General features: G+C 52.3%; 32 protein-coding genes, 3 long non-coding RNA genes and 1 other non-coding gene across 137 annotated transcripts; 18 read left to right on the top strand and 18 right to left on the bottom strand.

Moving 5' to 3' along the window:
* Positions 1-3,237: 3,237 nt before the first annotated feature.
* PELP1 (proline, glutamate and leucine rich protein 1) lies at positions 3,238-21,020 on the bottom strand. Its single transcript, XM_026005313.2, has 17 exons — positions 20,649-21,020; positions 15,723-15,787; positions 15,260-15,365; positions 12,147-12,296; positions 11,943-12,014; positions 8,100-8,159; positions 7,697-7,847; positions 7,447-7,576; positions 7,214-7,301; positions 6,722-6,810; positions 6,526-6,642; positions 6,282-6,429; positions 6,005-6,164; positions 5,421-5,476; positions 5,080-5,286; positions 3,506-4,993; positions 3,238-3,383 (listed from the first exon to the last, which is right to left on the bottom strand). The coding sequence occupies exons 1-17, from the start codon at positions 20,895-20,897 to the stop codon at positions 3,291-3,293; spliced, it is 3,429 nt and encodes a 1,142-aa protein (XP_025861098.2). The 5' UTR covers positions 20,898-21,020; the 3' UTR covers positions 3,238-3,290.
* Positions 21,021-24,811: 3,791 nt separating this feature from the next.
* ARRB2 (arrestin beta 2) lies at positions 24,812-33,025 on the top strand. Its single transcript, XM_026005310.2, has 15 exons — positions 24,812-24,957; positions 27,848-27,878; positions 28,496-28,556; positions 28,669-28,713; positions 28,929-29,125; positions 29,397-29,456; positions 29,802-29,869; positions 30,015-30,150; positions 30,320-30,404; positions 30,586-30,658; positions 30,921-31,058; positions 31,879-31,962; positions 32,047-32,126; positions 32,234-32,288; positions 32,552-33,025. Exons 1-15 carry the CDS (start codon positions 24,935-24,937, stop codon positions 32,643-32,645), a joined length of 1,230 nt encoding a protein of 409 aa, XP_025861095.1. The 5' UTR covers positions 24,812-24,934; the 3' UTR covers positions 32,646-33,025.
* A 5,687-nt stretch (positions 33,026-38,712) lies between these two features.
* Positions 38,713-42,151, top strand: MED11 (mediator complex subunit 11). Its single transcript, XM_026005309.2, has 3 exons — positions 38,713-40,653; positions 40,845-40,975; positions 41,626-42,151. Exons 1-3 carry the CDS (start codon positions 40,569-40,571, stop codon positions 41,761-41,763), a joined length of 354 nt encoding a protein of 117 aa, XP_025861094.1. The 5' UTR covers positions 38,713-40,568; the 3' UTR covers positions 41,764-42,151.
* Positions 41,352-46,575, bottom strand: CXCL16 (C-X-C motif chemokine ligand 16). 2 transcript variants are annotated; one of them, XM_072730106.1, is made up of 6 exons: positions 45,906-46,575; positions 45,513-45,651; positions 45,179-45,261; positions 43,205-43,648; positions 42,679-42,748; positions 41,352-42,429 (listed from the first exon to the last, which is right to left on the bottom strand). In XM_072730106.1, exons 1-5 carry the CDS (start codon positions 46,573-46,575, stop codon positions 42,702-42,704), a joined length of 1,383 nt encoding a protein of 460 aa, XP_072586207.1. In that variant the 3' UTR covers positions 41,352-42,429; positions 42,679-42,701. The 2 variants fall into 2 exon arrangements, with proteins under 2 accessions (XP_072586207.1, XP_025861093.2); XM_026005308.2 differs by lacking the exon at positions 41,352-42,429 and having other exon boundaries at positions 42,452-42,748.
* A 463-nt stretch (positions 46,576-47,038) lies between these two features.
* On the top strand, positions 47,039-51,978 carry ZMYND15 (zinc finger MYND-type containing 15). Its single transcript, XM_072730107.1, has 13 exons — positions 47,039-47,704; positions 48,136-48,370; positions 48,461-48,616; positions 48,893-49,053; positions 49,516-49,668; positions 49,987-50,067; positions 50,206-50,322; positions 50,447-50,535; positions 50,622-50,720; positions 50,831-50,984; positions 51,063-51,121; positions 51,310-51,470; positions 51,682-51,978. Exons 1-13 carry the CDS (start codon positions 47,119-47,121, stop codon positions 51,851-51,853), a joined length of 2,223 nt encoding a protein of 740 aa, XP_072586208.1. The 5' UTR covers positions 47,039-47,118; the 3' UTR covers positions 51,854-51,978.
* On the bottom strand, positions 47,855-51,622 carry LOC140594715 (uncharacterized). Of its 2 annotated transcripts, XR_011995882.1 has the most exons (3): positions 51,539-51,622; positions 50,760-50,917; positions 47,855-49,705 (listed from the first exon to the last, which is right to left on the bottom strand). It is a non-coding gene; the product is annotated as an uncharacterized lncRNA (long non-coding RNA). The 2 variants fall into 2 exon arrangements; XR_011995881.1 differs by having other exon boundaries at positions 47,855-50,917; positions 51,539-51,615.
* A 15,044-nt stretch (positions 51,979-67,022) lies between the features above and the next one.
* TM4SF5 (transmembrane 4 L six family member 5) lies at positions 67,023-74,978 on the top strand. Its single transcript, XM_026005184.2, has 5 exons — positions 67,023-67,255; positions 73,673-73,753; positions 74,299-74,435; positions 74,628-74,811; positions 74,889-74,978. The coding sequence occupies exons 1-5, from the start codon at positions 67,079-67,081 to the stop codon at positions 74,901-74,903; spliced, it is 594 nt and encodes a 197-aa protein (XP_025860969.1). The 5' UTR covers positions 67,023-67,078; the 3' UTR covers positions 74,904-74,978.
* Positions 74,979-75,847: 869 nt separating this feature from the next.
* Positions 75,848-79,052, bottom strand: VMO1 (vitelline membrane outer layer 1 homolog). Of its 2 annotated transcripts, XM_072730103.1 has the most exons (4): positions 78,918-79,052; positions 77,090-77,362; positions 76,839-76,954; positions 75,848-76,538 (listed from the first exon to the last, which is right to left on the bottom strand). In XM_072730103.1, the coding sequence occupies exons 2-4, from the start codon at positions 77,315-77,317 to the stop codon at positions 76,241-76,243; spliced, it is 642 nt and encodes a 213-aa protein (XP_072586204.1). In that variant the 5' UTR covers positions 77,318-77,362; positions 78,918-79,052; the 3' UTR covers positions 75,848-76,240. The 2 variants fall into 2 exon arrangements, with proteins under 2 accessions (XP_072586204.1, XP_072586205.1); XM_072730104.1 differs by lacking the exons at positions 76,839-76,954; positions 78,918-79,052 and having other exon boundaries at positions 76,384-76,538; positions 77,090-78,910.
* GLTPD2 (glycolipid transfer protein domain containing 2) lies at positions 78,961-80,289 on the top strand. The gene is made up of 4 exons (XM_026005307.2): positions 78,961-79,100; positions 79,200-79,264; positions 79,496-79,662; positions 79,752-80,289. Exons 1-4 carry the CDS (start codon positions 78,977-78,979, stop codon positions 80,287-80,289), a joined length of 894 nt encoding a protein of 297 aa, XP_025861092.2. The 5' UTR covers positions 78,961-78,976.
* A 2,906-nt stretch (positions 80,290-83,195) lies between these two features.
* PSMB6 (proteasome 20S subunit beta 6) lies at positions 83,196-87,053 on the top strand. Of its 2 annotated transcripts, none has more exons than XM_026005304.2 (6): positions 83,196-84,740; positions 85,146-85,213; positions 85,546-85,677; positions 85,793-85,922; positions 86,566-86,710; positions 86,836-87,053. In XM_026005304.2, exons 1-6 carry the CDS (start codon positions 84,639-84,641, stop codon positions 86,976-86,978), a joined length of 720 nt encoding a protein of 239 aa, XP_025861089.1. In that variant the 5' UTR covers positions 83,196-84,638; the 3' UTR covers positions 86,979-87,053. The 2 variants fall into 2 exon arrangements, with proteins under 2 accessions (XP_025861089.1, XP_025861090.1); XM_026005305.2 differs by having other exon boundaries at positions 84,579-84,740; positions 86,816-87,053.
* Positions 87,054-89,785: 2,732 nt separating this feature from the next.
* Positions 89,786-90,425, bottom strand: C12H17orf114 (chromosome 12 C17orf114 homolog). The gene is made up of 2 exons (XM_072732051.1): positions 90,353-90,425; positions 89,786-89,958 (listed from the first exon to the last, which is right to left on the bottom strand). Exons 1-2 carry the CDS (start codon positions 90,423-90,425, stop codon positions 89,786-89,788), a joined length of 246 nt encoding a protein of 81 aa, XP_072588152.1.
* A 4,871-nt stretch (positions 90,426-95,296) lies between these two features.
* On the top strand, positions 95,297-112,835 carry PLD2 (phospholipase D2). Of its 6 annotated transcripts, none has more exons than XM_072730089.1 (25): positions 95,297-95,452; positions 96,347-96,456; positions 96,543-96,673; positions 96,780-96,922; positions 97,308-97,416; positions 97,506-97,571; positions 97,721-97,779; positions 97,958-98,050; positions 98,143-98,295; positions 98,766-98,915; positions 101,899-101,982; positions 102,104-102,182; positions 102,941-103,051; positions 103,233-103,403; positions 103,728-103,854; positions 104,019-104,137; positions 104,212-104,325; positions 104,454-104,558; positions 104,741-104,829; positions 104,933-105,046; positions 105,222-105,271; positions 105,478-105,612; positions 105,784-105,937; positions 106,301-106,415; positions 106,683-107,452. In XM_072730089.1, exons 2-25 carry the CDS (start codon positions 96,348-96,350, stop codon positions 106,905-106,907), a joined length of 2,805 nt encoding a protein of 934 aa, XP_072586190.1. In that variant the 5' UTR covers positions 95,297-95,452; position 96,347; the 3' UTR covers positions 106,908-107,452. The 6 variants fall into 6 exon arrangements, with proteins under 6 accessions (XP_072586190.1, XP_072586192.1, XP_072586193.1 ...); XM_072730092.1 differs by lacking the exons at positions 95,297-95,452; positions 106,683-107,452 and adding exons at positions 95,764-95,891; positions 112,674-112,835; XM_072730087.1 differs by lacking the exon at positions 95,297-95,452 and adding an exon at positions 95,764-95,891.
* Positions 112,836-113,434: 599 nt separating this feature from the next.
* MINK1 (misshapen like kinase 1) lies at positions 113,435-155,151 on the top strand. Of its 26 annotated transcripts, none has more exons than XM_072730068.1 (34): positions 113,566-113,859; positions 139,848-139,913; positions 141,680-141,736; positions 141,813-141,938; positions 143,607-143,717; positions 144,054-144,144; positions 144,543-144,673; positions 144,795-144,849; positions 144,991-145,069; positions 145,274-145,449; positions 145,831-145,900; positions 146,037-146,247; positions 147,622-147,735; positions 148,177-148,263; positions 148,443-148,652; positions 148,819-148,992; positions 149,374-149,574; positions 149,935-150,020; positions 150,179-150,289; positions 150,422-150,531; positions 150,666-150,754; positions 150,961-150,984; positions 151,108-151,268; positions 151,520-151,622; positions 151,704-151,841; positions 151,993-152,101; positions 152,413-152,580; positions 152,685-152,828; positions 152,993-153,127; positions 153,236-153,336; positions 153,462-153,611; positions 153,697-153,856; positions 153,943-154,082; positions 154,341-155,151. In XM_072730068.1, exons 1-34 carry the CDS (start codon positions 113,803-113,805, stop codon positions 154,422-154,424), a joined length of 4,029 nt encoding a protein of 1,342 aa, XP_072586169.1. In that variant the 5' UTR covers positions 113,566-113,802; the 3' UTR covers positions 154,425-155,151. The 26 variants fall into 26 exon arrangements, with proteins under 26 accessions (XP_025861076.1, XP_072586169.1, XP_072586166.1 ...); XM_072730065.1 differs by having other exon boundaries at positions 149,314-149,574; positions 151,520-151,610; XM_026005281.2 differs by having other exon boundaries at positions 149,314-149,574.
* A 332-nt stretch (positions 155,152-155,483) lies between these two features.
* Positions 155,484-159,590, bottom strand: CHRNE (cholinergic receptor nicotinic epsilon subunit). Of its 10 annotated transcripts, none has more exons than XM_026005302.2 (12): positions 159,355-159,590; positions 159,051-159,196; positions 158,928-158,972; positions 158,713-158,822; positions 158,439-158,594; positions 158,190-158,290; positions 157,808-158,008; positions 157,623-157,737; positions 156,334-156,448; positions 156,061-156,247; positions 155,843-155,949; positions 155,484-155,750 (listed from the first exon to the last, which is right to left on the bottom strand). In XM_026005302.2, the coding sequence occupies exons 1-12, from the start codon at positions 159,398-159,400 to the stop codon at positions 155,601-155,603; spliced, it is 1,479 nt and encodes a 492-aa protein (XP_025861087.2). In that variant the 5' UTR covers positions 159,401-159,590; the 3' UTR covers positions 155,484-155,600. The 10 variants fall into 10 exon arrangements, with proteins under 10 accessions (XP_025861087.2, XP_025861086.2, XP_072586201.1 ...); XM_026005301.2 differs by having other exon boundaries at positions 155,843-155,952; positions 159,355-159,533; XM_072730100.1 differs by having other exon boundaries at positions 155,843-155,952; positions 159,051-159,193; positions 159,355-159,533.
* Positions 159,524-160,333, top strand: LOC112924796 (uncharacterized). Its single transcript, XR_011995880.1, has 2 exons — positions 159,524-159,663; positions 159,832-160,333. It is a non-coding gene; the product is annotated as an uncharacterized lncRNA (long non-coding RNA).
* An 18,494-nt stretch (positions 160,334-178,827) lies between these two features.
* Positions 178,828-182,466, top strand: GP1BA (glycoprotein Ib platelet subunit alpha). The gene has a single exon (XM_026005271.2). The coding sequence runs from the start codon at positions 179,660-179,662 to the stop codon at positions 182,006-182,008; it is 2,349 nt and encodes a 782-aa protein (XP_025861056.2). The 5' UTR covers positions 178,828-179,659; the 3' UTR covers positions 182,009-182,466.
* Positions 182,467-183,951: 1,485 nt separating this feature from the next.
* SLC25A11 (solute carrier family 25 member 11) lies at positions 183,952-186,811 on the bottom strand. The gene is made up of 8 exons (XM_026005274.2): positions 186,470-186,811; positions 185,719-185,871; positions 185,427-185,633; positions 185,178-185,268; positions 184,994-185,084; positions 184,812-184,911; positions 184,679-184,730; positions 183,952-184,558 (listed from the first exon to the last, which is right to left on the bottom strand). Exons 1-8 carry the CDS (start codon positions 186,562-186,564, stop codon positions 184,403-184,405), a joined length of 945 nt encoding a protein of 314 aa, XP_025861059.1. The 5' UTR covers positions 186,565-186,811; the 3' UTR covers positions 183,952-184,402.
* On the top strand, positions 185,868-191,626 carry RNF167 (ring finger protein 167). 5 transcript variants are annotated; one of them, XM_072730062.1, is made up of 10 exons: positions 185,868-186,323; positions 187,205-187,715; positions 187,850-187,930; positions 189,171-189,296; positions 189,405-189,492; positions 189,703-189,793; positions 189,996-190,101; positions 190,251-190,344; positions 190,959-191,039; positions 191,123-191,626. In XM_072730062.1, the coding sequence occupies exons 2-10, from the start codon at positions 187,632-187,634 to the stop codon at positions 191,422-191,424; spliced, it is 1,053 nt and encodes a 350-aa protein (XP_072586163.1). In that variant the 5' UTR covers positions 185,868-186,323; positions 187,205-187,631; the 3' UTR covers positions 191,425-191,626. The 5 variants fall into 5 exon arrangements, with proteins under 5 accessions (XP_072586163.1, XP_072586165.1, XP_025861058.2 ...); XM_072730064.1 differs by having other exon boundaries at positions 186,003-186,198; XM_026005273.2 differs by lacking the exon at positions 185,868-186,323 and adding an exon at positions 186,769-186,906.
* Positions 191,627-192,069: 443 nt separating this feature from the next.
* PFN1 (profilin 1) lies at positions 192,070-195,234 on the bottom strand. The gene is made up of 3 exons (XM_072730060.1): positions 194,480-195,234; positions 192,984-193,176; positions 192,070-192,431 (listed from the first exon to the last, which is right to left on the bottom strand). The coding sequence occupies exons 1-3, from the start codon at positions 194,609-194,611 to the stop codon at positions 192,334-192,336; spliced, it is 423 nt and encodes a 140-aa protein (XP_072586161.1). The 5' UTR covers positions 194,612-195,234; the 3' UTR covers positions 192,070-192,333.
* Positions 195,235-195,359: 125 nt separating this feature from the next.
* ENO3 (enolase 3) lies at positions 195,360-201,544 on the top strand. Of its 5 annotated transcripts, none has more exons than XM_072730056.1 (12): positions 195,360-195,540; positions 197,688-197,774; positions 198,004-198,099; positions 198,252-198,310; positions 198,458-198,527; positions 198,876-199,009; positions 199,839-200,061; positions 200,168-200,365; positions 200,495-200,696; positions 201,005-201,113; positions 201,250-201,308; positions 201,392-201,544. In XM_072730056.1, the coding sequence occupies exons 2-12, from the start codon at positions 197,690-197,692 to the stop codon at positions 201,459-201,461; spliced, it is 1,305 nt and encodes a 434-aa protein (XP_072586157.1). In that variant the 5' UTR covers positions 195,360-195,540; positions 197,688-197,689; the 3' UTR covers positions 201,462-201,544. The 5 variants fall into 5 exon arrangements, with proteins under 5 accessions (XP_072586157.1, XP_072586160.1, XP_025861054.1 ...); XM_072730059.1 differs by lacking the exon at positions 195,360-195,540 and adding an exon at positions 196,418-196,465; XM_026005269.2 differs by lacking the exon at positions 195,360-195,540 and adding an exon at positions 196,594-197,271.
* A 579-nt stretch (positions 201,545-202,123) lies between these two features.
* Positions 202,124-205,958, bottom strand: SPAG7 (sperm associated antigen 7). Of its 5 annotated transcripts, none has more exons than XM_026005264.2 (7): positions 205,708-205,958; positions 203,594-203,661; positions 203,305-203,393; positions 203,106-203,190; positions 202,875-202,964; positions 202,633-202,789; positions 202,124-202,530 (listed from the first exon to the last, which is right to left on the bottom strand). In XM_026005264.2, exons 1-7 carry the CDS (start codon positions 205,790-205,792, stop codon positions 202,421-202,423), a joined length of 684 nt encoding a protein of 227 aa, XP_025861049.1. In that variant the 5' UTR covers positions 205,793-205,958; the 3' UTR covers positions 202,124-202,420. The 5 variants fall into 5 exon arrangements, with proteins under 5 accessions (XP_025861049.1, XP_025861047.2, XP_072586146.1 ...); XM_026005262.2 differs by lacking the exon at positions 205,708-205,958 and adding an exon at positions 204,683-205,153 and having other exon boundaries at positions 203,594-203,656; XM_072730045.1 differs by lacking the exon at positions 205,708-205,958 and adding an exon at positions 204,910-205,135.
* Positions 205,959-205,962: 4 nt separating this feature from the next.
* Positions 205,963-220,497, bottom strand: CAMTA2 (calmodulin binding transcription activator 2). Of its 24 annotated transcripts, XM_072730038.1 has the most exons (24): positions 220,403-220,475; positions 219,026-219,120; positions 218,723-218,826; positions 217,992-218,086; positions 217,525-217,592; positions 217,308-217,443; positions 216,685-216,756; positions 216,322-216,475; positions 215,893-216,027; positions 214,535-215,472; positions 213,812-213,938; positions 212,494-212,628; positions 210,901-211,016; positions 210,219-210,403; positions 209,909-209,987; positions 209,601-209,823; positions 209,202-209,506; positions 208,054-208,250; positions 207,628-207,811; positions 207,400-207,471; positions 207,265-207,285; positions 206,924-207,093; positions 206,699-206,776; positions 205,963-206,566 (listed from the first exon to the last, which is right to left on the bottom strand). In XM_072730038.1, exons 6-24 carry the CDS (start codon positions 217,332-217,334, stop codon positions 206,503-206,505), a joined length of 3,282 nt encoding a protein of 1,093 aa, XP_072586139.1. In that variant the 5' UTR covers positions 217,335-217,443; positions 217,525-217,592; positions 217,992-218,086; positions 218,723-218,826; positions 219,026-219,120; positions 220,403-220,475; the 3' UTR covers positions 205,963-206,502. The 24 variants fall into 24 exon arrangements, with proteins under 24 accessions (XP_072586139.1, XP_072586129.1, XP_072586128.1 ...); XM_072730028.1 differs by lacking the exon at positions 217,992-218,086 and having other exon boundaries at positions 206,699-206,773; positions 220,403-220,497; XM_072730027.1 differs by lacking the exon at positions 217,992-218,086 and having other exon boundaries at positions 220,403-220,496.
* Positions 220,498-220,797: 300 nt separating this feature from the next.
* Positions 220,798-227,302, bottom strand: INCA1 (inhibitor of CDK, cyclin A1 interacting protein 1). Of its 7 annotated transcripts, none has more exons than XM_072730055.1 (7): positions 226,995-227,302; positions 226,109-226,271; positions 222,488-222,601; positions 222,237-222,276; positions 221,786-221,979; positions 221,228-221,402; positions 220,798-221,034 (listed from the first exon to the last, which is right to left on the bottom strand). In XM_072730055.1, the coding sequence occupies exons 2-7, from the start codon at positions 226,237-226,239 to the stop codon at positions 220,888-220,890; spliced, it is 801 nt and encodes a 266-aa protein (XP_072586156.1). In that variant the 5' UTR covers positions 226,240-226,271; positions 226,995-227,302; the 3' UTR covers positions 220,798-220,887. The 7 variants fall into 7 exon arrangements, with proteins under 7 accessions (XP_072586156.1, XP_072586155.1, XP_072586152.1 ...); XM_072730054.1 differs by having other exon boundaries at positions 226,109-226,196; positions 227,091-227,208; XM_072730051.1 differs by having other exon boundaries at positions 227,091-227,188.
* A 78-nt stretch (positions 227,303-227,380) lies between these two features.
* Positions 227,381-249,773, top strand: KIF1C (kinesin family member 1C). 5 transcript variants are annotated; one of them, XM_072730041.1, is made up of 23 exons: positions 227,381-227,809; positions 229,360-229,480; positions 229,729-229,861; positions 230,275-230,351; positions 230,676-230,855; positions 231,475-231,540; positions 231,927-232,105; positions 232,192-232,303; positions 232,417-232,494; positions 232,621-232,686; positions 232,778-232,853; positions 233,274-233,352; positions 233,552-233,697; positions 234,652-234,821; positions 234,977-235,056; positions 235,168-235,243; positions 239,107-239,186; positions 240,032-240,126; positions 245,049-245,132; positions 245,467-245,653; positions 245,762-245,834; positions 246,622-247,233; positions 248,542-249,773. In XM_072730041.1, exons 3-23 carry the CDS (start codon positions 229,756-229,758, stop codon positions 249,232-249,234), a joined length of 3,315 nt encoding a protein of 1,104 aa, XP_072586142.1. In that variant the 5' UTR covers positions 227,381-227,809; positions 229,360-229,480; positions 229,729-229,755; the 3' UTR covers positions 249,235-249,773. The 5 variants fall into 5 exon arrangements, with proteins under 5 accessions (XP_072586142.1, XP_072586140.1, XP_072586143.1 ...); XM_072730042.1 differs by having other exon boundaries at positions 227,671-227,809; positions 229,374-229,480; XM_072730043.1 differs by having other exon boundaries at positions 227,671-227,809; positions 229,374-229,480; positions 229,729-229,865.
* Positions 249,774-271,475: 21,702 nt separating this feature from the next.
* ZFP3 (ZFP3 zinc finger protein) lies at positions 271,476-358,846 on the top strand. Of its 6 annotated transcripts, none has more exons than XR_011995879.1 (6): positions 271,511-271,626; positions 279,798-281,561; positions 284,271-284,363; positions 284,514-284,587; positions 288,978-289,063; positions 290,132-291,024. XR_011995879.1 is itself a non-coding variant. In XM_072730015.1 (2 exons), the coding sequence occupies exon 2, from the start codon at positions 279,806-279,808 to the stop codon at positions 281,315-281,317; it is 1,512 nt and encodes a 503-aa protein (XP_072586116.1). In that variant the 5' UTR covers positions 271,476-271,626; positions 279,798-279,805; the 3' UTR covers positions 281,318-282,455. The 6 variants fall into 6 exon arrangements, 1 of the variants encoding a protein (XP_072586116.1); XR_011995878.1 differs by having other exon boundaries at positions 284,487-284,587; positions 288,978-289,876; positions 290,137-291,024; XR_011995877.1 differs by lacking the exons at positions 284,514-284,587; positions 288,978-289,063; positions 290,132-291,024 and adding exons at positions 348,266-348,400; positions 357,366-358,846.
* SCIMP (SLP adaptor and CSK interacting membrane protein) lies at positions 308,774-326,934 on the bottom strand. Of its 2 annotated transcripts, XM_072730017.1 has the most exons (6): positions 326,437-326,527; positions 320,267-320,322; positions 317,449-317,572; positions 315,470-315,533; positions 313,920-313,993; positions 308,774-312,007 (listed from the first exon to the last, which is right to left on the bottom strand). In XM_072730017.1, the coding sequence occupies exons 2-6, from the start codon at positions 320,297-320,299 to the stop codon at positions 311,853-311,855; spliced, it is 450 nt and encodes a 149-aa protein (XP_072586118.1). In that variant the 5' UTR covers positions 320,300-320,322; positions 326,437-326,527; the 3' UTR covers positions 308,774-311,852. The 2 variants fall into 2 exon arrangements, with proteins under 2 accessions (XP_072586118.1, XP_072586117.1); XM_072730016.1 differs by lacking the exon at positions 320,267-320,322 and having other exon boundaries at positions 326,437-326,934.
* LOC112925035 (small nucleolar RNA U13) lies at positions 336,877-336,980 on the bottom strand. Its single transcript, XR_003236011.1, has one exon. It is a non-coding gene; the product is annotated as a small nucleolar RNA U13 (small nucleolar RNA).
* Positions 358,847-365,490: 6,644 nt separating the features above from the next.
* On the top strand, positions 365,491-465,733 carry RABEP1 (rabaptin, RAB GTPase binding effector protein 1). Of its 3 annotated transcripts, none has more exons than XM_072730012.1 (18): positions 365,491-365,745; positions 402,522-402,650; positions 422,116-422,319; positions 424,318-424,478; positions 428,331-428,450; positions 432,839-432,974; positions 436,447-436,625; positions 439,108-439,239; positions 444,024-444,491; positions 445,898-446,002; positions 447,410-447,526; positions 454,456-454,554; positions 457,896-458,036; positions 460,844-461,033; positions 461,590-461,645; positions 463,315-463,413; positions 464,153-464,269; positions 464,834-465,733. In XM_072730012.1, exons 1-18 carry the CDS (start codon positions 365,712-365,714, stop codon positions 464,933-464,935), a joined length of 2,589 nt encoding a protein of 862 aa, XP_072586113.1. In that variant the 5' UTR covers positions 365,491-365,711; the 3' UTR covers positions 464,936-465,733. The 3 variants fall into 3 exon arrangements, with proteins under 3 accessions (XP_072586113.1, XP_072586114.1, XP_072586112.1); XM_072730011.1 differs by lacking the exon at positions 365,491-365,745 and adding an exon at positions 366,148-366,405; XM_072730013.1 differs by lacking the exon at positions 402,522-402,650 and having other exon boundaries at positions 365,508-365,745.
* A 1,429-nt stretch (positions 465,734-467,162) lies between these two features.
* Positions 467,163-488,711, bottom strand: NUP88 (nucleoporin 88). Its single transcript, XM_026005242.2, has 17 exons — positions 488,028-488,711; positions 484,829-484,998; positions 484,007-484,132; positions 480,322-480,408; positions 478,235-478,411; positions 475,097-475,283; positions 474,754-474,901; positions 472,483-472,581; positions 470,343-470,433; positions 469,124-469,225; positions 468,638-468,796; positions 468,364-468,489; positions 468,218-468,283; positions 468,051-468,131; positions 467,841-467,967; positions 467,604-467,722; positions 467,163-467,351 (listed from the first exon to the last, which is right to left on the bottom strand). The coding sequence occupies exons 1-17, from the start codon at positions 488,316-488,318 to the stop codon at positions 467,288-467,290; spliced, it is 2,220 nt and encodes a 739-aa protein (XP_025861027.1). The 5' UTR covers positions 488,319-488,711; the 3' UTR covers positions 467,163-467,287.
* RPAIN (RPA interacting protein) lies at positions 488,592-494,813 on the top strand. Its single transcript, XM_026005243.2, has 7 exons — positions 488,592-488,855; positions 489,356-489,526; positions 490,685-490,745; positions 491,881-491,992; positions 492,144-492,207; positions 493,043-493,183; positions 494,696-494,813. The coding sequence occupies exons 1-7, from the start codon at positions 488,592-488,594 to the stop codon at positions 494,723-494,725; spliced, it is 843 nt and encodes a 280-aa protein (XP_025861028.1). The 3' UTR covers positions 494,726-494,813.
* Positions 494,814-494,875: 62 nt separating this feature from the next.
* Positions 494,876-500,006, bottom strand: C1QBP (complement C1q binding protein). The gene is made up of 6 exons (XM_072730014.1): positions 499,619-500,006; positions 498,900-499,050; positions 496,822-496,915; positions 495,595-495,690; positions 495,350-495,472; positions 494,876-495,265 (listed from the first exon to the last, which is right to left on the bottom strand). The coding sequence occupies exons 1-6, from the start codon at positions 499,827-499,829 to the stop codon at positions 495,116-495,118; spliced, it is 825 nt and encodes a 274-aa protein (XP_072586115.1). The 5' UTR covers positions 499,830-500,006; the 3' UTR covers positions 494,876-495,115.
* Positions 500,007-503,142: 3,136 nt separating this feature from the next.
* DHX33 (DEAH-box helicase 33) lies at positions 503,143-518,195 on the bottom strand. Its single transcript, XM_026005241.2, has 12 exons — positions 517,865-518,195; positions 515,813-515,973; positions 515,012-515,239; positions 514,680-514,850; positions 511,869-512,054; positions 511,139-511,250; positions 510,144-510,303; positions 509,961-510,049; positions 509,021-509,148; positions 508,519-508,722; positions 506,691-506,777; positions 503,143-505,932 (listed from the first exon to the last, which is right to left on the bottom strand). Exons 1-12 carry the CDS (start codon positions 518,115-518,117, stop codon positions 505,624-505,626), a joined length of 2,088 nt encoding a protein of 695 aa, XP_025861026.2. The 5' UTR covers positions 518,118-518,195; the 3' UTR covers positions 503,143-505,623.
* A 143-nt stretch (positions 518,196-518,338) lies between these two features.
* LOC112924776 (uncharacterized) lies at positions 518,339-521,948 on the top strand. 2 transcript variants are annotated; one of them, XR_011995873.1, is made up of 2 exons: positions 518,339-518,603; positions 518,905-520,646. It is a non-coding gene; the product is annotated as an uncharacterized lncRNA (long non-coding RNA). The 2 variants fall into 2 exon arrangements; XR_003235959.2 differs by having other exon boundaries at positions 518,343-518,535; positions 518,905-521,948.
* Positions 521,949-523,935: 1,987 nt separating this feature from the next.
* DERL2 (derlin 2) lies at positions 523,936-535,076 on the bottom strand. 2 transcript variants are annotated; one of them, XM_026005234.2, is made up of 7 exons: positions 534,935-535,076; positions 534,204-534,269; positions 532,008-532,081; positions 530,763-530,856; positions 529,430-529,625; positions 529,077-529,167; positions 523,936-524,451 (listed from the first exon to the last, which is right to left on the bottom strand). In XM_026005234.2, exons 1-7 carry the CDS (start codon positions 535,025-535,027, stop codon positions 524,346-524,348), a joined length of 720 nt encoding a protein of 239 aa, XP_025861019.1. In that variant the 5' UTR covers positions 535,028-535,076; the 3' UTR covers positions 523,936-524,345. The 2 variants fall into 2 exon arrangements, with proteins under 2 accessions (XP_025861019.1, XP_072586111.1); XM_072730010.1 differs by having other exon boundaries at positions 534,204-534,266; positions 534,935-535,055.
* A 303-nt stretch (positions 535,077-535,379) lies between these two features.
* Positions 535,380-540,698, top strand: MIS12 (MIS12 kinetochore complex component). Of its 4 annotated transcripts, none has more exons than XM_026005236.2 (2): positions 535,380-535,515; positions 538,921-540,698. In XM_026005236.2, the coding sequence occupies exon 2, from the start codon at positions 538,961-538,963 to the stop codon at positions 539,579-539,581; it is 621 nt and encodes a 206-aa protein (XP_025861021.1). In that variant the 5' UTR covers positions 535,380-535,515; positions 538,921-538,960; the 3' UTR covers positions 539,582-540,698. The 4 variants fall into 4 exon arrangements, with proteins under 4 accessions (XP_025861021.1, XP_025861024.1, XP_025861023.1 ...); XM_026005239.2 differs by lacking the exon at positions 535,380-535,515 and adding an exon at positions 535,653-535,689; XM_026005238.2 differs by lacking the exon at positions 535,380-535,515 and adding an exon at positions 535,701-535,791.
* Positions 540,699-546,349: 5,651 nt separating this feature from the next.
* On the bottom strand, positions 546,350-547,220 carry LOC112924985 (uncharacterized). Its single transcript, XM_026005671.2, has one exon. It carries the CDS (start codon positions 547,124-547,126, stop codon positions 546,761-546,763), a length of 366 nt encoding a protein of 121 aa, XP_025861456.2. The 5' UTR covers positions 547,127-547,220; the 3' UTR covers positions 546,350-546,760.
* Positions 547,221-547,739: the final 519 nt, after the last annotated feature.

Here is a 547,739-nt window from a genome sequence, read left to right as displayed (position 1 = left end):
CAGAAAGAATGAAATCTTGCCATTTGCAATGATGTGGATGGAACCAGAAAGTATTATGCTGAGCAAAATATGTCCATCAGAGGACAATTATCATATGATCTCACACATGTGCAGAACTTAAGAAACAAAACAGAGATCACAGAAGAGAGGGAAAAATAAAACAGGACGAAGTCAGAGAGGGAGACAAACCATTAAAGACTCTTAATCATAGTAAGCAAACTGAGGGTCGCTGGAAGGGAGGTGATGGGGGGACGGGGCCACTGGGGATAGGCATGAAGGAGGGCACGTGATGCAACGAGCACTAGGAGTCATATAAGACTGATGAATTATCGCTGACCTCTACCTCTGAAACCAATAATACACTATATATTGTTAGTTAAACTAAACTTAAAATAAAAATTAAACAAACCCCCAAAACTCCTGTAATGTGGTCTGCCCCAACCCTCTGGGCTGCCCCCCTCACTGCCCGGCTCCTGCCCCAGCCTTCCTCCTTCCACCTCTGACCCCACCCTTTCCACCCCACAGCCTCCCCTTCCACACCCCAAGGATGCTCCCCCCACATCAAGACCTCCTTCCTGCTGCACCACTGCCTGGGAAACTCCCCCTGCAGACCCTTCTGTCACCTCCTTCAGGCCCTTACTCAGTGTCACCTCCTCGGGGAGACGCCCTCAACCATCCTACTTATAAAACACATGCGCACATGGATGCGGTCACATGGTAGGCATGTGGGTGTGCTTTACGGAAGTCCTTCCACTTTCATGGTCTGAAAATTCCCATCAAGCATTGGGAACACACCCACACACACCTATTCTCCTTGCCCCCCGCCCCATACTCGCACTCAGCACCAGCTCACATTGTGCCAGATTACTGTCTGTCCCCTGCCCCACAGCACCTAGAACCAAAGCCCCACTGGGGGCACAGGGGATGAGAGGTCTGAGATTTGTTCACTGTTCTACCTCCAGCTCATGAAAACTGCCATCAAGGTACCAGCACCAAACCCTGGTCTCGACATTGTGCCCTAACTGAGCAGAGGCAAACATGGGGGGAAACGGGGGCCGCCCTCGCTCCCTCTGTAGGCCCTCCATCCTGTCCTGTGACCTAGGAGTAACACTTCCAAAATGCACACTAAGGAGAGCACAGGGCCTACCAGGCCACCAGTGTGCAGCGTCTGACCAACAAGCAAATCCTGTGACTTGGCAAAGTGGACTCATCCTAAGTGACAGCGCACCGTCTGTGTGAACACCCAGGTCATACGGGCACCGCCTCCCTGCGGAGGCCTCCACGCTGCACACTGGCAGACACACAGGGGCGGGAAGGCTTTCCAACCAACCCCTTGCCCTGCTTAGTGCTGAACCATGTGGCTGTGTTATCTACGCAAAACACAAGGCAATCATGCAGTTTCTGTCCCAGCCGCTTCCTCAGGATCAGTGCCAACTCTATCCACATACGCTTTCTAGAATTTAGGCTGCACCTTTGTCCCTCTAGTGGTCCTTTATATTGTTGTTAAGATTTTATTTATTTATTCACAAGAGACATAGAGAGGCAGAGACACAGGCAGAAGGAGAAGCAGGCTCCCTGCGGGGAGCCCAATGGGGGACTTGATCCCAGAACCCTGGGGTCAGGCCCTGAGCGGAAGGCAGATGCTCAACCACTAAGCCACTGTGAGGGGGCCTTCCCCCCGCAAAGCGGTCCTGAAGCCGCAAGGGGCCCTCTGCATCTGAAATAACTCTTGAACACAAATCAAAAAATAGTAAGATAAACAGCTACTAAAGACATCTGAAGAATAGGTAGGGAAATTTGAACATCACAGTCTATACATACTACTACTGACATGCTTTTCTTAGGTTTGATGGTGGTGCGGTGATTGTGTAGAAAAACATTCTTAATCTCAGGAGATGACGTTGAAGGATTCAGAGGGGAAAGACCAGGTCTATAGCGGACTCTGACATGATCCCACAAAAGAACAAATGTGGACAGGCACGAACATGCTGATTACGGGCAGAGATGCAGGTGCACGTACAAATGCACATGTCTAAACATGACAGTAGGGGATCCCTGGGTGGCGCAGGGAATCCCTGGGTGGTGCAGCAGTTTAGAGCCTGCCTTTGGCCCAGGGCACGATCCTGGAGACCTGGGATCGAATCCCACGTCGGGCTCCCGGTGCATGGAGCCTGCTTCTCCCTCTGCCTATGTCTCTGCCCCTCTCTCTCTCTCTCTCTCTCTCTGTGTGTGTGTGTGACTATCATAAATAAATAAAAATTTAAAAAACATAAAAATAAAAAAATAAACATGACAGTTACACAGAGATAAACACCAAGAAGGAAAAACGATTGCAACTGTTGAGTCTACCCAAAGGTCACACACTCTTCTTCCAGCCTTTCTGCAGGTTTGGAGTTTCTCAAGATACCAAGTCGGCGGAAAAGTTTTTTTAAACTCAAGTAAGTTGCCAAAAACTTGCTCCAAAGTCACTAAAGAGGCCCTTCAGGATACACACACCTGAGAAACAGTGCTGCCCTTTCTGCAATTCCAAGGCACTTGACTACTGCAGCCAGAGTGCAACACCCCGCGGCGCCGACGCCCTCCCCACACACGCACCCCCGGGCCCCGCACACACAAACTGCACGACAAGGCTGAGGGTAAATGTGTCCACGGGGACCAGACTGGTTGGGCCTCAGCCACATCTCAGTGTGGGGAGGAGAGCCCGGGTGAGCTACTCAAGCTCCTGCAAGGTGTGGACACGGTCACTGGAAGGCACAGCCCTGGAAGAGGGCGCAAATCTCACAGAGGTGAAGAACCAGGCTCCTCCATATCTTTCACGTTTCTCTAAATTCCATCACAACCAGCCTGAGCTCCTGGACCAAGGGGGTCGGTGTGTGTGCATAAGCACACGCAAGTACACCCTCACTCACTGGGACACGCGGCGCTCTGACCTCTCACACATTCCCACACCCTGGTAAATGGCACCAAAAGGCCTTCCTTGCTGTCTTCACCACCCAAGCAGCCTGGCACGTGGAGCACCAGCAAGAGCAGACAGCCCATAGGGGGAAAGCCTGGCCTGAGCCTGCAGAGCGAGGGTGCACAGTCTGCCACCCCTAGGTGAGCGGATCCCCTTGTGGATGACGGAGACCCCAGGATGCCATGCACACACACGGGGAGCGCCATGGGTACCTTGTAAAGCCCGGCAGCTGGCAGGGCTTCTGGCCAGGGACGCACTTGTGCAAAAGGCAGAAGCAGGTGTTATCCCAGGACATAACTTTATTGGAAACCGGGAGGGGGGGCGCCGGAGAGGACTAGGAATCAGGCTCTGTGGCCGGTGGTGGCTTGTCGTCATCAGGGGGACAATCGATGAAGTCAGCCAGCATGGCAGCCGTGTCATCCTGCTCCTTTCAGAGACAAAGACGTAAGGTTGGAAACAGGCACACGCACAGGACAGGCAGGCTGGGGACAGCTTGGCAGCTGCAGCCCATGCCACCTTCCCACCCAAGCTGCGCCCCCTGTCCCCCACCTTCTCCTGCAGCGCTGCCGTCTCTGCCTCCACCTCGGCCTCCACGTCTTCTGACACAGGTGTCTCCTGGGGAACCGGCACTTTGTCCCCCCCACTCTCAGTCCCCTCTTCCAGCAAAGTTGGGGGAGCTGGGGGCTCTTCTTCAATAAGCTCCTGAGGCGGCGGCACAGCTGGGGGGCTCCCCACCTCCCGCGGGCCCTCCCCCTGGGGGGGGAGGACCTCGGGGGCCAGCGTGGGGGCGGCCTCGGCCCTGGGCTCTTCCTCCGCTGCCGGCTCCTCCACCTCCAGGAGCAGCCCCGTCTCCCCTTGGGGCTCAGGCTGCATCTTGGGGGACTGGGCGGGGGGCAGGGCAGGGGGCGGGCTTGGGGGTGGAGGCCCGCCTTCCTCTGCTGCCCCTGCTGCTGAACCAAATGCCACCTCCTCCAGCTCATCCAGCTCTTCTTCCTCCTCCTCATCCTCCTCCTCATCCTCCTCCTCCAGCTCCCCTTCCTCTTCCTCAAACTCCTCCTCAAACTCCTCTTCTTCCTCCTCTTCCTCCTCAAAATACTCTTCTTCCTCCTCTTCTTCCTCAAAATCTTCCTCCTCCTCCTCTTCCTCCTCCTCCTCCTCCTCTTCCTCCTCCTCCTCCTCCTCCTCCTCCTCATCACTGCTGTTGATGTTAATAACCGTCAGGTCTTCCTCCAGGGCAGGGGGTCCTCCTCCACCAGGAGTCGCCTCGGGTAACAACTGGGGCGGCGGCAGGGCCACAGGGCCCGGCACAGGGGGAGGGGGTGGGGGGGGGAGGGGCCCCGGGGCCACAGGAAGCTCCTCAGGCTCCTCCTTGGCTGGCACAGGAGGGGAGGCTGCTGGTGGCCCAGATGGAGCCACGGGGGGTGGCGTGGTGCCTGAGGGCGGTGGGGGTGGCAGGGGCGGCAGCCCCTCGGGCACGATCACCACACTGTCATCAGAGTCGCTTTCCAAGGAGATCTCCACATCAGATGCCTCCTCCTTATCGTAGTGGACGAAGGCTGGCCTGGGCACTCTGCCCCCAAAAGTTTCATCTGGAGGAATAGCGGGGGGAGGAGTGCCACTAGGGGCAAGGACAGGGTCCTCATTTGAGCCTGCCCGGTGGTTCTCAGGGCCGGGGATGAGCCGGGGGGGTACAGACACCAGGCCCGGGACAGAGAGGCCCAAGTGGTTGGCTGTGGCTGGAGGTCCAGGGCGTGTCGGGGCCATGGGGCCTGCTGGGGGCATGGGGCCTGCTGGGGGCATGGGCCCCACCGAGGGCATGGGCCCCACCGAGGGCATGGGGCCCGCCGAGGGCATGGGGCCCGCCGAGGGCATGGGGCCAGGGGGATGGAAGGGAGGGGCCCTGAATGGAGATGGGGCCTCAGGAGGGGGAGCTGGGGCAGGCGTGGGGCAGGCGGGGCCCATGGAGCGCAGGGAAGGAACCCGGGGGTGGGTCAGGGCAGCACAGGTCACCAGTGCTTCTGAGCAGAATGACGACACCTAGGGCAAACACAAGGACAAGTGTGAGTGTCAGACATGAGGGACTGCAGACTCCAGAGGTAGGCGTAGGCCCAGGGAGCAGTTACCTCGAGGCTGTCCTCTCGCTGGCCGAGGGAGAAGGCTTGCAGGGCACAGGCGAGGGGAGGCGGGCAGCGGGGGGAAGGTGCCAGCAGCAGAGCCAGCAGCAGGCGGTAGAGCTCCTGGCGGCAGCGTGAGCTGGTATACGGGGAGCTGCCTAGGACCTCGCCCTGCTGGACCGCCATGACCAGGGGCAGCACCAGGTCATGCAGCCTCTGTAAAGGACATGGCATGCACACCTAGAGACATCGCCTGGATGACCAGACCCTCCTGCAGGACCAGCTCCCAGGACCGAATGCCCCCAGGACCGGCGGCCCCCACATAGAGCAGTGCCCCCATCTCCACTGACCCTGTGAGTCTCCTCCTTGATAAGAGGCCCACACATGAGGATGGTCCGGCTGAGTCCTGGGGAAGGAGAGGAGTGTCTGAACGGCAGGCAGACAGAGCTTGGGAGCTCACACCTCAGGCTGGGCCTCAGCTCCACCTGACACAGGAAAGTCCCCGGACTCCACCATATGGAACAGGGACCTCTGGCGTTCACAGCCACGGCCCAATGTGAGACAAGATGAGAGAACACACTGTACATGTGCCCTATGGATTCAGGGATGGGGGCAGACCGTGAAACCCACAAGAGCCTAAAGGAAAGTGCAGGAAGAGCCAAAAGGAAGGAAGGCACAGGAGCTGACTCTCCTGATCTCGGAGGAGGCCCCACAAGCGGCCACAATGGGAGAACAGACGCTCCACCGGGCAGCCCCCGCTGTCCCCAGCTGCCACACACACAGGAAATGCATACAACACACAGACGACACAGGCCAAGCTGAACAGGACCCTGCAGAGCCAGCGGAAGGGCCTGGAACCCCGCTGAAGGCAGGACCCCCACTCCCCAGCCCCAGGGCTCGGCTCCCCCTCAACCACACCTGGGGCCGCTCCCACCTCTCAGTGCAGCTGTGCACACATCACTGTTGGCGTTACTGTCTCCTTTCCGGTGACTGGGTGGGGCCATGGCCTCCCCGACATCTAGCTTCAACTTCTTGGGAGCGCTGGGCTTCCCTGTCTGCAGGCCCCCGTCCGGGCTCCCCCGCGGGCTGCGCAGCTGGTGGCAGAGGGAAATGTGAGTGACGGGGACAGATACAGAGGTCGGTGGCGGCGGGGCAACAGGCCTGCTCCGGCGAGGGTTGCTGGAGGACAGTCCTGGGCCAGGAGCACTCACCTTCAGAGTGTCAGCCGGCGGGGAGATATCACTGAGCAGGTGGGAGAGCAGCGCCTCACCTGAGGACCCCCCCTGAAGCATTCCGGCCGAGGCCCCACACACCTGCACCCACAGCTCCAACACAGCATATACCTTGGTCCGCACAGTGCTGTGGGGGACGGGACAGGCAGGGAGCAGCCCATCAGGGGGGTGCTGCAGGCTGGGTCCTCCTCAGGGCCCCCAATCCACCCTCCATCACAGTCACCTGTAAGGCCTCTCCTGGCCTGGAGCGAGGGTGTCCCTGCCAAGGTTCCAGGCATTGAGGACCTGGGGAAGCAGGCGGCTGATCAAGGCCCCAAAGCGCAAGAGGCGGCCTCGACACCTGGGGGGAGAAGACAGAACAGTGACCCCCACTCCTGGCACATCCTTGTCCCTTCACTCCACCCTGCCCCCTTACTCACGCAAGGATGAGCGCAGAGAGCAGGTCCAAGGCATCAAGGTGGATGGACGGCAGAAGCAGCAGCCGCAGGGGACCATCTCCAAGCAAGCTCTGCAGGAAGACATAGTGGGAATAAGGGACGGGGAAGAAAGGGAGCCATGGACGGACACGGAGCAGGTGTGTGAGACCAAACACACATACGCTCAGATGGCCCGACAACCAACCAGACCAGACCCCATCTTCCATCACGGACCCTGGGGAGGATGATGGGAAGCACAGCCGAACCCCTCGGCAGCAAACCAGCTAGGCCCCAGGTCCCCCCTCCCCTGGGGAAGCATCTGCCAGGCGTGCTTCAGAAGACCATGAGCAAATCTGTTCCCAGGGGCACATGCGTTGGGACAGCCTCAGGGAGCCCCAGGACAGCCTCGGAGGGGGACCCTGTATCTCCCACACTGCTCTCCTGCCCCCCAAGGGTCTGAGAAGGGGCAGAGAACAGAGCACAAGTGCCACTTACAATGTTCTTGGCGCTGATGCTGAGGGTCCGGCAGATGACATCCAGGATTTCCTGCACGGGGACGGACACGGGAGCCCCAAACTCAGAGCTAGAGAAGAAAAGCAAAGAGACCGTCAGCGCAGGATCCCTGATGTGACCCCACAGCCTCCTGGCTCCTCCCAATGAGGAGGACACCCTAAGCCCATCCTCCCCTGCCGTAGGCCCTCCGCTCCCTTTGGCACTCACTCACACACCTGAGCATGAGCCCCAGGCAGCGGGCCAGTCCAGAGAACCGCTGCCGGAGCCGGAGAAGGACATGGGTGTCCCCATCCTCTGAGGGTGTAAGCAGCACCTCTACCCCAGGACCCTCGTACTGCACAGGGGCTACATGTAAACACAGACACGTGGTACTCCCAGGCCCTTCATCCACCCCCTTCTTCTTCCTTGTGGGAAGGGACCCCCCAGGACCCCCTCCCACCTACTGCCTGCTGGCCCAGCTCCTACCTGTCTCTGCTCCCTCGTACAGGGCACCCAGGAGGCTGTGCAGAGAGGCCAGCAGGCTGTGCAGCTCCTGCTCCCAGCTCTCCGTGTGCTTCAGACCCTGGGAGAAGCCGGCCCCTAGAGACGGCAGCCTGGAGTAACACTCGCAGGCCAACTGTAGAATAATGGTCCCCACTGGTCAGACAGGACTCCAGTACAGCCCCTGGGCTCCCCCCGCCCCATGTGCCCACGCACCAAAGAGAGCTCAAAGGGGAGCAGAAAGGAAAGCGCGGCAGAAGGACAGATGGGAGCTAGAGGCAGGAGTCATGCTGTGTGGATCTTGCGCATGAAAACGGGAGGAAGTGGGAATACAGAACAGAAGCACCAGCTCAGACCCCCAGACTCTCCACCTCCCTTTTCCCTTTACCTGCTGGAGTTGAGGGCTCAGGGCATCCACCCGGGACAGGAAAAAAGAGGCCAGCTTGCCCTGAGTGAGGAAAAAGAGGGGAAGGAGCTGTGGGTCGGCCCCAGGGGCCAGAGAAGAACAGCCCTGTCCACGGATAGCAGCAGAAACCCAGCTCTCCGGGCTTCTGCTGCTGTGGCCCTTCTCTTCCTGTGGATGCAGTAGGCATGGCCCCCAAAGGGCTCCAGGCCCAGGAGCACGCAGGCTGCCCACCAGCCCTCAGCCTCAGCCTGCTTCCCCATTCGGCCCCAAAGATGCTGGGCTCCCTCCTGCCCATTTCTGCAAAATAACAGTCCTCTCCCTGCAGCCAGGAGGACAGAGCACTGGAAAGCAGCAACCATCCCTCACTGCAACCCGGCCAGCTTCGAAGGGCCGAAGGTCTGAGCAGGAAGTGAGGCACCAGACAGGGATGCGAGGGCAGGACCAGGTCACCACAGATCAGAGCACCAGCCTGTCCACGGGCAAACACACACTTGGCGGAGCCACGGGTCATGTGGGGCTAGAATGAGAGGGGCCCGTGAACATGGCAGGGAAAGAAATGGTTCTAGTGCTTCACTAACCTGGAAGGGAAACATGATGTTTCTCTGGACTATAAACGAGGACAGAGGCCACAGCAGTAGTGCCAGCCTCCCTGCCAGCCACCGGGAGAAACCACATGTTTGCAACTCATTAGTTTTAACAGGCATCCCGAAGCATGGGCCTCACACAGCACCGACCTGAAACTCCAGGAGCCACTGCATACACAACCTTGTCGCCTGCTGTGTTACCATGGAGCATGTGCAGCTCCACCACAACCGTTTGAACATACACTGCAAGCAGCATCAGTTTCCCTTGCAATCTCATTTTGTGGACCCAAAAGCACTCTAGAAAGGAGCCCGCTGGACTGACGCATGTCAGAAAGCTGAAGGAGAGGCAAAAGAAGAGCAGACAGGACCCCAGCTCCAGGGGATGTAGGAGTGCATCAAGGGACGTGGGAAGTGAGCCAGAGGGGGTGCTTCTGGGTGGGAGGCAGGGTGGGCGGCAAAGCAGGGCTGAGGGTGGGGACCCGCACCGTCAGGAGCACACAGAGGCCTCTGCAGTCCCAGCCCAGAAAGCACTGACTCGTGGAGGCATCTCACATGCAGGGGTGAACTCGCAGAGGGACCATAGGCCGAGGCATCAGGCCCATGACAGGTGCTTCCAGAGAAGCTCCCGGGCCTCCCTCCCACCTGCCCTGTGGGGGGAAATGCGTGGGGTTTCCCACATCACCCTTGAGGATCGCTGACCCCCCCAGCCAAGTGCCACTCTAGCCAATCCCAGGGTGCAAGGAGGGGACCACTCCCCAGAGGACCAGGAGGGCACTTTCAAGTCCAATGTGCAAGTGTTCGGAACACCTCAACCCAAAAACAGTCGCGGCCCACAGGTGTCCTGATCACCTGCTTCCCTGAGGAAGACATCTCCTAGAGAGCCACCTAAGGCCCAAGTACAGGGTCCCCCTCTGCTCCTGCTCCCCGAAGTCTGCAGCGCAAACTTGAGCACAGCCCGGAGCACAGGTCTGCCCCCAGGGCCCCACAAGGCACCCCAAAGCAAGGGCTCATGCATGCAAATACATGCACACCCACATGGCCACAGAGCACGACCCGCCGTCTTGCTCCGTGGAGTTCCTCGTCCACTCGGCAAGGGTGGAGCCTCTGCAGGACGGACTTCATAACCCTGGAGCTCTGCAGCACATCATTCGAGAGGAGGAAGACCACCACTGTCCCGAAGCTTCAGGGACAAGCCACACAGACACTGCAGGTGACACCTAGCAGTTTCCTCAGTCCCGGCTGCACAATCCACCAGATCCGCGCCACCCCAGAGCCTATACGGATTTGCACCAACATGCTGGCAGCCGACAAAGCCCAAGCAGCGGACGGAGCGAAGCCCTCCAGAGGATGCTCTATTCTCAGCAAGGAAAAGGCATGTGTGCCCTGCACCAACACCTCCAAGTCCTGCTGTCAGCCTTGGAAGGGCCCTCAAAATTCTGGCCCAAACTTCACGAAGCCCCCAGTCTGGGCAGAGGCAGTGACTCAGATGGATTCCCCTCAGCGCCTACTGGGCACCTCAGTGTCCTCAACTCTCCAAATCCTGCCCAGGCCGTGACACCATTTCCCCCTGTGCCTCACAGGCAGGGACTGGGGAGTGTGGGCAGACACAGAGAAGTCCACGGGGACCTGAGCCAACGCAGAGCCCTGCAGGAAGACCTCTTCCTCTGACCACAGATGGCTCAGGGACAGAGATGCAGTCTGTGTAGCCCCAGTAGCTCACTGGTTTGAGAAGAACAGTGGATTCTACTAAACGTACTAAAACTTAAACACTGCACTTAAAACCATACCCTTACTCAACTGGAGTAAAATCTGAGTTGTTTCAATGGCCTCCTTGACAAAACCTTGCCCTGAACCTGAAGGTTCTACTACCTGTCGTTTGCATATTCCAGTGACTACACAGACCAACAAGGACCCGACCCCATGTCCACCAAGGAACAGCGTGCACTCCAGGCTGTTCTAGTATCTGCGGGACCCACCACTCAAGTCCCCGCAGACATGGCTCCCAGGTCCCAGCACGCCCGCCCGTGGGGCTCCATGTCTGGCTCTCGCTCCTCTGGCCAAAGACAAGCAATCAGAACCAGCATCTGTGCGACAACCGTGTGACATCCGCATGGCATCTGCGTGGCGTCCGTGTGGTAGCCCTTCGGCTCATCCAGGCTACATTCTTAAGAGATTCTAGGGAGTCCGGTTTAGTGGGAGGAACACAGGCTTGAGGGGCAAACAGATCCAGGCCACGTCGTGGCTTTAGAACCACTGGGTCCATGAGCTGGGGTGAAGGGAGTGACGCTGCTCTGGGCCTGTGTCCTCCTTAGTTCACTGACATCAAGTCCCCAGAACCCCTGTGACAATAACGTGAGATGCCGGGTCTGAGACCCTCGGCTCAGTGCCCGGGCGCACAGTGGGTCCCTCCTGACCTTCGTTCTCTTTCCCTTTCGTCTACTGTCTTGACTTGATCACAGAACTGTGTGACCTACTTTCCACACACCTGGGATGGCAAGCTCCCCTTTAAATCGTCGCTCTGACAGTCGCCAGCACGCACAAGAGGTTACAGATTCGCCACAGATTCCCACCCTCCACAGCTTCGGTGCTCCCAGCCCAGCCCAACGGTCTGTCAAACAGCAACGATCACCTACAGAACCCCAGGGTTCGCAGGTCCTCGCTGGCACCCAGTTACACCACCAACAATGCGCCGGTTCCCAAGGGCTCTCTGTGACTACACGTCCTAGAACAAGAAGCTCTACCCCCCTCGCTGACCTCCCCTCTAGTCTGACCACCTGCACCCTGCCCATGCTAACTGGAGACAGCTTCTCGGTACAGCCACCTTGTGCGGGTTATGACGGACAGAGTCTAGTCAGGAATACATACTGACAGGGAAGAAGTAAGTCAAGAAGGCTTCCTGGAGGAAACTACGAGAGCTTTAGAAACAGAGTAAAGCAGGACAAGGACAGCAGGTAAACGGGCAGAAAGGGAAGGGGTCCTGGGTTAAAAGCCCAAGCTTTGGCATTGCACATAGGTTCCAACCTTCACCGATCTCAGGTAAGTCCTTTTATTTATTGGTGAGCATGAAGTGAGGGTGCATGTAAGTGCTACAACAAGGTGACACTATCACACCCACGCAAACAGGTGGCTGTGCGCTCAGCAGAGGGCTGCTGGGGGCGGGGGGGCGCCCACGGGGTCAGAGGTAAGACAGCTACCAAGGCCCCCGCCCCCACCAGGAGGAGGAGATCCTGTGAACACTTACCTTGAGAGACCCACAAGCCCGAGGAAAGTAGGTCATGCAGGCCTTCATTCCCTCCAGCGCCGACAGCTCACACTATGGGCCAAGCAGAGGGTGAGGACACAGCACCAAGGTCAAGGCGGAGAGCCCCTACCCCCATCATCCCTCAGCCCTCCCCCTGCCCCAGTCCAACAGAGGGGAAGCACTGGGGGCCCAGGAGAGTCTCACCTCTGGCCTGAGGCCCAGCAGGGAGGTAAGAAGGCCGGGGAGGTGATTCATGGAGATGTCCCGGAAGAGCGTAGGCAGCTGGGCTGCATACCGGAGCAAGTCTCTGAGCACGGCCACGGCCAGCTCCATTGTGGGGGGCGGGTCCTGGGACTGAAACAACACCTGTGAGGCCAATCTCACCTCTGGAGTCACCGAGAGAAGGCAGCACAAGACGCAGAGCCACATGGGGCTTTTGAGAAACACCACAGTTCATGTCACCGCTGCCCACAAATCCACTAAGCAAAGTGCACCAGCCAGGCTGGGTGCCTAAAGAAGCATGTCTGTGGACACAAAGAACATGTGTCTATATCTCAGTATCACAGGTACTTGGGTGTCCTGAAATCTGTTCAGAAAGGAAAGAAACAAAGCCATGCCTTTCAGATATGACTATCTGACTACTCAGAGGATGTCAAGCCCCTGATGCTCCCGTGCCATGGCCCCTGGAGGAATGCAGAACAGCACTTCTCACCCTGAAAAAGCCTCAGCCACAATGCAACTGCCCAGGTCACCAAGCTGACCTCTGCCCACGTCAGACACACCCTGGACTCACGGAGAAAAATACGATTCGGACTTAGAAATACGAGGTCCCTGGAAAATCACCATGTACTACAGAAAACAGTCGGCACATACCTCCTACTGGACCAGAGGCCGTGTGGTGATGAAACGAGCAAGAAAGTGAGAAACTGCCCAGGATCCCCACCGCATCCATGTGCAGTCAGTGGAGGGGCGGGCCCCTCCACTCACACCTCCCCCACCGAGGCCACTGTCACACACATACACACACACACACACACACACACACACACATACACACATACACCGGAAGCCCAGGGACAGGCAAGGGTCCCCGCCCAGTCTGGAACCCCACCTTAGCTCTCTCCCTGCGGATCCCCTGCTTAAGCACTCATTCTCAAGTGAATGATTAAAATCTTCAAAGAAGAGACACCTGAGTGGCTCAGCAGTTAAGCATCTGCCTTTGGCTCAGGTCGTGATCCTGGGGTCCTGGGATCAAGTCCCTCATCTGGCTTCCCGCGGGGAGCCTGCTTCTCCTTCTGCCAGTGTCTCTGCCCTTCTCTCTGTGCCTCTTATGAATAAATAAATCAAGAAAATCTTTAAAAACAAAAACAAAAAAAGAGCCACCTTCCATGAATTCTGTGTTCCAAGAATAAAAACCAAGCTCCTTCACACACCACACATGGTTTGGTCCCCACCTCTGCCCTCCCCCTCCAGTCACATCTCATTAACCCCACCTAGCCACAACAGCTTGCTTATAATTCTCCGAATGGGGCAAACTCCTCTCAGGGCTTTTGCACACTTAGAACACGTCCTTAGCCCAATCTACCCTGAAAAGCCTGAACCACCGGCTCTGCTCATGAAACTGCCCACAACAGCCCAGCATGGCTCCCATTCTCTGGGACATGTTCTGAGAACAGTGTCCTTTACCTTCACAATACTGGCTGCAGGGCATCTCACACTCACTGTGCATTCTTATTCTATTTGTAAAGAGGCTCCATGCCCAGCCTGGGGCTGGAACTCACGACTCAGGTTGCGAGGCACACGCTCTACAGCCTGAGCTGGGCCAGGTGCCTCATCGTACAATCATTCAAGCCAAGTTTCTTCCACTAGTTTGATCAGCAAACTGTATAGTCTGTGGGTGCCTGTTTTTGCATGGCCCACAAGCTAGAAATTAGGTTTATATTTTTAAAAGGTTGGAAAATAAAAAAAAAGAAACAAAATGCAACAGAAACCATACATGGTTTGCAAAGCCTAAAACATTACCTATCTGCATCCCCAAGCTGGACCCACTGAACCCTGGAGATGCTGGACACCTGACGCTAACAAAACACTGCGTTGTCAACTGCACTTCAACAATAAGACAGGATAGAAAACTACCTTCAATTATCTTGACGGGGAAATAAAAGGAGCCATATGGAGATGACACACAAAATAACTCACCATCAGCAGCATAATTTAGGGAATTTCTGAATAGACAGAATTCTGATCACATTGAGGCCCTGGGTACCTACTCAGTGTAACCATCTGAGAAAGTTTTCAGTAGCTCAAAAATTCAGAGGCTGACTAAAACTGGCTGAGAGCTGTTAACGTATGTGAATAAAGGACAAGAAACTGCAAGAGCAACATGGATAATTATAATGCTCCAATTGCAGGGAAACGGAAACAGCAGCTCTATTACAAAGAAACTACTAAAGGAAAACAACTTTATACAACCCGCTGCCACATAAGTATGATTCACTGATCAGCTCTGAATGTCTTCTGAAAATACGAATACCAGCTACCTGGAGTAAACCACTAGGGAATGGTTTATGTGATGCATCTTCTGAATAAAACTGTTTGTTTTTTGGGATCCCTGGGTGGCGCAGCGGTTTGGCGCCTGCCTTTGGCCCAGGGCGCGATCCTGGAGACCCGGGATCGAATCCCACGTCGGGCTCCCGGTGCATGGAGCCTGCTTCTCCCTCTGCCTGTGTCTCTGCCTCTCTCTCTCTCTCTCTCTCTGTGACTATCATAAATAAATAAAAATTAAAAAAAATAAAAAAATAAAAAAAAAAAAAAACTGTTTGTTTTTAATTTGCTACCTGCAAACATTTACTTCGTGTAAAGTTCCCCAACCCATGCGCTTGGCACCATATGAGCAGGGTCCACAGCCCCTTGACCATTGTTCCCCTGATAGCTCAGGACATTCTTGCTGAAGAACTAAGTAGGGAGGTCACCAGAGGATTTAAGAATTAAAAAAAAAAAAAAAAATGAAAACGTTAAAAGAAAAAGAAAGAAATGGCAAAAAAGATAATATAAGCACCTGGAAAAAGGAACTTTTGAGATTGCTTGTTCGAAAAAGCTAGCAAGGAAGTGAAATCAGTCAGTGGTTGCAGTATGAGAAAGGTCAAATAACCCTCAGGATAAAAATATCAAGAAGTTTAAAACAGTGTTTGCATCTGAAGCTCACGTTCCCTGTGGTCAGGACGTGGCCTCTCATGACCCTGTCCTCAGAACTCCATGTCCGGAACATCCAGGACAAGCCAGGGTGTGGAGGCAAGGCAAGAAGCCCTAAGCCCTACCTGCAGGACCTGCTGAATGCTCCGAAGCCAGGAGACACAGTGCTGCTGGAACATCTCCGTGGGGCTCTCCCCCACCAGCAGGGACAGCAGACACAGGCCCTCAAACCTGACAAGAGAGCAGCAAGTGATGGCACAGTGGCAGCCCCGCTCCAGAGAAAGCTGGACACTGCTCTGGTACTCTCCCTGGGTGGGAGCAGAGGCTACCTCCACATCCTCAGTGTGTTCTAACGCCCAAAGTGCCTGGAGGGCTCGGTGTGAGGTGTGAGCAGCAAGGAAAGGGGTGATCCCAAGTGGGACAACTCAAGGGCTCACCCCAACACATCCCATGGAAACAAAACCGTCCAACCCCTGAACCAAGAAGTCTCTCGAGTGCCCGGGGTGCTGACATGGATGGATGGACAGAGGGACAGCCCACTTCTTAAGGAAACTTCCCCCTGAAGAAAAAAGAGGCTTCAAGACTCACCGAGTTTTGATGGAACCGAGCCGCGCATTGCTGAGCCCCACCAACGCTCCGACGGCGGACAGGTTCTGATGGAGAAGACAGGGAAGGAGTCGAGTCAGGACTAGGATCTAAGGAAGGGCCATTCCCTGAAGCCTCTGCTGGAGTAACACCCCCCGTGGGGCCTGAGGCTCTGTTTTCAGCAGCTGACATGTGCCTCAGGCTTTCCTCCAGGCCCATCCTCCTGACCCTTCAGCCCACCTTCCACCCACCAGGTTAGTGCCACCTGGAGGACAGCCCAACTCATCCCAGCGGCCAGACAGCGCCCAACACACAGAGCAGATAGCATACGTGCTCACTGGACAGACGCAGACCTTACCTGTCACCCTCTTCCTTCACCCCCAGACCCTCCTTGTCCTGTTCATGGTTTCCTGAGAGCTCCAGTCGATGCCAATACAGCCCCAGTCAGCCAGAGCCTCCTCCCCTCCCAATCTGGGGGCCCCGGGACAGGTTTCCTCCTCGGCCCTCCCACGAGGGAGCCCTCCATCCCCCGAGAGGCCACATCCTCCCATGGCCCCTGGACCACCCTAAACGTGCTCATCACTCCTTCTCCCCACAAACACATTATGCACGGGGTCAAATGAAGGAACCCAGGGCTGGATAAAATAAAAAAGATCCCTGCTCTCGTGAAGGGAAATGTTTATCCACTGATTCAATGTTTATTCAGCATCTACTTCACATGGGACATTGTTTTAGGTGCCAGGGAGCCTGCATTCTACGTAAAGGAGATAGACAATAAACAAAGGGCCAAACACACAGTACGTTGCACGGTGCTAAGTGCCACGGGGTGGACTAAAGCAAACTCGCGAAGGAAAGGAGGGAGGTTGTATTTCATGGGGAAGGGCCACCAAAGCCCTCCCTCGAAGGGCCATTTGAGCAGTGACAGCAAGACACATTCCTCTCTGCATGCCCTGTCGATGGGAATGTAAGATGGCACAGCCACCACGGAATGGTCTGGCAGCTCCCCCAAAGGTCATCTGGTCACCACACGACCCAGTGCTTCCACTCCTGAATACATGCCCAAGAGAACTGAAAATCTGTATTCTCACAAGGACATACATGGAGCTTCACGGCATTATCCCCAACAGCCAAAACGTAGAAACAATCTGAGTACCCACCAACTGGTGAATGAAAAAAATACAAGGGCACCTGGGGAAGGGTTCAGTGGGTGAAGCGTCTGCCTTCCACTCAGGTCATGATCCCAGGGTCCTGGGATTGAGCCCCCACATCAGGCTCCCTGCTCAGCGGGGAGCCCGCTTCTCCAGCCACCTGCCACTCTGCCTACTTGTGCTCTCTCTATCAAATGGATAGGATCTTTTAAAAAAAAACTCTTTAAGGGCGCTTGTTTGGGTGGCTCAGTGGTTGAGCATCTGTCTTCAGCTCAGGGTGTGACCCCGGGGCCCTGGGGTCGAGTCCCACATTGGGCTCCCCACAGGAAGCCTGCTTCTCCCTCTGCCTATCTCTCTCCCTCTCTGTGTGTCTCTTTCATGATTTAAAAAAAAAAAAAAAAAAAACACTTTAAAAATACTAATAATAAAGATAAGCCAGATTGATCATAGTGAGAGTTGCACTACTCTGCAGATATGCTAAAGAACAGCAAGGAGGCAAACCATCGCTAGAGAAGAAGGAGCGAGAGGCCGAGGGAGGTCCCAGGCACAGAGGGAGGTCCCAAGGCCAGAGCCCTCAGAGTCGTGTGAGCAACGGGTGACTTGTACTCTTTATAAGATAAAGGCCATGGAGGAAAGAGAACTGGGCAGAGAAGTGATATTATCTAACTTAAATTGTTTTAAATTCACCCACAACACTTGAGCCGCTTGCTGGGAGGTGGATGCAGCCAGGAGGAAGCCAGGGGATGGGTGCTGCTGCTTCACCTGCGTGGTGATGCTGGGCACACAGAGCATCAAATTCAGGATGTGTCCTGAAGGTACAGCCCACGGGATGTGGTAATAAACAGAACATGGGGGGGAAATCCAGAGAAGAGGCAAAGACAATTCCAAGATTTAAATCAGAGCCTAGCTGTATAGGTGTGAGGGAAGGAGATTGTACATATATACATATCTACCTGAAACAAATAAATACATCATTTGAATATGGTATAAGAAAGGGCAGCGAGGGGCGCCTGGGTGGCTCAGTCAGTGAAGCCTTCTGCCTTCGGCTCAGGTCATGCTCTCGGGCTCCTGGGATTGAGCCCCACATCAAGCTCTGCACAGCATCATGGAGCCCTGCTTCTCCCTCCCCTGCTCCCACTGCTGGCGCAGTCTCTGTCAAATAAAATCTTTAAAGGGTTAAAAAAAAAAAAAAAAGGAAAGAAAGGAAGGACAGCTAATCATAGGTGGTTTGGAAAGGTTTCCCAAAGGCAGTAACAAATAAGCACAGAACTGAAAAGATTTTTGTGAGAAGCAAGGAAGCAGTACAGGGAAGGATCCCAAACAGAAAACAGTAAGTATAAAGGCCTGAAACCAAGAAAGCCCAGCTACTGAAGGATTTTTAAAAGACGGCAAACGGAATAGAATTTTACTTTAAAAAGCTTACTCCAGCTGCTGTGCCAGAACTGGGAGACAAGTCAGGAGACCTGCTATAGCCCACGCCAGAAACTGTGAATGGATCCAGTCTCACAGTGGAATTAGAGCTTACAGTACCTGCAGGAAAGCAAGCCGGTGATTCAGCCTAAACAGGCAGCCTAATCAACGGATCTATTTGTGTTTCCAATAAGCTCCAAGCCTATTTACTTACTTTCATTCCTCATCTCACTAGCCCAGAAATTCTCCAAGGGAAAAAAGACTATGCCTTAGTGTCTGCCTAGAGGCGAGACACAATAGCTAATGCACAACAGACACTCAACAAGTGTTTGAATGAAATGTTTGGAGAAGCTAAGAAAGCTCTCCAGACGGTACCATGTACAAAGGATCCAATATGAGAAACACTAGCAAGAAAAAAGGGAGGATGGGGCACCTGGGTGGCTCAGTGAGCATCTGCCTTTGGCTCAGGTCATGATCTCAGAGTCGTGGGATTGAGCCCCACATTGAGCTCCCTGCTCAAAAGGAAGTCTATTTCTCCCTCTCCCTCCACCTGCTGTCCCCCCTGCCTGTGCTCTCTCTCACTCTCTAATAAACAAATAAAATATTTTTTTAAAAGGATATGCCCCCAAAATGTGGCACAGGCAATATTAAAGGGGGAGTCTAGTTTCCCACATCACCTTCAGCTTTGCTCAGAATTCTACTAGGCTTAGGCACTTGAAGGAAAAAACTAAGACATTAAGTTCATGAGCTTGCCTTGAGGAAAGAGGGAAAACTTGAAAGGGATGAGAGAAACCACACCAGTACGGGCAGAATAGACAGTACTTCAGAAATACCTAAACCCATGTGCATTAAGAGAGGAGGATTAGGAAAAAAAAATGCATAATCAGCTCCCGCTCCCCAAAATGGGCTGAGATAGCAGAGGTACCATTCCATCACCCTCAATAGTGAGAAGTAATGTCAGTATCAACCATGACACTGTCCCTGATAAATCTGGGGCTAAGATCAGAGAATCGCCCAGCAGGTTGGGACAACCCTCTTCCTGGAAGGAAGCACAGCACTGGGAAGGTCCCGGTAACAAGGACTGGACAAAGATCTCATGTATATGGATACTGAAGGATGGGTAAAATTGGGGGGGGGGGGGGACCGCAGGGGGGAGGGTTAGGAGAGGAAGCAGAGAGGAGCTATTACAAGAGTACCCACCCTTAGACAACATAATGTGGCACTGGCCATGTGTTCTTACAATCAGTGATTTCCCCTGGGAGCGGGGGAGGGGGGGAGGGGAAGGATATGGAAAGGGGCAGGCAGATCTGAAAGCTACATGGACGATAAAATCAACAGGGCATAGGAGAGCAAGAACATGTTTAGGATGACATCTGAGGAGAGCCCAGTGGCTCAGTAGGTTGAGCATCTGCCTTCAGCTCAGGTCATGATCCCAGGGTCCTGGGATCAAGTCCTACATCGGGCTCCCTGCTCAGTGGGGAGTCTGCTTCTTCCTATCCCTCTCCCTCTGCCCCTCCCCATTGCCCGCTCTCTAACTAAATAAACAGCATCTCTAAAAATAAATAAATAAATAAATAAATAAATAAATAAATAAATAAATAAATAAATAAATAAATAAATAAATATGACATCTGGGTTTCTAGTTTGCACAACTGAAGGGATGCTGGATTCTTCTCCCAGCATATAACCCAAACGGCCCCTCCTAAGCCAGTCTACGAAGTCGTGCATGACGGTGCACGGCGCGCCCACCCCAGCAGCCTCGCCACGTCTGAGCCCCACACGCAATGCCCCTCTTGTCAGTTCCTTCCTACCACAGACCCTTCTCACATGAGCTTGTCCCGTTTCCCTCCCTAGCCAACCCTCACCCGCCCAGAGAAAGTGGGGGCGAGGAGGGGCGGGAGTGTCTCAGCTTCATCTCCAGTGCCTCAAGAAGACCTCTGCAATCCTCCAGGTCAGGACTGGCGTCCCTACGGCGCGATTCTCAGTGTTTCAAGACATCGCGCTCACCGCCATCGCAATCGTGAGCGGAGCGCCCCAGGGATGAGCCTCGGTAACAGCTCAGCCAGTAGTTGTCGCCTACGTCCATCCACTCAGTCGAAACAATCCCCACAGTGGACACGCGAGGTGGGGGAGGGGAGGGGGGACCGTCCACCCAGGGAGCGGCGGGGCCTGGACTCGAACCCACTCCTGCGTGACTACCAAGAGCCTGGCGGCGGAGCAACTAGCACCCCCACCCCCGCCCTGGGTTTCCGCCCGCGCGATGAATGGGGTCCAGACCCACACGGGGTCCGGGGGAAGCCCCAGCTCTGCCCGCCCCACGACCCCACCCCCGCCCTCCCCGCACGGCCCAGGGCACACCGGCCGCACTCACCTGGGCCCCGCCCACCGTCCCATGCAGCCGCAGGAGGCACATGAGCCCGGGCAAGTGCGGGGCCGAGCGCACCGGGGGATGCACGGGCGCCACGGCGCTCCCCGCGCGCGGCTGCAGCAACCCGGACACGCTCTCCAGCAGCAGCAGGCGGAGACGCGGGCCCGAGCCCACCGCCGACAGACCCCCGGCCCCGCCGGGAACCCCGGCCGCGGAGCCCGCCGAGGGCCCACTCAGAACGGCTGCCGCCATCTTCACCCGGGCTCCGGCAGCGGCGTGGCGCGATGACGCAAACGCACCGCGACGGGCGCCTGCTGGGGAGGGGGCGTGAGGAGGGGGCCTCGGCCCTGCGCACTGGGAGGCGGGAGGCGGGGCTCCGGGCGCGGGCGGGAGGGAGCATGCGCGGGCGGGCGGTGCACCACGTGGGCCGGACAAAAGGCGCCCGCGGCGGCGGGGTCGGTCTCGCGTCCGCGCTTCGGGCGGTGCGTGCGTGGAGACCGGCTGCTCGGCCCGGACAGCCCGGCCTGTGCTCCCCAGCTCTCCCCCGGCGCGGGGCCGTCTCTCCCGCCGGGGCTGTGCACACACCCGCGGGCACGTGGGACGGGGGCGGGCGCTGCTCCGGCCTGTGCACCGCCGCGACTCCGCGCTCCTCTTGGAAGCTGCAGCCGGCGCGGTGCGTGCATGCTGCACGCCTGCGGCTGCTCCACTGGATCACAGAACATGGACTGACCTCCAGCACCGCGCTCTGCATACCTCGGTGCACAGGGATGATCTGATCATTTGAGCTGGAGGAAAGTCCAGTCTGAGGGTCACCCCTGTCTATGTCTCTCTGCCTACCCCTCTGTCTAGTCCGTCTTCAAGCCCTAAAGGCGTTAACCCCGTAAGGCTATTTTTTTCTCCGTTTCCCATGACCCTGTGGTCCTGGCCAGCATTCTCGCTTCTGGCCTCTCATAATGGCCTCTTCATATGGCTTCCCTCTTGGCCTTGTGTCGTCCCTTCTCTGCAAAACAACCAGAGTGGTCTTTACAAGTGTAAGTCACTTCTTGTCACTCGCTTAAAGCCTTTCAGTGGCCTCCAAATATGTGAATGAAGTCCCACCTTTTTGCCTTGGCTGCTAGGATCCGGGTGATCTGACAATAGGCAGCTCTCCGACCTGGACATGTACTCTCAGGCTCCTTGTCTTTCCCTGTCCTTGAGCCAAAATAGCCTTCTTTCTATCCAACAGCAAGCCCATTCCTACCGCAGAACCTTTGCATACGCTGCTGCTTCTGCCTGGAGACATTATTCTTTTATTCTCTGTGATTGATACCCTCTTGCCATCCTTTAAGAGGGCTCCTTATGGGCAGCCCAAGTGGCTCAGCGGTTTAGCGCCACCTTCGGCCCATGTCGGGCTCCCTGCATGGAGCCTGCTTTTCCCTCTGCCTGTGTCTCTGCCTCTCTGTGTGTGTGTGTGTCTTTCATAAATAAATTTAAAAATCTTTAAAAAAAAAAAGTGGGGATAATCATAAAACCTTAATGCATAGAATAAATTGATATTTGTAAAGTTCCCGGAGCAATGTTTGGCACATGGTAAATACTCTAAAGTGCAAATCCTGGCATTTGATGTCTTAGGAAGCTTTTCCTAACCTCCAGGATTATAAAAATATTTTCCTGTTTTTTTTTTCTAATGCTTTTATCATTGTATTCCATGCGTTTAGATCCTTAACCCATCTGGAATTTATTTTAAGGCATGAGATATGGAAACATAACTTTTTTCTCCCAAATGAATAGCCAGCTGTCTCATCCCAATTTAGTGAATATGCCATTCTACCTTCATTGACTTGAAATGCTATCCTGTGAGTCTATATCTGGACTCCCTATTTCACTGCTCTATCTAGTATTATCGCACCAATAACATAATTTTAATTAGTGTAACATAAATTATCAGTTAAGACAAATGCTTGCTTTATTCTTATTTATCAGAATTTTTCTGGCTTTCCTTGTAAGTTGATTCTTCTGATTGGTTAGAATCAAATTCCTCTCCCCAAAAAAAGTCCCATTGTTATTTATTTTTAAGGACTAGTCAGGTGCAGTAGTGAGGATGGGGGAAAGAGTAGAAAGGAGTTCGATCTGTAACTGTGAGCTATCACTTGAGATAACCTACTACCTTGGACCAGCCTCCCATTGCTACTTTGATATGGTGCTAAAATTATAGACAATTTGCAGAGAAATAACATCTTAATTTGTTTTAAAGATTTTATTTATTTATTTATTTATTTATTTATTTATTTATTTGACAGAGAGAGAGAATGTGCACACAGGGGAAGCAACAGGCAGAGGGAGAGGGAGAAGCAGGCTCCCAGTGGACTAGGGAGCCCAATGTAGGACTTGATCCCGGGACTCTGAGATCATGACCTGAGCCGAAGGCAGATGCTTAACCAACTGAGCCCTCAGGCGCCTGAAACGACATCTTTATAATGATGGTTTTTCACACCTAGTATTTGGTGTACCTCTTTCATTCTTTCTAGCCTTCTTCAACATCTTCCTAAAATTGTCTTTATATTAGCTTCTTTTAACACATAGCATTCATGCCACACAGATCACTACCTTTCAGTTCCAAAATCACATTAGATATGTAGCAAGGTGTATCTCATTACCTTCTGGTCATGACCCTTTGACATCGTGATTCATGAGTCTAAAAGAAATGCATGATCAAAAGCTTGAAAGGGATGAAGGGTGAGCTTAAGAGGTGGTGACAGAACTGCCTCTGTTTGAACGTTAAAGATTATCCCAGAGACTGTCATTTTTTGGCAAATGGAACAGTGGGGGGATAAATGTGAAGTTAGTTCATTTGGGTGGGAAAGACGGGGAGGATGGGAAAAGACGTGCAAGAAGGAGAAATACTTTAGCTCCTTAAGTCCAGAAATGTCAGGCACCCATCATCCTCTCCCCATCCCATCCACTCTGCCCTAGAAATGGCTCCTTCCCCTGGCCTCTCTTCTCCTCTTTAGTTTTAGCCTCGACAGCCTTGCCCCACTCTCTCCTCCGTCCACATTGCCCAGGATTATCCTCCTGAAGGAGAAATCTCACCGTGCCATTCTTTAACTGGATCCACACATCCTGCTCTGCAGAAGACCTTGTCCCTTCACCTGCTATGCGGAATCCTTCACACCCTGTTCCAGTCTCCCTCTCCACCTCACCTCTCCTGCGGTGGAACCCCACAAACTCTTCGGAAGAGGATGCGACTTGCCTTTCTCTGGCTTTGCAATACCTTTTCTCAACCTCTGGCCACCCTTAGAAATATTGTCCTCAAATGTCTCCTCTTCTGGACTGCGCCCTTGCCCCAGTTAAGCGCTGGTAGTTGCTTTGCCTTCTGGGTTATACCTCCACTTTAGTATTCTTGGGATCATAAGACCTGTTTTATGTGTCTCCCAAAGTGTCCTAGAAAGTAGGGGCCCTGAGAATTCGTGTCTGTGTCGCTATTGCCCAGAACAGTGACTAACACGAAATAGGCATGGATGCATGGATAGATGGACGGATGCATGCATAGACGGGAGCATAGGTGCATGGACGGATGCATGCATGGACGGATGCAGGCTGTGATGAGAGCAGATGGAAGAGATGGGTAGTCAGAGAACCCAGGCAAGCAACCCTGCAGATGTGGGACAGACAGCAGAGGGAGCTGACACACCACAGTAAGGAAGCGGACGGAGGAGCCGACGGAGGCTGAGAGCCCTGAGGTGAGCGGCGCGCGCGCGCCGGAGCGAGCATCACGCAGCTGGGGCTCCTCCCCCACGTGTGCATCTCCGCATCCTTCTCCCCACACCGCGCCGGGGCTCCTTCCTCCGCTTCCACTGCCCGCGTAGCCCCCACCGCCTCCGAGAAAGCAAACAAAGGGGAGGGGACCCCCGAGGCGCCCTGGCCGCAGGGAGCCAATCACCGGGCCCTCGCCTCCCGGCGGGCGGGCACCTCGGTTCCGGGAAGCCCAATCGGTTCCCGCCGGGGGCGCGGAGGGGCGGAGAGATGGGCGGGCAGAGCGGGCACCGGGGACCGCGCGCGCCGGAGGGACCCCTTGGGAGCGCGGGGCGGGGCCGCGGCGGGGCGGGCACGGGGGCGGAGCCAGTCGGCGCGGCGCGCGCGGTCGGGGCTGACGCATCGGGCCCCGGTTCCCCCGGATCGGAGGGGGCTCAAGGGGCGGAGGAGGGAGCGAGCGCGGAGGGCGCGCGTGCGCAGTGGCGCGGGGAGGAGCAGGCACCCGGCGGCAGGCGGGGAGGCTGCGAGCAGCCGCGAACCGGGCGGGCGCGCGCACCATGGGGGAGAAACCCGGCACCAGGTAAGGGAGGTGGGGCCCCGCGGCGGGACGTGGGCGGCGGCGCGGGGCGGGGGCCGGGGCGGTCCTGGGACGAGGACACCGGGGGAGAGGACCGGGGGGCCGGGTCCCCGGGGGGACAACCATCTGGGGCCGCGCGCGTCGGTCCTCGAGGATAATGAGGGGGACGCATGTGGGGCCCTTGCAGACGGCGAGGGCTGGAGGGGAGCAGGAAAGCGGCGTCTGGGTTCCCGCAGGGATGTGGGGGCCGGACGACCGGGTTCTCCGGTGTAGGCTGCGATGCAGGGGCGGAGGAAGGAGGAGCAGGTGGCCGCCCCGAGGGGTCGGGTATGGGAAGGCTGGATGCTGGGAGGGGATCCCCCCTAGACTCGTGCCGAGCTGCCGGAGAGCCTCCTGGCCAATACCCCACAGGCGGTCGGGCTGTCCCAAGGGCCAGGTGGCTCTGCTTCCAAACTTCTGCCTTCCCCCAGGTTGCTAGGAGCAACAGCTTCATCTTGGGGGAGCAGAGTGCATGACGATCCCCCACCTCCATTCGGGGCCTTACCCCTCTTCCCCGAGGTGAGGGGAGACAGTATCTGCCCTGGGCACGCCATCCACTCCCCGGATGTTTTCTGTGCAATCGAGGCTCCTTCCTTCCACTGATACCCTGAGTTCTCTTTTTTGGTCTCTAGCAAAATCCACTTCCTGTTGTGGGCCAACACCCCCAGGGGGATAGTGGGTGAATGCCTGAGTCCCTGGGGAGCAGGAGCAAAGGAGGAAAAGATTGGGGCACTATGCCTCTATCCAGAAGGGATCAGGAACTGGGCCCTGGTCCCCAGACGCCTCTTTTTCTGCAAAACATTATCCTATCACCCCCCACCGCTCCCCACCCATAGAATAGGAGAACCCAGGTTTCTGAGCCTCAAGTCGAGTCATATCAGAAAGAGATGATCAGAGGCAGGACTGCTGGCCTGGATTAGGGCTTATAACACCCCCAAGAAAGGGGAAGTTGCTGAGTTGAGGGAGGCCCCCAATTTCCGTTATGTGGTTCAGGGAGGAGGATGGATGGACCAGAGGGGTACTGCTGACTTGGCATAATTCCTGCCACCCCCATCTAATTCTGGGCCACAGGAAATGGAGAGAACGTCTGCTGCTTCCAGCCCCCTCACTAGGCACCTCTGGGCACCCCCACACTCTGCCTCCTTGGCCAGCTGAGGCTCCTAAGGGCAGGTCACCCTGCAGCTGCTCCGGGGCAGTTACCCCAAAACTATAGTCCAGTGGCTTTCTTCCTAATAGGAGAAACCCTGGGAAAAAAGGAAAACTAGAAGCAACAGGGAAAGAGAGCTGGATGAAGCCATAGCTGTCCGCCCCCAGCTTGGGACAAGAGGTGGTGCTCATTGTAGCTGCCATCATTACCAACGTTTACTCTGCTTCATTAGGTCGGGATACCTGGGGACCCCCATACCCTTTGCCTCATGACCTTTGGACAGCCTGGCCTTCTGGGAAGAAGCAGCAAGTGAGGTTGTTAGAGCAGAACTGGTGGGGAGCGGGAGGGGGGGGGGTGCTGGAGGAAGGATGGCCTAGTTGGCAGGACCTCACTGTCTACTATCCGAGGACTCTGCCCAGTGATGGCCACTGAGGTATAGCGGATTGGGATGGGGAAGGTCCGACCTGCAGGTGGCCAGAACATAGGGGTCGCCAGACACTTGCCTACCCTCTCAGCAGTGGGTAGAGCCCAAGCTGAGATTGTTTCAGCTCCAGGGCTGGGTGTTGGGGCAGGGAGTGGGGGCAGGGAGCTCTGGCAATTAAACAAGTTTAATGCCGATTGCAGAGACAGGAGAATATGAAGTTTTAGCGATAAAGAGCATGGGCTCAGAGCCACATTGCCTCTGGTCATCTGAGTCCCACCATTTACACCCTCTGGGGTCTTAGGCTCAATCCTTCAGTCCTCCATGCCTTGGTTCCCTCACCTGGAAACTAGGAACATTGGGACCTCTGTCATTGGGTCGCTAAGAATATTAAATGAGATAATACACACAAAGCTCTTGAAACAGTGCTGAGCACGGGGCAGTCACCCAACAAATGCCAGCCAATGTCATCATCTCTATCGTCTGGTTGCATGTCAGTGTCAGTGGCAGCCCGCCCCCAGGCAGCGTGCTGGGGGTGCTTAACTGAATAAAGCTTCCAATGAAACATCGTCTACCTAGTGAGGCAGATGTTCAGATGATCCACAGCCTGTGCATGCTGTCACACCACCAGGAAAACATGAGGCAGTGTAACAGGAACACCCCTTCCTCCCCCAAAAAAGGAGTAACCAGGGTCCGGGCTGGATTTGCTTTCTAAAGGAGGTGATATCTGAGCTCAGCCTTCAAAGACAAGGAGGCTCTGAGGCCGCTGGGATCAGGGATGGGGACAGTTGGAGGTTAATGGAGTCACATGTAAGTGGTGCCTACAAGTAGAAACCATTTTAGGGGCAAAAGCAGTGCCATTGCCCTTCTGGGTACTCCAGCCATCTTTGGAGCTGGAGACCAGAGAAGAAGGAAGCAGGGCCAGGTCTGAGACAGACACTCCTACAACCTGCCCATTCAGGCCCCCTGGGCGGGGTGGGGAGGGGGGTTGCACTCTGAGAAGAGAAGAGCCTGGGTGGTTCCTGCCATTGCTGTAGGAGGAAGGGAGCTAGTAAGGGTGGAACGGGGCCAGGGGGCAGGGGTGCCCTTGCTGTGTTGGGAATATTGAGGACCTGTGGTGTCCTTCCTCTGGGAAGAAGTGGGAGGGGTAGGGCTGGCAAGGCCCCACAGGCTACAGACAGAACCCTGGGTGAGCCCTGCCATTCAGGGCAGCACGGGGGTCCCCGGTGTGGGGGTCCCTGCCGAGTCTGAGGGACGCAGTGGGGTTTCCCTTTCTGTTTTGTTAGGGTCTTCAAGAAGTCAAGCCCTAACTGCAAGGTGAGTCTCCCAGGCTGCTTTTCCTCTCTGGGCCCCTGCAAGGCCCAGCCTGCCCCTAGCCAATCCCCAACCCCTGGCTCCCCACTTCCTGTGACAGCTAAGAGCTGACTTCCTTCCCTCCTGAAGCCCCTTGCCACAAAGGCCGCTCAACCTGAGCCAGCCACGGGGCTGGGTGGGGAAGGTCTGTGTACCTCAGCAAGATGCAGGGGGAGGAGCCAGGAGCCCTAGGCTGTACCCCTCTGAGGAGCCAGCTTTCCCAGGGCTGGGAAGGGTCAGCAGCTCCCCAGGCTATGGCCTGCGTCTCCCAGAGCCCCTGGAGGGGAGCCAGCAAGGCCATACCCTACTCTCTAGCTGACCTGCCTGTGGCCTGTCCCACCACTACCCCGCCCCACCACTCATACACACTTCACACTTGCCTGACTTATGGGCAGAGGTGTGAAGAGCTTCAAGGTTGGGGACCCTGGGAAACTCCACTATTCTGCCCTTCTGAGCCCACTGGGAGGAGACCCCAAGGATACTTCAGCCTGGAAGGACTAGGGGCAGGGCGGGCACCCTGAAGGGCTCTGATGCCCCCCAACCTCCCACCCTATCTTCCCTGTGCCCCTCTGTACCCTTAGCTCACTGTGTACTTGGGCAAGCGGGACTTTGTGGATCACCTGGACAAAGTAGATCCTGTGGGTAAGTGTGCCCAGAAAGCAGCAGCAGGTGCCCTGGGAGGGGGAGAGGCTCCTGGGCCCAGGGATGGTGGGGAGGCCCTGGCAGGAAACGAACTCGTGTGTCCCCCTCCCAGATGGCGTGGTGCTCGTGGACCCAGACTACTTGAAGGATCGCAAAGGTACTGGCCAGGTGGAGGGGGCCTGGGGAGGTGGGGTGGGCTGGCACTGACACGACCCAGGGAACATGGAGGGCCAATCCCAGACATGGAGAGCCGACCCCAGGGACACGGAGGGCAGGGACAGAAGGGGAAGTGGGTTTAGGCTTTGATGCTGCTAGGGGCCGGGGGGCTGGGGCTAGGGGTCCTGACCGCCCCCCCCTTGCCCTCCCTCTTAGTGTTTGTGACCCTCACCTGCGCCTTCCGCTATGGCCGCGAGGACCTGGATGTGCTGGGCCTGTCCTTCCGCAAAGACCTGTACATTGCCACCTACCAGGCCTTCCCCCCCGGGCCCAACCCACCCCAGCCCCCCACTCGCCTGCAGGACCGGCTGCTGAGGAAGCTGGGCCAGCATGCCCACCCATTTTTCTTCACAGTGAGGATGCCCCTCACCCTGTGCAGGGCAAGGGGTCTAGGGCTGAGCTTGGGGGGTGGGCACCTGTCACAGTGAGGACCCCCCCCTGCTCTGTCACTTCAGGGTCACCCAGCACCCTTGTCTCTGCATCCTCCCTGGGGTCCCCCCTTCCTTCTTCCTCTCTCACCCCCCCCCCCGCCTCCTTTTCCAGACTCTTAGTTGGGATTGGGAGAAATTTTGGTGGGGGGGGGCTCTTGGGAAGAACTGAAGCCTCCCCTTGCCTCCGCCACAGATACCCCAGAACCTGCCCTGCTCTGTTACCCTGCAGCCAGGCCCAGAGGACACGGGGAAGGTAGGGCAGGGATGGCTCTGAGGGCTCGGGACAGCACAGGGCCCAGCGGGAGCTGGGGGTGCCCCAGGAGGGGGCTGTGGGGAAGCAGCCTGGGTAGGACAGGGGATCCTGGACCCCGGGGCCGGGGGTGACCTTGCACAGACAGGAACAGTGCCCTGCCCAGTAGACTGGGTGTCGGGGGCAGGGGCAGAGGACGGAGCCCCCAGCCCTGTGTGCCTCACACCAGACTGCAATGGGGCAAGAGTCCCCCACCCCCACCCCGGAGGCCAAGGCGAGGGAAGAGGGAAGGAAGGGTGTGGTGGTGTCAGGAGCCTTGTGTAAGATGTGACCTTTTCTCCCTCCCAGGCCTGTGGAGTAGACTTTGAGATCCGAGCCTTCTGTGCCAAATCTCTAGAAGAGAAAAGCCACAAAAGGTGAGGGGATGTGAGCTCCCCTGTGGTCTGACCCTTCCCTCCCCGCTCCCCGGAGCCCCAGGCACCCCTGCCCCTCCATCAGACCAGCAGTGGGGGTCTGGGTATCTAAGGACTGGCCCCTCCCTCCCCTCCTCCCCACCCCCAGGAACTCTGTGCGGCTGGTGATCCGAAAGGTGCAATTTGCCCCGGAGAAACCCGGCCCCCAGCCATCAGCAGAAACCACACGCCACTTCCTCATGTCTGACCGGTCCCTGCATCTAGAGGCTTCCCTGGACAAAGAGGTGGGGTGCAGGAGGGTGGCACAGGTGCTGCAGCGCGCACAGCCCCCTGGCCGAGGCCTGAAGCTGGCTGCCAGGACCCTGGGTGTCTGTGTGTGGGGCAGGCGGGAGGAATGCTGATCATGAGGCTGGTGCCAGCAGACAGCACTAATTGGACCCCTCCCCTCAAAAGCTGTACTACCACGGGGAGCCCCTCAACGTCAATGTCCATGTCACCAACAACTCCACCAAGACCATCAAGAAAATCAAAGTCTCCGGTAAGCGGGGTGACAGAAGGGGAATTGAGGGGGGTTTTGGGGGTGCCCATGCGGCTCCTGGTCATGTTGGCCCCAGAGACACACCCCAGAATAAGATGCAGCCCGGGGTGGGGGGGGTGTCCCAGTGGGGCAGCAGCCTGAGCTTCCTGCACGGCTGCTTCACCACCCCCTCACCCTACAGTGAGACAGTACGCTGACATCTGCCTCTTCAGCACTGCCCAGTATAAGTGTCCTGTGGCTCAGATCGAACAAGAGTGAGTAGCAGGATGGCCAGGGCCCCACCTTAGGGCAGGACCATAGGCAGGGGTGGGGGGTGATGGGGTGATGGGGTGAGGATGGAATGAACCCACTCTACCTACAAGGAAGGGCATTCTCTCCATCAGCAGGTGGCTCTGAGCACATCCTACTCCTCATACCTGCAGCCCAAACACAAAAGGGTGGGTGGTAGTGGAGAAGCCGCTGGGGGTGGGCATCTGGCCCCTCCCAGAGCCCCGTTCTCTTGCCCCCACCCCCCAGTGACCAGGTGTCACCCAGTTCCACGTTCTGCAAGGTGTACACCATCACCCCACTGCTCAGTGACAACCGGGAGAAGCGCGGTCTTGCCCTGGACGGGAAGCTCAAGCATGAAGACACCAACTTGGCCTCCAGCACCATGTGAGACCAGGCTGGGTGGGGGCGGGGGTGTGGGTGGGGTTTGGGGCGTTCCCCCCTCCCCTGCAGCCTAGGGCACACATGCCCCTTCAGGGCCGGCTGCGTGTCAGGCTGTGTCCTGGGTGCCGGGGCTTGATCGGGGAACAGAGCAGGTGGAGCTTCTAGGCAGGGAAGACAGATAAGGGACGAGTGCTGAGAAGCAGCAGGTTAGAGATGGGAGATAGTAGGGGGCAGGGAGCGGGAAGGGTGCAGCCACTGTAAATAAAGTGGCTGGGGGAGGCATGAATTCTGAGTGGGGACCCAGAGTAAGTAGGTCACGTGGACACAAGGAAAGCTCGTTGTGGGCAGAGGGATCTGCAAGCACAGAGACTTAGAGGTGGCCCAGGCCCAGCCAAGTGGAGGAGGCATGGTGCCAGTGTGCCTGTGGGCAGGAGTGTCAGGCCTGGGCCCCCCCCCCCCCGGCGCCATCATGCACAGTGCACACAGCAGAGTGCATACAGCAGGCCCGAGGCCCACGCGGAGGCCCAACCTCCAGGAAGCAGCAGGGGGTGTGGCTGGGGGAGTTGAAAGCAAGACGGTGCAGGGCCCTGGGGTCACAAGGATGTCTGCTTTTATGAGACATGAGAAGCCACAAGCTGGTCCTGCGGAGAGGGGTGCACTGGGGTGCTCGGCCGGGAGAACAGCATAGTCTGCACTGCTGGCTGGAGCACTGGGGTTGGGGGTCGGGGGTCAAGGGTCAGCCACCCAGAACCTGGCAGGAGCCCTCAAGGGTGGGTGAGGGCACAGGCAGTGGGCTGCGGTCTAGCTCCTCCCCTGATTGCAGTGTGAAGGAGGGGGCCAACAAGGAGGTGCTGGGTATCCTGGTGTCCTACAGGGTCAAGGTGAAGCTGGTGGTGTCTCGCGGCGGGTGAGTGTGGTGGGGGAACTGTGGGGGGTGTGGTGGCCTGCCCGGGGCGTGGGAGTGTTGGCCCTTCATGCTGTCCCCCCCCAGGGATGTCTCTGTGGAGCTGCCATTTGTCCTTATGCACCCCAAGCCCCACGACCACATCACCCTCCCCAGGCCCCAGACAGGTAAGCACGGCGCCCCCCCACCCCCAGCCAGAGGAGCATCCCCCCAGCTGGGGGAGCACAGCTGGTCCTTCCAGCACCCACCCACCCCTTCTCTCTCCTCACCTCAGCTGCTCCTGACACAGATGCCCCTGTGGACACCAACCTCATTGAATTTGATACCAAGTAAGAGACTCCCCCCCAACACACACTTTGTGACCTTTGAGCTCTGGACATGGACTCCCCTCAGCCCTCACCCCCCTCTCCCCCCCCCCCCCCGGGGCACCAGATCCAGACCATTAGCATCCCTCAGGAGGCTGCCTGTCCTGTCCCTTCTTGCCCCCGCACTTAGCCAGGCTGCTGACCCACCCTGGCTCCGGGAGGGGCGCAGGGCGCCCAGAGGGGTTCTGGAGCCCTCACTTATTCCCTCCTGTCCACCCAATGTCAAGCTACGCCACGGACGATGATATCGTGTTCGAGGACTTTGCCCGGCTTCGGCTGAAGGGGATGAAGGATGAGGACTACGAGGACCAGTTCTGCTAGGAGGAGGGCTCAGGTGCTGCTGGGAGAGGGGGGTCCCCGCCTCTGCCCTCCCTCCACGCGGCAGCCTCCCCACCCCCCAGCCGCCCCCAGACATGCACTGGACCCACCTCCGTGGAACGTGGGCATTACTTTTTCAACTCCAGCTGTGCCTCCCCAACTAACCAACCCCCCCCCAGTGGGTGGCAGGCTGTGTTCACACCTATGTTTGTGGAGGGGGCTGCAAAAGAGACAGGAGGGAAGGTGGGGAGAAGGAAGCCCCATGTGCACCGTCACAGCAACAGCTTCCCTTCCCTTCCAGAGGACACCCTTCTGGGGGGGCAAGGCCACTTCTTTGTTTCTGAGCATAAAGAAGAAAATAAACCTTGGAATAGGCACGCGCATCCATGTCTCCTGTGCGATGCTTGAGGAGCGGACAGTTGCTCATCTGCGGCTATTCCCTTGGGGCTGAGTGCCCAGCAGGGGGAAGGACACTGGGCCACCGGGCCCATAGGCTGGCCGTTGGTATCCCAACGCACAGGCTGTCTGTGTGGTCTAGGGGAACCCGGAAATGGAGTTCGCCCTGTCCACGCTCCAGGGTGTGGCCTGCTAAAGCCACCACGTCCCCGTGTGCGTTTGCAGGGGAAACAGGAAGGCACAGCACTGTCCCTGGGAGCTGGGCAGGGCAGACACATGCGACCCGGTGGTGGCCTGCCATGGCCGTGTACCTGTGTCCACAGTGCCTTATGGATGCTGCGGTCACCCGATCCCAGGGCTTACTGGATGGAACCCGTGTGACATCCTGTGGGGCCTGGTGTCATCGTTTCTGCCATGGAAGCCAAGGCTTGGGGCACCTGGGGGCGCTCAGTCTGTGAAACAGCTGCCGTTGGCTCAGGTCATGAGCCAGGGTCCTGGGATCACATCGGGCTCCCCACTGGATGGGCAGCCTGCTTCTCCCTCTTCAGCACTTGTGCTCTCCTGCTCTCCTTCTCTCTTAAATAAATGAAATAGTAAAAAAAAAAAAAAAAAACAGCAGCAGCCCAGGCTCTGGGCAGCCCCGGGGAGTCACACCACTGAGAGCAAGTCCCAGAAGCAACACCCTACCACCCTCCCCTGACATTCCTCAGGCACTCCCAAAACCCCAGGCTGGGCCAAGGGGGTGAGCGACACCCCACTGCCCTGCTCACCCCCCCAACCCACCCCCCTCCCACCTTCCAGCCTTTCTCTCCTGATTCTCGTAAGGCTCATTCAGCCACTCTGCCAACAGCCTCGCTGCCGAGTCCCTGTGATGTGCCAGGCGCAGCAGAGGGATATGTGGTGGTGACCAAAGCCACCATTCACCACCTTTCTCTAGTGACTTAATTACAGGATCCATGCTCCAGAGGGGACATGCAGGAGCAATGAGAATGCACGACCTACTGGAGAGCTCTGACCAAGCCTGGGGTTTGGGAAGGATCTCCCCAGAGGGAGGGAGCACCCTTTGCACAGAGAACCGGGAGACGGGCACAGGTTGGAACATTCTGGGCACTGCCAGCATTGCAGTAATTCCCATGAGCCTGCTCCTTGACCTCTGCACTCCCAGCCCCTGGAGCTCAGCACTGCTTTGGGTGAACCCTCAGGGAGACACCATAAAGATGCACAGCCCAAGCTCTACCTCCTTCCGATCCCCCGGGGTCAGGAAAATCCACCAGTCTGCACCTCAAATTAGCACACAACTTGAGAAACAATGTCTTTTTTTTTTTAGCTTTTTATGCTTTTAACGTTTTTATGAAGGTCAAACATGCACAGGGCATGAAGAAAGAAATCCAAACTGCTACAATAAACAGTGAAAAGAAGGCTCCCTCCTGCCTCCCATTGGTCATTCCCAGAGGCAACCACTATCAGCAGTCCCTGGAGTAGTCTCCCAAAGATATTGTTTGTTTTAAAGATTTTATTGGGATCCCTGGGTGGCGCAGCGGTTTGGCGCCTGCCTTTGGCCCAGGGCGCGATCCTGGAGATCCGGGATCGAATCCCACGTCGGGCTCCCGGTGCATGGAGCTTGCTTCTCCCTCTGCCTGTGTCTCTGCCTCTCTCTCTCACTGTGTTCCTATCATAAATAAATAAAAATTTAAAAAAAAAATAAAGATTTTATTTATTTATTCATGAGAGACGCAGAGAGAGAGATGCAGAGACACAGACAGAGGGAGAAGCAGGCTCCCTGTGGGGAGCCCGATGAGGGACTCAATCCCAGGACCCTGGGGTCATGCCCTGAGCCAAAGGCAGATGCTCACCCGCTGAGCCACCCAGGGGTCCCTGGATGTCATTTATGTTTACCAGTCTCCTGCCCACACACACGAAGTGAAGGAGGTCCGCTCTTCCATGAATGCAGGCACCAGTACAATAAGGATCCCCCAAGATAGGTCTTTTTTGCACACGTGAGCTGGGTCTATAGGACAAGCTCTTACAAGCAGACTTGCTGGGTCAGACAGTGAGACAGAATCTTTAGGATCCTGCCAATCAAGTAGGTGAAAAATGGTATCATCTGAGTTTTAATTTGCATTTGATTATAAGTGAAAATAAAACTTGATTTATCAAAAAAAAAAAAAAGAAAAGAAAAAAGGAGGGACACCTGGGTGGCTCAGTGGTTGAGCACTTTGGCTAAGATCGTGCCTTTGGCTCAGATCATGATCCTGGGGTCCTGGGATTGAGTCCCACATCGGGCTCCCCACAGGGAGCCTGCTTCTCCCTCTGTCTGAGTCTCTGCCTCTCTCTCTGTGTCTCTCATGAATAAATAATTTTTTTTGTTTTTCTTTTTTGTTTTTTTTTTAATAAATAAATCTTTAAAAAAAACCTGATTTATCGGGGTACCTTTTTTTTAAATGTACTCTCAGGGCTCTTTATACACTAAAGAAATGAGCTCTTTGTCATATATTTTGCAAATATTTTTCCTGGTTTGTCATTGTCTTTTGAATTTGTTTCTAGGTTCATATTTTTGGGTGCTTTTTTTTTTTTGGTTTAATATGGAGGTAAAATTCACATAACATAAAATTAACCATTTTAAACTGTACAGTTTAGTAGTTTAATGGCATTTAATACATCCACAATGTTGCTAAGCCATCACCTCTAGTTGCAAAGCATTTTGCTCTGGATATTTTTTTAAAGACTATTTATTTATTTGAAAGAGAGAGCAAGCACACAAGCAGGGGGAGGGTAGAGGGAGAGGGAGAAGCAGATCCCCACTAAACAGGGAGCCTGACATAGGACTTGATCCCAGGACCCGGGGATCATCACCTGAGCTGAAGGCAGATGCTTAACCGACCCAGGTGCCCCGTTTCTGATATTTTTAATAATTCACTTTTTAAACTTTAAGGTACACAATCACAGTCACTTTTTTCAAAGTTTTTATTTATTTGAGAGAGGATGCACAAGTGGGGGGAAGAGCAGAGGGAGGAGCAGGCTCCCCACTGAGCAGGGAGTCCAATGCAGGACTTGATTCCAAGACCCCTGGATCATGACCTGAGCCAAAGGGAGACGCTTAATCGACCCAGGGGCCTCTGCTCCTGATATTTTTCATAATTCACTTTTTAAGTTTTAAGGTAGACAATCAAAATCACTCTTTTAACGGCTTCTTGGGGTATTTCTTTTCTCCAAGCTCTTGGCCCTTCTGTTCCCTCGCAATCTGGCGCTTCTTTTTCCTTCCAGACTGAACTTGGAGCCCGCCCTACCCAATGCAACCCCATCCGCTAGCTCAACTGCTCCTCCTGACAAACACCTGCTGTCAACCCCCAGCCCAGGCTCCGTCCCACCGCCCCCAGCCCACGCCACTCCTGCACAGGGCTAGCGAGTGCCGCCAGACTAAAATCACAGAATGCAACTGCACATAGCACACATTAGTTCACTCAAGAAATACTTCTTGATACATCTGAGGTGCCAACCCCGTGCTGGGCGCTTGGGGACGCGTTTGGGGCCACTGCCAACATACAGTCAGCTGGGCCCTTGATTCCCCAATGAGCCTCTGTCCCTCCCTAGGCTCCTGGTCACCTCCCTCACTACATATTCCCAACTTTCCTCACACTCACGGTGACTTCTGAGCCTCACAGAGATCAGGCTGCCAGGGATGGTGATGTACAAACACCTGCATGGATCTGGGTTCTCTACAACCAAGGCCAAGCCGCCTTCTCCTGTTCAGAGCTCCCTCCTCCACCTCGGCTCAGACCTCTCCCCTCCTACCTCCTCTGAGACCTCAATTCATCAAACCATGCCCCCGACTTTGACCTCTACCTCCTTCTCTCTACTGGTTCTTCCTCCACAGCATGTGAAACCCACACAAGTCTCTTCTGTCCAAGGAAGGAAGGAAACCAAACAGAAGACACTCCTCCACTCTCTGGCCTCTTCCTCATGAAGTAAATCTCTATCCATTTCTTCTCCACCGTTTCACCATTTCAGAGTTGTCTACGCACAGAGTTGAAGGAGCCAGGTACAGTCACAAGGCCTATAGCCTATCCCTCTCCAGCTCACTTCTCCGTAGAGGCAACCATTTTCACCTCCTTCGGATGCTTCTTCTGGTATTTACCTCCATGCCCCTGAACAATGATGTTCCAGATTTTTGTTCTAAGCATCCCCAGCGCCCCACCATTCAAGCTGAAGACTGAGTCCCTTCTGCCCCTCTCCGCCACAGTGGAACACGCACCATCCTGCCCCAGCATCCCATGCTCCCAAGAAAGTTGTATCAATGGGGGTGAGGTCAATATTCAATATTTGCACTTTGCTGCCTACACATGACATATCCAGTTGTCACGCGGTATGTGGATGACCTCTTGCACAAGGCCATCTTCCCTGAATAGCTGTCATTTTAGGAATCTGCTTATTCCCTGAGTTGCTCATTAATTCTGCCCTGTACTCTTCTCTGAAAGTCTATATATCCTCTCTATACCCTCAAAACGAAACAGATGTTCATCACTTACGTCTCTGTGAAGCAATCTCTCCAGAAGCCTTCTAGAACCACCCCATTCTGAACTGGGTGCTCCTCCTGCCTGCCACACTGGCGCGGCCTTCACCCGGTGTTCTCTCATTCGCCCCTTGCAGTGTTGAAGGCCTGACTCAGATTCTGGATCCTACATCTTCCTCTTCTAGGTCTACTCCTAGTAACCTCCTGAGAAAGGGAACTTGAGAGAGAAATCTGAGGCCTCTGTACGTATCAAAATGTCTTTATTCCACCTCCATCTTAGCTGTTGTGAGAGTCCACGTCTCCCCTAAAATCTCTTCTTCCGCAGCACAAGACCAGGAGCTGGCTACCTAGGTAAAGACTGGGTTTCCTGGAACCCCAAAGTTGTGTGAGACCATATGACTGTTTCCTTCCATGGAATGAGAATAGAAATTATCTGGGGGACACCTGGGTGGCTCAGTGGTTGAGCACCTGCCTTTGGCTCAGGGTGTGATCCTGCAGTCTCAGGATCAAGTCCCACATCAGGCTTCCTGCTTGGAGCCTGCTTCTCCCTCTGCCTACATCTCTGCCTCTCTCTTCTGTGTCTCTCATGAATAAATAAATAAAATCTTAAAAAAAAAAAAAAAGAAATTATCTGGGCCACTTCCTGGTCACCTGAGCCAGGTGAGCCTCCTCCACATTTCCTCTTCGTCCTTGCCGCCGCCTGCCTCTGACCCAGGGATGGTAGCAACCCAGTTTTGACAAGACGGACAGCACTGCCCCAGAGCAGCGGTCTTCAGATTTCACTGTGCAGACAGATCACCTGAGGATCTTCAAACACAGATACTGATTAAGAAGATGTGCTTGGGGCCTGCGACTCTGTAGTTCTAGTGAGCTTCTAGGTAATGTCAATGCTGCTGGCCTGCAGACTACACTCTTGAGTACAAGACCCTACAGGCTGGCAAAGCTGCACTTTTAGCCTTGATCTTCGTATGACCTGTGGAACATGCTGAACTACCCACGCTGGGCTGTTTTTTGGGGAAAAAAAATTAAGTTCTATGTTATTGAATCGTTGCATTTTTAGCCTTCATCCTAGCAGCACTGGGATATAGAATTCCAGATTAGAACAACTTAGTAAATAAACTTTCATTTAATCCCTATTTTCTCGTTTTAGTTCTAAGCTTTTTTTTTTTTTTTTTTTTTAATTAATTTAAGTAATCTCTACACCCAACATGGGGCTTGAACTCACTACCCGGAGATCAAGAGTCACATGCCCTTCTGACTGGGCCAGCCAGGTACCCCTAATCTCTGTTTTCAATACAACTGTGCCCAGTGAGGCAGGGGCAGGTGGGGAGGGCCTTCCATGCCAAAGGCCCTGTTTTCCACCTTCAACAACAACAACAAAAAAAACCCTCCAGTATTTGATGGGTTGGAGCTGAGTGGTTGTACAGAGATATCTGTACAAGAAAATCTGGGGAAGGGGTATCTATTTCAAATAATCCTCATTTTAGTATCACCTACATCCCAGTTGTACACGATGCCACTAATTTAAGAGTAAATCATGTTGCTTTGAAGCTTTCTCCACTGCCGGCTTAATGACCGCTTCACTGCTAAATCAGTCACCACTTTCCCTCTGCCTTCCAGCTTCTACTTAATTTTGCTATTAATTCCTATCCCTGGAACACCTGGGTTGCTCAGTGGTTGACCATCTGCCTTTGGCTCAGGTTGTGATCCCAGGACTGGAGATGGAGTCCCACATCAGGCTCCTTGCAGGGGGCCTGCTTCTCCTCCCTCTGCCTGTGTGTCTCTGCCTCTCTTTCTGTGTCTCTCATAGATAAATAAATAAAATATTTTTTTAAAAATTCCTCTCTCTCTCTGACCCCTTAATAAAAATTCCCTTGCTGTTATTTTATTAGGATTTTAAAAAGGAGTGAAGTTCCATGCGAGGTCCCTCACACTGAACTCAAAGTCTCCATTCATCTGCTATCCCTGAGCCAACTAGCTTCATTCCCAATCTTCCAGAGGCTGTCCCCCTCCCCCGCCAAAGGTACACCTGGCCATAACACACTTCTTGTTATGAAGATCCTTCAAGGGTTCCCAAGGGCTTCGGGAGCAAAGTCCAAATGACTTAGCTGGGAAGCCCCTTGCTCATCTGGCTCCAACTCCATCAAGCCGCTGCCACATTGCACTGGCGGCTCCCGTCAAACTGGCTCCCTGGCTGCACCGGCGCTGCACCAGGCACCCCCTTCCTCAGCACCATGCACCCGCTGGGGCCGACCCCCTCTTCCACTGCAGCCTCTCGTCCACCTGATGATCCCTAAGCTCGTCTCCAGCAACGCTTACCCCCTCCACCCCGCTCCAATCCTCTCTCTGGGCTCCCGGAGGGCCACCTCGCTGTCACGTGACAGTCCATCCCATTCATCCCGCAGCCGCAGACCCCACCTGTACCAGGCAACAAGAAAGGGAAAGGGGGAAGGCTGAAAGGAGCCAGCTCCTGTGAACAAGCTGCAAAGCCTGGGTGTCAGCGGGGCTCCCGCCCGCGGAGGGAATCGCTGGGGCAATGAACAAGGCGACACTCACCGGGTCAGGCCTCCCCAGGCCCCGACGGACGGCGGAGCGGGCCGGGCAAGCAGAGCATCCCAGAGCTCCCACCATCATCCCCCAGCACCAGCAGCCGCGCGGGCGCTTCTCGTAGAAGAAACCAAATACAGACGCGCCCCCACCCGCCACCCCCGCTCCGGGAATGTCGCGAAGCCCGCCGGCCGAGGGACCTCGGGCGGGGAAGCCAGGCTTCACGACCGCCTCTTACCACAGTTGGTCGCTAGGTGGCGGTGGCGGTGGCGGCGCAAACCCGGGAGTGCGCACGACACCCTGGGAGTTTGTAGTCCCCCCGCCCCTCGCCAGGCGAGGCCGCGCCGAGCATCCTGGGAATTGTAGTCGCAGCCCGAGCACGCCCTGCGCAGGGGCACACCGACAGCCGTTTCCGGGCTCCCGCGTCGCGTCTCGCCGAGGAGAAAAGCCCGTGGAGGGCTCACCGAGCGACGATGGCTACCTACAGCCTGGCGAACGAGAGGCTCCGCGCCCTGGAGGACATCGAACGGGAAATCGGCGCCATTCTGCAGAACGCAGGTTCGGGACGCGACGGCTGGCGGCGGGGAGCGAGGCGGGGCAGGGCTGCACCTGTGCCTGCCGCCGCCCCTCAGCAGGGATGAGAGGGCCCCCCCCCCAGAGGGACTCCCCCAGGTGGCCGCGGTGGGGGGGGGGGGGGCAGGCAGCACGGCCCGCTCGGGCTAGCGCCGGCCCTGTCTCCTCCCCCGCAGGGACCGTGATCCTGGAGCTGTCCAAGGAGAAGACCAACGAGCGGCTCCTGGACCGGCAGGCGGCGGCCTTCACGGCGTCTGTGCAGCACGTGGAGGCGGAGCTGTCGGCTCAGATCCGCTACCTCACCCAGGTGTGTACGAGGTGGGGTGCTGGCCCCCTCCCGCTCTCCGCCCCAGCCCTGGCCGCCGACATCGCAGGCACCCCAGACCCCACCCTCTATCCCATCCCCCCCATCCCACCCCCCTCCCAGCCAGCCAGCCAGCCAGCCAGCCAGCCGAGACTCGGGACTGGGTGACCCTTCCAAACCCAGCTTCTCCTTCCTGAAGGAAATACTTAAAGGTGGCCCTGCCCAATTCACTGGTAAGCGCTACGTGAGCTGCTGGACAGGGAAGCCCTGGGAAAGAACCTGTGAACCATAGCAAAGCCACAAGAGTCTGCACTCAAGACACTTGACCTGACCTTGGGGCCCTGAAGTGGCAACGCCCTAAGAAAAAGGACAAGGTTCAGAGGGTTCTGGAGTCTTTTTTTATAACAGCAACCACCCTGCATTAAGTTTTTACAATGTGTCAGAGATTGCAACAAGTCTAGGAAGTAGTTACTATTGCCCACACTTGATAGATGAGGTTAACAAGTGAAGTGATTTACTCTAGGTCAGCCAGCCACCTCCCCAGCCTTAAAGGCTTCACACCCAGGGAAGAAATGAGACGGGAAAGCCGCTACTTGGCTGGGGAGATGGGGAAGGGAAGGGGTGCCTCACTGACGCATCTGAATATCCTGTAGGTGGCCACAGGGCAGCCCCACGAGGGCTCCAGCTACTCTTCCAGAAAGGACTGTCAGATGGCCCTGAAGCGAGTGGACTATGCTCGCCTCAAGCTCAGTGATGTGGCCCGAACCTGTGAGCAGATGCTGGAAAACTAGGCCAACCTAGCAAGAACTTGGAGACCACCACCGGCACTCTGGACAAAACCTGGAGACCTGTACAGTGGGCAGTAGGGGCTGCCACACATGTGCCCTCCTGGACTGAGTATGCAAGGGCTGAGTGGCAGAAAGTGGAAACAGAGAATCTTGTGAGACCAGGCCTGCCCACAGTGATGCCCTGGCTCCTCCAGCAGGGTGCTCTGCCCACCACAAAACTGCTGACAAGTTCAGGCAGAGGGGAGATTCAGACACCACACTTACTTCCTCAAACCCTTCATGTCCCTACCCCAGGCTTCTTCAGACTGGACCAATGGAGGCACGTTCTTCTTCATTGAAAGAGACAAAACAAGAACTAGGGGCTTTAATAATAAAAACAACAGCAATGAAAGCAAGGAGCTCAGACTCTCACTGGAACATATGTGGGTGATATGGACAGGGATTGAGGAAATAAAACCCAAGTGCATGGCACCTGCTGAGGAGGAAGGGTGGGAAGCCCCCACCCCACCCCCCGCACTGTGGGGGTGGAAGGAGGAAGCAGGAGAGGCCTGAGGCTGGGGAGGAACAGCTGGTGTGTGATGAGAGACTGGGACTAGGGGGCAGTGGGATCCTCAGCAGAGAAGCTGAAGCCAGGAACCATGGTAAGGGGCAAGGGCATGAGGGCAATGTCTGCAGAAAAAAGAGCCAATAATTATAAAAATAATCTTTAGTAATAAAACGCACATAAAGAATTTCTCTAAGGTATTACATTAAAAGATAGACTTTACAGGATAGCATAGAAAATAAAAAACCAGGAAAGCTCCACAAGAGGGCAGTGGCTGGTTATTTGTATATTAAACATCAGATAGCTACAGAGTGCCTATTAAGTGCCAGAGATTATTCTAAATTATACAGGACTGAATAAATCACAATGTGTACCCTCACAGGCTTCCGCTCTTAGCTCACACATTGGAGTCTGATGCCACGGGTGTGTAATGAAGCTGCAGATCTGAAAAAGATATGGAAATTAATATACCAGCTCTGAGATTAAGGAAAGCTGAGGGAATAGCTTGAACTGAGGAATTAGACCCCAAAACATTAACCATAGGACTTAGGACATTAGGTGCTCAATACAGATTTGTGAAATGAATGGCCCCCACCGTCCTCCTCTAGTTCATCTCCCACTAGCCTACCCCAGCTGCTATCCTGATGTTGCTCCAAGCCCTGCCCAGCTTTGAAGGTCAAGGACAGGTCCCTGGGCCTGACATGGCTTCCCTCCCTCCTTCCCTATTCTGTAAATGTCTCTAACTGACTCTTATCTCATTGCCTATGGCCCACGGTGCAGACCGCCTTCATATTTGTCTGCCTGGGGTAGGTTTCCAGACACTTGGGAGCTATTGGGGGCAGGATCCCTGCCAAGGAGGCTATGGTCCCTGGGGGAGAGGGGCCTAGAGGCCCAGCTCACCTGGAGGGTGCTGCAGTGACTGCTCCCTCCTCTTGCAAAGAACATATAGGAGGACTCCGGTGAGAATGAAAATGATGCCCAGGAGGGACAGCACAGGCACCATGGCTGATGTCCCAGCCGTAGGCTCCACTCTTTTAATCTGCTGCTTCTGGCTCTCCCCAGCCTCAGACCCAGTCCCAAGACTGTAGCCCACAGTAGATGTAGCGATTTCACTGGTATGGGTGAGCTTTTTGTCCAAAGATAGTGTCCCTGCTGGAAGCGCGGGCTGCCTGGTGGACTGCAAGGCAGTTGGCAGGTATGTAGACCGCCAGGCGGGTGGCAGGTATGTCTGAGCAGGGGAGCCCATGTCTAAAGGCGCCCTTTCTGTGGGCTCAGGAACCTGGGTGCTGAGGGGAGGTAACTGCTCCTGGGGGGCCAAACTTCTGGAATCAGCAGAGCCACATTCTGGAGAGACAAGAAGTAAGGAATCAGGGCTAAGAGCTGAGGATACAGGGGATCCCTGGGTGGCTCAGTGGTTTAGCACCTGCCTTGGGCCCAGCCCAGGGCGTGATGCTGAAGTCCAGGGATCAAGTCCCACATCAGGCTCCCTTCATGGAGCTTGCTTCTCCCTCTGCCTGTGTCTCTGCCTCTCTCTGTTTCTCATGAATAAATAAATAAAATCTTCAAAAAAAAAAAAAAAAAAAGAGCTGAGGATACAAAGTGAAAAAGTAGTTGAAGGGTAGTGAATCTAGGTACAGCTTAAGGCCCTGAAAAGGAAGGCAGACACAGGGGTAGGGGGTGGAAAAGGAAGTAAGCCGAATTTGACAGGGAAGTGTTGGGATAGGCTTGTGTCCAGAGCTGGCTCTGCTTCCGAGCAGTCTCATGCACAACCTTGTCCCTTGTCTCTTGACCCCACTCCCTGAGACACTTTGCTTTCAGCTATAAAGCAGGATTTTAGTACCGAGGGCCACGGTAGCTAGAAGGATGGAGTGCAATCCTGTAGGCAGGCCCACGGAACCGTATGCACACGAGGGATGCTCCGACAAGACAACTTCAGCTGCAACGCGTTAGAACATTTTGTGTTTTAACGGTTGTGTATTTATTTTAGGAGAAAAATACAGCCGGTGCCTCAAATCTGTGGCTTCACAGATGTTATTGCTTAGGACAAGCTGCTAGTTAAGTTTTTCTAAAACCGGCTTGTGTACACATAAGAACTTAACTCGTTTCACTGTACGTGAATTTTACCTCAAAAGAGAAAAATCAACAATAAAGTGCTGATTTCTACTTAACAATACACAGCCTGAGATGTGTGAGGATTAAGTATGGTCGAGCCTGCAACTAATTTGGAAATACATCAGAAAATAAGGTGGGGGCGCCCTGATCTGAGGGTTCTGGGATCCAGCCCCACATCGGGCTCCCTGCTCAGCAGTGAGTCTACTACTTCTCCCCCTCCCTCTGCTCTTCCCCCTTCTCATGCACTCTTCTCTCTCTCTCAAATAAATAAAATCTTTTTTTAAAAAAAGAAGGTGGATTGATGATGGATAGAAACATAGATGGGCATGAACTAAAACAAATATAGTCAGCGTGCTATAAACTTGATATTGTAAAACACACGCATTTGCTGTGTTCTCTGCCTACTACACACATTACATAAAATATAAACACTAAAAAGCCAAAAAGCGTGGAATCTAGGTGGTGGGCCTACAGATGTTCACTGCACTGGTCTTTCAACTTTTGTGTATGTCTTTAGATCACCATAGTCAAACACCAGAAAACAAAAGCGGTGCCTTGGTTTCACGAAAAATATTAAGGAAATAAGAGCACAGGTAACAGGATGAATTGGCCAAAATCATGACAGTGATGGTGAATGACACGGGGCCAACAGGGACCTAAGGGGCTTTGGCTGGCACCAGCTACAAGAGGAATGCCAGGTGTCATTGGGAGGGGGCCCCTGCTCTGGAGACAGACCTCAGGCAGGAGAGGGAAAGCCAGTACCTTTGAGATCCAAGCAGCTCATCAACTGTTGAACCCACGGATCCTTGCTGCCACCACACACGCTCCGCATTCGTAGCTGAAACCTAAGAAGGAAGACTTGGGATTTTAACTCTTTCCTCATTCCAAAGACCTGAAGTCACTGCCAAAAGCAAGCAGGGCCCTTTCTGCCCAGACTGGGGAATTCCCAGGTGGTTGGGACAGGGAAACAAGGACATGGAGAATTAGGGGGAAGGTAACCCCGAGAGGGGGCCAGGTGCCCCCAGGAGCTCCGGGTGAACCAGTGAGGTCCTGGAGGCCCCAGCAGCACCGCCCTCCCGGTGCTCCGTGAGCTCACCTGACATAGGAATTACAGCGCTGATAGACTCGCAGATGTTTTCGGAGATGGGCCATGAGCTCCGCCGTCGGAGGGGAGCCGGAAGAAATCGCTTTGTCGCAGTAACAACTGCCAGTGACGCTGCCCTCGTTGCCATCGCCTGGCAAGGGTACCGGCGGTCAGCGCCAGATCCCAGCTCGAGGGGCTCCCCAGCGTCACCGCGCCTCCTCCTCGGATCCCGGATCTGACCCCCCAGACCCACAGGGCGCTCCCACACACACGCCCGGACCCGGGCTCCCCCAGCCTGTCCCTTACCCCGGGGGGACCCCGGCTCCGCCCCCTGCTCCACACTACCCCGCGGCCCTTGGCGCCCCGGTCCCCCATTCCACTCCCCGACTGGGGCCCTGGACGAACCTGGCCGAGGCAGCAGCGCCAGCGCGGCAAGCAGCACGAGGGGCCCGGCCCCCATGTCGGGGGCCAGGCCGGACCGCAGCGCGGCGTCCAGCTCCTCCCTCCCGGGCCCGCCGGGACGCCGGGCAGCCGCGGCCGTCGGGGTGCGAGGGTGGGCGGTGCGGCGCGAGCTGGCGGCGCCCTCCTCCCGAGCTCCCACCGTCCGAACCGACAGCGCGGTCGGTACTGCGGGCCTCGCGGCAGCCGCCCCCCACCGCCACCGCCGCGGGGAAAGTCCCGGAGGCGGGGCCTCGCGCCCCCGCGCCCCCGTGCCCCCGTCCCCCGCGCCCCCGCGCCGCGCGCCCCCGAGCCGTCCCCGCGCCCCCGCGCCGAGGGAGCGGCCGGGAAGGAGCGCGCAAAGGCAACACGAGCTCGGCCCCGCTCGGGGATGCCCGCCCAGCCGCCCCAGGTCAGGCGGCCCGCCCGCCGCCACCGCTCCTCCCGCCCTCCGCCGCCGCCACCTCCCAGGGCGCTTTCGCTTCCCCGCCGGGCGCCGGCACTGGGTCACATGCCCGGTGAGGACCGCGCGGGAAAGTCCGTGAGCCCCCGACGGGGGCGGGGGGGGGGGGGCGGGGGCGGGGGCGGGGGGGGCGCGGGCTCCCGCGGCCCTGACGTCACGCCTACCCACCCCCATCCCCCCGGAGCCCCGAGGTATTTACCTTCGAAAAGTGGTGGCGGCTGCAGGTACCGGAGAGGCGGAGCGGCCGGGAGGGACTGGGTCCACGGGGACTCCCCGCCGAACCGGTCCAAGGCGAGGGGATGCCCCCTCTCCGGTTCCCTCCTCGCACATCCCGCAGACGGATCCAAAGTAATCCCCGCTGGCCAAACCCTTCCCCGTGGGATTAGCCCTCCAAATCTATCCACAATTCAGACCTTACTCTTGAGGGTTTGAGCCTCGGATTCTGAGCCCCAAATACCATCTCACTCCTGACTACTCATCTGAAACCCTGCTCGCCCACTTCCATGCCTGGCCCCAGTTCTCACCCTGAACTCCCACCCTGAGCCCTGAAAAGTAGTCTCAGCTCCTCACACTCATCCAGAGGCCCCACGTTAGTGAACCTCAAACCCACACCCTCCCCATTTGGTGACCCAGCCCCGAACCCCCCCATTACCCTCTGCCTTACCATACACCCCTTCCTCTGCTTAGTCTGGGCCCAGACCCCGTGCCCCTGAAGACATGGAGTTTGTGTCTGGATACAGAGATGAGTTCCTTGATTTCGCTGCCCTCCTGTTTGGCTGGTTCCGAAAGTTCGCTGCAGAGCGCGGGGCTGTGGGGGCCAGCCTTGAGAGCCGCTGGCGCCAGCTGGAGGCTCAGATCAGAAGACTGCCCCAGGACCCTGCCCTTTGGGTGCTCCATGTATTGCCCAACCGTAGTGTGGGCATCAGCCTGGGGCAAGGGGCAGAGCCGGGCCCTGCACCAGGCCTGGGGGCTGCCTGCTTCCTGGGAGACGAGCCCCCACTGCACCTGCGAGACCTAAGCCCCTATGTCAGCTTTGTCAGCCTGGAGGAAGGGGAGGAAGCAGAGGAGGAGGAGGAAGAGGAAGAGAATAGAGAGGAGGAAGGTACAGGTGTGGAGAAGGTAGATCCGGAGGAGGATGGGGAGCCAGGCCCCACCAGCAGGGAGTCCCCCCAGGAAGCAAACCCTCCAGGGGAGACCGAGGAGGCTGAGCAGGAGGCAGGAGGCAGAGGCGGTGAGGAAGGCTGCCGAGAGGACAAGGCTGAGGAAGAAGCGGGCCCTGACAGGAGGAAGGGGCGGAGAAGCGGTAAGATCCTGGGGCTGCCCTGTCTGACCCCTGCCTAGACATTCTCCCCTTTGGAAGACCTCCTCTACCATGCAGCCCGGCCAGGAGTCCCCAGTGGGTGGCCTGCTGGCCAAGCTGTTCCAAAAAGGTGTTTTCATTGACTCACAGTGGTTTTTGTTTTTCAAACTTTGAGCCAACATTTATACAATGAAAGAAAAAAAAGATTCCAGAAGTCAAAGGAAAACTTTCAAGTTCCAGCAGCAGGCCAACACTTCTGTGTGGCCGCAGGTGGCAGCACAGTGTAGCAAGTGTCCTCTTTCCATGAGGCATCCCCTCTCTACCCGGTCCCCTCTGTTCATTTAGTTGACCTGCTTAACTCCTGTAGGCATGATTATCATACCTTTGACTCTGCCAATCTTTGCCACTCCCCACCTCTGACTTTCCTTCCCCAGAGGCTGCCCCCCTGCACCTTTCCTGCCTCTTATTGGTGACGGATGAACATGGCACCATCTTGGGCATTGACCTGCTAATGGATGGAACCCAGGGGAGTGCAGGCAAGGGCTCAGGGACAGAGAACCTGGCCCCTCGTGCCTATGCCCTCCTCTGCCACAGCATGGCCTGCCCCATGGGCTCCGGAGACCCTCGAAAGCCCCGACAGCTTACTGTGGGAGACGCCCAACTGCATCGGTACAGAAAATCTGGTATCTGAGGTTGGGGACACCTAGGGGTCTGAATTCCAGAGCCCACCAGACCGACACTGCCTCCACCCCCATTCAGAGAGTTGGAGAGTCTGGTCCCAAGGCTGGGAGTGAAGTTAGCCAAGACACCTATGCGGACGTGGGGTCCCCGGCCGGGCTTCACATTTGCCTCCCTCCGGGCTCAAACCTGCCATGTTTGTCACAGGCACAGCTTTGAAGTGAAGCTGACACCTTGGTGAGCTGCCTGAGAGGTGGTGGGGGGAGAAGGAAGGAGACCCCAACAGTCAGGGCAAGCTGAGAAAACTGGCCAGCGAAGGTGGGTGGGGTGGGGTGGGGCTACCAGACAGGTGTTAGAGACCTAGGAGTCAGAGGAGGAAGAAAGCAAGCTGTTAGGAGCAGAGTATAGAGAAAAACAGACTGAACGATACATGGGCAGTGGCGGGGCAGACAAATAACAGACAGAAGACCTACAGAGATTAATCCTGGGTGCCCACCATCCCTGTGACCCCAGCCCCCAGTGTAGTGCCGTCTTGTACTGTGGAGAGGCCTGTCTCCGGGCCGACTGGCGGCGATGCCCAGATGATGTGAGCCATCAATTTTGGTGTCCAAGGCTTGCAGCCTTCATGGAGCGGGCTGGAGAACTGGCAACCCTGCCTTTTACCTACACTGCAGGTACCACAGGAGATGGGAATGGGGGAGAAAGTGAAACCAGGTGTTGGGGGCTGCAGGCCAGGTTCTGGGCCTGCAGGAGACATGTCTGGGGCTGGATCCCAGGTGTAATGCCTGAATGCTGGGGATTTAGGGCTGGGGGCCCAAGTCCTGGGGCTGCACACCGGATCTGGAGCTGAGAAGTGCATGTCTGCGCCCCTGAAAGAGCCCAGGGGGTGCGGGAGCAGGGATGCAGGCACTTGCTGCCCAGCTGCACCAGGAACTAGTGACCAGAAACAAATCGTGAATTGTTACAAAGATTCTGTGGGCTCAGTGCCCGATACACTGTAGACACTCAGAAATATTCATTCTCTCCAGGCCTAGAATCAGGTTCAGACCCAGGGGCCATGAGAGAAACTGAGATGATCTGTATCTGGGGTCCTAGCCCCCAGACCCTCCTCAAACCCTCCCTTCCTCCTTCCCCAGAGGTGACCAGTGAAAGCTTCAACAAGGAGGCCTTTCTGGCCTCACGGGGCCTCACTCGTGGCTACTGGACCCAGCTCAGCATGCTGATTCCAGGCCCTGGCACCCCCAGGCACCCCCAGGCCAGCACGCCAGCCCTCAGCCTTCTTCTCAGTGGTTTGTGGGGCCTCTCTTCAGGCATGGGCCCCTCAGCCTAGAGAGAAGGATGAGGGAGAAAACAGTTGTCTGGGTCCTAGGTCACACCTCCACCCTATACACCCAACTCTACCACCACCACCACCAGAGCCATTTCAGGCCTTGCCCCAGTTCTCAAAGAAGTCACCCCTGCCCACCCCGTCCAAAAGCCCCATCCACAGGGAACCTCCCATTCCTCTTGCTGTAGCTCCAGGGAATACAGCTCCTTTGGGAGGAAGAGGGGGTTGGGCCGGGTAGGGGCCTCCCTGATACCATGATCCTCTTCTTTCATCCTTTCAGGAGATCCCTATCAGCTTCTCCAGGGGGATGGGCCTGCCCTCATGCCTCCTGTGCCCCCAGATCCACCCAGGGGCCTCTTTGGTAAGCTGGAGGGGCCCTTCAGGAGCTAGCAGACAGGGCTGGAGGGCCAGCAGTCTGAATGGCTGTGAAGAAGGGATGCTATTAGGACAGGGCTGAGATCCAGACCCGCTCAGTCCCCTAGTAACCCACTCTCCCCAGGCTCGTGGCAGGATTACTACACGTGGAGAGGCCTCAGCTTGGACTCCCCCATGGCTGTGCTTCTCACCTACCCATTGACCGTGTACTACGTCATCACCCACCTGGTGCCCCAGTCCTGTAAGGAGAGCAGAGCAGGGGGAGATGTGCTGGGGACATAGTGGCGGGAGATGGGCGGGGGGCCACAGAGGGATAAGAGGAAGGAGGGGAAGCCCTCTTCTTAAGTGGCCAGCTTCTCACCCAGTCCCTGAGCTCAACATCCAGAACAAGCAGTCACTAAAAATCCACGTGGTGGAGGCCGGGAAGGAGTTTGATCTAGTCATGGTGTTTTGGGTAAGTCCCTCCAGGACAGAAGTGGCACTTGGGTGTGGAGATGGACATGTGGAGGGGGGACCTGAGCTGTCCTCTCTGTCCTTCAGGAGCTCCTGGTCTTGCTCCCGCACATGGCCCTGGAGCTGCAGTTTGTGGGTGACGGCCTGCCCCTTGACAGTGACCAGCAGCATTTTACCCTGCAAAGGGTGAGGGCTGGGGGCTGCCCTCCTACCTCCTGCTCTCACCTGTCTTGCCTTCGGCATGGCCCAGTCCCCTAACTTCCAGCCATCTCTCCGCTCTGCTCCTGGCTTCCCAGGATGGCCCAGAGGTTTCTGTCCGTCCTGGTTCCGGAGTGTCTGCGCGGCTCAGCTCCGGGACTAAGGAGAAGGCGGGCCGCAGGGACCTGCAGATCAAGGTGTCTGCAAGACCCTACCACCTGCTCCAGGGGCCCAAGCCTGACCTGGTCATCGGTAAGAGTTGGGGGTAGGAGTGTGGGGACTGGGACAAGGCCACCGGCGACCTTCTGTCCACTCCCCCTCTGTCTGCAGGATTTAACTCCGGCTTCGGTCTCAAGGACACTTGGCTGAGCTCGCTTCCCCGGCTGCAGGTGGGGGATGGCCCAAAAGGGACCCGTTCCCCCCTCCTGCCCCGAACCACCTGCTTTGCCCCCTTCATCCTATCCTCTGCTCCAGACCCGGGGCGTGCCCCGGGGCCCCCCAGACCCGGTGTGTCTGTCTGCGCCCCTGGCGCCTGGGGAGGGGCTGGGCGGAGAGTCAGAGGCCCCGCCCGCTGCAGTCCCTCCGAGTGCCGGCCTTCTTCACCGAGAGCAGCGAGTACGGCTGTGTGATGGACGACCAGACCATGGCGGTGGCCACGGGCGGGGGCACCAGCCCCCCGCGGCCCAACCCCTTCCGCTCCCCTTTTCGCCTCCGAGCGGCCGACAACCGCATGCCCTGGTAAGGCCCGGGGCCCGCGCGGGGTCCTCCGCCCTCCGGGTAGCCCCCTCACTCCGGCGACCCCTTACCCCCCTCCGTGGGCCTCGAACGCGCGGACACACAGCCGACGGGATCCAGCTCCCGGGACCCGGGCGGGCCGGCCGGCCCCCGCCGAGCCCCGCCCCCAGACCCCGCCCCAGGCCCCGGCCCTGACGACGCCCCGCCTCCTCAGGTACTGCAACGCCTTCATCTTCCACCTGGTGTACAAGCCCTCGCAGGGCAGCGGAGCCCGCCCAGCGCCCGGCCCCGCGCCCCCGGCCCCGACCCCCGCCGCGCCCCCCGCCCCCGCCCGCCGGCGCCGCGGGGAAAAGAAACCCGGGCGGGGGTCCCGCCGGCGCAGGTGAGGGCCCAGGGTGGCCGCCCAGCCCTCCCCAGCACGCCCTCGGAGGGAGAACTGAAACGCGCAGCGCCAGGGGGAGGCGGGTTGGCGGAACTCGCAGAGGTAAATAAAAGTACTTGTTTGAAACCACTGAGTCACGAGCCCTCTGGTTATACGCCCGTACCCGGGTCATTAAATGTGGAGCGGAGAGGAGGATTTGGGGCTGACTCATTTTCCTCCAGCTCCTGTCAGCCCCTCCCCGGCTGTCCCCTGTCTTCCGTGCAGCTATGACCCTCTCTGATGACCCTAAACTCCTGGTGCATGTGTGTAAGTCATCGTAGGCCTCAGTAGGGCAGCCCGGGTGGCTCAGGTCATGAAACCAGGGGTCCTGGGATGGAGCCCCGCCTCTGGCTCCTGGCTCAGCCTGCTTGTGAGCGCTCTCTCTCTCTCTCTCTCTCTCTCTGTCAAATAAGTAAATAAAAACTTTAAAAATAAGAACTGGAGGCCCCAGTAACCCTCATAGACCCACGCCAAGGCAAAGCAAGACCCAGAGGCAGAGAGAGGCTTCTCCTTCCGGGGCAGAGGATGCACACAAGCTCCTAGGGATGCACAAACCATGATTTAGGGGGCCACGGAAGGCCCCAAGCCACCCAACCGTGGGCCATCCTTGTCTCCACCTTCCACCTCTCCTTTCTCATACTTCTGCTGAGTCATGCTGCTCAAGTCCCTTGGATCCGCCAGTTCATGTCCACTCTCACTGCCCACTCTCCATTTCAGGCAGAGAATTCCTTCTACCACATTGCCGTCCTGCCTAAATCCCTCGGGTTACTTTGTTCCACTCTTAAAATCCCGAGTATGGGCTGGGCATAAGTGACTCAGTTAGCTAAGTCTAGAAACGGAAAAGCAGTGGAGAAACTTGGCAGACACCACCTTACCCAAAGGATCAAGGTTAATGAGATTAAGTCACGTTGACATCATGCACTCTCTGATGCGTGGTGATGAGAAAGCCGTCACCCTTGTATTCTTCCCCCAAATCCATAACCTTGGTGTGATCGTGAGGACACATCCGATAAGTCCCTACTGTGGGACAGTCTACGGTGCTTCTTCCGAAGTGTCAAAGTCACAGAAGGCAAAAAAAGACCAAGAAATTGTGACAGACTAGAAGGGCTCTGGAGACAGGACACCTATGAGGTGGTCTCCTGGATTGGATCCTGGGGCAGGAAAAGGACATTCGTGGAAAAACTTGGAGGAATCCAAATAAAATCTACAGAGTTTAGCTGACGGTATTGTGTTGATGTTAATGTCTTCGTTTTGATAAAGATGCAGCGTTAGAAGAAGTTGGGGGAAGGGTATATGGGCATACTGTGTAACTTGACTACGAATCTAAAACTATTTCGGGGCACCTGGGTGGCTCCCTGGTTGAGTATCTGCCTTTGGCTCAGGGTGTGATCCCAGGGTCCTGGCATCAAGTCCCACATCAAGGGGAGTCTGTTTCTCCCTCTCGCTCTGCCCATCTTCTTGTTCATGCTCTTTCTCTTTCTCTCTCTCTCTTTCTCAAATAGAAGAATCTCCTTAGTGAAAAGGATGATGGGAGAGTGTCTTGGGTTATTATTAATCATAAGCCCTTCCAACCTTATCTGAGTTGATGCCAGTGAGGTCACCCTAGGTGGATCCCTATTTAACTTGATGATAGGGGCTGTTGGCTAGTAATGGTATGAGTAGAGTGCTGGAACCCTCACCCCACCCAGCAGCCCCTGGAGAGGGGCCAGGGGAGCTGGTGACCAAGTTAATCACCAGGATTTAATCAATCACTCCTACATAACAGAACCTCCACAAAAACCCCTAACCAATGGGGTTCAGAGCATGCTGTGCTGGGGAGCCTACTGAGGTAGTGCTTGGGGGGTACGGCCAGATGGTATGAGGACTCCCCCTAACTACCCCTCATGCCTTTGCCACGTGCATCTCTTCCATCTGCCTGTCCCTGAGTTGCACCGCTTGTAATCAATCAGTAATAGGAAACTGTTTTCCCGAGTCCCATGAGCTGTTCTGGCAAATTATTGAACCTGAGGAGGGGATTGTGGGAAGCCTCAATTTATAGTCAGTTGGTCAGAAGTACGGGAGGCCCCGGGGCTCATGACTGCCTTCTGAAGTGGGGGTGGCCCTGGGGGGATTAAGCTCCCTCCAGGGACTCGGTGCCAGAGTTGTAGAGAGTAGGACACAGAGTGAAAAGCTCCACTGGCAAAGCAATTTCCCAGCCCATCCCCCCATCCTCCCACCACTCCACCCAAGTATCTGGCCAGTTGGAGCACCTGTTGGTGTGGGGAAATACACACACACACACACACACACACATACACACACCTTTGGTGTCAGAAGTGCTCAGAGTAATAACAGATAAAGTATGGGTCAGAAGTGTCTATGCTGACCTTGGCTCACACAAAGATGTGGTTTGGGAAGAGACAGGAGGAAGGGTAGAGAATGAGGGACCTTTCCTTTCTGGGCGGCCCATGGTCACTCCTGGTGTGAACAGCAGAGGTACCTCGCACTTAACCCACTTACCAAAGCTAAAGTCACCCATGGAATTCAGAACCGGACCCAACTCCCAGGGAGCTGGTCCCCTGGCTGTGCAAGGAAATGCAAACTAATAAGAAAAAAGGGGAAAACATCCCATCCCTTGGTTATGGTCCCTAATAGCTAAAATGAAATTTAAAATTTATTTTTTTTAGAGATTTTATTTATTTATTCATGAGAGATACAGAGAGAGAGAGGCAGAGGGAGAAGCAGGCTCCATGCAGGGAGCCCGACGTGGGAGTCGATCCCAGGTCTCCAGGATCACACCCCGGGCTGCAGGCGGCGCTAAACCGCTGCGCCACCGGGGCTGCCCGAAACGTAAAATTTAAAAGGAATTCTGGGGACGCCTAGAGGCTTAGCGGTTGAGCGTATGCCTTGGGCTCAGGGTGTGATCTTGGGGTTCCAGAATCGAGTCCCACATCGGTCTCCCCACAGGGAGCCTGCTTCTCCCTCTGCCTGTGTCTCTGCCTCTCTGTCTGTGTCTCTCATGAATAAATAAATAAATTCTTAAAGAAAAAAAAAAGACGGTAAGAGCGACTAATTTAAGGGCAACATCCTTGGCGTTAAACGCTGCAGGGTCTGAGAGCGTGTCTGAGTTGAGGAAGGACCCACAGCTCCCTCTTAAACAACAACAATCCAGCCACACAGGATGTTATTCTTAGGGAATAACCCTGAAGCCATCCAGAGGCCACCAAGAGTCACCTCATTAGCACACACTCAGTGGAAAAAGCCTGATGTGAATAACCTAAGACCTTCTTCTCTCCCATATCACGCGGGAAATTCCAAAATGTTGAGAAGCACTGCCCAGAACGGGGACAAAGAGCAAATACATATTATTGTGTCACAAGATCACACCCACAGCTTTTTTCCGGAGGGTTCAAGAGCACATAGCAGGGGATCCCTGGGTGGCGCAGCGGTTTGGCGCCTGCCTTTGGCCCAGGGTGCGATCCTGGAGACCTGGGATCGAATCCCACGTCGGGCTCCCGGTGCATGGAGCCTGCTTCTCCCTCTGCCTGTGTCTCTCTGCTTCTCTCTCTCTCTGTGTGACTATCGTAAATAAAATTAAGAAAAGAAAGAAAGAGTACATAGCGGAATGTTGGGCGTCTCCCTCCTGTGCGTCTATGACTATTAAGGGCTCGTAAAAAAGGTAACCACCATGCTAATATCGTGTCCAACAAAATTAGGAAGTAAATAAATAAAATACCCAGTTCACAGTCCAATTTCTTTGATAATCTCAATGACGGCTTTTACAGCTGATTTATTTCAAGGAATAAACAAGGTCCTCACTTGGCTTTGGCCACTGTGTCCCTTCAGGGTTTTTTTGTTTTTTATTCTGTGATAGAATTTCCTCCCTTTTCTTTCTTTTTTTGTTGTCATGCCCCTGATTGGATGACAAATGGCATCTTCCTCTTGTAGCATCTTCCTCATTCTGGATCTGGCCAAGGCTTCCTGAGGATGTTTTTTCCCCGAATGTCCTCGTTTATCTTCCTTGGTTCCTGTAAGCCGGTGGTTACCTGTCGCTGGGCAGGCCCTTCTGCGGTGGCCTGTGCCGGCCTCGCCTCCGCCACGGGGGCTGGTCTCATGCTACTTTCCACCTCCTTTCTACCCTCCAGCCAGATGCCTCCAAACAGACGCTGTTCTCTCTCATCATGAAACTTCCCCATTTTCTTGCTCAACCACCAATGACGCCTCTTCAGCCTACACATCACTTCCTTAGGAAAGGAGAAGCTCCCTGACTCCCTGATAAGGAGGGACTGGCCCCCACCCCCACCGGAGGAGCCTCCTAAGACCCCAAGGCCATAAAAGGGAAGCCCAGGTCCCCGGCGAATTAAGGGGAAATAGCACTTTTTACCACTCCCTTAGCCAGAAAATAACCTTTCCCTGAATTCCTGGCATCTGCCTCATTCAAAGTAGGAAAGGATATGGTTATCTGTGAGCCGCAGGCACACTTGAGGATTCGCGTGCTCACTTGGTCTAGTGGGGTTGCTCGTTTGGCTGCTATGAGGATGCAGCACTTGTGTAAGAAGAATGTTTAATTTACAAACTGCTATCTCTAATAATTCACTTACGAACTATTGCTTGGATGCCAGTGAGGCTCTGGGTAGTACTTTCAAGATGTGATGGGGGGAAAACAGACTTACAGTCTGCCCCGAGGAGGGGTCAATACACTGTGGCCTCCAGCCAAAACCAGCCCACCACCTGTTTTCTGTTTTCCCCAGCACAGCAAGCCAAGACCAAAAGGAGAAGATGTTGTGATGCAAGAATGACATGAAATTCAAATGGTGGTGTCCATAAATTTACACTGAAATTGGCCCACAGCTGTTTATTTATGTATTGTCTGTAGCTACTTTCATGATACAAACAGCAGGGTTCTGAATAGTGTGCTCATAACACAAACCATACGGCCCTGCAAAGCCTGAAATATATCCGCTAACAGGCTCTTGGTAGAAAGTAAGTACTCTGACCTCTGGTTAGGGCAAGAGTTTATTTCTCTCTCTCTCTCTCTTTTTTTTTTAAGATTTTATCTTATTTATTTGAGAGAGAGAGATCACGAGTGGGGGGGGGGGGCAGAGAGAGAAGCAGACCCCCTGTTGAGCAGGGAGCCTGAATCAGGACTCCATCCCAGGACCCCAGGGTCACGCCCTGAGCCGAAGGCAGATGCTCAACTACTGAGCCACCCAGATGGCCCTAAACATTCTTTTTTCAGTGAAATAGAATAGATTAAAAATATTAGGGATATCACATGTCATAACAGTCAGTACTATTTTGTGAGACAATTGGTTCACTTATATCTACCATATATGTTTGTAAACGTGTGTGTGTGCGCGCGCGCGCTGCATCTATAGTATCCCTTACCGTAGACCACGGTCAAAACATCTGAAAGTCACAGGCTTGGAGGGAGGCCAGGAAGACATGGAGAAGTCACTGGAAGGTTCTAGTCCAATTAGTTCCACAGTTTATGTGATGCTGAAAAGTTGCAGATTCTAGGACGCCTGGGTGGCTCAGTGGTTGGGTGTCTGCCTTTGGCTCAGAGTGTGATCCCGGGGTCCTGGGATCGAGTCCCACATCAGGCTCCCCTCAGGAAGCCTGCTTCTCCTTCTGCCTGTGTCTCTGCCTCTGTGTGTGTGTCTCTCTCAGGAATAAATAAATAAAATCTTAAAAAAAAAAAAAGCTGGCCTTGGATGAAGCCAGCTCGCCCCTTGGCTCTTCCCCTCCACAAGCTTCACCAGTGCTGGTGGCGAGACCACTCGACAGTGGCAAGTATGAAAACTAGAGTGTGCCAGGCCTAACTAAGTACCAGTCCCAGCTGTGGGGTCTCAAGCAAGTTACTTGGTCTCTCTGAGCCATTCACACTCATTCCGCCAACCCTTGCAGAGTGCCTGCCTTACAATGGGGGTGCCCTGCCGTGCCCCCCATGAGGGTTGTACAAGACAAACTATGACACGTCTGTGGCCCCAACCCTGACCAACCCTAAGTGCTCAATAGGGTGGTATTTGTGCTTCATGTTTTGCCGTGACCTATGCTCACTGTCTGTTTATAATCATCTGAGTTTACAATTGGGATTTCCTCATTAAACAAAAAATTATTTAGGACTCGGTAAGGGGGCACCTGGCTGGCTCAGTCAGAAGAGTGAGCGACTCTTGATCTCGGAGTCGTGGTTTGAGCACTGTGTTGTATGTAGAGATTACTAAAATAATAATAATAATAATAATAATAATAATAATAATAATAATAATAACAATAATAGTAAACAACTTTTTAAAAGTATTTAGGACCGTTTGGGGGTTCTTATTTTTAAGAGTTTATTTATTTATATAAGATAGAGTGAATGATAGAGAGGAGAGAGCAGATGAGCAGGGGCAGAGGGAGAGGGAGAAGCAGGCTTCCCACTAAGCAGGGAGCCCAATGTGGGAGCTCAATCCCAGGACCCCAGGATCATGACCTGAGCCGAAGGCAGATGCTTCACCCACTGAGCCCCCAGGCCCGTTTTGGGGTTCTTAAAGGCCTGGGTTTTGTTACTTAAACATTTGGGAGTTTCAGGTTTCTTGCACTGTGGATAGGAGAATGTGGCCAGTACGATTTCAGGTTTGAGGAACTTGGTATTTCTTTCAGAGCCTAATATTTGATCCATATTTGTTACTGATTCATTGCCATTGAAGAGGGTGTGGTCTCCATTTATGAGATACAAAGGTCAATAAATATCAGCTGCATACAAGCTCCGGGATGAAGCCTCGAGTTTCGCTGCTATCTTCTCAGGATCAGGCAGCAGGCCTGGGGCACATCATACACATTCAATAAATATTTGTCGAATAAGTGGCTAATTAATAAATCAACCCTGTTATCACTTAGATCCTCAATACCTTTGTACCTTTGCGTATCTTTTTCCTACTTTCTCCACTAAAGGCTGCTGAGTTACACCCACAGTTCTCCATCCTATTATATTTCTGACAGCTTCCCAGGTCATCTCTAACTATTTTGGCTGTATATGTCTTTATATGTTTCCTATAATATGACCTGTGCCTGAAGCCTTAGGGCTATGACATAATAATTGTGAATATGCCCCATCCCGACTTAAAAAGACCCTTTGATAAAACACTATCTGTACAATATGGTTTAATTTTGTTACACAGGGACGCTTGGGGAGCTCAGTGGTTGAGTGTCTGCCTTCGGCTCAGGGTCAGGGCATGACCCCGGGGTCCTGGGATCGAGTCCCACATCAGGCTTCCCAGGGAGCCTCCTTCTCCTTCTGCCTGTGTCTCTCTGCCTTTCTGTGTCTCTCATGAATAAATAAACAAAATCTTAAAAAAAAAAAAGCCATTCTGTTATGCATTTGTTATTTTGAAGTAACAACACAGTAATAAAAATCCAAAAGGTAGAAAAAGAGCCTTTTCATGGAAGGCAAAGAGTGAGTCCCCTTCCCCTCTCGTGTCCCATCACCCTGCCCCTCCCCCAGGCCAACGCCACTAACACAATTTGGCCAATTAGTTCCATATGAAAATATTAATTTTCTTTTTTATGGAGGAGTTTAAAATACTTACAGGGAGGAGATCCCTGGGTGGTTCAGTGGTTTAGCGCCTGCCTTCAGCCCACCCAGTGTGTGGTCCTGAGGTCCTGGGATAAAGTCCCACATCGAGCTCCCTGCATGGATCCTGCTTTTCCCTCTGCCTGTGTCTCTGTCTCTCTCTCTCTCTGTCTCTCATGAGTGAGTAAATAAAATCTTTAAAAAAAGAATACTTACAGGGATTGTTTTGACCTATGTGTTTCACATAATGAGTGACCTTGTTTTATGCTTTCTGTTTTTCCCCTGTGCTTTATCTTTTCCGTGAATTGAGTTTGCTTTGCTTCCATCTCTTCCGGTGCTCTGGAAGGCGCACACCCCATTTCGTGTTTCTCTAATGTTTTCCTTTAAAATTTTAAAAGCGTTTTTTAAAGATTTTATTTATTTATTTGAGAGAGAGAGAGAGAGAGAGCATGAGCAAGGAGAGGGGCAGAGGGAGAGGGAGAAGCAGGTTCCCTGCTGAACAGGGAGCCCACAATGGGGCTCGATCCTAGGACCCTGAGATCATGACCTGAGCCAAAGACAGACACTCAACCCACTGAGCCCCCCAGGTGTCCCCTTAAGAGCATTTTTAACTTATATCTCTTGGTGCAAAGTTAAGAATAAAATAATGCTCCATGAGTCTCCCCAATTACAAAATCAAGAAATTAAACATATTGTCTTCCTGCCCTCCCCAGATAATGTTGATAAAATTCAGATGCATGTGGCCATTATTATTTCGAATGCAGCCTCACAGTTGGCAGGAAGGTTTTCACACCTGTGAGGGCCCAACTGCGACTCCTGAAAAGTCGCATGTGAAAGTACCAGCCCCCAGGACCTCAAAACGTGGCCGTATCCAGAGGTGGGGTTTTTACCCAAGATAGAGGTCACTCATCCACAGTGACTGATGTACTTGTAAAAAGAGGGAATTTGGACACAGACACGTACAGAGGAAAGATCACTCGAAGACACGGGAGAAGGACCCCAGAAGAAGAAGACTCAGAGGAAACCAGCCCTGCTGACCCCTCTCAACGCCGGCCTTCGGGCCTCCAGAGCAGTGAGAGTAAATTTCTGCTGTTGAAGCCCTCAAATCCGGGGTATTTTGTTAGGGTGGCCCCTGTGGATGAGTATGTGGCCCCGAACAACCAGCCAGAGGGGACCCCCAGGAGGGTCCTGAGTGTCCTGCCTTCCCAGCTGGGCTGCCACCTGCTGGCAGCTCTTCCCGCTGCTCGGTGGCCCCCAATTGGGATGGGATCCAACCCCCCTCAGACGGCACTGAGCCAGGAGTGACCCCGAAATGAAGATACAAACATCTACACAGCCCCATTTATACGCATTTTTTTTTTTCAATAAATACAGTACAGAGCGTATTTTTCTTACGGTTTTCTTAATCATGTGTTCTCTTACTTTCTTGTAAGAATACAGTGTAGAATACAGAAAATATGTACTCATGCACTGTGTCATTTCTTACCTGGACTGTGACAGCCTCCCGACACCTGGTCTCGCTGCATGTATCTTCCCCTCGACAATCTGTGCTCAGGACACCACTGAAATGGTCTCTTTAAAAATAAATAGAATTGAGACCCTGGGTGGCTCAGCGTAGTTTAGTGCCTGCCTTTGGCCCAGGGTGCGATCCTGGAGTCCCAGGATCGAGTCCCACATCAGGCTCCCCATAGGGAGCCTGCTTCTCCCTCTGCCTGTGTCTCTGCCTCTGTGTGTGTGTGTGTGTTTCTCTATGAATAAATAAATAAAATCTTTAAAAAAAATAGAAAAAGAAAGAAAGAAAACATAGGTCCAAGCACGTGGAGGTTCATGGGTGGCCAAAATTCGGTGGCACCCAGGATGCCCCGTAGCAAGTGCGTGGATAAATAAGCCATGGTCCATCCAGACAATTGTTTAGGACTAAAAAGAAATGAGCTTTCAACCCACAAAAAAGATGCACGTGAGACTGATCTGCGTGATGCTATGCGAAAGAAGCCAAACTGAAAAGGCCACGCGCTCCGTGACTCCAGCCCTAGGATGGATTGGAAAAGGTAAGACCCTGGGGCTGTAAAAAGGGCCATGTGTGCTGGGGGGTCAGGGGAGGGGAGAGGGATGGATGGACTGAGAAGAATGGGTATTTGGGGCAGCGAAATTATCTTGTGTGACGCTCTCACGGCGGATCCATGTCACGATTCACATATGTCAAAACTCTAGAGTAAACCCCACAACCTGGGGTGATAATGACAGGTTTTGTGGGTTCGCTGATTGTAACACGTGTATCACTCTGCTGTGGATAGTATAAACAGTGGGGGAGGCCCTGGCAGTGTATGGCAACACTCTATACTTTCCACTCAATTTAGTGACCCTAAAACTGGTCCAGAAAAGAAGTCTGGTTTTCATTTTTTATTTTTTAAATATTTTATTTATTTGTTCATGAGAAACACAGAGAGAGGCAAAGACACAGGCAATGGGAGAAGCAGGCTCCCCATGGGGAGCCCGATGCGGAACTCGATCCCAGGACCCCGGGGTCACACCCTGAGCTGAAGACAGATGCTCAACCATTGAGCCACCCAGGTGCCCCTCAGATGTGTCTTCTACAAATATTTTCTCCCAATCCATGGCTTTATCTTCTCATTCTCCTGGCGGTGTCTCCTGCAGACCACAAGATTCTCACATTAATGAAGTCCAGCCTATCAATTACTTCTCTATGAATCATGCTTGAAAATTAGTTCCACCTTTGGACGTTTTGATTACCTGAACTAATAAATTCCCTTCTGACTTCAGTAGAGTTGGGTTTTCTGTTACTTCATATTTATTTCCTCAAAATAGAACTCTGGACAGAGTAGACAATAAACAATGGACGTTTTTACTACTGTCAGAGTAATTTTTAGAATTTCTCTTTAAAAGGCTTTTTTGGGCGCCTGAGTGTTCAGACCATTAAGCGCCTGCCTTTGGCTCAGGTCATGATCTCAGGGTCCCAGGATCCAGCCCCACATTGGGCTCCCTGTTCAGCGGAGGAGTCTGTGTCTCCCTCTCCCTCTGCTTGTCAGCCCTGCTCATGCTCTCTCTCTCTCTCTCTCTCTCTCTCTCAAATAAATGAATAGACTCTTAAAAAAAAAAAAAAAAGGCTTTTGATTTTGAAACTGACGTTCAATTTCATGACTAAATTTACAAAAATTAGAGTTATGTCTAGACTTCCCCATTTGGGGCTTTTTCCTTCACTACATCTCTTGGTGACATAAAATATTTTTAGAAAGATTTTTAAAAGGAGAAGAAGAGAGACACCGTGGTATTTCAAACCCAAGCATTCTCAGAAATGTGATTCTTTTGCCCTTTACACATGCGAAAAAACACCTCAGATACTCATACAATAATCGGGATATAGGGCAGCCCTGGTGGCGCAGCGGTTTAGACCCGGGATTGGGTCCCGCATCGGGTTCCCTGCATGGGGCCTGCTTCTCTCTCTGCCTCTCTCTATGTCTCTATGAATAAATAAATAAAATCTTAAAAAATAATAATAATCAGGATATGGTGCTTGTTTTTGGTTTTTTGGTTTTGGGGTGGGGTTTTTTGGGGAGGGTTGGGTTTTTTGTTTTTTTGTTTGTTTGTTTGTTTGGCTGTCAGAACCATAGACGCTGCTCTGAATGCCACAGAGAAATCTCGGAGCTGGACCGACTTTTGTTCCTCTCTATGTGACCTTTACTTCTGCATAGACGTATCTTGGAATGATACGGCTCTTCAGGAGGAATCTAAGTTCAGTTTGCTTTTGACATTTTACCTGGGATATGGTGTGCCTTTCAACCAGCAGAGGCAGGAGCGCCCACCGCAGACTATGGACCGTGGCATCTCGGCCACCTGACTTGTTATGTGGCATCACAGTTCCACCCTCTTCCCCATGGCTGCTCCTTTCTCCCAACCTTTAGACCTTTCCTGCCTATGAGGGATTTCTGGGGCTCATCCCCCTACACTCTTCTCTCACCCTCGGCTCTCCGGCAGCCCCATTCTCCCCGATTCCCCTCTGTGCATTTTGAGGTTCTGTGCAATTCTTCCTTTTTCTCCCCCAAATACATGATGGCCCTTTCTTCCTTTCTTACAATCCTCTGCTCCTACTTCCAGGAGATTCTAGTGAAAATCTTCCTGAAGATCCCACCCAAATCCTACTGTCCCTATTTCTCCAGCATGCATTTCCTTCTCTCCATCTTCAGGATGATGAGCTCTTTCTCTCGGTTTGCAGAAAACTTTCCAAATCCCTATGATTTTTTTTTTGTTTTTTTTTAATTAATTATTTTTAAAAAAATATTTTATTTATTTATTCATGAGAGATGCACAGAGAGAGAGAGAGAGAGAGAGGCAGAGACAAAGGCAGAGGGAGAAGCAGGCTCCATGCAAGGAGCCTGACGTAGGACTTTATCCCGGGTCCCCAGGATCAGGACCTGGGCTGAAGGCAGTGCTAACTGCTGAGCCACCCAGGCTGCCCTGTTTTTTTCTAAAGTGTATTATTTTTTAAATAATTGTGCTTTTAAGTTTATAATTAAAAATTTTTAATGTTTATTTTTTTAGTTGATTATTTTTTAGTTTATTATTTTGTAAAGATTTTATTTATTTATTTGAGAGAGAGAAAGAGCCCAAGTAGGCCGAGGGGCAGAAGGAGAGGATCTCAAGCAGATTCCCTACTGAGTATGGAACACAATGCGGGGCTCGATCTCATGACCTGTGAGATCACAACCTGAGCTGAAACACAAGAGTCAGACACTCAACTGACTGAGCCACCTGGGCACCCCTAAAGTTTATTATTATTATTTTTTAGTAACCTCTGAGCCAGCATGGAGCTTAAACTCACAACCCTGAGACCAAGAGTTGTGTGCTCCCCAGGCTGCCTCAGCCAGGTACCCCCTCATTATTTCAGGCACATCCAATTGTATAAATGCAACATAAGGAACACCTGTGGCCACCCCACACATACTTCTTTGTCTCTTTACTCGCCTAAAACGCAACAGCACCACTCAGACTCTGCATCCCGCTCTGCCCACCGGGATGGGGTTGAGTCTCCTCTCGGGGCCATCAGTGGGACCTGACGTCACTCTGACAGTGACCATCACTTCTTCTGTGAGCTATAAAGCCCAGCATGGGAAACTGTCTGCACCGAACCCCCTCGGAGGGCCTTGCAGGGATGGAAGGCAGCCCAAGGCTTCTCAGAAGGAGACAGGTGACAAGTGAAAGCACACTCCTGCAAAGCTCACAGGATTTAGGATCCACCTTCTAAAACACGAGAGAAGGAATCCCTGGGTGGCGCAGCGGTTTGGTGCCTGCCTTTGGCCCAGGGTGCTGATCCTAGAGACCCGGGATCGAATCCCACCCACATCAGGTTCCCAGTGCATGGAGCCTGCTTCTCCCTCTGCCTGTGTCTCTGCCCCTCTCTCTGTGTGACTATTGTAGATAAAATAAAAAAAAAAAAAAAAAAAAATTTTTAAATAAAAATAAAATAAAACACGAGAGAAGGGGCCGCCCGGGTGGCTTAGCAGTTTAACACTGCCTTTAGCCCAGGGCCAGATTCTGAAGACCTAGGATCTAGTCCCACGTTGGGCTCCCTGCATTGGAGCCTGCTTCTCCCTCTACCTGTGTCTGTGTCTGTCTGTCTGTCTCTCTCTCTCTCTCTCTCTCTCTCTCTGTGGCTCTCATGAATAAATAAATAAATAATCTTAAAAAAAATAAAACGAGAGTGTAAAAAAATAAATAAATAAAATAAAAATTAAAAAAATAAATTAACGAAAAGAGACAGAAAAATCAATGAAAAGACGCATCAGAAACAACATGGGAGGGATCCCTGGGTGGCGCAGCGGTTTGGCGCCTGCCTTTGGCCCAGGGCGCGATCCTGGAGACCTGGGATCAAATCCCACGTCGGGCTCCCGGTGCATGGAGCCTGCTTCTTCCTCTGCCTGTGTCTCTGCCTCTCTCTCTCTCTCTCTCTCTCTCTCTCTCTCTCTCTGTGACTATCATAAATAAATTAAAAAATTAAAAAAAAAGAAAAAAAAAAAAGAAACAACATGGGAGTGTTTTTAAAGTGTTCGGCAAAACTGAATACCAGTTGTCACAATAATCACAATTATCGTCCACAGGTCCTGCACCACAGAGTTCAGGGAGGTTCAGAGAAATGTCCTGTTTCAGGCATCCTCTGGTTCCAGTGGCAAGCCCTTGTAGGCGGTGCTGAATCCAGCTGTGTTGTCAATGGGGGGAGGCCTCCCCGATTCTTCATTCTTGAGTGAAAGGACTTCTCCACTGTCAGCATTTCCACCATGGTTTCAGGGGGCTGCTGGCGTCCCTGGCTGCACACCACACCCTGGCCTCTGCACCCTACAAGGGCCTTCACCTTCATCCTGGCACCTAGGCCCGCCTCTGACTCAGAGGGGGGCCCCACAGTCTCCAACCCTGGGCCCTGTGCACAGTGAGGACTTCGTGAATCCCTCTCTGTATCGGAAAGGACTCTCCACGCCGCCATCAACAGAAGCGCCCCTCCAACTGGTTTGCTGGAAGACAGAACCTTGGAGGATTGATCAGGCTTCAGGCGTGGCTGGATCTGTCAGCTCCGATGGAGCCAGCCACACCGTCTAGACCCCTCCCGGTCTTTGCTCTTCCTCTTGGGGGCTTGGCTCTCCTGCAGGCACTCCCTCATGGCAAGGCTCTGCCACCAGGAACTTCAGCCACCCCCAACGGAACCAGAGCTTCTTTGACCGCAGGCTGACCATGACCCAAGCCAGGAATTGATTCTCACAGGACTGACCCAGGTCCTGTGGCCGTCACCGAATCACACACTGAAGCCGCAGGGGCAGCATGTTCTCATCAGTCAGGCCTCCTTGCTGAGAGACAGGCAGTGGCCTCAGCAGAGGAGGGCTTTTTGTTTTTATTTATTGATTATTGTTTAAGATTGTATTTATTTATTTGAGAGAAAGAGAGAGAGCATTAAGTAGGGGAGAAGCCGGCTCCCCACTGATCAGGGAGCTTGACACACAACTTGATCCCAGGACCCTGGGATCACGACCTGAGCCGAAGGCAGATGCTTCACCCACTGAACCTCACCCTGGGCGCCCCAGGAGGAGGGATCTTTAAACCAGTAATGACAGAAGAAATGAGAGCACAATGAGGGTTTGCCACCATCCTTTTAGTTTCCTTCCAGAAGAGCCCCTCGGCCTGGGACCCCTGGGAAGGACAGGGCACCCCAGCTCACTAACTGCTCCTCACACGGGCCCAGGTTGTCCCCACCACCTGCCACCAGGGAAGGGGAGTCACTACAGCTCTGGTGCCCGCGAGGCAACGGGGACTTACAGGCGTCAGGCTCGGCTGAGGCACAAAGCAGGCGAGCGGCCCTTGGGGGATGGCCGCAGGGGCAGGTGCAGGTGCAGCAGGAAGGGAGAAAGAGCACCCCAACCTCAGGCCACTTCCTGCGTGTCAAGCTCCTCGCCTCCACCCCCCACCCCCCCAGCTCGAGGGCAGCGGCCCCTCCACCTCCTCTTTGCGGTGTTCCTGCCTGTCTCTCCCTTATCTCTCCCTGCCTGATGCTGCCACTCCTCTCCAACCTTTGTACCTTGCTCCAGGCTTGTTTTTCTTCTGGACCCAGATCCGGGCTCACTTTCACTCAGGACTCGTAGGGGTGGCTGCCTCACCATGTGCACTGGGAAGTGCTCCCGCTTCGTGGGGCTCTCCCTCATCCCCCTGTCCCTGGTCTGCATGGTGGCCAATGCCCTCCTGCTGGTGCCTCAGGGCAAGACCAACTGGACTAACGTCAGCAACCTCAGTTTGCAAGTGTGGCTCATGGCTGGCTTCGTTGGAGGGGGCCTGATGGTGAGCGGGTGGGCTCCCCACTGCGGGGTCCTGAGCTCGAGTGGGGTGGGGTGGGGGGTGGGGATGGCAGTCTGGAGGGACCTGGGTCCTCCCACCGCCCTCAGACACCGACACCGAGGGCCTGTGAGTCCTGGGGGAGGCCTGAGCTGAACATCCAAACATCCAAGGGTAAAGGGGAGGAAGGAAGGAAGGAAGGAAGGAAGGAAGGAAGGAAGGAAGGAAGGAAGGAAGGGGCCCCCACTCCCTGTCCCTCCCTGCCCTGTGGGGGCAGGGGGGGGTGCGGTGGGCAGCAGATGCTATAGCGCATCCCTCCCTCTCCCTCGAAGGCCAGAGGGAACAGCTGGCCCTGTGGGTGGTGATCAGGGCTGGATGATAACGGGCATGGAGGCTGGGTGTGAGCACCTGGAGCCAGGAACAGGATCACAGCTCTGTTCATCCTGCCTGTTCCGCCTCCCCCTCGTCCCTCCACTCTCTGTTCACACTTCTGGATGCCCCCCTCCATCCTGGGGCTGCCTCGACTCAGAGCTCAGGTGTGCATGGTGGGGAGGGTGCCCCTGCCCCCGACTTCCTGGAGACTCAGATCTGTCAGGAGTGGGGTTGGTGGGGGGGACACACACCTCAGAGACCTCTTCATCCCCACCCTGACATTTGGGGGAACTTCAGGGTAGGTTAACACGGCCATGGGATGTCCCCAGCTTGGCTCCTCACTCCTCAGAGGGCTCACGGGTGAAACTCCCCAGGCAGGGCTCCCCTGGGCCTCTTTGGACACAGTGACTGTCCTCCCTGCACCCTCACTCAGCGCCACACTGTGCCCCTTCTCCAGCCCTGGCCACCCATACCTCCTCACGGTCTAACCGGCCTGCCTCAGGGGATACCCCCCAACGCTGCCCTGCCGGCATCCCTACCCAGGACATTCCTGGCCCCTCTCTTCCCACCTCCACGCCCCAGCTGCTCTTAAGGAGACTTTCTCGCCTGTGTTCGCAGAGTCCCTTAGGCACCGCGGGGACTAGGGCCATGGTCCTGCTCTCCCTGGAGCTGGCACTCCCTCTAGGACACATACAGCATCCAGAGAGTGTGAATGCAAGCCCCGTGGCTGCCCAGTCCTGTACTTGACAGGCACTCGGTTAATAACCTGTGAGCAGAACACAAAGGAGTAAGATGATTTCAGGCAAGACAGGCCCTCCCCTCCCCCAGGAGACCAAGCAGGTGCGATGGCAAAGAGCTCCTTCCTAGGGCAAGGGGGGTGGGCGTGGGGTGAGGGGGGGCAGTGTTCATAGCATTTTCTTTCTTTCTTTTTCTTAAACATCACTTTCTATCCCTTTGAATTTCATTTCTAGGCAAGAGAATGTTTTTTTTTTTTCTTTTTCAGATTTTATTTTTTATTCCTGAGAGACACACAGAGTGAGAGGCAGAGACACAGGCAGAGGGAGAAGCAGATCCCTTCGGATAGCCAGACATGGGACTCAATCCCAGGACCCTGGGATCACGCCCTGAGTGGAAGGGAGATGCTCAACCACTGAGTCACCCAGGCACCCCAAGAGTATACATTTTTGAAAATTTTAAAACTTTTTCCCAAAGAGAGGAGGGGAGGGGCCAGGGGAGGGGCAGGGGGAGATGGAGAGGGAGAATCCTAAGCACACCACCCCCACTCCCACCCCAACGTGGGGCTCAGTCCCATAACCCTGAGATCACGACCTGAGCCCAAATCAAGAGGCACACGCTTAACCGACTGAGCCACCCAGGCACCCCAAGAATATACTTTTAATTTTTTTTTTAAGTGAACTCTATGCCACACATGGAGCTCAAAGTCATAACCCCAGGACCAAAAGTGGAGTGCTGTACCCATGGAGCTGGCCAGGCGCCCCTGTTTACAGCATCTTCAAGGAAGGCCTCAGTGAGGTGACATCTGAACTGGACCCCACAAGACAAAACGAAGGAAGCTACACCACAGCCGAGGGTGGGCGGGTCGCTGGCAAGTACACAGCCTAAGCTGGCACATCTGAGGATCATGTGGGCAGCCGGGGCAGTGGGGGTTTAATGAGATGAGCCCTGAGGCAGGCACAGGCCAGAGCATGTAGACCCTTGTGAAGAATGGGGATTTTATTATAACTGCAACAGGAAAGGTGCCCCCCGGGGCGGGGGACTCAGTCAGGGAAGCATCTGCCTTCTGCTCAGGTCATGATCCCAGTGTCCTGGGATTGAGTTCTGCATCGAGCTCCCTGCTCCACGGGGAGTATGCTTCTCCCCCTGTTGGTGCTCCCTCTCTCTGTGTCTCAAATAAATTAAAAAAAAAATTAAAAAAAAAAAGCACAACAAGAAACTATAGAAGGACCTTTTCCCTTGTTTTGAGCTTTTGAACTTTTTTAAAAAAGATTTTATTTCTTTATTCATGAGAGACACACACACAGAGAGAGAGAGAGAGAGAGAGGCAGAGACACAGGCAGAGGGAGAACCAGGCACCATGCAAGGAGCCCAATGTAGGACTCGAACCCAAGTCTCCAGGATCACGCCCTGGGCTGAAGACGGTGCTAAACCGCTGAGCCAATCAGGCTGCCAGCTTTTGAACTTTGTTTGTTTGTTTGTTTGTTTAAGATTTATTTATTTATTTATGATAGACAGAGAGAGAGAGAGAGGCAGAGACACAGGCAGAAGGAGAAGCAGGGGGATCCCTGGGTGGCGCAGCGGTTTGGCACCTGCCTTTGGCCCAGGGCGCGATCCTGGAGACCCGGGATCGAATCCCACATCGGGCTCCCGGTGCATGGAGCTTGCTTCTCCCTCTGCCTATGTCTCTGCCTCTCTCTGTGTGTGACTATCATAAATAGATAAAAATTAAAAAAAAAAAAAAAAAAAAAGAAGGAGAAGCAGGCTCCACGCCGGTAGCCCGACGTGGGACCCAATCCCGGGGTTCCAGGATCGCGCCCTGGGCCAAAGGCAGACGCTAAATCACTGAGCTACCCAGGGATCCCCTGAACTTTTTTTAAAGTCATACGGACGAGCACCCAGATCCTTAGCAGACAGCCTAGCAGATTTTTACAAAGCGGACCCCCCATGCACCCAGCACTCAGACCAAGACAGAGCTCATTACCAGAATCCCAGACGTGCCTCCCATGCCAGGCACGACCCCCACCACAGTCCCCACCACCCTGATTTCTAACCCCATGGGCTAGTCTTGCCCGTTCAGCGCTTTATATGAATGGAATCCTGCAGGGTAGCAATTTTGTGTCTGGCTTCTCCAGTTCAACATATGTGTGTGAGGTTCATCCATGTCATTATGCAGAGGTGTAGTCTGTTATTTCTTGCGCATTCCAGGGTGTGCATACACTGCAATTAATTTAAACATCCTACCATCGATGGGTGTTTGCATAGGCCCCAACTTGGGTTTATTGCAAATAATGGTGCTATGGACATTCCCACAGATGTTTTTAGGTGAACTTCTGTTTGCATGACTGTTGGATGGATACTTAGGAGTGAAATGGCTGATTCCTTTCTTTTTTTTTTTAAGATTTTATTTATTTATTCATGAAAGACACAGAGGAGAGAGAGGCAGACACACAGGCAGAGAGAGAAGCAGGCTCCATGCAGGGAGCCCGATGCGGGACTCAATCCCAGGACCCCAGGATCACACCCTGGGCCAAAGGCAGGCAGGCGCTAAAACCCTGAGCCACCCAGGGATTCCCGAAATGGCTGATTCTTAAGGTGCGTGCAAGGCATTCAGTGCTCGTGGATATTGCCAAAGGGTTTTTCTGAAGTTCTTTCTTTTTCTTTAAAGATTTTATTTATTGGGCAGCTCCGGTGACGCAGCGGTTTAGCACCGCCTGCAGCCCAGGGTGTGATCCTGGAGACCCAAGATGGGAGTCCCACATCGGGCTCCCTGAATGGAGCCTGCTCCTCCCTCTGCCTGCGTCTCTGCCTCTCTCTCTCTCTCTCTCTCTCTGTGTGTGTGTGTGTCTCGCATGAATAAATAAATAAAATCTTTTTTTTCTTTTTTTTAAAAGATTTATTTATTTATTCATTCAGAGAGAGAGGCAGAGACACAGGCAGAGGGAGAAGCGGCTCCATGCGGGAAGCTCGATGTAGAACTCAATCCCAGGACTCCAGGATCACGCCCTGGGCCAAAGGCAGACGAAGGCAGACGCTCAACCACTGAGCCACCCAGGGATCCCCGAGTTTTCTGAAGTTCTTATACCGGTTTCCTTCGCACATCAGCAAAACAGGAACATTTTAGTTGCTCCAGACACTTCTGGGTTTGGGTCCCACCAGCTGGTGTGCAGAGTAAGGGTAGAGGTGAGCAGGTGATGGGAGACAACTGTGGTTGGCCAGGAGAGCTGAGTGGCTGAGCGTGGGCCAGGGGCCAAGGAAGCAGACTCGAGCTACAAACTCAGTGTCTCCTTCTGCGCTTACAGTGACCCTTCTCTTGGCACAGAGTGAGTCAGAGGAGCTTGGAGAACAATAGGAATCGAACACTTGGGATGCCTGGGTGGCTCAGCGGTTGAGTGGCTGCCTTGGATCCTCGCAGGGAGCCTGCTTCTCCCTCTGCCTGTGTCTCTCATGAATAAATAAATAAAAATCTTTTTTTAAAAAAGGAACTAAACACTTTGGCTAAGAAAATAGAAATCTCAAAGAGGTAGGTCAATGGAAATTGGTAAACCCCAAAAGCAATTCTAGGTGTCTTTGGATCTGTGGGCTTCCCAGTTAAGCATCCCACCCAGAGGTCCACCGCTGGTTCTGCTGGGAGACATGGAAGAGCAGACAGGGAGTATCTGGAAGAACTCTACTCACTTTGGCAGGTGTTTCTATGATGTCACGAGGAATGAGATGACAGAATTAAACCCTCGGCCCCACCCGTAGAGAGGAACGAAATGATGCCTGGTACACCGTGTGCCACACAAGGCACAGAGAGGCAAAGATCAAGACAGCTGTGGAATTCCAGAGATGGGCAATAGGCAAAGAGCCTGGTGTGGTGCAACAAGATAAGGCCAGAGCCAAAGTAAGCAGCCTCGAACGCCTTCCCCAAGCTCAATCTCTCTCTTTCTCTTTTTAAGATTTTATTTATTTATTCCTGAGAGACTCAGGGAGACAGGCAGAGGGAGATAGCAGGCCACCTGCGGGGAGCCCGATGGGGGACTCAATCCCAGGACGACCTGAGCCGAAGGCAACCATTGAGCCACCCAGGCGTCCTTCTTTTTCTCTTTTAAATATTTTATTTATTTATTATTTTAGAAAGAGAGACCGCGTGTGCAAGAGTGGGGGGAGGGACACAGGAGAAGTAGAGGGAGAATCTCAAGCAGACTCAGCGCTGAGGAAGGAACTGGACATGGGGCTTGATCCCATGACCCTGGCTGGGATCATGACTTGAGCTGAAACCAAGAATCGAGTCTCAACCAACTCAGCCCCCCAGGTGCCCCCTCCTAGAATTCAGACTTGATGGGCTACTCCCTGAGGAGATCCTGAAGGATTTGGGCAGAGAAGAGACCAGTTGAAAGCTAAGTTCACTCTGGTGGTAGCAACGTAGGATGGAGTGTGCAGCAGCACGGGAGCAAGAGATTCAGACATTTCGCAGAAAGGTGGAGAGAATGTCATCCTTCTGGGAGGTGGTGGGGGATTGATCGTCCAGACAGGTTCAAGAATCATTAAAGGAAAACTTGAGGGGCACCTGGGGGGCTCAGTGGTTGAGCATATGCTTTAGGCTCAAGGCGTGATCCCAGGGTCCTGGCATCGAGCCCCATTGTGGGCTCCCCACATGGAGCCAGCCTGTGTCTCTGCTTCTCTGTGTCTCTCATGAATAAATAAATAATTTAAAAAAAAAAAAAGGACCAAGATTATAGGTTGGGGGTCCCTGCACTGCCCATCAGGGCATTCACCAACATTCTCCCCATCCGCTCCACATAATCCCAGCTCACCAGACACTCCAACACCACTATTCCTTTCTGCCACGGAAATTTATTGTTATTGAGCATGTACTGAGCCAGTCTTGACCTGAGGTTGATCTGGCATTTCATTAAATCCTGAGAACAGCCCTGTGAGGTGGGTCTTGAAGACCCCAGAGAGATGAGGCCATCCCTAGAGAGTGAAGTGAGCACAGGGTTGGCATTAATTGACCCCAGGCCCTCTGACTACGGTTCAGCTGGGCACCTACCAGGCGCCAAGATCTATGGAGGATATCGTGACATTGGGCCCTACCCTCTTGGAGGCTGCAGATAAGTAGGCACGTAAATGATGATATAAGTAAAGGCGGGAGGGAAGCGTGCTCCAGGAGTCAGGGAGATAAGGCCTTCCTACAGTCCAAAGGGCTGATGGCATCCCAGGCAGCTCCAGGGGGAGACTAGCGGCCCCCGACGCCCCTGCAGTAAGGTGTGGAGGATGTGGGGAGCGGCGGGGGTGGGGGGCGCTGGCTGTCATACTGATCCTCCTCTACAGGTGCTATGTCCCGGCATCTCGGCGGTTCGCGCAGGGGGCAAGGGCTGCTGCGGTGTGGGCTGCTGCGGAAATCGCTGCAGGGTAAGATTCATACGAGGGCGGGATTGGGAAGACCCTCCGCATGGATCTTCGCAGAGCCACACCTGTGGCCATGGTCCCCCGCCAGCTGCGGGAGCTCCTCCTCCTCAGAGTCCCAGCTACGCCCCTGCACTTGGCCTCAGTGGGCGTACAGAGGGGCGCTACAACCTCCGACCTCCGCAGCCTCTGGCTCCAGGAGCAGCTAAAGCCCAGCCCCCGGGTTTGCAGGGAGGGTGTTTTGTTTTGTTTTGTTTTGTTTTAAGATTTTATTCATTTATTTGAGAGAGAGAGAGAGAGAGAGAGAGCACGGGAGCACGAAAGGGGGCAGATGGAGAGGGAGAAGCGGGCTCCTCGCTGAGCAGGAAGCACCACTGGGAGCTCGACCCCAGGACCCCACGACCATGACCCCAGTCGAAAGCAGATGCTTAACGGACTGAGCTCCCCAGATGCTCAGGGAGATGTATTTTGCATGCGCCGGGAGGCCCACGAGGTAAGGTGCATGCGCGGGAAGGGCGGCCTGCTCACTTCTCCTTCCATGGCACATCCAGATGCTGCGCTCCATCTTCTCCTCGGCCTTCGGGGTGCTGGGTGCCATCTACTGCCTGGCAGTGTCGGGAGCCGGGCTCCGAATCGGACCCAATTGCTTAATGAACGGCCACTGGGAATATCACTTCAAAGACACCGAGTAAGGCTTCGCTTGCCCCTCTCCTCCCCACCTTTCCCACCTGGATGCCCAACCTGCGGTGGGGGGGATGCACCTGCGCCAGGGCCTCCACCACGTGGGCCACATAAGCAAACCTCCCTGAACACCTGCACGGGGCTGCAGGGAGGGCACACCCTCTCACGTGACCCTGCCCCCCTTACCCCCACCCCGCAGAGGCTCTTACCTTCTCAACCGTACTTTGTGGGACTTGTGCGTGGAGCCACCGGGCGTGGTCTCTTGGAATGTGACTCTCTTCTCGCTGCTGGTGGCCGCCTCGTGTCTGGAGGTCGTGCTGTGCGGGATACAGCTGGTGAACGCCACCCTCGGTGTCTTCTGCGGCGATTGCAGGAAGAAAGAGGTGGGGCACGGTGGGGGTGGAGCTGGAGCAAAACCCCCTTGCTCCCTGGCTGCGTCCTCACTTTCTCTTTTCCGCAGGGCACCCCTCAATGAAGTTCCACTGACGTTGTGCTCCCTCCTGGATGCCCGACTGGCCCACCTGAACCTGGAATAAACTTTTGAACTCTCTGTTCGGGTCTCAGATGATGCCCTCTGTGCATGGAGGGCCCCAAGGCCTCTAGCCACATAGGGCCTCCGGGTGCTCCTGTTTGGGACACCCCCCCCCCCCACCGCAAGTGTCCTTAACAAGTAGTTATTGGCCTGTTAGAATGCGCTCACATACAGTGCTAAACAAGACAGGCAAGTTCCATACGCCCAAAGAATTTAACAATGTAAGATGGGTACACATTTTTTTGACAGCCAATAGATTACTTCACTTTTTTAAAAAACACGCTGGTGATGGGATAGGTATTGGCTGATGGAGGGACTTTAAAATAAAATAAAGTACAAGAAAGTGAAATCATAGCCGAAGTCTGGTGAATGGACAAGCCATCCAGGTAGCTGGGGGGTTACAGGTGGAGACCAGCAAGGACAAAGGTCCCAGGCAGAAATCCGTACGTGAAAAAGCCACTTTCATTTAAAAAAAAAATACTTTTTATTTATTAATTTGAAACAGATAGAGAGAAAGAGCAGGAGTAGGGAGAGAGGGAAAAGCAGGCTCCTCACTAAGCCAGGAGCCTGTTGTGGGGCTTGATCCCAGGACCCAGAGATGTAACCTGAGCTGAAGGCAGATGTGTAACCATGGGAGCCCCCCAGCTGCCCCAGAAGAGCCATTCTTTAACTTTTGTAGGAAAGAAAAGTAAACGGTGAAAAAGACAAATTAGCCTAAACTCTAGAAAATGAAAGCTTAGGGTGTTCTAATGTTGCTGGCTCCTAATTTGGTAGACATTTCTCAACCTGAGTCACTGGTGGTTCAGAAAGGAAAGACCCTGAGCTCTTAACGAGGACAATATGTCTGCAGACACCACCGTCAGACGCAAAATTGTGTTCAAGGGCACTTTTTTTTTTTTAAGATTTTTATTTATTAATGAGAGACCGAGAGAGGCAGAGACACAGGCAGAGGGAGAAGTAGGCTCCATGCAGGGAGCCCTAGGCAGGACTCAATCCTGTGTCTCCAGGATCACGCCCTGGGCAGAAGGCAGGCGCCAAACTGCTGAGCCACCTAGGCTGCCCTCAAGGGCACTTTTCTGGGTGAAGAGTCGGTGACTTTCAGGGGCCTGCCTGGCCTCCTGAGCCCAAACCCGAATTTAGGCCTGACCCAATGTCGGGCTAAGAGGAAGACAAGGAGACGCAGCAGCTTCCTACCCCTAAAACAAGCGAGACCACAGCAGAGACAGAGAAGCTATAATAGCGAGCGAGCGCGGTGGGACTGGCGGGGGCGGGCGACCTCCTTAACTGCGGCAGCAAAAGAAGCGCACGTCGTTGAGGGCGGTGTCATCCTGGAGGCCCATCGGCGGCTCCACCTTGGTCTGCAGACCGCACACGCCTTTGGGGCAGGGCTTACTCCATTTCCCAAAGTCTCCCCAGGCCAGGCCGGGCCTCTCCAGCTCCGTGCTGTCGGAGCAGCGGAAGCGTACGTTGTTGGCCGCCGTGTTGTCCCCGAGGGTCTGGCGCGCCTCCACGCTCAGCGAGAAAGCCACCAGAAAGCCACCGCCAGGGCACCACAGGGGCTCACTCCATGAGCCCCACCTACAGGGCAAGGGGAGAAGCACAGCGTCTGAAGTCCCCTACCCCGCCCCTCCATCAGCACCTCCATCCCGACTCGCCCTGGGGGCTTCTCAGCGGGAGGCTGCACCACGGGGGTAGGGGGGTGGGTTTCCTCACCTGACCTCCAGCAAGGTGCAGGGGAGAGGACTCCCACCCACTCCTCGGAGGTCTCAACTGCCCCGCAGCCCTGACCTTTTAGCCTGTTAGCTAGGAGAGTGCGTGTGTAACAGAGAGGAAGGGGCTTATCCACATCCTCTGGGGTCCTTGGCCCTGGCCCCACACCTTCCAGACTGGGACTCCACCACCTGCGTGTTGCGCTCCGCGTTCCCCCGTGAGCAGTGCAGTCGGATCCCGTTCAAAGCCGTGTCATCTCTGGAAATGCCTTGGGGGGGCTCTTCCTGGCAGGGCCGGGGGGGGGGGGGGGGACGGAGGGGTAAGGACCCGTGAAAAGACTGCCATCCTCTGTTCCTGTGCACGCGTGCACAGGGTCCTGCGTCTCCTCCCCACTCCAAGACCTATGCCTGAGCCCCTACCTTGAGCGAGAACCCGCTGGCGAAGAATCCATCAGGACACATCTCCGGCCAGGCCCAGTCACCCCAAGGTCCCCCATTGGTCACCTCGATGACCGACGTGTAGTCGCTCAGGTGGTCAGCTTGTGCAGGTCCGCAGCAGGTGCCCCACAGCAGCACCAGCAACAGCAGCTTGGCTGCGGCCCCCCTCTCCATCCTGTGGTCTCGGTGAGCTGAGCTCCTTGTGTGCATTTATAGCACCACTGCGTCCGAAGACTCTGATTACGGAAGGGCCTCCTGGATTAAGTGACACCCGAAACTAATCCATTCCAGGAACCCTGCAGACTCCGCTTTCTATTCCACAGATGATGGGACTGGGGTTTAGAAATGGCAAGCGACTTGCCTATGGTTGAGGTCAACAAGCCTGGAACTGCTCCCACACTAGGAAGCGGGAGCTAAAGTCCAGGGAGAGAAGTGATGGACAGGATTGGTCAGAAGCAACCTCAAGGACTCCAGAATTTGAAAGAGCCTTAGAGGGAGAGATGGGACAAGAATCCAGGAACTGGGGGAGGTAGAAAGCATCTTCTTAGTAATTGGGGCCCTGACTCCCAGAGAATCTGGGGTACCCCTTCCCCGGAAAAGAAAATATACACAGAAACAATTCTAGGAAGTTTACAGGGAGGGGATGGAGAACGCCTAAGAGCAAAAGATGCTGTTTCTTCCATCACTTCCATGTCCTTTCCCTGAATGTTTTCCTAGCTATGACCACCAGGTGGAATCCTAATTTGGGAAGGGAAAAAAAAGACCTGAATTTGTCAAGGGGCGAACCCGATTTGCCTACTCTTCACACTCTCCTGTCTTCATGGGAGCCCACATCAACGTGGGGGAAACAGATGATACATTTTCCAATGGACCTTGAGCTGTGAGGGCTCTTTTGTCTTCTTGAGAACTAGTACAGGGCATGGATGTAAAAATAGTTCATAAGGTTTGGTTTGAAGAATAATGTGGGTGGCATGCTTGCCCAGAATATGCAACTCTTGATCTGGGGGTCATGAGTTCAAGCCCCACATCAGGCAAAGAGATTCTTTAAAACACACACACACACGAGATGAATAACTGAAGAACCAGAAGCAATCTGGAGTTAAAAAAAAAAAAAATGAAGCCACAAAAAATATAAACATTCAAAGCCTAAAGTAGGGATGCCTGGGTGACTCGGGGGTTGGGCACATCTGCTTTCGGCTCAGGGCATGATCCTGGAGTACCCGGATGGAGTCCTGCTTCTCCCTCTGCCTATGTCTCTGCCTCTCTAGTGAATAAAAACAAATAAATAAAGCCTAAAGTCTAAAGCATCCAGATGGAGATAGGTCCCTTGAACACAGAAGGGTGAATTTAGAAGTGGGCGCTTCCTGGAATCCCAGGTGCCCTATGTTTGAACCTAACACGTTAAGATTTATGGAGCAATTGTGGTAAACTTTTGCATTTACAGTGTTGGCACATACGTTATCATTTAATCCTCAGATGAGATCGACAAAGTACCTATTATTGTCCTCAGTTTACAGTGGCCAGAATTCAAGCCCAGAATTAATGTCAGGCCCCCACCATTGCTCAGTGGGGAAACTGGTTCTCGGGGCCTCTCTTCCTTCTTCCTACAACCTGGCCCTACACGGAAGGCAAACGCAGAGATGTGTGGTAGGTGCTGAATCCCCCCCCCAATCCTCTCCATTCCGTGAATCCCCCCAAATCCTCTCCATCCGGTCCTTCATCGCTGGGATGCTGCCCTCTGGGGCAAAGGGCGCCGGGGAAGGGGACTTGGTAGGTTAATTATTAATTAACCCTTAGCACCTCAGCGTACCTCGGGCTTCTCCCGAGGAGACGGAGGGACAAGGGCTGGCTGGGGGCCGGTGAGGGGCGATGGCGTCAGCAGCAGGCACTGGGGTCGCGCTGCTGCCGCTTGTCTCCCGGTGCTGGTTCCGCCACGCGATTCCCCTCGCGGTCCTCCTGCTGCTGCTGCTCTACGTCTGTGCCTGGAGCCTGCGTGAGTGTCCCCTGCTCTCGGCTGCCCTGGGAGGAACCGGGAAGCTCCGCGCGGGCGCCCCGAGCCCCCTCCTCACTGCTCGGCCTCGCCCCTCCCCAGAGGTCCTCCCGGGCTGCAGATCCGGGGCACAGTCGTGTATCCCCCAGGGCCCACCGCCGGCCCAGGTATGCTGGGGACGGGGGTGGGACCCGGATCGCGGGGAGCCCGGCCAGGTCTAGGATCCGGGGAGGGGGGCGGTCCTGCTCCCGGTGTCCCCTTTCCCGTCAGCAGCAGGAGAGACGCCAGGCCGACTTTAGGAGTCACGTCTACAGGGCGCGCCCGGGCTGCTCCGCGCAGGAGGCCCCGCAGGCCAGGGGTTCTGCTCCCGCCCCCTCCCACCCGTGTCTGCCCCCAAGGTCCCGCGGCAATCGGGCCCCCTGGAGGCCCCCGAGTGGGAAGAGCCTCAGTGCGCGGGCCCCGAGGGAGCGCTGGGCCGCGTGGTAGGGCCGTTCCGAGCCAGCCTGCACCCCGAAGGCGATGTGGCGTTGCCGCAGTACCTCGCGGGATGGAGGGCGCTAGTCAGGTGAGTGGCCTTGGGTCCTCCACCCCGGGGCCCCCCTCCGAGGCCTCCCCCGCCCGCTCTCCACGCTCTGCCTGCCCCCGAACACACAGGTTCCTAACTCCCCTCGGCTCCATCTTCGCCTTCGCCACGAGCGAGGCCTCTGCCAAAGTGATGGCCCTCGAGGCGCGGGTGCACGGCCCGGAGGCGGCGCACTACTCGTCGCTGGCGGCCATGGCGGCGTGGGAGCGGCGGGCTGGCCTGCTGGAGCGGCACGGGGTCGCCCCTCGAGGCCCCGCCGGCTCCTCGGGCTCGCGCACACTGCTCCTGCTGCACCGAGCGCTGCGCTGGTCCCAACTCTGCCTCCACCGGGTGGCCACCGGGACGCGGGGCGGGCCGGACGCCGGCGCGCAGTGCAGCGACGCGTACCGCACGGCGCTGGCCCCGCACCACCCCTGGCTGACCCGTCAGGCCGTCCGCCTCGCCTTCCTCGCCTTCCCGGGCCGCGGCCACTGGCTAGAGCTGGCGTGCCCGGGCGCCGGGGAGGGGGAGGCGCGGGCCGCGCTGGCCCGGGCGGCGGGCACCCTGGGGGACGTCTACAACCGTACGCAAGGCTTGCTGGCCAAACTCGACCTGCTGCAGCTGGCCTGAGGCCCCCGGAGCCCCAAGTGCCGCGCGTCCAGCCCGCCACTGCCCCGGAGGCGGGCCAGGGGCGGGGCCGCCGAAGCCACGCCTCCCTGTGACGCCACCGCCTGGAGGGCCCGCCCCTCCCACTCTGCGCAGGCGCGGGGCCCGGGGCGGTGCCGCGCGGAATAAAGAGCATTCCTAGCGAGCGGTGGTGGATTTAGGGCGTCTTGTGTGATGACAGCAGGCGCTTAAGGGAAATAGAAAACAATGAATGTGGGAAGATGTGTCATCCCTGTTCCCGGCAGCCGAGCGACTCACGCCATCCCCCCCCCCCGCCCGGGGCCGCTCCCAGCCACTCCCAAGGCTGCCGTTGCCCACTGCGTGCCAAGTCTCCGGCCCAGACCTGCGCCCTGAGCCCCCGGCCGCGTCCAGCCGGCTCCTTCCTGGACGCCTCCATAGACGCCGCAGGTGCGGCACGTCCAAGCCCTGCACTTCTGCGTGTGTCCCCCGTCCCTGCCCATCACTAGCACCCTCCCCTGTCTGCTACCCAAGCCTAACACCTGTGCGTCAGGCCTCACACCGGAGCAGGCAGAGCAGATGCTCAGCTCATAACGTGTGTTCACGAAAACACGTCCTTGGGCACGCCCACGAGAGTGAGCATGAAAGCAGATGGCCGTGTCACACGATGAGAGCTCTCAAATTGGGAGTCCAGCCCACTTTCCCCTGCACCCCAGAATCCTATACATGCACCTCCTGATTAGATACCTTCGCCTGGATTTCTGCTAGACATAACAAGCCTAACATGTCCAAGACTGAGCTGCGCATACCCTTTCCTCCCCGCCCCCACCCCCAAATACTTCCTTCGCGGAGTCTTTGCCAATTCAGTGAATGACCATTCATTCCATTCTTCGAGGTCCTTAAGCCAAAAACTTTGTAGTCATTCTGACTTGTTTCTCTTGCATCACACCCTCATCTAATCTGTCGGAATCTCACCATTTTCCACGATCTCCGCTGCCATCACCCTTGCCAAGCCAACTTTATTGCCTGGATTATTACAGTAGTCTCCTAATGGACTCTCTGCCCCACACTTGATTCCCCTATTGCGTATTTTCAAAATAACAGCCAAAGTAATCTCTTAAAATATAGATCCTATCACATCACTTCCCAGCTCAAAACCTTCCAGTGGCTTCCTATTGCACTCAGATGAAAAAAAAAATTTTTTTTAATTTAAGCAGGAAATTTTCTGGCTCATATTTTCAACTGAGAATGATGAAAAGCTTCATAAAAGTCCTGCATGATCTGACTCTGTACGAGCTGAGTTGAACTCTTCCGAATTTCATTCAATATCTCAGGCACTATCCTGCCTCAAGATCTTTGTACTTGCTCTTCCCTCTGTCTAGAATGCTTTTCCCCCAAATAGAGAAATTACTTCTCTCCTTATATCCTTCTGGATTTTACTCAAGTGACTCCTCAGGGACACCTTCCCTTGTTATTCTTTCTAAAATTTCCACACACACACACACACACACACACAAACACACACTTCCTGTTTCCCTTCTCTACTTTTTTTTTTATTAATATGAGTCACTATGTAATAACATGCTGTATATTGTACTTCTTTGTTTTGTTTTGTCTCCATTAAGAAATGTAAGCTGCATGGAGCTGAGAACTTATGTCCATTTTGTTCCTCCATTGCTTCAAACAGTGCCTGCCACCTAGTAGACGTTCATTAGCTTTTTGTTAAATGAATCTATGAACATTCAAAATGGTTCTGATGGCTGGAGCCAAGAGTCAAAAAGAAAAAAGGAGATTGCACAATGATGCAAATGTACTTAATGCTGCTGAATCAGACTTCAGAAATGGTTAAAATGCAAAATGGTATATGTTATTTATATTTTACTACAATAAAAAATTTAAAAGTAAAGAGGAAATGTGATTCTGGACAGTTGGTCAGGAGCCATTTCAACGAGGATGTTATGTGGTATTTAGAAGACTATTGTAGATTCATAGGAAGACCGCTTAACACAAGAACAGCAAAATACACATTCATCTCAAGTGCACATGATATCCTCCAAGAGTGACCATAGGTCAGGCCTCAAGAAAGTCTCAATTTTAAAAGATTAGGGAGGCCTCAGTGGTTCACTCGGTTAAGCATCCGACTCGATTTCAGTTCAGGGTCCTGAGATCAAGCTGTGTGTTTGCCTCTGCACTCAGTGGGGAGTTTATTTGAGATCCTCTCTCTCTCTCTCTTTTCACAATTTTTAATAAAGATTTTATTTTTTTGACACAGAGAGAGAGCACATCCAGAGGGAAGGGGCATAGGCAGAGGAAGAAGCAGGCTCCACACTGAGCAGGGAGCCCGATGCAGGGCTCAATCCTAGGACCCTGAGATTATGACCTGAGCGGAAGGCAGACACCTCACCCAGGCACCCTCAAAAAAATAAATCTTTTTTAAAAATGAATTTTAAAAGATTGAAGTCACAATAACTGAAATGAAACGAAAGTAGAAATCAGTAACAGGAAGGGATTTGAGAAATTCACATATAATGTGGAAAAGAAACAACATACTCCTGATCTTTTCAAAGAACCAACTTCTGTTTTATTTTATTTAAAAAAGTTTTTTTACTTACTTATTCATGAGGGACACAGAGACAGAAAGAGAGGCAGAGACACGGGCAGAGGGAGAAGCAGGCTTCATGCATGGAGCATGACGCGGGACTCGACCGCAGGTCTCCAGGATCATACCCTAGGCTGAAGGCTGCACTAAACCACTGAGCCACTGGGGCCGCCCCCAACTTCTGTTTTAATTGGTTCCATTGTCTGTCCACCTTCTATTTCATCTATTTCCACTCTGATCTTTATTATTTCTTTCCTCCTGCTTTTCTTTAAAGTTTTAGTTTGTTCTTTTTATAGTATCTTAAGGATTTTATTTTTTTATTTTTTTTTTAATTTTTTATTTATTTATGATAGTCACAGAGAGAGAGAGAGAGGCAGAGACACAGGCGGAGGGAGAAGCAAGCTCCATGCACCGGGAGCCTGATGTGGGATTCGATCCCGGGTCTCCAGGATCGCGCCCTGGGCCAAAGGCAGGCGCCAAACCGCTGCGCCACCCAGGGATCCCTATCTTAAGGATTTTAAAATAGGCCTTCAGAGCGACAAGTTTCCATCCGAGTACTGCTTATGCTGCATCTCTAAGTCTTGATATGTTTTATTTTCATGATCACTCATCTTAAAATATTTGCCTTGTGATTTCTCCTTTGACCCACTGGTTGTCCAGGGGTATGAGGAAGTGAAAAGACAATCTATAGATGGGAGAAAATATTTGCAGATCCTGTCTGATAAAGGCTTAGTATCTACAATATAAAAAAAGAACACTTATGATTGAACAATAAAAAGATAACCCAATTTTGGGGCGCCTGGCTGGCTCAGTCGCTGGAGCATGCGATGCTTGATCTCCAGGTCGAGAGTCAGAGCCCCGCCTTGAGTGTAGAGATTACTTTAAAATAAAATAATATAGGGCACCTGGGTGGCTCAGTGGTTGAGTGTCTTTGACTTAGGTCATGATCTTGGGGTCCTGGGATGAATCCCGCATCGGGCTCCCTGCAGGGAGCCTGCTTCTCCGCCTGCCTATGTCTCTGCCTGTCTCTGTGTGTCTCTCATGAATAAATAAAATCTAAAATAAATAAAATAAAATAGGCTAAGGATTTGAATAGATATTTCTCCAAAGAAGACATACGAATAGTCAATTAGCATATGAAAATATGCTCAACCTCACTAATCATTAAGGAAACGGGTGGGGAAGCTATCCAAGATGGCATTTCACGCCCACAAGGATGGCTAAAATTAATTCACAGTGACCATGAGTGAGATGTGGAGAAATGGGAATGCTCATGCACGCACACCGGGTTGGCGGGCCATCCCACGAGGCAGTTGCTATGCAAAACTATCATTTCCTCAAAATACAAAGTACAGATGCAAAGTATAGAGTCCCTACACGACCCAGCAGTTGTACTCCTCGCATACAGAGCTAGGTATACACCTAAGAGAAAGCAGAGGTGCGCAGTCATTGGCATTCAGAGACGCTCAGGGCGTCCCCAGACTCTGAACTACAACTCCCATCAGGTTACGTCAGCCCCGCGATGCTCTATTGGAAGCGTAGGCCGCGCACACGGTCCCGGGAACTTTTCGGTTTGTAGGCTGTCCACAATGCCATCAAGCGCTCACTGTCGCAAAAGAACCTCACCTGTACGATACTTTTTCCTCCCGCCGTCAAGCGTGACTTAGCTGCGTCCACAGACTGCTTCCCCGCGGGACTGAAGAGAGTGACAGGGCGCTTTACGACAGTTGCTTTGTGGCACTGCCGGGAGAGGAAGATGGCGGCCACCTTGCTAACCGCTCGAGGAGCGGGGTCCGCGCCAGCCTGGGGTGCCGAGGCCATCACCCCGGACTGGGAGAGCCGGGAAGTCTCCACAGGGGTGAGGAGGCACTCGGGGTCCAGGAGATGCGCGCAAGGCGTGAGGCGAGGGAAGGCGGAGGTCTGAGAGGGTTGGAGAGCTGGAGGACGGGGGCGGGGGAGAAGGTCTGATGTGCGGGAGCAGCGACGACGTATCCTGAGGATGCTGGAGACGAGTGTGGTACCTTAGGGGCGGGAGGTGGGAGGGAGGCGGGAGCGCGGAATCCTGGGCCTTGCGGGACGAGGGTTTAAGGCCGGGAGGGGCCCCTGGGGATTTGAGGATGGGCGTTGTGGTATTCTTGGGGTGTTGGGGGTCCCCCAGGAGATTGGATAGCGTGCGCCGGGGGCTGCATTGAGGGGTCATTGGAGGGGTGTGTGCTGGAAAATGGGAAGGGGCCCACCGTCACCCCTTTCTCCTTTCTCCCAGACCACCATCATGGCCGTGCAATTTGAAGGGGGCGTGGTTCTGGGAGCCGACTCCAGAACAACCACTGGGTGAGCTCTGGACGCAAATCGGCAGGTCACCCCGTCTTTCCCTTCCTTCTTCGCCTAGCAGTCCATCCTTACCCTGCACAGCCCCCTGTGGGAAGGGAGGGTTCTCCCCTCCTTGGACTTGCGGATGTATTCCAGCTCCTACTACTTTTCAGGCCCCCACTCACCCTCTGGTGAAACTTTTGTAAAAGTTTGCCGTCTGCCATCCATCTAGCTTCAATTTGGCTGGAAGCTAATGGCAAATGCTGGAATTTCGACTCCAGAGCCCCTGGAGTAGGTAGAAGCTGGATGGGAGACAAGGGGGATCGCTCCCTCACTGTCCTGCCATCCTGCAGGTCCTACATTGCCAATCGAGTGACAGACAAGTTGACCCCTATTCATGACCGGATTTTCTGCTGCCGCTCAGGCTCAGCAGCTGACACCCAGGCCGTAGCCGATGCGGTCACTTATCAGCTTGGTTTCCACAGGTACTTGTGGGCAGGGGAGGAGCCAGTATGTGCCGAGAGTGGGGACCTGAGGGGCTGAATGGTCTGACTCCCAGGTCCTGATGCTGCCTTTGGTGTCACTCTCCTCACCCCCTAGCATTGAGCTAAATGAGCCTCCACTGGTACACACAGCAGCCAGCCTCTTTAAGGAGATGTGTTACCGATACCGGGAGGACCTGATGGCAGGAATCATCATTGCGGGCTGGGACCCCCAAGAGGGAGGGCAGGTAAGAAACCCTACCCCCACCAGAGCACTGGACCCATGCCTTTGATTCTTTCCCCACTCAAGTCATTTCCGTTTTATTTTTTCTTTCTTTCTTTTTTTTTAATAAGACTTTATTTATTAAAAAAAAAAAAAAACTTTATTTATTTATTCATGAAAGACACAGAGAGGGAGAAGCAGAGACACAGGCAGAGGGAGAAGCAGGCTCCATGCGTCCCCCAATGCGGGACGCGATCCACAGTCCCCAGGATCATGCCCTGAAGGCAGCGCTAAACCACTGAGCCACCCGGGCTGCCCCATTTAGGTTTTCTTCCCAGTCTCTACCTCATTTACTCTTAACTGCCCCCCAGGGATCCCTGGGTGGTGCAGCGGTTTGGCGCCTGCCTTTGGCCCAGGGTGCAATCCTGGAGACCCGGGATCGAATCCCACGTCGGACTCCCGGTGCATGGAGCCTGCTTCTTCCTTTGCCTATGTCTCTGCCTCTCTCTTTCTCTGTGTGTGTGTGTGACTATCATAAATAAATAAAAAACAAATAAATAAATTTTTTTAAAAAACTGCCCCCCCCAGACCAATTCCACATGGACCGCTGTATGTACATGTGTTGCAGAGGGTATAACTGGTGACTCTGTCCTCCTTCCATCCGGCAGGTGTACTCGGTGCCCATGGGGGGTATGATGGTAAGGCAGTCCTTTGCCATTGGGGGCTCTGGGAGCTCCTACATATATGGCTATGTCGATGCTACCTACCGGGAAGGCATGACCAAGGAGGAGTGTCTGCAGTTCACTGCTAATGGTGAGAACTTGGGGTTTTGGGCCTGTGAACTCCAACCCTCATGTCCAAACCAGGCCAATATTCCTCATTCCTTATAGCGATGCCAGCATCTGAGTCTGACCGTAGATTTCTTCTTTTGTTCACAGCGCTCGCTTTGGCCATGGAACGGGATGGCTCCAGCGGAGGAGTAATCCGCCTGGCAGCCATTGCAGAATCAGGGGTAGAACGGCAGGTACTTTTGGGAGACCAGATTCCCAAATTCACCATCGCCACTTTGCCACCTCCCTGATTCCTGGAATCCTAAGCTACAGTAAGAGATACCCCATAGTGATGTAAAATTCAATAAACAGTTTGTCTAAAAGAATCTGCTTTGAGGATCTTTTCTTCACCTCAAGCCTGCATTTGTTTGGCCCACACTGGTGTATATGAGCTCTACTCTGAGCTGGGAGGCAGTTGGAGACAAGCCTTTGCAAGAGTGATTTTCCAGCCTCCTTTTCCAGACCACCTTTCTCCCCACTCACTTTTCTTCACCATAGCCAGGTCCTTAGGATACCAAGGTGTGGTTGAAATAGGAGCTCCCATCCCCTTCCCTGCTCCATCCCAGGGGTGATCTCAGAATCCTGACCGAGACCGAGGTCACTTCCCCTAGGCCTGCCTCCTGGTTGTCATCATGGGTGGCTCCTGACCCCAAGGCCAGAGGACACTGGATGTCCAGCACAGGTTCACAGTCCCCTCTACCCACACTTACTCTCTGTCACCTCATCTTGTCAGGAGCAGCAGTGTGACTACGTTGGCTTTGAGGGGAAAGGTGGACTCTGTTTGCAAATAGAGTCCAAGGTGAATGTCAGGTGGGGAGGGGGCCCTGAAAGCTGTCATTCCCTTGGCAATGTGATGGTGAACCAGTCTTCAGCCGCTACGTCGGGGGCTGCGAGTAAACTCTGGCCCCCCAAGGCCGTCTGCATTCAAGCCGGGGACCTAGAGGAGCTCAGCAGTGTTCATTCACAGTGCTCTCGGTGTTCTCGGTCTCCCCTGTTTTTCCTCCACTCCATGGATAAGGGAACTGTACAACCACATTTGAAAACTATGTTCTAGAATGTGATCCAGCTCTGGAGGATTTTCAAGGTTACAAGAGAAGCTTCCTGAGGAGGTGAGGGGTTCTGGATTAAGCGAAAAAAAATAGAGGGTGTCTGATCCCAAACATGTACCTCAACCTTAACTGTAGAGAGGGGTACCGGGGTGGCTCAGTCAGTTAAGTATCTGACTCTGGATTGAGGCTCGGGTCATGATCTCAGGGTCATGGGATCAAGCCCCACATCAGGCTCTGCTCTGAGCGGGGTGGGGGTGGGGTGTCGACTTCTCTCTCCCTCTTGCCACCAATTCCCCCCCACACATGCCCATGCTCTCTCCCTTGTTCTCTTTCCCTCTCTCTCTCAAAAATAAATAGATCTCTTAAATAAATAAGTAAATAACCCATAGAGAGAAGAGAAAACCTTTGATTTTTCTGTAAAACCTGTTCGCCCAGCTGTCCCTCAAGGTAGGTATCTTTGATTCCTCCCCCCCGCACCCCCAGCTCTGCGTTGAGCCCAACAGTTGGTCCCTCAAACTCTACCCACTTCTCGCCTTCTGCACATCACTCTTCTGTAAGTGATGCTACATAATTTCAGGTGTGCAACATAGTGATCCTAAACTGCGTTACCGTGCTCACTCCACACCCCTGTCTTGACCCAAGCCACCATCAGGGCTTGCCTGCAGGATGGCAACAGCCCTTTCCATGACCTTGCCTCTCCCGCATCTGCCCTTCAGCAACCTTTTCACATAGACCTACCGGAGGTATCTTTAGATGTAAGTCAGAGCCTGTCGCCCCCTACTTGACCTTCCTCGGTGTCTTCCCATCCCATTTGGGATCTAGGATCATATTTTAGGTCCTTATCATGGCCCTGCTGACCCAGCAGTTTCCCCCAGTGTTGACGCTCTGGTCACTGGCTTTTTTTTCTCTTCCCTAGGACCTCAGGGGTTTTGTACTTACATTTCCTGTTTTTCCTGTCCAGGACTCTTCCGTGATTTTATTTTATTTTCTTAAAGATTTTATTTACTTATCTATAAATGAAAGACACACAGAGAGAGGCAGAGACAAAGGCAGAGGGAGAAGCAGGCTCCCTGTGGGAAGCCCGATGTGGGACTTGATCCCAGGACCACTGAGCCACCCAGGTGTCCCGATTTTTTTTTTTAATAAACTTTTTTTTTTTTTATGTTCATCTCTCCACTCACAACTTGAACTCACAACTCAAGATCAAGAGTCACATGCTCCACCGATGGAGCCCGCCGGGCACCCCATAAAATAAACTTTAAGAGCAGTTTTAGGTTGACAGCAAAACCGAGCAGAGGTTGCCCGCCCGCCGAAGCCTGCCTTCACGCTCAGCTAGCTACCCCCCCACCCCGCCCACCACCCGTCACTGTCACTGTCAGTATCACTATTGCTGTTGCCATCCTGAACCAGCGCATTGCAGCCATTACAGCAAATCTGCACGACGCAGGGCTTCCCAATTTTCACGGGCTCCTTACCATTCAGGTCTCAGCTCAAATGACCCCCTTATCAGAAAGTTCCTTCTCGACTACCTGGGGTTCAGAAGCATCCCCTTCATCCTGCCCTCCCAGCACCGTGTAATTTGCTTCCTAGCATTTACTGTTCTCTCTCCCCGCTCGTGTGTTTATTTACTGTCTGAGAAGAGGAGGCTCCCTGCCTGGTCCACTGAGGCAGCTTCATTGCCTGCGGGGCTCCAGCCTTTCCGCACTGCTCACCACTCTTAACCCTGGGCTCGATTTCAGCACACCCACTTCAGCCAGCTCCACCTGGGCCCCGTGTTACATGAGCTGCGTCATGTTTACTCCCCACTGTGTCCCCTCCCATGGGTGCTGCACCCCCAGCTCAGCATTGCGACCCAGCCCCAGCCACTCCCCGCACCCTAGTACGCTCATGTGCACACAACACTTGGTAACTCTGGGTACATTTAATGACAATGTCATGGGGAACCTGGGGCCACACGGATCATGGAGAAGCCTGGGGAGGCAGGGTTGCAAGGCGCCTGCTTGTCCCCATCAGATGGTAGAGTCGTTGGCAGATGCTAGGTCATGCAGCTGGTGGCGGAAGGAGAGTCGGGCTTTCCTGGTGAAGTAGGCGCCAGACCCTAAGGATGGAGTCCCTCCCTCGGCCACAGTGGGGGCAGGAGCCGGGCTGGGATTTGGGTCTGGAGGGACAGCGGGATCCAGGCCTGAAAGGGAGATTGGAAGGGGAAGAAGGGTGTCGTGGGTCAGTGTCCTTCCTTCCGCAGTGAGGAGGGAAGAGGCCAGGAGGTCCTGGGGCAAGGAGTGGGGATGTTGAGACAGCAGGGCTGCTTTCACTGGCCTCTGACCTATGTACTCACGCAGAAGGGCCCCCGATGCGCTGCTGTCACTGTCTTGAAGGTGTTAATATATATATATTTTTTAACCAGGGGCTTCACCTCCTCATTTTGCACTGGGCCCTGCAGGGTATTTAGGCAGTCCCATGGGAAAGTCCACCTCCCCCCAGGGAAACAAATGATCCTTTTCCCTTCACTGGTTTAAACATTTACCTTTCTCCCCAGACAGAGAGAGCCCCCCGTTCTCCCCAGCCCCCCCCCATACCTGCTCCTCTTTGAGTCCCGTGCTGTCTCCGGCACCCACACCATGGGAAGCACCATGCCCACTTGAGACCCATCTCAACAGTGGAGGAGACCCGGGATGCTGGCAATAGCCAGGAGGGCCCCAGGGGGAGGGGTGTGGTTTCCAAGCCCCCCCCCCGCCCCCCGCACTGTGGGCCAAACTACCACTTAGCCTCAGACCGCCTGGTGATTATAGGCGCCAGGGGGTGGAAGGAGGAGGAGAGGGAGGACAGAAGAAGTGGACAGACACCCCGTTCAAACACCTATCCTTTTGTGCCCCCTTCATTTGTGGGCACTCTCTGATCTCCAGGGAGAAGCAGGAGGATGCTGGAAGGGGGGTGGAAGCGACAGATGGACGGACAGACACACAGATGCAGAGGAAATCCACTGTAGCCATGCCTGATGACTCAGTGCCCACCTGGACGCTGCCTGGGAGTCATCTGTGTTCTCGAATGAGAATTCAGAATGCCCAAGTTGTAAATAAAATAAAATAAAATAAAATATTTAAAGATTGTATTTATTTATTCATGAGAGAAGCAGAGACTTCTCTCAGAGGGAGAAGCAGGGTCCCTGGGGGGAGCCCGATATAGGACTTGGTCCCAGGACCCCAGGATCACCCCTGAGCGGAAGGGAGATGCTCAACTGCTGAGCACCCCAGGTGTCCATTTCTTATTTCTAAAACAATTTGAAGTGAAAATTTCCACGCAGTTGAATACACACTCATCTGTGTACAGTTCTCTGAGTCCCAGGGCATAACTGCCCCAATCAAGATACTGGTCTTGTCACCAATGTCCCTCATGTGTCTCACTGTCAACCTCCACCCCACCTCCTGCCAGAAACACCTACTGATCCCAGTTCGATCAGTGTAGATTGGTTTTGCCCATTACAGAACTTTATATAAATGAGTCATATCGTATTATGTTTTTTTGTCTGGCTTCCTTCAGCATAACGGCCTGGAAGTTCACCCCAATTGGAAGTATTTGCAGTTTACTTGTGTTTCTTGTAATATTAGTTTTATTGATATAATGGCATGCCGTAAAATTCATCCATTTAAGGTATAGGAGTCAGTGGTTTTTACTGGATTCACGTCTGTGCAAACATCACAACTAATTGTGTGACATTTTCATCACCTTCGAGAGAAACCCTATGCCTACTGCGAGTCACTCCCCTGTTCTTTCTCCCCAGCGGGTGGCAAACACTAAAATACCTTCTGTCTCTACAGATTTCGTAGAAATTAGAAATGAAATCATACAGTATGTGGTCCTTTGTGTCTGACTCCTTTCACTTAGCATTATGTTTTCTTTTTTTTTTTAAGATTTTATTTATTTATTAATGAGAGACACAGAGAGGCAGAGACACAAGCAGAGAGAGAAGCAGGCCCCCTGCTTCTTCTTCATTGGGGAGCCCAGTGTGGGACTCCATCCCAGGACCCCGGGGTCACACCCTGAGCCCAAGGCAGATGCTCAACTGAGTATACCCCCTGTGCTGAACAGAGTTCAATCTCAGGGCTCTGAGATCATGATCCGAACTGAAATCAAGAGTCAGACTTTGAACCAATTGAGCCACACAGATATCTATGTTCATTTTGTTTTTTAGATTCTGCATATAAGTGAAATCATATGATATTTGGCTTTCTGTCTTATTTCAAGCATCATAACCTCTAGATCCATCCACGTTGTTACAAGTGGCAAGATCTCATTCTTTTTCATGGTTAATATTCCGGGGTGTGTGTGTGTGTGTGTGTGTGTGTGTGTATTCCACATCTTCTTTATACATTCATCGATCCAAGGACATTTAGGTTGTAAAAAATGCTGCTATAAACATGAGGGTGCATATCTCTTTTCAAATTAGTGTTCTTCTTTTTAAAAAAATATTTTATTTATTTGACAGAAAGCATAAGCAGGGGGAAAGGCACAGGCAGAGGGAGCAGCAGATTCTCTGCTGAGCAGAAAGCTCTATTCAGGAGTCCATGTGTGGCTGGATCCCAGGACTCTGGGATCATGACCTGAGCCAAGGCAGGTGCTTCACCAATGGAGACCTCCAGGCGCCCCTAGTGTTTTCACTTCTTTTTTTAAAAATCTTTTTTATGATAGTCACACACAGAGAGAGAGAGAGGCAGAGACACAGGCAGAGGGAGAAGCAGGCTCCATGCACCAGGAGCCCGACATGGGACTCAATCCCGGGTCTCCAGGATCGCGCCCTGGGCCAAAGGCAGGCGCCAAACCGCTGCACCACCCAGGGATCCCTGTTTTCATTTCTATGGATAAATACCCAGTAGTGAAATTACTGGATCATGTCGTATGGTAGCTCTACTTTTAATTTTTTGAGGACCCTCTCGTATTATTCCCCAGTAGCCGCAGCAATTTACATTCCCATCAACAGTGCATGCAGTTTCCTTTTACTCCACATCCTCACCAACACCTATTATTTCTTATCTTTTTTATTTTAGCCATTCTGACAGGTGTGAGGTGGTATCTCATTGTGGTTTTGATCTGCATTTCCTGATGATGAGTGATGGCAAACATCTATCTTTCCATGTGTCTCTTGACTATTTGTATGTCTTCTTTGGGAAAATGTCTATTCAGGTCCTCTGCCCATGTTTAAATCAGATTATGTTTCTTGGTTGTTGAGTTGTAAAAATTGTTGGCCTGGCATGGAGGCCGACTGGGGGTTGAACTGAAGACCCCGAGATCAAGACCTGAGCTGAAATCAAGATTCAGATGCTTAACGAACTGAGCCACCAGGCGCCTGTATAAGTTCTTTATATATTTTGGATACTAACCCTTTATTGGATATGTCATTCACAAGTATCTTCTCTCCTGTTCAGTAGGTTGTCTTTTAGTTGTGTTGCTTATTTCCTGTGCTTCTCATTTTGACAAAATCCAAAAAAGTGTATCTTTGCTTTTGTTTCTTTTTTTTTTTTAATTTTTATTTATGATAGTCACAGAGAGAGAGAGAGGCAGAGACACAGGCAGAGGGAGAAGCAGGCTCCATGCACCGGGAGCCCGATGTGGGACTCGATCCCGGGTCTCCAGGATCACGCCCTGGGCCAAAGGCAGGCGCCAAACCGCTGCGCCACCCAGGGATCCCTTTACTTTTGTTTCTTTTGCCTCAGGAGACATATCTAGAAAGAAGTTGCTACAGCTGATGTCAGAGAAATTACTGCCTGTGTTCTCTTAAGGGCTTTATGGTTTCAGGCCTCACATTTAGGCCCTTCATCCAGTTGAGTATATTTTTTGTGTATAGTGTGAGAAAGTGGTCCTGGTTTCCTAGCACCATTTATTGAAGGACTATCTTTTTCCCATCAGATATTCTTGCATCCTTTGTCACAGATTAATTGACCACATAGGTGTGGGTTTATTTCTGGGCTTTCTATTCTGTTCCATTGACCTCCATGTCTATTTTTGTGCTAGTGCCATACTGTTTGGATTATATAGCACTCAATGCTTAACATCTGAGAAACTGTCTTCCAAGGTGGCTGTACCATTTTATACTTTATTTGCTTTCATAAATGAGTCATAGTATATTACCACAAATTAATCATAATTAAAAACTTCTTCTCTTTAAAAAGCACCATTATTTTATTTTTTAAGATTTTATCTATTTAGGGATCCCTGGGTGGCGCAGTGGTTTAGCGCCTGCCTTTGGCCCAGGGCGCGATCCTGGAGACCCGGGATCGAGTCCCACGTCGGGCTCCCGGTGCATGGAGCCTGCTTCTCCCTCTGCCTGTGTCTCTGTCTCTCTCTCTCTCTCTCTCACTGTGTGCCTATCATAAATAAATAAAAATTAAAAAGAAAAGATTTTATCTATTTATTCGTGAGAGACAGAGAGAGGCAGAGACACAGGCAGAGGGAGAAACAGGCTCCATGCAGGGAGCCTGATGTGGTACTCGATCCCGCGGCTCCAGGATCACACCCTGGGCTGAAGGCAGGCGCTAAACCCTGGAGCCACCCACGGATCCTCAGTACCATTATTTTAAACACAGAAGCCACATCCTGTGAAGAAGTGTTTACAACACCCATATCTGATAAAGGATATGAATAGAAAATATAGGGGTGCCTGGCTGGCTCAGTTGGTAGAGCCTTTGACTCTTGGTCTCAGGATCCTGAGTTCAAGGCCCATGTTGGGTGTGGAGCCCACCTAAAAAAATAAGAAAATAAAGAAAAAAATACAAAATGCATAAAGAACTCATAATTCAATGATAAGACAACGTGGTTTTTAAAAAAATTAGCCAAAAGACTGGAACAGACACTGGGCAAAAGAGGATACACAAATGGCCAATATGCACAGGAAACATGGTTAGCATCAACTGAGCATCCAAGGAATGCAGATAAAACCACAGTGATTTTCTACTTTACACTCAAACCCCAAATACACGTACTACATCACCCGGCAGCTCCACTCCTAGAAACGAAAACGCAGAGTTACCCATTCACCCCCAAAGTTAGGAGTCTTCATGTTCTGTCTCCCTTTCTGATATTTCCTATCCATTTCTTCTCCCTTCCCTTCTATTCCCTTTCACTATTATTTATATTCCCCAAATGAATGAGACCATACAATGTTTGTCCTTCTCCGATTGACTTGTTTCACTCAGCATAATACCCTCCAGTTCCATCCACGTCGAAGCAAATGGTGGGTATTTGTCGTTTCTAATAGCTGAGGAATATACACTGAGGGGGGGGGGCACTTGACGGGATGAGCACTGGGTGTTATTCTGTATGTTGGCAAATTGAACACCAATAAAAAATAAATTTATTATTTAAAAAAAAAGAAAAGAAAACGCATAGTTACCCAAGAATGTTACACAGATATTTTTTTAAAGATTTTATTTACTTATTCATTCATGAGAGAGAGGCAGAGACACAGGCAGAGAGAGAAGCAGGCTCCATGCAGGGAGCCCAATGTGGGACTCGATCCCGGGACTCCAGGATCACACCCTGGGCTGAAGGCGGCGCCAAACTGCTGAGCCACCCGGGTTGTCCTTGCACAGGAATGTTAATGGGAGTTTTATCGCAACATCCGAGAAACAACCCGGATGTCCATCAAACCGGGAGACAAGGAGACCTGCATTCTTAAAAAGACGGTAGATCTTGTCTTTCAGGACCTGAGAGCCTCGGGTCTGCCCCCGGAGCGTCGGGCCCGGGAGCCCGCGGGGCGGCGGTCTGGGCCCCGAGGCCCGCGCGGGGCCCGGCACCGGCCGAGAGCGCAGGAGACGCACGCAGGCGGGCGCGCACCCCCGGGCTCGGGGCTGCCAGCCCTCCCGCCCCGCGGCACCCCTGCTCTGTCACCCCCCGTGAACCCCCCTTGTCCGCCCCAGGGGCTGGGCGGGGCGGGAGCGGGCGGCGGGGCGGCGGGGCGGCGGGGCGGCGGGGCCGACCGGGCGGGCGCGGAGGTGAGGCGGGCGATCCGCCCCCGGGGGCCGGCCCTGAGCGCCCGCCCCGCCCCGCCGCCGGGTGTGGGCCCCGCTGGCCGCGCCGCTCCCTCGGCTGGCGGACCCGCGCGGGCACCCGCTCGGGCTACCGGTGAGGGCCGGGGAGGGGCCCGCGGTGGCGGGGGAGGCGGGCGCCGGGGGGGCGCGGGGCTGCGGACTCAGCCGCACGCCGAGATTTCGGGGTTTCCCTCCCGGGCGGGGCGCACGGAACTTCCTCCTTGCCCCCGGACCCCTCTTGCTGCCCGCCCGGCCCGGCCCGATCTGGCCCCCGGCGGCCCCGGGCCCCCGGCGACCCCTTGGCCTTGGCTTCTGCTCTGCTCGGGTTCGGGGGTGGGGGGCGCCCCGCGGGCCTGGTGGGAGTTCCAGGGAGCTCCGGGTCCGGGCCGGGAGGCGGGGCTGAGCGGTTCTGGATGCGGGAACCGGGTGCCGGGTGGAGATCAGAGGCGGGTTGGCGGGGCGCTGCACCCCGACTAGGAAGCGGGGCTGGGGGGGCGGAGGCGGGGCTGCAAGGCTGATCGGCCCCCTGAGGCCTCCCCACGCTCCTAGGATGGCAGCCACCCCCGACAGCCTCTTCCCCTCCGGGGGCGACCTGGACTCCAGCCAGTTGCAAATGGAGCCGGATGAAGTGGACACGCTGAGAGAGGGCGAGGACCCCGGTACGCGGTGGGTGGGGGGCACGGCACGGGACGGGAGGGCCGAGACAGACCTCCCGGGGTCTACACTCCTGCACTTTGTCTCCTAGCTGACCGGATGCACCCTTTTCTGGCCATCTATGACCTGCAGCCTCTGAAAATGCACCCGCTGGTGTTCGCCCCTGGGGTCCCCGTCACGGCCCAGGTGGTCGGCACTGAAAGATACACCAGCGGATCCAAGGTGGCCGGGCTGGGAATGGGGGGACTGGGAATGGGGGGGGCTTGGCCAGAGGAGGGGGGCCGCCACCCAGGCCCGGGCCCACCACTCAGGTTGTCCCTCCCCCCAGGTGGGAACCTGCACTCTGTATTCTGTCCGCCTGACTCATGGCGCCTTTACCTGGACCACCAAAAAGAAGTTCCGTCATTTCCAGGAGTTGCATCGGGACCTTCTGAGACACAAAGTCTTGATGACGCTGCTCCCTCTGGCGCGGTAAGGGGACCGGCCTGCTTCCTGGCAAAGGCAGGTACCCCCCCCCCCCAGCCCCTGCTTTCTGCCTGTCGCACCCCCAGGCCTCAACTGCCCCGCCCCAGCTACTTAATTCCCGCATCAGGCCACCGGCCCCTTCCCCTGCCCCTCAGTTACCAGGAAACCTTCCCAGCCCAGCTCTCCCTGCCCATGATGCTGTGCCAATATCTCAGCCGGGCTGGGTGCCCAAAATGCCCTTGGCAGACTCCCTCCTTTTCTTGTCTCTGTTCTCAGGAAGGGGGCCTTCTGGCAGCCTCTGGGCCTCCCCCTGGATCTCTAGGGCTTCAGAAATACGGGCTCCCAGCTCTCCCGCTCCTCCTTGACACCTCCCCCACCATGTCATCCACAGCTTTGGCGTGGCCCATCCTCCTGCCCGGGAGGCAGCAGCGGACCGAGAGATACCCTCTCTGCCACGAGTAGGTCCTGAGGGCTCCACCAGACATGCATCCAGCAAACAGGTGCAATCAGATGCCAGGTCCTCTGGGAAGGCATTTGGTGTGCAAATGGTTCTGGTTGCATCTGTCTGTGTCTCTCACTCCTGCTTCAGAAATACCTGGAGAATTATCTCAACCGCCTCCTGACCATGTCTTTCTACCGCAACTACCATGCCATGGTAAGGCCCCGGGGGGCGGGTACTTGTGCTTTTTAAGGGGGAGCGGTAAAAGCAGACCTCCGCAGGGAAGTGACAGAGGACCCCGGGCTGTGGGGTCTGCAGAGCTGAGCCCCAGAGTCTCTCCTCTGAACCCCTGTCTTCCTCTGCAGACAGAATTCCTAGAAGTCAGTCGGCTGTCCTTTATCCCAGACCTTGGCTCCAAGGGACTGTGAGTGTCCGACACCCCTCACCCCACCCCCTGAACCCTGTGGATCCCTGCCTGCCTGAGGATGGGGAAAGAATTGCAGGGTAGGGGGTAGAGAGGGGGTGGTAGCAGGGCTCTGGATTCCTTTTCCGGGCACATCTCCTGATTTTTGGGCAGCATCTCCTCCTGATTTTCCCCACAGGGAGGGAGTGATCCGGAAGCGCTCAGGTGGCCACCGAGTTCCTGGCCTCACGTGCTGTGGCCGAGACCAAGTTTGTTATCGCTGGTCCAAGAGGTGGGTCCCAGAGTGGAGCCCCTGGGCAGTGGGAGGGGTGAGGAAGGAGAGCCCTGGGGCCGGGAGGAACGGATGGAGCCCTTCCGCTCCAGGTGGCTGGTGGTGAAGGACTCCTTTCTGCTGTATATGTGCCTCGAGACGGGCAGCATCTCCTTTGTTCAGCTCTTCGACCCCGGCTTTGAGGTCCAGGTGGGGAAAAGGAGCACAGAGGCGCGCTACGGGGTCAGAATTGACACCTCCCACAGGTAAGGCCTCCCAGTGTGCGCGGACACCTGATGAGCAAACAGCCCTGGTGGAGGGGGGCACTGAGTGGAAGGGAAGGAAGGAAGGGTTTCCACCCATGGAGCTGGCCCTGATTTGTAACCAAGGAACTGGTCTGGCCACATGCCTGGGACTGCTCTTGTGAGCCAGGGGCCCAGAGAGAGGGGGGTTGAGTATAAACGCTGGCCTTCCCAGAGAGACTCTTGATGCAAAAGAAGAGGGACTCCATTTATTCATTCATTCAACAAACCCAAGTGCCAGGTGCAAATCTCAGTCCATGCCAGCGACCGAGCTGTGTATAAGGCAGAGACGTGCCTTGTCCAGGTAGAGTTGTGAACGAAGGATTCCAGGAGGAATGGGAAAGAGGGGACAGCCCAAAATGGCAGGTGTCTCCCTGGGAGGGCCAGGGGCATTAAGGGTGAGGGCTGGGGTCCATCTCGATCTTTCTGCTCAGGTCTCTGATTCTCAAGTGCGGCAGCTACCGGCAGGCCCGGTGGTGGGGCCAGGAGATCACGGAGTTGGCCCAGGGCCCAGGCAGAGACTTCATACAGCTACACCGGCATGACAGCTATGCCCCACCCCGGCCTGCGACCTTGGCCCGGTGGTGAGACACTGACATCCCTCGGAGCTTCCCTGTGGGCTTCTGGACGTACTTGCTGTTTTCTGAGTCCTTGGTCCTCTTTCATCTCCTCTAACCTCCATTTGACCTCTGACCACACTGCAATCTCATTTCCCTCCAGTCTCTCTGACCCCCATACTCGGTAATCTCTTGTGATCCTGACTTCTCTGACCTCCTGTGACCCTTTAAAAAAAAATTATTTATCTGAGAAAGAGAGACAACAAGAGAGAGCATGAGTGGGGAGACAAGGGAGAAGCATATTACCTGCAGAGTAGGGAACCTGATGTGGGACTTGATCCCGGGACCCTGGGATCACAACCTGAGCCAAAGGCAGATGCTCAACCACTGAGCCACCCAGGCATCCCTCCTGTGACCTTATTTATTTTATTTTTTAAAAAGATTTTACTTATTTATTCATGAGAGACACACACACAGAGATGCAGAGACACAGGCAGAAGGAGAAGCAGGCTCCATGTAGGGAGCCCGATGCGGCACTCAATCCCAGGACCCCGGGATCACAACCTGAGCCAAAGGCAGACACTCCACTGCTGAGCCCCCCAGGCATCCCTCCTGTGACCTTTTTTACCACCTTTGTGCCACAGTCTCTCTCTGTGCCTTATGATCCCTCCAAAACTCATTCATTCATTCAATAAACATTTTCTAAGCACCTACTATGTGCCAGGCCCGGTGGCAGGAATAAGACTCCCCACTAGGTGATTCAACATGAAACACTGGAAAGTTGCCATTCTGGAGGTAGACGTGGGACACTGAGCATAGAGGGGAACCCCTATTCCCACAGGGGGAGAGCGGAGCTGGGGCAGGGGTTGCTGAGCAGAGGTGCCTGAGCTTCCTCACAAGCAGAAGAGAGTCAGGGAAGCATTTTCTCCTGGACGTGGTGTTGACATTTAGTTAGATTTATTTATTTGAGAGTGAATAAAAGAGAGCAAGAGCACGAGTGGGGGGAAAGGGAGAGGAAGAAGCAGACTCCCCACTGAGCAGGGTGCCCGATGATGCGAGACTCAATCCCAGGACCCCAGGATCATGGCCTGAGCCGAAGGCAGACGTGTAACGGCACTGAGCCCCCAGACACCCCCCCTGACATTTATTTTTTTAATTTTTTCTGACATTTATTTTTTAGCACAAGAACTAACAGCAGATACTTAACTTATGATGCCCTTACCGTGTGCTGGGAAGTGTTCTGGGTGTTTTACGTGTATTATTAAATCCTCACGTGAACCCCGTGAGTAAGGCACGTACAATTGTTACCTCCATTCTACAGATGGGAACATGGAGGCAAGGAGAAGTTCAGGAGCTTGCCCTTAAGGAACTTCACCTCGTGAACTGTGGAACTGGGGTTCAAATCCAGGCAGTCCCAGCCACGACCCTGATTGTCACCATCACACTAGACTACTAGTTCTTAAAAAACCAAACAGGGGGCACCCGGCTGGCTCAGTTGGTGGAGCGTGTGACTCCTGCTCTCATAGTTGAGAGTTCGAGCCCCAAGTTGGGTGTAGAGATTGCTTCAAAAGAGAAAATCCTTAAAAAATACAAAAATGAAAAAAAAATACAAAAATGAAATAAAAAGTCAAACAACACGGAAACATATTAATTAAAACATTTAAGTTCCTGTTGATTGAACAACTGATATGGCCCAGCCACTACTCCCTACACGTCCCCAACAACCCATTTCTCTCCCCAGAAGTAACCCTCACAGTAGTCTCGTATTTATCTTCTCAGCTCTTTGCCTGCATGGGCTTATCCGTGCATGTTACTTTTTGTTTTACTGTAAATAAGATCACTCACTTGCTTATGTGGAGCTTTTTTTTCTTTTTTTTTTCCATTTGTGTGTTAGAGGTTAGGCATTTAGGTTATTTCTCATTTTATTTTGAAGATTTTTTTAATTATTATTTTTTTATTCGAGAGAGAGTGAGCACGAGTGGGGCAAGAACAGAGGCAGAGGGAGAAGCAGACTCTCCGTTGGGCAGAGGTCTTCCACACAGGACTCGATCCCAGGACCTGAGCTGAAGGCAGATGCGTCACTGACTCAGCCACCCAGGCAGCCTGGTCATTTATCATTTTATTTTTATTTTTTTTAAGATTTTATTTATTTGTGAGAGACACACACACACAGAGGCAGAAAAACAAGTAGAGGGAGAAGCAGGCTCCCTTTGGGGAGCCCAATGTGGTACCTGATCCCAAGATCCCAGGATCATGCCCTGAGTAGAAGGCAGATGCTCAACCCTTGAGCCCCCAGGTGTCCCTTATTTCTCATTTTAAACAATGCTGCAGTGAACACAATCTTTGTCTAAGCATTTATTAGGATGCATTCCCAGAAATAGAACGACTGTATGCAATGGTATTAAAGGGTATGTGTGTTTGATATTCTGAGAGACCGCCAAAGGGTCCTCTAAAAAGGCTATAACCAAGGTATATTCCCATAGTCTATGAGAACACTCACTATTCCACATGCTAATATTGAACTCTGCAGTAATCTTGTGAATTAAAGACATGTTTTTTCTTCTTATTATCAATTTCCTTCCTTACTAACGAGATTGAACATCTTTTCCTATGGCTGACCATTTTAATTTCCTCTGTGAACCGACAATTCGTATTCTTTGCTCACTTTTCAGTTTGCTCGGATGTCTTTTCCTTATTGACTGGTTGGAACTCTTTATGTATGATGTATGAACCCTTCCAATATTTATTTATTTTTTTGTTTTTTTTTTTACCCTTCCAATATTTAGTCATATTCTTTAGCTTATTGTGTCTTTTGTAATTTTTAACTTCATTTAGCTTATTCTGGCAAATCTGTCGTACCTTGATACATCCAATACCACCTGGCTTCTCCGATCACTCTTGGTCTTTGACCCTGCTGTCACCTCTGATCCATGGCTGTCCTCTGGTCTTCACTATCCAGAGCATTCTGGCTTCTGACTCCCCTGACCTCCTTGGCTTGGCCTCCCCCCAGGTTTGTGAATGGGGCAGGTTACTTTGCTGCTGTGGCAGATGCCATCTTGCAAGCTCAAGAGGAGATTTTCATCACAGATTGGTGGTGAGTAAGGGAAAAGCTCCAACAGGAAGGGGCAGGATAGGGCCTGCAAAGGGAGGGGACCGGGTGGAGTGGCTGCTTGCTGGGGCTTAGCCAGCCCCTTGCCCTCTGCTCTGGATCCCAGGTTGAGTCCTGAGATTTACCTGAAACGTCCTGCCCATTCTGATGACTGGAGACTGGACATCATGCTCAAGAAGAAGGCGGTGAGGAGAGGAGTCAGGCTGGAGAGGAGGCGTGCGGGGGGTGCCCTTGGGTGGAGGTGGGTTAGAAGGGACTGCAGCGTGGGAGAAGGTCGGGAGTCTGAGGCTTCGCGGGAGGAAACATGTCTCTCCTGGCTCAGTGACTGGCATGTATCACCTCTTTTTCCTCCCTGAGGAGCACGTACGCCTCCCTCTTCACGTTCTTCCTCTACCTGGTGTAGACTTCTCTCCCAGGACGTATTACACTCTGTTGCATTAGCTAGGGGTGTTCATATCTGCCTTCCTCACTGCACTAATATCACTAGATTCAGTCCAAGGCACGATCTCTGCCATTTGGGGGACATCTGTGGATGTTAATGGCCGGACAGAAGGAGGATAGCGAGTGGGGGCCGGGGGATGGATGGATGGATGATGAGGGGGAGATGGATGGAAGGATGAGAGGTTGTCCGGGGAGGGGGTGGTCAACAGGACCGGGGTGGGTAGATGGATGATGGGTGGTACACAAAGGGGTTAGTAAATGGTTGGGAAGATGGGTGGCGAGATCATGAGAGGCAGGTGAGGAGCTGTATGGATGGGTGAGCAGGTCAGGGGGTCAGCGGGTCGCTCAGCCCCCATTGCTAAGTTTGCTGTGAGCGTCAAAGCAGGGTATGAGCAGGGAGGGACATACGGGAACCCCGAGCACAGGGCAGGGCTTGGAGGATGGAAAGGGGGCATTGTGAGAGAGGCATTAGGATCTGATCCCCCCTTCCACTTGCCACCAGGAGGAGGGTGTCCGTGTGTCCGTCCTGCTGTTTAAGGAAGTGGAACTGGCCTTGGGCATTAACAGTGGCTATAGCAAGAGGGCTCTGATGTTGCTCCACCCTAACATAAAGGTGACCTTCGGGGCTCAGAGAACCCCCCCAAAGTACAGCCCTCCTTGCCAGGCTCCTTTGTCCCCTCAGCCTTTCCTTTCCTTGAACATCCCATCCTTCCATCATCCTGTTCTCCTTCCTGACACCTCCTGTCTCCTCTCATCTTGGCCCACCCTCATGAACTCCCGCACATATGCTCCAGGTAATGCGCCACCCAGACCAGGTGACACTGTGGGCCCATCATGAAAAGCTCCTGGTCGTGGACCAAGTAGTGGCCTTCTTGGGGGGGCTGGACCTTGCCTACGGCCGCTGGGATGACCTACACTACCGACTCACTGACCTCGGGGACCCCTCTGAACCTGCTGCCACACAGGTAACCCTCTAGGCCTTCCTATGCACCCCACCCCTACCAAACACAACCTTGATGCACACCTCGTCCCCCTCCAGTCATTCCAAGTGCTGCCAATGTTGGGTTGCTCTTCCTGGGACTCCAGGAAGGTGATTCGAAGTAGACCCAGTCCCACCTGACCCCCATGACCCCTCCAAGCTCCTCTAGGGTAGTGAATGCAGCTGAAGGGGGGCCCGGTCCTACTCTCTGTCTCTCTGTCTCTTGGTGCTCCTCCCTTCTCTCTGGCCCGGGCTCTGTGTGGCCCCCATGATCTCTCCTTGCCTCTGGCCTGGGTATGTCCCCCTACAGCCTCCCACCCTGGGCTTGGACTGTCCTGGCACCCCAGACCTCTCGCAAAACCGATTCTTCTGGCTGGGCAAAGACTACAGCAATCTTATCGTTAAAGACTGGGTGCAACTGGATCGGCCTTTTGAGGGTGAGGGTCCCCTCCTCCAAAGCTCCCAAGAGCTGGGACTAGGGGCAGACGTTGGGGCTGGGACTGAACAGGATGAGCTGGGTCAAGGCTCCTCATCCTCCCTGCCCTGATGGTCTCCAAGAGACCATCTCCGACCTTGCCCCTGATTCTTCCGGGACCCCCAGATTTCATTGACAGGGAGACTACCCCCCGGATGCCATGGCGGGACGTTGGGGTGGCTGTCCATGGTCTCCCTGCCCGGGACCTGGCCCGGCACTTCATCCAGCGCTGGAACTTCACCAAGGTGCTCTCTCCCTCCTGGGGGGCTGGTTCTGGGAAAGACTCACGCCCCCACTGACTGCCATCCCTCCACCCAAGACTACCAAGGCCAAGTACAAGATACCCATGTATCCCTACCTGCTGCCCAAATCCACCAGCACTGCAGACCAGCTCCCCTTCACGCTCCCAGGGGGGCAGTGCGCCACCGTGCAGGTGAGGCTCCCTGTTTCAACCAGTCCTCACCCCTCCCTCCCCTTCAGCCCAGTGCCCCCACCCATTCTCCGGGACCTGAGTGCCCCCCCTGGGGTCGGGAGCCACATCATATTCTCTGTCCCCCCCAGGTCTTGCGGTCAGTGGACCGCTGGTCAGCGGGGACTTTGGAGAGTTCTATCCTCAATGCCTACCTACACACCATCAGGGAGAGCCAGCACTTTCTGTACATCGAGGTGTGATGGGGGTGGGGGTGGGGGGCAGAGAAGGAAGGGGGTGTCCGAGGAGAGGGACGAGGCTAGCTGTGGAGTCAGTCCTGGAAGGCGAGGGGAGTTGGGGGGGAGTAGCTGGTGTGGTGGGAGCCTGGGGCTGGGGCAGTGGCCCCGCAGCGGACGCCTGTCTTTGCTCCCTGCCCCAGAATCAGTTCTTCATCAGCTGCTCCGATGGGCGGACAGTTCTGAACAAAGTGGGCGATGAGATTGTGGACAGAATCCTGAAGGCCCACAAGTAAGGTGGACTCAGCGGGAGGATGGGCTGTGGCCGTGGCAGAGGCCCCCTCCGTGGGCGTGGCTTGGTCTGGTCCCGCCTCTGACCCCGCCCCCTCCCACAGACTGGGGCAGTGCTTTCGTGTCTACGTGCTTCTGCCGCTGCTGCCCGGATTTGAAGGTGACATCACTACAGGTGGTGGGAACTCCATCCAGGCCATTCTGCACTTCACTTACAGGTGACTCTGCCTCTCCGTGGCCGTGCGCCCTGTCCCAACTCTGCCCCGATCCCTTTCTGCTGGACTGTTGAGGTCCACCCTTCTCCTGACATAACCCATCCACCACCGCCCCCTCGCCGCCCCCCCCCCCGCCCCCCCGCAGCCTCCACCTCTCTCACCCTCTCTTTTCCCTCAGGACCCTATGCCGTGGGGAATATTCGATCCTCCATCGCCTCAAAGCAGCCAGTGAGTGCTGGGGGGCGGCGGGGCGGGGGGGTTCAAGCCCTGGACCCCTGGGCGGGGAGGGGCCTCCTGTTCTTGCAAGGTTCTGGGGCTGCTGCTCTGAGACCACAGGTAGCATTTGACTTATAGGGAGAAACGGGGAGGTAGCTGGGATGGGGTTCCACCTGCGCATGAGGGCACGTCTCAGCATCCCCCCATCTTTCTCACAGTGGGGACAGCGTGGCGGGACTACATGTCCATCTGTGGGCTTCGCACACACGGAGAGCTGGGCGGGCACCCAGTCTCGGAGCTTATCTACATCCACAGCAAGATGCTCATTGCGGATGACCGGACCGTCATCATTGGTCAGTCCTGCATCTGGACCCCTGACAGGGACTAGAGGAGGGTGGGGAGAGGTGGAGCAGGGCCCTCCGGGGTAAAGGGGCGATGGAGACTGGCTAGTCCTCTGGTAGAGGTGATGGGGCAGGGGCTGCCCTGGGCTCAGGCAGACACAGTGTGTCCTGTGCCCATCCCAGGCTCTGCCAACATCAATGATCGGAGCTTGCTGGGGAAGCGGGACAGTGAACTGGCCGTGCTGATCGAGGACACGGAGATGGAGCCTTCTCTCATGGACGGTGCAGAATATCAGGCGGGCAGGTTTGCCTTGAGCTTGCGGAAGCATTGCTTCAGGTAGAACGGCATGTGGTGCTGTGGGCATGTGGTGCTGTGGGCGGTGCAAGCCGGGAGGGGGTGGTCTGCCTTCTGAGTAGGTATGAGGATGGCTTACAGGTAGTATGGAGGCCGCCCCCCCCCCCCCGCTGGTTTAGGTTACCAGCAAAGTAGGTCTAAAAAAAAAGAGAGAGAGAAGATAATTTTTTTTAAGCGTCAAAGTAATGGCCAGAGACTAAAAAGTTCTACTGGACTCGTTTACACTTATTTTATTGTTTAACAGTGTGTTTATTTTGAATCACCTGGGCGGGCACCACAGAACTTTTCTAGCATCCAGGCTCTCCAAGGGTCTTCCTCTGACCTTGTGGGGACCCTTTCCCGTAGTGTGATTCTGGGGGCAGATGCCCGGCCAGACCTGGATCTACGAGACCCTGTGTGTGATGACTTCTTCCAGCTGTGGCAAGACACAGCTGAGAGCAATGCCAACATCTATGAGCAGGTGGGCACTGGCGGGGCGGGGCGGGGGGGGGGCTGGCTGAGCGGAAATCCAGGAATTATGGTGTTCAGAGTGGAATGGAGAGAGCCCTGCCCCCAGCCAGTCTCAGGAAGGGGATGAGGGCTTGTGAGCGGGGGGCATGTCACAGGATTCAGTGGCTCACGTCAGGGTATGTGGTGTGGGGACTGGGGGCGTCCGGCCCAGGCGGGCTTGGACCCTTGGCAGGGTCTCTCCAGGCCTCATTGGCTTCTGTGCCCCACTGACCCCCAGATCTTCCGCTGCCTGCCATCCAATGCCACCCGCTCCCTGAGGGCACTCCGCGAGTATGTGGCCGTGGAGTCCCTGGCCACGGTCAGCCCACCTCTGGCCACGTCAGAGCTCACCCAGGTCCAGGGCCACCTGGTGCACTTTCCCCTCAAGTTCCTGGAAGATGAGTCTTTGCTGCCCCCACTGGGGAGCAAGGAAGGTGTGATGCCCCTGGAAGTGTGGACATAGCTGAGGCTCCAGCCGGAGACAGCTCACCAGCGGCTGCGCTCCCCCGAGGTGGCTCCCTGCCTCCAACCCTCAGGAATGAGGGCCGCGTGACCCCGGGGCGGGCAGGCAGGCCTGAAGGGGACCAGAGAAGTCACAGCGGACCCTCCCTTGAGAAGCAGCCGGAAGAGGACACTCCCTAGCCTGGGCCGGAGAGGCAGGAGAGAGTCCTAGGGAAGTCCATCCTGCTGCTGCCCCATTGAAACCGCGGTCCTGGAGGAGAAGCCAACCTCCTGCCCAGGCTGCATGCCTGGGGAGCCTGTCACTTTAGGGGCAGCAGGCTGGGGCCCGGGCCTCCCCATCTGTCCCTTCCTACCCTTCCCTCGAACCCCTCCCTGCCACACCCACAGCTCCAGGGGTGGAGGGAAGCATGGAGCCTCTCCTGGCTTCAGCCCCATTGGTGGGGAGGGTGGGGTGGGGCACACACTAACTCCCTGCCCCTCCACCTGACAGATCACTAGCTTTGTATCCATTCGATAAACATTTCAGAAATAAAGGCATAGAACAGGTCCCCCGCCTCTCCCTCAGCCAAACTGGGAAGTGAGGGTTTACCTTCCACCTCCCACGCACCTGGAGCCCTGCAGCTGAGCACCTTCTCTCCTGTCCAGCTCTTGTCTCTTCCTCTGCTGCTTTGTCTCCCCTGTACTTGTGTCCGTAGTTTCAGGAGCTTGGCCCCCCCAGCTGCTGGGACCTGGGAGCTGATGCTCACCTGCACAAGGGGAAGATGAGGATGCGCAGAGAGGGGCTGGAGGGGCTGGGTCTTGGTCCTCCAGTGGCAGCTGGGAAGAGGCTCAGGGAGGACCCTTTGGGAATGGCTTGAGGGCAGGAAGGACTGGGCCCCGTATCTTGGGCTTGTCATGTGTGACCTAGCTGACCTTGTCAAGTCATATCATCTCCCAGACTCAGGGGTCCTACCAGGAAAATGGGAATAGTATTTCACATAAATGGCTTGCTGTGAACATGTAGTCCCTGATTTAAGTATTTATTGAGCATCTACTATTTGCCCAACAAGGGCAAGTGCCCTGTAGCCACTTGCAGCTAGGGGTTAGCGAATGGAACAGTGCCGACAGAGGTGCCTCCCATGACCGCACAAAGTTCTGCTGGCCAGGGCCACTCCAGGCGAGGCGGAAGAGACACTGCAGGTCGGGTTCAAGACCACCGCCGGGAAGCCAGCCCGGCAGCAAAGTGAGTCATGTGAAAGTTCTTGGCTTCCCAGGGCCTGTTGTGTTCACACTCTTCATCAATTTTATTTTCATGTGCTAAGAAGCGGTTTTCCATTAGGTAAACATTGCTGCACCCATGATGTTGTCTGGCTCGGTATTAAAATAAACCCACGGGAGGGGCACCTGGGCGGCTCAGGGGTTGAGCATCTGCCTGAGGCTCAGGGTGTGACCCCAAGGTCCTGGGATTGAGTCCTGCATCAGGACTTCTCCTGATGCCTGTGTCTCTGCCTCTCTCTCTGTCTCTCATGAATAAATAAATAAAATCTTTTAAAAAATAATAAAACAGACATACAGGAGCTCCTGGGTGGCTCAGTGGGTTAAGGACTGACTTGGTTTCAGCTCAGGTTATGATCTTCATTCAGGTCAGGAGATTGAGCTCTCACTGGGTTCCATGTCCAGCATGGGGTCAGCTTGAGGTTCTCTCTCTCTCTCTCTCTCTCTTTCTCTCTCTGCTCCTCCTCTGCCCCTATTCACACACTCTCCCTCTAAAATAAACAAAACATTTAAAAAATTTAAAAATCTAGGGATCCCTGGGTGGCGCAGTGGTTTGGCGCTTGCCTTTGGCCCAGGGCGCGATCCTGGAGACCTGGGATCGAATCCCACATCAGGCTCCCGGTGCATGGAGCCTGCTTCTCCCTCTGCCTATGTCTCTGTCTCTCTGTGACTATCATAAATAAATAAAAATTAAAAAAAAAAATTTAAAAAAAAATTTAAAAATCTAAAAAATAAGAAGACACATACATGCCATGACATACTAACATCATTTTCAAAATTGTTACATGATACTGCACTCTATTTAGTGTGCAATAACATTATGTTTAAAAAAATGTATATACCTTCATTTAAAAATATTCTTGGAGCACCTGGCTGGTTCAGTCAGAGGAGCCTGTGACTCTTGATCTCAAGGTTGTGAGTTCGAGCCCCACACTGGGTGCAGAGATCACTTAAATAAATAAACTTTAAAAAATAAATATTGCTTAAAAATGCTAAACATCATTTGAGCTTTCGGTGAGTCATAATCACTGACCACAGATCCCCACAGCACATATAATAATAATGAAAAATTCTGAAATATTGGGAGAATTACCAAAATGTGGCAGAGAGACATGAAGTGGGCAGGTACTGTTGGAAAAACAGCACCCACAGACTCGCCTGACACTGGGTTGCCACAAACCTTCCATTTGTAAAAAATACAATACAGCTAGGTGTACCTGTAAACGATATGGATTGGAAGAGAGCATTGCACACACTGGATTCAGGAGGGTGACTTCCTGGAGCAGGTGGAGTGAAGGGCATAACAGAGGGGTATATAGAGAGGGCTCTTCACGGAAATTAGTGGCATTTCTTTCTCTCTCTCTCTTTTTTTTTTTAGATTTTATTTATTTATTTGAGAAAGAGCAAGGGGAGGGACAAGCAGGGGGAGGGGCAAAGGGAGAGGGAGAAGCAGAGTCCCCACTAAGCAGGGAGCCCCACAGCACATGGGGCTTGAATCCCGGACCCTGAGATCTGACCTGAGCTAAAGGCAGGTGCCTAACCAACTGAGCCACCCAGGTGTCCCAGGGGCATTTATTTCTTAAGCTGAGCAGTGGGTAGATATCTTTCTATGTATCTGAAATATTTTGCAATCAGAAAAAAGCTTAGCATAGGTCCTGCCTTTGCCCATCATTCCCTCAGCCTTGTTTCCCAGCGTGAGAATTGACCCCAGGAGCAGGAAGAAAGGGAGAGGAACAGATGGAGGAGCTGAGGAGGACTTTCTGGAAGCTGGGTGTGCAGGCGGGTGGCAGTGTGGAGAGGGGGGATGCAGTTGGTCCTGCTGCCATCCCACGAGTCCAGCCCTCCTTCCCTCTGAAGAAGCCACTTGCACACAAGAAATCCTCCCCTCCCACATACAGTGGTCCCCTGGTACTAATTGGCATCCTGCTAATTAGCCTCATTGTCAGCAGTAAGTGCCTCTTTCCCTAAGGGACCGGTTCCTCATTAACTGTGGGGGGGGGGCGGAGGTGGAGGTTGGGGAGGAGGTGGAGGTGGCAGCCGTCTGGAGCTGGCTAGGTGGGCCTCTGCTTCATGCTGTCTCTTGATCTATCTGCAACCCCCACCCCAATTAATCCTAGACTTTCTTTTCTTCTTTCTTTCTCTCTCTCTTTCTTTCTCTCTTTCTTTCTTTCTTTCTTTCTTTCTTTCTTTCTTTCTTTCTTTCTTTCTTTCTTTCTTCTTTCAAGGTTTTATTTATTTATTCATGAGAGACACAAGGAGAGGCAGAGACACAGGTAGAGGGAGAAGCAGGCTCCCTGTGGGGAGCCCGATGCGGGACTCGATTCCAGGACCCTGGAGATCATAAATTTGTCTTATTTTGAATATTTTAACTTTCCTTGGGGCACCTGGGTGGCTGAGTCGGTTGAGCATCCGACTCTGGATACCGGCTCAGGTTATCATCTCAGGGTCATGACATTGAGCCCCCTGTTAGGCTCTGTGCTCAGCGGATAGTCTGCTTGAGATTCTCTCCCTCTCCCTCTGCTCCTCCTCTGACTTCTAAACAAGAAATTTTAAAAACATATTTCAAATAATAAAAATGTTTTTAAACAATGTATTTTAAAATATATTTTAAACAATAAATTAAAAATATATATTTCAACTTTACTTGATGCCCAATCTGGGACTTTCTCTACCACATCAATTCTTTTTTTTTTAAGATTTTTATTTATTTATTCATGAGAGACCGGAGAGAGAGGCAGAGACACAGGCAGAGGGAGAAGCAGGCTCCATGCCGGGAGCCTGATGTGGGACTGATGTGGGACTCCATCCTGGGTCTCCAGGATCACAACCTGGGCTGAAGGTGGCGCTAAACCGCTGAGCCACCCTGGGCTGCCCTACCACATCAATTCTAAGTTTTTATTACGGACAATTTCATATATACAAACATAAATGACAATATGAACTGCATGTATCCAAGTGTCCATAGTCCAACTTTGATAATTACGAACATGAGGTCAGGCTGGTTTCTCTGCTCTTCCTACTTTCTGGATTGCACTGCCTCTTGGCCAGCCTACCCCTGTAATCCTCACCTGCTCACTCACTGTTTCTGTATCTCTTTATTAAACATTGACTGTGAGTCAGTAATAAGCAAATTTGTCAAGGATCTACTGTACCAATCTACATATCTAGTTTTATTATATCCTAATCTTTCTATTATCTCTATCTTATCAATGATAGAATTGAACCTGATTAATGACTTGCCCAAAGGACTAAGTTCATTTTTTTTTTTTTTTTTTTTTTGATAGTCACAGAGAGAGAGAGAGGCAGAGACACAGGCAGAGGGAGAAGCAGGCTCCATGCACCGGGAGCCTGATGTGGGATTCGATCCCGGGTCTCCAGGATCGCGCCCTGGGCCAAAGGCAGGCGCCAAACCGCTGCGCCACCCAGGGATCCCAGGACTAAGTTCAAATTCTGTGTTTTTTCATACAATCCCATGGTCTTTTTAAAAAAATATTTTATTTACTCATGAGAGACAGAGGGAGAAGCAGGCTCCCTGTGGGGAGCCCGATGCAGGACCTGATCCCAGGACCCTGGGGTGACACTCTGAGCCGAAGGCAGACGCTCAACCGCTGAGCCCCCCGGGTGCCCCTATCCCATGGTGTTGATCTTGTGTTAGCATATATCACAGGGCCTGCCCAGATGACAGAGGCCTTTGTTCACTTAGCGTGTTACTGAACCTCTAATGGGTGCCAAGACCTGCACTGAACAAGGCTGTCTTGATTCCTGCCTTTATGGGAATGCGGCAGACATTTACAATTCAAAGTGAGTGTTCTCATCAGTTTAGACCAGGTGGTTAAAACAATATTCAGCTTTAGTGAGTCAAGGAAGGCTTCGTGGAGGAGTTGATTCAGACATGTAGGACAAAGCAAGGGGCAGTCAGAGTGGGCATGGTCAGAATATTCCAGGGAGAGGACATAGCAGATGCACAGGCTGGGGGAGGGTTTCTGGGGTTCTGGCCACAGTGAGGAGACAATTTCAGGATGCCTGGAACATGTGAGATTGAACCGCACAGTGTTGAAAAACAAGGCAGGAGAAGCAGGTGGAATCTTGAAGGGTCTTCAACGCCATACTTTATTCAAAACTGAGGTCACAGTGGAAGCTCTCAAACAGGGGTGACACGGGGTCTGATTTTTAAAAACCACTGTGGGCATGGAGAACTGGCTTAAGGGAGTCCCGGCAGGCAGACCAGGCAGGTGGCTGATAAAGAGCAATGGAGGTCAAGCGGCGATTGTGCCCCGGACAAGGACAATGTCATAATGAACAGGAGGGGTGGGGGCAAAAGTGGACGTGCATCCAAATGCGCCAAAGAGAAGAACTCAGAAAGGGGGGTGTCCACCCCTTTCAAGGACTTTCCGTGCAAACTCTCCTAGGTGGTGTGTGCATGGAAACTGGTGGTGGGGTCTCCTGATCAGAGACACCGTCGCCGCTGGAAGTGACCTCAGGGAGCAAACAGCCTTCTTCTTCAACTTCGCAGGCAAAGAAAAGCCCAGAGAAGCAAAGCAACGGGCTTAAGGTCGCACAGCACAGCAACGGCACAACATGACTCCTGGTTCTTCTCCATAGCATCATCCAGCCTCCAGTGGGGTAATGGCTGGGGCTGCTGTGCCAACCCCAGACCTAAGTGACCCAAGCACGATCCGAAGAGGTTGGACGGAGGGTCCTCAGCATCTCCCTGACCCACCTTCCACTACACGCGGCTCCAGGGATTGGTCAGCGAATAATTGTTGAAGTAGCTTCCTCGTGCAGGACAAGGTGTCCGGGAGGATTTCCCCGTCCTGCGGTCGCGGGTCCCCTCCTCAACACCCCCGACTCCGGCCAAGGTGGGGGGTGCAGGGCACCCCCTGAGCCCCCAGCCTCCCTCCCACGTGGGTTCTCGAGCCACATTCTCACCCCAGGCCCCTCCCTCGGCGGCTCCACTGTTGCCATGGCAATGAGGTGGGTGGACAGCCCATCCTATCTAGAGGCCACCCAGCCCTCGCGTGGGGTGTTACCATAACAACCTCCTAGTAATAGGGGGGCTGGGCCCCGCCCCCTTCCCCCGCAAATAGATGTGGGTGGCTTGATTGGCAGCTGGGCACACGAAAGAGGAGGAGGGAAAGGGAAGGAAAAGCGTCAAAGCTGAGCGGAGAAGGAAATGGGGGAGAAAGAGGGCAAAACGCAGGCGGAGGGGAGGAAGCGCGAGTGCGCAGGCGCGCCGGCCGGTGGGCGCGCTCCGCAGCCGCCCGGCCACCGCCCACTTCTGTGGGTCCTAGCGCGCGCTGTTCGCGCTCGCGCTCTCTCCTGCGCCTGCGCGCAGGTGTCGGCGCCTAGGGGGAGGGGCGCCCGGCGCGCTCGCGTCACGTTCCTCGCCCTCCCTCCCGGCGCGCGGTCACTCGGCGCCTGCGCAGGAGAGGCGGGAGACTCGGGGTGCGGGCTCCGGGCGCCTGCTCCTGTCAGTCGGTGGGTCGGTCCTCCCGCCGGCCCTCCCCCTCCGCGCTCCTCCGGGGGAGGCGCGGCGGAGTCCGCCCCCGGGATCCCCCGATGGGGGAGAAGCGGCGACGGCGGCAGCGGAATAACCGAGCCGGAGCGTGAGCGGCCCCGGGGCCCGGCTGCCCGCGGAGGCCATGGGCGACCCAGCCCCCGCCCGCAGCCTGGACGACATCGACCTGTCCGCCCTGCGGGTGAGCGCGCCGCCCCCAGCCTCGCCCCGGCTCCTGCCCCGCCGCCGCCGCGGGGCAGCGGCGCGGCTGCCCGCTTCACGTGCCCGCTGTCCCCCGGGTGCCCCCTGCCCCCCGCTGCGGGCCCCCCGCCCCCGCCCCCGCCCTCACCCTAGCCCTCGGCTCCCCTTCTCGGGGCACGCGCTGCAGCTTCCCGGAGCCAGGTCGGTCCCCGCCCTTCGGTACCCCGCCCCCACACCCCTGCCCCCTCTGCCGGCGCCGCTGACCCCCTTCCCCCGCCCCACCCCCGCGCTTCCCGCAGCCCTAGCCCTGTCACCTGCACGGTCCTGCCGGCCGGCCCCCTCCCTGGCCTCTTTCCAGCCGTGCCCTTACTTGTGTCTCCTTCCTCCTTCTCCACCTCCTTCTTTTCCTCCTCCCCTCGCTCGGCGCCTCGAATTTTGACTTTGTCACTGCCTTGACAGCAGCCCCCCCCCCACACACACACACCGCCGCCTCACCCACCCCCTGGATGGCCTAGCTCTCCCTCCCGGCGGAATTTCGGCCTTCCCGTCTGCACCCCGCAGACGCCCTCGTCCCCCTGGTCCTCGTGTGCTCGGCGCTCCCTATGCCTCCTCTCCTGTTTCAAGTACAGCAGTCCAGAACCAGGCATATCCGGTCTCGGGGTCCCTGCCTATTGCATTACCAACCCTGCAGCTACGGCCCCGCGCCGGAGCCCAGACCAGTGCTGGGGGGGAGGCGGGGGGGGGAGGCGCTGCTTCTCTCCAGAAGCCCTGGCTCGTGGCAGTGGCAGGCAGGGCCGGCGGGAGGATGTTTATGTGTGTGGAAGTGCTGCATGGGGTCGGTGGGCAGGCAGCGGGAAGATGATGGGGGCGTCGCAGGGCAGGGCCTCCCTAGGAAAGGGATTACAGGAGTCAACCACAGCAGGAATTTCTTAGAAATACCTGTTTATTGTCCCTTTGGGGGCATGTGCACGCCCTCATTTGGGAGCTCTCAGGAGCATTTGTGTCCCTCTTCAGCCAGAAGCGCGCACTTAAGAAGCAACTTGGTGGTTTCAAGGTGAACACTCCAGGCTGTCCACGCAGGGGCTGCGTTTATCCTGTGTCCTTCGGCCTTCCTCTACCAGGCCACGGTGTAGGGGGCAGCAGGATTTCCCCAGTCGAGTCAGGATTGGCTTCTCCAGAGGCCCCTCGTTCAAACCCGTCTGGCTGTTGTTAGCCAGGGAACGTGGCCAGTGGTGGGAAAAGGCGGTCAGCCACGCAGGTGCCCCGGATATGCCTGGAGGGGAGAGGGGAATTGAGGAGAGCAGAGTCATGTTGTTAATTGGGTTTCTCTAGGTGACACAGTTTTTCTTGCCATTCAGGTCACAATTTGTTTGGTGCCGTGTTGGGCCAGGAGACCTGCCTTGCTGGAGACAAGGTGATAAGTTGCTGAGGAGGGAGACTAAGCATTGGCTTTCATTCCGTGTGTGCTCGCGTGTGTTGCAGGGCAGGGCCTGTTGGGGTATCATACGATGGAATTCCCAGCTGCCCTTAATGTGTTCTGGGATGAACCCCATCTTCCCTTCCCATCTTGGTTGTTAACTCTGGCTACAGGGTTACATACAATAAACGGGAGGTCTAAACCATGACCTGTGGTTGAAACTCTGTAGAACTCTGCTAGGGCTTCTCTGTTCCTATAAACCTCCACTTTTGCCCGGACCCCCGCTACCTGGGGTTTGCAGCCATCCTGCAAATGCCCTCTGACCTTGGCTGTGGCATTTCCTTTCTGGACTTCTCAGCCAGAAGCACTGTTAGCCTCCTGCCTCCTTTTCCTCTCATTCCCCTCAGGAGAGGCCTTGGACCTGACCCCAGGGTTTCTATCCCCCCTGCTCCTCATCCTGCCACCACCGCTTCTACTGCCACCCCACTCCTGGAGGGCCAAAGGGAGAGAGGGCTCCTTCCTCCTTGCTGCTGACCTTTCCTTAGTGCCTGTCCCCTTGCTCTACCTCCGGAGCTGCTGTGGTCCTGTGAGCAGCGGCCTGGCTCATCTCTTCTGTCCCTGTCTTTCAGTGGGAAACGGCAGCCTGCAGAATTAGCAGCAAAGCCCGTTTCCCTTTCGTCCGTGTTTTGTGCTGGGGGTGGAGAGCGGGGAACATGTTCACTTAGTAGCCGGCCTGGGAGAGCCTACATTGTCTTTCTCCTCTTGTTTCAAGATAAGGTTTGGTTTTCAGCCAGTGATGAGAGGAACAGTCTGACGGGGGCCAGATTGAATGGCACTGAACCCCAGCCCTGCGTGGCAAGGCCGGTGGACCTGCCGCTTCGCGGCCAGGGGCACACTTGACCCCTGAGGCTCTGTTTCCCCCTGCAGAGTGGCATGGGGACAGGGCTGTCTTCCTGAGTTCAAGTCCTGGCTCTGTCACCGTGCAGCCTTGCCAGATGCTACCGAGAGCCTTTCCTCCCAGCTCGGTGTGGGGAGAGCAGTGGTGCCCAACTCAGAGCTGCCGTGGACTCCCCAAGTCTTGCCTGTTGAGTCCTCAGCCCCGGGCCTGGCATGTAGGGGCTTATTGCTGCTCCTGTCATCGGATGGCAATCAGAGAAGCCTTCCAGCACAGCTGTATCTGAAAAAGTGCTGCTTCCCCTGCGTTATTTTTATGTCACTTTTATATAGCATTCCCTTAGTCTGCTTTATTTTACTTCATGGTATTTATCACCATCCGACAGAGGTTTTTGTTTTTAGCCACCTCGACTAAAATGTAAGGTCTGGGGAAGCTAGAGCTCTGACTGTTCTGCACACCAGTGCCTGCATCAGTGTTTTGCACATCATGGGGCCTCAGTGTTTGTTGAATAAATGCATATCAGAACAAGGGAGAGCTCTCAGCACAATGCTTGCTCAGAGAAGGCACTCAGTAAATGTCATGTTTGTTGGGCTTGCTTTTGCCCCTCTTTTACGGACACACAATTAAGAATATCTTTTCTGAGTTGTTTTTGGAATCAGACCTCGTCTGGTGGTAAACAGAGTTCTGGAAACCTTCATCTGAGTGTGATGCACTTGAAGTAAACTTAGGGTCATCCAAGAGAAAATAGGGCCTCTTGTTTCAGACCTTCTCTGCGTCCAAGCTTGGTGATATTCCAGAAGAGTCTTCTGGCTTGTGGCTCTTGGCTTCCCACAAAGGAATAAGGATCAGCAAAATGGATGGTATGAGGTGGGAGCAGACCCCAGGCTGACCTCTTTCCTTTTGCGTCGCTCCTTTTTGGTTGACCCACTTCATAGATCAAACCGCTTCTCCCTACTGTCTGAGCAGTTGGAAGTTTCAGACTGCAGTGTCCTTGAAACTGTGGAGCTAGAGGCTCAGCGTCACCATGTTCAAGTCGTACCGTGGTGCCCAAGCAGGAGGGACTTGTTGCTAGGCGGTGGTACTGACAGGTGCTCCTTGTCAAATGAATTTGTGTTGTTGTGTCTGCTTTAGAGAAACCTCTTCCCCTTTCTTCTCTCTGCACGAGGCTACGGGGCCAGCATCCCCCGTAAAGCTGGCGGTTCTGGGCTGCCGAACACCAGGTTCTGGTGCGCTAGCTGTCCAGATACTGGTGGCAGATGCTTCAGGCAGGGCGGTGGGAAGCCGGGTCTCCTGCTACAGAAGGAGCGGTGCCTGGAAGTGACTTTCCCCTAGACAGCTGCAGAGGGAAGCTGGGGCTGTTTGGGGCACTGGGGGCAGTGAGGTACAGGCCTGCTCCAGCACAACGATGGAAGGAAGGTGCTGGAGAACTTCCCCAGAGCCAGGTGTTCGTGTTCAGCCATTCCCTGCCAAACGAGGGGAGTGATGATGCCGTCCTGGCCACCGCCGGGCAGGACAGATTGCCATGGCCCTTGGTGATACGTGGAAGGGAAGGTCTGTGGGAAGATGAGGTTTTGACAGTTAAGATGACAGGAAGAAGGGTCAGCAAGGGAGCCAGCTGGCCCACCTGTCACACTTGCCCGCAGAGCTGTTACCACTGTGCCCAGCAGATTTCCCCATTTCAGGCCTGGCCTCCATTCCTCTCGGTTTTGGCTCTGGTGCCTCCTGGTGCCTCCGACAGGGCAGCTGACACGGCTTGGACACATAGTGTCCCCTCCTACCGGTGTGGGGACAGAATGGCAGGAAGTGCGTGGCTGCTCTTTACAAGCTCGAACTCGGGCCTCGGTCTAGACATGAGGACTGTGGAGGTAGCCTCTCAACCTAGAGATAGTCCTGGGGCCAGGCAGCGTCTCCAGAAGCCGTCCACGAGTCAGCCCCATAGACCTTGCTGGCTCTAGACAAGTCCTACTGGACGAGGTTTTCAGAGACATCCCTTCCTGCATCAGCGCCAGGCACAGGCAGGCGGCTGTGTGCATACCAGGTCCTGGGGGCTGTGGGCAGGCTGTGGGTGTCACATTGGGCTCAGTCCTGCACTAGGCTGGAACCAGGACCTGGGGGCATTCACCTAAGACATGCTTCCACTGCTCCGGCTCCCCCTTCCCTAACTGTTGCTGCTCTCCTCAATCCCCTGGGCTCCTCAGGGTTGGGAAGATTTCGTTCAGTCCGATTCCCATGAATAATACTGGTTTTCTATTGCCCTGTCTTCAGTCATCTCGAAATCTGATGCCCAGTCCTTTCTCTTCCCCGAGCATCCTCTGTCTTTCCTGGGTTGGAAATAGAACAAAAAGTAATCAGGTTAATAAGTCAACTTTCAGAATGTTTCCTGAGTGCCCACAGAAAAGAGGGAGATACAGCCCTTACTTGCTAGCAGAGGCGGGCTAGGGCCACACCCACGTTCCTTCTCCCTGCTCCTGTTCTTCCTGCTGGTCTTCTCACCAGCCAGGCCTTGACTGGAGTCTGGGGTTCTTCCATCCACAGGAAGCTCCTCTAAAGGCTAGTTGAGAAGGTGCTTGAGGCTTTTTGTTCTTTCTCGGGGGAGGGGATGGTACAAGGAGGGGAGAAGGGGATGGAACTACAATGACCCAGGAGCCCTGGAGATTCCATTCGAGTGGCCAGATGGCCTGAGGAAGTACTTGTTAATTGTGGCTAGGCTTCCTGTTTGTTTGAGGAAAGTTCTGGAATTAGGCACCGAGGGGCACATTGATGAACAAGATAGACTTGGTGTTCCTGTAGCCCGGACTGCAGAGGGACGCTGGCAAAATAATCCTATAGGTACACATGTAACCGCAGGCCAGGTACAGACCACGGCAGACTTCAGCGTGCCATGAGAGTGTGTAAAAAGGATCCTTCTTACTTTTTATAAGACAAAAATATTTGCTTGATCGATAGAAACAGTTTACAGGCCGGAAAAGGCCCAAGCTGTCATTGGCACAGAAAGAGCAGGAGAGGTGAACCAGCAGGGAGACTCTGGTGATGGCTGCAACTGGGAGACCCTAGAATGGAGCCATTCTTAGGTGGAGCATTAGGTCAACAACCAAGGCCTGGGGATTAGGTGGAAGCTCCAGGCTTAACGGTCCAGAATGATGTCCTCTGAACCTTCCTGTGGGAGGAAAAAAAAAGTTTGTGTTGGAGGGTAGGGCATGTATGTGGGAAGGGCGTGTGACTCCAAGGACCCTCGTTTTTGCTTGTTGTGGGGAGGGTCTTGGTACTGGATCTGCATGAACTACGTGTCGCCCTGCAGAGGGTGGGTGACTGTGCTTCTCGTCGAGAGCAGGTATATGAGGGAGAAGTTCATCACTTGATGTGTTATTTTAGATTTGTAAGAAAGGCATGTGTATGGAAGGTGTATGACACGACGTTTGGATGTCCGTGTACACAGCACAGTGATCGCTATGGTCCAGCAAATGCACATTCCCATCTGCTCACGTAGGCACCTGTGTGTGGGTGGTGGTGGGGGTGCTGTGTGCCTGAGTGGTGCCTGGGGTTGGAAGGTAGATAAGTCTCCCAGAAATAAGCACAAGTGGGCCCAGCCCTGGGCCTTGTGCCTGTTCGCACGGTCTGTGCAAAGTGGGATTCTAACCAACGTTTAGGTAGATGCCGTGTATAGATAAATGAAAGTCTCAATTTATGTTGTGTGCCAGTAAGGGATGAGTGGGGTTTGCAGGGGGACTGCTCCTGACTTTGCATGTTTGAAATGAAGCAGGGCTGGGGAAGCCACAGTCTTGGGCTTCTTGGAGGAGCCAGACTCCAGGAAAAGCTTTGGTTCGGGAGGGTGGCAGCATAGAAGCTGGTAGAAGGCTATAGAGCCGTTGGTGGCACAGCCTGTGGGAGGAACCAATAGTGGCCCCAGAGGGATAAATGAGGAGGGACAAGGAGGGGACTCTCTGAGGAAGTAGGGGGTGGCTGGGGTGGGGGGGCAGGGAGGAAGCCAGAGGCCTTGGACAGTGGAGGTGGTTAAACCTCAGACTCAGCTGGAAAGGGCGTTCCCCACAGCAGGAGAGTCTGCAGGCCTACCCCAGAGCCGCCAGCACCCTGGAACACCCAACACCTGGAGCACCCAGAGCCCCAGCATTCAGATCACGTAGCACCCAGAGCCCCAGCACCCAAAGTCCCAGCACCCAGAGCACCCAGAGCCCCAGCACCCTGGAGTACCCAGAGCCCCATTATCCAGAGCTTCCAGCAACCTGGAGCACCCAGCACTCTGGAGCACCCAGAGCCCCAGCACCTAGAGCACCCACAGCCCCCTCATCCAAAGCCCCAGCACCCAGAGCACCCAGCACCCTGGAGCACCCAGAGCACCCAGTATCCCGGAGTCTGGACTGCAGGGGAGCAGCTGTACCTCCTGGCTTGTGGGCTGAGAAGGCCTCCTCAACGCAGGCCTGAGCCGAGCTGGTGTTCTTGGGGAGAGAGGGGATCTTCGCACCCTTTTCCTCCAGGAACCATTTGAGAAGATTGGAAGGGCTTGCCTTGCTGACTGCTCCTGGTAGCCAGGTTTGGAGAAGTTTCCCTGACCAGCGGCCCTTGCAGGGACAGATGGAGGACCAGCAGGGCTGAGGCAGGAAGGGCTCCTTCTCCAAGCCACCTCCACTCTTGTGATCTGTCCCTGAAGCCTCTCCTGACCAAACCTGCCCTTGCCGGTCACCTCCTCCTCCTCACAGACCCCATAATTCAGTCCTTGAACACCTATAACTCTGTATGGTATGTCGCTTTATGGCCTCATTTTCCCCACCGTGTTCTCCTGTCCAGGGACCGTGATCCTCACATCCTGCTGACCCCTCACGGTGCCCATGAGAAAGCTGAGCTCAGAGTTGGGGTTCAGTAATCGCTCACTTTTGGAGACTGCTCCACTATTCCTGTGACTTGTCCTTTCCCTCTGTTTGATCCACAAGCAACAAAACACTCCTCACATGTCCTGGGCCCCCGAGCGGCGCAGCCCAGCACACGTTCCTACCCGGTGGTCCTCAGCCCGGCGACACGGCACTCCAGGGGCACTCCAGGGGCATCTGGAGATGCTGGGGAGGGAGCCCTAGGTGTCCTGTGTCTGGGAAGCACTGATGGCTTTCAGTATGTGGGGACCAGGGTTGTTACTCGCTCCAAGTGTTGGCAGCTGGTCGAAGAATTGTTTTTCCACCCGGGATGCCAGCGGTGCCTGTTGCGAACTCAGTGTCAACTTGGGGAGGCCGGGGGAAGGCTGGGGCAGGATTGCCCATGAAGTCCCCTGTTACTGCTCTCTGGGTGCGCAGAGGAATGTGGTCCGGAAGTGGCTCTGCGCAGCTCCTGTCTTTCCCGACAGCTTTCTTTTTTTTTTTAATTTTTATTTATTTATGATAGTCACAGAGAGAGAGAGAGAGAGGCAGAGACACAGGCAGAGGGAGAAGCAGGCTTCATGCACCGGGAGCCCGACGTGGGATTCGATCCTGGGTCTCCAGGATCGCGCCCTGGGCCAAAGGCAGGCGCTAAACCGCTGCGCCACCCAGGGATCCCTCCCGACAGCTTTCATGCGTTGCCGGCACACCTCGGAAGGTGCAATGGGCTGACTCCAAGCCAGGCTGGAGGGAAGGAAATTTTCATGTTCCCTCTTTACCACCCACCCACTCTTTCTTTCAAGGCACATTTTTGAGAAGGTGGCTGAAGCGTGTAGTACTTGGTCCTTAGCTTGGAGTGGCTCGGGTAAGAGTCTTTGGGAAAACAGGCAGGAGTGGAGGGCGCACCCAGGATCTGGGAGATGAGGTGAGTGCGCTCTGCTGCTCCTAGGCTTTTCACTGTCAGGGTGTCCCCTGGGAGACAGGTGTGGCGAGCGGGCAGCATGACTCAGATTGCATGGAGAGGCAGGCATCCTGCCTAAGGTGCGCTCTAGGGGTGGTGAGGGGCGGGGCTCAGGGCCACAGTGGGGACATGTGTGTGGGGCCCAGAGATAGTGCTGCTGTCCACTTGCCATGCCCCTGAACCTGGCTGAGGAGCACAGAGCTGGGCGGGCTCCTGGTCTCCGATTGCCAGGGCTTAGAGTCTGTCTGAACAAGGCCCCTCTTCCCTCTGGAAAGCACCTTGGAACAGGGTGGGACATGGTGGGACAGGGGTAACAGCACCCAGCTGGGGGACAGGCAGCATGTGGCTCTGCTGTTTATCAGTTCCTCTGCTGTGAGACTCCCGGTGACCCCTTTGTCTCCCTTCGGTCCAGAGCAGAGATTGCTCTGACCCAGGTTATTTTTGATTTCATGTGGCTTCACCGCACAAGGGGTCCTGAGGTCACAACCATGTGAGAGGTTCTGTCCTCATGTCCTCCCGCCAGCCCTCCTGCCAGCCCTGCAGAGTAAGCGGTCTCATGTTCAGGGTGGAGACACCAAGGCCCCCAACACTTGGGGAGCCCTAGGCCCTCATGGAGGGTTGGACAGCCAGCAAGTGGCAGCACCTGAGTCAGACTCAGGTGTGACTCAGTGCAGAGCCTGAGCGTGTTGGCGCCTGTATGGCCGGCCTACTCCCAGGGGCAAGGCGTGCGCGGGCGCCTGTGAGGAGACGGCACCGCGGGCCCTCCATCCTACACCATGGGCTGTGAGCAGTGCCGTCCGCCCCTTGGTTTCGTTGCACATGTGTGCCCGTGATGGGCAGGCCTTGTAGGCTTGCGTGGGGATGGAGCACTGTCCATGTTCCCGCAGTCACGTTGTCTAGGGCCTTCAGGACTGAGGCCTGTCTTATGGACTGACACAGCCTATGTGACGGAGGCTGCTGCCCTCGAGGAGCCCGCTGTCCCAAACTGCCGGGGTAGGGGACAGACTTTGTTCACAAACGTGGGACATGTTTGGGCAGCGGGTGTGAGACATTAACCTGAGTCTCTGGGAACTGCAGGTGGGTTGCGGTGGTGGGCACATGCCAGGAACACAGAAGCTCAGGGAGCCAGCCCTGGGACTGAAAGATGTTGGGGTGATGGGCTGCCGACTGGGCACTGTGACAGGAGGGAAAGCTGCGTACAAGTATCTAGGAGGCTGGGGCCCCTGGGTGGCTCGGGTGGTCGGCCATCGACTCTTGGTTTCATTCAGTTCAGGTTGTGATCTCGGGGTCATGAGATGGAGCCCCAGGTCGGACTCCACAGTGAGCTTGGAGTCTGCTTGGGGTTCCCTCTCTGCCTCTGCCCTTCCTCCACACCCTGTTTGTGTGCACATGCTCTCTCTCTCTTTCTATCAAATAATGTTAAAAAGAATCTGGAAGATTTAGTTTAGAAGCAAGAGCTGAATGATTCAGAAAAGAGGCCTATTCTTCGGCAGGAAGAAAGGAAGACAGTCTTCTTCCTCCCTTGGAAACAGCGTTTTTTACTGCAGTTATAGATACCTAAAATCTGAGGGTCTTAGCCACATTAAGGGTGCGATGTGGAGGCACTGAAAACCCTCATGCCGGTGTATGACCCAGCCCACAGCCTGTTTGTCATTCCAGCTGCAGCTCCGTGGATGAGGCTGCACGCCCGCCCTCCATCCCAGCCCTAGCCCACTCCCCCGTGGAGTTGAGGGGAGGGCCTGACACAGCAGGTGCTTAACACCTGTGGCGTGGGCTGAGGTGACATGGATGCAGAGGTTCCTGGGAGTTCCCAGATGTTGGTGTGTCTTCAGCTGGCCCCCAAGCCCCCCCTGCCCCAGAGCCTGCAGCCGAAGGGGGGTTAAATGAAGGGGCTGTGGCTGCGGGAACCACAAGCAGACCCTGCAGCAGAAGAAGTTGGGGCTTCTCTTCCATGGTCAGGCCCTCCGGCCCCCTCCTGTCTCTGGTTCTCTTGCGCCTGCTTGCAACACCATGCTTGTCTCCGCTCTGACGTCTCATCCTGGGGGTCCAGGGGTCCGCTGGAGGGGGTTGGAAAGGTCACTTGAGGGGCGAGGGTAACCAAGTGCAGCAGCCTGTCTGCACTTGCATGTGAGGGGCACCCACGTCGATGGGAGTTTGTCCAGAAAGGGAAGGAAACCACCTGTGATGAGTGCCGTGGACTGGTCGAGAGCTCTGTCCCTCCTGGTCCCACCTTTCCCCAGGGGTGCGGGGCACATCTCTGGCTGGAAGCTGTGCTCCACTAGTGCATGCTTGTGTTTTGATGGGAACCCTTCTGGGTGCTGGAAACTCAGACCTGGATAACATCCTGTGCAGGAGGGAGATGTTTAGGGTTGGGTCGTGCAGGGCGCTGCGGCTCTCCTGGGGGTGACATACTTGGGGGAGGGGTGGCTCCCTGCTGAAGGTGTTTTGGGGCAATTGCATAGCCCTGCAGGCCCCTCTCATGCCCCTCTTGGACCTCCAGGCCTGTGTGGTTTGGAGCTGGTCAGGCTGTATCCCTCCCTGGGCCCAAGCCCTGGGCAGGTCCCCAGCATGACCCACAGTCGTGTTGGGTTTCTTAGACTAGAGGTGACTGGTGCAGTGGCCTGTCCTGCCTCTTGGCTCTCCTCTGTCCACCCCATTTGCAGTTTCTTCATTGACCTTCAGGGGGAAAGAGGGGAGGGCAGGAGACTGGTGCTGCAGGGGCCCTGCCTTACAGGTCAGAGTCTAGGCCTCAGGGCCACAGCTCGTGGCGTGGGCACTGGGACTTAGAGTACGCTCTTGAGGCTTTATCCCTGGGTCACCAGTCTGTGTGCTGGCTCCCAAACCCGAGGACTTTTCCTCTGCCTCGTATGCACAGCCTGGGGGGGGCTGCACATATTCGCCGGGGCTTCCAGGCTCTTCTCCCCTCAGCCCTGCTCAGGGCCATCTCTCCTTTTTCCTCACATTGAGCCAGGTGTGAATCAGGAACTGTGGTTCTCCTTGGCTGGTGCTCACTCAGCCCTAGGAGCCCCGCCGTCCTCGGGGGGGCCCTTGCGCTGTCCCTGGGGGCCTCACCCACTGCCTGGGTGTGGTCAGCGCCGCTGCTCGCTAAGGAAAGGGGGACGCGGCTGTGGTGCCTGTGTGGAGTGAGCTCGTGAGGGCTGGGTACTTCTCCAAAGTGCCTATGGAGGTCCACTGTGGAGCCTGTCCAACCCGACTGCCAGGACTCGCGTGCCCAGCACCCTGCTGTGCAGCATGGCCGCAGGAGGACCTACAGGCTTCTGGGTATTTGGGCAGCCTAGGGTCGAGGGTATGTTCTGAGCAGGTCACGTGTGTCTCCCAAGGGGGCAATGACATTCCTGCTGCCATCCCAGCCCCTGCCCTGGCCTCACGACCTTCTCAGATGGGGCCGAGCTGACGTCTCCGGAGAGCTGCCCTGCAAGGCCGTAGGCAGCATGACACTCAGAGCGAAAGCGGCCTCAGGAACCAGGAGCCCTGGTTCTGGTTTCAGGTCCGTCTTTCGTTTCCAGGGTGAGTGTCATCTCTTTGGGATATGGTTTCCTTGCTCACAGAATGAGGGGATGAGAGCAGGGGGTCTAATCAGGTGGTCGGAGTCACCTGGGAAATGTTTTTATCCTTCAAGTGCCCAGGCCCTGCCCCTGGGGCGGCCCCTGCACCCCACAGAGCCCGGGTGTGTTCACCCAGGTAACCTGATGCATGTGGGCTCCCAGGCCTGCTGGACCAGGTGATCCCCGGGGTCCTTCAGATCCAGGCTCCCCCTCCCTATTTCCCTCTTTCTTCCTGGAAGTCTGGGAGTGCTGCCTAGGTGGTGTGCTCTTTGTTCTCGGCACTGTAAACACGCAAGGCACGCTCACCCCACGCTGTTGTGTGTGTGAAGCTGGGCAAGAGGGAGCTGAGAGAGAGGCCAGGGTGGGATAGCCCAGGATGACAGCCCAGCTCGTCTGGGGGATACCAGCACCTACTGCAGAGACCCCTGTGGGTGAGGTTGGGGTGTGGGCTTGGGTTGCACATCTGGGAAGGACGCAGCAGATGCTAGAGGAGGGTTCAGCAGGTCTCCAGGCCTGTCCGAAGCAGACCTCAGGGCCCACACAGTCTAGGGACTAGTCCTCGAGCCTGCTGGCACCCAGGGCAGAGTGGCCACACCAGTGAGGACTGACCTGGGGCACAGGAAGGGTCTGGACTAGAGCACGGGCCCCGGAGACAGAGTTGAATTCACACCCTGCTTCATCACTGATGGGGTGACTGTTGTCAAGGCCGTCTTTACTCCTTTGCCTCATTTTTGTCATCTGTCACATGAGGGTGGCCAGACCCCCTCATGGGGCAGCTATGATGGTGAAACAGAAGTGTGGCTGACGTGTGGGTGACTGCTCGCTGGAGGTCGGAGCCACCTGATCACTCTTATGAAAGAAAGGCTCAGCAAGGATATCTCCTGGGGTCTGTGGACATGCCTGTTGTCCTCAGCTGTGGGTGGCTGAGTCACCGGGCCCCCCAGGTGGGAGCGCGGCTGGCTGCCTTTTCCCTGCCCTAGAGCCCTCCACCAAGCCCGAGAGTCCTCCCGCTCCCCTGGAAGACAGAGCAGCTTCAGGATCCACGATTTGAACTTGAAACTTCTGTCTGTCCTTCCCCTGAGCCAAAGGCCTGCGCCCTGCCCTCTGCACAGAAGCTCCTGGCCAGGAGCCACCCAGAAGAAGCACTGGGCGTGTGGGGGAGAGCCTAGGTGTCACCCAGGTGCCCTGAGGGGGATGCTTGGCTCTGTTAGGGTCTGAGACCCAGGCCCCCGGTACAGAAGGGAGCAAAGTGCTTATTGAAAGGCTCGATTGTAGATTGCAGGCTGGGGGCTGGGGCTGCTAGGTTCCCTGGGCCTGGAGACAGAGGGCCTCCCTGCTCCAGGCCACCGGGGCTTCGGCTCAGTGCCTGCAGGGGTACTGTGCAGGCATGCCCCACCAAGGAGGGCAGCACTCTGGTCCATTCATCATGGGGCTTTGGTCTCTGGTTGTCTGGGTTGTCTAGGCCCAGGAATGCCTGGCCTGGTGGGAAGTTGGCCAGGGAAGGTGCTGAGCAGGTGGGAGAGGTAGGGAGATGTGGGCTCCATCCTGCTGGTCAGGAAGTCCTGCTGCCTTCTCCATGTCCCCGGGCTGTGATCCACTGTGAGCTGGCCCTTGGTGGGGCCCAGGAGAGGCTGGTCTCCACCCTTGGGAGGATAGCCCTGGTCCTCCTGGGCTGATTCAGGCCACCCTCCTCCCCTCCCTGCCTACCTCACCCTGTACCTGCTGTGCTGCCTGACTCAGCATCCTGTCCTCTGCCCTTCCCTCCCTTCCTGCTCTTCCCACCCTTCCTGCCCTTCCTCCTGAGTCCTGGTGGTTCTATCCCCAGGGCCCTCACCACACCTGGTTGGCCTCCTGTCTACAACCATTTTTATTTACTTACTTATTTATTTATTATGTTTTAAAGTCATTTCTGCGCACCTGGGGCCCGAACTCACGACCCTGAGATTCAAGAGTGGCCCTGCTGCTCAGCCAGCCAGCACCTTCCCCCGCTGCCCAGATAGGCCGCAGGTTTCCTTGTCCCTTCCCTCAGAGGCATGCAGACACCTGATTCCCTCAGGAGGAGGTTGGCAGTGAGGGATAATGATTTGTTTGTGCTACGGTGAGAAGCCTTGTTACCCCGGCCAGGTTGCTGAGGTCCTTCTCTGTCAGCCCCCCTCCACCACTTGGCTCACACTGGGAATGGGGAATGGGCGGAATGGGGAATGGGGTGTGGTCCCCTCCCACCCCTGCCAGCCCTCTGCCATCGCCTGCTCCCCCTCCTCCTCTCCTCCTCCTCTCCCCCATTCTCCTTTCCTTCTTCTTCCCCTCCCCCTTCTCCTCCCCTTTCTTCTTCCTCCCCCTTCTTCCCCATCTCCCCTCCCCCTCCTCTTCTTCCTTCCCCTCCCCCCTCCATAGAGATGACCCTCCTCCTGTTGGCCCACCTGGTCACCCCTCCCTCCAGGGTCATGGATCTGCCTCCCCTCCCACCCCACCCCCGCCCCTTAACTGTCCTACGCTCAGTTCTGCTTTTTATCAGGGTTCTCTTCTGCGCTGCTGCTCTTCACCCTATATCCTGGGGCCACCGACAGTGTTACTAAGTCACCTTTTGACCCAGTTTCCCCCGGTTCTCTGGGCGCAGTCTCTTCAGAACGATTCTGTGCAAATGTGTAGCCCTTGGTGGATTTCAGAATGTCCTCACATCCAAAAATTCTTGTGTGTTAGAACTGGGTAGACTAGGAGAGGCTCTTGGAGGTGAGTTCCTGGACGCCCTGTTACGTGGTGGCATCAGAACCCCGGCCAGGCCTCCGGTTTACACACTGCCTGCTGTGCTTACTCCCCTGCCTGCTGTGCTGCTCTCTGGGGCTGCGGCCTCCCACCCCCCACCCTCCTGCACCTCTGACCCTCCCTGGAGCCAGGAGCTGTCTTCTGGGTGGGGAGGACCTTGGCCCCTCTCACCCAACCCAGCCTCTGCCTGCCTCTTTCTCCTCCAGGATGCTTCCCCTTGAACTCTCCTTGCCTAGTGGCCATACACAGTCTTTGGATCCTTACTGATGTTCTTATTCAGGGGTGCCTGGCTGGGTCAGTCGCTAGAGCGAGCGTGCAGCTCTTAATGTCAAGATGATGCGTTCAAGCCCCATGTTGGGCACAGAGCCTACTTAAAAAAAAAGAATCATGTTCTTGTTTGGGTTTTGTCAACTATATAGGAGTTTGTTGTTTTAAGAAAGTCTACTTTCTAGTGACACATCTTTATTATGCATATAAATTATAGGGTGCTGATCCCCATGACAAAAAGAGATTTGCTTTTAGCAGCTGCCCTAGTGCATTGCTTTTAAGTGAATATTCATGGATTAGTTTTGGAAGAATGGAGATAAACCCAAAACTAGTGTTAGAAACCATTGATTGCTCTAAAGAGGAAGGAAGGCCTTTCTAGGGAACACCAGCTTTCTTTTATTTCTATATTCATTTAACAGGCAGGTTTTGAATGTGGCCCTGACTCCTAAGAAGGGCCTAGCACAGGAGACAGACAGAAACGTAATCACAAGAATATAGTTGGTGGCACCACAGGGCCCCGTGGAAGCAGGTGGTCAGTGGGAAGCATCCTGGAGGATGGACAGGGCACGCAGCTTCAGGGCAGGGCGAAGTGCTGTGCTTAAGGGAGTGAGCAGTTAGCAAGGGTGCAGTGGTATAGAAGAACCCAGAGAAGTCCTGAGGTGTGCAGGGCGCCTGCCCCTCTGCCTTGCCCCCACACCAGCAGGAAACAGATGACCCCAAGGTGGAGTTGAAGTGGGGTTGGCGAGGCTCCAGATGAGCCATGCCTGGGAGATTGGCCTTAGGCGGTCAGATCTGAGCCTGAGGAAGAGCCTCTTTGGCCCGCCCACGGCGTGTGTCTGCGTGTGTCATCTAGGGGGGCGGACAGAGCCCTAGGGACCAGGGTAGTGCAACTTGGCCGCAAGATGCCCCCTTGGATTTGCCACCAGCTGCACTGCAGCAAATATGAAAGTCCTTGGACCCCTTGGTTTTCTCGTCTGTGAAATGGGGTGATAGTCATGCCTGGCCCCCTGCAAGTCTGAGGTGTACCTGACATGGTGACTGTGGGGTGCCAGAGTTTGGGGTGGTGGCTGCGCTGCCCCCGGGTATGAGGTGACAGAAGGGGTTCTGCTGGTCACGGACAAAAGCGCTTCTGTGGCAGGGCCAAGGTCAAGGTGCCCCTGCAGCCGGGGCCCAGAGGGAAGGCTGGGGAGGCGGCTCTGGGCAGGGGGTGCCCTTCAGGCCTCACCCCTCCCTCTCCCCAGAATCCTCTGGAGGCAGGTGGAACCTCAGAAGCAAGCTGTTCATCGTTTAGGGTTTGGGGTCTATTTTTAAATTTCTGACTGTGATGATATTTATTTTTTCTTTTCCCTTTCCCCTCTTCTCCAGTGCCACGGCAGAAAGGGACCATCTGTCCCCTGCCTTGTCTGTGGCCATTTTAGAACCAGCATCACTGCTGGCGTTCTGGCCCCTCCCGCCCTCCCTGACTTCCCCTGCACTGTCTCCAGCTCCTGGGGGCCTCCCCTCTACTCCCTCGAGGCCACCGAGGCTACCCTGTGTCCATGGGAGCTGGGCATGCAGGCGGCAGGGAGCTGCTTCCGCCTCCTTGCTTCCCTCGCTGCCTCCCCAGTAGTGGTGTCTGTGCTTGTGCATGCGTCGTGTCTGGACCTGTGTCTGCCTCTGTATGCATGCAGGTCCAGGTCACGTGAGTGTGCTTCTGCAGCAGAGACCCAGGAGGAGGGACTCGAAGTTCCCGCCCCCAGCACAGAAACCATCCGGGTTGTCCGGTTCAGAGAACTGAGGGCTCAGCCTCCCTGGGGAACAGAGACTGGGGATAGAAGGTTGGTCTTGGAGGGTGGTGAATATGAGGAGGGAGTTTGTGCAGGTTTTGTTTACTACTGGGTGGGGCAGCCGAGGGGGTGGTGAGGGCCTCACCTCTTTTCCTTCCTTCTCCCTCAGGTTTTGCTGGCTCCTCTCCTGGATGGGCTTCCTTCTCCACTGGGAGCCTGTCCCCTGTCTCTCTGTTATGGGCTTTGGCTTTGAGCCTGCTTCCTGGGATAGGAGCTAGGGATGCCTCCCCCCAGACTGGCTTCCCTGGGAGGGCATCTAGTCTCTGCTGGGCTGGGAGGAGGAGGTGATGTGAGAAGACTCCTGCCACCCACCAGCCCACATGCACTCCCATCTTCCTCACGCACACACGCACTCTTTCCCACAGATACCCCACCCCCAACCCACCCCCGTGCTTCTCTTGGGCTTGCACATGCACATGGCGTTGGCCTGCTTCTGCTCCCAGCTCAGTGGAGGATGGGGTGGCATGCCTCTGTGGGAGGACTGCCCTCTCCATGGCTCTGCTGGCACCAAGGTGCCCTGTGTCTCTGTGGGCAGCCCCGCCCCACAGCCCTTTCCACTGCTCTGGTCTCCCTGTAGTCCTGGGGTTGGCACTGGGGCTGAGGGCAGATCTGAAGCTGCACGTGCCTCTGTTTTAGCACTGAGGTGCCAGGGCTGTGGGGGTGGCTCTGTGACCATTGCCCAGCTCCTGGGAGTGAGGGCTCCTCCCCAGCCTGGGTCCTGGTGCCACAGGGCCTTTGCCCCTCTTCCTCTCTGGGTGGGCCTGTGGAGTCACAGGAAGAGCTCGGGCTAACAGGCCTCTTGTCTTTCTCTGGGAGGCCGCAGCACCTGGCCCAGTCTCAGCCCCAGGTGAACAGAGGCTCCCCGGGCCCTGGTAGCCCGCTCTTCCTGGCCCGAGAGGTGTGCAGCTCTCATTGGGTCCCTCTGTGGACCACAGGTCCTCCCTCTGCCCCTAGAGCCCCTTCCCTGTCTGTGTCTCCCACAGGTTCCCTGGTGAACCTGTCTCCTGGCAGTGGGGACGTGGCCCCCTCACCCCCAAGGCCCCGCCTCCTGTCCAGGGCTGGAGGGCACATCTGAGCCCAGGTTATGGCCGAGGGACCTGCCAGCACGCATCCCAGTGAATAATCAGGGCTGGGCCTGCCGCGCAGGACAGACCAGCCCTCCCCCATCTCTTTCCCAGGGACTTGCGGCCCTTCACCAGGCCTTATGGTTCTCTTTCTTTCTGCCTCTCTTTCTTTCTGCCACTGGAAAGCCTCCTAGAGTTGCTTGGGAATTCTGAGTGGATGGACCCTTCCTGCTTTGGCTCAGTTGGAGGAGCATGTGACTCTTGATCTGAGGTTGTGAGTTGAAGCCTCATGTTGGGCACAGAGCTTACTTTTAAAAAGTAAAATCTTAAAAAAGACCCACGGGTCAGCAGAAGAGGAGGGGGTGCGTTGTCCCATCCTGCCTTCTTGTCCCGCCGCGGCCTGATGCCTCACGTTGCAGCATGGGTGACTCGTCCACATGTTCGTTCTTTCCTCTCCCTGTTGGTGTCTGACTTAGAAGCTCCTAGAAGGCAGAGCCAGGTTTAGAGAGGCATTGTTTGACAGGCACTTAAAACAGCTGTGGCTAATATTGTTAGCAACTGTGTGTCCTTAAAGCCCTTCATGGACCCCCTACAGCTCGCGGGTTTTGTCTGCAGGCAGAGTGGATGCCGAGGAAGTGGCGTCCACCTGTGGGCACGGCGATCTGAAGGCCACTGGAGGACAGGCCCGGACACCAGCATCAACCCTGCCAGGTCTGGGCCTCTTACAAGAATTGTCACTCCCACCCTAGAGTGCTGGCAGCCCTTTGCCTGTTCGGTCACCTGCCCCTCTTCCCCTAGACCACTCTGGGACTGTGGAGCCCTCCTGTCCGTTTCTAGGTCCCTGACCCTGTCACTTACCCCCACCCTGGCCCTCTGTTCCTTGAACCCAGTCTTCCGTGACTGCCCCTGCCCCCGACCACACCGCAGTCTCTAGGCCGGATGGTGAACCCCCCGTGTGTTTCTTTTGGGAGGTGGTCCCAGCCTTCATATGTACAGAACCTAACGTTTGTCCCACCGCTGCATGAAACGGCTCTAGGTTCTGGGGGACAGGAAGGAAAGTGCCAGCTGGCGCTGGGCCCCCAGGCCCCGACTGGTGGCCTGGCTGGTTATCAGAGTTCCATTCGGTCCCAATTTAGGAGCTTGGGTGAGCCTGGGGTGCCCCTGGAGAGCCCACAGCGCAGGGGACAAGGAGCCAAGGCCAGTGTGCACCCAGGTCTGTCCTGGCCAGCTGAGTGGGTACAAAGGGATGAGTGGGTACCTTGAGAAGGATCCAGGCACCGGGCTCCACTGTAGCTTACTGATGTTTGTTGGGCCCCCGGCCTGTGCCCAGTGCTGGGTGGGGGTGGGGTGGGAGAGTGGGAGTGGGAGGGTCCTAGAGCCAAAGGCAGTGCTTCCAGGGCATGTGGGGCCTTGCTGGGGTCACTGACTCCGGTGACCTCTTTAAAGGGGGATGTAAGGGGCACCTGGGTGGCTCTGTCATTTGAGCATTGGACTCTTGATTTCGGCTCAGGTCATGATGTCAAGGTCCTGGATGGAGCCTTGGGTCCTGCTCCACACTCAGTGGGTACTCTGCTGGAGAATCTCTCTCTCTCCCTCTGCCCCCTACACCCCTGCTGTAGGTGCTGTCTCTTTCAAGGAAAAAAAAATAGAGAGAAAAGCCAGGTTTTAAGAGGAAGAGAGTGTGATGGGACCGCCCCCTCAGTTCTGTGCCCTTGGGTGCCCCCGGGCCAGGCTGCTACCTCTTCTGCCTCCAGCGCTTTATCCCCGGGCCTCTGGCATGAAGCTCCCCTTGCTGCATCTGGCCTGCCGGTCACGCGTTAGGTCACCAGCATCCAAGTCGCTCCCATGCACTCACATGGGCCTGGTGCTGGAAGGAAACAGGTCAAGGGGCCGTGGTCCCTGGGGAGTGGTGTCCCGAGTGTGCAGGTGGCAGCAGTGCCTGGGTGCAGCCCCCATGAGGTGGCGGGGGCAGGGCACAGCACCCCATACCCTGGCTGTGCCACAGTGACCTCCCTGAGGCAGCGACCTCCCCAAGGCATCGGGTGCCTATCTCCCATCCTGTGCATCAGTCACAGATTCCAGCGCTTGTATGACGCCCTCCGCTGCTTCCCTATGCACTGAAAGCTCTGTGAGGTTGGAATGTATGGGGAATGGGGGCGTAAGAAGTGCTTAGGTACAGAGGCTCTCGGGAGTGACACAGCAGTACGGACTGTCCCTTTCCCTGCACCACAAAAGTACAGTTGACCCTTAACCACCATGGTGTTGGGGGCACGCATGCTCCACCCGGTCAGAAGCCTGCAGGCAACTCCTCCCTGAGAGCCTAGCTGCAGCAGCCACTGACTGCACACCCCCGGAGCACAAGCAGAGGGACGGCCGCGTTCCTACACTGATTCACTGCGGTGTCCTGAGCTTCACGGCCCCTGGCATAACGTGGGGTGGGAGCACACGGCCCTTAGGTGGCAGCTGCCTAGGGTGTGGCCTGCAGCATTTGCAGGCATGGGGTGAGCGCTGGGGAGGTTTTCTTACTTTGTTGAAAGGGAACCCGGAGAAATTAAGTGACTCGTTCCCAAACACACAGCCTGTTAGCCACAGAGCCAGGAGGTGGAACCCAAGTTCCCTAACTCTTAATCACTCAAGTGTTATATTTTATAATTTTCTGTGTTTGGCTCAGGACTCTTTCAAATGTGTTAATAGACCGAAAGCACTCTGAGGGTTCCCTTCCATGTTCCTAGGGTCGCTTGCCTAGCACGGAGACTGTCACTAATCAGAGTAATTTATTAAGTGCTGTGGGAAGTTCTCTTAGGCTTATTTTTCTTTTTTACAGTTTTCTGGTTTTTAAATTTTTAAAATTTATTTATTTATTTGAAAGGTTTTGTTTATTCATGAGACACACACAGAGAGGCAGAGACACAGGCAGAGGGAGAAGCAGGCTCCCTGCAGGGATCCCAGTGCGATACTCGATTCCAAGACCCAGGATCACGACCTGAGCCCAAGGCGCACAGTCACCCGCAGAGCCACCCAGGCATCCCCATGTGGCCTTTTGATCAGCTTCTTTCACTTCCCATGTTTTCCAGGTTCATCCGTGTTGTAGTGAGTGTCAGTGCTCCCTATTCTTTCATTGCCAAATAATACTGTCATATGGATACATCACATTTATCCGTCCATCAGTTGGTGGACGTTGGGGTTACTGCTACTCCAGCTGTCGTGAGTAAAGCTGCTGTGAACGCTGCACGTACGGATTTCTTTTGTGCACATGTGCTTTCAGTCCTCCCGGTCGCGTACTTGTGGGGTCATGTGATAACTCTTTGTTTACATTTTGAGGAACTGCCTAGCTGTTTCCCAGAGTGGCCGCACCATTTTACATTCCCACCAGCAGCGTATGAGGGTTCCATGTCCCTGCCAGTACCTGTTGTTGTCTGTCCTTGTGATCGTAGCCGTCTCAGCAGCTGTGAAGTGCTATCTTGTGTGGTTTGGGTTCGAATGTCTCTTGTGACTGAAGTCAGTCTTTTCGTGTGCTTCTTGGGCACTATATATCCTTGGAGAAATGTCTATTCAGATCCTTTGCCCATTTTTTAATTGGCTTATTTGTCCTTTTATTGTTATTCTTAGGGAGTCCTTTTTATATTCTGGATACAAGTCCCTTTCCAGATATAACTCCCTTATCTGATATATAACATAAAATATTTTTTCTCATTATGTGGCCTTTTCACTTTCCTGCTGGTGTCCCCCGAAGCACAAAAGTTTTAAATTTTTAGGAAATCCAACTTAGGTGTTTTTTTTCTTTTTTGGCGTATGCTTTTGGTGTTATTTGTAAGAAACCATTGCCTGGGGCAGCCCTGGTGGCCCAGTGGTTTAGCGCTGCCTTCAGCCTGGGGCGTGACCCTGGAGAACCGGGATCAAGTCCCACATCGGGTCCCTGCATGGAGCCTGCTTCTCCCTCTGCCTGTGTCTCTGCCTCTCTCTCTCTGTCACTCTCTGTGTCTGTCATAAATAAATGGGAAAAATCTTAAAAAAAGAAAAAAAGAAAAGAAAAGAAAAGAAACCATTGCCTGATCCAAGGTAGTAAAGATTTACTCCTGTGTTTTAAGATTTCCATGGCTTTAGGGGGCAGGAGAAAAAATATTTCTATGATTTTAGAGCTTACATTTTTAGGTCTGTGATTCATTTTAAGTTAAAATTTTTATGGTATCAGGTAGGAATCCAGCTTCATTCTTTTGCATGTGGATGCTCAAGTTGTCCCAGCACCATTTGTTGAAAAGACTATTGCAGGGCATGTTGATGGCTCAGTCAGTGAAGTGTCTGCCTTGGGCTCAGGTCATGATCTCAGGGTCCTGCGATTGAGCCCCACATGGGACTCCCTGCTTGGCAGGTAGTGTGTTTCTCTCTCAACCTGCTCATGTTCTCTCTTCTCTCTCTCTCTCTCTTTCAAATAAATAAAGTCTTAAAAAAAATAAAGAAAAGGAAAGACTATTGAGTGCCTTGATAGTCTTGTTGAAAATCACTTGACCACAAATTTAAGAGTTAAATTTTAGATTCTCAATTCTAGTCCATTGATCTGTGTGTCTGTCATTACGCTGTATCTGTCTTGATGACTCTAGCTTTGTTGTAAGTTTGACGTCAGAAAGTGTGAATCCAAAAAAAAAAAAAAAAGAAAGTGTGAATCCTCCAACTTTGTTCTTCTTTTTCAAGACTGTCTCTGTGGGATCCCTTGCATTTCCATATGACATTAGGATAAACTTGTTAACTTCTGTAAAAATGCTGGGATTTTGATAGAAGTGCAAATCTGTAGCTTTTAACAGTATTAAGCCTTCTGATCCATGAACATGGGAAATCTTTCTGTTTACTTGGGTCTTTAACTTATTCCAACAGTGTTCATGTTCAACCCCTCCTTTCCTCTTTCCCTCCTCTTGTTAGTTATCTGTACCCTTGTCCCTGGCCCTCCCCACCTCCCAGCATCTGGCTGGACAAGAACCGAGCTGCTGACAACAGAGTTTGAGCACCCAGAGGAAGAGATGGAGACCACTTCTGCAGCATGATCAAGGAGCTGGGCCCGCATGCAGGGTGGGTCAGGGGGGCCAGGACTGCCTCCATAGGCGCCTGCACACCCCTGGTAACAGAATGGCTGAGCTCACGGACATGTGAAGCCAGATCCGTGCACAAATCCCACCTGAATCAGGCCCTGTGAATGCTCAGGCCTGTAGGGGCGAAACCCAACCGGGACCGTAGCAGCAGCAGCACGGCTGGAAACCCCGCGGGGGACGTATGCACATGTGTACACTTGAGGCCAAGAAATCCATCCGGCAAGCTTCCCCGGTCCTTGTCGTCTCTTCTTCCCTTCCACAGGCATGAGAGAGCTTCCCGTTTTGAAAACCCTTTGTCCGACCCTGCTGCCATGTCATCTGTTTCCCGTTGCACCTGGCCAGGATTCGGCACAGGGTACTGTGCCCGTAGGCTCCCTTCCTCCTCGCCTGTAGCCCCCACCCCCACCCCAGTCGCTGGCCTTCTGCCCCCTGGCCCCCAGCTGCGGTTCCCACATCGGTTCCCAGTGCTGCCCCAAGCTGGGGGCCGGCAGGGCTTTCCTCGGGCCTGTATGCCCATCTGTCCTGCCATCCAGTGTTGAGCACTGGGCTCTTCTGTTTATCTGTCCCTATAGCTCAGCCTGGTTGTCCACTCTCTGTCTTTGTCTCTAGATTCTCGTTTCTAACCTCCTGATGTCTCCCAACCTTGCAAAGTCAGCGACCAGACCACAGTGTTGTCCCCGGCCTGGCCCCACCCAGCTTGTCGCGCCCCCCCGCCCCCAACACACACACACAAGCTCTCACTTTCCTGTGGCCAGCTGACCTCGGACGCAGCCTCCAGAGCGCCCCTCCATTCTGCACTGTCTTCTCCAGGAGCTGGCCTTACATGCCCTGCCCGGCTTTAGTTCTGTCCCTGAAGCCGTGCAACGGACCCCTCACCCAGTGCAGCCCCCGCTCTGTGCATCAGAAAGGCCCCAGGCAGTTAGCTGTTCACTCAGGACACAGCTGATGCCCAAGACCCCCTAGGCTCTGCTAGGCAGCCTCCTGGTGCTTGCCTGCTCTGGCACAAAATCCTTGACGGCTGCCTGTCCTCATTGAGGTACTTGGCCTGTAAGTCTCAAGGTCTGTCCCGGACCTTCCGTGTTTCTCGTGTGTCACTGAGCTCCCTTTGCGCCTGACTGGGGAGTTGTCACCCAGCTGGTGCTCAATAAATGTTTAACAGTTAATGAAGGAAGAGAAAGTTGCCTGACAGATCTCCCCTCATTAGGGCCTAGGCTGGCCCTGGGTGGGTGTAGACACTCACTCAGAAAGTATTTATTGGGTGGTTAATGATGAGGCAACTTTGAATACAAGACACTGAGGTGTTAGGTCTCTTCTGAGAGCCACAGGGCCCTGCCGACTTGCACACAGGAGGAAGGGCAGGAGGGTGAACCTGGGCCACAGACGGAGGAGGGGCGAGGACCTAGGAGGGGTGAGGATGAGGAGGGATGAGGACAACGAGGAGGAGTGAGAAGGAAGAGCAGTGAGGACTGAGGAGGGGCTGCCCAGCATTTAGAGGAAGACAGCAGGAACGGGGATGTTTGGAGGGGAGGAGGGGTAGCAATAGGTGGGGAGCAGGTCCTGCATTGGCCCAGGGTGGGGAGCCCTCTGGAGCTGCTCTGTGCCAGGGGCTGGGCCCCACGATGCCGTCACAGGTTTGCCCGAGGGTTTGTGGCTTTGTCCCCCCATCGCCCTTCCCTGGAGGCACTGGTTTGTGGGTCAGGAAACAGGCTTGGCGCCACCACAGAGCTGCCCCGGAAATGGAGTCTGACCTGAGGCCTGCTTTGCCCTGCATTCCTCGAGGCTCTCCCCTCGCCTCTGAGGAGGAGGCCTGATCGGATTGGGTGTGAGGTCACAGAACTAGGCCCGCCCATGTGCGAGGTTAGGCCTCTCCAGTCCATCCTGCTTCCCCATTTGGGCAGAAACGTCCTGAGATCCCAGCCATGAGTCCCCATTCTGTCTCCGACCCCCTGGGAAAGCTCAGTAGATATAAGGAGGGACTTCCCAACAGGCGGAGTTCAGAGGCCCCCCCCGAGCAGATGAGCCCTTCTGCGGGGGGCAGATGAGAGCCTGCGCAGGCCCCTGGTTGTGCCGTCCCCCTGCAGTGACAGTTTCTCCCTTTCCCATGGGGCCTGCTGTGTTCTCAGCCCCGGGTCAGGTGGTTATGTCATCATGTTTTGGTTTGGGGGCAGCCTCAGCCGGAACTGAGTGAGCGAGCCCAGCACCAGGAGGCTCGGCCCCGTCCCTCCGGGAGCTGACACCCACCCAAGTGCCCAGTTGGGGTGCGCAGTAACACGTGCCCAGGGGGCCGTGCAGGGAGCGGGGCGTGGTCCGGCCTTCATTTCCCTTGCTGAGAAGTGGGCATAGATACCGTCTTCAGAGGCCTCGCCACTGTCTCCCCGCCATCCAACTCGTTCACGGCAGCTTCCCTTCGCTGGTGGTGGCCAAGGAGTGGAGAAGGGTTCTTCTGTTTTCCAGAAATCCTATCCTGGTTTTCAGAACCGGGGAGAAAGGAGTTTCAGTTTAGGTGCTTCTCAGATGATTGGCCCAGAATTGTTTTTGGTGACGTCCTCACTATGGGTCCCACATGTCCAGCCTGCAGGTGGCTGAAGGAAGGCCTGCCCAGAGAGTGTGGGTGGCCTCCCCGCAGCTGCACCTGCTGCCCTGCCCTCGGTCCAGCAGGCAGTGAGCCTCTATGGAGGCTTTGTCTGCTCCTTCGAGTCTCTTCCTGGCACCTCCTGGCTCCAGAGAGCAGGCACGTACAAGGGCTTCACCCCCACCCCCAGAGGCCCTCTCTCTGTCCCCTGCTCTCCTGCCCTGGGTCTCAGGAGGATTGGGGAAGAAGCAGGAAAGGGCCAGGTGGAGGGTGCTTCTGGATTTCTGGCCTGCTAGCTTCCCTCACCCCTGCTTTTAAAAAACCATCACAGTGATGATTACCTTTTATTACACACTCTCTATGCCAGGCACCGCTTGGAGCTCATTATGGCTATCGCGTCATTTACAGTTGACCCCAGCTCCAGAGACATGCACTGGACACCCCCATTTTGCAGATGAGGGTGCAGCCGCTCAGGGTTCGGCATATGGGATCAGGGGCACGTGTGGAAGGCCAGCTAGGCTCTGGCGCTGTCATCTCTTCCCCTTCTGACTTCTCCAGAAGCACGGCTGGCCGTCTGGTTCCCTGCAGCCCCCTTGTGATACACCTGTGCTCACTCATCTGACTGAATCCCTCTCTCCGCTCCCTGGTCACATTGTCCTGTTCTCCAGCCCTGACACCTTGTTCTTTCTCCCTCCTGCCCCTTCCCTCCCCACAGGACCCTGCTGGAATCTTCGAGCTGGTGGAAGTGGTCGGCAATGGAACTTATGGACAGGTGTACAAGGTGAGGCGCTAATGGTGCAGGAGCGTGGCGCTCCTCCATGGGGCCCCTTAGGACATGGGTGGCGGGAGTGGGTCATCGGCCCTAGGTCTGGGGACTTTGAGGGGTGCTGGGAGAGGGGGAGGGAGGGTAAAAGCAATGCAGGAAGGAGGCCCAAGAAGTGGGGTGTTCTTGCTGGCCTGTGTGCTGAGTCTCAATGAGTCCTGAGTGCAGCAGGTGTAGGCCTGGGGCCTGGTGGGTGTGGGGAGGAGCGCAGGGGGCGGTGGTGTGTGTGTGTGTGTGTGTGTGTGCATGTTTACGTGCATGTGTCGGGGCTCACCTGAGAGTTCAGAGCAGAGCTCAGGCCCCGGTTCAGCTTTGGCTCCTTCCAAGACCACAGTGAGACCCAGCCTCAGGTTGGTGGAGTCCCAGGACCTCTTGCAGAGGAGAAGTGGTTTTCTAGAACTCCCACTGCTGGCCTCCAGCAGGCCTTGCTCTGGGGGCTACCCCTCTCCTCCCCACAGGAGCACTTCCCCAATGCTTGTCGCTGTACCCTGGCCAGCCCAGCCCAACCACAGGTCACACGTGGAGAGGGAGGCAGCTGGGCAGAGAGGGGGCAGAGAGATGTTCCAAGTGCATGCTGCCCCAGAGCTGGAGGGCCCCAGGGCACACCTGCCCTCTTGGTCTCCCAACTTGATGCTAAGGTTTTCCATAAGTCTCTGCAATCTCAGGGGCTGCTTCCTGGGTCACTGGGACCCCCATGTAAGCTCTGGGGGACAGGCATCCCCTCCCCCATTCACCCATCACCAGCCTGGTTGTTGCCATGGAAATAGTAGCTCTGTTCTCCTGCTTCTCTGGGCTTGGGGTCTCAAGTGACTGCTGAGGATAATGATCCGGGATCTCTGCTCCCCTTCTGCTCTCCCCCAGGAAGCCTGGACTTCCTTGACCAGGGCTGGGATGGTTCCTGGAGGAATGTCAGAAGGATAGGGGGTGGACATGGGATGGCAGGGACGTACCCTAGAAGTTATTTCCCGTTAGCACCAGGGATGGGGCATTGCCAGGCCAGTCAGCCTTCTGTGTTTCCCAGAGGTCCCTAAAATCCCAACTCTATCTTTATTCTGTCCTGCCAATGATAATAGAAAGCCTTGGAGGGGGACAGTTCTGGGAAAGGCTTCCTGACTGGGGCAGGCCAGGGCCGGAATGCAGGAGGCAGTTTGTCTGGCATAGAAGGTGCCAGAGAGGCAAAGCCCCCTCCTCCAGCTGCTCCCAGCTCCCTCCAGTGGGGAAGGATCTCCTTCACTTCCTTCTCAGCTTCCAAACTGTGGGAACTCCAGAACAGAAGTGACTCTGCCGTGTGTCCCTAAGCTGTTTTAGGGGAGGAGACCCATCATCTTTTTTTTTTTTTTTTTTTTTTAGTATTTTATTTATTTATTCGTGAGAGACAGAGATACAGGCAGAGAGAGAAGCAGGCTCCCTGCGGGGAACCCAATGCAGGACTCTATCCCAGGACCCTGGGGTCACACCCTGAGCTGAAGGCAGATGCTCAACTACTGAGCCACCCAGGCATCCCAGAAACCCTTCTTTATTCAGTTTAGCACTTGGACTCCAGGCTCTATAGTTTTTCTTGGAAGCCTGTGCCCGTCCCTGTGCCTGACCCATAAGTGAAGTGTCCAGTCGCCACAGGGACACTTTCTAAGACAGAGAAGAGCCAGAAGGTGTGTCCTGCCTCAGAATCAAGCCGTCCCTGGTTGTAGACTCAGACCCTCCACACCTGGCTCTCTGTCCTGCAGGGTCGGCACGTCAAGACTGGGCAGCTGGCTGCCATCAAGGTCATGGATGTCACGGAGGTAGGGAGCAATGAGGGCAGGGCAGGGCCCTGAGGAGGGCTGGGGGCTCTTGGGCTCACCCCTCCCATGCCCCCAGGATGAGGAGGAAGAGATCAAACAGGAGATCAACATGTTGAAGAAATATTCTCACCACCGTAACATCGCCACCTACTATGGGGCCTTCATAAAGAAGAGCCCCCCCGGGAATGACGACCAGCTCTGGGTGAGTGGTCCCCACTTCCCTGTGTCCAGGCTCCCTCACAAGTCCCCTGCCTCTGGATGCACAGCGCCTCCTGACTCACGTGGAGTGCCCACATGCTGTGGCCTCTGTTTGGGTGGCCGAGGTGGCCTGGGCTTTGCCCACGCCTCTGTCCTGACCAGGAGCTTACACCGTGCGTGACACACAGTGAGTGACAGCATAACCCTCGCACGTGCTGGGAAAGGTAGTGAGCCCGTTGGTCCTGCCTTCACGCACGACCGCGGGGGAGCCACATCCCCCAAATACCTGTGCATGGTGGTGGCAGGGCTTGGAGGCTCCTGGTGTAGTGCACACCCTTCCAGATAATCCGTCTAACCCAAACTCGCTGTGGCTCCTTTGGGCCTCCCCCAGATTCTCTCCTGGCCCAGAACATTCCTGAGAGACCCTGCCTTCCCAGGCCTGGGCTCGTTCCCAGCCTCGCCCCTTCTGCTACACGGCCCAGCTCCCAGCCCCCAGGAAGAGAGCTTAGGGTGCGTGGTGGCCGTGGTGGTGGGCTTGGGGCTCATTCTAGGTCTTCCCTCCTACCAGTTGCCAGACAGGTACTTACTGAGTGCCTTCTATGTACCCTGCTTCCAAGGCATTCACACACACCATACCCAAAGCAAGGGGGGCAACACTCCACTGGGGTCTACCTGCCACCTGTGTGCGAGTGGGCGTTCACAGGGACCAGAGGCTAGCTGCTCGACTGGGCACCTGTCCTTCCCTCCACCCCCTCTCCTGGGCTTGTTGGAGGGAGAGCCCTGGGCATAGGTGCACAACAGACAGTCTCCCCATATCACTTGTTGAATGTACACACATCCTCTCCAGCCTTTTTCTGCATCAGATGTGGCTTTTGTGCAGTGAAACACCTGGACGGGCCTCCCAAACCCCGGGGCGCTGACGTGACCACGGCCTCTGCAGGTCCCACTGGGATCTCCACAGGTTCCCTCCTGTAGCCCCCTGGCCAGGCGCGCTGCTTTGCCTACAGCAGGCCTGGAGAGTTGCCGGTTCTTAGCCTCTTTCTTGCCTCTGGGCTAGGCCTTGGCCAACTTCTTTGCTGTGAAGGGCCTAGTGGTAGGTGTCGGGGGTCTGTAGACCCTATAGTCTCTGCCACAGCTCCTCACCCTGGCTGCTGAGCCATGAGAGCAGCCATAGGCCCTGCATACATGAATGGGGATAGGAATGTCACTGTGTCCCCAGAAGCCTTTGTTTAGGACTCTGAGACTTGAAATTTTTATGATCCATATTTTGATTTTTTTCAACCATTTAAAAATGTAAAAAACACATTTATTAGTTCCCTGGCCAAAGTTTGCCAACCCACACTCCAGGGCGGCAGTTCTTGTTTCAGGGTGAAGGGTGCCCAGGGGGACCTGACAAAATCATGCCCCCCCCCGAGGGAAATGCGTGCATGCCCATCATTCTGGCTAGAGTTTCCAGGGTTCCCAGGGCGCCTTCTTGGGATCTGTCGGCCCTGCCTGCCCTGTTGCCGCTGCATGGCCTCCTCTCCCTGGCTCAGGGAGCTCCTTGGCTTCCACAAGGAGCGTCCCCTGGTCTGCACACCATTTGTGCCCTCCTACGGGGGGTGGGCAGTGGCTGGCAGGGGCAGAATGCCCTGCCTGATGGATGCTCCCCTTTCTTTCCCTGGTGCCATAGCTGGTGATGGAGTTCTGTGGGGCTGGCTCCGTGACAGACCTAGTGAAGAACACAAAGGGGAATGCCCTGAAGGAGGACTGTATCGCCTACATTTGCAGGGAGATTCTCCGGGTGAGCGCCCGCCTCCCCCTGCTCCAGGCCAGGCCTGCCCGCGGGAGGGAGGCCGCTGAGGGAGGCCGCAGCCGTGTCTTCGCAGGCATCAGCGGCGCTGGGCGGGTAGGGTAGACATGGAGTCCCAGCTCTGGAGAACCATCATGGCGCCTCCGCTGCCTCACAGCTGCCCTGCCAGCACAAGGAGACCTCCAGGGACTGCTGCTCTCAGGACAGTCCCCTTGGATGCAGCCTGTGCCTGGGCTCCTGGATGGGGAGGGGCCGCCTCTTCGGCCCAGCCTGGTCGGCCCCTCTTCGCGGCTCACGTCCACACACTCCCGTGCCCTCCTGCCCCAGGGTCTGGCCCATCTCCATGCCCACAAGGTGATCCATCGAGACATCAAAGGGCAGAACGTGCTGTTGACAGAGAACGCCGAGGTCAAGCTAGGTATGCACGTGGGGCCTCTGACCTCCAGGACTGAGTGTGAGGCCCCTCATTCCCCCTGCTGGCTCATGTCACCTGCCTGGAGGCTGGGAGTCTTGCTCCTGCCCTGAGAGGCCTTGCCCCTTGCTGGAAATCACTCCAGAAGTTTCCTTTGCTCCCTGCATGACCCAGATACCTCTGGGGAGGTGGGACGTTTCAGCCCCTCCTGCCTGTCCCTTGGCCCTTGCCCACTGGTTTTCCTCCAAGACATAGGGAGATTAGGTGAGGCTCTTCGGGATGCTGATGAGGTGGAAGGGGTGCCAGGGAAAGTCTGGGTGCTGCCCTTGGGGCACATGCAGGTGGGGGCCAGGACAGAACAGATGCGGCCCTCTGTTAGGACCCCTCCTTCTGTGTCTTCCCAGTGGACTTTGGGGTGAGTGCTCAGCTGGACCGCACCGTGGGCAGGCGGAACACTTTCATTGGGACCCCCTACTGGATGGCCCCAGAGGTCATCGCCTGTGATGAGAACCCGGATGCCACCTACGACTACAGGGTACGGAGTGAGGGATGGGGTGGGGTGGGGTGGGGGGGCATCCCTGAAGAAGCCCAGGGGGTGGGGTGAGGAGGGCTGTCAGGAACATGCCCCTGTCCCTCCTTCCCCCCCCCCTCTGCAGAGTGACATTTGGTCTCTAGGAATCACAGCCATCGAGATGGCAGAGGGGGCCCCCCGTAAGTGAGGAGTCTGGGCGTGGAGGGAGCCCCAGAGGGGATGTGGGGGGCGGGGGTGGGTCTGGGGAGGTCACAGTGGGCAGGGCTCCTTCAGACTCTGTGGCTGCGAGAGGGACTCATGGTGTCCCTCCCGTGTGCCAGCTCTGTGTGACATGCACCCCATGCGAGCCCTCTTCCTCATCCCACGGAACCCACCCCCCAGACTCAAGTCCAAGAAATGGTAGGTCTCTGGGGGTTTCATGTCTAGAAAGGAAGGTCTTTGGACCAGGCCTCCCCTGTGTCCAACGGTCTGTGCCACCGAGGGGTGGGGGCTGGCCGGTGGTGGAACGTGGAGATGGCTCTCAGATGGGTGATTCCCGTCTCGCGCCTGTGACCCCACCCCCCCCCCCCGGACCCTCCCAGCGTGAGCCCCCTTCACTTCCAGGTCTAAGAAGTTCACTGACTTCATTGACACGTGTCTTATCAAGACCTACTTGAGCCGCCCACCCACAGAGCAGCTGCTCAAGTTCCCCTTCATCCGGGACCAGCCCACAGAGCGGCAGGTCCGCATCCAGCTCAAGGACCACATCGACCGCTCCCGCAAGAAGCGAGGCGAGAAAGGTTGGTGCGGAGCAGAAGCAGGAGCCAGAGCAAGGTGGCAGGGCTCTGAGGTGGTACCTCTGCCCGGCTCCTTTCCCCACCCCCCACCTGCCTTGGCTCCCGGGCTGCTTCCCCTCCACGCCCCCACCATCCCAAGCAGCCTGTCCAGTGAAGGTCCCCCCCTTCCCTCCTGACAAGCTCCATGGTGAGCCGGGGGCCCGGCATAGTGCATGTGCGTGGTCTGCCACGCCTTGTCCGCTGTGGGGTCTGGCCCCTGGCTGTCTCAGCCCATGTTCCAAGGGTGGAGGGGCCAGGCTAGGTGGGTTATCCACGTGGAAGCCTCCCTAGCCCGGGTGGGCTCTGGGGCACTGGGGAAGGAACAGCAGTGACCTCCCCCTACAGAGGAGACGGAGTACGAGTACAGCGGCAGTGAGGAGGAGGATGACAGCCATGGAGAGGAGGGCGAGCCCAGGTGGGCCCTGGGGCTGGGTGGTGGGCACAGGGCTATGCAGAACCACCCCCGAGTGCCCGGTGGTGGTGGTGGGGCAGACCTGCAGGGGTGGACCAGGCCTTGACCCGCCCTGCGTTGTGCTGCCCACTGGGCACAGCTCTATCATGAACGTGCCGGGGGAATCCACACTGCGCCGGGAGTTCCTGCGGCTGCAGCAGGAGAACAAGAGCAACTCTGAGGCTTTGAAGCAGCAACAGCAGCTGCAGCAGCAGCAGCAACGAGACCCTGAGGCACACATCAAGCATCTCCTTCACCAGCGCCAGCGCCGCATTGAGGAGCAGAAGGAAGAGCGGCGGCGCGTGGAGGAGGTGGGGTCGCCCTGGGGGGGCCTGGGCCACTCGCCCTCCCACCACCCTGTCCTGGCCCTGTCATTGGTTCCCTTGGCCGCCCAAACAGAGGAAGCATGCGCAGGCTCCCCAGCCTCTCAGACCTCTGGCCAACCCTGTGTGGGTGGGGTCAGCCCTCCACACAGGGGCCACCTTCCCCACATAGAGGATGGTCCCTGCCCTGCACGGAGCCCCCCCACTCCTGTCTGTCCTGTAGGCAGTTACCTCAGGGGTCAGGGAGCTAGGACTCCGCACACACTCCAGAGCCCCATGCTTTTGCCCCCAGAAGCAGTCTGGTCCCATCAGGAAGCTCCTTCTAAAGATCCTGCTTTTATTTCCAGTGGTTTGGGCTTAGATTAGTTGGAAAATAGTCTGGTCCCTGGCCCAATTAGAGGTGGGTGGGAGAAGTACCTTTCAAATAACAGAGAATCTTTTAAATACCAGGGTTGTTAACTAAATCACCACTGTAGAAAGCATGCATCTGTATCCATAGGTACTGAGATGCATTTGTTCCTCAGGAGGGACATGGTGAGGGAGGAGAGGGTATGAAAATGGCCTTAAATGTTGGGGCTTTTGTTGAAACAATGACATGATTTCAAAGTTCAAGGAGAGCCAGACTTCAAATCGCTCAGGGATGCCTGAGTGGCTCAGCAGTTGAGCATCTGCCTTCAGCTCAGGGTGTGATGATGGAGTCCCCCGTCGGACTCCTTGCAAGGAGCCTGCTTCTCCCTCTGCCTGTGTCTCTGCCTCTCTCTCAGTGTCTCTCATGAGTGAATAAAATCTTAAAAAGGAAAAGAAAATTGGCTCAGGCACTGGAGATCCCAGTGTGCTGCCCCTCCAGGCAGCCCCGTACTCCCTGCAGAGCCGAGGCTGCCCTGCCCAAGAGCCAGGGACAGAGGCCATGTGCCACCGTGTCCCGGGGAGCAGGCCTGCCCGGCCCTCCTCGCGGGGACAGGCAGGGCTCCGTGAGCCAGCCCCCTGTCCCTTTCGCCCTTCACCCCTCTCTTCCTCTCTCGGTTGGGCACACTCTGGCCAGGCCCGGCCTGGATGGCTTCTGTGCGAGCGCCTGCTGCCCTCTTGTGGCCGGATGGCGTCCCTGCGGCCCGCTGCGCGCCCCGTGGCGGCCTGGGTCGCTTGCTTGGTGGAGGAGCTGAGGGATGGGAGGCGTCGAGGTGGCCCCCCAGGGGCAGCAGGGGCCCCAGGCGGGGGTCCCGTGCACAGCTGCCACGGGTCAGGGAAAGCCCCTGTAGTGGGAGGGGCCGCCCACGCCGTCCAGTAGGGCTCCCCTCACCGCGGGCACCAGAGGCCGGCTGTGGTGGCGTTGGCGCTGAGAGGGAGTGGTCTTCTCCCCCACAGCAACAGCGGCGGGAGCGGGAGCAGCGGAAGCTGCAGGAGAAGGAGCAGCAGCGCCTGGAGGACCGGCAGGCCCTGCGGCGGGAGGAGGAGAGGCGGCAGGCCGAGCGGGAGCAGGTACAGCGCCCCCAGCGCTCACCGGGCTCACCCCTTCCCAGCCCGCCTCCCCTCTGCTCCTGCCGCCTGCCTCTCCTGCACCCCACGCCCTTCCCCGTCTTCCCTTCCCCGAGATTCCTCCTATCTTTCCAGCTTCACTCTCTCTCTGTTTTTTCCCACCCTCACCCCCACCCTGGCTCCTACCCTCCTGTCTCTGTGCCTTCATTCCCCATCTCTCTGCCTGGCCTTGACTCCTCTGCCCGCCCCTTCCCTCTCGGGCCCTGCACCTTGGCCCCCTCCTCATCACTTGCCCTCTGGGGGCTCATCCCACCCCACCTGTCCTCTCTGATTCTCCCCGCTCTCCTCTTCATCCTCGCCCAACTGCTCCTGTCCTGCCCACGCCGCCGCATCCCCCCGCCCTGCCCGCCTCTCCCCCTGCCCTCTGCCCCCCCTGCCCCCCAGGAGTATATTCGTCACAGGCTAGAGGAGGAGCAGCGGCAGCTCGAGATCCTCCAGCAACAGCTGCTCCAGGAACAGGCCCTGCTGCTGGTAACGGGGTCCCCGACCTCCTCTGGGAAGAAGCGGATTCAGAGCCTCTGTGCTGGAGTGGGAAGGGGGTCCGGCCAGGCGTCTGGGGCAGAGCCCTATGCCACGGGCAGCTGGACAGAGGGCCCTCCTGCTCCGGCTCTGGGCTCCGCTGAGCCTGCTCTCCCTACCCTTGGGCCCAGGAGTACAAGCGGAAGCAGCTGGAGGAGCAGCGGCAGTCCGAGCGGCTCCAGAGGCAGCTGCAGCAGGAGCACGCCTACCTCAAGTCCCTGCAGCAGCAGCAGCAGCAGCAGCAGAAGCAGCAGCAGCCGGGCTTGCCAACCGATAGGAAGCCGCTATACCACTACGGCCGGGGCAGCAGTCCCGCTGACAAGCCTGCCTGGGCACGAGAGGTAGGCTGGCTCCTCCCTGGCTCCTCCCTTCCTCTCGGAACCAGGACCAGGAAGGGGGAACCTGGCATGGGCCATGGGCCTGAGGGCAGAGCGTGCAGGATGGGGGAGGCGTGCTCTGAGCATGGGGAAGCACAGCTGGCCTGTTGGGCACCCTGTCATACCACAGGTTGAGGAGAGGACGAGGATGAACAAGCAGCAGAACTCCCCCTTGGCCAAGACCAAGCCAAGCAGCACAGGGCCTGAGCCCCCCCTTCCCCAGGCCGCCCCTGGGCCTCCGGGCCCCCTTTCCCAAACTCCGCCTATGCAGAGGCCGGTGGAGCCCCAGGAGGGACCGCACAAGGTGAGCCTCTCCCCGTTCCCGTGTTAACACACTGACGCGGGAGCTTCTCTCTGCATGGCTGCAGCATGGCTGTGTATACGCGTGCACATGCATCCCTCAGCCAGGAATCGTGGATCTCGGGGTACAGGGGCAGATAGCACCTGCCGGCCGCTGCATGCGTCTGGTGAGGTCTCACCTGTACTCAGGCTGCCAGAGCCCCTTCCTGACGGACAGTTGGAAGCCAGAGGCCTCCCTTGCCCCTTCCTCCCAGCCAGGCCCCCACTCCCGGGTGGGGATGTGCCACAAAGCAGGCAGCCCACCCTCCCTGGTCTTTCCCTGCAGAGCCTGGTGGCACACCGGGTCCCACTGAAGCCATATGCAGCGCCTGTACCCCGATCCCAGTCCCTGCAGGACCAGCCCACCCGAAACCTGGCTGCCTTCCCAGCCTCCCATGAGCCTGACCCCGCCGTCCCCACGCCCACCACCACACCCAGCGCCCGAGGAGCCGTCATCCGCCAGAATTCAGATCCCACCTCCGAAGGGCCTGGCCCCGGCCCAAACCCCCCAGCCTGGGTCCGGCCGGATACTGAGGCCCCCCCTAAGGTAAGGGCCCTGTGCAGAACCAGGAGAGAGGTGAGAAGTGGGAAGGAAAAGGTGGAGATGGGGGGGGAGGCCCTGTTCTGCCTCCACTCTGGTGGGAGAGCGGGAGGGTGGGCTGCCTGCCCTGGAACCTTGTCCCTGCTGTTGGGGGCAAGGGAGGGAGCAGATGCGGCCAGGTGTTGGAAGCCCCAGACTTGTTGGGTTGGCATCCCAGCTTCATGACTCTGGAAAACTCGTGAGCTTCCCTAACTTCAGTCTGCTTGTCTGAGAGAGCCAGGAAAATACTTGCCAGGGTGGAGGCCAGGATGCGCACATGTGAGGAGCGCCCAGGGGGGGTGACGCTGACCCCTCCTCCCCCCACAGGTGCCTCAGAGGACCTCCTCCATTGCTGCCGCGCTCAACACCAGTGGGGCCGGAGGGGCCCGGCCCACTCAGGCTGTCCGCGCCAGGTAGCGCCCGGGTGGAGCTGCATGGTGGCCCTGGGGTGGGGGGTGGGGGTGCACAGGGGAAGTCGCCAGGTATACCCGCTTAGGGGTGGGCCAGCCCCACGCCCATCACCTCAGTGCCCCCTGCCCCGCCCCCCGGCACCCCTGTGCTCCCTCCACAGACCTCGCAGCAACTCCGCCTGGCAAATCTATCTGCAAAGGCGGGCAGAGCGGGGCACCCCCAAGTCTCCAGGGCCCCCCGCTCAGCCCCCTGGCCCGCCCAACGCCTGTAGGTAATGGAGTTGCCCCCCACTCACGCCCACCCTCACTCCTGCCACCTGCTGCCTCTGGTGGTGTCCCCCTCTGCAGTGCGGCTCAGGCCCCAACAGGAGCCCCTGTTCTGACCTGCCTCTGCTCTCCTGCAGCAACCCCGACCTCAGGAGGAGCGACCCCAGCTGGGAGCGGCCGGAAGGTGCCCTCCCCGCTCACGGGCACCTGCCCCAGGCTGGCTCGCTGGAGCGGAACCGTGTAGGAGGTATGCCACAGCCTGCTCAGCTGGTCTCCAGCCCTATCCCAGTCGATGGACCCTTCCCTGGGGGCAGCTGGCTGGGGCTCACAGTGGTGATTGGGACTCAGTGACCCCCCCTTCTCCCACCCTCCCCGATCCAGCCTCCTCCAAACTGGATAGCTCCCCAGTGCTCTCCCCTGGGAACAAAGCCAAGCCTGATGACCACCGCTCACGGCCAGGCCGGCCCGCAGTAAGTCATCGGTGGCAGCTTTGGCCCTGCCTGCCCCTGGGTGGGGGCTTGGGGCCTCAGAGCCCCCAGGACCCCAGGGAGGTGCTGGGAGGGCCCCCTCCATCCTTATGCGAAGGGGTTGCGGGCTGCACTTTTGGGCTACTGACCTTTCTTCACCTCTTTCCTGCTTCTCTTGGCTGCCCTTCCACCCCTGCGGCCCCTCCCAGAGCTATAAGCGTGCCATCGGTGAGGTCAGTGAGAAGGCCTGCCTGGGAGCCCCCTGTCGCTTGCCCTTTCTCCTTTGGCACCCATCATACTTGCTCCTCCTTCCCTTCCCCCCTTCTCACACCTCCCTCCCCACCCCCTCCCCACAGGATTTCGTGCTGTTGAAGGAGCGAGCCCTGGACGATGCCCCAAGGCCACCCAAGAAGGCCATGGACTACTCATCCTCCAGTGAGGAGGTGGAGAGCAGTGAAGATGAGGACGAAAGCAACGGCGAGCCCTCAGAGGGGAGCAGAGACCCCCCTGGGGCCCGGTATGGGGGCGCCTGGGGATGGGCAGGGCTCCCCCTCTCCTAGGCTGGGGTCCCTGGCTATTGCTGTTGGTCGGTTTCCCTTCCCCTTCTTTAGAGAAGGGGGTCTGGGCTGGTGGCCCCATCTGTCTCCCACAGCCTGTCAGCTAGAGGGGCCTGTGCCGAGTGGAGGGGAGAGCACTGGTCCTCCCTGCGTCTGCCAAGGGCTGACAAGCAGGGCTTGAGACTGACGGCCACCCCCTCTCCCGTGGCAGCGACGGGGACACGGACAGCGTCAGCACCATGGTGGTCCACGACGTGGAAGAGATAGCTGGGACCCAGACCCCCTATGGGGGTGGCACCATGGTAGTCCAGCGCGTGAGTGCCCCCACCTTCTTCCAAGCACCTGCTGTGCCCCCTCCTTGCCCGGCACTGGCTCCCCTCCCTCTGTTCCCTTAGACTCCTGAAGAGGAGCGCAGCCTGCTGCACGCAGACAGCAATGGCTACACAAACCTGCCAGACGTCGTCCAGCCCAGCCACTCGCCCACCGAGAGCGGCAAAGGTCAAAGCCCCCCCTCGAAGGATGGAGGTAGTGATGTAAGTGGACAGTGCAGACCCTGATGCGTGGGGCAGCGGGCAGGGGCGCTGGGGGGCGCACAGCAGGGTCGAGGCAGCCAGGGTTTGAGGAGGAGTGGGCGGCCCGCAGCTGGGTCTCGGGGTTTGCCTGACTGCTGCCCCACCCCCACAGTACCAGTCTCGTGGGCTGGTAAAGGCCCCTGGCAAGAGCTCATTCACGATGTTTGTGGACCTAGGGATCTACCAGCCTGGAGGCAGTGGGGATACCATCCCCATCACAGGTGAGGACAGGAGGACAGGGTGCCATTGGGGCCTGGGGAAGGGCACAGGGGGTCTCTGGGACACAGCCTTACCAAGGGTCTTGGCCTCTTCTTGGGCCTGAGACTGGCCCTGAGGCCCTTGAGTGACAGGAGGATTTTGCCAGGCCTTGCGCCCCATTTCCATGCCCCCTGCACCTTCTCCTTTCTCCACCTTTCCCCCTGAGGATTAAGAGGAGGCCTGCCCACCCACCCCCACACCCCCTGCCCAGTGCAGGGGTGAGGGGAGGGGGGCTGCAGCCCTCCTCCCCCTCTCCCTCTCCTCTTTCTGGCAGCCTTGGTGGGGGGAGAGGGCGGCCGGCTGGATCAGCTCCAGTACGACGTGCGTAAAGGCTCCGTGGTCAACGTGAACCCCACCAACACCCGTGCCCACAGCGAGACCCCCGAGATTCGCAAGTACAAGAAGCGGTTCAATTCAGAGATCCTCTGTGCAGCTCTTTGGGGTGAGCCAAGGCCAGGGAGGGAGAGCAGGGTCTGCTGGCACCCCTGGGACCCCAGTCGGGCGAGGGCTGGCCACCAGTGACCCGCCCAGGGGCTCCCGCTGCAGGTGTCAACCTGCTGGTGGGCACAGAGAATGGCCTGATGCTATTGGACCGGAGCGGGCAGGGCAAGGTGTACGGGCTCATCGGGCGGCGGCGCTTCCAGCAAATGGATGTCCTAGAAGGGCTCAACTTGCTCATCACCATCTCAGGTGCGCGGGCGCAGGCTGGGGACCCCAGATGCTCCGTCTGCTGCCTGTAGCCTGGGAGGAGGGCCAAGAGGGCGGCCTCGCATCCCCAACCCCTGTGGGGTGTACCCCGCCCTGCCCCACTCTGCCCCGCTGACCTCTAGTGAGGGGCCACATGTCCTTCTCAGGGAAAAGGAATAAACTGCGGGTGTACTACCTGTCCTGGCTCCGGAACAAGATTCTGCACAATGACCCGGACGTGGAGAAGAAGCAGGGCTGGACCACTGTGGGCGACATGGAGGGCTGCGGGCACTACCGCGTGGGTGAGGAGGGCACCATGGGGTGCCAGGGGCATGTTTCCAAGAAGAGGGATCGGGGCCTGGGCTTCCTGGATGACATGACACCCCTCTCCTTGCTTGCCTGCCCCCCAGTGAAGTACGAGCGCATTAAGTTCCTGGTCATTGCGCTGAAGAGCTCCGTGGAGGTGTACGCCTGGGCCCCCAAACCCTACCACAAGTTCATGGCCTTCAAGGTAGCCTCAGGGGCCCCCCTCTGCCCCTGTACCCCCCACTGCCCTAGACATGCCCCCTGAGCCCCTTCTCCCCTCTGCACCCCCCCCACCCTGGCCATCCCCCCTGAGTCCCCTCCCCTCCTCAGTCCTTTGCAGATCTCCCTCACCGCCCTCTGCTGGTTGACCTGACTGTGGAGGAGGGTCAGCGGCTCAAGGTCATCTATGGCTCCAGTGCCGGCTTCCATGCTGTGGACGTGGACTCGGGGAACAGCTATGACATCTACATCCCTGTGCACGTAAGCTCGGCAGGGCTTTGGGTAGAGCACAGCCACAAGCCCCGGCTCGGGGTGCACTGCCTGCAGTCCATCCTCTCATCCCCAGATCCAGAGCCAGATCACACCCCATGCCATCATCTTCCTCCCCAACACTGACGGCATGGAGATGCTGCTGTGCTACGAGGACGAAGGTGTCTATGTCAACACATATGGGCGGATCATTAAGGACGTGGTGCTGCAGTGGGGAGAGATGCCCACCTCTGTGGGTGAGTGAGGGGCCCACCTGGAGTGCCCCCTGCCCCCAGCTACCTGCCTGGCCCCCACTCACAGCCCCTCCTCCCCTTCCCCCCAGCCTACATCTGCTCCAACCAGATCATGGGCTGGGGTGAGAAAGCCATTGAGATCCGCTCGGTGGAGACAGGCCACCTGGACGGTGTCTTCATGCACAAACGAGCCCAGAGGCTCAAGTTCCTGTGCGAGCGGAATGACAAGGTGGGGTCCCCTTCCCCTATGCCCCTCAGCCCCCTGGCAGAGGGAATGGCCGTGGGGTCTTCCTGGGAAGGGGTCCTAGGGTCCCTGCCTGCCTTTTGTCACCTGCAGTTTCTGACTCCTTCATGTAGCGTCTGCCAGCTGCCCTCTCCCCTTACTTCTGCCTCCAGGGTGGGGGGTGCCCTAAGAGACTAAATCCTGGAGCTTCTCTCTCTCCAGTTAACTGAGACTCCCTCCCCAATCCCTTTTCCTCCCGCCCAGGTGTTTTTCGCCTCCGTCCGCTCTGGGGGCAGCAGCCAAGTTTACTTCATGACGCTGAACCGAAACTGCATCATGAACTGGTGACAGGGCCAGCTCGCCCCACAGCCAGACTCCCCAGGCCCTCCTTTCCCCTCCCTGGGCTTTTGCTTTCGACTGGTTTGATTCACTGGAGCCTGCTGGGAACGTGACCTCTGACCCCTGATGCTTTTGTGATCACGTGACCATCCTATTTCCCTCCCCCCAATACTTCTCCCCCCAAAACTGTGCCTGTCCCGGTTCTGGGGAGAGGCACAGCTTCCCCTTACAGGAACCAAGTGGACTGAGCCCCATTCCCTTTTCTCCACTTGAGGAGAGTGTCGGGGCATGCACCCAGTACCCCACTGCTGCTGACCGGGCAGGGCCCTGGGCCCCTTCATTTGCACGTCAGGGGAGCCGGCTCCCCCCTTGAATGTACCAGACCCTGGGGGGGGTCACTGGGCCCTAGGTGTCAGGGGGGGGGTGTCGCCTGCCACTCCAGGGGCAGGGACCATTTCCTCATTTTCTGAAAGCACTTTAATGATTCCCCTCTCCCCAAACCCCAGGGAATGGAGGGGGGACCCCGCCAGCCAAAACATTTCCCCCTTTCCAGCCCCAGTTCTTTCTAGCCTCGGACCTTCCCTGGTGGAGGGAGGGAACAGGGAGCTCTGTCCCCCCACCCCCACCCCCTTGCTTGCCTCTGTATATAGTGTGAGCAGCAAGTAGCCCCGCCCCCTCCCAATGTAGTGGCCTTGGATCTTCCGTTTGTTAATAAAGACAATTCAACCAGCTCCCACCAGCTTGCCCTGTTTTTTTCCGTTTTCTCTCCCAGTCTTGGATACCAGCCTGGGTAAGCCAGCAGAACTGGGAGGGAGGGGGTGGTGCTGGGTCCAGAAACCCGGAAGAAAGACTAGAGGGGGAGGGGTGCCTTCAGCCTTACCCTGTGGGCTGGAGGGGACCTTTAAGTTTGGCGATCCGCTGATGACGATAACAGCTCCCGGGGCTAGAGGGGTCAGCAGGGCTTGAGGAGGGATACCGAGTGGTTTCCAGGGGACCGGCACCCGAGAACCCTCGGCTCCGGACCCCGCGGTGGCCAGACCTACATGCCGCACGCACACACAACTCCTCTTGTGAGGTTGGCAAAGCTCCGATTTATTAGGGGCGGTCGGGCGGTCGATAAAAGTGAGGTCGGTAAAGGCTCACCGTACAGCAGCCCCCGCCCCGGGAACCGGGTGGGGAAGCCGGCTACATGCACGGTGGGTAGGGCAGCTCAGGCACTTGGTTGAAGTAGCCCCCAAGGAAAATGACGCTGGACCCCACGCCGAACAGCACCAGGGCGGCCCAGAAGCAGAGGTGATCCAGGGCCTTCCCCATGCGCACCCAGTCGGACACCTCCTGGGGAGGGGCGGACACAAAGCTGTGTGTCCGGCGGAGCCAGAGACTGGTAGCCTCGAGGCGCCCCCCGCCCCCCCCCCGGGCTGCCCCACCTCGCCGGAGGCCTCCTGGCTCCGCGTGCTCTCGGCCACGAAGTTCACAGCCTCCACGCAGCAGCGGATCTCGGGGGCGGCGGCGCCCAGGCTCTGGCAGAGGGCAGCTGCTGGGGCGCCGGGGACGGGGGGAGGGAGGGAGAGAGGGAGCGGAGTGTCACTGCGGGACGCCCCTGCCGCCAGCGCCCCCGCCGGCCCGCCCGCGCCCCTCGGCTCACCAGTCCAGGCCCCGTGCCGGTGCCTCTGCCCCTCGAACACGAGCTCGCTCCGCGGCTTTTTCAGGATCAGCTCCTCCGCACGGAGCAGCAGGCCCACCGAGGACGCGCGCCTGGGCGGCGGGGCGGCCCGGGGAGCCTCGGGGGGTGCGCTGGAGCCCAGGAGGCTGGGCAGCTGCTCCAGCAGGACCTGGGGGCGGGGCGAAGCGAGCTCGAGGCCCCGCCCCATCCGGATCATCGCCCCGCCCCCGGAGCCGTCCCCCTCGCCGCTCTCACGTGGCGCAGCCGCCGGGACATGGCGTGTGTGGTGGGCGTCCGCAGAGACACGTTGAGCACGATGACACAGTTCATGACGATGATCGTGGCAACCACCATGACGAAGATGAGGTACCTGCAGAGCCCGCGGCGTGTGACCTCACAAACGACCGGCCTCGCTGGTGAGTCTGCTCCTCCCCTGCGGGGCCAGACGCCCCGCGGCTCGGTGCTCCCTCTTCCGCCGGCAACCATGAAGGGGACCCCCAGCTCCCTGGAAACCCTGCTGTGGGTGTACCACTTCCACAGCTCTACGGAGGTGAGGCTGCGCCCGCGGCCCCGCGCTCCCCGCGCACTGTCCCCGGCCCCGACGGCCCCGCTGTCCCCGCTCCCCCTGCTCCGTGTCCAGGTGGCCCTGCAGCCCCCGCTGCTGTCCTCCCTGGAGCTCGCCGTGGCCTCAGCCCACGAGTATCTGGAGCAGAGGTTCCAAGAGCTTGAGTCCCACCGGGAGCCGCAGGGGCCGCCCGCCCCGACGCCCACCCTGAGGCTGGTGCTCAGAGAGGCCGCGGCCAGCGTCGTGAGTTTCGGCGCCACCTTGTGTGAGGTGGGGCTGGGGGGCTGCGGAAGGAGGGGGCACGGGGGCACGGGCCCCCACATCCCCCAACCCCTGCACCCCCCACGGCAGATCTCAGCCCTGTGGCTGCAGCAGGAGGCGCGGCGACTGGACGGCGGCGCCGGCAGTCCGGGCCCAGCCCCGGGCGCGGGGGACCCGGGCGCAGCGCTGAGCCGGCTAGCCCAGGCCGCCGGGCACGGGGTGCGGCAGGCGGGGGCCGCGGTGGGCGCCAGCGCCCGGCTGGTGCTGCAGGGGGCGTGGCTGTGCCTGTGTGGGCGGGGCCTGCGGGGGTCTTCCTCCCTCCTGCAGCTCTGGCGGCGCCCGCCGGGCCTCGGGACCGAGGGAGGACCGGTGAGTTCGGGACGGGGGCACCGGGGAGTTCGAGGCCGGGGGAGGGGAGTGCGGGGCTGGGGTGGTGGCGGGGCTCGCGGGAAGGGGTTGAGCCGGCCCATCCCCAACAGAGATACTCAGGAGGCCTCGAGGTGGCGTCCAGCAGCAGCGCGGAGGACGGGGGACCCGAGCACCCACCGCCGCCCCAGTCCCGCCCCACGCTCAAATAAAGCCCAGGAGGGCGCGGACCCCGAGCTGCTCCCGGTGTCGCCTGCCCGGCTCCTCTCGCGTGCTCCTGACTCCGCCTCCATGTTTGCCTGGCCCCGCCCCCGCGTCCCCCCCTGGTTGCCCCGGGACCCTCTGCGGTCACCTGCCCAGCATCGGCACGCTCAGCGACGTCTCGGGGATTTTCTGAGCGATCAGGAACAGGAAGACGGTCTGGGCGAGCAGGACGTTGATGGAAACGGTGCACTTCTGGCCGCCGGCTGGAGGGAGCGCCCGGTGAGAGCCGCCCCGCCAGCAGCGAGCCGGGCTCAGGGTCCCGCGGCCCCTTACCCTGCGCGGGCAGGAAGTACGCGAGCAGCACCAGGCCCGAGATGAGCACGCAGGGCACGATGATGTTGATGACGTAGAAGAGCGGCTTCCGGCGGATGATGAGCGTGTAGATGACGTCGACGACCCCCGGGTCCCCAGCGGAGGCTCCGTTGGGGCGACGGATCAGCCCGGGGCAGAAGTCGATGGCCCACTCGCCGTTCTCTGCGGGGCGGGAAGGGGTGGGAGGGACGGGGGGCCCGGGACGGTCGGGAGTGCCTTCGAGCAGGGCCGGCGGCGGCGTCCACCCTGGTCTCCACAGTCTGCGGTCGCCCCAGCTGGCCAGTACCCCACCCCCACCCCGGGCCCGTGCAGGGGCGGGTTTTCGGAGCAGAGGGGGCCTCACCCGTGTAGGCCTCGGTGTCGATGTCGATTTTGCTGATGGTCTCGCCGTCGTCGTCCACGGCGAAGACGAAGTCCACCTCCTCGGCATTGTACGTCTGCGAGCTGCGGAGCCAGGGCCCGGCGCGCCCCGGGAGCTCGGAGGCGGGACCCCCACATCCCATTCCCGGGCGGCCCCGCCCTGCCCCCTGCCCTCCTGCCCCCCGACCCCCAGCCCCCTCCCTGCCCCCCGCCCCTGAGCAGCTTGTCCCACCGGAAGACCAGCGAGCAGTTCTGCCAGTCGAAGGGGAAGTAGGTGACCTCCACGGCGCAGGTGCTGCGGTAGATGGCGGGGGGCAGCCAGCTCACGTAGCCGCCCTCGTAGATCAGCACGTTGGCGTCGTAGGCCACGCCGAACTGGCCGTCAATGCTGTGGGCGCCGCGAGGCGAGCGAGAGAGCCGGCGTCCGCCCGGGCCCAACCCCGGAACCCGGCCCCGCGCGCGCCAGGGCAAGCCCCGCCCGCCAGGTGCAGGGCCGCCGGCCTCACTTGTTCTCCAGCACAATCTCCGGGAGCCATACGAGCTCTGAAGGGACCCGCAAGGTCTCCACGCCCCCGAAGTCATCCTTGCTGTAGTTGAGTCGGTAATCCTGCCAGTCCTAGGGGTGGGGATGGCCGGCAGTGCCCTGCGTCTCCACCTGGCGCCCGCAGGAGTTGGGGAGACCTGGGCAGGACCCCCACTCGGCTCCCCGGCTCTCACTCACGATTCCAATCCAGACGCTGGTGGTCAGGGTCTCCTCCTTCTCGTTCTGCAGACGAGCCGGGGTTAGGGTGGTGGAGGTCGGAACCAGCCCCCAGGATGGTGGGTGCGGGTGGGGGCATCTTACCAGGGAGATAAGGTTGGTCAGGGTGACCTTGAGGGTGATGGTGACCGTGTCTTCAGGCTCCTTCACGGGCCGGCTTCCTGGGTCGTAGTTGTCAAAGAGATGGTGGTACAGATGCAGCTCCTCGTTCTTGGCCTCAGCTCCACCTGCTGATGGGGTGAGGCGGTGGGCTCGCTGCCCAGGAGGGGCTGGGGGCGACTCCCGCTGCTCCGTGTGTCTGCCCCTAGCCAGACCCTGCGACCAGCTGGCTCTGCCCCATCCCCTGCGTGTCAGTGTCGCGCCCGCAGGAGGCCGAGCATGCGCGTACCCAGGAGCTGCAGGAGGAGCAGGGCACCAAGCAGAGCCCCTGCCATCCTGCTGTCTGGTCCTCGGGGTTATTCTGAGCTCTGGCAGCTTTAGGGGGACAGGCTAGGGTGTGCAGGGGGCGGGGGGGGGGGCGGTGTTAGTTCCGGGCCGGGTTAGGGGACTGTCATCTAATCCTCTTCCCCCTGCAGTGGCAGCCAGAGACGTCCTGGCTGCTCCCGGAGGCAGCTGCCGCGTCCCAGCATCCTCTGCCTGCTGCTGGCCGGCGACCCGGCCTGGCCTGACCCTCCGGGGACTGGAGCCAACCCTGCAGGTGCGGGTCCTTTATGAGCACCTGGACCTACCAGCCTGTCGGGCGGGTGGGGTACCCCTGCTGCCAACCTGCGCTGTTTTCCTTTGCGTGAGTTGCCCACTGAGCTGCCCCGCGCAAGTGACGTCCCTTGTCTTCTGTCACTCACGTGGAACTCATCACCACTCCCAGCCCAGCTAAGGTCACGGCCTGCGGCTGCTGCCCACAGACTTCGGCAGTCTCCTCCACGAAGGCCTGCGGCTGAGAGAGGCGGCTGCAGGGCACAACTGGCACCTAGCAAAGGAGGCCGTGCGGCGTGGGGGCCGCCCCCTTCCACAGGCGGAGCCCAGGTGAGCTCACCTCCCGCACCTGCCGCCCACTCCCGGTTCTCCTGGCCTCTCTGCTGCCACCTTGTGGCCAAACATGGTAATGCTGCCTCCGAGCTGAGCGCCCTCGAACTGGTGGTTCAAGTTTTTACACTAAAGCCTCCTTGAGGGGATCCCTGGGTGGCGCGGCGGTCTAGTGCCTGCCTTTGGCCCAGGGCGCTGATCCTGGAGACCCGGGATCGAATCCCACATCGGGCTCGCGGTGCATGGAGCCTGCTTCTCCCTCTCCCTCTGCCTGTGTCTCTGCCTCTCTCTCTCCCTGTGTGCCTATCATAAATAAATAAAAAAATAAAAATAAAAAAAATAAAGTCTCCTTGAGGGGATCCCTGGGGGCGCAGCGGGCTGAACCCCTGCCTTGGGCTCAAAGAGTGACCCCAGGGTCCTGGGATGCAGCATCGGGCTCCCCGCGGGGAGCCTGCTTCTCCCTCTGCCTGTGTCTCTGTCTCTCTCTGTCTCTCATGAAAAAATAAAATCTTTAAAAATAAAGTCTCCTTGGGCCACCCGCCTTGACCATCTGAGGTGCCTGCTCTTGAAGATTTGTGTTCCTAGGTTCCACCCCTAAAGAACCCTGGGTTAGGAGGATGCCAAAGATGGGGTGCCAGGAATCTGGGTTTTCTTGGAAGAAGCTCCCCGTGTGTGCTCATTGGGTTGGGGCTCAGTCCACCCTGGGGAAAGCGATTAGCGTTGTCCCAAAGAGACGAGAGAGGACTCAGGTCCACACTCACACAGAGAGACTGAGGAAAGCCGGAGATTCTACAGTCTGCTTTACTGATCCTGTGCCCCTGTGTTCCTTGTACACTTCACAAAACACTTTGGGGTCCGTCATTTTGGGGGGGTCCTTACTCTGCCCAGAAGGTCCCTCCTCCTCGCCCCCATGTCACACTCAAGGACACCAAAGACCAGAGGGTCCATGCAGCTGGTCCATTTCCCACATGTCCTGGCGGTGGCCAACAGGCTGTTGTTCCAGGCTCTCAGCTGCAGCCCCGCAGAGGGAATCTATTGGGATCTGTTTGGGCCAAGCTCACCTGCTTCATGCAGCTGCCTACACCCCATGGCCCCTGCTCAGGGCCTGGGCCAGGGATTCTGACAAATGCAGAGCTTTATTTGGAACCAGGTCCCCTGCACTGGCCCAGCGGCCACCACCCTAGCCGCAAAGAGGAGGGAGTGGCCTACAAACAGCAACAGCATCAGGTCCGAGGGGAGGAAGGGAGGGCACCGAGGGGAGGAAGGGAGGGCACCATGTCACTGGCTTCCCTATGTGACCAGAATCAGCTCCACAACCCAGGTGTCCTGTGGGCACCCACATGGACGGGGACAGAGTGACTGTGTCAGAGGCCCAGAGGGACCCAGGGACCCACCGCTCCCTCCTTCCACCCCACTGCTCTGCTCTTCGATTCTCTGGCCCCAACCAGCCTCCCTGTTCTCTCCTATGTACCCCCTCACCCCACCCCTATCTGATGCCCCGAGGCGGAGGGTGAGTGTGGGCGCAGAAGGGGCAGGGGACTGGCCCACACCTGCCCATGGGTGGTGGGTGCTACCACACGTCCAGAGCCTTCCACCCCCTACCCACCCAGCCCACTTCCCATCCCTCGGCTACAGCTGAGAAATGGTATCTTTCCCTGCAGGACTGAGCCTTGATGACAGTGGTTGGGGTAGGGGCCCCTGGAACTGGCTCTACCCCAGGGCCCAGGGCCCAGCTGGGATTTCCACCGGTTCTGCACACAGGTGGGTCTGGGGGACAGACCCTCACCGCCACACGGTGCAGGAATGTTACACACAGGCACGCCCCAAACCCCAAACCATAGAGGTAGAAGCAGTGGCCAAGCCGCCTGGGGACACCCACCCACATGGAGAGCCGAGTGCGGGTGGAGGGAGCCGGTGCCAATACTCCTTCGATGCCCAAGCCCTCGCGGCGCAGCTGCGGTCGCTGGCTCCGAATGGCCGGCATTCTCTGGGAGAGCACTTTGCTTGGGAGACCACAGCCGCTTGCGGGGTGACGGGGGTGGGGTGGGGGGGGGGTTGTGCTCAGGCCCTTGAGGCCCACACACAGGCCTCTAGCAGGAGGGGCCCCTCCCCCTCCTGCCCCAGCCCTGTGGCAGTCTCTCTGCTGGTTCCCAGAACAGGACAGGTGCCTGATGCTGGTGACAGAGCAGGTGTCGGGACACAGCTTCCTGCCCCATGTGTGGGGCCAGGCACCAGACTCAGGCCTAGGCTTTGTGTTTCTACAATAACACCCTACAAACCCAACAGTTTTGTCCTAGCGGACACCTTGACATCCGGGCTGGACCCCCAAATCTCAGCCTACCAGGCAACCTGCAATTCCAGCAGTGGCAGCCCTCCGGAGCCAGGTCTGGCTTCTTAGCCATGAGTCCCCTCCCAGTGGGCGACACCCCAAGCCCTCTGTGGAGTGTGGGGAGGGCACCTTCTACCCGCCGCAGAAAGCTCCCCTTCCTTCTGCCCACGGGGAGCGTGGCCCCCACGGGCTCCTGGTGGGTGGCTCTGAGAGCCCATGTTCTCTAGTCTCTGGTCTTGCTGGTGTCACATGTTCAAGGCATGAAGCCCAGGCCCCTGCAAGAGAGGCGCCCGGTAAGGACAGAGCCGAGTAAGCGCAGATGAAGGGTCGTCTTCTCAGTGCCCGTCCCTTCTCTTCTCCAGCCCGGGACCCCAGAGGACCACCAGGTACTTAGAGACGCCCGGCCTCGGGCCAGGGTTGATGGGCACAGGGGAGGACGCCCTCCCTGAGAATGTCCCATAGGAACCCAGCTGCCACAGGACACGGCCGGGGGCAGCCTGTTGGCCACGCAGAGAAGCCCGGATGCCACCCAGGCCACATAAGGACACGCGGAGACCACAGCAGGCCTGGGCTATCCCCACCCCTGCCGGCTGTGCTCACTGCCTCCTGCAGGCTGGTGCCCAGCACGTCCTTCAACTGAGGCACCTCTGCATCTTTCCAATAAATCCCCCTTTGACTTAAAAATACTTAAAAAACAGTAGCATGAAAAAAAAAGTAAACTGATAAAAAGAAAACAAAAATGCCCCGAACACAATACCCAGAAAAATCCTTCTGACCATAAAAAATCAATGCATGCTGTCCTTCCGTTGTAGAGATGACAAATGCACAACACCCACTCTACCTGTTGCCCCACCACCAACCGAGAACCCCCCCCCAGGTAGCCCCGCTGCCTGACACCCACTGTCCCCTGATTACCACTGGCCAGACTATTCCAGGCAGCAGTGGCCTGGCTGCCAGAACTTAGCAGGCAGCTTGGGGGACAGCACGACTTTGATAAGAATGAGCTTAGGTAACGCATTAAATCCTAATTCCATAATTGCCTGGGTATGAGCCCTCTGCCCACAGACTATGGCGTTTTCCTGCCCTGCAGGACCGGGGAGGGGCGGCAACTGTTAGGTGGGTGGCCTTGTCATGAAGAGGCAAGGAAACTGTGGAATCCAGAAACGGAAAGAGGCATAAAGAGTGGAGAGGGAAGGTCTGAAATAGAAGAGCAAATTCACGTCATCAAGTTCAGGTGAAGCTGACCTAAAACCATAGGGGACCCACTGCCCCACCTAACACATGCCTATTGTTTTCTTTTTTTAAAGATTTTTATTTATTTATTCATGAGAGACACACAGAGAGAGGCAGAGACACAGGAAGAAGGAGAAGCAGGCTCCCTGCAGGGAACCCGATGTGGGACTCGATCCCAGGACCCCAGGATCATGCCCTAAGCCAAAGGCAGATAGATGCTCAACCTCTGGGCCACCCAGGCATCCCACACGTGCCTATTGTTAAAATCATGAAGTGTATCTTACATATGAGTAGGTATAGGAACATCCGTACAGCTAAAAAAGCAATAATAAAATAAACAAACACTCAGGTGACCACCACCCAGGCCAAGAAACAGCCTCTTCCTGTCCCTGGAAGTCCCTTGGCGTGCCCCCACTCTGCCCTACATGAATCCCCCTGCCACCCTTATCCTGAAAATGCAGTTATTCTGTTTCCCTTCCAGTCAGAAAGAATAATAACCTCTGTTCAAAAAAACAAACAAACAAAAAAAAAAAAACCACAAAAGTAACACATGCTATTCCTAGAAACAGTGAAAAGTCCAGAGAGATACAATGAAACTCAAGCCTTTCTTGTTAAATCACTAGATGGTACTCTTGAAACTAATGTAACATTGGGGTCCAACCCCCCCAAAAATATATAAATAAAATAACATCATTTCTCTTTCTTCCCAATCCCTCCCCCCAGAGATCAATATCTTCTGTTCAAGGTACATCTTTCTAGACCAGAGTCCAGCACATGTGTTTATGTGCATAAGTATTAATGCATACAGAAGCATCCGCATTTACTTTCTGCAACATCTGGTCTGGTCTGTCATGGGGCCTGGCCACACCCAGGCTCGTTCTCCAGAGCTGCTCCCAGTGCACAGATCCAGTCCTGACGGGTAGATATTTAACATGCCAACCAAATAAAATCTTTTTTTAAAAAAGGGGGAAGGCACCTGGGTGGCTCAGTGGTTGAGATCTGCCTTCAGCTCAGGGCGTGACCCCGGGGTCCCAGGATCGAGTCCCACATCCGGCTCCCCAGAGGGAGCCTGCTTCTTCCCCTGCCTGTGTCTCTGCCTCTCTCTGTGTCTCTCATGAATAAATAAAATCTTAAAAAACATACACACAAAAACCAAAACAAAACCATTGATGCCTTTTGCCAAACCTTTCTCCAAAAAAAAGCATGTACCGCGTACACCAATCACACCAGCAGAGTCCGAGAGCGCGTGTCTTGCTCACGCCCTCCCAAGGACAGAAGAGCATCAAGCTTGAAAATTTTTGCCAAACTAACAGGCGACAGCTGCTGTCCCATCACTGTGATGTGCTAACAAGGAAGCTCGGGCTGTCTTCATCCCCATAGGAGAGAAGCCTTCATACAGCAAAAATAACCTAGCAAAAAAAAAAAAATAAATAACCTAGCACGTTGGAACGCCTGGGTGGCTTAGTGGTTGAGCATCTGCCTTTGGCTCAGGTGGTGATCCTGGAGACCCGGGACTGAGTCCCACATCAGACTCCAGTGGGAGCCTGCTTCTCCCTCTGCCGGTGTCTCTTCCTCTCTCTCTCTCTCTGTGTGTGTCTCATGAATAAATAAATAAAATCTTAAAAAAAAAAAAAGAAGAAGATAACCTAGCACATTAATGTAGAAAATATGACTTAAGCAGATGGATCCCGGTAGGGCATCCAGAAAACTCATCATTGAAATAACCAACCACCAGCCCCTCAGCTCCCAACTGCCGCTCAGTGAGCCGGATACTCTGAATGTGAAATGAAAGCAAGGAAGTCCTGGAGTAAAGCCAGCACCAGGGCCTTCCTTATCTCGGGGGGAGAAGGCCTTGCCTCCCTCCCCTGCAGCTCCAGGCCAGGACCATAAAAAGACAAAAAATGCAAGACATTTCTGTAGGATCCAAAACATAAATCCAGGGACGCCTGCATGGCTCAGTTGGTTAAGCTTCCCACTCTTGGTTTTGGCTCAGGTCGTGATCTCAGGGTCCTGGGATGGAGCCCTGCATTGGGCTCCCGGCTCAGCAGGGAGCCTGCTTCTGCCTCACCCTCTGTGTGCTTCCTCCCACCCAAATACATAAAATCTTTAAAAAAACAACAACAACATAAACCCAAAGGCAAGCAAGTGACAAATGGGGTAAAAGTGCCTGCAGCCAGCGGCTTATCTCCTCTGACCAAGGAGCTGGCTGAAAGCCACCCAAGGCTGAGGAGGGGGTGGGTGCCTCCCCACGTGTCACAGCACCGCCGGGGAGCGGGAGGAGACCAGGGGGTAGACTGGCGGTCCTGGTGTTGGAGGCGAACGCGGACCAGAGCAGGAGGGCCGCCAGTTCCCCAGGAAAGATATGAAAAGACTCATAACAAAAATGCTCAATGGGGAGGAGTCGAAATGAGAGGGACCGAGATAGGAGAGGGAGAGGTGAGAGGGAAGGGAAGGGGGGATCTGGGGCCATAGACACAGCCAGGGGTGCCCCTGGGCCTGGGAGGATGCAGGCACCCTCCGCAGGAGGCGACATCTTCACTCACCTGCCTGCAAAAGGAAACTAAAGTCCTTGGGACTTCCCCATGCAGGACAGACAGATGGAAGTCCATTCTGGCCACCTGCTTAAAGGAGCTCTGGAACCTCCTTCTCCTCCGAGAACAGAGGAGACGCAGGGAGGCAGGTCCCAGCATCACCCCAGCACACAGCGCATCCCAGGGACACTGGGGGCTGGGTCCGGAGAGAGAAGGCCTCTGTGCTCCCGCACAGATTCCACCGATGATTCTGGAAACCCAGGAGAAGAGGATTCAGAGCCAGAGAGACACCAGGGCTGGGAACTCCAGTTCCTCAACAGCCCTGAGAGGGAGCCATCCTCAAAGGAGACAGGTTAGAGCCAGCTCGCCTCGCCTGGTGAGCCTCATCCTATTAACACACAGTATATGTACCCTTCATAGTGCAAGTAAGTGGAACTCAACTTTTTTTTTTTTTAAAGATTTTATTTATTTATTCATGAGAGACACAGAGAGAGGCAGAGACGCAGGCAGAGGGAGAAGCAGGCTCCCTGCAGGGAGCCTGATGTGGGACTCGATCCCAGGAACCCTGGGGTCATGCCCTGAGCCAAAGGCTGATGTTTCACCAATGGAGCCCCCAGGCTCCCCGAAAAGGTTCTCAATCTCCATCATCTTGGTGATTCCACCAGGGATATGTTTGTCAGAACTCATGGGACTGCACACCTAAGTTGGGAGTAATTCTCTGCGTATAAATTATTACTCAATTTCTTTTTTTTTTTTTTTTTTTAGATTTTTTGTATTTATTCATAGAGACAGAGAGAGAGAGAGGCAAAGAAGCAGGCATCATACAGAGAGCCTGATGTGGGACTCGATCCAGGGTCTCCAGGATCACACCCTGGGCTGCAGGCGGCGCTAAACCACTGCAACACCGGGGCTGCCCTATTACTCAATTTCTAAAACTTTAAAAAATAATAATAATAAAAATAAGCCCTCTGTTTCAATGTGCCACCGATGAGCACACCCAGAGCCCAGACCCTGGAGTTCTAACGCTCAAGAGGCCCTTTCGAATAATCCCAAGGAGTGTTTGCTTTCAGATGCGCTGGGTCATGTTTCCATGGTCAGGTCCGTTTTCCTAAAGTATGACATTCATAAAATACAAAACACAATTCCCACTTTCCTTCCACGTTAGCATCCTTGACCTCTCTTCCTCATAATCACAGAGACACACTTTTTAACACGGGTCATGCTCTGTGAAACTGCCGTGACCCTCCTGCCCCTCCACATTTTCCTTCCCAAAGTCCCCTTAGTCCCATGATGAGTTCATGAAAAACACCTTTCCTTGGATATTCTTCGTCAGAAGAGAACTATTCGTCATGAATGCCTCCCCCGCCGACACCCCATCCCGCGTTGATGATGGCAACATGCAGGTGTGCAGTTTACTGTCCCTGATTTCTAGTCTTTTGAGCCAAAGCAATGCAAAGGCAGATACAGTCACGCCTGTCAGAGCTGACAACGCTGTCACGCCCTGGAAAGCCGTCCTCATAGTAATTACATTATATGACAGGTCACATTTTGATTAAATGTCACCAATTTTTACAGAAGATGTTTGTTTTTCTGATCATGGGTGCCTGGGTGGCTCAGTGGTTGAGCGTCTGCCTTCGGCTTAAGGTGTGACCATGGGACCCTGGGATCGAGTCCCACCTCGAGCTCCCCGTAGGGAGCCTGCTTCTCTCTCCCTCTGCCTGTGTCTCTGTGTGTCTCTCATGAATAAATAAATAAAATCTTTAAAAAAATTATTTTTCTGATCATTTGATCCTTTCTTTTTATAAGTTTTTTTTTTTTTTTTTTTTTTTAAGAGAGAGAGATAGGAGAAGGAGAGAGAATCTTAAGCAGGCTTCATGCTCAGTGCCAAGTCCAACGCAGGGCTTGATCCCATGACCCCCAGATCATGACCTGAACTGAAATCAAGAGTCAGACACTTAACTGACTGAGCCACCCACACACCCCTAAGGGTTTTATTTATTTATTTATTTATTTATTTATTTATTTATTTATATTTATTTATTTTTATGATAGCCACACACAGAGAGAGAGAGAGAGAGAGAGAGAGAGAGAGAGAGGCAGAGACACAGGCAGAGGGAGAAGCAGGCTCCATGCACCGGGAGCCCGACGTGGGATTCATTCCTGGGTCTCCAGGATCGCACCCTGGGCCAAAGGCAGGCGCTAAACCACTGCGCCACCCAGGGATCCCGGGTTTTATTTTTAAATAATCTCCATACCCAACACGGGCTTGAACTCATAACCACAAGATCAAGAGTGACTTGCTCCACTGCCTGAGCCAGCCAGGTGCCCCCTCATTTGATCCTTTCTATGTAATCGTACGTAAAACTGATTTTTAAAGGGAAGAGATGATCAAAGTTAAATTGATTTTCTCGGGATGCCTGGGTGGCCCAGCGGTTGAGCATCTGCCTTCGGCTCAGGGTATGATCCCTAGGTCCCAGGATTGAGTCCCATATCAGGCTCCCTGCATCGAGCCTGCTTCTCCCTCTACCTGTGTCTCTGCCTCTCTCTGTGTGTCTCTCATGAATGAATAAATAAATAAAATCTTAAAAAATAAAATAAATTGATTTTCTCTGTGGGTTCTAAGAGCAGAGTATTTGTGACTTTTTCAGCCCACAACCTATCAACATGGGGAGAGGATTTGTTGGGCAAGAATCTGAAACAGGAAATCCTCTTCATTTTAGCCCAAGGCTGAGTTTTTTTATTCGTTTGATTTGTTCATCACTAAAAATAAGTGCCACTTCATATGTAAAAGCAGCAAGCGGTATCAGTAAAAGCAGAAAGAAGCAGCTACAAAGATCAGCTAGTGACAGCCAGGTAACAAACACCCCGGGACGCCCTAGTGACTTTATAGGTGAGATCTACCAAACTTTCAAGGAATGGATCATCTGATTTTACACAAGTTCTTCCCCAAAATAGATAAAGAAGGCAAAGTACTCCCGGGCGGCTCAGTTGGTTAAGCGTCTGCCTTCAGCTCAGGTCATGGTCCCGGGGTCCTGGGGTGGAGCCTCTCGAATTGGGCTCCCTGCTCAGCAGGGAGTCTGCTTCTCCCTCTCCCTCTGCCGCTCCCCCTGCTCATGCACTCTGTCTCTCAAATAAATAAAAAAGAAAAAGAAGGCAAGCCATCTCATTTTAGGAAGTTCTGACTTCAGCTAAAGACACCACAAGAAAATTAAAACACCAGCCTCATTCACTTAGGAACATAAATGTGAAAATCCTACATAAAACATGGGCCAACCACATCCAAAGGTTTATTGAAAAGGACACCATCCAACCTGATTAAGTCAAGTGCGTCCCACAAATGCCAGGATGATATGCTCTTCTTTCCTCTGGACAGAGCTCCATCTTGCTGAGAGCAGCAGCCTGTGCCCAGTCCCAAGGGATGGGCCACGATTAGTCACTGAAGCCTATCTTCTCCAGACACTCAGAAGGCAACCCTCTCTTGCAGTCAGAAGCACCATGATCCACCTCTGACCAATGTCACTAGAAGTCAGCCAGGGGACAGGGCTGCTAGGAGAGGTTGTCCTTGGCTGGTAAAAGGAGAGTCACGTACGGTAAAGCAGTTTTGTGCTTCTGCTCTCGCCCCTTCCCTTCCACCACCAGATTTATGCATTTGAGGGTGGCAGCCATGTTGTGACCATGAGGTGACCGGGACAGAGGACAAAGATGGTATGCTAGAAGGATGAGCTCCTTGCTACTGAATGATGCTATCAAGCTGCTAGGCCAACCTGAGAGGGGCCCATCTCCAGACTGCTGGCTGGGGAGTTAACTGGCTGGTTGAATCCGTGGAGCAGCGTGTCTGCCACTCTTGACCTTGGGGTTGTGAGTTTGAGCCCCCCATTGAGTATAGCGATTACTTAAATAAATAAATGAACTTAAAAAAAAAAAAAAGGTAATGCCCTTAGATTTTAAGAAAGCAGGGGATCCCTGGGTGGCTCAGCAGTTTGGTGCCTGCCTTTGGCCCAGAGTGCGATCCTGGAGTCCCGGGATCGAGTCCCACGTCAGACTCCCGGCATGGAGCCTGCTTCTCCCTCCTCCTGTGTCTCTGCCTCTCTCTATATATATATATTAATTAATTAATTAATTAATTAATTTAAAAAAAGATTTTAAGAAGGCATTGCTGGTTTTCTATTACATGCTGCTGAGACCATTTTTTTTTTAACCAATTCAAATGGTTTATCACCAGAAAAATCTACCAATATTATTAACTGCACTAGTGGACTCATGGAGACAGATCCCATGCTTATACAATTAGAAATAGGAAAATGCGAGGCATCTGGGTGGCTCAGTGGTTGAGTGTCTGCCTTCGGCTCAGGTCATGATCCCGGGGTCCTGGGACAGAATCTCGCATCGGGCATCTCCTCCCTCTGCCTATGTCTCTGTCTCTCTGTCTCTCATGAATAAATAAAGTCTTTCAAAAAAAAGATAAAATGTTTATGACAGTCTAATGGTCCATGAATAGCCACATCAGGTGTGAAAAAGAAAAGGGGAGGGAGTCACCCTGCCAGATATTAAAACATACCACAGAAGTTATAGCAAGCAAGTAACAACAAACAAATACACAAAAACCAACTGCCGCCCCCGGGGGGCTCAGTGGTTTAGTGCCGCCTTCAGCCCAGGGCCTGATCCTGGGGACCCGGGATCGAGTCCCAGGTTGGGCTCCCTGCATGGAGCCTGCTTCTCCCTCTGCCTGTGTCTCTGCCTGTCTCTCTCTCTCTCTCTGTGTGTCTCTCATGAATAAATAAATAAAATCTTAAAAAAAATAAAAGAAAAACCTTAAAAAAAAAACTGCCACTGCATAGCTGCTGATAAATAGAAGAGAACCGGCTAAGAGCAGAGGAGCTGCCCGTGTGCACACGGAAGCGTGGTGTGGGCTAACAGTGCAGTGGCATCAGGAAGGACAGGTTAGACCAGCAGACAGGGTAGGTGGTTGCCTCACTGTGTGGGGGAGAAAACAAAAAGGAAAGAAGGAAAGTTATATCCCTGTTTCACATGGTATGCAAAAGTAAACTCCAGATGGATTAAAGATTTTTATTTATCTATTCATGAGAGACACAGAAAGAGGCAGAGACACAGGCAGAGGCAGAAGCAGGCTCCCTGCGGGGACCCCAGTGTGGGGCTCAATCCCAGGACCCCGGGATCATGACCTGGGCTGAAGGCAGACACTTGAGTGCCTTCACCGCTGAGCCACTCAGGTGTCCCTGGTGGGATTTTCTTAAACAAGATACCATGACCACAAACCATAACACGGGAGAATTTCTGCGTGGCTCGAGTGGCCCGCAGGCCGGGCTGTCCCGGTGAACGACATGCCCAGGCCACGGGGTGTGGGCAGCCTCCCGGCGAGGCTGGAAGCAGGAGCCGTGAGCGTGGGGTGGCCGCAGACCGGAACCACAGGACAGCTGCCGTTTGGTGTGCTGGCTCCTCTCCCCCCACCGAGCAGGTGTCCCCTGAGGCCCGCAGCCGAGCGGCGTCCCAAGGTCTGCTCACTGCGGGTGGAGACGCGGCCACGCGCAGCACCACAGCACCCCGGTGGTGGGGCTGGGGGGACTTAGGGTGCAGGGACCTGCCCAGTCTAGAGCTTGAAGACCGGCGTCCCTCCTGGGGGTCCCGGAGGAGCTGCAGCCACCGAATCCACTGCGGCGGGGCTGACGGAGGCCCACGAGTAGAGCCTAAGTGACCCCAGGAGACGGCTCCGGGAGCGGCCTTGCTGTGCAAACACTGGACACAGACATTCCATTCCATCTGATGGCACTCGGCACCGGCCCCATGAAACCCTGTCTCCGATCCTAATGTTATGTTTTAGTCTGGTTCCTCTGCTTACAAGAAAAAGGAACAAATTTAAATCACCTAAAAAAAAAGTGTGTGTTTTTTTTTTTAACCTTCCTGGCAATAATCAATTCAGGCAATTGGGTGCTGCAGTTTACAGGCCAAAGTTTAATTAGGAACAGGGTATTGACTTAGCATCAAATACCTCCCCACGAAAACCCTCCTGAGTGACCAAAGGAAAAACAGGAACTCGATAGTGGAAAAGCTCGGTGGATTCCACCTTAACTGCGTATCAAAGTCAACATCATCAGAAACAGGTCAAATGGACACGAGGTATTTCCTGATACGATTGCCCCAAGAAAGCCACATCACTTCGGTGACAGTTGTGCCAGAGAAACACACCCAATATCCAATCACGGGAAACATCAGGCAGACGGAGGGAAATTCTACATAATTGAGGGACATTCCATGTAATCACTGGACTGTGGTTTTTCAAAAATGTCAAAGTCCGAAAAATAAAGACAGTTTAAGAAACTATAGGAAAACAGGGGCTCCCTGGGTGGCTCAGCGGTTTCGCGCCTGCCTTTGGCCCAGGGCGCAATCTTGGAGTCCCGGGATCGAGTCCCGCGTCGGGCTCCCGGCATGGAACTTGCTTCTCCCTCTCCTCTGCCCGTGTCTCTGCCTCTCTCTCTCTCTCTATTATGTCTATCATAAATAAATAAAAATACATTTTTTTTAAAAAAGAAACTATAGGAAAGCAAAGAGCTGTGGTCCCAGGCAGAGGGGGGTAGCCATAAGGGACGTTTTTTTAGACAATTGGCTGAATGGGAATACAAACTCCAGACTAGATGGCAGTAGGGCACCAGTGTTGAGTTTCCCAAAATCAATGATCCCACTGCAGTGAGGTAAGAAAAATGTCTTTGTTGTTAGGAGACACACATGGAAATGCTAGCGGCAAAGGGACATGGTGTCTCCAGTTTCTTTTTTTTTTTTTTTTGGTGTCTCCAGTTTCGTGTCAGTTCAGGAAAACACACTTGAGAAAGGGTGATAAAGCAAATGAGACAAAATGTTAACAAATGGTGCATCTGGGCCAAGTTAATACATAAAATCCACCCTCCTGTGGTACGTTTATCGTCCACTGTGCGACACTGAGAAGTTTGCAATAGAGAGATAGCAAAATCTACCAGGGAGATTTCCGCTTCTGGGAAGATGGAGTGGATGTGCTTTTTCCCTTGTTCAGCCCATAAGTCCAATGAAACCCTAGAATATTCCATATAAACACGAACCTGGAAATAGGCACAGAAAATAAAGTAAAATAAAATAATAATAATAATAATAATAATAATAATAATAATAATAATAATAGTGCCTGGGTGGTTCAGTCAGTTGGGTATCTGTCTTCAGCTCAGGTCATTATCCTGGGGTCCTGGGATCAAGCCCAAATCAGGCTCCCTGCTCAGCGGGGCATCTGCTTCTCCTTCTCCCTCTGGCCCTCCCCCTGCTCATGCTCTCAATCTCTCTCTCTCTGTCTGAAATAAATAAAATCTTAATAATAATAATAAAGCTCCAACAAAAGCCTGCCCTCTCTAGCCAAAGGACCAGGGGAGGGTAGCCTACCATGGCAGAACCTGGAAAATCACCCCTCTGTTCCAGACAAATCCCACAGACACACTGTGGCCGCACCCATACTTGCAAAGGCCAAAGGGTGAGCCTGGATTTCCACCCTCCCCGGGCTTGCAATGAGGCACCCCAACATCCCTGCCAGGGTGAGGTCCCCCTGGGAAGGCTGAGTAGGGGAGCAAGAACTTTCACCCTAGCCAGCTGGTAACCACGGGGGAGCCTGGACTTCCAACCCAGGCAGTCACGAAGCACCGCTTCCCCTCCCCACTGCAGGGCGTCAGGGAGGCCAGGAGGTCAGGACTGTCGCTCATTTCAGCACTTGGGAGGCTGCAGGGACCCCCCCACACAGTAAGAAGCCCCCTGCAGATGTCAACAGATGCTGAAGGGGGTGCTCAAACTTGTACCTCCACCTGGCAACACCTTTCTTTCCTCAACAGAGTGGTGTCAAAAAACGCCAGCTAAAACAGACTCTCATAGGGATGCCTGGGGGGCTCAATGGTGGAACATCTGCCTTCTGCTCAGGGTGTGATCCCGGGGTCCTGGGATCGAGACCTGCATTGGGATCCCTGCAGGGAGCCTGCTTTTCCCTCTGCCTGTGTCTCTGCCTCTCTCTCTCTACATCTCTCATGAATAAATAAATAAAATCTTTAAAAAAAACCCACCAGACTCCTGTAAAATAATAGTGGCCATGTTTCCACACACACACACAAAAGAATCATTCATCATACCAAGAACTGCAAAGAGCTCGGAATGAATGACAAGGGTAACCAACAGCTCGTCTAAAGGACAGAGGTTCAGTGAGGACGCCTGGGTAATTATTTTAAGGCAGCCATGATAATAATGCTTTAACAAGAAATTACGGGTATGCATGAAACCCATGCAGACTCAATGTCAGCAAGGGCGCAGAGGATCTAAGGAAGCACTGAAGGGAGAGTGTAAAGCTGAAAGACAGGACGGCTGAAATGAAAGCTCAGGGAGTGAGCCGCGCAACACAATGGAGACAACAGAGAAAAGAACCAGTGAGCTGGAAGATACAAGTACAGAAATCACCCATTCCAAACAACAGACAGAAAACAGGCTTAAGTGGGGGCAGGGGTTGATGGCGCCAGGGTGGCTCAGTGAGTTAAGCATCCGACTCTTGATTTCAGCTGAGGTCAGGATCTCAGGGTCCTGGGATTGAGCCCTGCATTGGGCTCCGCACAGTGGGGAGTCTGCTGGAGAGTCTCTCTCTACCCTTCCCCACGCTCATGCATGCTCACGCTCTTTCAAATGAATAAATCTTTTTAAAAAAATAACCCAAAGATAAACTCCCCCATATAAACACACAACAACCCAGAAATATGACCCAGATATTGCAGTCCTAGGCATTTCCCTGGGAAAATGGAGACTGGCGTTCACAGAAAAGTCTGTACGCTAACGTTTATGGCAGATTTATTTATAACAGCCAACAACTGGAATCAGCCTGGATGGCCTTCACTTGGTGAATGGTTAAACCGTGCTACATCCACACGGTGGAACACCGCCCAGCAATAAAAATAAATGAGCTACCTGTGCACCCTACAAACTACGAAACTGCACAGAAGTGTGCAAAGCGAAAAAAGCCAACTCAGAAAGGTTGATCATGCATACTGTGTGATCATGCATAGGTGACCTTCTCGGCATGACAAGACAGCAGAAATGAACAGAGCGGTGGTTGTCGGGGGTAGGAAAAGAGCGTGGGTCTAAAGGAGCCACATAAGGGATCCTTACGGGGAGCACTGAGTCAGTATCCAGGTTGTGATATTGCGTGGTAGGTTTGCAAGATGTTACTAATGGGGGGAACTGGATAAAGGGTACCAGGGTCTCTGTCTTATTTCTTACAACTGCATGTGGGTCTGTAATGATCTCAAAAAAAGCTTAATGTTTAAAAATCCACCCGAAAATTAAAAAATACCTTTGCAAACAACTCCACTTAAAAAGAGAGAGAAATAAGGGTGCCTCTGCCTATGTTTCTGCCTCTCTCTGTGTGTCTCTCATGAATAAATAAATAAAATCTTTTTTAAAAATTGAGTGGATTTTGAGTAGACCACCAAATAATGTCTCCTGTACGAACTCTTTGAAAAGGAACCACAGCTAACGCACTGAATTGGGCTCTTTGGATGAGATCAATTTTGCCTAATTTAATGCAACAGAGACTTGCTGGAAAGATATTGGACTCACTGGGTACAAATGAACATGGACAACCCAGGACTGCTCGGGAATCAGGTGGCTCTGGTGGCCTCTGTAGGAGGAACCACTCTATGGCTTTTCCTGAGCACTTTCTCAAATGAATGCTGTCCAGGTCTATTTTCTCCTTTCTTGTCAACACATTCACCATTTGAAATCCTAGGACAAGAATAGTTGCCCATGATTAGGTTACACCCCTGGGCTAAACTCAGGCCATGACAGGAAGGATCCGATGGAAGGAACTTCCAGAGACATTTGGGTCTCCGAAGTGAGAGGGCAGTGTGCCTACTTCTTGACTCCTATCAAATCTGTACTTGTCTGAGGAGACGTAATCTCCCAAAAGGGAACCGGGGTCCTCTTATACGAGAGGAATGGATGCTGGATTTTTTTTAGTTCACGTATTATCCTTAGATATTACATGATAATACATGTGAAATAGCACAAAGCAGTACTCAGATGAAAAGTGTGAATTAAAAGTGGATTTACTTGAAAAGCAAGAAAGATTGAAGTGAACTAAGATTTCAAGTCAAGAAGGTAGGAAGAGGGGCACCTGGGTGGCTCAGTAGATAAAGCGTCTGCCTTTGGGCTCAGGGCATGACCCCGGGGTCCTGGGATGGAGTCCCGCATTGGGCTCCCTGCTCAGCAGGGAGTCTGCTTCTCCCTCTGCCTCTCCCCCTCCTCCCCCTCCTCCCCCTCCTGCTCATCATCTCTCTCTCTCTCAAATGAATAAGTCTTAAAAAAATTTTTTTTTAAAGATAGGAAGAGAATATGAAAATAAACTCAAAGCACGAAGTTATTAAAAGTGGAAGCAGACATTCATCATCAAAGAGAAAAAAAACCAGCAATTGACTAGTAAAACTAATAAATCTGGTTCTTTGACGAATCCAATAAAATAGACAATCTTTGGCAAGTCCAATGAAAACAGGAGAGACTAGGGAGAAAAAGAGAGAGAGAAAAGACAAAGAGTGAGATACAAACAAACATTAGTGTTATACTTCCACATATGGAGATTTTAATAAATGATAGAAGTGTTAAAGTGTTCAAACCTGCAATAATAAATTTGAATAGCCACACGAGATAGATATTTTATGAGGAGCTGTCAATTACCAAAATTGACACAAGGAACCTCTCAACAGACCTGAAATTATAGTAGAAACAGGAAAGATATTCCAGAAGCTAACCTCCAAATGGCATCTAGTCAGATGGTTTTATAGGTGATTTCCACCAACCCTGCATGGAATGGAAAATTCCTGTGATCTCAAACTTTTCTAGAGAATATATAATTTTCCAACTTGACTTATGAGGCCTGTATAACTCTGATAACAAAATAAAACACACAGAAAAAGACCATGTCCCTCAGAAGAAATCTACGGGCCACTTCTACTTTCTTAGAGATAAAAAGTTCTACATACAATGTGAGCAAACCAATCTAGAATCATATTAAAAGAATTCATAACAGTCAAGTAGGGTTAACCCCAAGCATTCAAAGATGTGAAATTAGAACAAAAGTTCAGCACATGAACATAGGGAGAGAGTAAAACATAGGATCATTTCAGTGGGTTCCAAAGCACGTGGATCTCTTTTCCATGTCTGCAAAGGCCTTCGGTTTAGGAATGTTTGAAGAAGCCTCCTATTACAGAAGCTGAAACCGCCGGACCTGTTTTCCCACACTCCCTGGCAGCTAGGTCACAGGCTGATGATCAAACCGACACACCCAGAATTGGAATTGGGAGCTGGTAGCCTAAGGGAGCAGAGGCGGTGCAGGATTGTGTCTGTGTGCGGGGTGGTTGTGGTTGACACTGGGTCTCCAGCTCAGCAGCTGGGGCTGTGCAAGACCAGTGGGACCTGGTGTCAGAGCAGGAGCAGAGCTTGGCTCACCACACTAGTTCTGCAGTCTGGGTCTGCTCTGGGTAGCTCCAGGTCTGGTTCTCCAGCCCTTACTGGGAAGTGTGTGGAGCAGCCAATGTACATCCAGCAAATCCCTTTTCATCCTCAATTAGCCGGAACATTTTCTGTTGCTCACGACTAAAAACTGTGATACAAATACAGCAATCGTCAACAGCTCCAGGGGCCCCACTCCACATCACTCTCTGCAACTTCTCCCCACACTTCTTGCAGCTTGATTCCTCATTCCCCCCACCCCCCACCCCCCATGGTTCCAAGTACTTTTTGCAGTGGGCATATCACATATTACATAAATATAAATGGCAAATCTATGGATTAACTGCCTCTGGCCGAAGTGTTAATGGTGGTGAGGCGAGCAGACAGGGGCAGACTGGTGTGGCTGTGTGACGCCCCTGCTGGGACATTAGTCATTTGAAGGGGCAGTGGACCAACAGTCATGGTGACAGGCTGTTTGAAATAGGCACCCAACTTGTCAGTCTTGGGAAGTTTGGTTTCAAAGTAATCTCTACACCCAACGTGGGGCTTGAATTCATGCCCCAAGATCAAGAGTCATGCATTCCACACTCCACCAATTGAGCCAGCCAGGCGCCCCAAGTCTTGGGAAGTCTTAAAAGCCTTTCTGACAAGGAGAAATTTGTGGGCTGGGACTTTCCAGATAAGTAAGGACTGCGTATAAGGGGATAAGGGGGTGAGACAGACCAGGCAGAAGAAAGAGTATGATCTAAAATGAAAGGTGGTGTGGTAAGAGACAGGGCTGGACAGGTAGGCAAGGAACAGACCATGCAGGACCCTGCAGGCCACGTAAGGGATCTCAGAGCTGTCAGGAGCCACTGATGAGTTCTAAGCAGTGGAAGGATACGAACAGATCTGTGGTTCTAGAAGACCACTCCCACATGAAATGGTGAGATGGGAGGTTGCATAGTTAGGAGACTGGCCGGGAGGCTGTGGTGGGGAGGCCCTAGAGAACTGATGTCCTGGACTGGGAATGGTGGCAGCAGGGATGGAAAGAAGTGGATTCCAGAGAGAATAGGAGGTAAAATCAGCAGGACTTGGCAACAGGTTGGATAGGGGATGAAAGATGTTAAGGATGTTAAGGATGGCAGTCATGGATAGGGATTGTTTGCACTGACTGAGTGGCTGGATGGGTGGATGACACAGGAGGGTTAGCTATTTGGAGAGATGACGAGCTTAGCTTTAGACATATTGTCTTTTTTTAAACATTTTTTTTAATTTTTTTTTTTTAATTTATGATAGTCATACAGAGAGAGAGAAACAGGCAGAGACACAGGCAGAGGGAGAAGCAGGCTCCATGCACCGGGAGCCCGATGTGGGACTCGATCCCGGGTCTCCAGGATCGTGCCCTGGGCCAAAGGCAGGCGCCAAACCGCTGCGCCACCCAGGGATCCCTAGACATATTGTCTTAATGCCTGTGGAACACGCAAGGAATCCAAAGGGCAGGGGACCCAGATGTTCAGGTGTCTGGAGAGGGGTCTGGCCTAGAGGCAGATTTGAGTCTCTGGGGTGCGTGGATGGTGGTTGAAAGATGGAAACAAATGAGGATCACGTTGGGTTTTGTGTAGCACAAAAGAAAGGAGAGGGCCAGAGACCAAACTCTGGGGGCAGACTTGCTTTTCATGAAGGGCAGAGGAAGAGGAATCAACACTGAGAAATAACCAGCCAGAGAAGTAAGAAGAAAATAAGGGGCACAGGGCCCAAGGTGGGAGAGGCCACAGGTAAGCGTGCTGCACAAAACAAGCGAAGTTATAATGGAGACGAATCCAGTGGATGCTGGGGGCGGGCGGGGGGGCGGAGAACCAGTGATCTTGGCCGGAATGCAGCCAGTGGGTTGGAGGGAACCAGGGCAGAGAGGGCAAAGGGCAGAGAGGGGTGAGGGTTAAAACTGGCAACTGTGAAGGGGAAGCAAATGGCAGCCAGAGAAGCTGAGAAGCTGGGGCCGGTGGTGGTCGGAGGAGTCCACTCCCGATCTGCCCTGTGCAGCCGGACAGCAGGACAAGAGCCACAGGGAGGGCTGGGGGCAGCAGTGGATGGAGGCGATAAGGGCCTGTGTCCGGCAGGGACGCTGCTCCCGGGTCACAGGAGTCCCTATCAGGCTGGCATTTCCTCCCCATCCCCGTTCCCTTCCTGCCCCCAACCAGGCCCTCCCTGGAGCTGGAGGAGAGGACAGTCACACCCTGCGGGAAGCTCTGCACCCTCAGAGGTCTTTCTGTTTGCTGGTAAGCAGAAGTGGGGCGGGGGGGGGGGTGCCAGCACACAGGCAGTGGTGCTGGCCACCAAGGCTGGAAGGCGGGGGGTCAGTGTGGGCAAGGGCTAGCAACCAGGACCCACAAGGTGCCCACTCAAGCTCCCCCTCCCAGGTCCTCATGCATCTGCTCCTGTGGTTGCTTCTGCTGGCCCGCCTCTGCCGCCCTCAGTTCATCTGCGAGGTCTCCAAGGTGACCAGCCAGGTAGAGGTGAACTGTGACAACAAGGGGCTAAAGGCACTGCCCCCGGGCCTGCCAGGGGACACGGCCATCCTTCATCTGGCCGAGAACCCCCTGGGTGCCTTCTCCACCGCCCCGCTGGGACCTCTGACCCGGCTGGCCCAGCTGCACCTGCGTCAAAGCCAGCTGACCCAGCTGCAGGTAGATGGGATGCTGCCGCGGCTGGAGACCCTGGACGTGTCCCACAACAGGCTGAAAAGCCTGCCGTCGCTGGGACGGGCCCTGCCGGCACTCACTACCCTGGACGCGTCCTTCAATGAGCTGGTGGCACTGTCCCCTGGCACACTTGATGGCCTGAGCCACCTCCATGAGCTCTACCTGCGCGGCAACAAGCTGAAGACGCTACCCCCGAGGCTCCTAGCGCCCACGGCCCAGCTGAGGAAGCTCAATCTGGCCGACAACAGGTTGATTGAGCTGCCCCCGGGGTTCCTGGAGGGGCTCGGGGAACTGGACACCCTCTACCTCCAAGGGAACTGGCTGCGCACCGTACCTAAAGGCTTCTTTGGGGACCTCCTCCTGCCGTTCACTTTCCTCCATGGCAACCCCTGGTCTTGTGACTGCGAGATCCTCTACTTGGCTCGCTGGCTGCGGGACAACAGCAATAACGTCTACTTGTGGAAGGAGGGTGTGGAAGCCAAAGCCACGACGCCTAACGTGGACAGCGTGCGATGTGTCAACTGGAAAAATGTGCCCGTGCACACCTACCAGGGGAAGGACTGCCCCAGCCCCGTGGACGGGGGTGACATGGACTACGACAACTATGACGACGAGGACGAGGAACTCCTGGGGGTTGAGGCGCCTGCTACACGGGCTGTGGTCAGCTTCTCTACCCACACCAAAGCCCACACAACCCACTGGGGCCTGCTCTACCCAACATTTGCTTATCCAGACCACCAAATGGCCTACTTGTCTTCCACCCTGGAGTTCACTGAGAAACAGACCATGTTCCCGAGTACCCTGGGGCCCATTATGCCCATCACCACCCTGGAGCCCACCACACCCCCCACCACCCTGGAGCCCACCACACCCCCCACCACCCTGGAGCCCACCACACCCCCCACCACCCTGGAGCCCACCACAACCCCAATCACCCCAGAGCCCACCATGCCCCCCACCACCCTGGAGCCCACCACAACCCCAACCACTCTGGAGCCCACCACACCCTCCACAACCCCCACCACCCCGCAGCCCGCCACAACCCCCACCACCCCGCAGCCCGCCACAACCCCCACCACCCCGCAGCCCGCCACAACCCTCACCACCCCGGAGCCCACCACAACCACAACCATCCGGGAGCTCCCAACGCCCCCAACCACCCCGGAGCCCACCATGCCTCCCACCACCTTGGAGCCCACCACAACCCTAACTCTCTCCGAATCAACCACCTTCTTAGGCATCCCAGAATTAACCTCACTTTGTACTACTTCAGAATACCCAATAGTCCCCTCCCTTGTCCACCTCCCAGAGGCCCATGAGGTGGCTCGAGGAACTTCAGATAGCTCCAGAAACCATCCTTTGCTCAACCCTGACCTCTGCTGCCTCCTCCCCCTGGGCTTCTATATTTTGGGTCTCCTCTGGCTTCTGTTTGCCTCTGTGGTCCTCATCCTGCTGCTGACCTGGGCCCAGCATGTGAAGCCCCAAGCCCTGGCCATGGCCACGCACACCACCCATCTGGAGCTGCAGTGGGGAAAGCAGGTGACTGTGCCCTGGGCCTGGCTGCTCTTTCTTCAAGGGTCATTCCCCACTTTCCGCTCCAGCCTCTTCCTGTGGGTCCGAGCTAACAGCCACGTGGGGCCTCTGATGGCAGGACGACGGCCCTCTGCCCTGAGCCTGGGTCGTGGGCAGGACCTGCTAGGTACGGTGGGCGTTAGATACTCCAGCCACAGCCTCTGAGGCAATGGTGGGCAGTTTGGGGACCTTGAGAGGCTGTGATGGGCCCTCCTATGAGGATCTTGCTGGGGGTGGGTGGGCAGGGAGCACAGGATTGGGGGGAGGCCTTAAGCACCTTTTCTGGGTCAGAAGCCTCCTCTCCGCATTGCATGCACAACCTCAGTGAAGCAGCACGGGCAGGGGAGCCGGATGGGCCACCCAACAGAGCTCCTTATGCTGCAGGAGGGGTTCACAGACCACTCGGACATCACCATCACCTTGGGGGGGGGGGGAGCTTGAGGGAAAAGCAAATGGAACAGAGCGTGATTCTCACATGCAGGTACCTAAGGGAACTGGGGAAAAGATGCACCAAGACGAGAGCCCTCGTCATCCCTGGGGAGCCCAAGCTTAGGGGTTTTCTTCCTCTTCCTGTTTAGCATTTTCCACCGTTGTATGTTACTTGTATAATAATTAAAAAAAAAAAAAAAGTAACTTAAAAAAGCAAGCTTAGTTTCCTTTGGAGATGAAAAGTGGCCAGGGCCCCTGTGGTCAGGAGTGGGAGCCACAGAAGCTAGCGGCCTGGGGCACCTCCTCTCCTCCAGTGGCGCCCATGCACTAGTCCCCTCACAGGCACTAATTCCAGCTCAGAACCCACTGCGACTCCCTGGAGCGGTGACTGCTGAGGTTATCCCTGCCTGTAGCCCTGGTGGGAGCCAAGGTGGGCACCTGCTGACACCTGCAGCCTCCCGCCCTGCCCAGGCAGCGATACAGCCAGGTGTGGCCCTGGTGGGGACAGCCACCTGGCGGGGGTTACCAAGCAGCCTCAGTAGAGCGTCCCGCTCACATGCTGGAACACAGCTAATCGGAAGCCATGTCTCTCCTGCTCCCCTAGGTTCCCCCATTCCTCACAACTCCGAGCGGGGCTGTCTCCTGCCTGAACCAACACTCAGGGCCCAGAGAATGGGGATGGAAGCTGAACCCACCTGGCTTGAGGCTCCCTTCTCCAGGTGGCATGAACCTGGCAATTCGAGGGCACCTCTCCTGCTCTGAACCGTCCTGGACACGGGACAAGTCCTGAGCTTGGCAACCAAGGGCTTCCGTGACTTCTATGCCCCCAACTGACCTCTAGCAACAGGTGGTCCACTGTTACAGGTGGAGCTGCAGCTGTTACAAGGTTCCAGATCACCTGCCACCCGCTTCACACACACCTGGTGTGTTTCCCCCTGGGTCTCCTGCTCCACTCCCCATGCCACCTGCCCCTGGGCCATCTTCCCCTCTGGACTTGAACCTCTTAGGGACACGGCCTGGGCTCCCAGTGTCTCGGAGAGGCCACCCTGGCCCAGACAAGCAGGCACTGAGAGTGGGTAAGAGAGGCAGAGGCGGGAGGGCCCAGCAGGGGCGCCTGGCTGCCCAGCTCATCTTCTCCTGAGGAGGCTCTGCCAAGGGGACAGTTTCCACCTGCTGCCTGCCTGTCCCCTGGCCTGGCTCAGAAAACTCCGGGCCTCACGTTGTCTGGCCCTCCTTCCAACTGACCTTCTTGTGCCCTTTTACGCCCCAGATTATTTAGGCTCCTTGAGGCAGGGCCCGGGAATCTCACATCTTCTACTAAAGAAATGGATAGGGCACTCACTTTCCATGAGGTGGGGCTCAAATCCAGTCTCTGGCCACCACCCCCAAGCCCCCACAGGTCAGAGGTCAGCCTTCCTCTCCTCTTCAGGCTTTCCTGGGCACCTTGTGAGATGACCCACGCCTCTAACGTTCTTGGGCAAGTAGCCGGGAAGCTCCACGCGGGGCCGAGTGTGGGTTTTCCTTACCTATGTGCAGGTGCTGTGCCACTACCACTTACATAGCCTTCGCACACACCCAGCAAATACCTTTTAAGACTGTGGTACCTGTTCTCTGGACACCTCAGCCACTCCGTGCAGCCTCCTCCCCTCCCACCCCCACAACTATCCAGATCTGGGGGGTGGTGTCATCAATCCAATTTATTGATCATGTCCTCAGTGAGGTGGAGGAAGGGTCACGTCCTTCCACTGCAGACCTTGACCATCCTGACGGCTTCTACTGTCTTCTGTCCCTTGGCCCTGCCTTGGTTTACCGAGAAGCAGGGGGGAGGGGGGGGTCTCTGCCATCCTACATGCCCTGAAACTAACACCCGAGAGGAGGCCTGGAAACCTGCAGTTTCCCAACTTCCCCCCACCCAAGGCACAGCCAGGGGCAGAGAGGTCATGAGGATCAGGACCAGGAGAGCAAGGCGGAGCAGGGATAGGACAGACCCAAGTCCTTTACGGCAGAGGACAGAACCACACTGTGGAGGGAAAATAAATAGAGGGGCCCAGGGTGGCAGAGTCCAGGCCCCCGGGTGAGTAGCGGGTAAGCAGAAGCCCCAGCACACCGGCTCCAGGCCCCTTGCCCGTCTCAGCCGCTGAGGAAGAGACGCTTGTAGGCCTTGTTCATCTGCTCCAGGAAGATGAAGGTGAGGACGGTGTGAGGGCCCAGGCGGGCATAGTACGGTGTAAAGCCCTTCCACAGGCTGAAGAAGCCCTCATAGCGGACAACCTTCACCAGCACGTCCTAAACAGGCAGGCAGGCAGGGCGCTGGAGCTAGGATCTGGCTTCTAGGGCCGCATCTCTATACCCATGGCCCTCCCCACCCTCCTGCCCCAGCCCCCAGCCCCGCCTCTGCCTCCTCACCAGCCCATTCTTGTATTCTGGCTTCCCGTCAATCATTCTCATATTCTGGATCCTAGAGAAGAGGACACAGAGGTATGAGAAACATAAAGCAGGTCCTCCCATTCTGCTCCAGGACCAAGCCTACACAACTCACCGGGTCTTGACGATGTCCACGGGCATGGAGGCAGCAGTGGTGACCAAGCCACTGATCATGCTGGCACAGAAGTGGCACAGGATGTTGTCAGAGAAGTAGCCTGGGGGAGGCAGGGGTGACAGTCAGTGAGGAGCTGGCCCGGGGGCAAGGCCGGGGGCTGAGGGCCCAGCTCTGGGTCTCACCTGAGTCCAGTAAGAACTGCTTGGATTGGGAGTAGGAGGCGAGCTGGGCTGCATTGACCACAACAGCACGAGCCATGGTAGGGATGCAGCCCTGTGGGGAGCGGGGATGGGGGTGAGGTTGTGGTGTCAGAAAGGGCTGAAACCTACCCCCTCCTGATACCCAGTCTCCATCCCCTTCACTCACCCTCCATAACGTGGGGACTCCCTCCTCCCGGGCGATTCGGATCAGGGCATTAAACACATTTTTGTAGCCACGGCGCTGGTCAGGTGGAAGCCTAGTGGGAGAGGCCAAGCTCAGGATACACCACTCTGCCCCACAGGAGCAAAGAAAGGGAGGCCAGGACACATTAGTGCTCTGCTCCAGACCAAGAAATCCGTTCTGAGTCTAGATTCCAGGGAACAGAGCTAGGGCAGGCTCAGACCTGGAACTCACCGGCCATCGGCGGTCATGCGGATGAGTGCCACCTCAGCTGGCGTTCCCACAAAGGCACCAGTTGCACCTGCCGTCATGCCAATCAGGGCCTTCAGCAGAAAGCCAGGGGGTGTACCATCAGCCCCCGTCAGGCGCTCAAACAGCACCGTATAGATGCCAAGGCGGGTGGTGGTGTAGGTGGCCTGGCGCAGCAGGCCAGCTGACAGCCTGGGGAGCGAAGAGGTCAGTGCATCAGGCCCAGGTCTGGAGTTGCGAACCCATACCCTACACCCCCATCTTGTGGCCCCAGTACCCAGTGTAAATGCCCCTCAGCCCTTCTGCCCTCAGGATGCTGGTGAGGGCATGGAAGCTAGTTTTGTACTCTCGTGTCTTGGCTCCCTCTCCGCTCAGCTGCATCCGGTTCTTCACCAGATCCAGCGGTTGCACAAACACCGTAGCTCCCATCCTGGAAGAAGACAGAAGCAGGGTCAAAAGCCAGGTGTCCCTTGACTACTGTCCTATGCCCACTGGAACCTAGCAACGAGATGTCACAAGGTACAGGGCCTGCCACGTGATTAACTAAGTGTTCAGGAGGCTAGTGGCTATGTGTGTAGGTCTCTGCGTGGACCAACAGCCACAGGTCTGAAAAGTCCAGCAGTCCAGCGAGGGCCATACAGTGAAAGTGTTCCACGGAGTTCCAAGGGGGTCAAGTGGTGACCTGAAACTGCCTGCAGTCCAACCCAGAGAGAGGAGAGGGGGTACTCATGACCTGCGGCTTTGCGCAGTCCGACAGGTACCATGCAATGACCTGGAACCGCACACGATCCGGGAAAGCCAAGCAGCGGGTGCGAAACTCCAGAGAAGGCCGGGAGGCCAAGCAAGGAGGCTGCACGCAGCCCAGCGGGGGCCGTGCATTGGGTGAGAAGTCCTGGCAGCCATCAAGAACCTCAGCAACGCGCTGGGGACCGCGCTGACCCCGTGCCGCACACCCGAATCCCAAGCGGGCCCGACTCCTTGCAACCGGGCCTTCCTCCTCCCTTCCCGGCCCCAGGGCTCGAGCTTACCCTGCCAGGCCCCCGAATAGGAACTTGACGGACTTAGGGGAGGTGCGGGGCTTCCCGTCCACCCCGCCGGCCCCAGGACTCGCCGTCGCCGCCATCGCCGCTCAGTGGCCCTCGGCGCCGGGTCCTGTGCGCGCGCGGTCCCACTCGCGCCCAAGGTGACACCGCGCGCGCAACAGGGCCGAGGGCGCGCGCACGCCCCTCCGGCTCTCAGGTCCAGCTCCAGCTGGAAGCCGGCGCAGGCGCAGGCGCGCGGCGCAAAGGCGGCCGGGAGAAAGGCGGAGCCGGAGGCGGGGCCTCCAGGAGGGGAGCGGGAAGGGGTGTGGCCGGCTCAGGAAGCCATAGCTTAGACGCAGTTTTCACGGGATTGGACTCGCGGGAAAATAAGAGGGTGTTAGGAGATCTCGCGAGACAGAGTGAACCTGGGAAACCAGAGCGAGGTGTGGAGGTTGGCCTGGGTATGGGGTGGGGAAAGAGGGTGTCTCTCGCGATAGCACGCAGCGAGCTTTCGGAGGGTGGGAGGGAAAGTGTGGTGAGGACTCTCGCGAGACCGGAAGGTACCGCGGCCGCGGCGGCGGGCCCGGGATGGTGGAGAGGTTTGTAAATCGGACCGCTCCGAGATCCCGGGCGTCAGAGGGGGAACGACTAGGTCGTCTGCTGGGGCTTGGGCGCTCGCTGCATCTGCAGAGGCACTCCCTCCACCCACCCTCCCTCCACTCCCAACCTTTCCTTTGACAGGCCTTTCAGGACCGGAAGTCCTTCCTCTTGAGCGCCCAATGCCGGAGGCGGCCTGACTTTCTTTCCCGGAAGCCCTTTTCCAGCCGCGAGGAAGACAGTTCACCTGCCCGGAAGTCCCGCCTCCCGGGGGGTCCCCACCCTGCCAGAAGTTCTCCTGTCACCTGTGCCGGCTTCCGGGCCCCCTTCCCGGGTTTGTTCCTGCGCCCGCGGAGGATCTGTTTGGTGTCTCCCTCCCTGCTCCACGGGCCGGGCTGGGGACCCCGCTCCCGGACCCAGGGTTCGACCCCCGCGCCCCCATGTAGCTGGGAAGCGGGACCTGGGGGTGGTCGGACCCCTGGGATTCTGAAGGGGGACGGAGAGGGCGCGGAACCCCGCTTGTGCCGCTGCTGCCGGGACGCGGCGTCCTCGGGATCCCCCCGTCGCTGCCATGCGCCCCGCAGCCTTCCCGCTTCCTGTGGTCGTGGCCGCCGTGCTGTGGGGAGCGTCCCCCGCGCGGGCGCTCATCAGAGCGGTGAGTCTGGGGACCCGTGCGCGGGGAGGGGGCGCCGGGGGCGGGGCTGCAGGGGGGCGTCCCCCGCGCGGGGAGGGGGCGCTGGAGGGCGGGGCTGCAGACTCCTGGCGGAACACGGGCTCTCCTGTCCGCAGACCTCCGACCACAATGCCAGCATGGACTTTGCAGACCTGCCAGCTCTCTTTGGGGCTGCCTTGAGCCAGGAGGGACTTCAGGTGATTGCTTTCCCTTTGAGCCTTTTCCCTACATCCTCTCTTGTGGGCGGGGAAGGGGATTAGGGCAGCCCTTTGCCCTCGCAGGGGCAGTGTAGGAAGCACAGGTGCAGGAGCACAGGTAGGATGGAATTCGGAATCTGGAGGGAGAAAACAGTCTGCCCCCGGAACCGTGAGCCTGGTGGAGGGGCGCTGGAAATAGACTACGATGACAGGTGGGCATGGGGTCAGCAGGGTCTCTGGAGCCAGCTCTAGGGTTATATGGTTCTATGACCTCTCTGCAGCCTGGTATGTGTTACTGTAAATAGGGTTGAGGGAGGTTTTCTCGAGGTTATTGTAAGAACCAAGTGATTTTAGTGGTTTTGTAATACTTTAGCATTAAGGCTGTTGTGTTAAAGCAAAAACTCAGTTGGGCCATAGGTGCCAGTGTAGTTGTTAGCAAGAAGGGTGGTTGGATGATTGAGCAATTGAACGTGGTAGGAAAGAAAGAAACAAAGGAACACTGCCAGTGTGGGGATTTTCAAGGTCTTATTGGCTTTAGTCAACAGTTCATGAATCGGGCAGCATCCTAACAGATAGAAAGGAGCTTCGAAGAGCTGTACGGAAATGACAGACTTTTGTAGGCACGAGGTAGCAAGACAAGTAAGTTTATGCTAGTGGTAGAACTGACCGTAGCGAGATGGTCTTTCTGAGAGGGATGGCAAGGATCTGTCGGGCAGCTGACCTCGCGAGATCTGAGCGGATGATTCCAGGTGGGCTGGTTTACAATTCTGTTCTTGGGGAGGCCGAGTCTGTACTTGAGTTAGGTTTTTAAGTCTCAGTTTGGTGCTGTGGGGCTTAGCGCAAGTGACTCCGTTTTGGGGCTCTTGCTGTATTCCTAACAGCGGGGAGTGTGTCCTGTAGGAGTGTGTGCTGGGGAAGGGCCCAGGGAACAGAGCCTGCCAGGGTGCGACCCGGCTGAGCGGAGGATTGGCTTACAACATGGGAAACTGAAGGCTGAAGAATCTGAATTAGCTTGGAGTGTGGGACAGGGAGAGGGGTGATGGGGGGTTTGGCCAAGGGCTATCGTTTGAGGCACTTGCATCTTCAGGAGGTGGACTTCTGAGTGGGGCGGGATGCTCCAGGGTGAAGGAGTGAGGGGCCTTATGTGCAGTGGGGGGGGAGCCAGTATGTTAGGTGGGCCCCTGTGGGGAGTGGAACCTGCTGACATGGAATCCAACTGCTGTTTGTTTCTCTTCCCCAGGGCTTCCTTGTGGAGGCTCACCCAGCCAATGCCTGCAGCCCCATTGCCCCTCCACCCCCAGCCCCGGTCAACGGGTCAGTGTTTATTGCACTGCTTCGAAGATTCGACTGCAACTTTGACCTCAAGGTTGCTGACTGTGGAGGGGGAGCTGGGAAGCTGAGGGTGACCTGAGGCACCGGGATGCAGGGAGGCCAGGGCCACAATGGCCCCTCATCCCCTGCCTCATCTCCCTAGGTCCTGAATGCTCAGAAGGCCGGGTATGGCGCAGCTGTGGTCCACAATGTGAACTCCAACGAGCTTCTGAACATGGTGTGGAATAGTGGTAAGGTGTGGGGGGGGGGCGGGCATCCGGACAGCTGGGATTCCCGTAGAGCTCAGGCTGGGATGGGGCCGGGGATGTAGGTGTGGCTGAGAGCTTGGGGAAAACAAGTCAGTCCTTTGGGTGAGATGGAACCAAAGAGCTAGTGCCAGGCTTAGCGAAGGAGTTGAGTAAGGGGGTCAGGTCCACAGCGTCATGCCCTGATCCCTGCAGAGGAAATCCAGCAGCAGATCTGGATCCCGTCTGTGTTTATCGGGGAGAGGAGCTCTGAGTACCTGCGTGCCCTCTTTGTCTACGAGAAGGGGTAGGACGGGACCCTCCTTCCCACTCTTCCTTCTTCAGTCCTTCCCAGCCAGCCTGGAGCCCTGGCCACCCAGCCCCAGGCCTTCATCCTCTGCCTCTAGACTTTCCTCCCACTCCACCCCCTGCCCCTGGGCCTCATCCAGCACCGGTCACCCTGTCCCTTTGCCTTTCCTGCTCCTCTGATCCTGGCCTTCTTTCCCCAGGGCTCGGGTGCTTCTGGTTCCAGACAATAGCTTCCCTCTGGGGTATTACCTCATCCCCTTCACAGGGATTGTGGGACTGCTCGTTCTGGCCATGGGAGCGGTGATGGTGAGTAGCTCAGAGAGTGATGGGAAGAGCTGAGGCCTTTTAAAGCCAGACTGAATCCATGCATGGGAGGTGGAGGGGGGCAGGGCTCCATACTGGGTTTGCCCAGTTTTGTTCCCTAAATCAGATCTGTCCACACTTCCTTTACCCAGGTAGTTCGTTGTATCCAGCACCGGAAGCGGCTCCAGCGGAATCGACTGTCCAAAGAGCAACTGAAACAGATTCCTACACATGACTATCAGAAGGGTGAGAGGCGTGGGGAGAGGCAGGGCCCTTCCCACAGCTCGCCTGGTTCTGAGGGAGTTTTGAGCTCAGGGGACCAGGGGTGAGGATGGCAGAAGGTGTCGGCCTGGGGTGCCAGCTTCCCTCCTCTTCACTCACACACTTGGGGAGGACAGGACAGGAACAGAACAGGGTGAGGAAAGCACGGATGAGTAACAGAATAGTGAGGGGGTGGGGAGCTGGAGAACTGACCTTGCCCCTAAGGGAGGGGGTGAAGAGAGCAGACACATGGAAGGTGGGGAGGAGGTGGTGTGAGAAGGAAGCAGCAGGTGAGGAGGGGAGGGGTGTCCAGGCCCTGGAGCCTCAGTGCCCATATAAGGCCACAGTAGAAACCCTGCCCCCCACTTCCGCTCCTCCCACTCCCTTTCTCCCCACAAGAAACCCACTTCCCTTCTTACCTTTGCTGGTCCCTTCTAACCCCAGATTCTTCATGTCCTATTCTGGCCTCACCCTGCCCATTCTTAGCTCTTCTGTGGGCTCTGTAGGGGCAGGGGGGGCGGGTACCTGGTAGGGTTCAGCTCTCCCAGAGTGATTTGGGGTCCGGGACGGCTCGTGAAGGGCTTTTTTTCCTGCCCCAGGAGACCAGTATGATGTGTGTGCCATCTGCCTGGATGAGTATGAGGATGGGGACAAGCTGCGAGTACTGCCCTGTTCTCACGGTGAGGCCCTCACTTCCTGCTACCACCGCCGCCACCCCCACCCCTCCACAGGTGCCAGGTGCTTCACCCTGTGCCCCTTGCAGCCTACCACAGCCGCTGTGTGGACCCCTGGCTCACCCAGACCCGGAAGACCTGTCCCATCTGCAAGCAGCCTGTCCACCGGGGCCCGGGGGATGAGGAAGAGGAAGAGACACAGGGGCCAGAGGGTGATGAGGAAGGGGAGCTGAGGGACCAGCCTGCTTCAGAACGGACCCCACTTCTGGGCTCTAGCCCCCCACTTCCAAGTTCCTTTGGCTCCCTAGCTCCTACCCCTCTTGTTTTCCCAGGGTCTTCAACAGATCCCCCTTCCTCCCCTCCATCTTCTTCAGCTGCCATTCTGGTCTAATGTCCCCCCTCATCCCCTCCCCACACCTCCTGTGACCTATTTGCACAGCCCCTGAGCCTCTCTCTCGTCTTGTGTTGAGGGACAGGGGACCTTCTGCCCCAGGTTGCTCCTTTATCCAGCCCCATCCTTTTGAGGGGGTTGGGGGTGTAAAGGGCCTGAGGTCTTCACTTACTCAGTAAATAAAACTGTTTTTGTGAACTAAGGAAGGGTGAGATCATTTTCAGGCAGGTGAACTCCTTATCCTTTTGGGGAATGTGCACCCCCCCCTCCCGCTTTTTGCCACAAAGGGGCAGGGGAGTGCTGGGAGAGAACCTGTAGCCATGGGGACAGCCCTAGCAGGCATATACTGTGACTCAGAGAGGGGGAGCCCCACCCACACAGGGATGACTCAACTGGTCCTGCCTTGCCCGCAGGCCTGGACCCATTCTCTGGTCCAGCTCTTTTCCATTATCTACCAAGACCTAGGGCTGTGCCACCTGACCAGGTGGGCCTCTGGCAGGTGCTGCTTTACCCCCTGGGCAGGACTCAAGAAGCCCAAATGCCTAGACTTTGGAGTGCCCTTGACTCCCTAACCCGCAGCCAAGATAGAGGTGGCAGGTCATGGGAACTGTCCACCCCGACACCCAGGCCAAACTACACAGCACCTTGTTAGTAGAATCTTTTTTATTCAGAAAAAAAAAAAAAAAAAAAAAACCCAAAAAACAAAAAAGTTTTCCAACCACACACAGGAGGGGTTTGGGTAGGGGGAGGTGTCTGTCCATCCAGCCCCAGCCCCCAGCCCATGTGGTTTTGGCAGCAATAAGGGGTGTGGGGTAATGGCCCAAAAAATAAAAATGGTGTACGTGTGTGTATGGGGAGGAGAGGGGTGCAAAAGCAGTGGGGAGTGGTAGGGGGTGGGGACAGACGAGGTCAGTACTGGGAACGCCGCAGGTGGGAAGCCATTTCATAACATTTCTTGTTGATCATACCACCGTGGACACCTTCTTTGCCCATCAGCAGGACTAGCGCTGGAGGAAAGAGAAGGGAGGCTAGGACCCAGGTGCCACAACCCACCCCCTGCCAGCTGTTGAGCAGCTGTCCAGCCCTGGGGGCTGTAACCCAACCTCCTCTCTCCCAACCCCCCCAACACACAGGCAGGCTGTCAGTCACTTTGAAACAATGGGGCTTTTCAGGAGAGGGAATCAAGCTTAGGGCTCCAGAGGGTGAAACGGGTGAAACTAATTTAGGGACCAGGGATTCAGGCTCCGAGTAATAAGCACAGTGGGACTTATTACCGCAAGGCCTAACAGAGTTCAGAAGACACCCGGTCTTCTGACCATCAGTCTACCCTTTCCCAGAAATCAGGGTTTCTGCCCCCCAGAAGGCTCAGGCCAGGAAGGAACAGAAGAGGTAATGCAGTTCAAGTTCTATTAGGAGACGAGGAACTGAGGAGTGGAGGAAGCACCCAGCGGCCCTGTGATCTCCTTGTACTGGGGAGCCACAAAGGAAACCCCAGAGGCTAACAGGTTCATGAGGGGACATCAGAGGCCGGGAGGCGGTCAGGGGTCACAGAAACTCACTCTTGGCAGTCATGGTGACAGTGATGTTGAAAGTGGGCGCTCCACCGCTGCTCTTGGTACGAAGGTCCATAGTAAACTCCCCATCCTGCAGCAGCGAGTCCCGGATCACAGAACACTTCTGGCCTCCCAGTGTCAGCCCGTTCACGAAAAAACTCGACCGGTCTTTGCCAACCAGGACACCGACCTCAGCTGGCTGCAAGGGGAAGGCAGCAGCCGTCAGGGTCAGGATCCCCGGGTTTCCCCCTGCCCTGCACCGCGCCCCACATGGGGTGTATGCCGTCTGCTTTGTGCACACTTGTGGAAACCGACAAACTCCTAAGAGACTGCTGAGACACGGGGAGACCATATCCCAGGCTGGTGTCATCCCACGGGGAACACACACCCAGGAAACGGGGCGGGGGGGGGGGGGCGAAGCCGGAGCGGACAGTGGCATGGCAGAGCCGGGGAGCCCATGGACGCGCACCACGCTCCTCCAGGAAAAGCAGAAGCGTGGAGGGGAAGGGAGGGGGCGGGCGGAGCAGGAGGCAACTTTGCCCTTATTTGGTCAAAGGTTCTGCAGGAGCCGCGAGGGGCCCGGACGCCTGGGTCTCCGGGCGCCGAGTCCAGGGCAGGGGCGCGGTCCCCAGACCAGCGAGCCGACCCCGGGGGCCCTCCGGGAAAGTTGGCCAAGTTGGCACGGGGGTGCGGGACTGCGGCCGGCCAGACCCGGGTCCACGGACCCCAGGGAACCTCTTCCCTCCCCCGAACACCCCAAACCCCCACATCCGGTCCCCTCCCGCCCGGAAATCCCCTTCCCCCCCTCCCGCACTTCCGCTCCCCCTCCCCACTTCCGGGCAGCGCGGACAGGGGAGGTGGTGATGGGGACCGCGGCAGGCATCCCTCCTTCCACAAGTCGCGCGGCCCTGCAACTTCTCCCGAAGTTCCCCCGCGCCGGGCCCCGCCGGATGGCGGGAAGGGAGGGCAAGGGGACTTCCGGGCCGGGGCTCAGGGAGCGCGGCGCGCGCGGCGCGCCGACTTGGGGGGGGGCGTGGGGCGGCCTCACCCTCCGTAACGGGGCCGGGCGGGGCGGGGGCCGGGGCGGCCGGACGGCCTCCCGCGGGGAGGGGCGGGGAGAGGAGACCGAAGAGGAACAATGGTGGCGGGGCCGGGGTCCCCACTCCCGCCTGGTGCCCGGCCCCGGCGCAACCCGCCGCGCCTGCCCGCCCCGCCCTGGACCAGGCGGAAGTGGGCCTCTGCACCGGGCGGCGCGCCCCTCCCCGCCCTGTGCCCCGGATGTAACGCCCCGGCGCGGAGAGCGGGGCGGCGGGAGGGATGGGCACCGCCGCCGCCCGGAGCGAGGGCCGGGGACCTCGCGGGGCCTGTTCAAGTGCGCTCGCCGTCCGCCGCCGCCGCCTCCGGGCGAGGACCCGGTCGCGGCCCTCGGCCGCCCTGCCCCGACCGCCCCCGCCCCGCCCCGAGCCGGCCGGTGCCCCGGGGGCGCGCGGGCCCCGTACTACCGTGATGTTGACGAAGGTCTTCCCGGGGACGGCGGCCCACACGGAGGGCGAGTCCTTATAGCCCACGATGGCCGCGTCCTGACAGGTCCCGTCCGCCATGAGGTTGTCGATGTAGGCGTTCCAGCCGGCCATGGCTGCTGCGGGGCTGCTGCGGGGCTGCTGCGGGGGCCACGGACTGGGCTCGGGGCCTCGGGCTGGCGGGCGGGGGGCGGCGGAGAGCTCGGGGCACGCGCTGCCGTCCGGACCGCGGCTCTGCTCACTGTGCAGCAGCCCTCGCACCGCCACTTCCTGCTCCTCCCCCCCCCCTAGATTTTTATTTGCAAAGGGCGGCAGGGGCGGGGCCTGCTCCCTTTCCTCCCTCCCCCCTCGCCTGCCCAGATACCGAACTTTGCAAAAGACGATTTTAAAAATCCCTCCCCCTATTGCAAAATTTGCAGAGTTGGGTGGAAAGCTCTGTAAAAGGATGGAGGGTGGGGTGATGGTGGTTGGGGGGAGTGCGGGTGGCAGGGGGAAGTTCGGGTCAGGGCCCGCTCCGCTTCGCCTTGAATACAAACGGGACTGTGGTGCCGGGGAAGGGAGCGAGCCGGAGGGAGGAAAGGATGCGAAAGCCGGGGAACGGGCGAGCCGCGCGCGGGGCCGGCGGGGGGCGCGGGGCGCGGGGCGCTCAGGGTTAAATGGAACGGCTCCCCCTCCCCCACCCCTGCCGGAGGGCTGGAGCGGCGGCGGCGGCGCGTGCGTCCGCGCCTGCGCCGGGCCCGGCAGGAGGGCGGGAGGGCGCGGGGCGGTTGGGGCCGGCGGCCCGCGGCGCGGGAGCGGGGTGCGCGCGGCGGCACCCCACCCCCCAGAGGCGGGCGGGCCGGGGACGTGTCTCCCGCGGGGCGGAAGGGGCGGGCACGCGGCTCGCTCTCGATTTTATTCAGTCACGACGTGCGGGAGCCCCGGGTCGCGGGGACAGACGGGCCCGGCCGCCCTCAGAGTCCAAGGCGTCCACCGGGAAGGGGGGGCACGAGTGTCTCCAGTATCTGCCCGACAGACACATGCAGGAGCAGCCCCCACCCCAGGCAGGCCCAAGCCCCACGTCCCCGCCCCCCGCTGCCAGCACTTCGGGTCACCGGCCGTGCCCCTTGGCCCGGCTCGGCCGAGGTCACTGGGCGCGGGAGGCAGGGGCGGGACTACTTCTCGGGGCGGAAGAACCCGGGGAGGTGGTCAGATTTGCAACTTTTCCAAGAGGGGGAAAGTCCCCTCCCGCTCGGGCCCCTCGGGCTCTTTCTTCTTCTTTTCGGGGAAACTTGTGCTCGGAAGCCTTGCGCGCGGCTCTAGCCGGGCGCCCCGCGGGCAAGGGAGGGATGGGCAGGGCCCCGCGGCCGCCCAGGTGGGGCTGCCGAGGGTCTGGGCCGCTTCCGGTCGTGGGGAGGGCCGCCCCCGGCCCCCCACGCCCCCCGAGCCCGTTCCTCGACAGCCGCGCCGCTGAGTCACCCGGCCGCTCGGGCGGGGCGCGCTCGGGCACGTGGCGGCGCTCCCCGCCCGCTGGCTGCTGACCTCTGCCCGCCGCACCCCCGACCCCGGGGTGGAAAAGTCCGGGAGGGCGCGGCCGGAGCCGGCGGGCGTGGGGGGGCAGGGCCGGAGCCCCGAGGTGCCCACGCGTCCCGGGCCGGGGCGCACCCCGCACCGCCCAGACCCGCCGCTCAGACCGCAGGGGCCACCCCCTCCGGTCCCGTCCCGCCCCGCCATTCATTCTGACTCCTGGTCGAGGAGCACCGTCCACGGGTGGGGCCGGGGTCGCCAAATCCCCCGGTCGGCTGGGAGAGGGGCTCCTGACCGCCGCTCCATGAGCGGGGCGGCAAGTGCTGTCCCAGCGCCCCGGGCAGGGCGCCAAGGCCGAGCGCCCGTCTAAATCGGGCTCCCTGCCCCCTCCCCCACCCCCTGCTGGCCCGGGGCGCTGGGGAGAGCGGGCGGCCCGAGAGGCCGTCATGAGGACCCTGAGAGGTGAGACCCTCTCGCCTCCCTGCATGGGGAATTCGAGGTGGACCTCAGCGCTTGCCCAGACACACACACCGCCCCCTCCCCCGCCCTCCTCCTCCTGGGGGCGCCTGCCCAGGGAGCCAAGCCTGTATGGACATCAATCCTGCAGCCCCTCTTCCAGGCCCCCTCCCCAGCCCTGCCCGGCTCGGGTTACCGCTGGCCTTTGCTAAAGGGCACAAGTTCCACTTTAACCTTTGCAAAGGGGGCGTATAACCCTGGCCAGGGGAGAGACCCCCAATCTGAAGGCCCTCCCAGGCCCCTCCCCAGAGCTGGAATTGAATGTGGGGGCTTTTATTGGGGAGCAGAGAGGAAGGAGGGGTCGTCATTGACCTTTGGGAAGGGGGCAGGTGTCAGGGCCAAAGGCTCCCGCATTAGGCTGCAGTGGGCACTTGGCTGCCAGCCCAGTGTGGAGGGGGAGGATGGAGAGGGAGAGGCGGGGCTGGCCAGGGCGTCGGGTGGCTAGGAGATAAATGCCCGGCCTGAGGGGGTGAGCTGACACTGTCCCAGCTGCCACCTAGGCTCAGAGCTCACCTCGACCCCCCCCCCCCAGCCGAGACATCCCAGGTTTGCTGAGTCCTCCAGTCCCAGAGGATGGGGTGGTGAAGGGTGAGGGTGGGTGCTGGTTTGGACAAAGTTGGGAGAGGTGTCAGCTTTTTCTACCTTCCAGGACTGGGGTGCTTGAGAGAGACTTGGAAGGGTGGGAGCGAGCAGGATGGGGGTACCCAGGACAGGGAAGGAGACTGTAAGACCATGAAGAGCCATAGGCAGAGGTGGGTGGAGGAGGGGAGGGAGTTGGGGCCAGGTGGGGGATTTGGGGTCCCCGTGGATTTGGAGGAAGATGACAACCAGAAGAGAGGAGGGTCTGGGGCTGGCAAGCCACGGAGAGCCGAGTGCTCCACTGGAAGGGAGGAGGCCTAAGTGCACTCTGTGGGTGTTGGGGGTCCAGGGAGACCTGTGGGGACCAGTTAGGGGAGAGGCTGCGGACCCTGACGATGGAGGTGGAACTGGAGCTGCTATGAGTGGGGGAGGGGGCTGTGCCTGCCTCTTTGGGCTGTGACCTTTTTGTGGGATATTTTTAGCTCCAGCACCTGCCTTCTTGGGGTGGGGAAGACTCTTAAAGGGCAAGGGATTTCGGGTTCCTTGAGGGATCAACTATCCATACTCAGTCACACCTCTCCTCCTGCAGCCATGGCCATGCAGAAAATCTTCGCCAGGGAGATCCTGGACTCCAGGGGCAACCCCACGGTAGAGGTGGACCTGCACACGGCCAAGGGTACCATGGCTCCCAGCATTGCTCTGCCCTGTGAAACCCCAGCCCACAGGCCCCATGCCCTCTCCTTTCTCTGGGGTCTCCTTCCCCAGAGTCCTCCCCAGGCCTTGCTCCTCAGGCCTGGCTCCTGGGCCGGGACAAGGAGACCCCCTGCCCCTGGGCACAGAGAGCCCACCTCGGCCCTGTGGGGGTACTGGGGGCCCTGGGTGACGTTCCTGTTCTGCCCGCCCAGGCCGATTTCGAGCAGCTGTGCCCAGCGGAGCCTCCACTGGTATCTACGAAGCCCTAGAACTGAGAGATGGAGACAAGTCCCGCTACCTAGGGAAAGGTGAGGGAGGACCACTGCGGGAGGAGCCTTTGCACATGGGTGGCGTCGGGATTTATGTTCCCAGCCAGACCTCTCAAGGAGCAGGGGCCCCGGGAAGATGCCTGATGGAATCCGATTTCTGACCGCCAACCCCCCCACCCCCCACCCTCTAGGTGTTCTCAAGGCTGTGGAACACATCAACAAGACCCTAGGCCCTGCTCTGCTGGAAAAGGCAAGAGGGAGCCTGCCTCCCTGCCCTGCAGCCCTGCTGCCCAGCCATCCCGTCCCCCCCAGGCACCTGTGCCTCCTCTGGCACATGCCCTGAGTCCTGAGCAACGTGACCTCTGCTCTTCCCTCTCCCTCCAACCTCTCTTTCCAGAAACTCAGCGTGGTGGATCAAGAGAAAGTTGACAAATTCATGATTGAGCTGGATGGGACAGAGAATAAGTGTGAGTTGGGGGCTGGGGCCGGGGGGAAGGGATGGGCTGTGGCAGGGGTGGGAGTGACCCCGGGATTATTTCCCTGGCCCGCGCTTTGGGGCACACGGTGGCTGGCTGGGTTTTTTATTCATTGCACAGGCATTTCCTGGTGCCTGCTGTCCAGGCCTGGCTGTGGCCACTGATGCAAAGCTGGCACCTTCCCCGGGCAGGGGGCTCCCAGAGCCCCTCTGGCTGCTGGGGAGAGACCCATCAGTGTCCCCCTCATGCTCAGGGCAGTGGTGTTCCGGGTCCTCTGTGGGGTGACCCCAGGCCCTGGGGGAGAAGCCCTCACCCTTTCTCTGTGCTTGTGTCCCCTAGCCAAGTTCGGGGCAAATGCCATTTTGGGTGTGTCCCTGGCTGTGTGCAAGGCTGGAGCGGCGGAGAAAGGGGTCCCACTCTACCGGCACATCGCGGACCTTGCCGGGAACCCTGACTTAGTCCTGCCCGTCCCTGTGAGTGCCCCTCCTGGGAGCCAGTGGAGCAACCCCAGGAAGGTCTACACTTCAGACCCAGCTCTAAAAACAGGGTTTCTTGAGATGGAACCTCTCCTGCAGCTCTGGCCCCTCCCTCCTTCCCACAATCCGAGCTCCCCTTGACATAAGCCCGTCCCATCACATTCCAGGGCCAGACTCCGGCATCACCGAGTTGCTGGTCCTGCCTGGGCCCCAGCTCCTGAGTCAAGTTGGGCACTGCTTTGTGCCAGGGGCTGGGCACGTCTTTAGTGTCCTCTTCGGTCCTTGTCCAACCTGGGCCTTGTTTATGGAGACCCTTTGAATCTTCGGTCAGCTGTCACGTTAGCGCATGTCTCCTGACTGGGTGGGTGGGATGAGAGCAGGGGCTCTGGAGAGTGGCTGGCCCTGCGTGTTTGCTCCTGTCCAACCTCAGAGGACTACATAACTGCCCTGTGTCTCCATTTCCTTGTCTGTAAAACGGGTATGGTCACTGTCTCCAGGGAACAGGGTTGCAGGGAGCAGGGAGGAAGCTCACAGACCGCATGGAAGGCCCTCAGAGTGGGGCTAGGGCAGTGTCACCAGCTGTCACAGACCAGGCCATGCTAAGGCCCAGACTGTCCGTTCCTCAGATTCTCCGCAGGAGAGCCTGCGAATAAGCAGGCGATGTCCCAGTCTTACAGAAATGGGGAAAAGAGACTGGGAACTAAGAGGACTCACCCTAGACCGTCCGGTGGGCAATCTGGGAAGCCAGAGTTCCACCCAAACCCTCCCTGCTGGCCCAGGCCTGGGGTCTGGGGGTCTGAGCCCACTCCCTCTCTCCCCCTGCCAGGCCTTCAATGTCATCAATGGGGGCTCCCACGCCGGGAACAAGCTGGCCATGCAGGAGTTCATGATCTTGCCCGTGGGAGCCAGCTCCTTCAGGGAAGCCATGCGTATCGGCGCCGAGGTCTACCACCACCTCAAGGGTGTCATCAAGGCCAAGTATGGGAAGGATGCCACCAACGTGGGGGACGAGGGCGGCTTCGCACCCAACATCCTGGAGAACAATGAGGGTCAGTGCGAGCACGCGGCGCAGCATGGGGGCCCGGGTCCCTGTGGAGACAGGGCTGCAGGGACCGTGTGCCCTAGAGCCTCAGGTGCCCTCTTGTCCCCTCCCAGCCCTGGAGCTGCTGAAGACGGCCATCCAGGCCGCTGGCTACCCAGACAAGGTGGTGATTGGCATGGATGTGGCAGCATCTGAGTTCTATCGCAACGGGAAGTACGACCTGGACTTCAAGTCACCTGATGACCCTGCTCGGCACATCACTGGGGAGAAGCTGGGCGAGCTGTATAAGAGCTTCATCAAGAACTACCCTGGTGAGCCCCCCGGGTGTCCCAGTCTTTTGCCCCAGACCCTGGTGGCCGTTCCACATGTGACGCCTCCACAGCCACTGCCTCGGCCCCCACCTTAGCCCTCTAACCTGACTCCTCTGCCGCCCACTCCAGTGGTCTCCATCGAGGATCCATTTGACCAGGATGACTGGGCCACCTGGACCTCATTCCTCTCGGGAGTTAACATCCAGATTGTGGGGGACGACCTAACAGTCACCAACCCCAAGAGGATTGCCCAGGCCGTGGAGAAGAAGGCCTGCAACTGCCTGCTGCTGAAGGTCAACCAGATCGGCTCCGTGACTGAGTCCATCCAGGCGTGAGTGCCCCCCTCCTCAGCTCAGCCTCACCACCCTCCCCAACCCCCAGGCCTTGCCCCCTTGACTCTGCTGTGCCCCACCTCTACCCTCCCCCACAGTTGCTCTCTCCTTGATTGTGTTCTCCTTCTGGTGGGCATCTCAGGAGCCCACGACCAAAATCAAGGCTCTCCCCTTCTGCCCCACCTCCTGGAAGACTTAGGCATCCCCCCTCCCATGTGACCTCTTGCCCCAAACCCAAGGGAGAAGCCCCCCCACCCCCACCCCCCGTGCTCCCTCTGAGGCCTTATCGAGTGTCCTCTGTTTCCAGCTGCAAACTGGCTCAGTCTAATGGCTGGGGGGTGATGGTGAGCCACCGCTCCGGGGAGACGGAGGACACGTTTATCGCCGACCTCGTCGTGGGGCTCTGCACAGGGCAGGTACTCTGGGCTCCAAGGGCCTGACCAAGTCTGCTTGGGGCCCCAAGGGGAACACCACCACATGCAGGCTCCCTCAGGGCCAGGCCGCCCCCACCACCAGCCCCAGGCAACCCTGACAACTCCCTATCCTCCCCAGATCAAGACTGGTGCTCCCTGCCGCTCAGAGCGGCTGGCCAAGTACAACCAGCTCATGAGGTATGGGGCGTGCGGTGGGCCTGGAGGTGGAGAGCCTGGGACTAGTGGGTTGGAAGGCACAGCTGACTCTGTCCACCTTCTAGGATTGAGGAGGCTCTCGGGGACAAGGCTGTCTTTGCCGGACGCAAGTTCCGTAACCCGAAGGCCAAGTGAGAAGCTGGATGCCCCAAGACCCCATGGGACCCATCTGGGCCCTCAAGCCCTTCCCTGGGAAATAAAACAGTGGTGGCAACTAAGGCAGCGGTGTGCTGGTGTGCTCCTTGGTGTGATGGAGGGGGTGCCGGCCGCCAGGCCAGACAGGAGGTGGAGAGGTGGGGGCAGGAGGGGAACACACAGTAACCTGCTGGGACACGGAGGAAGGGGTGGCCGCATCAGCTCCATGCATCTGTGAGTGCTGCAGGTCTAAGGCTGTGTGCTCCTGCTCAGGAAGCTGAGGACGGGGGGAGGACGGGGGACCAGAGCCACCCACACCGCTGCAGAGCTTTTGGGATCTGGAACCCCTGTAGATGCCTGATGTGTGGACCCATGTAATCTTTGAAACCACGTCGTCAGTTACTGTTCCTCTCCACCTTACATGTGAGGAAACTAAGGCACAGAAAGTTCCCCGTGCCTCAGATGACAGTGGAGAAGTGCTGGAGCCCGGAGCCAAAGCTGGGCGTCCAGCGATGGTGCTCAGCGAATGCCTCCTCCCATAACCCGGGGGACAGCGTGGCAGCTGGCCATCCCTGGGCCATGCCAAGAACCACCTTACGCCGTCCGGCCTAACACATTCTTCCTCCCCGGGGCCCACCCGTCTCTGCTCACAAACCCCGACATCAGGTCCAACAGTGTTTATTGAATGTGAAGTCATCCCAGCCCCCTTTCATGGGGAAGACAGTCCAAGGAAAAAGAATAATACACGTTAAATACCCACCTGCACACTCGCACACTCACACACTTCCACTCACACATGCCGCACTCGTCCAAGCTCCAGCAGTGACACGTCGCACACCGGACCCCCCAAGCCAGAGCCACGGCTGTCTGGGGTGGTGTGGAGCTGGGGCTCCAGGATGGGTTCTAGTAGCAGCAGCCGGTCCCCCCACCCCCCGCCCTGCCCCTGGGGGCCGTGGTGCCTAGGATGTGGGTGGCAACTCTTCCCCACTCTGCCGAAGGCGCTTCTTGGCCCGGATCTCGTTCATGGCCTCTTCGATGGAGCGCGTATCCCTCTTGTTGGCCACGGGCACTGGGGGTGGCAAGCAGGGGGAGAGGAGCATGGGGTGGCTAGGAGCCGAGATCACAGCCTCCCCCTACCCCCTACCCCGCCCACGCCTCACCCGTGCCTCACCACAGCCGTAGGTCTTGTTGGCCTGCAACATGTGGGCAGCGTCCTTGGCTGCCCCCTTGCCGATGAGGTGGCTGTACTTGTCTTTGTAGTCACTAGCAGGGCTCACCACCACCGGGCCCTGCTGTGCTGCCTCCTCCTCCTGCCGCTGGGCCAGCTCCTGGGGGTGCAGAGTGGGGGCACAGGGCTTGGGGGCCTGCCCCCACCTCTCTGAGGGGGGCTGTGGGGCTGCCTGCAGAGCTCACCTTCAGCTTCCGTTTTTCCTCAGCCTTCTGGGGGTCCCACTCCTCACCCCGGCGGTAGGAGTCCAGCTCCTCGTCTGATGGTGCAAACTCCTGCATATAAAGGCACTTTGGGGTGGAAGCTCCACATGCATGCCCCCCCATCCAGGCCTCTCCCCCACCCAGGGATGGGAGGCGCAGGCTGCAAAGGAGAGAGAGGGGAGGGTGGGGGTGGGGCGGGCTTGAGCCTTTCACCTTTTTGAAGATCATTACATAGCGACACTCGTCATCTTCCCCGAAGGAGAAGGACGTTAGGCCAGCCACTTCCACAACATCGTGTCTGGGAAGGGACGTGGAGGAGAGAGGCTGTAGGGCCACCGGGGGCCCAGCAGCCCCTGGTCCAGGTCCCCTGCCACCGGCCCTCTCACGCCTCCCAGAGCCCAGAGACACTCACAGGATGCTCCTCTCTATCTTGTTCATCGGCTGAAACTTTTTCTTGATCTGCCCACTGTCTTGGATGAAATCTGACACCTCTTTCTCCATCTTGGGAGACAGAAGAGGAACACATGAGGTGACTGCACCAGCTCCCAAGCCTGGGGCACCGGGCCTTGCCCCCCACACCTTCTCTGGCATCCAGGCTTCTCCCTGGAGACACTTGGGACAAGCCGAGTCCTCAACCTTCCACTTCTAAATCACTGGGAGTCCGTGGTGAGGCTGCCCTCTGCCACATCCCGTGGGCTCACCCGTTTACGAAACTCCACTTTCTGCTGTTTCTCTTGCTCCTGTAGTTTCTTCAGGCGCGCAGCCTGCTCTGGGGGGAGAGAAAGCGGCATGAGGCTGGGGTCACAGGGGTCGAGGTCCCGCATCCCCTGGGGGTGGTCTCCACAGGAGAGCAGGGTGAGCGGCTGGGCCCCATGCAGTGCCAGGCCCTGCGGCATAAACTGACGCAAAGTTTTGCCCATCAAGACCTCAGTCTTTACTGGAAGCAATGAGGAGAATCACGCTGGGCCCTCCTTCCCCCCCCCCTCCGGGGGTGGGGTCTGAGACCTGAGACAGCTGGCGAGCTGGGAATAGTCAGCCCTGGCCTCCAAGAGCTTACCGTCAGGCTGTCTACACAGAAAAGGGGAAACTATTTAACTTCCTATATTTGGTAACACCCCCACTTCTCACTTCTGCAGACAGGACAAAGCTGAAGTGCTGAGTCTGGCACCTGCCCCGTTGGGAGTGCAGGTGTCCAAGGTGAGCTGAGACAGTGCTCCTCCAGCTCTGGTCTTCATGCCCCGTCCCCTCTCCCCTGCCACCTCAAATTGCTCCTATCCACAGGTGAGAGTCCCTCCAACTGCCCTGGACCACTTCCTGTGCCCCTAACCACTCAGCGTCTTTGCACCTGTGGTTCCTTCTGCCTGGAGTGCTTTTCCTCCTCTTGCACACCAAGCCTCATCATGAGTCAGAGTTGCTCAATGGTTCACGTACTCATTCTAGCGTGTGCTGAGAACCACAGAGTGTAATTTCTCCACCGTGGCGAGACTGTGGGCTTCTTGCAGCAAGGCCCCTGTTCACCTCCCACCCAGTTACTCTAAGCTTCCAGGGCCTGACAGCTGGCCAGCCTCCCCTCTCTAACCTCAGGGGCTTTTCCACCAGAGACCTGACTGGCCTGACCGTCCTGACCACTGGCTGCTCTCTAACTGGTCTGGGTCTTCCCTCTGCATCTGAGGAGGTGCCTTAAGATGAAGGTTAAGAACGCAGGCCAATAAAAGGAAAAATCGCAGGCAGGTTTAAAGCCCTCCCCCTTGGTAAGACCGTGACCTCGGGCAGGTGCCTGAACTCTGCACCTCGGCTTCCCGGGCCAGCCTCTGCCGCGGGGAGTAGGAAACTGTGGTCTCCAACGGTCCGGTCCATGTGCCCCGTCCCGGGCGGTGGCGAACACACATCCGCGCCCTAGGGGGCCGGCGGCTGCCCCCTCGCTGACTGGTCCTTCGTCGGCTGCCAGCCCCGCGCGGGGCCGGCCAGGACCCTTGACAACTCCTCCCGCGGCACGTCATTAAGAGGGCCCGCAAACCTGGGGTGACCAGCGCAGGCAAGCCGCAGACTGAGGGCTCTGCGCCCCCCGCCCCGGCGCGCCCCAGTTCGCGCAGGGACCTGAGCCCGCCGGGGCCGCTCGGGAAGCCGGGCGGGGGGCCGGCGACCAATCGGACGGCCAGGGCGCCCTCAGTCCCTCCCATCGGCCGCCGGGGACAGGGTTGCCCAAGAGGAAGGACGGTGGGGACACGGAAGAGACCGGGTTAAAGCAAGTAGGAGGGGCGCGAGCACCCAAATGGCCCCGCCACCAATCGGAGGCACCGAGGGTGGGGCGGGCCCGGGGAAGGTCGGACCAGACTTCGTGGGCAGATCCCTAGGCGGAGGGAGCCAATAGGGGCGAAGGGATCAGCGGGCGGGCCTGCCCCGCACCCAATCGGAATGAGGACGAGGGCGGGGACTCGCGAGGCGGATACGCCCCTCTCCGACCCGCAGGCCGGCCCCAGGCGGAGGGGAGGCGAGGAGAGCCGAGCGGACGGAGGCAGCCAGCCAATCAGAGCACGACGGCGGCGGACGGGCGGGCCCCCCGGCGAACTGGAAGCAAGGACTGCGGAAGGCCAGTAGGAAAGAGGCGGGAGGCTGGCGCTGGGCTCCAGGCAGCCAATCAGAAGCCGCTCAGGACAGCAGGCGGGCCGGCAGCCCTTTTAGGGACTCTGGGGGTCTCTGTAGGGGCCTGTGAGGGGGTCTTTCAAGGTTGAGGCGGCGGCACCGTCCGAAGGAGGGAAGCGTGCGGTCCTGAGAACCGGGCGAAGAAAGGCGGTTGTGAATTTAGGGTCCTCACCTCGGGCCTTGCGCCGAGACTCCTGGTCCCCGAGGCTGGGTGGCTTCTCCATGGAGCTCAGGATGGAGCCCAGTAGGTCCGCCATCTTGGGAGTGACTGAGAAGGGGCGGTGCGTCTTAAAGGGAAGGGCGAAATGCCTTTAAGGCCGGAAACACGTCGGAGGCGCCGAGCTCCGCGACAGCCCCGCCCCACCTCACCCCACCCAGCACCCCGCCCTGGCGCCCCGCCCCGCGCAGACAGAGGCCGGAGGCTGGCTGGTGCAGCGATGTTTAATGGCAACTCGTAGAAACCAAGCCCATGCACAAGTAGAAAGTGCTCGTGGAGCCGGCCGGGGGCCCCCGCCGCGCCTTGGCCCTCCCCGCGGCGCCGTAAATAGATTCTTCACTATACTCTGTATGTTACAGTATGTACAGGCCCCCCCCATCGCGGGGACCACCCCGCCCACGCCGCACCCCCTCCCCGGCCCGGGTCCGCCCGCGGGCGTCGGGGAGGCGGGCCGCGGGCGGGAGGGAGGACACACGCCAACATGCGGAGTCAGGTGGGGGCCGAGGCGGATACATTCAGAGACGCGTCCAACAAATAAATAAGGCAAGTCAGGAGGGGGCTAAGGCGGGCGCAGGCACGGCTCCGCAGGTCACGGCTGAAGATGCAAGGAGGGCGGGTCTGGGGGGGCCGAAGAGCGGGGGCGTGGGGGGGGAACAGCTGCCGACAGGGCCTCCCCTCCCCCGGAGAGCCCTCTCCCGGTTAAGACTGCCAGAAGCGGCCCCCAGGGCGGTGAGGAAGGTGGGGCGTAGGTCAGGTGGCCAGGCCGGGCTGGGGGAGCCCTTCCAGCTCCTGGTTCTGCTTCAGTTCCCTCATCCTGTGGAGAGACCGGGAGGGAGTCAGTGCTCTGCCCATGTGCCGCGGTGTGTGTGTGTGGGGGGGCGCAGGTGCCCGCAGTGGGGGAGGGTGGGGGGGGGCGGGGCGGGGACCCAGCCGGAGAAGGGAGCACCTGTGTCGGCAGCGCCGCAGGAAGCGCATGATCTTCCGGGCTGCCTGGTCCTGCTTCTTGGTGAGAAAGGAGCCTCTGCTGGAAGAGGAAAAGATGAGAGGCCCTGGCACAGCAACCCCTGCCCTCAGCCCCTGGGGCCCTGCAGGGACAGGCTGGGGCAGGAGCTGGGCTGAGGCTGGTCTGCGGACAGGGGGGGACGGGCACGGAGGACTGCTGGCCGCCTACTTGCTGCGGGCCGGCAGAGTGCCCGCTGGTCGTCGGCGATAGGAGCGGTAGTGCTGCTGGATGAGCACCGCGGCGCGGCGGCTCTGCTGGAACCGCTTCTGCTCGTAGTAGCTCCGGAACTTGCTCTGGATCAGGATGGCCGCCTGGGTCATCTTCTTGTAGAGTGCAAACTGGAGACAGGGGCGGGGAGGGACAGGGGCTGAAGTGGAGGAACAGAGACCCAGACCCCTGCAGGTCACCCCTGAGTCAGCTGGTGCCAGTCTGTAATCCACATGCTCTTGGCTCATGGAAAGGCTGAATCCTCACAGACAACCTTGCACCCAGACCTCATGCCCTAATACCTTCAGTGCAATCCAGGTCAGCTTGTGGAGAGAGAAGGGGAGTTAGGGCGTCAGCAGCATTCTGGATGCTGGGCACAGTGGATGTGAGTGTGTGCACACACTGGTGGGTGTGCCTCCCAGGGAGAAAGTGCTCACCTGCTTGTACTTCCGGTAGCAGCGCTGGATCACAGCCGCTGCCACCTCCTGCTGTTCCTTCAGCCTCCGGCCCTGAGGCAAGAGAAGGAAGTCAACATCCAGAGGCCCACACCACTGGGACACTGCCAACCGCCACCATCTGACCTGTCCCTCGGTTTGCCAGGAGCCCACCATCTCCCCTGGCCTGAGCTGCTGTGATTCATGCTCTGGGCCCCCCAGCCATCGGACCTTGTACTTTCGGAAGGCTGTCTGGATGACTCGAGCTGCCTCGTACAGTTCCCGCTGCTCATGATCCGACAGCGTCAGCAGGGCAAAGTCACTCTCCATCTTGCCGCTGGCAGAGGCGGACAGAAACTCTGCCCAGGAGGGTGCTGGAGGGACAGCCAGGCGCCCACGCTCCAAGGGTAGTTCGCTGTAGGGGACAGGGAGGAGAGGTCACGGGGCATCTGAAGTCCCCCCTCTTTCACCTGGGGACCTCTGTGAAGGCAGACCTCCAGCAACAGAGTGTGATGAGGGACTTCAGGGGTCCCCAGCCAATTCCAGTCCTTTCCTCAAAGGCCCCAAGGCCTGAGCTGCAGTGGAGTTTGTGGGAAAGGCCTCTTCCCACTCCCATCTTGCTTTGATAGGTCTGATGCTTCGTCCTGAGCTGCTCACCTGGGAGGGGCTGAGCTGGGGAAATGGTCCACATTCTCCAGGTAGCTGGCCAGCCAGGACATGGTCTCGCTGAGCCCCAGGGCCCCTGTCCGCTCCCTCATTGGTGCTCCAGTCTCAGGCAGCCCCACAAAGTCCTCTCGTTTAATCCGCTCTGGTGTGGCTTCGATGATCTGCTTGGCCAGTGAGATCATGTCCACCTGGGTGAAGAAGAAGCTGGGTGAGCCCTGAGCTGGTGTCCCTGCCAGAGCTGTAGCCAGAGTCCCCCCTCCTGTCCCATCACTCCCCTCGCCACCAGACGATGAGGCCTCGGGGATGGCTGTCCCTGCTCCCCAGACGTCCTCGGCCACCATCTCAGAGTCTTGCACTTATAGGCCCTGGGCTCCTACTTGGACGTACAGCTCTCTGTGTTGAGAGGTGGAAAGCAGAACAGGACAGACCTGCTCCAAGTGGGCATGGAGGAACTGAGCACTTGCCCTCCTAGGCTGACTGCCCGCTGCCCCCCTGGGGTCTGCCCCATGCCAGCCGCCAGCATGTTCTCCCAATAGGCTCAGCCGTGCTCACAGCCCTGGCCCCTCGAGCTCCTCAGGAACCAGTCTGGCACCTGCTGCTTACACAGCACCCCTAGACGGTCACGTGCAGCACCCTGTTTTCCAAGCTATACGTAAACTACCCAGTCACCCCGAGGCACCTCTCTAAGGCATGCTCACCCCAGGTTTTAGCAGGGCAGCGTGCTGCTATGCTCGAAGACTGCCTCCCGGCCTGAGTCTTCGCTATTGCCCTGTGCAGGCCTCCGCCCTGCCCTCCTCACTGCCAGCCTCTCTGCAATTTGCTCCACCTGCTTCCCTGCATCACGCTGGCTCCCCAGGAGCCCTGTGTCTGCAGGGATCCATGGTAACCCCTAGACCCGGCTCTGCCTGAGGCTGTGCCCCAGGATGCTTAACCTTGGATGCCTCCTGATTTTGGAGTCACAAGCTCTGACAGGAGGTAAGCAAAAGGTTACCTTTACCCAGCGGAAGGTAAATGGTCCCTTCTTCGCAAAGCGAAGCCAGAGTCTGGTTCTGGTTTGTGGGATGATAGGTGTCTCTGCCCACCCGCACCCCCACTCTGGCCCTCAGCTCCATGCACAAGAGCAGTGTAGGGTGCCCTACCGGGATCACATCCACAGCTGGGGGGCTGTCTGCTTCCTCTGAGGCAGCCCCACGCTCTGGGGCTGGGGGGAGAGGAGGCCGTGAGGGTACCGGCTCTTGGGGGTTGGTGGCTTCACAGTCCATGAGAAATAGGGGGCCCTCAGGGGCACCGGAGGAGAGCTGGCCTGGCATGGTCTCTTCCATAGCCATCTCGGAGGGCAGCACAGGGGCGGGGGGAGGACTGCCATCTGGGGCGCTGGAGTAGGCTGACGTGACGGAGAAAGTACCATCCGACAGCTCCGAGGGTGAGGAGACGCTGCTCAGTCCTGCGAGGGGGGGTGGGTGAGGGTAGCGGAGCCCTGGCCACCCCTCCTTTCCCCACCAGAGCCTCCCCTTGCAAAGATGGGGGACAGCCCTCACCTGTGTCTGGGCTGGAGGAGGGTGGGGACAGGGCAAGTGGAAGCTCGGCTGCAGCCTCCTGTCTCTGCAGTTCCTCGAGGCAGCGGGCCAGGCGCACGTGACCCCGGGACTGCGCCACCGACAGGGGCAGCCGGCCCAGAGAGTCAGGAATGCTCAGCGCCTGTCTGTTCCAGCGGAAGAGGAGCACAGCGGCCTCCAAGTGCCCCAGGGCACAAGCCCACATCTGAGACAGTGGGGAGGGGGGAGGTGAGGCCTGGGGCCCCACCTTGCACTGTCCACTTCTTCCCTGCACTGTCCCACACACTCACCAGCGGGGTGCAAGAGAAGTGGTCCACGTTGAGCGGGTCAGCCTCTTGCTCTAAGTCCAAGCTCACTGTCCCCATGCTCCTGGAGGGTTTGGGATGGGGACATCAGAGCCCAGTCAGGGTAAAAACAGGCCAAGCGGGAGCCTCAGAAATAAAGGGACTGGGGAGCAAGCCATCTGGAAGCACTAGGGTCAGGAAATCAGTGTCACAAGTCCTCTCCCAACCCCTCCTCCCACAGTGACCAGGGCTCCAGGTCCTCTCCTTCCTCCTCATCCTCTGGCACTTCTGCCCCCCTCCCCGCTGCCCTGCTCACCGCCACTGGCTCAGGGTGTCGATGAGGCGGGCATAGCCCTGGGCAGCAGCCAGGTGTAGAAGGCTCATGCCCCGGAAGGGGCTTCCATGCGCCAGACGTTCAGGACCCCTCCAGGTCGAGCGTGGGATCATGTTTTCCACCAAGACCACCACTCGGGCCTCAAACCCCGGCCCCTGGCCTTCATCCTGGGAACAGACACTCTTACACAGGGACCTGAGCATCTGGGCCCTGGCTTGGGACAGCCCTGACCACCCCAGGCTCCCAACACCCAGACCTGGTTTGGGCTCCTGGGTGTCCCCTGCTCACATGGCTCACTTCCTCTAGCTGCCCAGGCAGCTAGGTCTCACCCAGTCTTTCCCATCAGTGCCATGTCCACAGGTGGCTTTTCCCTCCCTGAGCTCAGAGTCCTGTCCCTGTCCACTGCCTCAGAGACTCGTGCCCACAAGTATCGGGCCCCCGCTCTCCTGATCCCCACCCCCACTCGCCTTCACCCCCATCCCCTTCAAATCAGAAATACTCTGAAGCCTGTCATGCCAATAGGGTGCCCAGAATAACTGCTCCTGCCTTGGGGTGGAGTGGGAGCGGGGGACGCCAGGGAGGAGGAGGCTGGCAATAGGAGGGACGGGACAGTCACACAGCAGAGCCTGCTTCTCCGGGGAGACCCTCCTCTTGGTGGAGGTACCTGAATTGGAGGTGTATTGGGACTGCGGCAGGGAGCCTGCCCAGCTGCTGCCATGTCAGCCATGCGCTTCTCCATCTGCTCCAGCCGCTCCAGGATGGACATCCGGAACTGGTTGTCTAAGGGGGAAGAGGTACAGGAGGCTGAGTGGCGGGTGGGGTCTGGGAGACTCCCGGGCACCACAGCTGGACCTGTCCCACCATCTGGGAGGTGACGACACAACAGAGTTACATTCTCCTCTCTTCCCCCAAACAGTCCCTTTATCACCACCCTGAATACAGCCTGCCCAGGACACAGTCCTTAAACTAGGTCTTTAACACTCCCCACCCACCTGGGACCAGCATCTAGAACCAAAACCACATCCTTCAAGACCTGGACGTGGTAGGAATTCCAGCCTGTGGCCCCAAGCTGCCCCAGATCCCACGTATGCCCCCAGCCTTCTAGGTGAACCCTTCACCAGCTCCTGGCCCAGATGCTACCTCCTACCTCTGTCCCCCATGCGGGGCTGTGGGACTCTGGCGCCCCTCTCTGTTACCACTGCCCCAGGAGCTCAGGAGCTGGGATCTAGAAAGCCCAACCCCTTACCCCCCTCCCCTGCAGCTGTCCCCAGGGAGGATGGCTGGGCTGGCAGGTGACAGAGATGGACAGCCATGTGCATTCCTCCTCTTCCCCCACCCCTGGCACAGGAATGCTCACACGTGCGCATGCATGCATGCACACACACACACACGTACATGCACACGTACACCCCAAGCCATAACCATCCCCTCCTGAGATCCCACGAGGACAAGGAGGGGAAGCAGGAGAGGATCAGAGCCATGGGAGAACAGGCAGAGAAACAGGGTGGAGGCTGTGCATGTCCTGCCTGAGACACCAGGATGGAAGGTGCTGAAGGCCTAGGGCAATGGTGGGGAGGACAGTGCTGGGGGAGCAGAAAGAGCAGGAAGGATGCACAAGGTGAAGGAGTGGGCAGAGGGACAGGAGATGGGGGAAGAGGGGAGAGTGACCCAGGAGGCACAGTCCCAGGGCAAAATCCGTGGGGCAGGCTGACAGGGAGCCAGACAGGCTGTGGGAGGGCCCCTGAGGGTGAGGCGGAAGGCAGCCCCTGAGAGGAGACAGTCCCCATGGAGGGAGGCAGGAGGAGAGCTGCGGCAGGGAGAACCCATAGAGGAACACACATGTGTGCCTGCGTCTCTGCTGTACAGGGACGGATGTTCAGGTGTATTAAAGGTGAACATCACCAACAAGTGATCCAAGTACTTTTCTACTTTCTGCTTCTTTGTTGTTGACAAATTTCTGACCACAAGCACCCATCATCGAAAGTAGAGAAGATGCATCATACTTGCATCAGTACACACATGTGCCAGACCCTCCCTTGCTTCCACCCGCTGGCCTCGCCTCCTAGATCCCTCCTTCCCCAGAGAGGACGGGCCAAGAGCTGGGATGCCCCACTTCAAGCCTTCCAGGGAAGACAATGTGATGGACACTCGCTGCCCCCTCTACAGATGACCTGTGGAGGAGGAGCTGGGTGGTGGGCGCCTGAGTCCTGAGGGGCCTAGGGGCATATCCCTGCTGGGCGCCACGCAGGGTACTCACCGTCCAGTGACAACCAGTCAAGCTGAGTACTAGGCAATGACAGGAACCGGCGGGCTCGATACTCAAAGAGCACAGAGGCAGAAAGGGGGCCCTCCCGCCCCGCCACCTGCAAAGACACCAGCCCAACCTCATGGGCTGGGGAGGGCAGGGTCAGTGACATGGGCTCTGTCCCACGTGAGAACCACACACAACCACTCTGCAGCTGGCTGCCTGATGCCCTTCCTGGAGTCTGGGGGCCCCCAATTCCATTCAGTCAACTGCCTAATACCCACAATGGACTGGGCCTGAGACACCTGGGATTGCAGACCCCGTGGTTAAATCAGCTCCAGAGCTTGGAAGCTCCCAGTCCACGGATACCCGTGCTTATGAAGAAGCCCGACTCCCAAGGTCAGGGTGCAGAGGTCATGAGCCTCGTACTAAGGTCGAGGAAGGAGAAATCACCACTCACTACAGTGAGACCTGTGTCCCACCCAGGCTCTGTGTCTATGGCCTTGAGAAGGAGACCACCGGGCCCTGATCCCAAGACTACAAGCTGAACTAATCCCAACACCCAGCCTCCTGGGTGTCCCTGTGCCCCCCCCCCCCCAAACACACACAACACCGGGCCAGCTGCTGAGCTGGGGAAGAGCACCATCACAGACAAGTCTGTCAGCCTGTCACTCTGGTGGTCCCGGAGGTCCCAGGGCCACACTGGCTGTGGGGTGCAGCATGAGGAGCACAGCCAGTGGCAGAAGAGCAGAGGCGAGCCTTGGCAATGACCTCTAAGCCAGGGACAGGAATGTTCTGGATCTGTACCACCCAGCAGGGTAGCACAAAGCCACACGTGCCTACTCAACACTTGACGTGTGGTTACTGTGACGGAGGAGCCAACTTTCCCATTTTAATTCTAGTTAATTTAAGGAGGCCCATGAGGCTACCGTACTGGACAGCACCGGTTTAGAAAGCGATGTCCTTTAGGTCCAAAGCTGGTTGAGGGAGACCCATGTCTCCTTCTTATGTACCTAAGAGCTCCCTGAATTGGATCCAGAGACCGACTCCAACCAAGCCAGAGGCCCTGGAGGCACAGTGGGGACCTACTGGGTCAAGGTCTGACCTTAAGGTGTGGGGGGGCAGTGGAGGGGAAGCCATGGACCTGAGAAAGAAGCAGACTCATCTAAGGTGACCAGTCAGCTAAGGACTAGATTCCTGACCCCAGAGCCCAGACTCATCTGCCCGTTGGGGGAACACCAGGTTCAGCCTCAGGACCTAACACACTGGTTCCCAGGTACGTCCTGAAGCCACCTGCCCACATGCAGGCCTCTCCCCCACTGCCCCATACCAGGACAGTAGCAGCGTAGGACACCAGGCTGGACAAGAGAGGCTGGCACAGCGATGTGATCAAAAACACAGGAGTAATGCTCCGCAGCCTCTGTCCAGGGACCTGTGATGAGCACCTTGACCCCACCCTGCAGAGACAAAGCCCAGAATCACGTGACTAGAACTCTGTTGGCTGTTCATTCACTCACTCATTCATCATTAATTCACATTGACTCACTCATTCATCATTAATTCAGACCCTGAGGGAGCACCTGCAGTCCAGCAGTCCCTGTGCTAGATCCTGGGGTACAAGGGTTGGGCAGGACCAGTGGGGTAAGGTCAGCTAGCCTGTCCCTTCTCCCAACACTCCTGCCAGGAATGGGGAACTCGCTGTTCCCCCAAGGCTACCCACTCACTTGCAGACAGCTGTCATGGGGGCGGAAGCCCTTGCCTTGGGCTCCCACGGTCCTCCCAGAGAAGTTCCTCCTTTCCCCCTCTGGGGCACTAGAGAGCAGAACTTCACCGTGGAGGACAGACCTTCAGCTTCCCAAAGTCTGCAATCACACCCTGAGAGTCCTTGAGGGCACCTGGGGGTGCACTCAGGGGAAGGGAGGGAGTGAAGCAGGGATGCAGCTACTCTCTGATGCTCTGCGTACAGAGAGGGGTGGGAAGCCATGCAGACGGAGATCAAGTGGGTGGCAGCGCTGGGTGAGTGGGATGGAGGAGGGACAGGCCTGAGACTCACCTCTGGGTAGGACCACTCCGGGGAGAAGTCTGTGATGGTGCTAAGAGCTGGAGAGAGCTGGGTGGTTGGGACAGGGGCTCCTGGAGCCTCGTCGCTGATGAGCTCTCCCATGAGGTCAGGGAATGATGCAAGACCGAAGGGCTCCAGTTCGCTGGCCCCTGCAGCTCCTCCAAACAAGGCCTCCCCTCTTCCTCCCCGGCCTGGTGGCTCCAAGGGGGCAGGTGAAGGTGGGGGTGAGGGATGAGGTGAAGGTGCAGGTGGGGCAGCCCCCTGGGCCTTGAGCTCCTCCCCACTGCCATCATCTTGAATGAAGAAGCGATTTCCTCTTCTCCCACTTGCTCCTGGCAGAGGAGGGGGCCCCCGAGCAGCCGCCTGGGGCTCCAGGGCAGCAGCGGGCTCCAGGGCAGGGCAGGGGGTGTGGGCGGCCTCTGCCTCCGGGAAGTCTGGGCTTACCCCCTGGCCCCCTCCATAGGTCTGACCCCTCTGAGGGCTGTTGAGAAAACGATCTGGGTCAAAGGCAGGGCTGGGAGGAGCCGGTGGGGAAGAGGTCTCAGAGCCCACAACCACAGCCAAGCTCATGGAAGGCCTAGGGTCAGCCTGGGGAGCCAAGTGCCTGGTGGGCGTCAGGCCCCCCGCACGCTGCTCCAGTCCCGTCAGGAGGAGGATTGCGGTGCCTCCTCTGGATGAACCCCCTCGAGAGGTGGGGGGGCTAGGTCTAATCTCTAGGGGTTCTGCAAAGCCAGAGGAAGAAGAGGACGAGGAAGAGGAAGGGGAAGCATGTGCCTTTGGGAGCTCTGGGGGAAGAGGGGCTATCAGTGGAGGGGGCTCAGGGGGGTTTGGGTGGGGCACAGAGGTCAGGGTTAAAGCTCGGGGCTCCACTTTGGGAGAGATGATGCGGTGTTTTGTGCTGCTGCATTTGTGGGTGAGGCTCCCGGAACCTGCCATGGAAAAAGGGAGGGAGATCACAGTGCTGCACTACTGGCTGTGGCCACTGGGAGGCAGGAGTGGTCCCCTTCCCCCCAAAACTAAACAGGCCTGGAGGGGCTCTGGGGGGCACCCTGGAGAGAAGAGGGAGAGGCATACAGAAAGGACAAAAGAACACAACCGAGGGGGTAGGAGTAAAGCAAAGGCTGGGTGTAAACAGTCATGCTGGACTGGCCCGGGGCTGCTGAGGGCAGCAGACAGATGAAGAGCCTGGGCTGGGTCAGGGAGTCCCCAGACGAGCCCCCAAGCAGGAAGAACTCTGTTCATCTGGTCATCTTTCTGGGATATGCAAAAGATGTGCAAATCAGCAGGCAAATCCTAGCAAGACCGAGGTGCCCTGGTCCAAGAGGGCTCCAGGGCCAGGTGGCACTCACCGAGACCCCCACTGCAGAGGCAGGCATGGGTTCGGGGTGCGGGCTTGGTCGGGTGGGTGTCTAGGATCTGCTGCACCAGCTGCTCCACGGAGAACTCCTCTGTCCCATTCCCACAGCTCCACTTGATGCCATGAACTGGAAGAGTGGTGATGGTGTGGTGGGGGGTGCTGTGGGACCTCCAGAGGACAGTCCCCAAGGCACCATGATGGCCCCCCAAGCCCCAGGATGCAGCTCACAAATGTCCTTCAGCTCCTTCTCCATTACTTCAAGACCTCAGAACACCCCAGGCATCCTTGCACCCTCTTAGGGAAGTGCCCTCCAGGCCCGGAAGGACCTAGTCACCCCACACTGATGGATGCAGACCCTGGGCCCTCCGGGATGCCCTGTCTCACTCCTCCTGTGGGCGCCATCCTAACCCCACCGCCTTACACATGGGCCTCAGCTGCCCCAGCAGCTCCTCCCGGGACCACTTCAGCCACTCGCGACGGTCGCTGCTGACAGGACAAAAGATGGGGCTGCAGCCTTTTCCACAGTCCTCCAGGGCAGGGACATTCAGGTAGTGTACAAGCACGATGTCAGGGTTCTGAGAGCACAAGGGCACACACAGGGCTGTGGGGTCCCCAGGGGCTCAGCCTCCTTGTGCCTTTCTCCCCAGGCAGCACCCCCACCTCTGAACTCTGGCTCCCCCATCCCCCATGCCCCTTGCTCCCATGCAGACCTTACTGGTCCTTCCAGCCATCTTCCCAGACCCCATGTCCCTCTGAGAGCCAGGGAGCCTCTGGCTGCCCTTACCTGGAGCAGCCAGTAGCAGCGCCGATGGAATGTGGGGACGATGGAAGAGTGAACGTAGCAGCCATAGAGACACTGCCAGGAGACAGGCTGGGGTGGGGGGAGGGCTAGTCTGCTCCCCAACTCTTCCTCTGTTCAGTCCCTTTGCAGGAATCCCAGTCTTTCCACCAGGTCCTCTCCAGCCCTTGCCCATCCCCACCCACCCCCACAAACACCTTCCCGGTCCTGGTTCCCCATGGATGAGGGTGGAGAGAAGGGAAGAGTGGGGCTGGGGCCTCAAAGTGTAGGAGGGACTGTCTCGAAATCAGAGACGAGGGCAAGAGCATGTCTCAGAGGAGGAACAGTGATTCGGGGGAGAAAGACCTCAGAAATTCAGGATGTGGACCCTTGGTGGAATGTGAGACAAGTGAGGGGAAGGGGCGGTGGGGGTGAGGGATGCCCTCCAGGGGAGCCTATGTCCTGGAGAGCAGGATTACAGAAGCACATGGGAAGTGGAGGGACATGGGAAGTGGTGCATGGGCTAAGGCCCCCACGGGCTGACTCACAGGAGCCAGAAGGCAAGGGTGGGAGCCCCGCAGGAGACAGAGGAGGGTGAGCCAGGGCACACAGCTGGACGCTTGCCTCACCTCCATGCCCTGGACCTTCAGCTTCATATGGTCCTCTCTCGTGGTCTTCCCATCCTTCCGCTTCTTCCACAGGTAACCGTCCTTCCGGTATTTCACCTTCTTGCGGTTGTAGAGGATGATGGAGCCGTTCTGAGGCCTGATGGGGGGAGGGCTGGCCCTGAGTTCTGTGGGCAGGATCCAAGAGCCCCGCCATTCCCATCTTCACACACCCGCTCACCTTGTCTTCGGGGCACAGGATAGCCACTCGTCATGCTTCTCAAAGGTGATCAAGTAGGATGCAATCTCCTGTGAAAGAAGAGACACTCAGGTGGGGGTCCCCTCATAGAGTCTGGGCCTAGCCTCCCACATGGGTCCCTCATTCTCCCTCTCTGCTGCGTTCTGGTGCTAGTGGAGGCTCCCATCAAGGACCACTGCCCTCCTAAGAGTCCCAGGTCCCATCTCAGAGATGAGTCTAATCTCTCCTTCCCTCCCTGTCAGCTTGAGTCTTTATCCTGGGGCCAAATCCAAACTCTTCCTCCTCTGTCCTTCGTGCCACATATGATTTTACTTTCTAAATCCCATCTTGGTGCCAATTCCTGGCTCCAAAAACCTCAATGGCTTGACGCTGCCAGGAATTCCGGATTCCTCAGCCTGACTCCACGGTTCTCCCAGACCAGGGATAAAACTGCCACTCCCATGATTTACCTATATTCCACCTACTGTTCCTGCCAGACCAGGCCACAGATTCTTCTCTGAAGTGCCCTGAACAGTGAGCTCCTGATTGTTAGTATCCCATGGGCCTGAAATACCACACACATATTTCTCTGTGTGTGGACACCCTAGTCACCCCAGAGACCACATCTGTTCCCAGATCTCCACGAAGCCCCACTCACTGCCCTGGCCTCCCCCCACTGCATTTCTGGCAAGAACACACACAGCCTCATGCTGACCACTCTCGTCTAATGAAATCATGGAGCTGATGATGATTGAGCACCGGGTACACATGAAACATTGTATGTAGGGGGCTTGTAAGGTGGATAACACGAGAATGATGCCTCCAGCAGGAGCCAGCATCAGTGGTGGTTAAGGCAGAGGCTCTGGAATTAAATAAACTCCGTAAGATAGACCAGTTTCCTCCCCCACAGTGCAAGGAGAACAAGTGTTTGCTCTACAGGGTCCTTAAAGGATGGAATGAGACAACTCAGGGCAGGTGCTTAGCACAGTGCCCAGTTTGTAAGAAATATTTTGCTGCCACTTGCTGTTGCTTTTATCCAGGTGGATAAGCCCAGCAGTGAGCTCCCACAGGATGCAGGTCCTTATACCTCCTCTGCAACCCCAAAGACCTCAGAGCAATATTCTGCACTCAGGAAGACCCCCATTCACAGTCCCCCAGCCCATCCTGCCAGGCCCCGCTCCCCCAGGGCTCCATGGAAGACCTCATTTGTATTCCACCGTAGCCGCTCTGGAGGCAGCAGTGGACAGCGAGGAAGACACTCCAGCAGCTTCTTGGGGAGAAAGATCTTCAGGTGGTGGCTGTTCTCTAGAGGGAATCAGAAGGGAGGGCTTAGTGAGCCAAGCCGCCTTGGACACCTCCGACAGCCCGGGGCAAAGGGACTGAATCCCTAGCGCTAGGGAGAACTGGAACCATGACCAGGAGAACAGAGGTCACCCTGAATGAGAAGTGGAGGGTCAACACAGCCGGGAGAAAGAAGGGCTGGGAACCTGGGCTGAGAACTCACCAGCAACCTCGGTGGTATCCTTGGTATTCATGGTGAGGGCTCCAGGGGGCAAGGTCACCCCCGGCCTGAGGGGCCGGGGGGAGGGGGAGTCTGTGCTGGGAAGGGAGAGAACAGAGTCATGGCAGAAACCCCCTCTCCACCCCCCCACCCCCACTCCCGATTGACACAGGATGAGGATGAGCTGGGAGAAGGATACTGGGTGGTGAGATCCAGGAAAGACAGGAGGAGAAGGGGCCACACTGACATGTGAGGGTAGTGCTGGGAAGGCAGGAGAGGGAAAATCCAGACCTGGTGCCAGGAACCCGCTTGGGGGGCAGGAACGGGACACACCGACAGAGTCATCAGAAGACACAAGTGGGGTGGGGGAGGGGGAGGGCCCACAACAGGGGCTCTCTCATAGACGCTGGGACTGCGGTGGGGTCAGGGCCCTGGGGGCTGGGACGCCGGGCACCTGGTCCTAGGAGCTCGGTTGGGCAGATGAGAGCCTGGGTGCTGGGGTGAGGGCAGGAGACCCAAGTCCACTGAAGAGCTAGGCCATACAGGACACACCCTGAGTTCCTTCTCGGTTTGCGATTTGCAAGGGCAGATGTGACGACTGATCCTAACCTCCTCCCTCTCAGCCAGGTTGGGCAGACCCCGTCAGATCGGGCCAGGTACCCAGGCCCCCATTTCCACCCTCAAGACAACCTATCCTCCACTAGGAGGCCGACGGCCCGGCCCGGCCCTCCCCTCCCCCACCAGCGCTCTCCCCCATCGCCTCTGCTTCCCCTGGACGCCAAGCACCCCCGTACCCCATCCGCCGCTCTGGCTCCGGCCCGAGCCCCCACCCTCCCGAGGAAACAGATGGGAGCTGGAGGATGCTCTCAGCGCGGGCTCCGGGCGACGAGCTCCGCCAGGTGTCCGGGGTGCAGAGGGGAGGAGGCCCGTGCGCGCAAGCGGTGTGCCGGGCAGCCGGGTCGGCGTGAGGACTCCGCCCCAAGGCGCAGGTGCGCAGTCCCGGCCAGGCAGCCTGCCAGGGTGCGGAGCGGCCCGGGGCGGGGGTCCCCGGAGAAGCCCCGACGTGCAAGGGTCGGCCTCCCGCCTGCACGCAGGGCGCCCCGGGGACGCCGCGGGGCAGAGCCCAAGGGCGCGCGTCGGCAAGGCCGAACGGGGGACCGGGACTAGGGGTCCCCCGTGGGTGCCGGCGCCGCAGGTCGGCCGCGGGGCCCTGCGCGGAGCGGCGCCCCCTGGCGCGGGGGAGGAGGACGGGAGCCGGCGTGGGGGCGAGCCGGGGGGGTGGTGGGGCAGGGGTCCCGGAGCCACGCCCGGCGGCCTGGCCCCGGAGCTGCGCCCCCTGGCCCGTGGGCGGAGAAGCGGATGAGAGGCCCCGGGTCTTACCTCCCGGGGTCCCGCGGGTGACGGCGGCAGCGGCCATTCTACCCCACACCGATCCCCCCCCCCGGCGCCCGCTGACAGCGGCGTCCAACGTCACTGCGCACGGGGCGGGGCCTCCCGTTAAGGGGATGGGGGCGCGGCCGGGCAGCCCCGGGCGGCGGCCGCCGGGCTGGGGGCGCGGGGCGCGGAGTAGGCCGGGGCAGGCTTTTGGGGTCGTGGGGGCGGGGGCTCGGCCGCCGCCCAGAGTCCCGGCCCGGAGAGCGGGGCGCGGCGGCCCGACCGCCGGGGTCCCTGGGCTCCGCGGGACCCGGCCCGACTTCACTTCAGGTCCCCGAGGAGGGGACGGCGCCCTCCTTCCCCTCGAGCCTCTCCAACACCCGTAGAAAGACACACTGGGCTCGGCTTGCTTGCTTTTTAATACCGGAACTCAGGGGGGAGCACCGAGCCAGGGAGCGGGCCTGGGGGCCGCGGAGGCATCTGGGGCATCCTCACTCCTCAGACTGCACCGCCGTCCCCCAGGGGTTGCACAGAGGCTGCCTGCTGGCTGTGACAGCGGTGCAGGAGGCCAGAGAGCCCAGCCGCCCCGGGAGGCAAGACCCGCCCTGGCCCCGGGGGCTCCAGGGTGACCAGACCAACTGTAAGGATGAGAAGAACAGGAGAGGCCGTCGCCCGGGTTTCCTAGCCCCCCGCCCGGGGCCCAGGCCCCCGCCGCCGGCCTGTTTTGTCCCTCACCAGTCAAGCTCCCCAACCTGGCTCCAAGCTTCCCCCTGTCTCTCCAGGCAAGTCCAGCCCCCCCACCCCACACCCCACCAGGTCCCTCCACCAGACCTGGGGCCTGCCAGTGGTGAGAGGGTGGCCCTCTTCCTGTGGATAGGCAGCCCTCTCCTCTTCCACATCCTGATATATGGAGGTGCCGGGGACTCTGTAGCTGCCCTCAGCGAGTGCCAGGGGCTCACAGGCAGCCCCAGAACCGCCCCACTGGGCCTTCTTCTCTCTGTGGGGACTTGAGGGTTAAAACCCAGTGCCTGGAGGCCAAGCTTCCCGACTCTCCCTGGGACCCAGGGGTGTTATCACTGGATGTCCAGCCCTCCACCCCTCCACGCTCCCCCTTCCTGCTCCCCCCAGACTGAAGGACCCTTCTGTCTGCCGTACTCCAGTTCCCTGGATAGCTCTCAAGTCTTCCCTGATGCACTTCAGCTCCCTGCAGCTCCTGTGGCTCATCCTCCACTCTTGGTTCCCTCCCAGTCTCTTCAGGGTGGAGGGCCTGCCCTGGTCACTCCGAGTACAGCCTCCAACTCCTTCAAAGCCCTCCACCCCTTCTTCAGTTCAAACCTCCTGCCCTCAAACCCTGCGTGGCTCCCAGAGTACAGGTGTCTCTCTCCTTACTCATTGATGAGCCTCTGTCGCCTTCTCAGATCCTCCAGGTGATACGCAACAGCCCTCACCCGGGCTGGGATGCACCCTGGTCCCTGCTGCATTCCCGCCACCTGGGGCCTCCTTCTCTTTCTTCTGCAAAGCACCTCCGGGGGTGGGAGCCCCTCAGGAGGGTTCAGGCCAGGCTGGGAGCAAGCAGGGACTCTCTGTGCCCCAGAATGGGGTGAAAGGGGTCAGAGGGCAGAATGGGGTCTCTCAGGAGGGCTTGGGCTGAAACAGGGACATGGGGATCTTGGGAAGCTCAGATGGTGAAAGCAGAGTGACTGATACAAAGAAAGGAGGCGTGGTGAGTGCACGGGTTGGAGGACACCAGAGGGAGGAGGTAATAAGGTCAGCTAAAGATAGCGTGCCAGTGGGTACCAGTTTACCCAAGACGTGCCCCAGGGCACAAAGTTGGTCATACCAGCAGGGGTGGGGCATACTGTTCCTCTGTCCAGGTGGGGCTGTAAAGCACAAAAGGGGAACTTTGTATACAGGACACCCCCATCTGTACTTTGTCTCTGACCGCTTCCCATCCCCCCATCTGTCTGGCAGTAGGAGCTATGGTGTCCATTGGTCAGTGGGCCAGCTGGGCCAGACGAGGGCTTGTTGCTGTAAGGCTCAGTGTAAAACCATCCAGCATTTCTTCCCCCTCCTTTTCTGTGCTCTACCCACCTGGGCCTCTGGCTAAGGTTCTCCCAGAAGATGTCTCTGTAACGCTGGGGCATCAGCCCGACGTGCTGGGGAGGCAGGCCGGGGGATGCGTATCGGCTGATGACTCTGGAACACCTGAGAGGAGGACACAGTCGGCTTGGAGCTGGCTCATCCCCCACAGTATCTCCTCCCTCCAGGGACAAGCTGGTCCCCTCTGTGTGGGCCCACATGATCTCTCAACCATTTCAGCAGAGGAGGTGGTGAGATCTCTGATCTGGGAGACTGGCAGTCATTTGAGCCTCAAATCTCACCGAATCTCCCACTTCTATGCCCCGCACCCAGAGAACATCACATTCAGTTATTGAAGAGGAAGGCCCCAGCCACTCAGCTGATGTGACGGGCACGGGCACATTCCGTCCTGTCAGTGCAAGGACCCAGCAGAACAGGACCTCTGTCGACTCCTACTTTGTCTCCCCTAACTCAGAGAAACTACTGTCCTTTAGGTAACAAGGGATGTGCAGTTTGAGAACAGCGCTCAGCACTTCCAAAGGCCCTACCCTGGATGCCACCTGCTCTCCTGCTCCCCAGGGCAGTGTCCTAAGGCTGGACCTGGGCCCTCTCTTCTCATCTCCATTTATCCTTCTGTGATCTCATCCAGGCCCTTGACTTATATACTACCATGTGTTGAGCAACACCCTCAGTTCCTCCCCTGGACTCCAGGGCATGTTCAACTACCCACTCCACATCTCCCTCGCCTTCCCCACCTCAGGGAAGACGCCCCAAATGCCCAGTTGCTAGAGCAAAAAAAATCTGGTATTGCTCAACTTTCTTTCCCTCAACTCCCACATCCAGTCCAGCAGCAACTCATGTCATTGTACATCTAAGATATACCCAGATTTTACTTTAAATAAAAAAACTTAAGAAAGTTTCACCTAGGGGATCCCTGGGTGGCTCAGTGGTTTGGCACCTGCTTTTAGCCCAGAGCATGGTCCTGGAGTCCCAGGATAGAGTCCTGCATCGGGCTTCCCACATGGAGCCTGCTTCTCCCTCTGCCTGTGTCTCTGCCTCTCTCTCAATCTGTGTGTGTTTCTCATGAATAAATAAATAAAATCTTTTAAAAAAAATTTCACTTAAATTTTAGAAAAGGGGTGTGTGTGGTGCCTATCTGGCTCAATAGACGGAGCATGCGACTCTTGATCTCGGGGTTGTGAGTGCAAGCCCCACACCTGGCATGGAGCCTACATTAAAATTTTTTTTTTAATTTAAAAAGAAGTTTCACTTAGGGGCTTCTGGGTGGCTAAGTGGGTTAAGCATCTCCCTTCAGCTCAGGTCATGATCTTGGGGTCCTAGGATCAGCCTTGTGTTGGGCTCCCTGCTCCATGCTTTTCCCTCTCCCTCTGCCTGCCACTCCCCCTGCTCATGCACTCTCTGTCAAATAAATAAAGTTAAAAAAAAAGTTTCACTTAAATTTTTAAAGCTTCAAAAAATATACTTGATTTGACCACTCCTCACCTTTCCACTTCCACCGCTACTATTCCTGCCCAGACTGTTGCAATAGACCCCTCCTGCTCTCCCTGCTTCCATTCTACCCCTTCCCCCCATCATCTCTTCTGCCCAAAGTAGTGTGACTAACCCTTTAAACAGGGTCATGTGGGGGACACCTGAGTGGCTCAGTGGTTGACCATCCATCTGCCTTCAGCCCTGGGATCTAGTCCCACATCAGGGTCCCCGCAGGGAGCCTGCTTCTCCCTCTGCCTGTGTCTCTGCCTCTCTCTGTGTCTCTCATGAACAAATAAATAAAATCTTTAAAAAAACACAGGGTCCTGTGAAATGAGACACAGTTTGAGATTTACTTCAAAACAATCTCCGTAGGAGGAGGCTGGGTGGTGGTACAGATGAAAGGATCACCTGTAGAACGATCATTTTTGAAGCTGGTTGAAAAGGGTACGCTGGCTGCATGATGATTATTTTCTCCACTTTGGTATTTGTTTGAAATTTTTCACCATAAAGAAATTGGAGAGAAAAAAAAAAGTCTGCTCATGTCATTTCCCTGCCTAAAACCTTCCACTGATGTTCTACAGTCCTTAGCATAAAATCCAAATTCTTTTTGTCCCCCCTTTTTTAAAGATTCCACCTATTCATTCATGAGAGACACACACAGAGAGAGGCACAGACCCAGGCAGAGGGAGAAGCAGGCTCCCTGCGGGGAGTCCCATGTGGGACTTGATCCCGGGTCTCCAGAACCACACCCTGGACCAAAGGTGGCTCTAAACCACTGAGCCACTAGGGCTGCCCTAAAATCCAAATTCTTATCAATGGTTTATGAGGTCCTATATGAGCTGGCCTCTCCATGACTGACTTGACTCTTTACTTTCCCCTTGATCACTAAGTTTCCGTCACGTGGGCCTGCTTCCTGGTCCTAGAAGATACTAAGCCTCTTTTCTTTCTTTTCTTTTCTTTTCTTTCTTTCCTTCTCTTTCTTTTCTTCTCTTCCTTTCTTTTAAAAGATTTATCTATTTGAGAAAGCAAAGCATGGTGGGGGGGGGGGACCTGAGGGAGAGGGAGCAGCAGGCTCCCCACTGAGAAGGAAGCCTGATGATGATGATGATGATGATGATGATGATGATGATGATGATGTGGAGCTCAAACCCAGGACCCTGGGATCATGACCTGAGCCAAAGGCAAATATCTAACTGACTGAGGCACCCAGGTGCCCCTATTTCTTTCTTTCTTGGGGTTCTCCCTCCTCCTATTCCTTCTTCTCCCCTCACCCCTCCTACCCCACTATTATCAGACTGGCTGCTTCTCATCTTTCAGATCTCAATTCAAACTCATCTTCCCAGAATAGTCTTCCACAACCACCGTATCTAAACTTGTGCCTCCATACTTTTTAAAGATTTATTTGATAGAGTGACAGAGAGAGAGAGAGAGAGAGAACATGAGCAGGTGGAGAGGCAGGCAGAAGGAGAGGGAGAAGCAGACTCCCTGTTGAGCAGGGAGCCCCATGTGGGACTCAATCCTAGGACCCGGAGATCATGACCTGAGCTGAAGGCAGCAGCTTCACTGCTGACTGAGCCACTTAGGCATCCCTCCAGGACATTCTGTCTCCCATTTTATTACACTCCTTTTTAATTTTTTTTCATGCTATTTCTTTTTTTTTTTTTTTTATGGTAGTCATACAGAGAGAGAGAGAGGCAGAGACATAGGCAGAGGGAGAAGCAGGCTCCATGCACCAGGAGCCTGACGTGGGATTCGATCCCGGGTCTACAGGATCACGCCCTGGGCCAAAGGCAGGCGCCAAACCGCTGCGCCACCCAGGGATCCCTTTTCATGCTATTTCTTACTCACTGAAATTATATTTACATTTGGACGTTCTGTGTCCACCCTCCCAAAAGTAAGTCCTATCTTTCTAATTATTGAATCCCTGGTGCTTAGTCTAGCATGTAGAACATTGTAGTTCTAGACAAAAAAAAAACTATTCGTGGAACAGATTAATGAATCATTGATCCCCTGTGGACCAGGCATTGTACCTCTTCTTCCTCATTTGCTACTCCTGTTGGGCAGGGGGCCATGGCAGGGGCGGGGAGAAGCCAGGTGCACGTCTTCCCTCCATCCCATCCCCACTGGAAGGGGAGGACTCACTTGGCAAAGGGGATGAGTGTGTCTCCATCCTCCTGTATCTGTACAGCTGAGCCCGGCTGGGGGGCTGGACCAAGTCTCCTCATTGGTGCTGGGGGGGGGGGTGGATAATGGAAGATGAAACATTCACTCATATCACAGCTGTAGATATGCCACCGGCTCAAATCTAGGGATTGGAAAGAGGGTTTGTGGTTCGGGGGAAAGGGAAGTGAGCTCAGCAGATATCTCAGTGTTGGGCACATCTATGAGCTGGACAGGCACACAGGCTAAAGATGTCCCCCGGCGCAGGGCGGTGGGCATTCAAACGTAAATCAGGACTTTAATTTTCTGGAGCCAAAAGTACAGAGTAAGGGAGACCTACAGATGACAGCTCCGAGGACGGGAGGGCAGGACAGGTGGACTAGATGGGGCAGAGGTACTGGGGTCGTGGGAACAGGATCGGTGGCTGGGGGCACCCAGACATCCCAAGGGGTTAAGTAAAGCAGGTGTGAGGGTTCCCGGAAGCCGCGTGGGGGCAGAGTGGTCCACTCAGAGGAGGGAGGGCGCGGCCGGGGCGGCGGGCGGACAGGTAAAGGTGAGCAGGCAGGTGGGCGGCAACGAACCAGACTCGGGGGCGGGAGGTGGCGGGCGGGGCGGGCAGGGCAGGAGAGGACGTCCCAGGGGCGTCAGGAGAGCCTGCGGGCGGTGAGGAGCTCTAGGGCGCCCTCGCTCTCGGGCGGGCGCAGCTGAGAGGGGCGGCACTCGGCCGCAGGCGGGGGGCAGGTGTAGGCCGCGCCGGGGCTCGGGAGCCGCAGCGGGACGGCGGCACCGGCCGAGGCGGAGGCGGAGGCGGAGGCGGAGGCCCGGCCTGAGGCGGGGCGGAGTGGGGGAGGCGGGCCCGAGACGGTACCGGCTGAGGCGGCGGCCGGCCTGCGGTGCCTGCGCCACCTGCGGGCCGGGGCCGGGGCCTGGACAGCGCCGCCGCCCGCGCCCGGGCTCTCGGCACCTGAGGCGGCGGCGCGGCGAGTTCTAGAACGCCAGCCGGGCGGGGCGCTGAGGAGAGCGCCGCTGAGGAGAGCGCCGCTGAGGAGAGCCCAGGGGCAGGGCCGGCGCGCCGCGCGGTCGGGGCGGGGCCACCTCCTGGGCGGGGCGCGACGTGCGGCTCCGCCCCTGGGCGCGCCTCCTACGACGGCGACGTGCGCGGGTCCGGGGCCTGGGTCCCCTCCAGGGCCCGCCCCCCCGCCCCCCCGCCCCCCGTTCACCCCCCCTTCTGCGGCCGCCCCGGGCCCGCTCCTCGGGCGCCATCGCCCTCCCGCTAGCGGGCGTCCCGCGCGCCTCTCTGCGCCGGTCCGCGCCCGGTGGGCCCCACAGCCCGGGGGCATCGCCCCTTTCACCGCAGCCGGGGCGCTCCCAGCCCCGAGTCAGGACTGCGCGCGCGCCCGTCCGTCCGCCCGCGTGCGCGCGCCCGCCGGTCCCCCGCCCCTCGCTCCCGCCCCAGCTCGCGCTGCCCGGGCGGGCGCCGGCCGCTGGCGCCGCCGCTGCTGCTGCCGCCCCCGGGGCGCGAGTCCGCCGCCCTCCGCCCCGGGACCCGGCGAGGGGCGGGGGCAGCCCCGAGCCCGCTCCGGATCTGCGGCCGCCGTCTCACGGCCTCCCCCGACCCCTTTCCCCGGGAAGGTCGCCCCGGTCCCCTCCGCCGAGTCGCTCGGGGAGCCCCGCTGCGACGAGGTGAGCGCTGCGGGGGGGGGGGCAAGGAGGGGGAAGGGACGCCCGCCGAGGAATGTGCGGGGCTGGGGGCGGGGAGCCGGGGTCCCGGGCGGCCGCTGGAGCCGGGGTCATGTGCTGTTTGTCCCGCGGAGGCGCACGGAGGTGCCAGGCCCGGGGCGGCCGTCGGGCGGCGGGCCGAGGGGGAGCACCGGGTCCGCATGGCCGCCCGCACAGGACGGGACCCGGGCCCTGCGGGGCGAGCTGCGGCAGGTGCCCCCCGGGGCCGGCCCCTGTGCCGCCCTCTCCCCTGCCCAGTCCCCGTCGTCGTCCCTGCCCCGGCCGGGGTCTGGGGGGTCAGGGCTGTGCTTCCTGGCACGGCCTCTGTGATGTGAGCTCCTCCCTTCCTGTCCTGGGATACACCAGCCCCGTCCCCCCTCCCCGTGCCCTGCCGGGGAAGGCTGCAGAGGTGAGGCCCCGGCAAGACCTGCAGGAAGGGGGTTTGGGCCTGGGGGGCCCGCAGCCAGCGCCCCGCATCCCCGTCTGCCCTCGCCAACCTCCACCCTTCTCCTGCCCGTGGGCGTGGGCTGCTCAGCCTCTTCTTCCAGGGTGTGAGCACTGGGGCACCCACATTCCTGGGCTCTAGCCTGGCACCTTCCCCAGGCCGCTGGACGCCATAGCGCTGGCCCCAGGCTGGGGCTGGAACCTGCCGGCTTCCTTTTCGGGGAGCCCCCAGTGCTTCCTGGTCCCACAGTAGGGACACAGGTATTTCTCAGGGATCCCCCAGCAGAGGAGCCCTGGGGGTTGGTATGATGGATACAGGATGACCCCACCCTTCTCTGCCCATTGTCCTGGATTCTGAGAAGGAAGTGCTGGGGCTGGGGCCTGGGCGAGGACTTTGGGGAACACTGGCCGGCCCGCATCCCTGGATCCCCATCCGGGGTTGTATCCCCAGCCCTTGGACTTTGCTCACTGGCAGTAACTCTCTGTGTGGAGGTTGTGGGCTCTGGGTGGGAGTTAGTTCCTACTTCTTGGCTGGCCCTGTGGGGGAATTCTAGGGCAGGTTTTATGAGGGGGTTTCTCTCTTATCTCTCCCAGGCCCCACTTAGTGCTGTGGCCCCAAAGCTGCCCTCCCTGCCTGATGTTTCTGTGTTTGCCATCTTCTGCAGCTCCCTCTCTTCTCCTTCCATTATTTGCTGGGTTGCGTGACCTCGATCTCGCGTCCTGTCTTGTGTGTTTCCCTTTCTCGGTGTCTGTGATTTTCTGCCACTCATCTGCCCCCTCTTGCTGCCACCTTCAGTGTCTCTGCCTTTGAGTTCCCCTCTCTGAGCTGCCCTCTGTCCACCTTCTCTCTCTCTCTCTTGTGTATCTGGACGTCCAGTACATTTGGAGTGACGGGGAATAAAAATATCACGGTCCCTGTCCTTGGGTTCACATTGCATTTGGCCACTCGGGAGGGACCGCTGTCCTTACCTTTCCTAATGTGACCCTCTGCCCCTGCCCTCCGGCCGTGGAACCCCCGACCTACCTCTGGAGCCACAGGTGCCTCCTAACCACTCTTCCCCTACAACCAGGGTTTCCCCCACAGCCCCAGCTGGTGTGGCCAGGCCCCAAGGGTAGGATGGGGCTCCCCCTCCGAGGGCCAGTGGCAGCCAGAGCTGATACAGCCCCCCCGGTGTGGGGCCAGGACACCAGGTAACTCTGCGATGATGGTGCAGGTCCCTGAGAGCTGGGATACAGCCCGGGGAAAGAGGCAGGAACACAGTTGGGAGGCCCTGCGGACAATGACTTTTGGGAGGAAGGCCAGAGGACCAGGAGCAGGGTCCTTGAGGGGCTGGCTAGCCGGGGAAGGGAGTGGCGATGCTAGTTCCTGGGGGAAGATGGGAGGCGGCATCTGGGTCGCCCCAGGGTCTCTGACAACCTCTTCTCTCTCTGTCCTCCAGCTGAGGAGGGTGAGAGGATCGGGAACCATGGCTGGCGCCTCAGTGAAAGTGGCAGTGAGGGTTCGGCCCTTCAACGCCCGTGAGACCAGCCAGGATGCCAAGTGTGTGGTCAGCATGCAGGGCAGCACCACCTGTGAGTGAGTCCCAGGGGCCTGGCCGGGCACAGGCGGGGCAGCCAGGCCCACCACACTAGCCTGGCTGGCCTGGCTGGCTGGGCCGAACCGGGAGGAGGGCTGGGCTGGGTGTGAGCAGGTGCTAGTCCAAAGGGTGGGGGCGGGGTGGGGGCAGGCTGGCCTTTCGGTGCTCCCAGTCCCTGGGTGGGGGAATGTTGGCCTGGAGCCCTCCATTGCCCAATCAGGGAGGCAGCCTGCTGGGGGGGGCGGGTCCTGGGAAGCCAAAATTAGCCATGGTGGCCGGAGGGGGGTGGGGAACATTAAAGGGATGAGATGTTTAAGACAGAGGTGGGGAGTGGGCTGCCTGGATTCCTGCAGCGTGGGCGAGTGCCTGACCTTGGCCATCCTGTCTTTCCTTCTCCTGTCCTGTCAGCCATCATCAATCCCAAACAGAGCAAGGATGCCCCCAAAAGCTTCACCTTTGACTACTCATACTGGTCACACACTTCGGTGAGGTTGCTGGGGTGAGGGGAGAGCTGAGCCGTGAGGGACAGGGGTTCAGGTCCTGGGGAGGGGGCACTCCTGGAAATAGGACCTCCAGGGGATGGGTTGGGACTGGGATGGGAGGGTCAGGACCAGGATGGGGAGGGGGAGTCCCAGGGGATAATTGGGTCTGGCAGGAGACTGCATAGGACTGTGAACTGGGTTGGCTGGGGTCCCATAATCTCTAGGTGATCAGCAGCAATGGGGTCAAAGGCCCTCGGGACCTAGACACTGAGGACGGAGTGAGTGATGTAGGGCTCCTGCCGTGTCTCTCCACCCCTGCTGCCCTAGGCCGAGGACCCTCAGTTTGCCTCTCAGCAGCAGGTGTACCGGGACATCGGGGAGGAGATGTTGCTCCATGCCTTCGAGGGCTACAACGTGTGCATCTTCGCCTATGGGCAGACCGGGGCTGGGAAGTCTTACACCATGATGGGGCGGCAGGAGCCAGGGCAGCAGGGCATCGTGCCCCAGGTACATGCCTGGGACTTGGCAAGGTGGCCGGGCAGCGCATCCTCAGCTGCCTCTGGGGAGAAAAGGCCTGAGGATTGTGGACCGGAGACCTGGGTTTCTCAGGCTGCAGTGGTGGGGGAATGGGGTGGGCCACTACAAGGACCCCCAGGGTCCCGCGGGGAGGGGTCTTTGCGCCTCCCACGAAGCAAAGCATCGTGAGAAGAGCCAAAGCCTTGTCAGAGAACCCTGGGTTTGAACCCTGGTTCTTTTTCTGGCTGCTGTCTTATCTGGTTTCATGCTGGCGTGTGAGTGTGGTTCTCCTGCAGATGTGTGTATTGTAGTGAGGGTGTCACCTGTAGGGAAAGCTGGGTGTGGGTAACCAGAAGTTGACTGTAATTCTCCCTGATCATGCGGCATGATGGTCTGGCCCACGGGCTCTGATGTTGGGATGCTTCCTGGCTCACCGGATATTGGTTGGTGACCCCAGGCCAGTGTGAGCCTCTCTGAGGTGGTCGTCCCTTCTGTAAAATGGGAACATCTGCTCCCTCAGGGCTGTGGTCGGGGCTGGGGGGAGACAGAGCCACTGGGGCCAGGGCCTGGCAGGTGTGTCATGAACAGCTGTTTCTCTGTCCACTTGCAGCTCTGCGAAGATCTCTTCTCTCGTGTTAATAAGAATGAAAGTGCTCAGCTCTCTTATTCTGTGGAGGTGAGCGTGGGTCTTGGTGGGGCTTGGGGAGGGCACAGTGGCCCCCAGGTGGGGTGGGGGCAGCAGTGACAGGGCCATGGCCGGGCCGTCTCAGGAGTCAGGCAGCCTTGGGTGTGCTCACCCATGGTCAACAGAGGCTTTGGACAAATGAGCTCGTCTTTCTACTTCTGGGTCTGTCTGTTCACCCCTGAGATGAGACTGAACGGCCCCCCTCTCAGGGATTTTGGCTCAGCGAGCCTGCATGTGGGAAGTGCTCAGCACCGTGCCTGAGGCGTCATGAGTGTCCACTAGGCGCTGCCCCCTGTGTCACGTCCTTGGAGTTGAGGGTCAGTTGCTTTTGGTATGTCTGGTACATTTGTTGCTTCTTCCTTGTTTCTCCCACTCAGGTGAGCTACATGGAGATCTACTGTGAGCGAGTTCGAGACCTCCTGAACCCCAAGAGCCGGGGCTCTCTGCGAGTCCGGGAGCACCCCATCCTGGGCCCCTACGTGCAGGACCTGTCTAAGTTGGCTGTGACCTCCTATGCAGACATTGCTGACCTGATGGACTGTGGAAATAAGGCTCGGTGAGGCTGGTGGCTGGAGTGCAGGGACAGGGAGCCGGGGCCGGGCAGGGGAGAGGCCGGATCCAGTGACCATTCCCTTCCCCCAGGACCGTGGCTGCTACCAACATGAATGAGACCAGCAGCCGTTCACATGCCGTCTTTACCATCGTCTTCACGCAGCGCTGCCATGACCAGCTCACTGGGCTGGACTCTGAGAAGGTGGGTTCTTCATTCCTCATGACCTGCCCCGTTCCCCTGCCGAGCATCCTCCTGTTGTCCCCCTCCCTGCTCCCCCTCACGTCCTGTAACCTCCTGCCCTCTCCTGACCCCAGGTCAGTAAGATCAGCTTGGTAGACCTGGCTGGCAGTGAGCGGGCTGACTCCTCGGGGGCCCGGGGTATGCGCCTGAAGGTGAGGGGGCTCAGGGGGGGGTGTGCTGAGGGCACTGCTGGGCACTGTGTGTGGGGAGGCAAATTGGAGGTGGGGAGGGGCCCCCGGGAGGGGCCCCCGTTCCCTATGCTCCTCATCTCTTTCCAGGAAGGTGCCAATATCAATAAATCCTTGACAACTCTTGGAAAGGTGATCTCGGCCCTGGCAGATCTGGTAAGACCTGGGGCTGGGAAGAGAAGAGAAGCAGTTCGGGGACAGGGGGCAGAGGGGCGGTGTACTGACCCCTTCCCCGTTCCGTCCCCAGCAATCAAAGAAGCGGAAGTCGGATTTTATCCCTTACAGGGACTCTGTACTCACCTGGCTGCTCAAGGAGAATTTGGGTGAGGAGCTCCGCTCTCTCTTTAGGGATCCTTCTGCCCTCCCACCAATCCCTTTGATAGGTCTGACGAGCCCCGTTGCCGCCCCTAGAACCTCAATCTTCCCTGTCATCCCCTGACTCTGGGAGGGCATTCTTGGAAGATGTCCTGATGCTGAGGCCAGCCCTTTCTGACCCCATGCTCCCACTGGCTGCGTCCTCCTCCTTCTCCTTGTCTCTGTCCCCAAGACGTTTCAGGTGTCCCTGACCTCACTACTCCCCACCTCTGACCACCAGAGTCTGTGGGTAGTTCCACAACTCGTAGTTTCACCCCATCTCAGGTGGTGATCCTGTTGGAGACCTGAGGGCATCCCCCAACCCCGAGACCCAGTCTGACTTTTCTCAAGGCCTAGCATGCCTGAAGCCTTCCCCTCTCATCTTGCAGGTGGGAACTCACGCACAGCCATGATTGCAGCTCTGAGCCCCGCAGACATCAACTATGAGGAGACTCTGAGCACCCTCAGGTGGGGCTCCCGCAGGAGCGGGCAGCGGAGGGGGGCACCCAGGAGCTCACAGGCTGGTAGCTCGCCACCCTGGCCGTGAGACAGGCTGAGCCTTAGCTGGACCTGGTGTGTGACAGTCTGGGGGATGGAGTGAGATGGGCCACAGACGCGGGGGTGCCTGGGCCACACCCACCCCGACCCCCTCCCCTTTTCCCCCCAGGTACGCTGACCGCACCAAACAGATCCGATGTAATGCTGTCATCAATGAGGACCCCAATGCCCGGCTGATCCGAGAGCTGCAGGAGGAGGTGGCCCGGTTGCGAGAACTGCTGCTGGCACAGGGGCTGTCAGCCTCGGCTCTGGGAGGTAGGGCTCTGAGGGAGGTCTGCCCCTTCCCGCCTCGGCCCTCAGCTGCCCTCGCCCAGTCCTGAGGCTGAAAAGGGCCCATCGCCCATGGAGCTCTTCATACGCCCAGTGGCGCGGGCATGCAGGGGGGCTGTCGCTCGCCTCCAGCCGCCAGAGAGCTAGGGGGACCGATTATCCAGGGGAGCGAGGACTTGAGGGCCTTGAAGGCTGCTGAAGTGAGGGAGTGGGGAGAGAGGGCAAGCCCTGCGCTTATAGCTCCAGCAGCCACTCACATAGGATGAGCATGGGGCACCTGCCTCCACAGACGCTTTCGTGGACCGTCAGGCTCAGCTGGCCATAGGCTCAACGCCAGTCAGCAGAGGGGTGGGTGGTTTCAACCCCGTAACACTCAGCCTCACGAATGCCAGGTGATGTCCTGGTTAGAGGCTGTGTAACCCACGGGTTCTGCCTCTGGCCCCGGGGTTCTTCCCACTGCGGACAGTCGGGGCCAAGGGGTGCAGTGGGGAGACTAAGAGAGTCCGTTCTCCGGAGGAGACACAATGTTTCTCTAACGGAGACACAATGTTTCCCTCTGGCATCCGGAGGGTGGACTTGCAAATGGGAGAGTAGTAGAACCTTTCTTATCCCAGGAGGCAGGTTTAGAAACAGGCATAGGTGTCATGTGGGGCAGAATGGGGCACGCCACAGCTGAGCACTTTCTGACGGTGCAAGTCACCTCGTGGTGGAAGGAATCGGCTCTTGTGCTCACTAATGAACTCTCCGTGTCTGGAGGGGAACCAGCGAGACTGGGTGCCCACTTGTTAAGGCCACAGTAGGCCTTAACAAGTTCCCTACTAGGGGAGGGTAGACCAGATGTCTCCGGAGTCCTTATAGGCTGGTCCCCCTGCCGCCCTTCCTCCGCCTCTTGTGAGTTCCACCTTCCCTTAGCCTCCTTGACCCCATTCTCCCCGGCAGGCCTGAAGGTGGACGAGGGGAGTCCTGGAGGTGCCCTGCCAGCCACGTCATCCCCCCCAGCCCCAGTGTCCCCTTCACATCCTCCCGCACACAATGGGGAGCTGGAGCCATCGTTCTCCCCCAGTGCCGAGCCCCAGATTGGGCCTGAGGAGGCCATGGAGAGGCTGCAGGTGGGCAGCCGGAGCGGGCAAGGGGAGGGAGGTGGGGGGCTGCCGGGCGTTGGGTTCTACAAGGCCAGAGTTGAGGACGAAGGAAAGGTGGCAGGAGCAGCATAGCCCCTGGGGTCCAGGCCGCCCCAAGCCCCCCACCTGTCCTGTGTGCCTAGGAGACGGAGAAGATCATAGCCGAGCTGAACGAGACATGGGAGGAGAAGCTGCGCAAGACGGAAGCGCTGAGGATGGAGAGGTGTGAGGGGAGGGCTGACGGTGGGGCCCTGGTGGGGGACTGGAGGGCATTAGGGCCCTATAGGGGAAGAGCCCATGGGGCCCCTGAGACCCCTCGTCTCTCCACCTCCAGAGAAGCGCTGCTGGCTGAGATGGGGGTGGCTGTCCGGGAGGACGGGGGAACTGTGGGCGTCTTCTCTCCGAAGAAGGTGAGTGAGGGTCTGCTGAGGCCTGGGAGAGCCTGAAAGGGTCAAGGCGGAGGGTTAGGGGGGCATGGGACAAGCCCCACTCTGACCTGTGCGTTTGTTCCGCACCAGTCACCTGCGTGTTGTCTGGCCTCCATTCGACAGTCAGCCTATGGCAGGGGCTCTAGGGGCTGCAGATGGGTGCCAGGTCCCTGCTCCCCAGGGTGGGTGTTCACGGGCTGTTTGTAGTCCACGTGTTAATGAACATGAACCCGCACGTGCATGCATGTGTGTGAGTGTGAGTTCACGTGGCACTCGTCTCTGGAGTCACAAGAAATGGGTTTGGGTGGTCACCCTGGGAGTGGGGGAGGAGGGCGGGGTTGGGGACAGGTTGGAGCGGCCACGTGCTCCCTTTGTGCCGTCTGTGTTGTAGAATTTTGTGCCCTGTACGTGTGACACCTGCTCAGGGGAGCCCTTGGTCCCCACCGGTGGTGCAGGGCCAGGCTGCTCAGAGGATGTGGGCTGTAGGCCACCATGACATTCATGGCACTGCGTGTGGCTGGAGGGCGTCCTGGGGTCCATGGGAGCAGAGCGGGGTGTCCAGTCTTGCTGGGAGCCAGCCTTGCCTGTCTGGTCCACAGCATGAAGGCTGCAGGATTGGGCCCCATCAGGTGCGCTGTGCTCAGAGCCGGCAGGGCTGCCTGGAAGAGGTGCCAGGTTACTGGAAGGAGGTTCTTCCTCATCTTCTAGGTCAGGGCCATCTGGGAAATGGAGCATGTAGGTGTCATCGGATGGGGATCCCAGGGGAGGAGAGGTTTGCCCTGCCTGGGTTGGGGCACGGCCAGGGAGGGAGAGGGCATGGTGAGGGGCCCGGGGGCATGGTCTGGCGCTGGGCATTCAGGGCTTTGGGGTCTCTCTGTCGTCCTGCATCTGGGATGGTGGGGGGGAATGGTGGGCAGGGATGGCTTTCTGCAAGGTCTGTGGCCACACAGGGGTGCTGGGTACCCATGAGGAGGTGGATGTTTCCTTCCCGGGGGCGTTTTGTGCTGCCCCGGGGAAGGATGCTGCCTCCTAAGGCCAGGGACCAGTAGACAGGGTTTGGTTTGGGTTGGTTTTGAATTGTTCCCATAAGAGGAACATGCCCATGGCATGAGAGGTCAGTTTGGAGGAAGGATCTTCCTCTCCCAGGGGCCTGCACGTGTCCCTGATGTGTTCATCAAAGGCTGGTCTGAGCGCACACAGGTGTGTCTGGTGTGTGCCATACACACTTGTCCACGTGTGTGCAGGGCTGTCTCTGGACCAGCGGTGGTTCTCTACCTGCTTCTCCAGGTGACACTATCAGGGTTCCGTCTGTTCTGTGGCTTCAGAATGTTCGAGTAGGTATGGGATTGCGTTTAACCAGCCTCCTGCTGACGGGCGCTCAGGTGGTTTCGCGTTCGTGTTCTGGTCCATGGCTTTAGGGGTTTATCATCTGGGGAACAAATGCCCAGAGGTGGAGATTTAGGGTCAAATGGGAGACGTGAACTTTTGATGTATTTTGCTAAAGCGTCCCCCAAAGATTTTAACAGCACTACTTATGCTCCCGGAGCACAGGTGCAGAGCCCCCATTCCTTTACCCTCTTCAGCCTGTTGGCTCTTGTTGGTCTTGCTGGTCTTACTGGTGAAGGAGGTGTGTGCTTGGGGTGGCGAGGCTGTATGCCTTCTCATGGGAAACGGCGTGCGGGTTGCGGGGGGAGAAGAGAGTGCTGGGCCTCAAGGGTGGTGGGGATGGCTCCAGCCTGGGAGCACCCTGGCGGGGACTGGGTCCAAGGAAGAAGCCAACTGGTCTCCGAGAGAGAACCTGAGGGAAAGCCCCCGCCCCGGCCCAGGACTCCCACCACTGGGACCATGGCCTTCTGAAATCATTGGTTTCCAGCCTGGCTCAGTGCCTCCCTCCCGGGGTCTCCCACCCCCAGTGCTGCCCCCAGCATCGCCCTGCTCATCTGCGTGATGGGGAGGCTTCCAGGTTCAGTTTCATCCGCACAAAGGGCTTCAAGGCTGAATGAAGACCGGGAAGCACTGCCCTAAATCATGTTCCCTCTCCTGAGGGACAGATCACGTTCTGCTTCCAGAACCCCATCTGGGTTTGCCGTTCCCAGAGCAGGCCTGATGCTGCAGCCAGGAAGCTGAGAGCACCCCTCGGGACTAGGGGAGGGTGGCGGCCATGATTGTTGGGTGCCTGGCTTGGGGCAGACACGGGGGCACACGTTGTATCCGTTGTACCCACCACGGACATTGCTGTGGGCTCACTGTTCAGGGCGCTCCTGGAGTGCCGTGGGCCCGGACCCTGGCTGTTTCCCTGCCACCCTGTGCCCTCCCGTCCTGACTCTTCCTCTACTGTCCGCGTCCTCGTCCTCAAGGATGGGCCACCATGCTGTCCTCCTGCCGCTGAGCTCCGGTCTCCACTCTTTCACGTGAGCGCGTCCCTGCTGTGGTGGCTCAGCTCCCTGGGGACGAAGGGACAGCGAACAGAGGGCGTGAAGAGGCCAGAAACCACCGTGGGACATCCGTCCCCCGCTTGTCGTGGGTTCCACAGCCAGGTTGCCTCTGGTTTCCCCACTGCGGGGACAGCAGCATATGACCGGGGCTCGTCCGTGGGCCCTGGGGCCTTGTACATGGAAAGGCCGCGGTAAATCCTCATAGAAGGTGGGCAGGGCATCTCGTGTTCGCTTGAAGGCTCGGGGAAGCTTCGTGGAGGAAGTGGCATTTGAGACAGACCTTGAGGGACAGGAAGTGAACAATTTTGGGGGTGGGGAGAGGCTGTTCCAGGCCGGGGCACCTAGGAGCAGCTCATGAGGGTGGTCAGGGGTGCAAGAGGCCACCTTCTGGAGCGGACGCTCTGCAGTCCACAGGGCAGGAGCACAGAAGGGGGAGGGGGCTGTTGGATGGGGCTCGGACACACAGGTGGGGGCCCTGACCTGGTGGCCCTGACTGGGGGCCTTTACCTGGTGGCTCTGACCAGGAGGCCCTGACCCGGAGGCCCTACCCTGGAGGCCCGAGGGTACCAACATGGGCAGGCTCAAGTTTGGGGGGCCACAGGGTGCCAGGCGGAGAGGTCTGAGTGGAGGGCCCGCCTGGGCAGTGGGGTGGGTGGGCAGGAGGCAGGCCTAGGGTGGGGAGGGCCGAAGGGGGCAGTGGGCGGAAGGAAGGGAGGTTTTCTGGGCTTGGGCTCAGGGCCATGAGGAGTTGTTGAGGGACGAGGCCAGCTCTCCGGGCTGCCCAAGTTTCCCTGCCTGCAGAGGGTGGGCGTGTGGGCAGAGGGAGTGCAGTCAGGAAAGGTGCTTCTGGGGAGGGCCCTGAGCTGGGTTTTGGGTGCAGAGCAGCGCCCTGATGGGATGGGTTCAGCCAGGGAGGCCCTGGGTTAAGCAGGCCTGGGGCTGCAGTGGCCGGGAAAGAGTGGGGAGCCTGCTGTGAGCAATGAGTCCGTTGGTTTCAGTTGCTTTTGCATCAAGCTGGCACTGTTTCTTAATTATTAATGTCACCTGTGTTCCTGAGAAAGTCCCTCTGGAAAGAGGTGGAACGTGCGGGTCCCCGCACCTAGCGCCTGCTTGCACTCTCCACAGGCAGCAAGAGGCATGCTGAAGGGAAAGATGAGGTGGGACGGAGGGGTCCGGGAAAGCAGAGACGATGGCAGGGGATCCTGGGGTCACTGTCAGGGACTCGGGTGGGTGGGTGACTTGGGGCTGTGGGGGGGAAGGGGGGTGGGTCTGGAGACCCCTGTGTGTGCGGAGAGTGGGCCAGGCTGTCCCGGGGTGCTGTATAAGCGGGGGTGGGAGAGCTCCCCGAGGTGGGGGCACAGCTCCCCCCCACCTCCCGCAATGCCCCTGATCTCTGCCCTCCACCATCAGACTCCCCACCTGGTGAACCTGAACGAAGACCCCCTGATGTCCGAATGCCTGCTCTATCACATCAAGGACGGCATCACCAGGTAGTGTTTGGGGGTGGCTGGGGGTGGGGGGCAACCTCTCCCCTTGGGTGTGGCTGCAGACAAGGCCACAGCGATCCCTCCCTTTTCTGATGACCTTCTTGGACACACTCCAGAGCTCAGGACAGCTGCCCACCCAGCCCGGCTCGCCCTCCGGGCTTCCTGACAAACCATGAGCCCAGCTACTCAGCGGCCATGCCCTCTGCCCAGCAATGGAATAGATGACATGCCGCCGGGAGCCAGCCTGGCTTGTAAGGATAGTGCCCTGATTTATGTGCGCAAAATAACGTGTGGGAAACTAAAACTGCCACATTCTTAGTCACCATGGCGTTGCCTGGGTGTCCCTTGGAGGCATGAAGCCCAGCTTCATGTTGAGCAGTGCCCACATGGCAGGTGGCTTTGCCGGCTAATGCCAATGAACCCCTGGTGCGCAGGGCCCCTGAGGTCACCTCCCGGAGCCAAAGGGGTGAGGGGCCCCTTCTGCCACCATAAGCATGTACAGCTGTCCTTGGTGGTGACCCTGGGTAAGGAGTGAGTCCTCAGGGTGGTCATCCCTGGGGACAGGGGAGGCCCGTGCTGTAGAGTGCCCATCCCACCCCAGGCTCCCCACATTTCCGTTGTTTAACTGTGAGTGGGGGCACCGGGCTTCAGAATCCGGCAGGTCTGGGCTCAGATCCCAGCTCCACCACTGCCAGGCTGTGTGACCTGGGGCAGATTCCTTGACCTACCTAATCCGTGAAATGAGAATAACTGTGCTGGGCCTACGGAGTTGGGTGATCCTGTGTTCATTAGTGGCTTGATAAAAGGCCTGGTGCACGCTCAGAAAATGTCAACCGTTGCTTCTCCAGGGTTGGCCAGGTCGATGTGGACATCAAGCTGACCGGGCAGTTCATTCGGGAGCAACACTGTCTGTTCCGGAGTATCCCTCAGCCGGATGGAGAAGGTAAGGCTTGAGGGGTGAGAACAGAGTGGCCACGGCATGCAGTTCCTCCCACACTGGATAAAATTTTGGGTCCCCACACTGGGAGCGCAGTGCAGGAGGGGACAGGCCTCTGCCTTCTGAGGGCCTTTGAGCTTGGGTCAGGCTCTGGCTGTCTGCACCTGCCGTGGAGATGCAGTCTGCTGTGGTGGAGGAGTGCGGGTCCCTGAGGCCGACGCAGCCCTGTGGCACACATGGGGGAAGATTCAGTGAGGAGGACATCCTGCACTCTAACTTGTTTTTTTTTTTTTAGTGTGAGAGAGCACCCCAGTTATTTTTTATGAAAAGCTGTATTTGTTTCAGTGGGATATTTGAATTTATCTCTGCGAAACCTGCTTCTGTCCATCCAGCTATGACTGCAGTCGCTTCTGGCCTGTGTATCCCTCTGGTTCCAAAACTCTCATAGATTTTCAGCCCTGATTGGGCCGTAGAGGCAGAAGCTTTTAGGAATCACAGGACTTAAGTGTGAAGGGAGTAGTCTGTCAACAAAACGATACTGGGGTGGTTCAAGGTGGTTTTTGTTTTCTGGGGTGTTTTAGCATAATTATTTTTTGAGCATGTATGCACCCACACAGGTGGGGGGCAGAGGGGCTGAGGGAGGGGGTCTCAAGCAGACTGTGCACTGGAGAGTGGAGCCCTGACATGGGCCCCCTGAGGTCATGACCTGAGCCAAAATCAAGAGTCGGATGCTTAACTAACTGAGCCCCCGAGGCATCCATCCCCAGGGTATTGTTTTAAGGTCATCATTGTATCTTGGTTCAGTCATTCTTTAAATTTAATTATTTATTCTTTATGTAGTTTACAATGAAATTTTATCTGTCAATAAAAAGAACGAGGCACTGATACACACTCTGGGATGGAGGAGCCCTGAAAACATGCCGAAAGAGGCCCATCCCAAAGGACTACATAGCTTATGACTCCATTTATACGGAATGTCTAGAATAGGCAAATCTGTGAGGATAGAAGGTAGATTAGTTGGTCCCAGCTCTTGGGAGGAGGTGGGGATTTGGGAGGTAAGACTCAAGAGAGCACTGCCCGTTCTTTTTTTTTTTTTTTAAAGATTTTATTTATTTATTCATGAGAGACACACAGAGAGAGAGAGGCAGAGACACAGTCAGAGGGAGAAGCAGGCTCCATGCAGGGAGCCCAATGTGGGACTTGATCCTGGGACTCCAGGATCACGCTCTGTGCCAAAGGCAGGTGCTAAACCGCTGAGCCTCCCAGGGATCCCCAGCACTGCCCGTTCTTTCAGATAATAAACATGTTCTGGGACACCTTTGGGTCTCAGAAGCATCTGCCTTTGGCTCAGATCATAGTCTGGGGGAGCCTACTTCTCCTTCTCTTCCCTGCTCGTGCTCTCACTCACTCAAAAAAAAAAAGAAAGCCTAAAGGAAGAGAAGGTGGGTGCCACGTGGGTATGGGGGGGACAGCAGGTGCAAAGGCTGGAAGGTTGAGGCACTAGGCATACGAACAAGGAACCAGCCTGGCTGGGCTGAGAGCTGTGAGGCAGGGAGGACCTGGGAGGGCATCCGAACACGGGTTCTGGCCTCTTCAGGAGGGTAGGACAGTGGGAGCAGAGACCGTGGCAGGCCCTGGTTTGTTTTCCAAGAAACCCTGTGACTGCTTTGTGGCAAACAGACTGACCAGGGAGATAGGCCTGAAGCATCCTTTTTTTTTTTTCTTTTTTAAGATGTTATTTATTTATTCCTGAGAGACACACAGAGAGAGGCAGAGACACAGGCAGAGGGAGAAGCAGGCTCCCTGTGGGGAGCCCGATGTGGGACTCCATCCTGGGACCCCAGGGTCATGACCTGAGCCAAAGGCAGACACTCAACCACAGAACCACTCAGACGTCCCTGAAGCATTCTTATCTAAACGTTCCCATCTCTTCTCTAATCAACTTGAGATCTTTTTGAATATTTTTTTCTATTATTTTGACAAGTCCACAGGCTTTTTAGGGCTAGAGAGGTATAGTTTTGGTCACGAAGACGGTATATTCAGTATTTGTTTTGTGCTTTGCGTTCATCACGCCTAGATGGAGAATCCCACGAGTCAGTTTTTGTTTTTCTCAGATTCACTTGTTTGGAAAGTCTCTGACCCAGAGTCAACACGTGTGTAACACAAGCTTTGCGGTGTTTCAACACAGGTGTTTCTTGAGATTGACACGGGAGCGGATCCCTTCTAGGGCCTTCATCCCTGAGCATCCTCAGCAAGTGCCTAGTTCTGGGGCTTGTGGTGGGGGCTCCCTGGAGGAGGTGTAGGTGGGTGACCCTTTGCCCAGGAAGAGGCTGTTGGAGTGAGGCCAAGTGGAGCAGGCCTCCAGGGGCCCTGCCAGGTCTGGAGTCCCAAATGCTAAGCGACAGCAGGCAGCATAGTGGGCGGGTGCAGGGGCCTGGGCCAGCCCCCTGAGAGGCTGTCAGAGCATGCCGAGCCAGCCACCCAAGCTTCACCTCTGTCATTCTTCTAAAAAATGGAATGATTTGGGTTTACTCAGGCCCAAGTTGCATGGAGCCATGGAAACATGGAGGGCAGGGAGGCTGGAGGTGGTACACGGGAGCGCTGTCTCAGCTAAGACCATGCATGTGCTTCAGGGGTCTGCAGGGGACACAGGGACATGGGGCACCCGTGGTCAGCACGTTTTAAAGATAGGAAAGGCTCTGTCGTGTGGCTTACAGCTCAGGTTGGAGGCCCGCCCATCCGGCTTCAGTGTGGTTCAGAGTGAGGGGGTGAAGGCGCTGGTTCTGGGGTAGCTCAGGATGAGGGGGTGAAGGCCCTGCTTCTAGGGTGGTTCAGGGTCAGGGGGTAAATGTGCTGGTTCTGGGGTGGCTCAGTCGGAGTGAATGTGCTGGTTCTGGGATGGCTCAGGGTCAGGAGGTAAATGCGCTGGTTCTGGGGTGGTTCAAGGTCAGGGGGTGAATGCACTGGTTTTGGGGTGGCTTAGGGTCAGGAGGTGAATGCCCTGGTTCTGGGGTGGTTCAAGGTCAGGGGGTGAACACGCTGGTTCTGGGGTAGCTCAGGGTCAGGAGGTGAACATGCTGGTTCTGGGGTGGCTCAGTGTCAGGGGGTGAAGGTGCTGGTTCTGGAGTAGTTCAGGGTCAGGAGATGGAGGCGCTGGTTCTGGGGTCGTTCAGGTCCCCAGAGGCAGCAGATGCTTCTGGCATCGCAGGCTGCGAGCTATGAGGTCAGCTCATAGCCAAGTTCCTGTTCCGAGGTCACCCAAGCCACGTGCTAGGTGACAACCAGAAGCATCCAGGGTCGCAGGGGAGCCCAGCCTCGGGAGAGATGACAGGCAGGCACACCACAGCTACTCAGCAGTGAGAGCAGCCAGACTGTGCGCCCTAGAGGGAGGGGCCGTGAAGGCTCAGGGCCTGCAGCAGGTTCTTACCGCAGACTGGGGACTCAGAGAGCAGATTGCAGAGAGGGCCGTGGTGGATCCTCATTTCTGCCCTGCTGGCTCGGGCTGCCACTGGTGAGGGACCCGAGGCTCCCGGCGCTTAAGGCGTTGGCCCAAGACCACGCAGCTGGGCACTGACGAGGGGGACCCAGTGGCCCCATGGCCAGCTGGGGGGCGGGCTCTGAGCGCTGCCCCCCCCCCCCACAGGTGGCTTTGGATGCCTGGACATGGGAAAGGCCACGCCAGCCCAGCCCAGCGGGAGCACAGTCCTCTGCTCGCCAGGCCCCCTTCCCTCCCTAATGCCTGTCCCTCTACTGCCCGATCATCTGACTGACTTGCTGCCCGTCTAAGCAGCTGGCAGTGAGCTCTGGGAGCTGGGCTTTAGGGTTTATCTCCAGGGTATTTCCAGGACCTAAAGCAGCACCTGGCACACAGTACTTGCAAAGTACTTGCGGAGCCAGTGAAGGCATTTGGGGGCCTGGTGGGAAAGATGGTGGCAAGCTGGGTACTCCCCACAAGCCGCCCACACCCTCTGCTGTGCCGTCTTTTTCCCCTTGCCCGGCACCCGCAGTGATGAAGTGAGGGGTTTGAGTCCACCTTGGAGCTTGCACTCAGGGGTTACCACTACCTGGCACCTTCCTTCTCCTCCCGCACTGGGGTTCTGTGCTTGCCTTGGTCTCACACAGCACCTGGGCCCATTGGCCTTACGCCACCGCTCATCCTGCTTGCTTTATTCCTTGTGGTCTAAATAGCTTCACACAGCACCTCATTTGAGCCTTTCAAGCATTCTGTAAGGAGGGGCTTACTCATCCCAGTTTGTAGAACACATGGAGGCCAGCCAGCTTGCCCAGTGCCCCTCAGCTAAGGCGCTGACCACGGTGCCTCCATGACAGTGGGGTGCCGCTCCCTGAGGGTAGGAAGCTGCTGATGCCCTGGTCCCAGCGAGCAGCAGAGGACCGAGGAGCACCCTGATAGATGTTTTGAGTCGGGTTGGCTTTGTCTTGTTCAGTGAACATGGCGCTCTGCTGGCTGTGGCTCAAGCAGGGCAGTCAGGTGGCAGTCTGCAGGGTGCATCAGACAGCAGTGGGCTGGGAGCCTGTGGCAGGAGCCAGGCTGGGCCAGGAAAAGCATTCTCTGGAAAGGAAGGAGTGCACGTCTGGAAGGCAGAAGCGACGGCCTGCTGACTGCTGGACACGAAAGACCCAGTCCTCTTAGAGTTACTGCTTTCCTGAGCCCATGCTGGGGAGGAGCGGGGTGGGCACCAGGGAGCTCCTGCAAAGGCTTCTGGAATTGTAGCTGGGGCTCTAATCCTCCTTCTGCTCTTCCTTTCCTGTGCTGCCTGCCACCAGAGGGGCCGTGGCACCCCTGACAGGTACTGGGGGTGGGCCTGGGGGTGCATGCATGTGTTGCAGGGGTACTGCAAGATGGGTGTCTGTGACCATAATCCCCCTCAAGGGTCTAATGGTCCCCTTTTTCCTCTTCCTCTGCACAGTGGTGGTCACCCTGGAGCCCTGTGAAGGCGCTGAGACCTATGTCAATGGGAGACTGGTGACCGAGCCCTTGGTGCTGAAGTCAGGTAGAGGAAGGGCCCCGGGCAGGCCTAGCCAGGGGAGTCCCCAGGGCAGGACCCAGAAATAAGCAGGAGACAGTATGGGGATGTGCAGGAGGGAGGGACTCAGCTCTCAAGTGTCTCCCGCGGCCCTGGGGAAGCAGGAGGAGGGGGCCACACTTCCCGATTCCCTGTGACTAGCAGGAAAAGAATCAGCAGGGGACCCTGCCCTCAGACTTTGGGTAGTGAGAGAGATGGTGCTAGGATCCTGAGCTTGTAGGCAGGGCCCTATACCCTTGGGCATGGGGTGGGCTTGCTGCTCTGGGGGAGTGAACCCACCTTTCTCTGCTTGGTTTTCCAGGGAACAGGATTGTGATGGGCAAGAACCACGTGTTCCGCTTCAATCACCCCGAGCAGGCACGGCTAGAGCGGGAGCGAGGGGTGCCCCCACCCCCTGGCCCACCCTCCGAGCCCGTCGACTGGAACTTTGCCCAGAAGGAACTGTTGGAGCAGCAAGGCATTGACATCAAGCTGGAGATGGAGAAGAGGTAGGGGCGTGGGTGCTCTCTCGACTGTCCCCCAGCCGCTGTTGTTGACCTCCCCACTGCAGTGGCTCCAGAGCCCCAAGCAGCTCTTCCCTCCTGTCCCACTCCCAGGCTGCAGGACCTGGAGAATCAGTACCGGAAGGAAAAGGAGGAGGCTGACCTTCTGCTGGAGCAGCAGCGACTGGTGAGGGTGGGGGAGGGCATGGGGGGGGTGCAGGCACGGGGGTGGGGGGTGGGGACTGGGGGGGGAGCCCAGGGGCATAGGTGCAGAGGGACTGGGGGGTACAGGAGGGACTGAGGGAGCCCAGGGGGCATGGGTGCAGAGGGACTGGGGGGCCCATGGGGCTCAGGCACAGAGGGACTGGACTAGGGGGAAGGGCATGGGGGTTACACACATGGGGACTGGTGGGGGGGGGTGTGCAGAGGGGCGTGATGCGGACCAGAGGGGCGCGGGGCCTGTAGAGGTGGGAGATGGGCTGGCAGTGCTCAGCCTGACTGCTTTGATTCCGTGCTGTCTGAGCCAGTGTGCGGAGCGGGTATGGGCTTGAGGGGTGGCTGTGGCATTTAGGAGGAGATGCGTCAGGAATGTGACGGGGAGCGAACTGGGTGCAGGAGTCCCTCCCACTTGAGTAGGGCTTCCTGGATCCAACCTCCCTGATTTTTACCAAATCCGAGTACCGCCTGTGCTATTATTTGCCTACAATCGTTTCTTAAGCGGATTCGCTCGTGAATGTGTAATCCAGTCCTGAGCACTGATCTGGGTGCGGGCCGCATAGACCCCATAGTGTGGTAGCTCCTGCTGGTGGATCATGCTCTGCCAGCCGCTCTGTGGCCTCCTGGCACCTAGGAATCCTCCGCGTGGTTGTGACGGACCCGTTGGTTCCCCTTGTGTGGATGGCAGCAGCTCTGGGGTAGTGAGGCCCGGGTGCTCTGAGATGTCCTTACCACTCCCCCACTCTCTCTGGCCCCAGTATGCAGACTCTGACAGTGGGGATGACTCGGACAAGCGCTCCTGCGAGGAGAGCTGGCGCCTCATCTCCTCCTTGAGGGAGCAGCTGCCCCCGACCACCGTGCAGACCATCGTCAAGCGCTGCGGCCTGCCCAGCAGTGGCAAGCGCCGTGCCCCACGGCGCGTGTACCAGATCCCCCAGCGGCGGCGGCTGCAGGGCAAGGACCCCCGCTGGGCCACCATGGCTGACTTGAAGATGCAGGCAGTCAAGGAGATATGCTACGAGGTGGCCCTGGCCGACTTCCGCCATGGCCGTGCCGAGATCGAGGCCCTGGCTGCACTCAAGATGCGAGAGCTGTGTCGCACCTACGGCAAGCCTGAGGGCCCTGGGGACGCCTGGAGGGCCGTGGCCCGGGATGTCTGGGACACGGTGGGCGAGGAGGAAGGCGGCAGCAGTGGAGGCGGCGGCGAGGAGGGTGCCCGCGGGGCGGAGGTGGAGGACCTGCGGGCGCACATTGACAAGCTGACAGGGATTCTGCAGGAGGTGAAACTGCAGAACAGCAGCAAGGACCGCGAGCTGCAGGCCCTCAGGGACCGCATGCTGCGCATGGAGAGGGTCATCCCGCTGACCCAGGTGGGGAGGGCCGCAGCCCGCTCCCTCATCCCCCTCCCTCCTTTGGCCCCTCCCCAAAAGACCTCCCCCGCTTCCTGCTTCCTTTCTGGGTGTGAGCTAGTCCTGGCAGGTGGTCCCCAGGGCGCTGTCCCCAGCATCTCTGAGCTGCACCCTACACCTGCTCAGTCTCTCCATCTCAGGACTAATCTGCATTTGTAAGGAGTACCCAGGTGTTTCAAGGTCTGCAGAGCCTGAGAAGCCCCATGGGAAACACACAGTTCTTAAATGGCTACTCGACATGGTTTCATGTGCACCCCAGGACCCCCCCTCCTGTGGGGACTGCTGCCTGCAAGAGCTGGCATATGGAGCACCCCTACTGTGTCCCATCATCTCACCCTGTGACAGCAGCACTTGAGGGGCCTGTGATCGCCCAACTCTGGCTTGCAGGGATTCACTGAACAAGGAGACATCCAAGCACCTCCTGTGTGCCAGGCAGTGCGCTGGCCACTGCGGTTCCCTGCAGCAGACACTTCCTGCTGTGTCATGTTGTGTCCCGTCTGTCCCCCATCCGCCCATTCCGCCCCCTTCCCTGGTGGATGAGCCACATCCACGACCGGGCCTAGGTTCCCGACAGCCTACCTTATCCTGCCCTGGCTTCCTTGTTGGTCCTGGATCTTGGGGGCACCTGCTGCCTCCAGGCTTCTCCCCCTTCTTCCTCCAGGTGTTTCCTGTAGTGGACACTCCCTTTGCCTTCAGGGCAGCCACCTTCACCCTGGCTCCCATCCCCTGCTCTGCTCTGCCTCTCACCCGGATGTACATGTTTCCATAATGCACATCATGTCATACAGTACAGATCTTCTGTGGGGTGTAAATAACGTGTTAAAGAATATAAGTATGCACTCAAATTTAACTTTTCATAGAGAGACAGTACTGTACCGGACTATGTATTTTTCTCATTCACCTGTCGGCTGTGAATCTGCCTTTAAATGATGGCAGGTGTTTGTCTTGCCTTTGCACTTCCTGTTCCATGCCCGGGGCTCGGTACTTATCATGACGGTTTACCGGTTTACCGAGAGCCTGCTACCTGCTACCTGCGGGGCTCTGTTATCACTTCCTCCTTAACGCTTGATTCTTCCGCCCGCCCAGTGCCAGAGGTACTGTTTTGCCCCGAGCAGCCTGGACACAGTGACGACCCCAGGCCAGGCCGCAGACCACAGGGCCAGGAGGGAGCAGCCAGGATCCAGCTCAGACGCCCCAGCGCCCCCCTGCCCTGCCGCTCAGCGCTTGGCTCTGCTCACGGCCCTGCTCTGTCGCCCTCTCCCCCCGCAGGATCACGAGGATGACAACGAAGAAGCTGTGGAGGCCGCCTGGGCTGCATCGTCCGGGTCGGATGTGGCAGCAGAGGAGGAAGCCCCCGGCGAGCGCGCGCCCCCGGCCCCAGCGCGGCCCCAGTCGCCGCCCCTGTCCAGCTGGGAGCGGGTGTCGCGGCTCATGGAGGAGGACCCAGCCTTCCGCCGGGGCCGCCTGCGCTGGCTCAAGCAGGAGCAGTTGCGGCTGCAGGGGCTGCAGGGCGCGGGGGGCCGGGGCGGGGGGCTGCGCAGGCCCCCCGCCCGCTTTGTGCCCCCTCACGACTGCAAGCTGCGCTTCCCGTTCAAGAGCAACCCCCAGCACCGGGAGTCGTGGCCGGGGGCGGCGGCTGGGGAGGCCCCCACGGCGCCCCCGCCCCCTGAGGAGGTCGTGCACCCTTCAGCTGCCCCAGCGCGCCGGCCCCCGAGTCCGCGGAGGTCCCACCGGCCCCGCAGGAACTCCCTGGACGGAGGCGGCCGGTCCCGGGGGGGCGGGGCCACGCAGCCCGAACCCCAGCACTTCCAGCCCAAAAAGCACAACTATTACCCGCAGCAGCCCCAGCCGTACCCGGCGCAGCGGCCCCCGGGGCCCCGCTACCCCCCGTACACCACTCCCCCACGCATGAGGCGCCAGCGCTCGGCCCCCGACCTCAAGGAGAGCGATGCGGCTGTGTGAGCCCGAGCCGGCCGGGAGTCGGGGGCGCTGAGTTGGGGGCAGAGCAGCTGCCGGGCACCGCTGCCCCAGGAGCCCGGGTCGGGAAGGCCACAGGTGGGCGAGAAGGTCCGAGTAGGTGCTGGACGGCGTGGGAGAAGCTGGGCCGGAGGCTGCAGGAAGGAAGCAAGCACGGAGTTGCCAGGAGCAAACCAAAGTGAAGGAAGAGGATGGGAGCTGCCTTGGGGGCGCCCTTCGTGGGGGTGGGGGGTCCCACAAATGCTGCTAGGGGTGGGGTGGGGGGCTGCGTAGCCAGTGTTTGACTTTCTTTTAAAGTGGGGCACAGGGGGGAGGACTTAGGGCGAGGAGAGTGCTCTTCCAGGCCCCTGTCTGTCTGTCTGTCTGTGGTGGGCTTCTGTTTCTCAGAGGTGAGGCTGGCGGCATCGCAAGTCATTACCTTCCCCTCCCAGGCCTCCTGCTGTATCTGGGGGACCTACCTGGATTCTGGTTTGTCTGGGGTCTCACGAGGGTGTGAGGCCCTTCAATAAAGGATAGCAAACAGAGGGAGCTTGTTGCTGGTGGTGGTTTGGTTTGGGTTTTAACAGAGGTGTAGATCATACAAGTAAAATGCACGGATCCTAAGCGTGCGGCTCCGTTATTATTATTTTTTTTAGATTTTGGGAAACTTTCATATTTTAAAAGATTTATTTCATGGGGAGAGAGAGCGAGTAAGCATAAGCAGGGGGCAGAGGGCAATGGAGAAGCAGACTCCCTGCTGAGCAGGGAGCCTACTGTGGGGCTCTCTCTCAGGACCCCGGGATCATGACCTGAGGGAAGGCAGGTGCTTAATCGATTGAGCCACCCAGGTGCCCCTCAGTGAATTTTTATATAGGTGTGCACCCTCACAATCACCCAGATGGAGATCTAAGACCGCTTCCATCTTGTCTTGGTTTCTTGAACGTTCCACATCGTGACTCTCACCTCTGCCCCCAACCCTGCCCATGGTCCCAGACGAAGGAGAGAGGGAGGAATGAGATGACGTGGAGGGAGGGAGACCCACCCCCATCTGGCTCTTCCTAACAGGACATGGAGGATTTGGGGGCCAAGTGGGCTTCAGCTCCACCCAATCACCTCACCTTCTGGAAGGTCTCCCCCGTGGCCAGAATCTCCCTGGCTTCTATTCTGTTGGTGTTTAGCTGCAATCCAGTTGGTCAAGCTTATGGCATCTATCTGATCATTTCCATCCCATCCAGTACCCTGCCTATTGGGGGTGTGTGCTCAGCATTCTGAGTAGCATTTTGTATTAAGACTGTGCAAGAAAGATGCTGCCTCTTCCCTTTGATGCTCTGACCTGCAGGGAAGGGCCCACAGTGACACTCTGTGTCGTAAAGATTTTGGAGGTTGAGTTGTATCCTTGCCCTGCCTGCACCTCACCCAATCTGCAAACCTCCTGTTTTCCTCCTGTCCTTGGGAAAACACTTACACCCATTTGAAAACGTGAGCTGTTTGCCCACAGCTCCTTAGGGTTGAGTCACTAGCAGCCGAAACCATAGACATTGTCCAACCTGCAGCCAAACCACTGCTCTGAGTGAGGGTACGATATGTTTGCTCTTGGTTTCACACCCTCATGCTGGCCACCTTTATTTTGGCAGCTCTGACTGCCAGGTCTTCAGGGACCTGTGGGCAGCAACCCAGGATCTGGATTATAATGGATAGTTTGGCGACGCTGTTTACTTGAGCAGTTTAGAATCCGGCCAAGGAGACAAAGTGTGAGCAAGAAAATGATAGAATACAGCATTCCCTGTAGGTGGGAGCACGCTGAGTGGTATGGACAAGTAATTTGGGGCTTGGGATGGGAAAGCTCTTCCCCCCCCCCCCCAGATTTATTTATTTTAGAGGGAGAGAGCATGAGAGCAGGGTGGGGGGGAGAGGGCAGAGGGAGAGGGAGAGAGACCTTCAAGCCGACTCCCCGCTGAGCACAGAGCTGGTTGTGGGGCTCCATCTCATGACCCTGAGATCATGACCTGAGCCAAAGTCAGACGCTCAACCCACTGAGCCACCCAGGCTCCCTGAGCTCATTTTAAAATATAGTTGGGGGCAGCCCCGGTGGCGCAGCAGTTTAGCGCCCCCTGCAGCCCGGGGTGTGATCCTGGAGACCTGGAATCGAGTCCCACATCCGGCTCCTGCATGGAGCCTGCTTCTCTCTCTGCCTGTGTCTCTGCCTCTCTCTCTCTCTCTCTCTCTCTCTCTCTCTCTCTCTCTCTCTGTGTGTGTGTTTCTCATGAGTAAATAAATAAATAAATCTTTAAAAAATAAAATAAAATAAAATATAGTTGGGTTACTCCTCTCCCCACCCTGCCCTGAAGACTGCCTTATATAAATGTGTAGTATCTACCGATTTTATTGATCCACTTTGTCCTTCCAAACCAACCTTTCAAAATGTGATGAACTTTAGATTTTATTCAGAGAGGCGCCCCCCAACCTTTCCCACTGCCGGTGCCCACACTCCATATGCATGTCGTCCTTAAGATGACCCTGTAGAGTCGGTCTGCTTTGTGTCCCATTTTTCAGATGGGAGGACTGAGCTCTAAATAGATGAATGGATTGCCCGATCCTAGATCCTACAGTTCCTAAGAGACAAAGTTAGGGCTTGGACCCTGGTGATTTGACTGGAGTCCAGATCCCCCTCCTCCTGCCTCCAGGATGTCACATGTCACCTTTCCTTCTAGAAGCCACCATAAACTCTCACCTCAGGTTTCCTGAGTCAGCCTTCTGCTTCTGGCCTCCCCCGAAGCTGCCGCCTAAAGACACGGGAGCTGGTATTTGTGGCCCCCCTCAAATCGTGGGAGAAGCCACCCAGTCTGCCAGCTTTCTTTCCCACTCAGTTTGGACATTTCTCCAATTTCACCCCTGGTTTCCTTGGAAATTCCATTTGCTCGTCTTCATATCTCTCTTGGAGGGGCCTCTTTCCTTTGTTGCTTATTCATTGGGACTTTCTGGGATTTTTATTTCCGCCTGGAATTTTGAGATCTTAAATATGGGGATCCCCAAACTTTCTTTATAAAAAACCATCTTTTTCATAGCTTTCTGTAATTCCTAGCTTCTAATTTGGCTTTGTTTGAAGTTGCTCTATTCCCTTTTAAAGATTTAATGTCCCCAGCTACTTGATGACATTTTGGTGCAGGTAGACCTTGGGTGGCTTCTACTTGCCGTCCTCAGAGACCCACCGTTCCTGCTGTATCACCAGCTCTGCTTGCACCACCATGTGGAGACTTGAGACCCTGGGTGTCTCTGTGGTCCTGCTTTCCTTAACAGTAGACTTTTAGGGGATGTCACCAAAGACAGGCTGGCTCTAAGTATCCCACCTAACCTAACCTGGCTCATAGGCCCTATGGCCCCGCTACTCTGAGCCGCTTCATTAACATATCTGGCCACTGCTTAAAGATGGTTTAGTGTTTCCCTCTGTCCAGGCCCAAGGCCAGCAGTTTCGCCTTATTGTAACAAGTTCCCATTTCGATCTCTCTTGGAAGGGAAGAGGGGGAGAGGAGACTGGCATCGTTTGGATAGTGTGTCTCCTCTAAAGGTCTGGTCACCAGATGGGTGTTGTAGAGACTGCTTCTCTCATCCCAAAACATTGCCACGGTTGCAGGAGCTGCCATTAACCTGTAGTGTCCCTGATGCCTCCTCAGTGAGCAGGTCCACCTTGGCGCCCCCACCGCCCCCGAGGATCCCTGGAGCATGTGTGCAGATACCTGAGAACGTCTTGCCCTGAGCTCCTGGAGCCCCAAGCTTGCGCCCCCAGCACACAGACCAGCATGAAAAGTTCTTTAGAAATGAGCATGGATGGGACGCCTGGGTGGCTCAGTGGTTGGGCATCTGCCTTCCGCCCAGGGCGTGATCCTGAGGGTACAGGATTGAGTCCCGCATTGGGCTCCCTGCTTCTCTATCTCTCTGTGTCTCATGAATAAATAAATAAATCTTAAAAAAAAAAAAAAGAAATGAGCATGGAAAGCATAAGCATTCCACTTCTTGCAGAGGGTTCTCAACTGCAGAGAAGCAGCTCCCCTCTCTCCAAGCTTAGGGCCGGGTCCCCAGCAGGCAGGGCACACTGACCAGGATTACGACCGTGTCTCTCATCATCATCTGTGCTGGGCCTCAGTTTCTTCTCTGTGCTCGGGACCAACAGCCCAATGACACCCTTGGGAAGATTTAAGGAGATAATAATACACTTAAAGGGCCTGGCACACGTGGGCAGCGCGCAGTTGGCGTTCTGAACTGGAAAGGAAGCCTTGGCAGGGAGGGGGAAGCCGCACACGAGGTCAGCTCCGGGGTGAGTGACGCTGAAGCTCTTTTTCCCATCTGTGCCCTCCGCAGAGGGGGTCCCTGCGCCCCCAGCAAGACGTCCCCAGCCCTGAAGTTCCGCCGCTGGCCGCCAGGGGGAGACAGGGCGCAGGCTCCCTCGCGGGCCTCCCGCGGGCGCGTTCACAGAGCCTCCAGAGCGCGGCCGTGCGGGGCCCCGCGAGCCTCTCCGGGGCGGGGTGCGCATGCGCAGAAGCCTGCGCATCCCGCGGGGCTGACCCGGGAAGGTGGAGGATGGAGGCTACCGGGGGTCAGACGCGGGGGCACCTGTGGCGACCACCAGGTTTCCGCTTGGATTTCCAGAAGGGATGACCTGGCCCCCTTCAGAGTTAGCATTTCTTCCCCGTCGAGGATGCTCTTGCATTCCAAAGAGAGGGACAGAAGGGACGTTGGCGGGGCACCTGCAGTCCTGGGGGCAGAGTCTGGACCATGTAGCAGGTGCAGAAGAGGCATCCTCCAAGCAGCCCAGGGGGGTGGCTGTGAGCTGTGCTCCGGGTGGGGGGGCAGGTTCCGGGCCCGGGGAGCGTCCGTGTTCTAACTTAGGGCCCCCATTCCTCACCCCCAGGCCAGAGGCTCCTGTTCCCGCTGCCGTTTGTGGATGGGACGCCATGACTTAGGATCAACGTAGCCTAGACGTTAAGGGAAGGGGAAGAAAAATAATGAAGCGCAGGTCGCGCTCTTGGAATTAGTTTGATGGGAGGTGAGTTCGGTGTCCGGAGACGGGCGAGATCCCCAGAAGGGGGTCAGGGAGCAGGTTCGCTACTGCTCCAAGTGTGATCCGCAGGGGGTTGATATAAAGGCCTTTTGTGGGGCGGGGTGGGGAGCCCAGTGAGCGTGGATCCCGCAAGCGGAAGGTGGAAGCACTTTGCTTAATGAGGAATGTCGGGGTGGGGACACTCACTGCTGTGTCCCCAGATCCCACTTACACCTGCCAGGGGCGAGAGGATGGGCAGAGTTGGGGAGACAGGTCACTGTAGGTCTCCGCTGGAAAGGTCTCCCTTGGACGTGCGTGCCCCAGGAAGAGGGGCGGTGGCCCTGGGAGGGGCTCGGGGCAGGGGCACGACTTCCCCTTCCCACCTGCAGAGTCCCTTGCTTCTCAGTAGGTGGGGCTCAGCCCCAAGGCTCCTACCTGCCTACCTGCTCCTACCTGTCAGCCCACCCTAACCCTACAGCACCCAGTGCCCCTTCCAGGGGGAATGGGCATCCTAGGGGAATAGCCTGCGATAGCGAGGGAGTTTGGGGTCCCTAAGGCTGTTCTCGTCACTCAGTCAACAAAGAAGGACGGCTCCTCACTCTCCGTACTGTCCCCGCCGGGACTGTCCCCACCGGGAATGTGGGAAGAGCAGTATGGATCCCGGTGTCCAGTGATTTATCACTTTCCCTCATCTGTACACTTGGTCAGGAAGTACCCAGAGCCCTTGACAACGGCTGGGGGGGCCTATTGTGAAGACCTCACAATGCCATCGGAATTCTAATGTTGGCTTGGGTGGGAGGGTGGACATGAAATCCTCGGAGCCTGTGAGTTCCTGTCTGGCCTGGGCGTGGGGTGGGCACCCTGAACACCTAGCAGAAACCCTCACTGGTTCTAGAGACTTCTCCCACACAGATGAGTCATCCTGTCTTCCAGCACCGGCAGCAGCCCTCTAACCCCATGCTGCCCTCTGTCTCAGGGACCCTGGCCTGGGATGGCAGGCATCAGGTGAACCCTGGTCGGCCTGAATCCTTACCCAGTTCAGCTTATTCCTCTGCTCCAACCTGGCCCCTCCCAGTGTGGGATCCCACCCTGCAGGTGCTTGTTTAGGGCCTCGGTGTTACCCTCCCCGTGACTGTCTCCTATCCAGGCTGCTCACCCCAGAGCAGAACAAGACCAGCCAGACAGGATATCTTCCTTTTAAGGTGAGTGTCAACAGCACTCCCTCTCCCACAGAGAGATAACCTCTGCGGAGTAAACATTCTAGAAAATAAGCCCCATGGATGAGGCTTGGTACTCTTCCATTAGAAACTTACGATACGGGGATCCCTGGGTGGCGCTGCGGTTTGGCGCCTGCCTTTGGCCAAGGGCGCGATCCTGGAGACCTGGAATCGAATCCCACATCGGGCTCCCGGTGCATGGAGCCTACTTCTCCCTCTGCCTGTGTCTCTGCCTCTCTCTCTCTCTCTCTCTCTCTCTCTCTCTCTATCATAAATAAATAAAAATTAAAAAAAAAAAAAAAAAAGAAGAAGAAAAAGAAACTCACAATACGGCAGCCCGGGTGGCTCAGCGGTTTAGCGCCACCTTCAGCCCAGGGTGTGATCCTGGAGACCCAGGATCAAGTCCCACGTCAGGCTCCCTGCATTGAGCCTGCTTGTGTCTCTGCCTCTCTCTCTTTGTCTCTCATGGATAAATAAAATCTTTAAAAACCTCACAATATTTAGGGGCGCCTTGGGGTGCTCAGATGGTGGAGTGTCCAACTCCTGGTTTCAGCTCAGGTCATGATCTCGCAGTCATGGGGTCAAGCCCCAAGTCAGGCTCTGCACTCAGTGGAGAGTCTGCTTGGGATTTGCACCCCTCTTTCTTTCTTTCTCTCTCTCTAAAAAATTAAAGGCACCTCAAACCCTACTTTCCGAGTGAAGTCTTCCTCATCATCCCAACCAGATGCGAGGGGAGGCTTTCTCTTCTCTCCTCTGAATCCCCCCCCCCCACACACACACATAGGGAAGATTTATATACCTCGTTAGGGATACCTAATCATCTTCTGCTTTATTATTTACTTACATGCTTCTCTCCTTTCTCCTCCTGAATTAACCCCATCCAATTTCCCCTTCCTTGTTACCTAATTTATGGTAGAGGCTCATGTGTTTGTTGAGTGAAAGAACTGAGTTCCCTTTATCAATAAAATGTTCTGGCCAGTGGTGTGGATGCTGAGCCACTCACTAGCTGTGTGACTTTGGGCGAGTTATGTGACCTTTCTGTACCTTGGTTTCTCAAACAGTAAATGGGAATAATAATAGTACGTGGCCTCCCCAGGCTGTTGAGTCAGTGGGCATTTAGCCCCGTGCCCGGCTCACTGGAAGTGCTGGCGACCAGTCCATGGCTCCTTTGACGTGTGTCACATGGAACGCCATCAGGTAGTAAGACTGATTCTTTTCCTGACTTAGCAGCTTCCTCCCCAGCCCCCAAATATACTGTGACTGAACCACTGAACCACCGTAAGTCATGAAATCCTCCCAGAGAGCTTCTATTGTCCCGAATATTTGTGTGAATTGCTTGGTTTGGGTCTATGGTTTTACGGGTGAGTTTGGAAAACTGAGATTCTGTATTGTGCTCTCTAGTTAATCTTAGAGATTTACATATTAGCGTTTGTTTTTCCAAGAAGGGATGCCTTTAGATCGGTTCCCGAGAGGTCACAGGGGCTTGTATATTGATGTCGTAGAGCGTTGATGATGACGCTGGATCAGGTCAGCATCTTAATATTTCTTTTTTAAAAGATTTATTTATCTGAGACAGAGCAGGGTGAGGGGCAGAGGAAGAGGGAGAGAATCTCAAGCAGACTCTGTGCTGAGTGTGGAGCCTGATGTGGGGCTCAATCCCACGACCCTGAGATCATGACCTGAGCTCAAATCAAGAGTCGGACGATGAGCTAATTGAGTGACCCAGGCACCCCATGGTCATCATGTTAGGATCACAGTTCACAGTCTACATGAACAAAGGTTTCTCTACTAGATGCTCAGACAAACATAAATTTCTACAACATTCGTAGACTGGAGGTTACACATGAACAAAAGGTGGGGTCCCCGGCTGGCTCCATGGGAAGAGCCTTCAACTCTTGATCTTGGGGTGGTGAGTTCAAAGCCCCATGTTGGGTGTAGAGCTTACTTAAAAATAAAAATAAGGGGCACCTGGGTGCCTCAGTGGCTGAGCATCTGCCTTTGGCTCAGGTCGTGACCCCAGGGTCCTGAGATTGAGTCCTGCATCAGGCTCCCCATAGGGAGTCTGCTTCTCCCTCTGCCTGTGTCTCTGCCTCTCTCTCTGTGTGTCTCTCATGAATAAATAAATAAAATCTTTTAAAAAATTTTAAAATCTTTAAAAGATCACAGGTCTTAAAAAAAGATCACAGGTCTTAGAATTATGAAAATAATTCATCCGACATTAATGAAAATATCTTAAGTGCTTCTTGAAAGTGGAAACAAATAGACATCCAGTTTTCCCAGCACAGGACACGAAGTACAGATTTCACTTACATTTTATGGCTGCCAGCATGTGTTTCTTCGCCTTATTAATAACCATCCTTTGGAAAAGTGCAGGCTCATGAGGAGCCCCCCCCCCCCCCCGGGGGGCTTTGCCTCTTTGAGCATCACCTCCTGCACCAAAGGCATTTGGTCTACAGGTGTTTCCTGAAAGGGGTTGAGATGCTGAGGGAGGAGCAGGGGATTTTTTTTTTTTTCCTCTTTTAAAAATTTTTTTCTTTTTTTTTTTTTTTGTACATTTTTTTTATTGGGGTTCGATTTTCCAACATATACTATAACACCCAGTGCTCATCCCCTCAAGGGCCCCCCTCAGTCCCCGTCACCCGGTCTCCCCATCCCCCCGCCCACCTCCCCCTTCCACTACCCCTAGTTCGTTTCCAGCAGAGGATTAAGGTCAGCGGCGGAGGAAGACTGGGCTATCGCGGAGAGAGACACGCTGACCGGATTCTGATTCCCGCCGGTCACCCTCCCTCGGCTTCTTTACGCAGCCGCTGCCTCTGGTGCCTCCCGAGGGAGGTGCGCTGGGGCAGGGAGCCCCCCTAAACCCTGTCTTCTTTCAAGGAAGGGACAGACGGCAGACTCCCGTCTTGGGAGTTTTCCCAGCGAGGGCCCCGGTGTGCGCTCCCGTCCGTGCAGACCCGAGCAGGGGCGGGTAGGAGGAGGCTGCCTGGGGAGGACGGTCCTCCCTCCCGGCCTCCCCACCTCCCCGCGCCCTTGGTCCTCTCCTTTTAAGGGCATCGCTCTTGTGTAGGTTCTGACAGAGTGAGGTTTTCCGCGGAGGCCTGGAGGGCGCAAGGAGGAGTTTGGAGCGGGGGGAGGTGGGGGGGGGTGGCTCTTCTCGCCTTCCGTGCAGCCTGGTGAGGACGAGGAGGCGGAGGGAAAGGGAAGTAATTCCTCGTCGCTGCCTCCCGGATCCCGGTTCGTAGTTCCCTTAAGTGAACCTGGCCACGTCCCGCCGTCCCCTGCAGGAGCGTCACCTAGACCCGGGGAGCGGGGGTTCAGGAAAGAGCGCCCCGCGCCCGCGCGTGAACACAGCGGCAGGAAGGGCACAGCGTGGACTTTCTTGAAGCCTCGAGCTTCTCTGACATTTGACTCAAAGGTCCCGGCACTGGGTTTCCGAGGGCCTGAAGGAAGCTGTCCCCGCGTCGGGACCGGTCGGGGTGACGTGGACTGTTTCGAGCAGGCGCAGTGCTCCGCGGCGGGTGGGGGTGGCGGGCGAGCGCTGCCACGGGCTCCTTTCCTTTCCAGAAAACGACAGTGTTCTAAAATCCGGTGATGGCGGCAAAACCACCCAACTGTATACATTTTAAGGTGCGAACTTCGTGGGATGTGGATGATACGTCAATAAGATTATTAAATACAGTTATGAAATAAAAATTCCTCCCCCAAGAAAAGCAGATTTCAAGTCTGCTCTCGCCGGGCAGGAAAATCTCCCCACTGGGGTTGGGTTGGCAGCGAAATAAGACCCGCCGGTGAGCGGTGCCCGGGGGGGCTCAGCCGGTGAGCGCCTGCCTTCAGCCCAGGGCCTGACCCAGGGGTCCTGGGATCGAGTCCCGCATCGGGCTCCCCGCGGGGAGCCTGCTTCTCCCTCTGCCTGTGCCTCTGCCTCTCTCTCTCTCTCTCATGAATAAATACACAAAATCTTAAAAAAAAAAAAAAAAAAAGCCGCGAGTTGATGGTCGCTGGATGGGGCTGATGAATACCCAGGGGTCCCTGATGAATACCCAGGGGTCCCTTGTATTAGCCTCTTGACTTTGCTGTATGCTTGAAAATTCGAATAATAAGTCAAATGAATTTTTGAAAACACCCAAACCGCCTAAAAACGCTGTGAGAAATGAAAAGACAGAACATGAGTGGGGGTCGGAGCTGAAGGTGACAGCAGGACCCGGAGCAGGGTTATCCCACGCGCTGGGAAAATGGAAAGGGGTTGGAACCCGGCTGCCCACACAGAGGAGTCCGACTGGCCACCGCAGGCCATGGATATACACACCGACTTTTCTTTTCTCCGTTCAGACATTATTTTATTATTTAGATGGGTGGAAGAATGGAGAGGTGAGAATGCTCTCTGTCCAATCGATGAAGAGATTAAATGAAGGGAAATAGACTAAAACAATTGTTCTGAAAAAAAAAATGCAGTGAAAGTGGGTCTCTGCACTATGGTGGACCCCAGGATAAATCCCCCAGAGACGGTCACCATCACCATCCCCAATTCTTATAAATGCAGAATATATGTGTGTGCACATACATGTGGTCATATACACATATTCACCTGTTTTCTTTACGTGTACACATGTGTACCCATATACACACCCATATACACACACATACCTGTATATATGCACATATGCCCATATATACACACACTTGTATACACACACATGCCCATATGCACACACACACATACACATACACACACTCATACACCCATATACGTACACACACATACCTTTTTATACATGCACACATATACCCATATACACACATACACACACATACCTGTATATATACACATTTACCCATATGTACACACACCCATATACACACACATGCCCATATGCACACACCTGTATACATACATATACACACAAATATACCTGTACACACATTTGCCCATATACATACACACATATCCATATGTATACACACATACCTATATATATACACATAACCCTTATACATACACACATGTATCCATGTACATACAAACACATACCTATTTATACACACACTCATTTACATACAAAATACTTTTTCTTTACAGACACATGCATATACACATATATATGTATATATAAAACACTCTTGCACTTACTTTTTCCCCCAGTTATTTTACTTAAAAGGAAATTTATTATTATTATTATTATTATTATTATTATTATTTTAGAGAGAGAGCATGTGAGCAGTGGGGTGGTGGGGAGGCACAGAGGGAGAGAGAGATTTTTTTTTTCTCTTCCTAATAGGCTTTATTTTTTAACTCACTATGCCATTCTATGTTTATTTTTTCTCAGTTTCTTTTTTTACTTTAAATTCAATTAATTAACATATAATATATTATTGGCTTCAGCGGTAGAAGTCAGTGATTATCAGTTGCATAAAACACCCAGTGCTCATGACACCACATGCTCTCCTTCATGCCCATCCCCCAGTGACCCCATCCCTTACCCCTACCCCTCCAGCGACTCTCAGTTTGTTTCCTATGATTAAGAGCCTCTTATGGTTTGTCTCCCTCTCTGATTTCATCTTATTTTATTTTCCCCTCCCTTCCTCTGTGATCCTGTTTTGTCTCTTAAATTCCACATATAAGTGAGATCATATGGTGATTATTTCTCTGATTGACTTATTTTGCTCAGGATAATATCCTCTACTTCCATCCTTGTCATTGCAAATGGTAAGATTTCTTTTCTTTTTGATGGCTGAGTAGGATTTCAGAGAGAGAGAATCTTAAGCAGGCTCCACACCCAGCATGGACCCTGATATGAGGCCGATACCACAACCCTGAGATCATGACCCAAGCCGAAATCAAGAGTCGGATGCTTAACCAACTGTGCCACTTAGGTGCCCTGAATTTCTTTTTTTTTTAAGATATTATTTTCAAATGATCTCTACACTCACTGTGGGCTCAAACCCATGATGCTGAGATCAAGAGTTGAACGCCCACAACTGAGCCAGCCAGGTGCCCCTGAAAGGGAATGTAATGGTCAGTTTTTATTTTTATTTTTATTTAATTATTTATTCTTGAGAAACACACAGAGAGAGGCAGAGACACAGGCAGAGGGAGAAGCAGGCTCTCTGTGGGGAGCCCGATGTGGGACTCAATCCCAGGACTCCGGGATCACACCCTGAGCCCAAGGCAGATGCCCAAACACTGAGCCATCCAGGTGCCCCTGATTTTATTTTTAATCTCCTTTCATATTCGTATACAAAGAGCTTCCTCATTCTTAGTCATGAAGGTAACTATCTCATTTTTCAGATGTATCATAATTTACCTAACCACTTCCTATGGATACATTTAGACTGCCCCAAATCATTTGCTATTATGAACAATGTTGCACTAAAAAACCTTGTGTGCTTATAATTTTACACACAGTAAAGTGTATCTGTAGGATACATTCTTAGAAGTGAAATTATACAGTCAAAAAGTAAATGTGTTTTTCACTTGGAACTATTTGTCCTCCTCAGGATTTGTAACAATTTGTCTTCCTCCAACAATGAGCAATTGATCATTTCCCCTCCACCAGCCCCAACACATTTTTATAAAAAAATTTTTTTAAAGATTTTATTTATTGGGATGCCTGGGTGATTCAGTGGTTGAGCGTCTGCCTTTGGCTCAGGGTGTGACCCCGGGGACCCAGGATCGAGTCCTGCATTGGGCTCCCCACAGGGAGCCTGCTTTACCCTCTGCCTGTGTCTCTGCCTCTCTCTCTCTGCATCTCTCATGAATAAATAAATAAAAATCTTTAAAAATATATTGATGAACTCATAGTGGGAAAAATATATTGATGAACTCATAGTGGGGAACTCATAGTGGGAAAACTCATAGTGGGGAATAAATAAATAAAAATCTTTAAAAATATATTGATGAACTCATAGTGGGGAAAATACTTATGAATACAATTGGGGCGCCTGGCTGGCCCAGTTAGGGGAGCGTGAGACTCTTGATTTTGGGGTTGTGAGCTTAAGCCCCACGTTGGGTGTAGAGATTATGTAAAAATAATAAAATCTTGAGGCACTTGCTCAAAGAGATGCCTCTGGGGTGTAATGACTCGGGGGAAGTCCTTCCTCAGAGCCCACATCTCAATCCACATCACCGAGTCTACTCATGAGAGAAACCCTGTCATTTAGGTGGTGTGTGGACACCTTTAATCAAAGCCTGAGTCTTATTCAATATCAAAGAACCTGTTCTGCAGAGAAGCCCTGCAGAAGTCACAGGCACTGAGAGGCCTCATTTACACTTCACACCTTATTTGGCCCCAGAGGATCATTCTTTCAGGAGAGGACCTGCTTGAAAACAGTGCAGGTCAGGGATGCTCTCTGGCCTCGGTCGGATTTTATAGCACCAAAGAAGCTTCCATGGGGAAGAATTCCGTAAATGTCCTGGACGTGACCGTATCTCCAGCTGGACTTGCAGCTGAGCATCTTTGTTGCAGAGATGTTAGAAACTCGAGCGATTGGAATGTAGCGTCATGTTTATTTTGTGATGCAAACCTGCTCACTGATCCTTGTGGGCACATCCTCAATCTGTACATTGCTTACGTGCATTATGGTTGGCAGACCAGAGGCGAGGCCAAGGGCCTTGCCATGCATTGTTGGCTGGTGTGGAGGAAGCCATCTGTGCCTTTCCCATGTTGTGGGCTCCTGGTACTTTAACCCACAAAGTATCCCTTTTCCTGGAGGGAGAGACTAGTCCTACATACAGAGGTGTTCTGTATTCCAGGAGGAGCTTTCTGTGAGTATGAAAGTGAACTGTTTCCCAGGAAGGTGCCCATCGGTGGTGACTCCATAATGACTCACTGCATGATTACTACCTTACACCTCACCTCTGCTTATCACTCTCTCTGCCTCAGAAAATGATGGCCTTGGACGGGGGGAGCTGGCAGGTCCTGCCCCTGGTCCTCCTCCGTTGGACTTGCCTTCCTCCTCTTCCTGAAAAACAATGGTGGCTCCACTGAAATCCTGAATTGTCTGCCTCAGGCCTTTCACATGAGAGAAAAATTAACTTGAATTACCTGTAAGCCACCCCACCGTTATTTTGGGTCTTTGTAACTCATGGCCAAATCCATGTAAAAAGAACTCCAGTTCTGTTTTTAAAGAATTGAGTTTAAGGACGCCTGGGTGGCTCAGTGGTTGAGCGTCTGCCTTGGGCTCAGGGTGTGATCCCTGGGTCCTGGAATCGAATCCCACATCGGGGTCCCTGCAGGGAGCCTGCTTCTCCCTCTGCCTGTGTCTCTGCCTCTCTCTCTCTCTGGATCTCTCATGAATAAATAACATCTCTTTAAAGTGCTGCAAGACTCAACCTTTCCCTTCCTTCTCACCTACCTTCTCGGCCACAGTGGGACGCTGGTCCACAAGCTCGTGGCGCCCCCTGACGCCCATCGAGGACACTGCGTCTTCATCCTTGTGGGCGGAGATTCCCCCCCCCCCCCATCCCCGCCCAGCCTCTCAAGATCTCCATCTACTTCATCCCACTTCAGACCACCTTTCCCACCTTTCCCACGCACTCCTGCCCTGCTTTACCACCTCCTGCTTCGTACCTTGAGGACATTGGTCCTCTCCCTGCTGGTAACCGCCACCGCCTACATTCTGGCCCGGGCACGTGCGAAGTGCTGTTCCTGCACGATCTCTATTGAGTCTCACAAGAGTCCTGTGTTCTGACAGGATCCCGTTTAACAAGAGAGGACAGCGGAGCTCAAAGCTCAGGTGGACTTGCCAGGTATGCAGAGCTAGTACGTGGCAGGAGCCCAGCGGGAGCCGGGGCCATCCTCAACCCCGGAAAGCTCCTCACCCTCTCCCCTAATTTTTTTTTTTAAATTTTTATTTATTTATGATAGTCACAGAGAGAGAGAGAGAGGCAGAGACACAGGCAGAGGGAGAAGCAGGCTCCATGCACCGGGAGCCCGACGTGGGATTCGATCCCGGGTCTCCAGGATCGCGCCCTGGGCCAAAGGCAGGCGCCAAACCGCTGCGCCACCCAGGGATCCCACCCCTCCCCTAATTTTGATTTAATCCATCTGGGTGGGGGAGATGTGGTGTTAGAGACCCAATCATGTCTCACCCAAATTCATGTGCTGGGGTCCTAACCTCCAGTGGGACTGCACTGGGATATGGGGTCTTTAAGCAGGGTAATTAGTTAGTGGGGTTGGAAGAGTGGGGCCCTAATCCCATAGGACTAGTGTCCTTAGAAGGAGAGACACCAAGGATGAATCTGCATAGAGAAAGGGCCGCGGGAGGCAGCCACCTGCAAGGCGAGGGGAGACCCTGAGGCAGCAAGTCCTCCAGCCCATACTTCATCCAGCCCCAGGGAGGACTCCCAGCCTCCAGAACCATGACAAGGCACCTTTCTTTTCTTTTTTTCTTCCTTCCTTCCTTTCTTTCTTCCTTCCTTCCTTCCTTCCTTCCTTCCTTCCTTCCTTCCTTCCTTCCTCCTCCTCCTTTTCTTTCTTTCTTTCTTTCTTTCTTTCTTTCTTTCTTTCTTTCTTTCTTTCTTTCTTTCTTTCTTTCTTTCTTTCTTTCTTTCTTTCTTTCGATTTTATTTATTTATTCCTGAGAGACGCAGAGACAGAGAGGCAGAGACACAGGCAGAGGGAGAAGTAGGCTCCCTGAAGGGAGCCCAATGCGGGACTCCATCCTGAGACCTTGGGGTCACACCCTGAGCCAAAGGCAGATGCCTAACCGCTGAGCCACCCAGGCATCCTGACAAGACACCTTTCTAATGTCGAAGCAGCTGGGCTGTGCGGAGGAAGCCCTAGCCGACTCCTGGACATAGACGTCTAATTGTTCTTAGCTCTGTGGGTAAGTCTCAGGGGTGTCTAGGGTGACAATCAGGGCACATTGTATGCTACTACTTCTGGTGGGGGAGCTGGGGACAAAACCCACAGTGGAAAGGCAGCCTTGGATGCTGGGGCGGAAGCCTCAGGATTCTTCGTACCCTTCCAGCCGTTCCCTCGGTGACTCCACCTGCCCCTCATTCTCTTTTATTTCCTTCTACGTATACAATGTCAGCACTCCAAATAAAATATTTCTCATTTGTTTTCCCTTCATTTTTTTCATTGATTTATAAATTACAGTACAGGGATGCCTGAGTGGCTCAGTGGTTTTGTGCCTCCCTTCGGCCCAGGGCGTGACCCCGGGGTCCTGGGATTGAGTCCCGCGTTGGGCTCCCTGCAGGGAGCCTGCTTCTCCTTTTATCTGTGTCTTTGCCCCTCTCTGTGTCTCTCATGAATAAATAAATAAAATCTTTTAAAAAAGTAAATTCCAGTACAACTAACATACATTGCTGTGTTAGTTTTGGGTGCACAGTACAGTGATTCAACAATTTGTGCATTCCTCAGGGCTAATCAAGATACAGGGATTCTTCATCTTCCACCCACCTTCTTTCTGGAAAGCACCAAGGTGTTCTCTGTATTTAAGAATCTGAGTTTTTTTTGTGTGTATCTCTTTTTTTCTTTGTTCATTTATTTTGTTTCTTAAATTCCACACAAGTGAAATGACATGGTATTTGTCTTTCTCCAAATGGCTGATTTCTCTTAGCATAATACTCTTGAGCTCTATGCATGTTGTTGCAAATGGCAAGATTTCATTATTTTTCATGGCTGAGTAATATTCCTCTGTGTGTGTGTGTGTGTGTGTGTGTGTGTGTGTGTGTATCACATGACATCGACACTTCTGCTGCTCTCATACGTTGGCTGTTGTAGATAATGCTGCTATAACAATAGGGGAGGTGCACATATCTTTTCAAATTAATATTTTTGCCTTCTTTGGATAAATACCCAGTAGCGGAATTACCACATCATACGGTAATTCTTTTTTTTTTTTTTTAAAGATTTATTTATTTATTTATGATAGACAGAGAGAGAGAGAGGCAGAGACACAGGAGGAGGGAGAAGCAGGCTCCATGCCGGGAGCCTGACGCGGGACTCGATCCCGGAACTCCAGGACCGCACCCTGGGCCAAAGACAGGCGCCAAACTGCTGAGCTACCCAGGGATCCCCCTCATACGGTAATTCTATTTAAAATTTTTTTGGGGGAAGCTCCTACTGTTTTCCAGAGTGGCCACACCAGTTTGTGTTCCCACCAACAGGGCAGGATGGTTCCCCTTTCTCCACTGCCTTGCCCACACCTGGTATTTGTGTTTTCGATTTTTTGCTGTTCTGACAGGTGTGAGGGGACATCTTATTGTGGTTTTGATTTGCATTTTCCTGATAATGAGTGATGTTGAGCATCTTTTTGTGTGTCTGTTGGCCATCTGGAAGTCTTTGGAGAAATGTCTCTTAACATCTTCTGCCCATTTTTAAAAAAAGATTTTATTTATTTATTTATTTATTTATTTATTTATTTATTTATTTATGAGAGAGAGGCAGAGGGAGAAGCAGGCTCCATGCAGGGAGCCCGATGCGGGGCTCGATCCCGGGTCTCCAGGATCACACCCTGGGCAGGTGCTAAACTGTTGAGCCATCCAGGGATCTCCCCTATGATTATTCTTGATGTAGCATTTGTTTTATATTGCTCACCGCAACGGTATCCTGTCTCACTGGTATTATTGGTTGAATACATTTTGGTGGGTTATTAGAACTTGTCCAGTATTCATAACAATGTTCCAAGGATCAATAAATGTCCTTTAGGTTTCAGTAACTAATTTAAAAATGGAATTATTGGAGCACCTCCTCCATGGAGGTTTGAGGATGTCTGTGTATCTGTATCTTGGCACCTGTTTTCTGGAATATTCATAATCAATTCTCTCAAGTGTGAGTTTCAGCATCCTCTCTGGCCGTGTTACGCGGATACTGAATTTGAATTGACAGGCTTTCTCCTTTGGGTTGAGGTGACTTTTAGATTTTGCAGTGTCCTGCTGCACCTGAATCAGCTGGCGATTGCAGTCTGAGAGAAGGAAATTGTGCATTATTCATACGGTGAGCTGGTAAACAGATGCTGGCGTCTTGTGTGAGTATCATGTGGACTTGGCAGCTGTTTTGATTTGCTTCTGCACCTCCTGCGGTGATGGTGTGCATTCTGCTGTTATTTTTAAATGTACGGTTATGTCACAGACGAGAGGAGCCAAAGAGACATGATTACCAAACGTAATGTGGTGTCTGGATGGGATCCTGGGGTAAGAAGAGGACATTGGTGAGGGCTAAGGAGATTTGGATGAGTTATGGACTTTAGTTAATAACAATGTGTGATTAGTTCACGAATTGTAACAAACGTCTCAGACTCATGTCTCAGACTCACGTCAGATGCTGATGGGGGAAATTGGGTGTGGGGACATGGAACTCTGTACTGCCTTTGAAACTTTTCTATAAATTCAAAACCATTCTAAAATTAAAAGCTTACTTAGGAGCATGTGGCTGGCTCAGTTGGAGGAGCATGTGGTTCTCGATCTCGGGGTCACGAATTCAAGCCCCACGTTGGGTGTAGAGATGAGTTACAATAAATAAAATAAAATAAATAAAAGCTTACTTAAAGCAAAGGATTACCAAGATGGTAAAATGTATTGCTACAGTTTTAAATTTTTTAATTTATTTTTATTTTTTATTTTATTTATTCATGAGAGACACACAGAGAGAGGCAGAGACACAGGCAGAGGGAGAAGCAGGCTCCACACAGGGAGCCTGACGTGGGACTCGATCCCGGGTCTCCAGGGTCATGCCCTGGGCTGAAGGCCGTGCTATACCGCTGAGCCACCCGGGCTGCCCAGTTTTAAATATTTTTATACGGTTTTTGTAATCTTTCTATAATAACGCCCTTATATTCATTAGGTAATGGTACCAATGTTAGCCTTGAAAAATACATGTAGAAATCTTAATTTCTTTTATTTAAAGATTTTATTTATTTATTCATGAGAGACAGAGAGGCAGAGACACAGGCAGAGGGAGAAGCAGGCTCCCTGTGGTCCTGTGGTGAGTCCGATGTGGGACTTGATCCCAGGACCCCGGAGTTACGCCCTGAGATGAAGGCAGATGCTCACCCACTGAGCCCCCTGGGCATCCCTGTGTAGGGTTTTACTTTGGTAGATGGGAGATACTTTACGCATGTCAGGTAAGCAAGGATTTTGTGAATGTTGGATTTGAAATATCCTCTCTGGAGCTGGCTCATGGTCAACAGAGTGGCAGAACTTGCTCCACCCCATTAAGGGGTGGAGGCAGATTGTGTGTCCTGTGGGCCTTTGGGGAGACAGTCAGGTTGCAGTGAGAAGAGCCTGAGGAGGAGTCTGGGGACGTGGGCGCTAATCCTCACCTCCCTGCGTCTGACCCGATTACATTTGGACAAGTTGGTGAGTTCTTTGGGCTCCCTCATCTGTGGAAGTCTTGTCTACACTCACTGTGTAGGAAGCTTGCAGATGCTCTTACCATGGCCCATGTAAGTGAGGGGGCTTTGCAAGTATGTTAGCTATTTGTACGGCTCGGACGTGTTGCTTTTGCTCTCTTGAACCTTGCCTCAAAGCCTGTGTTTTCCCCCACCTGGATAAGCCTTAGCCATTGTCATTCCCTACGTGGCATGAATGCTGTGCGAGGTCAGGGATCATCATGGGAGCAACTCATGCTGCAGGGGAGGGGAGGGCCCCGAGCCCAGAATGGGTCTAGAGACAGAATCTGTGAGTGTTGGCAGCTAAATGAAGCCTCGGAAACAAAGGGACCATGTGTGTGCGAGGCGCCCTGGGTGCCAGCTCCTCTGCCCCGCCCCTGGTACCCAGCATGGAGGCCCAATTTCCCTGACGCTGCTGCACTTTACTCCACGTGAAGGGGGTCCTGGTTTCCCTGGAGAGAGATGTGGACCCCATAGGACCCTGGAGCACCTCTTAGGCATGGAGAACTTGCCTGAGCAGGAGTTACTATCCCAGCATGCTGAAAAAGTGGCGTTGCTAAGTCAGGCTCAGAATCGGCTGCTCTGGGCTCCTGGGGGGTGACGGTCGGGTCTAGGGCAGGAGGCTGCCCTTTTGATGCCCTCGGTTGCTTCTTCAAGGCTGCATGTGGGAGGGGAACAGCGAGGATGTAATTGAGTCCTGACTCTGCTTTAGCTGTGGCTTTGGTGTGTGTAGGTGAGGCCTGAATGTTTTGCGGCTGGTTTCTCCTGAACAGGGGCTGGGCCTGAGCTGAAGGTGACTGAGCCACCCAGGTGCCTCCCTAATCCCAGAATTTCTCATGCAGAAGATGTGTCAATGGGGCCTGAGAATGTGCATTTATAACTAGTTCCCAGGAGATGCTGATCCTGCCAATTCAGACCAGATTTTGAGTCATTGACCTAGGTTGCTGTTTTTCAATTTTGTTGGCTGCCTGTTTGAATCACCTGGAAAGCTTAAAAAAAAAAAACACACAAAGTGAGTGTACACATGCCTGTGCACACACACAACGCCCAAACTGGAACACCTGGGTGGCTCAGTCAGTGAAGCATCTGCCTTCGGCTCAGGTCACGATCTCAGGGTCCTGGGATTGAATCCCACATTGGGTTCCCTGCTCAGCAGGGTGTCTGCTTCTTCCTCTGCCTCTGCCCTCTGCTCATGCTCTCTCTCAAATAAATAAAATCTTAAAAAAAATGCCCAGTCCCTGTCTCAAATCAGTTTCAACAGAATCTGTGCGTGTGGCACCAGGCGTCAATAGTTTTAAAGAATTCCCACCCCACCCCAATGATTCCAATGTGCAGCCAAGGTTGAGAATCCCTTATCTGGGTTCTTGATGCAGATGCTTGTTAATGCAGGTGGCCTAGATAGAAGTCAGTGAAAGTAAATATCTCCCACCTTTGGTTCTGAGGCCGGGTACCCTCATAGTCTGGGCATCTTCCCTTGGGATGGATGTTGCCAGCGATGCCTGTGATGGGGGACCGTGGGGGTGGATACAGGCTGGAGCAAACCAAAGAATGCTGCAGGAGCCGTCGTGGAACCGGCAGACCAGCTGACTAGGAAACAGACCACGACTTCTAGGAAGCAGGGAAAGGCCTCCGGGAAGGATAAATGATACATGGACCTTAGGGCTCTTCTTGAAGAGTATTTTTCCCACTAGTTGTTAGTAGCCTAGGCAAGGGAAGTGGACATTTCAGCCGATCCAGGGTTCACACACATCTTGGGTAGTTGCAGATGGGAGGGCAAAGGAGTTAAGGATATTGGTGTGGGTGGCAGAGGTGCTTGACTGGAAGGTTGGGCCTAATTCCAATGACCAACTCGAGAGAAAGTTCTCCTTTCTGACGGTGTGTGTACTGGATATAAACACAGTACCTTTGTCTTAGAGTGCCGCGCCCCAGCTGGGGCAGACAGGTGGCCCTGACCGGATAACGGGGCTCACTCTCCTGCCCCACAAATACACTGACGCTGAGAACCGGCCGACCGGAGCCAATCACAGCCCTTGCCCGAGAACCGGGATTTGGGAGCAGTGCTGCCGGCCGGGGCTGCGCTGGAAGGGACGGGGCCCCTCTGGGACGTGACCTGAGAATGGAGACCTGAAACCAAGAAGCCCGAGGTGCAAAGGACGGCACAGGGGCCACCAGGCAGAGGGCCCGAGCACGGGGCGAGCCAGCTGCGCTGGTCACACATCAGAAGGCCGGCGGAGGAGGCGGTGTCCCCGCTGCCCCGCACTGTCCCCTGCGGCGTCCCCTCCAGCCAGCCCCACGGACCTCCGAGCGGTCTCCCTCTCCTCGCCCCGCTCCTGGGCTCCTGGGGTTCGGCGCTCCGGGAAGGGGGCGACGGGCTGAGGGCCGAGCTCAGAGCGCCCAGCGTCCGCCCTGGCGCAGGTGGACGAGGGGCAGCGACAGCGGCGGGTAGAGCGGCCGGCCCAGCGGCGGAAGTGCGTCCCTGGGGCCGTTCTAGGCCGCCTGGAGGACCCGGCTAGTCGGTGATCCGGGGGTTACGCGGGCGCCACCGGGCGCGGGGGGACGGACGTCCCGGGAGCCGACGCCGCGGGAGGTCGGCGGGGCGGGCACCAGGGGCGGCGGCGGGGCGGGCCCCGGGGCGCAGGCGGGGCGGGCGGGGGGGCGCAGGCGGGCCGCCCACCTGTTCCTCCGCGGAGGCCGCCGCGCGCTGATTGGCCGAGCGCACCGGAAGTGGAAGCAGGGCCGCCGCCGCCCGTGGGACAGAGAGCTCGGCGGCGGGGAGCGCGGCGCTGGGAACGCGGGGAGCGAGTGGCGGCGGTGAGACCTCCCCCGGGGCGGCGCGGCGGGGCGGGGCGGGGCTCCGGGGCTGCTGCGGCCCGCGGGCCGGGCGGTCGCGCCGAGCCCCGCTGTGACCTTGGACTGGCTGCCCCCCCACCCCCTCCTCCATTTCCCCACCTGCTCAGGGAGGCGGGCCCCGCAGGGTCCCCCGGGACCCCCAGCCCCGAGTGGGCGGCGGGGACGCCAGGGCGGGCAGTGGCGCCCCAGCTCGGCACCCCGGGCTCCTGGGAGGAGGGGTCGGGGGGGTGTCACGGACGTAGCCGGCTCTGAGCGCGGAGGGAATGGAGCCGTCGTGGCGGCGGGACCGCCGTGGGGACGGGGGGCACTGGAAACGACAGGTCCTCGGGATCGGGAGGAGGGAGCTCCGGTCTGCAGACGGTGAGGGGCATCTGCGGTGTCCGGGCACCGTGCTGGGCTCCTCGGACCCGAACACGGATGCATGTGCAGTGATTCCTCACTGGCCCCCCAGGCTTGTTATGTAGATGGATTCACGTAGGCGGTGTGTAAGAGTGCCCCGACTGTGGCAGCCGCCCCCCCCCCCCCCCCCCAGCAGCAAGGTGAAGGGAGCTCCATCCTTGCTCCAGGGGCTGAAGAAGGCTGTGTGGGAACAGGCTGCCCAGACAGGGACCATACACTGCAGCGGCTGCTCCTAGGTGAGAGACCTCAGGGGCACACACAGGAGAGGACTGTGTGCCTGAAGTGCTAGCCGTGGGCGGGAGTATCCCAGCAAGTGGGTATAAACTGTTCCCAAAGGGGAGGGTGCTGCAGTAACCTCCCTGGGGACCGCGGGGAGCCCGGGAAAGGGCCTGACCAGGGGGGCATCCTGAGCCACCTGCACGAGTTTGTATTCTGTAGGCCTTGGGAACCTGTGATTGGGAAGCCACATGGCACAAGTCAGGGCAGTACAGTTGAAAGGAGCATGAGAGGGATGCCTGGGTGGCTCATTGGTTGAGCGTCTACCTTTGGCTCAGGGCATGACCCTGGGGTCCTGGGATGGAATCCTGCATCGGGCTCCCCACAGGGAGCCTGCTTCTCCCTCTATGTCTCTGCCTCTCTGTCTGTGTCTCTCATGAATAAATAAAAAAAAATAAAATAAAAAATAAAAGAGGAGCATGAGAGTGCCTGCTTCCTGCACGTGTGAGTGCAGATGATGGGTAGGAGGGGATCCTGGTACCAGATACTGAATATTTGGTGGGACCTGGCCTTTCAGACATTACTGGGAAGTCTGTCAGCTTTAAGATGCTTTTGTCTGCAAGTAACATGATGCAACTCAGCCTGGCTTTGTGCATGTGTGCAAGCTCTCATCATTGGAAGTCAGGTGGTGAAGTGCTGTCAGGACAAACGTGGTGGCTCCACTGTGCCTCGGTTTTTAGCTCTCTCTGCCTCATCCAGGCTGGGGGAGGAACGGCAGCAGCAGCAGTTCCAGGCAACGACATCTCCAAGTCTTTTCTTGTGCTGCTTTCAGGATGGTTGGCTTTATTCCCAGAGGCTCCCAGCAAACCTGCTTAGAATATCATTGACCCACATGAAGGCATATCCATTCCCGAGGCAGTCCCTGCTGTTGTGAACAGTTGCTTGCGAGGGATTTGGTCGCTCTGGGTCCTGGAACACTTAGAGGAGGTCTCATCTGCAGAGCGTGCAAGGCCACTGCCCACTTCTTTGGTCAGATGCACCACAAAATAATTGGAGAAGCTTTGTATCCTGTATCTACTTGTCAGTCAACTTCCAAAGTGTTTCATCATAAATCTGAGTAGTTGCAAAGGATGTTTTGCATGTATTATAAGCTTTAGCATTTCGACATTAAACCTCATGCGGCGTTCTGGGATCCCTGCCCAAGCTTTCGTGTGCTCGCCACATTCTCTGCCCTCTCTGTAACCCGTCTAGTCTCGTTAGTGCCCCACACTTCCCTCCCTGCCCAAACTCCATCTGCGTCCGTCCTGCTCACCCATCTCAAGTGTGTCTCCACTGATGTCCTCAGGTCACTCCCTCATTCTTCCACCACCTGTGTCCCCAGATTCCCAGCTGCTCTGGGGCTGGAGAGAGTCGGGAAAGCATGCTGATGGGCTCCTCCTCCTCACAGTGACCCTCTGGGGCATGCTTGTCTCACAGGAAGGTTGTGAGGGCTTCACAAGGTAGTGCCCAGCACGCAGTAAGCGCTCCTCCCGTACCCCACGTCAGAATGCCAGTGTGCTCTCTCTTTCTTCTCTTCTTCCTTGTCCATGTGCCCCATGGAAGCCAGAAGGTTCCTTCTGTTCCCTTTCTCTTTACCCCGGTGCTTCTTGGCCTCTGAGGCCTTGCTTCCCTCATCCTCTGCCCTGAGCGGTGGGGCATGGCGTGTGGAGTAGTGCAAAAACAACAACTATAACGTCTGTGGGCATGGGGCCTGCGGTTGCCTTTCCCTCCACCATCTGGCCTGCCTAACTGTGGCCTCGTGGCCCCATGGCCTGCAGCTTTCCCTTCCAGGCTCCTTCACCTGGTTCTCGTCCTTCTTTACGGGAGGGAGAGCTGCCTCCCATGCAGGCCCTCCGTTGTTTTACTACCGTGTATCATTCTGGGCTGGAAAAACCTCTGGCGTGTGGCCCCAGCTAGACTCTGTTGAGGAAGGAAGTGATTCTTGGGCCTTTTGTCCCTCCAGTCCCAGCCTTCACATTCAACAGTATTGTTAGATCTAACCATACTGTCAGCTAATGGATTAATAGTTCTTTGCTACAGATCACATCAGGGTTTTTGGCAGATAAGCTCAAAGGATTGGGTGAGGTTGCTGTCTCAAGAGACTGCTGTAAACTCTGATTTAGACACTTAAGGGCAAGCTCAGGTCCAGTCACGGCAACTACAGTCTGAGAAGCGTAAGGGAAGTGTAGTTTTTAACTCCGAGAAGATGATCTGGTCTGTTGTATTATATGTACTCTGAGTTCAGGGGAGGGTGTGCCCTCCAGAGGGAGGGCAGGAGCCTGTATCTACAATCCTGCTGCCTCACACGTATGTGGTCCCGGCAGGCCAGCCCTTGGGTCGAGCTGAGCGCCCTGGACTGAATGTGGGGCGGTGGTGCCAGTGGCTTCCGAACCTGCCGGGGCATTATGACCACCCGGGGCACTTGTTCAGGACACAGCGCCCTGGGCCCCACACCCAGGGATTCTGGGAGGCCTGAGGTGGGACCTGGGATTTAGCAGTTTCAGTACATTTCCCAGTGGATTCTTGGGCATCCAGCCTCGTTCTGGGCTAAGAATTCTTAAAATTTAACAATCATTTCATTAAAAAACAAAAAACAAAACAAAACAAAAAACCGTCTTTCTGCTCTGATTGCAAGCCTATGACACATCGTGTTCTCAGGGTTTATGTGGCTTCCCATGTAGATTTTCATCTGGGCAGTGTGGTCCTTTCAGTTTTAGTTCTTGTTAATGAATTGGTGGGCATCTGGTGTATGCATCAGCACTTTGTGGGTGGGGTGCTCTCGGGGGTGCATTGAAAAAAACATCTGGGTTTGCAAAGCTGAAGACCCTGTTGTGAACTGTGGTGACCCCAGAGTGGTCTGCATGTTACCTCCAGATTGAGGACCAGGAGGGGTCACCCTCCCACTCAGGTGGGCACTTCTGTCTTCTCACTCTCTCCAGAAACAGCCAATTCCAGGTTTAGGGGAGTGAAGTAAGAAACAAAGACAGGAAACGATGGATGGAAATTTGAATTCAGGCTGTGAGTAGGGGAGTATTTCCCCGGGAGCATGAGGTCTGATGAGTAGCTGCACCTCTGGGAAAATCTACCCAGTGGATGTTGGCTTTGATTCACTTGTGAGGAGGTGCCAGGAAGGAATAAAGCAGTATCATTCAACAGGTGACATTATTATTGTGTCACTGGCAGGATGCCTGGTGGAAGAGCGGTTGGAGGGTGTCACATTCAGTTGGGGGAGACTTTCTGCATTTGAATTTTGAACTAGGTCTCGAAGTTGGGGGTGGACATATGCTGACTTCTGCGTTGTGTGTCCTCTCGTGCCGTGGGCAGGTGATTTTCTACGTGGTGGGGACAGATGTGGGTTCTGTGAATTATGACTTTGTGAGGCACTGGATAATGGAAGGCAGTGACTGGGAGAGATGGGGAGGAGGGGGTCGGCGGGGGGTGGGGAGTAGACACAGAATGAATAGTACCAGCTGTGGATCTGGATCTAGATCGGGGCTGAGTATCAGGGAGACGTTTTTTGTAGGATGGCACTTCCTGGCTCCTGTGGCACCAGGAGTGAAGAACAGAGGTAAAGCCCCTGCAGTGGATCCTTGTGTGTAGCTACATACTCGCCTGTCATTTGCAAAAGAATCAACAAAAAGGAGAAATCCAGCTTCTGGGTACCTGCCCTGAGTCTGTGGGAAAGCCAGGGCACCTGCTGTGTGGGGTGGGGAGTTGAAGATTACAGGTCATTTTCGGGGGAGCACCAGAGCTTCCAGGATGTCGGGGTTCCTCTAGGAGATCAGGTTCCTTCCAGGTGTCGAGAGGGCGACTGGTGAGGCTGGTGGTGCTGCTGACTACCATCCTCTGGGTGGCCGGAGGTTGGCAGAGGTCACCCCAAATCACTGCTCTCCCCTTCCCTCCAAACCTGGTTCTCCACTCACCCCATGCCCCCTTGTAGGATCATGTTCAGGCTTTGACCTTTCATCCAGATTCTGAGAGAAGTAGCGAATTTGTTCATCAGTCTGCCGCCACCTGGCTGTGCTTCCTGGGCCATGGAGCCTGTTCTCACGGGTCACCCGGGGCCACCTGATTGTCCCGGTAGATATTTTCCAGGTGGCCCTTCGTAATTCTGTCTGCCGTGGCCCTGGTAACGGCTGGGACGGGGTGCCTGGTTCTTTCCTCCTTCCCTGACTATCCCTTCTCTCATTGGTGGGCTTCTCTTCCTCCATCCCCCTCCTTTGTACTAGGATCCAGACAGGAAACTGCTCACTCAAAATGGGATGATTGAGGAAGGTCTGTTTGCAGAGGAGTCAATTGTAGATGACCTGGGTGTGGGCGAGGTGTTGAGGAACCCGGGGCCGATGACACTGGAGGGGTCGCCAGCTCGGGCCTGAAGAGACCGGAGAGGTGGGAGAGGCTGCTGGGCCCCAGGCCCTGAGACAATCAAGGGGTAGGACAGACTCCCCGAGCAGAGTAATGACCTTTGGTGGAGGTATGCCACCAGCCTAGGGTGGCCTCACCCTACTTCTGGTCTCCCGCTGCTGGGGCTCACCACCACTGGAGTGCAGCTGGAAGCCCGAGGGCCGGGTGCTGTCTGCCGCGGTTAGCGTTCTGGGGCCCAGAGTGGGGTGGAGAAAGGTGGGAAGACCTGGAGGGAACGGAGGAAGATAAGAGGAGGTCTCATCCACGTTAACTTTGGCTTCCTATGTGTCTGTCCTTGGCCTCCGGCACTTGTCATGCAGAGCCCTGACCAGTGTAAGTTTCAGACCATTAGGGCTGGTTCCCTGATACTCTGTGTAGGTATCTTGAAACTTCTCTCATGTGACACAGAGTTCATGGGTCCTCTTCTCTCAGCTAGCTGCACCAGCATCCCTAGCCCCTGGCACTGCTGGCCCCTGATAGCCTGTCTTCTTATCTCCAGGGAGATTGGGGTAGCGTCATGACCCCTCCTCTGTCTTCCTTACCTTGTATCCCATGCGGTCACCTCCAGCCCCGTCTCACAGAATCTGACCTCCGAACTCTTTCTCCAGCTGTCTTCTATGCATCCCCTCTGCTGTTGGCGCCCTGGTTAGAGCTCATGCCCCTTGCCCCGTGCCTGCCTCCGCTGCCTTGCTGACCTCCTGGGTCCTGGCCTGCTGCTTACTGGGTAGTTCCACGAAGTGGCCATTATTGCGCCTGTGCCTGACCGTGGGCTGTGTCACTCCCTGGCTTCAAAACCATTCCACGACTCTGCATTGTCTTGGGGATAAATAGGCCCATGGCTGCCCATTCCCGCTTGAGAATCACCTTCCACAGTAATCCCTTTACTGGCAGAGGAATTGTACTCCTCAGATTGGCTGTGGACTCCCTGGACAGAGGCCAGGCTCATTGTCCTAGTGCTGGGACCTCACTTCTGTGACAGGGATCACTGCACCCTGGGCCAGGGTACTAATTAGGAATCGGTTTGGCTTCATAAAAACAAGACAAAAAACCGCAACGGCTTAAGCAAGGCAAAAGCATATTTCTCACACATTAAAAAAAAAGGCCAGGGCAGCCTGGGTGGCTCAGCAGTTTAGCGCCACCTTCAGCCCAGGGCCTGATCCTGGAGACCCAAGATCAAGTCCCACGTCAGGCTCCCTGCATGGAGCCTGCTCGCATGGACCTTCTCCTCCCTCTGCCTGTGTCTCTGCCTGTCTCTCTCTCTCTCTCATAAATAAATAAAAATCTTAAAAAAAAAAAAAAGTCCAGAGGTGCCTGGGTGGTTCAGTTGATGAAGTATCTGACTTTGGCTCAGGCCGGTAACCTGGGGTCCTGGGATTCAGTCCCGCATTGAGCTCCCTCCAGGGAGCCTGCTTCTCCCTCTGCTTGTGTCTCTGCTTTTCTCTCTCTGTGTCTCTCATGAATAAATAAATATAAATTCTTAAAAAAAAGGGGTGTGTGTCCAGAGGCAGGCATTCCAGGATCAGGATGGCAGCTCTGTGGAGTCATCAGGGTCCTTCCAGCTCTGGCCCCATCATAGGGTCTGGAGTGTCCTGTGTGCTCACAGTCCAAGGTGGCACCCTGCCCATCACCTGTCGCCCAGGGCACAGTGTGGAAAAGAGTGAAGCAAGGCATCTCCTCGCCCCTGAGGAGACTTCCCAGAAGTCCCACGCTCTTTGATCTGCACTTTACCATCTCATGTGGCCAAAGCCAGCCACAGAGAAGGCTGAGGAATGTTTTTCTCTAGCTAGGCTCCTTGTTACACTAAATAAATTCATTATTCTGTTGCTAATGAGGTGTCGAAGAAAGGACATCGGTGACAACTAAAAGACTTTTTGCCACAGCCTTTCAGAATTTTAGAAAAAGTGTAGGCTTTGGGATCCAAAAAGGATGAAGAAAATTCTGTAGAGATCGTTTATAAAACCAGTCTGTAAAAAATAAGTCCTGTTGCCACATAATAAGAATAACAGGTTAGAAAACGTAAGAAAAGTCACCAAGAGGAAAGGCATACAGAGACATGACAGGCGTGAAAACACCAGGATACGTTTGGACGTTTCACAAGGTGATGCTGGGACTGACTTGGAGAAAGGTGAGCGCAGACCGGAAGTACTGAGACAGAGCAAGAGCTAGCCCCACACAGGACGTTTCAAGGGGTTGGTCCTGGGGAAGGAGGAGGCAGGTCAGCGGCACTGAAGGGAGCCTGGAAAGTGACCAGTCTTGGGGCTTCTCACGGGGCGGGGGCAGCCCTTCCATCTGTGGGGGGTAGAGCGGACCCGGGGCACCCTGAGGCCGGCACTGTGTCACCCACACAGAGGGGAGCCCAGAGGCCTGACATGTGGTTCTGCTTGGGCTCCACTGTGGGGACCTTTGGATGGTCGGACCTGTGGATACAGCGCCCTGGCCCATAGCCTGGTGAGCGCCCCGGGGCTGTGCGCAGTAGGGGTTCCTCGCTCCACCCCGGGTACTGCTCTGCTTGTCGTGTTGCCTCTTCTCTGGGCCTGTCCTGGCCGTGCACACCCTGTTCATGCTTTCTACCACCCCAGGCCCTCTGCCAGCTCATCACCCGTATTCTGCAACTTTCACCAGTGTCTCTCCCCATCCGTATCCCATCTCCCTCCTTAAGTCTCTTCCTCTGGGGAGGCCTGGGGGGCTCAGTGGTTGAGCATCTGCTTTCAGCTCAGGTCGTGATCCTGGGGTCCTGGGATCGAGTCCCACATCAGGCTCCCCAAAAGGAGCCTGCTTCTCCCTCTGCCTGTGTCTATGCCACTCTGTGTATCTCCCATGAATAAATAAATAAAATCTTTTTAAAAAAGTCTCTTCCTCCGATGATCCTGTCACCCTTCTTGGACGGGGTTTGCCTTTTGTCTGGCGTGCCCGCCATCACCCCAGGTCCCTTCTTTGGCAGCATCCTGTCATCTCACCAGACCCTGGGACCGCTTGGGCAGGCAACTGATGGGCACCTGCCCTCCAGAGTACCCTAGCTCTATTCTGGTCACGTGCCATGTAGCCACTTCACACGCTGCCCTCTGTCATTTCAGATTGTGACATGGGGACCGAGAGCACGGAGGTAATCCCCAAGGAAGAAGTTTCTGAGGAACCCGAGCCACGTGCGACAGGATTGGAGACACTTCCCTGGGTGGTTTGCCAGGGACAGGAGTTCGAAGTGGCCTGTGCAGAAGACACGGTGGACAGGCACTCGAGAAGGTCCACTGACAGGAGCACGGGGCAGTTGTCCCCTCGGGGTAGGGGCCTTGCACCAGGGCCCATTGTCTTTCAGAGGCCCCCCCCAGGCGAGAAGTACGGGGAGTGTGGGGAGCGGGAGCGCACCTGTAGCCTTGGGGCACCCCTGCTCACGCCTCAGGCCAACCTCCCAGCTGAGGCTGTCCCTGCCTTTGCCACCTCCCACCATAACCCCATGGAGAATGTGGAGTCTCCCCGTACGCAGAGAGCTCCTGTGGGGGAGAAGCCTCACAGGTGCAAAGAGTGCGGCAAGGCCTTCAACCAGAACTCGCATCTGATTCAGCACCTGAGGGTTCACAGCGGAGAGAAGCCCTTCGAGTGCAAAGAGTGTGGAAAGACGTTTGGGACCAACTCCAGCCTGCGACGGCACCTGAGGATTCACGCGGGGGAGAAGCCCTTTGCCTGTAGCGAGTGTGGCAAGGCCTTCATCCAGAGCTCGCACCTCATCCACCATCACAGGATCCACACGGGGGAGAGGCCATACAAGTGCGAGGAGTGCGGCAAGGCCTTCAGCCAGAACTCAGCGCTTATCCTGCACCAGAGGATCCACACGGGCGAGAAGCCCTATGAGTGCAACGAGTGCGGAAAGACCTTCCGGGTGAGCTCGCAGCTCATCCAGCACCAGCGCATCCACACGGAGGAGAGGTACCACGAGTGCACTGAGTGTGGCAAAGCCTTCAAGCACAGCTCGGGCCTCATCAGGCACCAGAAGATCCACACTGGGGAGAAGCCCTATCTGTGTAACGAGTGCGGGAAGGGCTTCGGGCAGAGCTCCGAGCTCATCCGGCACCAGAGGATTCACACTGGGGACAAACCCTACGAGTGCAATGAGTGTGGCAAGACTTTCGGCCAGAATTCCGAGATCATTAGGCACATTCGCATTCACACTGGCGAGAAACCCTACGTGTGTAAGGAGTGTGGGAAGGCCTTCCGGGGCAACTCGGAGCTCCTGAGGCACGAGCGGATCCATACCGGGGAGAAACCCTACGAGTGCTTCGAGTGTGGAAAGGCGTTTAGGCGGACCTCACACCTCACCGTCCACCAGAGGATCCACACTGGAGAGAAGCCCCACCAGTGCAGCGAATGTGCGAGAACCTTCTGGGACAGCTCGGAGCTGCTGCTCCACCAGAAGATCCATGTTGGGGAGAAGCCTTATGAATGTACTGACTGTGAGAAGACATTCGGCCAGCACTCCCAGCTGCTCCTCCACCAGCGAATCCACACGGGCGAGAAGCCGTACGAGTGTCAGCAGTGCCGGAAGACATTCAGCCGCAGCTCCCACCTGCTCCGGCACCAGAGTGTCCACTGCGCAGAGTGATGGCAGCCGGCGAGGGGCTCCGTGCGGACTTGCTGTGCCCGTAGCTTGCACATCCCATGTGTGGACAGACCCCCTTCTCCCCGGTGTAATGCAGTGGCTGGAAAGGATGGACGCTTTTAGGAGCTGTTGGTGAAGTTTCGATACCGGGTTAAATCGTAAAAGCTGTTTCAGGCCTTAATATTCCCTCTGTACCCCTTGGCGCTCCCTGCCTGCTGCCCCCCTGGGTGGATCCCGTCGCTCTGGGGTCAGTAGCCACCTTGTAGCCCAGATCGTCACTTTCCAGGAAACGTGCAGGCACATGATCCCAACGCCACCCAAGGGTGGCACAGCAGATGCGTGAATGTGTGCCCCTGCAGTGTTAGGTTGAGGTGGAGACGACGCCCCCTGTTCCCTAACTGTGTGGCCCTGGGATCCATCGATGGGCTCCTCCTAGCTTCACAGTCCTGCAGACGTGCTCCCGGTTTCCTTAGATGATGGTGGTGTTGCTGAAGAGTGGGAAGTCCCGGGGATACCCCGTCCTGCCAGACCGCCTCGTTCTGCAGAGGGTGCAGGATGGAGGAGACAGACAGGCCCTGGCCAGGACTCTGCGGGGCCTCAGAGCCCCGAGGGGCTGGTGGGTGAGGGGAGCGGGGGAGCCGTGATGCTGCTCTCTCCGGGGCCTCCGTGCTGGGCCGGCTTGCCCATGGGCTCAGGCTGCGCCACCCAGAGCCTCCACCTGGCTTGCCCACAGCCCAGGGGTCCTCGTCGTCTCTACCATGTGTTCCGTGTTCTCCCACAAGCTGCTGCTTCTCCGAGGAAACATCCTGGGGTCTCCATGTGCCCACGTGTCTGAGGTGCCAAGTGGTGGCTGGCACCTGGGGGCCCCTGCCTGCTCTTACCATGAAGGGAGGGGTTTTGGACTCCATGAGCTGCGGGGTTGAGGCAACCCCGTGGGCCTGGACTGCCAGGCGCACCTGGAGCACTCTGCTCTCAGCCCCTTTCTGACCAGTCACCAGTGCCTCGCGTTCCCTGAGTGTGTGCTAGGTGCCGGCATGCGGCCATGCAGTCTCCGTGTCGGGTTTCACAGCCTTGCCGAGGAGCATAAGCTGCTTAAGGGGGGTACTGTTTATGTACCATAAAGTCCACCTGTTTGACGTGCCCAGCTGATTGATTTTTGACTGACAGAGGTGTGCCAATAGGGTGGTGGTGGTGACCGCGTGGGCGAGGTGGGGCAGTGGGGTGACGATGTGGGTGGGGCGGGGAGGTAGGGGTGACCGGATGGGTGGGGTGCCTGTTGGTGCACATACAGCTGGTAGGGCCTGCAGCCTGCCCCAGCCCCGTGCTGGGTCCCAACAGGCAGATTCGCTGCTGCCCCACCTGTACCCTGCACACAGCTTTTATTTTTACTACGTGGATTTGACTATAATAGATTCATATAACGGCCTCTGAAATGTAACCTCTCATGGCCAAACCTGTTCAGCAGGTTTATTCTGAAGCCCGCTGTGCTCCCCCCGGGTTCAGAGCCTGGGCCTGAGCGGAGTGCCGTCACGTGGACACCTGGCGGTAGGCCTCATCCTTCCATCTGTGCTCTGGTCTGGCACTCAGGCCCCTGGTGGGGTGATTCTCAACCCCCTGTTCCCCCACGCCCGTACGGTGATGACACGTGCAGGGCGTGCTTTTGCTTGTTGCTGACCTTGAAGCTCACCTGCCCGACTGTGCCTCTGCAACACAAAACCTGGGTGTCACCCGTCCCTCTGACTTGCAGTCCCGTGTTCACATGCGTGATATCCACATGCACCCTTGGTGCTCTGGTGGACGACAGACAGTCTCTCTACTGGACACACAGTTCACACCCCCTGTGACCACGTCCCCTGCCCCTCCCCCGCCTTGCACCCACTCTTCTCAAGGGGACTTGGAGCTTTTCCTTCCCCCTCCATCTCTGGCTGTCAGAATCTGCCTGTCACCGTGAGCACTAGTCACATGTTTGTGTAAGCAGAATTCCATCGAGGAAAAGAATTATGGATTCCCGTAGGTCTAGAGCTACAAAAACCAGACCTCACACTCTCAAGGGCCTCCCTCAAGACTCTGAGAAAGCCCTCGGGAACTTTGGTAGCTCTGTCTGTGCACGTTTTCCTCATCCCAGTTTTCCTGGTGCATTAACACGTCCGGTTTTGTTTTGTTTTTTCCAACCCCCTTATTGCTGAGATTTTAGGGCTAGTGTTTACTGTCATTACTCCTCAGATTCATCATGTGCTTCCCCAAGGCAGGTTCCTAAGCTTGTTAGGTGAGGGATCCCCGAGACTCAGGAAGGCTCTGCCTAGAAAAATATGCACGTGACCTTGGGGAACTCATAGGCCACCTGAACCCTGTCCTCAGAACCACCTCCCCACCCCCCCCACCCCCCCCCCCCGGGTCCTCTCCCTCACTTCTCAAAGCAAACTTTGACCTTGGAAAGACACTAACCTGGTAAGCAGCAATAACCACTCCCTTGTGGCGTGCCTCGACATTTGGGGTGAATCTCTGTCGGAGCCATCTGCCTGGGCATGCACCCAAGAGCCTCCGGGAAGGAGGAGCCCCAGGAGAGCCCGGGGATGCACAGAGTCCTGCCACTTGCTGAGCGCTGTGACGTGTTAGCACCTGTGCACGGACCCTGGGGGCCCCAAGAGGCCCCAGGACAGAGGGAGCAGGTCTGAGCCCCAGAAGGCTGGTGGGAACTGAGCATCTGATGGTGGGCCGTGCCCCCAAAGGCTCCCAGAGCTCCGAGAGAGGAGGAGGGCTGGGGGCGGTAACCCATGGGCAGGTGAAGCCTCTCCATGAGCCCCAGACCTGGCTTAGGCCCTCCCCACTCTCTCCCACATCCTCGTCTCCAGCCCCAGGATTGCTCAGAGGACTCTGCAGCCACTCCAGCCTCCCCTGTGTCAGCAGCGGCGCGGCTGGAACACTCATGTGTCCTTGTTTGTAAATCGCTTTGCAGGCAGCGTGGACCCAACTCCTATGGCGTCTGGCACCCACCATGTCTCCAGATAGCCACCTGCTTGCGGCCACTGCCTTGCCTCCGGACCACAAGGTAGGAGCCCCACCACACAAGGCCCTAGCCCGTGGTGTGGGGGTCCTGGACCTGTGGGGAAGGAGGGGTCGGGGGGCTGGCCACAGCCAGCCAGAGGCTCAGGAGTCTGCCTTCCACATCCAGGATAGGCTGCTTTCCACCACTCCACAGGCACTCCCAGCTGCCATCCTGGCCGGTTCGGACAGCTGCTGAATACTTCGCTGTCGAATTCTAACTTAGTTATGGTGAGAATGGATGGACTCCGGTGGGGAAGGCGACGCCCTCCGAGGCTGTGGGGTAGGAGGGCTGGCCTGGTGACTTGACTGTTTGAGGCCTTTTGCACAGAAGGGGGTTGGTTATGCCTCAGAGTGGGGAGAGTCTGGGACAGCTCCTGGGCAGATCCCCCGCAAATCACCAAGTAGGGAGCAGAGCACTGCTACACCCTTGACCTGCTGGCTTTAAACTGTGGGGCAAGGGTGCAGAGGAAGGGGCTTTGGGCCGAGTGGAACTATAATCCACATCCCAGTCCACTGACTCCCATGTTGGGGAGCCTCGGGCGGGGGGGGGCAGTGCATGTGACCTTGGAGGTCTTCAGCGGGGCCCAGAGACTCTGCATCATAGAGATGTTCATGCCGGGCAGCAACCCTCCCAATGTGATGATTCCACCTTGGGGTGGGACTCCCACGTTGAGGCTCCACAGACACCTGGCGCCAGAGGGGCCTCACCCCCTCCAGCATCACAGCATCCACCATGCGCAAGGCACTCTCATTGTGACCTAAAGCCTTCTTCTGCCCTCCTCATCGGGGTCAAGAGACCGCAGACACCCTTTGTGGCACCTGCTTGTGTCTCGCTCCCCGGGGATGGGGCTGACCTTGTGGAAGGGCGTCTACCCCAGGGTCAGCCACTCAGAGCTTAGCAGACAAATGGTTTCCATGAGCAAGAGGCCACGAGTGATGAACTGGACACTCAGTGAACCGAAAGCTGCCTTTGGCTTTTCTCTGCCGATCCTTGATCACCTCCAAAGGGTGACGGTGGTGTGAAAGTTGTGTGTTACCTGTGGCATCCCCTTGTGTGACACGGGGATGGGGAAAAGGTTGAAGCTGTGAACCAAAGGTCTCTGTGCAGTGGCAGCCGTGTACTCAGGTGCGGGCTGCCGTGGGGCACCTGAGGCACCTGCCACTTCCAGCACCAGGAGAGAGATGAGAACAGATCCAGTAATAGCTCCCCCGTGCCATCCTCAGAGTCTTTTGTTACCACCTTTGCTTCTTTATCTCTTTTCTTCCTTCTTTTACACATTATTCTGCTCTTGGACACGTCTGTCCTCCATGCGAGCTGGTCTCAGACACATCTGCTGGGACTCCATGTTCTTGTTGCGAGACTTCGTCTCATCACGGGCTGGTGTTCTCCTCGGATGGATTTGTCCATCTGCTCAGGAGAATCCTCTAAATAAGCTCTAAAATGGCTGCTGCTGCTGCTGCTGTTTTTTTTTTTTTTTAATTTATGATAGTCACACACAGAGAGAGAGAGAGGCAGAGCAGGCTCCATGCACCGGTAGCCTGACGTGGGATTTGATCCCGGGTCTCCAGGATCACGCCCTGGGCCAAAGGCAGGCGCCAAACCACTGCGCCACCCAGGGATCCCTTTTTTTTTTAATTTAAAGATTTTATTTATTTATTTGAGGGGGATATGCAGAGGGAGAGGGAGAAGCAGACTCCTCGCTGAGCAGAGAACCTGATGTGGGACTCGATCCCAGGACCCCAAGATTATCTCGGTCACTCCTTGAGTTTCTGTGTCCTCCTCGGTAAAGTGCTTTGTATGTAGTAGGCGCCCAATAGGTGCAGCTTCTTTTTCTTCTTCACCCATTTTACATTTCTTCCGATTCACCCCGACTTAGGGATGCTTTCTCGCAAGCTCCAGAGCCGTCGTCATAGAATACAGATTGCGTCTTAGCCTCTGCGCTGATCGTTATGGGCTGTGTTTTATCTTAAACCTTCTGCCTACGTTATTACTATTATTATTCCGTCTATTACTATTATTATTATTCCGTCTATGTTAGTGCTGCTAAGGAGCCAGTGTAAGCGGATGTGGGGTCTAATTACTGTTCCTAGGCTGTTTCTTTGTCAAGTCTAACTAGCGGGTTTACAGTGAGGTTGCGGAATGCGATGTGTCCCGGGATCTATCACAGAAAGTTCTTCCTTCAGATTCTATTCTGCACAATCTCCCGAAAATCCAATACTTTCCTCTACTTTTAAATTTTAGTTGTTTCTTTCTTTTTTTAAAAAAATATTTTATTTATTTATTCATGAGAGACACAGAGCGAGGCAGAGACACAGGCAGAGGGAGAAGCAGGGTCCCTGCAGGGAGCGCAATGTGAGACTCGATCCCTAAACCTGGGATTATGATCTGGGCCAAAGGCAGATGATCAACCGCTCAACCGCGGAGCCACTCAGGCGTCCTTAGTCCTCGTTTCTAAAATGAAATTCCATGTCGCAGCCAATTATGCTGCCCATGTACATATTACTGGATTCAACCAATCTGGTTTTGATCAGCACGTTGGTGTATTTTTCTTCATGTGTTTTCTACCTGTTGTTTTCACCGGATTCAGAAAACCATCAGTACCGATTGCTTCAAGTATTTTTCCGTTTTCCTCTTTTTTCCCCCAAGACTGTAATCACACATATATTTGGTTGATTGAAGTGGTCTCACAGCTCACTGATGCTCCTGTCATCCTTTTTTTTTTCCTAAGTATTTTTATCTGTTTCACTTTGGTAGGTTCTATCCTCATTTTTCATCTCAGACATTGTAATTTTAATTCTAGAATTCAGTTTACATCTTTTTTTTTTTTTTTTTAAGATTTTACTTATTTATTTGAGAAAGAAATTGAGAGAGCACACAAGCAGGGGGAGGGGCAGAGGGAGAAGCAGACCCCCCACTGAGCAGGGAGCCCGACGATGTGGGACTTGACCCCAGGACCCTGATGTCATGATCTGAGACAAGGGCAGATGCTTCACCGATTGAGCCCCCCTGGCACCCCTCATAAAGTCCTTACACAGACTGTCCCCCTCACCTTTCCTGGCCTTCCCACATGCTGCACATTCTGCGTGGAGACTTTCCTTCTTCTGTCCTCCCTGCCCCTTCTTCCTTGCTGACCCCCCATATCCTGAGGCCCAAGCCTGGGCTACACCTCCAGTTCCCTGTGCCCCCACAGCAGCGTCCTGCCAGGATACGCACCCCAGCACGTAACCTCGTGTCCCTTGCTCCTCCACCTCCACCTCCACCTCCATGTGGAATTTGATGGAGGGAAACATGAACATACTGATGCATCCAGATGCACGAGGTGAAGGAGCTGGGCAGGTGGGGATTTGCAGCTTCTTTACGAATTGATGACTTAAAACCAACAGTGTTCATTCACTTCCCATGCCTAACATCTCTTTATCTCTTTACTCTGCTTCCCTGATGCCTCGTTTTCTTAGCTTGCAGTCCCTGGGAAACAGCCCTTGAGATGGAGCGTGTGTGGGAGTCCATTTGGGGGTGCCCTGGGGAACACTGCCCGGGAGAGCAAAGATACCATGGGCCTGGCTGGGAGCAGCTATAGCAGGAGCCTGCATCCGTCCTGGGGACATGGGGGGCACCAAAGCAAGGGGGCCAGGCCTGTGAACACACCACCCCTTTCCCCTGGCCTCTCCGTGGGGATTCGGTCAGGGGGCTCCGGGCAGCCATGGGGAACTGTGAGGTGCACCCAGCAACCCCGGTGCTAAGGACTTCTTTCTCTCTCTGCTTCCACATGGACAGGATACCAAGAACCTGGCACATAGAGGTGTTTACAAAACATTTTTTCCTGCTCTGCTTAACCTGTTCCGTGGGTGGGTTTTTAAATTCTGGGATATTCAGTCACATTGAAGATGCTGCTGCCTTTTGTCACTGTTCTAATCAGTGACATAGGCGGATATCAAGTCCTTACCTGCTCCCGCCATGGATGAGGCATGTTACTGGGAGGTCACCCCCACCCCCATGTGCAGGTACGATTTAGCCCCTTTGCACAGAGTAGAAAGCTGAGACTCAGGTTGAATGACTTCTCAAGGTTGCTCTGTATCCCCCACAAAACTCATCTGCCTTCATCCTAACTCCTGGTCCCTCAGAACGTGACTGTATTTGGAGAGCGGGTCTTTAAAGAGGCACTTAGGTTAAAATGAGGTTATCGGGGGCACCTGGCTGGCTCAAGGGTCGTGAGAGCCTGTTGGGCGTGGAGAAAGGCCTCGGGGTGCCTGGAGGTCTCAGTGGGTGAAGTGTCTGCCCTCAGCTCAGGTCATGGTCTCAGGTCCTGGGGTTGAGTCCCGCTTTGGCTCCCTGCTCAGCGGGGAGTCTGCTTCTCCCTCTGCCCCTCCCCCGGCTCATGCTTGCTCAAATAAATACATAGTTTTTAAAAGAAAAAAAACGAAGCAGCACAGCAACCGCTGTCCCTCCAGCACTGTCCACAGACGAAATCTAAGCCTTGTGCTTGCTGGTAAAGGAGAAATGGTGCGGATCCAGTAACAGAAGCAGGACAGAGAAGGACAGAGGAGGAGGAGGAGTGGAAATGCACTAATGACCTCCCAGTGCCCCAGGGTGGGAGCAAACCTGGACCTGTGCCCCCAGGTGACGAAGTTTCTAAGCTGAGGCCTCAGAGGCCCCAAGAGACAACCAGACTTTCCACGAGGCTCCGGCATGAGCATGGACAGGAGGTAAGTAGAGCCACGGGCGTCCACGCACACACCCCGTGACCAAGCCCAGGCTGCAGGAAGGCAGACTGGGAAACTGGGAAGTGCTGGTCCCTTCACGGAGGACCAAGAGGTTTGCACTTCCTCCTGAAGGCCGAGGGGAGCTCGTGAAGGGGTTAACACAGAATGGTGTAAGCACAGTGAGGTGCTTAGAAGACCGTCTGGATCATTTTCTGCAGGATGGGTGGTGGGTCACGGCAGCGAGTAGGGTTTTGGGGCAGGTGACCCCAGCAGTGATGTGCCCTGGAGTGGGTGACAGCCCCAGTGGGCTTCGGGTAGTGGGCACAGATGGATCGAGTCCGAACGTTAAAGAGGCAAAATGGGTGGAACCGGTGCTGTCCTCAAAAGAGGGGGCGAGGGGACAGGCGTCAGGGTGACATCCATGCTTCTTGCTTGGGCAACCGTCTGATTTGCGCAGTTGGAGGTGAGGACAGGGTGAAGGGGACATCACCTGACACATGTGTGAGGCACCTGTGGGGCCTCCGGGAGCAGCGTCCGGGGAGCCGATGATGGGTCAGCAGGTCAGGAGCCCAGGAGGAGCGTCTGGAATGCAAGGCACAGATGCCAGAATCACGAGCATGCCACTGGTACCTAAGGCAGAAGAGTGTTGCCATGGGTTATGGTTCGGAGCCCTGGGCATGCGCTGTGGGAGTAGAACCGGATCAGAATCCCGGTGTCCTCGTCTCCCTTGGCCATCCTTCCCTGAGGCATCCCACAGAAGGGGCTACCATGGGGATGAAGCCCCCTGCCGGATGGAAAGCTGCACACCATCACAGGGTAAGCTTCCCAAGAAACACCACGGGGCCAGGGGCCTCTGTCTGTTTGGCTTTGGAACCATACCCTGGATGTAGCAGGTGCTCAATAAGAAATGATACAATAAGCCAATAGGTTACCTGTTGACCCTCTTTCCCTAAATCACCCCTGAAGTTCTCTTCTCCCTTGACTTCCACAATGTGTGATGGTCTGGCCACCTCTGTACTTTCTTTACCCATTTCTCCTTGTAATCTTCTTTTTTTGGGAATGTTATGGAAGCTCAGCCCCTTGTCCATCTTTCTGGGACATCTCAGTAACTCCGTCACCTCTGGCTCCCGTGATCACCTTCATCTGGGCAGAATCCTGAATCTGGAACTCCAGCTCCTCACCCACACTTGTCTGTAATCACAGTACATGTCTAGTCCCGTGTCCTGCTGGATCATGAAGCAGATGGATGAAGATGAACTCATCATCTCACAGCTATTCTCCTTTCTTACCGTCCATTTCTGACCAGTTTTCATGGAACACATACTGAATTGCGATCCTACGGTGTTCAGGCACCGTTCTAGACTGTGGGAATACCCTGGTGCATGAGACAAAGTCCCTGCCCTCGTGGGGGCTTGTGTTCTAGAGGTTTCTAGGCCAGACCCACAGGAGCATATGCCACCTAAAATGTGGTACACACACCATATACATCAGTCTCACCCAGGAGCTTAGTAGAAATGCCAGTTCTCAAGCAGCATCCCAGGCCCACTGAGTCAAGGCTGTGCGTTAGGGGCCCAGCATTCGGTGCCTACCCAGCCCTGCAGGTGACTCAGGGGAGCAGCAATGCCCTCATCATCTCAGACCCCCCTCTATTCATACCTGGGAAACCTGAAGATTCCTCCTGTGGCCCTCTCCATCCCCATCTTCATCTGGAACCTTTGAACCTCATGTATGCATTGCTGGAAAATCTAATCAATCTGTTTTCTGGCTCCATGCTGTTGGATGGAGGACTTTTCTCAAATCCTGCCTTCACCGACAACAATGATAAAAAACTCACCGTGGCGGTTTAAGTCATCTGTTCAAGGAAATAACAGCTTCTCTGGACCTGAGAGCTGTGTCATGTACCCTAGGGCTGCTGTAACAAGGTACATGGATTGGGCGGCTTCCAAGAGAAATTCACTCTCGCAGTTTTGGAGGTGGCTTCCCTCTGTGGGCCCTGGTGGCAGCGGGCAGTCCTCATATCCCTTGCTTTGTAAACGCGTGACCACAAGCTCGGCCTCCCTGTCCACATGGCTTCTCCCTGCTTTTGTCTCTTTACATGGCCCCATTCTTACAGGGACACCAGTCATACTGAATCGGCGACCCATTCTACTCCAGGATTTCCTCCCCTTAACTAATTATATCTACAATGATCCTACTTCCAAGAGGGTCACATTCTGAGCTACTGGGGTTAGGACTTCAATATACGGAAGGAACACAGTTTGGGAGCGGGGCACAATTCAATGTGTACCAGTAGCCCCAGTGTACAGTTCACCTAAGAGCAAACCTGTGCTCCAGCGTCTCCCCTAACTTCCCTGTGTGCCAGGCCTCACCCCATGCTGTCCCTTTGCCCCTGACTCTTCTGCTCCCGATGTCCCTCCAGCTACCATCTATTTTTAAAAATATTTAATTTATTTATTCACGAGAAACACACAGAGGCAGAAACACAGGCAGAGGGAGAAGCAGGCTCCCTGTGAGGAGCCCGATGCAGGAGTCCATCCCAGGACCCGGGGATCACGACCTGAGCCAAAGGCAGATGTTCAACCCCTGAGCCACCCAGGCACCTGCTGTCCACCACATACACTGAGAACCAAGGACTCACATGCCTGCCAGAGGCCAGGCACTTCATCAGAACAAGTGACGGAAGCTAGATGGTACACGACAAAGGGATACTTTGCTTCCATGCCAGGCAGACAGTGGAGATTGGTGGGAACTGGGGATCTGGGAATTCGATGCAGAGTCTGAAAGCAGAGCTCCTCTAATTCCTGCTACGTGCACCTGTAGACATGTGGGCTCTGTGTGGATACGTCTGAGCCTCCAAGACACACTAACATCTACACCTTGTGTGAGTAGATGTGAAAGCCATTTCCACATTTTAAAATGCTGGCCACGGATTCAAATAAAAACGAACTGTGTGAGCAATGGGGGGAAACACGTCTGCAGCCCTACCCAGCCCAGGGGCCATCATTTCTTCAGTCTGTGACACTCCCCATGGTTCCAGGCCTACCTGTTGGCACCTTCTAACCATTTCAATCCTGTTAAAGTCACATTGATGTTTATGTGCTGGGTGATGCCAAAGACAGAACCATGTCTAGAGGGACCCGGAGATGCACCCACTGAGGAGACGCGTGAAACAAGTTAGTGTGAGTGAGCACTAGCCCCGCAAGCTAGACAAGAGAAGCTCTGAGGCAACTCTGGAAGGCTTCTCAGAGGAAAGGGCTTTGGAAGCTACTCCTAAAAGGATGTGCAGACCTTTACTAGGACGCTACTGGCCTAAGCCTTCCCCCCTCCTCTGAACTCCAAGGGCAGGAATATCTCAATCAAGTGTGAGAACATGTGTGTCCCCCGCCACATCGGGGCCCTCGGTAACCCCCGAACCCAGGAACCAAGTGTTTTGCAAAGGCTCCAGGCACAGAGCAGGGCAGAGAGAGGTGTGGTCTGCATCGGTGTGGGGGGTAGGGGCTGGAGGTAGGCAGCTCCCGGGCCCCTAGGAGGGAACTGGAACCTACAGGGGTCGGGGGGAGCGGCAGCTGAGGGTCGTGGCGGTGCGCGCGGGGAGCCGTGGGTGGGGGCCTCCCCGCCTTCCTCGAGACCCCAGCCTCTCCCAATTGGCCGGCCCCTGAGAGTCTGCCCTGCACCCTGCTTCCCGGCGTGGGGCGGGCGCCGAACCCCTGGCTCTACGCACCCAGCGGGTCTCCCCTCCGGCCTCGCCTCCGCCGCGGCCCCGCCCCGCGCCACCGTGTCCGCTCTGCGCAGACTCGGCCGGACCCGCTGCGGGAGGGGAGGGCCTCCACTGCGCAGACTATGGGATCCCGCAGCGCCGCGTCGCGCACGCTCGCGGGTCCCCTCTGCGCAGACCCGGCCAGCTCCAGCTGTGGGTCCCCTCTGCGCAGGCTCGGGCCAGGTCCGCTTTTGGAGGGGGTCTCCTCTGCACAGATTGGGGCCAGGCCCTCGGCCCCGCTGGGACTCGCGCGATTCCGCTCCGGGGGGCTTCGGGCGGCACGGGGTGGTGCACCTGCTGGTCCTGCGGGATCTGTGAGCTGCCGGCGGCTGGGCTTCGCCCCGTGGGTCCGGGTGGGCAACCCCAGCAAGCAGTTTTACATTTTTGTTCCAATTCTTTTTAGTCGTGTCCCCCACCCCGCCCATCCCGCAAGCCTGCGTGGTCTTATTCGTGGATGCCTTCTGTTTGTATTGTCCTGTCAGAGGCTTGGGACACAGGTGCACAAGGACAGGCACCAGTAACGTTTAAAAGGGCAGGTTCTGAAGGGAGAAGGCCAGACGCTCAGAAAGCTGACCGGCTCAGTCTCCTACTGCTTAGGGGCTGTGTGACGCTGGCCAGCTGGTTAACCTGAGTCCCATTTGATGGATGGGTCGTTCCCCTTTCCTCACTAATATATTTTTAAAAGATTTTATTTATTCATGAACGAGAGAGGCAGAGGGAGAAGTAGGCTCCTTTTGGGGAGCCCAATGAGGGACTCGATCCCAAGACCCGGGGTCACGCCCTGAGCGGAAGGCCGAGGCTCAACTGCTGAGCCCCCCAGGCGCCCTCCTCGCTAGTTATAAATGCCGTCTTTGACGTTGACTCAGCGTACACGTGTATTTGGTTATGTATTTGGGGTTTGCTCCAGTCATCTCCATCTTTCTTCTTTGATAATAAACTGTTACTGGGAGCTTTTAAGTGTGTGTTAGAATCTGTCTGGTAGGACCAGTCCTCGCTCCGTTTACTCTCTCCTCCCCCCTTTTTTTCCAGAAAAATTGTAACCATGAAAATATTCTTATATTTCTTACATTATTTTTAAGTTAACAAAATAAAGGGGGGTTTGATTTTTTTTTAAGATTTATTTATTTATTTATTCATTCATTCATTCATGAGAGATACAGAGAGAGAGAGGCAGAGACATAGGCAGAGGGAGAAGCAGGCTCCATGCTCCGGGAGCCTGATGTGGGACTTGATCCCGGGTCTCCAGCATCACGCCCTGAGCCAAAGGCAGATGCTCAACCCCTGAGCCACCCAGGTGTCCCGGGGGGTTTGATTTTGAAGGGTTTTGTTCAGTGTTAAGAACCAAGATCTGGGGCACCTGGATAGCTGAGTGGTTGAGCGTCTGCCTTCGGCTCAGGGCATGATCCCGGGGTGGTAGAACCGAGTCCTACATTGGGCTCCCCACAGGGAGCCTGCTTCTCCCTCTGCCTGTGTCTCTGCCTCTGTGTGTGTGTGTATCTTTCATGAATAAATAAATAAAAATTTTTAAAAATGAAAATAAAAGCAGCCCCCACCCCCATCACCTCCTGGCAGGCAGCCGCTTCTCTGCTGTCTTGCACCTGCTCCCTTGAGGTGTATTCAGTAAACTTCTTTCTCCTTTGTTCTGCTTCCCAGGAATTCATTCCCTGCCCAAAGTACTGGCTTCCACCCGATTGTTGCCCCACATTTGGGGGCCCCCATTCCATGGAGAGGCACCCCATTTAGGTACCACATTTGGTGGCCTAGACAGGGAGACTGCAGCCCCCTGACATTTGGGGGAACCCCACATGCAGAGCCTTTGCCAGTCCTGGGCTCTCTGTGGGTCCTCTGGGAGTCTCTCGGGACTTGCCCTTGTGCACCGGCTCTGGTCCTGCCTGGGGGACTGATGGCCTCCAGCCTCGGTGACTCCTGGGTAAAGATCCAAAGCCCTGGCGGGAACCAGCCAGACTGCCCTGGTCCAGGAGGGTGAGGGATGTCCCCTTTTCACTTCAGAGGGAACTTGCTCTTCTCGGCCCTTCAGGAGGCTAACCCTAGTGCCCCCCAAAGGACAGAAAGGCCAAGGGCCCCCCCCGTAGTCTGAGGGTGAACAGGTCAGATTGCACCCCAGAGCACGAAGGGCCCCTGCCCTGTGCTTTCTGACTCCGACAGAAGGTCTGCTCCCAGAGTACCCCGCAACTGGCTCCAGCCACCACCTTGGTCTGCAGGCGAACACAATCCCCCGAGACTGAGGGGTGAGTCCCCCTCCTCTTTCCCACCCAGCGGGGCCTCATGGGGGTCTAGCTGTCACTGCTGCCAGGGGATGCCCCCACGGGAAGCGCCAGGCCATTTGCCACTGCCCTCTTCTTGTGGGACCCCCTAGTGCTGTGGGACACCCTATGAGTCAGTCGCCTTGAATCACATGATCCCTCTGGGGGATGGGACGCCGACACCCCAACAGTCTGTCTCCTTGTATAGGTCTGATCCTTTATCGGGTCCGGCTGTCTTCTCACGCTGTCCTCCGGCTGGACTTTCGCTGAAACACCTCCCCATTGGTCAGCAGCCCCATAGTGTCTCATTGCAGTCCTGGTCATCAATCAGGACCCTGACTCAGGAGCCCCTTGCAGAATATGTGTGGCTGCCAACCAGGCTAAATATGCACCCCCTTCCTTACATACTGGACACTGGCTGGCTTGCTGTTCCTCGTCCTAATAGATGCAGGGGCTCTCCCCTCATTCGTTTCCCTAATTCATGACTGTGATCATTGGGGCCACTGTGGTTAGTCTACCTTGGGCCTGGAGCTTTAAGGAACATTCCCGAGTAGCTGCTGAAACTCCTTTTGTTTGGGGGAAGTCCCCTGTCTATGCCGGCCCAACCTGCGCTGTTTTATTCCCTCTTGTTGGCGGGAAAACACGGCGTCTGCTCCTCTGTTGGAGCTGATGAGGTTTAAAACCAGGCATCCTTGGGGCACCTGGGTGGCTCAGCGGTTGAGCTTCTGCCTCTCCCCCACTCTGTCTGCACCACCATGGACGCCACCTGCATCCCTGGCTCCTAGAGCATCCTTGGGGCTTCCAGCACCATTGGCAGCTGCTCCTCCCATCACAGTCAAGGGAGAAGAAAATCCCCTGGGACTTGTACCACCCACATCAGATTGCCCCACCAGGGCCCCAGGTGAAAACTCACAATGGGGAACAAATTGATTGCATTTTAAGCGGACCCAGGTGAAACATAATTTGGGTTTAATTAAGACCCATCTTTAGAGTTATCAGCATTAAGTATGAGACATTTTATTCTACCAAGGTTTACTGACGGTCAGTTAAGCTCATGATCTCTGTTACAATTTGTCAGCAAAAAAGGGGACTTAAAATGATGGTGAATCTTGTCTTTCTCAGTATTCTCATGGGTCATCGTTAAGATAGCCTTCAGAGGGGATCCCTGGGTGGCTCAGCGGTTTAGCGCCTGCCTTTGGCCCGGGGCATGATCCTGGAGACCCGCGTTGGGCTCCCGGCATGGAGCCTGCTTCTCCCTCTGCCTGTGTCTCTGCCTCTCTTTCTCTCTCTCTCTCTGTCTCTGTGTCTATCATGAATAAATAAACAAAATCTTAAAAAAAAAAAAAAAAAAGATAGCCTTTAGAGCCTTTGGCAACCTGAAACTTGAAAGCTTGCTTGAGTGAAAAATTGGGACTGAATTTGTTGGACACTTAGGTCTTTTTCAAATAGGATGGAGTACTAAAGCATCGATTAGTGCTTGCAGGTTTGTGCTTTTGGCTTCCTGTTGCAGAGAAACAGGATATGTCAGTATTGGAAAACATGCTTTGGGCTTAATTGATTTATAAATGTACCATCTAAAGAGTGCTGCCATAATGACTCACAGTTGGTTACTACTTAGTTTCCACGGGAGACTAAGGTTTCTAAAAGTTAAAATTCTCCTGAATGTAATTAACTTTGACGAAAATAAGGGAAGCAACTCTGCATGTGTAAGAAAAGTATGAGGAATGGGAATATGTTTTTGTTGAAGGTAAAAGAAGGTAATTTTGTCCTAAAGGAGATAGGTTGTTTGCAGAATAATGGCTTGGGACAAAATCAGACTACAGAAGAAAGTTTGTAGAAGGTTCGTGAAGGGAAGTCTTTGGAAAGGAATTTTACATGTGGTGGAGATGGACTAAGGTTGAAAATGAGCGGATTTTAAATTGATGTACAATTGGTGTACAATTGAAATTCTGATTTCTCTCTGTTCAAAAGACAGTTTTCTTGGATGATTGGTCTGCTCTTGATAAGGAAATGTAAACAAAGTTGTTTTCTCTCCTCTTTGCCCAGGAAACCCAAAGTTTCTGTTTTGTCCTTCATGAGCTATAATCCTACATAGGCATGTGCTTTAAAACTTTCTAAGGTTTGGTGGCTTGGTTTGTTGGGCATCTGCCTTCAGGTCAGCTCATGTTCCTGAAGTTCTGGGATCGAGCCCGCGTTGGGTTCCCTGCTCAGCACGGAGTCTGCTTGGGATTCTCTCTCCCTCTGCCCCTCCGCATGCTCTCTTGTGCTCGCTGTCTCAAATAAATAAACTAATATTTTTAAAAACCCATTAAAATTAAGATAGATAAGAATTTCCAGAACTAACTAAAAGATTGGATTCAAACTGAATAAAAATTAGTAACATGGGACTAAATAGAGGAAGATGATTATGTTTTTGTGACTCTTGCTTGAAATTTTGGTGGCTCTCTAATAGTATTTGCTCTTTCAGATTAAGAAAACTTTCTCTTAAGATAGCTATGACTTACAAAAATGTGATAAAATATTAATTTCATGAACAAATTGAAGCATTTTACTTTTCTCTTTACCTGAACACTCTGAAATTCACAAAGTCTCCGGAGTGGGGGTGGGGGGTGTTCTTTCCTAGCAGTTGTTGTAGTTTGCCTAAGTTTGCTAAGAATCTGGTCTTCTTATAAACAGGACAACCTTGGAAATATTGGTTATTTTTACAAGGCTTTCACTGAAATATCCTGTTTGAGAGAGACATGCACAGACTAAGATATGACCAGACAGCTTTTAGGAAGTAAGGTTGACTTTATGAAACATGAAGCCAATAAAGCCCCTTGAAAATGTTGGTCTGATACCTGGTTACAGAGTTCCCAGCAGCCTCACCAGGTGAGTAAAGGATGTCACTTCCTGGCAGGTGGAGGAGCCTCAGGTTATTTTGAGGACCTTGGGAAGAGGAATTCACCCAGATCTGTAGGTACTGTACTGCTGGCATCATGTCTGATGGCAAGTACTTGGCTTGATTTCTGGCCTAGAGAGGCTACTAAGAGTTTGATCAAGATTCCTCATAAAAAGTTCTGGCAAAGGAGATTCTAGAAGATCTATACAAAAAAATAAAATAAAATAAAAATAAAAGATCTATACAGGTAATCACTGTTCTTGCTGAGCCTGTACAAATAATTAGGCCAAGTTTATTAAAATTGTACTTGTTTTTTGGACAAATTAGTCTTGATTTGGTTATCTCTGAAAATAATGGTAGATTTTAGTCCCAAAGACTTTACTTATTCGAGAGAGAGCACGAGCAGAGGGAGAAGTAGACAGGGAACCTGATATCAGGTTCCATCCTGGGTCCCTGGGATCATGACCTGAGCTGAAGGCAGATGCCCAACCAACTGAACCACCCAGGCGCCTCCAATAATGGTTTAATTTTAGAGAGAAAAATTATGTTTCAGTAACACACCTTTGCAGATGTTAAATTCTAGTTCTCATGGTCTTCGAATGCTTGTTGTTTGCCAAAGCTCAACAACTTGAGGTCAACTTCAGAGAAGTTGCCGCAGGAGCTTGTGTATAGACTATCTTCATGCTTGTTATTCTGTGGGGATAACAGGACCCCATGGGGATATGATTATTTGAACAGCTGGAAAATGGGATGGATTCTCCAACAATCTGTATAATTCAGCTAGCACCTTGACCAATTCTGTATGGCTGGGATGACAAAATCGCTCTTACAAGCCAGAGCGCACCGTGCTCTATGGAGTTAACTACGGACTTGTGGAAATAAGGGTAACCCCACTGTCTTCGTGATTGGATTGACTGATGCACCAGGGGATGCCCATAGCTCCCTAGAAAAGTCTTCTCCAAAAAAATTAAATAAAAAAAAAAGAAAGAAAAAAGAAAAGTCTTCTCCCACTTGCCAGCGAGTCCTTGTAATTAGGATATTGTTATGGCTAAACATCAAACAAAGAGGGCTTTTTTTTTTTTAAGGTTTATTTATTTATTTGAGAGAGAAAGTGAGAGAGCATGGAGGGGAGCCGGGGGACAGACAGAGTTGGGAAGGAGGCTCTCTGCTGAGCAGGGAGCCTGACATAGGGCTCGATACCAGGACCCCAGGATCATGACCTGAGCTGAAGGCAGACACTTAACCCGCTGAGCCACCAGGTGCCCCAAAGAAGCTTCCTGATGGTTTCATCCCTTTGCTGTGTTTGTCCTAGAAGCCACCTCTTTTGACATAAAATTGCAACTAGAAGTTTTAGCCAAGTACACGACAGCCACCTTTAATAAAACCCATCTCGAGGTCACCCACAAATTCAAAAGGTGGCCCTCCAAAACCGAATGGCCCTTAATATCCTGACTGCAGCTCACAGAGGAACCTATGCTTTCTAAAAACAAGAGTGTTGTGTATGGACTCCAGATTTCCATTAAAATGGGACAGGGCTTCTAACTAACATGAATATTCACATTGACAGTTTAAGCCAATCCCTCCCTTCCCTGTAATGATTGGTTCACCTCTCGGAGTAGAAGATTTTGTCATCTGTCAATGTCCTCTCCCTAGGGTGAATCGTCTCCACCATTAACAACCACCAAAACCAGTATGATCCAGAACCTGACCTGTGTTTCTCAGGTAACCTACATCCAGAGCTTACATTTGGGGATTGCATAGATCTCAAGACTCTTTGCAGGACAAAAAGCCACTTGAAGCTGTCTGGGCCAGGCCATACTAAGTTCTCTTGACCCCTCCAACAGCAGTGTAAAACTTCACGGCTTGTCCCTTTGGAGCCATCTTTCCAGAATCAAGAACCCCCTGACTGCAGATGAGGAGCCCTCCACCAAGCCACAGTTGCTAGCCTGTCGAAGATGTACACCTGTTCTTCAAATGACACTTGGGTGATGCACATCCAGGGGCCTAGGGGACCATGCATCCGGCCCGTCCCTGTCCCTACTCTCTCACATTCCATTATTCTCTTTTATCTTAGAAAAACTCCCTGAATATTTTCCTCCCGAAACTCACGATTTCTCCTAGACTTCGTTTTTGAACTTTTCCTTCAGGGTGACCTCTCTGAATGTACTTGGTCAGAAATCATACCTTACCAGGAGTTGTCCCCACACCCTGGCACCCCCGCCCCTCATAATGTCCTGCTGTCACGTTACGATCATCACCCCTTTGGGGGACAAGCTTTGTCTTTCTCATAGTAAGCTTTGGGCTTCCTCCTTCCAGACCATGCAACACAAGGATGGGTTTCCTGCAAAGAAACCTGTTCATGGCTCTCTTGGCTTCTTCCCTTCTTAGGACCCCTGAGTCAGGGGTCCCTTCTCTTTAATCTCTTTGTTTAACTTGTCTCTTCTATGGGTACCTGGGTGGCTCAGTAGGTAAAACATCTGCATTAGGCTTAGGTCATGAGCTCAGGGTCCTGGGATCGAGTCCCACGTTGGGCTCCCTACTCAGCGGAGAGCCTGCTTCTCCCTCTCCCTGCTACTCCCCCTGCTTGTGCACAAATTCTCTCTCTCAAATAAATAAAATCATAAAAAGCAACTTATCTCTTCTAGAATCCAGCAATTCCATATACGAATGATGGTTCAACAGGGATTGCAGCCCGTACCAGGAGGGTCCCCTCCCCAAACCCATAGACCTGACCACCAAGGAATTTCACCCAAATGGTCTAGCTGCGTGTTAATGTAATACCATGCTCTGATCTATGACTGCACAGGACCACCCCCCCTATGGACTGAGAAGCTCAGGAGGGACATCTCTACACCCCACATTCAGCAGGAAGAAGCCACTGCAGATAATTTGTTATCATCCACCAGTAGGGGGGAATGTAGAGGCTTTGCCTGTTTAGGCAAACAGGCTTGAACCATGGAACCCAGAAAGGGTCCCGCAGTGACCCCCTGGCTGAACACAGTCTTGTCTGTCAAGGGACCCACCTCAACATGGCCCTAAGCCCTAACTGGCCAATGGGCTCCTTACAACCATGCACAGTTACCAAAAAAGGAAATTCCATTTGTCCCCAGACCTCCTCACCTTCTCCCTTTCAAACTGGCCCCCGCCCGCCGCCTCCTGGCAGGCAGCCTCTCCTCTGCTGTTCTGCACCTGCTCCCTCGAGGTGTATTCAGTAAACTCCTATCTCCTTTCTTCTGCCTCCGGTGAATTCTTGTGAATTCTTCTTTGGTTGTCTCTGTGTTGGTTTCATACAGTCTTTCTCGGCGGAGGTAGATTTGAGTGCTCAGGCTTGTGGGAGAATGTGTGTGGCAATTACACAGAAAAGGATGCTGATTGGCTCCGTGTGGGTCACAGGTCCAGCCCCCAGCAATCCCTGTATCCCACGGAGGAGGTGCTCTGATGGGGGGGCTTGGATTCCCGCGGGGATGAGGAAGGGAGCCACATTGCTAGGAGGCCTCTCAGGTGATGACACGACAAGGCAGGTGTTGGGTTCCCGAAAACTGAGACAGCTGTTGGGACAGGGAAAGTGGCCGATGTCCACCCTGGGCCAGCATGGGTGACGGGGTGGAGCACGTGCACGCTCTTTGGCTTTATCCCAAGGGCATCAGACACCTGTCAGGGGTTAACCTGGGTGGAGTACCTGGGTGTGAGGAGGGGGGCCTGTATCCCACTGCGGCCACCTGAGACCCTGAGACCCTGAGACCGAGCCAGCATTGCCCAGCCCAGCTCCCTGTGAATTCCTGACTGTAGACATGAAGGGGCTAGCGAAGTGATTGCTGTTTTCAGCCAGTAAATTTGGGAGTAACTGATTATGTGGTAACAGATGCTTCCAAACGGAAGCATCATTTGCTCCATCATATTCTCATCTGTCCATCAACGGCTTCACTTACTATTAAAGCCATTTTCCCATCACTTTTACCTACTTGGTGATGGATTTCTTCTTCTGTCAGAAGAGTTGGCACTTTAATTTGTTATAAATTGTCGTTGACAGTATTTTTACTTCATCATACATCCCCTGAGAGACAAGCTGCCAGCGTGACAGGTGGAGGTAGACCTGAGTGATTGTTAAGTGGGAAGGAGTTTTCACAAGGGGACTAAATGGAAGCTAGTTGATGGTTAACGATTTTCACATTTTGATGAAATTTTTCTACCCAGACTCATAATTGTGGAGATTTAGATAATGAATATCTAGGGGATGCCCAGGTGGCTCAGAGGTTGAGCGTCTGCCTTCGGCTCAGGGTGTGACCCCAGGGTCCTGGGATCGAGTCCCACATTGGGCTCCCTGCAGGGAGCCTGCTTCTCCCTTTGCCTGTGTCTCTGCCTCTCTCTGTGTCTCTCAGGAATAAATAAATATAACCTTTAAAAAAAGATTATGAATATCTAAAAAAAACAAGGACATCCCCACCCCAGCAGTCATCTTTAGGGCAGGAGTGTTTCCTTACTGATGAAGGCTCAGGACACTCGAATATTTTCATTGTTACTGCAGTGATTTTAGGTGGCCTTTGAAATCTTCATGATTCACTGTGGCTTCTAATGTTCTAGGATCATAGAGGTGGGAGGCACCCCATCCTCTCTCCTTCCCTTCCACAAGACTTACTGGGCTCCTGTATGTGTATCAGCAGCAAACATTTATTGAGCAATTCCAATGCACACCTGTCTTTTTCTGCATGCAGTTTTTTTTTTAAAGATCTTATTCATTTATTTGAGAGAGAGAGTGCACACAGAGGCAGAGGGAGAAGCAGATTCTCTGCTGAGCTGGGAGCCTCATGCAGGACTCGATTCCAGGACCCCGGGATCAGGATCTGAGCTGAAGGCAGATGCCTCAGTGACTAAGCCACGCAGGTGCCCCATACTGCATGCAGTTTTAAAAATCTCTCGCTATGTAAATCAGAGACCAGGCAAGGTCAGGGAAAGAGGAGAGAAAGAAAGAGATTTTTTTAAAAAGATGTTATTTATTCATGAGAGACACAGAGGGAGGCAGAGACACAGGCAGAGGGAGAAGCAGGCAGCTTCCTGCGGGGAGCCCAATGCAGGACTCAATCCCAGGACCCCAGGGTCGTGATCTGAGTCGAAGGCAGACACTCAACCACTGAGCCACCCAGGAGTCCCTAAAATGATCTTTAAATGAAGAATATGATCTATTACTTTGTTTTATTTTTTTTAAGATTTTCTTTCTTTCTTTCTTTCTTTCTTTCTTTCTTTCTTTCTTTCTTTCTTTCTTTCTTTACTCATGAGAGACACAGAAAGAAAGAGAGGCAGAGACACATGTAGAGGGAGAAGCAGGGTCCATGCAGGGAGCCTGACTTGGGACTCAATCCTGGGTCTCCAGGATCAGGCCCTGGTCTGAAGGTGGCACTAAACCGCTGAGCCGCCTGGGCTGCTCCTATTACTTTGTTTTAATCATTGGTTTTACCACTTGCTCTGAGAAATGTTAACAAATTTACCAAAACTGTCTCATGTACATCAGATCACAGAAAACCCTCTCATGTTCATCAGATCACAGTGGTAACAATGGTTATGTTGTTTCTAGAAAGGTCTTTTAGTAAGTGAATCAGTTCTCTGAATAACCCCGAAATCAAACACGGGCAAAACATTCAGTTATTTTTTTCTTCACAGCAGAGGCCATTTCGCCCAGAATTGTGTGGACCACTAGGTGGCACTGGTTTGTTGCCAGCAGTGACTTAATAGCTCAAAATGTCTTAAATCTTTTCTTTTCAGACGATAGAAAATAAACTTACCAGATATCGAGAATGACATGACTCTTGGCCCTTCCCACCTGTGACCTAAAAGTCTACCTTGTGAGAAAAAAAAAAAAAGGCTATAAAACCAAGTTACATTTTAAAGTGAGTTTCAGGACACTATTTATACTTCGGCCCTTTCTCCCTCACTGCCTCTCTCACTTCCACAAATATTTATTGAATGCCCACCATGTGAAGTCAGTGAAAATACAGTGATGAGCAAAGCAGCGGTAGTGCAGCGCCTGTGGATCCCGTGGTTCCCTATGGATGGGCAGATCCTGGCGTAGTAACATGATGTCAATGTTGGGTTCACTGCAGAAGCAGATATGAAGATGTTTCCTAATTTTAAAAAAGATTTTATTTATTTATCAAGCCAAAGACACAGAGAGAGAGGCAGAGACTAAGGCAGAGGGAGAAGCGGGCTCCCTATGGGGAGCCCGATTAGGGACTCGATCCCAGGAACTCGGGGTCACGCCTTGAGCTGAAGGCAGATGCTCAACCACTGAGCCCCCCAGGTATCACTGTGGAATTATTTTAAACTAGGTTAGTGAGACACCAGAGATTTGATCTATGAGATGTCGATTGAGTATCTTTTCTAAGCAATAGCGGGAAAGGCAAGGTACTATTTATTTTTAATGTCCTCAGAGGAAGTTTGTCTTGGGTCACTGAGTTTTGCATTGTAGAGAGCTGACATGAAATGTATTGGAAAATTTATTTTTGTTTGGTGTCTCATGGGAGGTAGAAGTGTACAAGTTATGCAAATAAGCTTTTTTTTCTTTTTTTAACCATTAGGGAAATTTCATTTCTGGTAAATGCCACCTCCTGCAAGTTTTTTTAAAAAAGGTTTTGTTTACTTATTTGCAAGAGAGAGAATGAGTGGTGAGGAGGGGCCGAGGGAGAGATAGAGAGAAGCAAATTTCATGCCAAGCAGGGAGCCCTGACTCGGGGCTCGATCCCAGGACCTGGAGGCCACTACCCCAGCTGAAGGCATGCACTTAACCGACTGAGCCACTAAGGTGCCCCTCTGCAACTTTTATTAAAACCAAAGCCATGTTCCACTGATACCCAATTGTAAAAAAAAAAAAAAAAAAAAAGGCCAAGGCAACGAATTTTAAAAAAAGATTCACGGGCTATTAGTGTAAGGATCACTTAATAAGTAACCAAGGGTATTTTAAGCAATTTAGTATTATTTCCCAATTGTGGAATATTTAAATTCTTCAACTGTGGCTGATCTAACACTAACTGCACTGAGTTTTGGCAGTAAGGTGTGGGTAAAGACACTGAGTCTTACAGTTGGAGGATCGAGATGGCACAGTATCCATCGTGTGCTCCTTACCACGGTTTTGCACAGAGTAACTGGCACACCTTGCTCTACCAACATGAAATGTGGCCGCTGCCACTTGCTGCCTGTGTATCAGTGGTGGAGGGCTTCTGGCCGCCTAGCCTTGACCTAGGGGCGGCTTGGTTCCCCATGTGGCATTGGCAGAGGTACACGTGCCCTTGGGGAGGGCGGAAGGTACAGGTGAGGAATGGGAGCACCTGACAGCTCAGGACGCATGTCTGGGCCCTAACGATGCCACTGATGCCACATGCATCTTGAGAACACACAAAAATTGGTTTTCTTCTGTTAGGAGCACATGCAGCCACTGGTGGGGTCACTGCGGGAAATGTCTTGAGGAGGATCTAACATATTTATGGGGTCATAGCAGGTAATGGTTTCTTTCTTTTTTTTTTTTAATTTAAGATTTTACTGATTTATTCATGGGAAACACAGAGAGAGAAAGAGAGAGAGAGAGAAGCAGAGACACAGGCAGAGGGAGAAGCATGCTCCCTGCGGGGAGCCCGATACAGGACTTGATCCCAGGACCCTGGGGTCACGCCCTGAGCTGAAGGCGGATGTTCAACCACTGAGCCCCCCAGGTGCCCCCAGGTTTCTAGGGTGCTGATGCAAGTGTGAATAGGTTGTTGCAATGCAGAATTCTCTGATTCTGTGTAGAGGGTCCTTTTCCAGGGAGCGCTGAATCAGAACTGCTGGATTTAGCCTTTCAGATTCCTGATTTCCTTGATTCAATGTGAGCAGTGAAGTCAGAGGTCATCTACTTCAGCTCTTTAATTGGTAGAAGAAATGAGCCCTAGGAAGGATCTCTTATTCGCGCATTCCCAGGAAAACTACCTTTGCAGATGCTGCTTAAGTACGGTGAACATATAAGTCATCATCCAAACCAGGACACCGTGGAGAGTGGAGAGGGCACCATTCATCCCACGGGACGTCCCACAAAAGCCAAAACCGTCCTGGGCGAACTGGAATCGAGATTCGTCTGAAGATGTAACCCTCACCCTGGAGGGGCCTGGCCTGTGCTGGGAATGAAAGCTGTGTAAACTGCGGAGAGCGGGGTAGTTATGCACTGTGAGAAGTGTGAGAGGGCTGGTGAGGAAGAGTGTGCCTACCTCGGTGGAGGGGTGTGGTCATCTCCCTGAGAACGCGCAGCTGCAGCTGGGTGCTAAGGGTTGAGTCACCGTGTCAGGTAGGGAAGCAGAAGAAGGATGGTCCCAGCAGAAAGAAGGAATATGCAAAGCCTTGGCATCATTTTGATGCTGGGAAGGGGTCGGGGGGTGGGGGTGCTGCAAGTAAGAGGACTGGAGGCTGAAATGAGGCCAGCGGGAAGCAGGTTATCAGGGTCTTGCATGGCATGTTAAGGAGTCTGGAGGTTGTCTAGGCACAAGGGAGCCACTGAAAGATTTTTAAAAAAATTTTTTAAAGATATATGCATTTATTTGAGAGAGAGAGAAAGCAAGCATGAGCAGGAGGGGCAGAGGGAGAGGGAGAACCTCAAGTAGACTCCATGCTGACCCTGGAGCCCTATGCAGGGCTCATCTCATGACCCTGAGGTCACCACCCCCCTGGAATCAAGAGCCAGAAGCCCAGTAGGCTGAGCTACCCAGGCACCCCACTGAAGAGTTTTAAGCGGGGCCTTGACCTAATCAAACTGGTGTTCTAGAAAGTCCACTCTGACAGCAAGTGAACACCTGCCCTGGTCCTCCCAGCATCAACCAGTCACTGGGCCGAGGAAGCGAGAGCCTCTGGTTCGCCAGGCTGGGTCATAGGCTCGAGCCCCTAGGTGGGGGTGTGTGTATGCGGGGGTGGGGCGAGACCCCACACGTGTGGTACCACCTGAGAGAAGAGGAAGAAGAGGAGCCCACAGGGAAATCCTGGGCTTCTGCTGGGAGGAGCAGACTGCATCCTGGGGAGGTGAACAAGAGTCCTCCACCCTGGCGGCATGGCCGGGCTCCCCACCCCCCAGGACCACACTCTGACTCTGGTCCCTGTAGCTCTGGAGAGGTCCACATGGCAAGGTCAGGAAAGGTTGTCCTTGGTTGAGAGGTTTGGATTATGGTGGGCCTGAGACATTTGCTGACCATGTAGGCGGACTTATTTTGCCAGGAGAGAGAGTCGGGCCACAGCCTCAGTCTCTGACCCACACGCACCTACTCCCCCATGTCCGATTCCCAGGAAGTGGGTGAGCAGGTGGGATGCAGGTGGGGTGGACCCAGACCTGTCTGCACTTGGAGTGGTGGCAGGAAGGTCCATGTTCATTTCAGGCCTCCCCTGCGGCCTCTCCACGCACCCTGCCTTTGGATGCATTTCGGGTGAATCACAAACACCCGTATTTCTTCCCCTAAATACTGCTGTGTGCATATCCTGAAGCATAACTCAGCATTTGCTGGCAGTTTTTCTTTGGAGGTAAAATTATCTTAGGTTGAAGGGTGCCTGGGGGGCTCAGTCAGTTGAGTGTCAGACTCTTCATATCGGCCCCGGTCATGATCTTGGGGACCTGGGATTGAGCCCCATGGTGGACTCTGTGCTCACAGAGAGTCTGCTTGAGATTCTCTCTCTCTCTCTCTTTTCCTCTGTCCCTCCCTCAACTCTCTCTCTCTCATGCTAAATAAATTTTTTAAAAAATGTACTTAGGTTGGGGGCACCTGGGTGGCTCAGTGGTTGAGCGTCTGCCTTAGGTTCAGGTCATGACCCCGGGGTCTGGGGATCAAGTCCCACATCAGGCTCCCTGCAGGGAGCCTGCTTCTCCCTCTGCCTGTGTCTCTGCCTTTCTCTGTGTGTCTCTCATGAATAATTAAATAAAAATCTTTAAAAAAAGGTGAACCCCCGGAACCCTGAACCCCCAATGCCTCTAACATGGTAACGGGAACAAGAGCAAATAATGAATAGTGTCATTTGCCAAAAGTGTACTGACCCAAGGTCACCCATCCAGCAACACCTGCCCCCTTTTCCCTTCATGGCAAATCCCAGCTCCAGCAAGAACGGGCTGAAAATCACCCATGGTTCACTCCCCAGCATCTCTCACAGCTGGGTGTGTGCACCAACCAGTCCAGGCCAATGATGCATCAGGGAAAGCCACTGGGGCTTCTAGGAAAGCTTTCCTCTCTGCTTAAAAGAGCTATCTGGGAGGAACTGCCCCGATCTTTTGTAACTTCAAATGTTATCGTGTGGGGAGATGTGATGGATGCCCAGAGCTGTGGCAGCTGCCTCGGCACCATGAATTGTACAGCTAAGAGAATCAAAGAAAAGTCAGCCCCTGCTTCTGAGTCTTGGAGCCTGCTGAATTCTGGACTGTTTACCTGTAGGCTTGTTGTCTTGTGAGGCCATAATAGTCCTCGTTGTTGGGCCATCTTCCTTGCAGTCCACACCGTACTGACTGATACACATGCTTTGTGAGATCTGTGATTGGTGCTTCCTGAGCATTCCCTGAAAACTATCTTTCTTGTATCATAAAAATCAGACTTAACTGTTTTTTTGTGTTTTTTAAAATTTATTTATTCATGAGAGACACGGAGAGAGAGAGGCAGAGACACAGGCAGAGAGAGAAGCAGGCTCCATTTGGGGGAGCCCAATGTGGGACTCGATCCCGGGACTCCAGGATTACGCCCTGGGCTGAAGGCAGGCGCTAAACCACTGAGCCACCCAGGGATCCCCGACTTAACTGTTTTAAAGAAAACTATAGCCCACTTATTTGTGTGTTTTTTTTTTTAATATTTTATTTATTTACTCATAGAGACAGAGAGAGAGAGGCAGAGACACAGGCAGAGGGAGAAGCAGGCTCCATGCAGAGAGCCCGACGCGGGACTCGATCCAGGGTCTCCAGGATCACGCCCTGGGCTGCAGGCAGCGCTAAACCGCTGCGCCACCGGGGCTACCCCCACTTATTTGTGATATGAGTGAACCACCTGTTCCAAAAGAGTTAAGATGACAGAACAGGGGTGTTTCAAAATGGCGGTCTTCCATATTTGTGGGGATTTTGCCATCATCATGGTCACCTCTAGATTTCATATGCTCAGAATGGGAACCGTCTTATTTCTACCTTTATTTATTGGTGAGTTTGGGCCGGGGGTCCCTAGGGGGCTAGAATCCACAAAAAGGCCCCGTCAAATCTTGATAATGCTATCAACCAAACTGGCAACAACTTTCTTTTTTTTAACCAAACTGGTTAAAAAAAAAAAAAGGCTTTATTACAGGTACCCAGTATAACATCTCCCCTAAATCATACAGGCTCAGAGAGAAACTGCTTGTTTGCTTTGATCAAACTGATTGGTAGGTTTCTTCTGGCCAATGTTCAACATCTGATAAATGTTTACTAAGGGCCCCACCACGTGCCAGAGTCCGTGCTAGTGATGGGGCGTCTAGCAGTGAGCCAGCCAAGTTCCACCCCAGAGGAGCCCCAGATTAGAAAGAAGGGTGGGGAAGTGATCAGGCCATTGTAATACAGAGGGAGATGTGCTCCCAAAAGGCCAAGTTCATACATTCATTCAACTGATCATTCATTTGCCGTGTTTATTGAGTATCCATGAAGTGCCTGGGAAGTGTGCTATGGATGGATGGATGGAGAGAACACCGTCCCCACGTTGCTGTCAATGTAGTAGGGGAGAAGGATGGGTAAGTAGATCATCCTAGGGTGCTAATGTTATGGGAAGAGCACCTCAGAGGAAAGGCTCTAAGCAGAGATGGGATGAGAGGGTGGGGAAGAACGTTCTAGATAGGTGGGAGGTTGCTGCGCATAACAATAGGGGCAAGAGGGACTACAGACCAGGTCATCTCAAATGACTGGAGCCAAAAATTTGGAAGTTGCAAGGGGGTGGGGAGGAGAAGGTTGCAGGAGACACCTGGGGACCCGATCTTGACAAATCTCATAACCTATATGAAGGAGTTCGGAGTTCTTCTGAGGGCAATGGGTGAAGAAGAGCTTTAGGCAAGGGAATGGGGTGGTCAGATGCCCCCTTGGGAAAACCACTGGCTGCTGTGTAGAAAGGGGACCGGAGGCTGTGATGTCAGTGGCAGGAGACTGTCTGGGGGGCTGCTGGAGAGGCACAGTCACAGGAGGTGGGGACCCCCGAGCAGAGGACCCTACACCCTGGACCAGATTCTGACTCCAGGGATTGAGAAGGTAGCACAGCAGAAGGAGTCTGGGATTGGGGGTGGGCCGTGGTTCCTTTCAGGATATGTTGAACTTGAGGGGGAGGGTTCCTGGGGCAGCAGGTCTGGGACCCAGGATGAGGCATGGCTGGAGTCATGAGCAGAGGGACCCTGAGCCCACAGAGGTGGCCCCATTGCTCTTTCTTCCAGCAGGGTTGGGGCACAGACTGGGAAGAGCCCGCGGAAGAGCAGCCATCTGGGTATGGCCTGGCGGGGGGGTGCGGCAGGGGTACAGGAGATGGTGCCATCCCAGACACCAGGGAGGAGGGAGGAGGTAGGAGGTAGCCTGTCCCTGGTATTTGCTTTTAACTCCCGTCATAGACGTGGATGGTTTGCCAAACATCTGTAAGAGGGAGAGCACGCGGGCCAAACTCTTCTGTCCTTTGGCGTATTAATCTTTCCCCTGTAACTTGGGGAGGGAGTCCTCTCTGGCTCATGAGTTCAGGGGGCACAGGGCCATGCCCCACAGCAAGGCGGTGGTGACCCCGGGTGGCGGGACATCCACACGTCCTGGGATATAGGCGAGAGGAAGCGCATGTGTCCACTGTCCGTCCCCCCTGGTAGGGCAGCAGGCAGCGGCGAGGCCATCCCAGCAGCTGGTGGCGGCAGGCACACATGTCTGTCTCTGAGGAGGGGCTCAGCCCCAGGGGCCCTCCTCGCCTTCCCGAAGCCCTCAGTGCTCTCCCCGCAAGCCTGCTCGGTGCCGGGTTCCCCGGGGAAGGCTTGGCCATCAGCGCCTCGGGTCCACTGAGGACGCGTCAAGCCCGGGGACCCTGCCAGTCAGCGCTAGGGGACTGTTGGGGTTCCAGAGGATGCAGGCACTGCTGCAGCAGGACAGGGCGGTGACCTTGCTGCTGTCTGCACAGAAGGTCACCCAAGGGACTCACATATGAATCTGCCCATTCACTGTCCCTTTCTTTCCTCTTCCCCATGGTTTTTCCCTGGGGAAACCTGCCTTTCCTGTACCCCCTCACCCCGCACATAGTGCAAAATGACACAGCTGCATGTAACGTGTGTGCTTTGGCCCCCCAAGATCATATCTGTCCCCGTTGATTGTTACGATACAAGTGGGAAGCACAAGAAAAGATGGGTGAGAACCTGAATCTCTGAGGTCCATCTGGCCAAGGTCATGGGGAGGCACTGGGGTTTGGGGTGCATGTTGGGGGGTTGGTTCACATGAAGCAAGAGCCATACTCACCCTTGCAGAAGCTGCAAGGAGGTGGGCAAGACCCGGGGGGGGGGGCAAGGTGGGGGTGGGAGCCTGAAGGCTCTGGAGTCAGACACCAAAATGTAGCATCACTTAGAACCAAACAAGAGAGAGGAAGGGGGAGGAGTGTTTCTCACGGGTTCAGGGGCTCGGAGAGCCACAGGCCCCAGAGGTCCTCCTGAGGGAACCAGTGGACAGGAGTTCAAGGCCTGAGCCCTCCAGGTCCGCAGGGCAGATCCTCAGCGCGGGTTCTGCTGGATGCCGATGCTCTGAGCTTCAGGAGGTGTTGATTTTAAAGGAGCTCCACCACGTGAGCACCGGCTTTCAGGATCCCATGACCTATGGCAGTTCACTCATTCTCGATTGGTTTAAAAAGCTGGGTGAACCCCCTTGGGCTTGTCAAGAAAGAAGGAATGGTTGTCTCAGAAGCGCTGCTTTTCCATATTGGCGGGGATTTCAACATCATCGTAGTCGTCCAGAGGCTCAATGTAGCTCGGGATGGAAACTGTCTTCTTGTTTCTCACTTTGTTGACCAGTGAGTATGTGCTCGACGGCTGACTTGGGGGTTCCTGTGGGACTAGAATATGCAAATAAATCCTTAGAGGCAAAGCTACTGTGTGTTTACATGGTTTTGACTAAGTGACTCAGTGTGATTTCCATGGGTCTGGGTGACCTTCCCGCTCCCTGGTGGACCCGACCCCATCTGTGGGAGTTGTAGATGAGCAGACATGACCCAGCCTCGGGATCCCGCAAGTGAGTGAAAGGCAGATGTGGGTCAGACACCCTGGCTCCCGGGTCCCTCTGCCTGCACACCACACACACGGCATGGGAACCATGAAACAGAAGTGTAGACAACACACTGACCTGAGCTAGTACCCAGATGAGTAGAGTTGTGTGGGAGCCTCATTTTCATGGGGAAGTGATGCAAACCACATTTCCTCTCTGGCACATCCCTCACAGTGACTTACAGTGTTTTCCAGAATTTCCCCTAATTACTTAGGCACAGATCTCTGTTCAGAAGGAAAGGGGATGGTGGTGTTTGCAGAACGTGGAATTAGGGAACAGTTATGTAGCACAAGCACCCGAGTGGCCACGGGGAAGAAAAGCAAGACAGTCAGCAATCCTCAGATGGGACCAGAGCAGCTCTACTACAATCTCGTCTTCCTCACGCAGGCCTGAGAGAGGACCACCCTTCATTTCCCACAGGGCACTGCAGTCACACCCCCGGTTCCTACCCAGGCCTGAGCTGTCACATGCTGTGTGGCCCCGGGTGAGTCACTGAACATCTCTGTTTCTCCATGTCCTCATCTGCCAAAGGGGAATAACCACAAACCTGCCTCATAATGCTGTTGAGCACATGGCATAAGATGGTGTCCGTAAGGTGCCTCGCACAGGGCTGCTCAATGAATGTGGGCTCATATTAGGATTTATCTGTGCAAGCAATACGCTCTTATGAGTTCCTAAGCTCCAGGCACTGCTCTCAGCGGTGGTTAAGGCATGGTGAGCAAGATAAGAAAGGCTCCTGTTTTCCCAGGGCTTTGTGTTCCACGGGTCGTAAACAACTGAGTAATAATGAAATGAGACAATTTTGGATAATGGCCTTCGCTTTACAGAGGGTGGGCGGCAGTGGCCTCTTTGAGGTGCTGACATTTTAAAAAAATATATTTTATCTATTTATTTGAGAAAGAGAGAGAGAACAGGGGGAGGAGAAGAGGCAGAGGGAGCAGGAGACGTGGGACTCGATCCCAGGACCCTGAGATCGTGACCCAAGCCGAAACCAAGAGTTGGATACCTAACTGACTCGGCCCCTCTAGGCGCCACGAGATGCCGACATTTGAGCTGACTTGTGAAGGATGAAGTGAGGCCCCTATGTAAGCAGCTTAGAGAAGAACATTCCAGTCAAGGGGACCAGGCGGAGTTTTTCCGGCGGGCAGTGCCGGAGGCCCAGTGACACCCCCATGTTCCTTTTGACTCATGCTCCAAGCAGGGGTTTGAATTTACACAGCGACAGCTGGGAGCGTTGCTGCTTACCCCGTCCCCTTTCCGACCTGTCTGTCCCTTCCAAAAGGCTGCTACCGTCTGCAGATTCCAGGGTTCTGGACTGAGTTTTGCATCCCTACAACATTCATATGTTGAAGTCCTCAGCCCCCAGTGAGGCTGTGTCGGAGACGGGACCTCTATGGAGGTAATGAAGGCTAAATGACGTCACAAGGGTGGGGCCCTGATCTCATAGGCTTCGTCTCCTTATAAAAAGAAACACCAGCTCACTCACTGTCTCTCTCACTCCCCCCTCTCTCCCTACCCACCCCAGCATCCCCAGCCACACTGGCTGGCACCTCAGTCTTGGACTTCTAGCCTCCAGGACCATGAGAAAATTCCTATTGCTTAAATCACCTGGTTTATGGGACTTTGTCCTGGGCAGCCTGAGCTGAGATATTCAGATACATTTGTTACCCCGAAGGAAACTGCAATCAGAGACAGATACTTACATGTGTGTTCTGGAAAAAGCAGACCTCTGGGTGGCAGAGGGGGCAACTGAACCAGCGGTTCATTGTGAACATTCCTGGAGAGAGAGAGAGAGAGATCAGGGTGTGGTTCTGACCATGCTGGTGGTCAGCATGAGAAGAAGAAGGACAGCACTGAACATTCAGACCCTGGTCCCTGAAAGCAGGAGGCATCGCCTTTTCTAGGTTTTGTATACCATTTGTAAAGAAGCTGATGCCTCTGTCCCCGGGGACCAGCTGGACTTAGCATGGAGCGTGCCTTCCCAGGCAGTTTCAGGCAGGGGAAGTAATAAGCACCAGGTGCGCTTTGATTTGCAGAAACACAAGAGTTCCTGAAGCCACCTGTGCACACAGTGTGTGACCGCAGCCCACCTGCGTGACCACAGTCCACACCCGCGGGCCCACTCTGCTGAAAGGCTTGCGTGTGCTCACCAGAAGACGTGTGCCCGAATATCCATCCCAGCACCATGCACAACAGCCCCACACTGCACACCGCCAAGGTGTGCAGTGGCCACAGAGTGGATAAATTCGTCATGGTGCACTCCCACCGTGGAAGACTATAGGAGCGAGGGTGGGCCGCCCATAACCACACGCAATGACACTCACAAAACACAGCTCACCAAATAAGCCAAGCGGCACTGGATAGTATACACTCCATCTCCAGCCCTTTTGGAGGCTATGATGAATTATCCACTCTACAGCTGGAACCAAGGCTCCGTGAGCCTATCTGGCTGGCCGTGCTTTGCACATGGTGCCACACACCCACGTTGGGAGAAAGCCTGCTCCGTGAGATCACACTGGGAGAGGACTCCTGGAAGCTTGCCCCTGATTTCTCCTGGGCTCTACCCTACACACTTTCCACTTTGATGAGTTTACTCTGCGCCCTTCTACTACAATAACCCATAAGTGTGACTACAGTAGCTTTTCTGGGTCCTGTGAGTCCTTCTCGAGAGAGTCATCAACCCTAAAGGTGAACCTGGGTTTATGCCCAACGCATAGCAATCATAAAAGCCCCAAATATATCACAAAATACAGAAGTAGAACAAGGGGCCTATTTTCCTTAAGCACCCAGCCTTAAACAGACTACACTTGTGATCCATCTAAAGAAAAGGAGGGTGGGGATACCAGGTTGGCTCAGTCAGTAGAGCAAGCCTGCAACTCTTGACCTAGGAGGGGTGTGAGTTCCAGCCCCACTTTGGGGGTAGAGATGACTTAAAAATAAAATCTTGAAAAGGACAGGAGGGTAGGCCTAACCCTAAGTGGTGGGCCCAGTGCACAGAGCTTGACCTGTGACCTCTATGAAATGAGACGAGCCCAGGACGACTTGGAGAGCAGAGCCCCAGACAGTGCCCCGAGGCCCCAAAAGCCCGAATCCTTTTTCCCTTGGTGCAGGGGGACTTGGCACATGTGACTGCTCACTGGCTGCTCAGGCGCAGTAGGCGTCAAGGGCATCCCGCGGAGAAGTGCAGGTGCAGGGGTGGGTGTGAGTGCGGGGCTCTCTAGATGGAAAAGACCAACCGGTTCCCCTGACTTACTCATACATCTTCTCATCATCTCTTCGCTTTTCTTCCAAGGGCTTGGCAATTTCCCACTTCTTGCCTAAGAGCAATCCAATAAGCATATTTCATTTGGGAGGAATTAGCAGAAGATGTGACTTTAGAGTTCAGAGGCCCTCAGACACTGAGTGTGTTCAGGGTGTTTTGGGGTGGAGTTGGGAAGAACCACTGTGGGGACACGGAGCAGGTAAGGAATGGAGACTGACTTTAAGTCTCCCGGCCTTTGGGTAATTCACGAGGGTGGCCCTGCTTGCTTCCTCAGTGCCCAGAAATAGTGGTGGAATGAGCAACCCAGAGTGTGGTTGGGGGGGAAATGAAAGAAAGAATGAGAAAAGCTGTTCATAAACTGTGGTGTGGGGATCCCTGGGTGGCACAGTGGTTTAGCGCCTGCCTTTGGCCCAGGGCGCGATCCTGGAGACCCGGGATCGAATCCACGTCGGGCTCCTGGTGCATGGAGCCTGCTTCTCCCTCTGCCTGTGTCTCTGCCTCTCTCTCTCTCTGTGTGACTATCATAAATAAATAAAAATTAAAAAAAAAAAAACTGTGGTGTGCTGGACCTACACGTTACTGCTAATTATAACCTACATGTGAAGAGCAGTGGGTTGAGATAAAAGAGAATGGGGTAAGGTTTTTGTTTTAGGGTCATGATTTCATCCGTATCTAAAAAGGAAACAGTTTAAGAAGGCAGGTGGACAGAGGACCATGGGACCCAGAATATGCTTTGTCTTTAAAAAACCAATTGCCACCAAGGGGTGAAGGGACTAATGTTCAGCCCGGTGGATGCAAGTTCTGGTCCCCACTCTGCCCCCAACTCCTGTGGCCTCATCGAGGCTTGGCTTCTCTGAACCTTAACTGGCTTATCTACAAAAAGAGGTTGAGGAGGATGACAGGGTCTCACTCCTTGTGTGGCTCTAATCTTTCAGGGCAGACCCAGGGCACTGAGGGGTGCCTGTCCAGGCTGACCCCCCAGGGGAGCTGGCCACCCTTCTCACTGTCTTTACCCTCTGCAGGTCAACAGAGGGGTAGGATCTCAAGAAAACACACCATCAAATCAAGTCAAGGATTTCATGTTTCGGGACGTGAACAGCAAAGTGGAAACCTGCGCGTAGGTCATCTAAAGTTCATGTAGGGCCTTCAGGAAGCTGCTCGTTTATATTCTGAGGATGCCAACAACCTCTGGCCAAGGCAGCTTGCACTCTGGAAAATTCAGAGTATGACTTTAGAGAAGGCAACCGGGGTGGCCAACGTGTTGGTCACGGACTAAGCTCATTTTTCATGCATTAAGACAGTCTTTTTGTAAAAAACCTGCTTTGGGGGCCCCTGGGTGGCTCAGGGATTGAGCGTCTGCCTTCGGCTCAAGGTGTGATCCCTGGGTCCTGGGATTGAGTCCCACATCAGGCTCCCCGAGAAGGAGCCTGCTTCTCCCTCTGCCTGTGTCTCTGCCTCTCTCTCTGTGTCTCTTATGAATAAATAAATAAAATATTAAAAAAAAAACAAACCCACTTTGTTGAGGGATGATGGACTTGCAAAAAAGCTGTATATATTCCCATGTATTTAACATGTACAACTTGATGGGCTTGGAATTGAGACAACCTTTGACATTCCTTGGGTCTGAGCTATCTCCTAAGTCCCGGAAGTAAGACCAGCAGCCACACCAGAGAGAGAAAGCGCTGGAGCATCCTGTGCCTTGAAACAGATTCTGCCCTCACCCAAACCCTGCGGGGGCCTGCGGAGTTCCTGGACGGGAGTTACCCTCCCTCCCTTTGCTGTGCAGATGGAGACACCGAGGCTCAGAGATGTAAGCTAGTGGGAGGGCTAGGACTCAAACCCAGAGCACATGATGCTTAATCCAAAATTCAGCCGATACAGGCCCAGAACAAATCATCTTATCCCTGATGCACAAGGATATGCACCCCAGATCTGCTCCCTCCACCTGCCCCAGGGGATACCACCATTACCCTGTCTAAGCAGCTGCCTGCAGGCACAGTACAGGATAAGGCCCAGGCCTGTGGAGACGACAATGATGGCCACAGCTAAGATGATCCAGAAATTGTCCCTCCACCAATCCATCGCAGTAAGACCCTGAGGAGAATGGAGACAGAGGGATGATGCAGGAGCAAGAGCATCTGGCAGGGAGCGGTGGGGGGCTGTTGTCTACCACGTGGAGGGGCTACCTCTGCTTAGGGGCTGGGCAGGCGCTGGCTGGGGCAAACCCTCCCCCTGTGCAGCCGGGAGACCTTAGGCAAGGTCCTGAAGCCCCTCTGAGCATCGGTGTGTCCTCCTTTACAACATGGCAGCGGTGCCGGCCAGCGATGCTCTACATGTTAAACCCACACAATGTTAGAAGTCAATCATATCTCAGTAAAGCTGGGCTGAAAAAGAGGGAAAAAAGATAAGAAAAGGAAACAAGAGAGCAGAAGGTTTGAGGATTGTTGGAAGGTCCCCGCGGTGGAAGATGACCAATGCTCTCATAGGATAGTGATGACTAATGTTCAGTCTGAAGCTGTTGCCCCTGTCATATTGTGCTGTAATCTTTTGTCACCATCAAATCTGCAGTAAAATTGCACAATAAAAGTTTGTAGGAACGGAGCCCGGGGAGTAATGACATGTGGGTGGTGGTTTTCCAACCAGGGGTAATGTATGTGTGAGTAAAACAGCAGCCGTGAGGCCCCCGCCAGTGGGGAGCAGCCTGCAGGTGGGATTCCTAGGAATAGGAATGCGGGGAGCTCTTGGGGGAGGGACGGGGCACCCCTCATCCAGGGCGTGAGCACTCTATTTGGATATTAAAATTAAAAAAAATCATCCTTGGATCACCTGGGTGGGTCAGTGGTTGAACATCTGCCTTCGGCTCAAGGCATGACCCTGGGGTCCTGGGATCCAGTCCGACATCGGGCTCCCCCCAGGGAGGTTGCTTCTCCCTCTGCTTGGGTCTTTGCCTCTCTCTGTGTGTCTCTCATGAATAAATAAATACAATCTTGAAAAGAAAAATGATCCTTGAGGCCTGGAATATCCCTGGTATTAGCTAAATGGAAACTCATGCAGATTCATACAGAGCCACTTCCAATTCATGCTTCTGAGTAATATTAGCAATATAAACGGGGACCCAGGGGATCCCTGGGTAGTTTGGTGGTTTAGCGCCTACCTTCGGCCCAGGGCGTGATCCTGGAGTCCCGGGATCGAGTCCCATGTCACGCTCCCTGCATGGAGCCTGCTTTTCCCTCTGCCTGTCTCTGCCTCTCTCTCTTTCTCTCTCTCTCTCTTTCTCTCCCCCCTGTGTCTTTCATGAATAAATAAATAAAATCTTTAAAAAAAATAAACGGAGACCCAGTCAGGGGAACGGGGGTAAAGTAAGCTAAGGCTCTGATTCCTACAAAGACTTCTGACTTGGCTCACTAAGTACCTGTTTATATTACTAGCATCGTGTCTTCATTTATGATGTTTGATGTTGTTTCTACTGTAATTTGGGTTTTCAGTTCCAAACTTTGTTTGTTTGTTTTAGTGAAGGTTTGGCTTGACCAAATAGAACATCTTTTGGCCATACCAATTGTGTGTAACTAGTGGTCTTGTACGTGCATCGTTCTGCAGCTCTTTTGCTCAACTTTTCAATAAGCATTATGCTTTTGCCATTTATCCATGGTCGTGTGGGTGTGCTGGGGATTTAGTCTTAACGGGGTGAACTGTCAGCTAACCAGGTAGCCTGACCATGGGGCAGGCACTGAGCAGAGGTTTTATCGTAAATCACCTTTTCAAACGCACGTAAATCACCTTTTCAGGAGGTGCTAACGAAAACAATAGAGGAAGAAGAACAGAGGGGAAAAAGGAGAAGCATGGAGACTGGGAACTTGGCTTTCAGGAGGGCCCCATGAAATTTGGTTTTGCCGGGTCCAGGGAGGTCACAGGGCACTGGACTTAAGGAAATGCCACATAAGGAAGCCTGGGTGACTCAGTTGGTTAAGGATCTGCCTTCAGCTCGGGTCATGATCCCGAGGTCCTGGGATCGAGCCCTGAGTGGGGCTCCAAGATCAGCGGGGGCATCTGTTCCTCCCTCTCCCTCTGCCCCTCTTTTATTATTATTTTTAATTTTTTTTCTTTTATTATTTTTTAAAATTTTTTATTTTTCTTTATTTTTTCTTTTTTTTTTATTTTTTTTATTATTTTTTTTAAATTTTTTTTTTTAATTTTTTATTTATTTATGATAGTCACAGAGAGAGAGAGAGAGGCAGAGACACAGGCGGAGGGAGAAGCAGGCTCCATGCACCGGGAGCCCGATGTGGGATTCGATCCCGGGTCTCCAGGATCGCGCCCTGGGCCAAAGGCAGGCGCCAAACCGCTGCGCCACCCAGGGATCCCTCTTTATTTTTTCTTTATTTTTTTCTTAAAAAAATAAAATGAGCATTGCCAAATTTTACCAACTGAACTCAGTCGGCTTAGTAATCAAAAGAAACTATTTTTAAAATATTTTATTTATTTATTATTCATCTCCCTGTTCTGTTTGGCTTCGAGAGACCACTCGTGTTCCTGGGCCGTGGCCCCTTCCTTATGCCCGGAACCAGCTGGGTGGCATGTCCCTGGCAGTCCCTCCATAGCCACGTCTGCCTCCTCTTCCTCTTTGGACTCTGTCTCCTGCCCGGACCACCCAGGATGATCTTGTCTCCCCGGCTGCTGAGCAGCCACCTCAATTCCACCTGCGCCATCACTTCCCCCTTGGCTGTGGCCTGACACCATCACAGGCTGGGGCCGTGTAGGGTTACCCCACAGACCACCTCGGGTTCTCACCTCAGGACGAGACGCCCGCACAAGCGCTTCCATGGGCTCATGCTTGTGTTTTGCCACTAGAAAGTCAGGAAGAAAAGGGAGGAAAAGTGAGGAGGGGCTCTGCTATCTTTGACAGACGTCCATGGCCTGGGGCCCAAGGTCACTGACCTCATCAGGAAGCAGTAGGGACCTGTCATGAGGCTTGGGGTCAGACATGGGTCTCTATTTCTGGGAGGTGTCTCTGCCCCATGGGAGGGAATATCTTTGTTGTAAAGAGTCTGAGGACACAGGGAGGTTCTTGAGGCAGGACTGGGGCTCATAGGTGAGGCTGGGCCCTGGGGGCCAGGGCGGGGGGCACCCTTGGCCCTGTATAGACCAGAAGAGGAATCATCATCGTGGGCCCAGGTCAGCAGTCCCAGAGCACAGCAAAGGGAGAGGGGCCAAGCACACAGGTGTGCAGACCCAGGGTCCCTGCTGCTGGGAGGAGATCAGGAGCTGCAGGCCGGACCTCAGGTGCCATCACCTGGGGGAGCATCTAGTGGACACCACACCTGGAGGAAGGAAGGGGCACCATGGGAGTGCCCCTCAGATTTTAGTTGTCAAGGAGCTTGGATATCAGGCTCTGGGCAAAAACTGAAAGAATATTGAGGTTCCCAACCCTCACTCGGCCCGAACCTTGCAATCACTCAGGGAGCCTGAAAGACCGTCTGCTCTACATCCAACTCTAACTGATCTGGGGTGGGGCCTGGCCACCGTGGTTTTGTTTGTCTTTTTTTTTTTTTTTTTTTTAAGATTTTATTTATTTATTTACAAGAAGCATAAAGAGAGAGGCAGAGACACAGGCAGAGGGAGAAGCAGGCTCCTCGCAGGGAACCCAATGCAAGACTCTATCCCAGGACCCCGGGATCACGCCCTGAGCCAAAGGCAGATGTTCAACCGCTGAGCCACCCAGGTGCTCCCTGTTTGTTTGTTATCATAAAATTCTCCCCGAGTGACGTGCGCTTTGTCTCTGAATTCCTATTACAACCTCCCCGATGGAGGTGCTGTTGTCACCCCCAGTAGAAATGGGGCGCCAGGAGGTGAAGCAATTTGCTAGAGGCAGCGCAGCTGGGAGTTGACTGACCCAAGATTCCAGGTCAGTGCCATTGGACCAGAGTTCATGCTTCTCTTAGGCTGCGGGGTGGACACCAAGCTGGTGCATGCTTTTCTTTTCACAACAGAACTGAAAGCAGAACCCTCACCCGAGGGCTTCCAATTCCAGCAGGGCCTCAGCCGTGGGCCACGTCTCATTCCCCACAGCAAGAACCGCAGTATGAAAATGCGTCTCAGAAAAGCAACACGCTCTGCGTGCTGACGTAGCCCAGGCCAGAAGTGCTCTGCACGCTCTGTCTCACAACGGCGGCTTCTGGTTATAAGCCCATTTACAGAGAAGACAGCAGAGGCTTAGGTCTGAGTCAGTGGCCCAGGGTCGCAGAGCTAGCAAGTGGAAAACTCAGAAGCCAGCCCCCCACCCCAGGTCTCCCTGATACCAGTGGAGCTTTCATGTGTGACTGCCGAATGGGGGGCTTTGGGAGATGCATGAAAATGCAGATGCCAGGGTCCCAGGCCCCTTCCCAGTTCTTATCTGTGGGTCCAGGGTGGGACTCGGCAATTAGTCCTTTTATTTTTATTTTTTTTTAAAGATTTTATTTATTCATAGAGAGAGAGGGGGTTTGGGAGCAGAGACACAGGCAGAGGGAGAAGCAGGCTCCATACAGGAAGCCCGACATGGGACTCGATCCCGGGTCTCCAGGATCACACCCCAGGCTGCAGGCGGCGCCAAACCACTGCGCCACTGGGGCTGCCCAGCAATTAGTCCTTTTAATGAGCACAGCTCCAGGGAGGAACGTGTCTGGCCAGGGAGCAGAGCCCACAGTTGGGGCGGGTGAGCCCAGGGGAGGCTTGTCTGCACACCCTGCCCTGCCTCCTCCAACTCCACAGTCAGGGGCAGTTGTAGCACTGGCATGGTGGAGTGCAGGCCCCTCCAAAAGACTCCTCGAATCAAACACCTCTCCTGTTTGCTTGTCACAATGCCTGAAATTGTGTCATCAAGTTTCTGCAAAAGTCCCATGCTCCCCACCCACCCCCACCCCCTGCTTCCTGTCCGTTCAAACTCATTTGCCGGAGAGTGCCAGACTCTGAGGAAGAAAACCTGATCAGTACTAGGGTGCGAATGACTTCTTGGCTCCTCAGGGGATGGGACTGCTTCCTTGGATTCCCTAGGGTGTTGGCCAGCACAGGGAGCATCCTAGGATCGTATCCAGAGTCCCCAGAGGATATAAATGAATGTGACATAGGAGCAAAGACTGTCTTATGTAGCTCGTCCTCCTGCTAGAGGCCCAGCCCTGGTCAGGGGGTTCTCAGTGCTCATCCGGCCCTCAGGACAGACTTGGGATCTCACGCACCCCATGACCTCTGTGGCTGATGAGATCCTGATGGGGGCTCCACCGTCAGAGTGATGGAGACCCAAGAGGTGAGAGCGGGTTGGACGTGAAGGCAGAGGAAAGATGGTTCACTGAGAATACGAGGGGCTTCAAGGTGCTTCTAAACCATGAAGGTGTCGGGACAGGAGACAGGAAAGCAATACAGAGAAGAGAGACCTCTTCCCAGCCCGAAGGGAAGGAGGATGGAGAGGGGCATGCTGGGGCCCAGGGGGTGGGAAGCAGGGAGATCCAACACCCCTGTTCTCTCTGAAGTAGGAGCCAGGTTGGCGGGTGCTAGGTGGGCGGAGTGGGAGGCAGACCCCAAGTTGTCACTGGAGGGATGCGTTCCTCCTCCAGCCGGGTCCACACACTCTGACCCTGCCCTGCCCCTGCCCCTGTCCTCGGGGCTTGCTGTCCGTCCTGTGGTTCACTGGTTCACTGTCACCCATGCGGGCCAGTCAGCTCCACTGGGCAGGGCTGCTCTCTACCCCTGTCTGCAGGGCTCAGACCTCACCTGGATCCAGTAAGCAATCCAGAGGGATTTAGGACTATGCAAGTGAATGACCCACAGGCCTCTCCCCTGACCTGTGGCTGGACTTCCCCTCTGAGGATACGGGCAGGCAGGCAGTTTAGATCTACAGTCTGCACCCTGATTCCAGAGCGACCCAGCCCGGCCTGCCACCTGGCTGTCCACCTACCATCTCAGCGGCGGCTATAGGCACTGAACAGCCGGCAGGGAAGCAGAGGCCCTGTGGAACCTGGGGGTGGAGCTCTGGCCTCCCAAAGGTCTCTCCTCCTCCACTCCAGCAACATGCTCACCCTCCCAGCGAGCATGTTGCAAGTCTGAGTGGCCTCAGGGCCAGTGGGTGGCTGAGTACAGTTCACCGACCCAGCCCCAGCCCCGGCTCTCACTTCCCCAAAAGGCATTTCTGGGGAGTCAGTGACAGAAGTCATACTGTCCCCTTACCGGGAATTCCAGAGACTGTGGGTTTATTTAGCACTTGCTTTAAACACACACACACACACACACACACACACACACACACACACACACACCAGGGATCTCTGGGTGGCTCAGAGTTTTAGCATCTGCCTTCGGCCCAGGGCATGACCCCAAGGTCCTGGGATCGAGTCCTGCATCAGGCTCCCTGCAGGGAGCCTGCTTCTCCCTCTGCCTGTGTCTCTGCCTCTTTCTCTGTGTCTCTCATGAATAAATAAAAAAGAAATCTTAAAAAAATAAATAAATAAAGCATGCCAAAAACCCCTACATAACCAAATTGTATAGTGTAGGCAGATGGCTACACAAACACTCATAAACACTGGCATACGTGAAACAGTTCATGAACCTTCTTTCTGACATGTCTTCCCAGCAGCATTTTCCTGCCTCATCTAGCTGAGTGTGTTTAAAAAAGTAGGGAGCATGAGGCCCTCTGTTTCTTTCCAGAGCCACTAATGATCAAGTCCTGGGTATTGAAACAGCTGGCTTTTTTTCCCTTGAGAGAAATTAATGATTTGAGGCAGCCGCGAGGCCCAAAATTTTCAGAGAGAATGCGGGTGTGTTGGGGTGTCCTAGCGGGAGTTGCAAGAGGCCTCCAACAAAGCCTCCATGGGAGGAAGGAAGATGGGGTCCCGCTCCTCACTTGCCCTCTGCATTAGGGCTTCATGGCCTGGGACACAAATCCCCTTGAATGAGGCCTGCCCTGCCCGGGGCAGCACCTGCTATGTCTCTAAGTCTTCGTGCAGAGAGAAGAACGGGAAAAAAAACTCATTAATGTTTATATGGCCTATATGTGGGAAGGATAACTTTGGATATATTGGGTTAAGTTAAATGAATTATTAAAATTAACTTCAGCTTTTTATCTCTTTTAATTTTTCCAATTGAAATTATTCTCTCTTGTGCCTCTGCTCACACTCAGATTCTTGGGACCAACTGGCTGGCTCAGTTGGTGCAGCATGCGACTCTTGATTTTGAGTAGGGGGTTGTGAGTTTGAGCCCCACCCCGTGTCCGGTTGTGGAGATTGCTTAAATAAACAGACTTAAATTTTTTTTTTTCCCCCGCCAGGGGGACGGGGAAGCAAAGAGTAATCACACGGTCATTGCCTCTGATTCCGTAATATCGTTTCTAGAGATAACAGCCTGAGAAGGAATCCAAAGGAAGTAAAAGTTGGATGCAGAACCGTGTTGACTTGGGCGCACACAGAGGCAGGGAGCCATCCCACCTGCCGCGTGGGACTGGGTGATGGGGGGAGTTGCGCAAGAGCCACTCAGTGGATTGCATGCAGCAATCGGGTGGCAGGAAGATGAGAAGAAACCCAGTGACATTCCAGGAACCCCAGACCCCGAGGGAGCAGAGCAGGGCCCGTGCCCATGCGGTGCCATGTCTCCCCTTGACACCTGGGTGCGCTGCTGGGGCCTATGGGGAGAAAGCCCAGGAAGCAGACCTTCCACCGTGCGGAAGTACGATCGATCCCCCTCTCTCGCTCTGCCACCAGCCTCCCTATGAAGCATGAACCCAACACGGTTTCAAGACTCCAGGTATCACATCTTAAAAGAGCCTCTGCTTGCCCCTCCTGAGCAGGTGGCCTTTGTGGTGTTTCCACGGCGTTGGCTATGTCCTCCTCAGAATCTTTTGGAATTATGGATGACTCAAGCTTCCTACTGAGTTATCCCAGGATTTCTGCAATCCATAAATCCTTCCTTGGGTCCCGTCAAATTGTCTCCCACTGTTGCTGGCCTTTTTTGTTTGGCTCTGGTGCCGGGAACCCTGTCCCTGGGTGGCTCTCTGGCCACGGTGCTTGTATTATCCGAGGGTGGGGGGCACTGAGGATGCCTGGTGACAGCCGCTGAGGCCTGTAAGTCCCCTCTAGAACTTGTTTAATCAAAACAAGACAGTGCTACCTTCTCAAAATAGCTACGCTCTCTGCCGAAAAACCAGGAGGCAAAAACCCAAACTACGTTGTTTGTTGCGAGGTTGTGGAATGTGGGCTCATCCCTTCCCCTTGTTTGTCTGAAGTTTTCATGTTCATTGATCCTAAGAAATACTGAGAAGCCGCCAGGTCTTGTCCTTACCAGGCACGGGGAGTCCCACCTCCAGAGCTCTCCGGGAGGTTCACACGCTGGCACGCTTGGTCTGGCGGAGGGGCCAGGAAAGGCAGTGGCCCTTGGGACCAGTGATGAGTGACAAAGTGGAACTGGAAACATCAGGCTGGAGCCAGGCCCCCTCTGTGGTGATTTCCCCCCGGGGTGGCAGCAGATGGCTGATGGGGATCTGAGGCCAGCCCGGCATAGCTAGACCTTGGGGCCGTGGGAGCATGGGATGTCTTACCAGTCCCCATGCAGCAGATGCACATGCATGACGGCGCCACAGCGTGTGGCCCCTAGGGTGTTTTGCACGGGCCCCACAACGCAGCCCAAAGTTTGCACTGTCACTGCCTCGCCCCCTTACCCCCAGCGCACACCCATCGGGGTCCTCTCACTATCAGAGTCCAGAGAGGGTGAACCACCCCTCTACAGATAACACAGCTCGCTGCCCGTCATTGTGTCATTTCAACCCGAGACACAGATTTCTTCATCCCCCCAACACACGCTGGGGAATGGAGGCCCAGAGGGGTGCAGTGATTCTGAGGTCACCCAGCTGGTGGGTGGCAGAGTGGACTCGCCAAGGCCACCCAGAGATTGGGCTACAACCCCCGGGTGACCCCTCGGGTGGCTCGGGCCTGGATGCTTACCTGGGTAGCAAGGGTGTCCATCCGTGAGCAGCTGAGGGTATGGCAGGGGCCCGAGTGTGGTGGCTCCGGCGCAGCTGGCAGGACGCCTTCCTCACCCACAAGCCTCCCGCCCACCCCGGAGCAGTGAGCCCAGCCAGACCACACTTCCCCTTCCTGCTCAGCCCTCCGGTGGGGGGAGGCCCAGGCGCCTGCACAGCAGCCCGTCCTTGTTCCAGGGGAGCTGCCTCCCCAGGCTCTCAGAACCCAGACCCTCCTTCCACGAGGCCCGGCAGACAGCCATCCAGGGGTGGGGGGCAGGCTCACCAGCGTGGACGGGGTGCTGTGGGGTCCCTGAGATGAGCCTGTGTGGGCATCCTTGGCTGCAGCAGCCCCCATAGGGTTCCCAAAGAGTGAGGACGCTGGCTCCCACCCAGAGACCCGGGCACGACACGGGCTCAGGTGGGACAGGGCATCCCTGTGGGAGCCGCTGGAGGAAACCTGGGCACCTAGGGGCTACTGGGCCAGCCATCCACCGCCCCCCCCCACCCCGGAGGACTAGGTCTCCACCAAATGGGGTAGAGAGTCGCCAGCAGTGCCCTGGGGCTGCAGACCATGGTGGCGGGGGTGGGGCATCCGTGAACCATTTTGTCGTTTTGTCTTGTCGAATTGACCGTTCTGACTTCAGGGAACAGCCTGGCTGTAAAAATAGCCACATGGGTGTGTACCACCTCTGCCCCAGGGACAGAGGTTATTTTGAGTCTCTGGGGTAATGATGCTGCCCTGGGCTTTCTGGTAAATGCTTACCCACCGGCTTGCAGGAAACAGGATTCCTGATCTGACCAGCTTTGCAAATTTCCATGATGCAGACAGCGCCACTGTGGCCCATCTCGAGCCAGTGGCAGGCTGGGCCTGCACTGGGCTGGGGGTGGGGTGGGGCATGTTTCCATCAGGGGTTACAGCCGGCCGCTAACTCCCAGCCCCCAGCACCTGTGGGCACTGCACCCATCATGGCAGTGCCTTTTGTGCCCTGCCTGGCCGCATCTCCCCTGGCCTGGGGGGTGATCACCTCCATGGTACAGGGGAGCACACCTGAGTGGGGAGTTACAGCTGGAGTCAGCTCCTGGGCCAGGGAAGAACTCCAAGCCCCTGTGTGCCTGTAAACAGGCAGAACCTGTGCTCTTTCTTCAGATCGAGCCAGCGTTGAGCTGCTCCAAACACTCCCTAAAAGGGGATTTAAAGTGATGGTTGGAGAAGTAAACACATGCTCCCGTGGGAATAGCTCAGCCTGTGCTACCCAGGCCTGACTTCTGGGTCTGCATCCCATGTGGTTTCAGCAGCGCTTGGGGCTGGCCCCAGCTAGGTGACAGCATTCTCAGCATACCTGCTGCCTGCCAAGGGGAACCCAGCACAACAGGCTGTGGCCCCCGGGGAGGGGGCGTTGGAGAGGGTCCAGGGGGTCAGGATCCCACATGCAGTTACCCACAGAGATCCGGGTGCATCCCTCCCCTGCCTGAGCCTCAGTTTCCTTGCTTTTGGGAAGTAAGTGAGCTCCCTGGTGATGCTAAGGTGTCCCTAGGACTAGGCCGTGGAGGCTGTGCTGTAACAGTCAGCTGGCCTGGGGGGACAGGGCACCCAGGTGTGTGCCTACCAAGAAAGGAAGCCAAGCCATCCACGGAGAGAAATGACGCACTTAGTCCCGGCAAGGGGTGGGAGCCCCGGGGGAGGTTGAGACCCGGCATCTGCCCTCAGGGAAGCCTCTCCCGCGTGGGAGGTCGGCGAGGGCATGACCAGACGCAGGCCGGGTTCAACGCCCGTCACTGGGTGCCCGGCCCGCACTCACAAGTCCGAGCTCGGAGCCCGGCAAGTCGCAGTCCGGCCGGTGGCCGCGGAGCCCAGTTTTTGCAGGACAGAAGGACACCGGTCATTCCTGTTGAAAGCAAGGAGTGCTGGCCCCGTGGGAGCACAGGCGTGGTGGGGCTGACAGCTCCCGCGGAGGCATCTGGCCTGGGCCTTGGCGGGTGTGTAGGCAGGAGGTCACGCAGTGGCGGGAGCAGGGCAGACCCGCTGGAGTGTTTGGAGGCAGCAGGAGGCCGGAGAGGAACGCTGGGCCCCAGCCCGGGGCGGCGGACCTGCGGGTTTTCCTGCTGCCCACACTCTTCCTCGGGCCTGGGGCGGGGAGGGCGGCGGCGGCGGAGAGGCGGGGCTGGGGGAGCGGAGGCCGCGGCGCTCGGCGAGGAAGGGGGGCGCCCTCTGCCGGCCGCGTGCGGTGCCTGCCTCCCAGGGTTCCACCTGCCCAGGCCCGGCCCCCTGGGGGGGGGGGCGCGGGGGTGCTGGACACCTGAGACCTTGGCCTCGGACGCTGCAGAACCCGAGACGTCAGACTGGAGGGGCACCGGGGGGGACTGCAGTCTAGTCCCCCTGCCCCGGGTTCCGTGTCCTCGTAGCATCCAGGTGGCACACGGCGTCCCGGGCCCGCGCAGAACGAGGGGCTGCTCTCGTGCTGCTTCAGCAATTGAAGGAAGGGCTGCGTGGGGCGCCCGGGGCAGAAACGCTCCCAGGGGCCGGGATTCGCTCCTTCTAGTCTCCAAATTGCTGACGAGGTGGGGGGCGGGGGGCGGGGGAGGGAGGCTCCCTAACCCAGCGCTGCCCCCTCTGAGCGAGCGTGACCTCTGAAGGGTGCAGGTCCCAGCTCCGCTCAGGGGGCAGCGGGGAACCGGACGTGGGGGAAGGCGCTCGCTCAATGCGGCACAGTCTGGACTGAGATCCCTTCCCACCCAGCAGGCTGCGGGGCCCAGAAACAGGGAGGAAGCTCTCCTGTTGTATCCTTGCTTCTTGCCTCACACTGAGCCCCTTCCCATGCGGTGCGTTGCTCTGTCACCTGTGGTTCGAAGTATCAAATCACGGTAAGTCGGAAGAAAGAAAAAAAACACAACAAAACCAAACGCAACAGTTCCCATTTTGGTGTTTTTTCAGGGGCCTAGAATTATTGTCTGTCCCGTGAAGTGATTGGATGACCTGCCAGGGCTTTGCCCCATGGGCGGGAGTGCCCAGGTGGACTTCTCAGAGGCGGGGGTGGGGGTGCTCTTGCCCAGCCTGAAAGGCAAGCTGGAGGTGACAGGCAGCTGTGTGTCTGGACGGGGAGGGGGGACCCCAGGAAAGGGCAGCGGTGGTGCTCACGGCACCATGTGTTAGTGCTCTCTTGTGTGGTAGGTCATTTACAGGGAGCCCCCCTAGGTGCTGGTGGCCGAGTAGGACCCAGTCCCTGTCTTCAAGTGACTCATGGTCGGCTGGGGAGAAGGACAAGTAAGTGAGTTACAACAGTGGGATAATGATCACAGCAGAGCCCAGAAATAGATGGTCACGCCCTGGGGATCTAGGATGTGCTCCTGGTGGTGCTCCAGGTCAGCGTGGAGGACATGGGCTCCTCACCTTGCAGCCCTGCCTGGCCGCTTCCAGGAAACACCCGCTGGAGCCCGGCCTCCTGGGAAAACGCATCCGGGACCAGCAAAGGTCTAGCTTCAAGACGCGAAATGAGAGAAATCCCAGAAGCAAATGCAGATACTTTTTCTTCTTAAAATTACCCTGGACGGGGGAAAGACTTGTAAGGTGTGCTGCAAAGCCAGAGGTCACCAGAAAAGGCATCAGTAACATTTCATTTTAAATTTTCTGAAGGATGAGAGGCCAGATGCATCTTTGGAAGATGGATGTCTAGATGGGGAGCAGTTATTGGAAGAAAAGTGGGGAGACCGTCAGTGTTTCTGATTTGAAAACATCTCCTATGAGCTAAGAAGAAATGGAGGGTGCCCGGCTGGCTCAGTTGGCTAAGCATCTGACTCAGGTCACGATCTCAGGGGTCCTGGGATCGAGTCCTATGTTGGGCTCCTCCCTGAGCAGGGGGTCTGCTTGAGATTCTCTCTCTCCTTTTGCCCTCGGCCCCATGCAGGAGCACATGCCATCTCTCTGTCAAAAGAGAAAGAAAGAAAAGAAGGAAAGGAAAGGAAAGAAAGGAAGAAGGAATTTCCTGATAGAAAATGGGCAAAAGGGGATCCCTGGGTGGCTTTGTGGTTTGGCACCTGCCTTCGGCCCAGTGCATGGTACTGGAATCCTGAGATCGAGTCCTGCGTCAGGCTCCCTGCGTGGAGCCTGCTTCTCCCTCTGCCTGTGTCTCTGCTTCTCTCTCTGTGTCTCTCATGAATAACTGTGTGATATCTTTTTTAAAAAAATAAGAAAATGGGCAAAGGGTACAGACACGCAATCCATGGAAGAAATACAAACAGTGGGCGAACATATGAAAAATGATTGCATCTCACCAATGGTGGAAGGGATGTGTATGCTGATGGTTCCTTCTGATGAGAACCTAATGATGAGGCTTTCCTGCAGGGCAGTTTGGCCACAAGCATCTGTACTAGTCTCCTTGGGCTGTTACGACAAAGCACCACGAACTGGGCAGCTCGAAAGACATGCATTGCCTCACAGTTCTGGAGTCTAGCTGTACAAAATCCACGTGTGGGTGGGACCACGCCCCCTCTGTGACTCTGGGTAGACTCCTTCCCAGCCTGTTCTGAGCTTCTGGAGAGGACGGGCGTCTGGGCATCCTTGGTTGGCAATGCATCACGTGTGCCTTTGTCAGCAGGTGGCCATCTTCATGTTGTCCTCGCGTCTCTCCATGTGTTCAAGTCTGTGTCCAAGTTCCTCCTTTATGGGAGGACTCTGGTCCTCCTGGATCGGGATCCATCCTAAGGATCCCCTAACTTGATCATCCGAAAAGACCATATTTCCAAAGAAAGTCACATTCACAGGTACCAGGGCTTAGAAACTTCAGCCTATCTTTGTGTGTGGGGGTGGGGGTGGGGCGTATAATTTAACCGGTACTAGTGTCCAGATGTAAAATGAGCATATTTTGGCTCAGTAATCCCACATTTAGAAATTTACTGTAAGGATGATGCCTGGGTAGCTCAGCTGGTTAGGTGTCCCGCTCTTGATTTTGGTTCAGGTCATGATCTCGGGGTCCTGGGATCGAGCCCCAAGCCAGGCTCTACGCTCAGTCCAGAGTCTGCTTGAGATTCTCTCTTTCCCTCTGCCCTTCCTTCCCCTGGCTCTCTGGCTCTCTGAAAATTAAAAAAAAAAAAAAAAAAAAAAAAAAAGGAAAAAAGACAAGAAATTTACCCTAAGGAGATACCTCGACCAACAAATACAAAGGTATTGTTTATGATAGTGAAAAGTTAGAGAAAGTCAGCGTGACCCCGTAAATATGTTATTCTACATGGCACTACAATGCTGTGTAGAATAACACTACAAACACTACAAACAGATGTGCAATTCTGCACTTATGGCTGTAGAAAAATGATCGCGACCTATTACTGAGTGAGTAAAGCAGATTATAAAGCTGCACATATAATAATGTTACAAACTCACATACTTAAATCTGTCAAAAAAGATGTACGTGGCTATGTTCACAGTGGTTGCCACTGAGTTGATGGGCTTTCTAGAGGCTTAAATTGTTTTCTCTTAATTGTCTGAGGATGTCAGGCATGTTTGTAAATCACAAAAACAAGAACTTGTTTTTATTTATTTATTTTAAACAATGTTTGTTTATTTGACAGAGAGAGAGAGAGAGCACAAGCAGGGGGAGCTGCAGAGGGAGAAGGACAAATAGGGATGATGGGCAGGGAGCCCAATGTGGGACTTGATCCCAGGACCTGGCTGAGTCACCCAAGTGCCCCGAGGACATGTCTCCAAAGAGCTCTGACGGGTGTGGGAGACCAGAGCACGCATGGGAACTGGGGGTCCTCACTGAGCCTGCTGGAGTTGCTCTGTTATCCCCAACCACAGCCAGGCAGGCCCCTTGCCCTCCTGCCCCCTGCCCCGGGGTCACTGAGGTGGGATCACCCCAATCCAGAGGCAAGGTTGGTGTGCGGGTATTTGGGGGTGGGTGGGCAGGCGGCAGCCATCTCTTGCGGATGAGGGGGTCCCCACCCACTGTCCCCATTTCTGGAGGTGAAGATCCCCACGAGAGGGCATGGGGAGTCCCAACAGGCCTGTCTTCACCCCCACATTTCACAGGAAGGTCTCCAAACCCCAGAGCCCATGAGAATGTCACCTTATATGGGCAAAGGGACTTTGCAGGTGTATGTTAAGGACTTTGAGACATGAGACTGTACTGGCTGACCCAAGTGGGGCCATGGTGACCGCCAGGGTCCCCAACCTCCCAAGAAGGAGGCGGGAAGGTCAGAGTCAGCAGCTGTGACCTGGGAAGTGAGCGGTCAGGACGATGCAGGAAGCGGCTGATTCCCCCCTAGAGCCTCCAGGAGGAACTGGTCCTGCTGACCTGTTCTGGACTTCTGACAGCCAGAGCTACCACAGCAACAGGACTGAGCACCCCCTCCACACCTCCACACACCACTAAAAACTCATTGGTTCTACCACAAAAAACACCAAATTACCCAATTTGTAAATGGAGAGAAGATTGAATAGGCATTTCTCCCAAGAAGATACACACATGGCCTGCTGGCCAGCTCATGAAGTTTTCTGTCCTCAGTCATCGAAGCAACCCTTTCATGACAACAGCAGGTGCCACGTGGACAGACTGGTGTCCCCTCACCCTGGTGCTCCCTGTCATTGCCTCCCTGCTGCTCCCTGGAACCTTCTGGATAGTAGGCCACGTCCTTGTGTGCTGTTGGGTAGAAAGCTGGGGGTGGGGGGAAATGGAGGGAGGAGGAAGGTTTATTTTTAAACATCACCTGCATAAGAAGCTCCATTTCTGAGAAGCTGTGAAATCTTGCCCGTTTCAGCTTCCTCCACAGAAGTCCACCCAAAAAAGCATTGAAATGAGCACTTTGCTCTCATTTTTTTTTTTTATCATGGTAAAATGCACGTGATGTAAAATCTATCTTCTTACTCCTGCAAGCACGTGGCTTAGGAGTGTCGACACATTCCCACCGTCCTGCCGCTGTCGCCACTGACTGTCCCCAGAACTCTGTCCCCACGAAACACAAACTCTCCCCTTCCCCCCACAGCAACATTTTTCTTGGAAAAGGTTCAAGCGTTTTCAAAACCGTGAAAACCCAACCATTTTACCCCGTGACCAGTGCAAGGATGGCCAAGCTGCCCTTGAGCTGTTCTAGGGCAGAACAGTCAGTTTCAGGGCAAGCCCCTTCCCCCAACATGCAGAAAAACCCCAGCTTCGCCTTCATGGTCTTATTGACCAGCCACATGTGCTGCAGCTTGTGGGGACCAGGAACCAGAGAGGATGTCTCTCCTGGAGCCCACGGGGCACATAAAGGAGAGGCACGGGTCCCCAGCTGTGACCCTTGGGGTCTCGGTGCCGGAGGGCTGGGCTTTCTGGGTGCAGGGACCTACCCAGTTGAGTGTTTAATTTTCAACAAAAGCTAAAAATCATGAATCTCATGCAGACACAAAAATGAGCACCTGTTATAGATTTTTTTTAGATTTATTTATTTATTTGTTTGAGAGAGAGAGAGAGAGAGAGAGAGAGAGAGCAGAGGGAGAGGGAGAGGGAGACAGAATCTCAAGCAGACTCCCCTCTGAGCACAGAGCCCATGTGGGGCTCAATCCCATAACCCTGAGATCATGACCTGAGCCGAAACCAAGAGCTGGATGCTTACCCCACTGAGCTCTCCAGCAGCCCTGCCTGTTGAGGATTTTATTCTACTTGCTAATCAGTGAGGGAACCAAGTAGATGGTTTAACAGGTTGAAAAGAAAGTCCCATCACAGAGATGAAAAGTACAGCATAGGGAATACAGTCAATAATACTGTCATTTTAAAAAAAAGAAAGAAAGAAAGAAAAAGGAAGCAGATCCAAGGAACAGACACACTTATCGATGAGGAATATGGCAGTGAATGCACAAATGTACAGCAGACTGGTTTTTCCCCAGAGCTAGGGAGGCAAGGAAGAGAGTCAATTCACCCTGCACAGCATAGGACATCATTTCCATCTCTACAGACAAGATTTCTTTTTGTGTTGCCACCAGGTGTCTGTGCTTCACAGGGAACTGGGACCAGAAAACCCAGAGGGCGGGGGGGGGGGTGTCCTCCAGGATTTCCACAGTGCATGATTTTCCCCTGAAACAAAGTTTTCTTGACGTGAGAGAAGGCAGGGCCAAGGCGAAGGGGTCAGAGAGAAGAACAGGTGAATGGAGCCTCTGGGAGAGGCTGGGCATCAGGAGTAGTTCCAGACCAAGAGGAAGGGCCCCCACATTTCCGGGAGGTGCTGGAGCCTTCGGGATTCAGTTGTTACCATGACCTGAGTCCCTGCTGAATTCTGCAGAGAAACTTGGATGTGGAAGACCCCAGGGCTGGCTTCAGGGAGAGCCTGGGAAGGTGAGGCCAGGATTCAAGGCTGGACCCTGCAGCCTCCGAGGGCACAGGGCTGGAGTGGACAGCAAGGCCTCTCAGTCAGGTGTTGCCTCGGGTCCCCACAGCAGGGAGGCCCTGAATGCCAAGCCAGTGGACCAGACCTGGAGCCAGAAAGGACCCTGTGAGAAAATTCCTGCCTGGGGGACATTCTGGCCCCCCGTGATCTCTGCCCTGAAACCCCCAAAGCTGAGAGCGGGGAGGAGGCACTTCAGTGCCCACAGAGCTGAAGATCGTCTCAAAACCATAGAGCCGGGCAGGTGGAGGCCAAACCCTGCCTCTCCCTCTCTCTCTGGCCAGCTGGTGCCTGGATTCTCAGGGAAATGACAAATTCTCAGTCTCCCCGGTAGGTGGCGCCCTCACCCCTGCGAGGGACTGTGGCAGGTGCCTGCCCCCCACTGACCTGGGGTTCCCCACAGGAACCTTCGGAACCTTGGACACTTCAGCCAGGGGGGAGGGGGTCCGGGGGGGTTGGGCGGGGTCAGGAGACAGCAGGTGCAGCTGGAGCTGAAAGCCCTGACCAGGAAAGGGGTCCTGGCCAGAAGTCCCTTCTCCATTCCCTCTCACCATGTACGGTGCTTATTCTTCCCGCTGTTTCACTCCACTTGGCACAATAATAGAAATTCCAACCACTAAAAACTCATTGGTTCTACCGCAAAAAACACCAAATTACCCAATTTGTAAATGGAGAGAAGATTGAATAGGCATTTCTCCCAAGAAGATACACACATGGCCAATAAGCCCATAAAGGATTCTCGACATCATTGATCATTTAGGGAAATGAGAATCAAAGCCGCCTGGGTGGCTTAGTCAGTCGGTTGAGCATCCAAGTCTTGATTTTGGGATGGGGTGGGGGTTCCTGAGTTCGAGTCCTGTGTTGGGCCCCGTGCCCAGCATGGAGCCTACTTAAAAAAACAACAAAACAGGGGCAGCCCAGGTGGCTCAGTGGTTTAGCGCTGCCTTCGGCCCAGGGTGTGATCCTGGAGACCCAGGATCGAGTCCCTCGTTGGGTGCCCTGCATGGAGCCTGCTTCTCCCTCTCCCTGTGTCTCTGTCTCTAATGACACAGAGTAATTTATTAATTAATTAATAAATAAATTATTACAGAGTAATAATTTATTACTTTACAAATAAATTTATTTATTTACAAATAAATTACAGAGTAATTAATTAATTAATTAAATCTTTAAAAAAGAAAACAACAAAAAACCACAGTGAGATACCTTCACACCATTTAGGATGGTTACTATTAAAAAACAAAACGAAACAAAACCCCCAGAAAATGATGTGTCAAAAAAGATGTGAGGAAATTGGAATCCTTGTGTCCTGACAGTGGGCACATACAGTGATGCAGCTGCTCTGGAAAACGGTGTGGCAGTTCCTCCAAATATTAAAAATAGAACCACCACATTATCTAGCAATTATAATTCTAGGCATATACCCCAAAGAATTAAGACTAAGGTCTCAGGGACACCTGGGTGGCTTCGTGGTTGAGCATCTCCCTTCGGCTTAGGTTGTGACCCCGGGTCTTGGGATCAAGTCCCACATCGGGGTCCCTGCAGGGAATCTGCTTGTCCCTCTGTCTGTGTCTCTGCCTCTCTCTCTGTCTCTCATGAATAAATAAATAAAATCTTTTAAAAAAAAGAATAGGGTCTCAAGAAACATTCATGCACCTGTGTTCATAGCAGCATTCTTTACCCCAGCCCTGACATGGAAACAACCCAAGTGTCCACCGACGGAGGAGCAGGTAAACAAAATGTGGTCTATATCCGTGGAGTGGAATATTATTCCACCTGAGAAAGGAAGGACATTCCAACACCTGCTACAACGCGGATGAATGTTGAGGACGTTATGCCGAGTGAACTAAGCCAGTCACTAGAGGACAATATCATGTGACTTCACTTTTATGAAGAACCTCGAGCAATCAAATTAGTTGAGACAGGAAGGAGAATGGTGGCTGCCAGGAGCAAGGCAGAAGAAAGAAGATTCACCAATAAAACCAGAATCATGCTTCACACATCAAAATTCATATCAAAGAGGCTTTAATATTTATTTATTTATTTTATTTTTTTATTTTTTATTTTTTCACATCAAATGGGTAATGTGCCGCGGTCGTAACAAGGTTTGAGGGCGGCATATGTCACACAGTGGCGTGAACACATAATCATCACATTTATGAACTACAAAAGGATCAGAGGCTTTTTTTTTAAGGATCAGAGGCTTTAACATTTAAATGTAAAAATTAAATCAAGTATTCTTGAAATGAGCAAGACTTTCTAAAGGTGATTGATTTTAATGAAAACAAAAATAATGGAAACAAGATTAACTTTTTTTTTCCTCCCAAAATATATTTATTAGAGACACTTAGGATGTGCTCTGCTCCTGATGTTTGGCAGGGGGATATTGCAGTAAATAAAACAGATAAATCTCTACCATTATACAGCTTGTTTTTTAGTGAGGAGACAACACAGATATTATATAATGTGTTGGGTGGTACTAAGGATTATTGAAGGAAAATGGAGCCAGGAAAGGGAGATTGGAGCAAGAATAAGAGTGAGTTTCATGGGATCCCTGGGTGGCGCAGCGGTTTGGCGCCTGCCTTTGGCCCGGGGCGCGATCCTGGAGACCCGGGATCGAGTCCCACGTCGGGCTCCCGGTGCATGGAGCCTGCTTCTCCCTCTGCCTGTGTCTCTGCCTCTCTCTCGCTCTCTCTGTGACTATCATAAATAAATTAAAAAAAAAAAAAAAAGAGTGAGTTTCATTTCAGGGATAGGGAACAGAAAACACAAACAAAAAATTGTGAGAAATATCTGTGCTATGTGACAAGAGTTATTTTCCTTAATATGTAAAAAAAAAAATAATTTTACATCAACATGGGAAAGAGGCACAAACCAATGACAGAAACAGGCCCAGAAATGGCAGCAGTGGTGGAATTAGGGGCAAATGCATGTTAAATAGATATGGAGAACCCACATCCATGACCCAAGCCATGCCTCTAGAGATGACAAATAACACTGAATGGAATCCTTTGATTAGATAACACAGAAATTATCTAAAATCAGTGACCTTGACATGGTAAGAGGAGCTGTCCACAGCAGAACACAGAGAAGTAAAGGCTGAAAATATATGAATGCCGAGTGTGAGATAACTCTGAGAAGCCTATGATGTGTGTGCTGGAGTCCCAAATGGAAGAGGCACCAAAAAAAAAAAAAAAAATTCCAAGAAGTAATGGATGCAAGTTTACAAATTTCATAAAAACTACAAACTCACAGGCCCCCAAAGCTCAATGAACCCCAAACACAAGAAACATGAAGAAAACCACCAAGTCCCATCATAATCACAGTATCAAGGGATGCCTGGGGGGTCAGTGGTTGAGCATCTGCCTTCGGCTCAGGGTGTGATCCTGGGGTCCTGGGATCCAGTCCCACATCAGGTTCCCTGCAGGGAGCCTACTTCTCCCTCTGCCTGTGTCTCTGCCTCTCTCTCTGTGTCTCTTATGAATAAATAGGTAGAATCTTTGAAAAAATATTTTAAAAAATGTACAGGATAGATGATGTGAGTGATGGAGGCTCTGAGATCTGGGGTCACACTCCTGTGGTGCGTCACCTGGAAATGTCCCGTACCACTTCTGAACGCTCACTTAGGAGAGCAATTTACGACTTGAAGCTCACCTTACATCCCCTGAAAAGTGGAGATAAAAATTGCAGCTAGTATTTACTGTGTGTCTACTCAGTATTCCAGAAACTTAATGTGATTACCTCATTTAGTCACCCCCACAACGCTTCCAGTAAGAATCATTAGCGAGTCACTGTTACACATGAGAGGGCTGAGGCACTGCGTGGCATATCTGTATCTAGGGGAGGTTAGGCTAATAACTGACAGTGATGGGATTTGAATGCAGGTACTTGAAAGCCGGGGGCCCGTGACCCAGTACATGGATCGCATGTGGATGGTTGGTTTTCAGCAAAGGAGCGAAGGTGATTCAGTGCAGAAGGAAAGGACGGTCTTCTCAACGAATAGCGTGGAAACTGTAGGATGTCAAGAACCACACAAACAAAACAAAACCAAAGTACTCGAGATGGATCACAGAACTAAAACGTAGGACATGAAACTGATGAACTTAGCACAAAATCTTTGTGACCTTTTGGTTCAGCAAAGATTTCTTGGCTCCTGTGCTATCTGTAGAAAACCAAATCCATACGTTGGACTTGCTCAGAATGAGAACGTCTCTTCCGAGGACACGGTTAGGAGAATTGAAAAGATAGACAACAGATTGGAAGAGAATATTGGAAAGTCAAATATTGGATAAAGCTTTGTGTATGAAGTATTTGAAAGACTCTAAGGGGCGCCCAGGGGGCTCAGTGGGTGACGCTTCTGCCTTCCACTTGGGCCATGATCCCGGGGTCCTGGGGTTGAGTCCCTGCATTGGGCTCCCTGCTCAGCGGGGCGTCTGCATCTTCCTCTCCATCTGCCTCTTCCCCCCACCCCTGCTCAAGCTCTCCTTTGCTAATAAATAAACAAACAAATAAATAAATAAACAAATAACTTCACAATAAGAAAACAAGATGGAAAAAATATTTGAAGGGATGTATCATCAACCCAGAAACACGCCCATGGGCATCCCCTCGCCACCCTGAGTGACCACAGGGATACAAAGCGACCCTCAGTGAGGGATCTGCACGGTGGCCAAGTGGCTGAGCGGAGGGCACCTGGCTGTGCACACGCTGGTGGGGACGCAGCGAAGCAGCCCCCTCGTGCTCTCCCGGCAAGCACAGAAACCAGAGCCAGCCCTCGGGAAAACAGCTCGGGACTTTCTGGAAAAGTTAAGCCGGCACTTGCGTGGGAGCACCCGTGGGTGCCCGCGGTGCCGTCGATGGAGTCACGGTGTCCGCAACTCAAGTGCCTGTGCCCGGGGCAGCTTTGCTGGAGACTGCAAACCAGCAGCAGCCTGGGGTCTGACCTCCTCTCCCTGGGTTCCATGGAAGCCACACATTCTCATCCTTGCCCTGTGACTCACTTAGACGAGCCCCCACTTCCCCACCCACTTCCTCGCTGCCCTGGTCCTGCCTCAGCTTACTCCCGAAATGCCACAGCTACCTCTGTGCCCTGACTCACAGATGACCCCGTCAGGTGGTGGCAGAAATCTAAATATAACCTGGCTGGCTGGCAGGCTGGCTGGCTTCCTAGTTGCGCTCAGGCCAAAGACCAAGAGCTGTGCTGTGCCCGGGCCGCAGGATGACACCCCAGGACAGACGGAGGGAGAGAAGGTGTGTGTACTAGGAGGCCCAGTGGTCCAGAGGAAGAGGAGGCCAAACCCCAAGCCAGGGGCAAGGCTGAGAGCTGTGCAGAGGACTAGCGTCCCTAAGGGCTGGGTTCCTGTCAGGTGCATCCTAACCCCGATAAACTGAGGCCTGAGGACCTGGCCCAGGCCAAGTCTTCCACTCTTCCGTCCCTTTATTCACTCAGGCAGCAAACATTTCCAGAAGCCTCTTCATCGAGGCTCTGTTTTTTTTTTTTTTATAATAAATTTATTTTTTATTGGTGTTCAATTTGCCAACTTACAGAATAACACCCAGTGCTCATCCCATCAAGTGCCCCCCTCAGTGCCCGTCACCCATTCACCCCCACCCCCCGCCCTCCTCCCCTTCCACCACCCCTAGTTCGTTTCCCAGAGTTAGGAGTCTTTATGTTCTGTCTCCCTTTCTGATATTTCCCACACACTTCTTCTCCCTTCCCTTCTATTCCCTTTCACTATTATTTATATTCCCCAAATGAATGAGACCATATAATGTTTGTCCTTCTCCGATTGACTTACTTCACTCAGCATAATACCCTCCAGTTCCATCCACGTTGAAGCAAATGGTGGGTATTTGTCATTTCTAATGGCTGAGGAATATTCCATTGGATACATAAACCACATCTTCTTTATCCATTCATCTTTCGATGGACACCGAGGCTCCTTCCACAGTTTGGCTATTGTGGACATTGCTGCTAGAAACATCGGGGTGCAGGTGTCCCGGCGTTTCACTGCATTTGTATCTTTGGGGTAAATCCCCAACAGTGCTATTGCTGGGTCATAGGGCAGGTCTATTTTTAACTCTTTGAGGAACCTCCACACAGTTTTCCAGAGTGGCAAGGAAGGACACCTGGTACACCAGCCCTACTGGCTATGATCTGACCTCTGCACCCGCACGCTAGCCCCAATCCGTGGAACATACATCAGCCACGCGGGGCATGGTTCAACCATTGTAGGTTTAAAGATTTTATTTATTTATTTTTATTTTGAAAGAGAGAGAGCGAGCAAGCAGGGGGGGAGGGGCAGAGGGAGAGAGAGAGAGAATCTCAAGCAGACTCCACATTGATTGCAGGGCCTGACAGGTAATGGGCTTGATCCCATTACCCTGAGATCATGACCTGAGCTGAAATCAAGAGCAGATTGCTTAGCCTACTGAGCCCCCTAGGTGCCCCTCAACCATTTTAGATTTAATACAAAATCACACCCATGTGGATCATCTTGCAGATCCCTGGAAATAGAGGCCAGACCCATGGGAGCAGCTATGTCTTATTTCAGACGTGGAGAAAACTCTGCTGTAGCTACAGGAAGCACCCATATGAGGTCCTCGATTCTCCTGCCTAAAACCTTCAATGGCATCTCCCTGCACTGAGGAAATACTCAAAGCCCTTGCTGTGGCCCTAAAGGGAAGCAACTGTATAATTTGCTGTCTGAACCCAAATACCGTTGAAAAGAAAAGAGGCAGGATCCATTTTAAAGGGCTCACACAGGGCAGCCCCGGTGGCGCAGTGGTTTAGCGCCGCCTGCAGCCCGGGGTTTGATCCTGGAGACCCGGGATCGAGTCCCACATCTGGCTTCCTGCATGGGGCCTGCTTCTCCCTCTGCCTGTGTCTCTGCCTCTCTCTTCACTCTCTCTGAATCAATCAATCAATCAATCAATCAATCTTTAAAAAAAATAAATAAAAATAAAGGGCTCGCAGAGTCGTGTAAACTGGACAAGTTCCAGGAAAGCCAAGGAGGAAGTCCACTGGAAAACATGCCCCCCAAGCTCCCCTACGCCATGCCCTACAGCTTCCCCACACCTTCATTGAAGCTCCAACGCACTGGCCCTCCTTCTGGCCTGTACCATGCTGTGCCTTTCTTCTTTTCAGGGTTTTCTGGTCCCCCCAACACTGTTCTTCGCCTTTCACCTGGCTGATTCCTTCTCATTAGCACAGAGACACATTCTGAGTTCCCACATCACCTCCTCTGAGAAGTTTTACCCCACCACCTCAACTAGGAGCATCCTCAACTGCATCCATGTCCTCACCATGCCACATGTTCCCGCCCTACCGTGGTTTGTTAAATAGAACTAATCACAGTGTGAAATTGCCTTTTTATTTATTTATTTGCTTACATATTACATTTCTCCACTACATAGTAAGCAGGAACATTGTCTCTTTATGCAGGTATTCCCAGTATCTAAAATAGTGTATGTAGGTAGTAATCACTCTTTAAATATTGGATGGATGATGGATGGATTAATGGATGGAGGGATAGAGGGATGGGTGGGTGATGAATGGATGGATGGATGGATGGATAGAAGGAGAAAAGAATGGATGGATGGAGAGAAGGATGGATGGATGATGGATGATGGATGAATGATGGATGGATGGATGGATGGATGGATGGATGGATGAAGGATGAGTGGATGAAGGACAGGTGGATGAAGGATGGGTGGATGATGGATGGATGGACTGATCCATGACAAGAAACATTCCTGGCGCTTGGTGACTTAGCAAAGTAACCCAACAAGCGAGGGCAGATCTAAGGTTCACACTTAGTTTCCTTCTGATCCTCTGCCCTGTACCTATAAAGTAGGTTACTTGGAGCCCAGCAAGCACAGTCACATTACCCTGGACAGAAATGCCCTTTGGAAGAAAACCAGTCCAGAGAAAAACCTGGCACTTACTCCCCTTGGCTCTCCAGTTTCTCCATTTGGAATGCTCTTCTCTGCCCTCACCCTGCTAACTATAATTTTTGTATAAGTGAGAAAAAGTTATTTTACAAAGCTTCAATTTTTAAATTGAAGTTTTTTAAAACTCAGTTAAAACATTTTTTCTTAACTAAAACTTATGTTGTTGAATTTAATCTAAGGTCCATCTTCATTGACCAAATGATTGACATTATACAAACAGAAAAATATCATTACTACCCTCAAAGATTACTACAAAAATGGAACTCATGAAGTTCAATAGCTGTGGAATACCCTAGACAGGCTTTAGATTAGCTACCATCAAAACTCCAGCACCGACTTGGCTCTCAAGAATTACTTGTGGGGCTTCAGACCCAGACTCAATCTTCAAATTCTTGGGAGGCTGGCATTCTTCATTTGCCTCACTTCTTCTTTGAAGATTTTATTTATTTATTTATTTATTTATTTATTTATTTATTTATAACCCTGAGATCATGACCTGAGCCGAAATCGAGAGTCAGATGCTCAACCTACTGAGCTCCCAGGTGCCCCTTGCTCCTGCTACTTAATGATGATCAGAAGGTTCTAGCCAATGTAAAGAGACAATAAGGAAGGAAAGAAAGAAGGGGGGAAGAGATGGCAAAGAAGGGACAATTGCTAGTAACGTTGACCCAAAATTATAAAATTCAGCTTATATTCAGTAATCAGCTTCCTTTAAAATCAAAAGAAAGGGACGCCTGGGTGGCTCACTGGTTGAGCATCTGCCTTTGGCTCAGGGTGTGATCCTGGGGTCTGGGATCGAGTCCCGCATTGGGCTCTCCACAGGGAGCCTGCTTCTTCCTCTGCCTTTGTCTCTCATGAATACATAAATAAAATCTTTTTTAAAAATTGAATCAAAAGAAACTATTGGTCACAAGAGTATTTGATGAGAAGGCTATAAAGGAAACACATTCTTACCAGAATTGTGTGAGGACGTGAGAGTTGTTCCGGCTATTGTCATCTTAGAGAAGGAAGAAGGAGTTAGGGGTTTTGGAGACCAGCCAGGTGTTCAGCGGAGATCTAATTTATGATTAGACAATACATGCCTGCTTCCTTGTCATCACGACGGCAATTTCTCTCAGTGTGTTTACTGGCATTCTTGGAGAAGGAACCGAAGAGGTTCTGTGAGATAGCCATCTGTTAGAGTACAAGAGGTTTTTTTGTTCCTGGCTAATCTCACAGGAATGTAAGCTTTCACCACAAGGCTTCAGATACCCATAAAACGTGTAAAACATCATTACCACGGCAGGCGTGTTTGTTCATTTAGGCCGCAAAACACACTAGTTATAGGAAATTGAACTTGCTCGCTCAATCTGTCGGTGAACCTCGCGGTTTTATTATCACAGACATATCATTGTATAAATGTAGCCATCTGCGCTGCGTAGACGCTGGTTGGCTCACAGAGTTTCTGGGAGAGCTGGAGAACCAGCTTGGAGGTTATGGGGTGAGAACCACAAGCAAAGGTCTGGCATAGAACCCACCTTGGAGAAGAGGTCTCTGCTACCATCTGGGGGGCAGGAGGGTAAAGGCTGCAGGGACATGGTTCACTGCTCACGGGAGGCGACCACTGGCCTGGTTGCCACCGCTGACACCATTCTGCAGCCCCCAACTCTGTGTCTTCTTGGGCTCCGACCCCAAACTTGAATCAGTGCATTTGATTGGCTGCCCTGGGTCACGCGCTCCTTCCCGTCTGCATGGGACACTGCGAAGCAAGTATCTGGCGGTGGGAGCTTGTCTGGTGGGAGGAGGGTCGTGCTCTTCAGGGAGACTGTTATAATGGGGAAGGGGATCCACACATAGGAAATAGAGGAAAGAGGTTTGGATCCTGGGCTTTCAATAAAGATGAAAGAAATCTGACACCCCTGGCAGACCCCAGCTATCCTCTCACTCTGCACCTGAGCCCAAACGGTAGCTTGTTGTGGGAGGAAATGATCTCGCACTTTGATGGAACCCACTCATTGTCCACAACTGAGCTGGCAACATGGCCGGACTATCCAGCGCCTTCCTCCAAACTTAGGTTGCTACCTGCTGAGCTTCGACTTCACCTCTCTCTCCTCCTTAGACCTCCAGCAGCTCCTCCTCAGCCCATGGTGCCTTGGGTGGTGATCCCTGGAGAAGACAGGTGCATCCAGAGGAGTCTAGCCCCTCATTCCACCCAGGCCACCCTTCCACTTGCTCTGAGGATGCCGCCGCCCCTCAGCCCCTCAGGGGTGACGGGTGACGTCCACACCCTGCCCCCCCCCCCCCCCCCAGGCTACTCAGTCCTTCCCTCAACCACGGAGACCCATCCTCCCATCACTCCCCTCCAGAATCACAAGCAGGGCAAGAACATGCTCCTAGCCATTCCCCTTCTGGCTCTTGCCTCACGTTTCTGTTCCCATCCCCACACAAAGCTCCTCTTTAGGACCATCTATTTGTGTGCTCCCCTTGCTCAATGCTGTCCTTCCCACAAACCACATCAGTCGGGCTCCCGTCCTCCCCCATTTCGTCAAGGTCACCGTAGACCTCTGTCTTGCCAAAGCCAATGTTTGTTGCATTTTCTGTTGGCATCTTACTGAGCTGCCCGGCAGCCCTTTGTATTGTTGAAACAACTTCTTCTGGAGGTTCCGGGATTCACACTCCCTGACTTTTCTCAACCTACTTCGCTTCCCTGGGGTCTTCTCTCCTCTACGACCTCCTCTCCCTCGGTGATTTCCAGCCTCCTTGTCTAATGCTTTTTTCTCTATGATTTTTATCATATATTATATATTTTGATTGTATTTCCTTGACTTATTTTGAAAAGTTTCAAGCTTACCAAGAAGTTGGGTGAATACTAACTATGAACACCCCTATGGGCTTCCACGAAGCTCATCAGCATTTTACCAACATTTGGACTTTCTCTCTCCCTCTCTCTGTCTCTCTCTTCCTCACCTGTCCTCCTGCCCCACACACTTTACTTTCTGCCCAGCCATTTGGAAGCAAGTTTCAATGAACATGATCCTGCTCCCTTAAGTAGTTTAGCATGTATGTCCCAAGATCAGAATAAAGGTTTTCCTGAGTGACAACAATACTATTATTACATCTAAAAAAGTGAATAATCACTTAGTATCACTAATATATATAGTGCATATTCAAATTTCCCCAAATCTTCACCATCTGACTTTTATAGAAGTTTTTCTTTTAGTTTTTTCAAAGGTTTTATTTATTTATTTGAGAGAGAGAGAGAGAGTGGGGAGGGGCAGAGGGAGAGGGAGAATCTCAGACTGACTCCCTACTGAGTGAAGAGGCTACAGGGCACGATCCCAAGACCCTGAGATCATGATCTGAGCCAAAGTCAAGAGCCAGACCCTTAATTGACCGAGGCACCCCGGCACCCCAAGTTTTTTTTTTTTAAATCCAAGATCCAATCAAGATTTATCAACTACAGTTGGCCCTTGGTATCTCTAGTCTCCCTTGCTGTAAAACAGAAAACTCCTCCCCTGCTTTTGTTTCCCCGCCCCGCTCACGCAACATTGACTTTTTGGAAGAGCCCACTCTGGCTTGTAGAATGCATTTCTCAGTTTGTGTAATTTGGCCCCCTAGGGGAAAATTTGGTAATGTTACTGCTGATGGAGCGCAGTGTTAATTCTTTGGGATTGAGACGGGAAAATAACATGGGCTGCATGGCTCATAAGATCAGATATTTGTTTCTCACGGTCCTGGAGGCTGGGACTTCCGGGCTGCGGCTGGCAGGTGCTCAGTGTCTGTGAAGGGCTTGCTCCATGGTGCATAGACACCTGTCGTTTTGCTATAGTTACTCAGATGAAGAGAGCTGTGTAGGGCCCCTTTTATAAAGGACAAAATTCCCATTCATGAGGACTGTACCCATGACCTAATAACCTCCAAATGCCCCCACCTCCTGATGCCATCAGTTTGGGGATTAGGATAGCCACATAAGGATTTTGGGGGGACACAGTATACAGTCTGTAGCCACATACCTTGGGCATGTGATGCGGAGAGGCCAGATGGGCTTCTGAACATCCTGCAGTCCACAGAAGCATCCCCACAACAAAGGATTACCCAGCCCAAAACATCAGCAGTGCCAAGGTGGAGAAACCCCCGTTTACATGTACCTAATTGTTTACTTATGATTTAGATCCAGGTTCACCTTTTTTCAGTGTTTTATTTTTTTTTTTAAGATTTTATTTACAAGTAATCTCTAGGGATCCCTGGGTGGCACAGCGGTTTGGCGCCTGCCTTTGGCCCAGGGCGCGATCCTGGAGACCCGGGATCGAATCCCACGTCAGGCTCCCGGTGCATGGAGCCTGCTTCTCCCTCTGCCTGTGTCTCTGCCTCTCTCTCTCTCTCTGTATGGCTATCAAAAATAAATAATAATAAAATAAAAAAAAACAAGTAATCTCTATAGCCAACGTGGGGCTTGAACCCACAACCCTGAGACCAAGACTTCCATGTTCCACCAACTGAGCCAGCCAGGTGCCCCCATCATTGCTTATTTTGGTGCCCACGGTGCCATTGGTTGGCCAGCGCGAGTCACTGCAAGCTGCCTCCTGCTTCCTTGTGACATTTCCGTTAATCTTTTAGCTTTCTTTCTTTCAAAAAAATTTTTTGTTGGTTTTTAGGATCTGGCACATGGTAGACTCCCCTTAAATGTGACCTATCACTTTTATCATCATTATTAATATTATTACTAACATAAATTAGTTGAAATGAGCCAAATGCAGAGAAAAAACCCTCTCTTTCCATCTATCCCCATTCCAGACACAAAATTAACCCATAATTATTAATTGGCAAATACTTTCTCACTTTTATCACAAATTTCATATATGTGTGTATGGGGTGTGTGTGTGTGTGTGTGTATATATATATATATATATATAGTATAATGTGTGGTGTTATTATTATTTTTTTCTTAGTAGGTTCCATACCTAGTTTGGAACCCCAATATGGGGCTTGAACTCACAACCTGGTGATCATGACCTGGGCCAAAATTAAGAGTTAGCCGTTTAACCAACTGAGCCACCCAGGCACTCCTGTGTATGACTTTTTTTTTTTTTTTTGCTTTGCCACCGAAGAAAACTGATTATAAGTAAATAAAATCTTAAAGACAAAAAAAAAAAAAAAAAAAAAGAGAGAGAGAGAGAGAGAGAGAATATCAGGCAGCCCGGTGGCTCAGCGGTTTAGTGCGGCCTTCTGCCCGGAGTGTGATCCTGGAGACCTAGGATCGAGTCCCACATCAAGTTTCCTGCATGGAGCCTGCTTCTCCCTCTGCCTGTGTCTCTGCCTCTCTCTCTCTCTCTCTCTCTCTCTCTCTCTGTGTCTGTCATGAATAAATAAATAAAATCTTTTAGAAAAAGAAAAGAGAATATCATATCAGAAGGCATAGTCTTTTCTCCAGAAATGTCACTCCTTAGTAAAGTCTTTGCATGTTTTTCTTTATTGAGATTAAAGTGGCTTTTCTTAATATGTGTTTTTTTTTCCCTGCTACCATCCAGGAAGGTGAAGTTGTTGAAGTGGATGAAGAAACGGCAGTTAGCCTGAAGAATTCACGATTTGCCCAAGATTTTCTGATCAGATCAATTGGATAGAAGCTGCCAACATGTAGTGGCTGCTCTGCTTTAGAATCCAAGGTTTGTTTGGCTTTCAATCCCAACCTTGCCACAGACTGCTAAAACAAGAAACAAATCGTTATTCTTTTAATTGGCTGCTATGAATGATTTCTAGCATATTTGTATCTACAAAATGATTTGAATTAACTTCGTAACTTTATTTTTCCAATCTGGACTGTAAGTTAGACACTCTACACTTGGTGCATGAATGGATTTCAGGCATCCATGAACCCCTTAAAATGATATGTGTGTATGTGTATTTTCTCAAGAAGGTGTCTATTACTTTCATCAGATTTTTATTTATTTATTTTTAAATTTATGTATTTATTCATGAGAGACACACAGAGAAAGGTAGAGACACAGGCAGAGGGAGAAGCAGGCTCCCTGAGGGGAGCCCGATGTGGGACTCGATCCCAGGACCCTGGGGTCACTCCCTGAGCTGAAGGCAGATGCTCAACCACTGACCCATCCAGGCGTCTCTCTTATTTTTTATTTTAATTCCACTGTAGTTAACATGCAGTGTGGTATTAGTTTCAGGTGTACAATATAGTGATTCAACACTTTCCTACGTCACCTGGTGCTCATCAGGACAAGTGCAATCCCATCACCTGTCTCCCCCATCCTCTCACCAGCCTTCTCTCTGGTGACCATCAGTTTTTTCTCTATGGTGAAGAGCCTCTTTCTTGGTTTGTCTCTGTTTTCTTTATTCATTTGTTTTGTTTCTTAAATTCCACATATGAGTGAGATCATATGGTATTTGTCTTTCTCTGGCTTACTTCATTCAGCATCATACTCTCTAGGCCCATCCATGTCATTGCAAGTCTTTGTCTTCTCCTCTTTGCTTTTTGGCACAAAATGTGTTTCAGGCTCACCTTCTATTTTCCCTGCCTCTCTGCCCAGGATCAATCATGTCTCCAAATATTCCTTTTTTTTTTTTCTAATGGGGCATTGAATTTCAGATAAACTGAGTGCCAGTTGTGTTTGCTGTGTATCATCGCTTCTAAGCCCTTCTGATGAACAGAGCAAAAATCATGAACTCTTAAAAAATATATGCATTTTTAGAGATCATATGCTACTATTAATATGACCAATCCAACTTCATCCAATACTGCTACATCTTTGTCCTCCTGTATTTGTACCTTCCTTTCTTTGCAGTGAGAATCCTAGTTCCCAACAAAATCAACATATTTGTGTACTTACTCTACCCTATAATCTACCCAAGATAGTTTAAGAATTGCTCTCTGTGTTGCGATTTTTATTAGATTGGTTTATCCTGATTTCTTTTGTGGGAAAATGAATACAGGTAGAAGCACTTCCATAGAGTAAAGGTCTCTGAAAATCTGTTCCTCTGTAAAAGCATCAAAAGCACTGGCAAATAAATGGTCAAAATCAACTGTTTTAGAACTCTAGAAATTCACCAAAGTCTTGCTAAAAGGATTTATTGTAGAAAAATGACTGAAACTAGGTAAGAACGAAGGATTTCTGGCATTTTTAGCTTACTCTCTTCTCACCCCTCCTCTCTTTATCTTTATAGTAGACTTGAAACTATAGTAGCTATGAAAGCCACCAGGCTATAAGCCATTAGAGGGGCTAGAATAGGGTTGAACTTGCCCCCAAATCCTCAACACAGAAAACTGTCACCATGTGATATGTCTGGTAGCTCCTTAAAAATCTCCAGTCTTAGGGCTTGTTTTTATTTGAACTGACTCAGAGCTTATTCTAAGCAAACAGGCTATCCCCGGGGCATTCGTTGAAAGAAAAAAAACCAGTTGTGATGGTTCAACATCATAGCTGCAAGAAGTAGCAATACCAGTTGGAGCTAACCAGAAGCCGACCAAAGAACTTGAAAGGCAAAGCTGGGGAACGAGATGTCCACAGAGGGCTCTGATATTCTCTGACTCATTCTTGGAACTCCAGAGGACACCTGCGTGTACAGGGCTGTGAACATGTCTAAGAAACACCCGAGAGGCCCCAATCTCTCACTTCTTTTTTTTTTTTTTTAAGATTTTATTTATTTATTTATTCATGAGAGACACACAGAGAGGCAGAGACCAGGCAGAAGGAGAAGCAGGCTCCCTGCGGGGAGCCCGATGTGGGACTCCATCCCAGGACCCTGGGATCACACCCTGAGCCAAAGGCAGACGCTCAACTGCTGAGCCACCCAGGTACCCCACCAATCTCTCACTTCTGACTGACCTTGAGACTTTGTACAAGCATGAAACTAAGGGCAAAGCAGAGTCATAAACTACCTGTTGTAGCATTGAAGTTATGACCAAACACACACACATAACCTCATGTCAAAGGCTGGGAATCTTATTGCTTCAAGAAAATTTTTTTAAAGAGTTATTTATTTATTTATGATATACAGAGAGAGAGAGAGAGAGAGAGAGAGAGAGGCAGAGACACAGGAGGAGGGAGAAGCAGGCTCCATACCGGGAGCCCGACGTGGGACTCGATCCCGAGACTCCAGGATCGCGCCCTGCGCCAAAGGCAGGCACTAAACCTCTGAGCCACCCAGGGATCCCTGCTTCAAGAAATTTAAGGAAATCTCTGTCCAATTATTAGCCGAACACCAGTAAGGCCAACTTCACAGAATAATGGGAATTCCAGAAGGAACGGAGAGAGAAGAACATTTAAAGAAATAATGCCAGATAATTCCCAAATTTGATGAAATACATTAATTTGTACATTCAGGATGCTCAACTAATTCCAAGTATGGTAAACTCAAATGATGTATATCTAGCTGCATCAGTTAAACTTATGAAAACAAAAGCCAAAGAATCTCAAAAGCAGCAGGAGAAAAATCACATACCAGAAATCCTCAAAAATGTTAACAGCTGACTTCTCATCAGAAACTGGAGACCAGAAAGCAGTGGGATGACATATTCAAAGTGCCGAAGCAAAAAGATCATTAAAGGGGATCCCTGGGTGGCTCAGCGGTTTAGTGCCTGCCTTTGGCCCGGGGTGGGATCCTGGAGTCTCAGGATCGAGTCCTGCTCCTGCGTTGGGCTCCCGATGAATAAATAAATACATAAATCTTTTTTAAAAATTGTTAAAATTCCATATCCAGCAAAATAATCCCACAAAAATGAAGGAGAAATTAAGACACTCTCAGATAAACAAAAACTAAAACATTTGTTGCTGGCATATCTTCCCTGTAGACAATACTAAAAGGAATCCTTCAGGCTGAAATGCAAAGACATTAGACAGCAACTCAAATCCACACAGAAATAAAGAATACCAATAAAGGTAACTACGTAAGTATAAGACAGCAAATATTTATTTTTTGTTTGTAATTTTTAAATCCTAGCTGAATAAATAATTATAAAGCTGTGTTTATAGAAGTATTAATTTCCTCTTCCATTTTATGAGCAATTAATTAAATGTAAATATATGAAACAGTCCAACCAAAAGACCAAGATTGGCAATGGATAAAAGAAAAAATCGTGAACTGCATGCTGTTTTAAGAGCCATTTAAATTCAAAGAGTGGAAAAGATAGTCCATACAAATAGTATTCAAATGAGAAGTAGGAAGACTGTGTTAATACTGTATAAAATACACCTTAAAACAAAAATTGCCACTAGCAACAAAGAAGGGCATTTTATAATATTAAAAAGGTTAATTACATTTTTAATTTTTTTTCTATTCATGATAGACGTAGAGAGAGACAGAGAGAGAGAGAGAGAGAGGCAGAGACACAGGAGGAGGGAGAAGCAGTCTCCATGTGGGGAGCCCGACGTGGGACTCGATCCAGGGACTCCAGGCTCATGCCCTGGGCCAAAGGCAGGTGCTAAACCGCCGAGCCACCCAGGGATCCCCTAATGACATTAAAAAATGTTTTATTTATTTATTCATAAGAGACAGAGAGAGAGAGAGAGAGAGGCAGAGACACAGGCAGAGGGAGAGGGAGAGAAGCAGGCTGCATGCAGGGAGCCTGACGTGGGACTTGATCCTGGGTCTCCAGGATCACGCCCCGGCTGAAGGCGGCACCAAACTGCTGGGCCACCGGGGCTGCCCAAGGTTAATTGCATTTTAATTACAAATATATATGTACCTAATAAAAGAGACCCAATGAAACAAAAATGGACAGAATTGAAGGAAGATATAGACAATTGAACAATAATAGTTGGCTTCAATACCCTATTTTCAGTAATCTATAGAGCATCTACAAAGATCAACAAGGAAATATATGACTTGAACATCATACACCAATTAGATGTAATAGCACCCAACAAAAGCACATTCTTTTCAAGTTTACATAGAACATTTTCTAGGCCATAACATTGTGTTAGGCTATAAAATAATCCTCAGTAAATTTGAAAGAATTGAAATTGCATATAGTATGTTCTCTGACACAATGGAATGAAACTAGACATCATTAGCATAAGGATATTTGGGAAATTCACAAAAATCAGAAATTCAGAAATCAATACATTTCTAAATAACCAATGGGTCAAAAAAAGAAATCACAAGGGATGTTAGAAATTACTTTGAAATGAGTTAAGATGAAAATACAACATATCAAAATTTATGGACTACAGATACGGGAGTGATTAGAGGGATATATAGCTCTAGATGCCTGTATTAAAAAAAGAGAGAGAGATTTCAAGCCAATAACCAAAAATTATACCTTAGGAAATGAGAAAAATAGGAGTGAATGAAACCCAAAGCACTTTGAAGGAAGACAATAATGAAGATTAGAGTGAAAATAAATGAAACAGGGAATAGAAAAACAATAGAGAAAATCAATAGAACCAAAGCTGGTTCTTTGAAAAGATCAGCAAAATTGACAAATCCTTAATGAGATTAAAAAATATAAACAAGGGAGCACCTGAGTGGCTCAGTGGTTGAGCATCTGCCTTTGGCTCAGGTTGGGATCCCAGGGTCCTGGGATCAAGTCCTGCACTGGGCTCCCCGCAGGGAGCCTGCTTCTCCCTCTGCCTGTGTCTCTGCCTCTCTCTCTATGTCTCTCATGAACAAATACATTAAAAAAATATAAACAGGGGACATTACTACCAACCTATGGAAATATTAGGATAATAAAATGATATTATGAACAATTTTTGCCAATAAATTAGATAATTTAGATGAAATGAACAAATTTCTAGAAAGATACAAACTGCTGAAACTGACTCATGAAGAAATAGAAAATATGAATAGATCTATAACAAACAATGGGGTTGAATTATTAATAAGAAAAAACTACCTGGAAAGAAAAACTTAGGGCCAGATAGCTCCACTAATAAATTCTATTAAATGATTCAAGAAGAATTAACACTGATACTTCACAAGCTCTTTGAAAAAATAGATAGGTGAGGGTACTGCCCAACTCATTCTATAAGGCTGCTACCAAACCAAAAAGAAGATATCACAACAAAGAAAACTACAGACCAAATTTTCCTATGGATATAGATGCAAAAATCCTCAATAAAGTACTAGCAAACCAAATTCAGCGAAACATAAAAAGTGGCATTTATTCGAGGAATGCAAGACTGGTTAAACACCTGAAAATCAATTAGTATTATACACCATATCAATTAGATTTAAAAAAAACACAGGATCATCTCAATAGACACATAGAGAGATCATTTGATGAAATCCAACACCCTCTCATGAAAAAAAAAAAAAAAAAACAACCTGCCTGTTAAAGTAGGAATACAAAGAACTTCCTCAACCTGATAAAAGAGATCTATGAAAAACTACATTTTAATGATATATGGATGAGACTCTGAGTTTAGTGGTGTGTGGTGCATAGACTGCTGTATTTAGTAATGTATGCATGAGATGCTGTGTTTAGTGGTGCATGATCCATGTTTTACTGTATGAAACACTGTTTCGTCACACATAGTGTGTGTGCTATTGTGTTTAGCGATACATGCACCAGGCAAGTGGCATATAGTGTCTATGCTATTGTGTTCAGTGATATATGTGTGTGAGATATTGTGTTTAGTGCTCACACTGCATGTTCTTTCTTAAGTGATACATGTCTAAGACATTATGCTTAGTGGTATATGGTAGGTGTGCTACTTTGTAAAATATTGAAAGCTTTCCCTCAAAGATCAAAAGTAATACAAAGATGTCCAGTCTCATCACTTCCATTCACCATCAGACTGGAACTTCTATCCAGGGCAATTAGGCAAGAAAATGAAACAAAATACATCCAGATTGGAAAGAAAGTGCAACTATATTCTCGGATGACATGATCTTGTATATAGAAAATCCTAAGAAAAATGGGATGCTTGGGTGGCTCAGTGGTTGGGTGTCTGCCTTCCGCCTAGGGTGTGATCCCAGAGTCCCGGGATCGAGTCCCACATCGGGCTCCCTGCATGGAGTCTGCTTCTCCCTCTGCCTGTGTCTCTGCTTCTCTCTCTCTCTCTGTGTCTCTCATGAATAAATAAATAAAATCTAAAAAAAAAAGAAAAAGAAAAAGAAAAAGAAAATCCACCAGAAAACCATTGGAACTAATAAATGAGTTCAGCAAGGATGCAGGATACAAGACTAATAGACAAAACCCAGTTGTATTTCTATACACTAGCAATGAAAAATCTACAAATGAAATTAAGGAGTCAATTCCATGGGATGCCTGTGTGGCTCCATGGTTGAGTGTCTGCTTTTGGCTCAGGGAGTGACCAGGATCGAGTCCCACATCCGTCTTCCTGCATAGAGCCTGCTTCTCCCTCTGCCTATGTCTTTGCCTCTCTCTGGGTGTCTCTCATGAGTAAATAAATAAAATCTAAAAAAAAAAAGAGAGTCAATTCCACGTACAATAGCTCAAAAACAATGAAATGCCGAGGGATAAATTTAACAAAAGAAGAGCAAAATGTATGCTCTGAAAACTGTAAAACATCGTTGAAACAAATTTAAGACAAATAAATGGAAAAACATACCATATTCATGGATTGAAAGATATTATATGGTTAAGGTGGCAATTCTCCTCAGAAGGGTCTAAGATTCAATATGATGTCTTTTAATATCCCAGATGGTTTCTTTGAAGAAATTGACAAGCTGATCCTAAAACTCATATAGGAATTCAAGGAATCCAGAGTGGTCAAAACAATCTTAACCAAGAAGAATAAAGCTGGAAGCCTCACACTTTTTTAAAAAAAAGATTTTATTTATTCATGAGAGACACACACACACAGAGGAGAGAGAGAGAGAGAGAGAGAGAGAGAGAGAGAGAGAGAGGCAGAGACACAGGCAGAGGGAGAAGCAGGCTCCATGCAGGGAGTCCGACATGGGACTTGATCCCGGGTCTCCAGGATCACACCCTGGGCTGAAGGCGGCACTAAATCGCCACCCAGGCTGCCCCTCACACTTCTTGATTCCAATATATCACATGTATCGTAAGGGACCTGAATCCAGAATATAAAAAGGATTCTTACGACTCAACAATATAGAGAAAAATAACCTAATTTAAAAATGGACAAAAAGCATCTGAACAGACATTTCTCCAAAGAAGATATGCAAATGGCAGTAAGCACGTGGAAAGATGTCTGACATCATTAGACATTGGGGAAATGCAATTGCAAGCTTCAATACACTACCACTTCACACATACTAGGATGACTAAGATTTAAAAAAAGAGGGAAAATAAATAACAAATGTTGGCAAAGGTGTGGGGAATTTGGAACCCTCATACACCCTAGAATTGTAAAATGGTATACCTCTTTGGAAAACAGTTTGGCAGTTCCTCAAAGTGCTAACCCCAGAATTACTCTCTGACCCAGTAATTATCCTCATGGTTCTAGACCCAAGTGAAATGAAAACATGTGCCCATACAACTTGTCAGTGAATATTCACAACAGTCTTACATGGAAATAACCCAAATATTCCTAAACTGATGAATGGATAAATGAAATGTGGCATATCTGTACAAGAAAATCTTATTTGGCCACAAAAGGAGACAAAATATCAACACCTGCTACAACACAAATGACTCTTGGAAAATTTATGCTTAGTGAAGGAAGCCAGACACAAAAGATAACATATTTATGGTTCCATTTGTATGAAACGTCTGGAAGGGGAAAATCTACCTATGTGGAAAATAAAGAAGTGGTTGCCAGGTGCTGGAGGAAGAGGAGAATCGATTGTGATTGTAATGAGAATGGGGTTTTTTTCTGGCGATGATGAAATGTTTTAAAATTGATTGTGGTGACAGTTGCCTATCTTCTTTAATATGTTACACATCACTGATGTGTATACTTTAAAACTGACTTTTGGGGTGCCTGCGTGGCTCAGTTTGGTTAAGTGTCCAGCTCCTGATTTCGGCTCAGGTGTTGATCCCAGGGTTTTGGGATCAAGCTCCACATTGGGCTCTGCTCTGAGAATGGAGCCTGCTTCAGATTCTTCTCTCTGCCCCTCCCCACTCCCTGCTTGTGTGTGCTCTCTCTCATAAAATAAAATAAAATAAAATAAAATAAAATAAAATAAAATAAAATAAAATAAAATAAAATAATAAAATGGTGAGTTTCATATTATATGGATTATATTTCAATAAACTGTAATAAAAATTAGGAAATACAGAATATATAGGCTTCTTCCACCATTTTTAAAATAAAATGTAGCACACTGGGGATGCCTGGGTGGCACAGTGGTTGAGCCTTTGGCTCAGGGTGTGATCCCGGGGTCTGGGATCGAGTCCCACATGGGGCTGTCTGCAAGGAGCCTGCTTCTCCCTCTGCCTCTGTCTCTCTCTTTGTCTCTCATGAATAAATAAATCTTTTTAAAAAATGTAGCACACAGTATACTCTTTTGACCTCTGTTTTTTTTCCACTTAACAATGTACCTTGGCATTCATTTCATAACAGTACACAGTACTCCTCTTCATTGTCTTTTATGGCTACATAGTACTTGATTATGTAGCTGTACTACCTTTAACTCAACAATTTTCTCATGTAGGTGGCATCTGGGTTGTTTTTAATATTTTGCTATTAAAGATGGTGCCACAACTAATAAACCTGTTGTTTCTTTCTTTCTTTTTTACAGGTGTACCACAGGGTAACTTCCTATAAAACAGATTACTATATCTGGGGCGCCTGGCTGGCTCAGTCAGTGGAGCGTGCGACTCTTGATCTCAGGGTTGTGAGTTTGAGACCCACATAGGATATAGAGATGACTTACAAATAAAATCTTAAAAAAAAAAAACAACCCCCCCTCCCCAGATTATTGGATCAAGAGGTAAATCCATATTAATACATAATTTTGTTAAATATTACCAGATGTTCCTTCCATAGCATCTGTTCCATTTTTGTACCTTTGACAGCAATGTAAGAAAGTACCTATTCTCACAGCTTCATTAACAGGGTAGGTTTTCAAGCTTTTGAGTTTTTGTCAATCAGTGGTTGATACACAATATCTCAGTGTATTTTCATTTGGGGTTTTAATTTGCATGAAATTGAGTATCTTTATATATGTTTGAAAAACTTTTGATGATTTTTTAAAAATGAACTAAAGTGATTTCTTTCAGATTTTTCTATCAGGTTTTTGGCTTTGTTCTTCTAGATTTTTACAGCGCTCTCTGATACATTCTGGCTGTTGACTATAAATATCATCTAAACTGGTGACTCCTAAATCACATGCCCATGCTGAGCTCCAAACTCATATGTCCAACCACTTACTTGATATTTCACTTAAAAAAAACCCAATAGTCAGTCTTGTCTATCATGAGAAAAACGGAATTCTTTATTTTCCCCCTTGAGTACTTCTTCATCTCAATGAATTATATCCAAACACCTGACTGTTTTTCTGTATCTCCTCTGACAAAGCTCTAGACCAATTCACCACCATTTATCTCCCTAAAGATGGCAGCACCTCCCAATTGGCCTCCCGTCTTCTGCCTTTACCTCTTCCCTTCTCCCTAACCCATTTTCAAAATAGTAACCAGGATGATCTCTTTAAAAGTTTCTCTTTAAAAGTAAATCAGATCCTTCCCACAGCAGGGGGAATCAAAGAGAACATATAATTGAGCTCCTTGGTGTGGCTTCCGTGTCTCACGGGAGTTGACGCTTGTCAACCTCTCCAGTTCTTTCCCTACCCAGCTGGTCCTTGTGGCTTTCTTTGGTCTCTTGAACATGCCAGGCTTATTACACTCTTGGGATTTTTACACATTTCTCCTTTCTTTGCATGACTATCCTTCCCCTCCACATCTTCCCACTTGGGTCTCTGCCAAAATCGCCCCATCCTCTACTGCTCTAGTTGATTTTATTCAAGGCCTCTCCCCAAACCAGTTGCTGTTCTGGACATCTCTGTTATATGAACGAATTCACCCCTCTTTGTTTAAAAAACCATTTGAGGGTTTTTTAAAAATTATTTTGCAACAAAAATAATTCTAGGTAATGTATATAGGAATTTATCATCCATAAAAGAGTATATTTATAAAAATTATCAACCATAAAAATGGAGGAATCATGATTTGGGAACAATTACCTATCTATCTGAAAAAAAAATAAATTCAAATCCCTCCCTCATACCATACAAAAAGTGACTTCTACTAGATTAACAAGCAAACCATGAGAAATCAAAAATGTAAAAATGTTGGGAGAATTTTGGAAAAACTGTTAAGAATACATTAGTGAATTTGGGGGTGACAAAGGCCTTTCTTGGAGAAGATAAAAAAAAAATGCAGAAGCTGTAAAAAGACAGATGATTAAAACTTAAAACACCTGTGAATAAATAGTAATTTATTATTCAAATTAAAAGACAAATAATAAACTGGGAGAAAAGACACTGTATCTAACACACAAAAGATTAATATCCAGAATATTAAAAAAAATATCCAGAATATGTTCAGAATTCCTCCAAATCAGTAAAAAAAGGTGAACAGCCAATGACAAATGGGCAAAGGATATATAAAATTCACAGTAGATGAATACAAACAGCCATCTTTCTTAGGAAAGATCCCTAACCTCACTGACATTCAGGGAAATGGCTTATTATAACGACATTATTATATAATCTTTTGCCCATAAGACTGGCAGATAATGAAGATTTACGGAAGCCAGCATTGGCAAGGATATGCAGAAATGACTACGTTCACACACTCTCGGTAGGAAAGTACAATGGCATGATACTTTTTGAGGGTAATTTGTCAGTATCTGTTATGACAAAAAGGGTTCATCATGACTTTTGATCTGGTCATTCCAGGTAGGTAGGTAGGAAAGTCTCCTTATGTAAGTGAGGAAAATCACTCACATAAATGCCTAAATAGGCACACATGTGCCTTGCAGCAATGTTTGTACATAATGAAAAAATTCTGATTAACCAAACTGGAAAATTATGTGAGAGTTAAAAAGAATAAGGAGAGAGGCAAGTTCAGAATCATATGTACAATGTGATCTCATCTATGGGAATAACATGAAACAGAGGCATGTTTCTGCATGTCCATAAATGTGCAGAAAAATGTCCAAAAGGATTCAAAGAAAGCTCATAATAGTAGTTTGTCTCAGGGAGGAGTGTGGGATTGTGCCCATGATGCAGGGAGTAGAGATTGAGGGGGTGCTTTTGCTTTATCTGTATTTTAAAAAATGTATAATTAGAATTTTACTGGAGTAATTTGGAAAAAAAAGACAAGAAATGAAAGGTAAAGTAACTTTTGGAGGTATTGCTAACAATTCTAGAAATGAATGTAGTTGATAATGGCATAGCGGTGTGGGGTATTTGCTGATACCTGACAGACATAGTTAGCCGTCGCCAAAAAGGCATACAGCAAAAAGGCATACGCTTTGTAGTCACAGACTCCAGATTTGAATACTGGCTCTCCCAGTCACTGTGTGATTTGGGCAAATCACTTAAATTCTCTGAGCTCTGGGATAGCAAATGGAATCTACAGCAGAGGGCTTTTAGGAGGATTGAAGAGATAACATATCTCTAGGTAAAAAAAAAAAAAATCTTTAGTACATAGTAGGTGCTCAGCTAAGGGGTGGGTATTATTAGTAGCAATGATTAAAATGATAGTTTGTAACCCAGTGAGAAGTTAGAAGCAAATGAATGGCGACCAAACCGAATCAAATCCCACGGGTTTAATTTGCAGGTTGTACATCTTCTCACCACCAGAGATTCTTTATGATTTGCTCCATATATTCCTAGTGTTATTCATTTGTTTATTCATTCATTCATTGACTCATTTAATAAGTATTTACTAAGCGCTTCTTACACTGGGGACTAGACATAAAATGTTAACACGTTTGTGTCCCCAGGCACCCCGGGGGCTCAGTGGTTCAGTGTCCAACTCTTGATCTCAGCTCAGATCTTGATCTCAAGCCCTGCATTGGGCTCCATGCTGGGTGTGGAGGCTACTTAATGCAACAACAACAACAAACAAACCTGTCCCTATTTTCTGGGAGTTGACATCTTCTCCCAATGGGAGAAAGAGACATATGGCTAGTTGCCAACGTGACATGGGAGTTACCCACATGGACATTGGACCTAGACAACCTGGTTCTCTTTTCCAGATTTATCGCTTACTAGCTCAGTTGACCTTGGATTGGTTATTTAAACTCTTTGGTTCAGTCATCTATAAAATGAGTTGTCAACATTTCCCATCTCCACTCCCCACCATAAGGTTCTTAAGTAGATTAGATGCAGGGTGCCTGGGTGTCTCAGTGGTTGAGCGTCTGCTTTTGGCTCAGGGCATGACCCTGGGGTCCTGGGATCGGGTCCCGCGTCAGGCTCCCCACAGGGAGCCCACTTCTCCTTCTCCCTGTGTCTCTGCCTCTTTCTCTGTGTCTGTCATGAATAAATAAATAAAATCTTAAAAAAAAATATTAAATGTGTAACTACAAGGGTAAAGTGCTTTGCCCAGTGCTTGGCACATGGTATGCCCTAGTGGATGCTGGCCACTTTTATCTCCAGGCGGTTATGCTTCTGTCTGGTTGATGTCATAAAAGGGGAATTCGGAGAGAAAGGAGCACCCATCAGATATAAAGACACATGTCTATCTGGCAAACCACATATATTAAGTAATAATGGATCCCTCTATGTTATTAATCAACATCTAACATAAAACTGGCATAAGAACTTCTAATCAGCATGAGATAAGTAAGCAATATGGTATAATTTCTGTCCAGAGCAAAGAAACTTGACATTTTAGCCTTGGGAACCTTACTTAGGGTAAATGGGATGGTTCTGTTTAGCTTTGAAAATATTGGAAATTTCTGCCCTGGATTTCTAGGAATATCTTCACAGACTGACTTCTTCTAAGGTCCGGGGATCCCTCATCACCAAGATGGAAACTAATAATCCAGGGAAAAGGAAGGAAATGAAAGGAGAGAAGGAGAAATGGAAGCAGACATTTATAGACAAACTACCATGTGTTAGGTGCGTTATCTCCTAAGCTGTCCCGATGAGTATTGAGGCTGGCCTATTATCCCCATATTAGCTAAATAAACAGGGGTTCAGAGAGGTCAAAGAGTGCTCATCGGCGCCAGGACTCCAGGTCTTCTGGTTCCAAGCCTGGAGTTCTTCTCTGGACAGCAACCTGCATCTCACAGGAGATGTGAGGGAAGTCATCCCTGTGTTGTGGCGCTGTCTGTATACTTCTCCCTTGGGAGAGGGATGGGGCAAGAATGGATTGGAACAAGGATTACAGATCACCACCTTCCAACTCCAGGTCCCAGAAGGGGATGGTAGCTGCTTGAGGGATAATCAGAGAGAGAGAGATTTAGAGAGAGAGAGAGAGAGACCAGGCTGGGGGATTATGGCTGAGGACATAAAGGTATCTGTCCCTGGTTGGCTCTTCCTGGGAACTCTTAGGAAGGCAACGCCCAGGTGGGGACCTTCCAAGTCTCCAGATGCCTGGATACAGACATTGCTCCTGGGGGAGAGTCCCCTTGATTCCCGTCCCTCCTTCATAACCTTGACCAAGGCTAGAGAAGTATGGTGCCTTGACCTTACTCCCTGGTCCCTTCCTGTCCTTGAGAATCTGGGTCGCAGAGAGAGAGAGAGAGAGAGAGGGTGAGAACACTACTGAGTGCTGTTAGCTGAATCCCAGGTTGGGAACCCAGTCTGATAGCCATCTGCATAGGATAGAATTTTGAAATGGAATGCATCCGGGAAGATGTGGTTGATCTCCTCTGTGCCTGTTGTCTACCTTTTGAGTTGAGAGGCGTAGAATGATGTAACATGCGGGACAGCACCTAGTAAAGTTCAAAAGGCGGCAGGTGTGTTATTGTCCTTGTTACTCTAGCATCTTGAGGCCAAAGAGGATTGCAGAGATGGTCTCATCTAATACCCCAGATGCGGCGGGAGGCCTTGGCCAGCACCTCTGACCAACTGCCAACCAGCTCCACCTGCGCCCTTGGAACGACAAGGCGCTCACTCCTCCAAAAGTAGCCCCAGTTAGCTCTCACTGAGAAAAAGTTCCTTGGCTTGAGTTGAGGTCTGTCTCGCCGTACTCCCTGGGCAGATGGCACATTTGTACCCACTGTCCTCCTGGATTTAAGGACAAAGTCAGGTCTCAGGTCATCTTGGCCTGCTGTGCACCGCACCCCCCCCCCCCGGCCAGAGTACCTTTCCTCAATATCTTTGTGTACTTTGCACAGAATACTTTGCAGATTCTTCATTCCCCAGAGCTCCACCCACTCCAGCTGGTCACTATCCCCCTGCAAATAATGGTGCTCAGAGCAAACACAGCCAACACTGCCAATGTGACCCGAGCAGAGCAAAGTGCGACACAGGCATCACCTCCTATAATCTATACCCTGTGACTATTAATGCTGCACAAAAACAAGTGCTTTCCGGAAGTGGCATCACATTTGTTCATGTCAAGCTTGCATTTTAAGCAAATATCCTGCACTCTTTCTTACCTAAACTATATCCGCGTCCCATTTTTATAATCAGTTTAAATGGCCCCTCAAAATGCTCTTCTTAATTTTATGACCCTCCCTCCCTTGTTCAGGGATTACTGTTATGACCTCTCTGATACTCATTCTCTTCCCGTCTTTAGATTCCTGTCCATCAGTTTAGTTTTGCCTGTTTGGGAACTTTCTATAAATGGAATCATGCCATATGTATTACTTTACAATTAGCCTCTTTTCCCCGAAACTATGTTTGTGAGATCCATCTACGTTGAATATGCAGGAGTAGTTTTTCATATTATTACTATAGAGTATTCCATTGTATGAATGAATACATTACAGTTGATTTATTCTACTGTTGGTGAACATTCGGGTTATTTGTTTATTGTATAAACTGTGCCATCTCAGATATTCTTGTATGTGTCTCTGGGAGACCTGTACAATATAATTAATAAGTGGTTATTTTATGCATTTAAATCTTGTCTCTCAGTTTTTTAAAAAAGATTTTATTTATTCCTGAGAGACACAGAGAGAGAGGTGGAGACACAGGCAGAGGGAGAAGCAGGCTCCTTGCAGGGAGCCCAATGTGGGACTTGATCCCAGGACCCCGGGGTCATGCCCTGAACCAAAGGTCAGCCACTGAGCCTCCCAGGCGCCCCTTGTCTCTCAATTTCTTTCAGAATGAAGGAATCCTGGCTTTTACATCTCATAAAGGCTTTGAGTGCACACTAGTTTTCTCTAGAATATATGCTTTGAGGTAGAATTGCTGAGTCTTAGGATTTACATAAAACTAGGAAAATGTATACAACGCTTGCATGCTCCTTATTTGATTTAGAAATTGCTTTTTTAAAACACGTGTCTAGCATGGGGGGCGGATGTGCAAGCCAGCAGTCTGACCATTTCTGAGCGACCTTGATCTTGAGGACCTACTTCAAGCCCCAAATTATCAATAGCAATAAACATGCCTCTTACTCATTGGAAGAGTCCCTTCTATAGAGGGCATCAGTATCTGCTATCTTTATGGCTCCTGCCTCATGTTAGTCATCACAAGATAGAAGATGCACTGGCTGCCCTATCCTGGACAAGAGACACTTGTGGGAGGGGGCAAGTAGGAAAAATGACCCTGCTTGCTTTCTCAAAGGTACACCAGACATCTGAGGATATTAACTGCCTAAAACAGTCAAGCCCTAATGTTAGCAGGATTTAGGGCAAAAGTACAAATAGATGCCACACATCTACCTAAATTATTGAAGATTATAAATCATTTCATCTAACAGTTAACCTTCATATGTTCCATTCTACCTTGACCAACGCACATCTTTGATGATGCAGAAGACCAGGCTCAGATTCAGAATTCCTGAACTCCTGAGATGTATGCACTTGACTGAATGGTAAGGGGAGGTAAGGGGAGCCCTGGCCAGGCTGGACTGTTGGCCGGTGGCTGGTTTCTGTGCACACGGCAACTCAAAGGTCCAAGTGATGTGCCACCTCCCACAAACACAGTTGCGTCTTAGCCACTTTTAAGGGATGGCCCGATGGTGCCCTGCAGAGGATGATCTGGGGAAGAGGCAGGGCCTCCAGCCATGGTGTGTGCACGTGCATGAATCTGTGTGTGTGAGATTCTGGGGTCACAGTTTCCCAGAGCTTGGTCTTGAAGGAGGGGCACAGGTTCCAGGTGGGCATGTTCCCTGCACTCTGTGGCCAGATGGGGCTAGACAGGAGCCGCTATAGAAGGTAGGGGCCCAGGGCAGGCTCTCTCGCCCAGGAAGAGGGGCAGCACTGTGCACCTGTCATCCCTCCACACCTCCCACGAGGAGTGCCGCGGGGACCGTGTTGGGCTGTATCCCCAGCATCTATCGCAGCCCCTGGCACCTGGAAGTCACACAGGGCATACAGGTGCTCCGTGTCCAGACCGCCAGAAGCGGCTCCGCTTGAACTTTCTGAGCCTCCATGCGGAGGAACCTGTGTGAAGTTCCAGGCGGTGAAGTGACTGGCGCAAGGTCACACGGCCAGAGGGGGTGGCGGCTGCACCTGCGCCCCCTTCACCCCCGGCCTCCTCGCCCGCCCCGCCCTCGGGTTTTACCGGGTTCTTCCTTTCGTGGGTACTGGGGCAGAGGACTCGGAGCGGCCCCCCGGGGCCCCGGCAGCCCCGCCCCCGCCGCCCCCGCCGCCCCCGCGCGCCCCCGCCGCCCCCGCGCGCCCCCGCAGCCGGCCCTCCACTGCCCCCTCCGTGCCCCCCTCCAGCGCCGCTCGCTCGGCCGCGCGAGGCCCCGCCCCCCTCGGGCGCCGTCACGTGCCGCCCGTCGCCCCGCGCCTGCGCACTGCTTATTTCCCGCTGTCAGGATGAGGAGGCGGAGGTCGGCGCTCGGGTCCGTCTCTGCCCGCGGCTGTGGCGGCGCCGGCGGCTCCAGCCATAGCGGTTCTTCCCTGGGCGGCGGCCGCGGCGGCTCGGTCGACGCCTCCTCCGCCAGCTGAGCCCGCGGGAGCCCGGGACGCCGGCCGCCCGCCCCGCTCCGCTCCGCGAGGCCGCCGCCCGGCCATGGCGCAGCCGGGCCCGGCTCCTCAGCCCGACGGTGAGGCGCCCACCAAGGCCGGCGCGGCGGGCGCGGCCTGCCCCGGGCGGCGGGGAGGGGCGGGGGGCGCGGGCGGCGGGCGGCGGGGGCGAGGGCGGGGGGCCTCCGTGGGGCGCGGCTGGGCGGTCGGGGAGGCGGCGGGGAGGGAGGGAGGGCCGGGCACGTGGGCCGTGCGGCGGGGAGGCTGCGGATCTCGGGGGCCCTGCCCGGGCCCTGCCCGCCGCCAGCGCGGGGCACCCCGCGGGCAGCAGGGCCGGGGCGCGCTCGCGTGCGGCCCGGGCGGGGGCGGGGGCGGCGCGGGTGGGGGGCCTGGAGGCCGCGGACCCCCCCCCCCCCCCCCCGCGGACGGGCGGTGGGCAGCCCCTCCGGCACGCTCGCAGAGACAGGCTCCTGCAAGCCTTTGTACTTTGTGGGTGAACACGGTCCCCTGCGTGTGGTCAGGCGCGGTCTGTCGCCGTGGCGGGGGGGGCGGGGGCCCCGGGGGAATAAGGACAATGCTGTGTGATGTGGAAGTCGAGGACGTGCCTTGTGTCGCACTTGCCTGGGTGGAAGGAAAGGCAGCCGCATCCCAGGTCCTCCAAGGGGAGTGTCGGAGTCCTTGGTGACCTTCTGGGATGCGGGCTGAGCTGCACACTCCAGAGATGGACCACCTGGTTCCAGGTTTTACCGGCTGGACTTGGCGTTGGCGGGGGGGGGGAGGGGGGGCGCAGTGTGCTAGTGCGCCGGCTGCCTGCAGGGTGTCTGGGTGACAGAGTTCTTGCAGGTGCCCCCGGCCACTCTAGGCCTGAGTCGGGCACACAGTAGGTGCTTCCTGTGCTTGGGCCTTAAAATAGCCTTTCATGAAAAACGTCGCCTGTGTCCTGGCCTTCTGGGAGCCTGAAACAATGTTATCAGATTCTAGGGCTAGCGGCTCTCCTGGAAGCAGGCTCCAGAGCCAGCGGGAGACCAGTTTTCGGTTTCGCGGGTTGGCCGCGGACAGATGGGGGAGTAGCCGTGCCTGGCCGCGTGCGTCCGGGTGGGCTCCGGGAGTCCGGCTGCGTGCCGTCCGCACCTTTCGCACTGGGCGTCGGGGAACAACACTGCCTTGGCACAAACCCCTCTTTGTTGCTGCTGACAGAGGCAGAGCTCCGAGAGCCCCAGGGGCTGCCGGCCCCGAGCCTGAGTGGGAGGTGTGCTCAGCCGGCCGCGTGGACACACGGCTGGGGGGGGGGGGGGGGGCGGCTCAGGTGACCCGGCAGTCTGGACCGAGAGCTCTCTCCCCCTGTGAGATGCGAAATAGTCCTCCTTGGAGATAGCCAGAAATGACTAAGCACTTGAAAGAGGATGGGAAAAATGAACTTTAGGAAATCTTGTGTTCTTTTGCTATTCTTAGTACAGGTTTGTTCCCTGTTTTCCAAATCCTGTGACTCTGGGATGGTGGGATTCAGTTTGCCTAGCTTGCAGTATTTATTTTCAATTATCGTAGTAAATGAGCAGCCGCAGCTACCGCGTGCACGAGGAGAGTGCGGTACATCCGACTGCTTTGTGTCGGCGCCTTCTTAGAAGTTTGCTGCGGGGAATTTAATTCTGCGCCCTGGCCGAACTTAATATAGGCCGCTTCTTAACACCTTAGCCTCAGGCAGCTCCCATGTCCTTATCCGCAGAGCCTTAAACATACGTGCAGAACTCTTTTGAGTCGTACTGACAGTTTTTCACTTTAATCCTGCATCCTGCTTTTCTCATTTTAGAAGCAGCTTGTCATTTGTGTTGATAATTGTTTTCCTTTCTTGACATATCTTTGTTTTCTGTGGAGATATGGTAGATTAAGAATGGATTTGTGTGTAAATTGATAGAATGAAATGTAATTTTCTTTTTGTTCTTTTTAATTTCTGCTTTTGTGAATTTATTTTAGTGTTGGACTTCTTTTGTTTTGTTTTGCTAGTGCATCTTATTCATTTAGAATCAGGGTAATTTTAATAGCCATAGAAATTTCATCTAATTATTCCATTTCACCTTGAGAATTCAAAGAGTATATAGAACGATTTTATTATTTTATTTTATTTTATTTTTTTTATGATAGTCACACACAGAGAGAGAGGCAGAGACACAGGCAGGGGGAGAAGCAGGCTCCATGCACCGGGAGCCTGATGTGGGATTCCATCCCGGGTCTCCAGGATCGTGCCCTGGGCCAAAGGCAGGTGCTAAACCGCTGCACCACCCAGGGATCCCTATAGAACGATTTTAAAATTTTAAAATCCTAGTGAAACTTTATCGTAGAAACATTTGCTGTGATTTTATTTGTTATTTAAAAACACTGCCTTGTAAAATTCCTCCATTAAAAATGCATGTAGTAAGAAATGTATCTTCCCTCTTCTCTTGGAGGTCACCACTAGTACCTTTTCTGTCCTTCTTGACTTTTTTCTTGTACTTACATAGACATGCTATGGTTTCTGCAGATAGGTCTATGACTTGTCTATTCCATTTAGTACACGTTGGCTGTAATTACTGCGCCTGTGAGTGGTCCTGTGGCCATGTCATGTGCTGTCAGCGCTGCACGCCTTGGCTCAGGGGATCCTCGGGTGGGTGCTACCGTTTTACTGATGAGGAAACTGAAGTGCAAACAAGGTAGACGTGTCTGTCGAGTTCCGTCTAGAGGAGGTGGCGGGGGGAGCCCAGGTTCACATCCAGCCCACCTCCTGTCAGGGCACTCTGGTCTGTTTACCAGATTACAGATGACTTTCCAGGTCAGTGTTAGAGATCTACTTCATTGCCTCACATGCATGTACTGCGCATGATTTATTTGCCTGTTTCCCCCTTGGTGGACAGCTGTTTTCATTATTGGACAAGTTTTTCATTATTGTCTAAGCAGTGCTGCCCTAGATATCCTTGCATCTATTTTTCAGTTAGTTTTGCTGTTACTTTTTTAAGACTACTGACTCTAAAAGGACATGAGCTCTGAGTGGTTTAAATTTTAATAGCGATTGTTAGCTTACTCTCAGAAAAGGTATCGATTTACATACTTGCCAACAGTATGTGAGAGGGTGGGTTTCCTTTGCACTCTTACCAGCCTGAATAGTGTCAGCTGTTTTAAATTTGTATCTTCTGATAGATTGAAATGATAAAATGATGTTCTTCAGCTAGCAAATATTTGTGTACCTAGTCTTTGCCAAGCCCTATGCTAGGTTCTAGGAAATCCATGATGAACTACTTGTCTGGCATAGCTGCAGGTATTTGGGATACATCAGTGGGCAACACAGATGATGAATAGTCCTTCTCTTGTGTGGGAGAAACAGATACTAAGCAACAAATATAAGCAAATAGTATAGATTGTCAGGTGACAGATGCTGTGGGAAAAAAAATATAGCAGGGTAAAAGGAAGGGGGATGGGCTGGTTGTAAACAGGGTGGTCAGAGCCTTCTTGAGAAGATGACATGAAGGAGGTAGAGGTTTCAGCTATGAGGCTCTCTGAAGGAGGAGTATTCCAGACAGGGGTTGGGTCAGTTTTTGCAAATGCTTTAAAGAAAGGTGTGTCTGGCATGTTTGGGGAAGGGCATGGCGGTCAGTAGGGCCAGAATGAAGTTGTGTGTGGGGGGGAGGGGCGTGGTGGGAGAGGTGGGATAGGGGAGGGAGAGAAGAGCAGTAGGATAAGAGGTGAGAGGTCATGGCTTGGGGCAGCCCTGGTGGCTCAGCAGTTTAGCGCTCCCTTCAGCCCAGGGCGTGATCATGGAGACCCAGGATCGAGTCCCATGTCGAGCCCCACGTCGAGCTCCCTACATGGAGCCTGCTTCTCCCTCTGCCTGTGTCTCTGCCTCTCTCTCTCTCTCTCTGTGTCTCTCAAGAATAAATAAATAAAATCTTAAAAAAAAAAAAACAAAAACAGGTCATGGTGTAGGGGCAAATGTTGTACAGCCGATTGGCTTTCACAGTGAGAACCACTGAAAAAGTTTTGAGAAGAGTGATGTGATATGACTTATGTTTTACTGGATTAGAAAAAGTGTTTTTTTTTTTTTTTAAATATTTTATTTATTTATTAGAGGGAGAGGCCGAAGCAGATTCCCTGCTGAGTAGGGAGCCTGACTCTGACCCAGGACCTTGAGATAACCTGAGCCCAAGGCAGCCGCCTAACTGACTGAGCCACCCAGGCATCCCCATGACCTATGTTTTAAAAAATCACTCCGGCTGTTAGATTGACAATAGCATAAATTAATCTAGGAAGAAGATGGTGAGGCTTGGACTAGGTGTATTGATGGAGGTTATATTTTGAAGGTATGGCCAATAGGATTTGGATTAGATATGGAAGGAGAGGGAGGAGTGAAGAAGGATCACTTAGAAGTTTTTGGCTTGAGCAGCTGAGAGGTATGCAGTGCTATGAGTGCCTATAATTGAAGAATTTGACCCATTTGGGGAGTCCAGGAAAGGTTTCTGAGGCAGTGGTGCTGGAGCTGAGATCTGAAGGAGTCCCTGTTTTGGAAGAAGCAGGGTGGTGAGAGAACTGGAGAAAGGCCAGTGTGGGCTGGCCTGAGTGGGCTTTCGGCCTCTGAGCTGAAGGTGAAGCCACTGAAGGGGTTTAAGTAAGTAGGTGACACCATGGCTTTTAAGTTTGTACTTCCCAGATGATTATATATACTTTGGTTTTCTTTTGTTGTGCAGAGAGCTTTAATTTTTATTAAGATCTGGCCATTTTTAAAATTTATGGTTACCGCTCTTGCTTAGGAAGACCTCCCCAGCTCCCATGTTTATTTAAGAAAAACCTAACACCTTCATTTTCAACACTTTCATGGTTTTGTTTTTTATATTTAGTACATTAAACCATGTAGAATTTATTTTCTAATCTTAACAAAGAATGTTCAGTATAAAGCATTATTAACTGAACAGGAGATTACCTCAGAAAAAATGAAAATGCTAAAGAATACAGGAATAGCAGGTATAGGGGGCAACCACTGCCTCTAGGGCTGAGGCAGAGTGCCGAGGGAAGAACTAAATCTTTAAGAGGCCACTCCCAGTACTAAGATCCAGACTCTGTGGGCCCTGGGAAGGCCACTTTCTGGCTTGCTGGGAGAAGCCACCTGCATCTGGAATTTTTTTTTGACATGACATAGGGATCTGATTTTATTTTTCTTCCAAATGGATAGCCAATTGTTTTAACACTGTTATTCAGTAATTCATATATTTGGTTCCTTTATAATAACTTGATAAATCTCCCTACTCCTAAACTTTGCAGAGACAGTTGATCCAAAACAAAAAAGCCCTGAGTTTGCCCTGCAGTCTTACTACTGGAGTCTTACTACTCCAGAGTTGCCCAGGATCGTGTGATATTCTTGAATTTGTATGCCTCACCTGGGTCCCTGGGCATAGAACTGCCTTTAAATCTGAAGGGCTCTGGTTTCTGAAATCTCGTGACTATGCGGTGAAATTGGATGTGCTTTTCTTGTATAATCACTAAATTGAAAAAAAAAAATCACTAAATTGAGTTTAGTATTCAGAGGAGTATTTAGTAAACATTTTTGTGTGATACAGTTGTGGCAGGGGAGGGGGTGGGAGGGACTGGGAGGCGGGCAGGATGCAGAATGAGAGAGATGAGGTTCTCCTTTCAGTAATCGCCATCCAGTGAAGGAATGGGCCCAGTGAAGGAATGGGCCCCTGGCACACTGACCGGGAACTGTGGAGGTGATCCAGTGTCGCTTCCCTCTGGCGGATCCCAAAGGAAGCTGCTGCTGCCAGTCAGAGAACAGGAAGAGCCACGAAGGAGGGTATCTTTGTTCATTTTTCTCATTAGATAGCCTGAATCTCTTCTGAGATTCAGTTTAGACTGATTTCTGTTTGGATGCCTCTGGAGAGCGAGGGAACTCACTACCTCCTGTTTTTGGCCAGTTACAGTGTTTTGTGTGTGCTTTAATTAAGCGGAAGCTTGCCTCGACGTACGTCTACCGGCTGGTTTTAGTTCTCTGCCCTGGACCCACCCAGAGGAAATCCAAGGCATCTTCTCTGTGTGAGCCCGAAAAAAATTTTGTGGTTCTGATTTGCATTTCCCTGATGATGAGTGATGTTGAGCATCGTTTCAAGTGTCTGTTGGCCATCTGGATGTCATCTTTGGAGAAATGACTGTTCAGCTCTTCTGCCCATTTTTAAATTGAATTGTTCTTTTGGTGTTGAGTTGTAGAAGTTCTTTATGTTTTTTTAGATAGTAATCTCTTATTGGATCTGTCATTTGCAAGGCTTCTCCCTTTCACTGAGTTGCCTTTTTGTTTTGTTGATGTTTCCTTTGTTTTGCAAAAGCTTTTTATTTTGACGTAGTCCCGGTAGTTTTTGCTTTTGCTTCCCTTGCCTTAGGAGACATCTAGAAAAATGTTGCTGTGGCTGCTGTCAGAGACTTAACTGCGTGTATTCTCTTAGGATTTTCATTGTTTCAAGCCTCTCTTGAGATCTTGAATCCATTTTGAGTTTATGTTTGTATGGTGTGAGAAAGTGGTCCAGTTTCATTCTTCATGTAGCTATCCAGTTTTTCCAACATCATTTATTATCATTTATAGACTGTCTTTTTCCCATTCGATAGTTTTGCCTCCTTTATCATAGATTAATTGTGGGTTTATTTTTGGGCTCTCCATTCTGTTCTGTTGTGTCTGCTTTTGAGGCAGTACCATGTTGTTTTGATGACTACAACTTTCCAGTATAGCGTGAAATTTGGAATTGTGATATCTCCAGCTTTGTTCTTTCTCAAGATTGCTTTGGCTATTCGGGGTCTTTTATGATTCCATACAAATTTTAGTAGTATTCTAGTTCTGTGAAAAATCTCTTGGCATTTTGATAAGGATAGCATTCAGTTTGTAGATTGTATTGGGTAGGATAGACATTTTAACTATTAACTCTTCTAATCCATGAGCATGGAATATCTTTCCATTTGTGTCATCTTCAATTTCTTTCATAAGTGTTTTATAGTTTTATAGTTTATAGTGGTCTTTCATCTCTTTCATTAAATTTATTCCTAGGTATTTTATTCTTTTTGGTGCACTTGTAATACTTAACATTCATTTGATGATCACTGAGCCAGATGTCAGTTGTTAATGATGTCTCTTGGTACCCGATGATCTCTAGGTGTGTTTTACCTATAAAGAGTAGTAGTATAGAGAGACATGTTACTGAAAGGAGTCCTAAAGAGTAGTTATCACCCTTGATTTTACAGATCTGAAATTAAGGACTAAAGAACTGGAAGTGACTTATACTAGACTAGAATTTAGGAGGAGAGTGGGGCTGTCATTTCTCTTCTGGTTACTGCTTCTGTTTATGTGGAATGAACTTTGTCTAGATGCCTCATTATGATGTTGCCTGAACAGAATCATAGAATTGATGTAACTCGATTATAGTCTAAATGCACAAAACTTGTTGAATATCATTCTTTATTCTTTAATACTTTAATTTTTAAATCTTTACTGCTTATGCCTAATGCATGGTGGGCATGGTGTTGTGGATATTACAACAAAATACAAATACTCCTTTTGTTATGGAATTTAAAGCTTAGTGGTGAATACAGATAGACTTTATGAGGAAAGGGCATTTTGTCTGGCTGGCAGTAATGTCCCCAGCACCCTGTTTGTCATAGGGTACATATGAGCTATAGGTATTTGTTGAAACAAAGTCAGAGGACCATGTGCTGTTAGAATAATGTGGTAACTTTTTATTGTTTACAGTATTTTGACAACACATAGTAGGGAACATCTTAAATCATTCAGAAAGTTTAGTTAATATAGTTCTTTCCCTCCATTGGACCCTCACTGTGCCCCAAGTTATGGGAGAAAGTGGCATTTGAATAGAGCCTTGAGAATTGTGTAGAATTTCTGACAGATGCAAATGTCATCTTAGAGAAAGATGTTAGAGGAGAGGGAGAGTCCTTGCAGGGTACAGTTGGAGCGTGTGAGGGTGAGGTGAGTGAATCTGGTGTTGTGGGAGCCTGAGTCTTGTTTAGAGACAGACTTGAGAAAGGAGATTGAGCCTGAATGGTGGGAAGCTTTGCTTCCACCTGAGGAGTTTGGGTTTTTCTAGGTGATGTGGGTAGGCCTCTGTGTTTTGATAGAGTCATAGCGTGACCCAACCTGTGCTGTAGGAAGCTTGCTCTGAAAATTATACAGAGGGTAGATTGGCAGGGAATTGGTTAAGGAGATTGGTTAGGCAGTTACTGTGGTCCAAGAGAGATGAGGGGGTTATATCTTATATCGTTGAGAGGGGAGAAAAGGAAATAATCAATAGATGATAGAAATACTGTGGTGGGCAAACAGCGCTTGCTGAACACTTGGTCTGGGGTGCAGGCAGGAGAGAAATGAAGGAGGATTCTGAGAATGTAGCTGATTACCAATCTGGGTGACCAGCGGGAGGGTGGGTTTAAAAGGAGAAAGTACAGATTTTTTTTTTTAAGATTTTATTCATGAGAGACACAGAGAGAGGCAGAGACACAGGCAGAGGGAGAAGCAGCTCCCTGTGGGGAGCCCAATGTAGGACTCGATCCCAGGACCCCAAGATCATGCCCTGAGCTGAAGGCAGAAGCTCAGTCACTGAGCTCCCCAGGCACCCCCGGATTTGGTTTTTAGTATGTTGGCGTGGAGAGCTAGTGGGACAGCCGGGTGGAAGTACCCAGTAGGTAGCAGGATGGTAGCCTGGAGCTTCAGGAAGAGAGCAGGGTGTGCTTGAATTTTTGGTAGTCAGATGCTTGGAAGTCTCTCAGAGTAAGCACTGCTCATGTGCTTGTGCTTGTTGCAGGATAGGTCCTGTGTTGGGGACAGGCTGTGTGCAGGGGCACAGATGAAACTGGCGGGTCGGATGGGGATGATGAAGCCAATAAGGAATTGTATAAAAGGAGAGTTAGGGGAAGATTAGTATCATTAAGAGTCAGTATTGGATGGCAGTGGTCACCAGTAGTAAACGCTATAGAGAAGTCAGGTGAGAACCTGAGTGGTCATCAAAATCAGCACTGACTGACCCTCAGGACCTCTGAGGGAAGAGTTTCAGCAAAGAAGTAGTAGAGGTAGCATGGATAGACTAACAGATAAGATTGTGGTGATAACACATACAGTCAGGGCAGTCGCTTGAAAAGGGTCATAGAAGTGTGATATAATGTGTATGTTTTAAAAATAGAAATTAAGGGGGTGCTTGGGGCCCTTCGTTGGTTAGGCATCTGTCTTTGGGTCAAGTCATGATCTCAGGGTCCTGGGATCAAGTCCTGGTCTGCGAGGAGTCTGCTTCTCCCTCTTCCTCTACCCCTCCCCCTGGTCATGTGTGTGCTCTCTCTTTCTCAGATAAATAAAGAAACCTTTTTAAAAAATGGAGATTAATTGTAAGTGCTGTTGGAACTGCAAGTAGACAGGGGGAGCCTGAGGATATCAGGAGAAAATAAGTAGGACTAAGTCTCTGAGGAATTGAGAGCAGATTAGATGGATTGGGAACTGGAGTGTCATGAGGTGAGATGGCCCTCATCCTACAAAACAGAAGGGAAAAGAACAGTAGAGAAGACTCTGAGCTAGAGGAGAAATGGACTAAATGTACATGTAGCCTCCATTCTTTTCCTCATTTATTCAGCACACATGATCTGGCTGTCACTTGTGAACAAGATAAAAAGGGACCTGTCCTCGAGGAGGGTGTAGTTTTGAGACCTTGTTGCAGCCAAGTAGATTATCTCATTTGGAGTCACTTGGGTTCCTCGTGTTAACCACAGAACACAAAATAGTTTGGTGATTTTCCCAGTTGCCCTAAAGGCAGTATAGCCAGTACCATTCTAGATGCACAGGAGAGAAGTTGATTCATTATACGCTGTGGAGACCTTGGGCACTGGTGCTTTATTCTGTAATGAAAGTTAGGTTGAGTAATAAGTACAGGATATGATTGGGTCCTTATTGTGGAAAATTTGATGGGGTGCGGGAAGCAAACCCTGATGTGGGGTAACATTCCTTTGGTTAAGGCTATTATTAAAAATCAGATACGGCTTTTACCAAATCAGATACGACAGATACGATTATTTACCACTTAATCCCCAATTTACATCTACTTTTTCTAAGTTCCTGCTACATTTATTGTCTATAAATAACTGATTGCTGTGGCCTTTCATCCCATCTAGATCTTATGTCCCTGACTTTCTTACCTACTCCAGAACAGGGTTTAAAATTACTTTCTTTCATTTTATTGTGAACCTTGTGAGCTTCTATAGACCGTTATGGGAGGGACATTAACAATATACAGCCATCTGTACTGCAAAAATTTGTTACGCATTTATTCCTAACAGGTGGAAATTTAATCTTTCTAGAACACTTCCATTTTCTCTGGTAACTATATTAGGAAAATTTTAATTTTATTGGGTCCAAATAAGTTCCCTACAGCCTATGGACCTTGGTTTTGGCCTTTCAGGCAAGTCAGAATTAGGCTATTTTCTCTTCCACACAGAAGGCCTTGAGATATTTAGAGAGCTGCTTCCATCTTGGTGGTTCCTCATATAACGTCTCTTACCCTCACTCTTCTTATGGCTTCCTCTGCTAGGGTACCACATGTTGTAATGCCATGTAGTTTGTCAGTGCTTTTCTTAAAATGCACACCTAAAGTTGGCAAAGATACTCTAGACATAGAGTCTATGTGACTTTGGGTTAGTACATCAGAAACGTTCTTTTTGATTGTGACCTTCAACTCTCTTTTATTTTATTTTTTATTTTTTTTAAGATTATTTATTTATTTATTCATAGAGAGAGAGAGAGAGAGAGAGAGAGAGAGGCAGAGACACAGGCAGAGGGAGAAGCAGGCTCCATGCAGGGAGCCTGACGTGGGACTCGATCCCAGGTCTCCAGGATCACGCCCTAGGCTGCAGGCGGTGCTAAACCCTGCGCCACCGGGGCTGCCCTCAACTCTCTTTTAAATGCATGCTAACATTCCCTCAGTTTATGTTTTTATTCACTGTATCATATTAGTTCATATAAAATCACAACTGTGATTTATTGAGAAGCTACATGACTTGCCCTGTGCAGTGTTTTATTTGAATATTTACTGTATACTAGGCACTGGGGATACAGTTACAGTTAAAGAAACAGACTTTTAAAGAGAACTTTTAGAGAAGTTTTATCTTTTGATTTTTTTAAATACTTTTTTTTTTTTTTAAAGATTTCATTTTCAAGTAATCTTTACACCAACATGGAGCTTGAACCTACAACAGAGTCGCATGCTCTGTTGACTGAGCCAGCCAGGTGCCCCTTTAGGGAAGTTACAGATTCACAGGAAAATTGAACAGAAAGTACAGTTTCCTTATGCCCCCTCCCCCACCATCACATTCCACATCAGTGTGGTAGGTACATTTGTTACAGTTGGTGAACCAGCACACTGTACCTCATGATCACCCTCATCATCACACCATTACCCAAGTCCATCACTTGCATTAGGGTTCACTCTTGGTGTTGTAAAATCCGTGAGTTTGGACGAAGGTACAATGACATGTATTCATTGACTATTATAGTATCAGACAGAAGTTTCACTGCCTTAAGAGTGCTCTGTATCCCACCCGTTCATCACTCTTCCTTCCCTAAAGTTTTGGCAACCATTGGTTCTTTCACTGTTTCCATAGTTTTGCCTTTTCCAGAATGTCATATAATTGGAATCCCACAGATTGGCTTTTTTCACTTAGCAATATGCATTTAAGTTTCCTCCATGTCTTTTTGTGGGTTTTCAGCACTGATTATATTTCATTGCATGGATGTCCAGTTTTCCCTTTGCCTACTGAAGGACGTCATGATTGCTTCCAAGGTTTGGTGATCATGAGTAAAGCTGCTATCATGCAGATTTCTGTGTTGGTGGGTAAGACCAAGGAGTGTGATTGTTGGATCATATGGTAAGAGTATGTTAAAGTGGCTACACTGTTTTGCATTCCTACCAGCAGGGAATGAGAATTCCTACTGCTCCATTTCGTCACCAGCATGTGATGTTTGTTGTCTGTATCTGGGGTTTTCTCCATTCCGGTAGGTGTGCAGTGTTACCTTGTCGTCTTAATTTGCAGTTCCCTAATGACAGATGATGTGGAACAGCTTTTCATATGCTTGTTTGCTATCTGTATATCTTCCGTTGTGGGACATCTGTTCAGAATTTGGCCCATCTTTTAATCAGGTGGTTCATTTTCTTCACTGTTGCGTTTTAAGGGTTCTTTGTATATTTTGGGCAACTGTCATTTATCAGACAGATCTTTTGCACATATTTTCTCTGAGCCTGTGGCTTGTCTTCTCATTCTCCTGACAGTGTCTCTTGCAGAGCGTTTTTTTTTTTTTAAGGGTTTTATTTATTTGAGACAGAGCACGAGCGGTGGGGAGGGGCTGAGGGAGAGGGAGAAGCAGACTCCATGCTGAGCAGGGATCCGATGTGAGGCTTGATCCCAGGACCCTGGGATCATGACCTGAGCCGAAAGCAGACCTGAGCTGACTAAACCACCTAGGCACTCCAGGAGGTTTTTTTTTTTTAAAGATTTTATTTATTTATTAGAGAGAGAGAGAGAGAGAGAGAGAGAGAGAGGCAGAGACAGAGACACAGGCAGAAGGAGAAGCAGGCTCCATGCAGGGAGCCTGATGTGGGACTCGATCCCAGGTCTCCAGGATCACGTCCTGGGCCGAAGGCAGCGCTAAACCGCTAAGCTACCGGGGCTGCCCACTCCAGAAGTTTTTAATGAAGTCCAGTTTATCAATTATTTCTTTCATGGGTTGTGCCTTTGGTGTTGTATCTAAAAAAGTCATTGCCATACCCAAGGTTATCTAGATTTTCTCCTGTGTTTTGCTCTAGGAGTTTTATGGTTTTGCATTTTACATTTAGGTCTGTGAGTCATTCTGAGTTAATTTTTGTGAAGGGTGTAAGGTGTGCAACTAGATTCTTCTTTTTTCATGTGCAATCCAGCTGTTCCAGCGCCACCGTTTGTTGAAAAGATCATCCTTTCCTTCCTGTCACACTTCAGTTGACTCTGTGACTCTGTTTCTGGGTGCACTGCTCTGTCCCATTCATGTGTTTGTTTACTCTTTCATGCTACGTGATATTACATTTCTTAATTAAGAATTTTTGCATCTAAAATAATAAATGCTTATGGTAAAAGACTTTGTAAATCTCTAAAAAGAGAGAAAAAGTCCATAAGCTCATCACTCAGGCCTGGTATATGTTTTTTCTGGTTTTTATTTATTTTTTATTTAATCAAAAAAATTTTTTTAAAAGATTTTATTTATTCGAGAGAGAGAGAGAGAGAGAGAGAGAGAGGCAAAGACACAGGCAGAGGGAGAAGCAGGCTCCATGCAGGGAGCCCGATGTGGGACTCGATCCCGGGTCTCCAGGATCAGGCCCCGGGCCGAAGGCAGGTGCCAAACCGCTGAGCCACCCAGGGATCCCCTCCTTGTACCTGTCTTTGCACACTCTTGTGAATGTTTTTTTGTGGTATGAATTCCTTGAACTGGAATTACGGAGTCAAAGGTGCAGGTTTAAAAAATTAATGGCAAATGCCAAATTCTATTTCAGAAAGGTTTAATAGTTTACAGGCTTACCATCAGAATATGAGAGAATTTATGGTCCTTAACAGATGCATTTTTTTGCATATGGGGAAATTAACTTCTTTACCCTGTGTGGCAGGTGTAGCAGAAATTGCCCCCAGTTTGTTTTTTGACTTTGAAATGTTTTAGCATATGGAAATATTTTAAATTTTATGTGACTTAATAGTTTTTTTTCCTTTATGGCTTCTGGATTTACTTCTACCTCCTCGTGTTATCTTCTAGTATGTACTTTTAAATATTTGATAACATTGGAATTTATTTTTAATTATTTATTTATTTAAATATTTTATTTATTTATTCATGACAGAGAGAGAGAGACAGAGACAGAGACAGAGGCAGAGGGAGAAGCAGGCGTCATTCAAAGAGCCTGGTGTCGGACTCGATCCCGAGACTCTGTGATCACGCCCTGAGCCGAAGGCAGACATCCAACCACTGAGCTACCCAGGCATCCCACATTGGGATTTATTTTGATGCAAGGACCGAGATGGGAGTCCAGCTCTTAAAATTTATTTTCAAATGGCTAGCCAGAAGTTCTTATACCACATAGTCATTAATAGATTTCTCTCCATTGATTTTGAAATACCACTATTTATTATATGCTAACTATGCAGGGATACTTGAGTCCATTTCCAGATTGTGTTTTGTTCTATTAATTTACCTATTCTGGTGTAATACCATGTAATACAATTGCTGTACTGATACTTTTTTTTTTTTTTAAAGATTTTATTTATTTATTCATGAGAGACAGAGGCATAGAGAGAAGCAGGCTCCATGCAGGAAGCCCGAGGTGGGACTTGATCCCAGGACTCAGGGATCACGCCGTGAGCCAAAGGCAGGGCTCAACTGCTGAGCCAGCCAGGCGTTCCTGTACTGATACTTTCTAATGTTTTCATATTTTGAGAGCCCGGAACCACTCATTATTCATTTTCTCAAGTTTTCCCCCAATCATTATTTGGTATTTATTAATTCAGATAAAATTTAGAATGATCACATTAAGTCTGCTCACCATCCTCCCCTCTCCACCCGCCTCCCAAGGGCCTTTAGAGAGAACCTCATTGACTGATTTCATAAGCTTAGGAGAACATGTATCTTTTAACAAAAAATCCTTATAATTACAGTGCCTTATGACACTTTAAATGCATTAACCATATTATTTATTTCTTCAGATTCTTATTTTTTTTTTTTAAGATTTTATTTATTTATTCATGAGAGACACAGAGAGAGAGGCAGAGACACAGGCAGAGGGAGAAGCAGGCTCCATGCAGGGAGCCCGATGTGGGACTTGATCCTGGGACTCTAGGATCATGCCCTGAACCGAAGGCAGACACTTTAACCGCTGAGCCACCCAGGTGTCCCTCTTCAGATTCTTAAAGGGTAGTATTATCTGTATTTCACAATTGAGGAAATAAAACTTGAGTAACTTGCCCAGGATTCAAGTTCCCATGGCTATTTTCATTCTACCCACTCTCTGTCAGGTCAGTTTTAGTTAAGTAAACTCTTAGGACGTTAAAAAAAAAAAAAGGGCAAAATTATAACAAAATCCCGAGTTTCTTTTTTGATCATAAAGCACAAGAAAGGTGGGCTTACCCATAATTATACCCTTCAGAGTATTTCATTCTAGTCTATTTCTGGTCATGTTTTATGTCTACAAATAAAAAATGTTTAAACAGTTGAGGCGCCCAGGTGGCTTGGTCAGTGGGCATTTGACTCTTGATTTTGGCCCAGGTCATGATATCAGGGTCCTGGGATTGAGCCCCAGAAGGGATTCTCTCCTCCTCCCTTTGCCAGTCCCTACTTGCGTACTCTCTTCACTCTCTCTTTCAAGTAAATAAATAAAATCTTTTAAAAGAAGTTTCTTCATATAAAGAAATGTTTAAACTGTTGATTGTATCACATGTGTAGTTTTTTATTCTATTTTTATTTTATAATGTGGAATTGCCTTGTGTTCTAAGTTATTTTTCAAAAACATACTGGTTTTAAAAGTAATTTACAATATGAATGTATCATAACAATTATTTTTCTGTTGCTCTTATTTGATTATATGTAAGGTCTTGCTATTAATAAGGAATTCTACAGGAGGCATCTTTGGATGGTAACCTTTGGTTATTTCCTGGAGAATTCTGGATCAAGAAGCATGAGATTTTGACATATACATACCAACTACTTTCCAGAAATCTCGTTCTAGTTCACGTTTCTACCATAAGTGTCATCTCACCCTGGCTAGCATTAAGTATAGACTTAAAATTTTCTTACCAATTGCATAGGCAAACCTTAGTCTTATTTTAACTTTTTGGTAATTTATGATATAGAGCAGTCTTAAGATTACGTTTGAACAAACTTGATAATGCTTTGATAATTTCAAAGACCTACTCTATGTCAGTTAGATATCCACTTATACTTTGTGTTTTCTGCCTAAATAGTTGGCCAGTTTTTTTTTCCAGTGTCATTTGAATTCCTAAATTCTTTCTTATATGAGCTGTTTGTCAAGTTAGTCATTAATTTTCTTGTATTTAAGTCATTAATTTTCTTTTTGCAAATAATTATTTTATAATTTTAGACAAAATTTATGCTGCTTATTGCAAACAATTCAGAAAATGCAGAAAAGCATTAAGAATAAAATAATGATTGCTTAAGATAATTTCCATTAACATATTGGTGTATAATCTTTCCAGAATTTTCATAGGCATAGTAAAACATATGAAAAAACTCTTAAAAAAATTTTTTTAAAGATTTTATTTATTCATGAGAGAGAGAGAGAGAGAGAGAGAGAGAGACACACACACACAGGCAGAGGGAGAGACAGGCTCCATGCAGGGAGCCCGATGCAGGACTTGATCCCGGGACCCCAGGATCATGCCCTGGGCTGAAGGCAGGTGCTAAACTGCTGAGCCACCCAGGCGTCCCAACTCTTTACAATTTAATAAAAAATTGTACTTTTATAGGCTGCTCTTCCCATTTACATGAAGAAATGTTCATGATGTACTATTAAATAGTGTTTTTTTTTTTTTTTTAAAGATTTTATTTATTTATTCATGAGAGAGAGAGAGAGAGGCAGAGACACAGGCAGAGGGAGAAGCAGGCTCCATGCAGGGAGCCCGACGTGGGACTCGATCCTGGGTCTCCAGGATCAGGCCCTGGCTAAAGGCGGCACTAAACTGCTGAGCCACCCGGGCTGCCCCTAAATAGTGTTATTTTTAATGATTGCATAGTATTGTATGGATTTCATAATATGTTTAATTATCTCAGTGAATATTTAAGTTTAAAATTTTTTCCTATTACAGATAGCACTAGTAAACATCCTGACACATAGATCTCTAGAGATTTATGCAGATACTTCCCTCAGTAAAGCTCTTGTTTCAAAAGTTTTGTATATTTCAAGTTTGGTACAACTGATACATTTACATTTTGATGTATTCTTATGCATTCTGAATACTTCTGTCTTAGAGCAGTTGGAAATCCAGTCCCTAGTGGCTTAAGCAAGTACAGGATTCATTGTTTTTGCATAACCAGGTCGGAAGTAAAGCAGTCCAGGGCTGGTTCCACTGCCCAGGGATGGCCAAGGGCCCAATTTCTTTTCTTCTCCACTTTCCTCCTACCTGAGCCGGTTTGCTCACATCGTAATTATTTTCTTTCTTGCCGATGCAGTTCTGATTACCTTTTGGGAATATTTATTCCTTTAAGTCTTTCAGTATTTTCTTTGTTCCATTTGTTGTATTCTCTACCTTAAGCACGTGGATCATCCTTATATTGGGCATTCTCTGTTTCCCATAGTTATTTATTCTTCAGTTGCTTTACTTTTTTTCTTTTTGTTGTATTCACTGAGACTGTAGGTCTTTTTGGTTTCTTTAACAAAATTGATTAATGTATTTCCTACTGTTGGACAGATTTTTGTATACTTGGGATAAACTCAATTGGTTGTGATGTACTGTTTTTCTAGTATGTAGCTAGATTTGGTTTAATTTTTTTGCAATTCTATTCATAGGTGCAGTTGGCCTGTATTTCCATTTTGGAACTACCTTGGGTTTTGCTATCTTGATTATACTAGTCTGGTAAATTAAATTGGGAAACATTCTTTTACTATACTGGGGGAAGTTTAAATAATGTAGGAAATGTTTATTTCCTGTAGATCTGATAGAATTTATGTTCTCTTTGAAGTTTCATCTTGAAACTTGTAAAAGCTCTTTCATAATTTTTTGTCATTTTTCTATTGTTAGATACTGACTTATTTTTGATGTTTTGGAATTTTAATTGATGGTATGTATAGTCAGCATCCTTATAATTAAGTCTACCTGTATGTATGATTCCTTCTTTAGGATAAAGTCTTGGCAGTGACATTGCCTGGTTAAAGAATATACAAACTTTTAAGACTTGCTGTTGACTGCCACATAGTCCACCTGTCTTGAAATATACCCTAGATTTGTTTTAATCAGGTATGGTAAGGTGACAGATACATAGACAACTGCCTTTGAAAGAAGAGTTTATTACTTACAGTTTTCAGTGTGGGTGGACATGCCATGCCACACAGGGTCACATGGGAGACTAGCAGGGTTGGTTAGGGGGCAGAAGGAGCCCGGGGAAGGCATGGCCTAGAGCCTCTATAGTGGTTCCCCTGGTAAGGAATAGGTGGGGCAGAGGACCCAAGATTGAATAAGATTAGGTTTGCATAGTTTGAATAATGTAGTGGGCTCTGGTTTTCTGATCCTGGCCATGGGGTGATTTTAGGGCAGGGGAAGTACTGGCTTGGTATGTTAAGAGTTAGATAAATGAGGTGGTTGTAGTGTGGACTTGGGTTTAGTTGGTTTGCATGTGATAGGCATGTTCATAGGTGAGTTGTTTATTATCTCTAGGGACTGGGTAACCCTGGGAGCGGCAGACATTTCCTGGCCAGCAGGGCCCCATTATGTCAAAGCATTATAATGTATGGAAAATAAACATTAATTAGCATCCTTTAAGGTTGTAGTTCTTTGTGTTTCCACCAGCAGTACAGGAGCATGCCAACACTAGGTGGTGGTTTCTTTCATCAAAAAAAAAAAAAAATAAAAATAAAAAAAAAAAAAATAAATAAATAAATAAATAAATCCACAGGGACACCTGGGGAGTAGCTCAGTTGGTTAAGTGTTCGCTCTTGGTCTCAGCTCAGGTTTTGATCTTAGGATTGTGAGTTCAAACCCCAGGTTGGGCTCTATGCTGGGTGTGGAGCCTATTTAAAAAAAAATCCACAAAAATGTTGTCTAGTTTTGGTGAACAGTATTGTTCAGATTTGCATCTCTTTGATTTCTGTTGAGTTTTGGAGTTCTTTTGCAAATGATATATCTTTATCCTTTAACCATTAAATAATATTTATTTTTTTATTGATCGTTAAGAACTTTTCTTACAAAGACATTATTCTAACAAGTCTAGATATTTTTTGTGTGTGTGCATGAAACTTTGTTGCCATAAATTTGAATTAGTTTCACAAAGTGAGCAAAGAAGAATGAATGATGGGATTGGGGTGGGTGGTGCTGGTACCTGATTGGACTGTGATGTTGATGGAAAGAAACATCACATACCTGTAGACCATGTTTACTCTTTCAAGATCATAAAAGTTGTACAGAAGACACTTGTGGATGCAGCCGCCTTTTTTTTTTTTTAAGAAGAGTTTTAATGGATGAAGCCTTATTCGTATCACCAGAGTATTTCTTGTTTAGTGATATGAAAGTGAAAACCTTTTTGTTTGACTGTTACTGAGTGATCTGGTTGAATTTGGAACAAGAAATCTAATTACTTCTTTTTGCACTGTCTTTCTGCTTAAAAAAAAAAAAAAGTTTTTTAAACTCTGAAAAACACCCGTGAATATTTTTATATGCAGTGTTTGCATAGTTTTGATAGGATTGTTGTGTCTTTCCTGGATTTCTCCAGTATTTAAATCAAACTTCATTTTCTTTCTTTTTTTTTTTTTTTTTAAGATTTTATTTGACAGAGAGAGAGAAAGCATGTGTGCACACACAAGCAGGGGGAATAGCAGAGGGAGAGGGAGAAGGAGATTCCCTGCTGAGCAAGGAGCCTGATGCTCCATCCCAGGACCCTGAGATCATGATCTGAGCTGAAAGCAGATGCTTCACTGACTGAGCTGAGCCATCCAGGCGCCCCTTACTTCATTTTCTTGTGAGATTGAGAGTGTTGAGAAGCACCTGTGCAAATGCTAAGTGAGCATGGGAGGAAACTGGCAGAACTTTAGGGACTCATTGTAGATTTGGGCTGGATGAACCTCAGAACTTTAGATGGGAGGGACTCTTCACTTGTCTTGACCATCATTCTGGGTCTGAAGGTCTCAGCCCTATGAGTTTATAGCAGTTCTCTCACCTTTGTCACTGTTGACCTCTTGGGCTGGAAAGTGCTTTGTTGTGGAGGGCCGTCCTGATATTGTAGGATGTGGAGCAGCATCTCTGGCCTCTACCTAGTAGATATCAGTACCCCTCCCCTCAGGTTGTGACAACCAGAAACGTTTCCCACATTGCCACGTGTTCTTTGGGGAGTCAGAGTCATCTCCAGTTGAGAACCACAGGTTTATAAAAAAAAAAAATGCTCTAGAATGCCTCTTTACCATTCTGCCATAAAATTATACACATGATTAAAAAAATCTAGCAGTGTAAGGCCCTTAGTGTAAAGGAAAATAATTTATAATTAAGTAATGAATTTTAACACGTAAATAAACAGTGTGACTAAGTGAGAGAACACCCCAAGAGGTTACAATTACACCTGTTTGTAATTCCCACTTATGTGATGCATGAGTCTCCTATGTTAATCTCCCCTGTTAATTACCTATAGTGACAGGGAGATCTGTCTAGGCCTTGGAGGGTATTTGGACTTCCCCCACCCCTGCTAATTTTAACATCATTGCTTTCTCCTTGAAATGTTTACCTGTAGGTTTTTCATGTTCCCTTTTCGGGACATATCATTAATTTTCTTTATCTACTTGTAGGCAAGGATAGCTATTTATCAAAAATTTGATCCCTCTTATGTATGACCTTGATGTTTCTGAAAAGCTCATAAATAATGCATTCAACTTTCCTTATAAATAAACTATAAGCCCTTGTGTTTTTATTATATATTTATGGAGAACTTTTTTCTAATAAATAACTCTGACGTCAATTTTGTAGCTATATGTAGCCTTTTTACAACAGAAGTATAGGAAGATAGGAAATGACATCTACATTTTAGATTTTCTGTCTAATAAGGACAATGTGTACATAGGGAATTTGAATGTACAGTATAATAAAACATGATTCTAAGACAGGTTTGACTTTTCCCCTATCAATGATAAATCTTAAGAATACTGTAAACCAGGATGCCAGGGTGTCTCAGTTGGTTAAGTGGCTGCCTTTGGTTCAGGTCATGACCCCAGGGTCCTGGGATCGAGTCCCACATTGGGCTCCCTGCTTGGTGAGGAGTCTGCTTCTCCCTTTCCCTACCCCTTCTCCCTCCCTGCCCCTCCCTCTGCTTATGTTTCCTCACTTTCTGTCAAATTAAAAAATATATATATATTCTAAACCAATGACCATTTTATACTAAAGGAATTGGTAATCAGAAACAAATTTTTTATTAAATAGTTCTCCATTGTGAATTACATGTGTGAATATATATAATGTCCCATTATCTGGAATGGTGGAGGGATGATTTTTTAAGAGAGAGAGAGAGGAGTGCAAGGGGAGGGAGGGGCAGAGGGAGAGGGAGAGAGAGAGAATCTCAAGCTGATTCCCCACTCAGCAGAGAGCCTGAAGCAGGGCTCAGTCTTACAACCCTGAGATCATGACTTGAGCTGAAATCAAGAGTTGGATGCTCAACCAACTGAGGCACCCATGCTCCCTGGAATGATGTTTTATGGGCATATTATTTGTCAGCTAACTTAGAGGTGGTAAGCCTTCAAACACAGAAGAGGCAAGACTTAAAAAAATAATAATAAATTAACCGTAGAGTCCTTTATGTGGAACATTTTAAACACTTAAAAACTAAAAAGATTAATAGGTAGACCTACTGCCCTCCATGTGTCATGGCTGTCAATGTGTAGCCAGTCTTGTTTCATCTATAATCCCCTCTCTATTCTCCTTTCCTGGATTTTTAAATAGCAAATCTCAGACATCTCTGATTTCATTTGGAAACATTTCAGTATCTATGTAAACATAGCCACAATACTATTATCTCACTTTAAGAACATTTAACAGTCATTCTTTTTTTTCTTTTTTTTTAAGATTTTATTTATTCATGAGAGACGCAGAGAGAGAGAGAGAGAGAGAGAGGCAGAGACCCAGGCAGAGGGAGAAGCAGGCCCCATGCAGGGAGCCTGATATGGGACTCGATCCCAGGTCTCCAGGATCACACCCTGGACTGAAGGCGGCACTAAACCACTGGGCCACCGGGGCTGTCCCAACAGTCATTCTTTATCACAAAATACCCAGTCAGGGTGGACAGTTCCTCAGTTGTCTCAATTTAAGAAATTGAGTTTGTTCAAATCAGGATCCAAAATAAGAGCCATTAAATTTGGTTGATCTGTCTTATCTCTTTTTTCCCCCTTATAGTTTCTTTGTTGAAAAAGTCCCTCCTGTGGCACACTCACCCCTGTAACTTCCTCATTGCATCCATATTTTGGCGTTCTTCATGTTCTTCTGTCTTCTGTGTTTCCTCTAAATTGGAAGTTTGGTCTAAAGTTATACTCAGATTGAGGTTTTGTTTTTTTTTGTTTTTTGGTTCTGTGGTTTTTGGTGTGTGTGTGGTCGTTTTGTTTTGATATTTGAAGACCATCTCAGCGCATCTAGGTGGGTTAAGCGTCTGCCTTTGGCTCAGGTTATGAGCTCCCCAGGCACTCCTATCATTAAATCTTTCATCAGTGATTTATTATTATGAACATCAGTTTTTTTTTTTTTTTTGAACATCAATTTTAAGGCTGAGCTGTAACCTGGTGACTTTTTCAGTGCTGCTGAATTTTAAAGTAGGATTTGTTTATTTTCTACTAAATGGTACGAAATTTCAGTTCTAGTTACTGTTCTCTGTCCTTTTCCCTGTCAGTGTATCTGTTTCTCACCTACACAGCTGTACTCTCTGCATTCCTGCCTGAATGCTGCTTTTCCCATATCCTGTGTTCTCTGTCTGACTCCAAGTAAATGAAGGGTTATTGGGAGATAAAATCAGATCTTGCAGGGTCTTGTATTGAGTTGGATGGGGAGAGGAGCCTACTTCTGAGCGAAGCATTGAAATGCATGAGTTTTCGTTCCTATGGAACCTGAAGACTTGCGGTGGAGGGCATGGTGGTGATGGTGTGTAGAGGGGTGTTTGCTCTTTGCTGGGTGGTCAGCGTGGCCAGGCCTCTACAGCTCTACTAAAGGAGTTCATGTTTTTGAATTTGAAAACCAAAGTTAATCAATAGCATTTAAAAAAATAAAGTCTATTTCAGGATAGTTTTGGACTTACAGAAGAGTTGGACAGTACAGAGCAGTTCATGCTGCATGTCCAATTTTCTTTGTTACTAACGTGTTTTAGTATGGTCCATTTATCAGAAGTAATGAACTTAATAGTGATACATTCTTCCTAACTGAAGTCCATAGTTTATTCAGAGTGCCTTAGCATTTTCTCAGTGTCCTTTTAGAGTGCCTCCGTCCTGTCTGTTGACCACGTCAATTAGTCACTGTGTCTCCTTGGGTTCCAGGCTCCTCTAGACTGACTTGTTTTTCTGTCTTTTTGATGAGCTTGCCAGTGTGGAGTACTGTCAGGTATTTTGTAGAATGACCCTCCATTGGAACCTTCATTTTTCTCATGATTACACGACCATTGTGGGTTTTGGGGAGGCCACCACACAGGTAAAGTGCCATGTCCTTCGCGCTGTATCACAGGGGCACACTCTCACTGGGATCTGTTGGTGTTAGTGCTGCTCATGCTAGCCTTGACTACCCTGCTGAGGGTCATGTTTATTAGTTTCAAGAAACTGAAGTTTCTCTCCCTGCCTCCCCTCTTCCACCTTCTCTGTCTTCCTCTTCATCTCTTTGTGGTGCCTTTCCAGATTGTACTCTTTGGAAGGAAGTCCTTATGTGCCCTCTACATAGTGTGGTTGATTATATACAGATTTTTCCGGAGTGTTTCCGGTTTTCTAACCAATGTTAATTCCTTGTGGATTAAAAAAAATCAGTACCTAGCACCCTATGAGCCGTCTCTAGAAGCATGATGGTGGGAGTGAGTGTAGTGTGTTTCACTCAGTGTTCTTTGTTGCAAACCAAACAGTTTGTATTAAGGATACAAGAAACTGGGATCCCTGGGTGGCGCAGCGGTTTGGTGCCTGCCTTTGGCCCAGGGTGTGATCCTGGAGACCCGGGATCGAGTCCCATGTCAGGCTCCCGGTGCATGGAGCCTGCTTCTCTCTCTGTCTGTGTCTCTGCCTCTCTCTCTCTCTCTCTCTGTGACTATCATAAAAAATAAATTAAAAAAAAAAAAAAAAAAAGGATACAAGAAACTAAGGGCCCCTGGGTGGCTCAGTTGTTTAGGCATCTGCCTTCAGCTCAGACCATGATCTCGGGGTCGTGGGATGGAGTCCCGTGTGGGGCTCCCTGCCCGGTGGGGAGTCTCCTTCTCTCTGCCCTTCTCCCCACTTGTAGGCTCTCTCTCTCTCTCTCTCTCTGTCAAATAAATAAATAAATAAATAAAATATTTTAAAAAGAAAAAGGATACAAGGAGCTTTTTGAGAAGATAAGAGGGTAGTTTGCAAGGTCATTGGGAGGGCAGGGAGAAATAAATTCTAGGCCGTTGTTTCTCAGACATCAGCATGAATCTGAAGGGCTTGTTAAAACACATTTCTGGGCCCCACACCCAGAATTTCTGATTCAAGAGGGCCTGGGGTGGGATCTGAGAATTTGCACTTCTGACAATTTCCCAGGTGAGAGTGACTCTGGTCTTAGAACCACACTTTGAGAATCATTGCTCTTGACTAAGTTTGAAGGAACAGCCAGAAGCTGCCACAAAAGTGGCCTGATAAAAGTTGTTTTCTCTGTTGCTGCTGAGCATCTGGAGCCCCACTTTCATACAGGTGCTATTGCTGTTCACACTGATGCTGTTTCTGCTCCAGGAACTGAACCTGTCACCCTGGGAAGCTGCTGAGAGCCTCTCAGGAGCGAGAATGAAACCTCTCTTTCCACTGCTCAGTTCTGAGTGTTCATGTGTCTGGTTGGAGGAGCTTAGGTGGCATGCCAGCATTGTTTCAAGGGAGATTGGGCATTTGTGTTTGATTTCTGCTTGGGGGAGCTGCAACTCATAAAACGGAATGGTCTTTAAATGTCGAAAGACCATGGAAAAGATGATGGGCAGCCATGGATATGGCAGCTGTCTACTACAGTGGTGTCTGTGAGGAGATCAAGAGCTTATACCACAACATAGGTTTGCGCATGGCGTCCATCATCAAACAGTGCCTGCTGGCTTGAGCAGTGCGCTCCGTGGCTTAGCCAGTCTTATATTCTGGCACAGACTTTAAACCTCACTAGAGCAGCAGCAGTCTGTGTGCCACTCAGTAGCACCGAGCTCCTGTAAGAGCACGGAAGAAGGGAATCTAGGGTTTTAGGATAACTGACCTGAGGGTCCAAGTCAGCTGCAGAGGATGGGGATATTAGAAGCAGGCTGGCAGGTTGGGAGAACTGAAGAGGGTAGGAGAATTGGTGGTCAGGACGCACGCTTGGAATATGCAGGGTGTCAGCAAACCCTCTGGAGCAATGCCGGCCCACTGAGACGTAACATGAGCCAAAGACTCTGACAGCTGTTTCTAGTAGCCACGTTCAGAGAGTAGAAAACCGAACAAAACCTCCAAACGGAAGAGCAGGTGACATTAACTTCTTAAAACAACAGTTTTATTGAGATTCTCTTCACATGCCATCAAGTTCACCCATTTAAAGTATGCAGTTTGCCAGTTTTTAAAATTTCCATATAGCCACGTACCCATCACCACTAACTCTAGAACAATTTCCCACCCCAGAAAGAATCCCCACACCACCCGCAGCGTCCTGCCCTCCTGTAGCCCCTGGCACCTGCTTTCCTAGCCTTAGTCTCTCTGGATCTCCTTGTTTTCAGGCATTGCTTATAAACAGAATCCTACTTTGTGTCGGTGTCTGTGGTGTCTGGTATCTCTCAGTACACTGTTTTCAGGGGTCCTCTCTCTTACAGTGTGTATCAGTACTTTGTTCTTTTTATTTTAGGCTTATTTACTTTTTTTTCTTTTTTCATTTTTTCCTTTTTTTTTTTTTTAAATTTTATTTATTTACTCATGACAAACAGACATGGGGGCGGGGGGCAGAGACACAGGCAGAAGGAGAAGCAGGCTCCACGCAGGGAGCCCGACACGGGACTTGACCCCGGGACTCCAGGACCACGCCCTGGGCCAAAGGCAGGCACCAAAACACTGAGCCATCCAGGGATCCCCCACTCCTTTTTTTAAAGATTTTATTTTATTCACAAGAGACAGAGAGAGGCAGAGACATAGGCAGAGGGAGGAGAAGCAGGCTCCATTCAGGGAGCTCGATGTAGGACTTGATCCTGGGACTCCAGGATCACGCCCTGAGCCAAAGGCAGGTGCTTAACCGCTGAGCCACCCAGGTGTCCACTTATTTACTTTTCTAAGTTATCTCTGCACCCATCATGGGGCTCGAACTCACAATCCTGAAGTCAAGAGTTGCATGCTCTTCTGAGTGAACCAGCCAGCGCCCTGTCCTTTGTGCCTTTTTATGGATAAATAATATTCTATTGCACGAATACCACAGTTTGTTGGTCTAGACATTCGTTGATGAACATTGGGTTTCCTTTTTTGGCTATTATGATTAATGCTATGAACATTCATGTACAACTTTCCATGGACATTAATTTTAATAATGTATTTTATTTACTGCAGCATATTTGAGATGTTATTTTTACATGTGATCCCTATAAGAATTGAGGCATATTTTTCAAAGATTTCAAAATTCCGTATTTATTTCATAATCTAACATACCTAACCCACTCATTTCAGTAGCCTTGTGGGGCTAGTGGACTTTGAAGTGGAAAGTACAACCCAAGAAGGAGCCCAAGGGGACTCCTGTGCTGTGTGGAGGAAGTGACTTTTCTGCAAATCAGAGATGTTTGTTCATTCCCTCCTACATACAAATGCTTAGGGCCTTGCTCCCTCTGTCTTGGATTATTCCCAGGGGAATGCTCTTTTCTCCTTTGCTTCTCCAAGTCCTTGCTGTCTTTCCCAGTCGTGGCTAATGTCCTGCATGGGTGGATTTTAGCCATAGCAGCTTACTTCTTCATACATGTTTCTATCTAGTAAGTGCTTAGGTGGACTCCTTCTGTGTGCCAGTTGCAGTTCTAGGTGTTGGAAAGGTAGCAGTGAGCACGATATAAAAAGTATGTTTCACTGTTTCTGGTAAGGAACAATATTTAAATATCCAGAGAAATAACTTCAGATAGTGAGTGATAAGTGCTATGAGGATAATAAAATTGGCCTGACGAGATCACATGTGTTGCCAAGCCTAATTTATTCTTGTGATTTTTAACTCCTGCCTCAGTAAAGTTGATTTTAAAATAGTTTGCATACACTGAAATTTAGTCACTTTGTGTAGATCCATGAGTTTTCACAAACATAGGCAGTTCTGTAACCATCACCATAGTCATGTTCTAGAACATTTTACCTGCCAAAATTATGTTGATGCCCTTTGCAGTTTAGCTGCTACCTCTGCTTCTGGGGAAGCACTGGTCTGCTGTCACTATGGTTTTGTCTGTTCTAGAATTTCATGTAAGTGGGATCATACTTTTTGTGTTTGGTGTCTTTCACTTGGCATGACGCGCTTGAGATTCATGCCTGTTCAGTGTGTGAGTAGGCATTCCTGTAGTTGCTGAATAGCCTTTCATTGTGTGGAAACATCATTATTTGTCCATTTATAGTGGGTGTTTGGATTATTTCCAAGTTTTTGGCTTTTGTGAGTAAAGCTGCCAAGAGCATTTGTATCCAAATCTTTGTGTGGAAATGTGTTTTTATTTGTAGGATTGCTGGATCATATGGGAAGTGTGCATTTATGAGACACAGCCAAGCTTTTCCAAAGTGATGTGTATGGTTCTGGACTCCCACCAGCAGCCTTACCAACACTTGGTAAATTCAAACCCAAAATAAGGATTGAATTTAACTTCACTGACAGTGAATTTTTAGAGTCCCAATCCAAGTTGTGAAGTGACGTGATAAAGCTCTACTTATGAATGCCACTAGAGTTTATAGGCAGAAAGCTGAATTCTTTTTGCCATTTTGTTAAGTAAGCCTGATACTAAGTTTTGAGTGACTTTTGTCTTGTAAGTAGTAGCTAAAATATTTAAATATGCAGAGTTAGGAAATATATCTGCTAATCAGTCTAGTGGTAGTTGTGCTTTTTCACCTGGCTTGGCATTCTGTGATGTGTGCAACAGTTGGGAAACAGTACAGCTTGAGTAGCTACCAGTCCATCTTTATCCATGCATACTTAAATCCACTGTTGAACATCAGGATTTGACGGTTACACTAATTGGACTAAATGTAATTGGAGATTAAGGTGATTTAAAGATTACCTGGTAAAACTTACATAATGGTGTCTGAACTGTATCATATATCTTGACTAGTATTCAGAAATGTTTAGAGTTTATTTCACCCATATGATTGGCTTATTTCTGAAGTTATCCTTGTTTGACAACTTTTTGAGACTTTTTTCATGGTATAGATTGTATAATGTCAAATGGGAACGCATGGTGGAACATAACTTTATGGGCTTAGAGTAATGTAGGAATAGAGCCTGGAATATGGTTTATACTTCATTGTTTCCCTTCTGAATATTCACTGAAATCCCCATTGTTTTGTGTTCATAGTTACTTCTGTACTTTTTTACTTTTTGTGAAAGCTTTGTTTACATATTTGTCTCAATTGAAATTTTTGCTTAAATATAATTTCTGTAACATTTAAAAAAGAATACATTATTTAACAAGTGGTTTATGAGAATTTTAGGAAATAAAGTGATTTTGTGGTTATCACTAGGAAGAATCTCTAGAACAAGTTGAGCCAAGTGAACATCTCTATTTTTTTAAAAAAAGATTTATTTATTTATTAGAGAGAGGGTGTGGGGGAGGGACAGAAGAGGGAAAGAGAGAGTCTCCAGCCAACTCTGCTGAGCGGGGAGCCCAGTGCTGGGCTGAATCTCACAATCCTGAGATCATGTCCTGAGCTGAATTTAAGTCAGATACTTAACTGACTGAACCACCCAGGTACCTCCTCTATTTTGTTTTTAGCAGAATTTGAACTTACAACTATTAAATTCTGAAGTTAACAGTAACTGTCATTTGAGTGCTTGTTATATATGAGTTGCTTTTGTACAATGGCATTTCTAATCCTCAGAGCATGTGATACTCTTCGAAGTGGTTGGTGTCATCTTTATTTTAATGACATCTTGGAATGGTTGAACTTTTGCCCCACTTCATAAAATGAAAGCTCGGCTTTGGGTTGAAGCACAGTTCTCTGACTCCAAAATTGTAGATAGTTTATCTTTGACTTTTAATGAAGTATTTGACTACACTGTTACCAAGTCATGGATAAGATGAAAAAATGTGATTACTAATGATAGTTGGAATCCAAAATTGTAGATAGTTTATCTTTGACTTTTAATGAAGTTTTTGACTATACTATTACCAAGTCATGGATAAGATGAAAAAATGTGATTACTAATGATAGTTGGAATGAATATGTAGCTAATAGAGCAATCTGATAAATCGGCATCAACCTCTACCCAGATCTCAAGTGAGAAGCGCAACTGCTCTCTCTCTCTCGTTCTAACTTAAAAACTTGGTTGGAGGGAGAGTTGGCTTAATTGAAGTTCAACCAAAAAGGGTTTAAGGACAGTGTTAGATTATGTTAATCTTGTGGGTTAAGAATGAAAGTTTGGGTTGTGGCCAAATAACAGTAGGGCCAGTTTGTAGTATGTTCTTAAGGGAATTGCCTCCAGATACAGTGTTTCTGCTAAACTCTGTGTTGGTAATGTGTTAGGGTCAGAGTGTCCTAGTTTATGTGGAGTTCTGACTGACTGTAGTATACAGGGAGAGCAACTGAGATAGTGAAGAATTTAGACATTATTAAAGGGTCCAGAGGTGTTTCACCTGGGGGAAAAGGAGAGGACAGGTGTGAGATAGCAGATATTAGACACGTTCCTAATTGTAGGGCAGAACTAAGATCTCTAAGGAAGCTAATTTGGGTGTGTATTCCTAAAAAAGAGGTGTTTCTCACAGATAACCAGTTATCCAAAGTAGGAGGGAGAATAATCTAGTATCTGTCAACAGTGGAACTGGCTGCTGGCAGCAATGGAATGTGTTACTAGCTTTAGGTTCATGTGGAAGCCATGTGACCACTTGTCACATGTGTTGTAGGAGTGGAGTCCTGTATGAGTTAGGAATAGGAGAGGAGTCTCGGACTATCTTGACCCGTTTATAGTAAGAAACACATTTCCTGTTATAATCCAGTATAAATGTGTGAGCATCTGAAATAAAGATTTCATGAAATAACATATACCCAAATTAAGTATGTTGCTGATATTTTTATTATATTTCACTAGTTTTATTTATTTATTTTAAAGATTTATTTATGATAGACATAGAGAGAGAGAGAGAGAGAGAGAGGGGCAGACACACAGGAGGAGGGAGAAGCAGGCTACATGCTGGGAGCCCGATGTGGGACTCGATCCCAGGATTCCAGGATCGCACCCTGGGCCAAAGGCAGGTGCCAAACCGCTGAGCCCCCCAGGGATCCCTATTTCACTAGTTTTAAAAAGCTGGTTGGTAATCACTAAATTTAACAGCTCATTAGTGGATTGAGGCTCAGTCCAAAATACACTGGACTAGAATAATCTAAAATCTTTGCAAAATTATGATCCTGTGATTGTTCTCAGTAACCTAGAATTAAACATTAGACCCCACAAGATTCTATCCACACTGCAGGTGCCTGGTGGCTGTTAATTAATTTTGATCATCAGTATCTTTAGGGTGGATGAAAATGAGAACATATTCTTATGTCTTGATTCCTCTTACCTCTACTCCTCACCCCCAAATCAGGTTTTCTGTAGTTTCTTTTCTTTAATTCATTTCTATTTTTTTGAAGAATCTCTTCCTTAATACTGTTTCATTATCTTGTTTTCCCTCTCACATAGTATCTTCCTCGGATTCTTAATAATGTCTGCAAGTGGTTTACACAAATACCCATTAACCTTTATGTAGAAAACAGTTGGCTTTCTTATTTGAAACTCTTGATCTTAAAAGTGTTCTTTTATTTGAAGTATTTTGATACCTAATTGCTTTAAGAGTTGGAAAAAAAGAAAAAAAAGGTAAGACAAAGTCAGGTTTTTCACTTTGATTCACATAAGGAAGGGCTAAGAAGCTGTTCTGTGTAGACTTATTAACCAGATGTTATTCTGTTTCAGAACTGGTTTATCCAGGCAAGGTTTAAGGATGCCATTTTTTAAAGTTGCTGAAGTCAGAGGTTTGGGAGATCATATAAAGTGAAATGAGATTATGTGAAGTGAAATGACCGCTTTCTGTTGTACTAAAGAATTGTGATTCTTCAGTCATATGGACAGAGTGATTCCCAGTTGCCACATCTGTTTTCTCTAATGCTGTGAAACCATTGGTAACCGGTACCCAGGTACCTGCTTGTGAATTGCTTGTCTGGGATGGGTTATCCTGGCTAGCCCCACCTGCTCTGCTATTCTTCTCCCCTCTCTCTGTGAGGCTTGCTCTAAGTACTTGTTGATTTACTTAAGTATTAGCTTAAATGAAGCACAGCTTAGTGGAGACATTGGGTGTGATAATACTCACTTTTAGTAATTCCTAAAAGTTGTGCATAATAAGTTTTTAAAGCACCAAGAGAAGGCAATTTGCTAGCTGGTAGGCCACTTTTTTTTTTTTTTTTTTTTTTTAAGATTTTATTTATTTATTCATGAGAGACAGAGAGGCAGAGATGTAGGCAGACAGAAGAGAAGCAGGCTCCATGCAAGGAGCCCAATGCGGGACTCGATCCTGTAACTTCAGGATCATGCCCTGAGCCAAAGGCAGATGCTCAAGCACTGAGCTTCTCAGGCATCCCTGGAAGGCCACTTCTGAAACAGAAGTTGAGGGTTTTTTTTTTATTATTTTTTTATTTTTTATTTTTTAAAGATTTTATTTATTTATTCATAGAGACAGAGAGAGGCAGAGACACAGGCAGAGGGAGAAGCAGGCTCCATGCAGGGAGCCCAATGTGGGACTCGATCCAGGGTCTCCAGGATCATGCCCTGGGCTGCAGGCGGCGCTAAACCGCTGCGCCACCGGGGCTGCCCTAAGAGGTTGTTTTTTTTTTTTTAAGGAAATTTATGTATTTTAGCAAATTGTTTGTCCTGGGAAAATTAATTGTAGCTTATTAAAAAACCGATTGTTTAATGTGTTTAAAACATTTTGAGACCACTGAAGAAAAATTATGTGCACTTTTCATGAACAGAGAGATTGAGACATACAGTATAAGATACAGTTATAATGATTAAAACTAAAAAGAAGATGAAGCACTTCATTACTTTTAAAATGTAAATCCGAGTAATCAATGTAATTTATTATTGTAATTACCCTTTGGTTCAGAGAGACAACCACTCTAAATGTAATTTGGCATATTCTTTCCAGTCTTTTTTTATGTGTTTTTGCATAGCTCAGATTGTGTTGTGTAATTTTGTATCTTGTTCTTTTTTATTTGATATAATTTTTTTGGCTTGATATTATTCCATTGGATGGATATTCCTATCATATTTAATGGGTTCATTTTACCCAATGATACAGGAATTAAGACTTTTGTGTTACAGAAAGTGTTCAGATTCTTTTGTTCTACTGAAGTTATGTCTTTTTTTTTTTTTTTTAGGTATTTTCTTGGATCTTGAACAACTTTAAACAAAAAGATTCTGATTATAGTAGTATTTGACTTAGACTCTTTTTCCTCTGTTGCGTATGTTCCTCTGTTGCATCAAGCTTAATACAGTGTTAGAGGAATGTAATAGTGGGTCACGGCTTGGGACTTTTTTATTTTTTTTTATTTTTATTTTTTTATTTATGATAGTCACAGAGAGAGAGAGAGGCAGAGACACAGGTAGAGGGGGAAGCAGGCTCCATGCACTGGGAGCCCGATGTGGGATTCGATCCTGGGTCTCCAGGATCGCGCCCTGGGCCAAAGGCAGGCGCCAAACCGCTGTGCCACCCAGGGGTCCCAAGGGACTTAAAAATGTTATTACACGTTCTCATTCATATCAGGATTAGGGAAGGAGATAGATCTAAGAATTACTGAGTCTTTGCTTCATTTATTTACTGTATTACTCTTTTTTCTTTTTCCTTTTTTTTTTCTTTTTCCTTTCTATGTAGTTGCTTATTTCATATATTTTGAGTAATTAATGTAATAATTTTTCCCTTTGGGTATCAAGCATTAAAAGTAGCCATTGCATAAGATTTTCCCCTCTTTCTTTTTGTTTTGTTTTTTAAAATTTTTTTAGAGAGAGAGTATGAATGTGTGGACAGGAGTATGCAGAGGCAGAGAGGGAATCTCAAGCAGGCTCTGGCTGAGCATGTGGCCCAATGCAGGACTCAGTCTCACAACCCCTGAGATCACGACCTGAGCTGAAATCAAGAGTTAGATGCTCAACTGACTGAGCCACCTGGATGCCCCAAGATTTTATTTTTAGTAACCTCTAAATCCAATGTGGGACTTGAACTCACAGCCCTGAGATCAAGTCTCACACAGTTTCGATCAAGCTAGTTAGGTGCCCACGTTTTCTTAATATCCAGATGAAAGTAACAATGTGCAGAATGTGTGCAGTGGTTAAGGAAGGCTGAGATACTGATAGCTCTCAACTGCTGAGTTGACAGAAGGCTTAATATTGTTGAAGGCCGGCATTAGCACTGAATTTTTTTTTGTTCATGGTGCTGTGAAGATAGGGAAGAGTCTGAGCTGGAAGTCTAAGCATGGGAACTGAGTCAGGATCATGAGGCTAGAGTGACTTCTGGTCTTCTGTGGCTACATACAAAGGCACCTGATCACTCTGCCTATTCCTTTATTTGTTAAATAAACACAACTAATTTAATAATGAGAGCTAACATTTATCAGTTTTTTTTTTTTTTCTAAATGACAGGCTAAGAACTCCCAACATGAGCTAATTATTGTGAACTTGGTGGTGACCACGTTAAAAAAATAGTAAAATATTTAGTGTGATGAGAGCTGTTTTTGGTTTAATTTGTGGTTGGATGCTAGTGTGTTAGGATATGCCCATTTGTAAACTTCCTGCTGTCTTATGCAAGGTGAATTGATTTTTCCAGAAATAGCAGTAGAGGCATTCTTTTTTTTTTTAAAGTCATTTAGCCTTTTTCTTTGTTGTAGAATTGCACTATGTTAGAAGTACTTGCGATGGATTTAAATTTTTTTAATTAAAAAAACAAATGAGAATAAGGGAGTTGGTATATCCTCAAAGGGATCATGATTTTTGGAATTGAAAGCTGTCGCAAAGCTAGAGACTCTGACAGCAAGACATGTATGTGGGTGTGGACTGTATCTGGACAGGCTGGCTCTGGCCAGGATGGCTGTTGGGAGTGGTGAGAGCACACTTAATTTTGGCTGCAGTTTTGTTTTGTTTTTAAGATTGATTTATTTAAGAGAGTGCATGAGGGCAGGGGGAAAGGCAAAGGGAGAAGGAGACTAGCAGACTCCCCACTGAGCAGAGAGCTAGATGTGGGCTCAATCCCAGGACGCTGAGATCATGACCTGAGCCGAAATCAAAAGTCAGACACTTAACTGACTGAGCCAGCCAGGCATCCCTTGGCTGCATTTTAGTTTTTATTGATTCATTAGCTTCGGTTCCTAAATATAACGTTGAAAGGTATGGCCATTTTTGTGCATGTTTTGATGGATGGTAGGAGTGGAGTTGGGATTATATTTGTTAGGGAAAAAGGAAGGACAGAGAGATCTTGCTTTTTCTTTTTTCTTGGTTCCCCAGAGTCCTTTCTGACTTCATGCAGTAATCGGTAGATACCAGCAATGTTAAAATGTTAAGTGAAAAGCTTGTTTATTTAACAGTTGGGATTTGGATGATAAAAACACCAAGACAAATAAATAGCACAGATAAGTTTCCTTTGTGATTTCAGATAGTAAGTATGAGATAACAACAGATTCCCCCAATGGATTCTCCATGCTTCTTTTTCTCCAGAAGTTATCAAATGTTTACATGACCGGAAGTCATTCTTTGCTTTGACCTAAAGACCCTGGTTACTTTGTCCTCAAAATGACCCCTTACCTTTAATAGCAAATAGTGAAGCTCAAAGCAGCAGTCCCTCCCCTTTTTTTCTTTCTTTCTTTCTTTCTTTCTTTCTTTCTTTCTTTCTTTCTTTCTTTCTTTCTTTCTCTTTCTTTCTTTCTTTCTTTCTTTCTTTCTTTTCTCTTTCTTCTTTCTTTTTCCTTCCTTCCTTCCTTCCTTCCTTCCTTCCTTCATTTATTTACTTATAAATAAATTATATTTATTTATATTAATAAATAAGTATTTATTTACTTATTTATTTATTTATTTATGAATGAAAGACAGAGAAAGGCAGAGACATAGGCAGAGAGAGAAACAGGCTCGATGTGGGACTTGATCCCAGAACCCTGGGATTGTGATCTGAGCCAAAGGCAGACAGACACTCAACCCCTGAGCTACGCAGGCGTCCCCCTTTTTTTTTCTTTCTTTCTTTCTCTTCTTTCTCTTCTTTCTTTTCTTTCTTTCTCCTTCCTTCCTTCCTTCCTTCCTTTTGTTTATTTATTTACTTATAAATAAATTATATTTATTTATATTAATAAATAAGTATTTATTTATTTATTTATTTATTTATTTATTTATGAATGAATGAAAGACAGAGAAAGGCAGAGACATAGGCAGAAAGAGAAACAGGCTCGATGTGGGACTTGATCCCAGAACCCTGTTGTGATCTGAGCCAAAGGCAGACACTCAACCCCTGAGCCACGCAGGCGTCCCTGAACATGGTTTTAGATGCTGATTTTAGTTCGTTATTTTTATCAGAGGAGTTATAGAGAACTTTAAAAATCACAGAAGAAATTAATGAGCCTAAATCTATTACTCATAGATAAATTGTTGGTGCATTGTTTCCAGTCTTTTTCTGTGTACTGTAATTGCAGACTGGGTTAAGGGACGGTAGGACCATCAGAGATAATTTCAGATCATTAAGTTTAAATGTTAAAATTAACATTGTTAATTTTGTTATTTTAAATTTTATTGCAAGCAATAAACAAATTGTTATTTGTAAATTTTAAATGTTAAAATTTTAAGCAAATCATCATTATCTGGATTGGTTTGTAGTAGAGACCTGGGACCTCCGCTGGCCTCAATGTTTAGACACTGGTGGCATTAGTACCAGTAGGTATCCTCCAGAGGAATTAGGGTCATTGCTTTGTGGCTGGGTTGCTGTTGAGTCAGAGGAGGAGGTGCAGTTTGGACCTCTGGATCTCCCACCCCTTGCTTGAACCAGAAGAACCTCTGGGTTTGTACAAAATAGGCATTAATTTAATCTGCTGTGGCCAAATTGTAGCCTCTCAAGTCAAAATGTGTCCTAGTCCCTGCCACATCCCAGTTACCATGAGTCTACAAAATGGATAATTTCCCAGTAACTGAGAGTTCATATGTAATGTACAGTTATGTATCATTTCTATATGAAAAGGTTTTTTTTTTTTATGAAAAGGTTTTTGATTTTGATTTCAGTGTAATGGTAGTGAGTCCTCTTGAAATTGGGAGAATAGTTTAGGCTAGTATGGCTTTCCTAACCAGAGAACCTGTTAAATTTTGCTCATAATGCTTAAGATAAAGCAGAGCTACCAAGATTGGCAGTGGGTTTATTTGTGGGATAAATAGCCCAAATGCTCCAATATTTAATAACTTCAGAAGTAGATTGATATTCTGTCAGTTATATAAAGGAACTTTAAAAGCTCTCTTTTGGGAAATTTGCCTTATGTGATTCTCTATATATATGCTGTTGCACTTTATATGATTGATGCATTGTGTGTATTAAGTTTAATAGAAGTGAAAATTAGAATTTTCTAGAATATATTGGATCTTTGGAAGAAGCTTGAGTACTTGTTTCATTATAGAAATGTGCAGCTAGAAAACTAATTTAATTTATTCTTGTAACTTAACTTATAAATAAAAGTTATTACTTGTTAACTAGTATTTTTTTTTCCAGTTTCTCTTCAGCAACGGGTAGCAGAATTGGAAAAAATTAATGCAGAATTTTTACGTGCACAGCAGCAGCTTGAGCAAGAATTTAATCAAAAGAGAGCAAAATTTAAAGAGTTATATTTGGCTAAAGAGGGTAAGTTCCTAAGTCTCTCTCTAACCCCCCATACTAAGACTGCCTTAAAATGTTGAGTTTCTTGGTAGTACAATGTTAATTTTATCATTGAACAAACCTTGAATTTATTTGTATTTAGATTTTAAACTAAAAGCCTATTTAGAGGCTAGGGTTAAGAATGAAGCTGTTAGAACATGTTGAAACATATAGTATTTAGGATTTTCCTTGTCTTTGAGCTTCATGGTAATATGTAACATATGTAGGTTGGCTACATCACCCAGGGACACAGAGCTCTCAGTGCTCTTCATACTTGAGAGAGAGCCCAGGTGAAGAGGTTGAGGCTATTCTAGTGAGAGCCTCAGCCACGTCAGGCTGTCCAACACTGATACTTCATGGGGTGGATCCAGCAGTTGCTCAGTTTATCAGTAAAGACCTAGTACCCACTGTGAGGCAAACATTGTGCCTGGGTGCTGGGTATGAACAAGGAGCAAGGGTCAGATGGATCTTTAACTCCTAGAACTTGAGTGAGGAAGGAAGGAAGGTATACAAGGCAGATAACATGGGAACATGTTGAGAGGGTCCGGCCCTGAAGATACAGGAACAGGATTACCTGTTGGCCATTGACCGAGGGAAATACGGCGGTGGCTTCACAGCCCTCCTGACCAGTGGTTCCCAGAGTCTGGTCGCAGAACAGTAGCTTCAGCATCACTGTCACCTGGGAAACTTGTCAGAAGTGTACAGTTTTGGGTCCTGTCTCAGACTTGACTGAGTCAGCAACTCTGGGGTGAGGGTCCAGCAGCTGGTGTTTTGAGAAGCTCTTCAGGTGATTCAGGTACACGACAAGTTTTGAGAACCACTGCTGTAGTCTAGACCAGTGGCTTCCAAACTTTAACGTGGATAAAAATCACCCAGAGAGCTCTATAGGACATGGTATGTTGGGGTGGGGCCTGAGAATGTGCGTTTCTGATGAGCTTATAGGAACTTGCAGTCCTGCTCATCCAAGGACCACAGTTTAGAGAACTGCTGCTCTAGGCTGGTGATCATCCAATTTTTAAATTTATGCATTAAATAAAGTAATTATATATACCTCTCACACCCTTTTGAAGTTGATGTTTAAAAATTTTTATTTTAAATTTTAAAAAGGTGCAAAAGATGTAAACTATCCTATTGTTAACACTAAGAATTTAAATTAAAACTTCATGCTCTTAAACATATACAGCAGAATCATCTATCACCATTTGTTTAAAAAAATACATGAATAAGCTCTTTAGCAGAAATTTTATATTTTTTTCCCACCATGTATTGGGTTTTCAGTTTTACATCTCCCTCAGAATTTTATTCTAAAAAGTTGTTTCTTTTTTCTTTTTTTAGGAACACAAGCTTGAGTGTGCATCAGAATTTTACTTGTAGGGTTTGTGAGAGCAGAGATTGTGGGTTTCCGCCCCCAGAGTTTCTGACTCACTAGATCTGTGAAGTCTGCTTCTAGTAAGTTAGCAGATGTTGCTGATGCTCAAAAGCCTTTTTTAAAGAAAATTTGGTCAGACTTCTCTGCGGCAGAAATACACTTGCACATATCTTCTGTACTGAGTTACCACTACGATTGTTAATAAGTGCATGGTTGATCCCACTATAAATATTTTACACATATAAAAAATAATAAAGAGTAAAAATTATTGGAACACAGGTCTTATGAGATATAATTGGGTTTCCTCTCAAGTTATAACCTCTGCATGAATAACATTTACTTATAAAAAAGGGTAAGTTTCAGGGTTTTTGTTTTTTAAAGATTTTATTTAGTTATTTGGAAGAGAGAGATAGAGCATGAGTTGTGGGAAGGGGGTAGAGGTAGAGGGAGAAGCAGACTCCCTGCTGAGTTTGGAGCTTGACACGGGTTTCGATCCCAGGACCCTGGGATCATAACCTGAGCCTAAGGCAGATGCCTAACTGAGCCACTCAGGCACCCTCAGTTGTTTTTTGTTTTGTTTTGTTTAATAGAAGTGCTGAGAACTTTTAGTCTTATAAATAAGTAGATGGAAATAGAAGGTTTATTTTATTGTGGTGATTATTTCGTTCTCTTAAACTCTCTCTGAATTATATGTTAACTCACGAAGTCTGCAGCTTCAAAAAATATTTCTATTCTATTGACTGGCAATTCAATTACGCTTTTTTCAGTTTTGTTAAAAACAGACTTTGTAATCACCTGACCTGCCAGAAATTTGTTACCCAGTTATTAGTTGTTCAGTTTTTTATTACTTTGATATTTTATTTTAAAGATTTTATTTATTTACTTGACCGTAAGAGTACAAGCAGGGGGAGCGAGCAGAGGGGGAGGGAGAAGCAGGCTCCCCACTAAGCAGGGAGCCCAACATAAGGCTCAATCCCAGATCATGACTTGAGCTGAAGGCAGATGTTTAACTGAGCCACCCAGGCACCCCGACACTGGTATTTTATTTTATTTTTTAATTTTTAAAAAGATTTTATTAAAAAAAAAGATTTTATTTAATCATGAGACACACATACACAGAGAGAGAGAGAGAGAGAGACAGAGAGAGAAGCAGGCAGGGAGCCCAGTGTGGGACTTGATCCTGGGACTCCAGGATCACACCTTGGGCTGAAGGCAGGCACTAAACCGCTGAGCCACCCTGGGATCTCCGACACTGGTATTTTAAATTGTCCCTCTGGCTTGATATAGAAGATGAATTTTTACACAATAGGGGAGTGACCCATAGTCCAGTTCAGGATGGGCAGAGGGCCTGTCTCCTGTTAAGTGGGAGAAGGCTGTTGAGGAAAGTTAGATGGGTATGGAGAATCTGCATTCAAATCCTGCTCTGTTTTGGGAAAGAATGTTTATGAACATTGAGGATTAAGTTGATTCCATTAAGACAATATGTGTCTATGAATCCTTGAAACATCTTTGTGAACCCCAGGGGATATTACCCCCTTTGAAGATCACTGCCCTGCAGTGGTGTTCTTTAGACTACAAGTTGTAACCCTTTGATGGATTAAAAAAAATTACATGGGTTGTGACCAGCAGTTTTTAAAAAAGGAAATAAAATGGAAAATAACAGCACAATATACTTGGTAAGGTTCAGTTGAGTCACACAGACTGTGTCAGCGACATGTTTATATGTATGTATGTGTAGAGTTGTGGCACAAAAATACGTGTTTTGCTGTGAATTCATTCTCTGATCAGAGAAGTTTGAAAGCCAGTATTGCATAGGATGCAGCATTCTTAGGCCTCACCAAAGGCAGCCCAGACTTGAAAGGCTTGCTGCCTGTCGTATGGGATGGGGCTCCACGCTCTTGTGGCTGTTTCCCTGTTTCATGTGGTTCCTCTGTAAGGCTGCCCTGGAGATGGGAAAGCTGGTATTCCTATCTAGGCATGGTAGCACTCTGCAAGTTACTGGGGAGGTTGGGATGACCGAGATACAGTTTTTATCTTCAAAAAAGTAAAGTCTTCTGGAATAGATAATACATTTTGCACAGTATCATCATTTGAATATATGTTGAATGTCATGAGAAAGGAGTTCTGTCCATTTCATCAGTGTGTTTATGTGACTTTATTAATTTTCCCATATAAAACTTATTTTGACAATTAAGTGTTGGGGCACTATTTTCCGACTCTGTGCAATGGTGTGTCCTTGTCAAGAGGACCAGTGATACCTTTAGTGTATATGCATAACGTCATGGAGGCCTGCCTCTGACGACCACTGCCTTACTGGCTGGGGACATCCTGTTTTCCCTCCTCTCACACCAGCGGTCCTGTAGGCTGACCATCCTTTTTATAGCTTTTTCTTTCATTCTTGGCTTATTCAATACAACTCAAGCTAATCTTGCCCCGAGTTTTTTTTTTTTTTTTTTAATTTATTTTTTTTGAGTTTGTTTATTTTGTTTTCTGTTTTCCTCTGTCCCGAAATAAAGCCGTTAGGGTTTCCTTTATTTTCTAATTTTTTTCCTTTAAATTATAAAATGGACTTTACTGTAAGATTCTGAAGAAATGAAAATGACCAAGCACCTCTCATTTCTGAAATACATGACCAGTTGCAGTTTTCTATCTCTGATCCAGACAGCGTGTGGTGTGGATTTGTTCAGAGAACATAGTTTGTATGTTAAAATTGCTTAAAGGACTTCTAGATCTGTTAAATAATCTGTATGTATGTTTACTATCTGGAGTTTTTGGTGAACTTCAGCTGGTCATTGAGTTGAGATAACTTTTTACAAAATTTCAAAAGGAAGAATGTGATCCTTTTTGAGAGTTTTTCTAAAGAAAATGCATAGTATATAAAAAATAAATGTTGATTCAGTTTCTGTCTTGGCTGTTTGTCTACATTATAATGAAAATAAAATTTACAGATGTCCTCTAAAGCAGCAGCTTATATTATGGCATCTGCTAGGAAGTATAAACCAAGTCTTTTATGGTTGTCACAGATGGTAGCAGTGTAAGTCATGGTTTTGACATGTGCACCAGTCTTTGTTTTATCTTTCAGCAAACCAGGTCAAGGTAACTCTGAGAGTCCAACATCCATATTTTTCCCAGTAGGATCAGCTTTTGCTTTGGTGTTGTAATAGCTGTGCTTTCGTATTTAGAGAACAGCTGAAGTACAAGTGCAAACAGTAAGGAGGAATGCTAATAAAAGAGATTATTACCTTTGGACTCCTCTTAACTGCCTCTTCCTGCCTCAGTACCCACACTTTTCTCTGTCAGCTTCAACTGGGAATGTTACAAGTATTTCTGAAAGCTATGTTGCTTTTCCACTGAACTTGAAGAAAAAGTATTTAGCTTTTTAAAAAAGTATTTGATTTGGGTTTTTTTAGCCGACTTCAGTACAAAGCTTGGCACGACAATAGGGCTTGTGTTTTGGAAATCCTCAGTCTTAGGCAATAAGAGAAAGCCTGTTACATGAAGCAGCAAATAAAAGACCATAGAGTTCTGAACTTGAAGGAAAATAATAGAAATATAGCACACGTTAAGACCATGAAATACAGCACACCAGAAGACCATGAAATTTTCTAGCGGTGTTCAAAGGATTTTGTGTGTGGTCATAATTTATATAAAGCTTGGATGCTAACTAGCCAGAATTTGTTTGTTTCTTTAAGATTTTTTTATTTATTCATGAGAGACACACACAGAGAGAAGCAGAGGCATAGGCAGAGAGAGAAGCAGGCTCCCTGCCAGGAGCCTGGTGAGGGACCTGATTCCAGGACCTGGGACTACGACCCTGAGTCAAAGACAGACACTCAACCACTGAGCCATCCAGGAGTCCCCAGCGTTTCAATAGTTTCAGTAGTTTCAAATCTAGGTTAAGGAAGATATTTGTGGTTCAGATGCCATAACCTTGCACTTAGATATGGAAATAAAACTAGGGTATATTAAACAAAATTAAAAGCCATTAAATATCTTAGAAACAACAAATAAATTGAAATAAGATAAATAGATATTTTAAACTATAGATAAAGCATAGAGATTTTAGTAAATTAGAAAATGGTATTTGGGAGTTCTTCCTCCCAGTGAGACAGAGAAGCATTAAAGAGCAGTTGACATAGAGGCTGCAGTGAGTCTCTAACACATTCCTAAAAAAACTTGCAGGAGAAGAGAGTGGAGGGTAAAATATTTGAGGAGATAGTAACTGAAATTTTTCAGAGATTAAGAAAAAAGTGAGTCCTTGGGGCACCTTGATGGCTCAGTTGATTAAGCATCTGCTTTCAGCTCAGGTCATGATCTTGGGGTCCTGGGATCTAGCCCCATGTTGGGCTTCTTGCTCAGTGGGCATTCTGCTTCTCTCTCTTCCTCTGCCCCTCCGCCAGCTTGTGTTCGCTCTCTCTTTCTCTCTCTCTAGTAAATAAATAAAATCTTAAAAAAAAAAAAATCTAAAAAAAAAGTCCTTAACATAAATACCAAGCACCAAGTAGGTAAGTAATAGTAAATTCTTATTTTGACGTATCTTAAGCTATAGAACACCAAGAATGAAAAGAAAACATTGAAAGCTGCAAGAAACAATTGTTGTTGGGAGATGCCATATAAGCAAAATCGATGACAGGAGAAAATGAAAGATCTTCAAAGTGCAGAGAAAAGTAATTGTCAACCTAAAATTTTATATGTAGTTACATTATTTAACAATGAGAGCAAAATAAGTACTCCAGTCATATAAAAACTAGGAGCATTAATCACCCACATAAATCACCAGAAGAACTAGTAAAGATGACATTTGCAAGAAGAGTAAACAGAGGGAATACATAGAATGGAAGAAACAATACCAGTCATAGAAACTGATAAGTTTGAGGATAAAGAACAAAACCAAAACTTCATAGCTTATGTTAGGTTGAAGAAGAAAGTAAAACAAATGCAATGATAACAAGATTAGGGCTTAAGGCAAAAAGCATTGAAGGAATATAGAAAGCTATCTTATAAGGAAAGAAACAATCTACCAAGAAAATATGACAATCATGAACTTGTCTACACCTAAGGAAATCAACATGATGTGCCATATAAAACAAAAGGTGAAAGAATTGAAAGAAGAAATGAACAGATGCACACAAAGGAGATGTTTAATATTGTGTCAAGTTCTAGATGAAGTAGTAGGTAAGAATATAATTCCTGTGAGCAACAGAATTTTAAAAAGTTTCATCTAGGAATTTTATACCCAAGGAACCAAAAACGTTTATTCCTTTTATATTCATAAAAAAACTTAACAAATTGTCTATGTACATATATCTCAAAGACTCAACGTATTAAAATAAATCAAGGTACTTATGTTTTCTTACCTAATGTTAAAGATTTTAAACAACAATGTTTTTTAAAAGTTTAAAATCTGGGGATCCCGGGGTGGCTCAGTGGTTTAGCACCTGCCTTCATCCCAGGGTGTGATTCTGGAGTCCCAGGATTGGGTCCCGCATCAGGCTCTTTGCATGGAGCCTGCTTCTCCCTCTGCCTGTCTCTGCCTCTCTCTCTCTCTTTATCTCTCTCTCTCTCTCTCTCTCTCTCTCTGTCTCTCATAAACAAACAAACAAGCAAAAGCTTTAAAAAATAAATAATAAAAGTTTAGAAACTAAGAGTGCAGTCCTATTGCTCTTGAGTTAAAGAGCAAATCAGTGGAGGTCGCAAAATCTGAGAATACGGTGAAGATACTTAGGAGAAGCAGCTAAAACAGTACTTGGAGAATAAGCTTTTAAAAGCATTTATTAAAATTAAATTATTAAAAGATGAGAGATTGAAAAATAAATGATCTAAGTGTTCAGCTCCAGAAGCTATAAAAGGGGTGAACACAAAGAATGTAGAAGAAAAAATAGAAATTAATGAAATGGAAAGCAAAGTTAACAGTTACGCTCAATAAAAAGCACGTCTTTGGGGTAAAACAAAACAACTACTGATAACGGTAGAACTATGGATACTGTGTATATCTGTGCCAAAAATCTTGGGTATTTATTTGAATAGTATCCCAGGAAGTATGAATTACCAAAATTACCTCCATTAGAAAACCTGAATAAACCATAACCATAAAGAAAACTAAGTCAATAAACAGAATTCTTACTATGAAAGATGCCCCAGGCATAGGCAAATTTTGTTAAATCTACAAGGAAAATTTGTTTCTTTTATATGCTATGTCAGAAACAAAGAGTCATCCATTTCATTTTGTGGAATTAGTCTAACCTTGATACCTTAACAAGCACTAATACTAGCATACAAATAAATTAATCTCATTTATGACTAGAGTTTAAAATCCTAAATAAAACCAACTTCAATAGAATGTTCAAAAATAGTACACTATGACTATGCATACTAGGAATGCAAGGATAGTTTAAGATTAGAACATCTGTTGATGTAACTAACTACATTAACAAATTAGGATAAACTAGAAAAGACATTGAATAAAATTTAACACTCTCTAGTAATGAGTTCGTACTAGTTCTTAGTGAATTAGTATGCAGGGGGGCCTGGCTTAGCCTGTGAAAATATTTTTAATAGAAAGAAACCAATAGCCTGTATCATATTTAATAGTGAAATGAGATAAGAAAGCCTATTATCAGTACTTTATTTTTATACCGGAGGTCCTCCTAGCCAATACAATAAAATAAAAAGAAATGAGTCATAAAATTTGGAAAGTTAAGGATAGTTTTGTCTCCATATAGAGTCCATATGATTATCAACATATAGTAACCAAGAGATCTACACAATTAGAACTAAAGAGAGTTACCAACACTGTTGGAATGAAGATCAATATAGATCTTATCTACAATCAGTAGTGTTAACTAAATCAGTAATGATTCTCTGTACCAGTAACTAATTAGAGAAGTAATAGAAGAAAAAGAAATTCTGAAGAAAAAAAGACAAATAGAAAAAAAATCATAATTTTTAGTCACTTGGGAATAAGTCTAACCATGGTTGTGTAAAACCTTTATAGAGGAGAGTTATAAAACAGTGCTGATGTACCTGAAAGAAAACCCAAATAAATGGAATGTGATGCCGTGTTCATAGGTGGAAAGACTCTATGTCATAAAGAAGCTAATTCTCTTCTCAGTCTGTAAATCCAGAGAAATTCCAATTAAAGTCTCAGTTTTTTCCTTCATGGATCTTCAGACTATCTTTGGTTTTATAAGGAAGAATAGGATCAAGAAGATGCTGGCGTACTATATTGAACCACTGTATTACAGGAAATACCATGAATGAAAGAACAAGTTCAGTTGTGTTACCTGTATGCAGTTAGCAAAATCCAGACTGCTAGAGGCACCTAGGACAACCTGTAGTTTACTCTATAAATTTCAAGGAAAAAGAGGCAAAGGAGAAACTTACAGATTAAAAGAAGCTTAAAGTACATATTGACTAATGTATGGACCTTATTTGAATTTTGACTCAAAGGGCTGAACTATTTAAAAATATTAAGACAACTGGACTTTTCAATACTGACTGGAAGTTTGATGGTATTCAGACATTGTCAAATATTTTCAACTATGAAAAGATCCTTATAAAGTGAAATTAGCCAGAAAAAAGACAAATAATGTATGAGTCCAGTTATGTGAGATATCTTGAATAATTAAACTTACAGAAACAATGTAGAATGTGGTTGCCAGGGGCTTGAAGGTGAAAGAGTTGTTGTTTAATGTTTAATGGGTGTAGTTCCGTTTTTTTTTTTTTTAAAGATTTTTATTTATTCATGAGAAACACAGAGAGTCAGAGACATAGGCAGAGGGAGAAGCAGGTTTCCTGTGGGGAGCCTGATACGGAAGTAGATCCCAGGACCCCAGGATCATAACCTGAGCTAAAGGCAGACCCTCAACCACTGAGGAACTCAAGTGCCCCAATTCAGTTTTTTAAGATGAAAAGTTGTAGAGATAGGGGATCCCTGGGTGGCGCAGCGGTTTGGCGCCTGCCTTTGGCTCAGGGCGCGATCCTGGAGACTCGGGATCGAATCCCACATCAGGCTCCCGGTGCATGGAGCCTGCTTCTCCCTCTGCCTATGTCTCTGCCCCTCTCTCTCTCTCACTGTGTGCCTATCATAAATAAATAAAAATAAAAAATAAAAAAATTAAAAAAAAAAAAGAAAAGTTGTAGAGATTGATTGCACAACAAGGTGAATACTTTTAACACCATTGAATTGTACCCTTAAAAGTGGTTAAGATGCTAAGTTTCATGTGTATTTTAAAAAATGGTCATTATCTCCTAGAGATACATGCTGAAGTATTTATGGGTAAATGATAAGTTTGGGAGTCCCATTTCTTGTAACATGAACTGCAGACACATTCCCCAGCAAAACTGATGAAAATTATTCTTTAAAAAACAACCACTTAAGTCTCTAGAAGTGGTCCTTTAGCAAATGAAACATTAGTTCAAGAAAATCTACTAAATCTTGGCAAAAATAGAGTCTCTGGCATTTGATCCATGAACTGCTACCTTTCCCTCCCCTCCCAGCCTGGTATTACAGAAACTCAACTCCAGGTGGTTGACGTCAAGAACACAGGACCTGCGCTCTCCCCAGCTCACAGTTGAGGACTATGGAACCTTCCTCTCCACCCCCACCTAGCTACCTGTTACAGAGGTGAAGTTGCAGTTGAATGTGGCTGAGAAATTGAGCTCCTTTCTTCTGCCCAACCCCAGTCAAGGTAGAAGCTGTACCTTGGGTATGGTGTACTGGATGGAGGTTCCATGATGGGAGAAACAAGCGAAGAAGACCAGAGGCTACCACTTCCATCTCCCCAACTCAGTACCCTTTCCTAAAGCAGATATATTACTTAGAAGAGTACCAGCAGTAAAGTGTGGAGTTTGATGGATATGGTCAGGGAAAGAGACACTCAAAAGGTAGCCCTGCAAAAGCTCTCATTCCACAGTGACTCTGCACATGCCCAAGGCATACTTTTTCAGGAGCAACAGCAGCAGCTTCACACTGCAGGGGTAGAGGAGAAGAAATGAACTTATATTTAAATCCAGCTAACTACTAGACAAATAGATGACAAGAAGCTGGGAAGAGGATTGGGTGGATCAGTACCAGAATTGCTGCAATATATTATTAAAAAAAAAAGTCACTTTCAACAATAACAACAGAAAACTTAGGAAACTCTGATCCATACCAAGGAAAACGTGCAATGCCTGTGAGACTGACCAGATAACAGATTTAATGGACACTTCAAAGTGGTCATACATGTTAAAAGAACCAGAGAATAACGTACTTAATGAAGTAAAGTGTGACAGTGTTTCATCAAATGGAGAACTTTCAGTAAAGAAATTATAACAATCCAGTGGAAATTCTGAAGTTGAAAAGTACAACTAAAATGAAAAATTCAGTGTAGGGGCTCAGCAGTAGGTTTGAATTGGCAGAAGAAAGAATTAGTGAACTTGAAGATAGATCGCTTAAGATTGTCCAGTTTGAAGAACTGAAAGAAAATAGAAGCACGAACAGAGCCTAATAGAAATGTGGGGCATTATTAAATTTGCCAATATAGGTATAATGGGACGTTCAGAAGGAGAGGTGAGAGAGAAAAAAAAATATTTGAAGAGAGAGAATGGCTGAAAATTTCCCACATTTGATTAAAAGTATCTAAGATATCTAAGAAGCTCATTGAAGTCAAAGTAGGCTAAAGATATGCAAAGATATCCACACACAGACACATCATAGTAAAAATGTTGAAACCCAGAGACACAGAAAACCTTAGAAAGGAGCCAGAGAAAGACAACTTGTCACCTATAAGGAACTTCAATGAGATTAACTGATGACTTCTCTTTATAAACGATGGTGGCCAGGAGGCAGTAGGATGCATTTTAAATGCCCAAAAGCGGGGGGAACCCCAAGAATCCTTTTTCCAGCAAAAGCGTCTTTCAAAAAAGATGAAAGACATTATCTCAGACAAAAACTGAGAAATTTTTTTCCTAGAAAATTGCTTTTCAAGATATACTGAAGGAAATTCTTCAACTGAAAACAAATAATTACAGACAGTAATTTGAACTTACATGAAAAAAAAAAAGTCCTTGGTAAGATAATTGTGCAATTATAACAGAGTATAAATATTTCTTAATGGATTTCAGAAAGCGTTGATATAAAGGGTGCCTGGATGGCTCAGTAAGTTAAGTGTTTCCCCTCAGCTCAGGTCATGATCCCTGGGTCCTGGGGTTGAGCCCTGGGGCTTCCTGCTGAGTGAGGATCCTGCTTCTCCCTCTCCCTTTGCCCCCCACCCTCTTGTGCTCTCTCTCCCACACTTTTTCTTTCTCAAAATCTTTTTAAAAGGCAATGATATAAGGCAATATGTATATTTCTGTTTTATTGGCCCTGTAACGTATGGAAATGTAATATATTTGCCAATATCAGCACAAAGGAGTTGTGTGGGAGGAAAGCTATATTAGACTAAGGAACTGACACCAGATGGTAATTCCAATCCAAAGGATCAATTGAAGAAAGCCAGAAATGGTAAATAAGGTTAGTATAACACATGCTATAAAGATATACTTGGTCTCCTTTCTCCTCTCAGTTTCTTTAAGAGAAAACTACACGAAGCAATAGTTATAGCAATGTATCATTGGGTTTTTAGCATATATAGATGATAGTGTCTATAATAATAACAGCATAGACATGGGAAAAGAAAAGAGCTAAAGAAGAGTAACATTTATGTATTTCTTTTTTTAAAGATTTTATTTATTCATGAGGGAGACAGAGGTAGGTTCCATGCAGGGAGCCCAATGCAGGACTCGATCCCGGGACTCCATGCTACATGCTTCATGTCCTGAGCCGAAGCCACACCCATCCACTGGGCCACCCAGGCGTCCCAATCAATTCTTTTTTAATTTTTATTTTTAAAGATATTATTTATTCATTCATGAGAGACACACAATACAGAGAGAGAGAGAGAGAGAGAGAGAGAGAGAGAGAGAGAGAAAGGGGCAGAGACATAGGCAGAGGGAGAAGCAGGCTCCATGCAGGGAGCCCGACGCGGGACTCGATCCCGGGTCCCCAGGATCAGGCCCTGGGCTGAAGGCAGCGCTAAACCGCTGAACCACCCGGGCTGCCCCCAATCAATTCTTTATGGATTTCGGGTACTAGCCCTTTATCAGGTATGTCATCGGCAAATATCTTCTCCCATTCAGTAGGCTGCCTCTTAAGGTTGTTGATTGTCTCCTTTGCTGTGCAGAAGCTATTTATTTTTTGAAATCCCAATAGTTTATTTTTGCTTTTGTTTCCCTATGCCGTAGGAGACATATCTAGAATTTGTTATAGTCAATGTCAAAGAATTTGCTGCTTATGTTCTCTATGATTTTTATGATTTCATATCTCACATTTAGGTCTGTATTTTGTTATGGTGTAAGAAAGTGGTCCAGTTTCATTCTTCTACATGTTGCTGTCCAGTTTTCCTAACACTATTTTTTGAAGAGAGATTCTTTTCCCATTGGGTGTTCTTTCCTGCTTTGTCAGAGATTAATTGACCTATGGGTTCAAACCATTTGTACTTCTATATACTTGCAATGAATAGTCTGAAAATGGAACTAAGGAAACAATTCTGTTTACAGTAGCATCAAAATTAATGATGTATTTAGGAAGAAACAATAAAATTAAGAAAATTAAGTGTAAAACTTGTACATTGAAAACTTTAAAAATGGTGTTAAAAAACTTAAAATAATCTAAATAATTGGAAAAAATTCTATGTTCATATATCAGAAGACTTAATACTTGACCATACCCCCTGGTTTACATATTTAATGCAGTGTCTTTCATTGTCTTAGTTGCCTTTTTTGTAGAAGTGGAGAGGCTGATCCTAAAATTTATACGACACGTTAGGGATGCAGGCCCAAAACATTTTTGGAAAACAAGAACCAAGTCAGAGGACTCATATCTCCTGACTTTAAAACTTACTACAAAGCAACAGTAATCAAGACAGTGTAGTGCTAGCATAAGTATAGGTAGTAGTTCCATGAAATAGAGTTTAGAATCCAGGAGTAAACCTTGTATATATGATCAATTGATTTTCTACAAGATGTCAAAACAATTCAGCTGGGGAAAAAAACACCTTTTCAACACATTGTGCTGAGACATCTGGATATCCACATGCACAAGAATTACTTGGATCCCCAGCATTTATACAGATTCACTTGGAATGTCTCAAGGACCTAGGTTTAAAAGATAGACTATAAAACTCTTAGGAGAAAATCTTGGGAGAAATCTTTGCAACCTTGGAATTAGGCAGTGATGTCTTAGATAGGACATTATAAGCAGAAGCAACCAGTGAAGAAGTAGACAGAGTAGACTTCATCAAAATTAAATGTTTTTGTGTTTCCAGGAACACTGTCAAGGTAGTGAAAAGACAGCCCACTGAATGGGACAAATTTCCGCAAATATTATATCAGATAAGGGACTTTTATCTATATATATCAGAAACTCATAACTAATACAAAGACAGCTCAGTTAAAAATGGTCAACAGACTGAATAGACATTGCTTCAAAGAAGATACACAAGTGGCCAGTAAACACATAGGATGCTCAATGTCACTATCAGAATCACAAATCAGAGTTATAGTGAGATTCCACTTCACACCCACTAGGATGCCTGTATCAAGACGTCAGTTAATAACAGGTATGGCAAGATGGAGAGAAGTAAGTACCCTCACACACTACTAGCAGGATGGTTAAATGGTCCATAGGTTTGGAAAATAGCCTTTCAGCTCTTAAAATGGTTAAATGGAGTTAACATTTGATCCAGAATTTCACTCCTGACACACAAAAAAAGTGTCCATATATAAACCTGCACATAAACAGCTGTAGCAGCAATATTCATAATAGCCAAAATGTGAGGGGCAACCCAAATGTCACCTGATGAATGGATAGATTTTTATTATTCCTGCATAAAAAGGAATGAAGTGCTGACACTCACTACAGCAGGGTTGAACTTTGAAAGCATTATGCTAAGTGACAGAGGATCATGTATTGTAGGATTACATTTCTTTGAAATATCCAGAATAGGTAGATAGATGGTCAATAGGGATAGAAGTAAATTAGTGGTTGCTTGATACTGGGGGGTGGGGGGGAGGGGCTAGAGAGTTGGGAGGTCATAAAGAGCACTGGGTTTCTTTCTGGGGAGATTAGAATGTTCCAAAATTGATTGTGGTAATGGCTGCATAAATCTGTGAATATGTTGAAAAATGAGAAATAACTACACATATTGTAATGCCCCAAATCTAAAACACGGTACCAAGTGCTGCTGATGATGTGGAGCAGTTGGAACTTTCATGCATTGCTGATGGGAATACAAGATAGTACAGTCAGTCACTTTGGGAGGTAGTTGTGCAGTTTCTTACAAAACTAAACATACTCTTAGCTAATATCATTTAAAAGTTTTCCTCCTTAGTGTATACCTGAATGAATTGAAAATTCCTGTCCATACAAAAACCTGCACGTGGATGTGTATAGCAACTTTATTAATAATTGCCAAAACTTGGAAGCAATCAAGATGTCCTTTAGTAGATAAACAGATAAACTGGTACATCCAGATAGTGGAATATTCAGCATAAAAAGAAAGTCATCAAGTGGAAGAAGCGAATCTGAAAAGACTACATACTGTAGGATTCTAATGATAGAACGTCTTGGAAAAGGGGAAAACTGCCGAGGCAGTAAAATGATTGGTTGCCATGGGTTAGGAGGGAAAAAGGAATGAATAGGCAGTGCAGAGAGGATTTTTTAGGCATTATTCTGTATGATGCACAATGGTAGATACACGTTATTACACATTGTCCTAGTGTAGACTGTGGACTTTGATAATGTGTCATTGTAGGCTTAGTGATGATAACAAATGTACTGCTGTGGTGAGGGGTGTGGACAGTAGGGGAGCTTGTGTGGGCGTAGGGCCAGAGTGATGGGACCTCTACTTCCTGCTCGGTTTTGCTGTGAGCCTGACATTGCTCTAAGAAAATAAAGTTTATTAGCTTAAAAAAAAAAATGTCTGGGACTTATCTCCTAATAGTATGTTGTGGAGTGCACATGGGTGGATGGGGCAAGGCTGCCCATAGGCTTTGATTGCTGGAGTTGGGTAGTGGGTACATAAAGCTTATAATAATAACTTTTGAATCTGGTAGGTAAAGTCTTCCTATTTCATCCAGAACTACTATGGTGCTTTTATTAAACTATCAAAACTTTAAATGTGTACAAGCAAGAATAGACAAAATAGTAAAAATACTGCTGTATTTTGGTAGGGTAGTACTAGCATGAGAATAGAGCATTTTTATAGGGTAGGAGTTCCATAATCGGGTCTTCACATAAAGAGAAATGTGACATATGGCATAGATGGTTTTACAAAAATAGAAAAAACCTGGGATAGTGGTGTAGAAAATTGGGAACATCTGTATAGAAAAGGTAGATTCCTGCTCCATATCTGTGTGCCCATGAACGTGATAGCTCATGCTTTGGCACTGTGGCACTGCAGTTACCAAACGAAGTAGTTTACGTGTATTAACCATCTCACAAGCAGTGTTGAGGGTTAGAGATAATTGCAGAAGAACACCGCGCTGTTGAGAGCATTAAGGTTTAAGAGCCTGTGTCAGAGTAAAGGTGTAAAAATATGCCTGATAATGGAAACCTTCAAATTCCTGAGAGTTGTTACTTCTGAGGGAGGTAGAGCTTTTGTAATGTTCTATTTCTTAAAAAGAAATTGAGGCAGATATAACAGTAATATTAAAAATTGATGAAGCTCGGGCACCCGGCTGGCTCATTCAGTGGCATGTGTGGCTCTTGATCTCATGGTTGCAAGTTCAAGCCCCACGTTTGGTGTAGAGATTACTTAAAAATAAAATCCTTAAAAAAAAAAAAAGAAGATGAAACTACATAATAGGTAGTATATGAATTCTGTATATTTGTCTCTGAAGTATTCTGTGAAGTGTTAGTATAACCAAATGAAGTGTCTTCATTGAATCCTAATTCAAACAGGTCTTCCAAAAGACATTTTTGTGGTAATTGGAGAAATTTTACTACAGTTTGGCTATTAGATTATATCAAACATGTTAAGTGTGACAATGGCACCGTGTTTGCATAAGAAAATGTTCATGTTTTTAGAGGTGCATGTGTCGTATGTTAGAAAATGTAATATTGTTTCTGGGGCTTATTTTTAAAATACTTCATAGAAAAAGGATGCTTGAAATAAATGTGGCCAAATCTTGGTGATAGGTATGTCAAAGATTGTACTAGATTCTCAGTTTTTTTTTTTTCATAGATTCTGTTTTAGAGCAGGTTTGAAAATCTTTATCATTATGTATACAAAACCAAAATAGTAACATAACTATTCCTTAATAATAACCTGTACCATGGGCAAACAGATTTGAACTGTTTCAGTACAGAAAGTTTAGGTTTTTCTAACTTTTAACTATTTGTCTCACTTAAATATATTTAATATGTAGCACATAAAGTAGATATTACACACCAAGTAAGTCATAAACAAAATTTGACCTAGTCTTCTTTGGGGCTCTCTGTACTGCTCTCTTAACTCTGTGGAAACAGGCCACAAATTAGTATTTAGGTTTGGTATGTGCAGTTTTTCTTTCCTAGTGACAACATGATAGCTATAGCTCTGGGTAATTTCCAGTAAAAAGGAGCATGAGCAGGTGTGAGTGTATAGACTTGAGTCTTGACAAAATTGTGGTTCTCAGAAATAACAAAATATCCCAAAGATAATGCTTTTTTCTTTTAGTTCACGTTTTACAAAAACACTTTTACACGCAGAACATGAAGCTGACACACACAGTTTTCCTTCTGTGGCCTCACGTGTTTAGTGTCGGGGTCACTCCCACATACCTGCCACTGTTTCCTAGATGTCTGTCTTTATTTCCAGATAGATAATTGCTTCCTGCAGTTAACATTCTTATCACTTTCTCTGACTTGTGTTTCAGAATATTTATTTATTTGAGAAAGAGAGGGAGGTTACTGAACAGGGGTGAGGGTAGAGGGAGGGGAGAAAATCTCCAGCAGACACCCCACTGAGCATAGAGCCTGTGGATGTTTGATCCCACAACTGTGAGATCATGACCTGAGCCGAAACCAAGAGTCGGATGCTTAACTGATGGAGCCACTCAGGTGCCCCTGGGTTTTAATAGTGGGGTTTTAATAGTGGTGATGAAGCAATGTGAAACATGTTGAGAGAGTCAAGCTCTCTTGAACAACTTTACTTACAATTAGCATGACTGACGTTTCCCCTGTTACTCAGACTGCCAAACTGTGGATTCCTCTTTGTGTGTATGTGATAATGATCAGTGTCTTCACAACTTTTTTTTTTTTTTTTTTAGATTTTGTTATTTATTCATGAGAGATGCACACAGAGAGGCAGAGACACAGGCAGAGGGAGAAGCAGGCTCCCTGCAGGGAGCCCAATGGGAGACTCGATCCCAGGACCCCGGGATCACACCTTGAGCTGAAGGCAGATGAGCCACCCAGGTGTCCCTGTCTTCACAACTTTTAAAAGTTCTTTAATATTATCTATTTGATTTTTTTTCAAGTGCTTAGAAGTTCTCGTAGAGAGGCATTGCCACTATCCTGGCTTGAGGGCTTTGTGGCTCCTTCAGGTCCTACAGCCAGCCAGCGATAGAATTAGGCCCTAGGTCAGGCTGTTCTCCTGGCCAGCTAGCTTAGTTACTGCGTTCTGTGAAGGGAATTGATGACTTTACATAAAGATGGATGATTCTTCTGCATGAATGTCTCATAACTTTTAGATGGTGAAAGATATGGAAAAGTTGAGACACAAACAGTAGCAGACTGGGCAAGTTTTCTAAGAAAAGAGTCAGTATTCAGTGTATGTAAAATACTCTTCTAAACCAGAGGAAAAGACAGTTCATTGGAAACACAGGTAAAGACTATCACCAAAGAAGAAACATGGACATTAATAAATGTGTAAAAAGATACTAGCCTCACTACTGATCGGGGAATACGGATGACAGATGTCACCAGCTTCTCCCCGTGACATTGGCAAGGGTTTTGAAAAGTGGAGAATAGTGAGTGTGGTGGGGAACAGGCACTCTGCCACATACTGTCGGTAGATTCACCTTGTGTGAGAGTCCATCTGGCTAAACACATGTCCTGCCCAGGCTTAAATCCTGCAGCTGGCATGTCTGAGAAACTTTAAGAGGTGGTAAAGGGGCATGGAGAAAATTAACCTGACATTAAAGAATCCTTGACCTGGTAGCTGCTGTGGACTCTGGCTTGCTTTTCTCCTCTGCTAACCATTTCTTGAATGTTTACTTTGTGCCAGTATCGTACTACTACTAATAAGCATTTTCAGCAAGTTGTTTTAGCATTAAAGCAACCTTCTGAGGTGGCTGTTCTTTTTTTTTTTTTTTAATTTTTTAAATTTATTTATGATAGTCACACACAGAGAGAGAGAGAGAGGCAGAGACATAGGCAGAGGGAGAAGCAGGCTCCATGCACCGGGAGCCCGACGTGGGATTCGATCCCGGGTCTCCAGGATCGCGCTCTGGGCCAAAGGCAGGCGCTAAACCGCTGCGCCACCCAGGGATCCCTGAGGTGGCTGTTCTTAAGGCCCATCTCGTAGATGTGGAAACCGAGGCAGCAAAAGAGGTCAAATAAGTTCATTAGCCAGTGAGTGAAAGAGCCTCATTTTAACTGTAAAGCTATGTACTTAATTGCTGTCTGGTTGGATAATTAATAAGCAATGGATTTGTGATACAGTGCATACCTTAAATTTTATTTTTATTAAAATAATTTCATATTGGGGGGCGCATGGGTGACTCAGTCAGTTGAGTGTCCGGCTCTTGGTTTTGGCTCGGGTCATGATCTAGCGGTCCTGGGATCAAGCCCTGAGGTGGGCTCCCTTGCCCTCTGCCCCTCCTCCCACCTGCGTGCTCTCTCTCTAAAATAAATTTTTAAAAAATTTCATTTTCTAAGATAGCATGTTAAAATTTAATGCTTACAATTTCTTCATTAGGATGTTAACATCATAAATGTAATGCTTTACCTCTTTGGAAGGTCAGCCTGATACAGGCAAACCCTTGGTTAACGGAAAGCCTCTGCTTTCTCCCCAGAGGACCTGAAGAGGCAAAATGCAGTGTTGCAGGCAGCGCAGGATGACCTGGGGCACCTGCGCACGCAGTTGTGGGAAGCCCAGGCGGAGGTGGAGAACATTAAGGCCATCGCCACGGTCTCTGAGAACACCAAGCAGGAAGCAATCGATGAAGTGAAAAGACAGTGGAGAGAAGAGGTGGCCTCGCTCCAGGCTGTGATGAAAGGTAAAGACGAAGAATGTTCGATCTGTGCTGCGATTTCCCAAGATTGCTGCTGCTAATGGTGGACAGCGTTTTCAGAGGGTCTTCAGCTGTGGCCTGAGTTGACGTGTGGCTTTATGCAGGAGCGTCGTCAGGGTGCACTGTGCTCTCTGAGACAGGAGAAGTCAGTGGCGCTGGTGGGGCTGCCGTCTGCCTCTGCCCCGAGCCGAGTAGAGGAGGCCTACTGGGAGTGTGGATGGGGCTGTGGTGCTGAGCCATGGCTGCGTTCCCCTGCCAAGGTTGGGTGCTTGGGTGCAGGGGGTGGGCAGGGGCACCGGGCTGGGTCCTGTCCCCACTCACACTTCCTGACCACCCCCCCAGTCCTGTGTGGCCATGATGTCAGAGAATTGCAGGGAAGACTCTTTTCCGTGGTAGAAAGGCATGGGCTAGAATAGACAGGCTGTCTGGGCTGCAGGCCTGTGACCTGGGAATGGAGGAAGAGTAGCAGTTGAGCCTGTCTGCTGTTGGCACTGGGGCTCCAGTCACTGCCTGTGTTTCTGACCAGGCGCCAATGAAATGAAAGATGTTGCCACTAAGCTTTGGGTTCCTGGAATATATTAAGGTTTTATTTATTCATGAGAGACACACAAAGACACAGGCAGAGGGAGAAGCAGGCTCCCTGCAGGGAGCCCAATGTGGAACTCGATCCCAGGACTCTGGGAATGTGCCCTGAGCCGAAGGCAGATGCTCAACAGTAGAGCCACCTCGGCATCCTTCGTTTAATTAATATTAAAAATGTGAAATAGTGGTGGCTTTCTCCCCATCTGGGCACTTAGGTGTCATTTTTGCTTTCGTGCTCTCTGAAAGAAGGCAGGGGAGCCTGTATTTCCAGGTTGGTGGCCATCACTTTGGTGTGGCTGTAAGCTTCATGGTACCTGATAACCATGGCTTACCCACACAGGAGTCCATTTTTCCCACAGAAGCAGCAGTCTGGAGGGAGGGACTGTAGGCTGGTTACAGTGCTTCCACGACATCACCAACGTCCCAGGTTTCTTCACTTCCTCCATCCCTTATTGTATGGTTTCAACTCCATTCTCCTTATGGCTGGAAAGTGGCTACTCCTCCTCCAGTCACTCTCAGAGAAGCAGCAAACATTTTGTAGAAGTCTCCAGCACATACACCCCCTCTCATTTAGTCAGGTGTGTGGTTACCCATAACTACAAAGGCAGCTGGAAAATCTAGTTTTTAAGTTGGGCCACTGGCTTCCAAAACAAAAGTGGGATTTTGTTGGGGGGGGGGGCGTAGTTAGGGGCAGTCAGCAGTGTTTATCCTATAATGCCTTAAGATTAAAGATAAAGCCATTTACTAGCGACTATATAGAATTTGTCTCAGTTTAGAATCCTCAGTTATAGTAAACTATTCCAGAAGCATATCCCTTTTCTCCCTCCTTCAGATAGTTGGATTGGAGTGACAGTCCATTTGTCTCAGGAGCTGAAGTGTAGTGTCGGGAGGTTGGTCCCAGCTCTGAATTCCAGCTCTGCTGCTCCCTACTTGTGAAACATTCTCTGGCCAGAGTGTCTCACCTCCCCTGAGCTTTCCCCGTCTGTGAGAGACACATGGCACCTGCCTACCATGAAGATTAGAGATGGTTTAAAGCCCTTAGCAAAATTGCACAGAATAAGAACCACAATTCTTTTTTTTTTTTTTAAGATTTTATTTACTTATTCATGAGAGATAGAGAGAGGCAGAGACAGGCTGAGGGAGAAGCAGGCTCCCTGCGGGGAGCATGATGCAGAACTCAATCTCAGGACGCCAGGGTCACGACGAAGGCAGATGCTCAACCACTGAGCCACCCAGGCATCCCAAATACCAGAAATCTTAACTTTAAGTTGTTTCACATAAATTAGAAGATTTCCAGAAACTAGGCATGATCTCCTTATGTAACTCCTTTTAAAATTTCATTGTGCCAGAACATTCTTCCTTAGAGCACTCAGACTTGCCATCTGTGGTGATGTTTTGTAGAAACAGTCCGTGACTACGAACACCAGTTCCACCTGCGGCTGGAGCAGGAGCGGAGCCAGTGGGCGCAGTACCGGGAGTCCGCAGAGAGGGAGATAGCCGATCTGAGGAGGAGGCTGTCCGAAGGCCAAGAGGAGGAGAATTTAGAAAATGAGATGAAAAAGGTATGAAGGAATACACTTGTCTGTAGGAGTATTGACACCCGGATGCAGGATGCCTCTTCTGATGTTACTGTGGCAGTAGGCTGACGTTCTTGTTTCCTGTTGGATGGATTCTGTGGACGCACTCCTAAATGCAGTGCTAGGTGGCCTGACTTACTGACCCCTCACTTCCGCGTGGCTGACTCCCTCCCCATCTTCACGTCTCTGACCAAATGTCTTGGCTGCATGAGGCCTGTCCTGATACTTCCCCCCACACTTGCCATAGCTCTGATCGCGTTATCCTGTTGTCATTTCTCTTTTTCTGTAGCACAGATTTCCTTAGAGCACACACAGTGTTCCCTTGTTTGATATATTTGTTGTTTGCTCGCTGGAACGGGAGCCCCCCGAGGGCAGGAGCCTTGTTTATTGGAGTATCGTATACCTACCTACAGTCGTGTCTAGCACAGTGGTGCTGCATGTTTATCGAATGAGTGTTGTTGCCAGGTGAATGTGTCTAAATCACAGCTTTAAAACAGATGATTTTCCGTCTGTCTCAGTATATTGTGGTTCCTGTGGGATAAATGTACCGCATGCTGTGCTTGAACACATTACCGTAGATGCCTGAACAGAGCGGCTGAATAGAAGGTGCAGTATTTTATCATTGAGAAAATTTAAAAAGCTTTCCCGTCAGTGTGATTATATGAACTTTTCCTTTACTAATGTAGGTACATTCATATATTTTAAGTCACATATTCTATAAAATTAATAAGTGGAATTTGATTTTTAAATTTCATTTGGATTATTTTCTTTGGCTCCTAACCCTTGGTCCATACAAGAACTACTTTTGTGTATTTAGAAGGTTAATGTTTATAATAACACAAAAATCATTTGAGAACCCAGTACTCCAAATAGAAGCTTTAAACACAAATTGTTTTTTTCATTCTACCCTGTTCCAGGACAAGACTAACTCAGCATGTCCATGAGGACCTAACAGTGTCTTCTTGACCATAGAGTTACTTAGTCATCTGACGGTGTGGTCCATAGCAAGCCGCCATCACCCCCTCCAGGTGTTGGACATGGCTCATGGTTGATGCTGCCACTGGGAATTTTATCCTGAATCTTAGCAGGAGATTGTTTTCTTCATTTTTTATTTATTTATGATAGTCACAGAGAGAGAGAGAGAGAGGCAGAGACACAGGCAGAGGGAGAAGCAGGCTCCATGCAGGGAGCCCAATGCGGGACCCGACCCAAGGACCCCAGGATTATTATGCCCTGGGCCGAAGGCAGGTGCCAAACTTCTGAGCCACCCCGGGATTCCCCTCAAAATTTATTTTTAAAATAAATTTTGTTTTTTAGGATGTTTTTTGATTTACAGAACCACTGTGAAGATCATACAGAGTTCCCATATATGCCACACTCAATTTTCCCTGTTGGTAGTATCTGTTGTTAGTGGTACATTCGTTACAACTATTAAACCAGTGTTGACTCATTATTATTAACTAAAGTCTATGCTTTTTATTCTGACTTCATTAGTTTTACCTAATGTCCTTTTTTACTGTTCTGAGATCTCTGGCACCATAATACATTGCATGATGCCACATGTATCTTTAGGTTCCTCTCGACCCTGGCAGGTTTTTAAATATTCCTTGTTGTTGTTTAAAAAAAAAAAAATCTAAGAAGGTGATTAATAAAATGCAACACCCAGGCATGAAAACAATTCTGAGAAAATTCATAAAGGAAGGCCATTTCCTCTTTGTTTATCAGAAACGACCCTACAATAAATATTGTAACTGATACAGAATTCTTGAAAGCTGTTTCCCTGGAAGACGAAGCACAGAGGATGCCAGCTTTTATGTCTTCTGTTCAATATTACACCGAAGGTATAGGCTTGGCAGTAAAGTAGTAGGAAAGAAAGAAAAAGTCCTAAGGATCAACTTTTAATCCATAAAATCATTATATGTGGATTATACTTTCTTTTTTGTTTTTGTATTTGTTTTTCTAAATTTTTTAGACTTTTAATTCCAGCATAGTTCACAGTGTTGTGTTAATTTCAGGTGAACAGTATAGTAATTCAGCACTTCCAAGCACCACCCTATGCTCATCACCACAAATGACTCCTTAGTAAGTTTTCCTTGTCTTTATTGACCTTTCTGACATTTAAAAAAGTCATCTTTACAAGTTTTGTTTATAATGATGTGCAACACTTGTGGAGTCATCTTTGCATCAGTAAGTAGCTCCATCTGTGTTAAATTCTTTGCTTCCCTCCTTTTGTTTTCCTGCTGATTTTTATCAGCAGGCCTCTGTAAGTATCCCAAATTAGCCTGGACTGAGGGTATTTTAAGCTCCGAGGTCTTTTCCAAACAGGACTTAGTTAAAAATAAAATAAATGACGAAATGATTCTTTAAGAACTGGAAAATAAAGTGAGTCCTCTTTTCTCCCTCAGAAAGGTGAGAGAGATGGTTTTTGGGGAAATCTCCACTCCACTCATAGTTGGACATATTTTCCCCACCATGAACACTAAGGATGAACTTGAACTCTTTTAAATTCAGTGAATAAGCTTGATTTTCATTTTAACCAGCAGGGAAAGAGCTAATTTTGTGAGTCTACCTTTGTTTCTGTGTGTGTGCATATAGTGCACACTATATAGTATGTATATAGTATATATATACATATATGTATGCACATATATATGTTATATACACACATTTACACACATGTATATATACTAATGCATATGCATACATATATACATTATATACACATTGCACATACATGTGTACATATATGTATGTATTGTATATACAGTATAAATAATGAAAATCTAGTATCATGAGTTTACTCATTTATGGATATTACTTTTAATCCGTGTTTTTGAGAATGAAAGATAGAAAGCAATATAATAGTTTTAGGGGTCATTCTTTGGTGTTGTTTCAATTAGATATCAAAAGTAAAATAATATGTAAATTACTCTTGAAAATAACTGAGATGGAAGCTTTTTTATAGCAACATAGTTTTCTAAAATTTTAGAATATACACTGTTCTATTTATGTTTAAAAACTAACCAGTCCTGGGGATCCCTGGGTGGCGCAGCGGTTTGGCGCCTACCTTTGGCCCAGGGTGCGATCCTGGAGACCCGGGATCGAGTCCCACGTCGGGCTCCCGGTGCATGGAGCCTGCTTCTCCCTCTGCCTATGTCTCTGCCTCTCTCTCTCTCTCTCTCTCTCTGTGTGTGTGTGTGACTATTATAAATAAATAAAATTTTTTTAAAAATTTGTAAAAAAAACCCAAAAACTAACCAGTCCTTTCATCCAGCCATTTCATAAGAAATTATGGTTTCATGAATTTAGTGACCAGAATTATGAAAATTAAAGTATGTATGTTTCCTTTTATATATATGGTCTTTTCCAATTTAATTAATTGATATAAAAAATCAAATTTGGCACATGAATCAATTTTTTTTAAAGATTTATTTATTTATGATAGACATAGAGAGAGAGAGAGAGAGGGAGAGAGAGAGGCAGAGACACAGGAGGAGGGAGAAGCAGGCTCCATGCCGGGAGCCTGACATGGGACTCGATCTTGGGATTCCAGGATCGCGCCCTGGGCCAAAGGCAGGCGCTAAACCGCTGAGCCACCCAGGGATCCCCGTGAATCCATTTTCCTACTTACTCCCAATTTTTAAGTGTAATATTTGAGAAAATTGTGATGATGACTTGACATTTAGAGTCTTGCAACATTTGAGAATCCGATGTGGTTCAGGTAATATAGCACCCGGTAGGCTTACTTGTTGTGCCAAGTCTAACATGTACAAGCCAATGTTTCTTAGAAAAACAATGAACCAGTAAGTTGTAGCATTTAATTCTTTTTCACCATAGGCCCAAGAGGATGCTGAAAAGCTTCGGTCTGTTGTGATGCCCATGGAGAAGGAAATTGCAGCTCTGAAAGACAAGCTGACAGAGACTGAAGACAAAGTGAAAGAGCTGGAAGCCTCAAAGGTCGGGAGACGTTGTAGCCTGTTCCTTCACCCCAGGGCCCTGACCTAACCCTATGAGAAAAGTTAGAGTCACTGAGGGCATAGGAATGTAGAAAGGGTAAATATGTCCATGATCCTAATAAATGTAAACTGATAATTACCTACTAAAATAGATGGGATTTAAAAAAAAAAAATCTAAATTTATATTGCTTATAATAGATACACCTGAAATAAAACTGTAAGGTTGAAAATAAAGGATGTTTAAAGATATGCTATCCAAACTCTTAACACAAAGAATGTTGATATAGTAATTGTGATATGAAGCATTTAGGATGTAGGGAAAAAAGAATACCAATGGAGGGTCCTTATCTAATAATCCATCAATAGGATGTGACAGTCATGATTGTATCATATATACCTTAGAATATGTGAACTAAAAGGGACGGTCACAAGGGGAAATTCATGTTCACAGTTACAGTAGGAGATTGATCTTTAGCAAGTGATAGTGTAAGCAGAGAAAAATATTAGCAGGGATGTAGGGGTTTTGAGCAATCTGATTAATAATTTAGATATAATAGACCTACAGAAACCTGTACCTGAGAAAGAGAGACTGAATCTTACATAGTAGTAGGGCATAGAATTTCAGACCTCAGCATTTATTAGCTGGAGACCTTGAACAAATGACTTAATCTTACTGTGCTTTGGTTTTCTTAACTGTAAAATGAGGATAATAGTACCTTCCTCATAAGGCTATTAATAGGATTATATAAGTCCACACGTATAAAGCACTTAGGATAGTGAATGGGATAAAATAACTATTAGTTTTAGGTATATTATGCTTTTCATAGTGTCACAAAGGAAGTGCCAAAAAATTTTGAAGAATTGTTATGCAGACTCAGATCTCTGACCACAGGTTATTAAATTATTTATAGTAAAATGGTAGCTAAAATAAAATGCTTGGAATGAAAGAAAAACTCATGAAAAAGGAATTAAAAAATATTTAGTGTTTTGAATATTTTACTCAAGTCTAAAAAGCAAACAATAGTACAGATAATATGAATACAAGGAAATAATATGCCTAAGAGAAGAAATTAGTAAAATAGAAAAAGAAAAATTGAGAATGCCAATATAATGCGAAAAAATGGGAAGCCTAGTAAGATAGACAAACCTACATTAAAACTAATCAGGAGGGACACCTTAGTGGCTCTGTTGGTTGAGCATCTGGCGCCTGGTTTCAGCCCAGGTCATGAGATGGAGCCGTAGGTTGGGCCCTGCCCTGGTCATGGAATCCTCTTGAGATTCTCTCTCCTTCTCCCTCTGCTCCTTCCCCTGCTCTTTCTCTCTAAAATAAATAGATAAAATCTTTAAAAAATAATCAGGAAGACTCAAATCATTAGAAATGAGAAGGGGACATGACTACAAATCCAGAGAGACTTATAAGTAATACATACTGTGAACAGTGTCACACTAATAAATTTGAAATGAAATAAATTTGATGAAGTAAAAACATTTCTGATGAAAGGTAATTAGCCAGAATTGTCACAGAAAACAGGGGATCCCTGGGTGGCTCAGTGGTTTAGCGCCTGCCTTCGGCCCAGGGCATGATCCTGAAGTCCCGAGATGGAGTCACACAGCGGGCTCCCTGCATGGAGCCTGCTTCTTTCTCCACCTGTGTCTCTGTCTCTTTCTTTGTGTCTCTAATGAATAAATAAATAAAATCTTTAAAAAAAAAAAAAGAGAACAGAAAAGAGGGAAATTACGAGATTTGCATAATTTTATTACAAACACAGAGAGTTGAGCACTTGGGTGGTTCAGTGGTTGAGCGTCTGCCTTCGGCTCAGGGCATGATCCTGGGGTCCTGGGATCGAGTTCTGCATCAGGCTCCCCACAGGAAACTTGCTTCTTCCTCTGCCTGTGTCTCTGCCTATCTCTCTGTGTCTCTCATGAATAAATAATAAAATCTTGGAAAAAACCACACACACACATACACACACACACGGGTGGTAGAAGGAAAGGAATTCTAGATCTGTCTCATTTAGGAATACAGAAACAAAAATTTTCAACAGTGTAGTTAAAAAAAAGACATCATAACCAAATAGGCTATATTCACAGGAATTTAAGGAGGGCATGTCACCAGAAAATGTAGTATAGTACTACAGGAGAAGATGATAGAGGAGTAATCTATTCAGCTTGGATTTAGAAAGGCATTCGATGAATTTAAACAGTAACTTAAGAGCTATTTATCAGTAGCAAACATCATAATCAATGAGTGTTTAGCAGCCTTACTATTAGTGACAGGAGCACTGAGGAGACCTGTACTTTGTGCAGGGGGTGGTTGTGGTCCTGGACAATGCAGCAAGATGAGATGCAGAGACGGAGCATAAGCACTGAATGGAAACAGGGAAACTGATGATCGTTCATGTAGAAAAGCCAGAGAATGTACCAACATCTTGTTAGACTGAGCAACAGTTCAAGAAAGTTGTTCTGACAAGATCAACTAATAATATTCTCAGTAATATATTTGAATAATATTATTCAAAATAATATTCTCCAGTAATCTATCCAAGTAAAGAATATAATGGGGGAAAATCCCATTTATAGTAGCAAAATCAAAAAAATCCCACAAAAAACCTAAAATCAACTCTGTGTTACCTGAAAATGTATCTAAACAAAAATGGGTAAGATCATTATAGAATACATTATGATGAAGGTCTGAGCTTGTGTGTTCCTGAATGAGAAGATAATGTATTATTAGACAGCCCGGGTGGCTCAGTGGTTTAGTGCTGCCTTCAGCCTAGGGCCTGATCCTGGGGACCCAGGATCAGATCCTACATCAGACTCCTTGCATGGAGCCTGCTTCTCCCTCTGCCTGTGTTGTGTCTCAGCCTCGCTTTGTGTGTCTCTCATAAATAAATAAATAAATAAAATCTTAAAAAAAAAAAAGATAATGTATTATAATGTATATCCCCAAATTAATCTATGATTAATCTATAAATTCAGAATTCCACTCAAATCCAATAGGGTTTAATAAGGAACTTGGTAAGTAGATCTCAAGATTCATACAGAGAAGCAATGTACCCTGAAACTCTTCCACTTTCAGCTGCTGTTGTCAGGTTGGAGACTCAGTTGACAATTTGGGGATTCTTAGGGTCATCTTTCCCTCCCTTTACTTTACTTTGTCCTGTGTTGATGCTGATACCACGGATGTTCATGGAGGCTGCTTTCAGAGTTTGACCCCACACTCCAACTATCACTTTGTTTCTTTAGTTTTATTATTTTAGTAGCTTTGTTGTTAATGTAAATGGAATTCAAGGAAATTCACAGACTGTGCCACCACTGCTACCATTTTCCCAGAGTTCTGCTCAATAGCTTTCGAATGTAAGAAACTCACTGATTTTTGAGTCAGATATTTATGCTAAGAAGTGGTAGTGGATGGAGTTAGTGGTTGTGTACCACCATTTTATGTCTGCTGTATGGACTCTGGTTGTCATCAGCTGAATTCCCAGCGGCAGGGAACATGCGTCACAGTGGCCAGCACCATGGTGCTTGGTTAGTCTCTTTGGTTGGCTCACAACCTCCATGAGGCATCACATGGCACTTCCATGGTCATTGTAGCCTGTGCCCAGTACTAACGTCTTGTGTTAATGGTCTAGGAAGTAAAGACCACTGAAAACAGATCAGCCCTCATTTGCAAATTTGAAGAAGTAGGAAGTTAAAAGGCATGAAAGTAACTTTGAAAATGAAGTTAGACATAACCATTTGAAAAAGTTGACGTTAATAAATGGCCAAAATTGAGATGCCTGGGTGGCTCAGCGGTTTAGCGCCCGCCTTCTGTCCAGAGCATGATCCTGCCATCCAGAGCAGGATGGAGTCCCTCATGGGGCTCCCTACAGGGAGCCTGTTTCTCCCTCTGCCTGTGTCTCTGACTCTCTCTCTTGTCTCTCATGAATAAATAAAATTTAAAAATAAATAAATAAATGAAATAAATGGCCAAGATTTAGGATAGATAATGTATAAGACAAGGTAAAACAAGTGATTATATATTCACTCTCTGGGGCAAGATTGCATTTTATTTTGGTTATAACTCTTTCAGATATTAGACTATCTTGTTAATATTTGACTATTATTAATGTTAAACAGAAATAAGGCATTTAAAAAATGTTTTTTTTTTTTTAAAGATTTATTTATTTATTCATGATAGAGAGAGAGGCAGAGACACAGGCAGAGGGAGAAGCAGGCTCCATGTCAGGAGCCCGACACGGGACTCGATCCCGGGACTCCAGGATCGCGCCCTGGGCCAAAGGCAGGCACCAAACCGTTGAGCCACCCAGGGATCCCCTAAAAAAATGTTTTTAAAAAACATTGAAACTGTTGTAAGTTTCAGTTTCACAGAATTGCATTTTGTTTCAGGTTAAAGAACTGAACCATTACCTGGAAGCTGAGAAGTCTTGCAGAACTGACCTGGAGATGTACGTAGCTGTTCTGAATACTCAGAAATCCGTTTTACAGGAGGATGCTGAGAAACTTCGGAAGGAATTGCATGAAGGTAAATATATATTCTGTGTATTTTTAGTCTCAGTCTCAATTGATACTGATTAAAAACAGTAACAAGTCTTAGACTCTAACTTGTTAATGATTCACTGTGAAGCTTTGCAGTGGGTTCAGGTGTTGTAGTGAAAGGCTGGAGCTATGAGATCTCCTGAAGAGATATGGGTTGTAGACAGTTCCTCTCTCCTCAGGGACCCCAGGAGTAACTTGACAAGGCATGAGAGGTGGGCAGAAAGACCAGAGGGCTGGGAAGTGCTGGGGAAACTGTGTTTGCCCCCAGACTCCTTTTAATGGAGGTAGATTAGCAAGAGTGAAAATAGGACAGAGGACAGATAGTATATTCTGGTGGCCTCAAGTAGCATCCCTGTTTATAAGGGTCTGTTTTGATTTCAGGCTGATAGCAGATTTATACAGAAATTGATTTTATTTTCCCTGGCCTGGGGGAGAAGGCTTATCTTTTCCCCATTAACATAAAAATAGACTTTTTTTTTGTCTTCAGTTCTGCTAGTGAGTCTTAATTATCTGGGGTTCTTAACCTTTTTGTTTCGTGGACTCTTGGCAATCTTGTGAAAACTCTTAGGATGCTGTTTTTTTTTTTTTTTTTTTAAAGCAGCTCAGTTTTTATTTTTTTTATTTTTAATTTTTTTTTTATTTATTTATGATAGTCACAGAGAGAGAGAGAGAGAGGCAGAGACATAGGCAGAGGGAGAAGTAGGCTCCATGCACCGGGAGCCCGACGTAGGATTCGATCCCAGGTCTCCAGGATCGCGCCCTGGGCCAAAGGCAGGCGCTAAACCGCTGCGCCACCCAGGGATCCCAGGATGCTGTTTTTAATCCCTACAGTATTAAAAATCAATTAATCCCTACAATATAAAATACAAAAGAAATCACTTACGATACAAAATATAAATAACTGCAAACTTATTATACAGAAAGAAATGTGTTATTTTATGGATGCATTAATTACAGAGGTTTGGTAGCATGTCTGGTAAGGACTGTAGTCCTGAAGCAATGCCACTGTGCCAAGACACAGCAGTGGCTGCAGCTTCTGTTGGCGATGAAGCCATGGGCGGTGTCTTCCTTAACTGCGCTGGGTTGCCCAGATTGTGAGTAACTAAAGGAAATGGTAAATTTCAGTTAGAGGTTAGTAAAAGTGCAGATCTGACTTTTTTCATAATCTAGATGCATAGATACCTTGAAATCTTGTACGTGTTGTAGGTTATACTAATAACATATTTTCACATGCAAGTTAGGGCTGTGGTGATAGAGTCCTATACAGTGAATACTTCCAGGTAGTATATCAAGTACTGTGGGAAGTACAGCTCTTCCATCAATAATTTAGGCTTTCATATTAGTTTATTTTCTCAAATAATGGAAAGCTGAAATTAATAAGCCTACAGAATTATTTCATAAAATGTTATGAAAATCACCTCAAAGTTTGAGCAAGTCTTTGGCTTTCTGGAAACACTTTTCAGATGTGCTGCTGTCAAAAAGACACACAACTCAGAAAGTGTCCAAAAGAAGTAGGAATTTCTGTTTAAACGATGTACTCCAACCCTTCCAGAAAGTGTTAAGACCTCCAAGCTTTCCTTTCCTTTGTTTGTTTGTTTGTTTTTGACCTCCAAGCCTTCCTAACATGTCTGGAAAAGTATCTGAGAAGTTTCATTAGAATGAGTAAGGGGATAATTTCCACACCAGAAGGAGAAAAAGGTGAAAGTTGAACAGCATTGTAACTTACGACCTGCACTGGGAGACTTAGCCGTGCAGCTACGTTAGTGCTCCTGCCTCTTGCAGGGGCCACTTGCAAGTGCACCAGGGAGGCAGCAGAGCCACAGACGAGCTTCTTGGGAGAAGCTAAGTGGGGCTTTGAAGGACAGGGAGATTATTTGTCAGGTGGCCAGAGATGAGTGATGTTCAAAGCCATTGGCATATGGTGCAACAGATAAAGGAATGGAAGAAATTGGTTCAGCAAAGTTAGGATGTGGGAGACAGGGGCAAAATGTGAGAGCCAGATTGTGGACACCTTATGCTGAAGCCCAGATTTGGATTTTATCATATAAGCAGGAAGGAGCTTCTGAAGGGCTTTTAAAATGTTTTTCTTAAATAACAGCTTTATGGAAACATAATTCACATGGCATGAAGTTCACTTCTTCAAAATCTCCTACTCAGAAAGCTGTGCACTGTTATCACTGCCTAATTCCCCAACAGTTTAACTACCAAAAAAATTCTGTGCTCATCACTGGTCACTTCCTTTTCCGCCTTCCTCCCAGCCCCGGGCAGCCCTGGTATCCTTCCTGTCTGTTCAGATTGGCCTCTACTGGTCTTCTGAATAAATGGCATTATACAGTATGTGGCCTTGGGTTTGACTTTTCTGAAGAGCTTTAAACTCGAGAGTGATCATGTAAATTTTGCATTTTAGGAAGTTCAGTTCAGCTAGCAGTAGTGTGGATAGTAGGCCAGCGAGGCAAGACCAATGGTAGGAAGCATACCAGTTGTCAGGGTTGTGAGAGTGGATCTGAGGCAGGTGGCTGAAAGTGGCCATGTCACACAGCCCAGGAGGAAGCAGTAGTGGGGTGAGGCAAGGCAGCAGTACAGTTGTCTCTCTGGTTTCTGGCTGGAGTGGCTGGGTGATGCCACCCACTCATTTTTTAGTACAGGACGGCTGAGCTGGCGAGTGTCAGCAGTACCTGCCATTTCGGAGAACCATTGACTTCCTGAAAAGTCAGAACTGCATGAGCTCAGGAAGCGTTTCTGGGTAGCACATTTGTCAGAAAGTATTTAAAGACAGTGAGTAGTGGTTGCCGTGCCTTCCACACGTAGAGCAGCATTTCCCAAATTGTATTCCCTAGAACACTTGTTCAGTGAGTGGCACTGTGGGAAGGATGTTTTGATCAAAGGAAGTGGGGACATACTGTGTTCTCTGTCCTCCTCCAAGAGAACATAGGCATACTTAAGATCTTGAGCTCAAAGTCCTGCAGTGAAGGAACCTTTAAATTTTCATTTAGCTGGGTTTTCTAACCCTCGATTAGCAGAGAAATCCTCGTTTCACTTGTCACTGTTACCGGGAGCAGGCTCTGGGAGACTCTGCATGAGGAGAGATGTGAGGACAGGTGCCATGTGTCCTACAGCAGGCTACCCCTTGGTTCGTGTCTGAGGCAAGTCCCACACGGGATGGACCATTGGCCAGACCTAGTCTAATGGCTTTATGTTAAAGGAATTGCCTACCATTAAAATTCAGTGTTTTGGGCAGCCCCGGTGGCACAGCGGTTTGGCGCCACCTGAAGCCCGGGGTGAGATCCTGGAGATCCGGGATCGAGTCCCACGTCGGGCTTCCTGCATGGAGCCTGCTTCTCCCTCTGCCTGTGTCTCTGCCTCTCTCTCGCTCTCTCTGAATAAATAAATAAATAAATCTTTAAAAAAAAAAAATTCAGTGTTTTTCTTTCCGGGGGGGGGGGGGTGTGCCTAAACAGTTTGCCATCTCTTGGAGCAAGAGCGACAACAACACAACCAGTTGAAACACACGTGGCAGAAGGCCAATGACCAGTTTCTGGAGTCTCAGCGTTTGCTCATGAGGGACATGCAGCGCATGGAGATCGTGCTCACGTCGGAACAGCTCCGGCAGGTGGAAGAGCTGAAGAAGAGAGATCAGGTGAGTGACAGTTCTGGGGGACTCGCAGCACTGGCACCACGCCTTGCTTGTCCCCACACAGGCCATTGCAGGGCTTATGTTTTGTGGGACTTGACCAAAGGCCAGAGCCAGGGGACATCCACGCCCTTTCAGAATACACGAGAGCTGCATTGGAGGGCTTAGCTTTAGAAATGGCCTTGTCTGAGAGAAAGAGCTGATTTAACAGCGCTCCTGTGTAGACACTGCAGGACGCAACAGTGTATATTTCTGAGACAGCCCTTGTCCACCCTCTGTCCAGTTCTCCGACAGAGAATCTCCTGGATTGTGTTTGCCCAGGTCGAGTCATTGGTGACATTGCTCTGGAAGCCTTATTGGAAGTGACGGCATGGGGAAGGAGAGGCTGAGTGATCCGGAAGGGCAGGAGTCCACAGAGCTGCTCACCCAAGATCCTGTTTTCTCCTTGCCTTTTAAAAAATGATCTAAATTACACGAATAATATACAAATACATCTCAGGTTAAAAATGCTTTGCTGAATGGGATGCCTGGGTGGCTCAGCAGTAGAGCGTCTGCCTGTGGCTCAGAGTGTGATCCCAGGATCTGGGATTGAGGCCTGCATTGGGCTCCCTGCAGGGAGCCTGCTTCTCCCTCTGCCTGTGTCTCTGCCTCTTTCTCTGTGTGTCTCTCATGAATAAATAAATTAAATAATTAAAAATTAAATAAATAAATAAAAATACTTTGATGTAAATACAAAGTGATGAAGGACAAAATGATGAAGGGAGGATCTCCTCGGTCACCTCCCTTTCAGGAGCAGCCACTTTTGTCGTCAGAAGTCTTCGTATAGAGGACAGCCCTCCAGGGTGCTTCTTTGTGTTCATAAGTGCATCTTTGGGTTGATTTGTTTCATACAGTCGGGTCACGATGTGTAGTCCATAACTTACTCTCCCCAGCATTGTCTGCAGTGAGTGTCCGCACCAGAGAGCTGCCACTCTGCTCACTGCTGTGGCAGACACACCGTAATGGGCCTCATCCCTGTCCCTGTAGTGGCACCCAGACTGTTCTGTTTGCTTCATTTCAAACAGTGGCGTGGCTAATCTCCTGCCCCTTGTGCATCGGCGCAGCTATTTCCCTAGCATAGCTGCATAGAAGCTGTTCTAGGTACTGTAAAAATGGTTTCAATTTCTTTGTATGACTTAGGTTAGATTTTGGCTTTCACAAGTTTCATCCTTTTTAAAATTTGTTGGTTTTTTCTTTTTAATTTTTATTTATTTATGATAGTCACAGAGAGAGAGGGGCAGAGACATAGGCAGAGGGAGAAGCAGGCTTCATGCACCGGGAGCCCGACGTGGGATTCGATCCTGGGTGTCCAGGATCGCACCCTGGGCCAAAGGCAGGCGCTAAACCGCTGCACCACCCAGGGATCCCTAAAATTTCTGTTTTAATTGTGACTCATTCTTCTTCTGTGTAGACAAAGCCAGCTTAAGGATTTAGATTCTAAAGTACTGCTGTCTGGGCAGCCTCGGTGGCACAGCGGTTTAGCGCCGCCTGCAGCCCAGGGCATGATCTTGGAGGCCCTGGACCAGTCCCATGTCCGGCTCTCTGCGTGGAGCCTGCTTCTCCCTCTGCCTGTGTCTCTGCCTCTCTCTCTCTCTGCATCTCTATGAATAAATAAATAAAATCTTTAAAAAAAAAAAAAAGTACTGCTGTCCATCAAAATGGTCTGAATGCTCTGATTGGTCAGTTAGGGCTTTTTATTCACATTCCCTGAGGTTTCTCTGCATGTCTGAATTGTGCTGCGGCTCACATATAAAGCTCTGTTCCTGTGGTCATCAGGACAGACATGCACTAGGACTCCCCAGGTGAGGGGGTCTGCTGGTTCAAAGCCCATGTGCCCGCCCTCCTCTCAGGCATGATGGGTTATTGGGGCTTCCCCTGTGCATCTGCCTACCCCTCATGTGCCCCAGGTGGTGGACTCCCCTTGATGCTGCTCCTCTGGTCCCTTTCCTTGCTGCCCCCTGCAGAAGCTTGTGCACACCTGTGTGCTGCCGTGGCTGTGTCCCCCGTGGGGCTGCTCTGGGAGCCCCAAGAGACTCTGACATCACTTGAACCAGTCTTGTTGTGTCTCACATGAGTTTGTACTATGTCTGGTGACCGTGCCCTGCCTGCCCTTTTCTGTGGTCACCTGCAGGGATGTCCATGTGAACTCTCCCTCGGGTCCCGGGAAGAGGACGGGGTGTGTTTTATGTCACCTTTCTCCCAATTCACTCATCTGGGAAGCTGCTTCCTGATTTCTCCTTTGTGATGGCTTCATCCTTGGTGCTTGTGGTGTTGAGACGTTTGTTAGGATCAGACATCCTGACATGATTACAAAGCAAATAAACCTCAGTGTCCAGTTTTCTTGTAAAGCATTGTTCTCTTTCATTTGTTTTGAGTGGTTAAAAAACTGACTGAACATGAAGTATGGATCACCTGAGTGATGTGTGTCTGTGTCTCCTTTCACCTGCAGGAGGAAGACGAGCAACAGAGGTTTCATAAGAAGAAGGAGCACAACAGAACAGATGTCGAGGAGGAGGCGAAAGCCTCGGTGGCCTGCGCTCTCACGCATGAGGAAGCTTGCGCCCAATTGTCAAATGAAGAGGTAAGGCGAATCTGTCATTCAAGTCCCTGTGTACATGATGTTTTCATATGCAGCTTGTCCTTCGTCCCCCGTGGTTCATGCAGGACATGCGGAGCCACTGACACAGTGATGGTGTGTGTGTCTCCTATGTTTACGATCTCCAGGACATATGTGGGCCTCTCACTGCCTCTAAAGTGCTTCCCCAGGGCTTCCGATATTAAAGCTATAGAGGAGAACTTAAATCTTTTTTGGAATGAATAATAAGTGTTGCCAATACTTCAGGTTTTTCTTTTGAAGGTTAGTTGAAGTGTTGAAGAACTGAACTCCCTACAGCACATGTTTGCTCATTAACAGGCTGTGAGGATGGGGGTGAGGTTGGCGGGGGATGGGAGTAAGGGTGGTGGGGAGAGTCAGGTGGAGGGGGCAGCCCTGGAGGTAGAGAGTGGTGCTCCCCTGGCCTGGGGGCCTTTTGCCTCCCTCCCCATGGCTGCAGGGGCCTCCTCAGGGGGTTCTCGTCTCCACCCTGTCTCCACCCTGTTGGCAGCTGCGCCCTGGGCATTACTGAGCATTCCCTTGTGGTGAGGGGAGCTGCAGCCAGGCCACTCCTCTCCTCGGCATCCACAAAGGCTCCCATGACGTGCACGATGACGTTCCAGTTCTGCTCACACCGTTCCAGCACATTTGCCACCCTGTTGTGCTGGAACATGGTTCCTTCTCCTGGAGGGCTATCTTCCCTGCCCTGCTGAGTGTTGAGACCCTCTAAGCATCTTCAGGACTCAGGCTGACATCCCCTCTACAGGAAGGAAGTGCTTCTGTTACTGCCTCGAGGATAAAGATGAAGGCCCCCAACATGGCACAGAAGGGCCTCACCGCTGAGTGACCCTCTGTGGCTTCCACGTTCCCCACATCTTCACAGCCAGGCCTGTCCCCGTGCTGGCCCAGCTCACATGCCTCTTGCGTCCTGTGCCCTGCCCCGCCTCGTCCCCTGGCTTTAGGAACTAGTCCTGGGTAGATGGGATTGGGGTCTTCATCCATGTGTCTGTGTAGTGGGTAGGTTTCTGCTCAGTCCCGTGTGGTCTACTTCCTGGTGGCTTATGTTTCCGTGTTTCTGGATTGTTTGACATTAAAGCTTTAAAAATATCCTAGTGAACACTGAAGGGGATGATGTAAGTGTTTTTCTACATTCTTTGTTTTGGGTCGTACACTGAGAACCACTTGCCCTGATTCTGCTGTGCATTTTTTTAATAGTCAGACTCCCAAGAGAGTCTCAGTTTTTGGGTACTGCTGAGTATTATGTGGTTTCTATGTGCAGGAATGTTTGAAAAAGTTTCAGACTTTTCAAAAAATATTTTAGCAGGAAAACAGGAAATGGAGCTTTGTTATAATTTACAGTGAAGTGTTTTTAAAATTTTTTGATTCTATCTTTGTTGGTCTGTAGTATATATTGTGCATAACATTATTTTCTGACATTCTAAATATATTTTAGATTTGATCTTTTACAGTTTGAATGTTTTGTGTTGAGAGTCATGATGATTTACTTTTGCCTGTTGGTGTAAAGTTAATAGTGGCCACTTCAGAGACTCAGATTTATGGCTAAAGACAATGAAAATGTGTAGGACCTGATACTTTCTTTAGCCTGGTGCAAACAGTGTCCTTTTCTTGGTACAAAAATCAAGTGTGTTCATTGTGGGAAATGTGGAGAGTACAGAAAGGTCCTAGGGAACAGGAGAGCTGGTCCCTGAGTCTCCTGCCCAGAGATGACTGCCGCTGCTTTCTAGAGCATGTCTCTCCTTTCTGTTTCTTTTCTCCATTTCCCGAGTTAACATGTGTATATTTCTGTTTTTGCTTTTAAACCTAGCCCATATTGTAATTCTACATAATCTTTTATGTAAATTTTTTTTCACTTGAGCCTATCTTAGAGGTTTTGGCTTATCAGTAAATGTTTTTGCACAAGTGGTATTTAATAGCTGACAGCATTTCGGCATGCAAATGCCCAAGAATTCCATCCTGATGGATTTGTGCCCAGGTCTGTCGGTCCGTGCCATTGGAAGAAAAGTGGAATGTTCCTCACAGTCTGTCCAGAAGCAAGTCCCGCGCACCATATAGAGCCATGTGCAGATGCAGCAGAGTTGGGTCATGAGGCAGAAGCAGGAGCAGGGAGGCAGCACGGGTCAAACAGCACAGGGCTGGCTGCTTTCAGTAATCCCAGTAGGCTTTGGTGTAGAGAGTCTGTTCTCAGTTTCCTGGTGCCTAGCCGTGGGCTGATTTAGGGCGAGGTGGGGTACTGGCATGGGTTCATGAGGGCGGTCAAGGAGGTGGTTGGGGGCCACAGGAAGGATGGGTTGGGTATATGTGAGAGGCCTCTTCATAGGCGACTTGTGTATTAATTGGAGGAATCAGGTGGCTTGGAGTGGTGGTCTTTCCCTGGCGGGCAGGGTCCTCAGAATGGGGAAAACATCGTAAAATATAGAAAATAAGAAACAGTACTAGCAAAGCAATAGTCAAGCTGGTTCCATCTTTACCAGTGTAGGAGTTTTCACCACCATGAGGAACCGTAGTGCTGTTGGTGCACTTCCTCCCTGGGTTCTGCTCACTCCCTTATTAGCATGGGCTGCTGGGAACAACTGCCCATTAAGGGTGTAGACATGTTTAGGGCATCGGGAAATATTGTTGAGTCTTCTTCCAGAAACGCCATTTGGTTCACGCTTCCCCCTGGGTGTATGCACTTTCTGTCACCAGCCCTGCATTCCGGCCCATTTCCTGCCTCTGTCCCCTCCTGTCCTTTGTGTCTCAGCAGCACTGCATGGGACCGAGGGTGGCTTCTTTGTAACTCCCAGAAGGGATTCTCATCCTGGTTTGTATCAGCTTTGTACTGGGTACTCACTCACGACCTCCGCCACAGCTACATTAACTCAACTAGATATGTGTTCCTCAGCCATCTGAATCTGGCAGATGAAAAGTACCTCTAAACAGAACAAAATGGGGGCAGCCCAGGTGGCTCAGCGGCTTAGTGCCGCCTTTGGCCCAAGGTGTGATCCTGGAGTCCTGGGATCGAGTCCCATGCCAGGCTCCCTGCATGGAGCCTGGTTCTCTCTCTCTCTTTCTCTCTCTCTCTCTCTCTCTCATGAATAAATAAAAATCTTAAAAAAAAAGAATCTTAAAAAAAAAAAAAAACAGAACAAAATGGAGGAATTAACATAAAAGTTGTCCAGTTTTTACCAAGTAAGGATATTTTTAAAACATTTAAAATTTTGGGTGTCCAGGTGACTCAGCGGTTTATCGCCACCTTCTGCCCAGGGCGTGATCCTGGAGACCCGGAATCGAGTCCCAAGTCGGGCTCCCCGCAAGGAGCCTGCTTCTCGCTCTGCCTTTGTCTTTGCCTCTCTCTCTCTCTCTCTCTCTGTGTCTTTCATGAATAAATAAATAAAATCTTAAAAAAAAGGAAACATTTAAAAGTTTTGTTTTTCACAGGCTTTTCCAGTTTATGAATAAAAGAGCTTTGACAACAAAAAGCAGACAGTATTATCTTGAAATAAAAGGCTAGTCTTTTAAATCGAATATGTTGAATTTCAAGAAAGACTTGCTACCCTTTTCTATTCTGGTTTTCCGGTCACCGTGCGCAGCCTCGTGGAGTGGCACTGCTGTGATGCTGTCACTTTGAGAATGTGTCGCACCACATGTTACTCTGAGATGAAATGCATACATCATAGAATTAACCACTTAAAGTATGCGACTCAGAGGCATTTAAAGATTTTATTTACTCATTTGACAGACAGAGCATATGCACGAGCAGAGGCAGAGGCAGAGAGAGAAGCAGACTCCTCAGCTGAGCAGGGAGTTGGACAGGGCTCAATCCCAGGACCCTGGAATCATGACCTGAGCCAAAGGCAGACACTTCACCAGCTGAGTCTGACACCCTGACTCAGAGGCATTTAGTGTACACAGTCTGTGTGGTCCCCCCAGCTTCACCCCAGGAGTCCCCACGTCCTCCAAGGAGTCACTCCCCAGTTTCCTTTCCCCTCAGCCTTTGGCAACCACTGATTTGTTTTCCATCTTCATGGATTTACCTGTTCTGGACGTTTCTTGTGGGTGAACTCAGTGTGTTACCTTCTTTGTCTTGTTTCTTTCACTTATGTACCCCATATCTCATGCTGACTACATCTTCAGGCATGCAATACTGTTCCCATCTCCCTTCCACTTAGGCTACTCTTTCCTTTGTCCATCCCCAAACAGACACAATTGGTGTTTCTCAGGGTTCTGCCCTCAGCCTTCTCATCCTACAGAACCGCTGTAGATGTTCTCATTTGCTGCTGTGACTTGAATGATCATTATGTGGCGTTTACCCTCTGGCCTCTCTGTCTAAAGACTTGTTTGTCCCTCTGTCAGGTGAGTATCGCCATGTGGACATACGAGTAGCACCTCACATTCAGCGTACCTGGCGCTGAGCTTTAGGAGACCTTCCCTGACCCCCGTGTCTGAGCTAAAAGCCCCACCTTGAGCCCCCCGGGCACTCAGTACAGTGCTGCTCATTTTATCACATAGCGCTCTAACAGCCTGCTTGCTTGCTTATTGTTTTCACGAAACTGCAAACATCATAAGGTCATGGTTTGCTTACCGCTGTATCCTGAGTACCTGGTTTAGATCCAATAGAAGACACTCAGTAAATTTTGTTCAGTGACTATGTGAAGGTAGTGTGCTAAGGATCATCATGTGGAACGTGTGGCGAAACACTCTGACCATCCGGTAGTTTTTGTCTCAAGTATAGAGAATCGTCTAACTTGGCAATGTGTGTTTTCACATTTCAGGAGCACTTAGATAGCACCCACGGCTCAGTCCACTCCCTGGATGCAGACTTACTCTTGCCGTCTGGAGACTCGTTCAGTAAATCGGACACTGACGTGTTTAAAGATGGACTCAGGAGAGCACAGTCTACAGACAGCTTGGGAACCTCAGGCTCACTGCAATCCAAAGCTTTAGGCTATAACTACAAAGCAAAATCTGCTGGAAACTTGGATGAATCGGATTTTGGACCGTTGGTAGGAGCAGATTCAGTGTCTGAGAACTTTGATACTGCCTCCCTTGGGTCACTACAAATGCCAAGTGGGTTTATGTTAACCAAAGATCAGGAGAGAGCAATCAAGGCCATGACGCCAGAGCAAGAAGAGACGGCGTCTCTCCTCTCCAGTGTCACCCAGGGTATGGAAAGTGCTTATGTGTCCCCCAGTGGTTACCGCTTGGTCAGTGAGACAGAGTGGAATCTGCTGCAGAAGGAGGTGAGCTGTCTTCCTGACTTTCTCTCTCTTGCTCACGTCGGGTAGCTCTGGGATGTATTGTACATTCACAGGATGCCCCTGGAGTCCCTATGTGCACACATTGCCACATAGTCCAGTGACTGCCATTCCAGGTGGCTGTGGCGGGAAGGGAACTGGGTGTGAGCTCCCCCACCCACCACCCCTGGAGTCTCACCTAATCGGAGCTTAGGCACCCTAATGTTGGCGTAGCCTGAATTTGGTTTGCCCCGCACCCTTTCCAGTCTTGGTGTACTCCCAGATTCCTTCTGTCACCTCTCCTTGAGATCCGAACGCAGATGCTTGTCAGCGGACACTAGAGTGTATGTAAGGAGGGGTAGGAACCATGGGAGAGAGAGAAGAGAAGGTAGCGCAGAAGGAGGTTCATTTTCCTCCTAAGAGTATTTGCAAACTCAGAAGTAAGATTAAGAGCTACAACTTCAGGCCTTTGCACAGTGCCTCACAGGATTGTGTGGCCCTGGGTTCCAGCTTCAGGGTAATAATCAGATGGTCCCCAGGTTACAGGCGGGGCCTCATCTCAGGCCACAGGACTCATGCCGCTTTTCCCGGTAACTGAGCAGGACAATGTGGTCAGAGGCCGTTTCCGACTTCTAGTGCTTTCTTTCACAGGGCCCCTGTCTCTTAAAGGACTGGTTGAGCCGTGAAGCCTGATGGCAGCCACTCCCCCCACAATCTCATGCAGGACATGTGTGAGGAGACGCTCCTTAGCAGCTCTCGGGCTGTTTGTGGCCTGAGCTGGGGGAGCGGCCAATGGGCACTGGTTCCGTCCTGCCCCTGCTCCAGGTGTCATGCTCATCTGCATTGTGTGGGTCTTGGCCTCATACTTTTGCTTCATGTTTTCCTCAAAGGTGGTGTTTTGTGGCCCTTAGCCTCCTGGTTACATAGCTGGGGCCCTTGTTTGCCTGAGAACTTTGATACTGCCTCCCTTGGGTCACTACAAATGCCAAGTGGGTTTATGTTAATACCGAATGTGTATTGGTGCTTACGGCATCTTAGAATCCAACCCTAGGGCAGCCTGGGTGGCTCAGCAGTTTAGCACTGCCTTCAGCCCGGGGCATGATCCTGGAGACCTGGCGTTAAGTCCCATGTTAGGCTCCCTGCATGGAGCCTGCTTCTCCCTCTGCCTGTGTCTCTGCCTCTCTCTTTCTCTGTGTCTCTCATGAATAAACAAATAAAATCTTAAAAAAAAAAAAAAATTAGTGGTATCTTTAAAAAAAAAAAAAAGAATCCAACCCTATAGGGCCATAACTCTGAAGAAATTGTCTACCACGTGTTCTCTGAGGAGCATAGATAAGACTGTGCACGTATTCAGATGTGCGACATACAGTCATTTTGTTCTGCTGATAAGAGGTAACTTTGATGCCCTTCAGGTACATAATGCGGGAAATAAACTTGGTAGACGTTGCGATATGTGCTCCAATTATGAAAAACAGTTACAAGGGATTCAGATTCAGGAGGCTGAGACCAGAGACCAGGTGAGTTTCTTTTTGGTATGCCAAATTGCTAATGCTGTCCTCCTCATTGCACTGCTGTCCTCCTCACTGGGGTTTTCCCTCCCACTTGCTTTGTGAAATATATCCACGTGAAATACGAAATAACCTGGTTCTTGCAGCGTCAGCTACGTTCCCAGTGGGGCACTCTGGAGCCTTCGCTTTTGTCTGCGACTCAGCTGGCCCAGCAACACGTGGGCCAGCTCAGCTCTTGCAGGGGCACGGGCACATCTCCTCTCATCGCCCTCTCCTCCTGCCCCGGGGGCGGCCGTGCTGCCAGGAATGTGCGCTGGGCAGGGTGCTTCTCCATACAGGGCTTGAGGGGGTGGTTACTGTGCTACTCACTGAATAAAGCTTAGCTGAATATTATCTTAAGCCTTATTTAGAATCTTCATCAAAGCTTATTACCTTCTTTCATAAATTTGTTAAACTGATTACAGTTAGTTTACAGGAGCACAGAAATTAAGATTTGGTAAATTTCGTATGCAGAGATTGACAAGTACTTGTCCAGATACATTGTCTAATGGATTGATTCCTTGAGAACATTTAGGAAATGTAGAATTTCAGGAGAGTGGGCTTGTGAAAGTATAAAGAAGGAAAAGATTATTTTTCTTCTATTTCCAGATTATTTTTTTATTGTAAAGGTTGTTCTCTTAGTCTTCACAATAAGTTGAAGTGATTAGAATGATGGTTTTAATATTTTCAAATGCCATTTGCATTAATTTCCTCCCATGTGTACCAATTTTCCTGGATGATGGAGACCTCAATTTCTAGAGGCGCACAGGGGCATGTGGCCTCACTGTGCGCTCAGGGAAAGGAACCCTTGAGCTAGGTTTGTTTTTGAGCTGGAATACAAATCTAGGACAGGAAAGGTGTGTGAAGGAACTCTCAGGAAGGGGAATGATGTGTTCTAGGAAGCACAAACAGCTCATGGCCTGTGGAGGTGCAGGAAGGGAGAGGACGCTCCGCTCCGAAAGGAAGACCACCATGAGGTCATTGAGGGAGAGGCGCATGTAGAAATTCTAAGTAGGGAAATGATATGATTAGACTTTTGTTTTAGGAAACATTCATAGTGTTAGTGTAGGTTGCAGATTGGAGGCAGGCGGAGGGTAGACCAGAGTAAGGGGGTGCTGCCCCGGCCTGCAGGACTCAGGTGTGGGAGGAGAGCAGACCTTTGCAAAGGAGATACCGAATGTGAGAAACGATTTGTGGAAACCTGACAGTGACGTTAGATGAGGTCAGTCATTCTGAATTGACAGATCTGTGCTGTGTCTCAAGAAGACAGAAGATGAGGCTTTTTAAATTTTTGGAGTTAGGGCTTTTTTTTTTTTTTTTAAATTAATAAAAGAATCCTTGGGAACTTTGTCCTGATGTGCATTTCAAATTGCACAGGTGAAGAAACTGCAGGCCATGCTGAGGCAGGCGAACGAGCAGTTGGAGAGGACGGCCAGGGAGAGGCAGGAGCTGGAGGATGCCCTGAAGCGCAGCACCCAGGACACCAGCCACCAGGTACCGGGGCCTGACGACCTATTGTGCCACCACCACCCAGTGGGATGCTGCATGGTTGCCTGCTGTGGCTTGGAAACAGCCCTGTTTCTTTCTTGGCCTGAGGCCACTCTGTTTTCCCTCAGAGAATAAAGATCTCTTCCTGATCTCTTTCTGCTGTAGGTCTTACAGACCTTTAAAGGATAACTGTGGAAATAACTGGTTAAGTATCAGCAGATGCTCAGTTTTAATTTTTAGTAGGTTTTTCTGCTGCACACAAACTTTCTGACAGGAATAATACTAATTAAATTCCTTTTGACTTTTTAAATGTATAACAAATAGAAAAAACTCAAACATGCACAGATAGACCCACATGCCAGAACTCACTTCTACATTCCCCTGGTTGGGACTAAATAACAGAACAGAAGCCTGCCCCCTCCCTGACTTGTGACACTAGCAGAGGGTGTTGTCTCTCTGTTGGAACAAATGAGGTAGATGGTGTGCACCATCTCATCTTCCCCTATGTAGCATTTTGAGGCTCTTCCCCGACACTGGAGCAGTGGCAGCTTCCTTGTGGTCGTCGCACACTTGTACTGTGTGCGGATCTGTCAGTGTCTCCTTTGGGACGAGTTTTTGGGTGGTTTCCAGTTCTGGGCTGTTAGGAGTACTTCTACTCTGAAATTTCCATACGGGGCTTGTTGTGCATGCTTCTGGGAATCCACTAGGAGTGCCGTGCCCAGGTCAGATGGTCAGAATGCACTCAACTTCAGCGGATAACAAAGCCAAACAATCTTCTACAGTGGTCGCACACATTTATACTCCGAGCAGCAATGCAGAGGGCATCCCTGTGGGCCCATCGTTGTGGTAGCTGATTATGGGGTTTCACGGTGGCTTAGTCTGCATTTCTCTGATGACCACCCAGGTTATGTGGCATGTGTCCTACATAGTGGCCATTGGGGTGTGGGTGTGTGTGTGTGAGTGTGTGAGTGAGATTCCCCTCTCAAGTCTTATGCTAATTGTCTATTGGATTGTCTAGTTCTGTTTATCTGTTTTTGTTATTTTTCTGATTTGTTAGAAGCCCTTTATACAATCATACTAGAGCCTTTTGGTGACTTGTGTGGTGCATTTCTGCTCATCAGTACTTGACGTTTTCATTATTTTAATGGTGTCTTTTGATGAAAAGTTCATAATTTTCGTGTAGTCAAGCTGATTGAATTTTTTTTAATGATTTGTGATTTTGTTTTTTATTTTTTTTATTTTTTATTTTTTTATTTTTTTGTTTTTTAAAAGAATATTTTTTGGGGGTGCCTGGGTGGCTCAGTCATTTGAACATACGACTCTTGATCTCAGTGCAGGTCATGATCTCAGGGTCGTGGGATCGAGCCTATGTTGGGCTTTGTTCAGTGAGGAGTCTGCTCAAGATTTTTTCCCCTTCCCTTTTCCTCCCCCTCTGTTCTTCCCACTGCTCATGTGCTCTCTCTCTCAAGTAAATAATAAGAATCCTTTTTAAAAAAGAATATTGGGGGCAGCCCGGGTGGCTCAGCGGTTTAGCACCTGCCTTCAGCCCAGGGCGTGATCCTGGAGACCCGGGATCGAATCCCATGTCGGGCTCCCTGCGTGAAGCCTGCTTCTCCCTCTGTCTATGTCTCTGCCTCTCTCTCTGTGTGTCTCTCATGAATAAATTAAAAAAAAAAAAAAAAGAATATTGGGCAGCCTGGATGGCTCAGTGGTTTAGCATCACCTTCAGCCCAGGGCCTGATCCTGGAGACCTGGGATCGAATCCCACGTCAGGCTTCCTGCATGGAGCCTGCTTCTCCCTCTGCCTGTGTTTCTGCCTCTCTCTCTCTGTGTGTCTCATGAATAAATAAATAAAATCTTAAAAAATTAAAATAGAAAAGAATATTTTCTTATGTGTTATAAAGGTATTTTCATATATTTTTGTGGAAGCTTTATTGTTTATGGTCACGTTTATATCTAAAAATCCATCTAGAACTAATTTTGATCTGTATGCTGTATAGATGAGGGTAGTTTTATTTCTTCCATTTGGATAGCTCTTCGGACCATTTAGTGAAAAGATCCCCTTTTTTCTTCTGCTCTGCAAGGTCATCTGTGTCATTCATCAAGTGATTATGTATGGTGGTAGGAGGGGAGTCATTTTCAAGACTGTTCTCTTCAGTTGGTCTGTTTGTCTATTTCTGTGCAAAATACTCTGCTGTAATTCATAGTAAAATTTTCGTTTGCTTTTTTAAAAAATAGTTTTTAGTTCTCTGCTGAGGTCTGTGTTTTCCCTCATTTCAAAAGTATTCACCTTTTAAAAAAATTTTTTTTTTAATTTTTTATTTATGATAGTCATACAGAGAGAGAGATAGAGAGGCAGAGACATAGGCAGAGGGAGAAGCAGGCTCCATGCACCGGGAGCCCGACGTGGGACTCGATCCCGGGTCTGCAGGATCGCGCCCTGGGCCAAAGGCAGGCGCCAAACTGCTGTGCCACCCAGGGATCCCCAAGTATTCACCTTTTTTTCGTGCATAGTTTTAAAACTTTAGAGTCTTTGATAATTCTCCTGGGTCTTCATGGGGTTGGCAGGTGTGAGTTTCTTTTCCCCCTGAGAAATCAGTCACATTTTCCTGATTTTTCCCATGTCGAGTACTTTTAGGTTGTACCCTGGGAACTATGAATATGTTACTGTGAGACTCAGCACTTTGTTTATCTGATTAGGTTCCGTTAGCAGGCCTCATCTTGCCTTGTGTGGAGATGCTTCTGATGTCAGTTCCTTTTTTATTTTTTTTTTAAGATTTTATTTATTTATTCATGAGAGACACAGAGAGGGAGGCAGAGACACAGGCAGAGGAAGAAGCAGGCTCCCTGCGGGGAGCTCGATACGGGACTTGATCCCAGGACTCCAGGATCACACACCCTGAGCCGAAGGCAGGCGCTAAACCACTGAGCCACCCAGGCATCCCATCAGTTCCCTTTTTAAAGCTTTTTTTTTTTTTTTTTAAAGATTTTATTTATTTATTCATGATAGAGAGAGAGAGAGAGAGAGGCAGAGACACAGGCAGAGGGAGAAGCAGGCTCCATGCACCGGGAGCCCGACGTGGGATTCGATCCCGGGTCTCCAGGATCGCGCCCTGGGCCAAAGGCAGGTGCCAAACCGCTGCGCCACCCAGGGATCTCCCTTTTTAAAGCTTTTGAAGAGCTTTTGGATGTGTTCACTTGTGGGTGTGGGACTTGTGTTGGTTGATACACAGAATTAAGCCCCCCCTCCCGTCCCCTCCCCAAGGACACTCCTCTGCTCTTCTTCCAGGGACCTTGCCGTTGCACTGGGATCACACAGAGTCTGGTCCCTTGTACCCCCCCCCCCCGCCCCCCGCAGCTATTATGGTTCTGCCGTTGGTCATCTCAGAGGAATGCTGCCACAGAAGTGAGAAAAACCCCACGTGAGCAGTGAATTCACTCCTGGATGAGTTGCTTCTCCCATTTTGACTTCCTTCTCTCAACTGTCTGCTTTTGCTTATTTTTCAAAGTCCTTGGGCAATTGTTAGTTGTAATCAGGGTGGAGAAAGGCCATTATGGGCCTCATCCTTCTTGGAAGTCTCTACTCTCTCATATATTTTTTAGACAGATCTTTTTATTTCCACCTTCATCCAAAAAGGATTCTTGACCAGCTGTGGTGTCCTGAACACTTATGCTGTTTTCCCCCAGGCTTGGAAGTTACTGTTGGGTCTGTATTTCTACTAGTAAGAAGTTAGCTGTAGGTCCTACTGTTGCTCCTTTGAAGGTAAAATATTATTTTTTCCCTGGTTATTTTAGGGATTGTTTTTTTTGCTTTTGTTTTCAGCAGTTTTACTGTGCTGTGCCTAGGTGTATTTTTTATTCATATTTTTCCTGTTTGAGGTTCTCACAGGGTTTCTTGGATATCTGAATTGATATCTTACATCATAATTGGAATAATCTCAGCCATTATGTGTATCTTTTAATAACTTGCTTTTATTGAGATATTACATATAGCCAAGTGCATAAATCTCAAGTGTAGAGCTTGGTGAATTTTAACACATGGAAAGTTTACTAGGTGATCATCATCTGGATCAAGATACAAAGCTTTCTGATATACTTGTGGTCCTTCATACTAACTAAACACCAGAGCTGCCTGCACAGAGGGTTGGCAGGGTTCTGACTTGAACACTGTTTAGTATTGCTCATTCTTGAACTTCATGCAAATGGAATCCTATTGTTCAGAGCCTTGCACAGCCAGTCTGTTTGATTATTACGTCTGAGGCTCCTGCACATTGTTCCTGCTTCCGTGGTTAGATGTGAATGCTGTATATATTCTGGTACACAGATGTGGTGTAATTTATCCATTCTGCAGTTGAGGGATGTTTGGGTTGTTTCTAGTTTTTGGCTTTTGTGAACCAATACGTTTTCTTTTCTTTTCTTTTCTTTTCTTTTCTTTTCTTTTCTTTTCTTTTCTTTTCTTTCTTTTCTTTCTTTTTTTTCTTTTTTACCAATACGTTTTCTAAAAACACCTTTGTATGTGTCTTTGGTGGACATATGGTCTCATTTCTCTGGAGCATCCCTAGGAATGAGATGACAGGGTTTCTGCATAGGCTTATTTTTAGCTCTGATAGCTCGGTTTCCATTGGGCACATTGCTTCAGATATTCGTATATATTATACCATGTTGTATTTACACATTTTTTAAAGTCTCTTCTGTATTTTCCGAATTGTCTGTTTCCTTCAGATCTGTTTTATACTCACTTTCTCTTCAAATAGGTCTAATCTGTTAAGACTCATCCATTGAAATTTTTAATTTAGATAATTTATTTTTTTTAAGATTATTTATTTATTTATTCATAGAGACATAGAGAGAGAGAGGCAGAGACACAGGCCGAGGGAGAAGCAGGCTCCATGCAGGGAGCCCGACGTGGGACTCGATCCCAGGTCTCCAGGATCACGCCCCAGGCTATAGGCGGCGCTAAACCGCTGCACCACTGGGGCTGCCCTAATTTATTTTTTCTATTTATCATTTCCATTTGGTTACTTTCCATTGTTTCCAGTTCTCTGGTAGGTCTCAATTCCCTTGTATTATTTAAAAAAAAAAAAAAAATATATATATATATATATACACACACACATATATATATATTTAGAGATTTTATTTATTTATTCATGAGAGACACAGAGAGAGAGAGAGAGAGGCAGAGATACAGGTAGAGGGAGAAGCAGGCTCCATGCAGGGAGCCCGATGTGGGACTCAATCCTTGGACTCCAGGATCACACCCTGGAGGGTGCTAAACCGCTGAGCCACCCAGGCATCCCTCAATTCTCTTTTAAATAGATCTCTGGACAGGTCAAATATAGTTAATTTTAAAGTCTATCTCTAATAATTCACAAATCTGGATTCACTTTAGATCTGTTTGTATTGTTTTGTTTTTATTATTTCCTTTTGGTTTTATCCTGTCCTTTCTTTTGTGCATTTTTATGTGAGTGCTGAACATTGTATATTAAAATGTTGAAATGATATAAAGCCATTTTCCTGATGAAAGCTAGTGACAGGGATCCCTGGGTGGTACAGCCGTTTGGCGCCTGCCTTTGGCCCAGGGCGCGATCCTGGAGACCCGGGATCGAATCCTACGTTGGGCTCCCGGTGCATGGAGCCTGCTTCTCCCTCTGCCTATGTCTCTGCCTCTCTCTCTTTCTCTCTGTAACTATCATAAATAAATAAAATTTAAAAAAAAAAAAAAAAAAAGAAAGAAAGCTAGTGACAGTCCCTCCAGGCATTGAGATTATATAAAGTTGTGAAGTTCGGGTTACTTTAAAGCCTTCCCTTACCCTAGGCTGTCGCCTTGTGGGGACCCAATCCACACCATGCAGCGAGTTTCACAGGGTGCCTTTGCATCATGGCTTCTGGACTCTCATCTCTGCCACCCTGTCCTGGACGCTGGGCTTCATGGTGTCACATAGGTTTCTCTTGGAGCTGGCATGTCCTCCTTCTGACCCTTGGCTCTGTAAATCTTTTTTTGCCCTGTTCTCCGGTGCCTTCAAGTAGATATCTTTCATGTTTTTGTCTGGTTTTCTTAATTCTCAATAGGAAGTTTGAGTCACATGACCTAATCTGCCACTACTGGAAGCAGAATGCTGTCAATAATTTTTTTAATGTCTGAACGAATATATTTTGATTTATATTATAATTGTTATGTACGAATCCCCAACTTTCACAGGACCTCTCTCAGAAACATTCAAACTGGGGATCCCTGGGTGGCTCAGTGGTTTTGCGCCTGCTTTCAGCCCAGGGCGTGATCCTGGAGTCCCGGGATTGAGTCCCGCATCAGGCTATCGGCATGGAGCCTGCTTCTCCCTCTGCCTTTGTCTCTGCCTCTCTCTCTCTCTCTCTCTCTCTCTGTGTGTGTGTGTGTCTGTCTGTCATGAATAAATAAATAAAATCTTAAAAAAAAAAAAAGAAACATTCAAACTAAGGGAGTTTACAGTTCAATGATGTTAGTCGTGCACTGCTTGCTTTTGAGTAAATCATCTTCGAAGACTGACATTAGTTCACAGAAGGTCCATTTATGCTTTACACTGTGTGCTTTTGTTTTGTGGACAAGAGTTTCAAAATTTTTATTGATTTTTTTTTAAGCTTCTTTCTTTTTTTTTTTTTTAAAAAAAAGCTTCTTTAAGGATAATATAAGTAGGCCTCGTGGGTTAACATCTCTGTCTTGAGATCCACAAAATGCTATCTGTTCATGTATAGCAGTGCGCAGCCCTAGGGATGTTTGGTGCCGCCCTGTGTGACACAAGGGGCCAAGACCCCGTAGATGCATGCATATCCGTTGAATGAGTGATGAGCTGGTTAGGTCTGGACATCACATAAGCAAGGTTGGAAGGGTTCGCATAAGAATCACCAGCTTCCTAACTATATTGTCTGTGTGTCCTTTTTTTTTTTTTTCTTTTAAGATCTCTGCACTTGTCCTCAGAGCCCAGGCATCTGAGATCTTACTTGAAGAGTTACAACAGGGGTTTTCCCAGGCGAAAAGGGATGTTCAGGAGCAGATGGTAAGTTAACATTTAAATCAGCATTGACTGTGTTGATAGAGTCCCCTTTGTTCTGTTGGGTCTCACCCTCTTTGCTATGACCATGTCTCCCTGGCCCAGTGGTCACACTGTTCTGCTCTCTGGGGCTGAAGCAACATTTGTAAAGGACAAGCTTTTTAAGCCTGCCTCCTGAACAAAAAACACTCTTACCTTTACCTTTACTTTTCCGATTTGAGAAACTTGAACAGAATAAACTTTGGACTAATTGTTGGTCCCAAATACAAGGTGAATATTGAAATCTCTCAGAGCTCCGGCAGATGGAATGTTTGAACTGTCCTTGTACTTTCCTGAGCAGTTAATTATTGAGAGTAGCCTAATCAATGTCACAGGAATTAGGGTGACATGTGCTCCCAGGCACTGATGATCTTTGTAGATGATGGTCCTGCTGGGATGATCCTACAAGCTGCTCCTGGTCCAGCTCTGCCAGGGGTGGATGTGTGGGAAAAGGAATGGTGGGTTTTGATCTGCATCAGGTCAGTATCTGAGTGCCTTTTGAGCTGATCCTAAATAATAGTCATGGTCTCTCGAGGAGCATCTCATTCTAATCATTGACTAGAGAGTTCCATACCTTTTCCATACCTATTGACAGAGAATACAAAATGATAACCATCAGTGTAAAAATCACTGCTAAATGTTGACAGAACCAGTATTTAGCTGCCTTCACTCCACTGTCCTCTCTTATCTCTTCCCTGCTTGTTTTTCAGCCCCACCTGCCTGTACAAACACGTTCCAAGTGGACTCCCCTTAAAACCTGTGTATTGCGAGTGATGTAGAAGTATTCAGAGTAATGTTGGGGTCCTTCTTGACATGACCTTCAGAGGTTCTCATACTGAGGAAGAGAGATTCTTCTTTGCCCCTCAGACAAGAGCAGCTGTGACAGTGCCTGGGGTCTTAGTATCCTTCTAATATTTTATTTGGAAAATTTTGATTTTGAGAGGTTATAGAGTAAGCATTCCTAAAATCTTCCTAAATCTTCTAGATTTACTAGTTGTCAGTACTTTGCCACATTTTCACACATGGCTGCTCTGGTTTCTCCATCTCTGTGCCTTTGTGTGTGTGTGTGTGTTTTCTGAGCCATTCAGAAATACGTTGCAGACATTGTGATGCTCCTAAATATTTCAGCATGTGTTTGCTGAGAACAGAGAGGTGGTTCTATACCACCACAGTGCAGTTACCACATCCCTAAAATGTGACAATGGTTCCCAAAGCCCATGATTATTTTTACAGGTGGTTTCAGGTTTTTATTCTGATTTTTTTTTTAATTTTATTTTTTATGATAGTCACACACACACAGAGAGAGAGAGAGAGAGAGGGGCAGAGACATAGGCAGAGGGAGAAGCAGGCTCCATGCACTGGGAGCCCGACGTGAGATTCGATCCCGGTCTCCAGGATCGCGCCCTGGGCCAAAGGCAGGCGCCAAACTGCTGCGCCACCCAGGGATCCCTTATTCTGATTTTTTGATGGAGGAACCCATAAAAGGTCACACATTGTTTTTTCTGTCTTGTCACTTAGTCTCTTTTAATCTAGAACAGTTGCCCCCCCCCCCTTTTTTTTGTCTTCTGTGACATTAGCATTTTTGAAGAGCTCCGACCAACTGCCTCATAGAATCTTGTCTGATTATTCCCATGTGATTAGATTCAGGTTAGATGAATAGGCCAAGAACATCATGGAAATGATGAGTCAGCGGGAGTTTAGGACAGCAGGGGCATGTTGTGAGGGGCGGGTCCACTGTTGGTGGTCTTCAGTATGGTCCCTTGGTCAAGGTGGGAACAAGAGTTACAGAGTGACCATGTTAGTATTGCTACCAATGGCAAAACTGTTAAGTGAGGTTCAGCATTTCTTTGTAGCTCTTTTTGCTCTTAGAATGTATCCCAGCTAAAGATTCACAGTCTGCACAGTGTTCAGAAGTTACTTCAATTAACTGTTTCCTTTGTGGTTATCTGTTTGCTCCATTTGTTCTGTTTGTATTACATTTTCGGGTTTTCCTTTTTCTTCTTTGATTTATTATTATTTTTTGAACATGCAACATGGTTCATAAGTCAAAACTGTAAAAATGTGTAAATGTTCAGATCTCTTCCATTCCCTATCCGTTTCACCCTCTTCCTAGCCCCTCCTGTATATGGTTTTATTTTTGATTTATCCTTCTGTTTTTCTCGTTGCAAAAGTAAGTAACTATATACATTTTATTTTTCCCCTTTTTCATGTCTTAGAGAAGTGGGATGCTGATATTTTGTTGTAAATGGGTTAAAAGTGAGCGTAAAACAATTGATTCTGGCCTGAAGATAAGTAAGAGCCAGCAAAATTGGCCAAACTTTACATGTGACCTTGTGTGCCTGCCAGTAGCCTATTTGTCCTTTAGAATGCAGTGATCACCTTCTCTAGGAAATGTCCTTGAGCCTCTCCCCTCGGAGCCTCTGTCCTTTTACCCCGCTGTACCCATTCCCTGTCCTAGCACCTGCACTTCTGCTGGGCAGTTGTGGGTTTACTGAGCTCTCCCTCCTCTGCAATGTGAGCGTCTCAAGGGCAGATCTCAGTCCTATATCTCTGTATCCTCGTATGCAGCAAAATGCCTCCTATAGAGTAGCAGCTGTTAAATAAACATTGGAGGAGTGAATAATCTATACTTATATATACATTTAAGTTAAATGAGTGTTAGAAATTAGCAGAAATCAAATACTTCCGTAGAATTTTATCATTATACTCAGATTAGCCAGAATAACTTTTATATTGATTAAAATTCCCATTAAATACCTAAAATTACATTGCACATCAGCCTGCAGTGGTAGGAGCCTGTCCCATCTTCAGAGTGAGCTGCTCAAGTGTCCTGTACTTCCTAAGCATAGGTCCTCCTGATGACTTCCAGTATTTGGGGTCCACAGGCCATTCAGTGATCCTCAACTGGTTGTTATATACATAGTCCACATACATACACATTTGTGTAATGAAGGAGGAAGACCATGCTCTTTTGTTCTCCCTGCTTCTGTTGAATGCATGCTATGAGGAGGTAACATGTGCTCCATTTGATTTAAGTGCTGGCTGTGTAGCCACTGGAGATACTGGTCCATTGCTAGTGCAGGGATATCATTGGTGGAAACCATGGAAGATGGGCTCCAAGGCTGCTGCTTGCCTGTCTGTTCGAGTAGAAGACTGCAAATAGGAATATCTCTGGCAGCTTCTTGTAGGTCTTACAGAGCTTTATTACATATCCTCCATCCTCAGCCCTCATTTGGTTTGACCTTATTTTTCTCAGCAGATAGGATTTACCTTTCTGGCTGTGATGAGTATATCTGTTTCTATTTCAGGCAGTGCTGATGCAGTCCCGGGAGCAGGTTTCAGAAGAGCTGGCAAGGTTACAGAAAGATAATGACAGTCTGCAGGGAAAGCACAGCTTGCATGTGTCATTACAGCAAGCGGAAGACTTCATCCTCCCAGACACTGTGGAGGTAACTGGGCTTCCACATGATCGAAAATGCAAACAAATATGTTTTCTGAAATGGCTGCCAACCAGTTCTTTTTTGAAACAGGCTTTATTGAGATATAATTCACATACCAAATAATTCACCCTTTTATTTTTTTTAATTTATTTTTAAAGATTTTATTTATTTATTCATGAGAGAGAGAGTGTGGCAGAGACACAGGCAGAGGGAGAAGCAGACTCCATGAAGGGAGCCCAACGTGGGACTCGATCCTGGGTCTCCAGGATCAGGCCCTGGGCCGAAGGCGTCACTAAACCGCTGAGCCACCCGGGCCGCTCTAATTCGCCTTTTTAAAGTGTACAATTCAGTGTTTTTTAGATATTCTCTGATGTGACCACAGTCAATTTCAGGACACTGTTTATCACCTCAGCAGGAAGCCCCTTCCCTGTCATTCTCCCCACTACTCCCAGCCCTAAGCAGCTGCTTAACCTATTTTCTTTCCATAGATTGCCCTACTGTGGACTTCTGTGGGACTAGAATCCTACAATTTGTGTTTTTTTGTGTCTGGCTTCTTCCACACGGCATACTGTTGTCAGGGTTCATCTGTGCTGTCAAGCAGGCATCAGGCTACCTGTTCCTTCTTGTGACCACCAACACTTCACGGCATGGACGTTTTGTGTATCCATTTGTCTGTTGTTAGGCATTCGGGCTGTCTCCCTGTGTGGCCTGCTGTGAATAATGTGCTGCAAACATTCCTGTACGCTTTTTGGTTTATTTCTCTAGAGGAATAACCTCGGAGTGGGTCGTGGGGTCCTGTGGGAATGCCACGGTGATTATGGGAGGATTTCTCCTGTCCCTACTGTTCTATTCCAGACCTCCTAGTGGGTGCGAAGCAGCATCTTGTGGTTCTCATTCGCACTCTGCTGGGCACTCAGCTGATGATACTGAGCGTCTTCCCATGTGTTTATTGCCCATCTATCTGTGTTCCTCGAGAGGTGTCTAGTCACATCTTTTGCTCATCTCTAAATTGGATTATTTTTTATTGTGGAATTCTGTGGCTCTGTATATAGTCTAGATCTAAGTCCCTCACCAGACAATTTGCAGATCCTTTGCTCCATTCCATGGATTATCTTGTTCACTTCCTGATGGTGCCCTTGGAAGCACAAAAGCTCTGAGCTTTGAGAGTCCAGTTTGTTTTTCCTCCTGTAGCTCATGTGTTCAGTGTCCTGAGAATCCTTTGGTGGATCGGTCTATAAATTACTCTTGCAGGAGCAGACTGAGAACATGCTGGAAGTGAAATGTGTGAAGGAGTTCCCAGGCTGGTTGCTTGCGATACTTGTTTTTCTGGGTCACGCTTGAAAGGGTAAATGGCACTCACTTAACTTTTATGACACTTTGGGTTACTTCTGTTCCTTTCTCATTGGGTGAGTCTGGGCTGTGAAACCACACGCTTCCCTGAGACGTTCACAACCATCTCCATCCAGGTACTAACTGGGCCTGAGTTCAGACGGGCTGTACACATCTCTCCTTGACCCTCCCGACACTCAGGCTGCTCCATTGTCAAGTCCTTCATCAGCAAACCATATCTTAGGCTACACCCAAGTAAACTGTTAACAGTATAGGCAAGGAAGACACTTCTTAGGGCAGTTTTCAAAACAAAATAGAAAGATGTTACTGGTGAAATCTTTAGTTTCAGGGTTTTTTTTAAAAAGAAATAATATTTTAAAATTGACATTACAGAAATTGTTTTATGAAACAATGTTTCATAATGATCCAGTGTTTCCTTGATCCTACTCTGCAGATTCAACCTTTACAATTTGGAACTCATTCTTTTTTTTTTCCTGTATATGTATCAACATTGCTATTGGTTTTTGTTTTGATGTACTCATGGGGCCACCTTGCCAACCTAGCCACAGCGCCCTATCCCTGCCCTAACCCTGTGTGTCCATGGAGGTTGCTGGCACTTTCTGTGGCTGATCTTGGCAGAGTTTGGGGCCCTGTCTCCTTGCACTCCCAGTACCATCCCCCTCTGATGAGTGGTTCTTTTTGGGCGGAGGATTCTTTTCCATGCTCTCTAGACTTTTCCACACTTTGTGGAATGCTTGAGGAATGTCACCCGTCCAGCCTGTGAGGCCTGGCTCTTAGACCCGCTCTAGGAGTACATCTTAGGCTTTTCTTACCACAGTTTTTTCATTATTCTCTTTTCTGCTATTCCTGATTTTACATACATCTGGTAGTTATCTAAGAATCCCAGCGTTTACCTTAGAGTTGCTTTAGGATATAATTGGATTGTTTTAAAGAATATAGCTAAAATTTAGGGAAATAATAAAATAAGGCTTAAACTGAATTTATTCTAGAAAAACAGGTGGTCATGGTGGAAAGTTCTTTGCCTCACTGCCTCTAGCAGGTTGTGGCTGACGTTCAGCAAGTGCGTGTGTTTGAGTCCATGTGTGAGCAAATGCACTTGGTCCTCATGTTCCACACCTGCTTCTGCCTTCCAACCTTCTGGGTCCTCACCCCTAGTTCCCCCCAGATGTACCCAGTTGATCCTGGGGCCTGGAAGCCATCCATGGTGATTCCCTCCCTGCAAGTTACTTAACGTTTTTATTTTTCTGCTTATGAGCCAGTTTTGACGGAGAGACCTGCTGTCCACAGTGCACATTTTTGGCCTCAGATGTCTTATTTCTACACCATGCTGAACATTAGGGCAGGGACCCCCAGGGAGTTGGCACCGTGTTGGTTTCTGAACTGTGTAAAACTACAGGTGCGAATCTGGGGGCTTCCATGGTCTCTCCCCACCACACACTGAGCGAGCACTTGTTCCTTGGCTGCAGGCACTGCGGGAGCTGGTCCTCAAATACCGAGAGAGCATCGTGCATGTGCGGACGGCGGCAGAGCACATAGAGGAGAAGCTGAAGGCAGAGATACTGTTCCTCAAAGAGCAGATCCAGGCAGAACAGTGCTTAAAAGAGAACCTTGAAGAGACCCTGCAGCTGGAGATAGAGAACTGCAAGGAGGAGCTGGGTGAGGACACGGGCCCTGCTGGGGGGCGGTGGTGGGGAACCAGGCGGAGGGTGGGTGCGGGGGGACAGGGGTACGTGGGGGTATGCCCACGGGGGGTATGTACGTGGGGGCCAGAAGGTGGGCAGGTTCGGATGGGAAACAGTGCTGCCAGGGCTGAGAATGTGGAAGACAGAAAATGGGTAGAGGAGGTACAGAAAACAGTGAGGGGTGTTCAGGTGTTCTGATACATCCAGAGTAAATTGATTTAATTGGGACTCAAAAACCACAAAAATCCCCTATTTCAGAGAGAGCAGCCGGCCGCCTTCTTGGCAGAGCCCTGCAGTGTCACCAGAGCCTTGCTGGTTCCCCACCCCAGGGTCACACAGGGTGCAGACACTTCCCTGGGGCACCGTGCCCTAGGGGTAAGGGGAGGGGTTCCTGAGGAGGTGCATGTCGCGCTGTGCCTCACTGAGCTCAGTGCTTTCACTGTTTGAGGTGGAGCTTGTGGTAGAAAAGGGCATAAACAAAACAGGTGCAAAATAATCAGTAAGTGCTGACACTTCTCTTTTCCTTTTAGCTTCCATTTCTAGTCTAAAAGCGGAACTAGAGAGAATAAAAGTAGAAAAAGGACAGGTGAGTCCCACGACGTTCACATTCATTGCATCCATGGTGATGGGTGCAGGTGAGTGTCCCGCCCTTCGAGAGCTTCTGCCCAGTACCAGGGCAGCACGTTTGCTGGGCCTGCTCCATGCACAGGGAAGCCCATGCTGGGGGACACTGAGGCCACGGGACAGGCAAGCAGGGTCACGGCATGTAGGTGCTTACGTGACCAGAGCAGAGCACAGTCCCTGACAAATGGGAGGGGGCATTTGTAGCTGCCGGTCATCTTCGCACACACACCTCTGGTAGCAGACCCCATTCAATTCACCGAGCCCGTGACACCCCCCGCCTCCCACGCTCCCTTCCTTCCTAGGCTTGTGGCCACACCTCAGCCCGTACCTGCCCACAGCCCACCATCTTCCCAGACCTTGTCCCATAGGCTTAGCTGCCCGAGCGCCTCGTTCACACCTGCCTTTCTCAGTGTCCATGGCCTCCCCATGGCTCAGCTGTCTTTCCTTCCACGCTGCTTGCCTCCACATGGTCTCCACCGACAGCCGCAGCCTCCACTCCCTGCCTGTCTCAGCCTGTCCCAGGCTGCCAACAGGCCTGGCTGAGCAGCACCGTGTGTCCCTCTGTGTGCCCAATGGCCTCGGGTGCTGTCCACCTGCTCTCCCCTCCACCTGCCCCTTGCCCTCCACTGTGACAGCCTTTTGCCCACCATCTGCCCTACCACCTTCAGTGTCCCGGCCCCTTGATGGCCCTCTCACCTTCACTCCTGGCCCACTCATGCTCCTTCACAGAAGGGTCTTCCGTCGCCGATCTCTCCATCTTCTCCAGGGATCCTTGGTTTTTCCCTCACAGTCTCGGGCCTGGAACCTTTACCTCCTGATCTCTTTTCTGCAAACACGCTTGTTGTCCCCTGTTGGACAGCACATCCTCCCTTCCCGGCAGGGGCTCTGGGAACCGTGTAGGCCCTCTGCAGCCCAGTGCGGTCTGGCTCCTGTGCTGTTGGGGCTGCACGGGCAGAAATCAGCTTTGGAGCGTGTCCCATCTTGTGCACACGATGCTGTGTGGGCTCAGACCTCAGTGCTCACCCCACTCCCTGCCCCAGCCTGACGTCTTTCTCTGCCTCTGAAGCATGCCCGGTTCTCTCAGCATTATAGGGCTGCCAATGTGACTGTGTTGCTGTCTGCTGGTCCCCCACATCCCCCTCACCCCCCACGGTCCCCACCGCTTCCAGGGTGGAGCCTGTGTTCCCAGCCCGCTCAGGGCTCTTCTGCCTCGTCCTGCAGGGCCTGGTGCAGTGGGATTCACCCCGGTTCTGAGTGCGTTTTCCCACCTGCCACCCGCTCCCCTCCTGAGGTTCTTCCCACCCTCTCCCCTTATCACCCTCCTCCTTCCCCTGGAAAATGTTTCTGTTCAGGGTCAGTGTCATGGCAGCTTTTCTGGAAGAATTAAATGCTGCTTCTCCACATTCACACGCTGTCAGTTATGCACATGTTTATGTTCTGCCTTCCCCGTCCCCAGGCCTTAGGACCTAGAGGACCTGATGTCTGATGGAAGGAAGAGGAGGTCTTGAAGCGTAAACAGCAGGCTCGGTGAAAGGGTGGGGAGAGCATGGTCAGGGCCTGGGCCCCCCGAGGGCGGGGCTACTTCTTCTCCAGGCCACAGGCACCTGCTCAGCTTGGCTTCCCTTCCACAGCTGGAGACCACACTCCGAGAGAAGTCTCAGCAGCTCGAGGGCCTCCAGGAGATGAGAATCACTCTGGAAGAACAGTTAAAGAAGGAGGCTGCTGCTAAGGTGATGTTTGTGTTGGTGATTTCATGATGTAGTGCCACAAACCTGGGGTCACCTGTTGCTTGTTGACGGTGGCAGCTTGGAGCTGTGCCCTGAGGGCTGGCAGGGCTGGCCGCTTGCAGAGGGAAAAGGACCTTGTGATTCGGGTCGCCGGCTCCGGGGCCTGGCCCTCCAGGCTTATGGGCACACTTGGTACCATCCTCCCAGGCCCGTCCATGTGACCATCTCCCAGGGACGCACTGCTGGAGATCAGTCCAGCTAGGCTCCAAGTGCACGAGGCCAACTGTGGGGTGGGGGTCCTAGGTTGGGGCTCCGACCCCAAAAGATGAAAACACCGCGTACTGTCTCTTAAGGCTCCCGCGTGGTCCCATTGACATGCTTGTCTGCAGGGCAGACTGGAGGTCGTGGGGGTCGCCTGGGGCACGCGCGTGTGCCCTTTTCCCCACAGATGCTAGATGGTGCTGGCTCCCAAAGTGTGTGTCCCTGTTACTGTGCAACCTCTGATCCCAGCAGCTGCCTTTTGCTAACGGTGGTCCCCAGGCTATTGGGGGGAGGAGGGCACTGGGGCAGCTTTGGCATTTTGGCCATTTTAGGAGGACTTCAGACTGCGCAGTTGGCCCCGGGGGCTGCTGGGTTCCCTGCGGCTCTCCTCCTGGAGGCAGACCTCAGGTTCCTCGATCCCCAAAGTGATACATATGTACGGCTCCTTGGCATTGATCCTCTTTCAAAACTTGTATCGTAGGTGAGTGTGGAACAGCTGATGTTTGAAGAGAAGAACAAAGCTCAGAGGCTGCAGACAGAGCTGGACGTCAGCGAGCAAGTCCAGAGAGACTTCGTCAAGCTCTCTCAGACCCTTCAGGTGAGGACTGGGCACCTGGGCCTGCTGCAGCCTCATGGCCGGCCCGTCTACCCCCCCGCCCCACCCCCAGGCCATCGATGAGGGAAGGCAAGTCCCAGCTGTTGATGTGAGGCCCTGGCTGGCCAGGCAACACTTACAGGGGTTCCTCTGTGTCCTGAAGCCCTGGAACCCCATTCCCTCTGTGGAGTGCCCTGTGTCCCTGCTCCTCACACCTCACCCCTGCCATCCAGGCTGTCCTCCCTATGGAGCCTCCCCTGGGTCCCTAAGTCTGGCTGTGGTGCTCCTGGGCCTGCCACCTGGGTGCACTCGATGGACGTCAATGGGGTCAGGATGAGGCGCTGAACTCTGATGCTTGAGGTGGTTTCCTGACTTAGCTGTGGGGTCGGGGGTCAGGGGTCATCCACCCAGGGTCCCAGCCCTGACCCTGGGCCTGCAGCACAGCAGCCCTGGGAGGTGCCTGGTCTGGGGTGGGGGGTGGCTCACGGGCCCCTTCCCCGTGAAACCAGAGTAAAGTCAGGGACCCCAGGTCGGGGGCACAGGCCATGATTCGGTGTTGCTCCCTAGGTGCAGCTGGAGCGGATCCGGCAGGCGGGCTCCCTGGAGCGGGTGCGGGCCATCCTGAATGACACCAAGCTAACGGACATCAACCAGCTCCCTGAGACATGACCCTGTGCAGGACGCTGGCCTGCACTCTGGGTTTTTAACTCCTCTTAGAGCAACATTAATTATTATTTAACTCTTAACTGAAGACATCACAGAGGAAGCCTGGAGCGATGCTTGCTTCTGGTGGGAGAAGCACGTGTAGCACGGGGCAGCCCAGCCAGGGGGACGTGCGCGGAAGGACTTTCCCACGGGGACACTGATGGCCAATGCTGGACTCCGCTGAGGTGGGGTCTGCCGGGTAACGGACAAAGTGCTGCTTTATCCAATGTTTTCCTGCCTTTCGAGCAACAGCCCAATTGTGTTTGGAATGACAGTTTCTGTTCCTAGATGTTGGGAGAGAGCCTTTCCCTTTCTGTTTTCTGGAGTCAGCGGTGACCATGTTGGGCCAGCAGAAGGTGTCGTGTGCTGTACGAGTATTTTATATTAAAATATGAAGTCTGAGAGCAGGCGGCTGGCTAGGGACCCCGATGCTCGGCTCAGTGCGTCTGTCTTACCATTTTCCGTCGGGTTGGAGGCCCTTCCTTACGCCTAGACTCACCTGTCCAGGAGCTGAATGAATTGTGAGATGGGGGGGGGGGGGGGGGCTTTGGTGGAAGCAGAGGTTACAGGACAAGCACAAGAGACTGCATGGAAGCACTTTTTCTGCCTCCCCCACCCCCCGGAGGTGTTCTGTGGCCCACACGTACCAGGGTGAAGCTGAACGGGCACGTCTACTCTTTTGAAAACTGTTTCAGTTTAGTTATTGGATCAGTGGAAAAGATAGTATTAATAAAACAAGCTATGTCTGACATCTAGAATAAACTCACAGACCTGCTCATTTCCACCTTTGGTCTGTGGGCCTGGGTGCCTTGTTTCCGAAGGGTCCAGGGCAGTAACGGGGAGGATGAGGCCGGGGAGGCTGGGACCTGGGTGTGGGGTGGGGACTGCCCTGTGTGGGCCTTGGGGCAACCCCGTCAGGTTGGCACCAGGCTGCGGAGCTGTGAGCTCAGGCCCCTCCCCGTTCCCACGACCTGAGCAAGGGTGTCAGCTGCAAGCTCCCCTGTGTTGGGAAGCCCAGGGACATGGCTGGTGCTCACCCGCCACCTCACAGGGTTGTCCGCAGAGCGGATATGGGAGCTCCTTGCGCAGGTGGCCCCAGGGCCGCACTGCGGGCTGTGAGGAGGAGCCACATGCAGGAAGTAGCCTCTGGCTCAGCCTTGGCACCTCAGTCCAGGCCTTGCGGCCCTGTGGGAGGGGCTGGCCTGCAGACACCCCCGCCAGCTCCCCCAGGACATGAGCACGGCTGCACGTCACTCCGTGGGGCCTGTCGTAGTTTTCATCCAGGAGCATGAAGAGCAGATGCTAACCACAGAACCGGTGCTCTAGGCCCACCGTGCGAGAAGCACAGAGGGGTTTTAAACCAGATAGTGTTACTTGGTTTAGGGAGAGGATCCGGTCACCATGTCACTGGGATTTGTATTAATTCCAACAAATGATACCTTTCGGGACGACTAGCCCCAGGCGCTTCAGGCCACCGTAGTGCCAGCACATCCAGGGTGAGTGCTCGCCTTCTGGGTGGAGCTCCCGGGGATGCTATGCCCACACGACACCCCACACCCCATCCTCTCCCTGCGACGGTGCCGGGGCTGGAAGACGGTGACGGGAACCAACTGCGCACAGGTGCACATAGGCTTCCTGGGGCCGAACTGTGGTGACGCTCCCCTCAGGGGGGAGCACTTCAGGGCTTTAGGTGTGATGGGAGGGAGCCCCGGGGTGGAGGGAAGAAGTGTCCCTGTGCTCACATACTGTCTGGAGGCACATGGTGCACATCTGACACACCCTGTCACTCAGGGCCTCCTTCCCGGTCCATCTTCCTGAGGCCCTACCTTCCCCATGCACGCTGGTGGGCGCGAGACACAACTGGACACCAAGGCTGAACCTGTGCCTGCAGATGTCACGGCACAGCCGGCGCCGGTCAAGCAGGGCCAGGGGCGAGTATGCATCTAAGCATGTGTTAAGTGGTTGCTGCCTCCCTTGTTGCGGGGCCACCTCTCACTCCTAGGGTCGGTCTGCTGCAGCCCCGCACCTGGCGCTGCCCCCGGGAAATGCAGTGGTCGCTGTTGGAGCATGGAGACGCGGCACGGATGGGCAGGGACAGGCGGTGCACAGCTGAAGGCTCAGGAGTTTTACCAGGTCCTGGGGCCTTGTGCACGCAGCCCTGCCCTCAGCTTGATTATAAGCACGCTCCAACTGATGAGTAAAAACATTTATTCAATCCTTGTAAGACAAATAGGAGAGATCACCAGGGCCAAGTTCATCAACAGCGCCCGTCAGCCCCTCCCCGCGTCCACTCCACGGGCACCAGCTCCCCGCAGATCAGAAGTTGATGTGGTTTCGGATGTCATTAATCTGCTTCACCATCTCTCTTATGTGCTCGCCCCTGTAAGGCCACAGAGTCACTCACTCAGGAACGCAGACCACGGATGAGCCCTTTCACTGACACCCAAGGACGTCCACGTGTCTCAAACGCTCCATGGTGGCGCCCCTGCTGGAGGCTGTGCACGTGCTGCCCAGGAACCCCTCCACCGCACCACCCTGTCCCACGTCGGCTCCTCCCGCTGTTCTCTGCCCTGATCCCTGCCCGAGGTGGCCCCACCCCAGGGCTCTGGGACCCGTGGACGGCGACCCTTACTCCTCCTTCAGGACCGACTGGATGCACTTGCGCTGGTAGGCGCTCAGCGTGATGGCGGGTTTCTGAGGGCTCAGCACCTTCTGCATCTTGCGCTGCTGGTAATCCTTCTTCATGGTGACCTCGGGTGTCAGAACACACGCGCAGGGCTGCAGTGTGCTGCGTGGCGCCCTGCACCCCGGGACACCGCATGCCCCACACCCTGGGGCACCGCATGCTCCACCCCAGCACCTGGCCTACCTGCTTGATGGCATTGCCCAAGTGGCGCAGCTGCTCGGGGATCAGCTGCAGCTCCTTCTTCATGTCCCGCTCACTGTCAGAGAGAACCGGGAGCTGCGTGTGGAAGCGGTGCAGCACGGCCTTCATCCTGTGGTGGGAAGGGGGCGTCTCAGCCCAGGGTCCGTGGGGCAGCCCCACCGAGGCCTGTGTGCCTCACCGCCCCGCTCCTACCTGTTCATGAGATCCTCCTGTTTTTCCTTGGCTTCCTCGTATTTGTCAGCCAAGCGCTCCGCCATTTCCCGGAGACTTTTCCTGGTGGTAAAAAGCAAGGGGCTCTTGGGGTCCACCCGACAGTGAGGCCCAGGCGACCCCTATTCCCCCCTCGACCCAGCTCTCACCTCTCCTCTCGGCAGTAACTGAGGTCTTCCAGTTGTTTCTTCTTCTGGTCACAGAGTAACTTGACCCTTGGGAACAGAGAGCATTCAGCCGCCGCCAGCCCGGCCAGTGTGCATCGCTGCCACTGTCCCCACCGCCGCCGCCCTACCTGCGCTGGATCTCCTCCTTGGCCAGGTCCTGCTTGAGGATGTACTGCTCCCGGAACACCTGCGTGGCTCTGCTGATGAGTTGCAGGCACTCCTCGGGGGGCGGGGCCATGTCTCTGTCCGAGGATCTGCAAGGAGGGTGTCAAGTCCCAGGGCTCCTCCGGGCCATCACGCCATCACGCCATCACACCATCCCGCAGCCCCTCTCCCCAGGGGCGGGGTTTATGGAAACAGAGGAGGGAACCCATTAAAACCTGGATGCCCCCAACCTCGTACTTCAGGAAGGCTGGGTTCGCGACGCTGCGTTGTAAAATGCTCCTGATGTGCTTTTCGAAGGAATCTGCGGTTTCAGCTAGAATGCGGAGGGGAGACTCCGCCGCTGCCACGTCTTCCCGGGTACAGAGCAGGGGCGGGGACACCGGGTGGACTGTGCTTCTGCAAAACAGGCGTGACTCAAACAAACCCCGTCAGGGGGTCGGGCCGTGCGCGCTGCGATGCCTCGTCCACGCAGAGCCGTGAGAACACACGGAAGCGTCAGGTGTGCCCCGCGCAGAACAAGACCACACGCACTCTTCCGCGGGAAAGCCACCCCTGTTCTACTGATGCTGCTGTTTGTTGACACATCTTGGACGTGGTCTTTTCCAAAAAGAACCCAAATCGACAAAGGCAGCGCAGCCGTTTGCAGCACAAGCCCCCACGTCTCCCAGGAGCTCGCGGCGGCGGTGGAAGGGTCAGGAGCGTGGGGGCCAGGAGGGGACTCACAGTAAGGGCCTGATGAGGCACTCGTAGGTGCTGGTGATGCACACCATCGTGGGCCCCAGGATGTCAGGCACAATCCAGAAGCCGCGGATGGGCGCCGGGTGCCTGCAACGACACCACCGCAGGGCTGATGCTGCCTGGGGACGCTCCCTGCAGGAGCGCAGGGGTCGCACTGGGTGTCCAGGTCTCCCAGCGGCATCAGGGTGGGAGCCACAAGGAGCACAGCCCTGTATCCCGGGAACCAGCAGCTGCTCCACGTCAGGTCCAGGCGGCCACCAGGGCTCAGGAATGCACACCACACCCGAGGGTCCCCGGGCTTTGCTGAGGTGTTGGTTCTGCCCCACGAGGGGACCCCACACCTGACACCTTGCCGCTGCCCCACAACCTCCCCAGCTCCCCCCTTCTTTCTGCTCCTCTCCCCCACCCTTCCAGCTGCCACCACACTTCTGGGAGGGAGCTGCGGAGAGGGGAGCCTGGGGGCAGGAAAACCTCCTGTTCTCAGCATGAAATCTGCACATGGAGGGGCACACACTCCGTGACCCACCAGCCTCCTCCAGGGTGACCTCCCTGCTCACCCGCTCTCCACCCCTACTCCCACCCCCACCCCAACCCTGGGGCAGCTGCAGTCCTTGGGTGGCAATTCGTGCCCTCACTCCTAGGAGACACATGTAACTTTACCTGTTTGAGAAACATATGCAAATAGGATTTGTTACCTACTATCACCATTCCTCCCCGCCCCGGAACCAGACTCTACCCTGACTCTTCGGGCTCTAAGGCTGGTCCAGCCTCTGAAACACCCGCCCCCAGGGGTCGTGCTCCCCGTCCCCCACTGCTCCCCAAAGGGCTGCTCCAGACCCCACCTGTCCCCATCCTGCACCCTCCCCACGTGCCCTCCCTGTAGTCCTGGCTCCCACTCCCACACTCACACGCCGGAGTCTGCCCTTCCCCCCGTCCCCATTTGTCCGAAGGGCGTCACAGTCAGGCAGTCACCCCGCCTACAAAGCTGGCAGTCATTCTAGATGTTTCCCTTTAGTCACTGAATGTGCACCAACTGTTAGTCTCCATCAGAAACATGGACAACCCAGGAACCCCATGTGACCCAGAGCAGGAGAGCCTTCCATCAGACGGGACTCGGGGGAGCCCTAGCGCAAACTCAGTCACCAAAAAGACCGGGAGCTGGCAGGGTGACGGTGAGGCAGGGGCGCAGGACCTGAGACCTCACCTGCAGGGCAGCGGCTTGGTGCAGAGGATGTGCTCCACAAAGCACTTCTGCTCGGCAGCGAGCTCCTGCAGACTGTCCTTATCCTCCTCGTCTGTAGGGAAAGGGACAGGGGCGCAGGTGAGTGCGCAGACAATAGTCCCCGTCCAGTCCCCTGCAGCTGGCCTGGCCAGGCATGTGACACTCCGGCCTCCCTGCCCCGCTCAGCATCCAATAGCGGGACTCCCTTGTGCAGGATACAGTCCCAGCCCGGCTCCTGGTCAGCCTCATGCCCGCACACACCTGGCGGCGTTGGGCCAGCTCCTGAAATGTGACTCTGGGTACACACAACCCAGCCTCAGGGTGTGTGGTGCAAGGTGCTTACTGGATCATGGGACATGATGGCACCGCCGCCACAGAAACCTCAGGCTTTTTATTTGGGGCGCCCGGGGACTCAGGGGTTGAGCGTCTGCCTTCAGCTCAGGTCATGATCCCGGGGGCTCTACCCGCGGTTGGGCTCCCTGCTCCATGGGGGTCTGCTTCTCCCTCTCCTTCAGCCACTCCCTGCCCCTTGTCCTCTCTCTGGCTCGCTCTGTTCACTCTCTCAATTACATTAAAAATCTTTAAAACAAAGTCTTTCCGTTACCCACAGGAAAGCTCCACGCCCGTGAGCAATCACCTGAGCTCCACCAGTGGCCCGGCCCTGGCCCCTGTCCCATCCCCCACCCCCCAGCTCCCTCCTGGGCAGCTCAGGTCGGCAGTCACCCAACAGGGAGTGGGGACAGGGAGCGGTGACAGGGAGCTGTGGGGCAAGCCTCCCGTGCTGCAGCCTGAGCCCCACATTGTCCCTTTCCACTGCTGGAGGTGACACGGTCAGATGGATGACCGCCTGATTACGGGGGATGGAGCCCGGCTGCTTGGCACCTGCTCATGGGTCTCGTAACCCAACTTGGGTCACCTGAGGACCGGCCCTCAGCATGGCGCTGCTTTCCATGTCTGCGAGCCCTGTCCTGATGACACTGTCCTGTTGGTTCTCATTTCTGCCACATAAACAGGCACGTATTGGGCAGTTCTGTGATGTCTCCCTTCCATGACTGATGACACGGAACATGCTGGCATGTGCTTACTAGCTGTTTGAACCTCCTCAAAGAAACAATGTCTACTCAAATCTTTGTCCGGTTTTTAAACGAGGTTCTGTATTCACATATCTGAGTTCTGCAGGTGCCCTCCGTGCTCTAGCTCCAAGTCCACTGTCAGGTACGAGATTTACAGATGTTGATTGCCATCCTGTGGATTCCTTTCACTTTCCCAGCACCGTCCTCCTCAGAGACATCCGTGGTGTCTCTGACTCGTTCTGCATCGTCCTCATGTTATGTGTGAGGACAGGGTTGTGGCTTTTTTTTTTTTTTAAAGACTTTATTCATGAAAGAGAGGCAGAGACACAGGCAGAGGGAGAAGCAGGCGCCATGCAGGGAGCCCAACACAGGACTTGATCCCAGGTCTCCAGGATCAGGCCCTGGGCCGAAGGTGGCGCTAAATCGCTAAGCCACCCGGGCTTCCCATCATCACTATTTCGATCTCTCCACTGGTTATAGGGCTAGTCCGACACAGCTTCCTCCTCAATCGGCATAGGGAATTTGCATCTCTAGGAGTCTGTCCCCGTCATCCTGGTGCCAGGCGGTCACAGACACCTCGGTCCTGAGTCCCACTCCGGGGAGGGCGGCGGCGATGCTTCCTCTGCCAGCCTCAACAGGAGGCGGCTGAGTCGTCTCATTCAGTTCTTGGTCAGTCTGGCCTAAGGTCTTTCAATTTTCTCAATTTTTTCAAAGAACCATCTTTTTTTTTTTTTTTTTTTTTTTTAAAGAACCATCTTTTGATTTCATTGGTTTTTCTCCATTATTTTTGTTCCAAACTTTTATTTGAGATGGAGAAAGAGAGAGTATGTGTGCATGTGCTAGGGGGACAGAGTGGGGCAGAGAAAGAATCTTGAGCAGAACCCACGCCCAGCACAGAGCCTGACCCAGGGCTCAATCCCACGACCCTGAGGATCACAACCTGGGCTGAAATAAGAATCTGATGCTTAACGGACTGAGCCAGCCTGGTTCCCCAATTCCAAACTACATTTTGGGAGAATCGGGGAAACATATGGAAAAGCTCAACTCACCTGACCCAAGGAACTTGTGAAGTTTATGAATCCAAGTAAGCCCGACACTGTGTACACCGGCTTCATGAGTACAGTGGTATCTTGAGGGACACTTGGGATCTGCAAACGGAATCACACATGATACCCAGGTCACAGTCAGAAGACGGACATCTGCCCCAGCAGCCCACAAACATCTGTGACAGAAGCAATAGAAGGTCTATGGAACCTTCGTGCTATGGGCCTGTGTCAGGGGGTTTTGAAACTTTAAAATCTGAATTTGATTTTCAAATCTATTGTAACTATTTTTAAAAGTAATAAACACAACTCAAACGTTACTTCCCAACAGTAAGAGAAGAGTTCACCGAGACAGAAATACTTGCTGCCTTTCTGTCCGTCTCTGTGCATTTATTTACAGTTCTTCAAAATAAAACGGTGCCTAAGAAAGGTTCCAGCTCTGGGGACACATAGATGCACACACATCCCTCCTGAGAACCTGCTCAAGTAAGTCAAAGGTCCTGAGGACAAGCGCTGAGCGGACAGTCCCGTCGCTGCATCTGGGCGCAGGTGGAATTTTACCTTTAGTTTTAGATTTGAATTTTTTTTCCCTCTTAAGTAAGCTTTACTCCCAGCGTGGGGCCTGACCTCACAACCCTGAGGTTGAATCATATCTCCTTCAAATGAGCCAGCCGGGCGCCCCAAGTAAATGTTGGTGGGTTTTTAAATACAATTCTTGTTTGACAATCCTTAATATTTACTTATCTATTTTAGAGAGCACAGGTGCACACGTGCAAGGGAGAGTTAGGGGGTGGGAGGAGGGAGAGAATCCCAAGCTGATCCCCCGCCAAGCAGGGAGCCTGACGCAGGGCTCAATCCCAGGACCCAGAGATCATGACCTGAGCTGAAACCAAGAGTCAGATGTTCAATTGACTGAGCCACCCCGGCACCAGAGGATCCTCTATCTTTACACTCAGAAATATGAGGAACCGTTAAATAATTTCAGTGAAAACTTCTTCCGAGATCTAGCACCAGTAAGACTCTCTGGGACTGAATATTCACTGCTATGATTCAGTAGTTTCAATACACCACACAACTAAAACAGATACAGAAACAATTTACATGCTAAAGCTGACTCAAGATGCAACCCTCAGGGAGCCCAGCTGACTCCAAGGGAGCAGCGTACTGGGGTTGTGAGTTTAAGCCCCCTGTTGGGTGCAGAGATGACTTCAAAATAAAATCTTAAAAAAAATTTTGGGGGGCACTTGGGTGGCTCCACAGTTGAGCATCTGCCTTCGGCCCAGGTTGTGACCCTGGGGTCCTGGGATCGAGTCCTGCATTGGGCTCCCCGCAGCGAGTCAGCTTCTCCCTCTGCCTGTGTCTCTGCCTCTCTCATGAAGAAATAAAATCTTGGGGGAAAAAAAAAAGATTTCCCAAAGACCTGTTCTCTTTCTCAGGAGACCTTACCCTCTGGTCTCAGCGTCCTAGGCTGTAAAGTTCTGACTCTTAACACTCAGACTCCCTCTCGACTCTAGACGTGCCCTGCGAGCACCGCTGTCATGCTCCCTGCATAAGAGCCCTCCTCCTAAGATGCACGCTCTGCAGAGCTGAGCCAGATCCTCCTGCAGGCTGGCCCAGGGGCGGCGAGCAGAGGCCAGGCAGCCACAGACTGAGCGCCTGTCTCACCGGGCCCAGGAAACCGAGAGGAAACGGCAAGAAGCGGTGCAAGGGCAGTGGGATCGAGGGGCTCTATGTCAGAGGGACCGCAGAGGTCATCTCATGTCATCCCGGCCATTTCCACAGGTTGACCCCACACTGACTGATGTCAGAACCATGCCCCCAGTTCAGGGGGCGGTAGACCCCCTGCACTGAGCCCCTCGGTGTCCCAATGGCACAGGCTACCAGGGGCTCGGCATTCTACCCAAAAGCTCCCCAGATGAACACAGAAGGTGCTGGAAAGACCCAGTTCCAACCCAAGTAAGTTAAAAGAAAAAAAAAAAGATTAAAATGACAGCATTCAAACCCAGTCTGGGAATAATAAGAGGCTATGATGTTTCTAAAGTGAAGAAAAAGGCTTTAAAGTGATTATCTTGAAGCGTATTATCATTTGATTTTCAAAGTTCCTTTTAAAGTTTGTTACAGTTCATGTACATTTAGGAACTTGGGTCATGAAATTGGCTCAGGACTGGACCGGGAACATTCCCTGTTCTCCATGGGGGCGGATCTGGCCACAGAGCCTGGAACCGCAGGGCAAAGTGCCGGGAAGGGCATGTGACCACGTCAGTGTAGGAACGTTACCTCTGTGAAGTTTGATTGGACAAGAGAAGTCAGAGTCACAGGGCTCGTCGTCTCCGGCCGCCAGAGTCAGGGCGAGCTCCAGCTCCACACACTCGAACACGTACAGGGAAGGGATGATGTCAGCCCTGGAGTCCCAGGACTTCTCTGACTGTGGAAGGAGCACAGCCACCTCAGCCCTCACACCCCCCAGCCCAGCCTACCCATTCTTGGTGTTCCTGGAGGAGGGGCGAGGGCTCCCTTCCTCCTGGCACGTCAGTGGTTCACCAGAGCCAACTCCATGACTGCAGAGCCCCTGTGTGTCCCCAGGATCCCTGGGGGCTTCACGGCTAGAAGCCGGGCTCACCACTTGGTCGTCCTCTTCCTCCCCCTCCAGCACGACGCAGTGATACAGCATTCCCGATTCAGTGGCGATCACCAAGATGTTGGGGACACAAGGCAGGCAGAGGATGGCGCACGCGTCATAGCCATAGTTGTCCTCAGCTGCAGGGTGCATGGGCAATGGGCCCAGCAGCTTTCCGACTGTCCCCGGGCTGAGGGAGACAGGGACACTGTGGCGGGCACAGCTGGAGGAGAGCAGGCCATCGCCCCAGCCTGCACGCGTTCTGTGGGTGACCCACCTCGACTGTGATCCCAAAGCCTGATGCCCTGACGTCTGCGCACCTTCCCGCTGAGCTCTCCCCTCCAGTGCTTCTCAACTGCATGTAACCTCGAAGGGACACGGACAACATCTAACAACATTCTTGGTTGTTGTGATGGGGATGGGAGGATGCTTACTAGTGCTCACTAGTGTGCAGGGCCTGAACTCTCCCCACAGCACAGCCCCCAACCCGGACTCCTCAGCTCAAAACCTCACTAGCCAGGATCCCTGGGTGGCGCAGCGGTTTGGCGCCTGCCTTTGGCCCAGGGCGCGATCCTGGAGACCCGGGATCGAATCCCACGTTGGGCTCCCGGTGCATGGAGCTTGCTTCTCCCTCTGCCTATGTCTCTGCTTCTCTCTCTCTCTCTCTCTGTGACTATCATAAATAAAATAAAATAAAATAAATTAAAAAAAAAAAAACAACCTCACCAGCCTGGAGGCTGAGATACCAGTTTGTCCGTCATCACTGCCCCAAAGCTACCTGCCAACTAGGTCCCAGCGGGCCCCATGCAGCTACACCCACAGCCGCGTAGCTGCCCTGCCGCTGCCTGTCCCTTGGGGTAGTGGCAACTGTCCCCACCCCGCAACCCCCGCGGCTCTGGCTCCCCGAGCACACCTCTCTTGCCTTCTGTCTCAGGTGTCTGGTGCGCCCCAGGATCCTGTCGCAGGCCCCATCCGCCCACCACTGCATGCGGATAAGAACATGCTGGACTAGGCCCGCTTCGACCACTGCCCAGACTCTGTGTTTTCTTGGGAAACGTAGCATCTGTTTGGGGCTTCAGACCCAATGTTTAGTGGACAAACACTGAGTGCTGGGTGACCCCCAAGGGACAGAGATTCAGCTGCGGAAGCAGGTGTGTGCTGAACACGATAATGCAGGGCTTTACAACACACAAAGGAACACTCACAGGCACATAGTGAGGCAAGGGGGCGCCTGGGGCACAGTCAGCTCAGGGTCCGACTCTTGGTTTCAGCTCAGGTCATGATCTGAGGGTTGTGAGATTGAGCCCCACATCGGGCTCCATGCTCAGCACAGTCAGAGACTTTCCCTCTCCCCCTCCTGCTCATGTGCCCTCTCTAAAATAAACAAATAAATCTTAAAAGAAAGTGAGCTAAGAAAGGTACCAAAAATAAGTAAGATCAATGGGAAAGGGTACATTCTGGGAGGAGATTCTCAACGCTGGAAGCTCTAAAAAGTTCTGGAAGCATGAAGATAGGGACCAACAGGAAGGAAACCCAGCTCTGTCAATGGGAGGCAATGCACACAGTCCAGGAGTCCAGGACTGGCAGTGGGAGCGGCCATCTCAGGAGCCACAGTCAGGTGCTCAGACTCCCCCCGCTGAGTGACCGTGTCACCAGGATGAGTGTGACAGAACAAGGGCAGCCAATGGGGGGGACGACAGGGGGCCAGGGCCGCTGGTGGAGAGAAGCAGGGTCTAGGCAGAAGATGACGAGGGTGTGAAGCAAGGATAAGGGGCCGGGGAATGAGGGGGCTTGCATTCAATTCAAAATTGCATTCAATTTTCAGGCTAAGACCCATAAATCTGGGATAGGGCTGGATGTAAGAGAATGTAGATGATGAGTTTCTGGTTCTGGGCTAAGGCGACAGGGCAAGGAGAGGCTGACAGTGTCAGCATGGACACACACTGCCCCCAGGGGGGTCATGTGTGGACAGTGAGAACACCCGGGCCAAGGAGAGTCCAATAGGAGAGGTCCTCACGACCCTGCACACCCTCCAGTCCCTCTGGAGCCACTTCCTCCCCGGATGCGGCCGCGGGTCCTTGGGTCCAAGCTTCCGTGTTCCCAGCCAGGCCAGCGTTCCGCCACCCGCTCCCCCGCCGGTCCCTCCCACCCTGCTGCCCCCCCCCCCCCCCGCTGCCCCTACCCACTGCAAGACTGCGGGGGGGGGGGGGGGGGGGGGCGGGGGGGGGGACAGGAGCCACAGGCCGGCCCAGGTTACCACCCATCCACATGGCTCGGGAGTGAACGGCAGTGTTCAGCCTTGGTCTGGTCAAACCTGCCCTGATTCTTACCCTCCCGCCTCTCACCGCAACAGGTGAGCTTCCTAGTCCTCACTTCACCGTCCACCTCCACCCCGGGCCCGCATGCCCCCTCCTGCCCCACAATGACCCCCCGCAACCACGCTGGGTCTGTGCCGGGGTTTGGACTCCACCCTGCGGGCAGCACCTCTGCTGCCAACGGCCCCATGCGGGCAGGAGCGGCTTTCATCATTCCCCCAGCCCGGCCCTAACGCACCCCCCCACCCGTCAGAAGCCATCACCGTGTCCTCCTGCCTGCAACTGTGGGTTTAACGCCACCAGATCTTCCCCAGAAGCTCCTTCCACCTTCATGTCTGACAGCAGTGCCTGAGGCTGCTGTTCCTGCCCCAGGTGTCTCCTCACTGAGCCGACACCCCAGGACACGCCCTGGGGCTGGTGTGCTTGCCCCTCCCTGGCCCTCAACCCTGCAATCCTGTGTGAGACACAAGTCTGTCTCTCCAAAAACGCCCTGCCTTCTTTATGGGGATCTAGCTCTCCTTCCTCAGAGCTCCTATGATCTCTGTGCCACTAAATGTGTTCCTTCACGTGCACACGCGTCTTTTCTGCACAACTGGGACTTACTACACCAGACTACCGGGTGTGACCATACCCTTATGCCCCATTCACGTCAGATGCACGACAGTTCTGTGCTTCACTATGAGGAAATCATAGGTCAAATGATCGGTGCCGGGCTTTCTCCAAAATACGCACACCGAGCATTGCCAGGTGGCCACATATCCGTACACCGCAACCATGGACCCCAGATCCCCTGTGATGGTGTGCAGTGGGCCGCCCCTCCACTCACCTGTGCGCCAGACTGAGGTACGTGAGGAAGGTTTCCCCGTTCTCATACAAGATGTACAATGGGTGCGCCACGACATCCCCTTTGCCTTTCTGCCCAAACATGCTCTTCGAGACTGCCGACAGTGGCCCAAAGTCAAATGCAACTGCTGTCTCCCCCAGCGATGCAGTATACGCCCTTCTGGAAAGACATTTAAAAATCAGCTGGTTGAAAACAAGAATGAAAACAAAAGGTCCAATAACAGGGAGTGGGGATGGAACCCACACAGCGCGGCTTCAACCTTGAGCAGCTTAAATTCACACACACAGTAAGAACACAGAGATGCATGAACACAAAAGGGAAGGAGGGGGACCTGGGCGGCTCAGTGGTTGAGCATCTGCCTTCAGCTCAGGGTGTGACCCTGGGGTCCTGGGATCAAGTCCTACATTGGGTTCCCCACAGGGAGCCTGCTTCTCCCTCTGCCTGTATCTCTGCCTCTCTCCCTGTGTCTCTCATGAATAAATAAATAACATCTTTGCAAAAAAAGGAGGGGAAGGAAACACGAAACCCTGTTGAGTGGAGGACATGGTCCTCGCACAAGCAGTCACTGAGCACCTGCCCTTGCTGGGCACTGCCACAGGACCTGTGAACATGGTGAGGTCCACGTGGGCCTGACCACGTGAGTGAAGGATGTGGGGAAGACAAACGAAGCGTGTTTGGGAGCATGTCAAGGCACGCATGCCAACCGGGTAGCCTGGAAAGGACCCTGCCACGGTGAGGTCTGAGCACAGATCCCAGGAAGACGAAAGTGTGCCCGTGCTCATGCAGGAAAGCCAACGTGCAAAGGCTCTGCGTACACTCAGGCGGGTGCTGTCAGAGGTTGAAGAATGAGGAGGCCGAGGTGGCCGAGCTCGAAGCCAGGGCACAGACGGTGGCAGGAGGGGCTGCCAAGGGGCGGGCAGGGCAGTCCCGGGTGGGGGGTTCTGGGGGGTGGTAGAGACTCCCGGCAATCAGTGGGGTTGGGGCAGCAGGGACACAGAACAACCTGCTTTATACCCAAAGTGGGAGGAGAGACTAGAGATCACAAAAGATCTCATTTTCTCCTCACTGTTTTTCTGTAGATATTCCTAATTTTCTGTAATAAATACATACTATCTTTTAATCAAGAAAATCAACTGATACAACAATCCGTCTTTGTATTTTGCAGTTTAGTATAACTAGTTATCCAAAAAGATTCCAGTTCAATATAAGGTTAACAATAAACACGGCTAAGATACAATGTTCTACAGCTGCTGAGAGCAAGTCCCACTGTGTCAGGAACACAGCTCAGCTTGTTGATCATGTGGGAAGGTGAATCAGAATCGAAGGACTGCCTGGGTGGGTCAACAGGCAGAGGTCAGACTTCAGTGACCCGGGAGCCCCCTACGTACACGCTCCTGGGTCCTATTTCGTATTCTCGAAAGGCGCAGTCATGGAAACAAGGCTCTGCTGCCCAGACACAGCTGCCACACCGAAGCAGAGGCCGGATCCGGCTGAACAAGCCGCCTGCTCCACCACGGCCCATCCATACCCCATGTCTGTCGTGGGGACCAGGAGCTTCGCAAACATACCGCAGGCGAGGGGCCCTGACTCCAGACACACGGCTCGGCTCCTGGGCAGCTCTAGCGGTGGCCACTCCCCACGTGGGGTGCTAGGACACTGACATCCAGGCACAGGCTGGGCAAGGCCCATCCGGAGGCCTGAGGACGGGGCTGGAGAGTTCCAAGGGTGATTCTGTCAGTGGTAAGAGGAGCCAGGGCCTCACTGAGGAGGGTAAAAAACCATAAAGGGAGCTGGGCCCGGGAGGAGCAGCAGGGCTATCTCTGTGCTGTGGCGGGCTCTGCGGATAGACAGCCTGGGATGTGCACGGTCTGCCCAATGCTCACCCTGAACCTCTGAAATGTCCTAACTTAGTCCCTTATCCACAGTCCCACAGGGTGCCTGTTTCATGCTACTCATTACAGTGACTTCAGCACATCGCCTGCTTTTGCTCACTGCTCACACCATGGAGAGCTTGCTGGTTAGCGATGAATTAATGAGAAAAACTCTTCAGGACACAAATAACAACTTACCCTTTATTGAGTATCAGGCTTTCCTCTTCCGCTTCTGAAAGCACGATGACCCTGGTGGGTGTCTGAGGCTCACGCAGAGAGTAAATCCTAGCAAGCAAGAGGAGAGACCGCACTTAGGATTCCTTCATTTTGGGATCCCTGGGTGGCGCAGCGGTTTGGCGCCTGCCTTTGGCCCAGGGCGCGATCCTGGAGACCCGGGATCGAATCCCACGTCGGGCTTCTGGTGCATGGAGCCTGCTTCTCTCTCGGCCTATGTCTCTGTCTCTGTCTCTCTCTCTCTGTATGACTATCATAAATAAATAATAAAAAAAAATTAAAAAAAAAAAAAAAAGGATTCCTTCATTTTGCAACTGCCCTTCTCTCTGTGTAATCATGGCTTGAGCCACTGCCTACGGGTTTCACATCCATTTGTTTGTGGAGTAGCCCACTACATCTGTTCTCTCACAACAACCAAGCAGGGTGTCTGTGTGACATCCAGAAACACTCTCTATTGTTTCCAACATCCTCACTGGCCTGCTGCACATTGTGCCCCTGTCTCTCCCTTCCTAGGTCCCTGGGCACCCATGTGCCATCCAGGCGCCACCCAACTGCCTATCTCTGCCCCCTGCCCACTGCCCACTGAACCTCATCAGAGAAGAGCACATCTCAATGCTTTATACATCCACTGGCCACAGAGAGTAGATCATTCAGCCTCTAGTCTATACATGCTGCTGTTACACAAAGACAGAACATCATGTCACCCCTACTTTCCCAAACTGCAGTTTTTTGTTTTTACCAAAATCATTTAAAATAAAATTTCACAGTACATGTGGCTACAGTTAAACAGTTTTCAAAAGGCCAATAATATTATTAGCAATCCCACATCAGTTATATAGTTATATAACAGTTATAAAGTCCTCATCAATCATTAATCACTTACTTTGACTACCCTCAGTTTTAAACTTTGTTCCATTACCAGTAAAATGCCATTTAATAAATGTTTTTAATGAAAACGTGATCCAGGGGATCCCTGGGTGGCTCAGCGGTTTGGGGCCTGCCTTTGGCCCAGGGCGCGATCCTGGAGTCCCGGGATCGAGCCCTGCATCGGGCTCTCGGCATGGAGCCTGCTTCTCCCTTGGCCTGTGTCTCTGCCCCTCTTTCTCTCTCTATCATAAATAAATAAATAAATAAATAAATAAATAAATAAATAAATCTAGAAAGAAAGAGAGAAAGGAAGGAAAGGAAGGAAAGGAAAAGAAAGAAAAGAAAAGAAAGAAAAGAAAGAAAAGAAAGAAGAAAAGAAAAGAAAGAAAGAAAGAAAGAAAGAAAAGAAAGAAAAGAAAGAAAAGAAAGAAAAGAAAGAAAAGAAAGAAAAGAAAGAAAAGAAAGAAAAGAAAGAAAGAAAGAAAGAAAGAAAGAAAGAAAGAAAGAAAACGTGATCCAACTGAACACATATACACACACACTGTGGTCTTCCTGGCTGCCTGCAAGCACTACTGACTTTAAACCTCATGTAAGAACCAGACAGGATGCATTGTAATTGTCAACAGGGTCCAGAGCTTCGGAGAAGAGAAGTGACAAATACCCTATATTTATTTTTTACGTTTTTTTTTAGAGAACAGGGGGTGGAGGCGGGGCCGGGGGCGGGGGGGTAAAGGGAGAGAATTTTGAGCAGACTCCACACCCAGCATCCAGACCACGGGGCTCGATCCCACAACCCTGAGATCACAACCTAATCTGAAATTAAGAGTCGGAGGCTTAACCAACTGAGCCACCCAGGGGTCCCAAATATGCCATTTTTAAAAAAGAACCTTCAACATTTGAGACCAGATACCTCCTTTCAGGTGTAAGATCTCAGCCTGTGGGAGGGGCGCCTCGGGGGACTTAGTGAAGCGTCTACCTTCAGCTCAGGTCCAGATCCCGGGATCAAGTCCTGCATCAGGCTTCCTGCTCAGCAGGGAGTCTGCTTCTCCCTCTCCCTCCGCTCCTTCTGAGCACACATTCTCTCTCAAATAAATATAATCTTAAACCCAAAAACCTAAGACCAGGAGGGGCAGGCATCAGGAGTCCTTCCATGTACAGCATAGCCTCTGTGGCGGGAGAGCATCCCTTTCCTTCTTTGGCCCCAAGTCCAAAGCCAAATGGGTGGGGAGACACTCAGGCAGATTTAGAGGCGTCCTGGCGAATGCCAGCCATGGTGCAAGAAACCAGAGGCACCCAAGGGAAGGGAGCTTTTGAGTGAACCTGAGGAGCCACACCCTAGGGTTGGGAGCATGTGAATATGCTACACTGTATCTGCTTCTCATTGGAAACTTCTTCTTATTTATTTTTAAGATTTTATTTATTTATTCATGAGAGACAGAGAGAGAGGCAGAGACACAGGAAGAGGGAAAAACAGGCTCCATGCAGGGAGCCCGACACGGGACTTGATCCCAGGTCTCCAGGATCATGCCCTGGGCTGAAGGCAGGCGCTAAACCACTGAGCCACCCAGGCATCCCTCATAGGAAACTTCTAATGGAGGTGGGCTGGAATGGTGTAAGAAAGGACCATGGAGGGCAGCCCCGGTGGTGCAGCGGTTTAGCACTGCCTGCAGCCCGGGGTGTGATCCTGGAGACCTGGGATTGAGTCCCACATTGGGCTCCCTGCATGGAGCCTGCTTCTCCCTCTGCCTCTCTGTGTCTCTCATAAATAAATGAATGAATGAAAGAAAGAAAGAAAGAAAGAAAGAAAGAAAGAAAGAAAGAAAGAAAGAAAAAAAAAAGAAAGGGCCATGGAACAGATACCCGGGTCCCTGTGACCCTCGGAGGGCAGAGGAGAGGACGCTGGAATCATCACGACTCCACAGGAAAGACCACAATGGCTGCATCGCGAGTGCGAGGATACTCCATCCCGACAAGGGCCCAGGGCTCTCAAGGTGCCGTACAGAAACAAGAGCCAGAGCAGATCGTGCCCTCTCTACTTGCATCACGCCCACCAGCGTCCGGTCTGTGTGACCAGCCGGGACTCAGAGCTGGGACGGACTGGACATCAGCGTTTTAAACTGGACACACCAAATTTTAATAACTACAAGTCAGCAGACAGCTATGAGATTATGTAAAAGGCCAGGAAGGGCAAAGTGCTCAGCAGAGGAGGAGAATCTAGTAGAGCACAGTTAAAAGCAGTGATTAGGAAAAATAAAATGATCTTTACCTCTGCCGAGTCTCCCCAATAAACGTTTAACGTATGGCAGATCCAGGACGATAACTAATTATATTACAGAAATCTCTGCAGATTGAGGACATTTAATCATAGAGTCCAAAACCTGTCAGATTAAACTGGCTCATTTTACAAAATTGGAAACTGAGGCCCCCTAAAGTTTAAGATCCCCAGGACAGAAGGGGCACTGGGACAAGAATTCACACCTGAACTCCCAGTTATTCTCTCACCTTCTTATGGTGCATCGCCTCCAGAAGAGCAACAGGACGAGAGGGGCTCTCTCAGGAAGGTCAGGGAAGGAGGGGTAGGAGGCCTGGCTGAGGGGACGAGCAGTAATGAAGGCATCTAAGGCCAGTCATATGGGCAGCTCTGCCTCAGTGGTTACAACAGCCCTGAGACACAGTAAGCCGACACCCGGTGACCCGTCCAGGGGTGCCCTGGGCTGGCAGCCAGCAAACAGGACCACAGACTTCCCCGCACAAAGCTACAAGAGTTAAAAACATGCTTTACCTTATTACATTGTCTGACGTTAAGAGCACAATGTGGGGATCCAGCAGCTCACTTGGGTACCAGGCCGCATGCTTCAGAGTCAGAGAAGTAGAACTGGTGAAAAATCTCTCAGCGATGGGAGTGGTACTAAAATAAAAATAACAGTTTTTCCAAAACATTTTGTAGAATGTGGATGAAAAACCTTCTAAGGGAAAATCTATTTTAACATTCTTTGCTCTTCAAATTTCTTTCTCTCAAATCTTGCTGAGAAGAGCACTCAGAGCATCTGTTGCATCGATATCAGTGAGGATCAAAATAAAAACATTTTCTAAGTCACAGACTATATTATACTTTACAAGTGACTCAAATTTCCTAACTGACTTGATCCCTTTAGTGACCTGGTAAGAGAATGACAGGGTAAATATTACCCCTCTGATTGTGCAAATGAGGAAACAGATATGGGAAAGGGAACGTTGTGGAGCTAAAGGTGATTTCTACCTTATACTCTTTCCAGCAGGTCTTTCAGACTCTCACTTTTCGAGATTTGTTGAAAAAGATAAAAAAATCTAACTTAGTTAAACAGATCATCTGCCTCACAGGCTAACCACTTTTCAAAAGTTATCATATCTCTGCCCACGCGGATGAGCTGAACTGCGGTGAGACAGCAATGGGCAGAATTGCATGGGTCTATACACGGGACAGCCGAAAGCCCACGTGTAGACCAGTTGGGGACCCGTGGTATTGGAGCAGCAGCACAGAAAATGCAGCATGAGAACCACAGGTCTGGAACAACTGTCCATATGTATCACAAACTAGACCAAACTCAGTGGAAACACAACTTACCTACAGTTCACTGCTAATTTTCCACCTTCAAATTCTGAATTCTTCCCCCATCTTTTAGGTAGTTCTAACACCATGAGGCCTTTTATTCCTATAAGTGCTACATGATGCTGTGTCGGACTTAACAGGACTTGATAGATTTCAAACAGGGGTGGATTTATGCAGAGCAATCTCTGGAAATGAAAGCAAACTGGTCAAAATGGTTCATTTCAATGTAAATATACGTGGCAGGCACTTGAAGGCCCTAGCATTACAGTGCAGTTTGTACAGTAACTGAAGCAGACCCGGCTTTACTTGCCCATCTGTGCCCGTAACCGCAAAGCAATGAAGCCTTTTGGGTAATTATGTGCTAACGCTGTGGCTATTCACCGATGAGGCATTTTTAACCACTGACTGGAATGTAACAGAAAACACATCAGATTCCCCCCCCCCTTTTCTTAGATTTCCCTATCTTAAAAATAAATAGTACGCATAATTTCCCTTTCCATGACTGAACTCCAGTCCGCCTCCGACAGCCTCCACACACCATCAGGCCAGCTGTGTCTCCACGAAGCCATCACACTCTGTGAGTCTGTGTCTCTCGACAGCTCTTCCTTCTCCTTTTGTGGCTGGCTGTCATGGTCCAAGAGACCGCCAAAGCAATCACCCCGATCTTCCGGCCAGTGTGCGTGCATCTTCTCTACACTCTGGATAATTCTATCATGGTTCTTACCACCTTGCATTCTGGTCATCCTTTCAGTTGACCATTCTGCACAACTGTGAGATCTGCGTCTTCCTCTCTCACCCTCAGCATAGTATGTGGCATCCTGCTGACTCTCAATAAGTTTTAGTGAAGCAAGAAGTGAAGAACTCAGAAGTGTTCATAAATGGCAGCTGAGATGCTACATTAGAAACAGCCCAGTTGGGGATCCCTGGGTGGCTCAGCGGTTTGGCATCCACCTTCCGCCCAGGGTGTGATCCTGGAGTCCCAGGATTGAGTTCCGCATCGGGCTCCCTGCATGGAGCCTGCTTCTCCCTCTGCCTGTGTCTCTCATGAGTAAATAAATAAAATCTTGGGAAAAAAAAAAAAAAAAAAGGAAAAAAGAAACAGCCCAGCAGGACAGGAACAGCCTCAAGAGCTTCTGCGGCCAGTGAAACGCTGCTGTACCCACGCAGTTGCACCATGGAGTGGTGGCGTTTTTGGGGGTTCTGATAAGCCGCTTTCTCAGCGTTACCAGCCCTCGGAACAACGTACTTCTCACAGGCTTGTCCTGCTTCTCTCCTGACCACCACATCACCATCTTCTGTCTTTTCCACTTTCCCCAACACACCACGAGACAGCCAACGTATCTCATCCTCACCCTCAGCCAGGATCTTTTTAAACAAGACCATTCTGAACACCCTGAGATCTCCACTGCTTGTCACCGAGCTCTGTAAGCCTACCCTTCACCCGTTCCTTTTTTTTTTTTTTTTTAAGAGTTTATTTATTCATGAGAGACACACAGAGAGAGAGGCAGAGACACAGGCAGAGGGAGAAGCAGGCTCCATGCAGGGAGCCCAATCTGGGACTCGATCCCAGGACCACGGGATCACGACCTGAGCCAAAGACAGATGCTCAACTGTTGAGCCACCCAGGTGACTGTCCCTTCACCCATTCCAACCAAAAGGTTGTTCTCCCATCAGAGGTTCTTTTTTTTCCCTGGCGTCTCAATCCCCATCCTCTCCTGCTTTATTTACAACCCAAACAGCTGAGATCAAGTGTGGTAATTACAGGGCTTAGGTGGTTTTGTTTCTAAAGTCACTATTCTTTTGTTATTATTTAAAATTGCAACTCCTGCTAAGCACTTTCCCACCTGACAGTCCTTTAGGATTTCCTGAGAGCACCCAGTGAAGGAGGGGGGATACAAAAATAACAAAGAAAGACAGCCCCCCCCCCCCCCCCGCCAAGGTTACAGTATAGAAAAGACAAGTATGAATCAATTTAGTCTTGCCTGCTCCAAATGCTCTAACAGGGTGTGCAGAAAGAAAGTAGAGAAAGTAGATTGTCGACTTGTGACCTGTTTTCAAAACTGCAGAAACACAGCTAGCAAAAGCCGATCATTTCTCATTTACAAGATTTGGCAAGTGGCTCACAACAGATGCCCTGCATTAGGATGGGGGGTGGGGGCACCTTTTTATCTTTTAGTCCTTTAAAAGGCCAGAATCCATTTATTACAAGTACACATTTCCTTAGAACAACGTTCCGCTGCAGCAAGTCTGGAATGCTTTCTGTCTACACCGCTTTCAGATGCTAGCAGCTAATCAAAACAAGCAAAACTGGGGGGCACCTGATAAATAAAACCTTCACACACACACACACACACACACACCACTGCCTTCAGCTCAGAGCATGATCCCGGAGTCTGGGGATCGAGTCCCACATTGGGCTCCCTGCATGGGGCCTATTTCTCTGTCTCTCTCTCTCTCTCTTTCTCTCTCTCCCCCTGTCTCTCATGAATGAATGAATAAATAAGTAAATAAATAAAATCTTTAAAAAACAAAAACAAACCTGGGGGCACCCGCCTGGCTCAGTGGTTGAGCATCTGCCTCTGGTTCAGGATGTGACCCGAGGTCCTGGGATTGAGCCCCACATCGAGCTCCCCGCAGGGAGCCTGCTTCTCCATCTCTCTCATAAATAAATAAATAAAATCTTAAAAAAAAAAAAAAACTGTCTCCCAACTTTGGGAATGGGCTCATTTTCCAGAAAGGAAAAAAAAGAATTACCAGGGATTCCTGGTCCACGTCAGGCACAAAACTGGAGACTGGCCGCTTTCAGATCTCCCACCTGACTGCTGCTCACACCAACCCCAGCAGAGTCAGGACTGTCCCTGTGATCCGGCGGGTTTCTCAGAACCCACCTCCTACGGTCTGTCTCCGCTCACCTGTTTTCCTTCCAAGTACCCGCACCGCTGGCTTTCCCACGGTCCCTCCCTCCCCCGGGCCCCCCAAGAACCGCAGCACCCCGAGAGCGTGCGGGAGGCGGCAAACCTCTGACGAAGGAACGAAACCCGGGAGAGGCTGCCAAAGTGGCCATGAGGAGGACGGAAGCAAGAGGACAAGAGGCAACTTCCGCCCGAACCGGCCGCCCTAGAGGACGAGGGCTGACACCTGCGTCGCACACCTGCGGGGCACCCGTGCTGGGCACACCCGCGCCCTCCGCTGCCGGCCCCCGGTGAGGCCCTACCTGGTACTGGGACAAGGAGGGCTCGTCGCCCGCGCCGCCCAGGCCTCGCAGGCGGACCACCAGGAAGGCGCTGCCGTCGCCGTCCCACAGGAAGAGATCGCCGCCCAGGCCCAAGACAAGGTTCCTCGTCAGCGGCGGCGGCGACGAGGGCGACGGCGAAGACGCCGGCTTCTCAGCCTCGGCCGGGCCGTGGGTCTTCAGCCCCTCGCGGAGCCGCAGGAACACGACGTGGTTGGGAAGCCAGGACTGCCACGGCTCCCCGTCACCCGTGGGCCCTTCGGCGGCTGCCATCTTGGCCCCCCTGCGCGCGTCCCCCCAGTGACAACGCGCGCCGCGGAGCACAGCCAATCGGCGGCCGGCGGGCCGCGCTCCGGCCAATCAGCGAGCGGAACGCCCGGACGCACGCGGCCCGGGAGGGGAGGGCCGCCAATCACAGGCCGGGGCAGCGCTGAGGGAAGGCCAGCCCTCGGGGCGCAGCCGGAGACCTGCGTCTCTGATTGCCGCTCGGACACTAGTCTAAGCCTAGACGCACCTCCCTTAGTCCAGGTTGGGTTGACCTCACAAATGCCACCGCGGCCACGCATCCTCGGGGTCGCCCCAGTCCGTCTCCGTGCGGGGCTGGCAGGTGGGACGGCCGTTCCCAGAACGCCCCGCGGGCGCGCGCGAGGAGAGCCCGCAAACTACAATTCCCAGGGTCCTGCGCGCCCTCGGGGGGCGCGGCTTCCTGGCGGCGACGCTTGCAGAGAGATGGCCGAGGCGCCGGGCTCCGGGCGCCGCTCGCTGTACAAGGCGGTGGGCTCGCCGCGGTGGAAGGACGCCTTCCGGCAGGTGGGCGTGGGCTCCGGGGAGCCTTGGCTGGGCCGCCGTCACTGCCCTGATCCGCCCGGGCAGCCGCCGGAGAGGCAGGTGCCGGAGCGCCGGGCCCAGCGGACCGGGAGCGGGACCGGGCGGGGACCGGGATGAGCTGGGCTGGACCTGCACCGGGCCGGGCGCCCCCGGAACCTCTGGGCTCTGCGTGCGGGGCCCCACACGCCGCGAGTGCACCTGTGCGCCCCCGGCACCACCTGCTGGGGGGCGGGGTTGAGGAAGGGGCGCTGGGCGGGGCGTTGGGGGGAGTGTACGGGGGGCGGTGCTGGGGGGGCGACGCTAGGCTTCCACAGAGGAAATGCTGTCTCTTTCTGCCCCCTGCCCCCCCAGCGTCCCAGTACCAGATCATGACCTGAGCCGAAGGCAGATGCTTCACGGACAGACCCACCCAGGCACCTCTAAGAATTTTTATTATTATTATTTTTTTTTAGCCAACTCACTTCCGTCTTTCTCCTTCCCAGGGATGCCTGGAGAGAATGAGAAACAGTCGGGACAAGCTGCTGAACAGATACCGTCAGGCTGGAGGCAGTGTGCCGAGGAGAGCTCAGAGCACCCTTCTGGTGCAAGAAGTGATGGAAGAAGAGTGGCATGCTCTGCAGTCCATGGAGCGCTGCCCGGAAGCCTTGAGTCAGGTCAGGCTGGGATCTGTGTTTCAGGGAGGGCGCTACAGCACCAGCAGTGCCCAGGGTCCTCTCTGTACCTCTCTCCTCAAGTCCTCCGAACCCACCCACCCTCCAGCGTCCAGTCGGGATTCCAACCACCTTTGATGCAGGCTCTTCGACCTTTAAAGTTACACTCTTCTAGGGGCAGCCCTGGTGGTTCAGCGGTTTAGCGCCTGCCTTCAGCCCAGGGTGTGATCCTGGAGACCCAGGATCGAGTCCCACGTCAGGCTCCCTGCATGGGGCCTGCTTCTCCCTCTGCCTGTGTCTCTGCCTCTCTCTCTGTGTCACTCATGAATAAATAAATTTTTAAAAATTAAAAAAAATAAAGTTACACTCTTCTAGATTCACGGTTCGTCCACACCAGACTACCAACCTGCTGCATCACCATGTCTCATGAAACCAAAAATAAAGACGTCTTGCCCACTCCTAGGCTCCCTACCATGAAAGTTTTGATTCCACAGGCATGGGCTAACAGTCTCTTGAGGGAGCCCAGCGGCTTTCTGATTCTAACCTCAACCAGCGTCGGGGGCTGGGTGTGGATAGGAAACCGTTTACCGTGTGCCAGGAAAAGCACCAGCTTGGAAGTCCATAGTTGTGGAATTCTGACCCTGGTTTCGCTCTGGACTCTTTAACTGTCCTGAGCCTCTGAGCTTTGCTTTCATGTCTGTAAGGCAGTGAAGAGAACGTTGTCAGCATTGTGAGGACAGTCTAAGAAAACATCAGCAAACTGCCCTGAAAACATCAGAGTGTCTCATGAGGATGTGTTATCAGGTGTCCCCAGATGTCCTTGGATGTGCCACACGTCTGAGTCACATGATCACGGTGCTCACAGGAGCCCATCCAGCTTTCCTCCCACTTTGCAGAGGCCAAAGTGAGGTTCCTGGGGGCCAGGAACACTGCTCAGCAGTGCCATAGCTCCCCCAAATTTGGGCCTTTTGTTCCTTGGTGGTTTGTTGATGGCTTCTCAGCAGGATTCCATTACCACATGGTCAGCATATCCTACTGAAGGGTGGACTGATTGTCTCTTGAATCCCAATTCCTCAAGCCAGCCTCCCAGGCATGAGTCATCATGGGGCTTGCTGCCTGGTCATGACTGCAAACCTCGGATCAGCCCGCTTTCTCTTGCAGCTGGAGGAGCTGATGGACCTGGCTGTGCTCGAGGAGATCCAGCAGGAGCTGGCTGACCAAGGTGACCTCTGGGAGAGTCCTTCTACCTGTGTCTAGCTGCCTGAGTGCTGACCGCTTTCAGAGCAGAATTAGTTCTCCACGGCCCTGCCTCCACTTGTGACATCAGGCTGCTGTCAGAAGTCTGCTTTTACTCTGACACCGTGGCTGGCTGGCTTCTGGCCTGGTGCCCAGACTCCTCGTTCCACTGTGCAGCTAGTGGTGGGGGCTGGGTGTGGCGAGGCCAGGTCCTGTGTGTGTTCGGTCCTCCCATTAGTCTCTACTGATAGATGAATACTTGTCCTGTCGCCTTACAAGACGCAGTCGTGACCAGAGCTCGCATGTCACCTCATTCAAGTGCCTTCTCTCCAACACGGTTTTGTGGCTCTGTTTGTTTGTTTGTTTGTTTTTTGATCTCCCCTACCTGTTCCCTCTAATTCCAATCTTGCAGCAGAATTTAGGACTCTAGGTTTTTCTGCGGAGCCTTTAGCTAACAAGTGTGCAGTGGTGATGATGTACGTATTCGGCGGTCATTAGGAACACTCTAGAGCAGGGACCAGCAGACTTTCTGTGATGCTCCAGAGAGTAAATATCTGAGGCCTTGTGGTCCACGCGGTCCCTGCGGCAATGATTCAGTCCTTGGGTGCTGTGAAAACAGCCATGGACCTGATAAGCATAGCTGGGTCCCAATAGGACTTTATTTGAAAGACTGAAGCAGGACTAGTGTGGGCTGCAGCCTGTGCCTGGCTCACTCTGCTGGGATGTATGGACCGTGAGCTCATTGGGCTCCTTCCTGCTGCATACTTGGCATTGTGGTGTGTTTGCCATGTGGACGAACACGGATTGTGAACAGTGCAGACTGAGAATGTGGACATTGGAGGCTGGAAGTTAGTGCCCAGCCAGCATCCCCTCTCTTACCTACAGCTCTGCTCCTGCAGCCTCCGGGGATGCTCCTGGGCCTTGTTACCTTGTCCCCCAGCGCTTCACCTGCAGCTTGTGCTCATACGCAGGACAGGCAGGGGGAGGGAGGCTGGCTGCATGGTAAATAGTGTGCAGTGGGTGGCATGGTCCGGAGTGTTGTCGGGTGTAGGTGAGGCTTGGTGGGGAGGCGGGTGGCTGGGGAGAGTGCCATGAGTACCACAGCTGCACTTTCCCCACAGAACGGTCCATCCTCACTGAGTACGAGCAGAGCCTGCAGTTCGATGAAGAGTGTCTGCGTGTCATGCTGGCCGAGTGGGAGGCAAATGCTCTCGTGTGTCCCGTGTGCACAAAGTAAGTTCTCAAACCCTTGGGCATTCTGGGACTCCCCCCCCCCCCCCCACTCCAAGGTGAGTGGCACCTCCCCCAGAAAATGGGTCATCTGGAAAGGTTTGGGGTCCGGTATGCTGGCCCCAGTGCTCTGTGATCCCCACTGTGCTTCCAGGTACAATCTGAGGGTATCAGGTGGCGTGGCCATGTGTCCGTGTGGCCTCTACCTCTCTTCCCAGGTGAGTGTTCCCCTCCTCTCGCACGAATCTGCCTTCCTGAACCCTTGCCACCCTGCTGGAGCCAATGGTGCTCCTCCTGGCGGCACAGTCAGGCCCCCAGGGAGCTGGAACCAGCTGTGGTGCCCACTTCCCCGCTGGCCTGGCACTTGGCCCCCCACTGATGGGTGTGCCGGGGCCCGTGAGCCCCGGGAACATGGTACCGGGCCTTTTGCAAGCGTTCTCTGCACCTGAGGACACAACCGTGTTCAGAGAGTAGGCTTTAGGGGCCGTGAAATACGGAAGGTGCCTCTTCACCGCCATGATGGGCCTGGAGGTTTGCTGGCTGGCTTCAGGTGGAAAGTGGGGAAAAGGAACCGCTCACAGCAGGGCTCAGACGTGCCGATGTCTGCCAGGCCCCAGGAGCAAGGAGGCCTTCCCACCAGCTCCTCTGAGAAGGCCTGGCCTGTGTTCCCAGGGCTGTTTCTGGAAAGTGTGCCTGGAAGCTAAGTGCACATCCAGGATTTTGCCCTCTCCATCTTTCATGTAACTCAACAGCTTTTTTTTTTTTTTTTTTAAACAATTTATCTTTTTGAGTGTTTCCTAAACATTCCATTTCCTATTGTTTAAAAAAAAAAAAAAAACACTTTGTTTTTTTTCCCTCTTCCTTGATTGGGGCCCAGAACATATATGGAATGGCCCAGATTGCCAGCTCCCAGAGGCAGAGGTGCCAGGTCGTCAGCAAGCCCGGTGGCCCCGTGCCCTCCTGGTCCCCCACAGGGGTGTGGGGAATCGGGGTTCTCAGGCTGTACCTGGGAGGCGACTGGGATCAGGTTGCCGTCTCATGCTTCCCTTGCAGTCTCCAGAACTGACTGAGCAGATGCTTCGTGGCTGCTTGGAGCGCAGCGTGAATGAGCACAGCACACACTGTCCCCACACGCCTGAGTTTTTGGTCACAGATGGGACAGAAGAAAATTCCAGTCTCCTCATGAGCTGCGTGGTGAGTACCCCTGGGATCCAGTGTAGGGGCCACTCAGTCGTGGCTTCATTCCCACGTTGGCGGAAATCATTCTCAGAAACAGGCAGAGATTTAAAAACGCAGTTTATTCTCTAAGGAGTTTTGCTTAGGGATGTGGAGGTAATGTGCTTGAGCTCAGAGGTGGCCGTCACCTGGAGGGCAGGACATGGGGACCTCTGGGCAGGGCTGTGCTCTGACTCGGGTGTCACACCCCCGAGACCCAGATGGGCCGTCCTGGAGCCAGTTTGGCAGGAGGATGCAGGACAGCGTCAGGTTAGAGGATGCCGGGCCCACAGCTCCCCAAGGGTGGGTGGTGGGGCAGGAGGCAGCAGGGTCACCCGAGTGCCGCGGGCTCCCAGGTGGCGGCCCGAGGTGGGTCAGGATGTGGGCCTCACTGCTGGGGACACAGCCCACTCCCATGGGGCAGGGGTGGTGCCCTCTGCCATCTGCTGCTGGACCATGTGCCTCAGTGGAGGACCCTGCCTTCCCCCAGGGTGCAAGGAGGCGGTGGGTGAAGGTTACATGACAGGCTGGTGCTCCTGTGCTCCCACCACCTGGTACCCCCAGTGGACCCTCTGTGGGCAGGTGTCTACGCCACCTCCATCCTGGGCTGCTTGAGCCTTTGGCTCCATCCACATGGCTCGGGGTCAGTTTGCACAAATGCTTGAGTGCAGTTGTGCCCTAGACGCTGAAGCCTGACTCCCCACGCCTGCTTGGGCCCCTGCCGTGCCTGATGCCGTCCCTGTGACACCGCCACAGTGACCTGCCGTGCCTTTTGTCCTCAAGGGCAAGCTCACTGTTTCGTCCTCCTGGCCCTGGCACATGGGCAGGTCCGTCGTGTATTGGAGGTTGGAGATGTGAGTGGAGGTCGGGCTGTTGAAGAGCCCAGGACAGGCAGCTATGGCCTCTGCCTCATGGTTGAGGGACAAGCTGGCTGCCGCAGGGAGTGGAAGCCCATGGGGTCCTGGGGCCTGGGCCCCTGGGCCTAGCAGAGGGAAGCCCCGTGGAGGCACTGTGATTGGCAGAGCTGGCTCCAGGGGATCCGGGAGACCGCTGTGGGAGGGGGCAGCAGCAGAGCTGAGGCAGGAGCTTGGGAAGACCAAGGTTGTCATCCTAGGCGTGCTGGAAGGGGCCAGGAGTTTTGAGTCTGCTGCAGTGGCAGGAGTGGTGTGGATGCCTCTGGGGCACAGGCCACATCCTGGGCTCAGCTGAAGGAGCCTCACGTCCATGCAGGGCCAAGAGAGCCAACAGCCGTCATAAACTTGCATCCTCCTGGCTGCCCGCCCTGGGCCCAAGGAGTCCCTTGTCAGGACCCCGCCCCTCCCATCGTTGCCCAAGGCACACATGCAGCTGCTGGGCCCAGGCCGCTGTCTGGGGCTGCAGGAGGGAGGTTGGCAGTGATGATGCCTGAACGCGATATACAGGTCACTGCCGACTGCATACTCGAACCTTGGAGATGATGTGTGCAGCCTGAACTCTTCTGTTTCCATCCAGGCTTGTGACACTTGGGCGGTAATCCACTAGAGCCAGACTCTGCGATGCTGGGGTGACTGCCTTGTAAATACCAGCCTCTCATTTGTAACTTATTTTGTATTAAAACTTGTCAAACGTCTTTCTGTGCTCTGGGTGTGTTGTTGTCAGGTGGAAACAGAAGGAACAGGGAAGTCCAAGCACTTGGAGGAGATAAACCAATTTTATTGTCCGTCATTGTGTTATACAAAAATCTAGGAGTGGGAGAGTCGTACAGAAGCAGTAAATGAAGAGTAGTTAAGAGGGCAAAGGAAATAATTTAAATCTGAATTATTCTGCATGATATCAGGAAGAAAGCCATCTCCAGGGACACGTCCTGCTTTACCGCGGGCTCCTTCCCTGGCCAGGGCCCGCCATCCTGTCCCCGCTCAGCGTCAGGCTGCTCTACTGGCTCTTGACAAAACCTTTGAGATCCTCAAGGAAAGTGATGTATTCTTGATGCTCCAGGGCTGTGCTGAGCTCCACCAGCTCATCCGCAAAGGTGTTATCCACCCCCCGGTCGGCCAGGAAGTCCATCAGATGGTCATACAGGGCCTGGGGACAGAGAGCACGTCCTCCTGGTCCTGGGGTGTCCCTGCCAGGCGGGAGCCCGCCCTCCTCCTCCTCCCCGCCACTCACCCAGTCCAGGGAGTCGGTGTTGAGCGTGTAATTTGTGTCCTTCCACTCCGACTCGCCCACGGCCTGGAAGCTCACCTCCCTGATGGAGAAGATGTCACTCTCATCCTCCTCCTCTTGCCCCACCTGAGGAGAGGATTTGCGGGGAGTGAGGCGTTGCCAAAGACAAGACAGGTCCTACGGCTTGACATGCAGATGTTAGCCCCACTGGCCTCCTTGTCCCCAGGGGCGCTGCCCTTCCCATGTACCTCGTCTTCCGGGTAGTGACAGTCCAGGACCAGGGCCCTCTTGCCACCATCCTTGATGACTTCCACCACGAAGTTGGGAGTGGATGTCAGTTCAGGCTGGGGAAAAAGCAAGGACGCATCAGGACCCACCAGCGGGTTCACGGTTCAGGGGCCCAACAACACCACCGCCAGGATGGTCATTACCACTTCTAAACTCTTAGATGAGGGCAGCCCGGGTGGCTCAGCGGTTTAGCACTGACTTCAGCCCAGGGCGTGATCCTGGAGACCCCGGATTGAGTCCCACGTCAGGCTCCCTGCATGGAGCCTGCTTATCCCTCTGCCTGTGTCTCTGCCTCTCTCTGTTCTCTCATGAATAAATAAATAAAACCTTTAAAAATAAATAAACTCTTAGATGATAATGCTCCTCCACCAGGAGTCTAGAATCTTCCCCAACGTTAACAGCACATACCCACACGTTGGGGAGACTGGGCTCACTTCCTGCTAGCCCTTCCCAGGTCCTGAACTAGGTCCGACAGCGGAGACCACACACCCCAGGGTTTCATTTCTCCTGGCCCCTACTTGTTCATAGAACGTGCTAGGTTTACAGTGAGGAAACGTGAACTCTGGACCCAGCCAGGCTAAAGGACTTCCTCTCCCCTGGGGCCCATTTTCCTGTCCACACTGCAAAGCTGGCCCTGACCTCCAACCTGTCTCCCACTGGCCATTTCGGGCTCTTCCTGTCACAGCCTGGGACCCAGGCCAGTGCAACTCCTACCTGGCCATCCTACAGGCTAAAGGATCAGAGCAGCCCTCCCTCCAACACTGAGCTGACCTCTCCGAGCTCGGCCTCAACCTGGGCTCAGCACTGGGCACATGGCCTCCTGACACATGTGCAGCCAGGATGGCCAGCAGCCCAACCCTGCCAAGGACTCGGACGTTAGTCTCTGAAGCCCCCGCTGTGGCCCCCTACCCACGTGGGACATGTGGAAACACTTCAGGTGAGACTCCTGAAACCAAACCTCTCCCAGTCACAGAAAGGCCTAAGACGGGCTCGGTTCCCTCCACTATGAACGCAGGCCCAGGTGTAAGGCCCAAGCCTCGGGGGCCAAGGTTCTGGTGCCAAAGCCGGCGGAAACAGCGCTCGGTAAGTAGGGCCAAGGACGGTGGTCCCTGGCTGTCCACACCCTCTGATGGCAGAGGCATGAGGACACTGCAGCTTCTCTAAGGCCTGGACCAGTGCCCACTCACCTCCTGCTCATCCGCCTTCTGCCCCTGGGCCGGCTCCTCCTCCCCCTCAAACGTCGGCGGGATGCTATTGTTGATGTTGAAAGTGACGGTGATCCTGCCAGTGGGAGAGAGGTCAGGGCTGTGACTCTGTCCAGCAGAGGCGGCGCTGCTACAGTTGCACTTACAATGGAGCAGAAACCATGTTTCCAGGGCTGCCAGATTTAAACCCACAGGCCGGGCAGCCCTGGTGGCTCAGTGGTTTGGTGCTGTCTGCAGCCCTGGGTGTGATCCTGGAGACCTGGGATCGAGTCCCACATTGGGCTCCCTGCATGGAGCCTGCTTCTCCCTCTGCCTGTATCTCTGCTTCTCTCTTTCCTCTCTGTGTATTCTCATGAATAAATAAATAAAATCTTAAAAAAAAAAAAACAACCCACAGGCCCCACTTTATCTCCTGGTCTCCGCCACGTGCAGACGCAGTGGGTTACTAACTGCCCCCCCACCCCCCGCCCTGCCAACCCAGGGCTCCTGGCCACCAGCCATTCGGTGGCAGTGAGCAGCAGAGGGTGCTGGGACAGCAGGTAGCCTCTCATAAGAACTTTACTCCATGAGAAGATCTGCCCAGAGGGACAGGGGAAGAGAGGCACACAAGGGTGCTGCTATGGGAGGGCCAGGATGGGCCCCAGGGAGGGGGCTCCCCGTCAACACAGCTGCCACAGAGCTGTTTTTAAAAATATATTTATTTGAGAGAGCACGAGCGGCGGGAGGGGCAGAGGGAGAAGCAGATACCCTGCTGAGTAGAAAGCCCGACGTGGGATTCGATCCCAGGACCCTGAGATCACGACCTGAGCCAAAGACAGATGCTCAACCACTGAGCCCCCCCGGCACCCCTAAGTCCATTCTTCAAAATACTTGTGGGAAGTTCCATATCGTGAGGAAGCAGCCTGGAAACACCCACCTCATGACAGTCTTCCGCTACAGAACCCTCCCCTGACAAATTGTACTCCGAGTCTGAGTGCCCAGCGCAGGTAGGTGCCAGCTCCCCCACTCTGCGGGTACACTCGGGACCCCCCTGCCGGTGTGCTTGGAGTTGCTCCCGTACAGGGATGCTGGTGTCACATTCGGCTACAAAACCTATCTAATGTGCCGCGGTGCTGACCACACTGAGTGCCTGGGCACAGAGGTGCAGCTCTCTATTCACTAGAACATATTTACTCCACTGGCTACACGTTACCCTCCAAAAATGGTTTAGGGGAAGTTATGCAGGAGAAAAAAAAAAACATGGTAAATAAAGGCAAAGAAAGAATCAGATCCCAGTTCATAACATCTCAGAACTTTACTCAAAAAAGGGATGGTGAAGCAGATAGAAAGTTCTGTACCTTTCTAACGGGGACACTAAGCACATGTGGCTTCATCTACGCACATGGGGGCCACAAGGCTGGTTCTCCCCACTGTAAACGTCAAATGTCAGGGGCAGGCCGGGTTTCCCTCGGCCAGAACCCTGCACTGCAGAGGCGGCACCCAATCTGTCAGAACTGCACAAATCTCAGTTGGGGGCACCTCTGTGGCTCGGTCGGTGAAGGGTCTGTGGTCGGCCTAGGTGGTGATCCCGGGGTCCTGGGGTCGAGCTCCTGTAGGGCTCCCTGCTCAGGAGGAGAGCCTGCTTCTCCCTCTGCCCATGTGCGTGCTCTCTCTCTCTCAAAAATAGGGCAGCCCTGGTGGCTCAGCAGTTTAGCGCCACCTTCAGCCCAAGGGAATCCTGGGGACCTGGGATCAAGTCCCATGTCGGGCTCCCTGCATGGAGCCTGCTTCTCCCTCTGCGTCTCTGCCTCTCTCTATGTCACTCATACAAATAAAATCTTAAAAAGTTATAATAATAATAAACAAAATCTTAAGAAGACTTTCTGATATGCGTGCCTGGGTCAGGCAGGGCCTTCCTTACCAGGACATCCTTCCTTCCTTAATAAATCCACGCTCAGCCAATCTGCGTGCAGTGAATGAGGCACCTGGAAATCATGTGTCCGGGCACCTGCTCTAAGGCATCCCTGGAAGATCGGGGAGGCTGCGCTGGGTCAGAGGGACCCCCTGCAGCCCACACTTACTTTTCTCCAGCTACTTTCCGCACTAACTTGGCCTCCGTCCCATTCATGTCTAGCTCCCAGCCCCCAGACATTTTGGGGAGGGACTTGTGCTTCTGTATTTTCTTTTCCTCCTTAATCTCATCATTCAGGAACTCGACGAAAGCTTTGTCCCCTGCAATGAAAACCCATAAGATACAGAAAAAGAAAAACCAGTCAGTCTTAAACCAACAAACGACTTGGGGTGATTGCTGTGGGAAACCTGGCCTCAGACCGATTCTGATGCTTGTGCTGTTACCGGGGCTCTGGGCACGGAGTCAGACCCACGGGGCCTCGGTTCCCAACCTGGAAACGGGCTGGACACCCGTGGCAGGAGGCTGAGCTCAATTCTGGAAAAATGACTTCCAGCAACGAGCCCATCACCGCGTTTCACAGAAGCCAGGCGATTCCCGTTACCCGCCCCAGACCACACGCGACCTCTCCCTGCTTTTAACTCTGACCAGCCGCCTCCCCGAATCCACTTCCGAGGCTCAGGATAGAGCCGGCTGCCGGGGTTTAGAAGCATCACTGCCAGGAAGCCACCACTCTCGGGATTAAGGCAGAAACCTCATGCCACGTGGGGTTAACCTGGAGTTGTCCACTGCAGGGGGTCGTGAGTTTAGGGCCTTGGGCCCCCGCCCCAGGTCCCCTGACCCCCTGGCCCCAGCTCCCCGGACCACCGCCCCCCGCGCCCCCAGCCTCACCCTGGGTGTGCAGCCCGCCGCAGCCGCAGCCGCAGCCGCAGGGCCCGCGGGAGCGCAGGAGGCCCGCGCGCACGGGGAGCAGCCCGAAGGGCCGCACGCACGGCCGGGGCGCGGGCCGCAGCAGGGTCGGAGGCGGCAGGGCGGGGGCGGCGCGGAGCCCGGCGACCGCGGAGCCCAGGGCGCGGGGCACTCGGCGCAGCAGCGGTAGCATCGCGGCAACGCACGTGCGGGCGCGAAGGACGAACCAGGCCCGGATCCCGGCTCGCGCGCCGCCGGAAGTCCCGCTCCTCCCCGGGAGCGCTTCCGCGCCTGTGCGGTGCGGGCCCAGGGCGTCGGGCTGGCAGCGCCCTCTGCTGGGGCCTCCGAGGTCAGCGGGGCCGCCGGCGCCGGGTCTCCCCGCGGGGCCCGGGGCCCCGAGCCCCGAGGGTAGCTCCGCTCCCGGGCCGGCCCTCTGAATTCCCGCCACCCTTACCAAGCGTGGACACCACCCCGGCGTGTACACCACCTGTGTGCACCTCCCCAGCATGCACAGCCCCGGCATGCGCACACACACGGCCCCCAGCGTCTACCCCTCCCCCCCACCAGCGTGCACCCATTCCCAAGACTTTGCATTGTTCTGGGACCTGGAAGCTGGGAGGAGGAGTGAGGGGCCCAGAAAAAGAGAACTCTTAAGGCCCGGGAGAGGTCACTTGGGGCCTCCAGCTATTCTTGGCACCCACACCCTACTCCTAGCAGCTCCTCGAAGAACCTCCTAAGGCGGTGTCAGAATCGCAGATGCAAAAGCCTTAGTCGTTATGGATTTTAAGGAATAAAAGGGAATGCAGAACTACGTGGGCAGCCTAACCGCATCCCAGACTTTAACCTCGCGGTACAAGTCCCAGGGCTGGTCCAAGAGCAAGGCGGGCGGTCCCCATCGGAGATGAGCCCAAGACCCCAGCCCGTGGCCCGCGGGGGGGGGGGGGGGGGGGGGGGGGCCCAGGGGCTAATTGCCCCTTCCCCTGGCCCCACCCTCACAAGGTTAAAGTCCCCCCCCCGGGAGAGCAGGGGCCTCATTGCCCTGACATTGGGCGCAGGTAAAGGTGTTTTCAACCTTGTACCTGAGCAACCTGATGGACGCCCCTGCGGGGGGGACACAGCTGCTCGCCCTGGATATTCATCCCTCACCCTTAATAACCTGCTCACCTCTGCTTGACAGTCACGGCTTTGGAAGTTATTTCCTTCCTCCTCCTTTGCTGCAAATCCTTTAGTTTCCTGTGTGGGGCTGCCCCCTGGGGTCGTCTCTGGTGGAGTTATTTGGAATGTCTCCGTGTGGTTTGGTTGGGTCCTGGGCATCTTGGAGCTAAGTGGTGGTTTCATTTAGCCCAGGGCCAGGAGCCTGGGGCAGAAGGCATGCAGCCCCTCCAGGGCTTGGGGAAGTAAGGGTTAGGGAAGATTTTAGAGGATAGGGGCACCTGGGTGGCTCAGTGGTTGAGCGTCTGCCTGTAGCTCAGGGTGTGACCCTGGGGTCCTTGGATTTAGTCTTACATCGGGCTCCCCACAGGGAGTCTGCTTCTCCCTCTGTGTCTCTGTCTCTCATGAATAAATAAAATCTTTTTTTAAAAAATTTTTTAAGAGGATTTTCATACGCTGAAGAAGACTCTGGAAACCTGAGGCCTGGCTGTTGTCAAACTCAGAGTCGAGGGCTTCCCGGAGGAACCTCACCCTCCGCCTCCCCCATTACCTGTCCGAGGGCTGCAGGTTATGAGGACATGTAATCGTATCTACACTGCCTTCTGCCCATTTCCCCCATCAGTCTCCACCTGTGACTCACCCAGAGCAGCTCATGTTACTTCAGTGACAGAGCCGTGGCTTGTGTCAGATTTAGTTTCAAAACCTATAGGATATGGAAGGTATGGAGCCCAATCAGGAACTGCACTCGATCCCCCAAACCCACCTGTGGAACCCAGTGTCCCCTGGCTGCCCCCATGAGGCATCCTTCCTCTGTGGGAGAGAAAACACAGGGGCGCCTGGGGGATTGGGTGGGCTGTCTGCCTTAGGCTCAGGTCGTTATCCCAGGGTCCTGGGATCAAGTCCCTAGTCGGGCTCCCTGCTCAGCAGGGAGTCTGCCTCTCCCTCTGCTTGTGCTGTCAAATACATAGAATCTTAAAAAAAAAAAAAAAAAAAGTAATAAAAGAGAAGGAAACCACAAAGCTCAAACTCGATGCCTCTGGCATATTTGCAGGAAGGCGGAGGGAGAATCCTGGCTACCAAGATGTGCCAAGGCCAAACGGGTCTGCGCCAGGTGGACCCCAGCGTGGGCCTTTCAATGACTTTCTCCCTTATTCTAACACTGGAAATCACCCCCCCGGGGCGGGGGGGGGGGCGGACATCTAAGGTGCTAAGTAGACTTGCAACACCTGAAGAGGAGTGACCTGTAAGTGCACAGGCCCTAAGACCTCCCGCCTCCCTGTTAACAGGGCACCCTTTCCCACCCTGACCTCTCCCCTGGGAGTCAACCCGAGGACTCTGTCCTCCCTCCTGTGGGCTGGTGCATCAGCCCCAGTAAGGCCTGGCCTGCACTCCCACCCACCTGGTCAGGTTCTGCTGCTCAGAGAGCCCACGGGCCCCATACTCCGTATCAGTAAAGTAGGTCTTCCCCCTACACATGGTGAATAAGCATGTGAAATAATGCTCCTCACTCATCACCATGGAAATACAGATCAAAACCATGATGAGATCTCACCTCACACCTGTCAGAATGGCTAAAAATGAACAAGACAGGAAACATCAGATGTTGGTGAGGATGCAGAGACACGGGGCCCTCCTGTCCTGTGGGCGGGAATGCAAGCTGGTGCAGCCGCTCTGAACAGTGTGGAGTGTCCTCAAGTTAAAAATACAGCTACCCTATGATCTAGCCATTGCACTACTGGGTATTTATCCCAAAGATACTGATGTAGTGATCTGAAGGGGCACCTGGACCCGTGTTCACAGCAGCAATGTCCATAATAGCTAGACTGGGAGGAGCCACAATGTCTTTAGACAGATGATGGATAAAAAAGATATATATACACACAATGTAATATGAATCAGCCATCAGAAAGGACAAATACCTACCATTTACTTCGACATGGATGGAACTGGAGGGTACCATGCTGAGTGAAGTAAGTCAGTGGAAGAAAGATAATTATCATATGGTTTCACTTATATGTGGAATATATGACGTAGTGAAAGGGACTCTAAGGGAAAGGAGAGGAACTGAGTGGGAAAAATTAGAGAGACAAACCATGAGAGACTCCTAACTCTGGGAAAAAAACCAAAGGGTTGCTGGAGGGGTGGTGAGTGGGGGGATAGGTAACTGGGTGACAGGCACTAAGGAGGGCACTTGATGGGATGAGCTCTGAGTGTTATATGTTGGCAAATTCAATTTAAATTAAAAAATAAAAGTTTAAAAAGGAAAAAAAAAATATGTTCCCGAATGGGTGGCAAAGACTAATTCTGAAGTATATTTTAAACAGCAGACAAAAGAGACCCAAGAGTCACACACGTCATGAACAAGATTCACTTTTAATGGATGACAGTCATGTGCAAACTGGAGGATTATATACAAGAGCTGCTGTCACTGTAGAGCTGTCTGAGCAAGAACAGACTCTCAGAATAAAACATCAACCTGAGGCACCTGTGGGGGCTCAGTGGTTGAGCGTCTGCCTTTGGATTAGGGCGTGATCCTGGGGTCCTGGGATCGAGTCCTGCATCGGGATCCCTACAGGGAGCCTGCTTCTCCCTCTGCCTGGGTCTCTGTCTCTCATGAATAAATAAAATCTTAAAAAAAAAAAAAGTCAACCTGAACAAAGATGGGGTTTTCTCCTGCGAGTTATAGTACTCTAACCAAACTGCAGTAAAACCCTTGCTTCCCCACAGGTGCAGCATATCCTGGTAGGCTAGAGGACCCCACAGCACGCTTGGCCTGTCCACCCCTCTGGATGGCAGTGTGACACGGACAGACGGGCCCAGTACTGCATGTCAGAGCAGAAAGGGACCACTCCACACGCAGCAGAGATGCCGCATCACGTAAGGTCTTGATCAGGGCCAGGGTGCCAGTGAGCCATGCCTTGCAGTAACCCTGTGTTGCCGGGAGGGCATCCACCTCCAGGAGCTGCTCGGGGAGCTGGTGATTCATCCAGAGATGCAACAGGCTGGAAAGGAGGTGGTTGTGTCTCATCTCAGAGGTCTGGCCCAGCTAATGACACGAGCTTGTAGGTGGCGCTGCATTGTCATCATTGTTAAGAAACGTGTCCCCCGCAGCTCCAAACGGCCGGGTATTTCTTTGTAGTAATATGTAGTCAGAATGGGTTTTCCAATCTGATTCAATCCCTGAGCAGCTAGGTTAAAAATTACCTTGTTTAAAAACCCAATAAAAAAACTACTGTATCAAAACTCTGCCAGAATGTTCCAGCAACCAACATATTTCTGCAGAGAAACATTAAAACTTTCTGGAAATGATTCAGCCTGAAGCCCTGCTGGAACAGGTCCTGAAGCAGGATAAGCTCAGTCTGAACGGCGCCCACCTGCCTGGCACTCCCTCCAGGAACAAGCGAACAGTCCTCTCCCATTAACCAGCATGAATCACATTAAAATACAATAGTTCCCCCCACTCCCTGTCAGGCTGAACATCCTAGGCCTCTATTAAGAAATGAGAAAAATACACTTACAAAATTTTCTGAAAAACTCATCAGAGTCAGCAACTGTAAGGAACAGGTGGTCTAAGGGCCAGCGAGGTCGGAGAAGTCGGTATAATGGGGTGTCCCGTGCCCAGTCTGCCCTTGCCCTGGCCGGATGCTGGAGGTTGGAGTGCCAGCTGGACACCTCCGACATGGGCCTGCGTCCAGGTGAGGTTTGTGCCTAGGTGAGGCCAGCGGGCTTGGCGGAGTGTGTCAGGTAGTGTGGCCCTGGCTCAGAAACCACATGGTGCACTTTGCAAGAAATGATGGAAATACTGCATATCTGCCTTCAGACTCGTGAAGCCCAATGAAAAACCAGCTTCTTTGAGGGCAAAGCAATCTTGGGAAAAGAGGACTTGCTTTTGGTGATTAAATAGTGAAGAGGAAACTTTGCTGTGTCTTTCCTCCTCCGAACACGACACCAGGAAGGGACTGTGGGACTGCCTGACAGGTGGGAACTGGGGCAGGGGTGGGGGTGAGCACAGGCAGGAAGGAGCAGAGCTGCTGCCCAGTCCCCCCCCCACCCCCCGGCCTCTGGGAGGAGAGTAGAGACAACAAATGAGACACAAGAGCACAGCCCCAAGAGGTGGGGCAGGTGGAACTGCCAGGTGAGGTGAGTGGGGCCCCAGGTGAGGCTGGGTCACAGGCCCTTTGCCTCTCCCCCCTCTAGCAGCCCCAATAGCCAGGAGAGGCGGTTTCCTCCTCGTGCCCCTTGTGCCCAGTTCTACTGCCAGGGCCTCTAGTGCCCGGCTGGAGAGAAAAGCAGCCAGTGGCCGCGGCCACAAAGTCAGTTTCCCAATCTATACTGGACCTGATCTGGGAGCTATAAGTCAACATTCCCAGAAACATGCACATGCCCTGAAAGCCCAGTTGGGGGTGGGCCACAGAGGTGCTCCTCCACTGTCCCCCCATGTTGGAGATGAACATGGTAAGGAGGTCGGCCCCTTGGGGTATGAGGTTCAGGAGGGAAGAGACCACAGACTTGCACAGACGTGAGGGCAAATCCAAGGATGACACCTGAGCTTCGCAACCGCCTAGGGCCCCTCCCAGGAAATCCCCCCATCCCAAGGCCTCGGGGTCTCACGGAGAAGCTGGGCACAGCCGGTGTGGCCGCATGGCTCCCTGGACTCCGGGTGTGTCCATGCCCCAGCAGGTACTGCTACTGCTACGCCCTGGGCAGGGGAGGGGCTGCTGGGGAAGGGGAGGGGGTGAACAGGAGAGTCCCCAGAGTTGCCCCGCAAAGCGGATTCCACCCACTAACCCTAAGGGTGGGAAGCAAAGACACTTCCAGGCCCACAGTCAGGCCACTCAGTCCCGGGTGGCCCTCAGCTTCCTCCGAAAGTAGTCGGGGGCGGCCTCGTACAGCCACTCGGCAGCCACCACGCAGAGGTCCCGCATGTAGCACTTGCTGGTGTGGAGCAGCTCGGTGTACACGACACAGGCCGGCCTGCAGTGGAAGAGAGCGGACGAGGGGTGGATGGCCACGGGCTGGCGGCTGTCTGTGGTGGTGTATGTGCCATCGGGCTGCAGCTCAGCCGCGCTCATGAACAGGCTGTGCGCCAGGCAGCGGCGGATGCTCTCCACGTCCCCACGGCAGGACACCATAGGCATGGACATCTGCACAGGAAGAAGCTTTGTCAGAAGAAGCAAGTGGCCCAGCGGGGGGTGGGGGGGGGGTGGGGAGCGAGAGGAGGGGGATGGCCAGCCCAGCCCAGGGGGTGGGGCCTTTCCGCTCTCTCCCACCACAGCCAAATTCACCTTTCGATTCTGGGGTGCCAGTCCCCAGTCCTCCCTGAGCCCCAACCCAGCCCGATCCCACTCAAGGCCCCTCAGCCCAGGCCTGAGTCAGCCTCCTCAAGCCCCGAGGACACGCTGGGCGCCTGCTTGACCCCTCCTCGGGGAGCTGGAGTGGAACTCAGGAAACTGACCACTTTCTGCGGCTCCCCCAGGAGAGAGAATGGGGGGAAGCAATCCCTCCAAGAGGAGGTGGGAGTAAGAAGGGCCTGCAGAGAGCGGCTGGAGAGGCCCTGGCTCCTGTGGGGTCCTCAGTCTCCCCAAGAAACTTCTCTACCCTCACTTTTCCCTTTAAGATGGCTCCTGGGGTTTTGTTCTTGGTAACGTGCTGGTCCCCGCCTGATGGGGACCCTCTGCTCTGCTCTCACCACCTCTGGGGAGCCAGCAAGGCCTGCAGCTCACTGGGGGCCTCTCCTTGCAGGCTGCCAGCTCCTTGCCCTCTGGCTGCAATTCAAACTGAGTTCCTGGTAATTTATCTGAACTTCATGTCTATGAAGTAGAAATAGCCCAGAGCCCTAGGGAGAGAGGGGGACCTGGGGCGAGGCCTGCGAGGTGGTGCGGAGACTCCAGGGTGCAGGTACCTTCAGGCAGATGTCCCTTAGCTGCGCCCTGACTTCAGCCGCCAGCATCATGTTCCTGCTGTTGACGAAATTCTCTCTGCACCAGTCCTGTGCAGGAGAAAATCCGCTCTCACCATGCCATCACTTCTGCAGATGAGTGACGTCACCGTGACAAGAGCTGAATCCCGAGAGGGAACTTCAGTGGCCAGAAATAAATATAGGAAAACCGCTTTCTCCCAGAAAGCACGCACTATAAGGGGAAACCGGAAATAGCCCCTTCCAAGAGGAACATTCCCTCATGCAGGGAGGGTGCTGGCTCACTGGGGGAGCGCAACCCTGGGGGTCAGGGTTGAGGTCTAGCCCCCCCACTGGGCAGGACCGGTGCTTAAATATGAAACTGTAGAACAAATTCCCTTATGTGAAGTCGCCAGGGAAAAGCTACAGATGCGGGTACATGGGGGTACAACTGCCCCCAGGGTACATGGATCCCTCCTACGCGTCTGACAACTTGGCAGGAAAACGGACAAGGCCGTGAGCACACAATTGACATGGCGCAGCATGAATGTCCCACAAAGGTCTGCAAGGGTGCTTGGCCTGGGGGCTCATGGCAAAGCAGTTGAGGGTAACAGACGCCAGAGGGTTTCATCTCCAGCAACGTGGCACACGGTTGTCCAGGGGCCAGTGGGGCCGGCGGGACCACTGGTGTGGGATGGCTTCTCCATCGTCTTCTCCACCGCTGGGGTGGGGGACGGGAAATGGCAGGGCTGCCGGTGGCGGGTGGCAAGTGGCGGGTACCGGCCCCACACCAACCAACGCTCCCCTCCGAGCACATGTTCCGGAAAACACCGTGCTCTCAGGTCACAGTAATGGTGCCACAAGGGTCGTCAGGTGCCCGCAGGCCAACCTCAGGACAGCGGCCACACGCAAGGGGAGGCCTAAGAACCAGCAGATCAGGGTTTTTGCTGTATGTACAGCAGCATTCTGTTTCCTTAAAAATAAACTCCGGCAAATAAAGCAGAACGTTTACAACCATGAGACTGTAGTGGCTTTTTTTGAGAACGGACTGCATCACAATACGCCACTGAAGCGCACACAGGCCCACGTGTGGGTTAATGGATGAACCAAAGAAATGCACACGTGTGTCAGGCCACCTCATTTGGAGGGAGGACTTACGTTATTTTGCTCATGGCAATGAGCACAGTCAGATTTTTGCTTTTATGGTAAAGGAGAAAAAGCACAAGGAGCATTCATTGTGCGTTCTGCTGTGAGCCCCACAAAAGGCGGCCAGGCCTCTTCCCTAGAGCTGCCCAGACCTCGGAGCCACGCTCGACCCTCCCACATCAAGCCACCACGGGGGAACAGCTAGGCTACAACTGCATCTATTTTGTAGAATTCTTAGGAACGTGTGACCTAAGGTATCAGAAAAACCTAAAAGAAGTTATGTTTGGGGTCTGGAAACGCAAAAAAACATTTCCCCATGAACTAATGAGAACTGCTTGTTCACTTCATACTGCTTCGGTGGACGAGGGATTTCCCAGAAGCTCTGCTATCAGACAGCAGGGCATCCTAGATGCCCTTTCCATCCAGGTCTGGGCAACGGAATCATCACTTAAGCAAACATGACTATGAAGAAAGGCCAGGGCAGGTGGAAAAAGCTCATCTTGTAGCTGAGAAGCTCGGCCACCAACTCGAGGGCCTCTACCCCACTGAGGACAAGTGGAGCACAAGTGGCCGCTGTCCACTGATGCCCCCGCACCCTCTTGTTCTTGTCCACCACAAGGGAGACAAGTGCTCAGACCTGTGCTCAGGTGGGGAGGAGGCGCCACCGAGAGGGAAGGAGAGCCAGTACCTTATCCCCACCAAGGCTCTTGAAGGTGCGGTAGATGTTGAGCAGTGTGATGTGGTCCCCCTCACTGGACAGGAACTTCTTCCGCATGGTCTGCACTTCGTCCCTCCGGGAGGGAGGGTTGTACAGCACGCTGTCCACAGATAGTAGGGAGACGATGGTCAGGATCTCCTCAGTGCAGTGGAACTTCGGGGACAGGAGGATGGTCTGCAGATGGGAATGCAAATGTGGGCGCCAGCCTCTCTCCTGGCTTCTGAGCACAGCCCCTGCCTGTCCTGCTTGTGTGGTCTCGGATGGCCACTCGGGTCGTGTTCGCATCCTGTTCTCTAGGACCCGACAGCGCCCGTGCTCCTGCATTCCCCATGGGGAGGGTTCACACTTAGTAAGAGCCTGAGCCTGTATTGGACACATGGTAGGGACGCCAGTTCCTCCAGTGGAGCGGAGGCCCCGGGGGACAGTGGGCCATGCAGGAACAGAGGGGACACCAAGGGTATGGATGACTTACTTTGGCAAATTTGGGCTCTAAAGGGAAAGCTGCCATCTTCCTTCCAATGGGAGTCAGAGTGAGTTGGTTGTCCTTCCGTTCAAGAGCACCTAACAGGTCTAGCTGGGCCACAGCTGCCTGCATGTGATCTACAGAAACAGAGTTGTGAGGAGCAAAAAACCCCAGAGTGGGGGGGGGGGGGGGTCGCAACTGGTCCTGAGCTTCAGGGAGCAGGTGGCTCTGCATCAAACCATGGTCCCCAGAGCAGAGCTGCCAGGGCTGTCACCAGCTAGGGCAATGGCCTATGACCAGCCTGCATCACACATGAGAAACCCATGCACAGACGCACTTGTGGCCCTGCGGGGACCTGGAATCTGGCCCTCAGAGGCCCCTGCTGAGAAACGTTTCCTGTTTCGCTCCTTCACTTTCTCACTCTCGACCACATCCATGCATCACCCACTAAAGAATAAAGCAGTATTTCTGAGGACAGAATAGATACATGATGAGAGAAAACAATGTGCAAGATACGTCGGGGGGAAAGAGCAAGGTGCACGGTCTCCGTCGGCAAAGGGACGTCTGAGCTTGGTTTATTCAGATGGGAACAGCATTGGGTAAGGACGGACATCAACACAAATGAACCATACGAAACGGGCTGAACAGAAGGAAGGTCCTGGAAGAATCACTGGCCAACAAACCAGACTGCACGTGCCCTGCACTTGGGCTGCTGCAGAGGATCAGGGACTGGCAACCAGTCCAGGAGGGGCCGCCCGGCTGACTGGGAGGGACACCAGCAGCTCTGGCCACAGAATCCACCCTCGGGGCTCTCAGGTGCCCCTCCTCCAGCTGAGGTCACACACCAGGGAACCAGACAAGAGATCCCCAAATGCTTTTTGGGGAGCCCAACCCTTTGTCGGTCCTTATCCACCCAGGCCCCCACTGCTCCACTGGAGATGCTGCCTACCTGGAGAGGGCTTGGACATAAAGTCGAAGGTGAGCACGTTGGGGACTTTCATTGCAAGGAGCTGCAGCAGCACGCTGGCCAGGTTACACCTGTGAGGAGCAGAGACGTGGCTGGTGCACCTGCTTCTCATCCTCCAGCTCAGGCAAAAGGAGCGAGAGCATCTCGGGGGCACCACAGGCCTACCTCTGGATCTCTGGCACCGTCATCTTCTCAAACTTCTCAAACTCATTCTCTGTGTAGAGCCGGTAACAGATGCCACTGTCCTCTCGGCCAGCCCGGCCTGCACGCTGCCACGCCTGCGTCTTGGACACACGCTGTATGGCCAGCACCTCCAGGCCGCTGTCTGCAGGGAGAAGGGACTGTGTGAGCACTTCGCCCCCAACTATGAACTAGTGGTTTCCACGGCATGGACGACAATGCAGTGATCCTTCCTGCAACCCAGGAGCCCAGAAACATCGGGGCTGAATTGGAAGGCACAAAACCAGTGGCAAGGGCTGAGACAGAGTGAGTGGTGTTGCTGGGATGCCAGGAAGCCTGCTTGCTGACAGCTGGGGCCAGGAGAACAGCCGCAGGTTCCACAGAGACTGCAGGGCCACAGCCACACCGCTCTGCCCAGGGCCAAGGGCTGCCCAGGCCATGGGGCTCTTCAGTGCCAACACCCGGTGTCCAGGAAGCCAGGATGGCTGCTCCTCAAGGTCCTGGCCTCAGTGCCTACACTGCACCCCTGGCTCTGCTCCAGGAGGGAGATGGGTGTGATGGCACTGCTCCCAGGGGTGTCCTGGGTGAAGGTGTGCTCTGGGCCAGGTGCAGGTGAACAGGGCCTTCCACACGCTACCTCAGGGATCAGCGGGCCTTGCCCCAGCCCAGGGAAGTTTCCTGGGACACCTGCAGCTCCTATGTCACGTCTAGAAAGCTCTCACTGTGGTGAGAGCCAGGTGTCCCTGGCTACACAGCCCCTCTCCTGGCTGCTGATGGGCTCTTGGTCCTCCGGCCAGGCCTGGCCCTTGTTCTTAGGCCGGTGAATGGGCCCCGTCCCACTCTGCCTCAGCCTTGCTCCCACTGCCCATATTCCACCCCGGCCCCTGGTCAGTCTCTGCGAGTCAGAGAAGGAAGCGCTCACTGGGAGAGGCTTTGGGGCTCGCCGCCCAGAGAAGAAGCACTCGTGGCTAGATTCTCACCAGGGTTATACTTCTTTGCTTTGACCATGCCTGTGTCAACTACGTATTTTATTCCCGTAATGGTTATGGACGTCTCAGCAATGTTGGTCGCAATGATCACTTTCCGACAGCCCTGGTAAGAGAGAGAAGCCAAAAACCATAGGACACATGCAATTCAGAAACCTCAGAACATATTCCTCACAGTGCATTTCCACAACCCACTTGCGATCGAGAAACGATGACCTCATTATTAGAGCTCCTAATACTGATGGGTGTAATTACATCGGGTGGCTGGCGGGGTGAGGTTACCGTCTTGAAGGCTTATGCTGAAGTGATGAGAGGCAGGGAACAGGCAGGTGTGTGCAGGACCCCCAGCCCTGCTGGGCACTCCCTGAGCACCACTGCTTCTCCTCTCAGGGCCTTCGTGTTTACAAGATGGGAAGATGGGACCGCCACCTACCTTGCCGGTTCTTTAGAGGGCGAGGCCGTGAGCCCATGGTGTATACACGGTGCCTGGATGGACCACGCACACAAGACATGGTGTGGGGGGCGAACATGGTGGGTCGGTGCCAGACACCTTCCGCTTACTGCCTCTGCCCACCCGACTCCACCAACTATTCCCCCACCCTGTTCTCACCAAGGCAGGGAGCTCTGTCTGGGACTCTATCTTCTATTCCTACAGTTTTTCAGCTACTGCACCTGGTACCTGAGCATCCCGCCCACAGGTGCCTGGGGACGGGGGCATGCTCACCTTGGGGGCCCCCTGGAAGACGCGGAGCTGCTGGGCATAGGGTAGGGAGGCATACAGGGGAAGGACCAGCATGGAGGGGCAGCCGTCTGGGAGGTGCTTAGCAATATCCCGGCAGGTCTTGCTCACGGCTTCGATCTCCTCCTGCCCAGTGAGGAACACCAGGATGTCCTGAGAAGACGGGGCCTCCTAGAGAAGGGAAGCACGGCATTACTAGTCACTGTCAAAGCCTCCTGAAGTTATTTTCTTAACGGCAGAGAGGTAAATGGGCCTAAATGAGGTGTCTCCCCTGGGGAGAAAGCCCTCGCTGACGGTGCTCAGAGCTGGCACTTGAGGGAGTTAGCCAGCCAGTTTAAAAGCGAATTAAGGAAACGTTGAAGGAAGACCACCAGACTGCTTTTGCAACGAGAATAATACCACGAAAGCAAACCAAGCAAATAAAATCTGCACAAAGCTCCCTTCTCCCTCTTTAGACATCTGGAAAGATGCAACCAGTGGGACAGAAGCCAGCTGGGGAGACCGTGGCCCGTGGGAATGGGAAGGAGTTGTCACAATGGAAGAAGAGGCCTCATGAAACGATGCCACTAAAGCACTGGCACACACCCCAAAAATCATGCCCTGGGGGGGGCTCAGTTGGTAGGCATCTGACTCTTGATTTTGGCTCAGGTCACAGTCTCAAGGCCATGGGATTAAGCCCCATATCGGCTGGAGACTCTCCTGCTCCCTGCCCCTTCCCCTGCGTGCTCTCTCTCTCAAATAAGTAAATTAAAAAAAAAATCCTGCTGCGTTGACCCCAGTGCTTAGACCCTGAAACTAACTGGGCTCTTGCTGTTTGCAAGCTGAGGAACACCCCAGCATTAATGACGTACTCGCACACCTACCCTTCCTTGTGGTCTGTTCACATTATCTTCATTGGCCAAGGGGTTGAGTGACAAGACAACTACAAATGACGTTTAATGTTAATAAACACACACGTGCATGTGTCTATGTGTAGATATGCATGCACATGTGTTCACAAGCACACATAGGTGGAAAAATCTACAACAGTCAGAACCTCGTCAGTCACGCTCCTCAGAGCCACCACTCAGGAACCATCCTGACCTCATCTGCTTCTGGCAGGTGAAGCCCTTCCTGCATCTGGCATTATGTGCCGCAGGAGCGAGCACTTGCCTCCATCTAAATGGCAGTGGAGTGCTAAGCCCAGAGCAACAGAGGCAGCAGACGAGAAAAGGGATTGGAAGTTTGGACCCGTTTTGAGAGTGGAGAGGCGAGGAGTGAAGGACCAGGCAGAGGGTACTCCAGCCTGGGCGTGGTCTGGAGGGCCTAAGGAGGCAAGACACAGGCCCGTTGGAGACGACCCGAGTGAGGCATGGGTGGGTCAGGGGAGGGGGAACCCAAGGGTGGCGTGGCCAACCCCCGCTGCTGTCCTCCACCCCACCGGTGGGAGGCTGGGAGGACATGGGAGGCGGAATGAGATTCTACCTAGAAGCATGGCCAATGGGAAGAGTCCAGACAGGGCACAGAAGCCACCTGCCTTGAGCAGAAGGCAGCATGAGTTGCTCCGGGGAAAAGGGGAGTGTGCTTAAACACATGAAAAATATTCATGATTGGCAGATGGTAGGTGTTGGCACTTGGGAGAAAGCTAGCAATGGGCACACAGGAAACTCGTGCAGCCATGTCGTACAAGGCACGAGGCACTGGGATGGACTGTGCTGGCAATGTCGGGTTTTAAGGCTGCAGTACTGATCTGGGCCTTGGAACCATGATATACGTCTATGTTGAGAGGCCAGAGGGAGATAAGTGTGAATCCCCACCTGCCGCAGCAGGAACAGACACTGCCCAAGACCAGCAGTGCTGGCAGGTGATGCTGGAAACACTAGAGTCCAGAGAAAGCAGCTAGGACAGTGAACAATGTCACTGTAAACAACGGGATCGGGAACATGGAAGTAAAAGCGGCTGTTGGGATTTTAAAGATGTATTTATTTATTTGAGAGAGAGAGAGAGAGAGACAGAGAGAGACAGAGAACGTGTGAGAGCAAGCAGGGGCTGGGGGGGCAGAGGGAGAGGGAGAAGCAGGCTCCCCGCTGAGCAGGCAGCCCATGGGGCTCAATGTCTTGAGTCTGAGCTGAAATCAAGAGTCGGATGCTTAACTGACTCAGTGGCCCAGGTGCCCCAATCACTGGTTTTTATCATCCTTATAGAACCAACTACTTGCCTTTTTAAACTTTATGCACTTACCACTTAGATTAAAATAAAAATGACTTCTTAAAAACTTGCCTCTGAATTTCTTCAGAAAGTTAACCAGAAGGTACACATAGTCCATTTTATAAGGTCAACAAAAATGGGATTTAATCGAACTTTTAAGTAAACATTTAGTATAATGAGAAAAGATTTTGAAATGTTTCTCTAATTCAGTTTTTCTCAAAAAGCCAAAAACTCTAAAGGAGCACTCAGTATTGGGTCAAGGCCAACTTTTTTAAACGAGGGAGCAAAGCGCAGAGGACACAGCACCTCACAAGGCTTGCTTGGGGGCAGCACCGTGTGGGTTCCTGCTGGGATTTACAACCAGACACTGTCTGTGCTGACGTAAGGTCTCCTGGCTCAACTGAGACATGACGCTGCTCAGAGCTGAATTACTTTTCTTCTTAGAGATACTGAGAGATGCCATAAAAAATAAAAAGCCAGACCCACCACCTCATGTCCAAGGCACAGCTCACCGGGCACTTGGGTCGGCAGCGTGTCTTCTCAAGGCTGAACGCGCCACCCACCGCAAGGTCAGCCAGGCCTCTGCGGCCACCGGCGCCCAGCTCATACCTGGTGGATCTGGAAGACGGAGACGAGAGCGGCATGCAAGTAATCCTGCTGAGGCTGTTTGGTGTAAAACACCTGGATGGGATGCTGTCGACCCTCCAGATAGAGGACGGACGCTCCGTTGAAATACTGAGAGAACAGGTCCACATCCATCGTAGCGGACATTACGATAACCTGTGGACGGGCCAGAGGAAGATGGTGGGAGAGCCAGATGGGGCCTGGGTTTCCAGGTCCCTCCCCAGCCCCAAGAGCAGACGGTGAGGCCCGGGCATGGCCTGTCCAGAGGCAGAGTGGACACCACACCAGGCAGGGGAAGGGACCCAGGCTACAGCTACCTTGAGGGGCAGTTTCCGCAGCTCCTTTCTCCTCCTCTGCGCAGCTTTCACCACTCCAAAGAGCACGTCGGTGTGCACAGTCCGTTCGTGGGCTTCATCCAGAATGATGCAGCTGTACTTCCGCAGCAACGAGTCGGAGATTGCTTCTCGCAGCAGCATGCCGTCCGTCAGGAACTTGATCCTGGTGTCTTCTGAGCTGACGTCGTCGAAGCGCACCGTGTAGCCCACCTGTGTGAGGAACCCCTTGTTCAGTCAGCACCGGGCAAGCCCACCAGGAAACCGGCGCTGTGTGAGCACTTGTGCCCTCTCGGGGATGAGCCAGCACTGCCCAGCCCTGCTCCCTTGGGTGCACACAGGTAGTGGACGTGGCCTGGGAACTGCAACGACTGTAAGTCTTGTGGAGAATTAAGACCTAGACTCCTGCCTCAGCTACTTAGTAAGTTAAAGTGAAGCTACGAGCACATAGGATGTCTGAGATGTTTCAACATGAAGCGCATGAACACACAGAGCTGCGTATGCTAGAGATGTGTCTGTGATTTCCTAGATGTATTTATGGATCTGACTGAACACAGGTTACTGGAGCCTTAAGGATGCTTGAGGGAAACACCTAATTTGTCCAACTTTCCAACAGACTGAAAGCAAAGCAAACGGCACAGACATCTGATGTCTGAGGAAACGGGTAAGACTCAGATGGGCCTAAGTGATCGGGGTGAGATAGCTTCCCTCCGTTGGGGAGCACTGCTCTAGAAAGCATCATGCAGATGAGAGGGTGGACTGTCAGTGCAGGGGGCGGTGAGGTACCAGCTTCCCGAGCTCTGTTCTCTTCTCATCAGAGACTCGAGTGGCCAGAGAGATGGCAGCCACTCGGCGAGGCTGGGTCACGGCTATGACGCCCTGGCGGCCAATCCCCCCTTCATAGAGGTACTGTGGGAGCTGCGTTGTCTTCCCGGAGCCCGTTTCTCCTGATAAAGAAAACATGTCTCACTTACATGCAAATTAACACCAATTCACCAAAATCAGGAGGAAAATATAGAAGAAAATACTCCAAGTTGATAAAATCCCAGGAAAACGGGACTGAGGTACGGCTGGAGGAGTATCCTGGGGAAGTATCACTGGAGTTCCTTCTCAGGAGGCCAAATTGTATCAGAAACATCTTTAAAATGTTTATACCCTCCACCCACAATTCCAGGTACAGGAATTGGTTCTGAGGAAATAATTAGAGATGTAGCTTCAGAGACCGTTTCTCCACTTTGTTCTAGGAAGCAAACAACTGGAAACAATATAAATGTTCAATAATAGGTAACCAAGGAAATATAACTGTTACATAAAATGGTTACTTCTCCAGACAATAAATGAGATGGGAAGGCGCCTACTCACATGGCCCCAGATGCTGCTCTTCCCTTCCGACCTCCCCTGGCCCACGTTTTGGGACACATCTACCATTGCCGGGTCTGTCCAGCACACCCTACAGGATGTCAGACTCCAGCTCTCTCCCTGGAGCATTCCTGGTCCCTCGTCCATCCACCTTAAACTGTCTGCATGACCACAGACCCCCACCTCCACCTCAGGGTGGGGCAGGGAAGGTCCATCCCTTCTGTGACCTTGAACATCCTGCATACAGTTAGCACCCAGTATGGTTTCCCACTTGCTGGCTTCCTCTACCTGTCCCTAAGTAGAACAAAGAACTCAGCAAACCTGGATATCCTTCCACTTGGGCTACCACTAAGCTTCTCTGACCTTAGAGTCCTAAATCTCATTATTGCTGCATTTCTCTCTCTGCTCATCCTTCCTGACCCAGCCAAGAATCGCAGATTGAGAATGTGACGATTCTGCTGCAGTCCTGCTGAGTCCACCTGAGAAAACCCCAAGTGTGGGTCCATGTCTTCCTGTCCATCTCCTGCTCCTACATCAGACTACTGGGCATTGCTAAAGCAGCACAGCCCATCATGCAGATGAAGAGTGAGTCTGTGGTGCAGTCAGTGCACCTGGACGCCAGCACAACCACCGATCCTGTGGTCTGCAGGTTCTGCAGCCTGGCCCTGTCCCATCCTCCCCCAAGGGCCTGAGGCCCTGTGACTCCCATTCTCAGCAGATGTCCTGCACCTATTCCACAGATGTGAAGTCCTCAAATGTCCTCTCCCTCTCCCTCTCCCTCCCCTACAAACTTCTCCCTAGCCACACCCACGCTCACCTCCTTTGGCCAGCCCTAGCCTCCAGGATGTCCCTCCTCCTTCAGGCCAGCTCCCATCTACCCCGTTTCCAAGTGCCCCCCAATCTGTGCTGTATTCCAGCCTCGGTCTCTCCTGGGCTCTTCCTCCTCAACCAGGGAGCACCTGCAAACTCCTCAACCTCCTTCCGTTTCCCCCCTGCAGGAGCCTGCTCTCACCACCTTCCTTCCCTCACCTCCTACTTCCCCCAAGCTCTGTGGAGGCGCTCAGTGGGCTCCACAAGGAGGACCTAGGCACCAACACCCAGGGCCTCACACCCACGAAGGGGGGGACGACGACACACACACTACTTAAGTTTCTGGATGGGGCCTCACTACTGCACCTGTTCACTCTTCCTTCTCCCTGCGACTCTACTCCACTATCTGCGCCCTCCTGGGTCTCCTTCTTCTCTGAACTCCCCCCCCCCGCCCCCGCCAGCCCGTCCCACCCAACCCCCGGCTGGATGCAGATCGAGCCCCCGACCCTTAAGCCTGCCTCTTAATTCGCGTGGGACCCGCCGGGTTCACACCTCCGGGCGGCTCCCCTCCCTCCCGGGCCCTTTGTCCCCCCGGTACCGCGGCTGCGGGGCTGGGGGCGGCGGGCTGAGGTTGGCGGTCCGGGCAGAGGAGGCGGCGCGCCCACTCACCGATGAGGACGGCGCTGTCCAGGTTGCGGAGCTGGGCCAGCAGCTGCCCCCGCGCCGGGAAGATGGGCAGGCTCCGGCGCTGCCGCTCCACCGCCTCGGGGTACGGGCTGGCCGCGGGCTGGGCCAGGGCCGGCTGCTGCCTCCGGCCCCCGCTGCCGCCGCCCGCGGTCAGCAACATCAGCACGCGCCCCCCCGGGGGCCCGCAGCCGGGCCGGAACCTCTTGGCCGGCGGGAAGCCAGCCTCCTCGGGCATGTCGGGCGGCCGCCGCGACAGGACGCCAGCGCCCCGGCAGCCGACGGCCCGCGCGTGTTTGCCGCTTCCTGCCGCGCGCCGCGGCGCCCGCCGATGACATCACGACGGCCGCCGCTGCCTCAGCAGAGGACTACGACTCCCAGCATGCCCGTGTGGGGGCCGGAAGAGCGGGGCCCGAGGTACTACCGAGAAGAGGCTCGGAGCGACGACGGTGAGGGGCGGGGTGGAGGGTTCCGCACGACCCCCACGGCGCTAATGACGACCTTCCTGACGGGCTTTCTGTCCTCATAACACGGTGTCCTCACTGTAAACACGCGTGTCCCCTTCTCGCCCAGAGTAATTCCTGCTCTGCAAGGACAGCACTCTTGTAGAATCGGTGGACGACGCGCTCACAGTGCATCACTTAACCCTCTCTAGGGTAGGTGCTGACGGAACCTGGAGAACCAGCCTCGGACACTCGTGGAGGCCAGCGGGGCGAGGGTAGTGGTGAGCACCTGCCGTGAGGGCGGAGGGTCCCACCGGCAGGGGCGGGGGTGGGGGTGACTGTCGTTCGCCCTCCTCCCGCAGCTCCCTCCCTACCTCCTCCCCTAGCTCCTCCCTTCGGACCCTCCACAGCCCCTCCAGCTCCCCCTCAGCTCCCTCCCCCAGCACTCTCCCCAGCTCCCTCCCCAGCTGCCCCTGCAGCTACTGCTCCAGCTCCCTCCCCAGCTCCTCCTCCAGCTTCCTCCCCAGCGCCCACTCCCAGCTCCCTCCTCCTCTCGATCCTCCTTTCCTTCCCTTCTCCCAGACAGAACTCTTCAGTGCAGCTGGGCTGCTGGGCCCCATCACGCATAATGAAAAGATTCAAGACTCCAGCAGGGAAGATAGGATGAAACCAGCAGATCCTCTCCGTTCTGCATCCAGAGCTCTCAGCTGCTGGCTCAGGGTGGAAACAGTGGCAGGAAGTGTGATTTCCAGAGAATTCATCAGATGCTTCAAGGCCCTTGAAGGACGGGAGGCATCCTCTTAAGTACATCTCCAGGAAACTCATCCTTTCTGTAAGCCTGTTAAAAATCCTTCTTCCCATTTCCTCCAGGGAAGAGATGATGTTCCTGGAGCTGCTGACAGTGGAGCTGCTGACAGTGGAGTGGTCAAAGGGGCTGGGAACGTGCATGCTGGATTAATAGCACAGGTGTGCATGTATGTTCAGAATTGGCAAAATTACACTAACTACCGCAAAATGTTACGTTAGGAAGGCAACCCCCCACACACACACCAAAAAGGCTAACCCCAAAACTGAAAGCAAAGTCACTGTTTCAGTGTTCAGGCTGCTGTAACAGAAGATACCCCAGGCCAAGTGGCTTGCACACATCGGACGTCCACTGCTCACAATCCCGGGGCTGGGCAACACCAGCACAGCTGCCCCAGGGTGAGGACCCCCTTCCCTTGCTGCTGCCTGCTGCTGTGTCTTCACAGGAAGGCAGAGACTAGGGGTTTCTCTGGAGCAGCTTGGTAAGGCGTTAATCCCACCACCAGGGCCGCTCCGGAAGGCCCCCACTTCCTAATACCATCACATCAGCCTTAGGATCGACACAGGAGTTTGGGGGAGGCGTAAACATTCACATCAGAGTGAAAACTAAACGTTAACTCTCGAATTCTGGAGTTCGAGTATGTAACAGAGGGTATGTAACAGGGTATACATACCCTTGAGTATGTAACAGAGGGACAACAGTCCTTTCTCCTAGCGTCCCTTCCAGACGAACGTCACGGAGGTAACCCATACGCCTAGTGATTGCAAGATTCCAGGCAGGGAACATGAGTGAAGGCCTGCCTTGACGGAGCATGTGCCCCATCTTTAGAAGCAGCCACTGGCCAGTCACCTCTAGGAATAGCTGCCCTGCAGACCTGGCATTGCCAGATCTTGCCTTTTTTTTTCTTCAAGAAAAGCCTCTAATGATTTTCATGTGGTATCTGTCAACCTTCAGTATTGGCTCAAATTTTGTAAATGGTGCAGGCAAAATAAACCACATGTGTAGGGAACTCATCCACAGTCTTTGGCCCAAGGCCCCGGCTCCTCCCCAGTAGGTACAGCCTCACAGCTAGGTGGAAAGAGAAGTTGCAGGGAAGGCCCAAGCCAGCCAGTGTCATGCACATCACCCGCCCCCCACAGGAGGAGTCTGAAGTCTGCTGTCCCTCCAAAGGAAGTCCCTTGTGGTTAAGTGGCTTCCACACACAGCCGATCATAACATAACCATCCAAAGAATGTCAGGGCTCTTCTTCCAAGAGGCGACTTGTCAGACACATTTCGTTTTTAACTGCTCCGGGGACTGTCTGTTCTTATGATGCCCACACCAGCTGCTGGTGTTGCTGGCCGGCTGTCTGGCTGGCCCACCACACCGCTACCCTTTATCAGGCTCACTTTTGTTCCATGCCACTTCCAGACAATGCCAGGCCTCACCCACTAGGTACGGGTTGGCTGCACATACATTAATCCCTGTATAATTGAAAATACCAGGGAATAGTCTGGTCAATAAACATTTTTTTAAAAGATTTTATTTATTCATTCATGAGAGAGAGAGAGAGAGAGAGAGAGAGAGAGAGAAGCAGAGACCCAGGCAGAGAGAGGAGCAGGCTCCATGCAGGGAGCCCGATGTGGGACTCCAGGGACTCCAGGATCACGCCCTGAGCCGAAGGCAGGCGCCAAACCGCTGAGCCACCCAGGGATCCCAATAAACAACATATTTATTCAGCACCCAGGTGCCAAGCAGTGTGCCAGGCTTGGTGGTGGACACAAGACTGAAAGACATGGACCCTGCCCTTCTGGGGCTTACATTTTCATGAGGGAGGCAAGACTAACACGTGGACCAGCAAGGGGCGGTACGAACGATTTATGATTTGCTGTAAGAGTACATCGTACAGACTGGAAGCTTTACCGGGATCTAAAGAAAGACCATGATGTAGGCCTAGGAGTCAAGACTTCTTGAGGAGCCAGGCCTCGAAGAGACTCCCATCCCTGCTAGATGTGGGGGCAAGGTTCAGAGGGAGACAGTGTGCCCTGGGGGCTGCAAAGTCAGTGCAGATGTCTGCGCAGAGAAGGGGCTAGTTTGGGGCAAGTTCCACAACGTTAATGCAAACTCCTAAAATATGCGAGTAGCTTAGGGTATGTCCTACAGCACCGAGAATACAGACGGCACTTACCTGTGCAAGTTGGCTCTCTGTCTGGGAGATATGACAACCCCAGGGAGCCCCTCACCCAACAACTTGGGGGGCCCCAGACAGAGCGAGGGCATCGCTGCCAAGGGCGTGGGCGCTCTGCTCTTGGACAGACCACACCCGGCACATGAAAGGCAATGGGACACAGGGCAGTGACAGAAGAAAAGCAGGTGGTAGGGAGAAGTGAACAGAAGAAACACACAATAATGTGCAGAAAATCTGTCTCTTGGGGAGATGTGAGGGGCACATCCGTCTTTCCCTCAGGAGTGCACACTGCATTTCTACAACTCCACCCCAATGCAGCGCAGCACCGGAACCCACATCCTCAGAGCCCGCATCAGCTGAACGACTGAGCCACCGGGGCTGCCCCTGTTCCTACTTTAAAAAATAGTGAAAGGGAATAAAGGGGAAAGGAGAAAAATGAGTGGGAAATATCAGAAAGGGAGACAGAACATCAAAGACTCCTAACTCTGGGAAACGAACTAGGGGTGGTGGAAGGGGAGGTGGGCCGGGGGTAGGGGTGACTGGGTGACGGGCACTGAGGTGGGCACTTGACGGGATGAGCACTGGGTGTTATTCTATATGTTGGCAAATTGAACACCAATAAAAAATAAATTTATAAGAAAAAAAGAACAAAAACAGAGAGGGCAGCCCAGGTGGCTCAGCGGTATGGCGCCACCTGAAGCACCAGGGCCTGATCCTGGAGACCCGGGATCGAGTCCCACGTCGGGCTCCCTGTATGGAGCCTGCTTCTCCCTCTACCTGTGTCTCTGCCTCTCTCTCTGTGTCTCTCATGAATAAATATTAAAAAAACAAACAAACAAAAAAAACCCAGAGAAACCTATTTCTAGACCCTAAGTAATTTTCAAGACACTTTTAATTCAACTCAAGCTTTCTCGAACAGAGCCAGGACGTGACAAAATATAAGAATCCTGTAAGGAGGGTATCCCTGGGTGGCGCAACAGTTTGGCGCCTGCCTTTGGCTCAGGGCGCGATCCTGGAGACCCGGAATCGAATCCCACGTCGGGCTCCCGGTGCATGGAGCCTGCTTCTCCCTCTGCCTGTGTCTCTGCCTCTCTCTCTCTCTCTGTGACTATCATAAATAAATTTTAAAAAAATTAAAAAAAAAAAAAAAGAATCCTGTAAGGATTGTACATCCTCAGATTGGCATTTTAAAGTTTTTTTTTTTTTTTTTTTCATTGCTTAGAAAAAAAGCCATCCCATTAAACCACATTCTGTAAAACTGTAACAGCCATGTTCGGTTACCGACTAGCAGCATGTCCACTGTCCGTACTACCTTTCATCACTAATGCATGTGCCATGAGAAGACATTAAAATACTTTCCCCCTCACTACACCACCTGAAAAATCCCCACTTAGGGTGTCAATTACGTTTACCCTAAACCTCAAGTTCATCTTGCTGAGGGAAAGCTCATTATGGAAGAGTGCTAGCTACCACTTACCCAGGCGGCCACTCCTGGGGAAATGGTCCATGTCTATGTCCTATTTGCTAGAACCATCTGCAACCATCTCTTCCCTATGGGTGGACATCTTCATCCCGTGGGTTCTCTGAACTACTTAGTGTGAGTGCAAACCTGCAGAGGCCTAGAGAAATTAATAATTCTGGATGGGTCTTTTAAATTAATTAATTAATTTATTTATTTATGATAGTCACACAGAGAGAGAGAGAGAGAGAGGCAGAGACATAGGCAGAGGGAGAAGCAGGCTCCATGCACCGGGAGCCCGACGTGGGATTCGATCCCGGGTCTCCAGGATCGCGCCCTGGGCCAACGGCAGGCGCTAAATCACTGCGCCACCCAGGGATCCCCTCTGGATGGGTCTTTTTTTTTTTTTTTTTTTTTTTAAGGCTCCATGCACCGGGAGCCCGATGTGGGATTTGATCCCGGGTCTCCAGGATCGCGCCCTGGGCCAAAGGCAGGCGCCAAACCGCTGTGCCACCCAGGGATCCCATGGATGGGTCTTTATCGAATCACAGGCATTAAGTGTCTACTCCTCTGGACCCTAATTTTTACCTGGTTGTGAAGGTAAGCCAGGTGCTTGGCTCTGAAAAGCTGCTTGGCTTTTCATTCAGCAAAATGACCAAAGTTAACCAGCCTAAGGCCCGGGTATTCCTAACTGGTACCTGTTCATGTGGCTCCAGAGTCAACATCCCAGGTCTAAAAGAGATGTATCTGTCATTTTCCCAAAGGGTGGCTGGCCATGGCATGTTTTTTCCTGGATATTTCTTAATGGAGGAATACAGGCAGAATCGGGAAGATGCCACATGAGCCCGGAGCCAGCCCTCCGTTAGCTGCAACTCCTGCTGCCGCAAGCACCACCCTATATCCCCATTTCCCAGTCATCCAACAACTGGACGTTTTGCCAAACCCAGACGGAGAACAAAGTATCTGGACAGCACCAACTGATCTTCCTCCTACTGGAGCTGGCTTGCTGCATGGGTAAGACGTGTGCACAGCCACGGCGCAGCAGCCACATACTTCCAGTCTTGAAACACGATCCCGTCGAAAGCTGAGGCGGCCCCGGGAAGAGCAGGCTGGCCCAGGCCTACACGGCAGCTAACTAGAACACACTGTCGTCATTTAAAAGATCACACACAAAAGCTTTGATTCAGTGAGAAGAGAGAGATGGAATTCAGTTTTATTTTGTCCTCTCTGAAACTTCCATTTACACCATGGCCTTGTCTATCAAAGAAGAAGAGGAAGAGAAAGCTCTGCCTTACACCCCAGAACTCAAGCACTCCTGTACTTGTTCGCCAGAGGCAGCAGGGTACTTGTTTCTCCAGTGGTTTGGCTCGGAGAGATTATACCTTCACTGCCAGGGTAGTGAGGAGCCACTGGCCGGCTGCTCCAAGTGTCTTCTGGATCCATTAGTGTACCATTCCATAAAGTGCTTCTGGAGTTAAAACCTGCCAAGTCGTCAAAAGTGTCCGCACTTTTGCAACACAAAGGATAAAAGAATCCCAAAGGGCATGTCACTGAGTTCTTCCCAGCTGGGTCTCATCATTGGCACTGTTGCTTTAACCACCGAGGCGCTGGCCCTCACCCCAGGCAAAGCCTCCTGGCCGTTCTTCAGGTAGTGGATTGTAATTTGGATCCTCGTCTGGTGTATCAAAAATAGCCTTCCTAAAAGACAGGGAACAGAGATCACTTAGGCCCAGAATCACCCCAGGTCCTGTCCTGCAAGGCCAGAGACTTCCCTTGGGCCTCTGATGACAGACACTATAGCTGCCCACCAAGGAAACAGTCATCACGCTGTGCAGATAAGTCATAATAATTTCATGTTAAAAAAAAATAATTTCATGTTTATATTAACTCTTATCTCTTGTTTTTTTTTCTTTTTATTATGAAAGCAACACATATTAGTTGCAGAGAAAACAGAAAATACATGCAAACATCCTAAATCTTCAGGAATAATCCCTGTTGATGCTGTCATCATTCTTCCAGAACTTTTATATATGTAATTTTATGAAAGTTAGATAACACATTTGTTCTGTAACCTGATTCACACTAAATATCACAAATGTCTCCCCACAACCAAGGTACCACCCAGTACCCACTGACAGACGGATCACCGAGATGGTCCATCCACACAATAGGATAGTAGTCAGCCTCACAAAGGAAGGAAGTTCTGACACTTGCTCGGACGTGGATGAGCTCTGAGGATGCTGTGTTGAGTGAAACAAGCCAGACCCAGGAGGACAAATAGAATGTGATTCCTCGTGTATGAGGAACCGAGACAGAGACAGAGACAGAGAGAGAGAGAAGCGCTGCCCCTGCCAAGGGCTGGGGATGGGGTGTTACTCAGCACAGTTTCACTTCTGCTGCATCAAGCATTATAAAGATGGATGGCGGTGGCACAAGCACACAGTGAGAGTACTTACTGCCATGGAACTGCTCGTTTATGTTATGTATTTTTTTTTTTAAAGATTTTATTTATTTATTCATGAGAGACACAGAGAGAGAAAGACAGGCTGAGACACAGGCAGAGGGAGAAGCAGGCTCCATGTAGGGAGCCTGATGTGGGACTCGATCCTGGGTCTCCAGGATCAGGCCCTGGGCTGAAGGCAGTGCTAAACCACTGAGCCACCCGGGCTAGGCACGTTATGTATATTTTATCACAACTGAAATTTTAAAAAGTTCACAAGTCATTCCAAGAAAAATTACACAGATCATAGAAAAAGATAGTGTCCAAAAGACTTTTAAAATCCCCTTATAGGACCTGGGATCGATTCCCACGTCAGGCTCCCTGAATGGAGCCTGCTTCTCCCTCTCCCTGTGTCTCTGCCTCTCTCTGTGTGCCTCTCATGAATTAAAAAAAAAAAAAAATCCCCTTATAGGGCCATTCAAGTTCTCCTTAGAGAACTGATTATTAGAGACACCTGGGTGACTTAGCAGTTGAGCATCTGCCTTCAGCTCAGGTCGTAACCCTAGGGTCCTGGGATCGAGTCCCGCATCAGGCTCCCTGCTGGGAGCCTGCTTCTTCCTCTGCCTGTGTCTCTGCCTCTCTGTGTCTCTCATGAATAAATAAATAAAATCTTAAAAAAAAAAAAAAGAATTGACCATTAAAACAGCATCCACTCTGGGCATTCGTATTTCTAATTACACTTGCCCGAAGCTGACATAATTAGCTGAAAACTTCTACTTTATATGGGGTCTGAAAAAGCACCTATACTTCAACATGAGCTCCCTTAATTCTCACAAAACTAACAATGAAAGCAAACACACCCCAGTAGAAAAATACAGGGCTGAAAAGGCAATTCAAAAAGGAAATCCAAAAGGCCAATAAAACATGAAAACGTTCGCTTTAGTAATAATTAAAAGAAAGCATGTTCAAAACCCAGATTGCTTCTACTTTCCAAACTCAAACAGGGCAAAATAAAGTGGGTGCGTGTGCAAGGAAGTGAGCCATGGTGGCCCCAGGGCAGGACGGGGCTGGCGGCGGGGGGGCATCCCAGTGTAGGGCGTACACATGTGGAGGGGCCTGGTGCCGTGTGTCAAAGCCTGAGTAGGCTCAAGCAGGCACTCCCCATCAGAGGGCAGCCAACCCTGGTGGGTGTGAGGCAGAGCAGGACCAGAAGGCATCCGCATGGGTGATGGGGGCGCAGTAATAAGACGGGCTATGTTCGGGGTTCACTAAATAGGTGAAGATAGTAATGACAACAGAGATCAGGTTCCTCCCTGCCAGTGAGAATTAAGGAACTGTAGAAAAGGAGGTGGAGTATTCACCTGGTGAAACGCTACTCTGTAGAAAGGGGAACAGATCCCTGCTGTGAGCCACAATATGGATGAATCTCGATCCCCTGACGGTGAATGGAAGAGGCCTTACACCTAGGGGTTTACCCACACATCCTGGAGGACTCCACGCGTGAAGCTAGCAGAGCTACAAGATCAGCCTGGTGATTGCTTCTTGGGGGATGGGGCAAGGACTGACAGACTGATGGAGAGAACCTTCTGGGTAATGCAACACTCCATCCTGATAGAAGTTTGGGTCACACAGGCTTGTGCATTTATGAAAACCCGTTAGTTGACACACTTGAGAGGTGTACTCTCTTGTATGGAAATAAAAAAGTCTAGTCAGTGACATACACACTCAAGTACTTAAAGAATTAAGGATACTGGAATGGAAAGATGGACAGAGGCATGGAGAGATGTATAAAAGGCAAGAATAGTAAAATATAACCACAGAATCTGTGGTGGGTAAATGATATCACTGTATAATTTTTTCCACTTTCTGTGAGTTTGGACATTTTCATAATAAAACACTGGAGAAAAAAATACAGAAAGAAAAAACACCTAGATTCATATGGACTCATCCTAGAGCTGGGGATGTCAGGAACCTCACGCTTTTAAAAAACAGATATGCAAATGCAGATGTAAACACACCCACAGGCACACAGACTTCCCTCGCTCTGTTCACGGTCCCAGTAACTCCGCAAGCAATGAGCACACCCAGTGCCCGCATCTTGACTTCCAGGCACCACTCCCCACTAGGAAGGAACCAGAGTTCCTTGCAGAAACAGCGTCAGGGAGAGGAGGAGCCTGGGAGATCCTGTCTGGCCAGAAAATAATCAATTACCTAAAGAAGAGACAAGAATGATGGGGACACGTTGAAAAGTAATTAGTAGCCAGTTTGAAGGGGTTCTCATTGGCCAAACCTGGGGCAGGAGCATCAAAGCAACAATGACAAGGGACTGCCGCTCATGTAGACATAAAGGACAGGAATGTGATCAAGAAAGGCTACTGACCATCTCAAGATGCCTTCCCACAGAGCAATCACAAAAGGAACAAAAGGAGCTTTATGATGGACCTTAATCCAGTCATCAGAGCCATGACAGCCAGTCTGACGGATCCAGCACACGCAGACCCACAGACCCGTCAGCACTGCAGGGAGGACACAGGTCACCTCTCTGATGCTCCTGTCGAACACGTGAGACCAGAATCTAAATGTGAGGGAGCACTAGACAAACCCAGATCTTCGGGCCCTTCTATGGGAGGGGATGACAACCGTCAAACACGTCACTGTCAGAGTCCAGGAAAGACTTAGGAGCTGCTCCAAACTGGCAGGGCCCAAAGAGGCGTGACAAAGAAATGCGACACCTGAGTCTGAGCTGGACTCTTGTCCCATGAGATGCCGACTGGGACAAGTGCCAGGAGAGGCTTCGGTCTGAGGAGTCATGTTTTTCCTGATTTTGACTACGTAGGGGAATGTCCTTCAGGGAAAGTACACAATGGGGGCGGGGGGTGGTGAAATTAGATCGACAACTTACTTACAAACACTTATGAGGAAAAAGTCCTTTGAATGGTTTGTAATTTTCTGTAAGTCTGAAACTATTTAAAAAAAAATCATAAAAACCAGACAGCACCTCACAGCTGTCAACCCAGGAAAAAGTAAATAATCCCTCCCATGTCTGACAAGGCTTCGGGGAAACAGCCACTCTACGTGGCCAGTCGAACCATAAACCTGAGCATCCATTCCGATGGAGATTCGTCAATAACAAGAACAGCAATCCTACTTCTAGGATGGAAAAATGATTATGACATATTGAAAAGATGGTTACAAAAGAACATTTTTTAAAAGCACACATACAGTAAGACGAAAGAATATGCATCAAAAGGTCAACAATGAGAGGCAGTGTTCCTGCTCAGTGGTCTTTGTTTTGCTGGACTCTTCCACACCCAACCCTGTATAATAAAAATTCATGCTTGACTCCTCCCATGGACCCTGTCTCAAGGACACAGTGTCCTGGGTTAGAAAGAAGTCAAAGCTCCACTCTCAGGAATGCGCAGTGTGAGATGAAGAGAGACTTTCTCAGAGTCGCACAGCTGGTCAGTGGGTACCCTACACCTGGTTCTAGTCCACCTCACTGCTGAGCCCTGCTTCTCCTACTCCCTGGAAGGCCAGAAATCCCACCACTGGAAACTTCCTTGGTGTCAGTTGTGCTGTAGGCTTGGGCAGTGGCTCACGTGGAAACCAGCAGACTCCTCCCTGGGGCAGGAGGTGCTGGTGGTCATCGGGCAGCATGCCACGTCATCCCCAGGACATCCCAAGCTCACTCCTGCACAACCCTGGCACCAACTGCTCTGACCCAACCCAAATGCTCCTCAACTGCAGCCCATGGTTCAATCTGCAAATACTGACAGAGTTAAACCACATGTGCCAGGAGCTACGGCAGCCCCACGGAGACGCAGACACAGACCCTGTCCCATGCTATCTGCAAGGAAAATGCAGCCTGGCATCCAATACTCACAAAATAGATGGTGTTTTCAGGATTCTTATTCCACCAGGCTGATTGGGAAATACATCTTCCAAGAAAAAATATATGTGTCCAACTGCGATGCCTAGAGTTGCCCAAAAATAAAGAATGAGGGGCAGGATGAAAATTTTGATTACTAGTGGATCTACCAACATAAATTCTGTGTATTTAGGAAGAAATGTCACTATGGTTATTAAAAAACAATTTAAAAACTGGTATTGTAATCTTTGAGCATGCAACCATCAAACAATCCCAGAACAGCTGTATGTGAGCGCCAGACATGAAAAAATGGTGGTGACTAGTTCACACGTAAAAACAAATAGAAAAAGTCACGATGAGGTTCTTACCCAAGAGATCCACGATGATGGAGTTCCCCAGCAACAAGGAAAAGCCCATGAGCACCCAGGGCAGAAAGGGCGCCTGGAAATTGAGAAGGCCAAAAAAGTTCATGCGGACATACGGGTTCCTTCGGCTCCATACGTAGACGAGCATTATTGTAAAGGCCTGTCCCAGGAAAACTAAGCTCACAAACAAACCAAAAAGCTAGCAGATGGCATTAAGGAAAGTATCAACGTCAGTAATGTGAGAGGGAAGGTGGAGCAAGATGGGGGGGGGCTGGGCTCTAACATAGGTCTGAGGTAGGGCAGTCCCGAGCTGGGGGGGGGGGGGGAGGGGGAAAGCCTGAAAATAATTACCCAGAGCAACCAGGCAAAAATCTGTGTGGGCCAGCACATCTGGACCATAGCTGCTTCCAGTTAATACCATTTCCACGAAGTTCTTGACTATTTGGGAAATATTGGAATTCCTCAGTCAATAATTATGTTAAGTTTCACTCACCATTAGCACCTTTAAGAGGTGAGTGATGATAGCTGGAGAAACCGTCCCAGAACGGACTGTGTTCAAGGCTGTTACACCCATGACAATAGTTAAAAATAATAATTTATCAGTTTTGATAGTTACTGAATAAATGTCTTGCCAACTTAGTTCGAAAGCACACATTGGGAGGGGCACGCCTGGGTGGCGCTGTGTGTTAAGCGTCCGACTCAGTTTTGACTCAGGCCATGATCTCAGGGTTGTGGGATGGAGCCCCACGTTGGGCTCTGTGTTGGGAGTGCAGTCTGCTTGAGATTCTCTCTCCTCCCCCCATGACAAACTCTCTCTCTAAAAAAAAGAACGTGGGCAGCCCCTGTGGCACAGTGGTTTAGCGCCACCTGCAGCCCAGGGCGTGATCCTGGAGACCCAGGATCGAGTCCCATGTCAGGCTCTCTGCATGGAGCTTGCTTCTCCCTCTGCCTGTGTCTCTGCCTCTCTCTCTCTCTCTCTCTCTGTGTGTCTCTATAAATAAATAAATAATCTTAAAAAAAATAAAAATAAATTAAAAAAAGAATGTATGCACATCGACAGTCATAAACCTAAAGTAGTAAAACGGTGACCCCCGTGGGCTAACAATGCTTCTGACCTGCTCTCGGTACAAAGGCTCCTGGCCCAGCGAGGCCCAGCTTGAGGCTCAGAACGCCATCCCAGAAAGTAAAAGAGCCATAGTGCCTGCAGCTATGGTGTGGAATTCACCTGAATCTGCTCAGCTTATCTAGTGGGCCGTGGAAGGCAGGTGGAGAGCTGTAGGAGGACACAGGGCATTTGGCTAGTTTTCCTGTATTCACTCTACTTGTTGAAGGATACAGTCATTAAGAATCCACCAAAAAGGAACATAAATACAAAGTCTGCTGTCCGACCTCGGAAAGAGCCTTCTTCTAGCATTCGACAGTAGCGGTACCTTGAGTGCCGAGTTAAGAAAACATTAAGCACACAATCAGGAAGACAGTAAAGTTAACATATTGCTGAGCTGCACCTGGACTCTGTGTCAGCTGGACCAGGCCAAGCCTTCACGTCCTCGGCATGTTCACGGGGAGTGTGGTTACTTCCCTTCCACCAGGCACCTTGGGCAAGGCAAAGACTAGCTGCGACTGGCTCCGCCCATGGCACAAAGCACTCCTGGCTGGGGAAGGAGCCTGATGCTGCACACACAAGCTTGCAGCTACTCAGGAAACCTTTCCAAACATGGGTCGTCTTTCCCACGTTCAGCCCCACGTGACCTGTACCACCCATGCTTTTTCACAACCTGACTTGGAAGACACGCCCGGCAAGAAGCCTCGTGTGACGACAATCAACTTTCGCAGGCCAGGCAGATTTGGCACTTCTGTACCTTGGCCAACAAGGATGCAGTATGATGAAAATACTTCACTCTGAGAAACTTACCAGGATGACGTATCACATGGGACCCATGGGACTCCATCCTAGGGCAGGGATCCTGCAACCCCAACAAAGCACCCCCCCCCACCCTGTCTCCTGCAGACAAGCTGAGCCGTAACTCCTCTATCACTCCAGAGAGTCAGGTGGAGGACAAATGTCCTGTTTGGAGGCCCCAATCATCCCCTGACCAGAGCATATCTCATTCCCTCTTTCAACAACCGGCATGTGGCCTGTCGGGCACCATCTTTCCAGCCAGCAGAACTGGCAACCAAGATCTAAGGATATCTCGTGTTCTCCGTTCCTTGTGAACCCCCTCCTCATGCCTGTACCCCAGCTCTGGGGCTTATCACCATATTCAGGCACCTGCTGATGTTATTTTGTAAATAGGCCTCAACTAACCCACTTTTCCTCTCCCTTGATCTGATTTGTAAGTGATTTATGGGCAGAAGGGTAATCACTCTGTGGTTGGATAGCTCCCATAAGAACAAGCAGGGACCAACAGAATGCCTTTAAAGTACTACTTTCTGACCAACTCTTCTGTGTCCCACAGAGCCTGTACCCAGAAATCACAGTTAAGAGAGTAACAAACACAGCAGCATCAATAGCTTTACCTTATATTGTATTCCCTACGTAAACCTCAAGTTTTGATGCTAACCCCCACTTAATAAAGGATACAGAAAAATCATGTTAAATAAAAAATTGAATCCAACTGGACCAAAAAATAAGAAATTGGTGATTAGCCTCCATATCTGTTAAAAGACAAAAAATCAAGAGAAAGACAGATTAGGTAAAATACACCAGGATACATTGCCACAGGAAGACAGGGTCGCAATGGTTGTAAGGCCATGAATAAGTGATCGTATAATCTGAACCAAAAAGCAGGGCACACTCGATCTGACCCTGGATTTTTGTGCTACTTCTAGTTGGAAGTCTGAAAGATAGCACTCAGCTCCTAAAATTTCTAATAAGGATAATGGGACAGACACTTTGAAACTGTCGTTGTCTTTAAAAAAACAAAAAACAAAAAAACCAAGTTCTAGTCTAAATAAAGAGCCGACTCCCTGCAAGTAAAGATCTAATGCTCTAATAATTAGTCTAACTGGCAGATACAGGGACTCCTTTTGTCACGTTGGAAACCCTGGTATAGGTTTCCCTACCCAACACATCCACACCCACGAAAAAAACAACTACTCACAAGGGGACAGAGCTCCACATTTTACAATGTTTCACCATGGTCTATGCTCAGGTGTGACCTTAATAACCCTGTGAGACCCAGGCTGGTACTTCCATCCTCATGTCCCACAGGAAGAACCCAAGACACTTGGAGAGCTTGCAAATGGCTTGCCCTGGGGAACTTGTACTGGGAGACTCTGAACCCAGACCTGGAACTCCCAGCTCCAAATGCGAATGCTTGGTGTCACCTCAGGCAAAATGGAGCCAAGTAAGTTAACAGGAAGCAAGGCCTGGAAGAGCCACAGCGCCTAGCCAAGGCCAGGTGAGTAGTGAAGGACAAAGGCAGTGACGAGAGTCTGCAGGACTTCTCTGTGCATCACTCAATTCTTCAGAATTGGGAACAAGATTGAAATAATTCAGTTCTATGCACTAACTGAGGCCAGGATTAGAGTTACCAGCTTAGCACGGAGACAAGTGTATAAATGAGTGCAAGCACACAGCGAGAGATGCTCTAAAGCAGTGTTTGCAGATACCCTAAGGGACACAAGGAGGGGGACTCTGTGAAGCTACACAAAAGTTGGAGCTCAGAGGGTGTGAAGTGAATGACACACACTTGAGGCAGAGGGAAGTGTAGAGGAAAAGGACGGACTCTTGGGTCCTTGTCCCACACCAGCTACAGGCCATCTGATCATAAGACATCTCTCCTTTAGCGTTCTAACTACAGGAGAGGATGGTCTCCCACTGGGTTCTCACAAACCGGCATATTGTTGAAGTCACTTTTGGGTCTTTTGTTTTTATCATCTGATCCGTGGAAGGTGGATCAATTTAAAAGCACTAACAGGGGTTCCCTGGGTGGCTCAGTGGTATGGCGCCTGCCTTTGGCCCAGAGCGTGATCTGGAGTCCTGGGATCAAGACCCGCATCGGGCTCCCGGCATGGAGCCTGCTTCTCCCTCCTCCTGTGTATCTGCCTCTCTCTCTCTCTCTCTCTCTCTCAATCTATCATAAAATCAATAAATACATCTTAAAAAAAAAATAAAAGCACTGAGTTTCTGTAGTGGGCCGTGGAGATAACACCGAGGTGGTGAGTGGGCAACACAGGGACCCTGGGCTGGTCAGTCTCCTTTCAAACTGCAATATTAACTCTGAATCTGTAATTTACTGTTTCTTTTTTTTTTTTTTTTAAGATTTTATTTATTTGAGAGACAGAGCACAAGCAGAGGGAGCAGCAGAGGGAGAGGGAGAACCAGACTCCCCACTGAGTGTAGAGCCTGATGTGGGGCTTGATCCTAGAACCCTGGGATCATGACCTGAGCTGAAGGCAGACGCTCAAGTGCCTGAGCCTCCCTGGCATTCCTGAAGCAGTAATTTCTAAATATAGGAACTGGACACATCAAATCAAAACCATGCACTTTACAAATAAAAATCACCTTTGGTGATTGCAATTTGGGTACATGATGAGGAACCTGGGAATGTCTTAAACAGTCCCTAGGTGACTCTGAAACCCAATCAGGATGGAGAACCACGGCTTTATTACCACCCTCCCAGCCCCACATCAAGACTCACAATCAAATATTCCCACTGGATTCTTGTTTTAACAAGAAGGCGGAGGATCTGCTATCAACAAGTATAAAAAAAACCCCTCAAACCAACCAAGTTTAACCACTGGTACGTGAACCCTGGCTGTGAGGACCACTTACTTGGAAGTGTTTAAAGATTAATTCAGGATTGAAGTACAATTGGAAAGGGGTGATCAATTCCAACTGCTGGAAAAAAAAAAAAAAGCTGCTTAAAGCGAGTCCAGCAAGAAACAAGTCCCACCACGTCCCCGTCTCACTCCTGCCAAGCCTCTGAGGCTTTCCTCTTAGGCGGGAGGAGGGGATCGGTACAGAGTCCCGTACAAACGCGACCACTCCCTGCACCCCGCTACCTAACAAAGAAATCAAACTGTCTCCTGTGGCGATAGGTGGGGTTGACCTGAGGGCAGGGCGGGCTGGTGGGGCTGCCCTGGACCCGGGGGCAGCTGCCCATCACCTAGGCGCCGCCAGGAGCAGCTGGGCCAAGCCACACAGCTCACCGGGGGCTCCCCCACAGCGTCCCCCCAGGCTCTACCCTCCCGGCAGCTTCCAGCCTTCCTAAGCACCCCCCCCGCCCCCCAGGACCACTTGCCCCTCGCCCGCAGCTCCGACCTGCTCCAGGTCCATCCTTCTCTCTCGGACACCCGCCTGCAGCCCTGACCCTGCACCCCGTCCTGGGGCAACACTCCCTCGCCGGCTCGCTGGACAGGCCACCCGGAACCCCTCCAGAGCCAGCCCCGGACGCCTCCACCCACTCCTGGGACCAACCCCTCGGGAGCTCCTCCGAGGCTCCAACCCCCGCCTCCCGAGGTCTGTAGCGCGGACAGACAGAAGCTGGCGCTGCAGCTGCTCACCACAGCGGCGGTGGTGAGGACGCAGGCGGTGGTGTAGGCGCGGCTGACCGGCGGGATCTGCAGGTACTCCAGCCGGAGGCTCTGGTACGCCATCTTCCCCACCGCCGCCGGCCCCCCCCACTTCCCCTTCCGTCAGTCAGCCCCGGCGGCAGGGCGGGACCAGTGCGGGCTGTCGCCCAATCAGCGCCGCGGAGACGGCCAGCCGCCAATCGCCGGAGCCCTCGGCAAAGCGCGCCGACCAATCATGAGTTGCGCCTCCGCGGGGCCCCGCCCGGCCGCCCCACCCACCAGCCCACAACATCAGGGAGAGGCGTGTCAGTCCCCCGCCCTTGGCCAATCCCCGCCGGCCACAGCTGGCTTTCCCGCCCGGCCCCTTCGGCGTCGCCCAGCGAGGCGGCCGCGCGCGGCCGGCCAATCAGGAGCACGACGCCGTCCCGCCCCGGCCCTCGTTCGCTGGGGCCGGACTCGGTCGGCATCCGGGAAGCCAGCGGCCCCGCCTCTCCGCAGCTGCAGGCGCTGGTTTAAAGGCGGTGGCGGGAAGCCGGTGCGCGGTTGGTGTCGTCGCCCTCGCGCCCGCTCGGGTAAGGGCCGCGGGGCCGCGGAGCCGCATCTCCTTCTCGGGGCAGGGGGGAGGCGACAGAAGCGGCCGCGCGCCGCCTTCCCCGAGCTCCTGGCTGGCCGCGGGGCCGCGGGGCCCGACGGGAGCTGGCGCCGCGCCGGAAGTGGGGGGGGACACAAGGCGAGGCGTGGCTGAGGTGGGGGTCCCGAAGAAGAACCGGGTCGGCGTCGGGTGGGGGAGATGGCGTACCTGTCCGGGCGGGCAGGCTCTGGAGGGGGGCCCTGATGGGGAATCCTAGGTATGGGGAGTGGGGGGGCAGGTCGGGGGCGCAGGCAGGGGTGGCCCTCCTGGGGAAGAAGGCCCGGGTCAGGGGGCGCTGGCGGGGAGGCCTAGGTATGTGGGGGTCCTGGGGAGAGTCGCTGGCGGAGGAACGATGGTGGGGAGGCCTGGCAGGGAAGGTAGGCCCAGGTGCGGGGGCGCTGGCGGAGGCCTGCTGGCGAGGGGAAGGCCCTTCGAGGGGGAGGTCCTGCTCGGAGGGCGGGGGGGTTGCGCTGGGGGGAGTCGAGAGCGGCTGGGCTGCCAGGGGCCCTCGGAGGTGCAGGTGCGGGTGCTCCTCACAGCATCTGTCCTTGAGGGAGCAAGAACCGTCACCCGGAAGGAAGGTAGCTCGTCCCCGCAGGCAAGGTGGAGAGTGTCAGGCTTCGTTCGCTCGGTTATTAGGACGCACTGAGGATCTTTGGAACAGGGAAGTGACCATCAGGTAGGGTGGTGGACTAAGAAGGATGCAAGCAGAGGGCTGGGGAGAGCAGGTACTTGGCTGGAGGGAGAGGTGCTGGACCTTCCTGGTAATCAGAGAGATCCATGTTGAAATAGCTTTGCCTGGGGGGCGGGGGGTGTTAGAATCCCATGCTGGGTGTAGAGTTTACTTAAAAAGTAAATTTAGAAAAAGTTCTTCCCACTCCCCAAATAGCACCTGCACAACCCATTGGTAAATCCGTGCTGAATGTATTCCTTGTCCCAGTAGAGGGAGGACACCTCCAGGAGCTTTGGCAGGCTCTCCAAGGGACAAGGGCAAGAGGGGAGGTTGAGAATTGCCAAGTGTGGATTGAAGTGGAGCTCTCCATATAGGGCTCCATGAGGGCTGGGTTGGAGTCCTGCACTCACAGTCCAGGATTGGTAGAAACAATTGAGGCAGGGGTTTCTGAATCTCAGGGTCCATGCACATCATCCATGCTTTCCGTGGAAGAGTTGATTCCTTTGGACAATAAAAGTACTCTGGTCTCCCAGAGTGATAAAGTCAGGCCGATGTCCACAGTATGTTAGGTGGGACAGGAGAGTGTGGTTTCAGCCCTCTGTGTCCAGCCTGTGTGTGGGCTAGATGGCTGTGGTTTTCTTTATTTTTTTATAAATAAGTTCTCATAACTTAATTTTTTTTTTTTTTTAAGAGAGAGCATGAGTGCACAGAGGGTTTACAGGGAGGGACAGAGGAAGAGAGAAAATCCACTGGGTATGGAGCCTAACTCGGGGCTCAGTCTCACAACCCTGAGATCATGACTGAGCCAAAGTGAAGAGTTGGACGCCTAACGGATGGAGCCAACCAGGCGCCCCAGTTTTGGTTTTCAAAAAGCAACACCCTAAAACAAATTTACACCTATCAGATTAGCAAAAATTAGAATATTGAATGTCCAGTATTAGTGAAGACATAAGAAATTTTCATATGCTGCCAGGGGGAGTGTCAGCCTAACCTGCCTCCTCCCCCCAGGTGTTCTAGAGAACATTTCACAGTATTTGGTAAAATCACGTTATGAATCAGCTGCACGGCCCAGCAGTTACTTGCCTCTGTAAATAACATGCGTGTATGTCTCTGAGGAGACATGGGAGGGTGTTCATGACGTTATTTCTGGTAGGAAGTGCTAAGAGCAAACTAGGTGTCCGTCACAAGAAGGCATGCCGACCGTGGTGTGTGTGTGTGTGTGTGTGTGTATGATAAAGTGGAGGGAGTATGTCAGAAGCAGTGTAGGGATTACAAACATACAAGTATGAACAGCTACATACAAAGCTGTTTTTAAGAATGTCTACAACATATCTGGGATGATTTAAAGTTGGATTGAAAAGATACCTATTAAAATGCCAGAGTGGGTTTGTATGGGAGATAAAAGATGGGAGAATAAGAAAGGAACCAAAAATAGTGCCGTGAAATGGGAAGTATCAACTCGGTGACGCACACCCGCGGTCCTTGAACAGGGAGACTGGTTGTTAAAGGTCAGATGATGAAGGCGCTTGTAAGCCATGTTGACAGAATTTGAGCTTGATCCTGAAGGAAAGCACAGGGGAGTGGGAGGGAATGAAGATCCTGCCAACCACAGAATCCTTTTCTCTAAGACATGGAAAAAAAAGCAGTTTTATTACTGAGTACGCATGTCCAGATGGCAGGGCATCGGAGGTCACCTGTGGGTGAGATGAAAAGGACAGGAAGGAATTCGACCCTATATTCGTAGCCAAGCAGTTACACCTAGTTGTTAGCTATCACATACATACAAATTCTGTAAGATTTGACTGAACCATTTACTTTAAGTTCTTTCATAAAGATTATCCTAAATTCACCTGGTGACTGAGATAGCCATTTGTTTTTAGCTAATTGTCTTTATCTGAAGGAATAATGGACCATCTCTTATTTCTAGGATAAGAGTATTGGTACAGCTCAGAAAAGGGTGCCTTGGTTAAGGCCGTGCAGTGTCAGGGAGGGATCAGAGTGCCATCTTTCTAGATGATGACGCTTGAAAAAACAGGTCAAGGTTGTAAAGCTGACAGGAAACTTACTCAGCCTGCCATTGGGGCTTTTTCAGGCGGTGAGGTTGGAAGGATAAGGAGCACAGGACGTTGGTGTTGGTGTGGTTGGAGTGCGGGATCAGGGAGCCTGGTGGGAAGGGAAGGAAGTGAAGCGGGAGGGACTATAAGGAAGAGGATCCCATGGCTTAGCCATGGAGTCCAGAGTCCTGACGGCTAAGGTGGAAGAAGAGCATATGAGGTTGTGGTCAAAAAATAGGAGCACCTGGGGAGAGGTTGCAACTAGCAGTAGCCACGGTGGCCAGAAGAGTGGAGACAAAGGCCGCTGAAACTCCAGAAACCTAGTCTCTTGGGCGTTGCTTGAGTCCAAATGCCATGAAAGTTGTGTGGGACTGTAGCAGTTCAGGAGTCTGAGCCCTGGGCCAGAGCCCTGTCTGATGAGAGGTGAGGGAAAGCGCCAGAGAGCCAGGGGTTTGTTCCCTATGGGACGAGCAGGGCTGCAGGGAGTGTCAGGCATTGGGGAACACATGTGCCTTGGGTTTTGTTTGCTGGCTTCCTGGCTCTTTGCAATATAGGAATTGTCGCTTTCATCAGCTGATTTCTTATCCAAATGAATTTTTTTCTCTCTTTACGTTTGCAGATTTTTCATAGTGAGAATTAACCAAACAAAATAAGCCAAGATGTCTGTGGACCCGATGACCTACGAGGCCCAGTTCTTCGGCTTCACACCGCAAACCTGCATGCTGAGAATCTACATTGCATTTCAAGACTACCTGTTTGAAGTGATGCAGGCCGTCGAACAGGTCATTCTGAAAAAGCTAGGTGACCTCCCAGGCTGTGAGATCAGCCCTGTCCAGGTTCGTAAATGCACAGAGAAGTTCCTCGGCTTCATGAAGGGACGTTTCGATAACCTTTTTGGCAAAATGGAGCAGCTGTTTTTACAGTTGATTCTGCGCATTCCGCCAAACATTTTGCTTCCGGAAGACAAACCCCAGGAGCTGCATCCTTGTAGTGAGGAAGAGTTCCGGCTCCTCCAGGAGGAAATTGAACAGTTACAGGAGAAGTATAAGACTGAATTAGGCACTAAGCAGGCCCTTCTTGCAGAATTAGAGGAACAAAAAATTATGCAGGCCCAACTTAAGCAGACACTTGTTTTGTTTGATGAACTCGAAAATGCTGGCCGAGATCACGGGACTAGTGATTTCAGGGAAAGCCTGGTGTTCCTGGTCCAGAACTCCAGAAAACTACAGACTATTAGGGACACTGTGGAACGGGAAGGCAAGAGAATGAAAATACTGTAATTTCTAAGTAGTGACAGAAACCCGTCAGAAAGTAGAATAGGAAGGGATTGATGTGAATGATATTCTGGTGAACTGAATGTCTTATGGGATTTCATTTATTGGCTCTTGTACTCCGCACTTCCCTCTGTCTGGCCCCACTCTGCTAGGGCATCTACACTACCCTGAACTAATCCTTGGAGCCCGTGTTCCCTAGAGACCTCTCACAGGTGGGAAGGGGTTCCTGGTCCAGCAGCATGTCACCGGGCACCAGGACTGCAGAGAGATCTGTAAAAGCAGTTCCTTGATCAGGGGCTCCTTGTAACCTTGATCCTTCTGACTTATTCTTTGGATGTGATCAAATGAGAAAAAGGTTAAGTGGGCGGCTTCATTAGGAACTAGCCACTGCATGGCTGGATGGGTGCCGGCACCCGTGGCCTGCTCTTGTCCACGAATTGCCTTACACAGCAAGTTAGCCGATGGGAAGAAGCAAATAGAGAAACACCACCTGTGTGATCCTTAGTAAAGAGAGAAGTTGTTTTCGTTCCTAAAATAAATGCTTTCTGTGATCATGGTGTTGGAGATGTGGAGCTGTTTGCTCTGTGGGAGCCTGGTTGGGGAAGACCATGGACACAGAAGAGGCAAGTGTAGCTGGAGTGGAGGGACAAGCCTAGAACAGCCGGGAGCAAAGTATCTGAACTGACCACTAGGTATTTATGTCATTTTCCTCCCATACTTTAGTTTTGCCTTGTCCCTAATATTTTTAACTTATTTATTCATACTCCTACGCATCAAATATTTAGTGCCCACAGTGGGAAATTTTAGCTGCCTCGTGCCTGGATTTAGTGGAATCTAATATTTTCTTCTGAAATTAATCCATGTGAAGTGTTATATCACCCAGAAAAAGAGCAGAATAGCAGTAGCTGCTCCTACAGTGTTGCTTACTTTCCATGTCTTCCAAAAGAACAGGATTTCGAGTTTCTCCTTTATGTAGAAGAGTAGCTCAGGGCGTTAATACTTGGAATTAAATATTCATAGATTTAAGATGCCTGTATTCACCTGGAATCTGTTTATTATCAAAGAGTCTTTTTTTCCAATCCTGTACGTGAGCTATATATATTATAAAGGCTTTCGTTTTCAATCTGCTGTTATTATTTTAAGTAATCTCTATGCCCAAGGTGGGGCTTGAACTCATGACTCTGAGATCAAGAGTCGTATATTCCAGGATGCCTGGGTGGCTCAGTGGTTGAGCATCTGCCTTCGGCTCAGGGCGTGATCCTGGGGTCCTGGGATCTAGTCCCGCATTGGGCTCCTGGAGGGAGCCTGCTTATCCCTCTGCCTGTGTCTCTGCCTTTCTCTGTGTGTCTCTCATGAATAAATAAATAAAATAAAGAAAATCTTAAAAATATTGCATACTCCACCAACAGAGCCAGCCAGGCGCCATGTTTGTAGCTTATTTAAAATTTCCTAGTATAGAGGGGCCTCTGGGTGGCTCAGTCGGTTGAGTGTTGAGCTCTTGGTTTCAGCTCAGGTCATGATCTCAGGGTTGTAGGATCGAGCCCTGAGTCAGGATCTGCACCCGATGGAGAGTCTACTTGGAGATTCTCTCTCCCTCTGCCCCCTCCCTGCTCACACGTGTGTGCACGCATACTCTCCCTAAAATAAATAAATCTTAAAAAATAAATCTAGTATAGAGCATTAAATGATGATTCCCCCAAAGATACATCCATGTCCTGATTCTTAGAACCTGTCATTGTTCCTTATCTGGGAAAAGAATCTTTTGCAGGAATAATTATGTTCAGGATGTAGAGATAAGGGGAGTCTTGTGAATTATCTGGGTGGGCCCTAAATCCAGTGACCAGTGTTTTCACTAGAAAAAGGCAAGAGATCTGAGATGGAAAAGGAGGACCTAGTATAAACCTAGAGGCCGGTGGGAGTGACGGGGTCATGCGCCTGGGGGCGCCAGCAGCCACCACCAGCTGGAAGAAGCAAAGACCTTTCCTGCAAGACACTTGTGGGGTGGGGGTGTGTGACACCCTTGTTTTGGATTTCTGGCCTCCAGAGCAGGGGGGAATGCATTCCTTTTCTTTTGAGTGCCTAGGTTTGTGACATGTCTACTCATAGACCTGATTAAACCCAGATATTAGAGTATTCATACACACGAGGAGGTGGGCCGCTTGCCTAGGAAACAGCTGACACCCGCATGGCCTCACAGATGCAATAATAATACGATTTGTCTGAGAGCACTTAAAATACGGACGTGATCTGGACAGAAGGATAAAGTCCACAGCGTCTAGAGCTCAAGGAGTTCAGGTATGCCTGGGGGCTCAGGTGGTTACGCGTTCGACTCCGGATTCCAGCTTATGTCTTGATCTCAGGGTCGCGAGTTTGAGCCCCGCATCAGGCTCCACACCCAGCTCTAAAAAAAACCCCCAAAACTCAGGAGTTCATCTCATGTTGAGTGAGTGCTTGGTAACTGGTGGATATTGACACTGTTTGTCATGGGGGTGTCTCCACAGGAACAAATTAATCTACTTGACCCTGTCATCCTCTAATAATTAAATTCCTCCCACAGAAAATGAGAAGTCTGGATAATAATCTCTTGGTTATCCACGCTGCCTCAGGGTGCCATTCCCTCCAGCATCGGCCTCACCAGTTTTCTCCTCACCTCGGGGTCAGAGCCTTTGACTCTGTAATACCAACCTTGGATTCCCCAGACTCAGGCCTGTATATTCCCCTTCCTGTGCTGTGGTGCAGGCCACTGGTAGGCAGACTGCTGGGCATGGCGTTTCCAAAAAGTAAAGAGCCAACATCAATGCAGTTAGAAGGTGGGGAAGGGACTAGAGTGTTCCCCAGTCTGAGAAGGCACTTTGAGACCAGGAAACAGCCACACAGTTAACACAGTTTAGGGCAACTTCCTGCCACAGGATGAGAGAGGTCGGCCACCCAGCAGTTACGCTCCACCAAGTCCGGTCCCCGGTCCATAGATGTTTACAGAGAGGGGATGCGCAGAGGGCTGTGGTATGACATCAGAGGTTCACATGCAACTCAGAGGACTGGCATCCACCCCGTTGACAGCTAGCCTTGAACTGGATCTCGTAGCACCGTTGCTGCATCAGCAAGGGAAGGACTTTTATTGCTAACGGATTCAAGGGAGGCTGAAACCCACCTGCCCCCATCCTGGCCTGGGTGGGCATTTCTAGTGCAGGTGTGTTAATCTCCAAGGGACCTGGAACATATAGCCCCAAGACAGGTCATGGCATGAACGTGAATGAGACAGAGGGCCCGTATGGAGTCAGGATCATCAGCACTCCTGTGACTACCAACCTTATAGAAACAGGATTCTAGGGGTCTACTGTGTAAGAGGTTCTTCTGCACTCAGTCCGTGCACACAAGATTGTATGTGAATGTTCACAGCAGCATTATTCATAGTAGCCATAAAGCAGAAAAAACCCAAATGAACCAAACTAATGGATGGATACATGAAATGTGGTATATCCATGCAATGGGACACTTCAGCAGTACAACTGAAGCTACTACATGCTGTGACAGGTGAACCTTGGAAATGTAGTAAGTGAAAGGAGCTGGTCACAAAGGGCCACGCACTCATGTACCGTATGATTCCACGTATGGGAAACGTGCAGATGGGGCAAATCCAGAGACAGGAAGTGGATTAGTGGCAGCCCAGGGATGGGAGCCGGGCTGGGGTTGGAAGGAGATGGGTAAGGGGTGAAGGGTTTCTTTTCAGGGTAATGAAATATCCCAATATTGATGATGGTGATGGCTGCGCAACTCTGTGGATATAGTAAATGAATGAGTTCTGTGTTATGTGAATTATATCTCAGCAATGTTGGTAAAAATAATGAGTATGTGCTTTAGGGGCGCCTGGCTGGCTCAGTCAGTGGAGCATCTGCCTTCGGCTTGGGTCGTGATCTCGGGGTCCTGGGATGGAGCCCCGTGTTGGGCTCCCTGCTCAGTGCAGAGCTGCTTCTTCCTCTCCCTCTGCCCCTCCCCACTGTTCATCCCTCCCCATGCTTGTGCGCTCTTTCTCTCTCTCTCAAATAAATAAAATCTTTTAAAAAATGGATCCATTCATTCTTCCAGTTTGAGATTCCACTGTTCCACACGGCTAGATTCCAACTGTGTCCCCCAACATAGTCTTCCGAACTATGCCATGGTATCCAGAAACCACTGTTCACTGCCCCCATATACCTGCTGACCCCTGACAGTTCAATACATAATGGGAAAAGTTTCCCCCAAAAGTTGTCTTTCCCACCATCATTTGTGATCTGCTAAGAGTCACTTTACGGGATGCCTAGTTATTTTTGCCTGCCCACCCTCCATGGTTGTGGTGACTCCAGCTTTCCTTTGGAAAACTTTCTTTCCTGTTGCATCATATCTTAAGTTATCTCTTCCGCCTTCCAGCCAAAGGTGAGCACATGATCCTAGCCAGGTCAGTAAGACCCTCTTTAGGATTTGATTTTTGAGCAACATGGCAAATTGACCCCCAAAATGGGCCTATTTGTTTTTATGGTTGAACCCTGAAAAGATGTCCATTAGCACTTGAGTGGAGAGGCTGTATGTATATTTAGATATTTAGATATTTATTTGAGAGAATGAACAAAGGGAGGGAGAGAAGCAGACTCCCCACTGAGCAGGGAGCCCAGTGTGGGACTCAATCCCAGGACCCTGATATCATGACTTGAGCCAAAGGCAGACAGACGCCTGACCATCTGAGCCACCCAGGAGCCTCTATCACGGGATATTTAAACTATGTAAGAGGAAAAGATGCTGAAGGTACACATGGATGGTGTGACAGTACAAGAATTTTAATATTGGTTAGAAAATAAGGGCCAAGTCCTGGAGCCCAGTGGGATCAGGAATTTCAAGGAGATCTGGGAGATTTCAGATGTTTCAAGAATTTTAGGGTATGGAGAAAATCAAGGCTAACAGGGGAGAACATGGGCGTATGGGAAGAAAGCAATTCATTCTGGGGGTGGGAGGAGCTTAATACTGAGGTCAACTGTGATGGGGTGAACGTTCGGGAAGACTGGAGCCCCCTATCAGGCAGTGATCTTCAGAGTTTGGGGGGAACACACAAGGAATCCTGAAATAAGGGGATCAAATGGGACTGGACATTTAGGGAGAATATTGGAGCCTATGTTCAGATTATAGAGGCAAGATAATCTAGTTAACAATAGTCATGGGAACCAGATATTGGAATTTGGGGTAGAGAGTGGGGGCATATGTTGAGGAACAGGGGACTCTGGCTTTAGGAATGGCAGGGAGAATCTACTCTCAGGGGATTAGTGGAGGGGAGATTACTGGGGGCTCATATCCTGAGTAGTCACCGAAGGACCGTATAATGGGTATTCTGGGGGATGTGTGAATGGGAAACAATGGGACAGTTTGGAGAACACAGAGCTATGTATGGGGACTCAGTGATTATTAGTCAATATTAGAAGTAGGTAGGAGATCCTATATCCAAGACTGAAATGTGGGAAGCCAGTGAGAGGTACATATTGCAGGTACCTTGGAGACTTAATTTTGGGGAATAGAGCCACTAGTTGTTGGGGGCATCATTGTAGTAAACTATGGGTGTAAAGCACAGGCTGACATTGGGGAACAAGGGTATCGGATCGGGTTTGTAGTACTGCAACGAAGTGCAGAAGGGCAAGATAGTGGGGCTGCGGTGATGTGGGATCATGGGATCACAGAACTGGGGAGTGACAAGTCTCTGATGCTGGAATTTACCGAGCTTATAAATACAGAATCTGGGTGAATCAGGGGGCAAATCCTAGAGCTTAGTGGGGGGACTGTACTGTACTGTATCAAGACGTGTCTTGATGATGGAAGCAATGGGGGAAGAAATCTGAGGAGCAGCAGATAAAGCCACAAGGGACCTCTCAGACCTGATGTGAGGGGACAGAACCGGACTTTGATGCATCCTGGGAATCAGATATGGAGAAGGGTGCCCTAGAGGCCTGCATACTCAGTTAGTGGAGGGGGAGGCTGCACCTGAGAAGGCTGATCATGGGACAGGTGTTTGGGAGGGAGGGTAGGGATGCTGTGAGAATTATGGGGTGAAACCCAGCAGACCAGGAAGCTTGGCAAGCCCCTGCAGGGCTCTAAATTAAGTGAGAACTCCGTATACAGGATGCTGCAAAAGGGATTTATTTCATTAGAGGTAAGACAAACATTTCCAGGTAAGGTGGTAGCGCACTGGGTTGATGACATTTAACATTCAGGAGTAAAAGGAGATGGCAGGTGAGTGGGTTTCGGTGTTAGGCCTCTTGGGTCTGAGATGACCACTCCTATGGGTCGGGTAGTTCTCCAGCAGGAATTCTTGCCAATAACAGATACCCCACGCCCTTCGTCCTGGGTCCCATTGCCCCAGAAGCCGCCAAAGATGCAGAAGGAACACCCTCCCGCGCACCCCAGCCAGGGCCCCAGAGTCTCATCCCGCGCAGCACCGAGCGATGGCTTGGCGTCCAGAGGAGGTCTGCAGTCGCAGGTCCCACGCCGTCCAGGACCCGACGACAATGTGGCCTCCTGCCTGGATGGCCCCTCCCGCTGTGGCTCTCCTCCCTGCTCCGCAGCCGCAGCACAGCCTAAAGCAGGAGAAACGCAGAGTCGGGCTCAGCTCCAGCCCCGGGGACGGGCGAGGACGAGCCACCCCGACGATGTCACTCACTGTGTCCTGTGCTCCGGCGGCGTCCGCGGCGCCCTCAGGTCCGCCAGTCCCGGGGGGAGGGCGTGAGACCCGGCCAGTGCTCCGGGGGCGATGTAGCATCACACACAGGACTCGGGCCCGCGCAGACCAGGGCGCCGACCCTCCCGCGGGGGCCCCTCCGCCAGCTCGGCCCTTAAGAAACCGAAGGTTGGGCTCTCCGCGCGCGCTCCCACCTCCTGAAGCGTAGGGTCCAGGGACACGATCAGTCGTCAGCTGCACCCCACTCCTCTAGACGTCAGGGGTGACGGCCCCCTCCCCGAATCTCAGGCGCAAACACTCTTATTTCATTCCTGGCAGCTGCCTCGGACGCGCCTCCAGATGCGCAGTGACACAAAGGTAGTGACAAGCACAAGACAAAAGAAGCAAGCAGCAGAAGCTAGATGGAAGGTGTGCAGCGCGGCTCCGCACACCCAGGCCGAGCCCGCGGGCTCCCTCCTCGCCCCCCGCCCCAGCCGCGGGCCCCCGGGCCCTCAGGCCAGCTGCAGGTGGATGTAGGTGAAGATGCAGGAGGTGATCGAGAAGGCGATGGCCGCGTAGATAAAGATGGAGAGGTGCGGGAAATGGTCGAGGTAGCAGCCCTCGTCCCGGGGGGGCGCCTCCTCCTGGGGCGGCGGGCGCGCCGCGGCCTTGGGGGGTTGCCCCGTGCGGGCCCCCTGCGCCCTCCCGCCGGCGCGCCGACCCGCCCTCCTGCCCGCGCCCGCCGCCGCCCTGGGCGCGCGGGCCGCGAGGGGCTCCTCCGGGGGGGGCTCGTCGAACAGGCCCCCGGGGTCGACGGCGGGGTCCGGGCGGGTCGGCGCGGGGGCCCAGGGCTGGCGCGGGAAGAGCGGGGCGGCCATGGGCGCGGAGCGCGGGGGTCGCCTGCGGAGCGCGGTGGGCGGCGGCCGGACTGCGCGCCGGCTCTGCCCGGGAGGGGCGGGGACCGCTCGGCGCGCGCCTCCTCCGGCTCCTCCCCGCCCCCGCCCGCGCCGGAGACCCGCGCCGCGGCCCGCGGCCTGTTCCCATGGCAACCGGCGGGGGCGGGACCAGGAGGGGAGTCCGCGCAGAGGTGCGAGCTGCGGGCGGGGACCACCGGGAGCGGAGAGGCGTGCGGAGCTTCCCCAGGGATTGATATGTCCTTTTAAAAGATATATTTATTACAGGTCTTTCTGGTTTTTGCTTTTATTTTTTAATCTAAAATATAATACGTAGGGACCCCTGGGTGGCTCATCAGTTGAGCATCTGCCTTTGGCTCAGGGCATGATCCCTGGATTCCAGGATCAAGTCCCACATCGGGCTTCCTGCATGGAGCCTGCTTCTCGCTCTGCCTATGTCTCTGCCTCTCTCTGTGTGTCTCTCATGAATAAATAAATAAAATCTTTAAAAAAATAAAAAATAAATAAAATAATACGTAAAAAACCGAATCCATAATCTTTGAGAAAACTTGAAAGTTAGAAGCCCCGTAGGCAAGAA

This window comes from Vulpes vulpes, chromosome 12 (assembly GCF_048418805.1).
Source record: "Vulpes vulpes isolate BD-2025 chromosome 12, VulVul3, whole genome shotgun sequence".
Taxonomy (NCBI): domain Eukaryota; kingdom Metazoa; phylum Chordata; class Mammalia; order Carnivora; family Canidae; genus Vulpes; species Vulpes vulpes.
This window is presented reverse-complemented; position numbering and strand designations above follow the sequence as displayed.

What these genes read in the sequence shown, in the direction of transcription:
- RABEP1 (XM_072730011.1), top strand. Translation starts at nt 366,360, where the DNA reads ATGCGGGCTGAGCTGCACACTCCAGAGATGGACCACCTGGTTCCAG. An exon ending in GGAATCTGCTGCAGAAGGAG is followed by an intron (nt 444,492 to 445,897) that starts GTGAGCTGTCTT and finishes GATGCCCTTCAG; the next exon opens with GTACATAATGCGGGAAATAA. An exon ending in GGGATGTTCAGGAGCAGATG is followed by an intron (nt 454,555 to 457,895) that starts GTAAGTTAACAT and finishes TTTCTATTTCAG; the next exon opens with GCAGTGCTGATGCAGTCCCG.
- KIF1C (XM_072730041.1), top strand. Translation starts at nt 229,756, where the DNA reads ATGGCTGGCGCCTCAGTGAAAGTGGCAGTGAGGGTTCGGCCCTTCAAC. An exon ending in CTGGGCTGGACTCTGAGAAG is followed by an intron (nt 232,304 to 232,416) that starts GTGGGTTCTTCA and finishes TCCTGACCCCAG; the next exon opens with GTCAGTAAGATCAGCTTGGT. An exon ending in GGGTCATCCCGCTGACCCAG is followed by an intron (nt 247,234 to 248,541) that starts GTGGGGAGGGCC and finishes CTCCCCCCGCAG; the next exon opens with GATCACGAGGATGACAACGA.
- CAMTA2 (XM_026005251.2), bottom strand. An exon ending in CGGAGTGGTCCTACCCAGAG is followed by an intron (nt 213,939 to 214,534) that starts GTGAGTCTCAGG and finishes TTGTCTCTGCAG; the next exon opens with GGTGGGGTCAAGGTGCTCAT. An exon ending in CTCCTCCAGCCCAGACACAG is followed by an intron (nt 209,507 to 209,600) that starts GTGAGGGCTGTC and finishes CCCCCCTCGCAG; the next exon opens with GACTGAGCAGCGTCTCCTCA.
- PFN1 (XM_072730060.1), bottom strand. Translation starts at nt 194,611, where the DNA reads ATGGCCGGCTGGAACGCCTACATCGACAACCTCATGGCGGACGGGACC. An exon ending in AGACCTTCGTCAACATCACG is followed by an intron (nt 193,177 to 194,479) that starts GTAGTACGGGGC and finishes TTCCCCTTGCAG; the next exon opens with CCAGCTGAGGTCGGTGTCCT. An exon ending in TGTCACCATGACTGCCAAGA is followed by an intron (nt 192,432 to 192,983) that starts GTGAGTTTCTGT and finishes TCTTTCCTCCAG; the next exon opens with CGCTAGTCCTGCTGATGGGC.
- PELP1 (XM_026005313.2), bottom strand. Translation starts at nt 20,897, where the DNA reads ATGGCGGCAGCCGTTCTGAGTGGGCCCTCGGCGGGCTCCGCGGCCGGG. An exon ending in CTCTCTGCGCTCATCCTTGC is followed by an intron (nt 6,643 to 6,721) that starts GTGAGTAAGGGG and finishes TTCTCCCCCCAG; the next exon opens with GTGTCGAGGCCGCCTCTTGC. An exon ending in AGCGAGAGGACAGCCTCGAG is followed by an intron (nt 4,994 to 5,079) that starts GTAACTGCTCCC and finishes TGTTTGCCCTAG; the next exon opens with GTGTCGTCATTCTGCTCAGA.
- CHRNE (XM_072730094.1), bottom strand. Translation starts at nt 159,400, where the DNA reads ATGGCAGGGGCTCTGCTTGGTGCCCTGCTCCTCCTGCAGCTCCTGG. An exon ending in AACTGCTCGCTGGTCTTCCG is followed by an intron (nt 158,291 to 158,438) that starts GTGGGACAAGCT and finishes CTGGCTCCGCAG; the next exon opens with CTCGCAGACGTACAATGCCG. An exon ending in GTACTTCCTGCCCGCGCAGG is followed by an intron (nt 157,738 to 157,807) that starts GTAAGGGGCCGC and finishes CGCTCCCTCCAG; the next exon opens with CCGGCGGCCAGAAGTGCACC.
- VMO1 (XM_072730103.1), bottom strand. Translation starts at nt 77,317, where the DNA reads ATGCACACAAGGAGCTCAGCTCACCGAGACCACAGGATGGAGAGGGGG. An exon ending in CCAGCGGGTTCTCGCTCAAG is followed by an intron (nt 76,955 to 77,089) that starts GTAGGGGCTCAG and finishes CGGCCCTGCCAG; the next exon opens with GAAGAGCCCCCCCAAGGCAT. An exon ending in GTGGAGTCCCAGTCTGGAAG is followed by an intron (nt 76,539 to 76,838) that starts GTGTGGGGCCAG and finishes CTTGCCCTGTAG; the next exon opens with GTGGGGCTCATGGAGTGAGC.
- PSMB6 (XM_026005304.2), top strand. Translation starts at nt 84,639, where the DNA reads ATGGCGGCCACCTTGCTAACCGCTCGAGGAGCGGGGTCCGCGCCAGCC. An exon ending in GACTCCAGAACAACCACTGG is followed by an intron (nt 85,214 to 85,545) that starts GTGAGCTCTGGA and finishes GCCATCCTGCAG; the next exon opens with GTCCTACATTGCCAATCGAG. An exon ending in TCTGCAGTTCACTGCTAATG is followed by an intron (nt 86,711 to 86,835) that starts GTGAGAACTTGG and finishes TTTTGTTCACAG; the next exon opens with CGCTCGCTTTGGCCATGGAA.
- RPAIN (XM_026005243.2), top strand. Translation starts at nt 488,592, where the DNA reads ATGCCACCGCGGCCACGCATCCTCGGGGTCGCCCCAGTCCGTCTCCGT. An exon ending in GGAAGGACGCCTTCCGGCAG is followed by an intron (nt 488,856 to 489,355) that starts GTGGGCGTGGGC and finishes TCTCCTTCCCAG; the next exon opens with GGATGCCTGGAGAGAATGAG. An exon ending in GCAGGAGCTGGCTGACCAAG is followed by an intron (nt 490,746 to 491,880) that starts GTGACCTCTGGG and finishes CTTTCCCCACAG; the next exon opens with AACGGTCCATCCTCACTGAG.
- DHX33 (XM_026005241.2), bottom strand. Translation starts at nt 518,117, where the DNA reads ATGCCCGAGGAGGCTGGCTTCCCGCCGGCCAAGAGGTTCCGGCCCGGC. An exon ending in TAGAGCCCAAATTTGCCAAA is followed by an intron (nt 508,723 to 509,020) that starts GTAAGTCATCCA and finishes TCCCATCTGCAG; the next exon opens with ACCATCCTCCTGTCCCCGAA. An exon ending in TAAGGGACATCTGCCTGAAG is followed by an intron (nt 505,933 to 506,690) that starts GTACCTGCACCC and finishes CTTCCTGTGCAG; the next exon opens with ATGTCCATGCCTATGGTGTC.
- INCA1 (XM_072730049.1), bottom strand. Translation starts at nt 226,347, where the DNA reads ATGTGCCCAACACTGAGATATCTGCTGAGCTCACTTCCCTTTCCCCCG. An exon ending in AACCTTAGCCAGAGGCCCAG is followed by an intron (nt 222,277 to 222,487) that starts GTGGGTAGAGCA and finishes TGTGCTTTACAG; the next exon opens with CCCCACCTGGACAGAGGAAC. An exon ending in CGACAGAGGCTCATCAATGA is followed by an intron (nt 221,403 to 221,785) that starts GTAAGGAGAGAG and finishes TTAACCCTCAAG; the next exon opens with TCCCCACAGAGAGAAGAAGG.
- MIS12 (XM_026005236.2), top strand. Translation starts at nt 538,961, where the DNA reads ATGTCTGTGGACCCGATGACCTACGAGGCCCAGTTCTTCGGCTTCACA.
- GLTPD2 (XM_026005307.2), top strand. Translation starts at nt 78,977, where the DNA reads ATGGCGTCAGCAGCAGGCACTGGGGTCGCGCTGCTGCCGCTTGTCTCC. An exon ending in CGTCTGTGCCTGGAGCCTGC is followed by an intron (nt 79,101 to 79,199) that starts GTGAGTGTCCCC and finishes GCCCCTCCCCAG; the next exon opens with AGGTCCTCCCGGGCTGCAGA. An exon ending in AGGGCCCACCGCCGGCCCAG is followed by an intron (nt 79,265 to 79,495) that starts GTATGCTGGGGA and finishes TCTGCCCCCAAG; the next exon opens with GTCCCGCGGCAATCGGGCCC.
- SPAG7 (XM_026005262.2), bottom strand. Translation starts at nt 205,072, where the DNA reads ATGGGAGGGACTGAGGGCGCCCTGGCCGTCCGATTGGTCGCCGGCCCC. An exon ending in GGCTGGCCCGGGAAGCCGAG is followed by an intron (nt 203,657 to 204,682) that starts GTGCAGAGTTCA and finishes CCCCCAGAGCAG; the next exon opens with GCTGCGCGCCTGAAGAAACT. An exon ending in ATGTAATGATCTTCAAAAAG is followed by an intron (nt 202,965 to 203,105) that starts GTGAAAGGCTCA and finishes CTTTATATGCAG; the next exon opens with GAGTTTGCACCATCAGACGA.
- C12H17orf114 (XM_072732051.1), bottom strand. Translation starts at nt 90,425, where the DNA reads ATGGGTCTCAAGTGGGCATGGTGCTTCCCATGGTGTGGGTGCCGGAGA. An exon ending in CGGGACTCAAAGAGGAGCAG is followed by an intron (nt 89,959 to 90,352) that starts GTATGGGGGGGG and finishes TCTCCCTTTCAG; the next exon opens with GCCTGGATCCCGCTGTCCCT.
- RNF167 (XM_072730062.1), top strand. Translation starts at nt 187,632, where the DNA reads ATGCGCCCCGCAGCCTTCCCGCTTCCTGTGGTCGTGGCCGCCGTGCTG. An exon ending in TGAGCCAGGAGGGACTTCAG is followed by an intron (nt 187,931 to 189,170) that starts GTGATTGCTTTC and finishes TCTCTTCCCCAG; the next exon opens with GGCTTCCTTGTGGAGGCTCA. An exon ending in TGGCCATGGGAGCGGTGATG is followed by an intron (nt 190,102 to 190,250) that starts GTGAGTAGCTCA and finishes TCCTTTACCCAG; the next exon opens with GTAGTTCGTTGTATCCAGCA.
- DERL2 (XM_026005234.2), bottom strand. Translation starts at nt 535,027, where the DNA reads ATGGCGTACCAGAGCCTCCGGCTGGAGTACCTGCAGATCCCGCCGGTC. An exon ending in TAATCTTTAAACACTTCCAA is followed by an intron (nt 532,082 to 534,203) that starts GTAAGTGGTCCT and finishes GTCTTTTAACAG; the next exon opens with ATATGGAGGCTAATCACCAA. An exon ending in TTATTTAACATGATTTTTCT is followed by an intron (nt 530,857 to 532,007) that starts GTATCCTTTATT and finishes TCGGCACTCAAG; the next exon opens with GTACCGCTACTGTCGAATGC.
- ARRB2 (XM_026005310.2), top strand. Translation starts at nt 24,935, where the DNA reads ATGGGGGAGAAACCCGGCACCAG. An exon ending in AGGCTTCCCTGGACAAAGAG is followed by an intron (nt 30,151 to 30,319) that starts GTGGGGTGCAGG and finishes TCCCCTCAAAAG; the next exon opens with CTGTACTACCACGGGGAGCC. An exon ending in AACTTGGCCTCCAGCACCAT is followed by an intron (nt 31,059 to 31,878) that starts GTGAGACCAGGC and finishes CCCTGATTGCAG; the next exon opens with TGTGAAGGAGGGGGCCAACA.
- CXCL16 (XM_072730106.1), bottom strand. Translation starts at nt 46,575, where the DNA reads ATGGGGGTGGGTAGGCGTGACGTCAGGGCCGCGGGAGCCCGCGCCCCC. An exon ending in GGCGCTGCTGCCTCGGCCAG is followed by an intron (nt 45,652 to 45,905) that starts GTTCGTCCAGGG and finishes TACCCTTGCCAG; the next exon opens with GCGATGGCAACGAGGGCAGC. An exon ending in GAGCTGCTTGGATCTCAAAG is followed by an intron (nt 43,649 to 45,178) that starts GTACTGGCTTTC and finishes TTGTCTCTCCAG; the next exon opens with AATGTGGCTCTGCTGATTCC.
- SCIMP (XM_072730016.1), bottom strand. Translation starts at nt 326,811, where the DNA reads ATGGGGGCTGCTGCAGCCAAGGATGCCCACACAGGCTCATCTCAGGGA. An exon ending in TGGACACCCTTGCTACCCAG is followed by an intron (nt 317,573 to 326,436) that starts GTAAGCATCCAG and finishes CATTCTCCTCAG; the next exon opens with GGTCTTACTGCGATGGATTG. An exon ending in CAGGCAGCTGCTTAGACAGG is followed by an intron (nt 315,534 to 317,448) that starts GTAATGGTGGTA and finishes GATTGCTCTTAG; the next exon opens with GCAAGAAGTGGGAAATTGCC.
- GP1BA (XM_026005271.2), top strand. Translation starts at nt 179,660, where the DNA reads ATGGAGGCGATAAGGGCCTGTGTCCGGCAGGGACGCTGCTCCCGGGTC.
- ZFP3 (XM_072730015.1), top strand. Translation starts at nt 279,806, where the DNA reads ATGGGGACCGAGAGCACGGAGGTAATCCCCAAGGAAGAAGTTTCTGAG.
- PLD2 (XM_072730089.1), top strand. Translation starts at nt 96,348, where the DNA reads ATGGCAGCCACCCCCGACAGCCTCTTCCCCTCCGGGGGCGACCTGGAC. An exon ending in GACATGCATCCAGCAAACAG is followed by an intron (nt 97,417 to 97,505) that starts GTGCAATCAGAT and finishes CTCCTGCTTCAG; the next exon opens with AAATACCTGGAGAATTATCT. An exon ending in ATTTTCATCACAGATTGGTG is followed by an intron (nt 101,983 to 102,103) that starts GTGAGTAAGGGA and finishes TCTGGATCCCAG; the next exon opens with GTTGAGTCCTGAGATTTACC.
- MED11 (XM_026005309.2), top strand. Translation starts at nt 40,569, where the DNA reads ATGGCTACCTACAGCCTGGCGAACGAGAGGCTCCGCGCCCTGGAGGAC. An exon ending in CGCCATTCTGCAGAACGCAG is followed by an intron (nt 40,654 to 40,844) that starts GTTCGGGACGCG and finishes CCTCCCCCGCAG; the next exon opens with GGACCGTGATCCTGGAGCTG. An exon ending in AGATCCGCTACCTCACCCAG is followed by an intron (nt 40,976 to 41,625) that starts GTGTGTACGAGG and finishes AATATCCTGTAG; the next exon opens with GTGGCCACAGGGCAGCCCCA.
- LOC112924985 (XM_026005671.2), bottom strand. Translation starts at nt 547,126, where the DNA reads ATGGCCGCCCCGCTCTTCCCGCGCCAGCCCTGGGCCCCCGCGCCGACC.
- ZMYND15 (XM_072730107.1), top strand. Translation starts at nt 47,119, where the DNA reads ATGGAGTTTGTGTCTGGATACAGAGATGAGTTCCTTGATTTCGCTGCC. An exon ending in GAGGAAGGGGCGGAGAAGCG is followed by an intron (nt 47,705 to 48,135) that starts GTAAGATCCTGG and finishes TTCCTTCCCCAG; the next exon opens with AGGCTGCCCCCCTGCACCTT. An exon ending in AGCATTTTACCCTGCAAAGG is followed by an intron (nt 50,721 to 50,830) that starts GTGAGGGCTGGG and finishes CTGGCTTCCCAG; the next exon opens with GATGGCCCAGAGGTTTCTGT.
- MINK1 (XM_026005281.2), top strand. Translation starts at nt 113,803, where the DNA reads ATGGGCGACCCAGCCCCCGCCCGCAGCCTGGACGACATCGACCTGTCC. An exon ending in GATGGCAGAGGGGGCCCCCC is followed by an intron (nt 144,850 to 144,990) that starts GTAAGTGAGGAG and finishes CCCGTGTGCCAG; the next exon opens with CTCTGTGTGACATGCACCCC. An exon ending in ACTCAGGCTGTCCGCGCCAG is followed by an intron (nt 150,021 to 150,178) that starts GTAGCGCCCGGG and finishes CTCCCTCCACAG; the next exon opens with ACCTCGCAGCAACTCCGCCT.
- NUP88 (XM_026005242.2), bottom strand. Translation starts at nt 488,318, where the DNA reads ATGGCAGCCGCCGAAGGGCCCACGGGTGACGGGGAGCCGTGGCAGTCC. An exon ending in TCACAAGTTCCTTGGGTCAG is followed by an intron (nt 470,434 to 472,482) that starts GTGAGTTGAGCT and finishes CTTTCCCTACAG; the next exon opens with ACGAGGAGGATAAGGACAGT. An exon ending in AGTTACTGCCGAGAGGAGAG is followed by an intron (nt 468,132 to 468,217) that starts GTGAGAGCTGGG and finishes TTTTACCACCAG; the next exon opens with GAAAAGTCTCCGGGAAATGG.
- TM4SF5 (XM_026005184.2), top strand. Translation starts at nt 67,079, where the DNA reads ATGTGCACTGGGAAGTGCTCCCGCTTCGTGGGGCTCTCCCTCATCCCC. An exon ending in GCTGCGGAAATCGCTGCAGG is followed by an intron (nt 73,754 to 74,298) that starts GTAAGATTCATA and finishes TGGCACATCCAG; the next exon opens with ATGCTGCGCTCCATCTTCTC. An exon ending in TATCACTTCAAAGACACCGA is followed by an intron (nt 74,436 to 74,627) that starts GTAAGGCTTCGC and finishes CCCACCCCGCAG; the next exon opens with AGGCTCTTACCTTCTCAACC.
- SLC25A11 (XM_026005274.2), bottom strand. Translation starts at nt 186,564, where the DNA reads ATGGCGGCGACGGCGAGTCCTGGGGCCGGCGGGGTGGACGGGAAGCCC. An exon ending in CTATTCGGGGGCCTGGCAGG is followed by an intron (nt 185,872 to 186,469) that starts GTAAGCTCGAGC and finishes GTCTTCTTCCAG; the next exon opens with GATGGGAGCTACGGTGTTTG. An exon ending in GTGGACATCGTCAAGACCCG is followed by an intron (nt 184,731 to 184,811) that starts GTGAGTTGTGTA and finishes CCTCTTCTCTAG; the next exon opens with GATCCAGAATATGAGAATGA.
- C1QBP (XM_072730014.1), bottom strand. Translation starts at nt 499,829, where the DNA reads ATGCTACCGCTGCTGCGCCGAGTGCCCCGCGCCCTGGGCTCCGCGGTC. An exon ending in GTCACTACCCGGAAGACGAG is followed by an intron (nt 495,473 to 495,594) that starts GTACATGGGAAG and finishes TCCTCTCCTCAG; the next exon opens with GTGGGGCAAGAGGAGGAGGA. An exon ending in ACACCGACTCCCTGGACTGG is followed by an intron (nt 495,266 to 495,349) that starts GTGAGTGGCGGG and finishes CTCTGTCCCCAG; the next exon opens with GCCCTGTATGACCATCTGAT.
- ENO3 (XM_072730059.1), top strand. An exon ending in GGACCTGCACACGGCCAAGG is followed by an intron (nt 197,775 to 198,003) that starts GTACCATGGCTC and finishes CTGCCCGCCCAG; the next exon opens with GCCGATTTCGAGCAGCTGTG. An exon ending in TGGGGCTCTGCACAGGGCAG is followed by an intron (nt 201,114 to 201,249) that starts GTACTCTGGGCT and finishes TATCCTCCCCAG; the next exon opens with ATCAAGACTGGTGCTCCCTG.